This window comes from Pseudopipra pipra, chromosome 13 (assembly GCF_036250125.1).
Source record: "Pseudopipra pipra isolate bDixPip1 chromosome 13, bDixPip1.hap1, whole genome shotgun sequence".
In the NCBI taxonomy this organism is placed as follows: Eukaryota; Metazoa; Chordata; class Aves; order Passeriformes; family Pipridae; genus Pseudopipra; species Pseudopipra pipra.
The window spans coordinates 5,918,891-6,493,692 of NC_087561.1; the positions used below are offsets into that span (position 1 = coordinate 5,918,891).

A 574,802-nucleotide genomic window follows, 5' to 3' on the forward strand; every position below is an offset into this window, starting at 1 on the left:
AGCTTGTGTGTGAGATTTGCAGGGCTCAGGGTGTTATGCTGTATTGTGGCCATGAAGGTGTTGTGAGAATCAGGGATAAACTGTGCCCTTAGGACACCACTAATTCCCTGCCCATGGCCTGCCCATGGTGACAGTGTTCAGATCACCCTGTGGTAGGAAAACCTGCTCTGCTTACCACAGGTGTCTTCTTGGATGCTTCTAGGTGTGGGGTTACACACAAGGATCTTCTAGTCTCACCACAGAGATGCTGGTGCTGGATCTCATGCTCCCAAACCACTGTTCAGCATTTGGCACTGAAGGAGGATGAGCCTGGACTTGCTTCCCCTCAAGGAATGGCAGATATCTCCTTGCTACTGATGCAGTCTGTCTCCCACGTTTTCATGAATGAGAGTGCCTGTGAAAAACATTTACTTACAGGCCACTAGTTTGGAAGCACTTGATGTTTTAATTAACTTTGGGGGGTTATGGTCAGAATGGTTCACACAGCTATTCCATAGCCTGATTGGAATCTCTCTGGATTCAGAACACATCCACTCTAATGCCTTCGGAACACATGAGTGAGTTTGGATTACCAATGTGCACAGGATGAATGTTTCTATTACCCCATCATCATTATCATCACCATTTTACTCCTTGCTAGCAGAGTTGACAGTGAGGCTGTAATTAGTATTGATTGTGCAAGGTGGCAGGAGTAATGGGGAAGGTGTTACAAGAGAGGGGCAGGCTGTGATTCCCTCACACTACTGCTGCTGGCAGCCTGTGGGTGCAGTACTGTTTAGAGAAGGGGGAAATGCTGCTAGAAAGCAATCTTCCCTGGGAACACCGTTTTCTAGCACTCTGGGCTTAGGAGGTCACAGTTCAGCTCTGGCAGTATGTGAGTCTCTGGGCTGCCACCCATGCCATAGGCTTAGGAGTATTTCTCTGCTGATTTCTGTTCCATAAAGAAAAATACTGCAGGTAGGAAAAAACTTCAGTAACTACCACAAGTATGTAAGGTTTCTTACCTCACCTTAGTGAATGCCTCTCTCAGACTGCTTTTCTTGGGTAGGAGATCCACACCATTTCCATGCTGTGCCTGCTCATATCACCCTGTGATATCTTGTAGTTTTTTTCCTGTAACCTTTGTATTCCGCTGTTTCACGATGCATTTGGTGGATTCACTCCTGTTGATTTAGAGAAGTAACAATTGCAAAATATTTTCTTTTCCTGTAGTGCACTGCAGCAAGCTGGCACCCCAGGTCTGCAGTCTATGCTTAACTGCTTGCAGCTGACACCAGGCTCTTGAAAATACTGCTTTGGCACAAAAAAGAGATGTTTGCCACATGGAAAAACATGTAGAGAGAGTACAGTGCTCTCAAGCTCTGTCTCTGGGGCCTCAGCCTCAGTGAGTCATTCAGGGATGCCAGTCAGGGTGTGGGGGAATCCCTCTGGCTTCATGCAAAAGCAAAGAGGAAGCGGAGCTGTGGGTAGGAGATACCCAGCCAGTAAAGCTCGTGAAGGTCCTTGTGGTAATGCTGGGGGGAAATCTGCCTTCACTGCCTTGTCATCGCTCTGCAGGAGCTGCAGCATGGAATTGGTGCTGGTACAAACTGGAGCAAAGCGTGGTCGAGTGTGTGTCGGCTGCCTCTGCGAGCCACAAACCTGCTCAGTTGAGAATAGCTGAGATGAATGGCATGTCTGAACACAGCACATAAATAATTGTATGGGTAGCTTAGTGCTCCCATGCCAGTGTGTATAAATATTCATATTATTCCATGAATCTGTCATTATGTGCAAGTGCTTCATCTTTCCAACTTTACTCCTGCCAAAAGTCCTCACTCATGGAAACACTCTCACTGGAGGCAATCAGATGATTGATGTGAGTAAAGGGCTGGGGGAGCTCTTCTAACAGCCTGATTTACAGCAGTATTTCATTCCTAATTTCTGCACACTGGGAAACAAAACCCAAACACAAACTCAGCTGTTTTTGAGAGACTTTCTCACTGTAGGGTTCTTAACTTCATGAGGACTGAATGAAACCACAGAGCTTTTCCCCAGCTGCTAATCGTCTGTGTCTGCTCATTATTATCAGCAACGTTAGTGAAGTAATTTCAGGGGCTGAATCCTGTCTCCTGAGCTGCTGCTTTCCATAGTCTCAGCCAGGCTTCTGGCATGGATCATAGCCCACAGGAGTTGCTCCCTTGTTATGGGTTGTTGCAGTTGTTAGTGCAGGGTGAAATAGCTGGGAAGTGATGGAAGAGCGAAGCGTGCTCCGAACTCTGATACCTCTGGAGCATATATTCAAAAATACTAAAGCTTCCCTTCCTGAGGTTTTAGTGTGGCTGTATCTCTTGTACTACGTTCCTAATGCTCACTGCATTAAACTGGATGGTGTTACCCACCATGGTAGGTTCAGGGAGCCCTGATACTTACAGCAAGCTACCTGGGGGAAAAAGAACAGCAGAAAAGGGGCATCAACTCCAACAAAATTATCATTTCCATAATAAGTCTTCATATGAAAGATTAATATTACTTAATTTAATTTTGCCTTTTTGGAGGGCTGATTCCTGCTTTAATTGACCAACCATGGATGGTAACTAGTAAGGTTGATTTAAGTTGTTTTTAACAAGAGGAAAAGTGTTAACCATGACAAGCCCGAGTTTCCCTGAGAAATGCCAGTTAGATTCCCACCATACAAAAACTGAATGATACCAACTGGTAGTTTCCACACGATTCTTCCCCCTCCCCAAGACTTTTTTTTCCAGCAGTTATTAGCAGTGCTGAAACAGAACAAGTTGGGTCAGCCCTTGCTTGAGATGCAAGAGCTCTCAGACTCTTAGGAGGCTGTGGAAGAAAGAAACTGCCTGTGTGAAAGATGTTTGGAGGGAGATGAACCTCCTGTTTGTGCTTCTAGAGAAAAGCTGAGACCTTTATTTCCAGAGCTGCGGGAGAGGAGTCCTGGGGCACTGGTCATCTGTCCCATGGGTTGTGGTGGAACTGTTTTGCCCCTGCTCTGTGACAAGGCAGTTGTATTTTTTGGCTTTCTGGGAGTGCTTCAGAAATGTTGGTTGATTTTCGTAACCCTTTTCTGGGTGTGTTCAGCTAAGTCCTGCCTTGTCTTTCTGGGATGTGGAGGAGAAACTACTCAATGCAATCAGTCTTTTGTCTTCCCTTTGTAGGGCCTGAACCCAGTCAAAGAAAAAGTTTGAGGGAGCACCTTGTGATTGGGAATATCAGACGAGGCTACATGGTGACCCCTCTAGGATCCACAGGCAACACATGACCTGGCCAGGGCACCAGGCTGGCAGCCCTTCTTGAAGAACGTGTACCAGGAGTAGGAGAGGGCAGAGAAGGAGGCAAATGCAGCCTAGAGGAGGCACAACCAAGCTTACAGGGAAGGTGGGAGAACCAGCTCCTGGTGTCCTCTCTTTACACCCAGCATGATAAGGTAGAGAATCCAGAGGGACAGCACAAGTAAACTTAACAAAAACAAAAATAATCTCACGTTTATATATTCAGCAAATTGTAATAGCTGTAATCCTTAAATATGTATTTAATTGAATGGCATGTAATATTTCATCTTTATTGTTTACTGGGCAAGCAGGACAGACAGTGCTTATGCTGCAGCTTTGTTTCAGTGCATTTTTTTTTTTTTATTCTGGAAAACAACCAAATGTACGGGACTGCAAGATGGACTATTTGCTTGCAAAATGTCTTTTTGCTATCAAAACCGATTCCAATCGTGAACACAGTCGCCCACCACTATTGACAAGCTTGTTTTCATTTCCATATTCTTCTACATATTCTCTTCTTCAAACAAAGAACTTTGAAATAGCAGAGGTGGATGGTGCCTACAGCTTCTGCTCAGTTCAGAACTGAAGAGAAAGGCTTTGCATTTTCCAGCAAGTGGCTTCTCTTGGTGTGGCTGACAGATACAGAGCCTCTGGGTGATGCTGTCCCCCAGATCCACCCATGCCTAGTGAAGGGACAAGGACTAGACTTTTTGCTCTCTTGTCTTATTGCCTCCTGCTGGCATCAGTGCTTGAGATGGCATCTGTCTGCCATCCTGGGTATGGCATTTTGGACAGAACCTTGTCCTGCCACATTCCAAATTACAGCATCAGAGCACGAGCGGGTGTTGTTGCCTATCAGCTGAAGTGCAGCAGCTGACTGTCTGTGTGCTCCTAACTGGCTGAAAATACCCTCTCTGCTGAGTTTGTGTAAACCTTGAGTTGCAAAGAGAGACACTGCGATAAGTACAGGCTGATACTAGAGAGAGAAGGGATCAGTGCTTTCCCATATGGCTTTCATGGTCACATGCCTCATCTGTACTGTTTCTACGCCTTCTCATGCTTAAATCCTGGTGTTGAGTGTAGAAGAGCGTGGATCAAAATGAACACAAACGCTGGTGCCAATTAAAACTCCCATTGGAGAAAAAGTGTTGGCAGTTTTCCCAAAAGTATCCTTTTCTCTGTTTTCATGGTTGTGTAGGGCTGCTAATTTCCCCATGATGAGTCACTGAAAGCATTTATAGAGGTGTAAGAGGGATTTCATGCTCTAAATATAGTCTCAAGTCAGCCCACATGGAGCAACCACAGGAGCTGGCTGCTGAACTAGTAAATACAACTCAGTGCTGGTCCCAGCTCCTCCTGACTGATGGGGTTTGCAGGAAAGGAACAGTGAGTTACAGAGCAGGAAAAGAATCGGCATGTGTAGGCTGGGGCCACAGGCCTGAGATCACAACATGGTGAGATAAATCACAAGATGCAGATGAATGTGGGTGACAATGGGAGCCCTTTTTTGATAGCCTGTTCTCAGCTCCTCTTTCAAGCAGTAGTCAGGTTGCAGCTGTCCCCATCTTTCCTGGCACTAGCTGTTGCCTTCTGTAGTTTAGTTTAAAGGAAGGAATATGGTGGTTTCTCACCAGTTAAGTCAATACTTGCTTGGATCTCAGCTTTGGCAATCCAAATCTTTTCCTAAGTGTTTTATTTGCAATGATTCCAAAGCTGGGTGGATAAAGACCTCTTAAGTCTTTCTGCGTTTGAATAAACCTAGAGGAAGGTTTTGAAGGCTGATGTACTCCTGGTTTTAGGTCACTTAAAGGAAAAACCATCAGAAAGAATCAGACATAAACCTCTGCCTTCCAGTGGTAAGAATTACCTAAGACTTATTTCTGCTCTAGTTGTTAATTACTAAAAATTTAATGTGAAATTAGATGCTGCTTTATGTTAATTTCTTGCTATACATTTTGAAAATGTGATGTATGTGAAACTGTCAGTAAACCATGAAAGGAAATCATCTGCTTATTTGACATTTGACCTACATTTTACCTGATGGGAGAAATCCTCTACAGGTCTTAAAACTATAACCTAAATTCATGATAAAGCCACAGTAATGACCTGTGTGTACAGGTGTTGTGGTTTAATCCCAGCTGGCAACTTTGGGTCAGTTGGGGTCAGCTGTCCTGGCTGTGTCCCCCCAACCCCATATGCACCCCCAGCCTCTTGCTGGTGGGGTGAGGAGCCAAAAAGTCCTTGTCTCTGTGTAAGTGCTTCTCAGGAACAATACTCAACACAAATCCCAAACACAGCCCCAGATCAGTTACTATGAAGATAATGGACTCTACCCCAGCCTAAACCAGCACAACAGTACTACAGATGATCTGAAAATTTTTATTGTATTAGCTCTAATGGACTTTTCAAAGTTACCTTGAACATAGCGTAGGAAAAAGATTGCCAGCGTGGTTTATACTATCTGAAATCTATATGATGACTTTAGAACTCATTTAGGCAGAACTGGCTGTAAAAGGAGCTAGAAATATTTCAGTTTAGACAGACCCTAAAAGTCAATTTATAGGAAGGCTTCTCAAAGCAGAAATTATCTACTTGGGAACAACCCCAATAAATGCACAAAACTACTTTGCCAATACGAAAAATGAAACTCTATATTAAACGAGTACTTTACTCTTCATTAATTCTGCTGTACTTTCATCCCTTCCCTGTGACTGTTCCTCCCAGGGCTGGGCAGAGGCAGCTTCTCTCCCTACATCTGCATAACTGAGCTCACTCTCCCACTGGGGTGGGTGTCGCTGTGATCACGTTAGTGTGTGAGCCAGAACAGACAATTACAGAGGTATTTGCACACATCATCTCCCTCCACAGCATTTTTGCTATGCAGACACTGGAGGGAGGGTGTCTTGAGCTACTTAGTGAAGTAAATGACGTGGGGGACAAAGCTAAACAACTCCTGCTTTTTCCTGTTCTCCTGGCCCCTGGTGGTGTTAGCTGTGAGGTGTGACAGCTTTGGGGGTACTTACTTTGGTTTTCTCAATCAGTTTGCTTATTTTGGGCTAATTAACCACATCCGTCTCGGTGTGTTTCCAAAGAGGTTATCTTCAGGCTGCTCTTTGTTTGCCTACAAGGTCTCTGGGCTCCTGTGTCATGACAAGTGTGTGATGGGTGTCCTCATCTGTTCGGGGTGCAGGATGTGCTACCAGGGCACTTCCCTGCTGCCAAGTACATCTGCTGGCAGTAAGCCTGGAGGGTGGCTCTGCTGATAACATTGTGGTGTCCATCAAGCTAACATGAATTAGAAAGTTCATTTTGTAAGATTTTATCAATGCTCTTTGGCAAAGTGTTTGGCCAAGGCTAGCACATTTGTTTTTTTTTCTGTGAGCAGATAAGACCCCTTTGATGCTGAAAGATCCTGAGCTGCCTGAGCTCCGGTAAGAACAACACTTGCTTGGTTTTCACTGACCCACTGGGATGTGGCTTTCTCCAGCCCCAAGGCCTGAGCCTGCTCCCTGTCTGCAAAGCAAATGAAATGAAGGATTCATTAATGTATTTATGTTCAAATGAAGTAAAGCAGCTCAAATGGGAGAGCCCAGCAAGCAGCAAATATAGGGGGCCAAGGGATGCTCCACCCCAATGGTGTATTGTGCTCACATAGGTTAATGCCAGGAGGAAAAACTTGGTATTGGACTTGTATCCTGGGAGGCTTCGAGCCTCTGGACTTGCAGCATCTCAGCTGGAATAATGTGTTTGAGCCTAATGCTGTGTTTTAATTACTACTTTGAGGGTAACACCTGCGTCTTGGTTGGACAAAAGGTAAAGGAGGGTAAAGCATTTTGTTTATTTTTCAGGCAGTCTAGTGCTGTCACAAAGACAGTGATGGAAACGTGGGCTGGGATGCAGGGGTAAGTCACTGGGGTATCTGTTCCAGCAGTGAGGGCAGCCAATGTCAGCTGAAACTAATGTCAAAACTCAAAGTGGGGATGCTGCAGAGTCCTTTTTCCACTGCCTGAGCTGCTCATTCCTGCCCTGTAACCCTTGGTCTCCCCTGGCACTGGCAGGGGTGTTATGAGGCTATGCAGGGGCAGGACTTGGTTAGGAGTCTACATCAACCCGCAATAAAAAACCAATTTTGATCTAAACCAGTCTTCCAGTGTTGCTTTTCTGAGTGCAGGAGGGAAGGACAAGAGCAGAGAGGAACCAGCTCTTTGCTTTAAGTGATGCTTTCTGTCAGCTTAAGGCACTCATGAAATTACAGTGTAGGCAAACACGTGTGACTGTGTGTGGGAGCTGCCCTGCCTGCTGCCAGCACAGGACACGGAACAAGGAAATTTGCAAGAAATGTCGTCTTTGAGAAGATTAATGAGGCCTGTGGCAGCCTTGGTGGGTGTGCCTCTCGTGCTCCAGTGCGTGCAAGGGCGGAAAATGCAACCTTTGATCCAGCACTAATGGATTCACTGGCTGTGTGTGAAATGTCCAAGTGCCCCACTCGCTCGTGCCGTGGGCACACGGCAGCACGTGGCTGCTGGAGGGCTCGAGGGCTGACCCTGCCTGTAACTGCAGAGGGGGACCAGGGAGAGCTGTGGTGACACTTGGCGTTTGTGGCTGGAAACACAAAAAAAAAAAAAAGAGGAAATGTATCTCTCTAATTACATATGTTTATTGTCTACAAAAATGAACACAGTTTTTAACGTCACACTTGCATGTTAAACTGGCTACTTGTATTTCTACGGGTCATGGTTTTCTTTTAAGGACAATTTAGAGCAAGAGAAAGGAAAGGTTAAATCCCTTGACTTCAAGAAAACTGACAGGGAACATGCTTTTGTTTTAGCACATCCTGACAGCTGTTTAGTTGGGTTTTCTACATATGGTTTGGGGAGTATGACGGGAGCCCAGATCATAAATGCATAGGTCACAGAGTTACCATCCTTCCATAAGAGGACTCTCTTCCCACCCTCAGAATGCTTTGCTATGTTCCACAAATGCTGTGTTAGGCGCCAGTTTGCTCTTAGTATGGAATAACTTGTTACTTTCTGGGAAATCAAAGAGCTGTTCTGCTGCTGTGAAAGCACGTGGCCTGGCTCTGTGCAGTAGCAGGGGGCAGCACTCGGGAGCGTGGAAGATCCATGCAAGTCCTTCCAAACAGATTCTCCCCTTTTATCATCCTGGTCTTGTGTGCTGTGGCTCCAGAAGGCCCATGCAGCATTGCCCCAGTCCACCCATGCAGCATCACTGCATCCAGCATGGACTACAGGGGAGAAGCAGCTTTAAGCCCCACTCATTCTTTAAAACACTTTACTTTTCAGTTGCCTCAGTTCTTATTCCTTAAACTCAAACTGGCTGCAAATTTGTCCTTGGGTTGGAAGAGTCTTGCTGTGTGCTTGGGGCTTTCACCATCTTCCTCCCTTCTCTCCTTCCTGAGTTTTCCTTAGCAAAGGTCTCACTCTCCCTGTCACGCCAGTACCAAGCATCAGCTCTCTGGGAAAGGACATCCTGAGGGCTGTGCAGGCAATGAGCACAGCCTGACTGACTGCACAGGGCTCTGCACTTGACTTCCAGCTGAAGCTCTGATTTGCCTTCTTAACTTTGCCCTTGGCAGCTCCCTCATCATCTCCTCCAACTAAGCAGGGCTGGAGGAGCTGTGATGCCACCCTCAGATGTGCTATTCCTTCCCCTGTTCTCCTGGGACAGGAGGGAAAACAGGGATGGGATGGTCCACTTATTTGCCCAAATGCTCAGGCGTAGTTCTGTTACTGCTCCTACTTTTCATACTTCTATTTTCATTTTGTACCAACCTCCTGAGCTGTTTCCCTTGTATGGATCAGTGTGGATGGCTGGATGCTCTCAGAATGATGTTGTGAATCAACATGGGGCACTGGTGCAGCCCCATTAGGGTTGTGCTAACCAATCCTTGTAAAGAATTATACAGTAAAATAATTGGAAATACTGCAAGTTAATAATGATTTTCCCTTTCAAGTTTCCACTCAATTTTACATTCAACTCCTGAATTAAATCTGCTTGATCAGATTGTATCCAGATAGTGCTGTTATGTTGTTGTTTTCTCTTTAAATCAAATTACTTTAAATGGTGGCCTGTTGCCCGAACACAAATATTTTAAAGTTACTTTGGAAGATTTTTTTTTTTTGCTTTTGGCAATAACTTCCCATAGATAATATTTTCTTTTCTCCCAAGTAAAGTCACTTTATGATGCACACAAAGTAACTGTAGCAAGTCAGAAAAAAAAATCCTGTCTGTAGTCCCATGTGTAACTAACAAAAAACAATCAAGTGATGGCTGGAATATTTTTGTGCTGATGGCTGTGATTTTTTTTTTTTGTTTTGGTTTTGGTTTTTTTGGGTTTGTTTGGTTTTTTTTAATTTTGTTATTGCTCCTGTTCTGTTGAGAAAACTGAAACAATGAGTTATCCTGGAAATATTCGAGGTGAGGTTGGATCAGGCTTTGAGCAACCTGTTCAAGTTGAAGATGTCCTGGTTCATTGCAGAGAGGGTTTGACTAGGTGGCCTTTAAGGGTCCCTTCCAACCCAAACCATTTTTATTCTGTGATCTGCATTGAACTGGGTAAAATACAGGTGGTGCAAGCAGCAGCATCACTCCAGCCTCGTGGACGCCCCACTGACCCCACATGAGCTGATGAACACCCAGTTTAAATCACTTCATTTGACAATCTCCAAGCATGGAAAGATAATAAAGATGAGAGCAGCTCAGCCAGTGTACAGCAAATGCAAGCAGGAGAGAAGGGGGGAGGCAGCAGGGAAGTGGTGCAAAGCTCCCCAGAACCTGCATATAGGGCATCCCAAATCCCGGGATGAGCCTGCCTGGTGCCAGCTTCAGTGCTGACTGTGGGTGCTCTGCTCAGGAGCTGCCTTTCCCTGTGCATGTGGAAAGTTGGTGATGAGTTCCCAAACTTTTGGCACTCGCAGGCTGGTACTCATTGTTCCCATCACGTGCTAAAGTGGTTCCTAAAGGATACTACGACTGGGAAAAATGTGTTTGCATCAGAAATTGAACCAGACTATTTTCCTGACACTGAAATTTATGTAGGAAAAGATCATTTCAATTATTTTTGCTCTCTAGTTCTTTGGTAAATATATCATTGTGTTTACTGTTGGCTTCCTTTTCTGCTCTTTGGGGAAAGACAAAGTATTTAGCAGCAGATCTCAATTTTAATGTACGAGAATAAATTCCTCCTAGAAGAATTCCATTATGCTAAATGAGGCTCTGATGTTTGTTATCTCCTGAGGAATTTGCTAAAGTAATTTCATTAGTAAAAGATTTCAGGGATAGCCAAGCTCAAGAAAACAAAAAAGAAAAAAAAAGAAAAAAGAAACAATGTGCTCCTGTCTTAGTTTAGCACAACTTGTGTGTCTATTTTTTAAGTCAAATTTTCTTATCTGAGGATAGTTTGCAAAAGTGGGGACTGAGTTTCCTGGGAGTGCCAAGCTAGTACATCCAACTGCCAAAAAGTGTTGGCATCTGGCAGACCAGGTCTGGGACCCCAAGTTGACTTGTGTGCCATCAGACACCTACCTGCTTTTGAGTATCAGAGCAATATTTCACTAAGCAGATAGCTCTTCAAATTGGATTGGTTGAGCACTAGGTCCCTGGTTCTTGGAAGCTTCTTGGTGAAGGAGAAAAGTCCTGAGCTCCTGGCTTGGCTCTCTGTGGGGTCTATGGAAGTAGCTAGAACTTTTTGAATGGTGGCCCTTCCTTTTGGGTGCAGTGTGTCACAGGGCTGGGACCTGGCTCCCCTTGGTGGTACAACAGCTGTGCACAAATGGTCTGTCATCAATGGCAGCAGCATCTCTGGGGTTTGGTGGGCAGTGGGAAAGGATGCAACCCTCACCTGCCACCTACGGACAATGGCTTCAGCAAGGCAGGGCCTGGATAAGGAGCATGAAATATGGGTGATAAACTGTCAGTTGTCATCATTCAATGCAGAGTTAAAAATGTGGAGAGGCTGCTCCATCGTCTTTCCTGCCAGAAGAAAAGTTTCACAGTCTTTCTTTAATTCACCATATTTAGTGGTGAATTAAAAATGGAAATGGAAAGAATTTGCTGAGGCTCTCAAGAAGATGAATGATTGTGTCATGTGTTACCTCTCCTCTTTCAGCCATGCTCTTCCTGTTCTTGCTGCTTGAGTGAGGTGTGTTAGGAAATCCCATGGCTGGAGAGGAGACCTCAGGTGTGTTGTCAGGGTGTGCTGACCCTGGGCAGGTGGCACAAATTGGGCTTTCATATGTGCAACTGTGGGGTTGCTTCCTTTCTGTTTTTTAATCTGGGTAATTTTCCTAGCTCTCTGTTCTCGGTATACAAAGATATTTTTGGAATTAAGCTCATGAAATGTTTTTTCCTTCGTGATTGATAGATAAATATCACAAGCTTCCGAGCAAATAAATTCCCCCCTCCTGCTTTCCCTGCTCAGCAGTCACCCAGAGGACTCATGCTGCTGCATTAATCTGTATGCAAGCAATCAGGTTCGTAATCTGTGCCAATAAAGGGATTTATGGTCTCACAGAGCACAGAGGCTACATTCAATCTTGCTGACAGCACTAGGGTATGCCCCATTTAGTTGTCGGAAGACAGCAGGGTGTTATTTCCTTGCTGACTTTAAAGTGATTTCTGTGACCTGAAGGACACGAGTGTGAGGAGGACTAAGGACTTTTAAAGCCCGTTTGTGCAGAATCTATTTTGGAGTGCAGAAAGAATCTCTAACACCTGCATGAAACTAATAACAACAGTCTTTATTTCCACTAACCTAATCTTAAGTTATGATCTGATGCCTGCACTTGCTGTGCTCTGATGGGAGCCATAGGAATGCTGGTAGGATCCGAGGTTCCTTTAGGGCCTGCAGTGTTTGCTGCTGAGTTGATTCTCCAAGGAGCCCACACCCCATTTACATATGACAGATGGGCAAAAAGCTTCTCTTAACGCCATGGCCAAAGATGTGGTCTCTGCTTTTTTGGCTGCCCTGGAAATATAATTTTACCTGGAGTACAAGCTGGGGCAGAAACTATTCTATTTCTCTGTGCTTGCTAAGCTGGTATTTAGGCTGTTGCAATTTTGCCTATAGCTATTTCAGGTTCTTTATTAGATCTGGGGTGTGACTTTCAGCTCCATTAAAGCATTGACTTAAGCATTGATTGCTGTGATTGTTACATGAAGGCCAAGTTAGGCTAGCTTATTACTTGGAACAAACTGGAAAAGTCTCTCTATGCCCTCTGACAGATCCCAGGGGTAAACTGTAGGATGAACACGATTGCTGAGATGTCCCAGGTCAGTGGAGTCAGGAGGACCACCTACCTAATGTGTGTGTCACTGGGGGCAACTTCCATCAGTAGTGGACATAGCATAGTGTGGAGCGATGTTGTGTCTTGCAAACATAAATTTAATCTAAATGACATTTAAGTGACATTTAAATGAAAACAGTTCAGTGCTTTTAAGAGATTGAAGGTGTCAGAATGCTCTTGGAGTGACCAAACTGGCTAGAAAGGGGGAAAGGCTGTGTCTAAGAAGCACAAGTCAAAGAAAAGACGGGAGATGGTGTTTTTTCAAAGCTATTTTCCTGTCAGCAGCTGGAGTGTGGGAGTCCAGCCTCATGGGAGATTCCTGTAGAGATTTGTTGTTCCATGTGAGTTCACCTGTAACCACTTTATCCGACTCATAAATCCTAACACCCCCTCACACTCCATTACTGAAGTACCTGCTCCACAGATTCCTTGGTGTGACAACATGACCAAACTGAGCAACAAGAATAAAAACCTCTACAACTTCCTTGATGTCATCCTTCCGTGCTGCGTCCATGCACGACGTGGCTCTTGTGAGCTTTGCCACCTGCTTCAGCACACAGTCACTCCTTTCTCAGTTTGACCTTTTCATTAAAACTACCAGGAAGCCCCAAGTCTCTGGCTGGGATTGAGCCCTTCCATGACTGTAAACAGTTTAAGAAAAATGAAATGCAAAGGTTAGCAGGAGGCTTGCAGAGACTTTGCTAAACAGGTGGCCATAAACAGAACTTGTCTGGAAATCATCCAAGAGACAAAGAGGTGTTGACATTCTCATTTTCATTGCTGCATTTAAAATTTTAACTGTTTCTTACCACTGTAAAATATGATTGTGAGCTTTTTGAGCATCAGTGACAGCACAGTGTTTTCAAGCAGGCTTTCTGTTTCAGCACCTCTTGGGGATGAGTGCTCCTCCAGACCTGTGCCTTCCACGTAGGAAACAGCAGAGGGAAGAGATTCCCCATGCAGTATTAATTCAAGAATAGGAATGAAAGTCCCTCAAGACATCTGGCAAAGCCAAGGAACTCGAAGTAGTTGAGAGGTATGAAAGGGGAACTTGCCAATACAGGCGGCATATAAACCCAGAGCAGACAGAGTACCTGGGACAATGGCTTTATCATTGAGTGGGGTGAGGTGTCTATCGAAAATAAAATGCACAATTCCAGAGAAGCAGAGGCATTGCTAATGGCCCAAAGCTAAGGCAATGATTAACACAGCATTAATTTTATTTGCATTTTACTCTATTCTTTTAAAACCTTATGGGGAAGAAAAACTTATGGGGTCAGAAAGAGGCACAGTTTTCCAGTACCATGCCCAGGCAAATAGATGCATAAATCCCATTAGCAGTAATGGAAATCAGTTGTCTAACCCAAGTAATTGAAATTGTGTGCTGAATTTGCTTTCTTCCACAGTAGTGGCTCTGACTCCTGCCTCTTTGGTTGTTGTTGGTAAATAAAACAGGCTTTGTTTCTATCAGGACCATGCATAAAGAAAATGTCATCTTCCAGATCTGAAGGTAGTGCAAGAGCTGCAGAATCATCAGGACTTCTTGGCAAAGACTAGTTGCCAGATGAAAGTGGGGACAGAGGGATACTGCCATAAGGGATGTGCTAGGCTGTGTCTGGACAGATATGTGTGGAGTATCAATTGGTGTCCAAGAGATTGTACTTGCATGGCTCATCTTTGTTCCCTGCTGAGGCAGGATTATATGATTCCCTGTGTTTTCTAAAAAAAGTACCACTGTACTGTCCTGCTGGGATCAAGGATGTGAGCCTCCAGGCTAGGTGTAGAATTGCTCCAGGCCAGGAATTGCTACTTTTTAAAAATTTTAACTAGATTTAACAAGTCACATTCTTTTGGTAAAACTAGTTCTTCCTTGAGGGCTACTTGAATTTACTCTCAGCTTCCAGTGGGATTTTAGTGTGGGCAAGACAAGGAAAGGAGGACAGGAGTGAGTTATCATCAGAGCCTTTACTGGCCCCAGGTGTTTTCCCCTGGTAAAACTGTGTACCTCTAAAGCTTGGATATGCTCTTGACAGATCAGGTCTTGCAATCTGCACAGTGCCTCCTCCTGGGGATATCAGAGACAGCTCTGCAGGCAGCCACTCTGCCTTGTCCTGCCTGTCGCCTTTGGAATGTGGACACGTTTGTGTGTGAGCAACAGGACTGACCTGGGCTCTAAAACCTCCTGGACAGATGAGCTCCTGTGCTGTGTAAAGACTCCTGGCTGGTTCTTGGTGCTTCTGTATGGCTCCACACAAAGCAGCTGTGGGGAGAATCTAGCACAGCATTTAATTGAGTAACAGAGGAGTCTCCCAGCAGGTGACAGGCTCTGAGGGCCATCGAGTCAGATGTTTTTGCTCAGTAGTTTGTATCTGTACGTCCTGGGGTACAAGGAGGAAGAAGCCTTTTCAGGAAAGATGTGGTTAGCTGAAACATGAGAGTCGGTCAAATACGTGTTGTTGATGTTCCAGCATTGGGCAATTCTGATTTGCCCCAACTTCTGCTGGATAAACAAATCCTTAATGAGGTGGGTTTTTTTTAGAAAGCTGTGTTCCTCACACACAAGCTGTCCACATCCCAAATGTGACAGGCAGGACAAGGCAGAGTGGCTGCCTGCAGTGTCATGCAGCTTTGGCAGTCAGGAGGCATGTTCAGTTCTGTCCATCAGCCCTTTTGCAAATGAGAAGCAGCAGTGTTGGTTAGGACAGGATTATTATTCCTGCTGTGTTAACACTCACACGAGTAGCAAATACATTCATAGTGGATTGAGAAATTACTGTGAAAGTTGCAATTCAGACGTTTGAGTATGGTCAGGAAATTGTTTACCTTTTTTTTTTTCTAGTTTATAAACCTGGAAATGAGATTCTATGGAAGTTCCTTCATTGGCAGCACAGCTGGGAGAGACTGATGAGTGTCCGTTGCTCTGCAGAAGGATTGGATCAGGTACCAAGTTATGTAGGCATGATATCTTCATTTTAGATCTAATATGAAATTCATTTTTTGGCCTGGAGCTCACAGGCCTAATGAGGCTACTGCTACCTGCCAGCTGGTGGTATCTGTTTCTGTGTAAATCTCCTTTTCACTGGGAAATCAAGAGTGACTTGCCTGAATTCAACTTTCAGTGTTAGTGGGTTTATGATGTTACAACTGCTTCTTGTGATTTATCAGTTAATGGTCTTTCAATTCACTTTGATCTACACTGATGTATCTATACTAATCTTAAACCATAATGTCATGCAACTCAAGGAGTCATAAAGTTGTTCACTTAAGTGAAAAAGATGGTGAACTAACATGGTGATCTTTATCAGCCATAGCCGGCGGTTTCGCAACAGAGTTATCTGGATGGGACATCCAGTTGTGTTATCCTTTCGTTCTTTTGTGTTTGTGTAACATATTAGTCTTCCTGTGATTTTGCTTGGGTTCATGCAAGATTATGGGTTCATGTCCATCTGCTTATTCTGGCCATCTATTTCTTTCCAGCCTTCTGGAACACCCATAGCATTCCAAGCTTTGTCAGAAGTCAACACTAAAGGATGCTAGTGTGTGTCAGGGGAAGTGGAATAATAACTGTTGCCTGTAGGTATCTCTCTTCAGCTAATTTATTTTGCTGTGATACCCAGAAATGATCAGGTGCAATGAAAGTCATTCTCATTCTACAGACCCTTGTGCAAGAGAGATCCTCTGAGGCTCATGGACTTCACAGCTGTCCCTTGATCTGGAGTATTAGTGATAAATGCCAATGTCAGCTTTCTCTAGGCAGTTTTTCTAAGCTTTTATTTTTCTGGCAACTCCAGCTTATCAACTTTATAAGTTTGCTTGTATTCCAAGTTTTGACATTTTTTCCCATTAAAACTCCCTAAAGGTAAATGTTATTTCTTCACAGCAGCCTGTAGCTGGGTTTGGGACATTTTTAGACCATCAGTTTCAGGGAAGATTCAGGTGATGGTTGAGGAGACAATTACTGCTGTTTGGTTTCCCACAAATTTACTTAGGCTGAGATATTGGTGTAAGTTTGACTGTAATGAGAGTCACCTCTGTGGCATTAAGAATCCAGAAGGAGGCACCAGGGGTGGACTACCTCCCTTCTGTAGGCCCCTGGTAAATAGCTACCTTGGCCATGTTGGTCAAGCCCTTCAGAAACCCCGGGGTAGCCCTGTGTGTGCAGCTGTAAACAACACAAAACACAATAATTGAGTCTGTCTAAGAAGCAAATGTGTTGCAGCTTGGCTCACCCCAAGTAGTCAAGACCTTTTGTGCCCTTAGCACTTGTGTTGTTTTGATATAACTGCATTGAGGGTGGAAAAACGTGCAGCAGTGGGGAATGGCTGAACCCAAAGGACTCTCTGTACCTTACTAAAAATAGTGTCATTTAAAAAAAAAAACCCAACAGTTTTTTTGCTGTTCTGTTAGAGGAATGATAGGACAACTTGGCCAAACATATTTAAAATGTGAGCTTTGAGGGATAGAAGAGATGATGTTTCCAGTTGCAGTGGATCCAGTGTCAAAATGAATGCGTGGTGAAAGTAATCACAGAATCTCATAGATTGGTTCAGGCTGGAAAGGACCTTAAAGATCATCTAGTTCTACCCCCGTTGTCATGGGCAGGGACACCTCCCACCAGACCGATCACATCCATCAAATCCATATTTCTCCAATTTAGAAACAAGGATGTTGTGCAGGACATGTCAAACACTTTGCACAAGTCCAAGTAGAAGATGTCAGTCGCTCTTCCCATAAGCCCTTGGTCAGTTCCTTATCCATCCCCAGGCAGAGCTCCATGCACCCTAGTTGGTCATTGACACAGAGAGCAACACCCCCTCCTCCTCTCCCCTGCCTGTCCTTCCTAAAAAGCCTGTATCCCCATTCCCCATGTGTTTGCACAAGGTGAGACACCTCTGCATCCCGTGTGTGTGTTCAGCCTTCAAAGAGATTAGCACTGATTGTTGGCTGTCTTATAATAGCACCCTGCCAGTGCTGCAAGAGGTGTGTGAAATGTGGCAGCAGTGCTCAGAAATGCACAGGACCATGGACAAAAAGCTGTAAGACCCTAATTGGCAACATTCCCAGTGAAGGTACCTAGAGGATGTTTGCTCCAGTCTCCCAAGCAGACCTGCAGTTATCTTCACTGTGTGTTTTCAGCCGAATCACAGTGTGTCCTCCAGAAAAGCAGATGTTCTTCACAAAATCCAGTCTGATAGAACTGGAATGGTTGTAAGAAGCTGAAGGCAATGGAGCAAAAAAGACGATCCCTTTGGACAGACAGATTGGGATGGGTATTTTGTTGCAGGGAGGGAGGCAGTGTGGAAACACTGATCAACTGAGATTAAAAATAAAGCCAGGAACCAGTTCTCAGCTAAATGAATGCAGAGGACAATGGCCTGTGTCATTACTTATCTTTAGGAGGGACAGAATTGGAGAATGACGATGATTTATAAATATGGAGGGGGGAGATTGTTTTGGTATTAAAAGTTAACAAATTAAGCATCAAAATACAGAGCTAAGATGAAATTTAATTATTCTTTTCAGTACTTAGAGCATATCGGAGAGGCTTGTCTTCATTTCTATGTTCACTTAATAATTTGCATAGCATAACACAAACTAGAGATATTTATGGAACCCTCAGATATAGTAAATTATAAGGCAGTACCAATTTTTCTTGATTAAATCGATATGAAGTCTAGGTACACAAGACAAAACCCTGCTTCTGGCACTGTCGTATAATGTTCTGATTTGAACTGAAACATCTTAGTTGGCTGAAAAACAGCCCTGAATATTTCACAGGTCTTTAAAGGGGTGTTGTGCTCGCGTCCCATTTCCCCATGTGGCTTTCTATTTTAAACCAGGTTGAATTTTGGTGCAGGGTTCTAAATACATGTAGTATCTTTCCACATTCAGGGAAATTGTCTCTCTGTGTTCCTATTCATTAGAAGGAAGTTAATTGCATTGCTAGTTGCTTCATTTTGTCTTTCTTAAAGCATAAACAGAGTCCATTATGCTTCATGCCCCAGAGTAAATCAGGATTTTTATGAATGTGAACAAGATATCTTCTCAGTCACTTATGAATGAAGGTTAGCATCTCTCAAACCCATTGAAGAGTATGGGTATGTTTTCAAAGCTCAAAATACAGAAACTACTATTAAAATATCCTCTCTGTCATTTTTAATGTCATTTTTGCCCCCTTCCTCAACTCTAAAAAGAGGCAGAAAATAAAACAACATAGTAATAGCTCTTTCAGAGTGAGCCCTTGTTCCTAATGCAGGCATGATTTAATGCTTATTGTTTCTTCGCCAACTTAATTCTTCTAACTTCTGGCATGTCCACAGTGTAAAGCCAGCCCAGATTTCAAATGCTTTTTCATTTCCAAAAGGGTATGTGATTTATATATTGTGCAATGACTAGCAGAGCTGCCCTCAGGTAGGGGGAGAGGTAAAATAAGGGTACACTCTCAGCAAAGAGCTGTTGCTCTAAGATGAGGTTACTTGTCCAAGTCAGGAGTTGGGGAGACCTGAAGAGTTTGGTGTTCTAAGTATAGGGGGAAATTTTGGCATCTTACTGGAATGACTGTGAGAAGTATTAAGCTGTGTGCAGGATTTCTGTTGTGTCGTCTAAGCAGTGTCCTAGGTAGCGGCACATATGAATTATTTTGACTTCACTTCTCCACAGTCCTGCCTACACACTTAATTTGGTGCATTGCAAGTAGGTGCTAATGGCACCATGTGAGAAGCCTTTGCAGGAATGGCTTCTGAACACTGCAGCTAAACAAAATGCCTCAAAATTAATATTATTATTTTTCTGTAGAGGAGAGTCACTGCAGCAAGCAGGTTTTTACAGATAACCTCCAGCTCCCTGCAGGCACAGAGTCACTTTCCTGGGGGTTCTCATCTGAAGGTATTAAGTTCTGTTTGAGATTTGCTTTCTGCATGGAGTAAATCCCTCATTTTAGTCAAATGTAAGGTTTTGGGAAAAAAATCTAAGTGTTTTTTAGTTAACATTAAGGATAAACTTTTCAGGAGTACCTAGAGAAAAATGCTGTGGATCTGATTTACAAAGACATTTTAGCTGGTTAAATTATGGAGGGAGGGTTACTGGGAGTTATAGAAATGGAAAGGCACCTCATTCTTCTTGCAGTCACACTTGCTAGGATTTTTGACTTTTCCTGTCTTTCTCACTAAGCACCCCTCTGAACCTTGAGGGAATTAAATAGTTTTTTGCATAAGCAGCCTAAAGCTGCACAGGCATGGTTGCAAATTTAGCCAGATAGGCGGCTTCCCCTGAGAACAGCCTCCTACAGCTTGTCTTGGCAGTAGTATTTGCTGAGGGATGTCTCGGTGGATGAAGTTCACAGGCATAGTCCTACACTTTGTGTAGCTTGGATGTTGCTCAGACAGTTTGCTCCTCATTGTTTGTTTCCTTGGAACTGTGTTGGGTTTGGTTTTTCACTCTGTGGGCAACTCTGTTTGCTGTGGGAAGTCTTCACTGCATAAAGACATCCTAGCAAAGCCAAGTGCAATAGTTCCTACAGTTGTTTCTCATTTGAGTATTACTTTCAATGCCCTTAAAAGCACTGATGTTCCAAGCAAGTGGAACATCATATAGGTGTTCTGTACCATCTGGTGGGAGTTACTTTCACCCACTAGATAGTACTTAATAATTAAAAGTGCTGATCTCTAGAATGCTGCTTACTAAGCAAGTGAGCAGGAGTGGAGAGCTGCTTCAGATAGCGAGGTATATCCATGCCATCTACAGGTAGAAGAATGAAGCTGGGAATGTGCAACTTTGACATCTCCCATGCTGTCTGGGTTTGATCTCTTGCATCCTGCTACAGGTGGCAATCAACTCTGCCACGAGCTGCAGTGACCAGCAGGAAGGGGCAAGGGCAGCACCATGGCTGTGGACCCCCAATGCTCCCTCTCTGGCAGGGTTGGTGTAGGCAGCAGGGAAACAGCAATTTTGTGGTGTGTGGCTGGGACTGTGTGAGAGCAGCTCTGAGGTTTGTGTTCTTCTGTCAACTTGGCAGGAGACATGAGAGGTGCCCAGTTGTGGGTGCCATGGTGTTCCTCCATGGTACAGAAGAGCCTGAAGAAAGTCATCCAAAAACAGGCTGCTGAAACAGGGGTCCAATAAAATCCCCATGATCAAGGGGAGAAGGTGAAAGTGTTTTATGGGAAGGGAATGAGTGGAGGAAGTCAGTGGAGCCCAACAATTTGTCAGGGAAGAGAGAACTTTTTAATTGACTGTCAAACCATAACCTTGGAAACCTAAGGAGAAGAGGCATCAGCATGTCTGTCAGCACAGATAGGCATCAATCTTCCCTGGCGAGACAGCAACATGATTACTTCTGGGATAATGTCAACAACCTGGAAGTGCAGTAAGCTGATTTGGCCTGTTACAAAGGAAGGGAGGAGGTGGGATGCACCTCCTCCCCACGTTTATTCAAAGCTCTTTCATTTAAATAGATTGTTTACAGCTACATTTTTTAATTAGGAGAAATTAAAGCCTATATCTTTATTTTGAAAGATTCACTTTATTATGGCCTGTTCCAAAATAAGGTCAAACTGAGGACAAATATCATCTTTACAATTTTCTTTCCGTATTTCCTAATGTTTTTGTGATTTCCTTCATCTTAGCCAAAGATGTCCTAGCAAAACATATGTAGTGGTTGATAGGAAATATTACAAATACCTTTAATTTTAGCAGAAAAAAACCACCTTAAATTATCAGGAATATTTTACTTAAGAACAATTTATTATCTGGAAAAGATTTGGAACCAGTCAGCAGTCTTGCACATCCCATGATGGGAGCTCATCTCCTGACCAACATCCAGCATTATTGATGGAGCACCTGAGGCAGTTGTCTGTCCCACTTTGCATGGAGTTGATGTGTCACAGAAGCCCTCTTATAACCTTGATAAGGAGCAACTTCACTGTCTTGTTCCAGGTAATTTTGTCTGCCCTAAGACATGAGAAAAAAAAAACACTGCTCCCACTCTACTTTCCAGCTCTGTGGAGTCATGGGCTTCATCCAGGACTTCTTGCCCATGGAAGTACGTGTCCCGAACAAGCTGTTGCTTCTTGGAGGGACCATTAAACATCCTTCTTTACCTACTTCTCTGGTCACCTGCATCTCTTCTGGCGGCTCTGTAAGACCAGAGTGGCCCCTGTCTGCTGTGCTCTGAGAGGCACATATTCAGACCATTATCACTTCGTCCACATGTTCTTCATGCTGTGCTTCCAGCTCAGAACTCAAACACCCTGCTGGGCAGTAAAGGCAGATCAGGAGAAGTCTTAAGCAAGGGGGAGTGCAGAGGCACTCTGCCTGCCTTGGTCTGTGGCAGAGATTATGAGTAGAGCTGTGCACAGAGCTGGTTGCTCTTTTTGCTGATGGATGGCTGAACTGTCCGGTGTTACAAACACTGATATTTTTTCTGTTCTTGATGAAATGGAAACCATAAAAAATTAACTTTACATCAAATTAGGTGCTCTTAATAACAAGTAGTTTTGGTTGATCCATGGCTGTTGGATTTAGCTTTGGGTTTTTTCACCCTACTTGTTATGCTCCAGATAAACTACAGCAGTTCTTTTTAAAAGGGAAAATGTACTGAGCTTTTGAAAAACTTTGGATTATAGATGTAATGTACAGTGACTATGTGACATGATGAGATTTCTACTGTAGTCATTCTGCCTAGAAAAAAGAAGACTGTTTTCTGGTACTGAAATGCAACTACTGATGAACATGATCTCTGCTCTCTTCACTTTAGTTGTGCAAGGGCCATGGGAATGAGGTGTATGTTGTAAATGAGGTTATGTCAAGACACTGTGATTTATGACCATAATACCAGAGTCTTGTCTCTACGTCTTTGCACAACTTATCCTAATAACATCTACTGTTATCTGGGAGGAAAAAGTGAACCTTAGCTTACAGCACAATTTATATTAATTGCATTTCCCTTTTTACATACCTGGACCAAACTTTTGCTCATTGTTTTGCAGAAGTTTAGGGGAGGTAATCAACAATACCATGCCCTGTTGTACAGCACATTTCAAACAATTAATATGACATTTTCTGAATTAAAAATAACTAGTAGCATAAATGATCAAAGTGGTTTGTCAAAAAGGAAATATCTGTGCTCATTGAAAAGCTTTGAAGGCACCAGCCCATTAACACCCATTAAATTGATGATATATGGGGCTGTGCTAGAGAGTAGGCTTTGTGGACAACTTGGGGTATGTTAATTTTATCCCTGAGGTGCTGACAATTACTTTAAAAGCCCTTTGGTGTATCTTACCTTCTTTATCCCCACCTGTTCTGCTTTTGGAAGCACAGCACTTTGGCTGGAGGGTCCCATGTCCAAAGAGAGGGTGCAAGGGTATTAAGGGATGTGTGAGTACCCTGTACATGGGCTGACCCTGATACTCTGTCCTATGGGGTCCAACAGGCAACTTCTGATTATTCAAGCACATCTTCAGTTGCCTTCCCAGTTGCTGATGGAAAGAGGAGGTGAATGGTTGCAGACAGCAACCATCGGTGACAGAAGGATTTACAAGGAGACCTTAAGCAGATCTCTGGGTCTTGTCCCTGCATTGTTTGCTGTTCACCCACAGACAAAACATGGATTAACGCAGGCTCAAAAGCTTATCCTCAGCCAGTATGTGTGTAGATGAATACACGTAAAGGGTGTATGAGGTGTATGGTATGATATGGCACCAGGAGAGTGATTTTGCAAATGATTCCAGGCTTGTAAAAGATTTGAGTGGCTCTTTTTTTCTATTTTTTTTAGAGGACCCACAATACCACATTTGCTATACAGATATCAGCATGGACTGTTGTAGTGCCTGGAGTTGGGAGGACAGGAACCAGGACTGGGCGAGGAGGATCGATGCTGCCGCTCCTGGGCATCCAGGGCTGGCTCACTGCAGCTCCTGGAGAAGTATGTTTAGAGTCTCCTACTGGCTTTGTTACATTAGCAAGTTTAGCATAGTTTCTCTTTCACAGTGTGGGTTTTTTTAGCACTTAATTGAAGGCTAATTGGAAATTGTATGTCGATTTTAAAGGGATGGAAAAAGTGACTCCTTTGACATTGCTGGGAGAAAATATCCCATGAATTTCCACAAAGGCTGGTGTGGAGATCCCAAATGGGGAGTGTCAGTGTCTAATCTGTGAGTGGTCAATCTGCCAAGGCTAAAATCTGCTGAAGTTAGGAGAAGACTAATCTCCTGAATTTGGGTGTATATTGCCCCATGGAAACGTTTTCCTAAAAAAAAAAATCTACATATGAAATGAACACTTTTTTTATCCTTTGTTCAATACACATAGCTGAATTTTCCCAATCTAGGAAGTGCTTGCCCTTGCAACAACCTCTGGACTGGGCTACAACATTTCTGTAACCTTGTCTTATTGCAGGAGAAGTGGGTTGCAGGAGCCTGCAGGACTCATTTGTGAGAACATTTAGCTACAGAGGAGAGAGGTGAGCCCTGGTGCTCCAAACCCAAGGCTAGTCCCTTAACCTCGGATCAATCTTCTTACCTGTAAATTGATTTATGTGTAGGATTTCACTTCTTTATCCTTGTGTATACCATAACTTATGCAGACACACTTTGCATTAACAGCATTAATATGTGCAGAATATAGGGGTCCTTACATTACATGTTTAAATGCACATTTTGACTAAAGAGGGGGCATTGCATGGATGCAAACAATTGTTTTCATGTCATATGAGGATGTCTGTTTCAGACTCACCTCCAATTTAAAATGTAGATCCCTTTTTGTTATTCATGCTGTAGAGACACCATATTTAGCCCCTTCTGGAAAACTGGGCTTTTTAGCCTTTGGGACTGAAGTTAGTTGACTAGTTAGTCAAGTTGATTAGTTTGTCAGACTGGGAAGCCTGCTGATAGATTCAGAGGAGCAAGATAGAATGCTTTGGTTTAAAGGTAAAAGTTGAAGGTGCAGTCTGCTGCCAAAGCCCAGTTGTTTACTTCTGTCCACAGCAGTCAATTATACTGACTCAATTCCTCTTGATATACACCTCAGCTACTAAGTTCAGCCAGCAAATGTCTGATGTAGGAAGCAATAGAAAAACAGAGTTTTAGCCCAGAAACTCTAGGTATGTTGTGACATTAAGACATTTTTATTCTCTCTGCTCAGCTCCACTGCATAAAAATTCCTACCAGCCCTTTTAAATTTAAGCAAATTAAGGGCACACACTGAACTACTTGTTATTAATATCTCAGCACTATTTTCTAATTCCCAATTCATACTTGAAATGGATTAAACTGCTAATCCTTGACAAGGCAGCAGAATTTGATGCTAATTTATTGATGTGCTCTTTTAAGAAATTTTGGGTTTCTTGTCTATAAATTAAATTTAAACAGAGCCTTCAAGGTCCTCTCCAAGTTAGAGAGCAGAGCTCTGCGTGCTCACACACCACATGTCCTTGAGCTTGCTGTGCAGTGTGGCTGGGGAGGGGTTGCCTTGGTTCCTAAAGGGATGTGTTTGTGCGTTGATAGCTGTTTCTTAAGGCTGCCTGTGCCAATGGCTTCTCCATCCCACCCCATTTGAATTGTCTTGGTTCACCTTGACTACCTCTCCAACCTCTTGTCTTCCACTAAGCTTTTGCTCCTGTCCCCAGCTCAGGCATTGCTCCATTCCGTAGGTGGTGTTTAATGAGCTGTCCCAGATGTGGGATGTCAGTGCTGAGCCTGGAAAAGGCTCTGTTGTTCTGCAGAGAATTGTTTTAGAGTCCTTGCACATTTTTCATCACCTTGGAGCCTAATTTTGTGCCTAGTCCTGTATGTTTATGTTAGTAACATACTCCTTTACCAAAGAAAGTTGATTGTTTTCAGAATAATGCAATTATGTGGCTCTTGTTGCTTTCCTTGGTTGTTGTTCTCTTGCCTGGGAAGGAGTAAACACCGTGGAAGCTTAGAATAAAGCCACTGGTAGGAATCTGTGCTCTGTGCCCTGCTCAACACTGAGCAGAGCTGCCCTTTGCTGTAACAAGCCTTTTCCAACCACACAGCCACTTTTACAGCTCCAGGAAAGACAACAGGAATAGCCTGTGCATCCCTGCCAGACTCCTGAGCTGTGCTGGCTGCTGGACTGGGCTGTCACAGGAGGAGGCATCTCAGCTGTGCTTGAGTGGCCCAGTCATTTGAACTCTAGGAAAAGCAGGCAGCCAACAACATCCTCTTGACTGTGGCTGATGCTCCAGTGAACCCTGCATGGACACTGAGACATCAATATAGCTTCCTTTGGGTGGTTTGATTTCTTGTCCTACTAATAATTTTGAGGGGTTTGACATTTCTGTCTCTTGTATGGTCAAAAACTTGGACTATTTAAAGCAATTTCACGCCAGCCCTGCCTCCCTTGTCCTGTCTGTTGTCCCAGATATTTTTGTTTTAGAAATGTAAAAAAAAAAAATAAATGTTTTGTCGATTTTAAAAGCACCTCATAATTTGACAAACAAGTTGAAATGAAAGCTTCCATGAAGAATATTTTAAAAATGGCAATTATCACCTCAGACATTTCTGTGAGCAATTGACAGCAAGTTTTATCAAAATCTAAGTCGCTTTGGAATTAAAAAAGGCAAATTGCTAATGAACCCAAATGAAACTTTCTGACAAACTGACTGCAGTAACAGTGTTCTTGCCAGCTCTGAAAAAAGTCTTTTATTTAAGACAACCTGTGATTCCAGGCATCACAGTAGGAAGTAATTGTCTTTATGCAGATGTGTTTTTAAAACCAAGAGAGAAATGCAGGTGGAAAGGGACCAACACAGTGCATCAGAAGAGGATGCAACCAATGCCACCTCACTCCAGCCAGTGCAGGGATGACCAAGGCAGTTTAATATGTGTCTTAATATGGGTAGGACATAAGGCAGCTCTCCTCCTCAGTCTTTAAAGGTCCTATGTACTAAGTTTTTCCTTAGGTATTTGCAGTGAAGCACTGATTTTCACAAATGCTGGGCCAGAGGAGTCATCTGCAGCCACTGCACCTCCCTCCCCATGTCCCTTGGCCTCACAGGGCTCCTTCCCACTCCCCGTGGTGGGAGCCACTCTGCTCTTGCTCTCCAGCACTGTTTGGCTGTGCTTCAAATGCTGTTGCCTGGACTCATTCCTGAGCTCATTACAGCAGGTATTTCCTCTATGTTTTTGCACAAATCGCAGTGTTTGTCCTGCTGGATCCTCTTTTCTGCATCAGAATTTATCAGCATGCTTTGGGAAAAAGTGCACTCAGGCTTCTATATCCTTCTGGCTGTCCAAAGTTACCCATGGAATAAGGAGAATGTACACACGTACCCATGAGCAAATACCAGCTCATGTTTGTCTCTTTATCACACTTTCTGTAACATTACTGTGAAGAACTTCTATGCCTGGCTGTCCTTAAAGGGTTCTCAGTTAGCTCAATAAAGTTTTGGAAATTCAGGAGAGAGTAAAACTTGTAATTCCCAAATGCTAGGGCTGGGTTGGTGGGGTTGATAACTGGTGAAAGTAATGCTTGCCCAGGGCTCTTTAGGTGGTGCATGGGAGTTCCTGACAGAGATTTTTCCATCCTGAGACCAAACACATTCCCACCTGTGTGGAACACAGAGTGAGCTCAGCTGGGTTTCCTGGAATGCTTTGTCCTCTCCCCAGGCAACAGCTTCTAAGTGGAAAAAGCAAATGGTGTCTCTGAGCCTGGGTATGGCAGGCGTGGGAGTGAGTATCAGGAGATGATTCCTAGCAGAATCCATAGTCTGGAAAGTTATATGCACACAAAATTGTCTCAATATAGTGTTTGCTTCACTGCTAATAAGACTGCATGCCAGAAAGAGGACAAGACTAGATCTGCCTGGCATTTGAGGCTGGTTTTCACAGGAGGCAGGACTGGCTCCCATTTACACTGCTGAAAATTCTCTGACAAAAAGCCAGTGGCTAAGACATGTAATGTTAATTGCAGATAATGTCGACTGAAATACCTGGAGGAGACAGGCAATAGCTGCAGTCTTTAGAATCCAAAGGGACTTGTCTGAGTGGCATTAATTTTTAACGCTTCAATCAGGATAAAATCCCTCTACAGAGTCTTAAGGGGAGTAGGAGTAGTCTGTTTAATTTTTTGAATATAACCTGAAGGAGAAAGCAATAATTTCAGCAATCTCTAGTGATGACAAAATCCTTAACTGGACAATGGGAAAAACAAACTCCTCAGTTTCACCGAAGACATTTAAAACTAAGCTGAAGCCAGACAGAGAACAGCATTTCCATTATCTTTATAAGCCATTCCGTAAGATTTAAATCTCTCGCATGCTCTTTTTCTTTTTTTTTTTTTTTCCTAGGTGAGATTTCATGCTGCCCTGATACACACTTGCCTGCTAAAGCTGAAAGGCTTTTGCCCAGGGAAAGGCAGTTTTCTCCTCTCTCCTGCTGCTACACTTTTGTACCTGGCTGTGGGGTGAGCCATGCAGGGAGCACCTGCACGGTGTGGAACGGGAGCAGCAATGGGAGACTCTCTGCACCCCCAGCAGCTCTTCATCCCTCTCTGATAAAACCCTTCCTCGCCAGAACACAATAGTGTGTTAATAACCTTTCACAAGCCAGAGCTGTATTCTACAGGTGTGCGAGGCATATGGCTTCTCCTCTATTAGCAATGCAAATTTAATCAACTGGAATAATATTCAAAGGGTTGGCTCAGCATGAGCCAACAGCCAACAAGCGGTTGTCACTTTTCCCTGCTTTTGACAAACATGAGAAAGATCTTTGATTAAAACTTCAATTCTCCTTAAAACCAATATCCCTTTGAATGAAAGGAAGAGATGTCCTCTAGAAATTCTATTGTATTTCCACTGTCACTTCCCAAAAAACCTGCTTTTTACGTCCAGATTTCAGCAACATCAGAGAGAAAAATCTGTTACTTTCCAGTTGAAAAGCAATCCTTGTCACCAAGTGTGCTGTAATTCAGCAAAGTGACAAAGTTCAGGTTGATCTGCATATTTTCTTGTGTGGGACTTTTATTGCATTTCAGTTTAATTTCATATCACGATGCTGTTTGTTGTTCCATGGCTCTTGTTAACAGCTTCAATATGCTGGATGTCTTCTCCTCTGCCTGTCAAAGACTGTCAGGTCACTGGGTTTATAGACTTCACCGCAGAGCAGAAGTCTGGAGTGTTTCGGTGCCCTGCTGGCTGCAGCAACACTGCCTTGATAACCATGGTGGCATTTCTGGGAGGCAGCAGTGTAGTCACCTTTAATTCATGTTGTATCACAGGTGCCACAACTGAGCAGGAGACTCCCTTCACTGACCCCTTTCCAGCTTAGCAGAGTCCTATGCTGCTGGAAGGGGATGTTCTTGTTCTTCTGGGTACTTTGGGGAGCTTTGCAGTGTTCTGGGCCAGCATGGGTCCTCCTGCCACACAGAGGACTGGCACTGACCACAGATTACTGATAGAGCTGATATTTTTGTTCTGGTTGACACACCAGGTTTGACCTGATGGCACTTCACTGGAGCTCACTGATGCTGATGAAGACAAGGTCTGGTCCTTGTCTCCAAAACAGCTGTCCCCATATCCTGTGGTAGGTAAAACTGCTTCTCTTTTCTTTTTGCCTATGCAAGGCTTGTGGTGGTACACCCCAGGGTGCAGACCTCCACCACCACGAGGAGAGTGGGATAGAAGGGTGAGCAATGGTCACAGCTCACGAGGGAGATGCAAGATGCCTCTGGAGCAGGGGAATGGAGGCAAACATCCACCCTCCCAGGGAAGCAAAGCCTTGGGGCTCCTGATGCATCATCACACAGGACTGTGAGGAGCAGAGATGGAGTGGTGAGCACAAGCAGTGTTCTCACTGCACTCCACAGGGTGCAGGTCTTGCATGTGACTTTCACAGAGCTTTTATTTTTGTTTGCCTGGGGAAAAGTACACTTCAGCATCTCTTCTTGTTATGTCGTTTCTTCTTCTAGTAGCCAGACAGGGCAGCATGACTGCCTGAATGTCTGTTGTGATTCTGGGGTTGTGGCTTGGTTTGGGTTTCTTGGTTTTAATAGAACTTGTTCAGTGCTGAGAAGCAGTGAGCAAAGACTCTTTGGGCACTTTGAATCCCTTGATTGCTGATTTTTGTTTACTTCAACCTCTTGAAAAGCAAAGCACTTCTTATCTCTGCACGGGAGATGAAACCATCTCTTCAGCTGCAGCCTATTTAAAAAGGGTGTTTTTCTGATGCCTGTGTTTCCCCCTGAGAAAACATGAAACACAATGGAAGGAGTTTAAGCAAAAAGCCAAAGTCCTTGGACTGCAAAGGCATCAAAGCTGAGCTACTTTCCTTTGAAAATAGTCTTGGGTGGGCTGTGATTATTCCTAAGTATTTATAATGCCACCCATCAGACAGGTTTTATCCTAACTAATTTTGTCTTACATTTCTTGATGGTTTTATCTATTATTTTTTACTTTTGATGCACTTAGCTAAATAAGCTCAAATATGCTCCCAGGAGTAAATCCATCTCTGGAAGGTGGTGCAGCCTGGGACCAAGCTGTGCAGGCAGCCCTCCCCAGGAGCTCAGTCCTCCCCAGCCCAGCAGAGTGGCTTCTGCATTGGTTGTGTGTACCCAGACCTGGGTGTCCTATCAGTGCCACTACCCTGTGTGACCCTCTCTGTGCTCTAAATCCATTCCAAAAGAGCTCTTGCAATAAACTTTCCTCCTGAGCTTGAATGTCTACAAACACAAGTGATTCTGGCTGTTCCCAACACGTTCCTGTTAGCCTCGATCAGGCCAGCACGACAAGGTAGTTCAGTATTTTGCTTATTTGCATAGTTGCTTCATTAGACTTTTTCTTTTGTTCAGATTGCTAGTTGTTAGTTTTGAGGTTTTTTTCATTTACATTGCATTTTTGATCTTGTAAATTGGCTGTTGTCAGGATAGCTGCAAGCCAAGAGAAAATAATGGGCCCCAGAATAGAAGCAATGAGATCAGAAGTGAAAAAGGTCCCAGCAAGATAAAAAATGGAAAAAAAAAACAAAAACATGAGGGGAAGATTTTGTCTCTCTAGCTCACACAAATCAGGAATTTATCTTGCAGGAAACCTTGCTGGTATCAATGGGGTGAGTATGGTGAGTGTAAGTGTAACCTGACCTACAGAAGAACATGCTTCCAGTTTCCTTGCTTGGAGTTCCTGGGCTCCCAGCAGCCTTTCTAAATGATGATGGTTCCCTCTGTCCATATGCTCCAGGGGTTGGAGGTCTCCAGAGCTACTCTCCATGACTGCATCACACACCTGAGTGGGTGAGTGACATCTCTGCCCATGCATGTTAGCTCTTTCTCATTCCTCTGTAAATGGCAGGGTGCTCTTGTGGGGTTCTGCAGCCCTTTGACAGCAATGAAATTCGGATTTGTCCCAAATCCCTCTCACCACCTCTTTTCAGGGAAAATAAACTACTGCTGGAGGTTGGGTTGGTTGCTTGGTTTTTGATTGTGTTTGATCTGTGAAATTCCCAAGGACCCTGCTTTTTAGCAGTGGGAGTGCAAAGCCAAGCAAAACCTACTGGGAAAGAGCAAGACTCATCTGGCAGCAAAGGGGATGGGCTGCACAGTGCATCAGTCTGAACTGCACTGCCCTATTCCAGCAGTGCAGCTGCCCTGGGCAGGCTGCTGTGGACTGTCCCCTCTACCTTGGGGTTGTCTTGCCCTGACACCCTGGTCTGGAGTGTCCCTTGCAATCCACCTCCCTTTTGTTGCTTCCATCAGCAGCAACAAATAGTTCACATGTATTATCCCTGCAGAGCAATGGCTGTGGGTTGTGGAAGGGTGCTAGAGGGAGAGCTGAGACTGGGCTCAGCATAGGGAGGCAGAGAAGGAGCCATGCTGTGCTTGATGCTCTCCTGTTGCATCTTCCTGCAGGAAAAGCCATATTTGCCATGCTCTGTGCCTGTGTATGCCTCTCCACAGAACTGCCAGGTCTAAAATTAAAAGTGGTAGCCTCTAGTAAAGGGTAAGTCAAATCTACATGGGACTCCAAGATGAATGTTTACTCTCTCTTGTGTTCTGGCACCTGGAAAAGGAGATGTTGTCTCGAGGCAACCACTTTGAGGAGGATTCTTCCATCTGAATTGGCTCCTTTATGCCCATGAAACTCAGTGGAGGAGAGAGATGATCCCAAGAGGTCCCTTCAAGAAAAGTCAGACTGGGCTGTGAGGTACCTATTGCTTGGGTCAGATATTCTGTGATAAAACAAAGGAACAGCACACCTCAGATAGCTGACTGTGGAGTTTGATTCAGTGAGGGCATTAGTGAAAATGGGATTGGAAAAGGGAGCTTTTAGGAAAGTTTAATCTACAGATGGAGATGCAGTGAGTTTTATAGCTTCAGATACAGGGAGCTTCTGACAGCTAAAACAATGAAGGGTGCAAAAACAGTCACTCCAGGAAGTATCCATAACTTCATCAACCAGCCCTCTGTACCAAAAAGAAGGGAAAACAGGCAAACTGAAAAGAGAAGTGTCACACTGTTACTGCTGGTGAGTGACACAGCTGCTAGATTTATTTAGAGCCTGGAACTAATAGCTGCACTGAATGATATACAGCAGATTCAGGTGATGTATGAATACAACCCAAGCTCGAAAATTTCACAAGACAGTTTTTCAAGGCAGGAATTGTTAAGAGGTGCCCTTTACACATCACCAGCTAAGTGGTGTGTGCTCGCTGTTCAGAGCTACTGTGCCAGTTGGACAGCTGCCAGGCTTGTAATGCTGCTCTAAAAGGGATCACTTGCCATGTGGAGTTTTTGTATTTTCTGTTATCCAAACAGACTCACTTGAATGTTAATTTGTTCCCGGCTGCCAAGGACCCAACTCTGCAAAAAGCTGAGCCCTGTGGCTGCTGGAGGGGTTGTTCCCATCCCTCCTCTGCCGGAGTGGGGCTGGAGGCACGTGTTGGGGACGCTGGCTTGCTGCAGTCAGGGATCTGCAATCTGTCATTGGGATGTAAAACATCCTGCCACAAAGGCATTTCCGTCTTTCAAAGTGCAATGCTGTGGCCTTGGGATAAAAAAAAAAAAAAAAAAAAAAAAGGACAGCAGCTTTTCTCTCTCATGGTAGGTGGCAACTGGAGAGGGCATAGAGGAATACTTGGATAAGAAAAAGCCTCTTGGGATTTGGAGCTGGGCTACCATGATGTACCCTGGTCCTTGGCCAGAGCCTGACAGGGGACAACAGAGTGACATTGTGAGTGTGGGCATGTCAGGGTTGGGTGATCCAGCCCTGGTGGGCTCAAAGCTAAAGCAACCAGGAGCCTTTCCTGGGCCATCAGCTCATTGCTCCCACAGTGTTTGGGCACCCAGATCCTTTAGAGGCAGGTTGGGGTTCCCTCTGGCTTGGAGGGGCCCTCAGACATTCTTGCCATCCTCCTTTTACCTTGTCCTTTTCAAGGTGGCAAAGTGGCCTTGGCCTGGGTTCCAAAAGGAATGTTTGCATCTCCTTTCTAGTTCTTTTCAGTGTTTGCAGTATCTTTTGATGGAAATACATAGATTTTTCCATGTTCATGTGGGCAGAAGAAAAGACAACTGGGGGATGTCCTGAGCTGCCTGGAGGCTGTAGATGAGATGGGAGTGAAATACTGATGGAGACTAAAGCAGATGGGAGAGGGCAGCAATGCAGAGGGTGTGATGGGGGGCAGAGGGTCCCCTCTTGGTGGGATCAGTGCACAGACAGTGGGATGCAGCCTGTTTGGCATGTCCTCTTGCCAGCCTCAGGCTAGAGCTTTCATTTCTCTGGGCAAGAGCAGTGAGAGGACACCAGGCTGTGGCAGTGGTACCACGCTGTTTGGTGTGAGACACTGGATCCATGGGGATGCAAGGGAAAGGCTCTGACATGTTCACTCGTAGGTGTGTAAGCCATTGGAAAGTCAAAAGGCACAGGCAAATCCCATTATTGGGTGGCATGTGTTTAATAAGGGACTGGGATCTGCACTGAAGCTTCTCTGCTTTGGCTATAAGGCACCCAAATAGGTTTAAATTTAACTAAATCTTCCTCCTCCTGCTTAATTACTGTATCAACATTTTTGGATGCTTAAAGAAAAATGTAATTTTTTGTTGTCTGTTTTTAGACAAGGAAAAAATGGGAGACTGTTCAAAATGTGATTAAATATTTAAAGCACAGTTTCTATTTAGAAACTGGCACTTTATCAAGTTAAACAACCCATTACACTCATAATCATGCTCCATCTTTTGGGGCACAATGCCTTTTGCATCTTTTGAAATGAGTATTTGTGTCATCACTCAGCATGCTCTGAGGGGAAATTAATCTTCCATTGCATTGTTTCATTTTACTGCTGACTGAAATAATATTTTCAATATCTTTTTCATTGTTTATTTGCCTTTTTTTTTGACACATGACTTACAGAGGAAATTTGAAAACAAGTCACACAACTGAGATCCCTGATAAGCTTCTTAAACTCCTTAAATATTCAGCTTGAACATTCTGCCATTAGTGTGCTTGGAGTAATTGCTTTTTTCCCCACTAGCAGATGCAGTCACTGCAGCTTTGAGAATTGCTGTGATCTTAAGGCTTGTCTGGGGTTAGGTGATCAAACACTTAGAGATGTGGCTTTTGCAAAACAGCAGTGGTCAGTCCTGGGGGATGAAGCCCTCAGAAAGCCCTGTGAAGGCCAGATGGAAGAATTGAATCCTAGATTTTTGTAAGGACCAGTGATGTCAGAGCACATCCCAAACACCAGTGGACAGGTAGGGGATCACAGGCCTGTTGCAGCAGGTGTGAGAACTGAGGCTGTGCCTTCCCAATCCCAGGCAAGTGGGAAGTAGGCACTCTCCCACATTCCATGTGCCAAGCAAAGATCCTCTCTGTGCCAGCTGAGTGATCTCTGCAGCACTGTTTAGTAAGTGAGGGTACACCTTGGTGAGAAGTGCAGCTGCCATTCATTACCCTTACTGCATGCACAGTAACGGTGATTTGAGCAGAATTCTCTTCCTTTCCAGTGTTACATCAAGGAAAATTTTCCTATTTTTTTTACCTATAAAACTAACAGTGGCAGGCTGCTGTCTCTTTGAATGTAGTGTCTGCTTTATATGACAAGGCTGACTTAGAAAAATGTTGCATTCATCGACTGCAAGCTGTGACAATGTTTTAAAGTCCTGTATCTTTTTGCAAATGTAATATTTTTCATGGAATGACTGCAAGGTGTGGGTTATTTGCATTAAGAGACTCTCAGTGAATGCTTGCAGGTTAATCTTATAGCATATAACATATAACTAGTGCTGTAAAGGATAGTGACTGCAGCAGCAAAGCCATCACTTGCACTTTATGTGTTGGAAGTGATGAGGTGGTATCAACAGAGCAAGCAACTGAGCAAAATTTATTATTGTTTCTGGGCTGGAAGGCAGTTTGATGTCTAGATGTAAAAGAAATGTGACCAGATCACATTCTCTGCTCTATGCCTCACACTTGGAACCAGTGCCCAGCTTTTTCAAAGATGTTTCCTGCCACTGCTGCCAATTCATTTACCACAACGAGTCCAAGCATCCCCTGGCACTGTAAGTTAGTTCCCACCTATGTCCCAAAAGCCTGAGTGCCGTGTTTTCTCAAAATGAACTCATCAGAACACATACTTTCTGTCAAGCATTTCCCATGCCAGTTCTTTCCCAGGGGATTACCAAACACAGAGTTGCATCAACTGAGACTGATGTACCTGGTCTTCTGCAGCTCTGCCCCTATCTGAAGTTCTACACTTCAGCAGTGGCTTTACATGTCACACGTTTTTATTTTCTTCTTAGGTTTCTTGTTTTTCTGTGGTAGTTCATGTGAGAAGTCTGATCAGCTTGTTGGTGTATGATAAGCAGTTATACTTAAGATCAACTCCAGGGTCAAAGTCTCTGAGGTTTACTGTAACTGCTGGTATTAATTAAGTTTCTTGTTATCTACTAGTGCCAAAAAAGGGAGCTTCAAAAAACACTCAGAGTACAGACAAAGTCTCTTACACACCTGGTTCTGTTTGGTTTCCTTCAGAGCTAACTCCCAGTTCACTGAGTAGGAGGAATATTCACAGGCATTGCTGTAATGTGCTGGCTCTTGGAAACCTGAAATGATGTTTCTTTCCCATAATGTGGGGACAGCATCTATAATCTTACACTGAAATAATGCAATGCATCAGTGGGCTATTCTTTTTTAGCAGAAATGAGTGTTGTTTATTAGGTGAGATATTTCTTCATCCCAAATTTTCAGGACACAGTTATTTCCTTGGTGAATATAAGTAATTTGCACACATTCTGCTACATTTCCTGTTTGGTTCTGAGGGAAATACTTGCAGCATCCAGCCTAGAGGGTTTGTTCCCGAAGCTGACATGACTTAAAATACCAAAGTACTGATGGAAATGCAAGGAATAGGTAAATATAGCTGTTGTTATTGTCAACATTCATAGACTCAATTAGGTTGGAAAAGATCATCAGGTTCAACTATTAACCCAGCACTGGTCCACCACTGAGCCCTGTCTCCAAGTGCCACATCTACATGGGTTTTAAACCCCTACAGGCATGATGACTCCACCACTTCCCTAAGCAGCCTGTTCCATAACCCTTTCTGTGAAGAATTTCTTCCTAGTATCCAATCTAAACCTCCCATGACACAACTTGAGGCTATTTCCTCTTAATCTATTGCATGTTGCTTGAGAGAAGAGACCAAGCCCCATCACTCCAACCTCCTTTTGGGCAGTTGTAAAGACTGATAAGGTCCCCCCGAGCCTCCTTTTCTCTGGGATAAACACCCCCAGCTCCCTCACCACAGCAAATCTTACACTGTTGTAGAATGGTACTAAACACTGAAATGACAGGGGCGAGGTGAACTGCTAGCAGCACATTTGCATAGGTGGGAAAACCAAATGAGCACTGTTAAAGCTGAAGTAAAAACCCCAGTGATACAGCAGACTGTAGTAGGTTACAAATTAGGAGAAGCTTAAATATGTGTGGATATTTTATAACTCCATCGTAGGATAATTTAAAGCACAGGCCAAGCAGCAGTGAGAAAAGACTTAGGGATATAATTTTTACACAGTGTTTAGTCATATATTAAATGTTTACAATATACCCCTTTCTCAGAACCCAGCCTACAGGGAAGAATATTCTGCTTCTGTGGAAAAGTGCTTGTCTGAGTGAGAAAACAGGTCAGGAGGGGCTTATTTACCCTCTGTGAAAAGATTATGATGCTTGCTAGGAGGGGCAGGTTGGAGGGGGCCATCTAGAATAGTTGGATACAACTCCAGGTAGTGACTGGAGGTCATAAATAAATAAAATCAATAAATAAGTAGCATCCTGGAATTTGTTCCCAACACTGAATATGTTGTAAATTGGGTGCTAAAGCAGGAGATGTGTGTGCCTGTAAAACAAGCCCAGCTATGAAGAGAACTGTGTGCAGAGATGTGCTTGCAACTGTGATTCAGCTGTACACAGGAGGTGGGGTGGGGTGGGGTTGTGATGCCTCCCATATGCTCTTACCTCCTGTTCTCCTGCTACCTGTGGTGGTCTTCCAAGTAGATTTACTTCCTAAATAAAGACTACTGGACAGTAAATGTAAATTGCTGTAATAATTTACTCACTCCTGCTGTGTTTACCATAAACCTTGGATAAGAATAGTTGTACATTTAGGAAGCCTGACTGCCTCCTAAATCACGAGAACGAGAGATTCTATTGGGTGATAAATACTGCAAATTAAAGCATTCATTTCTTGTAAATGTTCAACAATTTCAGACTGGCCATGATTTTCCTTTATTTTTGCAGGTACCAAAGTGGGGCACTTAACAGAACGATAACCTCGGTGCTTGCCCAGTCAGGGTTGGAAAGCACACAGAGCCTTGTCTTTCTGTTGAACTCTGTAAACCCAGATCTAACCTACTGTACCATTGCAAATGCAACTTTCTTTTTCTTTGTTGAAGGGACAACATAACCAGGCCTTTCTTACCCAACAGTGCAACTGAAGGACCTGCCGTGCTGCACCTGGATGTGGTGGAAAGTTTGATGGCTTCAGCAGCTCTGAACTGTGCTCCAGCTGCCCAGCATGATGTCTGCTTAAAAGGGCAGCTGTGCAACCAGGGAACACACCTGATTATTTCCTGATCAGGGCTGTCCTGCGTAAAGGTACGCTGCTATTTTAAACCCCTGTCACTGCAGTGGTGTGGATGCCTTGTAACCGTCTGCTCTTCTTTCCGTCTGTCTGTCACCGGATGGCTGTTGTTGATGATTTATAGGATGATATTTCAGACCTCATTAACTAACATAAGAGCATCTATGTGCTAATTTCATCCTGTCAAATATTATTTGTGATAAACATGCTGGTAGTTTCACCCAGTGGGGTTTATTGACTAAAACAGCAATGAGGCAGTGCCCACACACTGATCTGGTGGGTCTGTCATTAGTGAGCAGGCTGGTGGATACAGCCCTGCTCAGCCATCATGTGCTCATGGAACCAGCCCTGCTCAGCATCTGTCAGATGAGAGAGCCCCATTCAGCAATCCATGCTACTGTCAATGGAAAGGTAACACTTGGAGCCCTCCCTTTCCCTGATAATTTCCAGTGTCTTTAAAAGCAGACTCATAGCACAGCTCCATATGTGGGTATTTTCTTTTTATCTTAAAGCTCACGCCAGCATTCGTAGCTCAGGCAACAAAATGTTATTTATTTCAAGAGCTACTGAGGTACCATCTGTTAGCAAAGCAAGAAAAATAGCAGTTTCTGAGGGCACAGCTGGTCTCACGGCTCCTGGCTTTGGGTGCTGGGACCCACCTTTCCTTTCAGTAATGCTCCACACTTGCTCCAAACTATGGAATGATTGGGGGTGACACCCTCAACATACTTGTTTTTCTCTGTGCTACCAGAGACTACTTTTGATGTGTGGTTTCTAGAGAAGATTCAGGAAGCAAGGCTAGGTTATTAATCCCACATTCCTATTCAGGGCAAATTGCTTTTGCCAGGAAAGGTTACGTTAAAACAGTGCTTGTCTTACAGCCAACTCCAGAGAGGCCAAAATCAGTGAGCAGAAACTCCAGAGAGCAACAAGGCTACAGGACAGACTCTGCTCTGTTTCCTGGCTGGCCGGTGAGGCTGAATGCAGACAGCATCCCTGGCAGCTTAGGATGAGACTTCATTTTTCTCTACTCCAAAATAACTACAGCCCATATGGCATTTGCTGACACTTGTAAAACTAGAAAATGATCCAACTTCCCTGCAATGGGAGTGCTGGGGTCAAAGAAAGAAGGTGGTGCTGGAGAAGGCTGCACATGCAGGGCTGAGGATAGGTGAGATGCCTGTGAGATCCAGCCTGTAAAGCTATAGGGGAAAGCTTCTGGAGAGGACTGTTTCCTCTACAGGCTGCTGGTGGGGATGCCTGCAGCAGGAGCACCTTCACCATATCTTACACTCCCGCTTGCCCTGGGCACAGAGCAAGGAGTGGGCAGCTGAGCACTAAGGATTTGTTACAGGACTCACTTAATGCTGTTGTACAAGCTGTGGTACCAGCCTGGGATGCTTGTTAGGAAGGCAGGCTGTTGGTGCAACATAAATAACAATAAATCCTGCTGAAATAGCTATTCTGTGGCTAAATATTTCCAATATTTAGAAAAAGAGTTCTATGTATTTATTAAAGGCTACAACTGCTGTGGTGAGGATTGGTACTGCTGGTACCCATCTAGATGAACAGATGGTGCTTCTCCTGTGTTTTGTTACTGCTGTCACAGATGGGAGAGCTCCTGTTTGAGGAAAGCCCTGTTTGGCAAGTGTTACCTGCTGGGGTTTGGGATGAAGAAAGTAGCCTGGATGTCAGGTCCTGGCAATCTCCGTCCAAGACTCCATGACCACTGACATAGATGGGCACTCTGTAAGCATCACCAGTAGATAGGGCAAAGCTAGGTTAAAAAAAAGGTGTTATAAGCCTTCTGTGCCAGCTTTTAGTCACCTCTGATGTTTCACCACAGCCCAGGCAGATTTGCAGAGGGAGGGAGGCTTTTTAAAGTGTGTCATCTTTTGCACGTGTGCATGCTCCAATACTGCAGGGCAGAGTGTGTGGCACCACTGCTGTTAAATCCATCCTAGCAGAGACCAGTGAGTCCTATTTGGCTGCTGCTCCAGCAAGGGAAGCCTTGCATTGCTCCCACTGTTCCTCAACCTGCATCCAGCAGCCTTCAGCATCCGCCCACAAGACCTGACTGCAATGCCCTGGGTTTACCCACATATTAACGCATAGGGCACATCCAATCTGAAGGAGAATCTGTGCCTGGGCCCTTATCTTGCAAACCCAGGTAGCTGAACTTTTGTACTGCAAAGCCATGTGTGGCTTTTATCCGGGCAGACTTGTATTGGAGTGGCCAAAGCTGCTGTGGAGTGCACTGGGGAGGAAGATTTTTGGAGTAATTTCCAGGGTCCTTCCCACCTTGCTCCCCAGGCCACTCTAAAAGCTTTGTTTTGGCACATCATAAAAGCCATGGGTGGTTTGGCAACCAGACAAGCCACCGGTTGTCTTGTCTCAGTAACCCTGCCTGCATTACCAGCTCCCAGCTTAAGCTCCTGTGCTGGCTGGGTGCATCTCCTGACGCTCACTGAGGCTGTCATGTTGCCAGAGAAATGTTTCAGCAGCTGCAGTCTGAGTCCAACTGCTCTTAAAATCCCATTTACAGGATTTCCTCTCTGCTTTGCAGGGAGACAGTCCTAAGCAACGTGCTTAGTTGCTTGACAGGCTCTTCTGGCAGCTTCAGCAGTGAAATGCGGCAGAAAAAGGGCAGGATGGCCCTTGATCCTAAAATATTCTTGTTCTTCTCTGCCTATCATTGATTCTACCGCTCAATTTCCCAGCAAGAGTAAGTCTAAATAATTTAAAGGTAGGGATCCTTCCTACTCTGAAAAGCTTCTTAATAGAATTGTAGCTTGAAGGAACATTTTTCATTTTCTTAATCAAAGTTCTGGAGATGATCATCAATATCAGCACTTCTCCAAAAGTCACAAGCCTAGAATTGTTCAGGATTTATTTTTATTTTTATTTCTATTTTTTATATAATTTGAATGCACAACCGAAATAACGAGAGTGAAATTAAAAAGAATTGAAGCAAATGGGCTTTGTTTCCACAGAAGTCTGTTAATGAGCAGAGTATTGATATTCACTTTAGGAATGAGCCTTGGAAAGTTCGGTAATAGGATTTCTATTTTAACTCTCCTGCCTTAAATCTTAATTTACCTCTGCAGCACCTCCAGTTTTCAGAAGAACAAGCAGTAAAGAGGTTGTTCTTTGTCAGGAGATGCTTCAGGATATTTCTGTATGTTGGCAGAGGGACACGCAGGCTTCTCAAGGGATTGCTTTGGGTCCCTGCACCAGCATCCAAACTTCTGAGTGCCCTGCTCTGAACTGGACATGCAGGTGCTCGGGGATGCTCAGCTGGCTCAGTTACAGCCTGCCAGCTCCATACCCCCTCAGACCCTTAGGAATCCATTTTTGTAGATTTTTATTTGATAGCCTGATGGAAGCTATCAAGCTATTTTTTTCAGGATTTTTTTCTTTTCTGATAAATTTCACTTACCATATTTACACAAAGACCTCTCTGTCCCCAGATCTGATCCAGCAGTCCCTGCTCTTTGCCCAGCTCCACGTCTCGCTGTGGGCACTGAGCCCCATCACGCCGGGCACGAAGCCTCTGTGATGCACCCACTCTTGCCTTCCTGTGTTTTCCAAACGTCCCCATCACTTAACTACACCAATTTAAAGAATAACACTCAGATGATTCTCAGTACCATCTGCCTAAACATTGCTTTTTCTAGGAAGTCAATTAAGCTATAGTGCTTCTTTGTAGAGAACGATGGCTGCACTCTGATGAGAAATGCACTTGATAATTTAATAGGCATTTTGTCTTTTTTCTAACAAGCTGTGTTGATTTCTGAGAGGTCTGCTATTCACTAAGGGAGGAAAATGTATGAACTGAAGTAAAACATAGAAGATTCATTAATGTGAAGAATGTTTAATCTCTGCAAACTAAAAATAAAGCTTGTGAGCTATTTAGATTATTGGCATTTCTGAAATTTCTTTATTATTCAGATGTTAAGACAGTGTGTGGGACAAATGGCAGCTATTTAAATTAAAAAGAATTGTTTTGAAATAATGGAAATAATAATGTTTCTACTTTTGAAGTAAGAAAAAGAATACTTCCAAGGTCAAAATCAAAATGTTCAGTGATTTTTCAGGGCTCCAGTTTGAACGAACCGGTCCCAGGCTGCGAGAGGACTTTTTGACATTTCAGTTCACAGAAGTTTTTGACTGTTTTTGGAATGTGGCAAATCTTCGAAGTCTCAAATGCAATATGATTGGAAAACTCTTTCCCACTCAGGCCTGGTGCTTTAATTGACCGTCTGTGGCAGAACTGTGGAGCTGGTTGTAACAGCCAGGTGGGCTTTAGCCAAGGGCGGTGACTCCTCAGCCTGGCAATCACACTGAAGGTGGTTTCAGTTGAATGTTTTCCATCTTTGGCCCCTACACAGGTTGGATTTTATGGAAGCGATTCTGAAAATGAGTTAGCTTATCAGTTAGAAAACAAATGGGATTTTATTTTTATTTACTTTAGAGCGGTGTTAGCACATCTAGCTGTGCACAGGCACAGCAATGTTTGTTGGCAGATGGTGAGTCTGAGGCTGAAAACTGCTCCTGGGAGAGCCTTTTTGGGCTGGGGGAGAGCAGCAGTGTTTTGCTGTGCTGACAGCCTTGGCCCTAACAACTGCGAGGGTGTGATGACTGAGGCTGCTTCACCCCTCCTCTCTGGGAAACACAGCAGAGTTTTTCCCTGGGAGAGGGCTGGGAAAAGCCCAATAATCCAGTTGACTGTAGCACAGTTAGTAAACAACAGAGCAAACTTCATAAAGGACACCAGGTTTTAAGATGCTTTTAGTTAACTTGAGAGCAATGTAAGGTTTATGTAGCAGTTAATAATGTGGTATAGGCTCCTTACAGGTTTACTGGTCTCTATATCGTGAAAGTTACAGTTCTTGCTACTGAGCTGAAAGCTCTGAATATAATGTCCTGAGACTAAACTCTGCTGCTTTTTGAAAGTGAGTGTATGGAAATGCCAGGGAGAAGAACAGGGTGTAAAACTGCTGGGATTATGCCTGAAACAAGAGCAAACAGACAGATTTCATGTTTACGGCACTGAAGAAATGTGAAATGGCCATCTGCCACAGGTTCATGTGAGCTCTCAAATGGTACTGTGAGGTAAAACAATATTGTGATTTAACCAGAGGGTGAGTAATGCTGCTTCTGGCAGCTGCACAGGAGCTGGAAATATTTGCATAGCCTACACCTAAGGATCTTCTCCGGATCCTGCTGGCAGTGCTCCTTTGGAAATGTCAGGTGCCTGGAACCTGGGCAGGGACCCAAATGCTGGGTCCTGGGGCTTAAAGGGCCAATGTTGTTCTGATGCTGGCAGAGATTCCTCACCTGAACAACACCCAACAGAAGCTCCTGGAAAAACCCCAAATACCTTTTAATTGAAATGCATGATTTGGTTTTAAAAAAGCCAAATGTTACTGCAATAGTTGAGGTGAGGACTGAATGAAATGGAGCTGCTTCATTTGATTAAAAGCTGTAAATTAGTTTTGAAACAGGATTGAGTCTTGTGGCTGGACAGGACCAAACTCTAAGTCCCTGTGCTGGCATCTGCCATTGGACACCATGGGACTTCGTGCTGATCTTGCTTGAATCATATGGTTTTAATCTGCATTTTATATGGCAAACCCCCTCCCTGCTCTTCCCCTTTCTATCTCAGAAATGACATCTTCGAGTTTAGGTAAAGGCTGTAATTCCCCTGTTCCCAAAAGACCCTTCTGAAACATGTACACCATTCAAACACTGCTTTTAGTCATCCCTTCCCAGGGTGCAGGCACAGCTCAAGGCCAACTTGGCATGATTGTAGTTCCGAGTGATTAAAATTTATGGTGGCTAATCTGCCAGAAACCATAAGTTAGAGCAGCGTTTGGCTGATCAAGTGCATTATCTGATAACTGCTGGTAACTTCTGCTGTGTGATCTACAGCCTGATTCAGAGGGAAAGGTATTTAACCTGCAGCAGCTTATGAGACTAGAAAGAAATAATAAAACCCAATGTAGACTTAAGGGAAAAAGATAAAACAGAAGTTATTGGAAAGCAGCTGGTGAAACGGTTGAGTTGTTACAGCATCAGCAGTAATCAACAGCCCTGCTAAACTGTTGGGCTGCGTGACCTTGGCTGGGAGCAGATATGGAATGGGGGAGTCTAAGTCAGGCTAGCAAAACTGCAGGCAAATGAGGAGATAAAATAGCAGCCTTTCAAAACTGATCCTGTTCAAGGGCACCAGAAAGGATTTCCAAGGCGAATTTTTTTTTTTTTTTTACAGAATTTAATTAAAGTGCTTTGAAATTTCTGGGAAGCGAAAAATTGCTTGGCAGGATTGTTGGATTTTGGCGCAGTGAAGGCTGAAGAGTGAGCCCTCGCTGGTGGCCAGGAAGTGGAAATGTGCTTGGCTGGGTCTCATTTTGGAAAGTCTCAGGATCGCCATCAGCAATGTAGGCATCCCAGGCATGGAGGGATAGTAGGAGGCAGGGATCAGCAGGCAGCCATAGACAGGCTTGGCTTTGGATGCTGCAAAGCTCCGTCTTTCCCACCCTACTCAGCAACCATATAAGGTTACTTTGACTCATTTCAAAAATCTTCTGGAGATGATGTTGGTCATCAAAGCTTCTCACAGCCTGCCTGTGGAGAAGCATTAAACAATTTATGCACTTTTCCTTCAGCCTGCCACAATGTTATTTATGTTCCCATTTCTGCTGCTGTGGCTGTAGCTCTGCGTGGAGGGGTTGGGTTTGGTGCTGCTCTGACCACACACAGCGAGACAGGACACAGTGGCCTTCCCATCCCTCCTGCCACCTATTTGCTGCTGTGTGGTCCCTGTGTTTTCTAGGTCAGGCTGCAATTTACTCAGAGGTTCATTCAGCTAATGGCCCATGCAGTGCCAGCTTGAGGATGAGGGACTCATTGCCCACCTCCAGGCAATGAATCCAGCAGCCCTTTGCCATCGCTGCGCATCGCGTCCCATTGAGGAGGGCTGAGGTAGCTTTGCTTTAGAAAGGGGAAATGTGCTGATGAATTAGGAGCAGTGACAGGCTCCCAAAAGGACTTGACCTTTCTTTTTAATAAGGTGGTTTTCTTTGTAACCTCCCCATCATTTTTAATAAGCTCTTGTGCTGTCAAAGCCACACTTGGCTATCTTTCTCATTTTCCATCTGCTTATGAAAAGGGGTTACGAGAGATGAATGTTTAAGAGGAGATTCTGTTGAGGATGGCTGCCCTGTGCAAGCAATCAGGGTTCCCATCTGGGGTTTCTCTGGTTGGGTTTTCCAAAATAATGTTTCTGAAATGGGCAGCACACCCGGGCACACGTGTATGGCTCAGGCTCCTTTCTGAAGGGGGCTTGAGGTAGAGGCCAAGAGAGTTGTTGTGGTAAGGTAGCAAAGAAAGGTTTATCCCATAAATTTAATTTTCTTTCTCTTCTTGTGTCTACTGGAACTGTACCTGTATTGCTAAGTGGGAATATGGTCCTGCTGCCTAGGGGTGATCACATCAGTCAATCTTTTTAGCAAGCTTTCTTCAAAAGGTTTAAGTGTGATATCAAAGTGATTCATCTTTAAATTCAATCTGAATGCTTCATCATGCAGAACTGGAAACTCTTGTTCAAAGCTGTCCCAAACAGTCCTGTGAAAGGCAGAAATTAGCCAGCAGATCGTCCTCACCATGTCTGCCTTGCAGTGATTTGTTGCAGCAAAATGAAACTGTTCAAAAGTAATAAATAAAAAAAAAAATCCTCTTCATCAGTGCAAGGAGAATGTAGTCTCTATAATTTATTATGGCAGTGACAAAGACATCTATTGCATGTGACTAGCTTTTGGATCCAGTAAAGATTTCCTACAGCTTCTGTCCTCTTCCTTCTTGCAAGACATTACCCTGGCCCAGAGATATTGGCCATGCCCTCCAGACCCAGCTCCCGCAGTGACCAACAGGAGCTATGTTTTTGGCTCTTTCTGCCTCAAGCAGCTTGTTAAAATGTAAGTCTCTTCCCAGATAAGTGAGAGGGACCCTTGCAGTGCATCACAGCAGTGTTGGTATCACAGTGTGCAGTGGTGCTTTTGTTTGCCCATGGGGATGAGTGTGTTGTTGCTGAAACTCATACAGCGTGTTCAAAAAGGAGAGGTACTTTGTATATTCCTGCTTCGCTGCTCTCAGTGAGTGACAGTCATCTGATTTAATTAAAGAGTAATTCTGCTAAACCTAAGAAGCATATTAGTCAATGATATTTCCTAAAGCTTTGTCTGGATAAATTTATATATTTTTTCCATTGTAGAAATACCTCAAACAAAATATGGAGCTTCTTTAGCCACTCTTTTTGCTTCTAAGAGTCTGAAACATCTTTTTTTTTTTTTTAATCTAAAAATAGCAATGAGACTTATGAAGGGCTGCAGTAGATTCAAAACAATTCCTGGTAGCCTTTCCAATGCAATATTCCTCCTTCTTTTCATGATGTCCCAAACCCTCTGTATGCTTGCCAGGCTGCCTTTTGTCTCACACTGCTTCAGAAAGCTGCAATGTCCCCCTGAAAGGGGAAACGAGCTGTGTGCCCTAAACCAGCCTGCTCTGCTATGTCCTCACTTGGCCCTGTGTACCCAGAAACACTCAAAGACTCATCTACAGCCGGCTCAGGGCAATGGCAGGTGAGGACATTGCCACAGGTCCTTGAGGGTGATGCTAAAGCCAGAAGAGAGATCGAGCCCTGCTCTCACCTCTCGCTTCCTACACATCACCCATGTTTTCTCAACAGCCCCTTGAGGCAGGGGGAGAAAAGCCCCCCAACTTCCTGGCTCTGACAGCTGCCTGGCCGTGGATAACACAGACATCAAGGCAGAAATAATGCCACCTCCAACCATAAGCTACCCTTGAAATTTTAATTGGGTTGTTACACTGAAATGAAATGTGCTTTCTACTTTTTAATGTGTTTATTAAGTTGGCATATATGATTTATTATATCCTTAATTATTAATTTTCTTGTTCATAAGTGCCTGGATTTTTTTGTAAATTATGAGATAGGGAAGTGTAATGCTGTCACAGAGGAACCTTAAGTGAAATGAAGAGTTTGGCTTCTTAATGCAATTTATATTTATGAGAAACTAATATAAGATGATTTTATATTATCAAAGTAATATAACAAATGCAAGATGATTAAAAGAATTATGGTCAGATAGGTCCAATATGAACTAATGTGAGCAGAAACTGAACAACTGTAGAATTTAGGCCCTAGTTTTGCAAAAACTCAATTTTGTGGGTAGGCAGGCTGTCCTGCATTAAGTCCCAAGTTTGAAGAAAGCTACTGAGCATTGCTCAAGGCTACCTAATATTCTGTTTTCTGTAAAGTAGGGTTTGATCTAAGGCAAAATTGGACATGGGATATATTCAAGCACAATTTTTGCTTGGACTCATTCTCACGAAGCTTTACCTACTGAGTGTTTGCAGAAGATGCTTGCCAAGAGTGTAGTGACCAAGGCTGGATTAAATTGATTTAATTCAAGTTCATAGTTTCTGGGGAGTTTTTTATACCACCATGGGTGAAAAGAAAGCTCAAGTAGTGGGTCTAGTTGTAACAGGCACAGACTACCTTGAATAGCAGTGAGTGTCATTCAGATAAGGAAAAGAGCCAGCATTATACCACTTCAATAAGTTACAAGCACAGGGCACAATTGACACTTTTATTAGTACAGGTGAGAAGTGTTCTGAGCCTGTACAGAACTTACTCCTGTACTTTCAGAGCTCCGTACTCGGTGCTCCGTCTGACTGAAGTTTCATAACCAAGTCATTCTGAAATAACTAGTCACTGCAGGCAAATAGAAGAAATCTACTTGAATCCCTTGCATTAAATGTTCCTTTAATTCACAGCAATTTCATTTTCATAGAACTGTATGTGCTGTATGAGGACAGCGATGCTTTCATTCTGTAATTCCAGTTCAAGGGGGAAAAAAGCAATAATAATTGAATCCCTATTTCAAACTACTACCTGACAAATATTTTTTTCCCTGATACAAATAAAGGAGTTGTCAGAATTCGCTTTTCTCAAATGTCAAGGTCAGCTAGAGGTTTGTAAATTAGTTCATGCCAAGAGAAACTAATGAACCAGTTAAAAAACTGATATAGAGGTTTGGCTCTGTGAACATGTTGGTTAATCATCTGACAGCCCACTAAATATGCTTTTGATTACTTTCTTGGCTTTATTTCTGTATTTAGTTTGAATAAATCATAGTCATACCTCAGTTTGCTGGGAGACACATATCTCCACTGGGGTCTTCTTGGAACCTTTTTTAGTTTTCTATTAAATAAGTATAAAGCTCTATACCAGTATGTGGAATAATCATAGCAGTTAGCATATAGACATTTTAGATACATTAATATCAGTGTAACATAAAACAGGAATACAGGTCATAGGGTTTTTTAAAGGAATAATCTACTCAAGTGAATGGGTAGCTCTGGTGGACTTTGCAAACACTGTGGGGTGATCATTTTCCAAGGACTAATACCCAAATGCTGTCACAACTATTAAAACTTCCCACCCACACTCTGGAGAAAAGAGAAATAAGGATTCAGTTACAGGCATCCATGGAAACTTCATCATCATAGAGCTCTGAGGATCCCAACAGACCTAAACCAGGCAAGGAGCAGGCAGCCTCCTTGCCAGGAGCAGGGGCCTGTCCAGACACTGGCAGCAGGAACATCTGAGGTATCTTTCCTCAGCTTGCTCAGTGTTCCAGACATTTTTAATTCTGTGCCATCACCTTGATGTCTTTTCATGGATTGTTTGAACCTCATTGCCTCTCACTGGAGAGGCAGTAGCAGATCTGCAGAGGCTGTAAAACCTTTGCCTGAGGTTTTCCTGATGACAACTTCATGACTGGGCTGTTTCCTCTACTGGTTTATTGCAGTGCTTTCCTCTCAGTTTTCATCAGCTCACGGAAAAATCACAGCCACTGGCTCATGAAAATGCAGATTTCTTTTTCCTCTCCTAATTCCAGCTTCATTTTTTCGTAAGAGGGGAATTGAGGTTTTAAGTCAATAGCTTGACTACATCTAATGTGAATTGATGGTAGACGCAAGCAGCTTAATACTGCATTTCAGCTCCTTCATTTCTGTTGGAACTCAAGTACATTCTTCAAAATCAATGTCCCCCAGGCGTGTGATGCTCTGCTGACACCCTGACAGATGCAGCTGATCCCTTTTACTGTGAAACACAGCAGTGCCAGTTCAGCCAGGAGGGGAAGAGTCCATCTGAGGATTACAGAGATGTGAGAATAGCAAATGGATGAGTCATGAGGACCCTCTTTCCACACCCTTGGGAAGAGGACACATCAGCACCCCAGCTAAGGGAGAGGATCCCCTGGATAGCTCTCAGAAAAGGCAGCTCAAGAATGAGAAGGCAAGAGGAAGTTTTCCCTCTCCCCAACCCTTCCTGTGGTGCCTGGATGTGGCAGCCAGGGCTGGACCACTCACCTGACAGACCTGGCCAGGGCTTCACCCACTGAGGAGACCAAGTCCCTCCACGGGATCAATGGCCACAGAGGGACACCCACTCCCAGGGATTCCTGGCATCTGCTTGTACTTCCAGCTCTCTGTATTTCTCAGATCAAAATTCCCACTGACCTCAGTGGCCCAGACTGCCAGGCCTTTCAGAAGGAGCAATTTAAATAAACACGTGATCTGACCTCCCAGAGGAGGGCACATAATTAAGTACTAATTTGAGCAACATTTTAAAAGCCATTATGGATTTTTTTTGCAGCTCAGTAACTACTTAAATGTCTGGCTCTAGGGCAAGAGAGTGATGTGCATTCTTACTGGATGGGGAAGGTGCTCTCTATGGGCAGTGTGTGTTTGGACACTTTTTGGTGGTGTTTCTGAGAGCTAAAGGAGAGAGTGGTTCAGTGCTATCTTGGTTTTGCAACACAGATGTATTTTAATCAGGACTAAATTGCTGACAGAGCATTGGAACATGACAATCTCACATTTGTTTCACTCATCACCAACACAAGTGATGAAACCAAAACAGATAATTAGAGCCTACAATAAAACAAAAGCATTTACAGTAGGTATTACTAGAGGAGAAAGTGGAGCTGATTTTTAATCACAGAATCATTAAGGCTGGAAAAGACCTTTCAGACATCAAGTCCAACCATCAACCCAGCACCACCGCCATGTTCACCATTAAATCATGTCCTCAAGTGCCATATCCACATGTTTTTTGAACACTTCCAGGGATGGTGACATTAGGGTCCCTCAACCCCTCATGACACTGGGGTTATGGTCTCTCCCGCATCCCTCATTAGTTAAGGACAGTGGGCAAGTCCCAGCAAAAGATCCCAAAGCTACACCCTGTAGCATTCATCTGACCTATCATCTCTTGGTGTTCCCCACAGGACAATTCTGCATTGCCTCACAGTTCAAAGAAAGCAGAATATCTAACAGAGAAGTAAAAACATTTCTCTGATTTAAGTAATTAAATGTTAAGGCCATTGAAAGAGAGCAGAAAATTTCATTGTACAGCAACAAAAAAAATTGAGCAAAGGAATGCAAAAAAAAAAGAAACTGGGTACAGTTTTATTTATCTATCTAAGGGCAGCAGGAAAATACTGATGTCACTGATGTTCTGACTGCAAAACATGGTCCTGTGTGTGAAGGATCAGCAAGCTGCTGGCTCCCCTGCCCCATGGCCTGTCCCTGTGTGGGCAGCTCACCGCAGGGACATTCTCACCTTTTGGCCTTTTCAGCTCCAGAACTCAGAAGCAGATATTTCTTTTGGAACATAAAGCTTACAGGGCTTCAGACGTTTTAAGAGCCCAGGCCAGTGTTGTGCTCATTAGTCAGAGAAGTATTTCTTCCTCCTCTGAAATCCTGAATCAGCTTTTGGTCTCAGATCTTACATCAGAGATTACCACTGGTTAATTGTGTTGGTTTTCAACAGTTCACTCTCTAGCTGTGTGTCCAACAGTGAATTGCCTAGTTAATCTCTGCAGTATTCCACATCCTGACCCTGCTACATTACCTTAAAACATAAAAAAAAAAAAAGCACAGGAATGACAACAAAAACAACGAAGTGGCTGCATCCCTGGGAGCCCTGAGACCTGTTACCTGGGGTGTGATTAACCACCTGCTTTGTGCAGTACTAGCAAGAGCACTCAGGGAAGAATTAGCAACCTGAGGAGAGCACAATTACACCTTAAATCTTGGCCTTGGCCAAGTGGCAGTCTACATTAATATATAATGGTATAAGCTAAATCAAGAAACATAAATAGAGAGGACTACCTTGCATTAGCTTCCACGTGGATCCAGAAGAAATGAAATAACGCAGTTTCTGATTTGGAAAAAAACTGAATCGAGGCCAGCTTTTTCTTGAAAGACATATCATAACTACTTATGTTAATAACTGCTAGTCCTGACCTAGAATAAAACATAGCTGGATTATTTTCTAATTGTTCTACAATTATGATAGAAAAACCAAAGGGAAATATGTATCTTTATTAAATGTGTACCATTACAGTGAACATCTGTGAGCTCTGAGTCAGGCAAAGTGACAGCTGGTGATAGATTGTGTTTTGAGGCTAAAAGTACAGATTTTGGGGCTGATAGTTGTTCCATGAGTGGTTTATTGTCTCTAACTTCAGCACTTTTTGATAGAGACCATGTCAGGTTGGGGCTTTTACAGCAGGTGAGGTGCACAGCCATGTATGGAACAGGAAGATGGGAGTCTGGGCATGGCTTTGTGCATACTGAGCTGGATTCAGGGCTTGCAGTGACCTGCACAGAGGCTCCTGGCAGCACTCTTACTGTGACAGAGTATGTGGAGGTTGGGTTCCACACTTGACAAACCTGTGAAAGAGCACGTGATGTTTTCTTACCAATAAAAGGGTGATTGAATGAACAGTTCTTGGTGACAACCCATTGCAGAAACCACACTGAAGAGGGATTACTGGATAGAAAGCAACGGCAAGATCACATAAACAAGCATTGCTAGAGGCATGGTAAGAGGTGTTGTGCTGTGCTGTGCTCAGAGGAAGGGCTGGGTTTACTGCAGCCCAAATCCCTGTGGGAAAGACAGAGAACTAGCGAGACACACGGATTTTCAAGCAAACACTCAAGTGCAGCATTGATGTTAACCCCTGTCAGGTCCCCATATGACTCCAAGTGGCCAGGCTCTTCCTCACTACCTGCTTGATTCACACCATTGCCCTAATTAGCCTAATTGGGACCCAGCCAATTCCCCTATTGCTCCTTGTTAAATTAGTTTCACTCAGGTAGGGGCAGTTGGAGATTTGTGGCTGGTGAGCTCTGCCTGTGGGCTGCAGTTTTTCTTGTTTGGGCTACTCTGTCCTGACATTTATAGTGGCACTTTAGGGACTCCTGGCTCCCTGAGTGCCCTGAGGTGCCTTTGACCCTTCAAGCTGTCACAATTCCACAGCAGTCTGGCTCCTCTGGATCAGCTGAGCCAGCAGCATCCAGCACCTGCTCCCAAGAGGACAAGACTTGCCCCCTCACGTTTCAGTAGAAGGTAAGATAATGAAAGTTCAGTGTCCTATGGTTGTGCTTGGAGTGTGCAAGCCTGTGTCTTTCCAGCAGTTTTCCAGGGGAGATGGTCTCAGCAGGTGGTTGCTTTCCAGCTTTGTTCTTCCTGCTCTGTCACAGGGCAGTCAGGCTGATCTTTGTGGATGAGCTGTGGCAGTGCTGTGGGAGGTTGTGTCTGCTCCAAGGCCCATCCAGCCTGCGTGGGCTTTCACACCCACTCTGCCTCTGAGGGTGGGGGTACTACTTGGCCCTTTCTCTCTGTAGTGAGAGGTAGAGGCACAAGCCCAGTGAAGCCTTCCTGGTTATCTGCCTTTCTGGTTTGGGGGCATCTGGAGCAAGTTCAGCTGCAAAGACATAGATGGACCATGGAGATCTTATAGTTCAACTTGAGATTGTCATTCAGAAGTAGTGGGGTAATTATCTTTCTAAATTTGTGTGTTTTGACAATGCAGAAAACAATTTAGAGTCAAACAGGGGTCAATTGACTTGTTTTGTTCTTGTTCTAGAATGACAAAATGTGAATTATTACACCATCAGTGTGGGAGGGTTGATGGTAAGCAGAGAAATGTGTCAAGTCTCTGTCCTGCCCGGAATGAAGACTTCACCTTTGTGTGCTCTGGGTTCAGTTTATTGAAATACAGCAGGCAGCATGAAAAGCAAATAGGATCTCTGTGCTAGGTGTGCTTGCAAAGAGACACGGGTGAAAACCAAAATTCAGGTGGGGAAATCACTGAACGAGCTTAGCTTATGAAGAGGCTGGTTGCTTTGCTGAAGGATGGCAGGTGACAGAAGAGGTGAGAGAACAAGGGTGCCTGAACAGGGCCAGCAATTGATTTGGCTGTAGGAAGTGTGTTTGCAAAGGCTAATCTCTGAAAATAATTGGCATGACCAAATCCATCTCTTAATTCATGTACAGTCAGGCTACTGCCTAGTATATCCTGCCCATCTCACTTAACATCCAAGAGCTAGCAGCAGTTTGTGCCAGGAATATGGGATGACTCATTTGAGCTGTTTTGTTTGAAGAAATCAGGTCCCTTTTTGCGCTGGTTATTCTGAAGCCTTTGTCTCTCTCACTGAGAAGAGCAAAGTATGCCCAGAAGATGTGGAAGGGTTTTTTTTCGATATGCAAATAATGTCCTTCACTAAGTTTATTCTTTGTCTAAGTAGAGGTAAAGGGTGCCCTCCATGTTTTGACAAAAGGTGGTATAGCACATGCACACCAGGCAAGAAGTTGTTCTTAGGCTGTCTATGGCTGTCACCTAATTTAGCATCACAGGATAGTTGAGGTGAGCAGGCAGCTCTGGAGATGGGACAGTCCAGCCCTTCTCGGAGCAGAACCAGCTAGAGCAGGCTGTCCTGTGCCATCCCCACTTGGGTTTTGAGTGTGTCCAAGGTCAGAGTCCACAACTTCTCTGGGCAACCTGTTCTTGTATTTGACTACACTCACAGTAAAAACAAACAAACAAACAAAAAGCTTTAACTTTTAAACAAAACTGACTATATTTCAGTTTTGTCCTGTCACTGTGCCCAGAGGAGTCCATGGGGCAGAGTTCTTTGCTGTCACTCCATCAGGTGTAAGATCCCCATGGAGGCATCTCAAGTCTGAATGTATTTTTATCTTTTCCAGAATATGTGATTCAGCTGCCAAACTTGGATAAGCACAGATTGTTATATCCATCTTTTCCCCTCTCATCCCCCAACACCACATTTTTATTGGTCTGTTCTTGCCAGCTGTTGCTCTATTTGCTATCACCCTCTTCCAGAGGACTGGATGATTTTCCTGGATGCCAGTCAGCCTCCTGTGCCCTTCACATCATCCTCTTTCCTGTGGCATGTATGCTCCTGGGCTGAAGGGTGATAGTGGTTTGGTGGTCAGCTTGAAATTAAGTACCCAAAAGCTGGCCAGACCTTGGGCCAGGAATGGAGTTTTTTTCCTGAGGAGAAGAAGGAGATAAACTTGACCTCCCCTAGTACATATGTTCAGTAAGGCAGCAGCTGTAGAGCTGCCAAGAGGAACCCAGGAGAAAAGTGAAATGTGTGGCTTTGGGGGTTTTTTCCTCTGTTTTCCAATAGAAGGAGGCATTCTTCATCTAGCACAGTAAACTACTAAGCCTCTAGGTCATAAAAAAATTAAATAGTTTAAATAGTAAAATAATAATTTTAAACCAGGCACAGAGTTGGCATTGCAGCTCTGCTCCCCCCAAGAGCTCTGTGTGTGCTCTGGAGCTGGCACTTGCAGAACTCCATTATTCCCGACAAGTGCTCAAAGCAGGAATTGGCCCTTGAAAAGAGTCGTGGAAAATAATCCCAGAGCTGGCAGGCTCAGCCAAACAGGATGGGCTCCTTCCAGGCTGAACCCTGTGAGTAGGTGGGGCTGGGGACCAGCTGGAGATATTGTCCAGTTTCTGTAACCAAGTGTGTTCATCCATATCTCTCAAATAAGAGGAGTACTGGTTCACAGCTCCCATGTCCTCAACATCTACTTCTCCTGCTGGGATCAGAGAGAGAAGGCAGGCAGAGGTTCAGGGCTTCACAATCATGTTCCTTTAGAGCAGCAAAATCTTTATTTAGACAAGGAGCTGAGAAGCTGAACCTGAAAATAAACAGGTTTTATCCTTTCATATCTGATTATTTATTTTTTCCCTCACAAACAAATATTCTTTCTTACATGTAAATACCAACATTTCCTTCAAAAAACTTCCAGTAGAGGTCTGAAATCTTTGTGTCTCCAGAAAGTCACATTATTTGAATAATTCCTGCTTCAGACAGGCATTTAGGAAACAAAGTTGTCTGTAAGTAAAGCATTCCCTTTTTCGCAGTGAAGAAAGCAGTACTTTGAAGATTATAACTCTCAAACATTCATGGTTTTTACAGCTGTGCTTATGCTGCATTCATATTTCTACTGGAAATGACAATTTTGTGTTTAAGGAGTTGTCAAACTGTTTTTCTGTTGACTGAAATGTTGATGTTGCAAGTCGCATAAAGCAAGTGGGAAACTCTAACCCCAGGATAGCTAGCAAAGTTTTAATACATGTCGAGGGCTGAGAAAAGCATAAAATTTCATAATTGTTTTGTAAATCAAAATTCTTTCCCCAAAGCCCTTCCCCATTTCAGCAGCTGCTCTAAATTTCTCTGTTTGGGAATTTTGTAATAGTTTGAAACATCTCTCTCCGATCCTGTGCCATCAAGCATGCTGATCTGCTTTTTGGTTTATTAGCTTAAAATGTCTTATAGATCTGTGTCTTTATTTCCTTGCAAGTCAGGCAGAACCCTGAAGTTTCTCTTTCCATGTTTGTGGCTGTTATAACCAAAAAGAAATAAATTTTGCCCAGTTTAACAGCCATGACCTTTTCAATCTCAAGTGCTTGTACTGAATTCCATCTGAGTTAGCAATTTTTCCTCCAGCACTCAGAAAAAACTCTCTGCCCTATGAATAACTTTAACAAATGCAAAAACTGGCTGCTAATCAGACACAGAAATGTCTGCATTTGGTGAGATTTGTAAAGCTGGTGGCTCTCAACATGTGCACTTCTGCCAAAGGGCACCTGGGAAGGAGGTGAGCTGGTATTTGCAACCAGGCTGTTCTGCCACAGAAACATCTGGGGCAAGGAGTTGATTTGATCAGTAGAGCTTAAGCAGCACTTAATTTGTTGCTATTGACCTTCCAGCAGAGGCACCAGTCACTGTGATCAAACACCAGGCTGTTCAACCAAGATTAAAGGTGCCTACTTCTAATTTCCTTTGCTAATAACATGGCCAAACTTGTTGTGGTGGACAAAACGCCCACACACTGTGAGGGAAGAAGGCATGAGAGGACAGTGAGGTGGACTAAGAACTGGCAGATCCCAGAGGGTCCTAATCAGGGCCACAGGATCTAGCTGGGGACCTGTCACTAGTGGTGTCCCCCAAGGTTCAATACTGGGCCCAGGACTGTTTAGCTTACTCATCAGTGGACTGGAGAGCGAGGGGTAGCTGAACCAATGTTTGGCTGGTGGGCAGTTAGTCTGGCAGGGGGAGATGAAACCAGCAGAGATACTCCCTCTGTCCTAAGCAGGCTGAGACACTCTGTGTTTGTTTTTGTAGCCTTACACAGGAAAAAAAAAGACTAGTTATTGTGAGAAATGTGCCATATGTTATTGCATATGGCTGAAACATCTGCATATGTAACCAAGGATCTGATATATGTGATGAGTTTCTGGTGCAAATTTAACAGTGAAGGAATTAGCTTTTGGAAATTTTTTATTCATTTTTTTTAAAACTCTGAGGGAAGTCAACCTTGGCTTCATCTTCATGGGATTTCATAAAACCTACAGGGACCAGTACACATAGACTGTATAGATGTTTTCACACCTTCAATTATGCCTTTTGTCCCTCAGTACTTCCTATGACTCATAAAAGTAGTATAATATAAAGAAATCACAGTGTACTGCACATCCAATGGTGACACTGTTAAGGTAAAGAATTTAATAGAGTTACAAAAATAAGCTGGACAACAACAAAAAAATCTGTAGTTATAGCAGTTCAGATAAAATGGGATAAAGAAAACTGCTCTCGTGCTTAAAGCTGTCACTGATAGCCCAGCTGACTAGTTAACCCAAGACATCCAGGAGCAGTTGTCACAGGAGATCTGTTCATTGTGCATGTAAATCCTTCTATTTTCCCCAAAGTTACAGTGTCTTTATCAAGAAGGAGCTTATAAAACACTGGTTTTGTGTTGTGTTCATACAGCTCCCAGCACAAGGGAATCTCCCATCCTGGCAAAAATTGTTAGACTAGAATGGTTAGTAAAAATACGACATATCAGGAAATAAACTGATATTTGTCTAAATTCCCACTAAGCTAGGGAGATGCCATGGGGATCTGAGGGATAAAGTGCTTCTCCTTGCTGGAGAGATAGATAGAGCTTTTCACATGAAAGCAAAAAGTTCCTGCTCATTCAGTTGTATTTGTGGTGCAAAATTCTCAATCACATGTAAATTCCCCTGAACTTTTAAGTCAGAAGTCATAGATTCACAGAATTGTTTAGATCGGAAAAGAGCTCTGGGATGATCGAGTCCAACTCTTAACCCAGCATTGCCACACTCATCACTAAACCATGTCCCTAAGTGCCACATCCCCAAGTCTGTGGATCTTTCTTGTTTCCACCTTTCAGGAGTGGCTTTGTGGGTTTTAATCCCTTAAACTTGCGGGGTTTGCACTTGCTCCAGGGAAGTGCCTGCTGTGCTGTGGGCTCAGATGGGCAAAGGGGTGGCAAGGAGACTGGGGGAGTTGCCAGGCACTTCTGAAGTATTCCACTCATACAAGTCCCTCCCCATGAAAGAGTTGCCTGCCCATCCAGGCATCGCTCACAAACCTCTCCAAATAACTGCATAGTTTCAAGACAGCTATAATTGGGTGTAATAAATGCTATCGTAATGAAATCTCCTCATAATGGGGATACTTTCTCCTTAATTCAGTATTAAAATGATCTATTTCAATATTGAATCAACACTTTAGAAAAATCAATGAAAAATACATTGTAAAGCTATCTGATTTGTGGATGATCTTAGGTGAAAACCATTGATAAATGAGAGAAAAGACCCCAGACTGAAGCACTGTGCTTCAAAATAACACAAAGTAAGAAATAATATAGCATCAGTTTATTCAGTATTGCTTCCAATCTGCTCTTATATGTCAGAGATATGAGAACATATGATTCCTACAGAAGGTTTCTTGGATGGCAAAAATTCCTAGATATTACTTGAATTATGTTCCAATAGCTCAGCATTTGTGGAAGGTGTCATCTAATTAAACCAGAATTTTAAAGTACCAGACAGCATGAAGACCAGTAATAAGAGAGCAAGATCCATCTGTATTACAGATGGGATGTGCAACTCTAATAGTATGGCTTCAGGCAATGTTTAATTGAGTAGTTAAATTATCTTTTCCAGACGGGAAAATAAATTATTGCTCATCTCTCCAATTTATTTTAGCTTCTCCACATTCTGTTTCCTGAGGGAGTGCTGAGGGAGTATGGGACATCCCCAGATATGCCTGGGATGATTTATTCTCCCCATGCACCATAATTCCCCCTTCAAGGAGGATGTCTTGTATGCATGTGGAAGTCGGTGTGTACGTAACTGCTCTATTCTCCTCTTTTCTTGCAAGAAATGTCTGCTTAATCACTGTGGTGCTAATCACAGCTATAGGTTACGTGTGTGAGTGGTTTTATACATATTCTTTTTGAAAATGCAGGAGAGAAAATTACTGGTTCAGCATCCTTCAGTCAAATCAGGAGCGCGCGTCTCGTTGGAGCCGTGCAGTTTGCCCAAGAAGCTTTTCCAAGCTTTGGGACAGCCTGGAAATCTTCACTTTGACTCACAGCATTTTGTAGTGTGGGATTATTTAGGGAAATTGTGTCAAATTCCAGACTATTATTCCTCAGTTGCCCAAACTCAGCCAAATAAGCACATAGAAATGCATGATACTCTGTGTAGTATGTGGGAGCAGAACTTAAAATGCTGGAAATTTTCAGTTAATTATTGGATCCACAGGATTACAGATCTCCAGCTGGATGAACATTGTCCATGGTCAAGGGTCTGCATATGAGCATAGCTACGTGAGTGTGTGCTAATTTCTGTTTATGCTGGCTACAGGAGCACAGCTGGTATTCGATCTGGGATGAAATCTCCTGCTCCAAAGTCACTCCTTGGAAAGTCTTGAGCAGATTTGTGTTGGCTGGTTGGGTTGGTATCTGGCCACTGGGTTGTGTTGTGTGACTGGGGTGTTTTTGATGGAGACTAAAAACAAATTTCTCACATCTTGCAGAACCACAGCCTGAATCCCCCATGATTTCTGAATATTCGTGAATGTAATAACAGGCCTCTGTGTGTGGCAGAGAGCTAGACACAGTCTGCCCACTTCCAAACAAAGTGAAAGCAAGTCGTGACTTGCTTTCCAGTTGGCCACATCCCAGCCATAGGTCTTGACGGTGGTCTAGATGAGATAACCATGTTCTCCTTGTGTGGCCTTAAATTCTGCCAAAATTCTAGGGGACAGAGGGTGAAGTAGCTTTTAAAGCACTTAGGGAGGAAAGGGTCTGTACTAGTGCAGCAACAAGGGCACAGCTCCCTGGGACAGAACGGGTGCATCTGCTAAAGGGAATATCCCTCTACAAGCACCAGTATTTTGGGAGCTGGGAGTTACATAGCCCTTCGACCTGTGATGGAAAGGATGGGTGTCCCTCAATGACAATTTAATTTTTAAAAGAAGGGAGCACAGGCACTTTCTAAGCTGCCTGGAGCATGAATTTAGTACACATAGTTTCTGAAAGGACTTTACTAGCCAACTTCTTCTCGATAAGCCTGTATCTCCTAGGCCAGTCTAAGTTGGGCCTTTCAAGCAGACAACCCTGAGGCACTGCTCTGTGTCAGGATCAGGACTTTAAGGCTGTCTGCACAGTAAGGATGCAAAGCTTGTTCTGCACCCAGGATTATATATAGGAAGGAAAGTATGCTTCCTCAAACTGCTTGCTGCTCTGCAGCTGAGTGTACCCTTTCAGAGGTTATCATAACCCAGAAAGAGCACTGAATTTGCACTTACACTGCTGCTGGCACCTCAACTAGTTCATTGAGAAATAGCACTCACACTCCTGCTGCGGTGTAATGACTCTTCCAGGGTCACCATGATCCTTGAGTCTCAACATCTCAAAGTATGAAAAGTATATCTGTCTTCAACGGAAACTAGTTGCTATTTGTGATTCAGACAGAGTTCTACTCCTTGGGCTGCTCAAGGAGAAGATGAGTGAAGGTCGTGGACCTTTGTGCTAGTGCTGATGGCCACCCTGGGGCTCCCTGCAGGGCATGGCCAGGCCTCCTGGGCTCCACTGACCTCCTGTCACTCTGCAGGAGCTGTGCTTGAAGGGATTGGTGCACTGCACATCAACCCAGACTGGCACTGGCCCAAGTATGGGGCATGTGCAGCTCTCCAAGGGGAGAATGCCAGACAGAAAACTGCATGGAGCAGCTGGCTGAGGCTCCTGTGACACTACCACACAGACAGGGTTCTTGCAGCTGAGCCTTCCCCACTGCTGCAGTGACTTTTTCCACATGGAGCATCACTAGTTGTCTTTGAATACCTGAATCTGTCTTCTGTCAGTTGTGCCCAGTACCAAAACCAACTGCACATTGCTGGGTTGCTGTTTGCTGCCCAGCCACCCAATCCATCCACTTCCCACTGGCTGGGGGTTTGACCCACCTCTGAGCCCACTAATCTTGGGTGATGACCTAGAGTTTCTCAGGGCCAAAACACCACCAAGAAAAAGCAGCGTGCCTTTTTAGTAGGTCCACACTCAGGGCATTGCTTCTCTGTGCCTGCTCTTCACTGTCCCCAGTTTAGTTCTGGCACCCCAACTTTAGCTCTTCTTGTCACCGTGCTGTCTCACACCCCAAGTGAGGAGAGCAGTGCTTCAGTTCACACCCCTCGCCTTGTGAGTGACCCTTCAAAGAAATCCGTGTAGTGACACAAGTGATTTTTATTGAGTCGTAGGACTGTATTTTATGCTCTGAAGGAACATTTACTTCATATAAAGGCTTTGACATTTTTATAGAAGTGGCTATAACTGTGTTATTTCATACAAAGAAGAATTTATTAAGCCTGGATCTGAATCTCCTTTTTATGTTATGCAAACGACTAATAACAACCCTTCTTCATTACCAGCTCAGTGCTCGGGCCAGGGCTATTAAATCCCCCCTTCTTTCAGTCTGCATCTATCAGGCTGCCACATTAGGCTGCAACATCATCAGAATTCATAAAACCAGCCCAGACTTGTACTGGGATTCGAGGCAACAAAATTAAAACCTGAGTTGCAGAACACAATGTTTCTTTGGCTGTTGTTGAGGTATTTGGGGGCACGGTCTGTTGACTGAGGCATGACAACACCTTCATCACTTGTAATTATAAAAAAATTTCACAATCACCATATAGTAGGGAAAAAAATAAAGGTTCATTTCTCTCACTGCTCTGCTCAGATTACACATTCTGCTTTTTGTATTTTCAGGAGTGGTTTCCACTGTGTACCATCCGGACGTGCAACATTCCCCCCCAACACTGCTACTCCTTTCTCTGCTCTTGTCCTGGAGGTGGCTACAGAGGAGGGTATGTGACACTTGGAAGGGCTACTGGGATGTGCCTGGGAAGACTCCATTGCATTCTGGGTGATCTTTAGACCTTCACACTTGTAAGACTAAACTCAGTTCTCTGAAAAATCTTTCAGTGGGTTGGAGATTTGCTTGGGGATTGTGTGATACACTAGATGTTTAAAAGCAATAAGGACTTTACCTCACGTATAGTCAACAGAACAGAGAAGTTCTTGAGAGAATAGCCATCCTGGGCTCATCTGTGGCTGGATATATGGGGACAGTTCCCCAGGAGTCAGGTGTGCATTGAACTTTAGTGGTGTATCCCAAAAGAAAAGCCCATTTCTCCTCAGTCTGGGATGACCACCCCACCCCTGAATCTGGGTAAATGAGCTGAGGACAAGAGTTGTTTCTCTGGCTTCTGCATGTTCTGAAAATACAGCTGAATTGAGTCCTGTAGGTGAGAAAAGCAGAGGAAGACCTTTTTTTGTGGATGTGGATAGGATTTTGTGTGGGCTAAACACCAACTGTTCAGCATCTTTTGTGGATGGATCCAGCCCAACCGATCTGAAGTGGCATGTGCTGAGCAAAAAAATACATATCTGAGGGAGTTTCTAGCCATCATGTATGGAAGAAAGGGAGAAGAAAAAGGCATTCCTGTGAGTTTCATATTCTTGGCAGGGGAAAGTCAGTGCTCTCGCTAGAGCAATTCCAGGAGCTGTAATTATGCTTTTGTGTATCAAAGGAGAAGGGTGTTTACACCCAACCTCGTCTCTGGGTAGATGAGATGTTCTGTCTTGTGAAATTGTCACCTTCAGGCTGGCTGCTCTCACACAGCTAATGCAGAGCACAATTTTCCCCTGCAGTGTAGTTGTAGCAACCTGCCAATGTTCACCCAAGGCAACACCAGTTTTCCCTGCTTTCATGGCCTTTAGGTCAGACTCTGGCCTGACAGAGAGTGCTAATGCAGATTCTTCAGAGCTCAGTCTGTGACTTCCATTATAAAGCATTAACTCTATAAAAAAAGAAATGTGTTAGTATTCCAGCAAAACACAGACATAATTTAGATACAGAATAATTACCTGTAGTGAAGCCTGGATTGATGTGAGCATCAGTCTGCTCTTTCTGGATTCATGTCCAGCCTTTCATTGGCACTCCTGGGCATGCCCCAGGTCTGTTGCAGAAATGGCTATGCCGAACACCCACGGTCCCAGTGCAAGGACAGCCATGGGCTGGGGGCTCTGCTGGCAGCTGGGTCCTCAAAGGTGCTGCTGTGGTCTGGGTAAGATACCCAAACACAGGGTTTGGGTATCTTACAGTTCACTGATGAGTAGAGCAGGTAAGGACTACAAAGCTTCAGCCTAAAAATGAAAAATAGTTGCTGGATTATGAAATATTATGCAATTAAACTAACATATTTTTTACCATTTAATAGCCAGAAATAAACTTCTTTGATTATGGCTCAGCTGCCTTTCCCCCTCTACCAAAATAATTTCAGGAAAGTGCAGCCTGCCTCTAGAAACAGCTTAAAAACAGGGGGTTTAATGAAACAGAGTTAAACAAAACCCCAGACCCAGTCATCCTTCCCACCCAGGGCTCCCAGACGTTCACGGCCACCCAAGCGTGATCTGAGGGCTCAGCACAGCGACGCTGAACAGAGGACCCCGCAGCTCGGGGTGTCGCGGACACGGGTGGGTGGGTGGGATGGTGCCGGGTGGGCTCCTCGGCGGCGGGTGCTCATTCCCTGCTGCGCAGCTCCATCTAGGGGCTGCTGCCTGCCCGGGACCCGGGAGCAGCCGGAGCCCAGCATCTCCCGGGCAGGATTCCGGGAAAGGGCAGTTCCGGGAAGGGGAATACTGTGGCTGCAGGAGCCCCAGAATGTGCCAGCTGCCTCCAGCCATGCTCAGGGGTATGGGAGCGAGAAGGATTTTGTTATCTAACGTGCTGCAGCCCTGGCATCAGCAGGATTTGAGCCTGGGAAGCACAAACAGGATGCAGTTGTTTGGGCAGGCAGAGGTGACTCTTCTTTGCGATGGCACTGGACACATTGCTCAGGCTCTTAGAAGCAACTCCTCTTTCCATCAGGTCTCTTCTCAAACCTAATCTGAATAAATTTCTTCACTGAAAGGGTGGTCAAGCATTAGAAAAGGCTCCCCAGGCAAGTGGTAGAATCACCATCCCTGGAAGTGTTCAAAAAACGTGTGGATGGGGTGCTTGTGAACAGGGTTTAGTGGTGGACTTGTCACTGTTATGTTAATGATTGGACTCGATGATCTTGGAGGGGAAGTTTCTGGTATGGTTTTCTTTGTTGTACTATGTAGAAAGGACTTTAATGAGGACCAGGTCTGAGGTTCTCTGAGGAGGACCTTGTTTTTCAGCTCCTCAGGAAGCTCTGTATCCCTCATGTCCCATGAAGCTGTTCAGGGGGGAGGAAAACAGATGATTATCAATGTTGGGCTCTGGGGGGGAATGGGACATTGCAGCCTTTACAGGTGCCATGAAGGGAAAGAAAAAGCAAACCCCATGGCATTATGCATTTTCCTTTATAGGAGAAATAAACCCTAAAAATGTGCAGATTCTGAATGTCTAACGTAGGGAAAGGGCTGGGGAAGTCCAACTGTGAACCAAGTCACTCTGCTCCAGGCTTACCGGAGAGCTGGTGAGTGGTAATATGACCAAGGACTAATTGCCTTCAAATAACTGGAAAACCAGCTCCAGGGCAGCTACAGCTGACAGGGAACCTGCTAGCTCTATCTGAAGCATATTCAGGAACAGATCAGTAGCAGTGAGAGTCTGCACGTAAAGTCAAGACTCGCAAGGATTTGCTAGTTAATCTTGCCAGAGGAAAGATTGCAGTTATGCCATAGCAGTGAAAGGAACACCCTAATCCTTAACTGAGTTCGCTGACAACCACAGTTACATCACACCCATTTTTCAATGTTTTAGATTAATTTTGAGGGGGTCCTTCTAAACTGAAGAAAAATTGGCCAGAAAATGAGATCTTTTCTCTTCTGTATGCAACAGTCACCATGTCTTAACATAAGGTTTCATTAAAGGCCAAATTCCTATCAGTCTGAGCAGAAAGAGTAACAAGCAAAGGAAAGACCAGCAAGCGAAAACACCTCGTTGCAAGAAAGAGTCAGGGAGATTCAGTGAAATGTGATTATTTATTTAGAAAGTAATTGCTTTATCACTGGTAGATGTCAGTGAAACAGCAACATTCATCACCAGCCTGGAGCTACCACCGAGCTAACGTCCACATTCCCATGCCATGTACTGAGGTGTACGCTGTTCGCTGCAGCCAGATCAGTTGTGGATGAGGGGGAGAAAGGGTAGCAGTCCTTTGGTGTCCTGGTGAAAGGCCTGGCAGAGGTAAAGGGGTGTTTTCTCGTTTTCACATAGATAGCAGAAGTGTGTGCCTGTCATGGGGCAGAGACGTGAGGTAATGGAAAGTTACGACAGTGGAAAGCAAATAGAATCCTGCCCAGGCTTCTGCACCTCCAGGTCCTCTAAGGCTCCCTGTTCTTCAGCAGCTTGTCAAAACACACAGGTCCCTACATGCAAAACAATTACAGAGGAGCACTGATGTGTTTGCCTGTGTGCTGAAAAGACTAAAGGTAGTGAGAAGCCTTCACCTGAAAGGAGGGGCCATCATGTCGAAAGGAAAGGTTGAGAAATACTGGCCTCTGCAGCACACAGGGTGCTTTACCCCCTTCGCATCTCCCCATGACTGCATCCCGTCCAGCCAAAGTCTGTGGATCACGGTCCTTCACTGCCTGCTGGAGAGCTGCTCCAAAGATCCCTATCTGTCCCTGTGTTCACCAAGAGGTCTCCAGTGGCAGGCCTGAGTATTTTGTCTTTTCTGTGCTACTGTATGTAGAAAATCAGAAAAAATTAAGTCTAAATCCTGACACCCTCTGAGAGCTTAAGCTGTTTCCCAACGTGAGTTTTAAAAAGGCTGTGACTTGTGTCCCTGGTGAGGTCTCGGAGGAGTTGTGGTGGTTCCACATGTCTAGGGAGAGGACCACCAGTTCTGGTGTGCAGAGGCAGTGGTGACTTTCTCCCCTCTTTTTGATGTCTCCAGATCTGAAAATCTCCAGAGCTCCAGATTTTCATATCCCATACCCCTTCTGTGGTTAAAAAACAAACAGACACATATTTGCATTTTTAAGATGTACAAACGAACCATCCCCATAGATATTTGACTACATGGTTGTGCAGTGACACTTTCTGTACTTGCCTTTTTCCTGGAGCAAAGCAAGCATGTGTGCTTTGGATTAGGCAAAGTGTTTCACTGAGAGACTTCACTGAGAGCAAGGACACGCTGTTGATTCACTCTGCAGCATCTCCTGGTGACTTGCTCCTCCTTGTGCCTAACAGGAAAGCTTGGGTAAAGAGAGAAGCCTGACTTGCACCTCTCCATCCTTGGTGGAGAAAATATGAAGTGTGCTACACAGTAAATTAAATACATGCATTCGTGGTGCCTTTGAGAAGTGTTCGTTCACCCGAAAGCTGAATTCAGGCTCTGGCTGGATTTATAAATGTCTTTTGGGTGAGTACAGGATCCAAACAAATAACTCCTGTCTCTGTAGCTGATCTTGGAGAATTTTATTAGCTAATTAAGGTGCCAAATGCAAAGGACAGAACTGAAGCCACAGTGTCAGTTAAAATTTAGTTACTCTGTTAATTGAGTTGAGGAAGTCTGGATTATATCATAAGCTGCTAGCATCCTGTATGGCTATTAGAATATTGCCATTCATTTTACTGGAGAATGCAAATAGCATCACTGTCATACTGAAGGATGGCATAGCATGTAACAGGATGGTGGAAAAGCTGGTAATTTTATAAAAGTTTATAAATTTTGGTGTGTGGATGGCCTAGTGAGCTGGATCTCTGCAATGCTTTCCAGGACACAGGACGAACAGGGACTATATTTTGTGTCAATGCAATGAAAATAACATACAGATTCTCTGGAGCAGGGAGAAGGGAAAGCAATTTTCATGTAATTGATGTTGTGAAGCTTATCAGAAATTCTTCACTTTTAGGACTGTCTCAACAATGAAATTACAGGTTTTTAAATCCTCCCACACAATGCAGTCGTATAGTAATATCACTAATTGTTGTGATACAGTATTATTTACTCCCAAGTACTGCCTTTTTTATTGCTGGTTTAAAATACATCTGTCTGTATGTGTTTGTATCTATCAATCTTCTGTCTAAACCAAATCTCTCTGCTTAGCTTCAGAGTCCTGTGGGTCCCCTGCACTCAGCCTGTGCCAGAATGTTGACTGGCCACGGCAGAGCTGCAGGTAAGCTGAAGGTGTTCTTTCTCCTCCTTTGGGAGTGGATGCTTCCACCACAAAGCCAAAGGTTTTAGGAAGCGGAGAGATCCAGCAGTGTCTAGGAGAATCTGAAATCTGTATTTCTGATATTTTTGGGGGGAGTGTGGAGACAATTTTAATTTTTTTTTCTCTATGGTGATGCATGGAAACAATGTTCCCTAAAACATGCTCTTTACTGGTCAGCCACACAGGGTGATTTTTATTTTATCCTAATTCCCAGTGTGTCTGTCTATACAGTGTGGACACAGCTGGCTCGTGGATCTCACTTGGTAATACTATTTGTTTGAATTCTGGTGACTACTCAAATGCACCAATGACTACTGCAAAGGCTGCTTTGAATACAGCAGCTGTTCTTTCCACCTTATCTTCTATGTTTTGCACCTGCAGACAAATATACAAAGCCCATAACTTTATCTCGCATATGCAAAATGATCTTCAAGGGCATCAGCAGAAAACAGGGGCAAACAATAATTAAATACATGCATTTATCCCAGTTGCTTTATTTTTACTTATTTATCAGCAACACAGTAGTTTCAAGTAAAAAGTCCTCAGAAGACTTGATTCCCTTTCATTAAAGGGAAAAAACATCTATCTCATGCATATAACCATGACATGAAAAATGCAAGTTTAAGTCTCTCCTTTGCCTCGATCTGGACAAGTTTCTATGACTTGGGCAGGCTTTTTAGTATCAGATATGGGAATGGGGGTCCTAGAAGTATTTAGCTGAATTTTTGGGGGTTTGACTGCTCCACTAGTAACTTCTTAAAGGTCTACAGTTTCTAGTGCCAGCTCCTTACAGCACCTGGACAAAGATTTCCCCAATTCTGGTTATAAAAAGATGGCAAGAGGTCTGCCAGGACATGATTAGAGCCAGAAAACTTTGATTTCAAATTAATTAATTAATTTTAAAGGAGTTTGGGACTTTGAGATCTAATCAAAATGAGGTCTTTATTTCATAAATTGGATTATTTTCAGAACATATGCATTTCAGAACAGAAAATTTGCATTTATGTCCTGGAATGGGCTTACGGAGTACTTTTACCCCTGTACTGTCCTTTCAAGGACTTAATGTTAGTAGTAGGTGAAGTAACCGTAATATTACACATCTGCCAAGAGAAGTAATTTTTTTGTTCACCGTGTCACTTTTACAACTATCAGTTTTTTTCAGGTATCCTTTTTAAGTATGTGGGGTTTTGGTTTGTTTCATTTTGTTTCTGATGCTGCGAGATGAAGGTAAAACACAGTCCAATTCCTTCTTGAAATGATGGTTCGAGACCCTGAGGGCCTGTGCTGCTTCAGCACTCACCTGCAGGAAAGGGAAGGCTGCAATTCTGCTGCTGAGGGTATCTTTTGAAGGAAAAGGTCTGTCATCCCAGAGCTAGTAGGCATAAAGTATTACAGTTCCCATTGCACAAAACAACAGCCTTTTTACGAGCAGACATTATTCAAGCCATAAACCCCATGCATGTTTCCGTCCTCTGTTAAATGTGTCTCTAGATCTATCCAGGGAACAACTGCTTTTCCAGTTTATTTGTATGGGTGGAGTTGAGGAACACATTTAATGTTTGTTGCACAATCCCCTGCTATTCAGACTTATGGATTGCTCTTTCCCTACTGCTCCCAGTGCACTGCAGCCCTGGCCACATCCGACCCAGCGTGGAGCTGAGTGAGCCAACCCCAAAACATGCTCTGATGGTACAAGGTATCGCCTGGTTGCATTTCCTCTACTTACCATCTTTCTTCCAGTGGTGCCTGTGAATTCAGCAGGAGAACAGGGGTTTTTTTCTGTGTCACCTGCTGGGACTCAGTGCTGCCCAGCTGTCCCCACTTGGTGCCTGCAGAGTGTTGGTTGCCAAAGGAAAACCCACTCCAGGAGCAAGCTGGCAAAGATGTAATGGGGATGATGGCAGGTAGAGTTCATGCCTGTGCCTCAGCCCTAATTGCTTTTCTAGTATAAGTGCAGGTAAATTCCTTAGAGAATCAGATAAGGAAGATAAAAGCCTAACACAAAATAAATGCAGAAGACCCCCCTACACTCCTAAATGAATGGTTTTGGTGCTTCTGTGTTTGGATATAAAAGTAGAAACACTTCTAGTTTTCTATGGTTTTTATGGGCACTTAGAGCAGCCCAATTGTTCTGTACTTGCTGAATACTTTTTTCTTGGAAAATTTCTAGTGTTAACTAAAAATTGATCTCTTTGTGGCTAAACCTTTAGCAAAGGTGGACAGTGTTCGTGATCTGCCTTAGCTAAACAATACTGTGTCATATTAATCGGATGTGAATTTTTTGCACACATGATCATGTTACAACCAAGGAACAAATTTTCATCAAATGAACAGGTAGAACTTCTCTAAATTTAATTGTTGTTGGTATTTTATTGTTTTATGCTGATATAGTGGCAAATAAATTATAGAATTATCCACCTCACCACCCCTGCATTTTCCTGCCCCAGAAAAGAGAGTTACACTAATGGAAAAGGGATGTTGAGGTTTATTTGGTGCTAGAAAACAGTAACAGAAAAACTGAATGCTATGTAACTCCAAGTTGTAGACTTCAAAGGGAACACACCTGTTATGCTTTACTAGCTGGGTCCTGTGTTCTAGACAATAAGTCTAGTCCCTAGACAATAAATTAATTTCCTAGGAATTAATAACTCCTTATTATGATTGGTTAGCTACAAAAATCTGAAAAGTTTGACCTCTGCTATAAGTATAGGCACTGTCATGTCTCAGCAGTTGGGGGTAACAAGCTGAACGTCATTAATCCATCCTTTGGAAGATCTTTGTAGATAAGGCTTTGATCCATAACATTCTCCTTGAGATAAGAGGGAGTGCCTGAGTCTCTGCACAGACACAGCCAGGTGCTGGTTTGATGTTGCCTGTGCTTGGGAGTGGAAACAACCACTCAGGTGAACAGTGCAATGAAAACAGTCCATTAAGCGGTGGAGTTACATCATGTCTGGGGAGCTCAAAGAACAGAAACTGCAGCCGTGCAATGTAGAAAGTACACTTCAGTAAAGACCCTACTGGGGCTCCTATCATGCCTTACCAATACTAAGATTTATTGTATTTCAAGGGCTTTGTTGTGGTCTCTTTAGGTTGAGAGTTTCCTTTCATGTGTTGTATGTTCCTGTTAATGTCAAAGCTAGTTGTCATGGCAATTTTTAAATTGTTTAATGGGCTTTTTAAGTCTTCTAGAGTTTAAATCATACTGTACTGCATTGGGTTTGCATGGCAAGCTTTTTGTGGAGAAGGCTACAGGGTGAGAAGATACCAGAAGCTTCTCCTATGTCCAACAAAGCCAATGCCAGCCAGCTCCGAGATAACCTGCTACTGGTCAAGGCTGAGCCCATCAGAAACATCACCCCATAACTCTCCATCTTCCAGAAAACCTTTTGCACTTTCCAAAGCTAACTATAGCCCAAGCAGCAGTGGGAAAGAGTTATGTTTTCTGTGCTTTGTGCTAATATACACTACTTTTTGGAAAAGTACCGTCCCCCCCCAAACTGCAAAAGAATTCTACAACATCTGCTCTATGGTCAGCACTGTGTGTCTGGGCAGAGGTATAGAATGTCTCATTCTGGTTTAATTGCATGTAACATGTAAAACTTTTACTACATTTGCTTCTACAAAAAAAGAAGATTTCTCTTTCTTTCAGTATCTAGAGTCTCACCTGAAATTGGTAAATATTAGTTGACTTCTATCAGCTGTGGGAATGAAGCCTTTCCCACTCTGGTAATGTAGGTGCCTCAGGTATTTCACAATGCCTGTGGAAGGCAGCCACTTCATCAGTAGCCCAGTGTTTTCATTGCAGAATGACAGCAGTAATAGCAGGAGGTGAAAATTACACTGTGAGACTTCTAAGCTCTATTAGCTAAGAGGGGTGTCTAAACTCTTTGCTCTAACTTATCCTGGAATGTGCAGTAACAGGTAATATAGCCCTATAATGCTTAGATAAATGACTTCTTTGCTAACCCAAGCATTGATGTTACTATGGTTGTATTTCCACAGCACCTGGGTGGGCAACTATGTAGCATGCTCTATGCTTGTTGGGCTTTCAGCCTGGATTATCACAGAGAGTTTTAAACAGAGTCAGCCAATCCATTCATTTTACCTTTTGTTAAACTTACCTCTTTTTTCTGGGGTGTAGAGGTTGACAGAACAGATAAATAGAGTATTTACAGTAATGCTGGAGTCAAGAACATGAAGAAACTGAAAGAGGAAGGGGTTGGTAGGAAAAGCTAACATCTCTAATTAGATCAACAGAAAAAACCCACAGTGTTCTAGCACAGAAGTCCTCATTATTCAGCAACAGAGACTTACAGTCCCTACAATTGTCTAAGCTCTATCAGATGGTGTAATAAAAGACTTTATTGCTCCCTACAAATGCCAGGTCTCTTATATAGGAATTGTCCCACTACACTGCATATCCAGTCATAAACATTATATATCCTTCCCCCTAGCACAGCAAACCATGACTTGAAATAAAACCCTGTCTGACATCTTCCTGCTCTTCTACCCCATCTCCTCTGGGGCTAAGCTCTAACCATGTACAAACACTTACTAATTGTAAGCAAGTGGATAAGAATTTCAAAGCTAAGGCTGCACAATGCTACTTGCTTGCTGCAGGGAAATGTAATTTCAAAAGCCAGACCCTTGGATCACTTGGCACTTCTGCTAGACCAGGCCATGCAACTGAGCTTGTTATTGGTTCCAGTAACTACAGTCCATTCCCTGCTTCTGCTCCTTTTCTGGTCATCTTCCTTTCTGATATATTACCATGGAAACAAATCTTGAAAAAAAGAAGTATTCACAAGCAGGTGGTTTTGTTTTTAGATACCATCTCTTCAGTTTTCACCTTTACAGCACTGGTCCTGTTGGGGGCATTCTCTTTCTCCAGCTGCCACTAGATGGTATTGCTTCAGCAGGCACCTTCCCACCTGCTCTGCACCCTTGCTGAGACACAGACCACCAAAAAAGCAGGGGCTGGCTTTATTTTTTATATTCTTCAAGCATCTCCTGGCAAATGTTGTTGAGGACAATGTCTTAGAAAAGCAGATATTTAGTCTTGGAATTGACAGCTTCTTGTGCTTGCAGCACAGTTTCTGCTTAAGGGCAAGTTTTGTATTTGCTCTATAATCCAGAAGGTAAGACAGGTCTGTAGTCTGCCTGAAATTTCAGAATTCAGGTATCGAACCTGAAGCAAGCAGGCAAAACTTTGTATGCTCCAAGTCTTTTAAATAACTAACACGAAAATGCGAATGAAAAGCTTATTTTTCTCTCACAGTTGCAAAATTTTTCTAATAGTTTTGTATTTCCTTTCTGTGCTCACAAAAGAAAAGCAGTTGAACATACAGGAAGTCATTCAGCAAAATCATTATAAGTCTAGTAGATGAAAGCATTAGTGTGATAAGATATGAAGTAATTTTATATTAAAAGTTAATGACTTGGACTGTTCAGCCTTAGGAGATTCACTACTTTCTAATCCTTTATGTGCATCTTTATGGTAAGTTTATACGATGTGAAACTTATTCCACTTTTATGTTTCTATGTTTTGTTCTTTTCTTATTAAACTGACTTATGTCATTATTTTTCCTACTGGAGAAACAAACAGGAAAGTCAAACCAGAAGTGGAAAGAACATTATCTAGCGATTAAATGTTCTCCGCATCCACATTCATACTTTTTTATCATACGATTTATATCTTAACTATAACTTCACTTCACTGATTTTTTTGATACATTATTTTTATTCACTGAGAAATAAACTCAATTCATTGAGTAAACAAAACCTGCTCCCACAGGTTTGTGGAATTTTGTGAGTGGCTAGCTGGATTTTAATTAGATGTTTTGAAGAACTAGTTGGAAGGTTTAAAGTAGTGTTGCACAGCAAACCCTCCTTGCATCCCCATCCAACTGAGTAGGGGCTACAAAAACCCCCCTTGTCCACACCAGCCCTCTTCTGCCCCCCTCATGCAAACTGTCTCTCTTGCTGTTTCAGCTGGCAGTGGAATCAAACATTAGGAGGACTGTTCTATTTTAAAAGAGCACAAAATTGGTTGGTTTACAGTGAAAGTGTGACCACAAGAGCCAGACCTGACCCTGTAAGCACTGAACTGCCTGAGCTGTGCTGCATCTTAGCAAGCAGGAAAGAGTTGCCAGCCAAGCTACATTCATTGCTGGGAAAAAAAATGCTTCTAACAACATTCAACTTCTTTCTCACATATACTGGAGAAAACATAATAGAAGGCCTCACTATGCAGAATCAGAGGGTTGAAAATGAATGCTGAAGACAGTGTTGCTCCTTGCCTTCCACCTTTACACGCTACAGCTGCCAGTGCAATTTAGTGTCCCTTGTCTCTAGCCAAGGCAGAAGAAACTCACTCTGAGTAAGGTCTGAGAGACAAGCACACAGCAGGAACCACCAAGAACAAAGTGCTTGTTTCCTGATCTTACTGATTGCAAGGAAAACAACCCTCTCGTATTTCTTCTCTTGCAGGGCAGCAGGATGCCATGCTGGCCCAGGAGGGAAAGAAGAGGCCACTGTGCTGTGTGGCACTGCAGCAAGAAGCAGGGCAGAGGCCACCGTGCTGGGCTGCAGGAATGCTGGATATCTGCACACTGCAGGAAAACATGAGGAAGGAGTCATGTGTGGAGTTAGTGACTCACACAATTAAGATTTGGCATGGCTGAGTGGGAAGATAGCAACATGGTTTTCCCATAAAAGGGGCAAATATGTTATTGCTGTGGTATATGAGATTTAATTAAATGGCAAGGTCAATTCAAATGCTTCCAGAGCTTTTGTTTGGAAGCTTGCAAGGCTTTGTTTCCTGCTAAAGCTGTTCATTGAGTATTACCAATTAGTTCCCCTGAAAATGAGACCGATTTCATAGCAGAGACTATAACACTCTGGGCTTCTGTTGAAAAGCTGTGTTCAAGTCAGTTCCTTGGTGAGTATTTAAGCAGAGTAGCTTCAACAGGAACATGAATTAATAGCTTGAACAGAGTATCACCTTGGAAATGCTTACTGCCCACCAGGCTAGAGGAGAGTGAAGTCTGCCTGAGTCCTTAGTCTCTCATTTGCAGCACCTGTTAGTTATTACCTGTTTCTCTCAGATTTTGACCAGAAGTTTTTTCTTTGTCTGGAGAAGGAATTTCAATTTAGTGCCAGGAGAGCGGGAAACCTTTAAATGAACAAACCCCCCTCCTAACAGGACAACATAGAGACGATTTGCAGTTTCCTTTTAGCAAATGCCTTAGCCCTGTGTTATTTCATTTATGGTGTTTTGTACTGGTGAGTTCATCAAAATGTGTCAGTTCCATGGGGTTTTTGGCTCCAAGACCACTGCCGTTTGCTGGTAAGCCTTGACCTTTACTCAAGACATCTGGTGGCAATTTTGCTGTGCACAGACACTCTCCATCTCCCTCAAGGAAAGCACCTGTACAGTGGCACTGATTGCGCTGCTGTTTCGAGCTGGCAGAGAACCTGCACAGGGTGGTTTCCTCTAAAGAGTCAACTCTGCCCAAGCCCAGCAGAAGCTGCTGCCATGGTCCAGACCCCAGGCTGCCCTCCATTGCTCCATCCCCTCTTCCCTCAGTCCCTCCATCTCTCCATCCCTCTGTCCCTTCATGCCTCCATCCTTCCATCCCTTCATCCCTTTGTCCCTCAATCTCTCAATCCCTTCATCCCTCCATCCATCCATCCCTTCATGCCTCCATCCCTTTGTCCCTCCTTCCCTCTGTCTCTTCACCCCTATATTGCTGTATCCCTGCCTCCCTCCATCCTTGCATCCCTTTGTCCCTGCATCCCTTTGTCCCTGCATCCCTTTGTCCCTCCATCCCTCCACCCCTCCATCCCTCCACCCCTCCATCTCTCCTTTGTCCCTCCGTCCCTCCATCCCTTCATTCCTCCATCCGTCCATCTTTCCATCCCTCCACCCCTGCATCCCTCCATCCCTTCATTCTGCATCCCTCGATCCTTTTATCCCTCCATCCCTCCACTCCTCCCTCCATCTCTTCCCTTCCTGGCGGGGCCCCCGCGCTGCAGTTCCCACCTCCCACCGCTAGGCCGCGCCATGCCGCCGGTTGCTATGGCGACAGCGGCGCTGCCCCTCCGCGCAGGCGCGGTGGCTGCCGCAGGTGCTGAGGCGGCGCAGGGGCCGCGGTGGGGCCGCCATGGAGCGGTTCGGGCCCGGGCCCGTGAGCGCCGTGCCCGTGGCCGAGTTCAGGCCGTGAGTGCCGGGGCGCGGGCAGGGGGAGGGCTCGGCGGCGGGACGGCCGGGCGGCGGGACGGCCGGGCGGCGGGATGCGGGGAGGGCTGCGCGCTAGGCCGCGGCGGGCGGGGAGCGCGCCCGGCACCGCCGGGAGACCTCCTGGGGGAACCGGGGGAGAGCGTCCGCGGGGCGGGAGCGGCTGGTGGAGGGGCCGCAGCGGGAGGAGGAAGAGGAGACCCCGGGTTTGCCTGGGCCCCCCCGAAACCCAGCGTGGAGGCTGCCGGGCCGCAGCGTACCGCTCCGAGCCGGGCTGAGCTCCGAGCCGGGCTGAGCTTACACACGAATGTTTGTTTTTGCTGCGTAGGGAAAGCGGTGAGAGTATGTCAGTGTAAGAAAAGTATTTGTCAGCAGTGGAGTTTTTAACTTTGGTAATAAGCTGGAGGTCATCTTACTCTTCTGTGGGTAAGTGCTGATAGAAGAGTTTCTGATTTCCGTAGGAAGATTTTGAGTGGAGTTGTGCTCGCCACTCCCGAGACCCCGAGGCAAACGCTAGTAAAGGAAAAGATTCCGAATGCCCTTCTTTTTTTATGCTGCCTAAATGACCAGCACATGGCCAGCAGGAAGTGCTGTTGGATGCAGTGTAGGAGCTGTGCGTGGCTGCACGTGACTGTCAGAGGATGAGAATTTTTTTCCCCACTTCCACTTTTTTTCCAAAGTAATGTCAAGATTAAAACTGATTTCAAGCAATATGCTATGGCACAGATATGTCTCGATAAAACTTTTCGAAACTACTTACACAAAAAATGCTTTGAAGGTGCCTGGGAGTTTTAAGAATTATGTATCCCTGACTTGTGTAGGCTTTTGTGCATATTTGTGTTTCAAAGCCCTTAAGGACACATGCCCTTGAATCAGGGAGTCTTTGAAAGTCACAAGGATATTGCCTGGCTGATGTGTTTGCTTGAGCATAAAATGATGTGGTCAGCCAGGCAGAGTGAGTGAGAACTGGTGGAAGCACACACAAAACAAGCTCTGTGTGGTGTTTTGTAAACATAAAACCTGTTCTAGCAGATCAAGTTCAGGGAGACCTCACCAAGAACATAATCCTTCATAGTGATTCTCTGGGTTTAAGTCTGTGAAGGCAAAAGAAGTTTTGGTGTATTGGCTTCATGTTCTGAGTATTGCTGCAGTTATTCCAGCTTTCTTAATGGAAGCTGATAACTTATTTTTAAGTAGAGGACCAATACCCCAAAAAAAGGGAACTTTCAGTAGTTAACTGTTAAAATCATTCTGTGTACTTCCCTCTATATCCCAGCCTGTAGAATTTGTCATTTTCCCGGACTTGTAGTTACTGAAAAAAAAAAAGAAAAAGAAACGAACTTGGCAAGTTTTAATGCAGAAAACTGTCATGTGACAAGTGCACGTGACTGATATTAGATATTTAATAATTATGTGATAGTATACTGATAAATGTATTAACATAACTCCCCTAAGTTGCTAATGCTTGCAAAGCAGTAACAGGGAAAAAAAATCTAACGATTGTTTTTAATCTTGTTTTTGAGCTCTGACTGGCAAAATCATTACATCATTTTGAATACTCTCATTTTTATTGCAGCAAACAAATGCATATCCCAAGTCTTTTGCTTCTAAACAGTACATTTACTCAGTTCTTGAAAAGTAATTTGCTTTGGTTTGGGACAAGTTCTTGTCCTGTTTCAGGTGTGTATATTGTGACTTTCTTCTGTGTGTAACTTCTCTTATTTATTTCAGAAATGAGGGTTCATTAACATCAACTTTAAGAACGCTTCTGTTCTTCACAGCTCTAATGATTACATTACCAGTTGGGCTATATTTTTCATCAAAGGCTTATGTATTTGAAGGTAATTCTGCTTCTGCCAATTAGTATTATTATTACAAAAAAAGAGGAAAAGCACAATCCTGTAATAGCATCTGTATTCTTCCTGTTTTGTTTCCTTCTGCAGACCAAAGGTTCCGTAATGTCTAATTAGAACAGAAAATTATATAAATGGTCAATGCATCCTTCCCTGCATTGTGATCTGCAATCCAGTGTTTGCTGTTTGTTATGCAGTGGCTTATATAGCACAGAGGTGCATTGTTCCCCTTACCTAAAGGGTATCTAACACCACCCTACAGCAGACTTTTGTCAGAATCATCAGGAATATGTTTCCTGCAGGTATTGCTAACTAATCATGTGTTCAGGGCAGAATAATGTTGTTTGTGGGGTTTCTCTTTTGCTTTTTAAAACATCTGTATTTGTAAGTGTAAACAATTCCTATATGCAATTTCAGATATTGAATGTGGTTGCTTGTAGAACTTTAATTTAAAAAAAGAAGGAAGAGGGATTTTAACTGTTTGTTTGAATAGCTAGCCATGTTGTAGTCTCGATTCTGCAAGGCTTTAATACTTTTCTCCTGCAGTACTAGGAAGTTATCTCCTTCAGAAGTGGGGAGGAGGGAGGGAGAAGGCAGCTGCTTTTAGGAGCAGTTTGTGAGTATGAAACTGAGTTGTTCCAAGGCTGTTCTCTTTGGTGTGTACTGCTGTATGTAGTACATAGAAGGCTCAAAGCTTGTTAAGTAACTTTCAAGATCCCTTTTAGCTTTTTTTTTTTATCTGAAGTGTAGCAAACTGAGCCTTAACTTCACTGTTAATGACAAGATCTGTCAGCACTGAAAGGATTGAGCTTGTCTTTGAAGGGTGGTATTTTTGGAGTGGTGTAATGTGTGGTTTTTGGTTTGCTCTTTGGGGGATTTTGTTGGGTTTTTCTTAAATTAATTAAGGGAAACAATATTTTGGTGTTTGCTCTTCCGATATTTGAAGGCTTATTTCAAATGAGATGTGTTCATGTAATTTAGCTGGTGGGGAGTTACTGTTTTATGGTCTAAATATAGAAGGTAACAGTCCTCTAAATGTAATTGTTCCACTGTTTTCTCCTGTTACAGTGGCAAATAAATTACAGATTCTCCCCCTTCTTCCCTCCCCCCACCCCCTCATTTTCCTGCCCCGCAAAGAGCGTTAGGAAAAAAGGATGTTGAGGTTTATTTGGTGCTGGAAGATAGTAGCAGAAAATGTTGTAGATAAGCTGTTGACATCAAATCCCAGGATATTTCATCCTAAACATTGAACACTGCACTGTTGTTTTGTTCCAAAAGTATTTTCAGGGCCTTTGACTATCACAGTGAATTCTTTCCTACGAATCATTTTGAGCTCAGTCTTTTGATACAGGAGCACTTGTAACTTTGGCCTTTAGGAAGAATTGTGACTTGCCGTGTCAGAGTTCCTAATAACTGATATTCTTTACTCTCTTTGTTTTCCCAGGTTCCTTAGGAATGTCCGACAGAGACAGCTATTTCTATGCTGCCATCGTGGCTGTAGTTACTGTTCACGTGGTGCTTGCTCTCTTTGTTTATGTAGCGTGGAACGAGGGCTCGCGGCAGTGGCGGGAAGGCAAACAGGACTAGAACGAAGATCATGTCGTCTGGTGTCTACAGACTGTAAATCAAGGGTTTTTTGTGAGCTGAAGGAAAAGCGTTCTTCAAAATGTATAATACATGTGTACAAAAGGAGGCTGGTGCCTCAGCTGTGGTTGAAATAAGACTTGTGCTCATCTTGCCTGTGTACCCTTGTTTTCTGTGATGTTGATGGAAGTTGTTCTTTAGCCAGCCTCTGTTACATCAGGCTGAGGAGGTCTTCACCTGCAATTAGAATGGAATAATTATATATTTTTGAAAACTCCTGTAGCTATTTTTGCCTCTGAAATAACATTGGCATGAAGCAAGCATTACATTTTCAAGGAATTAAATTGCTAGTTAAAAAAGCTGCATTACTTGCTGTCCAACTATAGTGGAAAAGATTGAACTTCACTTTGCTGTGGATAGTTTCCTGATTTGTGGGGAGTGTTGTTTAACCCCAGCCAGCAACTGAGCACCATGCAGCTGCTCACTCACTCTGCCCTCCCAGTGGGATGAGTGGAGGAATCAGGAAAGCAAAGTGAGAAAACTCATGGATTGAGGTAAAGACAGTTTAATAGGTAAAGCAAAAGCTGCACACTCAAGTGTGTTTGTTTTCAGCACAAATCCAAACCATAGCCCCATGGTAGCTATTATGAAGAAAATTACCTCCATCCCGGCCAAAACCAGCTCAGTGGGACAGGTGTAATTAATACATTTCTGAGTTTAGAAGTAATTTCAAGAAACAGAATTGTTTAGGAACTCAGGTGATGTCTTTCTAATGTGAAATACAACTTTTTTGTTTGTTTTCAAATATATTTTTTATTGCAGTGTAAAATTCAGTTTTCAATTTCCCTTTATCTTGATGATGCAAAGGAAAGGGCATAGCATATTTTTTGTATGTCTTTACACAGGTATGTATCTCCTTGATATTTGCTAAAGGATGCAGTTGGATTTCCTGTGGTAAAGCAGTGTCAGTAACAGCTATAAGCTGCTGGAATGGATGGCAGGGGAAGGACCAAGAGAAACAAGCTGTATCCATCTGTAAATGGTGTCCTTTATGAAGCAGAGAACACAAGAGTGACCACACAGAAAATTGCCTTCTCTTCATGAATACTTACTTGTACACTGTGAAATGATACAACATGTTGATTGTTTTCTTTCTTCCTTGGTTGTGTGTATAACTTTCTCTAGTCAAACCATAGTGAGATTTTTTGTGTTGTGGGATAACCCAAATTTCATTCCACTTCTGTGCTGTTAGCAAGCTTTTTAGTCTCTGGATACAAAATTCTCCTAAGGTTCCAGCAAGGCATAAAACTTTCCTAACACTGATAATGGCTGTTAAGCTGTTGTGCTTGAGGTTCTTCTGTTAATTTGAGTTTTCCAGATTAATGTATTGGTTTAGCCTTTTTTGGAAGTCTTTTGCATAATATGGGGCTTGGCGTGGTTTTGGTGCTGCATATGTCCATGATAGAACCCAGGCATAAATGAGACAAAAATTGGTTATCTCCAGTGGTTTGAGGAATGTGTTGCCAAGTCTCAGTCCTCTCTTATCCACCCCAGTGCCAGGTGTGCACAGGCATAGACACCATGGCACACTAATGCAAATCAATTTTTGCACTTTGCTTCTGACATGTTAACTTTTCTCATCCAGACCCCTGTTGGCAGGTTGCTGCCAGCAAACTGAAGAATCGTCTGAGTACTTGAAACACAAAGTTAGTTTGTATGTGGGCATGTTGGCTTCCCATTCTCCAGTGTATGAACTGTGCATTGTAGAACAAATACTTCCTTTTAATAAAGAACTACCCTGCAATACAAGATCTGGTAAACAAGCACGTGTGCTGAATAGTTTTTGAATAATATGTTTAATATACATAGAACAGCATAAAAGAAATATGTAGCACTGCTCACAGTGGAGAATAAATGAAGAGTTAAACCTATGGTAAAAGGATGTTGAGGTTTACTTGGTGTGGAAGACAGTAACAGAAAAACTGAATGTTCTAGAACTCTAAGGTGTTTGTTTTAGTGGGAGCACACCTGTCGTTCTTTACTAGCTGTGTTCTGTGCTCTGTATCTATTTTATGTTTCACATAGCAGAATCCCTAGACAATAAGTTAATTTCTTAGAAATAACGGGGAGATTTTTTTCCTTACTATAACTGTGCTACAAAAATCTGAAAAGTTTGACCTCTGCTGTAAGTATAGGCACTGTCATGTCTCAGCAGTTGGGGGTAACAAGCTGAGCATCCTTTGGAAGATCTTTGTAGATAAGGCTTTGATCCACAACATTCTCCTTGAGATAAGAGGGGAGTGCCTGAGTCTCTGCACAGTCACAGCCAGGTGCTGGTTTGATGTTGCCTGTGCTTGGGAGTGGAAACAACCACTCAGGTGAACAGTGCAATGAAAACAGTCCACAGCGGTGGAGTTACATCATGTCTGGGGAGCTCAAAGAACAGAAACTGCAGCCGTGCAATGTAGAAAGTAACACTGAGTAGAGATCCTACTGGGGCTCCTGTCATGCCTTACCAATACTAAGATTTTTTCAAGGGTTTTGCTGTGAACTCTTTAGGTTGAGAGTTTCCTTTCATGTGTCGTATGTTCCTGTTAATGTCAAAGCTAGTTGTCATGGCAATTTTTAAATTGTTTAATGGTCATTGTATTAGTGTTTTTAAATCATACTGTACTGCATTGGGTTTGCATGGCAAGGTTTTGGTAGTGGCAGGGGCTATACAGGTGTGGCTTCTGTGAGAAGATGCTGGAAGGTTTCTGCTGGGTTCAACAGAGCCAAGACTGGCTGGCTCCAAGGTGGACCCACCACTGGCCAAGGCTGAGCCCTTCAGTGACAGTGGTAGCGCCTCTGGAAAGCAGAAAAAATCCTGTGCAATTGGAGCCAGAGAGAAGAATGAAAACGTGGGAGCAACAGCTCTGCAGACACTCAGGTCAGTGAAAGTGAGCAGCTTTGGCTTGAGCTTAGGGATGCCTGACTTAAATCACTATTACCTACCAGCACTGAGTAGGAAGTCTCTAGAATGAATAGTTGATTAAGGTACATGAATTGGAAGCAGTCTTGATAGTACCTTTGAAACAAAATAAAACACTGCCTACCTATTTTTTGCATTGTAAGAGAGGGCCTAGTAATAACTCTCACTTAACATTTAAAGAAACCAAACACGAAACCCCAGGAAAACAGCCTAACACAAAACCAACAAACCAACCGTCCCAAAAGATGTTATTTTCTCTCTCAGGCTGATGGCAGGTTTAGGCTGTGATTTTGCCACGCTGCAAGGGCAGCCGGGCAAACTAGAGGGCAGGCTTGGCTGCCTGATTGCTGTGATGAGTGAGGGAAGGTGTGGTGCTGGATGAAAAATTATGTTCTCAGTGCATTGGTGAACAGTAAAATGTTTGATGTTATTGCAATTTTGATGGCTTTTAAACTGCTGTATTATGGTATTCAATTGTTACTGTAGTTAAAGAAACTGTGCTTAGGCTTCTGACAGCCCACGCAGCGGGACAGGGTGTGCTGAGAGCCTGAGGCAGGGGATGAGTAAGAGATGGGAAAGCAAAGGGCTCTTAAATAGCAAACTGAGCCAGACATGTATTACTAGAAAATAGCCTAATATGGGTATGAATGAAATTTAGGTAAACTGCAGCCCATGGGGCAAGAGGAGGAAGGGGTCCTGTGAAGCAAAGGAGTGATTTGGGGAGATGAGGTGAGGGCTGGAATGTGCTAGCCTGGCTTGAGACATGATGACTGAGGCACCATATGCTTTGTTTGGAAGTGTTTATTCCACTGCTTTCCAGGGGATTATGCAAAACCATTGATCTGAAATATTAAATGTAAATCATACAAACTAGTGAGCTAATTCCATTTTTAACTTGCAGCTACAGTTATTTGTAGGTTGACAGCTTTGCTGTGTGAGATCTGGGACAAACTTATTCACTTTGTCTTGTACAAACCAGGATTGTTACTGGTTCTGGGTCATCTCTCAGGGCAGGGTCAAGCTCTTGGAGTGTAAATTTTTCTTTAAAAATGCCAAAGAGCAACTGCAACTTCAATGTTTCATTAGCTCCAATCAATTGTCAGTTTAAGGGAAGCACAGAAGGTGCTTGTTTAAGTTGACAGAAAGCAGTGCTTGCTGTGTCACTGCAAGAGGAGGCCCTCAGATGCTTGAATGAGGCTTGCAAGAAGAAGAAATTGCTGTGTGATTCGGGGCCCCCAGAGTCATTCTCTTCTCTAAAGACATGCCAGTGTCTGGATTTCTCAAATGGTGCATAGAGCTTGAGTCTCTTTGTTAGAAACAAATCACGGTGTTGGGTAACAATGATGAGGTCTAGTAAGATGAGATGGAGGTAAACTCTTGGGAATTGAGTTCTGTTTGAACCTGAAGCAGTAAGAAAAAGGATGGGGGAAATGCATGTGGATTTCTGTAGAAAGTGGCTTTTTTAGGTGCTGGTCTCCCAGTTCTGAAACCAAGAGACAGAGCCAGTGGACGTCCTGTTCCAAAAGGCAGGGATACTGACTGGGAAGCTTTGTGGGGAAGGATGCCCAGGATGAAGAGCTAGGAAAGTTGAGTAGTTAATTTGGTGACTGTCTGGCTGAATGCCTGGGACTGAGTTTTCTTGGTGCTGTTTTGCTGTCATGCTTCACAACCCTCTTTGTCCTACTGGCTTTGGATGGCTTGTTCTTGCTGAGATGATTCCCCTGTGTGCCCAGTGTTTCGAGGGGTGATCAGGTGCTTACCTGCAACTGTGCTCTTACAACAGTACAAACTACTCATAGGCCCCCAAAAAAAAGCTGTTGATGCTTATAGTTGGCATATGACACAGCATGGTTTAATAGTTTTAGTGGAAATGGCCCAGGGCATAGGCACAGGGGATATGTTATTAATTAAAACTGTTTTTAATTGAAGGATGATTTATGAGTGAAAGTAACAGCAGTCAAGTCAAAGTTTAAGAAGAAACACTGCTGTGGGTGTTGGCCCCTGCTGCAGGCACCACTGGGAGCCATTTAATACCTTTGCAGTTTTTCATCCTCGAGATGCAGTTTCTGTTAGCATGCTTGAGTCATTAACATGGTTCTGCTGATGTTGGAGATCAACTGGAAGTTTAGCTTCACAGCTGGAATGCTTCCTATTGCTCATTTCAAGGGAATGAGTCTTTGACATGTAGGGGGGTTTATGTCTGATAGAGAAGACAGAAAGAACCCACTTTGCTCTCAAACCAAGTCACACTTTGAGCCCTTTCCTAGAATAATTCCTACAGAATTAGCAAGCATTGGGTAATTCTTAATGTGAAGCCTTATGATAGAGCACTTTCCTTTACAGGCTTGTGTTATGTCTGCAATACAGTGTTTTTTTCTTCAGTGTAAAGTGTACCCTCCCTAGAAAATCCAAACCAAAGGTGATTCTGATGATTTGGGTGTTAAAACTGTTTTGATTGCTGTTGCCCAACATCCCTGAGACTTGCTGGGTAGACACTGAATTCTGTGTGCCCTGTGTTTAGAGGAGTCCTCTGTTTATCTTAATGCTTAGTGGCTTTAACATAGCTCCCAGTTTTACTAAGTGAAAACTGGACCTTGTTTTTTATATGTGAATTATAATGGGATCTCTCTGCATGATAATGACTGATATGTTAGATTAAGCCAGTTCCTTTCTTCCTATCTAGCATTTATTTCTAAACTGTTATACTTCTGGAAGCAAATATTTCCAACAGTGTGACATCTCTTGTGATCCCTAGTTAAGATTACATTGAGCTTTGTAGGGAGAGACAAGGGTTTTATACCACTTGGTAGGGATTTTCCTTTCCTACCCATATATTTTCAGAATTGTTTGTGCTATCAGCTCTGATACCTGAGGCATGACATCAGAAACGTCAGAGGAAAAAAATTTCCAATTTTATAGACAATTCCTGTATCAGGTATTTATTTGTCATAGGCCTTGGGTGGAGTAATTAACACCAGAACAGCAGCATATTTCTATGTTGTCATTTGCTTATAAGATTCAGAATAGTCCAACTCTGTAGTCAAATGTAGTTTTATTTTAGCATATTACAAATCTTAAGAACGTGTAAGTGCCCTGAGTAGCGTTGGCAGTGGGATCCAGGCTGCCTTCACTTGTCCAGAAACTACACTGAGCCTTTTGGTAAGGAAATACTAGAGAGTCCCTTGGGAATGCATCATGGATGCAGCTCATCAAGAAGCTTGTCCATGCCAAAATGCTGTGTTTGCTTTATATCAAGCTTATGCAAGGGATTAATTTGGAAGCAGAGCTGAGTGGCTTGTGAACTTTCCACCTCGGGTCAGCTGCACTCTGGCTGCATGGTCCAAATTGCAATTTGATGGGATAAACGACTTTTGTGTGCTTTTTATGGACTTTGTTCAAACAGTGAACAGGTAATTCATCACAGCAGGTAATTCTGCACAGCACCAGAACTAATTTGCTACTGTTTGACTCAGTGGTAGATGGAGTTGCTTTGCTGTGGCAGATCCCAGGTTCAGAAATGGAGGGCAGGTGGGGGAAGGGACTGCAACTTGAATTTTTTGACCTACTGCTCTGCCGAAAATATCTGCCATTCACCTCCATCCATCCACAGGGATTTTCTAGGGATTGTTTCTGGTGAGATCTTGAATCAGTGGCTACTTGGACTGTTACCTAATTTTGCATAGCTTGATGTTCTCTTCAAAGCCTGTGCAGCTCACATTGTAGCCCATGGTTTTCTTCTTTTTCAGTTCTGAGTATCCCATTAAACCCCTGTTTCAGCACTTTTTTTGACATTGTTCAGCTGGCTTTAGACTTTCCTGGGTTTCTTTCGGGTACACCTTTTCTCTGCCTCATCATTTCCTTCTACATCCTTCTAAAATCTTAAAGTAATAAAAAAGGCTCATTGAAATTTGCACACCACTGGAGGCTGGTGCTGCACTTGAACTGTGTGATTCCATTATCCTTTCAGTGGTGTTAGCTCTGTGCCTTTGTCCTACTTCACACTTCAAGAGCACAACCCTTCATTTGCCCAAAAGGTTGAGCTGGGAATGAGTTCAGTGGTCAGGGTGCAGTATATCTGGGGGAAGGGTTGGGAGAATACATCAGTGAGCAAATGATAAAGGAATTAAACTGACATACAGACCCTAATTCTTCACGTATGCCTTGGTGTATGTACATGTCTTAGTCTTAGCTCTAAGTGGTGTATTGTTTGGGAAAGTACATTCAAGCATGACTAATCTGCATTTGTCTCCCTCTCCCAAAACATTATTTCATTTGAAATGTTTTATTTTTCTGTACTTAAAGAATATTCTTTTATAATCCAAAAGCTATTTTTCATTTTTTCTAGAACAATTGGTTGGAGTGTTTCTATTAATCTTTCTATTATTTAAGCACTTCTATCTGCAATACACAATAGAAACAAATGAATTGATTTTTTTGAGACAAGCTTGCTTTTTATCCTACAAAAACGATGACTCATGAGATTCATCCAGCCCTCATCTGTATTCCTCCCCCAGCTAATAAGTTAAAGTCGAGTTTTGTGTTTGTATTAAAAGACAGCCTGTGCTTACCTCGCCAGGAAGCTTGTTTGAACATGGAGTTCAGAAGAGGAAAATTCCTTGCCACAGTAAAACTGTTCTTTGGGCATTAAGGAGCTTTACAAAGTTTGCTCCCTAAGTGAAGAAAACAGCATTGGATTTAATTAATTGCCCACATTTAGAGTGATCGTAGACTGGCATGCTTGTAAGTCTTCATGGTGATGGCAGAAGATTTGTGGCTCTGATATATGAAGAAACAGCAAAAGGCAGAGACCTGTAATACTTTGAGCCTGTTAATTCTGCACATAGAGAGTATCAGGATGTACAAGATGCTACACCGATCTCAGATGAAAACCCCCTCTATTTTCATTCTGACTGAAACAATCCTGCAGAGTGCTGGTGTAGCTAAGAAGGAAGTGTAGAGCATGGGGATGGGTGCAGGTACTTCAAGTCAGTGTTGCTGCTCTCACCAATGTGGTGAGAAGGCACCCTTAGCTGGAGCTGATTCCACGTTAATGCAGCAAAGCCTATTTAAAGCTAAAATGAGGTATGGCCTTGCAGCTCCATGGTGTGGATGGACAATGGGGTTTAGCTGAGAGGAGAGAGCCTTATCAATACAATTCATTGCAAAGCTGTGGATTTTGCATTGGGTTTTTTAAACTAAGAAAGGTCTTCTGAGCATCCAAGTACTCCTTTTTAGTGAAGTCTGAAGAGGTACAGCAAAAGAAGAAGCTGTCCAGAAAGAATTTCACAATCTCTGCATCAACGTGTTCCTGTTTGGACACTGCACATGAAATACTGCCTTGCAGATGTTGAGATGACTGGTACTTAACTAAGAAAAGATTGATGAGATTGATTTTCCAGAAACAATAAAAACTTCACACGTATCCCTTCCCTTCACCTTCCCCTGAGGTGGGAGGGATGCACTGTAATTACAGAGGCTGCACAATAGACATGTCCAGCCAGAACTATAATCCCTATATGGAGATATATGTGGATTCTATGGATTCCTGTTAAAAGGGTTTTGGAGATTTTGCAGCACTTCTGCTTTCCTGGAACTCTCCACAGCAATTATGCTGCTGTGAATGGAGCTCTTGATAGATGAACCTGCAGAAGTGCATGTGATTGAGCTGCGATCTGTACAGCAAAGGGTTAACAGAACATGCATCTGCAGGAATGAAGGATGAAAGCAACCTAAACCATGAACTTCACATTTTCTAATGGAAAAAACACTTTGAGCAGACACAGCATAGGGGAGGAAGACGAAACTCCACCATGGCAGAAGTGGGGAGCTGAACTCAAAGACTGAAGGCTCCAGAAGGTGATTCACACTCCTGCCTTACAACTCAGTTAGGATTATGGTTGCAGGTGCAGCAAGCACCAGAAGCTTAGGTGAGACAATCCTGCCAAAAAGTATTAGGCAGCTGTATGAATAGGCAAGGAATGTCTTTATAGTTTGACAGGAATTATTTAGTTTCTCCCACCCCATCTCCAGACAGCTGCAAGAGAAAAATACTGTGATTGACTGTAGGCCAGTAGGCCAAGAGAGATTTTTACATTTCTGTAACAGAGTGGATTTCATTTCACTTTAGCACTAGGACTGACCTAAGTGCAAGTCAGGGGGGTTTTGTTTTGGGTGCATTTCCCTTAGATGCTATCAACAGCTTTTCTTAATTTGATTTTCATGAGTAATGTATTGGTTGGACATAATCCTGTGCGTGGACCAAATGTAATATTCCAAACTTAAGAAGCTAAACAAATTCCCAAAGCAAAAGGCACTCTTGGAGACTTCCAAAGCCTCCCTTATGATAAAAGTAATTTCAAAGTAAATATATGTGTGCTGAAAAACATTCAATTTCAGAGAAAAGTAATTTAAGCAGCATGTATTTTTCAGTTTGATGGTGTTCCATATAACACAGTATTAGTTTCCTCATTCATTTGTAAGCGTCTGCTCATTAAGCAAGATCTTCTTTACAAAGTGTAGGGGCTGTTTAAATGCTTTAGGGGATGAGCATATTTATTATGAGCTGATAATCCTTGTAACTTGTTACATTAAAATATAAATGGATTATAGTCTGATGAGAAGCATGAAAGTGATTACTAAACTGTGGAAATAAATGTGCTAGAACCCTAAATAGTGTAATAATCCTCTAAGGGGAAATTGCACCTCATTCATTTATAATTGTATTGTGATGGCTTTGTTTTAGTCCAACTTTGAGTCAATGCCTCCATGAAAATCTCATGACTTGCCTTCCAAAATGACATCAAAGATGAAAGGAGAAAAACAGTCTTGACAAAACCAGGTCACTACATCAGCAAGAGCAGAGTGGGCTGAGCAGCTCTGCTTCCTAAATCAAAGCCTTGCTGCAGGAGCACTGCCACGCTCCCGTTAGTGTGTCACAAGTGCCGTTCTCAGCAGCGAGGGACCGAAAAGTGTCACAACAGCAGAAAAAGGACTGAAGGCCTTGGCCAGAGCCTGGTGCCTCTCCTCTCAGAGCACTGCTGTGCTGAGGTGAGAATGTGGAGGTCCTCGAGGCATCCCTTCTGGGGGATGTCCTAGTCCCAGCTATGATGGAATACACGAGGAATGAGGTGGAATAGTGAATCCTTTGTGCCTAAATCAAGCAAAAGTCCTGGCAAAGGATCTGAGGTGTTCTGCTAGCCCTGTGCTTCCAGAAAAGCAAAGGTCCTTTCCTAGTCTTGGCTAGGAACTCCCAGCACTAGGAGAGATTAAGAGTCTTCTAAAGCATCCACATCTGAACCGTGAGGAAAACGTATGAGCCTGGGGCCCACCTCGGTCTGCCTACAGAGCAAGGAGCTGTCAGAAAACCATCCTATTCCTCTCCTGCCACAGTTCCTGTGCATCCCCAAAAGAGCTGTCCATTGAGGGACAGAGAGGGGGGATTTGAGTACACATGCAGGGCCATGCAGGCTGCTTTGAAATTGCCATTTGGTCAAAGTAACTCCTTCGTGTACAGTTTGACTGTCTGTAATTGTGGGGTGGGACATAGATGACATTCATGAACAGGGCTCTGCTCTTCGGTCCTTTGCAGCTGTGTCCTCCAGGCCATTTTGTAAAGGGTCAATTTAGTAAAGGGCCAAAACTTAATGAGATAATTATACCAGTAGAGCTTGGTAATTAATGTTGAGTACAATCTACTGTAACATATTGCTAGTTTTACGTGTGTTTTGTGCTATGTGGGAGTGCTGAGGTGTGCTTGTTTGCTGCTGTCTGGTGGAGAGAGGGTGAAAAATCCTACAGGAAGAAGGAAATGTGCTTCCCATATTTTGGGCTTTTAATTAAATTACCTGCAGTGGCAGCAATGGCAAAGTGCCAGGGCTTCTCCTGTGACTGAGCACTTTGCAGAGAGGGAGCCTGGGTGCAGGAGGCTCGTACAGGTGTCTGTTCAAGAGCAGCATCTGTTCTGGGTAACAAGCTCACGCTTTGTGTTGATGATTTACTTTACCTAATGAAGAAGAGACCCTTACTTGTGTCTTTGACCATGTGGGTGCAAGGCCAGAGTTTCGGTGTTTCCATGTGAGTAGCAGTAACAGCACATGATCTCTGGCAGGTTTCACTAAAGCCATCCAGCAGCCTATGTAGCAGATGCTAATGGAAGCCACATGGCACAAGCTTTGTTCTTTCTATGGGGTACCTCAGGCAAGATTTACCAAAAGCAAAGACCACTTCGGGCTTGGAATGACACACTGCACGTCTCCTAATGCAGACACTACTGGGCACTGAATGCTGGAGTCTGCTCCTCCCCTCGAGATCCAGCATTTCCCCAGCTGCACCTTGTTGGCAGAGACATCCCAGTTTCCAGCCGAAGTAGCTCATCAGGGGATTCAGATCAGCTGCCCCTCCCCACAATGTTCTCCTGATGCACCGCAAGAACTGCAGGAGCACAGGGAGGAGGAGGCACTGGGGCATGGGGAGGGTCCATGGCCAAGGGGAGGCTATGATGGTACCAAGCAAATGAAAGGCAAGAACTGGCATGTGCCCTGACACAACAGGTCATCCAGAGGAGGAAACTAGGGGAGGAAAAGAGAAACTTACTTTTGTAATATTATGAAGACTTGCCTTGGTTTCAAGTGAGTTAATATCTCAGTGCAAAGTAGTTGACTTCTATCACCTGAGACTTCTCTGTATAGGAATTTGAGCAGAGCAAGCTAATAATGACTCTGGCTCATTGGGATTTAAAATGGAATTCTTGCTTCTTGGTGTAAATGGAAAGTGATAGCGTAGCATGTGGGAGGTCTTTAATCTTCTGGATTTATTACATTTTGTAGGATTCTAATGGGTTTTTTTGGAGCTTTTTGTTTCATCTTGAGTGCTGGTAGAGGGAAGCAGGTAACTAAAGGTACACACAGAGCATTTTAATGGGGCTTTTTCCTGAAACCATCTGAGTGGCCAAGCCCCTTCTGACCACAGCCCCGCCCTCCCATCTGCATTTCATAAGGGTATTACCACTGTAATTAATAGGAGTTGTATAACAGTACCTAATTAAACTCTGATCATATAGTGTAAATTTAACTTGATTATGGTTAGCCTCAGTGAACTCTGCAGGAGATTAATCCTGGTGATTCACTCAGCACAGAAGCAACAGCAGCAGCTCTGTGGAGGACCAAAATATTAGTGAACAGCGATGCTCTGCACCCCAAAACCGTGCAAGGTAAGTCCCGGTACCGACGGTAGCACTGGTGTCAGGGAGGGGACTGTTCTGGGACTGGAGTCTCCCTGTTTTCAGATTGGTTAAAAGCCACTGGGATGCCAGCAGGCTGCTACGGCGCAGTTCTTAAAATCACTGAATAAGGAGTCTGTGAGAGGATTATGGCTTACATAAGAGTTTTATGTCTGTCCTAAAGCTACAGCCCCTATGCATTTGTGTGCTGTGTACTGTGTCTGCCAGTGATTCATGGACACCAGAATATCCTGAATGACTACAAACCACATTTTGTTTATGATTGTTTCAGGACCTGGTCCCAGTGTTCTGAAAACTGGCAAGGTTTTGTCTGTGGGAACACAGAAAAGGCAGTAATTTATTTATTTATATTAATTACTGCATATTAAAATGCTGTGTGCTTTGCTTCTGCACATTGTGCTAGAGAATTCTTTGCAAAAAACCAAACAAGCCTTTTGCAAAATACTGGGTTTTTCTGTATCTAGTCCAGACGTACAGGGCATAGGGTTTGTCCTGTCTTTGGCTGAGCACATCTGTTTGTTTGCTGCTATTAATAGTTTAATCAATGGGGCTGATTCCTGCATATTCTCTATCTGACAGTAGCCCAGAAGACCTAGATGACAGCAAAAAAAGGTCTTTTGTATGTGTCACTTTTTTCTTTCTTTTTTTTTTCTTGTTTGTTGCTTAATTAAAAGCAAAGGGAAAGTTTTACTCTTGTTTGCATGAATGGTCACATCAAACAGTACAAGAAAATCTAGGCCAAGCTGCATTCAGCAGTCTAAGGAACATTATACCAGTGCACCGCTTCCTTTCATAGTAGCAATGCCTCTTAATAAACGTCAGACACCCTTTGAACTTTGTGTGATACCGTTAGCTTTGCTTTTCACAAGTACCCCAAAGCCCACCTTGCCCCCCCGAGCTCGCCGTGGTTGTTAGGAGATGTGTCCGTGTGGGATGGGAAGGAGAAGGATGCGCGCGGGATGCATCCTCGCTGCCTGCAGAAACGGTGCCGGTTATATAACGCCCTCGCTGGGTAACGAGGTGAAACTCTGTCAACTCTTCTGCAGGAGCTTTCAGAGGGTTGGGGGCTGCTGGCTGGCTGAGGGGTAAGTCAGGGACGTGTTCCTCGGGGTGGGGCGTGTGGCGGGGTGCACACGCGGGTGTGAGTGTGTACGGTGCTGAAAATGAGCTCCAGGGCTGAGGTGTGGGTGCAGGCGACGGTACCTCAATCAAACACGGCCACTCTGCGCAGTTAGCACCTTGCCTGAAACAGATCGTTTTAGGGTATTGCTGCTTTGTGAAACAGCTCTGTAACTTGTTTGTGCTGTCTGTCTGTTTTCCTCTAATATATCTGAAACACAATTAAGAATAAGCTGTGCTCAAGCCACAATGGCTTTCCCTTAATATTGGTAATAACACTTTGTGAGAGAAGGCTGTGCTCAGGCAGTGAAACGGTCCAAGATGCTGGCACTATTCAGAATGTAACTTATTGGGGCTTTGCTGATGTTTTTTGCACTTGCTGTTGTTTCTTGCACTTGCAGAGCTGTGCCTGTTTGCAGCTCAGCTGCTACATTTGCTTGTCCGAGCAAATGCTACATTTGTTTGTTGGTGTTGACTGCTGAGTGCATGCTGGATGACTGTGTCCATGGGTGCTGGATATCCACGTCTGTTTTGATTTAAGACAACTATAGCTCTGGATGTGCTTGCCACTGTCATGGAAGAGCTACTCGTGTGCATAGCACTCTCATGGAGCTACTGTCAAATGTGCCTCTCAGAGCAGAAAGCAATCTTGGTTTGCAGCAAGATGAACAAAGAGAATGCCTGAGCTTTTGGGGTTATGTTTGCACTGCAAGTGCATATGTGCCTAAAGTATGGAGGAGTTACTGGGGAAACTAGTGGCTCCCTTACAGAGACAGAAGGGCTGGAGAGTGGGGCTGTGCATCCACAGCCCAGTTAGCTGTAAGCTCAGAAGATTCAAACAGTGAGAAACAGACTAAATGGACCTAAATAAGCGAGGGATCTGAATTATTCACAAACAGAAGTGTTTGTTCCTTAACAGTCAGGTGCCTGAATCCAGAGCAGCCTCAGGCCGTGGGACTGGCATTGTGAGGGTGAGCACTGTCCTAAAATGAACTGTGCAACAGAAAAATCACTTAGTATGAGATACAGGCTCGTATTCCCCTGGGACTGAGAATCTCTTGTACTCAATTTTTAGACTCTTTTTTTGCTATAATCTAAAAGGTACTTACTTGATGCCACAATTCCTGTCACTTTGGCTTTTGCATTTGTTCCTTACAATATTCAGCTGGAATAGCAGCTTGCCGGGGCTCACATCCTATTTCATCTTTGTTCTCCTTCTCTAGGCATGCTTGGGGCTGGTAGTCCCGTAGATCTGACTGGTCCTTGGCTGATTTTGTGGCCCTTGTGTGAGGAGATGAGTGTAAGAAGAGGTGGAGGTTTTTGGCTTGGTTTGATTTTTTTTTAAAAAATTTTTAATCTGAAACAGAACACGTTTTTTTTGGTCTGGGATAGCAATGCAGCTGAAAACTAGTGTCTGTTAGACCTGTTCTTCAACAGGACTCTCGGGACCCAAAGCATGGTGTCATAGTGCACTCTCCTGACCATCCTGTCCCTCCCTCACTTGTGCTACATCACCCATCATTTGTGCCAGATGTAGAAACCAGAAGCAGTAGACTATATTGAGGTTCCAAGTGGTGCTATGCTTTAGCAAGAGGAAAGGAGATACTTGGGGTTATGCTGCCTCTGTTTCATCCACTTTAGTTGTCTCCATGTGAGCTGGCTTCAGGTGGTTGGAAGCTAATCAGCCAGTTTGGTCCTTGGCTTAAAACTGAACCACAACAACTTCAGTCACACCAGGGCTGGAAAGCTCAGCTTCAGTCTACCAGGCTCCCTACTTCTGGGATAGGGTGTAATGGAATAGAAGCAGCAGAGGACTGGCCAGGAGACAAAGACTGCTAAATGCACATAATCATAAAAATCATTCTAATAATTGGAAGTGTTAGGCAGCCTTGCTGGGAACTTAAACATAGAAGCCAAGAGTCAATCAAAACCTCAAAAACTATGTTCCACTGCCTCCTTGAGCTAATTTCTGTCTTGCTGGGGAGGAGGATGGGCAGAAACCTCTGCTTTTCCTTTCCAGGAGGGAGAGAGTTAGTCTTGCGTGCATCAGCAACGCAACAGTACCCCCAGAACGGCAAAGACAGCAATGGAGTTAGACCATCCAGTGCTGCAAGCCCCTGAGCACTGGTACGTCATTGAGGCTAAGTAGAAGGCCATAAGTGACAATAGGTAGAGAAATATCATGCAGCTGCCTAGTTTTTCATACATGATGACTGGGGTCCTGGTGACTTTGTAACTTCTGAAGCCCCATAGCTGAGCCCACAGGGTCCCAGTTGCCACTTGCACGTGGTGAGCCTTGCCCTATATATCAAGCAGACTTCTCTGTGTGCTTGCCTGTGTTTAATTACCATTATGAAATGGTAATAAAAAATTTAAAATGTCATTACAGTGTGGTGCAGAGATGGAATTTGCAGTCCAACTGCAAGTCTCCTATTGGCGAAGCTGCTCCAAGTTTATCTGAACTCTGACACTGGGCAGTTGTTCCCCTCTATGAACGGTTCTCTGAGCAGGCTGATGTGGTTCGTGTTGTTTGTCACTAACTTGCCTGGATATGACTGTGTCAGCAACTCTCCTGAGTCTTTCCTATAGTGGAAATTTAGCCTGGTTAAAGCTCCTACCAGCCAGATGCCTCAGCAAGAGCAGTGCTTTGCCCAAGGAGTAACTTGCTTCTTGAAGGAGAGTTATTTTGATGCAAACTTAGGACTGCACTGACTTCCTGACATTGGCACCCATTCTAGGAAAATCCCCATGGCAATAACTTAATGCCACTGAGCATCTCTCTCTGGTGCAGCTGCAAGAACATTGCTGTCTCTGAGAGAGCAGAGGCATGGCACTGTGTTACAGCACGGGGCTGATGCACAGCATCTCTGCATCTATTAGTTGACAGCCATCCTACCAAAGGTACCTGCAGGTAGTTTCCTTTGCTTCCTCTGCAACATCCAGAGACAAGCCCAATGAAGAAACTTTGGAATTGTGAATGAAACTTGAGAACTGTAAATGTTTGTGTGCGTTCATTGCTACAAGAGTAGGTAAAGAAAAGTCCTGGAGAAATTCTTGGGCCAAGCAGTGTAGAAGCACTTCATGTAACAGAGAATCTGAGCTGAGTGGGCTGGTGGGTGTGTTCATGTTGCTGTCTGTCTACCCTGGCATGATTTTGGCCTTTAAATTGTACACATATTTTACTTCTTTTCCCCATTTTGTTAACATCCTTAGAACAGGGCTCTGTGGTGTGGTCCAGGGCAGCTACCGGGGCCAGCAAGAGCTGATGAGAGGCAGCCAGGGGGCAGGACTGGACCTCCATGGGGCTGGGCAGGAGACTGCTCTGGGGCAGGGGCCATGGGATCTCCACAGAGCTATTCCCTGGCTAAATGGTCCAGGAAGAGGAGCAGCACTACTGCTCCCCTGCTCCTCCCCAAACTCCTCATTTTGCTTTTCGGATGGTGCCTGGCACATGAAACCCCCCTCACTTACAGGCCAGGAGGAGGTTGTCTTCCACAGGCTGCTGTGTGTGTGCCTGGGATACAGCCACAGGACTAGTAGGAGCAGAGAGCCTGAACAGCACTAGGAGCATCCTAAAGGATCCCCCTACAACCTGGGGTTCTGTTTAAATCTTTACATCATTAGCAGTGAAACTGAACTTTGACTTGAACTTTTTAGAATAAAAGGTAGACTTTACTATAAATGGTATTGTTTGCCAGAATCTGATTGACTCAGACAATTTTCTTCCTTGTTGAAGTATTTTTTGCAAGAATTAACATAGTTTATTAATACCAAACTTGTTTGAACATTGTAATATTTTAACACAAACACCTATACTTAGGAAGAAGAGGTCTTCCTCTGCATGTATCCTTCTCTGCCTACCTGAAAGAGTAGTCCAGCTCTTAACTGTTACCTTGGGGAAGGTGCTGAGCCCTGTCAGCTGGGAAAAGAAGTGCTGATGTTGTCTGATACCTTGGGCAGCTAAGCCTAAGGCAGACCAATAAATTGCATTGTTTTCATTGACTCTGGTAGCCTTTTTATTAGATTGCCATTCCCTTCACAGACTCAAGGACCATAGTAATCAAGGTAATGAATGATGAGTAACCAAGGTAAGCATAGATGCTTAGCTATCCCAGTCCCTCTGACATGCCAGTCCATTGAACCTATTTTCTGTTCTGACCTCATCTTGGCTAGAATTTGATTTTGAGTCTTTGGGTGGATTGGGCAGCCCCCTGCTCAAAGCACTGCTTCAGAAAATACTGTGCCAGGCTGTATGTTTATTAATAAGCTGATTTTACAAGGAGATGGAGCACCATGTCTGAGCTCTCGTGGCAGGGCTAGTTAATGATATTGGACAGCAAGCAACTGTCACTTTTGCTAAATCTGTCATATTGCAAGTAAGCTGCTTACAGCATGCAGTGGAGGTGGGCAGAATGACAGTCTAATCCACCTTAGGGCTCTACCCAAAGTGAAATGTGGAGTATGCTTTTCTCAAGAACGCAGTTGTACCTTGGAAACTGTTGTCTCAGAGGCACAAAGAAAGCTAAGAAGCAGAACAGGCATCAGCTTTGCTGAATAAAGTCCATCTGTGTGTCTGCTAAAGGGCTTCTAGACCCTCATCCCTGAGCAATGATAAAATAGGACTGCTGAGGAACAGAAGTGACACTGAATTTGTCAGAAAACATATCTTTGTACATTTCTTAGCAATGCAGCACAGATTTGCAACCAAATCTGAGGATTTCCTTATATGGAAAAGGAGAACACTGTGAGACCCGGTCAGCAGAACTGGACTCTCAGCAAAACTTTCACAGGTGGGAGCTGGGGAAGTAGCATGCAAAGAGGATCTTGGTGATCTCTTTCTGTTTCCAGTGCAGCAAGATGCCATTTCCTGACCTAGAGACCCCACTGTGACCTCACCTGCACCAGTTCAAGTGCAACCTGTGGGCTCTGCGATGACTGTGTGATGGGTTTGGGGAGGGAGGAAGAAAGGTGTGGGCACCAACTTCTGCTGACACCTTCCTGCGCCACCTCCCGCTGACGTTCAGCCCTAGGTCATTCTTCCTTGTTGCTATGTTAGGTGTGACTGTCCCTTCATGCTTCTGTGGTAGGAAAACACCGTATTTTTCCCAGGTTTCTCCCTCCCTTTTTACAGGTGAAACTACACCCGTGCATCACAAGACACAACATGTTTTTCAGAAATGATCCCCCATTTTGGCCTCATTTGGCCAAAGTGCATAGCACTTCCTTGAGTTTGAGTAGATAAATAATCATGTTGATGGAAGTGCTGCTTAATATTAAACTAAGTCTGTTGCTGAATCAGCTCCTTGAGCTTTGGCAACCTTCGTGCTACAGAAGTATTTATACATGTAAACATTAGATTGTAGATACAGTTTCTTCAGATAATGCTGCAGCATATGGGGCACAGGGCTGAACTTTATGGGGCAATAAAATTCAGTGCTGAAGGCTGTGAATAGTTTCCTCTTCACAGGTCTTTATATCTGCTTTTAACAATTAATCTTCAGTGGCATTTAATAGTGTTTAAAAATATCTTCATTACCCTCAAATTGTCCTGTCCCCTGTGCAGTGCTCCACATGTGGAGGGTGTTTGATGGTACTGTGGTGAGAAGCTCCACATGAGATCGGGACGCTGTATTAAGCTGGGACTGTAGATTGTGCATAAAGTTTGAAGGCTGTAACTTACAATAGGCATTTTGAAGTGATGGGGCTGTACAAAATATGCTTGGAATGAGCTTCAGGAGACCTTCAGCTTTGTGGCTTCCCACAAGGAGATCCCCAACAGTCAAAGGTAGAGATGTGCCTACACGACTTCAAGAATTAAAGCCTAAGAAAAAAAGACAAGAAAGTGGTTTTAAATGCTATCAGGAAATGGAGATGGGAGATAAATTAAATGCCTTATTAAAATCACTTAGTGGCAGGGCTGTAGATTCAGTGTGGCAGTCAGTGTGGCAGTCAGTGTGGCAGTCAGCCCACCAATGCCAACAACAATCACATGCCCCCAAGATATAGAGCTGATCTATATATCAGCTCTCTCTCTCTCTCTATATATATATAGATGTAGAGCTGATATATATAGAGAGCTCCAAGATATAGAGCTGATATCCCTACAGATAGCAGGGAGCGCATGAGACTCATTGATGGCCATCATAGACAATGGGCTTTGCTGTCAAGAATAAAATTCAGGAGGAACTGGTTTAAGACCAAAGAAGGGAGTTCTATATTCTGCTCCTTTCAATCTCTGCTCCATTGGCACAGTAGTGGCAAAGTAGTTGAAAGCTGATCTTCTTAAAATGTCTCTCCAAGCATTATCCTTCAACCATGCAAGCGTGATTTTTCACACAAAGGAGGTTGGGAGTGGCAGAAGTGCCTTTTCAAGGGTAGGATTTGGTTGAGTTGGTCATGAAAGTGCGCCCTGAGGGCTGCTGAATCAGGTTGCTCGTAAAAGTCAAGAGCATTTTAATGTAGAAGATGTTTATGTTCTTTCTTGAAGTGTTATAATGAGGATACAGCGATAGCATCAGGGAAACAGGGTCACAGAGCGGAGGCCTGGGAAAGCACATGCCTGGCTCCTCTGGTGCTTACCTTGGGATATGTTTTGGTTACTGACCACTAAACATAGCAAAACTGGACCTGCATTATCACCCTACTGAATTTCAGAAAGTTTGTTGTGTCTTACTGGAAATCAAGCTTCATCACTGATAGCTTTAACCAGCTGTATTATAGAGGCTGTTGAAAAATACTCTGTTACCATCACAGCACTCTTAGTTTTATCTTCAGGAGGAAGTACATGTTGAAATTACCTTTTGGTTTCCCAAAGACGAAGATGTTTCTAACTGGAATGGTATCTATGAATACATGTAACTTTTTTTAAAGGTAGGAAAGTGTTTTCTGGTAGAGTTATACACTTCGTTTGTGAGTTCTCTGCAGTCTTCACCTCCATAGAACTGGGTGGGGTTTTTCGATGGCTTTAGCAATTACTTAGGAGATGATGGACAGTCTAAGGTTTTGAATACTCTTTAGATGACTCTTTACTATGAGGCCTATGAGGTTATGTTGCATTGTCACTGGAGAGATCCAATGAGGCATTTATGCCTAAAAAATGCTCCTCAAATTAGCCCACCTACCAGACAGGAGATCCACCTTGAAGGCCTTTCTGGGAACAGTGATGGAGAGCACTCCAAACAAGAGATTTCTTGGGAACTGGGCCCTTTTCAGGCATTTCAGTTTGGATGTCCTGAGCCACTTTTCAGAAGTTTAATACTATTTATCTCCAGTGAATCTGGCCGTGGGCGTTGGGTTTTTTTGAGGAATTTAGTTTTAAATGACATTTCCCCTGTCTAGATCTTTATCATCATTAGAAGGGAACTTACTCTGATTGCATGTAAGCTACTGCTGGCTCTCACAAGCACGGCTGTGTTTACACAAGCCAGGATTTGTTCCTGGAAAGTGGGAAGGTAGGCACTGCTCCCGCCGGTGTGTTGTGGGGGACAGTTCTGCAGCTTGGCTTCGTCTTGATTGCTTAACTGTAAGTTCTCTTTGGGCTCTACAAGAGGGTATTCTGCAGCAGTTCTCACAATCTGACATCCCCCAGCTACCCATAAATGCATGCTAAAGCTGTTAATTTTATTTTGGGTGTTTTCATTTGGTTGTTTTGGGGGAGGAGAGCTGGGGTGGGTTTGATCCTTTTAAGATGGGTGCTGTGGTTAAGGCTCCTTCTTAAATGTTCTAACCAAAGAAACTGAGCCATATTAGAAATAACGTGGGTACCATTTACAACCTTGCCTCTGCTGAAGGAAAACTACTGAAACACAAAAGCTGTGAAAAGCTGTGACTGAATTTTTAACTTGTGCAGCAGCACTTTGTTGAACAGTGATGGACCTCAGCATGAGCTCAGGTTTCACTACAGCACTTGCTGAATAAGGGGCTAAATTAATAACATCAAGTAATAGTTGGTGCAAGAACTGCCTTCAGCTGTGTAGGAAATACAGGACTGTATTTGCTTTTTTCATTGCAGCACCAAAATGAAGAATTCACTTTGCATTCACCAGTGCTGAAATTTGGTGGCTTGCAATGGATTTGCATTGAAAAAAGGCTCAGTCACAGTGCACTGAGTGACAGTGCTGTTGGAACAGAAGCTACCACTGGTGTTTGGAAACAGTGCTTGTATGGGAGAAAAAAGGCCATTAAGAGATTCTTCTGTGAAATAGTTCCAGACAAAGCACTGAGCACACAGCAGCGTGTAGGAGAAGAAAAACATGCATTAAGGCTTCTCTGTTGCATGAGTCACCAAAACTTATGTAAATATGCCTTCTTATAAGCCATATTTATCTTATTCGTGTAGAGGAAGCAATAGTAATGCCTCTGTCTTTCAGATGTAGGTATAGAGTATAGTGTTTTGATAAGCATCATTACAAATGTCCATGTTCCCTGTGGATCACAGAAGGCAAGAAACCAACTAAAAGCAATTCACCATGACTGTTACTTGGAAACTTTAACAAAGTCACAGACCCTCTAGTCCAGGATGGCAGTGCTATCTAATCTGTATTTGAAAGACAGGTATGACAGTCTGAACAACATCTCAGTTTAAAGTAAGCTTCCTTTTTTTTTTTTTTTTTTTTTTTTTTGCTGGTATGTATCTCTGCACATGCTGCAGCAGGGAGTCGATGCGAAAGTTAAGCGGCTTTGTTAGTATAGTTGCAGTTTTCTTGAAATTTGTCTGAACTGAGTTGTAGCTGGCCAGTGAGAACTGGAAAGAAATAAAATATGGTTTGACACCAAGAAAAAAGATCTCAGATTGTGTTGGTTCCAAGTCAGAAAAGGGCTGTGATAGCCTGCCAGCATGACTCACATATTTTGGGAGTGTTTGTGCCTCATGCTCTGTTCCCTAATAGAAGACACTTCTCTTTTGGACAACTTGTGCAATCAGTTCATCTACTTTAAAGATAAATATATGTATATTAATAATGAGAAGGATACTAACAGATTGACATTTCATGGGATTTTAGGGATGAACCTCTGTATGCTGAAGTCAGAGGCAGCTTTGCCATTAAAAAGGGTATTTAGTCACTGCATAGTCTAACAGTGCAAGTGCCTTAATAGACTAGAGTTATTTAAAGGGCATCATGTAAATGTCAAACAAGGGTCAACTGGGATTTCTTGTGCCTTATTTTGTGAGTAACTAGGGCTTGGAAACTAGATTTTAGAAATCTATCCATATGTGGAATACTTTAGAAATTCAACTAAAGGTAAATGAGTAACAGACCGAACATTCCTAGGTTCTAGTGCTTGGATTTTGAGAGCTGCAGAGTATTTTAAAGGGCTGGTGTCTGCAAAGAAAAGGAGGCTTTTTTGTTGTGATTTACGTTGAGCTTTGGAGATGGTTTTGTATTTGGACCATCCTTTCAACCACAGACATACCCCCATGCTACAACCTATAAACAACCTAGGGAAAACCTTGAGGTCTTTGTTCTGCCTTATCCTGGCTCTCTCCTTCCTTGGTGTTTGCCTGATGTTTGAACTCTGTGTAAGTTGACCCAGGGCATCCTAGAGTTTCAGCTCTGGAGCCCAGGAGAGCAGAAAGGATGCTCTTGGCTCCAGCACCCTAACTGGCTTGTCCTTTGTCTAGGGCAGCGCAAGTTATTCTTTCCAAGCAAATATTTACTAAGTAAATAGCAGGGGAGAGTTCGTATACAATTTGCTGGCATTACGTCAATGAAGATTCATTCTGCTGTGTGTTTTAGAAGTTTAATTAACATGAGCTTTGCAATATGTGTTGGAAAGTAAATAGCAGGCACATCTTTATTTACCTGGCAGAAGAGTAATGCTTCTCTGGAAGAAGATGTGAAAGCTTTTCCTAGCACATGCGACTCTATTCACTGGTATCATGCAGGCCATTCTGCAGCACACACGCTTCTTAAATCCCCTGTAAGCCCAAATATCAGGCTTAGGGGAGAATTAAGTGCTGTACAGATTCATGGTGAGCCTTTGCACAGGGAGTGAGTTTCATCTGAATACTGTGCAAACAGACAGTCAGACCTGAGACCAAAGGAGATAAATAACTCCATCAGTTTGGCTGTTGTGCAGAGCTGTTTATAGAAAACATATCAGATGCACAGGCTGACACTGCTTTGTGGATTTTATCATGTCAGTGATCAAAAATATCCAACATGAGCAGAATACCCACAACTGAGCTGTTTTCATTTGGAAGGACTCCTTGGCTGACAACTTGGCTGTCCACTGAATTATAAATATCAGCCAGCAGCTGATTTATATTTACAATAGTCCTGATATAACCTTTAGCAGAGAACCACAGATGGCAACCATGTGAGAAGGCTACTGTGCTTTTGATGCCGTCTGCGTTATAATCGCTCCCATAACCAATGTGTCGTATCCTATAAGGGTTGCATTATCCTCTGATGTCTGGTTCTGGGGCCTTGCACATTATTGACACATGAGGTTTCCATTGGGGATTCCAAGGTACAGCCTGATCCATGGTGAAAAGTCACTGCCAGCGATGGGAGCTCTAGTTAGAGACAAGAAATCACGCCTTACTGGAGCTGTCAGCCCTATGAATGCTGCCCTGTGAACTTTTCACTATGTGAACAAGGAGTCTTCATTAGCTTCCCTGGAATCACCTGCATGTTGAGTGTCAGGGATAGGTGTACACATCTTCAGGGCTTGGGATCAGCGGGGAAGGAGAAAAGCCCTCCTTTGAGAGAGGTACCTCCTACATGATCATATCCTGGCTCACAGGCAAAGTCTGTTCTCCCTAGACTGCATCCCCCAGTCCACTGGAGATGTTCTCATGCTTTCTCTGGTCTTTTTGGTGTAACATCTCACATCTGAGATAACACTGTGTTTGTAACTCTCTTTTTTTCCAAGAAGAGTTTTCATCATTTTATAAGCAGTTAAAACGTGCATAGCCACTAACTTCTCTATTAACATAACATTTACAACAGGCTTAACAAGGAACAGATTTCTTGTTCAAGATCAGCCATTTGAACAGTCAAACTTCTCTTACCTTTCTCAGTACTTCCATTTGCATGTAGCTGACCTTTCCTCCTCCTTCATTCCTATTCCTCTTCCAGTTTTGTTCTTCAAGTATAATTTAAATGATGTTTGGTGTGAATTAAATGCTAAAGAAATGCTATTGATTGCTGTTATGCTCATATTGTCAACTCCGTTATTCTAAGGCATCAGACTGATAAATGGTTTTCTAACACCCTGATACAATGAATATTTTTCCAGGTTGTCATTATAGAGGAGTAGAGTAGAGTAGATGTGTATTTTTTCCAAGGTTATGCAAGAATAGGCATGGTGTTTGCTAATTGTCCCTCATCTCCCCGAACGTGTTTGCTGCTCTGCCACTGTGAATGGGTTGTTACTGGTTGGTTTGTTTGTAGCCATTGCCTGCACTTGGACAGAGAAATTGCAGTGGGTGATGGTTTTTCTCTGGACATCTTTAAAACTCTTCTTTCATCTGCCTCCCGATTTTGCTCTGCCTATTGAAATTTCATGTATTCTGGGGGGCTGGTAGCCCAGATGTTTTCATGACAATGGTGTCTTTATCATTGGGATTTCATAATTAGGCACTTATTTTTTTTACAATACAGTCATTTGAGTTTTTTGTGTAATAAGCAGTTAGATATTATAATTTGCTAGAGATGCATTTTTTCTAAGTATGGATCAGAATAGATTTTAATTTTACAATTTCAGAGATCTAAATTAGACATTGTAGTAAAGAAAAATTACTTTTTATGTCTATTAGAACATTTACTTTTGTGCTGTCCTTATGCCAGCCAAAGTGAAATACATCCATATGTTTTTAATCTTAGGTTAAGTTAAAACTGCTGGTGAAAAAAATGGTGGGAAAATTCTTTGTGATGATGCAAGAAAATGTAGCTAGAATTTTTAAGATACTGCAGTGCTCTGTCCCCTCCTGCTCTGCAATGGGGAAGTCCAAGTGTCAAAAGAAATAAAATCTTAGTCAGTTTGAGCCAGCTGGAAGGTGGAATAACTCCAAGACATTTTGTTCTGGTTATTTCAACCACTTCTTTTTGGATGTAGCTGGAATATTCAACCAAAAGTAATTTCATTTCCACCTCTTCCTATTTTGTGTGTGTGTGTTTCAGCTGAGAGATACAGAAGAAGTAATTGCCTGCAAAAATGGGCATATTCCAGCACAGAGTCATTTCCCATCATTTCTCTTAGAAGCTCACTTTCTAATGTCGCTCACTCTGTCTTACTACTCTTATTTCTTTTCCCTGATGTGCAGTAAAATTTTAATCCTTTCAAAAGTTAAGCCTGAGTTTAACTTTTGCTTCTTAATGGCAAGTATTAAACACTGATTTCTAAGGATGTTCACTGCAGCAGATTTAGTTGCAAAGAGCACTGGATAAATATAATTTCTGTTTCTGTACCTCTTTAATTTCTAGTAGAAAACTGCCTGAAAACTTTACCCTAGTCCATCTCCATTTGTGTTTTGATGGGAAAACTCCTGATGGCTTTAGGTAAACAAAATGCTTTGAAGTTGTAGATGTTTTTTCTGGACTGGGGCTCCATTAAGCTCTGAAATGTCAGGGCTGTGCTGAGATAACCCTGGCACTCACAGAAGTCTTCTTTGGTTTTACCAGACTTTTAGGTGTTGATGGCTGTTGCTGTTGCCCTGTTGAAGGGAGAACAGGCATGGAGAGCAGCTTTTGCTGGTCACAGATGTCTTTAAGTCTTCCCTGTCTTTAAAGGCTACTCTCTGAACACCACATCAGGGCAGGCTGAGGGAGCTGGATTGAAAACAGCTAAAGCAGCGCTGCAGAGGTAAAACAGGTGTCCCTCATTAAGTGTTCCCTTGGACAGTTTCTTTGCCTGTGGCTGTGATGTTGACAGTGGCACTGGTTCTGTGGACAAAATTCAAGGTTGCTCCGTGTGTCAGCACGATGGACTCTCAGGTCCAAACTCTGCTGCGTGGAACATGCAGGTTCAGATGGTGGCTGTCAAGGACTTGATGTTAGAAACCAGTCTCTGTACTCCTGTCTAACCTAAACAGATTTTATGGTCAGCATGAAGTAAATGATAACCATATCTGGTCTAACTCTTCCCAACTGGACCCACTATTTCCCTCTAAAAAGTTAAGTAAGAGGTGACGTCGCAGTCTGAGCTAGGGGTGGCTTTCATGTTACGTGGTGCTCAAAAAGTAGGTTACTGGGTCAGGAACAGCAAGTTCTGACTGTTTGCCAGCTCGGCCTTTTTTTTTTTTTTCCCGTGATGTTTATACTGCTGTGACCTGCCACGCTGAAATGAGTCTAAAATGAATGCGAGCAGTGCTTCAAACCAGCGAGATGGGTTTGATTGAACTTGTCCTTCTATACTTGCATCAGATTATCAGTTCACAGGATGCTTGCTGTATGGTGGCTTCCTTTTTTGAAATGAAAAGTAAAGCTAATTGGAATCCAGTGGCTAAAAAAAAAAGGCCATCCTTTTTAAATTATTAACTTGAAGCCAGAAAAACTTTCTAAACTCACTGGAGAGGGAAGAGACATGAGCTCACACAGAATTCAGTACTAGGAGAATTTACTCCCAGATCCAGGGTTGTGTTGAAGAACATCCCTTGAGATATCTGCAGAATTTGAATCTAGCTCAGAACAGTGAATTTTGGAGTAACGATGTTTTGATTCTGGCTATCACCAATTTGAAATGACCCCCAGCTGCTTGCACTGTTTTATCCAAGACTAGTTCCTCCCCCTGCGGGCATTCTGTCCTTTTTAGCCTCCCCAAAGCCAGAGCTCAACACTGTGCTGCAGGGCATGAGGACAGAGGGCAGCTGCTGACAGCGTTGAATCCCTGAAAGGGAGCAAAGTGCCAGGCCGAGGGTGGAAAACCTGACAAAGAATTACAGCCTCCTTCCCAGCAGGAGCACAGGGGCAGGAGGATGACGATTGGACTCAATAATCTTAAAGATCTAAAGCCGAATCCTAAATGCTGCTATGACTATATGTTTCTATGACTGCAGAGGTGAAGCTGACTCCGACTGTACATGGGTTTGTACCTGCCCCAAGCATCAGACCCCACGGTCTCTGTGTGCTGGGTGATGGCAGCCTGGGAGCAGATTGCTTGTCCCATTGCTGCCATGGGTTCCTTCACCCCACGACTGGAGTGTGAAGACATGAGCAGTGGCTGCTCTATCCACAGGGCTGGCACAAGCCCTTTCTGGGTCTGCCTTTCTGGCTGCCATTAACAGCAGTGGCACACAGCTGGACTGCCCAGCCTTGCAGCTGGACATAAAATCTTATATCCAAGGGGAAATTCCTTTGGGTTGGAGGCAAGTTTTTCTCTTGCTCAGTGCCTTTATGCCCAGATTTCTAGATCCCGATACTGCAGCCCTCCTCCCTCTGGTGAAGTGCAAAGAGTGGGATGAGTGGCCTGGCTTCAAATATTTGAATAATCTCACCAACAAAAATATTATTCAAAGCAAAGCCTCAAAATACGCTCAGTGGCTCACTGCCAAAGCTGACTTAAGAGGAAACTATGTGGGCCATTCAGTCAAGTGATTCATCGAGCTTTCAATGCTCCTGAAAACTCATCTAAAAGAAATTAAAGAGGAAAAAAAAAAAAAAGGCAGGATTCAAAGAGATTACACCTCTGAAAATCTCTGTCTTCAATCAGAGAAAGCTTTCTGCTGCCAGACCAGATGCAGCAGGACAGAGAAGGAACAGCATCACTTAGTGCTCGTTGCGGAGCTAAAATGGCATCTCATCACAACCCATCAGCAGCACTCCCAGAAAATGGTCCGTGCAGCCTGCAAAGGCCACCCTCAGCACTGAGGTTTGCACTGGCCTCTTCATGTTTCTTGTCCACAACTTGAGAATATCTGACTTTCTGCAACTGGAGGAGAACTGTGTTGCTCAAAGAAGGGCAAGGTGAGTAATGCAGCTAATAAATCCACAAATGTCCGTATTTCAAAGCAGGGATCAGCTCATTTTCTCACCATTTAATGAAATGCAGTCAAACTGCAGCACCTCTTAGAAGACCTGTTATTTATGAGACTATCAACCTCTCAGAGCTGCAAAGGTTCCCCACTGGCGACAGCTCAGCAGGGCCCTGGTTATCACAGCTGACTTACAGTTCCCTCTCTGCTGGCAATCAGTTCAGCCACTACCAGAGAATATATGTTAAGCCTCACCCCAAAGACCCCAGTCCTGCAAGGTGCCGAGTGTTTGGTGTGGGAAGCAGTGTTACATGAGGCAGCTAGGAGGTGAACAGCTCACCCCCTGTGTGTCCCCTCTTTCTTAGAAGGCTGGATCAGATTCTTAGCTGATAAAAGTAGACATGGCTCTGTTGCCTTCAGGAGGGCTGTGCTGATGTATGCTGGTGCAGAATCTGGTGTCTATTTAGAAGCAGAAGCTCTAAAGCTTTGAGAGACATGCATTTAAAATGCAAAATAGCCACCATTAGTCCTTGCTGGCCTCATTTCTTAGGGGATCGTGTTAGTGCAAACTTGTCCTGGAAGTTGACCCGTATGAAAATCCACAGCTTTCTCTTGTGCTCCAAGTCCTTGGTGAGTTTGCAGGCACTGTGAAGTTTGATCCTGCCTTCCCCCATCCTATTGCAGGGTTAGTGAAGGAAGTGATGGTCTGCTGGTTAGAGAGTGCTGCCACAGCACACATGCTCACTTCTGCTTCTGCCCTTGCACTGCTTTGGGATGTGATCTTATGCAAAGCCCGTAGCTGTGCCTGGCCTTGATTTCTCTCTCTGAAAAACAATGACGACAGCACTACGTGAGTTCTTTTACCTATCCTTTTCTTTGGGGGAGGTGGAAATTGACATAAAAGAGCAGAAATCTGCGTCTGCTCTTCATCCCTGCTGCACAAATAGCTTTCCAGCCCACTTCAACAGCTGCAACATGAAAGTAAAAATATCAAAGCCTGATATATAAGAGTTCTGCTTTGGAACTTCCAAACCCTTATTACAGCAAAGAAGTGCCCTAATAATACTCTGCTTCCAGTTAAGGAAGATACATGCTCTCTGGAGTGGAGAGACATGGACTTGATGGATGGACCAGTGGTAAGGAATTGGCTGGATGATCACACTCAAGAGTTGTGGTCAATGGCTCAGTTGTGGTCAATGACTCCATGTCCAATGGAGACCAGTGACTTGTGGCATTTCTCAAGGCTCAGTATTGGGACCAGTGCTTTTAGCATCTTTGTTGGTGACATGGGGAGTGGGATCAAGTGCACCCTCAGCAAGTTTGCTGAAAACACTGAGCTGTGTGGAGCGGTTGACACGCTGGTGGGAAGGGATGCCATCCAGGGGGACTGGACAGGCTTGAGAAGTGGGCTGTGAGAACCTCATGAAGCTCAACAAAGCCTAGTGCAACATCCTGCGCCTGGTTCAGGGAAATCCCAAGCACAAACACAGGCTGGGCAGAGAATAGATTGAGAACAGCCCTACCAAAAAGGACTTGGGGGTGCTTGTAGATGAGAAGCTGGACAAGAGCCAGCCATGCGTGCTGGCAACCCAGAAAGCCAATTGTGTCCTGGGCTGCATCAAAAGCAGTGAGGCCAGCAGGTCAAGGGAGGGGATTCTGCCCCTCTACTCTGCTCATGTAGCACCCCACCTTGAGTACTGCATCCAATGTAAGAAGGACATGGACCAAAGGAGGCTACAAAGGTGCTCAGAGGGCTGGAGCACCTCTCAGATGGAGGTGGGCTGAGAGAGCTGGGACAAGGAGTAATAGGACAAGGGGGAATGGCTTTAAACTGACAGAGGGCAGGGTTACATTAGGTGTTAGGAAGAAATTCTTCCCTGTGAAGGTGATGAGGCCCTGGCACAGGTTGCCCAGAGAGGCTGTGGCTGCCCCATTCCTGCAAGTGTCCAAGGCCAGGTTGGATGGGGCTTGGAGTAACCTGGTCTAGTGGAAGGTGTCCCTGCCCATGGCAGGGGGATTGGAACTAACTGATCTTTAAGGTCCCTTCCAACCCAAACCAAGTTCTATGGTTTCATGATACTCTCCATGCACAGGATACTGACCTATGAATCTATAGTTACACTTAACAAGATGCAACAGTCGCTCAGGGGACTGATAATAGGATATAGAGTCCTTTACCTCTGTGTCATGTGTTGAAATCCAGACCAGGCCATTAGCAATTAAAAGGTCTTACCATCTGATGTCTATCCAGTGACCTGTGCAAAAGGAGCCTCGACTCAGCAACCAGTGCCTAAACATTTCAGGTTTTAGGTCGCTGGATTTTTTTCCTCTCTTTTCCTTTTTGGTTTTGAAGGGAGGAAACTGTCTTTTGCAATCCCTTCCCTGCTGTCTTTAGCACCATGGCCAGCTGTCTCTAGGCAGGCAAGCAGCCAGGCAGACATGGGGCTGTGGTGTTTTCCTTGCCTAAAGATGGTTTTCCAAAGCAAAGCTGAAGTATGTTGGAGCAAGACCCTTGGGAGAGCAGCCAGCACTGGCTCTACTCATACTGAGTTTTTTTGGGGACTAAATACACAGTTGTTTTCTCTTGGCTTCTTAATACAGCAGCTATTTAGGCATATAAAAATAATAACTCATAAAGTATGATGCATGGGTTTCCTCTCTTTCTGTTTCTCACATGAAAAAATACCCCAAATATTTATTTTCAAGAATTATTTGAAAAATGGGAGAGAACGAAGAAAACCTTTACTTATTGCTGCATTTTCATTCAGGCACAGAAATGTTTGTGTTCTGTTAATTTATGGTGAGCCTTTATATTATATATATCTTTCCCATTTATTTATACCTGCTAAGATCTATTTTTTTTTTCTGTCTGAAAACAGCCTGTGAGTGTGAAAGGCTCCGTAGTTACCATTCACTGTGACAAGTGCTGTGAGGAAGGAGGTATTTTCTTTTTCTGTCCTCAAAACCCGGCCATGCTAATGTTCACACACAGATGTTTGTGTTTGAGAGAGTTTTATAGCAGCAAAGACCATTGTTATCAATGGCTGGTCAAGCACAGAATTCAAATTCTCTGCGAGCTGAACCCAGGTCTGTGACTTGCAGCTGTGCTTTGAACAGTCACCTCTAAGTGATGGGAACTGGGGCTTCTCAGGGGCTGGGCAGCCCCATCTTGGTAGTCATGTGTGACTCAGAGAAACTGGCTGGTTCCTCTGCCACCACCTCCACCCCACTGGGAACACCAAGGAGGATTCATGGCTGCCCTTCCCTGTAGGATGATGAGCCTTGCACTGACCTCCCCAGACCACAGGCACCCAGGAGCCAGCCTGCTGCCACAGTCCTCACCCAGCTCCAGAGAAAGGTCCCACCTCCCACACCTTCAGGCTCTTGTGAAACATCACCAGTTTTGGGGGGAAATGGAAAGCAGGGAAGGAGAGGATGCAATTGAACCCCAATTGCTTGGAATGTTTTAGCCAAGACTGCCACTTCCAAGCAGCTCTTGAACAATGTTTTCCATGGTGGAGAGCTCAGTCCTGGGAGATTCCCTCCAACTGGAAATATTGTAGTGTGGCAAGACATTGCTCCTCTTTCCTCTGTTTCCAAAGGTGCACCTACTCCCAAATAGAGGTCCTAAGGAACATTTGCCCAATGGCATGCCAGAACAGCAGGACTAGGAATCTCCCACTTCCCTTTTCTCAGTATCTGTGAGAGCTTTGAATTCTTTCATCAGAGTCTACATCCTCTCAGACAACCACCAGCATATCCATCAGCAGAGCCTTTATCTAGCAGGAAGGAAATGCAAACAGAACCTGTGAGCCAGGTCGCTGACTGATGGGTGTCACTGTTGGTCTGCTCGTGGCAGTTCACACTGATTAAAATCATGGTACAGCAGTCCCTGTGCTCCAGTAAGCTCCACAGTTATTGAGATGTTACCTCAGGATCTAAAATTTTGGCCCAGAATCTTTAGCTTCGTGAGAGCCAGGCATGAGAGCTGGGGATTTCTGCCTTTCATAGAAATTTATAATACATTGTGATATTCCAAAAATTGGCAAGTGTTTTCCTTCTGTGTTAGTAAGGAGGACCCCTGTTATAACAAGGGAAGGCAATAGGTAATACAGCCTAAGTTTGTAGAGGGCAGTTTCTAACAAATTCCTTTGGGTCATCTCTTTATGAGAGCACTGGCCTGGTGTACCTGCCTGAGCTCCCAGATTCAGGGAGAAAGATTAACTTGTGTGCAGAGCATGGTGGCTGCTGGAGCTATGTGAGCTGTTCTCACGTGAAGAAACCCTGCTCTACCTTAGACTTCCAAGAGGAATAATGGATTCATTGGGGAACTTTTGCAGAAATCAAGCTTGGATCCAGCCTTGCTTGCTAAGCTCAATGGTGGACACACCAAATCCGTGCTGCTTCTATGCTCAGCGCCTCAATTATCTTTGTGCTGCACCCACTCACTGGACCTGTTCCATCTCTCCATCTGCTCCCCAGCACTTGGAGTAGTAAAACTCTTTAAAGAAGCTAAGTTGAGCCTGATCCAAATATCCCAGGGAGACGTGAGCCCTGTTGCCTCCATTCACCACAGCATGGCTAATCCCAAACCTGCCTGCAGGTACCTGAGGTGATGCTGAGCAACGCTCCTGGAGACAGGAATGATGCTGTCAGACCTCATTGCTCAGAGTCCAGAGGTGTCAGTGGTCCCACTATGACCATTTCCTCTCTGGTGTTTGAAATGCAAGTCAGCTAACCCTGGAGTATCTGTCTATGGCATGGGAAGCCATTTGCAGAATTTACATCAGAATATAATGAATATATCTACAGGGAGAATTCCTCACTGGATACTTTTGTTTCAGATTTTGGGAGGTGCCAAAGGAGAGGAGATTGAGAATCTCTACTTTGAATGAACTAGAGATTTGAATTTTCTTCCTTTCTGGGTTTGCTATCCACCCATCCATACAGACACTTCTCAGGCTGCTTTTGTGTTTTTCCCTTTTTGTGTTTAACAGTCTGAGCTGATGATGGACAGAGATGCCATTAAGATAAGCACCTGTACTGTACACAGAAGGATCACAAGCATCCTCTTGGACACCCTTAATAAAATGTTCGGCTCTTTTTTAAAGACTGAAGAGAGCTGTGACACAGATCAAATCCTCAGATTCTTGTCAGCTCTTGGTCTGCTCATCTCTCTGCAGCTCCCCAGATGATTGATGGTATTACTTAGGTGAATTAAGTGAATAAAGCCAAGCTTGAGCATGAGCTACATTTTCTTAATTGCAGCAAAATACATTTGGGGTTTTTTTTGTTGTTCTTATGAATAGGAAGTGATCGAGGCAAATGAATTCTAGAGTAGGCTTTTTTGGTGAGTTTTCGTCACGACAGGGAGTGATTACCTTTTAAATACTAGAAAAGTCTTGAGAGCCCACAGCAGGCTATCTTCATGCCTGTTGCTTATGGCTATTTAATTGTCCCCCATGAAGCTCCAAGTTAGGAAGATTAGCTGGAAACTGGGCAAATCAGCCATTTTCAGGAGGGTTTGAAAATGCTTGAAGAATGTAATTGCCTTGACCCCAGACTTGCCAAAGCCCACAGTGAAGGAGCAGTGAACTCTGAGCTCTCTGCAGCTGAGTGAGCACAGTGAGCCCTGAACAGCCTCTTTCCAGGGCTGTGAGGCAACAAAAGCCAGCTTTATCTATATTTCACCTGAAATTACAGAAATCACTCTCTTTTCTGCTCCTGCTGGTCACTCCTTTCAATTTTGTGTTACTTGATAACGAGGTTTGAAATGGGTCTGGCATTGCAGGGGGGGCATGTTCAGGGGGGACTGTGCGGGTCAGGGGGGTTGTGGCCAAGCAGATGTGCAGCAGCTCAGGACTGCTGGAGCCCTTCTCTTCTTGGACTGAAGGGCTCTGACTGCTTGTGGCATTTGCTGGCTGAGGAAGGGCCATTAATTCCAGCTCCATGTCTGAATCCCAGTGGGAATAATTGCACAGTGCCTATCAGACAAACCCACTGTGATTTTGGCAGGAAAGCAGTTCCCCCACACCTCCTGCCCCAGGTCAGTGCATCCTGCACTTCTGCTGCTTCACTGCTGCCTTTTACCATAGGCTTGGATGGACTTCCCATAGCCATGTGTGCCTGTCCTTCTGTCTGGATTTTTCACTGCACTCTGGGTCTCCTTCAGCTTAAAGGCTCTGTTTCAGTCTTTTAGGACATTATTTCATTCCTCTGTGGCTTGGGGTTTTCTGTAGGCAGGGCATTTGCCACTGTTGCTCTGACAGAAGCAAGCAGGGGTTACTTAACTACCCACATCCTCTAAAAATAGAAATTTACAGCCCCGAAGTACTTAGACACATTTTCATTAGTGTATACAGTGAGCTTTCTCCCAGCTATCCCAGTCTATTAATAACAGCTCCAAAACCTTTGGTTTGCCCAAGCGTTTAGGAAAATTCACTTTTTCCAGACAGTGGCTGTTGGTATTTCTGTACTCTGAGATCAGAGCTGCCATCCTGTTCAAACGCTTGCTGATGGAAAGGGGGTGCATGGCTCACTCACCCAGTTCTTTCTTTCCTGTGATCTGCTCTTCACCAAGGAGCACAAAAAAACGTCTTTTACTTACCCTTTTACTAAGAACTGACCACAGAGAAGGGGACAGAGAGGAATCAGAAAATTTGGATATACAGTATAGAGTAGGAAATAGAAGGGAGAGAGAAAAAGCAGCAGAGAGAAGAAAGCGTGGAAATAAGGTGCCTTTTTGCTGCAAAAGGATTAGCTGAGAGTCAGCTTTCAGATGCTTTTTAAATAAGGCATTCTCCTGGAAAATACGGATCCTGATCGATTCCAAAACCCTCGGGGATTTTTGAGGTCAGAGCTTCCCTGGGAAAGGGGACAAATTAAGCATCAGTGCCATTTGCAAATGCGGTTGTTACTTTTCAGTGAGAAATGCAACCAAAAGATTTCATGGAGTTTTGCTTTAGGTTTCAAGTAAAAATGTTCTTTTGTTATTTCCACACATGCCCCATTAAAAACTAAGGGCAGGTTCTTGTAGCCTGGACAGTGAGGCTTGCCTTGGATGGTTAATACAAATAGCAATGCATGGATGATGCAGGGAGGACCAGCTCTGCAGGAGGTGTGATTCACATGGACATATCAGCCCCATACTGGCAAGGGGCTGTTGTGAGCACCCTGTGGCCCCACAGTGCCTGTGGGTCATTTGCCCCTTTTGCCTTTCCATGAGGCTCAGGCTCAGAGCAGGGAGTTTTCCTTCTTGCTGTTGTTTTCCTGACACTTTCAGGCAATCATAGAGTGGCTTGAGTTAGAAGGGAACCTTAAAGATCATCCAGTTCCAATCCCCCTGCCATGCATGGACACCTTCCACTAGACCATGTTGCTCAGGGCTCCATCCAGCCTGGCCTTGAACACTTCCAGGGATGGGGCAGCAACAACTTCTCTGGGCAACCTGTGCTAGGTGCTCACCACCCTCACAGGGAAGAATTTCTTCCTAACACCTAATGTAACCCTGCCCTCTGTCAGTTTAAAGCCATTCCCCCTTGTCCTATCATTCCATGCCCTTGTCAAAAGTCCCTCTCCAGCTCTGTGGTGTCCCTGTTTAGGTACTGTAAGATGCTATAGGGAAGCCTTTCTTATACATATATTCCTTATATATATTTCTTCTGCGTCCTTCCTAATGTTTGCCATAACCCAGCCCTGAGATGTTTGCAGCCTGTGAGGTGCAATTCTTCTGTGCAGAACAACATTCCCTCCCTCTCTGGCCTTCCTTAATTCTCTACTCGCAACTGAAAAGACTTTGTTGACACACAGGTTGATTCCTGACAATCCAGGAAAAAGCTGCCCTATCCATTTGTCTTGAGATTACAGCTCAGCCCCTGCTCTGGCTCTGCAGTCCTGCCACTTATTTGCATTTTTCTGTACATGGTTCTTTCCATTTCCACACGTTAATCTTTAAGACTCTACCCCACGCTGAACAGACAGGAGGCACAGATGGCTTGATGCAGGTTTGGGTTTTTTTTTTTTTTAAACTCTTTAATTTCTGCAGTCCATTGAACAGCAGCAAAGTTTAAGTTACATAAATATTAAATATATTATTTTCAATGGAAATTGCACCTGCTTGCCTAACCTTTCACTACTTGCCTAGTGCTCAGGAACATTTCAGCTTAATTTTCTGGTGTAGCATTTGGTTGTGCTGGGGAAGGGATGGCAGTCCTTCTGTGCTATGGAAATCACCTCAGGCTGGTTGGTTCATCTCAGCTGGTTCCCCTGGGGATAATTTTGGGACATCCTTTGGAAGTTCTTTCTCCTTGGCACTTATTTAAACAGCCTTCATGCTACCAGAGATCAGCTTCAGCACCTACTATGGACTCAGTTTCAGGGTTTTAAGGTCTGGTCAATGGAGATACTTTGCAGCCCATGAACTGTAGGTGAATGCCTAAATTAGCATATGAAGTATGTGCTTTGAGTGTATCCTGCCTTGTTGCTTCTGAGCAGGGATGTAAGAGCATGCAGCCCTGGGCTGATGATCCTCTCTGGGTTGGCACAGCAGGTGCCCAGGGCCTGCACTCTGGATCTGGGCCAGTGTCCTTGGGAGGGTCCCTTTGCAGGCTTCCCTGGGCCATTCCTGCCTGGTGACCACAAACAAAAGGGGATACAACCCGGCCACTTGTCCTTTCCCGCTGAGGGATGGATTGTCACCTCTATTTCAAACCCAAGCCTCAGCTGAATCACACAGAGGGGCAGCATGTTTCAGAGATGGACCTGTTTTTGGAATGCTGCTAGAACTCCTTGTGAGAAGTCGCAGAATAGATTAAAAATTTCCTCAGGCACTTCATCACTTCCCCAGTTGCAGGTTTCTCCCTGTGGTGGGTGACACAAGTGCTGTAGTAGTGAGGTTGTCCTGGCATGGGGCAGCTGGTTGGGGCTGCTCTTGGAGGTGCTCTTGTGTGGTACCTCCTACAGCCCCACTCCCTGCTCACTGAGCTGCCACTAGTAATTGGGACTCCTCCATTATACTTTAAAAAGCTGGTTAGAGGCTGATTTAAAAAATACAAATCTGTCACACTGACAATGTAGATTTTTTAATGTGCTCAAGCTTTAAAATCGTCTGTTTTGACTTTTTCCAAAGTTTCCTTTTTGGCAGCTCAATTGCAGTGCTCCCTGCTGGGACTGATGTAAGGGGAAGAAAGGGCATAATGTACTTACGAGTGTAAAGGGTGGATGTTTATTCCCCTGAACCGAATAAGTGGCAAACCCAGAGGGTAAATCAGATAAGTTCATCACGTATATACTTTTAACTTTCTTTCCACCAATTATGATGAAGTTTTGTACCTCCCTGTCAAGTCTGCCATATAGTAATACTGGATAGTCATGCAGCTTTTATACTAACAGCAGAGAGTGAAGGCACTGCTCCTAGCTCTGAAATACAGAGCTCATTAAAATGGGATTGAAGGTATTTAATATAGTTATATTTTCTATTTGTATTCAAAAATGGCCAGCTTCACTATATGGGGCAAATTCAGAATAGTTCCGCTGAAGTCACAAAGCCCAAATTTACACCCTCAGAAACATGAAATCAATCTCTCCAAAGAGTTCTCGGAAAACTTGAGTTTCATGTTTCTAGATGAGTTCACTTACATGATTTCAGAAGAAAATTTTTACAAATGCAGAGAAATAGAGAGAGGGAACGAGAGTTCCTCTTTCCTACCCCACAGCCCCAAGAGCCTGGGCAAGTAGGGGCCCAGAGTCAGACACAGTCCACAGTACATGGAAAGGGTCAGGATGCAGAGAGATGTGGGGACTAGACACTGGCATGGTCCAAGATCACGATGCAAGTCCCAATGTGTGTTTATCAGCCCCTCTGTGCTGCTCTTCCATTCATCTAAGCCAGCACAGTGTGCTGCCCACTGCTGCCATCTCCAGCTCTGCAAAGAGTTTTCATGAGAAACGGGCTGTCTTTTAGCCACTGCCTGGTCCTCTGGTCACTGCAGGGCTGCCCTCACTCCATCCCATCCTCCATTTGTCCTGGTGTTCATCTTGGCTCTTGTGGCATAGTCTCTCTGTCAGCTTGAACTCTGCTTGTGCTTTTTTTCCTTCTGAGCTTAGAGATCCATGTTTTGGCACATCCTCTTGAACAGCTTCAACCAAGCGTGAAGGGAGGCATGGTGCTGCTCTGCAGTGCTGCAGTGCCAAGGGATTCCTGGCAGCAGACGTGACCCTGCAGTTTCCCATACAGTTGGGTTTGCATCAAGGTTCAACTCACCCTTTTGCTAAGCATCCGAGTCCATCTGCTGCTCGGGGATGCTGACTGCGTGTAGTCTAGTCTTGCCTCAGACATGATGAACTTCTGTCCTTCTCAGCTGGTTTTGAATGAGTGTCTGAGATCTACACTCCTTTCTGGCCAGTTTGCAGGAGATTGTTTTTCCACACAGTGCCCAGATTATGGACCCTCTTGCTTGGTTTTGATTTCAGTGCTGAAGGTTGCGCATCAGTCTCCAGTTGTAAGAATTACAGCCATCATGCTCAGGGCTGTATTTTCCCTTCCACCCTGCCATGAGTACAGGAAATCCAGCACCAGGGCTTGAAGAGGGGTGACACTGATTCCACAAAGTGACTCCCCTGTGCATGAGCAGGATTGGGGTTACTAGGTGGAGGGGTCTGGCAGAAGGGACTGAAACCATTAGGCACAGACAGAGAGACCTTTCTCTGAACCTCTCAGTGTGAGATTTAACCCTAAGCCCAGCAGCAATAACTCCAGTCCTTACAGCTCTCCCATTGCTGGAAGAAGTCAGGGTCATGGTTATAACTAAAAGATTCCTGAGCTGAGAGTCAATGCTGGGAGAGTTTTCTCCTGTCCCTCCAAAGGCTGCTCTTGGGGCTGGCTGCCTGCCATTAGCATGATGCCACTCATCCAACCCTCAGACAGATTAACCATCAAAAATAATAATAGAAAAGACTACTGCAGCCTCCATAGGTGCAGTCCCAAGGGTGCTGGAGGTGGCTGAGGAATGGCTTCATCTCACGTTTAAGTCTCTTGAGAAAGAGCTGCTGCATCTCACTGCAATTCTTCCATCTTCATGATTGCAGCTAACAGCCACTTTTGTACCTGTGTACTTTCGCAAGTTACTGGGCTTAAAAGTCCATGAACAAAAATTCAGCTCTCTTCTCACTTTATGTATCTTCATCATTAATGTTAGGTGAACATAGAGAATCGTGGTTAAAACACACCTTAAACACCAAAAATCAAAAGAAATAAATATAACCCAAGAAGGAAAAATCCCAGCACAGTGGAGGATGAATCATGCCATTTTTTCCCAGTTGCATTTTTAAGTCCCCAACAAAATACTGGCCTATTCATTAGTCAGATGGTTTCTCTTTTCTAGGAAGGTGACGCAGGAAAATAAGATGTTCCTTCCTTTTCCAAATTACAGAAGCAAAAAATGCTGTCTTTGTGCAAGCTGACTAGTAAAGTGTTGCAAGACTGCTACTGCAAATACTGCTTGATAAGAGACTCCAAGCCTTGGCCATATAGGTATATATTTTATGTTCATCACAATTTGAATACACAAGTGCAATACACATTTCAAAATAAAATGCAACATCAAAGAACACTCTGCTGCCCATTGTAGAGGGTCTGTGAAGATAATGAAGTAACCCGCTCACAATTGTTCTTTTGCAGCAAGTGCTGGTACATTTTTAAGCTACTGACAAGCCTGTTAAATAACTGGCCATCTTTTAAGCTCGGCACCCTGGAGTGTAGGAGGCAAATAATTCTCAGGGGGGATTTAACACAGTTATGTAAAATAATCTGAAGCCATCCTGGTTGCTCCAGAAAGATTATAATTAAGAGCAGGGTTGGTTTTTTTAATGTCTGCTATTATCAGTTGATTCATAACAAAGCAAAACAAAAGTCCTGTTCTTATTTGTTTGAGAAGTAGTTTCTGTTCCTCTCATGAAGAGGAAGGGGATTTGGACATGCTGCTGAATGCTCTGCTCTGAGTCTGGGTATTTATGTCACAGAATATCTTTTGAATAGTAATTTTTAACATCTGATTAATCTTCCATTCTGTTTGAGCAGAGAAGCACTGTCATGCTGGGCTAGGTGTAAAGGCACTCAGCACTCCCTAACCAGCATCACCCTCTGTAAAGGTTTGCAGGCAAAATCCCTGGTGTTGGTGTTCAGCTTTGACGGTCGAGAGGTTGGCAGCTGCTCAGCCTAAACTTGGGGGAACAGATTTTGTTCCATAGGAGCCTGTGACAAGTAGATTTTAAAGCAGTCCTCTGGCATCCTAACACGTACCTAGGATGCACACAGAGCACAACCCACATGCCCTGTATGCATTGGGTCTCTGTGCTGCTGCCTGATAGGTAGTGGGGTGAGGAGAGTACCTCTGGACTGAGTTGTATCTTCTGTACTTTGATACCTTCTGGTTTAATCCATTTCTCTCCTGTCTCCCCTCACCACATGTCTTCTGCTCCCTTGTTCACCCCTGCCCTCCACATGGTAAGTTTTCTTATATCCTTGATAAAATAGTTTTTGAATTACCTTGGCTCTGTCATGGATAAAGAGAAAATCCATCACCATGCTGGCTGGCTGGGGCAGGAGTTTGGCTATCTGTGCCGTTGCATCAGCTGCTGCTTGTGCCACATGTCTGAGGAGCCCTGAGAAGGAAACCCTCAGCTCGTGTTTGGTAAGCTCCTATAGCCAAGGCAGATAAGCCACTGTGCTGCTGACGGTCTCCCACAGCCACAGGGTTAAACCACAGTGGCCAGAGTGGAGAGAGCATTGTGGAATTTATTAACTGGTACTCACTCCGTTTTTTTAGTGGTGCTGCCATTTTTTTATTCTGCTATAACTAAAGCAGAACTTCTCGCAGATGACTGTGTTTAGGGTCGTTTGGATGCCCTGCAATATGTTCACATATTTTCCACTGCTGAATGAAAAGGAGAAAAAGAGCATGATACTTGTTGTAGGTCTCTGCCTTGCCTGTGGATGGTCTAGATTTCTGCATAGCTGCTTCTCTGTTACATGGGGCTTTCAGATTTCACTATTGATTAGAGTGGTTGCTTTTCTAATTAAAAGAATTCCCAAGTCTAACTATTGACTTGGGCAGTAAATGTTCCGGATTATTAAAGATAAGAGGCTTTAGTCAGAAAATATGGTACCCTCTCTCGCAAAAGAGGTCAGTGTAACTCGAGCAAAAGAGTGTCCTAAAAATCAGAAAACAAGTGGAGGAAACGGGAAAGTAGGAGCGAGGCAAATGCTGCTTATGTAATCACGGCAAAGCAAGTAGGACAGAGGAGGGAGCGGGCAGTCGCGCTCGGCGTTCGCGTGCCCGCTTCTCAGAGTAAAGCACAACTGCATCTGTGGTTCATGTCCCTTCTGTATGGGGGGCTGATCTCACCCAGCAGTCTGTAAGATGGAACAGAGTGCAGATGTACTTTGCCCGTCGTGAAATGACAGCAGTGGGAAAGCATCTCCTGTTGGGATGAACTCTCACAGGGCTTCAGTGTACAGCTGCTTGTGGTAGGTCAGGGGGGGTTTTGGAGGTATATTTCGACCCCTTCTGTAAAATACTCCTTTTCAGCTCTTGACACACAGCCCCAAAATATTACAACAGCCCAACCATTTCTGGAAAACAGAATTTTCTGCGTTGAGGTTGAAGTCACCTGGCAGCCTCCCATGCCATGCCCAACAAACTGCTTGTCCATGGCAAGAGATGGGCCCTTCCAGGCAACCATCATCATGTTGGAGCCAGAGTCTTTGAAGGAGCCTCTCACCCTCCACTGTTTCTAGAAACAAGACAGCACAATTAGCTGGGAGTCAGCACTGAGCTCTTAAATAACTGAACTTGTTGAAATGAATCCTGCCCTGGAGAACCTGAGTTACTTGAGGTAATGCATAATTACCCTTGCTGGAAGTTACTCACACCTCTGGGCATAGGTCTTGTACGTGGTTCTGTGTGTACTGGTAGTTACAGGGTTTGCAACATTTTATTTGTACACTCACATCCATCACCTGAGGACATCAAATTCCTGCTTATAAGTGTCAATAGACAGGTATGCTGCTGGACAAACAGAAATGAGTGTACATCAGTGATGGAGGTACTAAGAGCCAGCCTTGGCACTGGGGGTGTGATCTGTAGCTCTGCTTGGTCTCAGGCACATGGAGACACTGGGCCCCTTTGATGCTGAACAAACACAGAGGAGAGCAGCAGTCAGGGCTCACAGGAATGCCAAGTGTAAGATGGTGCTGGAGGCAGTGGTGAATCCAGTGAGCAATGGGAAAAAGGCAGGATGACCAGGAGGTTTGGCCAGGGTGGCTCTGAAGGACCATGCTAAGCCTTTGCAATAAGCTTCTTCCAAAATATTCTCCTTCACAGTGACACCAGGGTTACAAACAGTCAGATTTTAATAAACACACACTCATAGGTGGAAAAACTAAACATGTCTTTGGTCCTGCTCTCTTCCCATCAATAACAGGTCTTTTTTTTTTTCCATTCTCCACCTCAATTTTGTCATTTTTCCTTTGCTTTTAGAGAGCTTTTCCTTGCATCAGATGACTTTTTCCAGTTCCCTGTATAAATTTTACCCTTGTCTCCAGTCCTGAAGTATTTATAGCTCAATGGCACACATAACCATTGGGCATACAGTAATTTCTCTTTGAATACTTTCCATATCTCTCCTGTGTGCTTTTCCACCCACACATGTTCCATTGCCTTATCCCGAAGGATGTCTTTATTCCTCCTTTATGCTTTTGGTGTCTCTATTGTTTTTTTCATGTCTTTCTTCTTGATGGGTTAGGTGTTTTTGCACATCACACAGCTTGAAAAAAATTTCCCTTCAGACTCTTTCATTGAATCAAATCTTATTCATCTGATATGCACACAGACTAAAATTCCATCCTGAGTAAAAGAGTGACCTACCTGCTGCGGGGAACCTATTTTTGAAGAATTTTGGGGACAAAGGCCTCAAATTGGCCTCCGCAGAGGGAGTAACTTCACCCACAAAGGAGTCCCACTGTCCACAGCACAATAGTGACCCTGAGAGTTGTAATTGTATTTAGATATCTCTGTTGTTGTCATTCTCTTTCCTATAGTATTTTTGCAATGAAGTAGAAAACTGGACATTTTTTTTTTTTAATATTGACACAGTTTTTCTCATGAAAAAGTAAGAATAACAGTGATTTGAATTGTGCAGTTACTTTCTTCTTGTTTTTATTGAGGCCTGTATGGTAATACATAGGGAATAACTACCTATGGCAAGCACAGTGCTTTCACTTTGCTATGGAAAGTATGGAGATGGAGAGTAATGCATCAGAGCACACAGATGGGAAGGCAGGCTCACAGGATTGAAAGTAATGACTGAACAAGACTTTGAGTCACAGTTAAATAGTCACAGCGCATTAGTTAGAAGGACTACAGTCAGGGATATGAAGTTACATTACTTCTGTTGGTGCAAGCCTTCCTTTAATTCAAGAAGGGGGACGAAAAGCTGCAGAGGAACAAGAGTGACAGAGGGACTGGAAAATGCATGTGTTGGTGAAGGTGTCCACAAGTTCCATCAGCTTGGCTTACCAAAGAAAAGGTTTAGAGCTGACTTGACTGCAGTCTAGAAAGAGCTAATATTACCAAGAAGAAACACTTAAGAGCAGGAAGCCCTCCAGTTTAGCACATGAAGACATAATGAGAATCAGTGGCTGGAAGTTGAAGTTAGAATTCCTAAATCAATTCAATTTGCACAGGTCATTATGGCTCATCAGAGATCAGAACAGTGCAGGGCAGTTTCAAGGCAGACAGACTTTCTTACATGCCAGTGGTTGGCTCGAAGGTGCTCCCAGCCACGGACACTGGCAGCACCACCTCATATACCTGCATGTAAGGACAACACAGAGTGGCTGGTGGTCACAGGCCACAGAGGTTGGTGGCATATCTAACATTCTTTGTGTGCTTGAGCACTAGTTTAGGCAGCAGTTAATCCAGACATCGCATGTGCTGCATCAATGCCTAGAGCACTGATGAGATGGCCAAGATAGATTTAGGTTATAGGAGCAATATTACCCTTTATAAAGAAATGCTGCAAGAAATATAACACTGTTTGGCCTGATTTTCAAAGATAAAGAGCAGCAATGAGTTGAAATTTCCTTAGCATTTCTGAAAATCAAGCCATAAATAATTAACCCCTGCATGTCTGTGTGCCTAATTATTTTTTTCCACTTGACTTAAAAGAGGAAACGAGAAACTTCAGGCTTCTCAAAACTTTGCATCAAGTTTGTGGCATAGTCAGAACTCAGAAGATCCTGAATAATCTCCCCATCACTACTTCTTCCCTCTTTGTAATTAAGTGAGCTTTTACCATCATCAATGCAACCTATTATATAGCACAGACCACATAAGCTACAGGACAAACCTCAAGAATACACCTGACTGCATTCCCGTTCAGAGCTGCGATACACCAGCCGGGAGCACATCCTGCCTTTAATTATACTGAAGAGGTCTTGGTGATTTGGTGTCCTACATCAGTATTAGGAAGCTTGGGCATTGAATTGCTATAAATCAGGAGCTTTGCTGCTCTCACAACAAGCCCAGTGGGAGCCTGACTTTCTCAAAGAGCTTAATTAAAGAGTGCTTATTGTCAGCTCACCCCTGTAGCCCATTAGAGCTCCGCAGAGATTTCTGTTCTCCAACATCATTGTGAAAAGTGGGACAGCTCTTGCTTCTTAGGAAGCTCTGTGTTCATAATCACTTCCTCACATGTCAATACGGTCCTGGTGATCTTATAGTCATGTTGCAATTAGTTGGTGATAGGTGTGAACAGGGCATATCTGAATAACTGTTTATGGAGATCTCATTGGCTAGACAGTTATTCAACATAGTCATAATTTGCCACCTAGACAGTGCTTTCTTTGGCTATATCTTTGTGTGCTTGAAAAAGCAAAAGTAATGTGTGACATTTCCAAAAAGCAGTGATTTTTCTCTTAGAAGAGTGTACCTCCCTGCCCTCTGAGGGATGCAGCCCCTTGTGATTTACAGAGAGAACCCAAGTTCCCCTGATGTGGAGGCCCTTCAAAACATTACTGACTATTGTCTTGAAATCCATGTCACTGTAGAGTTGTGCTGTAGTTAAATGAATTATTCAGACCATCACCTCTGCTGGTTGGTAGAACCAGCTTTATTTTTTTTCTGTGCATAAGACTGGTGTACTTGGGCCCCAGTCAGTCTCATCCATCTTCAACAGGATATTTGCATGCGCTTTAATATTGAAAAAGCAGCTGCCACCAGACATTAGGATGCACAGTCAGGGGAATGGGTAGGAAGAGAGTGGTTGTGTTTTAGGTCTGTACCTGTGCTGTCCATTGGTGGTATCGTCACTCACAGATGTGGAACAGAGAGGATGGTGCTGTCATTGGGGTTTCACTTGCACCGCTCCTGATGCAAGGCCACTTGTGGGTCAGATCCTTCCCAGGCTTGTCCCACCCGCTCCCCAAGCTGTGCAGAAGCCTCCAGGCACAGTCATCACCAAGTGTACCCTGGGAGTGCTGAGAGGGAGTTTTTTAATTTGATTCAGAATGGACACTTCTCCCCATTGCACAGGCACAAATGGCCACCTTCCTGCATGCTGGGCTTGGGCAGTGTTGCAGCCAGGCAAACCAGGGCATTGCACAATTTCTGGCTCTGCTGACTAACCCACATCCCAAAGGAGCTGAGAGGACACATTGATTCAGGTTTGTCCATTACTGAGTACTATTTCCCAATGCATTTATGGAGTCATTCAGCCCAGAGAGGTCAGAGATATTTGAAGACTTAGAAAGAAATTTTGGACAGCAAAAAATAAGAAATCTCAGGGGTCTAGACTATGCAAGTCCTTCTTAGAACTTTCTCATAATTTATGATTGCAGTCATGAATCAATCTAATATTAATTAAACTCTGGCCAACTATATGTGGCAATAAAATTAAGGAGCAAAGTGTAGGCTGTCATCCTGCCGGTGGCTATTTCCAGTGAAAAACTGACTTTAACAAAGCATATGATAGACAGGAAGCTCTTTGCATTGATACCACAAGGAAAAGACTGTTCTGAATATATGCTATGCTGGCCAGAGAGGTTGTGGAGTCTCCTTCTGCAGGGATACTCAAAACCCTCCTGGATGTGGTCCTGTGAAACCTATTCTCGGTGAACTTGCTTTAGCAAGGGGTTTGGACTATATGATATCCAAAGGTCCCTTCTTCCCCCAGCCACTCTGTGATTCTGTGATTTACTCTGCTCTAGTATTCTCTGCACTTTGTCACTTTTCATCTAATGCATTTAGGTCTCAACTTGTCCTTTTAGAGAAGGATAGTGACAGGCTGCTCTGGGCTGCCCACATTAGACTTCTCAGTCTAGGCCGGTTGCGTCCCATATTGAAGGATATTGATTAATTTTGACAGTGCCTGAAATATGTTCCTGCATTAGCAATGAACTACATACTTTGCAAACTTATGGTGCTGTAGCAACATCTGGAAGTCCCTTCTTGAGAAAAACACTCCATTTGGCACGGTGGTAAGAGCAGGTCACAATAGTGTGGTACATGGGAAGAGATGTAAGGTATTGATGGGCACACCCCAACGTCCTGGCAGCATTGAAGGCAACACTCTGCACCCTGTGTATCTGCTGGCATGAACCTCAGGGGTCTCTCCCTTCCCTCCTTGGGATGGGTCTTCTAAAATCTCCAGAGCTCTATCTCTTGCATGCAATGTTTCACACACTCGCCTAGTTCCTTCAAACAGAACAGTCAGCCCTCTGAAGTTGTATGTATCATGTTTCACTGAAAACTGGCACCTGATAATTTTAGTTGAAAATTCTACCTGATAAACTAACTGAGCAAAATTCAAACTCCTGGGCTTTACCTCTTCCTTTTCCCCAAAATGTCTTAAAACTGAAAGCTCTGCTCCATTTATTAACCATCGAATCAGAAATTAAGATCTATGAGCTTGAGTATACTGAATGTCACAGTACTTCTTATTAATGCACACCCAAAGCTACTCCTTCATTCCCACTTTAACCAGATTATGATAGTAAGTAGGATAAAATTTTCCTCCTTATTTACTAAAATTATACTGGCAAGGAAAATGTATTTTGCGCGATCACTTCTCAGTCTGAAATACTTCTAGGCTAAATATATTCTTCTAAGATACATGCTTTGGGCATCTGTTTTCAAGCTGCATTCTTCTTGCAAGCAGCACAGAAGATGCTGTTCTTTGCCATCACTGTGCACAGCGTAGGTAGATCTAAAAAGAGAATTCTGCCTGAAGATTTCTGTTGTCTTTTTGTTCAGTCAAAGGATATAGCATTAATTTCTCCCATTTTGAATTGCACACAAAATGCAGTCGTATGCCTGGCTGGAAATCTTGGTTATACCTTCCAAGCTAATCTAAAAATATAACTCAGGCCCTGCAGTCCCAAAAAATTAAATCCAGTGCTCCAACATGCAGGGGAGCCTAAGAGAGTGAGCTTCTTCATGGCACTGTTCTCTCCTCTCGTTACAAAAGAGAGCTGATTTTCACAAAGGCTTAGTTCCCTTTAAAATTTTGCCCATTATAAGTTTTATGAGGACACAGAAGCAAAGGTCCCTTCTATTACCATTCTGAGAGGATTTTAAGAAAATGCAGGTAAATTCTCTCCCCATCAGACCTCATGAAGGAAGGGATACCTCTTCTCTCCCTCTGGGAAGTGTAAGCAATACTAGTTTGGTAATAAAAAAGTATTGCCTCATTGTGAAGCCTTATTTTTACAAGTGTCCGACTTGTGCAAAGTTCAGTGTCTCACCTTGACTGATCAACAGTGTATAGTATTCCAAAACACTCTCCAAGGCAACTCTTTTCAGCCTTAGAGGTCATGCTTAAATAGGCCACCGCAAGGAGGCCACAAGTCCCACCCAGGCAGTTTTGCTCTGTGAAAAATTTCAGTATTTGTTTCTAGCATTTGCATCCGGGCTCTTGTTTGTTAGATCAAGCAAAATGTTCATTTGCTTCCACTCATTTGAATGAGGAAAGGTCACGATACAGAGACATTAAGTCATAGGATCATTGACTCATAGAATAGTTTGGGTTGGAAAGGACCTTTAAAGGTCATTTTGTCCAACCCCCTGCACTGAGCAGGGGCATCTTCAAGTAGATCAGGTTGCTCAGAGCCCCCTCCAACCTGACCTTGAATGTTTCTGGGGATGGGGCACCTACAGCCTCTCTGGGCAACTTCTGCCAGTGTTTCACCATCCTCATTGTAAAAAACTTGTAGTCTAAATTGATGGTTTTTTTAGTTTAAAGCCCTTACCCTTTGTGCCCTGACAACAGGCCCAGCTAAAAGGGCTGTCCCTTTGTAGCTGTGAGCAGCAGAAAAGCTACATAAAGGAGGAAATGATTCTTTCAAGGATGACAAATAATTACTATCTGGGATGCCTTAGCTCTGCCAGTCAGACTCGGGATGAAGTCTGCCCTGTGGATAACCAGATTTCCAGCACCCACTGCACAGGATTCAAATGCTTTTGCATCTTATTTCCATTTACTGTGCAGTGTGTTAGTGCTGCAGCTGTTGTGAGCAGGGGAAACTGCACATTCAAATCTCTGCTTTGGCCTGGGCGGAGGAAAGCTCACATTGCTCCTGGTCAGGCACAGTGATGAGAATAGCCTGGATTTTTGAAGTGCACTGTCTAGATGACTTGGAAAGATGACTTGAAAGACCCATGTTCAGAAGAGTGAGTTCTCTTCTGATCCAGAAAAGCAGCCCAAAAAAAGCAAACAGACCATCTTTCATTCTTTTCATAATTAATTGATGGGCAGAAGCCAGTACACTGAGATCCCCGGGTCTGGAAATCTGAACAATAAAAAGCAAGCAATTGTCACAGAGAGCAGAAGTTCTCCCAGCTCCCTCTCTTCCCTAGCCTGTCAGCACACCCTTAGACTTATCTGGGTTGGGTCACAGCCAGCTTGCCCTCATTCAAGCCCTGATCCTGGCAGGACAGTAGGTAAGCCGATCAACTGCTCCAGCCAGCTCCAGCAGCCGAGACCTGAAATAGAAACGCGCAGCTGAATGTTGGCCATGCCCAGGGAGATCTCCATGTCCTCACGGAGGGAGGAGGAGGACACCTTCCCCAGAGATCGTTTGGTTGCTCCCTGGCCCCAGACTGTTTTGGTCAGTGATAGTAAAGGCACCTGATGTTCATGTGGACAGTGGGTTTTGCCTGTGGCAAGTAGGAAATAACAAAGTCAATCAGTTCAGCACCTCAAAAGTCCTTCTTTTAGAGGAAAACGTGTCTTGCCCATCCTCACCACCAGCTGTGGCTCAAACCTTCTGTACTGAAGTATGAAGGTTCAAAAAAACCCCAAAGCTGTAGTCTCATGCTCACTAATCTGTGATGGAAGCTGCTTTTCAAAGAGGACTGATTCTGTGAAATTAAGAGATGCTCTCCAAGCACACAGGGACTGTGATGAAACACTGAGACGTGATGAGGAATGCAGGATCTGCATGGGACTGCATGGTGCATCCTCCGCCAGGAGGGCAGGAGCTGCAGGCCTGGTTGAATCAGGAGGGCTGTTGGTCTAGCCCAGGCACCAGCGGTGGGTCCTGGGCATACACAGGCAGGCAGTGAAAAGTTTGGGTTTAATCATGGCTTGAAAAACTCTTTGCTTCCTCCTAACACAATGGTCACTTTTTTGACCTCTGTTCTCCCTCTCCACCTCTGTCACTGGAGGCACTATGTTCTCAGCACTGACACCAGATGTGTTGAGGAGTGACTGCAGTGCCCATGCCACTCAGAAACAGTGGGGTGGTGAGACACAGAGGGCTGTGCTTGCTGAGGCTGTGCTTGCTGTTCCTTTCTCATCCTTATAGATGAAAGGGTAACCTGGCCCCTAGAATGAAACACTGATTTTCAGTGAAAAAACTAATTGGGTCTTCTTATCACTTTCAGTATTTCGACCTGTCTGCAGTTTTTTGTACTGGTTCTCATACTTCAGCCATTCTTAAGAGGTTTCTTCGATCTGATATGACTTTATTCACAAGAAGCTACATATTTATTTACTGAAGGGAAGACAGCCAGAAAGGTTTCTAAGCAGATACAAATGTGTGAACAGTTAAGCAGAGACTATTAGATCAGCTTGTGTAACAGCATGATTGATGGGCAGGTAACATTTAGTCAGCCACCTGCTCGGGGAGTTGGGATGGAGAGCACGTCACCCCAGCACTTTTTGAGGCACGGAAATCACACAGGCTGCTCCTGTCAGGGCTTATGAGTGCCCCAAAATACTTCTCCTTTCATCTTTCCTCTTTAGTGCAAAACTGGTCTGTCCAGGGAAAGCAAACACGTGGAGCTGGTGGGCAGTCATTACATAAAAGTGTTCAGTGTGGAAAACCCCCAACCTTTTAATCTGAACAAAGGCTTGAAGTCACTGTTAATTCTTTGCAAAATTTACCACCCACAGAAGCAGGAAGGGTTAAAGGCACAGATCAGGCAAAACTCTTTCTTGGCCATCAAGGCCACTGTATTCAACTGAAGTATCTAAGTGATTTATATGGTTCTGTTATTCACTTGGGGCCGCACATGAGCAGCATTTCCTAAGATGCTGTTAAAGGGCATGTTGGCTCCTTGCAGTACATATCGGATTCCACATCTTAAGAAACACTTTAAAATGAAAAAAAATAATTGTAAAGTAAACTATTGCTTCCATATGTGAGTGGAAACTAATTTAATTATGAAATGAAATTCCTATACAGCACTGCCAAAAGGGCAAACAACTGAGAGCTTCACCAAAAGGAGAAAATTGTCAGTCTTTCAGCACATAACCATTTTGTTCTGAACAGCAGCAATTATGGAAATGGGCAGAAGACTGTTTCACTGATGATAAATCTACAATATGTCAAGGAATATTTGAAGATTCATATTTAATTACTGTGACTACACGAATTAAACAGTGGAAAAAAGTTGTCAATGCTGTTTTTTAAAGTAGGGAAATAGATCCAAAGCCAAAAGCAACATCATTAACGTCGGTAACTAAAAGGAAGAGAATTTCCCTCTGGGCTAAACCCTGTGATAAAGGAGAGATGTCACTTGTTATGCACTTTTGAACATGTCTGGCAAGGTTAAGAGGTAAATAGCCAGAATAATTATCATCTCTGTTGGTAATGGTTTTCTCAGTCACATATTTACTCTGAGCACATTCTTGGTGTTTCAGGTTACTCATAACTCTTGATCACAATTCGTTGGGCTTTTTTTTTAACCTCCAGAAATTATTTTAAGGCAAATAACTTTAGAAAACTCCACGCTCCACTAGTTGGCCCAGGCAGGGCAGAGCTTCAGTAAGCTCTTATGATAAAGTAAATGCAACCTACATCCAACTTGGTGGCGTTTGCTCACCCTGTGTCACAGGCTGTGCCTGTTGGGGAGCCACACAAGGTTTGGCATGAGGAAGCACATCTGCCAAAGGGAAGTGTGGGCTTGCAGGTTGTTCAGAGCTGCAGGTTGACCAGGATGAACACAGCAAGGACTGTGTGTGCTTTGTTTTAGTGCATAGCTCTGATCAGTGGCAGCATGCCACAACTGCTCCATGTGAATGGGGAAAGGTGTTTTCAGAAGCCTCTTCTGGAACAAGTGCTACAGGTCATGTAATCCTTTCCCTGCAGTGGGCTGGCTGGCACAGGAGTGCCCTCCATCCCCAAACTGCCTACAGTATCCAGCAGTCATGCAGCCACCCAGGTACACCACAAACAAGGGTTCAAGGAGAGGACTATGGTGAGTTGTTCCTGTTTGATCAGAGGTAGAGATGCACTGAGCTTGCGGAAGTTTTCCCCAGCAACTGGTCTGCCCTGATGGGGCAGCTTTTGGCTGCAGAGTTCATTCCATCTTCTTGCAATGAGAGCCATGCTAAGGTACTGGCCCAGGAGGTGTGGGTGCAAATGCTAGTCTTAACCCTGCTATGCTGTGGGGCCTCACAAAAAATGTTTTTACCTGAATTGCTCATCGTAAAATAAGCAGAGGTTTTTTGTAAGGATTACCTTTGCAAGGCATTTTCAGATGTAATACTGAAAGGGGCGTGTAAGTACTAAATAATAGATAATATTATACACCAGGAAATATCCCACCATAAAATGCAGAAGAATTAATCACTGTGCCTGAAAAACCTAATCTTAATTGGACACAGAATTTTGTAGGATGTATGAATGGGAGCGAGTCCTTAGGAAGATGCTCTGTGTGAAGTGGAATGTGTGCCACAGTGCTTCAGTTGTCATGGCAAGTATTCGTATTTCCCATGGCAACAGAACCAGTAAATAACTGCATAAAAAGCTTCGTCTAGTGACCAGGGCACAAGTTATTTCTCTCATCAGCATCCTTAACTTCAGCACTCTGCTGGAGATGAAACACTGAAAGGCAAGTGTTTCCTTCGGCTTGTGACATGTTTCCTCTTCATAGTTTCATTATGATTCACCCTCCAGTTGCTGTGCTAGTGACACTATCTGTGCCATGTACGTAGTGCTGCGTGGTGTCTGAATTAACTGAAGGAGATGATGACAGGGCAGCAAACCCGCAGTGAGTGCTGCTTTTGTAGAGCTTTGTGCGAGTGCTGCCTAATGCAGGTCACTTGTGTTCTGCAAGTGAAAGGACTGAAGCTCTACAAGAAAACTTTTTAAAATTTGTTTTCCAAGTCTCTTGCTCTTGTTTTTTTTCCTTGGTTGAATTGATTTATTCTGCAAACTAGCACCGCCAGCAGTGTTAAGGGCAGGCAGAAGTATTACGTGGACAAGAGAAGGATAAAAACTCAGGGGAACTAGATGTCACTACGACAGCAATGATGCTCCAAAGAAAAACAGTCTTTTCCTTTAATGAAAAGTAATTTGTTGTAAGCTAGCATTTTCCTAAACAGTGTTTTTCAGTGCTCTGAGAACCCCTGGGCTCTGCTTTGCAGGATCATATTGTTTGTATCCTGTGCTGAATGCAAAAAAAAAACCCAACAAAAAGCCCAAATCCACACAAAACAAAACAAAACTCACCTCTTCAGGCTCATCTGGCTGCCTGTAAATGTGCCAGGAAGGTACTGCTTGGCTCACCAGAGAAAATGGATGCTCCCCTGGAGTAAGAAGGCAAAGGGGGTTCCTTGATGAGGAGAAGACCAGAAGAATTTGATCCTAAGACATTCAGGGGTGCAATGAAAGGTTTGGGGTCAGGATGAGAAGTGTGGCAGTACATAACCGCCCACATGGTCACCATCATATCTGGACCAAGTAAAGAGACAAGCTGTCCAAAGGAAAAAACTGCAATCCATTTCCCATGTCTAACTTCTGCAAAACATTTCCTGAGTTTCATGACAAGCTTGGTCATTAGGCAGCTCCTCTCTCCAATCCCAGCCCTTCATTCACAAGCCCTGACCAAAACTGATCTTGATATTCCTGTTTAGATGAGGAAACTCCAACTGTCTTGTATAATCATTTTCTGTAGACATGCAAAAATGCACTTAGAGCTGCATAATAGAACCTGATTTCACCAGGTTAGTCAGAGGTTCATTTTTACTTATTAGGACTGACTTTTTGCAACACTGCTTGTAGACAAAATCTGTCACATAATACTAGTTTCCAGAATCATAGTCAATTCATTGATGGTGTTCAGCACCTCCCCTGTGCCCAGAAAAACCATGTGCTTTTCTGTGAGTAGAGAGTGCAATAATATCCCACGCAGTTCTGAATATTTTTTGACACATTTCAGTATCATTTTGTGATAGAAACACAGTGATAAAGTCTCACAGACTTAAGATTTAACTTGCTTTTCTTTAGGTATGAGCAGAGTGGCACAGCCTGAGCAACACGTGATGCTTTCAATCCATCCTGCTCCCTGGGTAAAATCTCTATTGAATATCAGGTCACTTGTTTTATGCATTCATGAACTTATTGAGGTTTCTGTGTTTTCAAAAAAAGGCAGAAAAAAACCAGTGGAAAACAGTGGAAGTTCCCCGAGAACCCTGTTGACTTTGGTGCACTTGGGATAAAGGACACACATTTTCTTTCCTGTTTATCCTAAAAGACCATTAAGGGAGGTGTTTGGAGAGCTCTGCCCTGGGGCTCACACTTCAGGCTTCTGTCCTTTTCAGTGTCTGAGTTGTGTTGTCAGTGGTCCCTCAAGACAATCCGGCTGCTTAGTTCTTCTAAAGAACCACCTGCACAGCCTGTGCTTAAAAAGCCACAGCTTGACATTTATAATCCAACTGTCAAACTATGCCTGGTCTTTGTCTTGGAAAGGAAGATGTTACCTTCCTTACAAAGTGAAATCGGGCAGTAGCTTCTCCCAGCCCCTTGTTTCAGGTCGTACTGCTGAGGGAGGTCTCTCCACCAGCAAGGCTGCACAGGGGGCGAGCGGGGCCACTGGAACTGCCCTACTTTGTGCCTGCAAGTCACAGCCATCCAAATGCCACTCTCCAACCCTGTTACCCAATTTTGGACGGAGATTAGGATGTAGTTGGGAGCCCTCTGGCTGCAGCCCAGTCCAGGCAGAACAGCGGAGGTGAGTGGCAGTAGCTGGGAGTAGATGGGAAAGTATGGATGGAGGCAGCTCCTGTCCCAGCACAGCCTTCCCAACCTGTGTGTTCTTTGTCACCTAAATGTCCAACCTGGGGGTCTGGTCACACCCTGGGTTATAGTAGGAAGTTCAGGTGACAAGGACAGCTTTCCCTCTGCCGTGTTTGGTCAGGAGCTCACTGGGTCTTGTTCAGGAGTCAGTCATTGCTGCTCTAACTCAGGATGTTGAAAACTCCATAAGGTGATGATGTTACCATTGCATCTGCTCTGGGTAAAGGCCCAAGAGGAGAAGTGGAAACTTTCAGTGCAAGGAACAGTTGACCTTCACAATTCCCGACTGCTGTGTATAGAATAACTCAGAATGGACAAGTAGTAGAGAGAAGCTTTGAAGCATTACCATCTTGTATGAATAAAGCTTAGCATCAGCATAAGTATTAATAGGAAATATCCATGTTTATCAACGTGGATTTAATGTGCTAAGTGGTAACCACTGTGATTTACTAGGAAGGATGCACCTGCAGATGAGGGACAGTAATTCTGTACTGACTTGTCTGTTCTTCCTCTGCGCTTCACCCATGGGCACTACTACAGCTGTTGCTGTTGCCTAATGCTCCCTCTGCCATTTGTCCTCTGCCTGCTGAATTCAGGAGGATTTGGGCCTTTAACATAATTATTATTAAGTTTCTATTTTATATCCCTGTTCAAGAGGCCCCTCAGCAGCTGATTATACTAATCAGAGGTGACTTAACCCATATTTAAATGCAGCAGCCTGAATTTGTCTTCAGCACAGCCTCCAGAAGATATGAACCCAGCATCAAAGAAAATTAATTCTTAGGTACGTTATCCTAGGGGATCAAGTTAAAATGTGGTCAAAGAGCTTTAGCTTTAGCTTGTATGCTCTCATGAAAGGATGTGGGCAGAAGGCGGCAGACATGCTCTTGTTTGTGCAAGTTTTCCCCCCTCCCTTGTTTGAGTTAGGTAGAATAACAGATCACAAGCATACTTATCAGAAAATATTGTACTGCAGTTAAGAGACAATGCTTTTTCTATTAAAAAATAATAATTATCATTGGGAGTATGATCAGCCACATTAAAAGTATTCTTTAATCATTTTCCAGGCCAAAAATCTGACTTGGGCATCTCTCAGGTTTTCAAATAAATACATTCATTTATCTGGCCATGGTATTACTCCCGCACAAGGAAATACAGGGCCTTAAAAACACCCGAAGTTTGGATACCACTCTTGCTTCTCTAAGAACCATTTAAACCATTTATTTTCTACAAAATAAGGTGCTGGGTGATGGAAATGCAAATATTCTAGCTGGTTCTCAAAGGCTTAGGTGGAATTTTGTCCTAAATGGTGATTAACTCATATATGTTCCTAATCCTTTAAAGTAGTTGCATAAAGATTCCAAGTGGCCCTCGAAGATGCTGGGTGGGAGAGTAAGTAGCTCCTTCTAGCCCACTGGAATGCAAGATTTTGTGCTAAGGGGGAAATCCTGTTCACAGTGGAGTAAATGTGGTTTTTGCTCTGCTTTTAATGGAGTTTCCGTTCCTTTTTCTGAACTTAAATGAGAATGGGATTTTACCCATCTCCTCACATGACTGTGGCGCGAACCTGAATTCTATTTTTGAGTCTTTTTAAATGGGGAAAATTAAGGTGAAACTAAATAAGCCCCAATACATCTCCAGACGGAAAAGGGCTCCTAATTGTTGGGTGTTGCCTGAAGCAGAGACGTGAGCTCTAAGCAAACAGTCCCAGCAGCACAGCAGCAGTGCCAGCAGTGCTCTGGCTGCCGGGGAAGCTGCTGCGTCACCTGGCTGTGCTGTGCTTACAGGTGGCAGCGTTGTGCCTGACCCAAGTGCCCTTCCTTCTCCCCACCACAAGTGCAATTGATGTTTGGGATGAGGAAAAGGTCACCATACCACGGAAAGGAAAATGCACTGCTATTTCCAGGAGTTTTCAGTGAAAGTTCAGACCTCACAAAGATAAGGCTAGATAAGGAATTGCAGGGACAGAGTTCACACGGGCAAACTCTTGGGCAGTATATTTTTATGTTGCAAGTAAATGAGACTAAAACATTCCACAAACTTTCACTATATTCTTTATATTAAATCCAGTAGTTAGTTATTCATGCCCCAGCTTTGATTTTGTTAAATAACCAATACCATAAATCAGAGGCAAGAATTTAATCCACAAAAAGTTCTGTCCTTGGAGAAGATCAAAGTGAGTCCTGTGGTGTTAAGCACACACCTACAGTACTTGATCCTGAAAAAAATTAAATGCATGTTTCAATCAGCCAATCCCTTCTTACTGGTTCCCATGCATTAACCTAAGCCTCTGCCTGAACATTTTCAGTGCTAGGAGCAAGGACCTGTGGAGATGTCCACAGTGCGAGAGCAGGGGTCTGAAAAAGTAGCAAGCAAACAGGTGAGAACCCCAGCAGGCTTTGATGGCAATGGCACTTCATTCCTCTGCATCTACCAGCACTACAGGAAGAGATTGAAAGTCTCTTGGGTGACACAAATACGCACGATAAGTACGTACAGAGAACACAAAGGTGAAATGGCCCTGCTTATCAGGCACAATTAAAATGAATAGAGGATGACTAATAAAGAGGCAGTTTAAAATCTTTACATGACACAGTGTCAAGGCAACAGTGTTGTGCAATAGCACTGACACAATTAACGCTGTGTCCCTGCCTTGGGTAGAGCTGGGTTCCCTCTGGCCTCGCCCGTGCGCTCCCATGGCAAGCGCTGGGTGGGCTCTGCCGCTCCAGCTCTCCGCTCACTGCCGCATCCCGGAGCCACAGCGAGGCCCGCGCACAACCAGCCACCTCGGAGCAAGGCAAGGGTGTTTTTTTCCACTTTGTCGTCTCTATTATTCTCTTTCCTTTTAGTTTGTATTACCCCAGCCTCACTACTCTGTGAAAAGGGAGTTGAATTCATGTTGACATGGGCACGCTTTGTAGTGAAATGAGGCTGAGCTGCCCCATCCTGAATTAGGAGATGGTTCTCGACTTAGCGCTGGGCAATGCAAGCATTTCCTGGGTAGGAATTTTTGCAGTTTGTAATTCAAAAGCTCCGGATGAGATTGTGAATGGGAGTGTGATCTTCCAAAATACAGCCGAAGTTATCCCTCTAGATCATCATTTAATTGTATTAGTGCTTAATGGTGTCTGCCAGGCTGCAGGATTCGCCTACGCAGCAGGGACAGGCTGGGTTTTATATATATATGTTCATATATGTATATGTATTATATATATACGTATATACACACGCAAGAACATATATAACAAAATATATAAGAATATATATAAGAACAACAAAGAATATATATATATGTATATTCTTTGTTGTTCTAATTTTCCAGCCAAAACCAGCTCTCTCTTGGTTTTATTGCTGCTGGCATGTCTTTGCAATGCAGCATTGTTAAAAACTAACAATATAAACAAATTTGAGGCTATGCCAACAATCACTGAGCAGAGCCAAAGCTGCCCAGTGCTGCAGCTTGCTGAGCAGTGTGTGAATTTTGCTGTGGCAGAAATGTCTGTTTCCCCATTCTGTTTTAGCTTTTGGAAAGATCTTGGCGGAAAGCGTGTTATTCTAGATGAGATAATTAAAGTAATTGACATGAAAACTCCTTCACCATTGCTGTAGGAGGAGGGGGCCCTGTGTCTGCCCAGCCTGATGGCTCTAGATGCCAGGGCCTGCAGGGGAGTTGGTTGAAACACTTCCAAGAAAACATGATTTCTGGTCAGAAGATAATATTTTTGCAATTATCAGATGAAGTGGTATTTCCCAGTGGTTTGCTTTATTAGAAGAGAGTGTAGATGCTGTCTGCTGTGCTGGCCAGGCTTGAAGGATGGGGGTGGCCATGGAAGTTTCCCAGCAGTGCAAGCACACCTGGCCTGCTGCCGGCACAACTCAGGGCAATGGCTATGGCAGTTGTACCTTGAGGGGAAACCTGGTGCAGCCCCTTTGGGGCCATATCCTGCTTCCCTGCGCTGCCCACAGCATCGATGTGTGGGTGCTTAAGTTGTAAGTGCCTCAGTTGCAGAGTGCAGTGTTTTCATTATTCTCAATCTACTCCCCCAAATGTGTATCTCCATGCCCATGTAGGGGGACAATGGCATCTCCTCAGTGATGATCACTGGAGTGACAGGGCTGCACTGCAAGCTGCAGAGACACAGCTTAAGTAAAGTAAAAGTGGAGAGAAACTCTGCACTTGATACCTGTTTATATCTTGCCTGAAAGGGAGCAAGAAGGATTTTTCCCCACATGAACGAGGAAAGGGTTGCTGTGTTTGGTGTGACGAGGCTGCATGACTCAAAAAAGCACTCTAAGTGGGAAAAAGAGATTGGCCACTTGTGGCAGGCAGCACAGCCAAGCTATTTGCTTTGCCTCCAGTAAGAAAGTAAGTAAGAAATATTAACTGCATGCAAAGGTGCCCTTTCTCTTGTCCTCATCAATAGCAGCTGATACTCCTCAGGCTTATTACTGTAACAACGTCACTTCCCTTTCCTCACTGGCATCAGGTTTATATTAAAAAACTCACAGCAAAGTGTTTTGTCCACTGTCCCCTTTTTGGTTCTGCTTTTGTCTTCTGTGCTGTGCTTTGGGGCACATGTGGGGAAGGGGACATGCGGGCTCCCTGCCTGCCTATCTGCCTCCCTGCCCCCTTCCTCCAGCAGAACTAAGGGCTGGGAGAGGAACAGGAAATTTGGCTGAGCAAAGAAAGCCAGGGGCGAGGATGCCAGCTGTGGGAAAGGGCTAGTGGGCAATAACGTGCTCCCAGAGGGAGCAATCTCCCAGCATTGCATAGGATGAGGAGCAGCTTTCAGAAAAGAGCTGAAGGGAAGGAAAAAAAACCCAAACCACACACACACAAAAATCTAATTTGTTGGTAAGAGAGTGCACTCAGTTTTGGAAGGGGATTACATGATGCAGCTGCTTGCTTGCCCGAGGCCGGGGTCAGGGACCCAGCGATGTTCGCCCAGGTCGCTCTGTGGCATGACTCAGGCTCTTCCCACCGCAGCGCCGGTGCCTTCCCGGCAATGCCTTGAGAAGAGAGAGGAGGGGGCTGCAGATCAGGCCTGATGCCCCAGCTTTGGTGCCTACTGCTTCCAGATACAAAAAGGAGCATGGACCAAACCCGGGAGATAGGCAGGAGCCCATGTCACGAGTGAGAAGCAGACCCAGCCCGAGTCTCCGGCGGCCCCGCGGCAGCGCCGGCGGGACCCGCAGCTCCGCGCCCGCAGCTGGGCACGGCTGTAGTCGCGGAAAGGGAGAAGGAGAAGCCCGATGTCCTTGGAGAGGAGGGAAAATAGTTACAATGGAGAAAGGGAATTAAAAAAAAAAAAATCTATGAGGAAGGAAGCAGCAAATGTTAAATGGGTGAGTCACGGTACGGGATGACTAATCCCGTCAGGGCACAGCTCGTGCCGCGCAGGGAATCGGTGCCGCGCGGGGAGCGCAGAACGGCTGCGGGACCCGGCGGGCAGCGGGGGCCGGGCCTCGCTCCGCTCCGCGCAGCAAGAACCGGGCAGGGAGCGAGGGAGGGCCGGTCCCGGCCGGGCTCCGCGGCCGAGGCCACCCCGCGGCCGGTGCCCGCGGACCGGCGGCGGTGACCTACTTTCCGCCGGCTCCTCCCGGCGCACGGCACCGCCGCTCCCCGCGCCACCTGCCCGGCCCCGCGCCCAAGGAGGTGCGCGCCGCTCCCGGCCGCTCCCCCCGGGCCGCTCCCCCGGGCGCTCCGCCCCGCGCTCTCCCCGCCGCGGGTGCCGGTGCGGCGGGTGCCGGTGCCGGTGTCGGCGGGGCGGGGGAGCAGCGCGCCTGTGCAGTGCCGGGGGGCCGGGCCCAGCCCGCCGCGTTACACAACCGGCCGCCGCGACAGGCGAGTTTCACAAGTCCCGCCGCGGCCGCCCCGCAGCCCGCGCCCACCCTGCGCACACCCCCGCGCCGCGCACCGCCCGCACTGCCCCCGCCCTGCCCGCGCCCATGCCATGTCACCGCCGGGCTGCGGGACCCCGCGGCCAGCGGTAACTCCTGCCGCCGAGGGGGCACCGCGCCGGGGCTGGGCATGGCACTGAGAGCGGCTCCGGGACGCGCATCCTCCTAGACGGTACGTACGGACCCTGCCGGGGTGAGGGGTGCGGGGGGGTCCCCGCACTTGCAGCCCGCGGGGAGCGAGGGGAGCCCGGGAAGAGCTGCGGGTCCGGTGCGCGGCACCCGCCGCTCCGCCCTGCCCTGCCCTCGTCCAACGCTGCCAGGACCGTCCCAGGTAAGTTCTGTAGAGGAAAATTGGCAGCCGCAACTTAAGTCCTGTGATTTCCCCCTAAAAAAAAACGTGTACTAGCAGGACGGGCACGGGACGCAGGGCAGGTTGTCCGGGGTCTCTGGCTGTAGAGGGCAGGCGGGAAGGGGGGCTCCGGGGCGGGGATGCTGGAGCGCGGCACATCTCGAGGCCGGGCACCGACATCCCCGTCCCGCAGCGGCCGCGGACCCCCGGGCACGGAGAGGCTCGGGAATAGCCATGGGCTGAGCGCAGCTGAGAGCTGCGGGGATCTGGGGTTGGAGCAAACCGATTTTCGGGAGTCTGAAATGGGTCTGATCGGAGTCTGCAAGTTCCGTCGCTGAGGGAATGTGTTTTGCTGAAAACAGTGCGGGGAAAAACCTCCGAAATGAGTTTTGCGCCTAAAGATAGCATTTGAGATCCAGGTTGAAAAGTTACTCCTCCAGCAAGGGTTATTGTGTTGTTTGACTTTATAGCATGTTTACATTATAAACGGGGAATCATGAAGGCTTTGAAAGTCCCTCATATGTTTCAGCCGTGGATTTGTGAATGATAACTCCAAGCCTTGGTCCTTAGTGGCAGAAATTGTAAACTGATTGCTCTGGGTAGCTCACACTGGAAGCACAGGTCGGAGCTGAGCCCTGTGTGACTCATCAGTGAGGTGTCACACGCGCTTTTTTGGAGAGCAGTTGTCCTTTGTAAAGTGCCACAATCCCCGAAGGCAGGAGGCTTCTGAGCCATGGCAGAACAGGTCTCTCCTCGGTGGATTTTGGAGAAGTCCAGCACATCAGTCCCTTTTGGGACACCTAAGTGCCAAGTACCCCTGATTCCTGAATGAAGTTATCTTCTTCAGCTGTAAAGTGGCCCCGGAGATAATGTCCCTGAAATCAAAGCTCTTAAAATGTCCCATGTCGTACCCACCTGGGAGGGTGCAGGATCACCTGGGAGGGCAGGGTTATTTATTGGCTGAAGTTTATTTTGTTGTGTGCAGTGAAAGCAGTGGTGCTGGTTTCGCTGATGGGATGAGATGTTCTGGTGTAGACATGAGAAAATGTTAGGAGTTGCTTCATTTTTGAGCAGAATATTGGTGCTCCTCTGTCCTTATTGTGCTGGATCACTGCTGGCTAAAAATCTGGAAATGGGAATTTGCCTTAAAGAGACAGCTTCATGGGTTTGATATGGAGGCTTTGCAGTCATCACAGGTCCTACAGATGTTGTGTGAAGCAGCAGATAATTTCAGGACTACACAGTGTGAAGCCCTGGTACTGGGTATCTGACAACATGTGCTGTTTCGGCTGGGAATTTGTGTAATTTTTATAAACTTCCTGTGCTGCAATGCCTCTACCACAGTTATCCAGTCAGAAGAAATACATTTGTTTTTTTGTTTTTTTAGAAACTGTATTTAAAAAAAAAAAAGTAATCGTTTTCCTGTAATGTGCTAATCAGGGTAAGCCAGTGTGTCAGTGCTGCACTGGGGAAGCACAGGGCCCCGTGCACTGATGCACCGTAACAACAGCACGTGGGGGCTCTGCGGCTGACGGAGCCCTGACAAATGCAGCAGCCACTAATGAGGAGAGGAGGCTCCAGAGTAAGCCAAAAGTGGAAGTTTGTGTGCAAGGGAGGCATTCGTGTCTCTTGGGCTAAACATGTTTACTACTGAATCTTTAGAATTCTTCTGGAAGATGTAATAGGAAAAATGCAAATGGCTTTAGGAGTGGTTGCTTGCTGCTCATTTGTTCTGTTCATTCCAAGCTGTAGATTACAGTTACTTGATTTAGAGGGAAAAGTAAAATTGGTTCGACTTTTTTTTATAAACTGCACACTTCAGTAAGATATATGATATATGTTCCCGGTTTTAGCCGCTGAGACTATGTCTGTATTAAATTATTTTGTTGGTTTATGGCACACATCAAGTACACAAAAATAGCTCAGGGTTAAAGATTAAAATTAGCAAATGAGTAGTTCATAATTAAAGTCTCATGATGGAGGAAGGAACATTACAGCGCAGAGATACTGATGTTGAATACAATTTCTGCTCATTAGTAATATCAAAAAATTGGTAGGATGTCTTTACAGTTCGGAGCCAGGGCTTGTCTATGCACAGAAGTTGCATTGTTTTGCCCTAAATTACACAACCTCCCAGGATTCACATGTAATGGTACAAAGGTTTTAATGCCAGCATAGCTCATTCCTTCAAGATTGGAGGAATAAGATATGTGCCTATACCACAACAACTGAATTCAGGCTTATACTGGGACAGTTATGGATCCTAGTGGGCTAATATTGCTTTAACCAAAATAGTAAAACCTATAAACCCCAAAATAGTATGAACCAGTCTTTTCTGGTACTATTGAAATTACAGAGCTCTCTACCAGTTCAGTTCCAAATCTGTATTAGGGAAGTCAGGCAGGTAAAGCAACTGTATTCATTTGTTAGGACCTGGGTGAGCCCCTTCTCTCCCATGAATCCTGGCTCGCTGGGGGCCGTGCTCTGCTCCATGTGCCGCACGTTGTCCCGCTGCAATAGCGACTCTGCGCCCATCGGCACAGCCGCAGTGGCACGGCTCGCCTGGCTGCAGCTTTGCTGGGTCTGCCCCGTTCTGCCACCCAGGCTGAGGCCATATCTCTTTTTTCCTGGTTTCTCTGCTACTTTTGGTGCCCACAGGACTGTACAGCACAGCACGACTTGCCCTGTGGCCTGTATGCTGAAGGAGCAATGCCCCCAGGCAGAAGTCCTGTGAGACCCTAATTATTGTTACTCCAGCCTCACTTAAGCCCAGGTTTAAGCGAGGTTGATGTGGTGGCAGGCCCTGACAAGCACACTGGGCTTGCTGGCTGCACATCTGCCCAGCTTCAGAACCACCAGATTCAGTCAAACTGCAGATGTGTGTGCAATTAATGAGAGACTTTTACCTACTTCATATTCCTTTATTGGCTTTGGCCTTGTCTACATGGGGAGATTACACCAATTTAGTTTAAGTCTGTTTTTAAAGTGATTTGATTAACCTGATGTGACCTCACATAAGGATATTCTTATTTTGGTTCGAATTAGCTTATTTGAGTTCAACCAAAACCTGCACTTAGTCAATTTGCACAGAACCGAAATTAGATGTGTCTAAACTGAAAGGAGAACTGATGTCTCTAAATAATGACACAACTTTCTCATGAAAGCAGAACCTTCTGCAGAATCTGGAACAGAGTGTAATTACTAACAAATCTGAAGGCAACTGAAAACTATTCATAGCAAAGTTTAAAAAAAAAAAAACAGGCAAAACTTAAATATCTTAGTGAGACAAATGAAGAAGTACCAATAATCTCAGTCCTGGAATACTGAAAGCAGTGGTGCAAGGCTTGGATGGCTTGCAAAAAGATTCTCCCATGGCTCTTCAGGTGCAAAAGAGGGCAAGCATTTGTGTTCTATACCTGGACTCCCTATACAGTCAAAAATAAAAAAGCAATGCAGGAACTATAGACTGGCAGGTTTGAATGCAATAGTACCCAGCATCTCATGATGTATTTCGTAGGAAAGAATAATTAGACGTGAAAATAATGAGGAAGCAGGCTAAATTACAACAAGATTTTATCAAGGGTGGATTGTGCTAAACTAATCTAATGTCTTTTTTGTATAACAGTTTATTTAGGTGGGGTAAGGCAGGAATGTAGTTTATCTAAAGACAAGCATTTGTTACCATGCCCCACAGGACATTATTGCCTAAAATAAAGATGGTCGTTCAAGACAAGAATTGAAAAGTGGAAAAGGAGCTGGCCAAGGAAAAGATGCAACTGTTGCCTGAGAATAAAGTTATCTGGATGGAGAGAGGTATTCAGAGAAAGTCATCAGCGTGGAGGGAGATTAGTAGTGTTCCTCCCATGGGATGAGGCTTGGGCCTGTTGAAAGGATCCACTCTGACCTGTGTACAGGGTCTTGGGTGTGTGCCCAGGAGCTGTGTGGAATGACAAAAACTTGGGAGGTATTGTCAATACGGAGGAGGATCAGATTATCATGTGAAAGGAATTTAGGTGACTTTGTTGATCGGAGTGATAGACATAAAATGACATTTAATAGTGCTGAGTGCGAAAGTTTAATCATGGAGACCAGTAACGAGAATTTCCAGTGTGAAACAGGAGCTCATCAGCTCCTGTCCACGACAGAAGGGAGAGATGTGGATGCACTGGCTGCTCAGGAGATACCTGAGAGCAAGCAGTGGCATACAACTGTGAAGGAGACCACTGACATCCTTGGATACCAAAGGAAGATAGTCTGAGAGATTGAGGGAAATGTGATACAATCATTGTGCAAATCATCATGCAGAGCATCAGTGCAAGAGCTTTCCATCGTTTATGGAGCAGTTCATTGGGATTTTGCATAGCTCCGGACACCCTGTCAAGAAAATGTTAAATTACAACAGTAGGAGGGCTAAAGATGTGGTTACACAAACAAACCATCTGCTATATGAAATGAGGTTAAACACCATCATTTGTTTAGCTCTGTCCAGTTGAACAAATGAAGAGACAGGTTACAGGGTTTTTTTACACACTATTGGTACTAAATAGCAAGAAAGCAGCAAAAAATAAGATAAAATATAGCATCTGCACAAGATCAAGTTGTTTAAGTTGGTCATGAATATATTTGGATGCCAAATTAGAAGAAAGCTTCTAGCTACCTAAGGATTGAAGTTGTGTAAGAGTCTTTCAATTAGGGTAGTTTTGAGATAGATCTTGATAATCTTATGAAAGAGATTATACAATTAAATTAGAGAGTTCCCGGAGATAGGAAATTACATTTGCAGAGTTCTTTGGTCTGCAGTATAGTCATATTTTTAATGTGCGGTTGAAAGGAGAAGGGACCTGATTTGTTTACACTTTTAACCCCATGCATCAAGGCTTCTGCTGTTTTCCTGGGAGCTGAGAAAAGAATTAATTTTCCCTGTTGCTGCAGATTTGAGTCTTTTTTCTCCCATATCTGCCTTCCTCTCAAGCAGTTGGCATTGCAAATGTGCAGTGCAGAGACTCCTTGTAGCATTAGACAGGCATAGTTGCTTGCAGTTTTTTCTGGCATGCTCTCTGCTTTAACCTGGTCATCAGATTTTGGGCCAACGAGGTGTTCTTCCTTCAGACTGTGTTCCCAATAACCATATTTTACTTCATGGTGTATTTTCTGTGATTTGTTGCTAGTGTTAATCAACTTGGTGTGGCTACAAGGACAGGCAGTGCCGGCAGTGATCTTCACCTGCCCTTTGCTGTGTCACAGCATAGTTTAAATCTTGCATGCTTCTGATGTGTATCATAAGTTTGTTGTATGATGAGGATGTGTTCTGGGCTGTCTGGTGCTTCTCAGCAGGTTCAAGAGATGTTATTAAGTAGCCATTAACAGAGTTGTTTTCCAAGACTGGAGTGCTGGGGTTAGTGCTCCCTTTTGACTTGGTATTCCTAAAACTAGTTGGAAATCTGGGCTTAATATCAGCTCTACTCTGGTGCTGATCAGAGCAAAATTCTGTAAGTCATGCAGGATAGCCTCTAGAAGAAAGAAGCGATTGCGGATAGATTAGTAATTTTAAAAACACAGTTTAGTTAGAGGAAAGCTGAATGTATAATGACCATCTTATTACAAGAAAGAGAGAAGGAAAGAAATAAAACAAGACAGAAAGGAAGCAGGCAAGAAAGGAAGAAAATAGCACAACTTAGCCTGCAGCAGAGATCACCTGCTAAGCTGCCTGTAAAGGGAAATTGAAATATGGAAAAAGGCAGCTCAGAGGGGGATAACACTGAGATGGTAGAAGAGGAAGTGCGTTAACCAAACTCCATGGAGCTGTTGAAATGCATTGAATCATCTGACTGTGACTTGTGTTCTTAGGCAAATACAATTGTATAATTGATTAATTTGTCGACATTCCTTTAGTGCATAACGCTATGGTAACCAAGAGAGTCACTAAACATTGCCGTGGAGAGCACTGCAAAATACATCGTTCCTTAGGAGGGAGGCAGAGTGAGACCTTGGAGCTCTGACTTGCAGGACTGATGCACACACACAGACACACACAAGTGCACACCTGAGTAGCTGGAATTGGCCTCCTGTTAATGGTGGTGGAAGGTGAGCATAGGGCAGTTTGCTGCTGATGTACTTGTTGTGGGTGTGATTGAAGAGGTGACACTGGCTAACAACTGCCTTGAATACTGGTGCTACCTGATCTCGGCAGAGCAGATGGACTGGGGACAACTATACCACCCTCCTGCTGGGTCCCTGACACCTGGGGGTCCCGAGCAGGCAGGGAGACCAAAGGGCTTAGTCTTCCCTGCACCACTGCTCCCATGGCATGGAGGGCTGTGCCGCCCTGCACATCACCCTCCATCAGCTTCTGGGACCTCAGTCCTCCAAGGCTGCTCTGCAGGGGCCTGTTGTGTGAAACAGAAATGTGTTCTCAGAGTTTTACACTGAGTTCCCAGGGCTTGGCTGGCTGCTGTGTGGTACCTGCAGTTGTACCTTCACTGCTCCCTGTGCCCTGTGCCCCCTGGGCAGGGGTTTCAGCCCCTCTGTACCCTACAGCAGCGTCACAGCTCAGCAGACACTTGCACTGGACCTCTGTCTCCCCCCATTAGCGTTCCCCCTCACCTGTAAGTGTGAGGTGCTTTGTTGAGTGTCAGCTATAGGCAGATTGATTGTTGAAAAACTGCCCAAGCTTAGGCAAGATTTTTCGAGTATGTAGCAATGGCAGGAATCATATCCATAAAAATGCTAATCTCCTCTCTTGCTTCATCTGTTCAGCCCACAAACACATGCATACACACATTCTTAAAAGAAATTAATAAGGTTTGTTGGTTCTTTTCTGGGCTCAGCCTACTTTTATCTTAGTTTAATGCACAACACAGTGCAGCACATTGCTTCAGGCCAATACAGTTTTGACCATAAGGAACATACTAAGTAAACCGTTTTTTGAGTAATTAATGAACAATAGATGAGCTGATAAGAGCTCCCATTGCCTATAATTATTTTGCATAGTCATGGCAGCATTATAGGAAGATTTTCAAGCCAATGCAGAGGCATTATCTGAAGGGAATGAGATGAACCCCTGGCTCTGATGAAGGCAAAGGCTGAACTTCCACCAGCTTCTGTGCAGTGAGGACTTCTCCCAGAGTATCAGCTGAAGTGAAGAATAAATGCCCCTGGGAGTCAGTCCTTGGGCTTAGGCTGTTTGAAGCTCTCCTGCACAAACTGCAAATATGTGTTTATGTATAGAGGAGGATGCTGTGTGTTTGGTCCACTGTTGGCTTGTCACAGCAAAGGCAGCAATTAGAGAGGCTGTAATAGCTGGGCAGGGTTACACCCCTTGCTGAGGAAGTTTGACCATAAACCTGTTTGTCCTGTCTCTGAGTGCAATGTACACTGGCTTGATTTACAGTGACTTAAAAATATTCACACTGATCAAACTGTTTCCAATTAAATTTTATTAAGTGATGTATTAAGTGTGTGTGTTAAGTGACTCACATGAGGAAAAAAGGTGGGACTTTGGTTGTCTCCGCTACTGATGTATATATTAAAGATGAGTATTAACAGTTTGACTTTTCTTTCAAATAGAATAATCGTAATGGCTTCCTTTTGGGGCAGGCTTTTAATGGAAAGGGTACAGCAGGAAGTATTAATAAAACAAACTCTTTGTGCTAATCTTAACACCTTCATTTTTCTATTTAATTTTGCTTATGCAGAGGGCTGAGCCTTGTCATTAGTGGAGACAATGTGTCAACATAAGAAAAGTGAGTTACTGTTAGAGTAGGAAAGTATATATGATTCTGCAATAGTCCTGATATGTTGTCTGGAAAGGAAAAAGATCCATTGTCTAAAATGGGAGAAGAATAAATGCAACAGACTAAAATTGCCACTAAACCAGTTGGAAACTAAAAATAAGGCTGCGTCAGAACTCCATCTTATCCAGGGCACCTGTTTTGAATCTGGAACTGAATTCCTTATATTGGATATATTCATAGTTAAAAAGGCAACCAGTAGAGCCATCAAGATCTGGAGTGTTAGAATGATTAGTTTGTTGGTAGTAGCCTGTTGTGACTAGAGCAGAATCTCTGTTTTCACTTGAGAGACAATGATAAGACTAACACCAGGAAGAACAACTTCTGTGTTTTGATTTTTTTTTGAAGGAAAACATATGAATATTAATAAATGATCCAGCTGGGATATCATCTTTCTTAAAATTGTCCTTAGACATAGTGTATTATATTAACAAACATGAATTTGGTTGTACAGTAAGTAAAATTTTATAAATATAAATCATCAACTTATTTCAAAAGTTGCAGTGCCAGTGAAACTATTCTGGGATTTTCTAGTATAGTCTGGTTTAAATTGTTTGAATGAGAAGATATACTGGTGAATAAATCAGATAATGGGCTGCTCTACATAGAAGACATAATGCCTATTTATGATGTATAGAAGTCCTAAGAGAGATGAATTGCCAGTTTAATCTTCTTTGGAATGTGTTTGAAAACTATTTTTATGTGGCATTTCTGACTGTGCCAGAGATTACTGTTCAGACACTTACACAGACTTCATTTCTATCTGAATTACAGCTCTACAAGGTCCGTTGCAGGCAAAAGTTCATTTACTTCAGTTGTTTTTATTTAGTTCCTTGACCTTGAGGTAAAATTTTTAGTGATTAAAGGTGTTGCCAAAAGTTTTCTTCTGACCTAGTTGCTCAGAACTTAGGAAGCCCAGTTATCCCCCTGGATGCACCTTACCAGAAGGGGCAGTAATACAGATCAGCTCTTTTGTCATTTGCATCTTTGGCACGATGTGGCAGAGCTTTGCAGTTGACCCGAGAGGGACTAAGATTTCTCCCTTGCTCTGTGCAGAAATGAAGAGTATATCGAGATAAATACTTCTTTTTCCTGCTTTTTTTTTTTCTAAGTCCTCGTGGTAAGTTTCCTATGGAAAAGAGGATTGCTGGATGAATTAAATCAGTTTAACTAAACAGTAGATTTCTCTCTCTAATGGTACACTGGCATTGATCATTTACCCATGAAACAGCTTTTATTTGAGAAAAAAACATGGAATTTATTTTTGTGTCTTTCCTGACGTGAATGTCGTGCTTTATGAGGGAGTCACAATCAGCTTTACTAGCAGCTGATTTTTCTCCCAGCCTTGCAACACTTGCAGCAGCTTCAGTCAAAGGGCTCTGATGGGGAAACATTGCTGGAAGGTTGGCAGGCAGTGCTGGAGCCTGGCGGAGCAGGATTGCTGCTCTGCATAGTGGAAGCATCTGGGAGATATTAAAAACTTTTGACAGGGGTAGGAAGATAATTCTCGAGATAATTCTGTGTCAAGCTCTGCTCTAACTTCTATCTCCTGCCAGGCTTCCCAAGCCCTGGGTCATAAGGTTAGAGAAAATTATGGGCTGATTGTGTCATCCTTCACCTGTAGACGCAGAGCCTCCCCATTGCAGTCAGTCACCACCAGGCCCGGAGAGTCTGTCGTCACCCTCCTATTAAGGATGACTGTTTCTAAAACATTAACATTCATGTCAGGTCTAGATAGGGATCAGCAGAGGCTTAAATCATTGTCAGGAACAGATGTGAGATACCTAATCAGTTATTTCCTAAGGAAAATGAGTTTGATTGCATGAATAGTGGTAAATATTTCATTCAGCAATTCAGCTACTACAGCAATGGTAAACAAGCTTCTGAGGCTGAAGAGAAGCATTTTGTGGTACTGTACTTGATTTCTTATTCATTTCAACTTTAGTGTAGAAAGAAGCTTAGGTACTTTGGATTACATTTTGTGACTGCACTGATCATAACCAGGGTCTCACTTTGAAGACAGCCAAACACAGAATCACTGAAAGATTTCGGTTGGAAGAAACCTTAAAAATACCCCCTGCCATGGGCAGGGACACCTTTCACTAAAGGAAGCCCCTTCCAACCCCTTCCACTCAGGGTCCCATACAGTTTGGCCTTGAACACTTCCAGGAATGGGGCATCCACAGCTTCTCTGGTCAAGTTGAGCCGGTGCCTTGCCAACCTCACAGTGAAGAATTCCCTCCTAACATCTAATTTAAATCTTTCCTCTTTTGGTTTAAAAACATTCCCCCTTGTCCTATATCTATCTGCCTATGTAAAAAGCCACTCTTTCTCTTTTTTATAAGCTCTCTTTAGTCCTTGAATGCTGCAATGAGGTCTCCCCAGAGCCTTCTCTTCTCCAGACTGAAGAACCTCATCTCCCTTAGCCCGTCTCCATAGCAGAGGTGCTCCATCCCTCTCATCATTTTTGTGGCCCTCCTCTGGAGTTGCTCCACGTCCTTCTTGTGCTGAGGACCCCAGAGCTGGATGCAGTACTCCAGCTGGGTCTCATGAGGGCAGAATAGAGGGGGAGAATCACAATCCTTAATATCCCTAACCCTAATAAACATGGCCAGCTCAATCCCGGTTTTCGATGTGCAGCACTTGTCCGCAGGATGAGCACAAAGCTGGAGGTTCTGCCCCTGGGAGATGTTCATGGCACAGGAATAAATTTTGGCTTTGATAGGAAGATGCCTGAGCATCAAAGTCTCCAACCTCTGCTTCAGTTTTGCACTGCCCAGCTGGTGCCAGGCTCTGGTGGTGAGCACAGTCCTCGGGTGGTAGGTGAGCCAGGATTAGGTGCTCTCTGCCCCTTTGGTCAGTCATTGCTTGGGATCTTGGCTGGCTCTTTGAAGCATTTGCTCTACATAAGCAAAAATTACGCATACAGCTTTAATTTTTTGTTTGTTTTGCCCTCCTCACTTGTTAAAAACAAAACCGAATTAAATTGGAAGAAACTTTGGCATTAAATCAGGGTGGGTGTAATACCAATTTCAGTGAAGTAGGTAAATGTGTCATTATTGATCTTTTGAAAAAGGACTAATGAGAGGACGGAAAGGAAGGAGGAAGTTAGCTTTTCTCTCTGCCTAATTGAATGTTTTCTCTGTTTGAGTTTCAGTTAAACTACTGTGTAGTTTGCTTGTGATTTTTAGCAGATGTGCACAAAAGCAGTGCACGGAGGAAGGAGGCTGGGAGTACAGATGATGTTTGCTTCTCAAACATGATGTGGAATTCTGAGGAAACTGGCACTGCCAGCTAAAGGTCATGAGTGTTTTTAACTTCTGCTGCTGGCTTCATACTGCTGTGTAGATATTTGACAGGGATCTTGCTGGCCTTGGTGGTGTTACGTAGTCAGATTATCACAGAAACAAGCTCCATGTGTTTTTTTGCATGTACGTTACAGTGTGATTCTTTCCATCAACTGGTCTTAATGTGTGTTTTCTCAGCCAGCCGGATTTTGTTCTGTTAAATACAGTAGTGGACATTGTTAGTATATGGATACACAATTGAAGGTGTCAGGAAAGCCCTAGGTAATAAATTCATGTTTGCTGTAATTCAGAAAACACAAATTAATCCTGCTGTTTTCACCCAAGAATTACACAGATGGTTAAAAATAGAGGCATGTGCCAGTGAATCTGTCTAAATGAAGGGCAAACTCTTCAATGCCCTTTTCACTATGTCCCAGGTGAAAAATGTTCTCACACTGCAGCCTGTTCAGCTGGCCTGATCTCTTACTTGAAAATCAAGGACTGTCATCCTTGTCAGTCACCTCCACACAGCCAGGATTGCTCAGCAGGATGGCAGCATCCATTGCTACTGCCATTAACTTACTTAGTAGTGGAGGGTTATCCTTTGTAGTAACCCACAGACAGCATTTAGATCTACAGAAAAACACGTATGTCCTTAATTGCAGGGATGCCCATCCTGGTGGAACAGGACCAGTTCTCTGTCCTGCATCCTCCCTCAGCTGTTGGTGAGAAATCCCCCCATCTGTGACAGTGGGTGACAGGGGACCCTGCACTCTGCAGCACTGTCAGAGCAGCTAAAGAGATCAGAGCCCCTTTGAGGGCATGGCAGCAGAAATGTTGCTGTTTGATCCATTCCCTTTCCCCTGACCTCTGTGTTTACTCAAATCTTTTTTACGTTGACATTATCTCGGAGGGACACATCTTCTCCAGTCTTCAACAGTTAAAAAAAGGACAAGAATCCCCAAAGCGAATTGGACATTCAAGCATGCTGAGTCATATTTTGTTATTATGGCTGATTATCCAGCCAGCCATGCAAATAAACTGCAGGGGGAAAAAAGGATGTGTGTGAATAGCTTATCTACGACAGAATGAGGCCTTGGGTCTTTGTGCATAATGACAATAATGACCTAGTAGAAAAGTGTTCCAGTGACTGACATATTTGCAGTCTAAAAAAGATAACAAAGTAATGAGAGAGAGATCTGTGTATGTTTATCTTGTCTTTTCTTCTTTCTGAAGGGAAGTTTTACTTTCTCATTATGTTTCTAGTGCATATTAATGGTACCATACAGAATGATGAAAATGATTGCAGTTAATTGTTTAAATATTCCTTTATTCCTGAAGCATTCGAAACAAATAACTGTCTTGTGAGGAGTTAGTTGAGAAGTGATGTGGGCAAGATAGTGCAAAAGAGAATATTGGATGTAAAGTTAAAAGCGCCTCAGAGAAGAGAAAGAAAAGTGTGTGGGGGTGGGTGTTTTAAAAAAGGACAAAACCCAGTTATATTATTAACAATACCAGTAATATTATTAGCAATATACCAGTTATATTATTAGCAATACCAGCATAAGTGGCAGCAATTTTTCTTGAAAAAGACTTGTAAATTTCAATAGTTCAAATCCATCCTTTGTGTAACAGGGATGGAATTACCTTTGGATCAACATCTTCTCTGTTGCATAAGTCTTCTAGTGTTACTTAATGCAAATACTACAAATGAGTATGACTTTGTCCAAAATGCATTTGCTGACCTATATTTATCATCTGTCTTCTTCATAGCAAACAAGAGGAGACATCTGTGGAGAAGGTCTGGTAGCCACAGAAAATATTTTGCATGGTAGTGTCTAAGTGGTGCCATTATAAGCTATTCTCAGCTCAAAGAGCACTTCTTTAGGGCAGCTGAAATACAAATGTATGTTTGGTGTTTGGGCCCCTTTGCGACCATATTATATATTTGTAATGCAGGAAGTAAAACACTGGATGGAAAAGTGCCACTTCAGGACACCTGAGAGTGATTTTGGAAATTGTGAGTAATGAGGGGAGTTTCTCACAACAATGCTCAAGTCTAGCCCTTAATCATACACTTGAAACAAGTGGGCTTAGACCTTACGAAAGGTGTTTACTTATTCAGCTTTAAGGCACAGGCCTTGATCGGATTAGCAGAGTTTGAATAGGAACAGCAGCAAATAGAATCAAATGAGTGTGAACGATGCTGCTGTGCTCTCTATTAGAAAAATATCTGCCAGCTGCCATTGCAGAGTATAATCCTGCAAGGTGCTGACTCCTCCAGTTCCCATTGCCCGAGGGAGCTGAACCAGGGCACTTCAGGCGTGCAGCTCCCATTACCCACCTTGGCTGAACAATGTTTTTTCTCTGAAATCCTTCTTTTCCCTGTTATATAAAGGCTGGTTCTTTTCTGCCTCCTCCTTCTTGAAAGGCTCTTGATGCTTACAGGGACTGAGTGCATTGCTGGTTATTCTCAGCTGCAAGATTACAGAGGATGGCAGCGGTAAGGTCAGTGGGGCATGAACATGGCTCAGCTGGAGAGCAGATGTGAGCAGATCTTTTAAGGAAAGCAGCTGAAATTCTAGGAGCCAAATGAGGATAAGACAAATTGTGAAATCTAAGGCTTTATTTGAATTCCTTTTGATTTAGGTGCACATTATACCTGGAATGCTCCAGAATTAAATACACCAGGAGCGTAAAGAAGTTCCTTATGCTTGAACTTGAACGCAGGAAGCCAGAGATGTAAAATGAGGTCAGTTAGCTCAGCTGCAGTGAATCCTTTGATATTCATTTAATGGGTAAGTAGATAAAACTCTAAGTAAGCTTGCATGGGAGACTTTGAATTTTAACTACTAAAGCTCTTTATAATTTTCTCACAGGTCTTTTACATAGACTGGACATTAGGAGGCTTTTCTTTATAGGGAGGATGGTCAAACATTGGAACAGGCTTCCTGGAGAGACCACTCGGAGAGGTGGTCAATTCCCCAAGCCTGTCAACATTTAGGAGGCATTTGGACAGTGCTTGTAATACCATACTTTAACTTTTGGTCAGCCCTGAAGTGGTCAGGCATGGACTAGATGATCATTCGAAGTCCCTTTTAACTGAAATATTCTGTTCTGTTCTATTCTGTTCAGCAGTTAAACAGTACAGACAGCTAGTGCTCTTCCACTTCTGCTGCAATACAACTGCAGGTCTCCTCAACCTGTTTTCTCATCTCTTCTGGCTCTGAACCAGAGATGAGAGACTCTGGGAGATCCATTTTGTTAGTCTTTGGATTTGGGATTTTTATCTGAAATCAAAAAGTTGAAATCTGGATCAGGAGCTGGATTCTTCTCTGGCATAGAGAGACTTTCAGTCCGATTCAGACCTATCTGTAATTCTTTTGCCATAGTATTTCCCTTTATTGAATAGCTTCCTTATGTATTAAGTTCCATAAATTCCAGGCTGGTGATATACATGGTAAACAGATTGCAACAGAGAGCAGATTTAATTACTCAGGTCTAGGATTACTGAAGCAGAACATTTTTTCTTCATGTTGTTTGAACAGGGAGAAGAATCTTCCCTTTTTTTATTTATAGGAAGAAGTTTGAGATCAAATGACTCTGAGCTGCCTTTTCATTGGTCAGTCAGCCATCACTAGAGGAAAAAATAATGAACTGGGTTTTTTTTCCCCCCTCCTTCATTCGAAAATCAGGTCTTAACAGTGCTGCTTATTTAACAGAGTTCTAAGACTATAGTCTTAGATGCTTCAGGAAGCTTATTTTAGGAGGGAAGACTTGACTCAATGCCAATAGACAGAGCTAATCATCAGGACATCTGGATTCACTTCTTAACTCTGCTGCGTGACCTTGGGTCAATGATTTAGGTCAAGCTTTTCCAAAATGTTTAGTATTTGTAGGTGCTTATGCTGGGTTTCAGTATTACTGAAAATTAGGTTGTAACTGCATTTACTCTTTCAAACTCAGCTTCCCAAAACTGGGACACTTGTAAAAAAGAGACAGAAGTAAAATGTGTGCCCCTGTTTCCTCACTTGTACAGCAAGGATGGATAACTGTGTTTGTAGAGTGTGCTGAGACTTCCTGATGTAAAAGCAACAGAGAGGAGAAAGGATGGCAGCAAGCTGCTTGCAAAGCATCAGAAAAGTAGCCATTGTTCAGTAGAAATCAAAGGATGCTGAACAAGGACCAGACTTTCAAGACCTCCCACATCACCAGCTGAAGGACTCCTCAGACTGTGTGGAGGCCCAAGCAGATCTAAGGAAGTGCAGAAATGACAGAACGAAGGTTGGCAGCTGTCTACAGACTGTCTGTGCAGCTTCCAGCCCATCCAGCTGCCTTCCCACCTGCTGCCCAATGGGAGCAGAGGAGCAGCTGAATTGCCCTTTCTTGGAAGAGGGATCCAGAGACATAGCACTGATCATGGTCAGGGCAGCATAGATGTAGCAAGCTGTGTGCTTCCAGCAGGCTCTGGTTTGTGTCACATACAGTCTGTGCATGCTGGAGAGGGGCAGACCTGCTGTGCAGGGGTGGAGCAGCTATGCTAAACACCTGGTCAGGTAGTGGAAGAGTCCTGAGAATATCAGGCTCCTTTCATGAAATGGGCTATGGAGCTGCTACACTCTTCTTACTCTCATAGGTGATAAGTACATCACTTCCACAGGCGCATCCTGACTCCAAGATCGACTGTGGTTGCTATCGGGCTTTGGAGTGAGCCATAGCATATTTATAGGGTGATAGCCAGGGAGTAATGATTGTAGACAGAAGATGTTCAAGTTTGAAAGAAAATCCTCCAGTCCCTAAATAGCTCCCACCATCTGCTGGTCCTGCAACCCGGGAAGAGATGGAATGTGAAGTCAAGTTATATACAGTGTTTTTCCTCTTCTGTAGCAGAGCACTTTGGAAGTGTGGTCCTGGAACCACTTAGGACCCACTCACTCTTGACCCCTGCTTTTACTGTGCAAGGCAAGCAGCCTTCAGGCCTTAATGTTTATATTTGCAGTATGAGTTCGACCTCCAGCACAAGCAAACACAAAGCACAAGTGCTCATCTTCTCATCTGTGCTGTCCTTGAGCATCTGAAATGCATTTTATATACAAAACAGAGAAAGGCAAAGAAACAAAGCAAAAATGTATTGTTTCAGGAGAAAAAGAGAACAGCTGAAGACATGAATGCTACTATTGCCTCTTTCAATGAACTGGTAGTTGCTGGGGTGTTCTCTTAGTGAGAAGAGTAGATGAGAACGTATTTAGTTTAATTAGCTGATTTTCTTCGCTATCTAATGATTACATTTATTCTGTGCACAGGGAGAGCATAAGGCACAAAAGCAGACAGTTAAATGACACACAGACTTTCTGTAGTTCTCTGCTTAGGATGAGTAAATAGAAGAGAAATTACAAGAGGGATTTCAGGGTAACACATCCAAAAAGGCAGCTTTGACGTGTTTGTCCTAGTATCTACATAGTTGCCAAAACAAAATCCAACCCCAAAAAAGGACAGGATGACCTCACTTAATGCCATCAATGCAGTTGATGCAAACTGTGTCCTCTTGGTGGGAGTAACGCACAGCACCTCCCAGGGAGACGCTCCAGCTGGTGATCCCTGGAAACAGAGCAGGAGGTGTTGGGGTGCCCAGCACCCTCTTCACAGGCAGGAGATAACTCTGCTGACATAGCAGAGTGTTGGCTTCTTTTAAAAATCTTCCTATCTGGTTTGCTCTGGTAGTGTTAAAACTATTCCGAATGAAACCCTGGAATTTCAACACCAGGTTTATGATCAGATGCTGTTCAAATTGCTTAAGCTGCAGAACCAATAGCTTTGGGAGGGATTTTTTAGCTTGTTAAGCCTCTGTTTTCATTGCCAAAATCTACTGGGTTAACCTTCCCACACCCCCTGCTCCTTTGTGATTTGCCAGAGAAGTGAATATGATAGGAAGTGGCCTGAGGCAGGAGTGAGGGAGCTCTGCTCACCTCCCTCCCCATGCACCCAGCAGGAATGGTTACTTAACTCTCAGCACCAGGAGGTGAGCACTGCAGGAGTCATCCTGAATGTCACCACTGCTTTCCTGGGCAGAAATTGCTCTCAGTATTTTTTTGCAAATTGCTCTGAAGTAAAAGGTGTTTATATTTATGTGTCTATGCACTCACCCACACACACATGCATTTGCACACAGAAGCAGAGCTTTGAGAGCTGGAAATTTTGGAGAACATTCTGTTCAAAAGACTTTTGACCATTTGCTTTCAATATTCCTGTCTTCTCTTTATCTCTGTGTACCTTTCCTGGAAGTAGTGCCATGAAAATACACATGTCAACTGCTGCTGAAGGATTAACTGTGGACAACTGTCTTTGCTCCCATCCTACATGAGGGAAAGCGGTGTTATTATTTGAGGATTATTTGGCTCTGTGTCTGAGTCAGGTGTGTTAAAAGAATTGTTTATAGGTTGGATATCATAATTTCATACTAGAACACACATTTACCTTTCCTGTAGTAACTGGATGGCCACAAATGTATGCAGGTATTCATCCAAGACTGCAGGGGAAGTATTATTTGCATATGTGTTTTTATCCTACCCTCCTTGTGCCAGGAGAAGTATAGTTTTCTACTGTTTAGGGTGGTGAATCAGCAGTTCTGCATTTTGCCATGCTTTGAAAATTTTAAGGGGCTATTAGACAAATTGGTAGAATTAATTAGATGCATGCTCTTCTTGTTACAGAAACCCCAGAGACATTATAAATAATATTGTACAGTGTTGTCTCTTTACTCTGCAAGGTTCAGTAATTTGCTAGAACAGAACAAACTTGGCCAGCTATTTTCTCCAGGATCTGACAAAAATCCTAGAGAACAAAGTGTTACACTCATCTTTTCTTTTCAAGTGCCTCTTAGTTCTTAATGTTTTTCTGCCATTCTTTTGTCAGAAACACCATATACTGGTTAAAAAAAAAAACACCACCAAAACCAACAATACCCCAACACATCACCATTGTTCCTCCCTGTATCTTTCGTTTCACTTCTGTGCTGAATCGCAGTGTTCTGATACAGTCTTTTTTTATGGCGTAATTGTTTTGTATAATCCATTTTCTTTGGGCACCTCTTAGCTTCTGTCTGAAGCTGTTACTGTTATAATGAATGTAGTCATAAATCTGTCACAGGTAACAAGCTAAATTTAGAGCTCAATAAGCCAGGGGAGAGTAGGCTGTAGATAAGTGAGTGTGTTGAGATGCAGTAGTTACAATAGTGGCACAAAAAGTCCATTTCTGACAGGTTGACAAAGGGGGAACACAGAACATTTGGTTCCCTCACCGACTGACCACCATCACCCATGTTCCAGTAAACAGAGATGCTGTGTGAAAATATAGTACAGTCATGGCATGTCTGTGTGTGCTGTGACACCCCAAAAGACTGACAGGATGTGTTAGCTGCCATGGATGGGTGTGCTGTGCTGGACCACTTCCCTCAGCCATCCCATGGTGTGGGTGTAGGGTGGTGTTTCTGTGAAGTTTGGAGCTGCACAACACTACCACTGAACTGAGGGAGATCCCAGTTCCTCAAAAGAGGGTCTGAAACTGGGATTGGGAGCTATCAGGCAGGACAGGACCCAGTGCTCCTGAGGCCAGTGTGGCATGGGAGCCAACACCCATTGGATCCCCACCAGCACGATCCCTAAGGCAGCGCGTCCCTAAACAGAGCTTGACAGTTGTGTGTGCCTCAGACCTGGGCAAGCCAAGTTCCCACAGTGAAAGGGCTGAGTGATTGTCAAAACTGAGATCATTGTAACAGTTTTTTCTCTTTTGAGAAGAGGAAAGTGAAGAATGTGGAGAAGAAAAAGCAGTGGAAAGATGAAGGGAGGTGATATAAGAAGCAACAAGATGGAGAGAAACCATATTCAAGGATATCCAGTTCTCTGAATTGCAGTCCAATAGATGTTAAGTAAGGGAGATAAGTGGAAGAAGGGCAAGAAAGAGTGAAGAACAACAGAAGGCAAGGCATGGCAAAGGAAAGTAGAGGGTGAAATGCAAGCAGAAAAAAATTAAGCAAGCAGATCAAATAACGCAGATACGCAACTGCCACACCTGTTTTAGTCTTTGCTTGTCTGCGTGGTGCTTTCACACCGAGCTGTGACAGAGCTGTGGTGAGGCCGTGCCCTGTGGGATTCTCTGGTGGAGGGGAATGTCACAGCTGTGCCAAGCAGCTACTACTGCTATTGCCCACTCCTGTGGCACCAGGACAAACATTTGTTGGGAGTGTGGGTAAGTTTGTCGTTGACACTGCTCAGCGTAAGAGAAATGCCTTTGCAGAGGAGGGCTGTGAGAGCCGCTACCTTGGCTTTCCTCCGTGCTCTGTGTGACAGGACAGTGCCCAGCAGTGGGTGGCACAGGACCAGGGCCAGGGATTCGATGCTCCTGGGCATCAGCAGAGGTGCTGATCCTTTCTGTGCTAAACAGCCGTAAAGATTCAGCTGCACTGTTTGGTTTTTCAAATGCCATTTGCATAAGCATCTTGTTGTTGAATCAGTAGCAGTTTACTGAAGAGGTTAAATTCTGTCTTTTAAAAACAAAATCAGCTGTTTAGCTGCCAACAACAGTCATGCCCTCCTGTTGCCTCAGGGAGAATGAAACATTGGCATACTGACATATAAATCATATTGCTGGAGAATGCATTAACTCTCTTATTTATGGCTGCATTGTGCCACACAGTGCTGCATCTTGTAATTGAGAGCTCTCTGATGAATTCATTGCATGTAAAATCTGTGGAAATTATTATCACAGCACATTTCCATAATTAAAATATTTCCTACATTATAGATTTGAAAAGTCCCTAACTGCTGTATGTTACTGAAATGCAAAATTCTATGAAAATTTAAATACAAACAAAACAAAATTTTTATGCATAGTGAGTGTTTTTCATTTCAGTGAGTTGTTATAGTTGGAAAAAGCAATCCAATCATCTGGATTCAGGGACCCTTTTTAGTTGACCCATGAAAGCTTTATTCATTGCTGATCATGAAGAGATGGGCAGCATCACATGTAGAATGATCTTTGCCTTGCCATTAGTGACAAAGCCAAATAATTAAAATTAAATCTATAATGAAACATTCATAGGAACTGTTAGTTTCAGGACATAATTCTTACTAATGTTATGTTCCATTAAGAGTTATCCTAAGGTAATGTTAATATTTTGAGGATTTGCAGCAAGTCAATAAATAAACATTTTCTTTAGTCAAAAGTTTGCAGTTTTAGATAACTCCTGAAGTCAGACAGTTCTGCAAAACAAAGAATTTTTTTTAAAATTCCCCCTTCCATTCTCTCTTCAGTAAAAAATGGGCCAGAATATTGCAGATAGCATGGAGTAATGCTTTAACTATTAGCTGTGTGTTTGTGAAGTCCATTTGTCTTGTTAAAGCTGTCATTTGGCTACATTACCCTTTCTGTAACCCTGGAAACAACTTCAAATACTGTGTTATTTGAAGAGTCTAAAACATGACATGCCCTTAAAATGCTATGAAGGTTTTTTGAGACTCCCTGTACAAAGAAAGAAAAAAAATCTTTTCCTTTTACAGAGGGCATTAAACATGATGGGTGTGCATTGCTTTGTGAGAAAGCTGATCCTCACCTGTTGTAGATGGGGTGAGAAATGATGCCAGCAACATGGACTAGTTTCCTCTTTACCTGCCCACAGAGTTCAGGAATCCCTCTGTCTAAGGGAGGGAGAGGATTTTCAGGAGGCAATAAATAAATTTTGATCCCTCTGGTTAATACAGTTAAGGTCAAAGAGATTCTATCTGGAGCTATTTAAAACACTCTTAACCTGCAGACATACTGCTGTTAGTAGTGCTAAGTGCCTTATCTGGCTGAGGAGTGTGTACAACCCTTATGAAACTATTCTTAAGTATTCTGGTTACTATATTTAGCTCTGTCTCATAACAAGACAAAAAGCACTTAGCTAAATGTAGTCCTGAAGTGCTTAATCCGATTAAGAATATTCTGTCCTTAGGTGTCTTCTACTAAGACTTTTTCTAGCTCACCATCCTGCTGCATCATGCAAAAAGCTTTTCTTTGTGTTTGGGCCTGTGAATTCTTTTGTGGCCATTTGTTCTGTTAGCACCTGGAAGTCTGGTGTTGTCCGAGGGCATCGCTCACATCCATTAGGAAGCCTCATCCCCCCACCCCGGCAGCTCACACCAGCCTTCCTGCAGCGGGGTGTGATTGCTGCTGCTGGAGATGGGAGAATCTGGGCTTCATTTCCCAGTTTAGACTCAGTGAGCACTAACTGGAGTGTTGACTCTCTCAGTGACCAAACAACTTCCCTCAGCTTGCTGCTATTCAAGCTGGCTGGCAGGCCAACCATGTGAATGAGGCAGAAAACCCACCAGGCTTCCCAGGAGTTTTCAGTTGTTAGAAAGCCTGTGGGCAAAGTTTCTTCATAAAGCTTTGCCCTCCAAGGTCGGGAAGAATCCTTTTCTTTGGCTGAATTTTTGCATGCTTAAGTCTGGATACAAAGAACGTTCCCTGAAAAATTGTGGTAGGTCTGTTTGTGTATCCACAAGCATCTTTTTCATAATTTAACCCACTGCTTTTAAAAGAGTTTTCTTTATACCTGCGTGTCTCTGAATTTGTCACAGGTCACCACAATTTCTGTAGGGGTCGTTCTTCTAGAGGAGAAACAGCTGTATGATTGTGATAGAACAGCCCTGACGGACGAGCAGCAGGGACTGTGATAAGCACCTCAGCTCTGCAGTAGCTAAATAGGGTAACAAATAAGATCACACGCTCCTTTTGAACTGGAAGAAAAGCGTGTAACTTGACTAGCGTACGACCGCTGAGAGAACAGAAGCGGAGCAGATCACTAAGTTTGAACTTGCTACGCAGGTGTTGTTATCAGTTGCAGCTTCACTGAGGGTGTCAGGAGTTGCGTGATATTTTCCCTGGAAGTTCATATTCCAAACTGAAAATAATCCCAACTCAATTTTTTACTGGTTCACTTACTACTGAAGCACATCAGATATTTTATATGTTACCCTTATACTTCTGCTGTGTCAGAAGGTTCAAGCCTCTTGCAGTAACTTCCATATTACAGTTTATAGTGACTGTATCACTTTATCTGAGCCAATTTTTTTTTGAGCACATGGACTGACATAATTTCATTTATTGGCCGTGAGCAGGAATTTGGCCTGTTTTCTTGAGTTACTCACCTAAACCTCCCCTGCAAGCCCTGTCACCATATCACTGTTCAGGATCTCTGTTGCTCATGGTTTTTAGCTTCAGCCACACAATGCCCCCACCCTGTCCTGGCTGCCCTCTCCAGCGTGCTCGCCTGACGTGTGTCCCTTGTAGCAGTTTTCCAGCCAGCTTCTTGTGTGCCCTTTCCTTTGAGGTGTTTTCACTAGCTGGAGAAACAAACAAGCTCTTGCTAGTCCTTTAGATGATCCAAATGAGGGATATGTTTCTTTGTTCACCACAGTTACAAGTATGCAACCCCTGGTAGTGGCAGAGAGCTTTTTGCAGTGTCCTGGGCTGATGTTGGAACTAATGATAATGGGAGAAACAACCTGGGTTCAGAGTGGGAAGGCCCTTCGGGTCATTAGCAGCTTGTTAAGCTTGGAAGCCCAGCACTTGGCTATTGTGGGAGGTATTACTGCCAGCCATGGACAGTCTGGTTGTGTTCGTGTCCTTCCTGAGAGTGAAGCTCATCTGAAGCCAAACAAGTTTTGACAGTGATGGTTTCCGAGGGGGCAGTCCTGTGGTGTGGGTATGGCCAGGAGTTCAGGGTGTGCGTTGGTAAGCATTTAAATCCCAAATGAAAAGGAGATTTTGTGTGTCCCATCAGTGGCAAATCTTAATGGGAGGCCTTAGGTCAATCCATTGGTGGGTGGTTGGGGCTTGCACTGACTTTTGCTGGTCGTGTTTGTCTCAAAGGAGGTTTTGGTTGCACAATTTGATAGGTGAGGTACAGATCATACTTTCTGGTTTTCACAGCACACATACCAGGTAAACTGTCATACTTTGGAAGAAGTCCAATCAATCCTTAGTGGCTCCAAGCTAGTAGGGCTGTTCCACCACCCTACTGAACCACATGGCTTTTTGGACATGAGAGGTCACATTGGCTTTCCCAGGCTGCTCCTGTGGCAGCAGTAGTGCCCACAGAGCCAGGAGCCTGAGAACTTGGTCCAGTTCCCATTGCTGGAGGCTTTGCTGAGCTTTCATCAGTCATATTGAGCATGTTTCTAGCTTGTGGTGGTAGACTTTTCTCAGACTGAAGTGATTGCTGCTCTCTAGGCTGTCTTGCCTGCAACCATGTTTTAACTGGACTTGCTTTTTATTCCAGGATTAATTTTTCTCCGTCTCTATTTACATGGTGATAAGAAGTGCTAATCCCACTCTGTCAGTCTGGACTGATGAATCTGAGGAATAGAACAGGTAACTTCTAATTTGGCTTGTAGCTTTTGGTGACTCAAGCAATAAGAACCACTCCCTTCCCATGGAGTGCATTCATATTTTGGAACAAAAGAATTCATACAGTTTCTTCTGCCCAGGTCGTCTGCAGGGAGGGAGATCCTTGCCCTGGAGCAGGCAAGGAAGGATAAAAATGTGTAGCTTTTACTGTGAGCAGCATCTTTGACATCCTGTCAGTTGTGGGTGGTTTTATTTTGTGCTACTTTTATAGCCACCAAGTTCTTTGAGCTTGGAGTAGTCTCAAAACAGAAAAAATCTTTTGGATGTACCTGTTGAAAGATGCCCCTTGGGTGCTGGGCAATGTGGGAGGGTTTTGTAGTGAGAGTGCTCGCTAGAGACGGAGGTAGATTGGTGCTGATGCTGGTTAGGGGTGCGGTTTCCTTTTTGGAGGTGTCTGAGGGAGGTAAAATCCAGCAGAGCTGACCCAGGCGATGCAGCATGAAGTGACAGCAGCTGTCTCACCTGCACCCGCCTGGCTTCCCATCCCTTGGATTTAGCCCATCTGAGTCACAGAAAGCAAGGCACCAGTGAAGAAGTTACCCTTGTGTTGAATTTTCCATCATTTGATGGGGCTCGAGAGTACTGTGTCCTTACTGGGAGTTGTTGCCAACTGTTCTCCTTACCTGTGCCGCAAGAACAGGTAAGACGAAGGCAGCAGCACGCAGTGGCTGTTCTGATGCAGGAGTATATAGAACCCAGGGAACCCAGGTCACACTCCCTTCTTTTCTTTGTTTAGTGCCAGGTGAGGAAATTCTAATTTGAAGTCTTGGGTATGAACCCCAGTACTGGGACACAGCTCTGATGATATGGGGCAAGTCCACCAGTGCAAGTGGCAGCCATTGGTTGCAAGATGCTTTGGATGAACCTGTCTATCATATCATCTCTCAGATATCCTGATAGTAGCCTGCTGTTGCCTAATACTAATCCTTTAGGGGATTAGCACAGTTTCTTTCTTTCTTCTATGTCCTTCCACTGGGAAAGAAATCTCAGATGTATTTCAAGCAGCGCAGTGCTCGAAATCAACTGGCAGCCTGTAATTTCCCAAAACAGGGCCAGGCGAGGTGCTGCCTGGTACAGACAGTGTCAAATCAGCTCTCACATTTGCAGGGAAGATGCTGACTGCTGCGCAGAGTTAAGTGCTTCGGCAGGATTCCCTATCCTGGTGCAGAGGGGAGTACAAAGGCAGCTGAAGGGCTGCTGGCTTTCAGCTCTTTCCCTCTAAAGTCATGGTTATTGTAGTTGTATGGGCGTGTAGCAACGGTTTCACTTCTCAAGCCTCAGTAGCTGACTGAGCAAGCAAGGAAGTACATAACAAGAGTGAAGTTTGGGAAAGGGAAGATTGAAACATCCAGGAGGTCTTAAAGTACAAACCAGTAAGCTCCATATTTTGACATTCTTACCAAGATCAGGAAATATATTTAAGTAAGTACTTCTGTCTTTTCCTTCCAGAGCCCTGTGTTGTGTAAACGAACTGATGGATGAAGATGAGAAGGACAGGGCAAAGAGGTATGTCAGGATTCACACCTGGAGGAGAACTGTAAATGCTGTGTTGTCCAGTGCTTGACAAAGTACTTGACAGTGCTGATGTCAAAGCCCCCATGCAGTTTACGCTGTGTGTATAGAGGACCACAAGCAACATAATGAAGTCACCATTTTCGGGCTTCTCATAGTGTTTGACCACTCCTACCATGAGTTAATCAGCTGAGTGGTCCTTAAATTACATTGTTGTGCCCTCAGGATCTCATCCCATGGCTATTTATTATCTTGATGCAGGACTCCTGACCTGAGATTTTATTGGCATCAAGCAGCATTGCCCAGCTGGGGTAGAGTTCCCCATGAAACTTAGAGAGCAGTCCTGCTTTAGCATGGGTATGAGTTAGTTTCCCATCAGAGAAGCATTTGGCTTAGTTCTAATTAGTCATCATACACAAGTGCCAAAACAGAGATGGCTGTGAACATAAATGCTGGATCTGAGAACCTCCAAATGCCAACCTGAATATGAATGGAAATGCTTTCTGCATACCACACTCAGTCTAGATCACAGGAAGTATGTATCATCATGAATACACTCGTAAAGCAAATTAATTACTCCTGGAAAATGTTGTATGAAAATAGGATTTTCTCAGATATGAGTATTGGAAAGAACATTTTGGAAGAAACTGAGTGGATTTGCTTCCTCGTTTATTGTTTTTAATGGAGGGGAAAACCCTAATGAAACATTCTTAAATTGTATTAATGTGAGCTGGAAACTAGTCTGTGGTTCTGCAGTTAGACTCTCAACACAGTGTTCTGGTGGGACAGGGCAGTTCACCTCATCCTGGTTTGAGCTGCAGGTCTTTCATTCTGTCATATATGTTTCTGTTGCTCAGGGCATCACGCAACAAATCTGAAAAGAAGAGGAGAGACCAGTTCAATGTCCTCATTAAAGAGCTTTGCACGATGCTGCAGGGCCATGGCCACCCTCTCAAGATGGACAAGTCCACAATACTGCAGAGGACCATCGACTTCCTACAGAAGCAGAAAGGTACTGGAGGGTGCTGGCTCTGCATCTGCCCAGCAGACAGTGTCCACTCAGAAAATGAAAACTCTTTTTCCCAAGTGCCTCAGACCTCCAGAGAGGGCATGAGCCTAAGTGAGGGGCAGAATAAGGCACAGAAGTTGGCCTCAGGAAATGGGCTAGAGTGCTGACCAGTTAAATATAGACAGATTTGAAAAGATGCCCTTTAATATAGGGACATCATTTCCCTCACTGGCCTCCACATCCCTTGGCCTGCTTTGTACACTCTCAAACAGAGCATGAGGGAGGAAAAACTGAGGAACAGCACCCACTACAAAAGCAAGGGGAAAGGGAATTCTAAGCCATGCTCCCAGGTCTCCTGGGTTAGGAGGTGACTGAGTGCAGCCTTTCCTGCTGCCTGGGCACTCCTGAGAGCCTTACTGAAACAGCTCCAGAGTCACAGACACCCTCTGCTCACAGGAATGCTCTACCACTCTGAAATTAGCCCTCTGACCATAATTTTGGAAGGATATCTTCAGACCACCCAAAATGTCTCCATTTCCCTTTCCCTTTCTTGATTTCTAATGTATTTGTATCATGATGACATAGAAGATGAGTGTTGCATGCAAGAAGGATTTGTGTGAAGAATGATCTGTGGATGATTCCTCTGAAAGCCCTCTTTAAAGAAATCTAGCGTTACTTGAAAAGGAAAAAACAATCTAAGAAGCATGACTCATGTTGCTTTTTTGATGTTTTCTCTTTAAGAAATCACAGCACAGACAGAAGCCTGTGAGATTAGACAAGACTGGAAGCCTTCATTTCTTAGCAACGAGGAGTTCACCCAGTTGATGTTAGAGGTAAGAAGAAATTAAAGCTGCATAGATTAGTGAGAAGTAATCAGTTCAGTGGAGTAGTTCAGAGACGTACAGTTCTTTTTCACCTGTAGGTCCCAATGCTAATGATTTCTACTCTTGCTGGCACATACAATACAAATCTGACAGAGACCAATGTGCTAAATGTGCTTTGCAGACACAGAATTAAAAATATGATTGCTTCCCCTGAAAGATAAACACCTTTTCATTTAGGAATGGAGACTGATTTGGCCCAGTTTCGACCTGGTGAGAGAGGAAAAAGAGAATTTCCCTTCTCAGAAGAGCTGCTGGAGCTAGCAGTTTTAGGGAAAACTTGAAAGGACCTGAAAAAGCAGAGCAGCTCTCTTCCTCCCACATCCCATTAGCCAGGCAGCATTGCCTTGCTGCCTCTGCAGCTGCTTGCTGTGCGCTGCTGTACTTGTGATGTGAGTGCTGTCTCTTGTGCTTGGATTGCCTTTCAGTGCATTCAGGAGAACAGCTCTGATACTCCCACCTCTAAAATGCTTCTCTGGTCTAGAAACACCCCACAAGCCTACATTCCTCCTTTCTTAAGGCCATGACGCTGGGTCTGTGCTTGTGCTCCTCTGGCGAGGACATCTCCTGCCCTGTGTGGGCAGCTGCTGCTCTTTGCCCCACCAAAATAAGGGTGTATGCTGGGCTGAGCTGGGAGGTGCTGCAGTGTCTTAGTTACTCCTTTTCATCGGGATGTCATGACTCACCTCCCTGGAAAAGTCTGTTCATTTTTTCTGGGAATCTCTCTCACCAAACAAGCTAGCTTGTTCCAACTGAATCAGAACAAATTCCCCCCTTAGATGGGAAGTGGTGGGGAGAGCGAGCCCTTTAATAACTGCTGGCTTGCTGGACTTTGTTAGACTTTGCCAGTTAAGCAGTTTGCTTAAAATCAGTGGTTTTTTTCCCAGAGAGGACTTATTTTGAGCAAAGGCAGTGAGGTGGGAGAGATGATGAGTGCTGCATCTTTGGCTCCCTGTATCTAATCTGCAGAGCAGCCTAACTATGTCTTCAGAAGAGCTGGCTTTGTGCACGGTGCTGACCAGCTATTAAACCTCCCAGATCTTGATGTTAGAGAAGAATAGGGACAGACACTGAGTAAATGGTACAAGGAGATGTTGTGAAGAATAGGGAGAACACTCAAGGAGGAAAGCACAGGCAGTGACTTAAAAGGGACAGAGAGCTTTGACTCTGGGACAGAAACTGCTGTGAACATGAAAGGGGAAACAAAAAAAGCCTTAACATTGTTTTGTCACTAGCCATACAAATCAGTACTTTAATCAAAATAAATAACGCTTTAAATCTTCTCCATATTGTCCATAAATTGCTAAAAATAAATCATTGTATCATTTTTCCGTCTCTGCTTATCCATCCATCCATCCATCTATCCATCCATCCACAGTGCTGGGTTTGCCATGATGATATCTACCATCTCCTTACGCACTGAGTTTGTTAACTGTTGTGTAACTCAGAACACATAATGAAGTGACTGAAGTCTCTGGGATTGTGTGGGTGTTGAAATTCTAAGCATCACTGTTTTGCTTCATGTTAAATAAATGCTCACTGGGTGAAAAATACAAGTCAATTTAAGAATAATGAGCAAATAAGAATATAAAAAGAATGTTGAATTAGACAGCATGTATAATTTTTGGTTTTCCACATTGAACTATCATTTCCGTGATTAATTTCTGCTAAGTTTAGGCTGTTGGAGGCATCACTAAAGAATCAATTAGCCTATTATATTCTAAGTTGCTACCTTTCATAATTCTTTTTTTTTTCTTTTTTGTCTGCCTATTATCATTAGGCACTGGATGGCTTTCTCATTGCTCTTACCACTGATGGGATTATTATTTATGTATCTGATAGTGTTTCGTCTCTGCTCGGACACTTACCGGTAAGTTCTGACCACTCAATATGAGGCTCATTATTTCAGGACTAAATCTATGCTCTTCTAATGACACTGGGTTTTCCTACTTCTAGCCCATAGTCTTCAGTAACAAATGTGTGGCCTCAGAGCTTTCTGGGAGAATTTCTAGAAACCAGTTAGCTGTTAGGTGCATAAATTTCAGCTTGGCCCCTCAAAAACATTTTTCTCTTAATCTAGTGCCAAGCATGAGGCACCAACAATGCTATATAAGAGGGCAGATTTAAGCACATGGTTAGCTGAATGTCCTGATGTGCAAAGAACAAATCTGTGCTGACATTTTGGTAGAACCCCTTTAGTCAGGATGTGTGGGTTGATCAGCACTGAATCACTTGCAGGTCAAGATGATTCTGCCAGATGTTCAGCCTAGAAGACAAATGGAGGATGTGAGGAGGAGCTCTCTCACTTCTGTCATGCTTCCAAAGGAAAATGTTTCACATTTTCATTTTGAAATGATACTTATCATCATGTTACATTCCTGTGGTACCAGGGTTTCTTCTCCTACTTATATCTCCCTGAACTGAGGGGGCAAACTCTGGGACTCGTTCAACCTTCTGCAAATAGATAGTAACCCTGGGGTAAAATAACCTAAGGGCTGTGTTCTGCCCTGGATCCATCTGCAGATTGACTGGGCTTCCTTGTCTTAGGCATCAGCTAGATCAGCAGCGTCTGTGCTCTGCTGCGGGATGAAAAGGCGTGTGGTTGTGTCAGGCTGTACTGCTGAACATGACAAAGCATTCTTTTGTATCAGTCAGATTTGGTGGACCAAAATATATTAAACTTTCTGCCTGAGCGGGAACAGAGCGAAGTGTACAAGCTCCTTTCTCCACATGTGCTCATGACAGATCCTGTTGCAGCTGATTTTCTAAATGGTAAGCTCTGCTCTTGTCTGTCAGTCAGGGAAGTTTGCCAAAGGCGAACAGCTCCCAGGGGAGCCTGCACAGGGTTCTCCAGCTATTTAATTCTTCTGCCTGCCACTGCTGTTTTACTGTATTTGTGGGTTTTAGTGCATCACATCATCTAATGTTCCTGTGTGTTCCCAATACTTGCTCTTTGATTTGGGCAGTCTTTGTTTTACTGTCTGCTTTGTCCCATAGGACAGTGAAGTTGCCCTCATTACATGTTTTTCCTCCTACCTGAACAGTCCATCCAGATCTGTATTGCTGGCTGCTGTCCCACCCCCAGAATGTCTCTTTCTCCTAGAAAATGTCCCCAGCACCAGAGCAGGCAGCAGCATCTTCCTATCATCCACGTTTTACCAAGGCTATGTTGGCTTCCCTCTTTCCCAGTGGGTTCACCATGTCTGAGCAGCACTGGCCTCCCCTCCCTGCTGCCCCGTGAGCATCATTGGGAGCTGAGCAGCCCTTGTGCTGATGGTGCTCCGCCCTGAGGGTGGTTTCCCTCTGGCTGAAGGCCGCGTGGTCTAATCCATAGAGTTCAGACTTGGGGCAGAAAACTGGATGAGAGCTTGGCATGGTGCCCTCCACTGCTAATGGAGAGGCTTAGGGTGAGTTCAGTGCCCTTTGGATCTGGGTCCTACTGAGCAGTGCCAGAGCAGAGTACTGCAATGTCATGTAACTGCTTTGTGTGAAATTCTGCAAACTATGAAGTCAGGGGAAAATCCCCCTGGTCGGTATAGCCAGGGCTTCACTCCTGGAGTGCTGGAGCAAAGCCATTTGAGAAAGGGTGAGAATACATTTCCTTAAACAGAACCAGCTGATAATTGCTCCTAGTATTTATATATTTACTGTCGGGTTTCAAGAGCATCCCAGAAGGGTGTGCTCAAATACCACAGCACAGGGTTGGTGTAAGCACCTGATAAATTGAGCATGTGAGTGTGTTAAACTACAGATTTCTAGTAACATTGCCTGTGTCTCCCTCTCTTTCTCTCATTTCAGCAGAAAAACAAATAGAGTTTTGCTGCCATTTAGCAAGAGGCAGTTTAGATCCAAATGAACCCCTGATGTATGAATATGTGAAATTTGTAGTGGATTTTAAATATTTTACTCATGGTAAGTTACTGCTCCAGCCTACCTTCTTCACCTCTTTCATTTAAATTGTGTCCTTATCTGTAGCATCCTAAAGACCTTGTTCAGCTGAAAATGCCCTGTAATTGTCAAGGATGGAATGAGCTGTGGATATATTGAATATTTTTTTCATACGAAAGTGGTGGTGAAGCTGTTGTTCAGAAGAGTGCACTCTCCTGCATGCTGTGCCTAAAGCTGGTACCAGACTGATAACACCTCCATTTGACCCACTGCCAATTGTAAAGCAGCCTACTTATTCAAATAACCGGTAAAATATGCTATTCTGTTTCACTCGTGTCAGTGAAATGACACTTTACAAAGATTAAATAGTTTGATATACCTGTAAAATCCTGAATCTTGCAAATTTTGACCTGGAGAAAGGCTGACAGGGAGACTGCAGCTGCACACTGCGAGCTGCTCAGAGCTGTCTTATGAAGCTCCCCTGCAAGCCAGGGATAGGTGATTACAGCTGTGTAACTTGGAGCCTAAAGGGTCATGCTTTAAATAACGTCAGCATGTATCAGTGTGGCATCACTTTGTGGGTAGGAGGAGTTGGTTGCTGGGGTGTCATCAGTCACTGTACCTGTCTTAACATGAAAAAAAAGCTCTCCTTCCTCATCGTCTTAAATAAATTGTCTGGTTGTGTCTAGTGCCTACACCCTCCTGTAATGGCTTTGAGTCAGCTATTGCACGAGCTTTCAGGTCAGCCACGGAGGAGCAGATTTGCCTCGTAGCGACTGTTCGTCTTGTCACACCGCAGTTCTTAAAGGTGAGACCCCTGTGCCTGCACCTCCCCCCTGCGTGGGGCTCAGCCGGTGCCCGGCTCGGTGGGCCCGTGGGAGCCAGCTGAGGCAACCTCTCAGGGAGCAGCACTGAGTGTTTGTGCAGGGGGTTAGTAAAGAAGAGAGGACACCGCTGCGTTTGGGAGTGGGAGATGACATAAGTGTGTATTTTGGAAAGGGGGGGTATAAAGCGAGAAGAGGTTGTTGTGTGATGGGCTGTCCCAGCGCGGGCAGCCCGGGAAGCACCAGGACAAGGTGACCAGCTACACCACTTGGGAATTTGCAGCCTTCAAAGGCATGCATCCCACCACCCTTGGTGTAAGGAAGCCACTTGCACCTTAAAACAGTGTTTCATGGTTGAAACCGTGTTTCATGGGCTCTTTCTGCTGGTCTGTAAGTGTCCCGTGGTGCAGTGCAGTGATGACAGGGATAACGACCGTAGGTGCTGCTTGCTCAAGGGGGACATTAGCCACTTAATTATCCATATTCACATACCAATATTTGCAAAAAGCTGGGAAATTTTGCCTACAGAGTGCAAGATGAGACCCTTGGACTATTTATCCTAGCTCTGAAATTCAGCTCAGGGTAAATTATTCAGCCACTTTTCATCACTTCATGCATCCATAAAACAAGGTGTATACGTTCCTTAGAGGAAAATAAGTCAAGTGCTTTGTAAGCACTGTATTTTGCTATGGTTTATTATATCAACAAGATGTATCCTTGGTCTTGATAGCAGGCTCCTTTTGTCATTTCATAGAATTAAATGTCTCAATGTGCCAACTGTGTTGCAGGAGCTCTGCAATGTTGAAGAGCCATGTGAAGAATTCACGTCAAGGCATAGTTTAGAATGGAAGTTTTTATTCTTGGACCACAGGTAAGAGATTTGGGTTTAGTCACTGAAGAATAAATAAACTGCAGTTTAAAAATAGGAAATTTTGTGTAGGTATCACCAGAGATCCCAAGTGGAATAGTTCTAATTAGGTGAGACTAAGTAACACTATTGTGAACTTACCGGGCATCCTTAAGTGCTTCACTCTTTTCCATATTTTAAGCAGGTAAGAAACCGTAAAAAATGCTGGAAAACATCTAGAAAAATGTCAAACTTCACCAAGATAATAAGTCATTGAAACTGAGCAGTGTCAGTCCTGTTCCCTGTGTGGGTTTAGTTCTTTTGTTTTACAACTACAGCTTCCAGGCATCCTTCTAAATCTTTTGCGGTGTCAATAAGTTTTTGATTTTTCACCTTGAGAAATGATAGAATTTATGAAAATAAAAGAAAAAGCAGCAGATTCTAAGATTTAATTTGTATTAGTTCTTGACAATGCCATACGGTGGGCTAGGATTCAGCTTGGTGAATGAAACAGACTGGAACTGCTTTATTAAGCTGATTAATATAGGATTCATTTTCTTCAAAAGAAACTAGAGGGTTTTATTCACTTTTACTTCTCTGTATTTGACATGTATGCATAAGCACATTGCAAAATCCTACTCTTTCTGCTATCCCTTCCCTTGTGAGCTGTGCAAAGATAGTCATTACTAGAAATAGAAGACTGGTAAATAAGGCTGTAAGGAAAAAATATCCGTCAGGAAAAAACCGTAAATATCATTGCACATGTAAAGCAAGAAAGAGAGAGAGCAAATATAAATTATTATTAATTTATAGCTTATTTATTAATTTTATAACTTTCATCTGTATAGTACACAAGATGTGTCCCTCACACATCATGTTTTGAAGCATGGAGGAACTGACCCTGTGACAGCCCTACAATTGATGCTGTTTAGTTTGGGACAGTCAGATCATTGCTCGTGTATGGAAATCTTGCTGGAGTGGCTTTGTTAGACTTTAATTGGCCTGTCCAATAATGCATGTTTTCAGAATCAGCTGATTAACGTTAAGATTTGTAAAAGAGCCCTAAGCCCCTTACTTCACCAATGGAGTGAGCTGCTGTGTCCCAGCAGCTCCTGTGAATAAGGTGAGCAGGAACTACTTTGAAACCTGACAAAGAGTCTTCTGATGAATCTGGGTTATGACTCAGAGAGGAATCTCTGTGCCAGGTGCTTGCAGCCACTCCAGTCCCACTGATATCCCCAGCGAGGAAACCATTGTTACTGAGAGGAAATTAAACTGATGCAGATGCTGAGGCAGAATTTGTGACAGCCCCAGATGCAAGCGGTGAGCTCAAGACCCAAGAATGAGCATGAGATCGTGGGGGTTGTCTCATTTAATCATTGATTCAAACTGCTCTCCAGTACAGTCTGCAGGATGCTGTGAAATGTTGCTGTTTCTTGCTTATTTGCATCAACACAGGCTGCCTGATGCTGAGATATGCCATCAGCAGGGGCAGAGGGTTCCCAGCAGGAGCTGGAATCGGGACCTTTCATATCATGATCACAACTTAAATCAGAGTAAAGATAGATGGTGCAAAAAGGATTCCACAGATCTGGAATAACATGAGAAAAACAGGAAAAATCTGTATTCTGGGTCTTTATGTAAATATGTGTAGAGGAAGAAAGCCTGTCAGTTTTCATAATGATCTATTCCTCTTCTGCACTGTGGTACTGTTCTTATTTTCCCTTCATTTATTGAAAGAGTGCATCTGAAAGGCTCTCTGAAGACTGTGCATTCCCATTGCACAGTGAGTTGCAGGTCTCAAGGCTGGAACTTAAGCTAACAAAACGCTTTTAAATTGCTCCACAGGCAAGGCAGCTCCTTGTCAAATGACAGATGAGGAAAATTTTGTGATTGCTTTCTCATATAAAGAGCCCTGGCAATATTCAGGAAGGTATAATACTTTCCTGATCAGCTTAAGTGTTTATCTGATGTGCATCTCAAAGACATTATTGTATTGAATATAAGTATGTCATCAAAAATAGGAGAGAAAGTGATGTGTTCTGCCAAAGAGACAGCAAGGAAGGACACTTTCATAAATACACATATTATCATCATTAACAGAAATCTGGGTCACATGAGGGAAAGGAACACAGTGCTCTATGAAAAGTTACTTGAATAAGTAAAGCTGCATTGTGGCAGAGACCACTGTGTACTCAGCACACACTGTTTCAAGAGATTTGCTATTGAGAGGAGGATTGGCTTTCCCAGCTAACCCCTTGTGCTGAGACTCAGGAACTCCTGCTCAAACCTTGATCCTCTTGGGACTGCTGTTTAGCAGACCCCTAGCTATCCTCCTTTTCTCCCCATTTCCCATCTGGTGCCAGGCTGCCTGCAGTTGTGGGGAAGAGGGAGGTTATAGACCTGCCTGGCCTCTCTTTAGTTGACTGATCTACGTGCACTGTGTCTCTTAGGAGTGCAAATGTAGAGCTGGGTGCCTTAACCAAGAGAGAAAACTTCCCACATTAATAACCAAGGAACTCAGGACTGATCCATCCAAATCCAAATGTACTATATTTAAATCACTTTTTACTTCTATTCTTAGCCACTTTATGGCATTTACCTTCCTTAAGAGCACTCAGCACACCAAGAGAAAGGCAGCGGGGGAGGCAGGTTTGATAAGGCACCATCCCCTTCAGCCTGCCCTGTTATGAGTCATTAACCATTTCACTAACACACCACCACCTTATTCCTGAGAAACACACTGATCTTGGCAGGTGAGCCCCACACTATCAGCATATCCTGCAGCCAGAACAAACAAATCTAGAATTGACAGCACAATAGTGAGTTAAGTCACTGCAATGTGCCTATCTAAATACTTCATTGACTCCTTATCTACCTGCCAAAGCTAAAGCAGTCCTAAATCAGCCCTGTACCTATTGCTATCTATACTACCAACACAGGAAGTTTTGCTGGCTATAATTTCCCAAGTTTTTCCATGAGAGCCATTGCTTTTTCTCTTACCCAAGCTGGTCCTGAAACACACTGCAGCTTCCCACTTGCTCTTTCTTCTACAGATCCTACCCAGATGACATTTACATCCAACCTACTGGATAATTTTACTCCAGCTCCGAGTTGTTATGCACAGGAGCAGCCGTAGCGTTTCTCAAGCTGCGTCTCACAAGCATCCTTAATGAATTGAGTCACTCGCATACGTACATGCCTTTCTCTACACCCACGTAATGAATAGGCTATGAAACAGTAAACACACACCTTTTCATTTTCTCAGTTTTTACCTCTCCCTCGCTGTGGTTTTTTTTGTTTTGTTTGTCTGTGACGATACCTTGTTGCGTATATGAAAACCCATTCCTGATTTCTCTGCTGAGTGAACGATCGAGGTTTTTGTTGCTGGTATCACAGCCTATCTGCCAGGATGTCAAAGCATCGGGTTTTGTGCTCATTCCCTCCCCCTTTGCTTCCTTTCTAGGGCTCCACCTATTATAGGATACTTACCCTTTGAGGTTCTGGGAACGTCAGGGTATGATTACTACCACGCAGATGACCTGGAGCTTCTTGCTAGGTGCCATGAACACTGTAAGTTCCCCTCCCTCTGCAGCCTGCCTGTCTTTGATCTCGTTTGTCACTTGTGCAAAACCCTTTACTGTCGTCACAAAAAGCATCTTCTTCACAAGGGAATTCTCTCTTTCCGTGGCAGACTGTCATAGCTGATGCTTACCAGGGAGGTTGAAATCTGCAGAATTCACTCAGATCGGGAACTGTTTGTGCAGGTTTCCTAAATTGGTAGATATCTTGTTTGAGCACAGGTTGTCTGAGATTAATAGATTGGAAGTCAAAACTTTTCCCCCTCTGCCCCCCGTTTGTGAGGGCAGCCCCAAAACCCTGTGAATTTTGTTGATTGTTACAGTTCATGGGTTCTTGCTGTTTACCCTGGGCTCCAGAACCAGCCATGGGACTCAGCTCACCAAAAGGCCTTCTGAGAGCAACATTTGGTTCACCTACCTATGCAGTTAGTTGTTGTGAACCTCACTTACTCATTAGTAAAATGCTTCTGGAGATTCAGAATTTTTTTACATACAAAAGTACCGATTACAGTTTCCCTGTGGGTAAAGATGGCTCATCGAAGATGGCTCACTTTCAGTTGACCTGAAAGTAAAGCAGTAAAGCAGAAGAGTCCGGTTCAGGCTGATGTATGAACACCAAAGAAGGCCGATTGAGTTCATCTTTGTGCAAGGAGAAATAGTGTGACCCGTGGGAGCCAGGGCAGGGAGAACTTTGCTTGAGGACCGTGGCAGTGCAGCCTGCTGAAGGCTAGAGTTGATGCAAGGAAGGGCAAGAGGTGTCTGCATATGTGGTCTACTCTTAATCAGTGTGCTGTTCCTACCAGATGTGAGATGCCTTACCCCTGAGTTCATGATTTTTCCATTTTATTAGGTGCATTTCAGACTGAGATATTTAGCCAGAATTATGTCTGTCCTCCACTGGCTTTGCCTTGCCAGGCAAAAATTGCAATAAAAAATGACTACATACTTTGTAAAGTGCATCTAGGTAATCAGATATTTTGCTAAGAAATATTACTTAGAGGTTTCCTGGGGGAAAACTGTCTGTTTGTCTCTCTATTATCTCTGCTTGAAAGGAGAGTGTTTTGTCAAAAGGAAACAAGGACACCCCAGAGAGTGGAGCAAGTGGGATGCTGTAATTACTCTCAGATGCAGAGCAGTGCAATGTAGGGACCAAGAAATTCCACAGCCCCCCAGCCCACTGGAGTGAGACAAGCTGCTTCACCTCTGAGTTGCAAACCACCCCCATCTCTACCAAGTACCCTCTTCCACTTTACATATATGAGGTGCTGAGGGGCCTAGTAGAGGATGGAGAAAATGACTTCTCTGATTGTTGTTTCCCTGCTGATTTCTCTGCCCTGTCAAGGCAAAGCACTGGTACAACAGCTGTCAGGGAGGCAGGTTGCCTGACTGAGAGCACGGAGGAGGCTGTGAAAGGGGCAGACACAAGTCGTGTCAAGCTCAGCAAGTGTGTCGATGGGAATATTAACAGAGTGTTTTAATTGCTTTAATGTACAGTACTTCTTAGTCCTGTTTGCTTAAAAGACCATTCAGACAGAAGTGACCTACTTAAGCAGACAGTGTCCTTTTAGTGATGTGTGTGTGCAGTTTGATGTAGACACAAACTATACTGAGAGTGGGTCAGATCACTCAGCAGAGAATTGATTGCATGATTTATGTTCTACATCCCTACTAGCCATGGATTTCTCTTACATATTAAAGGAGTATTCGCACAACACACCTGTAGGAAAGGATCTTTTAATTTTACTGCACAAGGGAAGGTGCTGGCAAAATGACTTAGAGAAGTTGCTCCAGGACATCTCTGCCATGACCAGGAGCTGAGGGATCCCCAGCACAGCATGTTAGCCAGAAGACCTCTGCTAAGTGCTTCATCTAAAGGCCATCACTGTTAATGGGATCACTAAAGAAGTTAGTCCTGATATTTTAACAAAGTAGAGTGATGGTGAGTGAACACACACGGGATAGTGTGGCTTGATAAGTTCCTGTTTGTTAGGTTGACAACTCTGGGCAGGCATCTTGCCTACTGCCAAGTGAAATGGATTTGCTGAAACCACATTGTATGTTAGTTTACATTAATTATTGGTATTTTATGTGAACATGTTTCATTTTGTACTCCCAGCAGTCCAGAACAATTAGTGTGGTTAATGTAGTTCCCCTCATTATTTTCCAGTTGTAGTACAGCACTTGAGATTTTTCTGGATGTAGGCTGATAATATGTACCAGGTCTGCTGTATTTAGGTGATCTCTTGGAAGAAAACTCTCAGTTAAACTGCTAAAACTCCACTATCTTATTGTTTATTGGGATTCTGACTTCACACCTTCAGTGTCTGAAATGCATTCTCATGTACATGTGAAAGGCAAGTACTTTAAATAGTGTTATTTATGCTTATTTCAGGGGAGCCCATGAATAAGTTATAGGTATATAGCTAGTGATAGTTATACCAGTTATAAGAGCAATCTCAAAATACCAAAGGGCACTCCTGAAAGTTAGCAGAAAAGGACCCAAACAAAAGCTGAGTACATGGTTGTGTATCATCTGTCGTGTTTATAAAGCTCAAGAGCCATTTTGGCACTGCCACAGTCTGTGAGAGGTGTGTGGCACTCAGTGGTTTTTTTAATTACCTTTGCACTAGGAAATCCCTGTTTGCTATAAATTGCTTTCTTTTTTTGTTAAACAGTGATGCAGTTTGGAAAAGGAAAGTCCTGTTACTATCGATTCCTGACCAAAGGCCAGCAGTGGATATGGCTGCAGACACACTACTACATCACCTACCACCAGTGGAATTCCAAGCCCGAGTTCATCGTTTGCACTCACCTGGTAGTTAGGTAGGACCAAGCACCAAACCCTTCACAGAGTGTGTCTCAGTGTTCAGCCATTACTTTTTCTAGTTCTGTTTTGTGTTAACCAAGTATTTGCTGTGCCTACTGACACATTAAGATGGTATGTAATTCCATAAAACTATTATGACAGGGAACATGTATTTTCATTACTCTTTTTCCTTTTTCATCAACCGGGCCAAAAACCTGGAAGCCACTGTTGGCCAAGTCTACCAGTGTGTTACCTTCCCCTTTTATCCCTAGTGATGACATGGCCATTGAAAGATTTAAAGCTGTTAAGAATCAGATGGCTTTATGGTCATGAATGGGATCGTATATCTCCTACAAAACGTTTTGATCAGAGTTTTAAATATTTATGACTTGAAGTTAGCTGCTGGCTTGCAAGCCTTATTCCTCACCCCAAATCCAGCTCAAGATCCTCCCCTAGTGGAAAGCTGCTTACCCTGAGTTCCAACTCGTGCTGGAAGGCAGTGCATGTGTGGGATGCTCTGTGATATGAACCTTCTGGAGGGGGATCTGCTTTATTACCACTGCCATCATTACAGGCTCTGCAGTCCTGGGTGCAGTGGGATGGGACACTGCTCTGTTGTTTCTAATCTGTGGAATTACTCACAGATTGCTAGGCTCTATGATGATGATCCTTTAAGTACCTTGTATATTGAGAGAGTGTGAGTGCGTTGTGCAAAGCTTGGGGCTCAATATGAAAACTTCACAGCGGCCTGTATAGTAAGATAGTTACCACAGAGTAAACAGTATCTAGACTGAAAAAATGGATTTGAAATGGGTTTTGGTTTTTTTGGGTTTTTTAGTTATGCAGAAGTTCGGGCTGAGAGAAGGCGAGATCTTGGCCTTGAAGAGTCATCAATTGAACTGGCATCCTCTTCTCTAAAGGTACCGTGTCCCTTCACAATTGAGAAAGAAGGTGTTTAAACCAAACCGAGTAGTCACTTACCAATCTTAGGAAAATACCTGTTATTGCTTCTCCTTTTTCTTTATTCCCATTTTGTTCCAAGCCTTCAGCTGGGTTATGACTCAGGCAGATCCTGAGAAGTTTTCCTCTGCATAGCTCTAAACTGCCCAACGTGGCTCAAGGCAGGCTGGATGAGCTTTGAGCAACCTGGTCTTAGTGGAAGGTGTCCCTGCCCTTAGCAGAGGGATTGGAACTAGATGATCTTTAAGGTCCCTTCCCACCCAGAGCATTCTCTGATTCCATAATAACTGCAAATTCAGCAGTTCAATTTCTCTGTTCTGCTCCTTGTTATCTTTCTGAGACCATTACACAAACAACAGGTTAAACCTCCCTAGCTCAGAAGCAGAAAAGCAGAGCTGGAGATGGAGGTTAGATTGCTGTACCTGTCAGCCTTAGTAAGGTGCAGAGGATCCAAGTGCAGGGCAATATTACAGGGTACCTGTTTTGCTAGTGCCAAGTTGTCACTGATAATCAGATGAAGATTGGAAGCAAAGGGAAAACACTTATCCCAGATTTTAGTTCTACTGTTGGATCGCATCAGGTGTAGGATTGTGACCAGAGCATTAACTTCTATGGCTTGAATCAGTCTGGCATCTCAACCCAGTTGACAAGGTCATTTTAATTACTTTTAAATTCTTCCTCTCAGTAGTTTACAGATAAGACCACCAAAGTAATTTCAAGTGGATTGTTGTGCAGTTATCATTCCATTAGCTTCATTGATCTTCAAACATTACTCTTGGGAGGTCAGGCTGTTCCCCTCTGTGCATGTGCTGCCTGGTTCCTGCCCAGAACAGCCTGCTGGGAGACACTGCTCCCCAGGGAGCAGCAAGTGGGGTTACAGCTCCCAGCATCACCCTGTACCTGTCCCCCTCAGGAGACGTTTGCTGTAGGTTCTCCTGGGGCTGCAGCTGATGTTCCCATGCCACTGCTCCACATATCTTCTAGGTCATCTCTCTCCATCTCTGCAATGGATAAAACCATTCCCCAGCCAGCCCCTCGGGCTGCCTTCTCTCATTCCCCCCTGCCACCACACCCCAGTGTGCCACAGCCAACCAGCTGTGACATTCCTGAAGAGATCCGGCAGAAAGGAGCTGACTATAAAAGCTTATTTCCTTTTGCCCACAGCTCTGTGGGCAGGGAAGCAGGAGGGTGGCACGCTGGAGCAGGGGACACGGGCAGGAATCTCCATGGCATTTGCCTGACACGTGGTGTGTCCCTTCCACTGCTGCTCACTGTCATCAGATGGGTGTCCCAGGCACCTCCCCAAGCCGGGGTGCCTCGGGCATGATTCTGAAGATCATGTCTACCTGAAGGCTTTAGGGTGAACAGAGTGAGTGGGATTTGGTGCTGCACACCCAGCCGGTTGTTTTCCTCTGCAAACAAATGGTCAGGGAGGTGGAGGTCCCCTCCAGTGCCATCCCCCCCCACTGACGATCTCACCGCTTGTGCTTCGCTCCCCGCAGAGCCACAGCAGCTACCTGGACGTGGGGCAGTGCGGCAGCAGCCAGGACGCCAGCCGGGAGGGAGTGTCACTGTCATCCCACAGCTCCCGGCGCTCCTCGCACACCGCCCTCTCCGACTCCACGTGTAGGTGCCAGCGCCGCCGGGGACAGCCCAGCATGGGGGCAAGGAGTGGGCTGGAGGGCAGAGCAGCCTCCAAAATACTGGGGTTCTGCTGGAGGTGACCGAGCCGGGGTGGGAGGGAAATGCTCAGCACTGGGACCGACATACCGTGTCATAAAAAGTTACGGTGCAGCAACAGAGCCACGGCGACGTGCTGCCTCCTCCCTCTTAGCCCACTGCTGGTGTGAGAGCAGTTGTCCCTCGGTTTGTCACCAGCTGTTTGCTGTGGCTCAGAGGACAGGAGGTGGCTCGCTAGCTTGAGCTGAGCCCTGAATCTTACTGACAAAAGTTTTATTTTGGGATAATATAATTTTATTGTGGGGTGTCTGCTGCTAAATCCCTGCAGAAGGAGCTCAGAAGGATGCCTGCCTTGCTGGCAACTTCATCCCAGCTCCTGCGAGTGCCACCCCTGCCCTGGGAGTGACAGTGAGGTAACCACAGTGCCCGTGCAGGGCCGTGTGTAGGAAACAACTCAGGAGACTTTTCTTGAAATTCTTCTCATCTGGAGACACCCATGGAGGGCAGACAGACGTGAGGTTGGCATCAAAATGGACCCCAATGAGTCTGGCAGGAAGCCAGAGGGACCACAGAGGGGCAGTTTGGGGACCCGCTTTGGCAGCGCTTGGGTCACTGTTCATCTGCATATGCAGAGCTCAGGCTCAGCCAGGGTACCCAGGCACGGGGCTGCTGTATCATGGTGAACTATCTCTTTTCCAGCCACGTCATCCATGCGGCGCACGGACACCAGCACTCCCACCCGGCCGTCAGTGCCCGGGGGTCAGGCAGAGAAGGCAGCCCTGCGGCTGGCATCAGTCGGAAGCGCTCAGGTCAGTGGTCCTGGCAAGGAAAAGCCTTTCTGAGGCTGTTAAAGAAACCTTGATCTTTCCCTCAAAGATGCTGGATCCCCCGCTCTGAGTGTGCTGGGATGTCTCAGGGCTGTGGGGAGCAGCACTGGCTGGCAGAGCCAGTGGAGGGATGCCAGAGGCTCCTCTGCTTCCTCCTTTCAGGATTCATTTTGCTCCTCCAGGTTAAATGGCTTCTCACGCCACCAGCCTGTTTTTCTTAGGGTTTGTACACATGAAATGGCCTTTATCCAAAATGGATGCTGACACTAAGGGCTTGCAATTAGCAGGGGCATGCAGGAGCTTAAATTCTCCCTTCAGAGTGATTCTCAGACCTGCACATGGAGTTGTCTAATTCCTTGCACTTGTTCATCCCTGGTATGGGCAGGTACAGCACCAGCTCTGTGCTAGAGGTGCTATGGACCTACAGTAAGGCAAAGTTTTCATTTCTAGGCCATAGCCACTCCTCAAGCCCCTGGTGAACACCTCCCTCAGCACCCTGTGGCTCAGCTGGCAGTCCCCTCCCAGCACCCTGTGATGGTACGTGGTTTATCTTTATTAAGTGCAGTGGTGTGACCAGTCACTGGGGCAGCCTTGGTGGCTCTGATTCACTACCCACCTCCTTGCTTGCTCATCCCAGATCGGGGACAAGGTTTCCGTGCCCTTTCTGTTGCTGTTACTAAGATTTACCTGAAACCAAATTATTGCAACCACTTATTTCAGTGAGCAGACAGAGCAGGTGGGACACCCAAGGAAGTAGTGTAGAAGTTTTATACTTGTCAAAAGCATTGGAGGCTGCTGAAGGCTCCTCCCTGAATCTGTAGCAGCTAATTACAGGCTGATACAATGATGAAGTTTTATTCCCCTGGGGATGCCATGAAAGATTTGAGTTAGGCCAGGAAAAGAAAAAACAAAAACCACAAGAAAAATGTGGGAGTCATAAATCATAACAGTGAGATCCATCCTCACAGAGCTTTGATGTCAGTGTAGTAAATGTTCAGACTATAAAACAGGAATTGAAGATGGCCAGCATAGGTGTGAAGGATGGACCCTCAGGTGGGATTGCAGCGTAACTTGGGCCTGACATTTGACAAATACCATTAGCAGCACAACTGAAAGCCCAGCCAGGAGGTGTAGCAAGGGTTTGGATGCGGTGGCCCAAAACCAGCAGGGTGTTACCCGTGTATAAACACAGAAATTTAATAGACCAGCACCTGGAGGGAGGCACTGAGTGTGAGCCAGATGTGTTCCTGCTCTGGAACTACAGTGGTACTTTGTTTAAATATGCAATTGCCATTTTTTGTCAGCACCATCTTTTCTACAGCAAAAACTGAAAAGCAGTCATTTTTCTGAAGCCAACATCACGTATGAATGTGAGTAGCAGACTGGTCCTACCCTGTGATCCTTTTTTCTATTATCTGCAGCCCGTGTACCACTTCCCCACCCAGCTGGGGATGATGCATCAGCTGAAAGAGCAGCTGGAGGAGAGGACTCGCATACTGCAAGCTGACATCAAGACTCAGCAAGAAGAACTCCACGTCATCAAGGAGCAGCTCCAGTTAGTGCAGGACTCCAACCTGCAGGTACTTGCTGTCCCAGGGACTCCCAAACTCACCAACCATTTGCTTTTCCTTTGAGCACACAGATCAGTAACAAAATTGTCTGTGGCAAAAGCATTAGGAAATGAACTCTGGACAAATTGGTAATTTGGTCTCAGGCGTGGGAGTGGTTTCTCCCGAGAGCTGAGTGACGTCAGTACGTGGCTAAGTATTGAATCAGTAATATTCATGATTTACAGAAAAAGCAATCCCAAATTAATCCCAAGTCCTCTCTGTACGAAAAGTTTGGTGGTTCAGTATCTGATCAGTGCTGCTGGATCCTTTGTGCCACCCCTGAAAAACAGCAAACACAATGGATCTGGAATGGTCATGGCTCTGAATAAATATTTGACCCAAGCTAACATTTGATTTTCTGTTACTCCTGGTTCACTTTGCCCCCGGATGTAGAGATGCTGCTGCTGCAGTGTTATTTCTCCCAGGCAGTACCACCAACAACTCATGTGTCTCTTTTACTTGAAGATGCTGATGCAGCAGCCAATCCCCGTCGTCTTTAACAACGTGCAGCACCCAAGCCCCAGGAGGCCACCGCCCCAGGGGACACCCAGGCAGAGCACAGCCAAGAAGTCACAACAGCCAGGCCTCGTGGGGACGAAGCACTACTGCAGCACCCACCTGCCCTCACCGCGCCAGTTCCTCAGGGACCCCCACAGCACGGCCACCCAGGTCACTGCCTGCTTCCTTGTCTTCATCATTCCCATTCCTGACTTTTAAATATTTGCCTGCCTTTTAAATATTTGCCCTCCCCCTCATGGTCCCATGCATCCCCTCTGTGTTGGTTTTTCTGCGTTGCTGGCATTACAGAATTTGTGTTGAGAGTCAGTTGTGAATAATGTCGTTCAACAGTAAAAGTAAAAGCCAGGTAGCCAAAAAGCATTTGAACTTGGGGACTGCTGGGCCCTCCTGGTGACCCTGGGGAGGAACTGAGTGGGAAGTGTGGGCTCTCAGTCACTTGTGTTCATGATTGCAACACAATGCTCGTTTGTAGCCACTGAGAGTTGTGGCTTCACAACACAGGAACGTAGGCATCGTTTGGAAAGATTAGTTTTCCTCTGCCCAAAGAGTCTTGGAAAGCAGGTTTGAAAAACAGTTTTGTCATCACTAGACCTAAATCCACTATTAAGATGGTCACTTCTCCTTGAGAAAGACTTGAATTCTCCAAAAGCAAAAAAGGCTTTTTGAGCTCTTTTTACTGCTCTAAAGGACAGATGAGAAGCTTTCCTTGGGGACTTTGAATTTACACTTCCCCTCTTAAGCTGTTCTCCTCCCCCTCAATCCTTTTGTACTCTGATTTCTTAAGGAACTGTCTGTCTCTGCTGCTGGCAATGCCAGCACCTGCCCTGCAGGGACAATAAATGCCAATGGGTTGGCTGTCCTGAAAAGATACGCTGTTTCTACTGCTGTGTTCAGGAACAATGTCCTATTGTTCCTTCCCCTTTTTCCATCTGCACACTGTAAGCACTTATTTTAGCCTTCTGTTAGGGAGCTTTAAAACTTACATGGGTATCTCTGTTTCAGGTACAGCAGCAGCAGCAGCACCTAATGAGAGGAAGCCAAGGCCAGCAAGCGTGTCTGCCAGGGCAGGCAAGCATTTCAGTGCCCCTCTACAACAACCCCATGGTGTTCTCACAAACACACCCCATTGCAGTGGCTGCACAGATGCCGCCTGACAGCAGCGAGAGGCAACCACAGTCTGAGTACAGCCAGGACAGGAGCCTCAGGTACCCACAGCCCTGCCTTCCAAGTAGCTCAGTAAGCTTTGGACATCTGCTGCTGTTAGAGGAGTAAACAGGAAAAACTAGTCTTTCTCAAACCTGTGACTTGCGTGTTCTGAAGCTCTAGAGTGCCTTTTCTCCAGGCAGGACAAGTGCTGTGGCAATGCCTTTTTTTTATACGCTGCTGGAAACATCATATAAAACATATACAACTGTCCCAAACTATTCAACTACCTTTCAGAGAGACAGGGCCTACAAGATCCAGCTGTTCCAAAATATTGTTTAAGGAAACAGGATAAACCGTAGAGGTCTCATCATCTATAAAATGTATTTCTCACATGAAAAATGTAGCAAATTTCAGCTCACCTCTGCAAGTCCATTAGAATCATATAATCACAGAAAGGTTTGGGTTGGGAGGGATCTTAAAGAGCATGTAGGGACCCTTATGCCGTGGCAGGGACACCTTGCACTAGACCAGGTGGGTCAGAGCCCTGTCCAGTCTGGCCTTGAACACTTCCAGGGGTGGGGCAGCCACAGTTTTGTAGGGCTTCACCACTCTCACAGGGAAGAATTTCTTCCTAAGATCTAATCTAACCTTGCCCTTTGTCAATTTAAAGCCATTCTCCCCTTGTCCTGTCACTATATGCCTTTGTAGAAAGCCCCTTCAGGCACTGGAAGGGGCTCAAAAGTCTCCCTGGAGCCTTCTCTTCTCCAGGCTGAACAACCCCAACTCTCTCAGCCTGTCTCCATAGGAGAGATGTGATGTGATGTGATAAGAAGCATCCTGTTCCATTAGCTAGTTTTCAAGGTGGTGGTTTGCCTGCTTTCATGGAGAATTTTCAGGGATTTGTTTCTAGAGACTGATAGGAGCTTGAACCTCTCCCTTCCCTGACCATCCTCTGTTTTGTTCCACTGCAGGATGCTGTTGGATCAATCCATCCAAGCCATGATGCCTGCAGCCAACAGCAGTGGCCAGGCTGTACAGAGCAGTGCCAGCAGGCAGCAAGGAAAGTGAGTCTTTGCTGGCCCTTGTTTTCCTGCAGTGTTTTAGCAGGGGACTTTATGGCATTAAAAATAACTTGGCAAAACTTGTACCTGATCACGCAAACACGAACAGTCTCAGTCTGAAATGAAGCAAAAGTTCAACTGGTTAGGAGAAAAAGTAATGAGAATATTTTTTAACTACAAAAAACTTTATGATAAATAAAGTGCTTTGGAAAAAAAGAATCAACCGTTCTCTGGCTTTTGCAAATCATAAAATGCCTAACCAAGACATGGAGATGTACAGCCTTAAAAACCTTCATTTTCTGCATTTCCAGTCCGTGTTTGGTGGGGAGGGGGAAATCTGGGGCCTGTTGTTGCCAGGATCTGTGTGGTTTGACAATCCCTGCTCCAGTCTGGTTCCTGCACCACCTGGACTCCTCAGTGCCTATTCTAGTGGTGGGTCTGGGTTTGGGTTCTTACACCTGATTTTCCTCCTCGTGGCAGATTCGTTGTGGAGCAGCAGACCCTGCCTCCCCCAGTACAGGTACAGCCAGTCACCTGTAGCACCGTCCGACCTCCAGCCCCATCGCCCATTTTCTCCCCATCTCTGATGATCCCACACACCAGCTTCACATCCCACCAGGCCAACACACCGGTTCATCTCCACCAGTGGCCACAGCAACAGGCTGCACAGCACCGTCTCTACCTTCAGGTATTGGAGCGCAGGTTTCTGAGGAGGCACAGGGATGGCTTTGGGGTCGGTTGGGGTGTTTTTTTTGAAGGAATGGGGCTTACTTGCCTGATCAAACTTGATCAGTGCACTTGCACATCCTCCATTCCCGCTGTATCTGCATGTAGCCACGTGCTCAGCCTTTCTAGGCTGACTGCACCTGCTCAAGGCTGTTATTCTCCCACACACTCAGTTATCACCTAGTGTTCAGTTTTTAAAACACAGCTTTTCATACAGAGGAGCTCTGGTGGGAAGCTTACTGTAGACATGAAACATGATAAGAGAGAAGCTGTTTTTAAAACATGCCTCTTACTGTTATGTCTCAGCAGGGCAAGGTTTTTACCAGCTGCTATCATGGCTTCTGTTTTAATAAATGGGTATTTCACAACACAAATCTCTGGAGAAGGTGATTTTGGTTTTTCAACACAGTTTTCATCAGTGTATGCTGAACCAGTGATGCTGCCAAGGAGAGGGGTTGTTGAAACTAGTAATTGATTATTAACACACCCTCCCAGCCTTGCCTGGTTGGCAGAGGTAAGTTACAGTCCTCCAGGCAAAGATGGTAGAAAAGAAAGCAGCAGGAGCTGAAAGCAGCCACACAGCAGGACTGGATTTATAGTGAGAAGTGAATTGTTGTCGTCAGCAAATGTGGGCATGAACCATCCCCACTTTGGGTACGTGTCCTCATGGGCTGCACTGAGGTCCAGAGGACCAGCAATAGGAATGGCAGAATGATGATGCTGGGACAGATAAGTAGCTCCAGGGCAACAGAAAACCAGGCTTTGGTATCGCAATGCCTTTCATAGGGGGTTAACCAGTAAGTCCCTGTCTTTGGGATACCGGCCACAGGGTGGTACATGGCTGAGGTCACTCTACAACCTCTTCATTGCTTGCCTGAAGGTCCTTCCCATGGACTATGAAAGTTGCACATCCTGCACATTTTACCATGCATCTAAGTAGCTTTTAAAGGTCTCCATTCCTGCTGGGCCCTCCATGGGGATGGGTTCTGCTTCCCCTCCGTACTCTCTGTCGTTTTTAGTTGTGCTGACAGCAGCAGCATCCCAAGGGATAAAACTCGTACCCTCAGTGGGTAGAGGTTACCTTTAGGACTTCATACACACACTCCTGGGTATGAGTCTCAGCACTGGCCCTGCAGCAAGAGAGGGAGTGGCTGGATGATGGGGCAGGTCTGATCTCTCAGATTTGTGTCTCCCAACAGATGCAAGGTCCTGAGCTGGTGCCTGGGGGTCCAACGCAGCGCATCTTCCAGCCACCCCACGCTCCACAGCAGAACCCCCTGAGCTACTTCCTCCACCCACAGCAGCAGAGCCACCACGCGCAGGGCCAGCCCTGCAACCTGCCTGACCTGCCCGAGATGCAGCTGCCCTGAATGTTGGCTCTGGGAGGCAGGGACCACGTGGCTGCAGCTGCTCAGCACCCCGGGCGCACGCAGGGGAGAGCGCGGTGCCGTCGGAGCACGGGACGGGTGAGGTCGGGCGCTGTGGGAAGGTGGTGGCTGGAGGAACAGTCCCCAGTGGGGATGGATGGCTCCAGGAGCACCCTATCCATTGGGATTTCCATGCAGCCAGTCCATAATGCTGCTCTGGCAGCTGTTTGTGCCCTGGCCTAGCACCGTGGTGCAATTGGAGGCAGTGGCTTTCTGGCTGCAGGGAGGTCAGTTATCAGGTCGCCTCGAAGCTTGGTTTGCAATGGAGAAAACCCTTTTCCATTCAGGACTTCAGTGCTGAAAGTCACTGTGAATTTAAGCCCAGCATTTGAAGCACATAGACAGACTGTACTGGTCCACAGGACGCCGTTGGATTACCGTGTACATAACTCGTTTTGCTGTAGTAGGTCCATTGTGGATTTTTTGTCCCCTTTTTTCTATACCTCAGTCCCACAGTTTTTTGTTTTCCAGGAGATTGGATAATGCTGCTAATTTACATAACACCACTTTTGCCTGAATTTCTTACTGTTATACCAGCTCACATCACAGCTAGTACAATATTTGTCATGTTTTATTTTTGGTTAACAAGTGCATAGAAATTTATAGGGTTTTTACTCCCTGTAGCCGAATATTTTTCAGGTTACAGACAAAGAATCCTTACTCCTTCTTTTTCTGTTGTTTTTGTTTCATTTAGAGTGACGTAGTTGTGTATGTTTCTATACATAAAAACAAACAAACATGCATAGACTGGCATATGACAGCAAACTTTCTGGTTTTGCTAGGTCATGTTTCAATTTGGCACACCCAAAATGTATGATCACAACACAAGCGATGTTACAAGCCCATAGGGTCAGCAATAAATTGTATTTTTGTAAATTGTCACTTTTTAACTATAAGTTTATATTTATGAATTGAAAAACAAGTTTATTCCTCAGTGGGTGTATAGTTAAGTGTCCCTACTGTTTGTGTCTTTCCAAAGGAAAAATGAAAATGTACATTTTTGAGGCGTTAGTAGCTGAGTACTACCTATGGGCACTGTTAGAGGCCAAAGGCAGGAGATGGGTTAGGCCATTACTTTGCAAAATAATGATTAGTTAGGACCAAGTCCATCTAGCAGTAAAGGTCCACCTGACAGTCAGAGCAAAGTTTAGGGAGGGGTTAGTTTGTAATGTCAAAACCAAGCAAACCGTGCTTTTTTTTTTTGCCTTTTTTTTGGCATTTGTTTCCTTTTTTATCTTGTGCAAGCTGCTTGCTTGGCTCTTTGTAGCACTGCAGCAGGTGGACACTGTTACTGGTGTTACTGGTGGAGCAGCCTTTGGCACAAGCAGCCCTGTGTTTCAAGAAAAAGGGGAAAGTGGGAACGTGTCAAAGCAATAGCTACAGCTAATGGTACCTTGAGCTCTCCAATGCCATAAGCACAGATCTGTCTGTAGCTCTATCTATGTAGCTGTAGCTGTATGTCCATAGCTGGCTCACTTGCCCCCAGAAGCCACACATTTTCTGTGCTGCAGCACTGGGAGGATTTCGTTAACTTTGGGCCCAGGCTGAGCTTGGGGGGCAGAAGAACAGGACTGTTTCAGCGTGGGTGAACAAGGCTATGGCAGCCAGAGTCTCCTGGAGAACTCAGGAGTGAAACAGAAGTGTGACAGCTCTGCCTCAGACAGGATTTTGGCTGCAGCCTCCCTGCTGCCTGGTGGGGTCCAGCAGGGCTCCCCCAGCCCCTGTACACCAGAGGCTGTTCCCCAGCAATTTTTCTCGGGAAGGGAGTGTGTTTTTTCTGTGCCACATTGCCTGGGGTGATGATGGTGGGAGGACAGGCTGCTGGAGCAGGAGCCAGCCAGGAGCTTTCAGGGGGCCAGTGCAAGGCACTAACCAGGGTTGTGCCTTGTCAGCTCAGTCCCTGGCTGGGTCCCAGCCCAGCCAGAACATGCATCCCTGGACAATGGGCAGCAGAGCAGCTGCTCTCAGACACAGCCTGAACCAGCCCCTTCATTTCAAACCACAACAAGAAATTCTGGCTACAGCAGAGCCATGGGCCAGAGCCACGGCACTGCTGGTAGTGGGATGTGAAGCACCTGCCTTTGCAGAACAACCTGGAGCTGAAATAATAACACGTCATCCCTTGGCTCTTAGAGCCCAAGCCCTGGAGAGAGCAGGGGGGATTTCCTGCCCTGGCATTTGTGCTGCAACAAGGGCCAGCACAGAGCCCTTGGGGTAGATAACTTTATTTTTTTTTTTCAAAGCACTATGACTTTTAGGGTCTCCCTCTCCTCAAGACAGCGGGATTGCTCATGAGGCTGTGGCAGGAGGGCGTTGTATTTTTGGGAGTTGTTTGGGGGTTTTTCCCACCATAGCCTTGGAACATAATCTCAGAGGGGAGGCAAACATACATTTGTGTTAGGGGTCCACCACTGTACAGTTTGTGGCTCAGGGTGGCTTGCAGGAGGGAAAGGTCGAGCATCTTCCTGGCTTGCCCGTTAAACCTGCATCATCCCAGTCCCCCACCATGGCTGGTGTGCAGTGTCCCAACACTACACATGAGCCACCTATGGCAGGTGCCAATCTCAGAGGTGGTGATGGCTGGGGTCAAGGGCTTGGGGAGTGTATTTTTTTAACAGTGCTTGGTAGGGAGGCAGCTGAGGCAGAGCATTTTCCAGCACTGCTGTGGCTTTGACAGCGAGTGAAAGAAGAGGGTTGGGAAGGGGTTTGGGGGAGGTGGGGGGTGGTGGGTGTGCCGGATGGGGCCGTGCCATGGGCACAGCCCTTCTGATGGCAGGGAGAGCTGGGGGGGCACTGTGCCCCTGCTTGCAGCCTCTCAGCGAGGAGCACAGGAGCTTTGTGAGGATGTTTACATGTTAGATCAGCCTTGCTGAAACAAGAGACCTAAAAACGCACTTTATCATGTGCCCCCCTTTATTCCCAGTGCCCACCCCAGCCACTGGCCTCGCTGCTGGTGGGCAGGGGGGGCTGCACAGTCCCAGGCACTGCCTCACAGGTAGGGCCTTGTTTTCCAGACATGCTCCAAAGGACAAAATCCCACCATCCCTTTCTGGGGCTTGCTCGGTCCCTGCTCAGTCTGCCTCCAGCTGAGGGAGGGAAGGCTGAGTCAGGGCCATGGGGTTTTTGCCTTATATTGTCACTCACTCTCAAAAAATATATGGATAAATAAATCTCTTTATTCAGGTTGATTTGTATTTGTTTACCTCGGTATTAGCTATGACCTGTGTTTTTAGGACTCATTTGGAATTGAGGGTTGCTGGTGGGTTTGGTTCACACACCCCCAGCTGCAACAAGAGAGCACAAGTGTGACTTGTTGGTGACAAGCAGAGGGCAGGAAAGTGACAGATGGCACCTGCAGCGGGGTCGGGCTCCAGTGTCGGTGTCAACCTATCAGTCATTAATGTTCTGAGGTTTTCTAGTACACAAGTACCTATATACTATATCTCTCTCTATATAGATATATGTATTTTTAATATGCATATATATGTATGCACACATATATCTATATATAAATATATATAGGCCACACAATTCCAGACCTCTGAAAACACAGGCAGCTTTAATTAATAAAGTCTTGCACTTTTAGCATATTTGTACATATAAGCTAAAGCCTGGTGGGTATAATCAGGCTGGTTTGACAAACACAATGAAAAGTTACTGTACATATTGTATATATTCCATGCAAAAAAAAAAGAAAAAAGAATATAAGAAAAAGTCTAGAATTGAGTATAAATCTTGGTTTATTTTATATGATGTTAAATATAAATAAATTTATAAATGTTACTATTCTTAAAAGTATTTTGTAATGGGAAAAAGAAAGTGTCTTATGAAGATGAACAGTAAAGATTTTATTCTTGTTTTGAATCTATGTCCCTGCATAGCTCCACTGAATGGGAGCCTGTGCATTTTGACAAGCTTTAAACAGATTGTACATAGTATTTAAAAAAAAAAAAAAAGATAAGAAGAAATAAATTAATACAAATAATACTTGTAAGGCCTCTTACACACTATGTGTTGTTGTTATTCCCTGGGTGGCGTGGGTCCATTGGGGATCAGAATCTGATCCCTGCTCTCCAGGAAGAACAAGAGCAGCAGCGTCACAGATTCATGTGCACAAACTGCTGAAGGGATGGGGCTCAGGAGGGAGACTGGGATTTCCATGACCAGTGCCAGAAGCAATAGGGGGAATGCATCAGTTAGAAAGAACAAGGCATCAGGGTCAGTGTGGACACATCTGCACACTGTAAATGTTTCATCTGGATGCAAAAAGCGAGTGGCAGTACTGGTCTCGCTCACTCACCATCTCAGCACTGAACTCAGCTCAGGCTGTAACAAAGCTTAATTAGTCCCACACCTCAGAAGCTGGGTCTCCATTTTTCCTCTATTGCTGGGAGGCTGGCATCCCAGCTTGGGTTTTGCCTTAGTCCTTGTTTTGGAAAGCACTGACTAAGTGTGGCTTTAACATGGCAAACGCTCTTGAAGGAACTTCTGCAACAGACCATCACAAGAAATAATACTGCCTCAAACACAGATTTGTTTCTTTTTAAAGTGAAACAATACTTTATTTAACACCTCATTTGTCTTACAGTACTTCTTCATACAATACATTGTATAAAAGCCAATCTGTCAACACAAATGTGTTGCCTTCTTGGTAAAGTGACAAGGCTATAGCAAAAAAGACAAAATAGCCTATTTTTCTGGAAACAAATTGGAATATTTTCTTCTGCTTTAGTCCAGATAACAACTGAAACCGCAATCAAGAACCTTGTATGGTACAACTGAATGAGAAACTTCTAGTAAAATCAACACACAGATATTTCTTAGTCACTATGGTAGCAAACTCTTCTAAAATTACATTATTATCCAGCCATGAGAGTGATGAACAAGTGGCTTTGTTTAGGAATGGATGGAAACAGAGTGGGGTTTTTTTTATCACATTTCCATGTCCTGGGAAATGCTACCAGTTGAATTACCATCAGTTCTCCCCCAGGGTGAAAAGAGCTGGTATTTTTATTATTTGAGCCAATCCCTCCCGTCGTGTGCCCAAGCCCTGGGCTCAGTGCACAGTCAGGGCTGCCACCGGTCACCTGGAGCACAGGGAACAGCACCAGGCTCCTGAGCAGCACATTCCATATTGCAAGACCGAGGGATCATCACAGCCTGCTGGCCATCCCCCTGGGCTGACAACTACATCTGACAGAAGGCATCTTACGTGCACAGCAACAACAGCAACAGCCCAGCTGCCAGAAAGGACCGTGCAGCCTCCGCTGACAGCCACTGCCAGTGTGTCGGGGTAACCAGGACACAGCTGCCAAGTCACCCTGGTGATGCATTTCTCAAACTGTACAAACAGCACCACTGATTTTAGCAATCTATACCCTACCTACAACTGTCTGTTTAGTACTGAATGATGCATCTTCATTTATTTCCTATGTCTGAACCAGAAAAATAGAAAGACAGAAAACTTCATAGAAACTTACAGGAAAAAAAGGAGCAGAGATGAGTGAAGTGACGCATCAGAACTCACTTAACCACGCTGCTTCCTGTTCGTGAATGAACTGTTCAAAGTTCAAACACACACATAAAAATTTCCAAGTTACAATTTGAATGGAAAGTCCCCCCTTGGGAAGTAGCTGAGTAATACCGTGTCAGATGCTCTGCAACCACCAGACTCCTGCATAATTCCCAGCTACATGTGGCAGCTGCCCTCCTGCAACAGAGACTCCAAAAGGAAGAACCTGCCAGTGGGGCAGTTGCCTGAGTGCTGTCAGCCTGCTGAAAGTGACCTTGCTCCACATGCTCCATCCTGCTGAGACTGGCCACTGTGACTAGTCTTCCTGGATCAGCCTACAGGTTGTCCTGTATTACAGAAACAATTTAAAGACATCGCTCTTTGGGGGAAAAATAATAAAAAAATTGAACAGAAAATCCATGCAGTTAATAAAAGTTAGTGTTCCCCTACATATCCTAACTTCTTACCTTAAATCTATTTATATATATATGCTGGTAATCTCTCTTTATACATAGATATAATAGCTGAGAAGAGCTACTGCCTAACTGGCAATTAGGCTCCACAGTCTCTTGGATTGGCACTAATAGAAAAGGGAATTGTAAAAAGGTGCTCAGTTTGCATAACCAGGTAACAACAGAAGGCTGCTGTACTTTGCAAGTTCTGTACTTGGATCGTAACATCTTGGCTCTCAAACTAAAAAAAGTCCTTGAGTTTTAAGATTTCCATATCTCTGTTACTTTGCTTAGCAAATAGTTCACAGCTTTGACTACTTCTTGGCATAAACAATATCTGTCATAAACCTACAAAAGCTTTTGGGATGGGCAGCTGCATCTACTTTCATGGGGTTCCATTAATTTTGTCACAGCTATTTGCAGAATTACTCACTGATCAAACCTTATCTGAGTACATCTTGGACTAGAACTACAGTATCATCTGCTTTGCCTTTCTAAACAACTTTGGGAAAACAGTGAGTAAATACCTTCTAAATTTAGTAACACAGTGTGGCCCTGCTTATCCATATCCACATAAATGGAGAAATTAGTTCTTATATTTTACGCATAAAAATACAAATCAGCACTATATTGTATCAAGTGCAATTACTTTGTAAAGGCTTTTGAAAAAAGCTTCCTCATTTCTCACATATATGATATAACTTCTGAACTGACTGTTCATTCAATAAAACTTTATTTTACATTAATACCTGAGAGTATGGGGGAGAGTATAGGACAATTCATAAATTCATTTTTCCTGATGAAAACTGTATTTAACATCGATTGTAATGATGGCATTTCACAAAGTGCCTGTAACACAAGCCAGAACTTCATTTTATTCTTCATTCATATCAGTATTGCAAGAAAAGCCTCAGTGAATGATACCATCACCATTCTGCTTCTTTACAAAAAACATGCACAGTATAAAAATAATGCTGCTCTGCAGAGAAAGATTGTCATACAGGCTTTGGAAATAGACATTTTTAACTAGTTTAGCGCAGAGTCTCAGTTTACTTTGCTGTTGTTTTTAAAAGACAAGCTCTTTCCCTCTTTCTCTAAACCCCTTCTAGCACCAGCTACCAAAGATTCAAGGTCAAATTTCTCAGCATTAACGCTGGCAGAGCTTGCCTCCACAGGATTTCTATTATATCATTTTTTATATATTAAAATTTCAAGTCAGATTCAAGGGGATTTTTTTGCTCCCTTGAATCCTGGCTGATGGAAAATATTACAGCAGCAATAACCCAGAGTGCTACAGAAAAGAAAGAGTAATTATGAGTTGAGGTCTGGACTCAGGGTAGGCAAAGGAGCAATTGCAATCTGTCCCTTCAGCATTCAGCTAAAGATGGTCTGTACTTGGTCTTTGCAAACACCAGCAAAACTCTATATTTCATCAATATGCTCCTAAGAAGCTCCTCTTGCCAGATAAGGGACAACCACCACCACGTGGTCAGACAGATTTAGCCACTGCTTTCCCTTGATTTCAACAATCAATATTAGCTTCTGCATCCATGTGCAGCCTGGATGACCAAATAAGCTTCCATCCTTTTCACCTGCACTGTAGGAGGATTGGTATGAAAATGGGAAAGAGAGCTCTAAGCTGAGCTAGAAAGGCAGGAAACCAGTTGTTTATTGCAAAAACAGACGTGGGCTGGGAGAATGCAGTCCAAAAACTGCTGACAAGGGGCTGGAATCTGCAAGAGTCCAGGCCGTGGGTATCATCAAAGCAGAGGAACTGAGAGCAGGGCACTTCCTTCTCTAATCTCATGCTTTTGTGCCTACCACACCCTCTATTTTTAGCCTTCACTCTGCTTTGACCCCAGTCGACATGCAAGTTTGGAAATAACTAATTAAACTAATGTGGATGACAACCTCTAAGCTGTTGATACTCCTTTTAAGTGAAAACGGGAGGAAGTCATTCCTCTTATCATAGTAATAGAAATTAACCTGGAAATAGAAATGAACACACTGTAACAGCAGTCATTCAGATAGGTTTGCAACAGGTCACACCCAGTATTTCCAAGCAACATTGCATATTTTACTAACATGATAAAGACAGTTTATTATCCAGTCCTTTTTTTTTTTTTGGAGTGAAACTTATGAATAATGCAAGAAAGTGATTGTGCTTCAAACTATTTTTATTTACATTACATACCAGTAATCTGATATTTAAAGCTAACTCTGCAAATGTCTTTCTCTATGTAAACACCAGACTTGATTTCCTTAGTTGCAACCTTCATTTGTAAGCGCTTTGTGGTTAATTCAGAGTCAAAGGTAAAGAAAATTACACTCTGGTTCTTGCTTTAAGTTGTAAATTTTTAGCACTCTCTATTTTAACTTTTATGTCATGAGGTTTTTCAAAAAATCTCACAAAGGCCGGCTCATTTAATAAGGATGCCAGAATCTGTTCAAAGGCAAAAGACCATTCATGGTTCCCTCTCAAACTCTGTGCTCTACTGCCTTCAGTCTGCTCTGAGCTGCTTTCCTCCTGCCCTTCCCTGGGGATTTCAGCAGGCACCTCTGTAATGTGAACTGGACTTGGGACTGGTGATGCAGGACTCTGCAGCCTTCTCCCAACTTCTTCCATTTTCAGCAGGAGGCTGGTAACCACCGCGATAGCCCGATATAACAGCTCCTCCTCAGGATCCCCATGGAACAGATTGTACAGAGTTTTTGAGAACTGGATGAACTGAGACTACAAAGAGATACAGAGGAGACTATTCAGAGAACAACAACACAACCGTCCTGTCTGACTACAGACTGTGCAATCAGCCCAGTGCCTGCTGCTGCCAGGCACCTGGTATGGCTGCTGTAGTGACAGCACGGGCACGGACCAGCCCTGATAAACCTACCTGGGTCTCAAAGTCCCTCTCTTCATAAGCTACAGCAGTTTTACAAACACATAGTCTAATGACTAATGTGAAGGTCTGAAATTTAAGGGATCCTACAAATCCTTTAGAAATATTGTAACAGGACTTAAAGGATAAACTTTCAAGTCAAAAACAGACTTAAATAAGACTCAGACAGATAGTTTACCTGATTCATTCTTGGCAAATCCTTAATGTTTTCTTCTTTTTTAAGAAGTTCATCTTGCCATTGCTTCAGATATGCCTGAATATCAACCTTCCCCTTCGCTATTTGACAAAAGGGGAAAAAAAAAAAGTGAACAAAAAAGAACCAAGAGCTTCCCATGAGGGATGATGAGCAAAAGGAACTGGTACCCTTAGTGTCATTCCTTCTCAACAGAGTGGTAAGGCCAAGGACTAAACAGGATCAGACTTTCCACTACCCTCTCACCCATAGGACATAAAAGTTTATAGAATGTTAGCAGTACACTAAGGACAATGCTACTTAATGTGCTTTCTTACCACACACTTTCCTGGCTCTACTCCCCCAAAAGACACAGTTACCAAATGTGTCACCAGAATTCTTTACCTTTTTCTGGGCTGCTCTTCAAAGAACCACTTCCAAGACTATCCCCAATGGATGAAACTACAGTTGAGGAGAAGAAAAAGAAGAAAGAGGTATTTATTTGAGAAAAGAGGACCAATGGTTCATTTCCTTTATCAAAAATTCCTTCCTTAAGGAGCAAGACCCTCAACAGCCCCTGTGTTCTCAGCGCAGATTAGGTCAAAAAGAAACTACATGGTAAGATTTGTATGCTTTCAATAAAAACAGAAGCTACTGTGAGGTAGGAGATCACAAAAGAAACTGCCATCAGTTATACTAAACAAATAATGTTCATGGTGCACAACTTGAACAGTGATAAGAACAGTACCTGTATATTACAGATAAGGTACTGTGGGTAGATTTCAAAAACCAGAAAGCATCTGTCTTCCAAAGAAGTAAAATCACAGAGCTTTCCAAACAGAGTATTTGAAACAGTATTTTATTAATTCCATAAACTTAGACCCCACAAAATTTTTTTCAGCTCACTTGCTTTAAAATGAAAGCAAAGGAGTTGGAAACACTTGCTTATGTGTCTCAAAATAATTATGGATTTAGGTATTTTATTTCTTGAGGAGGAAAAATATTATCCTTTTATGCCTGGGATGCGAAAGTGAAGGCTGCTTACTATGCTGAAAAATACTGACCAAATACACTTCCCTATTTCCATATGAACACTCACAGCCTTTAAATTCAACCATCAGACAAGCTACCCACAAATTCTTTATTAAACTGTAACTACTACAGAAGAACTTTGCAGAGGATTCTGTTAACAGAATTTAGCACTTTTCAGAAGGGAGCTCCCCATTTTTCATGAGATAATTAACAGATTCCTTCTAATATTCTGCAGGCAAAGCCTCACACTCTGGAGCTTACCATTGAGTTGGCTGAAGTGAATCAGTTCATCTTTTGAAAGATCATCCCCTTTGGAAGGGCTTAGAGATTCTATTTCAGTAAAAGCTGCAATAAATAATTGAATAAAGTAGGTTTGGGGCTCCCAAGCATTATCAAAGCAGTGATAAAGACAACAAAGGCCAGAAATAGCTCTCCCCAAATGCCACTGCCCCTCACTTACCTGGAGGGATGTGCAACTTAAAAAGAAGCTTGAGTTTGTCAGTGAAGCTTCCATTATACATGGTATCTGTTAGAGGAAAGAGGACAGTGTTCAACTGGACCAAACTTTAAAACACCCTCTTAACCTAAACAAATGCAACCTAGGAAGGTTGGAACTGGACGTGTGCCCTACCTTACAGGGAGTATAATTAGAGATGAAACCTAAGGAAAGCTGTATCACCTGTGCTGAGCCTGGGGTTTGCCTACACTGAGGAAAGGACACTAATAATGTCTATGACTTACTAAAATAAAAGCACAGCACCAAAGAAACATAGCACTAATGTCTTCTCAGCATTTCCCTCATATTTTTGTTTCCTGAACAATACCACTTTGAAAAGAATGATCAGAACAGAACAATGTGTCAAGAAAACTTTCAGTTCCCCAGAGATATGAGGCATTGGTCATCTTGCACGATCTGTGTATGAGATGACTTAGGATGAGGAAACATTTATCATCAAGCAAACAAGCTGAGCGATGAGATCACACCATTTCCTAATTTTCAGATTCTGGATGGCAAAGCTGTATTTAAATTTAATCTCGATTGGGATTATTCTGTCACATGATAAAAACAGTGTGTGGAAGATGAGACAGCCCAGGACTGCTCCCAAGACAGAGCTCCCCTGCGAATGTGCCCATACACGTGTTGTTCTCGTACCAAGGACACAGGCAAACTGTTTGAAGTTTATAAGGCAATCGGAGCTCTCATCCATTAGTCTGAACGTCCACAGTGCAAGTGAGTCTCTGTTTGCACAGTGTGACCAGGGGCTCAGGAGATGACAGAGAACCCTGAACTGCTGGCAATCAATCCGATACTGCTCAAGATACGGCAGACTGGCATCATGATGTTGCAAGACAGGACTGTTTACGCTCCAGTAACAGGAAAGAAAGTGCTCCTTCTGCAAAGGAAAGACAAAATATTAGTTTTCTGAAACAACAAGTCTCTCTGGATGAGAGATGTGAGAATTTATGTAATTAGATTTAAAGCTGGCATGTAAAACATATGTTGAATCTTTTACCTCAATTTACTAAAATCATTTCACAGCCTACCATTAAGATGGCTATTTGGTAAGTGAGGAAAATGGCACATTACCTTGAACAATTCATAAAGCTCTTCAAGATCACTAGGACTGAATCTTACTTCTTGAGACACAACACGTAGCTGAAACAAAATTAAGAAAAAATTAAAGACTCTTCCCTCTTTGGAATAAGACCATAGAATAAAATTATGGGAGACTTAACATTGTATTAAAAGACACCGTGCACATTCCAGGTTTGGGCATGTTACAATTAGAAGTAAGAACTGCACTTCTTTTTAAAAGCAATCAGAAGATTATAGACCAAAAGAAATAATTTCTAAAAAAAAAAAAAAAGCTTGAAGCTAGAAAACTAGTCACATTACTTGCATACATGGAGCCTACACTATGAAACCCAGGAGATAAAACCTCAATTTTTTATAATGATATATAGCTTCCTTTAAATGGGCAAATGCATGTTCAGCTCTCAACAGTGAAGCTGAATCCTCCTTTTTAAAGCCAAGTAAAAAAAAAAATTGTTCACAGTTTTTAAAACAAGGCTGCTACAAGAGCAGCTTCCATCTGCACAATATGTATGTTTTGTAAAATGAAATACAACAGTTACCATCTTATCATAACCACCAGCATTTAGTATCAGTTGCTACAAGGCACATTTACTACAGAAAGAAGCACTGGTGGTTGAACAGACTCGTATGATCATCAGTTCTTGGAAACAAGCCACTGAAGAGAACAGGCAAACAAAGAAAGCACCTCACAACCTCCACCTTCATTCAGCAGCCTGAACTAAAAAGATGATACAGGCAGATGAAAAGCTGCCACAATGCCAGACATCCACACACATCACAGACAAGAAGTTGAATGTAGTACAATGACCTCTTCGGTGCTGCTTTCTCAGAGTAAAAATGCAGGTGAATAATTGTTTTACTGTACAGTGCTCTATGCCTCTAAGAGAAATGCATTTACAATTTAACAACAGCAGATACAAATATCGGTCAGACTGTTCCAACCCGCACAAAGTGAGAGATACTCCAGCCTTTAGAAGTGGTCAGGGATGGTGTCACTTGCAATGAGACCAGAAGGTCACACTGTGGCTCAGAGACTGAAAACATCACAGGCCAAACCTCAGTTAACAGACACCCTGCAGACAGGAGGGGCTTCAGCGTACAAACTTATATATTTGGCCCTGGAAAATGTAGCTCTTTTCAGAACTTTTCAAAAGGGAAGGGTTAAGCTCTTGCAAGTCACTCACCACATTCTGCTTGGTCGTAGCTTCCAAGGTCTGGATCACATAAAGCCTGTTCCTGCAGCGCATGCTCTCCACATCCTCATAGCGAATATCACCGTATCTCTAAGAAGAAAAGCACCATTCCATGCAATCAGCTGTTGCTAGACACATCTAGGCAGATGTTTTTGCCTTTCTTGCATCTAAGTACAACACAGGTATGGACACAAAGGAAGATCTCAGAAACCCCGAGAAACAAATAATTTATTAGAGCACTAAGCTTCTCCCTAACCAGTGTAAATTTTAAAAGTGTTTAAAAGGTGTTTCAAACAGTGATGGAGAAACAGGAGAAAAAAGAAACTGAAGTAGTTCAATGTGTGGGAAGACAAAGGAAGGGATTTTACTGTGTGTTGGCTCTATACCCAACTCTGCTATCACATGGTGACTAATATTTGCAGGGCAGCAAAGTCTAAGACGTGCATGTTGTCAGGGCTTGAAGTTCACTCCAGCGAAATTTAGAAATAAGCTAAGTAATTTCTGAACTATTCCTGGCTGCCTCTGGAATTTCTGAAGTCTGAGCACTAGAGTAGAATAAATACATTTACCTTTAAGAAAAAGTGGGATAGTAGGCAAAAACTAAAAACAAATTCTCAGAGAAATCATGCAACAAATTATTAAACAATTAAAATCTAAACAGAAACCAATAAATCAAACCCGGCCAACATTCTTTCTCAAGACTTTCACATAATCTCATTTATCTTGTGAACACCATACAAAGTAGCAGTATCACAAAGAATTTCACTTCTTCATAACTTGTAACTAGACCTATCTGCAGAATGACAACTCTCCATTGCAGCAATCTTCCCATTTTGAAATTTATTTTATTTACATAGTGATATGAAAATAACACCCTTCACCAGACCAGAACTGTGTTGAAATTAACTGTCTGGTCAAAATGGGAAGAAGGAAATTGTCTCTCACTTTGTATCAGCAGTTCTCAAACATGGGGTTGTGGCACTTACCAGCACTGAAGAAACCTAGTTTCAACTGAAGATAAAAATTTGCATCTGAAAAAGGGGTTATGAGAGAGAAATGGGGATATGGGCCTAAGAACAGGGCTGCCAACTTGGAACTGGGAGATTCAGGTTCAAAGTTCTGCCCAAAACCGTTCAAAAGCCATACCAAATTACTGCTTTGGTGCAGTTCCCTGCCTGCAAAGGCAGGGGAAGAAGAAAAGCAGTTTCTTTTGCTTTGTCTGTCAGTCATGATGCCAGGTCTGTGAAAGCTTCAGCTTCCACTTCTGAATGCACTACACAGTACTTCATTAGTTACCATCTCTGGTCTCCAATCTGCAAGTATTCATCCTCACTTTGAGAACTCACCATGACAAGAAAGACCCAGAATAGTTTTCAACTTTTCTTTCAAGAATCTTAAAGCGTTTCCCATACATGATTTTCCAGTATAACATTCTTGTGAAACAATACTGATAGCAGAACAGACTTTTATATGATTAGACTAATGCTAAAAAGACAGTTCAAGTGAAATTGAATTTCTGATTCTTGACATTGTTCACCCCATTAAAAGCAATGCCTTCTTCTCAGTAAAAAATCAAAAAAGACAATTTCTAAATTACACAAATTAGTTAGTTAATCTTTTGTGAGTCAAAGTCAGGACATTTTTTCAAAAGAAATGAACTGTGGATCTTTTACTAGAAACATATCAATGAGAATCAGAATAGAAAAATTATTATACAGATAAAAGAAACCAGTTAATAGGAGAAAAAAAATGTGAACAAATCTTTTATCTTGGCTTCCTTTCACTTCTGAGCAGAAGCTCTGGGCTGAGCAGAAACCTATCTACAAACACAGTAACACTGACAGAAATCACACCAAGGGAAAAAATGCCTCACGAAAATCTAGGGAAAACCAGGAGAAGTTAGATGTATTTCCTCCCCAATTAAGAGCTCCAAAGCTTAACATTGCAGAAACCAAACTTGCAAATTGAAAGAAAGTGCTAAAAGAGCATAACTGCTCTTCTTCACCCAATATATTTCTAAATGGTCATCTAACCCATACAATAAACTACCCAAGTACACAGTTTCCTGTACACATTGTTATGTCAAATGTTACCACTGACTGCAATGTGCAGTCTCAAATTAGTAAATACAAAGGTATTTGTATATACCAATAATATACTAATGTATATACTAATAATGTCAATGAGGGATGGTAATACATGACCTCTGATGAATATAGGGAAGTCCTAGATTCAGGAGGAGACTAAAAAGTACAGACTAGAAAGCCCATTCCAAGCAGTTAAAACCACAAAACAACACAAAACCAAACCTGTTCCATAACCTATAAGGTTTTCAGTGAGGTTGAACAAAATACAGAGCCCCATTTCTACCAATCTAGGCAGATTTTCTACCCTAGTTTGTACAATGCAGCTGCAGTATTTTTAAAGTTGCCCATGAAACAAACACTGCATGGGATGCAAAAACATACCCACAAGAACACATACTTCATTTGACTCTCGAATCAAATCAGTGATGTCCACTTTGGGGTGGTCACTCTTTGTATCGCTGAGGTTGGAGCCTTGCTGCACAGCTGGAGGCAAAGGACTGTCTTTGTTAGTGACACTGTCAAAAAATCTGCACAAAGCAAACACATGAGAAATCAGCAGGAACCAGTTTATCACCAGATAACAACAGCATTGGCATCTACTGAAGAAAAACTGTACAGAGAATGGGAAATAGCAAAGAATATGAGAATCAGTAGCAAAAATGTGCTGTAATAGTAACAAAGGTACACGAATGTGGGAACTGCCCACCCAGAGAAGGTTCCAGCCTTGGGAGGTTTTAGTCAATACATTAGTGATGTATTGGCTGATGTGATCTAATGCGAGCAGCAACCGTTTCTGGAGTGGGAAGTTAAACCAGACTCTTGCCGAAGTCCCTTCCACTTGGCATTTCCCTAGTTCTCTAATCCATCTAGCAGGGTTATACTATATGACTGGGAGAGAGAAAAAAGCTTGTCCTGAACTGTGAATGAGGCAATCTTAATTCCCCCAGATGCATAAGCCAAAGACATGTCTGATCTGCGCCTGCTTAGCAGACCTGCATCACCAGCCTAAACAGATCCATCAGGGAGGCTAGAATTTACAATAAACACCAGGCTGCATGGTCTTTTATAACAAAAATTACATCTTTCTCAACGATTCTGTAAATCCCAGACAAACATGTAACATTTAAAAGCCTCACATTTACAGCAGCTGCTACCAGCTCAAAAGAATAACAGTTACACTGATACCTGTTGAGAACGGTGACTGCTTCTGCATCATCCTTACAAGTGAGCAACTTCTCCATGTTGTATTCCAGCACTGCGAGGCCCAGCTGCAAGATTGCCTTTATTCCATCATAGAAGAAACAGTCCACCACATTGACTGCACTTTCAATAGGCAACACACTGATAAAAAGGGTAAGGAACCAGGAGAGAGAGACCGAGGAGAAAAAAGTCATGTCCGTCATGTGGTCTGTCAACTGAGGCAGGTGAACCCTGATGAGCTCCTCAAACACTGCCTGATCTACCAAGGCACCTGCAGGGAAAGGATAACAAAACCACCACCCAAATCTTAATACAGAGAAGCACACTTTTCTCAGAGCACCAGCCAAAAATAAAGGCCCTGTCCTAACGCAGTTCTGTTATAAAAGCACACGCAGGCCCAGCAGCACGGAATCATTGGCTCCCTTCCCACAGCTGGAAGCTGTGTACTCCATGCATGGTCCAGAGCCTTGCTGCATGCTTAAAGGTGAGTGCATGGCTGCTTCCAATGACTCTCCTGACAGCCAGCACACCCTCTCTGCAATGAGAGAGAAACTTCATATCCAACGTGCTTCCAGCATATACACCTGTAAGAACTGCATAGGAGATCAAAGGCTAAGTCTGGACCTGGAGTAACTCTTTTTCCTTTATTTAAGCTGGCTGAGTTTAAAATAAATAGTATGAATTGCAGTTATAATTCCAAAAGAACAGTATAATAGTCTAATTGACTACTTCCTGAGTAGTTGTGCCTAGAGTAATGACAATATCTGAAAATCACATCCACTCTTATTTAAGGAGGAGCCATGGGATGTTCTCTGTAACCTCCATTTTCTATTCCACAATACTGAACCAAATTCAACAGTTTCTCTCCACTGGTCAGTCTTTATCTCATTCCTTACATTTGTCATTAATGAATGACCATTTACATTCAATTCTAGATAGATAAAAAGACAGATGGATGTTACCAATGATTCGACGATTGAAGTAATCGGGGAGCATCCTTTCACACACAGCAACCAAAAGCCAGAAGGCTTCCTCCTCTTTAGCATACAGTAGAAGCACTGATGTCAGAATATTCATTGCCTGTAACATTTAAACAGGAAAGGAAACATTTACAAGGAAAGATGGCTAAAACACAACTGTTATCATTAGTCAGAATTTATATTTCTGAAAGCACTTTGCAGCACGTTTTTAGAGTGCTGGGACAACCTACAGCCATATCCAGTATAAGACTTTTACTTCTATATTATTAAAAACAGAACATAGTACTTGAACTACGTAAAAATATTTTCAAATGCTAAATGGCTAGTTAGAACACAAACACATACATGAAGTGGCCATGACACCATTTATCAACAAATTCAAGTACAAGCAAAAACTCATGTTACACAGTAAGATGAAATAAGCAAAGTATGTGAATCATTGAGCAAGAAACCATCACACATTTCTATGACTGATTTTATGCAGTTCTACTATACTGCCATCATGAGCTAATACTTAGACAACCAACACTAAGACTCTCACAACTGCTGTACCTGACAATATCCAATTTGAGGATTCCTGTATGCATAAGCTGTAAGAACTCTCCTGAGTGCAGAAATTCCCGTGTCACTTTGAAAAGCAGGATGCTCGGGTAAGGAGCGACGCAAATCCCGTTCAATCTCATCAGTAGCCAAAGTGCACGTTCCTAAGGACTTTTCCACCAACTCGGTGTAATAACCAGGGTTGGATGCCATATCATTTACAGCACCTGCCAAAACAGTGTTGCATGATATTAGAGGACAATAGTAAAGTTACTGTGTGATTGTCTCCAATTTATATAAAAACTTTTGGTGGCTATTGAGGTACCTCATGAATCTCCAGATATTACTGTAGTAATGTATTAGAGTAATCCTACTGAAATTAATGGAATTACTCTGAAATGAAAACAGAAAAGCTAAATAAAATAAGGTTTGGAGGAAATCTAAGTCACTTCCCATTATAAAGTTGATTTTGACTTACTTTTTTGTTTGTTTGGGGAGGGGGGCTTCCTTTCACCTACAATTTTGCCCAGCTTTTCTGAGGAACACAATACTTTTTCATTTGTAGAGCTGAGAACAGATTGGGAAAACCAGGCAAAAGACTAATATTTATCCAATTATGTCAGCACCTCCTAAGACAGAGATATTGGGCTGGTAAGAGGAGTATAAATGCCTGTGTAATCCTCAAAGAACCCTGGCAAAGATAGATCCATGTTCACACATGCTCAAAAGGAACAACCATACAGTAGGCTGAATGAGGAGGATAAAATGCATTTGTTACAATAAACAGATCCTCTAGAAGAGGAGAAAGCTCTGCCCAGGAACACAGTGAGCACAGCTAGCAGATAAGGTCCTGGGTGGCTCCTCCAAATCTTCAGCTTGTTTTCTGAATCTGACACAGGCTTCCTGTGTGACCCTGATCAAGCCAGTGGCTGCTGCTTTTCTGAGTGTTTCAATGAACAGGAATAGAAATGCTGCAGAGCAGGGTCTTAATTCCCTGGGCCTCTATTTCCTCAAGTTATGTGCTCTGACACAGGTGTGTTCTACAGAAGGAGGTGACAAAAGCACACTCAGAGCTTGGAGAAGAGATCTCATATGTGTAAGACAATCCACAATTCCTGTATAGCTCACTCTTTAAACCAAGCAAAAGCATGTAAGCAAACAGCTGCTTGTAACTGGGGCCAAATTCTCTGCCAGGAAAACATTTTCTGTGTGTCTGGTAACACTATCATCTCTGAAAGCTTAAACCAAAACAACACAGTCCCACAAACATGCTTTTCTTTTTAGCAAGTAAAGAGGCTTTGCTGAAACTGTCCCCTGGAACAGCACGTATTACTATTATTATGTTTCAATGGAGTTTGTTGTAAAATAAGCAAATTCTTGTTCATGATTTTGAAATGTCTTTCTTCAGAAAGATTTGGACAAAATGCCAGAGGTAAGAGCACTTTTTGTTAGACTAGAAGTCAATAACTAGACTATTGTCAATAACTAGAACATCCATACAGTACAGTTCCAAAAAGAGTCAATTAGACTTGTTATGCAATACCTGAGAAGAGCAGCCAGAGCTCTCCTCTTAAGGCCTCTGGGATCCCTCTTACAACCAGATCTCGAGTCTTCTTTGTTCGAAACATACTGACACCATGTCCCCGTTCGGCAAAGAGGATGTTCCATGACTGCTCCTTCATTTTTTCTTTCAACTGTGAAAAGCAGAAGACAACAAGCATTAAATATACTCGTAGATTCTCCTCAGGTTTCAGAGAAAAAAAGTAAATTTTGCTCCCAGTTATATTTATATAAACTGGAAATTACAGTGTTAGCATCTGTATTGATGTGTGAAATGAATGCTGAAGCAAATCAGAGCAAAATCCAGCCTATGCATAGCACAAGTTTGGCACAAAATGCAATCTCCTACATGACCTACTATTCTTTATAAAGTATATTATTACAAGGAAGTCTACACCAGATCGGACAAAAGGTAAATCTAATCCAGTATCTCACCTGACACAAACCAACAAGTGCCACAGCACAGTAAGGTCAAACAAACATTTCTTTGAAGTAAAGCAACTGTTGATAAGGTGCTCCAGCTCATGTGAGGCTCCAGGGCTGAGAGAAGGTGAACATTTCTGTGCATGCAGCACTAAGATTTAACATTGTTAAAACAATTAAAGTTGCCAAAAGGAAAAGTAGATTTTGTCCAATTTTGCTCAGAATACCATAAAAACCGGATTTTAAAATCTAGATTCTCTTTTGTCCTGCCCAAAGGACAGGACATTTATTTTCTGATATTTCTAATATAAAAAAATTCATATCTTAGTTTACCCAGTCCTGCTGAAAGACTTATTTTCAAATAAAATCTGTCTTCTTGCATACACTATGGAGAAGCAAAAATTGGATGTCCTACAGCAAAAACAATTAAATAAACATTCTCCAGAGCATAACTTTGTTAGACAGCAGTGCAAAAGAATCAAGCAAGGAAGAAATTCAGTCAATTTCTTATAACATCCTCCTTGCTCCCAAAGAGTTTGTAGTGACTTTGTATCTTGACAATTCAGATAGAAATGAAGCATGCTCACTATCATAAAACAAACAGCCAACTCTTCCCTGAGGGGTGGAAGAGCAGGAGAAATTAGCTCCATGAAGATAAGGCACATCATTACTACACAAGATGAGCAGAAAATTGAATGGAGCCATGAAGAAGCACCCTGTGGACTCCAAATACAGAAAATGAAGATGAAAGAAGACTGGCAAAGCCCCAGAGGAAATCAGCAGCCTTGCTGGAATACGTTTTGATAAATCTCAGTCCTTTGCAATTAGATTCCCCAAACTGTTGGCCATTTTATCCCTTACCATTTTAGAGTCAAGATTCTCAGCATCCTGAGGATGGTAGACAGTCATTAAGGCTTCTGTACCGACTGTTTTGCTGTTATCTCTCTGACCCATCTTTGATGGTCCTGCATCAAAATCCTTCCTATGATCAGAGGCAGAACCAGCTGCAACCTTGAAAAAAATTTAACAGTGGTAGTAACATACTGCAAATATAATAAATAATACTTCTTAGGGATGTGTTGTCATTGGTTTCTTATTTTTCATGCCTGAAACCATACAGACTTCTTTATATCTAGAAACAACCTTACAATCATTCTTCAACTTCCTCAGTCAAATAAGAGGCCGACAAAAACTGACAGAGCTACACGTAATTTTACATCACACTAGTGGAATTTTGTTTTAATGTAAATGGTCTGAAGGCAAGAGATGGGAACATGTTTTTTCAAAAGAGAAAATTAAAAAAATTTGGACAACTTGAAATCTAGAGGTACAATGGACACTGTACTATCTTGTGTCTAGAGTCAGGCTTAACTATAAGAATATTGCATTACACAGCAAAGCACTGACAATGATACATAAACTCTTAAAGACCACACCACCTGATTCCTAGAAACAGGTTTTAAGAAATTAGAATTAGCAGAGCAGTTACCTCTGTAGTTATGATGTGCTGTGGACTTGAAGGTGCATTGCATTTCATTCTGAGCTTTGCCACAAGCTGTTCGAAATCTCTAAGCTCCGTGAAACGAAAAGCTGTTTTTCCTTTGGTACTAATGCTGACTCCTCTGCTGGCTGGATCTGCCTTATCCACCCCTGTGACCTACGGAACCAAGGACACATAAATTAGGCAAGATATTTCACCAGTTTACTTCTAAAAGAGCAAACTTATTAAAAATACACATGTAAATGAAACAGTAGGTATGAAGCACCACACAAACAGATTAGTAACACAAGTTACAAGTTGAAAGGTTAGTGGCCTGGAGCTATTTTAGCACAAGGTACTAAGAATTATGCAATAGATTTTTGACAGAGTACCAGAAATCTTCAAAAAGGTTTTCCCAGTTGCGAGTTCTCAGTTTGAAAATCTTGTCTCCTTATACCTGCTGAAGCTGTTGCCTTTTTTTTACCCTCCAAAAGCAGACAAAACATGACTTTTGCAAGTAATCAAATGAAACAAGTGTTACAAGACTGAATTTCCACTGGGAATACCCTGTCAAAGACAGCTGTCATAACACATGACAGCAGGAGCTGACTTTAATTGCCATGATGGAACAGTCAAAGATTAGAGCAGTTAATACACTTTAATCATGCAAGTACAAGTATGACAATCATGAAGATCTAGGCTGACTGGCATCGCTGATGCATTCACATTGTTAAAGAATGGAAAACCACTGAAATGAGGTAACTCTGCAGTACTGTAGAACAAACAGTGAGGGACTGACAGTCCACAAGAATAAATTTAGAGTCAGCTCCTTTAAAGCAGCCTCTTCTTGTTTTTCACAGCTTATGAAAGTCTTTATTGTTTGCAGGACTATTTACAGATAATCAAAAAAATTGCTTTATCTAGGTGGGAAACATGAAGTGTTGCTGAAATTAGTACAGCTCACCCTCTATTTCAGGTGTCATGTCAGGCAGTGTGTACACAGAGCATGTAAAGCAATTACAGAGCAATTACAGAACCTGGTTAATTTGTAGGCTATTGTAATCTGGATGTTGATGAAAAGCTTTTAACAGTGGAAGACTGAAATGGGCCAGTGCCCCAGACCACATGAAGTCAAGACAGTGATGGAGAGTTGTTTGGTTTTTTTTCTTCCAAGTCATTCTGCAGTCTGCTATAGTACTCTACAGCAATGCCAATGCTGTGTCCTTTACTATATGGTCCTTATTCAGTCTGGTGAGACTATCAGCTGTAATGGCATTGCTACTTGCTCACTTGACAACTGGATTTTCCTATTGACTTTTGAAGAGACAGCACTGCTCAACTGCTGCAAAAAGAATTGCACTATTGAGCCAAGAAACACAGCAGAGTGATTATTAATCTTCAAGATCTTCTATCCTCTACAATTCTTTATTTTTTATCTCAAGAATTAATTTATCTCTCATTAACTCAACTTCAAGAACTAAGCAATTTTTTTTTTTTAAGTATTAAAAAGTTTGGATTCTGTACCCAGCAAAACTGCTGGTGTAACTGGCAGACTTGCAGTTCACATTACCTCTCTTAGTGGAATGATCACACTGCACAGGCTGCCATCCTGGCTAGCAAAGCAGATGTAGTTTTCTGAAATGCACATTTTTCCATGAGTATTGTAATGAATGAAAGGAACCCATAAGAAGCACTCATGAACTTCCTTCAAGGTCTCTTCTTTAGGTAGCCTGAAGAATGCAGTAAACTGCTCACTGTGGGCACGGCTCTCTAGGCCTCTGGATTAAAACAAAACAAAACAAAAAGGCAGGAAAGAGACAAGAAAAATTGAATGAGTTTTAAATGCCTTTACAAATACAAAAGTCAAAAATATCTTGGGAAAAGATAGTAAAACATCATGCTTTCCCATAATCCATGGGGTCAGTCTGGAGGGTTCAATGTTTTGCTGAAAGAGGCAACAAAGGGTTGGACCACACCTACCTGTACAGCCACTTAACAAAATACTTAAATACATCACTGAACAGGAATAAATTCAATCATGTCCTTCCACAGTAAAGCACTGTGCTGAATCAGGGCCTATAGGTAGTGCAGAAAAAGATACTAACAGGATAATCTGCTCTGTCTCTCCACACATCAGAGTAATCTCTTTAAAACAAGTTTTGGCTTGACAGAGGGTTAATTAGGTAGAAATGCAGCACATGTTGTAAACATCTGCCATACTCTAATTCTCTACAGATAACTGCAGCCAGAAACAATGTTTTGGTTGTAGAGCAACATCCCTCTCCAGCACTGCTACCAAACGTAGGGATCAATTACCCAGGAAATATAACCTAAACCAGGCTTTATTACTTGTGTACTATAAAACAAAATAGCTTTTTTTTTCTTAAGTCATGGGTGCATGCAGCTCTAAGTAGAAACATTTCTTAGAAAAATGCTTTATCATAATTTCTAATTTGCAGATAGGTAACATTTTCCAACAGTGTCCCTTTCCATTTTCCAATTTAGTCCCTTTAAGTGACTTAAAATCACCTAACAATAGACTTCCTTTTCCTAGTTACTTTTTACAGTAAATAGCTGTGGTCCACAGATCAAAACCAGAACATCTGAGTGAGAATTTGAACAGCTCTTTGAGGAAAGGCAGTATGTTCTTCAATAGAAGCCAGAACTGAAAAGAAACCATAAAACTACTACAAGGAATAATTACACACCTTCTTGAGAAGGAAGGACCCTGACCACCAGGTTACTTACATTCATGGGTTTCCTACAGCCCAAAATGCTGTTGCAAATAAGGAAAGCCATGAATCCATCTGCAACTCATCAGTTTTATCACCCACCTCCAGGGGCAGAAAAGCCATGCAGTTATCATTTACGCATTTATTAAATGATTTCTTCTCCACCTTATCCTTCCTCATCAGGTCTCTCTGGAGACAGCACAGCTCCATTTTGAATTTTCTAATCCTAAATGCTGCAAGAACTCCTTTTCAAAATTCAAACTACTATAAACATTATAGTTGGAAGAACAGCTCTGAAGGTTTGATCACCTCCTGTCTTCATACAGACTTTGGATCCTGCAAAGTAACAATAAATTACAATGCCTCACATGGCTTTGGTCCTACATTTTAATGAGACATTTGGTTAAGAGAACATCACCTTTGCTGACATTTACAGATCTCCTGGAGACAAGGATTCTCTTCCCCTTCGCCTAAACAAGTACTGGGCCCTGAGCAGATAAACTCTATGTAATACATTACCTCTTGGTGATTTGCAGAGGGTCATGAAGGACTAGATCATTCTCAAATGTTTCTTTGTCAAAAAGTCTCCTAACAGCATAGTTTGCCAGCTGCTCCATAAGAAGGAATGTTTCGCTAATGTGCAAAAACATGGAAAAATAATGATCTTCCCCACGGGAGCATACATGAATGCTCTCTGTCAGAATCACATTGGAAGTCTTCTCAAGTCTTGATATTTCATCCCAGGAGATAATAAGTTTTACTGAAAATACAAATATAAGGAGATGTGAGTCACTTCTCAGTAGCTACTACCCTTGTATTAAAAAAAGCAAAGCCATAGTCAGCAGCACTAATGAATTATAATAAAGCAACATAGTTAAATGATAATGCACATGAACTAAAGATGATGGACAGCTTTTAGCTACAGTCAACTGCAACTGTCTGTCTTCTTTCTGAAGTTTGTATGGAGGAAGCAAACTAATGGATATTGTGTAGTAAGTTACACAAATGTATTCATTTCCATAAATTATGTTATGCTGGCAGTTTTTTCTCTCCTGTGTTGACATCTGCTCACATGGCAAAATAGCTCCCTTGGGAAAAATTCTTCTTAATCTGAAAGACAGCAGTAAAGCACGAAGGGACTAGGCTTAGCATCCAGACTAATTTACCTTCGGCTCCAAGCAAAAATGAGTAAAAGCTAAGGAAGTTGGTACTAAGATAAAGCCATCCTTGACAGGGCACTCTGCCCTTCCAGTAACTGCACGAGTAATAGGTTATCAACTTCTCCTGCTCTGGCAATCCAAAACACTTCTCAAACTTCATAAGACCTTCACGAAACTTCTCAGGATCATCCTCTTTTACAAAAGAACTTTTCCCCTCTTCAGCAATCAAACCCTAAAACAAAAAAATCCTGTTAGTTTATATATGCATCCATGTGAGTGAGTGTCATATATGCACCTGCCTACACACAGCACAGCGTTCTCTGAAGAGGAGAGTAAGTTTCAGAACAGGAAGAGTAGTCTGAGGATCAAAACATAGGTCACAAATCAAATGTGCTATTTCAAACTCATCCACCAAGCTCCCCCCACAACTAAGGCAAGACACACATTCCCAGGTCTCCTCTTCTGAAAGAAACATATTTTCCTCACCTTATCTCAAGAGTTTCTGGGTTAAATATTTAGCATATATAGAGTAAACTGTTGCACTTTCACAAAAAGAGACCATACACTTCCCAGGCACTGTTAAAATTATGATGGAATAATTTATCAACAGTTTTAGACCACTATCTAAAGGCATTGATCATTTACCAAGAGAAGTTTATGTCAAACAACCTTGTAGGGCAGAGAAACACGAACAGTGGAGTGTGTTAAAGTTAACAGTCACATACTATTCAACCAGAATTAGGCAGCATTACAATACTGTACTTGGATATTCTACAGAGGACATATTATGCATGTATTGTTAGAGGAAAAAAATACTTAGCTTAGTCATGTGCCTGTTACTTACTCTTATCTTTCCCTGGACAAAGCTCGTAATATCTTCATTTGAATCAAATACAGATAAGGTCTTCATAACATTGTGTTCTAACCACTCCCAGTGTTCTGTTATTTCTTCTCTGCTGGATCCTGATTAAAAGAGAAAGTTAGTATTGCTTAAAATCAGAAGAGACTTTCATTAAAAGTATTAATCAAGAGAATACTTAGCAAATTCCTGATTTGCAGAATACTTTAGTTACACAAGTCCAAATCATAAGTCTCAAATTTCTTGTTACCTCTTGTGTACACTGCAAAGGTACCCAGTGTACATTAAACATGTGCAATGCTGTGTTTTTATCTTTCAAGCCCTTTATGCAGCTCTATTTCTGGCCTTTAGATCCAGAAGCATCACAGCTTTGTCAGCATTGTGTGGGCTCGGTGCTAAAGCCTGACTTGGACTGACAGTTCCTTCCTCCCCAGCACAGACTCAGCATCGCCACAACACTCCCAGTCTAATAGTCTAGAATGTGGGAAATGTGAGACCAAACACATGAGGCTCAGAAGAAAATGAAATCTAGGCCTTTGATATCCTCAGCTCTTTGATCACTGGCCCATAACAGCTTCCAGAGCAGAACTCCAAGACTGGGACCTGCTGTGCAAAACCCCTTCTAACACATGAGGACATAAAGTAAACATCACCAGGAGGCAGCAAAGATTGAGATGACATGAGTGAAACAGTAGAGTTCCAGCAAATTCACTACTGAGTTAGTGCTTTAAAGACAGGTGACTCCTCAACACATGCTGGGGGACAGGGAGAGGGAAAGAGAGAGATAGAATTCATATAGGTTTGAACAAAGGCATTCTAGAATGTAAATTAATTGGCAGCTCCATCCTCCAGAAGAATGCTCACAAATCAAATCAGTCAGTGTAATTACATACTTCCAATACCCCCAAGCAAGAACACACCTTTAACAATTGCTTTTTTCTTAGCTTACTTTGTAAGGGCTAATTAAAAACTCCACAGAATTAATTAAAGTGGTGTTGGGAATGAACAGAAATTGCTCTAAATACAGTTAAATAGTCAGACTGTATTACACTGGGTAGATTTGCAACAACACTTAAAAAATTATATCAAGAGTAATTAACCCAGCAATTAAAGAGCAAAAGTAATTCTTTTTCTCAGACTACACATGTAGACCAATTATTTGAGTCACAGTGTAAATCAGAAGCACAGAAGGGAAACAGTAAAGATGAAACTGTTTAAAAATTAATGTTTAAATGGTTTAGGAGCACTGTTTCAGACCCTTCATATACAAAGCAAGAACAAAGTGTCATCCCATCAATTTCTTCATGGAACAAACAATCTGTTTTCTAATAAAAAGTACAATTACACATGTAGCCTTTTGGTGTAAAGTATGTTTGTGCAGCACAGAATTTATATAAATTTAGTCCTAAAATGAAGACTATCCTTTGTATTTTCCCAAGGACTGACCTGATGGCAGTAGGATTCCCCAGGGTATACTTCCAACAGATGTATCAAAGAACCTTTTTGATAGCCTGTCACCACCAGTTCTGATGATGTCAGAAGTGGTCCTGAAATGTATTTACTGCCAATTCACAGACTGTTCAAATTCCATCCACTTTATAAGGCTGCCCTTTTCAAGTGACATGCAACGAATTACATTAAATTAAAGCTACAAGAACAAATCTGTATTTTCAAAACAGCTAACTGCATAGAGAAGACAGCAAGAGGCACAAGTTTTCATTTAAGGTGACGCACTGCAGATTCCTAATAAAGAGAGAACTGCAAAATCCAGTGTAAAAACAGTGTAACAGTTCCTAGGGCAATTACTCATGCAGGTGTGTTTGCAAAATGGCAAATTTCCTGAAAAGCTCATCTTTTGCCACAGGCAACTAAAAGGAAGGCTGAGAGCCCAGTGAAGTCTAGATGGAGTCTTGCTTCCTTAAAGAACACTATTAATTAAAATACATCAAAGCAAGGAAAATTAACTAAAATACATGGTTCTCTTTCCCTGTACTACAGATGCATTCAGAGTTTTCAAAAAAACTAAGAAATAGATTAATTCTGCAACAATGACTCTTTAGCATTAAACCAGATGACAATATTAATTGATTTCAACATGAAGACAAGACCATGCCTCAGAAGAAAAAACAATGATGCATGCAAAGAATAACAGGCTCCTCTCAGCTTTGGGGATGGAGGCCTCTTTGGACATCCAGTAGTTAAGTAGCCTGTATAACGCAATTAAGACCATTTTCAGGAGAAGCTACAAAACTTAAAGTGAAAATAAAAAACTAAAAAAAACCTAAAAAACAAAACAAAACCAAAAAAACCAAAAAACAAACAAACAAACAAACAAAACAACAACAAAACAAACAAACAAACAAAACCCCAAACACATACTCTACCCTTAAGGTTAATTTACTTTTCCATTCCTACTGATTAATAATGCAACACGAGAAAGAGAGAGAATCTTTTATACAATGAGAGCAACAGATATGAGGAATAATTCAGCTCTGACCATGACTGGGAACCTGGCTTGTTTTAACATGCAAGGACAAAACAGATAAAAGTATTAGGATAAGCAGCTACTGTTATTCCTACCTACAGCACACTTCGGGATAAGTTGACCCTTAGGAGTCCATCCTGAACTGTGTCAAGTTATACCTGCACCTTACAGAAGAAAAGATTATGCCTCTGTCACTCTGTGAGCACCCAAAGGTCTTGGTACCTGATGAACCCCTGGAGAAGGCAGGAGATCAGAAGGTGTAATAGGAAGAGCCCAGAGACCTATTCCGAACAACTGGAACCACTGCTGTCAATCTCAGGTTCACAAATGATTTTAAACCAATCAGAGGTGATGAGAATGAATAATGATAAAAGAGGATTAATCCAAAAAATGGACCCCATACTTTGCACCCTCTTTTTTCCCCGTATAAGCCCAGGACGTACCGCACGCGATGGACCAGTAGACCTGAGAGTCTGGAGTCTGGTGCAGGATGCGAAACGGGGCCACTTTTGATGTAGAGTCCAACACTGCATCTAATGTTCCCACGAGAAGACCTGCTGGGTTCAAGGAAATGTACACAGCACAGTGAAACTGAAGTTTGGGAACGTACACTCCCCTCTGTCTCATTTCTTAAGGAACAGGAATGCTGCCCAAGTGAGGACTATTGAACTCTGAGAAAACACAAAGCACAATTGAGCACAAAATACTCCCAGAGGAACTTCTTTGGGAGGTGATCATGTTTAGATCCAGTAAAAGCCATTACAGGCACACAATGAGGGTGAAGTTTTTTGATATGACCCCCATGGAAGCGACAGCCATGCAGTGTGGGAAACCAGGGGACAACTGGAAACGTAACCGGGCAGCAGCTCCCAGCCTTCAGTGAGCACAAGCAGTAATTGAACAATCTCTTAATTAGTCATTGACTGTTGTTCTGTTTTCCAGTCACAGGAAAGAGCCCTTGGAAGACCATAATTGGCTATGTCACCTCCCTGCCACTAAGTATTGAATTAGCTTCCATTAAACAGAATACAGAACAAAATATACTAATTTCATTAAGGAGATAACTTCATCTCTCCAGAACTGGGAGTAAAATGTTTCCTGGGAAAATTAGTGTGCATTTTATATTGGCCAGCAAATCATTCTCTCGCGCTGCACAGTAATAAAAATATTAGCCCAGATATCTTAACAGTTCCTTTAAAATCTAAGAATCAGGGAATTCTAAAAAAAAAAATCCATACTGAAGAAAAACCACAAGCTTTTAGTTCCTGATGCACAATAAAACCTTTTCTTGTTACAACACGAACAAAAATACAAGCAACAGGATCTTATGCTTCTTTCCTGTATTTCCTATGTTTGCATCCTTCTGGCATGGCCACAGAATCAGAAAGTTCAACTGAAGCAAAGCTACTGAAGCAAGCACACAAGGTTCTTATTCTCCTACCAAAGAACAGCAAAACAAGAGATGACATTACCCAAAAAAGCAAGACACAACTACCCAGAGATGCTGTAAAGTCTGTTCCACAAACCTGCTGAGATCACGGATGCAAGGTATTCCCAAAAAGTCCTATTTGGGGAGAGAGCTGGCATGCAAAGTTAATATATCCCTTACAGCACCTCTAAATCTTTAAATACTCTTCCCTGTTTAATGGAAAATGATCTTTTGATTCTGGCTTAAAATATACTATAGAAGCACTAGATTTAGACAATTTCAAATGCATCCCTGAAAAGTTATTTCAGAAATTTTAGGTTGGCTTCTTGTACTTCGTGTTCCACTTTCTTTCCATTAACCCCCTCTCGAATTCTGAAAAATAGCAACTGTAAAAGAATACAAGAAAGCAAAATATGGCAAAATTGAGACATCTAGACACTCATCCTCAGAGCATGCATTTCCTAAGGATATACCTTCAGCATAGAGCCTGTGGGACTATCTTACTGTGACTATTCAAGTTCCAGAATGCTTTTGCTTCTCTTCAAAAACATGGAAGTAAATAAATATAAAAAATACACACACAAACCCAAACAAAGAAACAAAAACAACAACAAACCAAAACAGACCAGTACTTTACATCAAACAAAAACACTCTCTGGTCTTTCTGCAATTCATAGATTGAAAGTTGCTGTTGGAAAGTAAAATTATTTTGTAGTTCCTGACTGGAGAAAGACATTGAATAAGTAACAACACTTATGTCTGTTTAAAGAGCTTTGGCTTACTGAATGAGTCATGACACTGAGCTGATCTCAAAGTTGGCTTTGCTTCAGCATGATTTCATTCACAATTCTCCTAATAACATTTTCTGTTATAATATACAGTGCAAGGACATTATTGAGCATTTATAAGGCTAATGCAACTCGGCTTGAGCCAAGGGTTACCACAGCACACTAGAAAGCAGCACTCCTCAAAATGCCATCACAGCTTCCACCTGCTTGGAAGGACATTAGATTTTAGACACACTAAACTGTACCAGGTCACTTCAGCAGCCCCACCAGTCAGTGCTGCTGTGTCCAGGAATGGCATCTTGGACTACAGGTTTGTGCTTAAGCCGATCAACACACCCTTAGTACAGTACAATTCCATTAGTACAAACTAATTCCATGACTATGGCCACTGGCACAGCTGTGAGGAATAAGCAGAGGATCACTCACCTTCCTATCCTAGTCCTGAAAGTGCTCCATGAGCTGCCAATGTTTGGAATACTTTATTATCAGTCAGGGTTTCTGTACCCTCAAGTTCTTGGGTGATTCTCAGAAAGCACTCTGTTAGATTGTTATTTCCCAAAGGGAACCAATTTTAGGGACAATCTACAGAGGGTCACCTACTTTCATCTCTGCTCAACGTGAGACCCCACAGTCTCTCCTGGGGATTCCACCTAAATCATCCTCCTGCCTTGCTCAGGGAATGAATTCAGCTGTACCTACAGAAGGTGATGCATATTTATGGAGAAAGTGCTCTGCTTTTAGAAAACATTTTCAGTTTCATAGCTGCCTGAGTAAAACTACCAGGAAATATCTTAGATACTTCAGTAAACGGGGTAAAATACCCTAGAAAAAAAAAGAGGGAATTCAGAATAGGTTTGAAATATGGATGTGTTCTTCACAAGAGTTTATAAAAGCCTTGGTCAGCAAAATACCAACATTAGCTCAGGGACATGCCCCAAAAACATATCAGCAATGAATTTTGCTCTCAATGGTACCAAGTTAGGGCAATAAAGTCAGTATGTTACCCGTCAATAACTGCCCAGCATTTTGCCATTTGGAAGCAACACCACTTTGTTCTTCAATATTTATTTCACCAAGTACATCCAGAGAGTACTAATATTGGCAGAGTTTTGGGTCCTTTTCAACCCACAATCTCAAAGATTTTTTTCTCCTGAAATAGCATCAGTTACAGCTTTTTTATTGCTAAGGGTCTGCTTTATTTACAGCAATTTGATTCCTTCCTATCCTTTGTGGGAGTAGTGTAATGCAAACACTAATATCAGTTTTCTTTTACTGATGAAGAATCAGAAGTAAACATGCTTCTTTTTTTTAAAAGAGCACTGTTCTTCTGAAGCAAAGTTAGCACAGGCCGGGTCTCTCCTCTAACACTTAACAGTGCCTTTGATGCCAGTAATTAATTACAGTAAAAGTCAAGGGTTTTCCCTACCTTTCTAAGCACAGCACATACAACAAGCAGGGAAGACTAGTTCCAATGATATATATCACTTTTAAGTTTTTCTACTCTCACTGTTGCATTTTACTTATCTTTCTCAAGCAGAAAGAGGCAAAACAAAACTGTGGAAGCAGAAAACAATTTGTTTGCTCACATTTCAGTGAAAGACTGCAATTTTATGACACCAAATGCTCATTCACATCACTACTCCTGAAATACCCATCTCCTAATCAAGGTCCTGCCTAAACTAGAACCAAAGCAAGAGCTTTGTGACCAGCATGCTTAATCTCACTAGACTTTGGTTACAGCACATGCATTCATGACTATATTCTTATCCACACACTCTGGAAAACCTGAGCACCTCTCCCAGAGTGGCTCTGCAGAAGGCAGAACAACCAGAGGACACGGTCACACAGTTGCACAGCCAGACACACAGCCACACTTTGGGACAGTCCATCACATTATAATTATCCAATGGAGAACCAGTCAGACAGGTTACAGCACCTGTATCCTTAGGGGAGGTCTAAAACGGAAAGAGATTGAAATGTAAAGTTAAGCAGGTGCACATCTGCAGGAAGAGAGCCAAGGCTGAGCACAACCAGTACAAGGTGTTACTATTCAGTGTCACCCACAGGAGCCAACTCAGCACTGTGCTGGGTGTGCACACAGGCCACAACAGCTCCCTGTATCACCTACAGATTACAAACTAGCCCTGCTGTAACTGTCAGTCCAAAGGGGTCAACCAAACAAATCCAACTGCAGCCTTCATTCTACACCTAGGGCTGCACCAGAATTCCCTGCCTTCCTTCAGGTAAGTGTCTCTGCTGTCATTTATCTTTTTGCTCCTTGGTCTGTATCTTTCTCCAGGTACTGGCTGCTTCCTCAAAACTCAAATCTCCCTTCCTTAAAGCCTGTCTAACCAAGTGTACCCCTGCATTTTTGCGAATCTTTTGCTGCTGCCTCCTCAATCAGTCCCTGTTACTGCTATTCAAACCTTGCAGCACTGCCCATCCTTCTCCCCATTCCTGTCTTGAGGCATTGCCCCTCTCTTCCCTCACGACCGACCGGGTCTTGTGCTGCTGCCTGCCTCCTTCACTCATAACCCCCCAGTCCCTCAGTGCTGCCAGTCACCTCCAGCCTTGTCTCACCAGCTGCAAAATGCTCTTCAGGACAGCAAGATTTTACTGGTACATCTGTGATGACTTCCTTAGACAACAGCTGTGCTTTTCTTTTTTCTAAAGGAAGCTCTAATTTTCTTGAGTGACACACAGCAACACAAACTTAGGCATAGCAAATCATGCTGGCTTATATCTAGCAAGTTTGAATATTTCAAAACCTGCAAACACAAATGTAACTGCATTTTTATCCAACTGTCCTATTAATCTTAAGAACACCTCACTCTTTTTGTTTCTGTCCAGTGAAAAACTTAACTTGCTCAGATGAAATCTATCGAGAGCCTATAAGAAAAGCCAGAGAAATAAAACATGCAATGTCAACTACAAAAAAAAGCTTAGTACAGCAACTACCCCATCCAATTGTTTTCCCACACTGAAGAGCCATCAAGGATAGGAGAGCAGTGATAGAAGCCTCACCTTCATCAAAACCCGAAGGGCATCAGGAAGGCCAGCTGTCTGCCAGCTGTGAGCCTATGAAGAGGTTTTCAGATGAACAACTATTTCTAGTTTTCATTGTTTCATTTCAATCACAGTCCTTAAATGAATTTTATCACACAAAAAGACAACCTTCATACCAAATCCATTTCCTTGGCTTCCAAATATATTAAGGCAGAGAAGAGGCCATCAAGCCTGATCCTCACAAGACTTCCAAGCCTGCAGTATATCATCCTTGGTTCTAAGCCAAAGCCTGACATTAGCTATCTATCTATAATATGCCAAGAAGACAACCTGAGGGTTTGGGATGCTTTCTTTTCACACTTTCCATGCACCCTGCCAGTGGTTCAGATGCCAGTGAAGAATGTCCCACCTCCAGTTGTGAGGGCCATTTCTACATCTGCATGTCATCAGCCAGAAGTTTGGACTTTGTGGTTTCATCCAGCAGAATTGATAAATGTTTCCACAGGACAACATGGCTCATGTTTAACATAGCTCGCTTTAGGATGACACAATTAGAGAGAGCCCTGAGACATGCAAAACACTCGAGAACCACATCCCACCACGGAACAATTTTGGGCTGATTCCCTGCAGCTCTTTTCTCCTTGACGGGGTCAATGACAGACACCACCAGACTATGAAGGAGTCGGTTCTAGTCAGAATAGCCACCACCACCACCACCATCGAGGTCTCAGCGGTAGCTGGGGCCCCTGCAGTGCCGAATGATACAAGCAGACAAGAATTAGAAACTCGGCTCCATACCGCGAAGTTCTCATGGAATAGTTTATTATACAGTGGTCAATGCCCTGTCACTTTCCTGACCCACCCCTCCATCGAATCACATACGTGCTTTTAAAATAGGAGACCAGAAATGCCTGAGCAGGAGCTCATCTCAAGCAGCCCCAAATGCACAGAGGAAAAGGGCTTTGGAAATGAGCATTTTGCCAAAGCAAGCCCGATCCGTCCTTCTCCAGCCGTGTCCCCTTCCACCGAGCTGCCCGTGGAGCGGCGCCGGGCTGCGCTGGGGCAGAGGCTGCTCGGAGCCCCGTCCCCGCCCGGTGCTCGTCCCCGCCGGGCTCTGCTGCACCTGGGGCCGAAAGGAGGGACAGAAAAGCCCCGGGAGAAACCCATGAAGCTCCAGGGCTCTCGAACTCGGACGGGCGCCCTCCCTGCCCCGCTGGCCGGGGGTCCCGGGGCCGGCAGACCGCCCTCCTCCCGCCCCAGCCCTGCCCCTGCCCCTGGCAGTACCTGCCAGCCCGCCTCCGCCCTCCTCGCCGTAGCCCCGCCGCCTCTGCAGCACGAAGTACTGGTTGGAGCGCTCCTGCACCCACAGCTTGAGGGCATTTTTCAGCAGCACCTCCTCGGGCTTCAGCCACATCGCGCAGCCCCTTCGCCCCGGCCCCGGCCCCGCTCCGCGCTCGCAGCTGCGGTGCCAGGCAGGGGAGACGGGGGGGGGGGGAGGCTGTGGGGGGGCCGCCCCGAGGCACGATGGGAGCTGTAGTCCTCGCCGCCGAAAGGGCTTCGCAGCGCTGCTGCCTCAGGACTACAGCTCCCGTCGGGCCCTGCGCGGCCGGGGACGCGTGGCGGCGCTGCCGGTGCGGGGGGGCCCCGCTGGCAGCCCCCACGGCCCGCTGGGGATCGGGGTGTCCCGGCACTGCCGCGCCCCGGGTGCAGGGAGAAGCTCTTGTGCCGCTCCCGCACACGGCCCCTCCCCTGCTCCTGCCCCGGGCGGGGCGGAGGTTGCTGTGGCCGCTCTGCCCGTGGCACAAGTCCCTAGTTCAGTTCTGGCCCAGCCCGCAGGACAGACAGACAGACGTCACCACGGACGGTGTTTGGCTCCCAGGTGTGTGTTCCTGGCAGCGCTCAGCCTTGCGCTGCCGCGGAGGCTGGGGCAAGGAGAGAAACGGGGAAAAAAGCCCAGGCCGGCAGGGATCCGTGAGCACCACCCAGCAGGGCAGCCCAGACCCCCCAGCTCCAGGAGCAGACATATGGTCGGCGTTGCCTGTTTACCTTCCACATTACATAACGACAGTCTGCCTCACTGCTTCCATCACACAGCACAATTCAATGCTAATTTGCCTTAACAGCAGCTTGACTTGTGGTCTCAGTGTTTTCACGATTTGCCTGCAAGACTTTCAGCATTTGTCCTCAACGACTGGCTCTTCAGAGTAGTTCCCTCACATCCTGGTTTCAAAAAATCAGGTGCTAGGACTATTCTGCCATACATACCTGGCAGCCAAGGACTTCCCAAGGCTGTGAGTTGACCTCAGGACTTGCTTTGTATGGACACTGGTCAGCACAGCATAATCCCCAGCTTCCCAAAAAGTCAGGATCACAGCCACCAAGCTGCTCAGTCTGCCTGTCACTGAGCCCCTGCTCTTGCTGGTTCTTCTCCAATCTCTTCACTATGTCCCAAGGAGCTCCAAATGTCTCCCTGCGGCCTTACACTTGAAAGCACTATATTTTCTAAATGGTATCTTTTGGAGCTGACAAAAAGCACAAACAAAAGCTTTGCAGAGGTGGAAGCCCCACTGTCTCCTCTGATCCAGGTTGCTGATGCTGGACACTTCCCAGAGTTATTGTCTTTTCCTACATCCATGCAAGATTCACTCCTGGTCCTGACAGAACCTGTCATTTGCTACAACTGAATTGAGTAAATCTTCCTGTTTCCCAGGAACTTCCCTGCAGTTTCCTTCCCTTAGCACTCTCTTTCCAGCATAATTGACCTTCCTAAAATTTCAAGGATAATGCTTTATTGATTGTGTATCATACAAAAAAATCCAGCACACAATTGTTTAAACTCAGCCTCTAATTTGAGCTCTTTCTAAAAAAAATTGTGCACATCATGCACTAACTACACGTTGCATTCTTGGCACTTTTGCTTTATCCTGCCTTCCTTCATGCCTTTCAATAGTACTTCACTACCAAAACAGCTGGTGCCAGCACTGGTCTATTTGTGAGCACAGGCACAGCAAGGTTTTGCCAAGCACTCACAGAATCTGTTTGGCAATGCCTGTCCAGTTCCAGCTGTGTAACAACCATCTACTCAAAGGCACCAGTGTGAAAGCAGACTTGAGTGTGCAGCTACATTTAACTCATGGGGAGGCTTCAAAACTGGGTGAATTGTACTGGCATGAAACATTTTTTTTCTTTTCTTCCAATCACTCATTGCACCACAGCAAGAGAAGCTGTAGTATTAAAAAGTTTCACCTTTGGGACTGAATGTAGGTTTAGCTAATACTGTTCTCTTACCTGTTTTTGTAACACAATAGGAAACAACAAATTTCTGGTGCTCTACCTTTACTAGAAAGGAAAAATTACATAGAAGTCATTAGCCAGCATGTGGTAACTAACACAGATCAAACATTAATGAGACAAGGCAAACAACTCCCACATGCACTGGCACACAGCTCTTTGTGAGGCAGTTTCTTCCATCCCCCACCTGAGTAACAGACATTGCTGCAGATTTACCAGCTGAACCAACAGAACGGTTCCTGCCCGGATCCTGCTCTTCTAAGAGCATTCCCAGAGAGAGTGTTTACCATTTCATTGTCCACAATTAGACAAGCCCTTGGATATAAGAAATTAAGGACTTAACACAGATTTTCTGAGATGCCCTTGGCATTTCCTACCCTTTTAGCTTGCCTTTTGGTGACTCACACATGCTGGACATGTTAGGACATACATTGCTTGCTTATGTAAGACTCAAACTTTGTTAACTGGATAAATATTTAACAGTAAAATGCTACTGCTTGGAAAATGTCTGTTTTGTTTTCCTCTCCTTGTTTCAAGGTCTTGGATGTCTTCCTTTTTTCCATTCCCTCAGGCATTTGATTCTTAATCAAACAGTGTTAAGATGCAAAGAGTGCCCTTCTATCAGCTTGGAGGAATTTATTTATAGCCACTTGAAAACTTTCTTAATCAGTGCATAATCATGCTACAGTCTAATCAATGCATTCTACAGCAACAAAGATCCATTTAGTGCTGCAGAATTTTTATTTCACTTATTAAAGACCTCCTAGAAATTGTAAATTACTTCCCTCAAATAACCATAGTCAATATCATATAAATAAATAGCTATATAAATAAGTGTTGGCTGCATTCTGCATATTTAACAGTTGAACAACCAGTGCATGAATGCTACAATTTAGTTTCAAGTTTCTCTTGAAACCAAAATTAAATTGCCAAAGCCAGTAGATTTTCTTTGGTCTCTTCCAACCTGCCAGCCATTACACTGCTGCAGGAGTGCAGCCCCATTCAAATCTGCACAGGAAAAACATCAGTTTAAACCTGGGTGAAAAGACAGGGCTACCTTCTGTGCTGGTGTGTGTTAAACATGCAAGGATATTATGTTAAATCACACAGCCGAGGTATCCTGTCCAACTGTTACTAAGTCACTTGAGAAGTGCAGATCTTTCCATCTAAAGGCTGAGATAGACTAAGTCTCTCCATTTTATGGGAAGAGTCCAACTGCCCTTGTGACTCAAACTGCTTTTATTGTTTGCAGCCCCATCATAAGTCCTGCATTTTCCCTTAAGCAAAAATCTCAGCTGAAACTATATTTCTATAGGAACACCTGAAAGTTTTCCTCAATATTAGAAATTGGTATTATTTTGCTTCGGGATTTAAAATGAAGTCCTGCTGTTGTAAAGCCTGGTTTACAAGACAGCACAGTAATCCAACCCCAGGTGACAAAGCTTACACTCCTGCAGGGATAAAAAAAAATATCTTTCCCAGTCCCCCTTTGAGAGCACACAAATGTGCAAGTGGAGTGTCTAGATCAGAGCTTTCCTGGGGGAGAGAGGTGACAGCAGTGAGTAAACACTTCCAGATGATGCTGGAGCCTGTTCAGTTTGCTCTTTGGGGGCAGAAGAATTGACATGTCTGTGTGACTCAACAGGAATATTAACTGAGTCAACAGGCAGACATTTTAGCAACTGTTAAAACTCATAGGCACATAATTTCCATTATCTTACACACAAAGTCAGTGTATCTGTAGCAAACCCCAAAACTACTGCACAATAACAACAGGTTTGTACTGCATTTTGGGAATCCTCAGGCACATTCCTGTTGGCCTCTTGCTTAGAGGAAAGAGTCTGTTGTGCAACAGTGCTCATATATATGTATACATGACCCAGAGCCATTCAAGCCCGTAGCATCACCAAAAACAAATGAAAAATCTGCTGCACAGTTCCCTAAGCGGGGTCAGAAAGACAGCTGCTATCCATGGAAACTTGGAAGTAGAAAGTGGGAGTGGAGCTTTGAAATTTCTTTAAAGCAGTCTGACAGCCACAGACCCAAGGTCAGTATCACAGATGGTGTTCATGAAAGTTACACTTTCATTTTTAAACAAAGCCCCTTGCATAGTTACTAGTTACAAAACTGCACAGACAAGAACATGGCAGACTCAAAAGTTGAGCTGCAAAACCAGAAAACCATTTTCTGCCTAGCTCAAATACAGATACCAATGCTGCTTTGTTCCTTTAGCAGTAGGTCACATTTGATATAAGAGTCTCTGAAAATCAGCGTAAGTGCCCTGAGTTCCAAGCAAGCCCATGTCTGGATGGAACACATACACATCATCTGATCCTACAGCAGTACAGGTTCATCAATGTGAGCTGCTGCACCCCCTAGTACTCCACTAGAGTATTCCTTGTGCATCCACATTACCCTTAGAAATACGAGTACTGGGAAAAAGGCAAGTTTGTTGCTCTTAAAAGACAGTAAATATAAAGCTTGAATTATATTAAAGGAAGCAACACAAATGATTGGAACAAAACAAAAAAAGTGCCTTTCGATGCACTGAATTTATCTGAATCCTCCCCCCTTTTTTTTTCTTGAACATCAAATCTTGCCCCCAGTTGAACACAAGACTGGCAGGTGATTTCATGACAGTGTATCCTCATGAGATTCTACTACAGTACAGCATACACACCACAATAAATTTATAAAAACTTTGTGAAATGGAAACGAAAATTAAATTAAGTGCTCAGGGGTTGCACATTTACTGCTTGGCTGTTGCTTTCTCTACTCTGCACTTTAGAGGGAAAGGCAAATTACAGCTTCAGAGTGGAACCTGACTATAGTCAGCTTTGCAATTAGAGTTTTCTAGACTAGACTTAGAACTGAGCTACAAAGAAACACAAGACTTAATTGCTACCAAATCGGCCAGGAGAGCGACAAGGTTTTACTACATCTCATAGTACAGCACAGAACAAAGGACGTGTAGTAATTTTTAAAATGCTCTTTCTTCAAAGCAAGCATAGCCTTTGGAGTAAGGAAGGGATGCTGAGCAACCTGACAGAGGAAAAGTGAGATGCAGCCTGTCTGATCTGAAGGCAGACTGCCTCGTGCTGAACATGCCTCCAAGAACAATTCAGAGGTACATCAAGCAGCTCACTGAACACACCCTAAACTGCTTGGCTTTCTTTTATATTGAGTACAGCTACTAGCTTTAAGCTCTCAACACAATTTCAATCCATGTAACGGTACCATCCTGCACATAATTAGCACTCCTTAGTCCAATTACTTTGAGCAAACATGGCTGATTTTTGAGTTTCAGGGTTGTGGGACAGGGCAAATTCAGCATCTGCTTCCATATGAGAGTTGGTAATATTTCAAGTCAGTCAGGATCATCAAAAATAGAGTTTTATTTACATTTTCATATTCAAATTCAATACAAATTATGAAATATTTACAACCATTTAATTTGTACTATAACTAATAAAATGCATTGCTTTTCCCCTCCAGATTCTGAAGTTCTTTATTGCAGGCTTTAAGGCAAAGTCCTGCTAATATTAGAAACTAGTCAGAGAGACAGAGGTAAAAAAATAAAGTGCATTTGTAAGACGTCCTTAGTTACCTTTGCTGGGCAAGGCCAAGTCACTTACACTATTGAGGCACCCAGTGTTCCTCCTTGACCCCATCCCAACTCCACACAGGTGGCAGACAGCTTCTCCAACCCTCTGTCACACTCACAGGACGTCAGCTCTCCCTGCAGCTTGTGCACTTGAGCAAGACAACACACAGCAACAGTGCAGCATCTTTCAGAGGCTGCATCATTTTCTGAACAAAACACAGCAGATCCTTTGGGAAGAATCTATCTTTTCATCTTCAGTTTACTCTTTCTGAAGTCATCCCAGATTCCCACAAAGCCAGGACTCTGGCATGTTGCTGGTGCTAGAGATGGTTATAACTCCCCAAGTCACTTGAGGATCTTTCAGACTGTTTAACATTAACAAGGCTTGAAAAGTTCCTGCAGTTGTTCCCTTTACGGTACTGTGCAAGTCAGATTTGGCCTGTCAGCTTGCAGCTTTCTTTTCTTCCCCTTTAGGAATGTGTGGTTGGCAGGTTGGAGTTGAGAGGTAGAGAATCAGTTGGTTTCCTAGAGAACCAAAAGACACTGTGGACGAAATCCAGTTTTACAAGCATTAGTTCGCACTTTTCTCCTATCAAATTAGTGCACTGAAACATTAAATACAGTGTTGTTCAAAAAAACCTCGTGTGTTGTAAATAAGCATTACACCAGATCAAAAATTAATTTGTTTACAATGAAAATCCACTTGAATTAAAACAATAAACAACAAAAAAAACCCAACTCAAAACACTTCCCAGTAGAGACAGCTACAACATAAAGAATCTTCTCATTTAAACAACTCAAACACTGGAGAGAAGCTTTGTTGAAGATGGAACTTTTGTTTTAGTGTTAGAATCTGCTGGTTTTCTTTATATTTAAGACAGCTTTATCTGAAGAGTGCTAAAACTCACGTGGGAAATGCAGTTTTAAGAAAGGCAAACCATACAATTGTGATTTGAACAAGTCTATTTATCTAAACATTGCCAGCGCAGTATTTTCTGCAGCAGTCTTGCAATTTTTGGTATATATGGAATGGCAGTAGGCAGCTCCTTGCAGAAGGCTTGCACCGTGTTGCTGGGCACGTCCTTAGAGCGTGACTTCACAAACGACCCTGCCCTCAGAAGCTGGCGTTTCATCTCCCTCAAAACCTGGGTTGTCACCCTGCGAAAGGGCAGTCACAGTGGAGGGCTGGGATTCTTCATTTACAGGAGGTGTGTTGTCATCTGTCCAGAACAAAACCAAGTCAAGGCAAGTTAAGAAGTGTCACAAGCCAGCTTTACTACCTTAAAGCTCACTCAGTTTCCAGAAGCTCACTGCAGTGGTCCTTTCCCAGCACTTCTCCTGCAGAGTTGGAAATCCAAGGCCATGCTCCAACTACCACTCTTCTGCTGCCCCTCCTTAGTTTGTGAGCCCATTCTTGACACCAGCTGTCATTTCTAGAGATACCTGCTCAGCTCAGTAGTGCTGAGCAAGCAGAGGTTGTGTGCTCAAGCCACAGAAGGCCCTATGAGGCTATGAAATCCAACTAGGAGACTGTCAGTTCTTGTATCTTTAGAGCTGCTGAAGGCATCAGGACCAACTCCTAGAGACCAGGTTCAGGATAAACTGTGGGGGCCACACTGGTCCATAGAGGATGGCCTTCTCCCTACAGATTGACCTCGTTCAGATGATGTTCCCGTGTGTCCTTCCCACTCCAAGCGAGGATACACGAGAGCCTGAGCCATGTAACTAACTAATCCAGCATCACTCTAGTTGCCTGGAGGGATGCAATTTCAACTTCTGGTGCTTAGCTCATAGCAAGTGTCCTCTGCTCTACAGGGGTGCTGGAACAGGGCACTCCCATACACACATCACTTGCTGTATAACAACACATCAACATAGGAGGCAGGGAGCAAATCCCATTTTCCTATCAAGTAGGCTTCCCCCAGGAAACAGAGCATCCCTTTCACCTCCGAAAGCTTGCCCCTTACTCCTCTTCCCAATGCCATGCCACAATCCAGGGGATAGCTACTTTTGTTTGTTTAGCTGGAACCTTTCCATTTTTAACACCAACAGCAACACTGAGCATGTGTTGGGAAAGTTAAGCACAAAAAAGGACATTTTCAATTAGTTTGCTATTGTTCAAAAAGATTAAGTATTTGGAAAAGCTGACAGTCTTTTCAAATTAACTGAATTTCAAATTCTCTGAAAGTGTTCAAGTATGACTCAGCCCTGGTAAAATCTGAAATTTAGTTGAAGTACCTGTCATCTCTCTCCTGCACCCTCTAAACTAGAGCAGGACGGACTCCCCATAAGTTTTCTGTAAATAAGTAACTACTTAAAGCAGATAGATCTGGTGGCAAAGCAACACTCACTCATCCAAATGAAATCTCCACAAAGAGATGAGGGACATCTTTGGAAAAATCTCTTTGCCCTTGAAGTAGTAAGCCTCTGATTTTTTAACTACTCTTTTCACAGGCTTCATCTTTTAATTCACGCTAAGGTTGTGTTTCATTTGAAAACAAAGATCGAGTGTCAGATCAAGTGTAAAACAAAAGGGAAGATCAAGCCTTGTGAGATGTTATTACAGCAAACCCCCCTAATTCACAGTCTAAGCAACTAAGTGCAATGCAGTCCAGCAAGACAGAAGAAAAAGTAGACATACTTTCTGATGGTGCATGTGCTTCCTGAGCAGATTCCTCTGGGCCCTGTACGGAATCATATCCAGATGACGCTGTCTCACTGAGATTATCATCTTCATTAACCATAGTGACAGTGGATAGAGGTCTCTGCCCACTGGATCCTGAGGCTTGCACAGACTCAGACCGTGTTTCTACATCCATCTTTGTGGAAAAAAAAAAAGAGAAAATGGTTTAAGTTAAAACTTGATAGGAGGCTGCATCTTTCCAGGAGACCAATACTTGCAAGGACTGAGTCCAAGGCACTTTTACCCAGAGATAAAAAAAATAAAATGGCATAAAAGTTCTGCTGTTAACCTCCAACATCCCAGGGGAAAACCAGTTATGGCCTAATTGAGTGGGAAGTTCAGACACAGCTTCTGCATTCTTCACTCATTTACTGCCCAGTACCACAAAAAGAGAGTCTTCCTTCCATTCAGTGCAGATATGACTCCCCCAGGCAAATTCTGGCACACATTTTAGCTGGTCCGGGCAGTGTCAGGCATTGGCAAAAGCAGTTTCCCCTGGCACTTGCAGCAATGAGCAATTAAAGAACACAGAACTCCTCAGAAATTCCTTATGTATCCTAGGAAATCATGTGGCTCCAGGAATGATGTTCATGCTAACACATTCACTTTTCAAGGACTCTGGGTACTGAGGAACTGAACAGAGGTTTCAGGGACAGTATGAGCTGTTGAAGTCTGCCTGAAGCTTTGATAAACACCCTTAGCTGCAAGCACAAGAGTTAAGAGCGATTCTTCCATGCATGACAGTCAGCTTTGGCTGACGTTCTGCCCAAGGCTTTAGGTGATACCAACTCAGACCAGGTCAGCTGCAGGTTTCCCTGAAAGGGACACAGCAGTCCTGTAGCATCTGGCCACTGACATGGCAACACCTGGGCTTACCACCAGTGCTCTAGACGCAGCAAGAAATAGCTCAAGATGTGGTTACTACATCAGTGTAATGCTGACAATGGCAGCTGCCACTGTGACAGAATGCTGGCTTACCTCAACACCCAAAACTTTGAGGATGTCACATTTGCACAGGGGACACGTCCCGTGTTCCAGAAGCCAGGGGTCAATACAGGTCTTGTGGAAGACATGGCTGGTGGAAGAAGGTAGCCAACAGGTTAGGCTTCATACCAGGAAGACTGCTTATATGCCACCTGTGAAGAACTCTTTGGTAACACTGAGAATTTATTCCTTCTAGAGTAGACGACCTTATTTTGCCTCAAGTTTCAGTTGAAAGTTATAGGTAGTTGATCTCTCAGCCTGTAGCTGGTTTGTGCTTATTAGTATCTTGATATAACTTGCTAGAATTCAGCATTATCATTTTTGCTACACCAATCTAAAGCTTCTGTTCTTCCAAATCCATTTTCAAATACATTCCCAGCTGGTAATTTAACTAAATACGATTATTGACGTCTCAGCCTCAGCTTTAAGGTTAACCTCTGTCTTGCAGATGCAGATGACTAAATAGCACTTATTTCTGTTAGAACTACATAGACAAATCATCTCACAGAGTAATGTCCTCGAGATAAACTGTACTCCCACCCATTTGCTTTGTCTATGCAATCACTGTGTATTCCAAGTGGATATTTGGCAGGCTGTGCACTCAAGAAAGTAAATATAGTTCAGCCACCACAGATGCAAATGTGTGCTTCTATTAAGACATTCACTTCCACAATGGGTCTAAATTAGGCCACAGATTTAGGAGGATGACTTGAAATCCTGTAATCTGCCTGTTCCCTCAGCCTGAATAGAAACAGCAAGGCAGACAGGCACTGCTCAGTATTAATCAGCTCTATTATGAGACAAGTGCAGAGATCACCACATCCAGTGCTCAGTAGCCCATGGCCCAGTAGGATCCAAGGATTCTCCAGTTCAGCCCACATTAACAGCACTTCCTTCTAGCTGCACCAACTTAATGTTTAGAGTACAACCTGAAACTTCCTGGATGCCTGACTATTTTAAGTCCTTGGATTTACCACTGGTTTTGTGTATCTGCAACTATAAATGCCTTCAGTTTGACTCTCTGGACAAGAATGCCCTTGGCAAACACCCACACCCCAGGGACTCAGATACCACCAGTGTGACTCACAGGACCATCTGATTGCTTGCTTCTTTCATAAATACAGTTAAATGCTTTCAACAAGTAAAGTCTCAGTGTTGAGGTCAACCATCAAAATCAAGCGTGTTCTTGCAGTAAATATCAGTTTATAACTCGTGTGAAAGAGAATTTAATATGACTGATACTGGCAGAGATCACCACCGGTGAAGATTACTAAGTCCATCCAGTCATCTTAAGCATGTGCCTCTTAGAGCTGCATTTGGGCCTGGGAGGAATGAAACATCACAAATGTATGGAAAGCAATCTTAGAGCAAAGCATAACGCAGCAAAGTTCAGAAGAAGTTACTCCACTCTTACCTCAATAAGTCATGCTTTGTTTGCAAGTCCATATCAAGATTATCAGGGTTTATAGGGAAATAATGAGAAGTCAGGTCTCCTATCAGCCAGAAGTATCTGGAGCTTGTCTGAAAGTTTCTGTACTCATGGCACCTAGTTCACTACTAAGCAAGACTACTCATGAGCATAAACATGACAAGACAACCGATTAAGCATTCATCCATGCCTGAAAGCTTATTCAGTTTTGTTTTTTTCTAAGGTATTAAGCATTAGATCAAGGAATTTGGTTGATAACATCCTAGAAGCCCAACTTTGTGTTATCAAAACAGCTTAAGAGGTCCTACTGCTTGGGAGCAGAGAAAGCCTTTGCAAAACTGTAACCTGGTGCAAAGGGAACTCCAGCTCAGATTTGACAGCGTTTGACAGATAGCACCGCTCACCACACAACACCAGCTACAGATTTTGCTATTCTACAGAACTTTTTCGTACATCAAAATTTTTCCAAGTGCTTTTTGTAACCCTCCCCAAAGGTTATGAAACCTCTTCCAGTACACAATTTGTGCAATTCACATGACAGCCCTCTGATTTTTAGACGCTTGGCCAGAGCAGTCCCATTCAGCAGGCACAGGGGGAATCCCACAGAACAATTTTCCTTAAGTCCTGAAGGAGCTTAATTCCTCACCTTAGGAGCAACCCCAGCCTTTGTGCTACACTACTGGGCTTCCACAGCAGTAAGATACAACAGGGGAGAATTCTAGAAAAATAAACTGCTATAGTTCTGGTTTGGTCTCTATTTCAGAGGATGCATACAAGAAGAGAAATGCCTTCTTCTAAACTACAAAAGCCAATATGGTTTAACAAGTTTAGCAGAAGCACAACCCCCTTAGTAAGCAGTAACTTAAGGGACAAGAAATGGGCAACGTTTTGCCAGTTACCTGCAATTTAGTGGTAACATTCTTATATATCAGCAAGGGAACAAATCTTTAAAAAGCCCTGGCATGCCCTTGAGGGGCACTGTGGTCTGCCAAGTGATGCCTGTCAGTCCGCTCATGGGGAAGTTATGAACACAGGCCATTGGGGCACACTAAAAGAGCAGATTTACACAGTTCCTGTTGTTCAAAACATTGTTTTGACAGAGATTCAAGAATGCTTGCTGTGTAACAACTTGATTAAAGTTTGATGAGCTTTGTTAGCACAGCAGAAGGAACAGCAAGTAACAGCCATGCTTAGAGATTTTGGGTAAAGGGGCAGTTTGGAAGACAACTTACTTGCAAGTCAGAACACGCATTACGTCATTTGGCTTGTACTGTTCAAAGCACACAACACAGGAATCCCCATCTGGACCAATCTCCTAAAATAGTGAAATGAATTTATAGCATTAACAGACTTTGAAAGCTTCCTCTGAACTCCTATCAGATTTACTGCAGACAAAGGGGTCTAGCTAAAGTCATCCAAGATGTTCCCACATATAATCTTATATAAACACACTGTGTGGATTACTCACAGTCAAGCTGACACTTCAACAGAAGCATTTAAAGTTTAAACCCATGGTTTAGAATTTCAGCTTGGATTACTGGAGGCAGTACTGTAGAGGTTTAGAAACTGCTAGCTCCAGTTTTAGTTACAAAAAGAAAAGCCAGGGAAGCTGATTAGATATACTAGTTTACCTTTAAGCATCCGTGACAGCAAAATTAGGACCTCTCACCTCAGCAAGACTACAAGCAAGCAGCTAACAAAATAACCTGATTTATAAGAATATAAGGAAGTCTTGCAGCCTGGAAAAGGACATGGTCTGAAAGAGGAACTGTCTTTGCCACCAACAGTTATGAGCTCAGAGAAACTTCTGCATCCTGCTCCAGTACTATGGACCACTCTCCAGGCTCTGTGCAAAGGCTGTACCATAACATACATAAGGTCATAGGATCAGTCCTACCTTGTCCCCTTCCTTCAGGGTGCGCAGCTGCATCTCTTCAATGGCCTTCTTAGCCCTGGCCCGTAGTCGTCGCTGTGACAGAAAGCAGTCCTGGTTAATTAAACACGGCCATTTTTCTATTAAGTTACTAATACTTACCCGGGTGCCTACCAGCAAGCAGGCAACAGTTTTAGAACCCAGATGTTATCACAACAAGCCAAGTAAGCATGACCATGCTATTTCAAGACACCATGAAACAGAGTTTCAGGACATACTGATGTGGTTATTGACTAGATGATTCACCAACAAGGCACTAGCATCTGCTTTGCTTTTACCCAACCTTTTCACAAGCACAGGAATTCCAAGGGTTTCTTCTTGATCAGATTAGACCCAACCAAAACAAACAGAAGCCTTCAAACTGACTTGGTACAGAAGACCGAACACTGAGTCCAACAGTCAATAGTTTTACTCACTTTATGGCACCTTCCTGCCACACACTCTCGTCCTGATGAACGGTGAGAGATTCTGCACCGATCAGCCCACTCACCTCCAACACACCCTCAACTACTCCTCTGTCCCCACCGATTTACAGCTTGCCTGGCAACTGTTGGTGTCCAGCTGTCAATGCAACACTGGAATTAGCCCAGGAGCCAACTCCTCTGCTTAAAGGTCACAGGTTGGGGCTGTTCCACCAACACAAAGAATAGGACTGTCCTCTCCCTCGCCGGTGCACTTACTGCCTCAGGACACAGAGCTGTATCAGGCAGCTCTGGAACTGCTGTCCCAGCACAACACTTACCTCAGGGACAGACCAGTCCTCAGTTTTGCAGCTAACCAAAAAGCCTCTTTCCAATTCAGCTGCTCTGTGCAGGAGCCCCGCACTGTTAGCTTTCCAGCATTCCATCTCCTTAGGCATTTTAGCCCAGTCACATGAATCTTTTCCAAGTGCAGTGCTGGTGGCACAAGTACAAAAGGACAAGTGGGTGGAAGGCTGCTGCTGACACGTAATAACCTCACAAGGACTGGCTATTCAAGTCTGCACAAGATTCCCTGTGCTGAAGCACTTAATGGCAAACAACTTGATTTATACGGTCACCTGAGAGACTGTCAAGCAGTCTTGGTGCAAAATGAGCTATTTGTGTATCAGTATTATTTTGGTGACCTAAGATAGAGCATCCATGTGCAGGTTTTTGAGAGTTTAATAGCTGATAATTATTAACAACTATCAAGGAAGAGACAGATAGAATCCAAAGGTAGAGGATGCAAACACATTTTCAGGCAGATTTTTGCAGGAACAAGAAGTAGATGAGTTTTCTTGGAAGCTTTTGCTGAAGACATGAATGTATGTTTCCATATGTCACTTATGGTTAACTTTGGAATGATGTTCCCCTTGTCAGTGTTTGAGAGAGCAGCCATGTACTGCTTTTTACTGAGGCCCCTAGAAGTCTGAGCAGCAAATGTGGTAAAAATCAACATGTGGTAACATCAACAGAGGAAGAATGCAGCAATATTAGCACTTCTCATACATAGCCAGAACTGTCACCACTACTTGTTATTAAATGAAAACTGAACTTTCTAGGAATGTACTCCCTCATTTGGTATCTCATCTACACATCTCGTGTCAGGCCAAGCATATTAGACAGGACCCAACTGGCTGCATTGTTAATAATTTACCAAAACAATATTTTAAGTTTTGCATAGGCACCAGTTTAATTGCTCTTCATTAAATGCACCAATGGCAAAGTCACCTTTAACATTGATTTTGGCAAGTACAGCAGAACACCCCTCCAGGGGATGGAGAAAGGAAGCAAGAGGAAGATTTTTATTGAATAGTCTACCAGGATACTTGAGCCTGGAATGTCAAAGCATTTTGCAAAGTCAAATTTTTCAAGCAAATGTTAAATGTTAATTATGTTAGAAGTCTGAAAGTCCCAATCCAGCAACTCTAGAAAAAAAATAGCTAAGTTGAGGAAAAAGAACCAAGATATTACAAAACAGGTCAGGTCCCAGCTCCTACCCAGGCTCTGGTATGTTGAAATAGTGAAGTCCCTAATTGGGAAAATTAGGTTTGCAGTCGCTTAGTCCTCAGCCTTCCCCAGTCCAACACTGCTGATTTTACCTCCAGCCCTTTCTGCATAAGGGGGGCAGAGTGCCTTCCTAGCACCCTGTGAGCATGGTCATGGCAATGCAGACAAGAAAGCTCTAAGGAGGTCAGGAACTCCTGCTTTTCTCCTGTAAGCTAAGGAAGTTCTTCCCCACAGGTAGCTACTGCCATGGACACAGTTTTGAACTGTGGAAAGTTGAGCAACTCACCTCCTCCAAAGCCATTAGTTAGGTAATTTCTCAGCTGCAACATCTAATCTTTATGAAATCAATGGAAGCAAAGATTTGAGCTGAAATTAGAAACCAGGTCACTGATAATATCATGGGCCATTTTGCATTATTAAGAAAGGTTACTATATTGAGGAACTGAATTTGTCAGTACTCTGCTGACTAAAAAGGTAGCAAGCCATCCTACCACACTTGTCTTTGCTCACTAACCACATGATGCAGCAAGAGACTGCAGAGGTGGGGACTTAAATTTCAAGCCCAGAAGAAAAGATGCATTCAAGAAGGAACTAGCAGGTTGCAAACAGATAGCTCATGAGGAAAGAGCCACTCTGTTTTAACTAACTGTGGTAGGGACATATGTGCTACTAAACTTCTCGCTTGGACCAGAAGACAATGTGACTGGCTCTTCTCAATAGTCACTCAATTTTTAAAGAAACCCTTCACAAGCTGCAGCACATCATTATCACATATCACTATTAGCTCATTGTACCACTCCAGAGAGTCATTCAGAAGTGTTTCTTTGGTTCCAGTGGCTGACTGACCCCTTAAAAGACTCCTCACACAACAGCAAGATAATCCCACAGGGAAGGTCAAAAAAGCAGACAGAGACTTTGAAGAGCAGAGCAACACTGAAGTGCTGAAACAACATGATTTTCAGTGCACTTCGAAAAGAGGGAGAATCTGTAACACTTCATTATCAATACACTTGACTGTTCCCTAAAGACACTTCCCAAAAGAACATGTAACCCTTCCGCATCTGTGCAAGAAAGGAGACAAAACACACTCTTTTACTCCACCAACTAACAGATTGAAATTCAGGCAATCTGAGTTTCCAAAGGGCTGAATGATGACAGGAAAGCCACCTATGTACCATGCAAGCTGGTAAGCTGTTTGACTAATATTCAGTACTTCATGGAGCCAAATAAGCTAAAAGTCTTAAACTTTGGTCTACACTAAAAATCCAATCAGCTGGCTAGCAGGGCACACTGTAGCACGACCTTTTAGTAGTTCACCTTCACTAACAAGCACTTTCTTGTTACTTTTTGCTTATCTGTGAGGTCAGTCTGAGATACCAGGGCATAAAAACAATTGAAAACAATTCTGGATTGTCTATGAGTTTCACTTTGACAGAATAGTACATTTTCACCCCCTGACAGCAGACAAGCTTTCTCCTATTCTTACACTTTATAAAGCACTTCCTAAGGCTCCTTGATTTCAGTTCAGCTGAAATCATGTGGAACTGGCATGTCATTTATCAATGTTATTTTTCAATCTACTGTAAATTCCTTCTGCACACGAAGCCCAAGACTGAAATAGTTTGTGAAGGTGCTAGCCAAGCAGACTGGATTTTCCCAGTAGCAGCTACCACTGAGGCATTAATAACATCTGTAGCTTCTTGAAAGCCTGATAGCTCAGAATAAAGCTGGGCTTCCACAACTGCACTATTAAATACCTTTAAAGGAGGAAACATTTCAACTGGATTTAATAAAGAGTATGTAGGGTACCCAGTTTTTCCTGGCCAGCTTCATTTAGCATTAAACTTTGAAGACAAAGCTGTGAGCTTTAGTCCTATGAGCTGATCGTATTATTGGACAGAAGAAAGTTACTTGGATACGTAGGTCATTAGCATCTCACTTCCATGAGTTTAAAGAGCACTTTAACAGTGCTTTTTTTAACTTCTCTTTGAGGCTGTTACTGCAATTCTCAGAAAGCTTTCAGTCAGAAAGCAGCTTTCAACAGGCAGCAGCCTCCCCACCTGTGGCCAAAGTCATGCCCCATTTTGCAGACACACTTCCATCATGTTTCCTGTTACAGCAGGCACATGGGCAGTGCTATGTGGGAAGGGTGAGGGTCAGCTAAGAGCAGTTTAGCTCCCTCACAGCCTCCAATACATCAGCATTAGGGCTGCACTGCAGTTCAGGGCCTAAAATTTGTAGGAGACACAGTTAACTAAACACAGTCAACTGTTTTCTCCAGACAGTTTACTTTTTGCTGTTCTTTAGGAAAGTTTTAAGCTGCTCAAAGATGTATCTTTTAGTACTTTAAAGATCACATGCCTTCCTGTGGAACAAACAAATTCAGTCATTTTGGAGCTTAACCAGCATTTTGCCCTTAAGATCCACACCACGGAGGCCTGGGGATATAAAAAAATCAATGGCACTGACTCACCTGCTCCCTGGACTGGGCCCTTGCAACAATGAGTCTCCGAGCAGAGTAAGAGACATAGCAGCCCAAGGTTGCTGCTGCAACAACGAAAAACGACACGGAGATGAAGAGGATGGTGAAGATATTCATGGAGAGGCTTCGCTTCTTCCCCACTTCGATGACCATTGTCACTCTCATGCCGCTCTGAATCCGCCGCAGGATCTCCATGCCTTTCAGGTTGCCAATCATAATTGCAACAATCTTTTCAGCACCTGCAAAGGAGAAGGGGAATCCATGTACAGTTACCAGGTGTTGTACCAGTGTCTTAGATGTTCCAGTTCAAGTGCTACAGTAAAGACTGTGGGAAGTTTCTAACTGGTATTTGTAGATTCACCATGAGCTGACTGAGCAAGTGTCATCACCATATGCTTGTCCAGTTGAAAGGTACATTCAATTACCTGTGAGCTGCATATTTAGAGCATATTTAGAATTCACTCATCTCCATAGCACTCCTCACTCATATATAGGACACTCACTGTCCTATTTAGACACAACACTTTGGTGATTTACATTTTAACATGCCTTTGAACTACACAAAGTTAAAAATAAATCCTCTACAGAGTGAGGTCACGAAGGATTGCAGTATCTGTGTGGGAATTGCTTCCTGTAATGGATCCGACTTCTTTCCTGTTCCGCTGCCACTTCTTAACACCTCTTTTCTAAATTTGACAGTACTGTTGAGTACTTCCCCAGACACTGAGCAGTCAATGCCATAGATCAGCCTTTGCTTCTGTATTCTCAGCAGCAATTGAGAAATCATTTGAGTGAAATTTGGTTGTGAACTATAAATGTTTTTGTGAGTTTCTAATGCAAATTCAGAGGGAAGCAAATATGGAGGGAGGTATGCTCAGCTTTTAAACAGTTGGGGGCAAGATGGCAAACACCATCTTGATTTTAACAACAGGTTTTATTCACTCAGTTGAACACCATGACAAGTCAAAGAAACAAAAAGTTTTATGGTAGGAAGAAATTTCAACCAACTCCAGTCCCCAAGTACAGACCAGAAGAAACTGCTTTCCTTTTAGTGACATGCAAGGGCTTGAGGACATTTGATACCATTTGCAGGAACTTCAGACAGTCCCAATGTAACAGAGAAGCTCTTAAGAGGTAAAGATAAAAAACAAACAAACAAACAAAAAAAAAACGGGGAGAAAGGGAGATGAGTAAATTATCACTGGTATCTCTCTAAACTAAATACAAGAAAAATAGATTTGAAAACTGGCTGATCAGGAGTTCTGCTGCATTAAACCATCACCTGCACAACATTCATAATAGACATTGCATGGTGGAGGAACAAAAGACTGTTCCAGAAGTGCTATTTTTAGCTAACCTCCCAGCCAAACACTTTTATGGGGAGACCAATTGTTTGTCCCTCTGCTAAGAGAAACCTTACCCAACTTTCAGATACCAAAAAACTAGAATTGGTGCTAAATCACAAAGGCTGTCATTGGAGAAAGTGCTCATTAGTTTTCCAGCTTGTTCACATAATGTCTGTGACCCAGCATGGCAAGCAACCCTCCTTAGTGGGACTAAACTTTAATGAGGACATCACACAGAAAAGAGGAAAAAGTAATTTAAAAAATAAAAACCAGCCAACCTGCAACTACTGTCCTTTAAGATGAACTAGGGGTTATACATCAGTTAGAAAATGAGTCGGAGTCAGGTGTTAGGAGCAAGCAAAGAATTAAGCATGGGTCAAGTCAGATGCTGAGACATGCTTTCATAAGCATGGAAGAAAGTGTGAAAGATCAGGCTATAACAATGAGAAAATAAAAAGCCTACCAAAAAAAGGAAAAAAGGCTTGTTCTGCCTTATGTCCCTTCGCTTCTGCACATCTCACAGCAAATATAGCTTGTGGTTATGCACAACACAAGACGCAGCGTGGGGACTCCTGTTAATGAAACATCACCATCAGCCTGCAAAACCACTCCAGCTACTAAGCCATCTGCTGTGGATGAGTTTTACCCTTAAAGAAAAAAACATCTTCCATTTAAGTCTCAAGCTGATCAGTTCACAAAGATGTCTTTAGATGACAGCTTTAATTCCTCCTCACTCTTTTCACCCCCAGAGATTTCTCTTGCAATTTCAGCTCTGCTTTAGATAAGCACATGCAAGCACCAGCTGGTGGCTTTGACACTGTTTCAACAAGGGCAGAAGAGTGACCATTTCCATCAGCACCACGTTTAGGACAACTGCTGTGCTTCTAGAATAAAAGCATTAGGATCACTCCCACCCAACACTCCCTGAGCTGCTGGATGGGTCCCACCTTGACAGGTACTGAAACGTGTTACGGTGGCCTTGAAACAATGACCTGGACAGAGACTCGAGCATCACACTGGAAACAAGGTATTTGAGGGGACATCTGCACAGGTGTCCCAAGCACGGCAGCTGCCCTCAACTGTCAGCTTTCTAACCCTCCAGACTGCAGCAAAGCAAAAGAAAAGTCAGTTAGTTGTGCATGGCAAAAACCTCACAGAAACCCAAGCTCATCATCCAGGTGTTGTCAGCTTTTGTGGTTCAGGTAAAGGTTCTCTAACAGTTTTTAAAGGACACTAGAAGGTGAAATTAAGCTGCTGCCTGTTTGGCTAATAATGGGCTCACTGCTAAACAGAAGCAAGACCTGTTTAGTTAAACATTTCCCAGCCTCTTTCCTTTCTCATTCCCTGTGAAACTGGAGAGGGTAAGTTATTCAAGTCTTTAGAGAAACCCAGCCTGCCTCTGTAGATTTGGAGTTTTGCAGGAGGTACCTGCTGGTACATCAAGGCAAGGTTCAGATCTCAGGGCCAAACAATCCCCTGACCAAAGACAACTCAAGGACTCCAGCCCTAAGTCAGCTCCTCTACCCCCACTCAAAAGTAGTTTCTCAGCTTGTTCAGGCATTGGAACCATTTTGCAGTGTTTAAACCAAGCAAATTCCGCTTCAATTAAGACATGAAAGACCCCTTCATTTTGGTTTAAAGGCCTCAGTGTAGCTTTGGGCAAATTCCATAGACTGTTCTTTTCTTGGATAGCAAAAGCCAAACCCCTACAATGTCTCTATCACCATTTACCATGAACAGGATGTAATATTGTTAGGGGACCTTTTCCTCTTTGGGAGCAGACCAAGCTGCAACACCATTGGGTGAAAACATGTGAGGAAGGCAACAATCCTGAGGGCATTTTTAAGAAATAAGGTATAAAAGATGATAAGTAGGCAAGTTATTTCAGAACAAGGAAAAGCTAGCATGCCATACACAAACTCCAACATTTTTGATTCTGTAATTTTCCCCCTCCTTTCTGAAATTCCAAAGTTTTGTATCATCTTTAAGTAGAGTGAAATTAAGTTTCTTTCACTTTGTCCAGAGAGTGCCTGTGCAACCTGCGCCTCTGCCGTGGTACAGCTGTGTTGTTTCTCCCCAGAACCAAAGCAGCTCACCCCAACACTTCACTCAGGAATACCCCCACACAGCCCTTGGTCCTGTGGAACCTGCAATCCATTTCAACAGCCCCAGCTGACCACCATGTGAGCCACTCACTCAGAAAGTGCAGAATGGAAGAAATTACTTCTGATTTTGAATGTTCACATACAAAAAAAAAAAAAAAAAGGCAAAAAAAAAAGCAAAAAGCAGACTTTGGAGTTTGAATTCTCAAAGAAAGGTCAGGCTCTCCTTAACCAGAGCAGAATCAATATCTGAAGGCTCTTTCAAGAGATTAAATACAAACTCTGAACTTGATGGCTGTATCTTTGCTTTTATCTACATGATATGGTACTTTCAGCACACAAAATCAGCACTAGCTGTGTCATCAGCCTTAGTCAAAGAGGTAGAGGTATTCCCCTGGTACCCCTCCAACTCCAGCATCAGCAGAAAGGCATTAGGAGATCAAGCCATCTCCTGTACTTTAACATGAAAGACACTGTCAGTTGACACTCCAAGCATTTCCCACCAGATCAGCACACCTGACTCCTCAGGCATGTAAGAGGAGTATCTGATATACTGGCTTCAGGTTTAAAAAAAAAAAAAAAAAGAAAAGAAAAAGACATCTTAAATATTGCTTATCTCACTGTACTGGGATTTCTGGTGGTTATCGAACAGGCCTGTACAAGCTTAATGTTATCTGTTACAGTAGGAAGGAAAATAAACTACCATTGTACACAGACTGATCTGGTATTACTGACGTGACGTAATTCACCTCAGGTGACAGGCGAGCACTGCACACAGAAGCCATCATGTCTCAGCACTACACCACTCCAGGGACACGAGGGCTCTCCCTGGCCTCAGACACTAGGAAACCAGAGCCTGCAGGCCAGCTCTGCTCTCATCCATGGTGCACTGTGGACAAAAAAGGGTGCTGACTGCTCTCATCCAGACGCATAAGGCAAAATCTCATCAGGAATGTGCCCATCCCCACAATCATCCTCCATCGCAGACACTGTCAGAGGAAACGCCTTTATTGTCCTGCAATAAGCTCTCCCCTTTGCAAGAGGGGAGGGTGACTGAACTCATAGTTCAGGAACAACTTAAGCCTGGATAAGCTGACATGTTCATAGGCTTGTCCCTTCTCCTTCCCCTGCTCTGCCTGTTCTCCACTCCAAACATTACCTAGCACCAAGATAAAAGAATTGCTCACTTCCAGGCTATTTTGCAGTTATTTAAAGTAACAGCCCCTTGTGACCTCAGCTTTTTGATTGAACTGTCTTCTTCCTCACACTATCTCCTAGGCTTAATTAAATCTACTTTCAGCTTGCTTTACTTGACAGATGGCACTATGCCTGATCTCTTCCTCCTCAACACACAAAGCCTTTCAGCTCCCAGAGGTAAACATTCACACAAAATCATGGAATGGCTGGGGTGGGAAACAACCTCTGGAAATCATCTAGTCCAACCCCCCTGCTAAAGCAGGTTCACCCAGAACAGGTTGCACAGGATCACATCCAGACAACTTTTGAATATCTCCAGTGAGAGAGACTCCACAACCTCTCTGGGCAGCCTGTTCCAGTGCTGTCACCCTCACGGTAAAGTTTTTCCTCCTATTCAGGTGGAACTTTCTGTGTTTCAGTTTGTGCCTGTTACCCCTTGTTCTGTCACTGGGCACCACTGAAGAGACTTTGGTCCCATCCTCTTGACACCCACTCTTAACATATTTTTTGCTGATAATAAAACATATTTTATTGATGAGGTCCCTTAGTGTTCTCCAGGCTGAACAGGCCCAGCTCCCACAGCTTTCCTCACAGGAGAAATACTCCAGTCCCTCATCATCTTCATAGCCCTTCCCTGGGCTCAGTCCAGGTGCTTTTCCTAATGCACCCTAAGATACCTTTGGCCTTCTTGGCACAAGTGGCTCATACAGAGTTTGTTGTCCACCAGGACCCCCAGGGCCTTCTCCACAGAGCCGCTCTCCAGCAGGTCAGCCCCCAGACTGTACTGGTGCCTGGGGTTATTTCTCCCTAGGTGCAGGACCCGTGTTGAACCTTCTCCACCCAGCTCTCCAGCCTGCCCAGGCCTCACTGAATAGCAGCACAGACTTCTGGTGTACCATCCACTCATCCCAATTCTGTATCATCAGCAAAATTGCTCAGGGCATGTGCTGTCCCTTCATCCATGTCACGGATGAATACGGTGAACAAGACAGCAAGACACACGAAAAAGTGTTAAAAGGTGGCAGGAATACTCAGGAATGAAAGGCAAGGTCTTAAAAAGAAACTAAATTTTTAAAAAGGGGGAGAGGACCATTACAGAAATTTAAATATGAGGCAGAGCCTTAGAAGAGTAAGGACAGCACAGTGAGATTAGAAGAAAGGGAAGAAGAGAAATTCCCTGATAACTGGTGTTAGTGTTGCAGAAAAGGAACCCTGCTCTGGAGAGTTCATGCCCACAGTGGTCTTTGCCTGGAGGAACATGCCACCACATGCTCCTCACCAACACAGCATTTATTAATGGGACTAACATGTTAGCCTAAGGAGACTCCTCGGAGAGGATGGCCTCCAGATGGGCCAAACGTTTCTGTGGAGAAGGAAGATTTCCACACTAGGAAGTGAGGGGAAACTTTACCAAACAGGCTCAGTGTCTGAAGGAGCACATCAAGACCAAAGGTAGTTTTACATGATGTGAGTTTCCATTGGTCCACAGGGGATACTGGAGGTGGAAACAAACCTGCACTCTATTTAGTTTAGACAGTGTTATTATTTGTCGAGTGAATCCAACAATTACCAGCCTTTTTCTTCCCCCCCCCCTCCCCTTTCTGAGCCTTTAATACCTATGTAAATGCTCTCAGGCCCTAAATCTTAGAACATTTATAACATGAAATCATCATTTAAAACAGCATCCAAAACAGTAACACTTATTAAGGGCACAGAGATTAATGAGACCTGTAGGATGGCTCTCTTCACGTGCTCTTTGGTCAGTGGCACTCGCAAGAGTAAAGTATCACCTTTCAATCTAGCAAACAACATCTAATATCCCCTGGAGAAACAGAGAGCAACATTCCCTAATGAAACTTCTTCACTGAATTTACTCAACAGCTTTCAGCAGTTTTGATTTAGTAAATACATTGCTCACCCTCTTTGAACGAGACTGAGCTCACCGCTAAATATCCCTTGCTCTCCACATGCTGGTGGCAGCTAAGTGCTCACTGGGAACAAGTGAGTTTGAGAAAGCTAATGGTAAAATGATGTAAGTCAGCACAGTGTAAGCCAGAAGGCATCTGTCTGTGGAAAGATGACAGCTCACACTGGATACAGTGGGGAACCGTGCTGAGCTGATCACTGTGTGCTCACCAGCACATTCAGGACTGGAGGCAAACAAGCACTGTCATTGTTTTAAGGACATGATGTCCCACACAATGAAGCCTCTGCTACCACAGCTGTCACTTAGGATTTTAATTCATCCTTTCACATTTCAACAGCCCAGTAAACCCAAAGAGCAAGGGCACTTCACAGACCTATTTCAGGCTATCTAAAGGGTGATGCCTTTTCCTGCGGTTTTCCATGGCACAGAGGTACCTAAATTATATCACAAAGAGCAGTGGCAGGGATCAGAAGTTGTCAATAGCACTAGTTAGTCTATCCAGCTTCTCAGTGCCTCTCCTGCTTGCTCACAGACCTTGGTGCTGTGGGCAGCCCCAACTCACTGTCACACCCCACCTTACCCTGCAGGTGGGGAGATCAGCCAGAGACCCACGTACCAGGGCTGGTTGTCTGAATGCCACTACAGCTGTGACATTAATTTACCCTAAACCAGGCAGCCAGGAGAACCAAACTGAGCACATAAAGACAAATTTGCAGCACATACAAATGGAAGAGTTAATTCTCAGATGCAAAGAGCTACAAACTCCAGACACTATGGACTGCAAATACCATTGAGGCACAGCAGATGCATGCAAGGTCCTTCTCAAAAAGGAGTGCTGGTAGGAAGGGCTAAATAATCTGCAGTCTCACCTGGCCATGGCCAGGTAACATGAGAGAGCAAGTGTCATCAATTAGACCTTGCATGCTCATTCCTCACCTCAGATGTCCTCAGCACAATTCTTCACTCACTGCAAAGGAGAGGTACTCTAGTTGTTTACAGAATGCTTACAAAGCCTCAGCACAGCCTGCCTTGGGATTACAATTCTGTCTCAATCTTTAACAATTTTACAGCTCACATCAGCCTTTTAATACCATGAAGAAGTTTTAGCTTGTTTCTGAAGATCACACCTCATACGAAGTTGGAGCAGAGCACAATTAGACACTTTTGCCATACACTGTTTTCTCTAAGCATATGGAGATAAGCCTTTACCTCAGTGAAATTCCTGCAGAACAAGTTAAGTGGCTGTGCTACATATTTAACCTTTCCTTCCCCTTTCACCCACTGATGCAAGTTTACACTTGAACCAGATCTTGTTAGCCTGAGACATGCTTTTACTGCTAGCCAGAATTATTTAGCTGTGTTCCCCCAGAATAAGCCTTCTTCAGATCAGGTGATGTGCTTCTCAAGTCTAGAGTTATACCACAAGAAAGAAACCAAAGAAAATTTTCACAGTTGCTTTCTGACCTGCAAGGAATCCTTCTCCACCAGCTGCAGGGACATAATGAACACCAAAGAATGCTTTCCATGGGTACTACCACACCCCCAAGCCACCTAACAGCCTGGTTCTACCTTAAGGCAAGGTCCACCTTTAAAACAAATCAACTCTTGCCCTGCACTTTTTCCCCCACATGTTGCTGGTTTTCTCCAATCAAATGTCTTTTTCAGAAGGTCAATAGAGATTACAGAGAGGTGCAGTTATGAGCACACAGAACTGTACTTTGAAACCTTGCTCAGCCTGCCACAGAGCGGTACCATCTCCTTAAACTACCCACAATTAAAACTCAAGTTTGCTAATTGATACAGGTTTGCGCTTATAAAAGCACAAAGTAAATGTTACTTTGGACTCCATGAAATTCTTGGCATTCTACATGTTAAAGATGATTAGGCAGGACTTGATCATATCTGATTTGGCTATTTATTGTGTTCCGTTGTTTTTATTGTCAGGGTGGATTGTTTTGTTGGGTTGTTTTTGTTGTTTAGTTGGGGTTTTCTTTGGTTTTGGGGTTTTTGTTTTTGGGGGGTTTCTTTGTTGTTTTTGTGTGTGTGTGTGTGTGTGTGTGTGTGTGTGTGTGTTTGGGGGGTTTTTTGGGGGGGGGTTGGTTTTTTGTTTGTTTGTTTGTTTTTAAATTGGCAAGCCAAAAGGTTATATCAGAGCACTGATACGAGCAATAAGGAATTCATCAGACCAAACATGATAAGAAAAAATTCTCTGGAAGCAGGATGAGTAGGACAAACACTGCTTCAAATACAGGCCCATTTAAGTCTAAACAATAAAGTTGCTTCAAAAGCCAAGTTTGACAGCCCTAGAAAAACATACATAGCACTTTCAGATAAGGTTCTCTTACTAACTTCATGTTTTGTTGCTACCAAGGTTCTGTGAAGAAAAGCATGTTGTGCCATATATTTTATCAAAGCCCCATAATATTTTATCAGAGAAGGAGATCTTCCTTCTCTGCCAGGCAGATAACAGCTCCTGCCCTCAGCACTGCTGGCAGTAGGAGATGCTACCCCAGGCATGTCAAAGCTCTGAGGCTTTTGCCCCAGCAAAGACATCTCCCCACTACTTCCCATTGCCTCAGCTTGGAGGAAGTGCTTGGCTTTGTCTGGTTTCACTTGATGGCATATGATAGCCCCAGTTAGAGCAGAAATGAAGCCAATGAGGAAACTCAGACTGTGAAGTCACCGTTAGCACAGCTACAGCCGTTACAGCCACGGCGGGAGCTGTACTTGCACAAAAACTGTTCTTTATGAGCAGGGCCACCTTCAACGCTGCCTCCAGAAGAGTTGGGGCATCCAGTGCCACCAACAGAGGCCAGGAGACCCATTCCAAAGCACAGTTCAGCAAAGAGAGTATGACCAGCTCTCACCTCCTAAGTTTGAGGTGCAGTGCTGTAGGCTGACCTCATCAGCATTACACAAGCAGTATCCTGCACTTGGCAAACTCAGTGAGGCTGGTGACTTGTACCTTGCTTCACCTCAGCTGGGCTGTGTTCAAAGCCTGCAATGTTTGTCAAGTTTGGCTGGAGAGCACTGGCTCCCAGAAGGAGCAGAAGGCAGGACTGGCCCAAGCACAGCATGTCACCAAAGCCCCGTCAGCAGAAGGAAGAGCACTGCTGTGGGAAGAGGCAAGAACAGGGACTCACAGACAAACGTGGTGCTAGAGGAAGAACTCAAGCCCAGAGAAGAAGGGAGGCTGGAACAGGAAAGAAAGTGAGGGACTAAAACAAGGACAAGCAACAGCAGCAACAAGCTTAGCCCAGTAATTGTGCTAGGACATGGCAAGGAGGAGTCACACAGATTAAATATGTGGTTTGACAGAAGCTGTCTTCTCCAAGCAGTCCCTGTCCTATTTGTCTGCAGTTCAGCTGGGAAGTTTCAACATGCCCTCAAGCCAGTAACCCATCACACAGGATAATCAGGACAGCTAGAGCCACTCTGACATAAATGTCTCAGCAGAAAGCTTAAGGACAGCACAGGAAAAGGAGGGAGCTCTTCTTGGAGCAGACCCTGCAGAGAGCACATGGCTTATTTCAAGAGGCAGCTCCTGGCAAGGTTAAGATGCTTTAAGTCTCCCAGCAGCCAGGATGGAGGAGAGGGCAGGAGCACATAGCCCTTCCCCTCAATAACAGGTTCAGCAGTGACCTACCCAAGCCACCAGTGCCAAGGGAGCTCCTCCAAGAGCTGCAGGATTAGGCAGGCACACAGTGAACAGGGCTCAAGGCAGGGATGCTCTCGTCAGTTCAGCAGGAGGAATTCACCCAGCAATAGCCAGATCTCAATAACATTTGTCAGCTGATGATTTGATTACATAAGAAAGCTCTGCCTCAGAAAGGCCTGTCCAGACTGTATGTTTTGAATTCTTAAAGCAGAGTACCAACAGTCCTACAGTTCATTAAGATTGCACACAGTGAAAATCCAGAGGCAGCTACTGTTTCCTTGTCTCACCAGAACACTTGCCTTCATAGCTAACAGACAGAAATCCTCTCCACCCCTTCTAAGAGGGGTCCTGCAAGGATATAACTATTTTTTTAACCACTCAAAGTTTGAAGACGCACCGTTTTCTTTTTTCACTGTTTTATTTCACTCCAGAAGACGTGGCTTTCCAAAACAGCACCACTTCACAGAATTCCAACATGCCCAGCAGGTGTGTGCACATCTGTCCAACAGCTGGACAGAGCCACCAAAGCCACTCACCCTGCTCAGCCTGTCACCAGAAGGCATTTACACAGCCTTCAGCCTAATGCTGCAGGTTACATTAGCCTAAACACAGTCAAATCTCATTCTTCATTTGAGAGATGGGCAGGTCAGAGAAAAAAACCAAAACACTTCTGGCAAGTAGGAGACTTTCTACAGCAAGAGAAGAGGGGCTCTGTCATCAGCGTCTCTAAACTGCAAAATAATCTTTAAAGGGATTCAGCTTCTTCCACTGCAAGTGGAACTTTACTGCTGAAAAGTTACCTACAGAAGAGTCTCGTGCTCCATCTCTTTCTGAGCTGGTTAGTGGAGGCATAGGGAGAAATGGTGTCTGAGCATGGAAACCCAGCCTATTTCACGGCCCAAATCAACTCCACACACTTAACAGGCTTTAAAAACCTCAGCATCCACCACTGCTGGCGGATACCGGCTCAGGCCAGAAACCCAAACCAAGTGGAGACATCGCCAGCCCCGCACACCTACAGCCCGGGCCCGGCCCGGCCAGAGCGCTCGGGGAGAGCCCGCTCGCCCTCAGCCCCAGCCCCCGCCGCAGCTTTCGCGAATGGTTACTCATTAATCAGAGGAAAACCAACAGCAGCCACAGCGCACGGAACAGCACCGGCCAGAAGCTCCCCCGGTGCGGGAGAGGCTGGGACATTCCCGGCACTTACTGAGGAGCCGCGCTAGGATGTGCGGCGGGGGCCGAGCCCGGGCAGTGCCCCGTTCCCGCACCGCTCCCAGCGCGGGGACCCCTCTGTGCCCCAGCCCGCCCGCCCCCGGCGCTCACCGTGGTGGGACATGGGCAGCACCTCGTTGCCGGTGCCGCGGTAGTTGTAGATGACGGCGGCGGCGGCGCCGCGCTCCGCGGCCAGGCGGATCTTGTCGGCGAAGGAGCAGCCGCCGCCGCGCTGGATGAGGGCGAGCCAGCCCGGGGAGCCGCCGCCGGGCGGGGGGGCCCCGCTGAAGTTGGTGAGCGCGTTGCAGGCGTTGAAGGCGTCGGGGCTGTCGGGCAGCACCAGCAGCCCCTCGGCCGACTGCAGCGGCGAGTCCAGCCCGTACAGGCCGCTCTCGCCCGCCTCCCACCCGCTCCGGTTGCGGTCCGCGCCGCTCTCCCACGACACGTTCAGCCAGGCGGTCCAGGCCGCGGCCGCCGCCGCCCCGCGGGGACCGGGCGGCGGGACGGCACAAAGCAGCGCGGCCAGCGCCAGCAGCGCGGCCCCCGACGGCATCCCCGCACGGCCCGGCCCGGCCGCGCCGCCGCCTAAAGCCGCCGCCGCGGCTGCCGGGGGAGGAGCGGGGCCGCCCCCGCCGCGGCCCGCCCCCCGCACCGCACCGCCCGCCGCCGCGGCCCCGCAGGGAACCCCCGGCCCCGCCGCGACCCCCGCCGGAACGGAGACCCCCGAGCGCTGCGGCCCCGACGGGGGTGAGCGGGGTGCGCATCCAGGCGTCCCCCTCGCCGGATCCCCTCCCGGGGCAGTGCGTCACCAACACGTTTTTCCCGGGGGGACGCGGAGGGTCACCCACCCGGGTCACCTCTGACAAGTGATGGTTCCTGCTGACATCGCCTCTCGGGGTGATGGCTGACCCCCCGCGTGCCTCTCAGGAAGGGGGGCTCACCCCCTCCTTCACCACCCGGCACAGCAGTCTCCTCACCCAGCCCGCACCAGTGCCCACAGCCCACGGAGCACCGGGGGCTGGCTGTGGGGACCCCTGGAACGGGCGAACCCCTGACGCCCCACAGGCACAGAGGCACCAGCATGTGGTGCCCGGCCGAGAAACAGCCACTTCCCGCCGCCGAGTTCATGTTTGCTGAACATCCCACAGCGAGCCATGTCAGTCCTGCCGGGGAGCTGGCTTGTGGAGTACTGAGTTAGCACTGTTCACTCACCGGCCATTGGTGCCCCTGTCATTCAACAGATGCTATAAACCTGTCACTTCAGCCAACAACCCCTTTTTCTATTTATGTACTAGTTGTGTTTGCGTGGTTAATTATTATTTGATATATGGAGCTCACAACTAGAAGTCCTGTTTCTCCAGGGCCTTGCAGTTATTTCTAGGGCAGCCAGTTTGCAGGCACCAGTCCCTTGCTCTGGCACATACACGTTTTTGCCAGGTTGTCGCACATCAGGCAGTGAGGTCAGAGTGCTGGCAGTCACTGCAACCATGAGCGTGACAGGCTGTAGAGCCCTGCCAGGGAATTTGAGGCAACAAAGGAAAATAATAGGAGAAAGAACATTTCAAGCTCCTCTTCTCCACAGAGCCACTCTTCTGACTGAGAGGCTCTGTTCCTATCAGCTGCTCTGCAGGAATTGCCCCTAGCCCCAGGAGCTGCTCAAACACATCCCCATGCAGCCACATGTTACTATGTGCAGGCTGGGACTTTGGGTGGGACTTCATCATTGAGAAAGGAATATTCCTGGGCAGTGATTGCATGGCACAAGATCAGCTGCTGCCTATGCAATTGCCAAATTAATTAGCGTAAACACAGAGCTCAACCCTTAGTTGAACTGCTTAGTTTTTCCACCAGGCTTTGGGATAAGTCTGAATCCATGTGGTTGATAACCAGGAACTTGCTGTCCACCCGCACTGCCCATTTCTCATCCCTTGCCCTGTGCTAAGAGCATCACACTGAGCGTTACACAGTCAAACCCAGCTCAGGTTTGAAGGCCTCCCTAGGGGTGGGGCTTCGGAACCAGCCCGCTCCACTTCAAAATCAACCCTGTCCACCAGCGTCCACCCCCTCCAGCACAGCAGCTACCGGTTTTGGAAGCTCAGTAGCCCAGGGAGATTGGTTTGGTTTTGCTACTGCAATAGCAGCGTGCAGAGCAGGTAATGAAGAGCAGATGAAGCAATTTGCTCAAGATCAATACTGCTAAATACACAAAGCTTACTAAGCGAACCTTTTTGTCCTAACCTAAACAAACCTCTCATTTGCTCATTCCACATTTAAGTAGAAAACTTATTTCAAAAGTAACAGCTCTAGGTATAATCAGAAGTAAATCTATAAGCAAGCAGAGAGATGTGGTTTTGTTTTGAAACCTGTTCCATGTAAGAGCAGCGAAGAACTTAACACCCCCCTGAAAATATAACCAAGCTTTATGCAATCAACAGCAGCCAATCTGCTCAGCCTCAAATGCCTCCAAAGGGATGTTTAGCCCAGGTGTTTTCATGGACGGGGCTTGGTCAGATGACTTGCTCCAGAGTAGGAAGACTAGGTGTGCACTAAAGTATCCCAGGTTTTTAAGCCATCTGAAAACAAAATTAAGATACGAAAATGTAGCTTGTGACTGAGCTTAGGCACTATTCAGAATTAGAACAATGTAGAAAAAAAAAAGGCAAGATCTAGCTTGCAAAGCACATACCTATGCTGCAGACACTTGTAGGTTCATTTGTGTCCACTAACCTCGAAAAATAAACCGGTGTCTTCAAAGCAGACACCAAGGCTTTCTCTACATCACTCTCTAAAATAATTTGCAAGTGAAAAGCAGTGCTAACTTCAGAGACTCAACCCTTTGGCTACACTGCACCAAGCTCAGAACTTAACAGCAGGGTCTTTCTTACTAAGCACTCAAGTCAAGGCTCAAATTGCATAATACATTGTTTTCCCCATTGCATTTCTGGATGAGAGCAACCATCACCCACAAACACCCCTGTTTCCTCAGAGCCCAGCTGTGCTGTCCTGAACCCAACTGCAGAGAAAGAAATGGACACATTTCAGCTCTTCACACCCTTTTACTCACCAGGATGCAACATCACGAGGGGGTGGTTGCCTTTGCCCTGTGAATTGTAGATCACTGCTGCTGTTGCGCCCTTTCTGGTTGCCACCTGAATTTTTTCAGTAAAATTGCAATTGCCTCTTTCGATCAGTGCTATCCACGGCTCGCTCGTGACAGTGAACTCAGTATTTTTGTCACAGGCTTGATGATTCCCAGATGTTGGAATGCTCACAAGCCCCTGGGCACTGAGTCGAGGAGAATTGAAGCCATACAGGCCACATTCACAGCGCTCAAACACAGTCCTGTTGCTGGTGCTGTTGAAATAGAACAAACTTACAGAGGCCATCACAGACATTGCCTCTGTAGTGTTAAATAAAATTAAAAAATCCAGCAGGAGACAGAAAACCCACAACTGCTCAACTTGCTTCATTGCTTCTTCCTAGCAGTGGAAAATGCAGATGTCCAGATGTCTTTTCAGCTGCTGGTGATCCCTGTTGGAGCACAGCCTGCTGCAGAGTTGCAGCAGGAACCTGACACCACCAGGTGAGCTCTCCAAGTGTCAGGGAGCTCAGCGTACGCGTTGCCAGGTCCGGAACCCTGTGGACACGCCCAACGATTGCGGGGTAGCGGCGCAGGCGGAATGTCCTGCGGCCCAAACTTCCTGCTCCTTCTGCACAACACACATCACTTTCCCCCTCTTTCTCTCCCATCACCCCACAAACTCTGCCTTCCATGATGCTTCCCAAGACAGTGCTCAGGTGCCCCGCTCCTGTTGCAACTCGAGTGTCACTGCAGAGGAACAGGTCACCTTTCATGCAGTTACATAAGCTCAGGGTCCTCACTTCAGGATCAATCTGTGATGCAAATGGCCTTGTTACAAAGGTCAAAAGCAGGGGGGATGTATTAGAAATTATTAGAAAATTTACCCTTCTTACAGACAAAGATAACCAAGTCATTCTAAGCTGCATTTTCTCCTTTCGCATTCTTTCAGCCATCTACTCTGTTGGGTCCAGCTTGTTCTGGTGTTTATAATGGAATGATTGTGCTATTCTTTTATACCAATGCAAAAGATGTAGAATCATCTGAACTGAACACAGAAGCAAACTACCTCTGTCAGCCCATTTTCACATTCTAGCTTACTTTCAAGACGCACATTGAGGTGTTCGAATGATTATCACACAATTCTCCATTTCTGGCTGCAGGCTCTAGAGACTCTTTTTCTGAATATAGTCAGGGTCATATTCCCCAACAATTACTGGTATCACCTCTTGTTTTCTTAGATTAGAACAGAAAAAATGAAAACCTTACCAATGTGGACTGTCCAGTCCACAATGAAAATAAAGGACAAGTTGTAAAGTTATCAAGACCTTTTTTTCATGGTTTTCTGCAAATGTTATGCTGCAAACACAGTGGTGAAAGCCAAGAGAAGCTGCAATTGGTGGCACATATTGTGACAGAAGCTCGACCTAGTTCTCCAAGACAGGTCCTTGAAAAGAGGAAACATGACTCTGGAGAAGATTCCTGGAAAACTGAAACAGCTTTCAAGAAGTGAAACAAAAAATGCAAAGAAACAGTCCAAAGTGTTTACATATATTAATTCATTTATTTATATTCTTCACTTTTCTGTGTTGCACTAGTTCTACATCCCATTAATTCCAAATTGATCTTACCTCTAAGAGCTATGACTTAGCAAGTTTTGTACACTTAGAAGTACCATTAGCTACATACAGTCTGCCTTCCCCTGTTGTTTTTTTTTTTTTTTTAAATTAATGCTGGAAACATAAGAACCATCCCCAAGAATGGAAACATAATGCAAATGTAGGATTTCAGAGTACAGTGCTTTGGTCGGATATGAATTCTACTGGTAGGGAATGTGCTCCAATGGCATTTTACCCTCAGCTGTGGCAGTACACAGCAGCAAGAAAGGTGATTCCTGTGACGCTGTGCAGGAGTCAAGACTCAGTATCTTGGCTTACCATGGCAAAGTTAACATGCTTTGACAGACTCAGGATCAAAAATATTTTGGTTTTATTCTTGTGTCAATAAACACCAAGTGAAATGAACCATCCAGCAGGTTTCTTTGCAGAGAGGACCTTTGCTCCAGTGTGACAGTGGTGGTTTGGCAGGCAGGAGGGAGTCAGGCAGAGTGGTGGAACCACATACTAACACTGCAGCACTTCAGCAACTGAAGTCACCATATTAAATCCAGTTTAACTTAGGGGGGGTAGTGCCTCTATGGATTGATCCAGAGCAGTAAAATTCCAAGTCTACTACAAGCATTGAATATTCTCCAGGTACACACTGCAAGAGTAAATATCTCTCGTTTCCAGCTCTTGCCATGAAAAATTTCAAACAATACTCACGTAAAATAAAATTATATCCTCTAACGTCTTAAGTGGATGATCTGTATTCCACACCATTCCAATATTTCTTTCAGAGTTAGTAAGTCCTAACATGCAGGATGAAGTGATTAATGTTTAAAATGTTTAAAACTAAGCAGTGCAATACAGCAACAGCCTTTGCTGCATTTTTATGGCATCTACCCAGGGAGGGGCCCACTTACAAAACCACTTCTGTTCTTCAAGGACGTGCTGTGCACCAGTCTGGGAAGGGCCAGCAACTGGCTCTGCTTTCCTGCCATGCCACGAGCACAGAAGGTGTGTTTCACACCAGCACAGCCTGAAACTCAGGGAATCTTCCAAGAAGTGAAAAAAGTTCTTTCTTATGTAATTTCTTGCTTGTGTCCTCTGTTGCTTTGATTGGGCACCACTGAGAGGAGCCTAGCTCCATCATATTTACCCTCCCTGGCCTCATCAGGAGTTTGTACACACGGTTGAGAATCCCTCAAGCCTTCTCCACCCCAGCTCTCAGAGCCTCTCCTTGCAGCGGCTCCCGCTGGTGGAGGGCTCTGTGCCCTCCCTGTGTCTGCACCTCCACTGCATCAGAGACACAAACCAAGGAGATGATTTTCTTGGGCAATAAGTGGAAGAATTTAGTTTACACTGTGAGAACATTGACTTCGTGGAGGCATCTGGATGACTGTTAGCAGGGCCACTGACTTCACAAGGAATAAACAAAAAGGGAAGTTCATGGCATCTGCTTTTATACGGATGTTCTTGGAAGTTCATTTGTTTTCACATTCAAGTCCCACAAACTTTTCAGAGGTCGGACAAAGAGCCTGACTCTTTCTATGGGAAACAGAAGAGTTGGTGCAAAATGTGCTGTAAACCATAAATTACGTTGAATATCACATAAACAATATTTTGGAGAGGTAAGATGGGGAGCCTGACCAAGATTTTATACCAGTTTTCAAAAGAAAAGGTAAACTCAAACTCCTTTGTCAGGCATTTAGGCCACAAGTTTAAAATAGGTATTGCACCAACAGCTATTAAGTTCCTATCTCAAAATTCTTTTGGGAGAACAAAAGTTAGACTTGGAGGTTACAGAATATCCTGGAAACAGGCTGGAAGGAAATGCAGATCCACAGCCATTTCTTTCAGTTATTTTCAAGTTTGCTAATCATTTCTATATGACAGCCGAGCTGAGGTATCAGTTTGTCCCTGCTGTACAAGACTTCTGCCAGGGTCCTGCTTTTCCCGAGTCACAGCGGCTGTAACCAGGAGAGAGTTGGTTTTCACTGGCTCTGAGTAAACGCCTCGGAGAAAACCCTTCAGAAAACACCTGAAAATTTAGCTGAGCTGCTCTATTGGGCTGGCATCCAAACGGCAGCAGGAGCAGTGTTTCGGTGCCATCATTCCAACCCCCCGCACTCTCCCGGTTTCCCGAGGCCCGGCGGGAGAACGGGAACGGCGCCGGGGGCACAGCGCCCCCTGCCGGCCGCGCCCGGCGCCCCGCGGGCAGAACGGAGCCCAAAAACACCCCAAAACACCCCAAAACACCGCGTTTAGACTCGGCTCTGTGCCAAAAACTGCATCACTCCTGGGGCTCCCGTTTACTTTTTACGGAGCGGTGCTGGAAAACTGTTAGTACAGACGCATATTCCATTTCCTTTCCGGAGAAAATCAAGGGCTGGAGCTGCTCCAAAGAGGCGTGTTTCTCCCAGCACAAGCGGAGTCTCTGCACCGCTGGATCAGCCTAATGTCATGCAAAGAAGACACAAACACCTGCAGAAAACCTTCCCGATTAGAGCGGTGATAGGACAAGGTGGAATTGCTTCACACCGACAGAGGGCAGGGTTAGATAAGATATCGGGGAAAAATTCTTCCCTGTGATGGTGAGGAGGCCCTGGCACAGGTTGCCCAGAAGAAGCTGCCCCATTCCTGGTATTGTTCAAGGCCAGGCTGGACGGGGCTTTGAGCAACTTGGTCTAGTGGAAGGTGTCCCTGCCCATGGCAGGGGGGTTGGAACTAGATAATCTTTAAGATCCCCTCCAATTCAAACCATTTTATGATGATTCAATGACGATGATGATCATTTTCCCGCCAGTGATTTGTGTAATCAGAGAGGAATGGGAAAGTAGTTACTAATATTTTGACCTCTAAAATTTTCCACAGTAAAAGCTCCTAATAAATCAGTTTTATCTCAGGGGTGTGTTTGTGTAAAACAACAAACTAATACCCAGTATCAAGGAAAACTGATAAACAGGTAAAAGGACTTGCGGTAGAGGATGAGGAAGGAGTCAACATGATGGGAATTTTTTTCTCCTTGTTCCTACTCCGCAACTTTAAATTATCTTGTTTCCTGCACAGCTGGACTTTGCCCAGAACAAACTATTTCATTCCTGTAAGACTAACTGGGTGTGTTATGATGTGAAACACACACGTAACATTGTACTGTTGTAACAGAAAATAAGGTTGGCTGAGAAGCTCTGTTGATTTTATGGTAAAATCAATAAGAAGGGATGAAGATGGTGAGAAACTTCCCACCAAGGCCTAATACACAGGCAAGGTGCTGGGATCCCTGTAGCCTGCACAGTAGCAGAGAATACAGATGATGGCTGAAGACATCAGGGCTGGCCCCAAGCAAGAAGCATCTTTTTAACCCCAGAGGCTGCTGCTCCTGCTTTTTTCAGGAGCCCTCAAATCATTGTCAGCAGCAGGGCAGATTTTTCTTTCACTGCTCTGCCAACAGGGCATCTCATCTGCAAAGGTTCCCTACCCAAATGGAAGAGAGGATTAACCACCAAATCTCCTCAGACCTCTCTGGGAGATGCCACCATTGCAGATTCCAGCCAAACAGGAGATTTCCTTCCCCACCCCTGTGAACAACTCTGCTGGAAAAAAAAAAAAAATAAAATTCTCCAAGCACTCTGGCCCTTAGTGCTGTGCTGCAATGACCCCTCTGTCCCAGGCTTTCCCTGTTTTACCTAAAGGACATATGGCTGCACACTTTGCACTGGGAAACAAATACAGGGACAAGATGCTTCTCCTATAGTGATTAGTTAAAGAACTCATGACACTGAAGTATTTTGTCCCCACTGTGTGTAACAAAGGTGACTACTCCCCTGATTTATAAACCCATTTTGCCACCAAATAAATCATACTATCTACTTTAACCCTGCAGCACGACTATGGGAAATAGTCCTATAAAAAATCACAATTTGTCTTTGAGAAAACTAAATGAATTAAGAAAGATGGGACTTCACGTCTCATGAAGTACACTCTCAGGTGATATATCTGTTGCTTTCAAGATTTAAAATAACTTTTTAGTGCTAGAAAAAAAAAACCACTTTAAAAATCAGTATCTGCTTTCAGAGCTCATCATAAATATTTATCTTCTCTCTGGAGTCTAGTCTAACAGTCGAGTTGGTGGCATCACAGTCACTCAGTGTTCCATTGCCAGGTCCCAACTCCCTTCTCCCCAGCTGACCTCCAGCAGAACGGGCCGCCCTGCTCCGATCGCCTTGGGCCAGCTGGGGCCACCACTGCTTTCAAGAAACACAGCTGGCACCAGTTTTGCAGCTACATAAACCCAGTACAATTCTTTCTTTATTCATCCAGTGTTAGTACGAGCTAGCACACTCCAAAACCAAACAGAAAAAAGCAAGTTAATCCGAATCTTGACATGCCAGCCACTGGAGTCAAAATCCCCTTCTCCAGAGGCAGAACAAAAGCTTTGGTTTCATTGCCACACAGTTCCAATAAAACAATTAAGCACCATTTGCAAGCTCTGAGTCTGTCATGGCGTCAGGAGAGTCAGAGTTGTGGCAGTAAAACAAGCCATTGCACTCTGAGTGCCGTACAGCTCATTTTTTATTGTGTTGGGCAATTCCTATCAGGCAAACAAGCCTCAAATCAAAGCATTCCTGGAGCAGCTCCACCAAAGCATAGTTCAAGGAATTGGCTATGTATATGTGTACTTTGTACTAAAATGCTTAATAGACAGGTTGACCTGGAGGTACACAAAGAAATAAAAGCCAAGCAATAGAGTATCACAGTGACGTTCTCAGACCTCCCCTCGTGACAGAACCATAACTATTAGGGCTGGAAGAGGGGGTAATAATTTTGTCTAAACTTTCATCAGGGAATTGGGGAATCATAGGACAGGCTGAACTTAGGCACTATTCAGAACGAATAAGAACAATTTAGGAAAGGAAAAAGAAAAGCGATATCTAGCTTGCAAACTGCAAAGCACATACCTGTGCTGCAGACACTTGTAGGTTCATTTGTGTCCACTAACCTCGAAAAATAAACTGGTGTCTTCAAAGCAGACACCAAGGCTTTCTCTACATCACTCTCTAAAATAATTTGCAAGCTGTACAAGTGAAAAGCAGTACTAACTTCAGAGACTCAGCCCTTTGGCTACACTGCACCACGCTCAGAACTTAACAGCAGGGTCTTTCTTACTAAGCACTCAAGTCAAGGCTCAAATTGCATAATACATTGTTTTCCCCATTGCATTTCTGGATGAGAGCAACCATCACCCACAAACACCCCTGTTTCCTCAGAGCCCAGCTGTGCTGTCCTGAACCCAACTGCAGAGAAAGAAATGGCCACATTTCAGCTCTTCACACTCTTTTACTCACCAGGATGAAACATCACGAGGGGGTGGTTGCCTTTGCCCTGTGAATTGTAGATCACTGCTGCTGTTGCGCCCTTTCTGGTTGCCACCTGAATTTTTTCAGTAAAATTGCAATTGCCTCTTTCGATCAGTGCTATCCACGGCTCGCTCGTGACAGTGAACTCAGTATTTTTGTCACAGGCTTGATGATTCCCAGATGTTGGAATGCTCACAAGCCCCTGGGCACTGAGTCGAGGAGAATTGAAGCCATACAGGCCACATTCGCAGCGCTCAAACACAGTTATGTTGGTGGTGCTGTCGAAATAGAACAAACCTACAGAGGCCATCACAGACATTGCCTCTGTAGTGTTAAATAAAATTAAAAAATCCAGCAGGAGACAGAAAAACCACAACTGCTCAACTTGCTTCATTGCTTCTTCCTAGCAGTGGAAAATGTAGATGTCCAGATGTCTTTTCAGCTGCTGGTGATCCCTGTTGGAGCACAGCCTGCTGCAGAGTTGCAGCAGGAACCTGACACCACCAGGTGAGCTCTCCAAGTGTCAGGGAGCTCAGCGTACGCGTTGCCAGGTCCGGAACCCTGTGGACACGCCCAACGATTGCGGGGTAGCGGCGCAGGCGGAATGTCCTGCGGCCCAAACTTCCTGCTCCTTCTGCACAACACACATCACTTTCCCCCTCTTTCTCTCCCATCACCCCACAAACTCTGACTTCCATGATGCTTCCCAAGACAGTGCTCAGGTGCCCCGCTCCTGTTGCAACTCGAGTGTCACTGCAGAGGAACAGGTCACCTTTCATGCAGTTACATAAGCTCAGGGTCCTCACTTCAGGATCAATCTGTGATGCAAATGGCCTTGTTACAAAGGTCAAAAGCAGGGGGGATGTATTAGAAATTATTAGAAAATTTACCCTTCTTACAGACAAAGATAACCAAGTCATTCTAAGCTGCAATTGGCGGCACATATTGTGACAGGAGCTCTAGTTCTCCAAGACAGGTCCTTGAAAAGAGGAAACATGACTGTGGAGAAGATTCCTGGAAAACTGAAACAGCTTTCAAGAAGTGAAACAAAAAATGCAAAGAAACAATCCAAGGTGTTAACATATATTAATTCATTTATTGATATTCTTCACTTTTTCATGTTGCACTATTTCTATATCCAATTAATTCCAAATTGATCTTACCTCTAAGACCTATGACTTAGCAAGTTTTGTACACTTAGAAGTACCATTAGCTACATACAGTTTGCCTTCCCCTGTTTTTCTTTGAAATTAATGTTGGCAACATAAGAACCATCCCCAAGAACCAAAACGTAATGCAAATGTAGGATTTCAGAGTACAGTGCTTTGGTCAGATATGAATTCTACAGGTAGGGAATGTGCTCCAATGGCATTTAACCCTCAGCTGTGGCAGTACACAGCAGCAAGAAAGGTGATTCCTGTGACGCTGTGCAGGAGTCAAGACTCAAGACTCAGTATCTTGGCTTACCATGGCAAAGTTAACATGCTTTGACAGACTCAGGATCAAAAATATTTTGGTTCCTGCACCGGCGGGAAGCTGCAAGATTGCCAGACAAGAAGTTTAATAATAAAGTGAAGAAGAAGCTAAAAGACACCGTGGTCTTGGAGGCGGCAGCTGCGACTCTACCGACCCGCTCTTGCTCTTCTTCCTCCTCTCCCTCTCCCAGTGTCCCTCTCCCTCTCCCAGTGTCCCACACCCTCTCCCGGTTTCCCTCTCCCGTTCCCGGTCTCCTCTACACCTGCCGGCCCGGGCCTTGCCCCCAGCCCGCTCCGTCCCCGCCCTGGGCGGGCTGTGGCGCTGCTGGGCGGCCGCTCCTGCTGGGCTGGGACAGCCGCCCTCGGCTCCGCCTGCCTCTGTCCCTGTCCCTGTCCCTGCCCCGGCCCCACTCCCAGCTCCGGCCCCGCCGCCTCCCGGGGCCGGTGGGGCCCACACTGTGCGGGTGCCCCAGCCCGAGCCGCCGTGCCCGCTCCGGGGGAGGAACCTCGGCCCGGGGCGGTTGTGGGGCCGCGGGGACCGTGCCGGGTCCAGGCCCGAACGCTGCCGGCCGCGTGTGGCCCGCTGGGAGGGCGAAAGAGCCCTTTCAGGAGCGGTGCCGGGTGGGTTCGCCGCCAGGGACCCGCCCCAGGATGGAGCCCCGGTGAGTGGCGGGGCCGGAGGAGGAGCAGGAGGAGGGGCTCAGTCTGCCGCTCCCCTTGGCTCGCAGGTGGCCATCAAATGCGTGTCCCGGCGTCGCATGTGGCAGTGGGGCAAGTTCGTCAGTGACCGGGGCCAGCGAGAGAAACCGGGGCGTGACGGGCGGGGATGAGCCGAGGCCCGGGAGGGTGGAAGCCGCCAGCACACCCCGAGGGAGAGCGGGGCTGGGGTCAGTGGGGGCGCGGGGCATCCCGAGCTGGGTGAGGGGTACCAGGCAGATCCCTGGCACGGCATCACCGCCTCTGACGACATCGTGGTCCCCTCGCAGCCCAGCGGCACCCGAGCTCCCCTGGAGATCGTGTATACAACATGTCCAGTGGGTTTCATGGCATCATCCAGCTCCTGGAGAGGTTCGAGCTCCCCAGCAGTCTCTTGTTAGTGATGGAGTGTGTGAGGTAGATACCCATCTTCCCTATCTTCTCGGCATGAGTGGGATACGTTTTGGGAGATGGCAGTGGGTACATGAGCATCCTGCTCTTGCAGCTACTGAGGAGATTGTTGTTGTCCTCCCATGGTTGGCTGGAGGAGGTGGCACATGTGTTCAGTAGTTTCTGAAATCAAATCGATCTGGGGTGACCCCAAATGAGTTTTCAGCTTGGTCAAGCTGTGTCTCAGCTGTTCTCTGAACAGTTCTCTTCCCTATCTATTACTTCACCACTGCTCCCTCTTTTTTCCCCCAGTGAGTTCCCAGCTCATCATGGTCTCCATCACACCGTAGCCTTCCCTGCTGCCCCTTCAACTGAGGAATACAAAGCCATGGGTCTGGGGGCTCGTCCTGTCCCTGCCTGCACAACAGCACTGTCTCAGGGCTCCTGTGAGATTTTACGGTGCGATTCAGGCCCTCTCTGGTCCTCAGCTGTCCTCACTGCAGTATTCCCATTCCCTTTGCCTCCTCCCTCCAGCATGATGAGCTCTGTGAATTCCCTCAATCTTACCCACCCCCATGCTCCATTTAACAGTTATATCAGAGTCTGTTTATACAAGGGTCTCTTCTGTGTCTTTGTGTGCATGTATATATAACAAACATCGACAGGGAAAGTGTTCTTCAAGTTGCTTACACACTCCTTCCTTTATATGTAAAAAATGCATACGTACACGCCCATCTATAGATATACTAAAAATATATGGATGGATAGAGATTGCCCAGACACCTCTAACTCTGGCATCACTTACCTTGTGAGCTGGTGGCCAAGTGACTTTTTCCCAGCTCTGTGTGAGTAGCTGTACAGGAGCTAAACTGAGCAGCATTTAGAAGCAGTTTAAAGATTTCTAGGCAGGAACTGTAGCTGATGACCATCTGTGTAACTCACCATATTCATCAGGAGGGGGTGCTGGCTCTTTATCGATATGGAACAATGGAGAGACAAGACTGGAAAAATCACAGCTCTCTGGATTTGTCCAACCTGGGGAGCAACAGAAATGCCGTCTGTCTGCTTTTGTGGACACAAGGTACAAGGAGCTCCATTGACAGAGAGTCAAATGGGCTGGTGGCAGGTTAAGTCCTCTTTCAGGACATCATACAGTGGCACAGGACATACATCATACAGTGGCTGCTGTCACACAATCCATTGGTATTTATAACTTTTATTTGCAATACTTTAGGTCCAAGTTTCAAACTGCAATATTTTTACACTCAAGACACAGTCATGCACAATCCATATTTCAATTTCCTATTGCTTCAACCACAATTTAAAATAACTTAATATTGGAAACAAAACCCAAAATCTTTAAAAAAAGAATGCTGAGGTCAGTAAGATGGATCCATGCCATCAGCACATTTACAAAGTAAATAACTTAGTTCTCTTTTTAAAAAGATCGGTTACCTCTTAATCCAAAGTTACAGAAGATTTTTCACTACACATGTTTTTTGTTTTTATCTTTCATCTTCTTTTTTCTGTTTTTTTCTTTTAGTTTTTCTTTTTCTTTTTTTTAAACAGATAACACGTCCTAAAAAAGGAATGTACAGCAAAATGAGATACATTTCTGATAGACAATGAAAATGTAGGCTCCTCCTCTGTTTACTTTTGTCTGGATACCCTGAAGAAAAAAAATCTAGCAGACACCAGCATAAGTGTAACCTGGTTGCTTTGGACTAAACTGGAGTTTAGCACTGGTGACATCCTGATCCAGTCAAGGGTTGCAGAATTCTTCTGCAGATCTGCTCAAACCATCTGTCTGCAGGCACAGCACCTGCAGTGCCGACACACCAGTGCACCAGAATCACTCCGTTATTCCCCCACTGAATTTGGGCTCTGCCCAAGGAGGGGGTGCTACGGTCTGTGCAGTCCTTTGCTACGAGTTCCCATCTGGAGAAGCTCCCCTTCTGCTGGCTTACCTGCTAAGGCAGACACTCGCACCTGAAGGGCTGAGGCTTTTCCCCTGTTGCTGTGCTACAGACTGATTTAGCAGCATTGCTGAACATGGAGATACACACAGTGACCAAGAGCAGTTGACTTTGTACACCTTAAGCCCAAAGGTCAAAAATCTCAGCAGACACGGATAGAAGAGACTTGCAGGCTCCCTGTTTGCTGTGTTGATCCACATCTGACCGGCATCTGACCAGCTTTGCATGGTGAAGAATAAGAACAAGGGGCACCTCCCTCCCACCCAAGCGACCCCTCCGGCCCTGGAACTCAGGGCACTGTCAGCACCTGCTTCTTAAATGACCAGTTCTGCTGTCACTGAAACCAACCAAATTCTTGCTGACTCCAGAGGGAGCAGCAGCAGTGCCTGGATTTGATCGCTAAGTCTAGGGCAGGGCTGGACAAACAACACACACAGCATGCAGCAGCAAATTGACCTGACTTTCAAAACAATCACTTGCCACTATTCCTTCACATTTACAATAGCATCACACCAGCCTGAGCCACCTGGCAGCCCTCAATGCCAGCATGGAATTCAGATGGGCTCCCAGAGTACACACCAGAGGTGATGACTCCCTCTCCAGACCAAGCTTACAGATGAAAAGGCTGCTGTGAACAGGCAGCTCGAAGGGCAGAGAAATGAGGGTCTCATCTTTACCTGTGCCAGTTACACAGTCTTGGGCAGCAGCCCCTGAGCACAGTGGGAACAGAGAGCACAGAAAGAGGGACAAAACCAGTCAAGCACAGAGACTGGAAAGACCTGGGACAGGTAACTCGCTGCTTCAATTCTCTCTTTAGGAAAGCTCTTTCCTGTTTCAAACCCCTGAAAGGCATGGAGGGGCAGACAGGGGGTGACATGCAAACAATACTCATGTTTTCGCTTCACACATTCACTTTCTCAGTATTCTAGAAGAAACTGGCTTAACAGTATTCTTCTCTCAGAGTCATCTAGTTTAGCCTTAGCAGCTCAGGAGCTAAAGGAGCTGAAGCCTTGGGCCACAAGAGCTGACCAAGAGGAAACTTTTTGATCAAACCAATGCTGCTAACACAGACCTAGCTGAATCCAGCAGACAGAATCATGGAATTGTAGAATTCTTTAGGTTGGAAAAGACCTCTGAGCTCACTGTTAACCCAGCACTGCCAATCTCCCACTAAACCATGTCCCCAAGTGCCACATCTACATGTCTTTTAAAAAGCTCCAGGGATGGTGACTCAACCACTGCCCTGGGCAGCCTGTCCCATACTTGACCACCCTTTCAGTAAAGGAATTTTTCCTAATAGCCAATCTAAATCTCCCCTGGCACAACTTGAGGCCATTTCCTCTGTAATTAGGAGGTCAACCCTGACCTGGCTACAACCTCCTTTCATGTAGTTGTAGAGAGCAATGAGCCTCATTTTCTCCAAGCTAAACAGCCCTAGCTCCCTCAGCTGCTCCTCATCAGACCCTTCCCCAGCTCCATTGTCCCCTGGACACACTCGAGCACCTCAATGACTTTTTTCTTGTGAGGGGCCCAAAACTGAACACAGGGTCCAGAACTGAACAGAGGATTTGAGGTGTGGCCTCACCAGTGCCCAGTACAGGGGGATGGTCACTGCTCTGGTCCTGCTGGCCCCACTATTGCTGGTACAGGCCAGGATGTCACTGGCCTTCCTGGCCACCTGGGCATATGCTGACTGAATCAGCTGCTGTCAACCAGCACCCCCGGGTCCTTTTCGTCCAGGTATGAATGGAATGAAGAAGATAAGGACCAAGGCAACAATTCCAAGACAATGAAGTAATGTCTGAAGGTGGCCAGCTCAGTGACAGTGAAAATCTATAAGAAATCAAGTGACCACCAACCAGAATTAAGTGATTGGACTTGGGGATAAGGTGGTATGGGTATAATTGAGAGGGATGAATTGGGGTACGGGTCCCTCTCTGGAGGTACCAGCTCGACCTCTCACCTGAGAACTAATAACAGAGGAAGTGGAAGCCTTCACTCAAACCTTGCATTCGTCAGCAGGATACCAGGGGCAGAGCCTGTTACAGTAACTGGCATAAACCTGTAACATCAGAGAGTTGTGATTCAAAGGTGTGTACACATGTGCCTGACAGCTCTTCTGATCTGCATTCACAGCTGCCAACTTGGGCCACTGTGCCCAACCACAGCCCTTTTGGCTTTGTACATAAGCTGGCCAAGGCAGATGTTGCTAGCAAGCTTCACAGAAACCCAGCATGATCTCCAAGCAGCTGTGAATGTGGTGCCACCAAACAGAGCAGAAGGCACCTGACACAAAGGTGCTGAAGCTGATGCGTGGTCTGCTGGAAAACCATGCAGGGCAAAGCTGCTGTGCTCACAGGCTATTAAATCAATTAGCAGTTCTCAGTATTTCCACCTTTAACTAATGATATTGCCCCCCCATTTCCTCAGTCAGGGTCAGATTCCAGCAGAACCCAAGCACTTGCCTGGGGGAATTGCTAAACAGCGAGAACAAAGTTTGCAGGCTTGTACGTGGGGCACTCCAGAGGGCACCCATGAAAAGCAAGTGGGCATCCATCCCTTCTTCTCCTTCCTATAAGACCTTCTTTCTTTTGAGATGGCTCTTGTCACCAAAGGTACATGCAACCACTGCTAGGCTCAGGCCAGTGATGGTTTGTAGGCACAATGCACGCCTAGGATTATGGCAATTGGCTCTAAACTGCACCCAAAGAGAGATGTATAAGCAACATTCTGCAAGCTTCAGCCAGAAAAATAAAATTACCCTGTAGGCTCAAGGACAGACACAAGCAAAGAGAAGTTTTAAAGATCCCTGAATTGTAAATCACACTTAAAGAAACCTCAGATGGTTTCTGCTGAAAGGCAAGGGATGTCCTTTGCCTGCTTCCTGAAAACTGGGGATAAAATTGAAGATATTTACCTGGTCAGGGAAGAGGAGAGGGGAAGAAAAAAAAAAAAGATGAACACTTATATTTATAGGTCTTCATCAGCTTGCCCCATCACCCATCATTAAAGTTGCTGCACATCTGGGCATGAGTGAACAGTCCACCAGAAAGGTGTGTACACCAGGAAGGTGTGTACACCACTGCCTTGATAATGTGTAGCAAGGCAAAGGTGGCACTAGTGTGCATGCCCTGGATGTCAAGCAGTGAAACACTGGCTCCTGCCTTTAATGGTAGATGTTACAGGGCTCTCTCTGGCCCTTCGCTCACTGGATTTGCTCAGGACTGGACTAAGGACTACTAAGTATTTACATGCTCAGTGTGAGGAATATTCGGTAGCCACACCAAGGACTATATATTGGAAATAACCACCATAGGGACAATAGAGTACGGTGACATTTCCTACAACTAGAGGACAGGAGACAGGTACTTACTCCCTTCTCGTGCTGACTGGAATGTGCTTCATTTTTGGTGGCAGGACATGGGGAAACACTGACCGAAAGACCTGCCAAAGTGCAGCCACTGGCCTCAGAGAAACTCAGCACAAACCCTTGAGTTCATTTGTGTGTAGTGGAATGGCCAACCAGTAGCCAAAGATGAAGAACAAACACACACATATTTACAAAAGCACTGGACACAAGAAGTGAGAATGCAACCCCAGCCCAAGTTTGGGATCCAACCCTGAGAGCACTGTAAGATCCACCCCCGTGCAGGTTCCCAGGAGTGCATGCAGGAGCTGTATGGAATTTTACATAGGTATGGTTATCTTTTTTTCTCTTTTTCTTAAATAAATAAACTTTTCTGTGCTTCTCAAACTTCCCTGACTTTACTGTTATCGTGCTTCTGTCCCAAAACACATTAAAACCACAGTGCACTATCGGCTCATTTTCACACATCTTCACTGCAGGGATGGGAATCATAATCAAGCTCTTGGATAGGGTATTTTATAGTTTAATTTAAAAATTAAGACAATTAACCAATCCTTTAAAACCTTGGAATGGAAGTGTCTGAAACTTTTTTAGTTTTCATTTTGCAACAGAAACAGCCTATTTCTAATACTTCAGAAAAATATATAACTGATTGCTTAATCTGAGGATAGCAGTCAGAAACCCCAAGATAGTTCCAGAAATGTAAGATATTTGTCTCTTTCCTTTCTGCAAGATCATGCTATTGTCAATCCTAATATACTCTGTGAGCCTGTAAATCATGTACAATACTTGACCATTTCAGGATTGGATTTTTATGGTTTTGTGTTGTTGGGTTTTTTTAATATATCTACATCTCTTCTACATTTCCTATCTAAGTTGGGAGGATATAAACACAGCTGCAATCTTTCAGTACCTAGTGAGTGAAAATTTAATGCCAGAGACTGTCTCAAGCATGGAACCACAGGGATATTGGAGGTGCGTTTCCCTGCATGTCACAGCCTCAGCTGGGCAAGTACAGTCCATGCTGAAAAAAGCCACTGGCAGAGATTATTTCTGCTGAATCTTGTCTGCCTCCCAGGAATTGGTTTTAGAAGAAAAATCTCTAGCTTTGCTGATGCAAAGAAAAATAAATATAGTATTTAATAAAATAAAAAGTTAAGGCCTCCTAGGACAGTCTTTAAAAAGTCAGTGCCAACAATGTTCTGTATGCTGGCGCATACTCTGATTAGAAAAAAAAAACCACCTACCATTTGATTTTCCTGTTTTTAAAATCTGTTATCTTCTGGGAAGTTATGGTTGTGGGGTCTTTTTGAAGCGGAGATGCTGAAATACTTACAGGTAAAGAAAATAAATAGGAAATTCCCCCTCCAATCAAATAGTGTAGTTTGTCAACAGAAGTATTTAGACTGTATGTCCAGCAAACATGTGCCATTACGAAGTGCTTTCCTTTTAAAGGACGGCTGTCTGTTCCTTTGTAGGTAGGAAAAAATAAAAGCAATACTGGAAACAGAAACAGTCACTCATTTCTTCACTTCTTACAGGAATACACACGTTCCATTCTGATGAATGCTTTACACGTTGAGGGCAGCCCATCTCCAGCCTGAATTACTCTTTCACAAGGAAGTCTCTCCCACAGACACAGAACTTGAGCTGACAGAGAAAAATGGGACCTCACAAGAAGGAAACAAAGTCTTTTGAATAGAACAGAATCATTCAGGTTGGAAAAGACCACTGAGCTCATTGAGGCCAACTGTTAACCCAGCACTGCCATGCCCCCACTACACCACGTTCCCAAGTGCCATATCTACATGTCTTTTAAAAATACCTATAGGGATGGTGACTCAACTACTGCCCTGCACAGCCTGTTCCTAGGCTTGACCACCCTTTCAGTGAAGAATTTTTTCCTATATCCAATCTAAACCTGCCCTGGTGCAACTTGTGGCCATTTCCTCTTGTCCCATCACTTGTTTTTTGGGAGAAGAGACCGATTCCCCCACAGCTCCAATCTTCTTCCAGGTAGTTGTACATTGCTGGCTCATGTTCAGCCACTAGTGACCAACACCCAGGTCCTTTTCCACTGGGCAGCTTTCCAGCCACTCTGCCCCAGCCTGGAGCTGCAGGGGGTTGTTGTGACCCAAGGGCAGGACCTAGCACTTGGCCTTGTTGCACCTTGTCCAATTGGCCTCAGCCCATGGATCCAGCCTGTCCAGATCCCTCTGCAGAGCCCCTCCTACCCTCCAGCAGATCAACACTCCCACACAACATAGTATCATCTGCAAAATGACTGAGGGTGCCCTTGATCCCTTGATCCTCTCATCCAGATGATCAGTAAAGACATTAAACAGGACTGGCCCCGGTACTGAGCCCTGGGGAACAGCACTGGTGACCAGCCCCAGCTGGATGTAACTCCATTCCCCACCACTCTCTGGGCCCGGCCATCCAGTCAGTTTTTTACCCAGGGAACAGTGCACCCATACAAGCCATGAGCAGCCAGCTTCTCCAGGAGAATGCTGTGGGAAATGGTGTCAAAGGCTTTACTAAGGTCCAGGTAGACACATGCACAGCCTTTCCCTCATCTACCAGGCGGGTCACGCTGTCATAAGAGGAGATCAGGCTGGTCAGGCAGGACCCACCTTTCACAAACCCACGTTGGCTGGGCCTGATGCCCTGGCTGTCCTGTATGTGCTGTGTGATGGCACTCAAGATGATCTGCTCCATGACCTCCCCTGGCACCAAGGTCAGGCTGACACACCTGTAGTTCTCTGGATCCTCCTTCTGGCCTTTCTTGTACATCGGTGTCACGTTTGCTGATCTCCAGTCACTTGGCACCTTCCCCTTGGCCAGGACTGCTGGTAAATGATGGAAAATGGCTCCATGAGCTCTTCCACCATGTCCTCAGTACCCTTGGGTGGATCCCATCCAGCCCCAGAGCCTTGTGAGTGTTGAAGTGGTGTAGCAGGTCGCTAACCATTTCCCTTTGGATTATGGGGGCTGCATTCTGCTCCCCACTTCTGTCTTCCAGCTCAGAGGGCTGGGTGCCTGGAGAGCAACTGGTCCTACTATTAAAGACTGAAGCAAAGAAAGCTCACATACACTCCTCCCCCTATTCACCCCCTCTGGCAGCTCTGGCCCTAAGAGGAGGAGTTCCTCTCCCACAGCTGTGCTCACCATCTGCTGTGCCATGGCCTGTTTGCCTGCCCTGGCTGCTCCCACTCCCCAGGGCTTTCTTTACGGGGGCAAAGCTTGGTTGCTTTTGGCCCATCCAGGTCCCGTCAGCCACTGTTGCACCAGCTGTGGCCTGCTGGAGGCTCCCTTGGCTTCCCCTGAGGTTCCCTTGGTTCAGGAAACTGGAGCTGCTCGCCTTGGCATGCTATCTGGCCATCTGAAAAATTGTACCTGTTGTGCTCCCCAGGAAACCAGGAAAAGTTAATTCCTACTTAGCAGTGGTAACTCAGGGAGCATTGTCTCCATCTGCTGCCTCAGCCAAAGACACTGGACGGACAGTGTGAGTGAGGATGGGTCAGTCTGCAGCAGTAAGGACACTTGCCACACAAAGGCTGCAACGAAACAGGAAGCCAAAGTCAAACAAGCTCATGGCCTGATTCAAGACCAGCCCAAGCACCCTTCGTTCCTGCTGGCCAGACATGAAGGCAGTGAGTACCTTAAAGGCTACTGAGCCCTTTGCAGGACCAGGCTGGAACATGAAGATCTATAGCAGAAAGCTGTGTTACTGTGGGGGTTTTTTTGCTCACTGGGTGCGTGTTGCTTCAGTTGCTGTTTTAAAGGTCTTGCATGAGTTGTACTCCTAAAACACAGCAACAAATACGCCGTGCAAATGCTTTTGCTGAGTGAAGCCACATTGCGTCTTTCTTTCAGAAATGAATAAATAAAACACAAATTGCATACTGAAACTGTTCTGCTCCCTTCCAAATCCGCTGACTAGTCAAGCACAGTCCTCAGGCACATCCCCAGCTCCCTCCTCCCGGCAACTCAGAGCTGCACTGCGCAGTGCCTGCTGCACGCCGGACAGCAGAGAGCGGACTGGCTTGGTGCCTCTGGATATTTCTGTAATCCACTCTGCACTTCACACGTTTGCTCTGGCTCAGTGCACAACTCCAGGTTCTAAGGCGCCTTCTTCCGGAGCTGGCGGCTGCACTGGATCCTGCAGATCTGAACTGCGCAGGTTGTTCCTCGGGGCAGTCTTGGTTCCCACAGCAGAATTCCTGTGCCTAAAGGATGCTCACCTGTGTGGGAGCCTGCGGAGCAGCCCGGCTCCCTCCCCCTCTGCTGAGAGGGCTGCAGACACTCCCAACCTTTCCCAGGAGCTACAAGACAACCAGGAGAAGAGCAGGCATCCTCAGAAGAGACCGCTCCGCTCTGTTTTGCCCTTCTCTACTCCTGCAGAGACTCAAGATGGCAAATCCCACCAGGCTGCACATTTCACAGCATGGCCACGATTCACCTCGGGAGCAGCCCATACCCAGTTTGGCTCTGAGATGGGGTGATTAGTCCAGTCCCAGGAAGAGGCAAGCACCCAGGGCCAGGCTGCTGCCACTTGCCGCTACAATGCCTTCTTCCAGCCTGGCTCTGTGGATGCTGAGGCTGCCCTGTGCTCTGCCAGGGCTCTGCTGGAGCTCAGCACTGGGCAAGGCTGGGCCTGCTCTCACCTCACACTGCTGTAGCAGCTTTGCATCAGATGAGCCCTTTCTGAGCAACCAACTGATCTTTCTGCTTTTTCAGTTGAGTAAGACTCTCATCCAGGCAAAGAGATTGCAGTTAGCGATACAAATCCAACTGGCAAGAACCAAAACACTACATAGTCCCAGCTGAACACCTGTATCTCCACAGGATGTTTTGTCTGCCCCACTCTTCATTCCTTTTTTGGTTGGAAATGCAATTGCACTTTCTTCCTCATCTAGAAGTACCACGACTGGGCAAAAACTGGTGAGTGGGCCATATTCAAAAGGCAGTGCAGTCTGGAGTTGATGAATGAAGAATTGCCCTTCTCAATTCCAAACCATACCAAAAACCCCATAAACAGGACTTTACATCATTAAGAAAGAACTGACAATTTAAAAGTGAATGTACAGCTTATTCACAGGGTGAGAAGGAAGGGAATCTTCCAACTGAATTTGCTTTACCTTGGAAATGATTGAGGCAGCAAAGCATTTTCTGTCATTACCTCTCTGTCCTTAGCCCCATTTCATCTTAAAAATAAATTAAGGAGCCAGAAAGCAGGAAGAAGACAAATGATAATTTTTTACTCCTTGAGGAACTGGGGTGGTCCTACCACCATGACTGTGACCGTTGGTTTGTTCATCCATCCATCTGTCCCGCAGCACGAGAGTTGAGGTTTTACAGAGTCTGTGTTCTCAGTCCTGCTCTGAGCTGGCAGGGCAGAAAGCCGACCTGAAGTGCTAGCGGCTGCTGTTCTTAATCGCTTCCTTCGCTGCAATGATCAGAGGAGTGAGGCTGGAGAGGGGCTTGGCTAATTTTAAAAATGGATGCTGCCCAAAGGAAAAAAAAAAAAAAAAAGAAAGGAACCATTAGTTTCCAAACTCAGTTCCTCACAGGCTCAAGGAGGATTCCTCTGGTTACCAGACATACACAGAAATAGGACTGAGGGAAGTCAGACTAGACGACCGTTAAAGGTTCCTTCCAACCCAAACCTTTCTAGGCATCAGGGGCACCCGATGCCTTTGGGTTTATCTGATGAGAAAATCGATACCTCAGGCAGCTGTTTCACCTGCAGTCACTTCCCATCTTACCTGCAGAAGCTCCTTGGCAGACCCTCGCCTGTCCACATCCATCTCCAGGCAGCAGTTGAGAAAGTCTCGAAACACAGCAGAGAGTCGCTCAGGGTTCTGCAGCTCCGGTGTCCCGTTTGTGGCTATCAGATACAGTGCCTGGAATAAAAACAGGGCACTGTTTCATTCATACCCAGAACTGCTCACAAAGACACAAATTTTTAAGCTGCAGTCTCCAGTGGCAGTTTCTTCCCTGGCAGAGGGCTGGAGATGATTTTTCTATACCAACGAAAAGAAAAATCCTGATGCAGTCACAGCTATTCCAACACGAAAATGATCTTGCCTTGACAGCTGATTTCATTGGCTGACCTAGTTAGTAGGAACTACATCAGCAAATGCATATTTTGCTTCTCCAAGTATTGACACCAGCTTTACAAACTGTTTTTAAAGAGTCAGTGTGGTCTAAATATATTACTTCAAAAGATTATTACATCAAATGCATCTCTGCAGTGCTCACTGGTCTCTAAAGTACAGCTTCCATAAAAAAAAAGTAATCAAGTTTTCTGCTCTGTTCTTGATAAAAAATGGTTACCGGATGAAAAAAAAACCCAAATCTTACTGTTGGATAAAGAAGCAGAAACATTTGGAGCCTCACGTTCAACACAGAAACATTAAGTTGCATGCACAAATATATTATGATGAAAAGGCATAATTAGGTAGACAGGAGCCACCTGCAACTATGTCTTTCAGCAGTCTCTACATTCCAGATCAGCTCCACTTATGTGGTAGAAGAAAAACTTTTAATGGTCTCATCAGAAAAAGGAGTAATTCCATCCCTATGGTAACCCTCTGATAATTCTGATACTCAAGTAAATGCATTAATGATGTTCCCATCTCAGAAACTGCCAGGCAAGAAACAGGAGGTTTGGGTAGTTGGATTATTGAAAGCTCAAGCTTGATGACACGGAGAAAGTGGTTGGGCTATGAAAGAAATATGTTCATTACGTATTTCAAGAAATCCAACAACTACTGTGTGCCATCAGCTAAAAATCTTTGCTGTAAAAACCAGTCTTGCTTATAAGCTCTCCTGTTTGGAGGCAGCTGAGACTGCCTCCAAAGAGTTCTGTGCCTGCAGGTACAGCTGCAATGCTTTTCATAACAGGTCTTCAATTGGAGAAACTTGCCACTGAAAAATTCTTGTCATTCAGAGATACAGCTCAAAAAAAGCTCAAAAAGTGCATGACAAATTTCAAGCACTGCTGAAGGCCAAAATGGCAAGTTTCTGCACTGGCACATGTCACTTCTCTTCTAAGGTTCTCCCAGTGATGCAATCAAAGCTGCAACAGATGCTGATGTGCTCCAGGAACATTTTTAGAAGTGGGCCTTCACAGAACTAATTCAAGCTGATGTGAATGGGATTTTATCTCATGGAAGACAAAATATGGCACAGATTAGAAAGGCAGTGGTATCTGATAGTATTTCACCTTACCCTGAGAGGATTTTCATTAAGGTAGGGAGGTTCTCCTTCCACCATTTCTATTGCCATGATCCCAAGGGACCAGATGTCCACCTTGGGGCCGTATGCTTTTCTTGTTACAACTTCTGGTGCCATCCAGTAAGGAGTCCCCACCATTGTGCTCCGTTTACTCTGCTCTGGGGTGATCTGAGCACAGAAGCCAAAATCAGCTGAGGAGAAAAACAAATACTGTTGAAGCCAGTTTGAATCATGAAAGCAAGCAAAAGAATTCCCCATTTTAAGTCTGAGAATGCAGTGCTGAATCAAGCTGGAAAAGCGGCGTTTCCTCAGGGCTGTAGTCAGGGAAATACAGAATTGGCCAGTTAAAGAAACCCTCAAATTTCATACAGTGGCTTTTATTCATTCACTTGAAGCTTTAGATTGTAACTCCCTCTGCTCTGGAAGGGACACACACAAACCAAAGCCACTCCTGACACCTTGTTCCTCTCTAGACCTCTCTGCACATTGCAGCTGTGCCCTTAGCTTGCAGCAGGGCTCCGTGCACGCCCAAAACCACCATTTTTGGGGTATTGCCAGTCACTCAAAAGCAGCCCCACACCACATCCCAGGAACACTGCACTTGACCAAGAACACCTACTCAATTTGACAGATCCATCCATCCCAAGAAGAATATTGTCACTTTTGATGTCTCTGTGAATCACTTGGTTGGAATGAAGGAAATCCAGGGCTTGCAGGCACTGGTGGAGAAAAAAAGAAACGTGAGGGTAAAAAGTCACGATGTGATTTCATCACACAAAAAAAGGACATGGCTCTATGAGATTTCCTTTCCAGGGCAATGGTGAGTAATGGCAGAACACGGTGCTGTCAAGAGGAAGAGCTTGCTGCTTCAACACTCTTAGAGTCCTGTCCTTCTGAGTGAAGGCAGATCAGCTTTTGGAAGAGACACGTCAATTGTTGCTAAAGACAAACACAGACAGAATGATGCTGCTGCAGTGGACATGCCCTTTCTTCTCTGTATAATAACAGCAACACAGAAACAGAAGCAGCACCCTGTCTGTGCAAACCAAAGCACAAGGGGGACCCCTCACCTCCCGACAGACAGCAGCTATCTGTCCTTCATCCATACACGTCTCGGTGACAACGTCGGTCAAAGAGCCTCCAGCCAAGTACTCCATCACCACCCATAGCTCATCACCCACAAGGTAGCTGAAAGGAGAAAACAGTGGTGTGCAGATGAATGTGCATAGCTAACTTACCTAATAATCATAGCTCTACAGCTGATTTTTGTTTCCAGGTCACTTTTAAGCGAAGACAGAATAAAATGAATAAAGGACATTCCTTCTAGGTTCTACAGTACTTGGAATCTGTGCAGTCTAAATGGGAAAGGCACATCCATGAAAAAGAAGATGTCTCAGGTGACAAGCAAGTGAAAAATGCAGTTTAGTAATGGCGAAGATAAATCTGGAATCAGCACATGCCACCAGCCAGTTCACCATCTTAACTCATAAATTCCACCATTAACTCTGGGAACAAGGCAATACACAACTTTCAGACTCATCCATGAGAGGAAGGTGTGCACCACTGAGGACAGAAGTTGATCAAATGTTTGGAAACTTGCAAAAAAAATACATCCAGAAACAGGAAAGAAAATTTAAAACCTGGCAGATTAGGTGTTTCTGGAAACAAGAACCTAGTCTTGCATCCACAGTAATGGAAAATTGTTGGGAAAAGCACAAAGGAAATAATTTCTACATAAGACATAGAAAAAAACAAACCCCAGAACAACATGGAGGTAGTGAACTGACAGGCTGTCATTTTAGTAAGATATGGCTGGTCCAGGTTTTTGAAAACAAGGCTTCAAACTACATATGCCAGAAAAGATTAATGCAGAGCAAATGCCATCCACTGGAGATGTGCAGAGAAATAATAAAGAGCTCCATGTTCTGCCAGTGACCAAAGGAGTTTTTTGATCTTTGGTTTGCAGTGTATAAACAAATATTCATGTGATAATACCAGAACTACTTACCTGTCTAAGTAGTTAACAATATTAGGATTCTTATTTTCCCTCATGACCAGGATTTCATTGATAATTAGTTCCTTTTTGGGCTGCTGTTGGAGATTCATTTGCTTTATGGCCACCTAAAATTACATTGAAAACCATTAACCTGAGTAGTCAGTTGCACAAGATCAGAATGAACAAGGAGTGAGTAATTATATGATTTTTGATTGTATCAGCAACTGCTGCTATTCTTGGTTGCTTAACAAAGCAAACATAGACATACATTATGGATAAAATGCTATCCTAAAAAGATCATTAAGGGTCCACAACAAAAATACAATCCTAGCAATTCCCAACTTCTTGAATTTTTATTTTGCTCTTGTAAGGAACATTTGTTAACACACTTTACACTTGCAGTTACTGTCCGGGTTTAAAAAGAAATAATCCATGCTTTGGTATTTTATGGATACACCCAGGGTTAAAAGGAGGTCTTAGGGCTTTTAGACCCCTTGGAAGCCCCAATCTACGCACAGTTAGCAAGTACAGCACTGCAGGTGGATAAGAAACTACCAGTAAGATTCACATCTGAGTCTTTACTGACAGCCAGAAATGAGAACTCAGGAATCTGAAGCTGGAGCCCCAAAGAGCAGTGGGATTCTCCAAGACACTGCCTCGGCTGCTTATTACTAACAGGATGACCATAATGAGCTGTCATTGACACCAGAGCAAAACACCACTCTATTCTTACCAGCTGCAGTATGACTAAAACACAAAATTGTGCCCAAAACGTGACCTCTCCTTAATTATACCTTGAAGATCAAACACATAATGGAAGAAATGGTAATCAGTATTACTGTCCAAACCTGGGATTAAGATAAATTGGGCCCAAATGATGGCAGTCACCATCAGCTTGTTGATGCAATAGCTTTAGTAATTAAGACTGAGCCAGCATGTCCTCTGAAAGATACCACTGCCCTTCTTCTTTCTTGTAGTTAATATGGACAAAGTCTTTCTGAAATTAAGTGATGTATCGAAACTATTTATTCCTCACAGCAAGAGGGGAATCTGTGACCACTGTCATGTGACCTGTCTCATTATGACAGATCTTTCAACATTACAAGTTGTATTGCTAACCTATCTGTGGCCACACGCATAGGCAGATTTTATGCTGTAGATACAGAGCTAAATTGTACATCTGAACCAGCATTCTCTGTAAAAGCACAACTTCATGCACACTGGGGAACAGAGACGCAGCAATTTTTAAACCAATACATTTACACTGGCAGTAAAACTTATCTACTTTTTATCAGCACAAAAGCTTGCTGGGATTTCTTAACAGATCTCTCTCCATTAAAAAAAAACATTCGGGGATTATGTAACATGGTACCAGGGTGGGACCAACAATAGTGCAGAGAGCACCAACCTGTTCTGAAGACAAAGTAAAAAATAAATATCTTACAATTGGCCTTAAAAACTATGGGTGAAGCATCCAGCCAAGCACAGAGAGCACCAAGGCCCTTACTGATCCCAGGAATTCGCGGGCACCTTTTCAGGCATTTCTCAACACCTCAGTTCCAGCATTGCTGAAGACAGCTGGATAGATTTTGCCAGCTGACACCAGTACATGCTTCAGAGGAACAGCTTTTGCAGGAAAGATGTATTGGCCACCTAAAGCTCCACCCACAGCTCAGACCAGAGGGGAGAGCACTCAACAGCTGCAAAATCTGCTGGGATTTTTGACACTTACCTCTTGTCCTGTGGCGATGTCAATGGCCGTATAAACAGTTCCTGAAGCCCTAGAAACAAAGTAGCAAAGAACTGAGAAAAGGTTTAGTCCCTGGGAGTGAAAGCCAGCCTGGAGAGGAGATCTCTGCTGCCTGGAGTGTTTATAAAATACCTGGGTTCATTGACTCTTCAGTCAACAGCACAGCAGCCCACCAACTCTCAGTCATCCAGGGTGTCCAAGAGAAAAGTGAGGTCCAACATAAAGGAAAAGGGCTGGTGCAAATCTCCAAGGTACACGCCAAACCATTTTAATTCAAAACTTAAGGGGGAGGGTGTCTACAAAAACTGGAATGTAATAGATTTAAAACTTTTCCATTTTGCCTTGTTGTATTTAGGGTGCTTTTTTTCCCTTTTTTCCTTTGTGTCTCCGTGCGTGTGTTTTTTCCATGGAATGTAACAAACAGTCCAGTTGGGCCTTCTCACACCTCTTATTTGAATCCATCTGGCAAACTCGGGTAATACCACACTCCCATTCTGAGAACCCTGAGCACATGACAGCCATCTGAGGAAAGGATCTAAACACAGCTTTCTCCAGCATGCAAGGAAACAGTTCTCCAGCCATCCTGAGAGGTCACAGCTAGAGCAGGTTAAGGAATCTATTCTTTCAGCACCTTCTGAGGCAGTGCCTCACAGCCCAGCCCTGCTGCAGACAGACATGCCAACTTCAGCTGTGCAGCACTTTGGGTGCTCCTGAGCATCCTGTTTGATTACTTTCCTGATGATTTTTTGCTTCAGGATCTTTCCCTATCACTGTAAATTGACCTGTGGTATTACAGGCACGAGTTGGTTACGGCAGCACACTCACTCCTCTCTAAGGAGGGCATGCAGTCTTCAGACTGTAGTAAAAGCTGGAGGAAATCAATTTAGATACCCTTTTAGGCCAGCTATTGGCCACTTGTCTTTCCACCAGCTGTCAAGGTACTCCAAGGCTCACTCCTAGGACTATCAAAATAAAAGACCGTGAGGGTGACGCTCACGTTCTCACGGTGACAGCAGTCATCTGCTTCACAGGCATGTTTATTCTGCTCTCACTTCTTCAGCTGACACTTCTGAGAGATGGGAACAGCCCTAAGTGTCCACTGACATTTTACAAATGACAGGAAGAACCAAAGCTTCAAGCAGAAAGCAAGCTGGAATTTGAGAAGGGGTTTTTATACAATGAATGGAGCAGAAACACCTTCCCACAAGGGCCTTACCAAACCTGAGATCCAAGATAAAACTTGCCAGAGGAAGAGCATGAGCGTGTGTCTGCCTTTCTGCAGTATGTATCCATTCTAGGTCAGCAACAGGCTACCCTGAGCTCAAACCTCACAAATAGTTAAGGCAGAAAAATATCTCCTGATGCCAGTAAACAGCTTCTGTCTACACTGACAGCGGCGTGATCCTGGTGTGACACAGATGGTGCCAACCCTCCTGGAACTACAACACTGCCAAGGAAACTGTGACGGTGCAGGCAGTCCATATTTAAAATGCAAGTCAGATACCTAATTTTGAGGCAAGCTCTTTTGTTCTTGCCTCCTCACATAGGAAGTATTTCAAATCAATCTGATTTACAGTAAGCAAAGCTGAGTTTCAAAAGGGAATAGCTTGGGTGATTACTTTCAGTAAATGCCTAAAACCTGCAGGATTCATAAAGGACCTGCCATCATGGAGATGATGCATTTTTCTCTCAAGTGCATCAACACTGTGTCTATTACTGAACTTTTGCTTTTTACCACCTCTGCTAGAAAAGAGAGCTTTTCCTTTAATCTCCTGTTTCAGTTTCTGAACTATGTGGTTATAGTTTAGAATATTGTTTTAACCAAAGTGTCGGAAAGAAATGTTATTGAGAACTGTTATCTGAGTTGCTCTTTTAGGTAATAAAAGTTTTTTCTCCTTTGCTGAGGGCGATGTATTATTTTGAGACACACAAAAATTATTTCTCCTAAGAAAACAAGCAAACAAGTGCCGCACACTTGACGGACAGGAGATCTTCCAGGTCCTGCTCCTTGCCACAGACAAGATACTGCCAGCATCAAGTTGATTTTCATGATGCCTTCTGACCACAGTTGCAAGTTCTGATCAGTACTGAGAGACAGAAGGATCTAAACCCAGTGTCTGAACATGCTTGGAGTTTACCTGACTTCATGCTTGATATTACACCAGCAAAACACATGGGTCGTGGTTCTGCATAAGTAACTGGGATTGGACTTACCCTTGGCCAATTTTTTCAAATCGAGTATACTTCTTCTTAGGATCTCCCACGCTCACAATGCTCCCTGAAAGAAACAAAATGCAAGATGTTGACTTCAAAATGGAGATCCTGCCTTCCAGCAGATCCGAAATGCAGCCCCATTGCTGAGCCCTTTGTAGTCAGTTGGGTAACAACAACAACAACAGCAACACCAGAGGCAGCTCCGTAGCACAGATGGCCTCTGCAAAGACTGATTTCCTACAGTCCTCTAAAGGGGCACCTCGACAGGAAACGAAGCACATGGAGAAACATTAAGAGCAGATAGAGATCAGAAAAGAACAGGTACCAATGCAAGAGTTTGTCCTCTACAAACATTAAGGAGAGCTGGAACAACAGTGCCCTTATTTTCTTGGGAATAAACACTCTGATGCAACAAAATCTCATGTTATCATCAAGAATGATGGCATTTTAGATCTAGGACCTCCATGACTGATTACCAGGCTAAGTTCTGAAGACAATCTTGCTTGTGCTGCTTGAGGAACCACACTGCTTGTCTTCAACCTGACACAGATCAGTCACAACCACTGGACTCCCCCTCTCAACACTGCCCACACACTGGTCTTCACAAACCAGCACAATTGGAATGGGTAACAAAGGACAGCAATGCCTCTCGAGCGCTGGTGACATGGACAGCTGCCCAAACGAGATGCTGATCCTTTCACAAGTCCAGGTGATGTGATGCAGTAGACAGCGCAGAGTCCTCTGGTCACGTTCTTCTCTACTGAAGAGTTATTCTGTAGTGAAAACCCGCTCTAGAGAAGCAGAATGACCTTTTGTTTTATGGTATGTGTTTCAACGAGATGAAACTATGAAAACTTAACCAGGTTCTGAAAGCACTACACCCTCAGCTTGGCTTCCAGATGATCCAGTTCCTCTGACCCTTGCAGGCTGGCACAGCAGGGCAGGACCACTTCAGGATACTTGAGACTGTTGGAATCCCAGGCCAGTGGGCAGGCTCCCACTGCCATCCACAATGGGCACTGCCTGGCGTTCCTGGAGCGCTGGGAGAGGGGAGCGAGTACTGTGGGGCAAAGGACACCTCCTCTCCTGCAGCTCCCATTAGCACTCTTGCCAAGGGCTGCAAAATTATTTTAGCAGGGAGTGCACCAGATGGTGTTGATGCCCTGTCTTCTTGCTGTGCTGGCAGGCAGGATTCCTGGCTAGGCATCCGGTCACATGCCCATTTGGATGCTAAAGCCTCTGCTCCAGAAATATGGCCTTGACAGGGGGAAGACATGTTTGTTACTACTTAGAGTGCATCGTGCATCACCTAGTTTTGTTTTGGAAGCACAGGTAAACAAATAAGTGTATGTTTGTATTTGTCATACAGGGATACTACCAGATCAGTAAAAAAAAATACGCTGTGGATCACTGGAAGTCTTTCCTTCTGAACTCATCTTAAACTATTTCCATGATGTAAATTCCAAGGTAAATCTTTAGAAGTCATTTGCATTGAGCCATCACCTTAGGCTTCATTGCCTGCATTTTAGCTAGGAAATTACTGGACCAGAAAAAACAATATTGTTTCTTTAATTAAGCCTTCAGATTTGTTTGAGTCTATCAGATTTTGGCTCTTTCATGAGACACAAACACAATATCCTAATTATTGCTTTCTTTCCTTCCCGTTCAGACTCCCTACATCTCCGAGTGGGCAAGAAGGCATCAAACAGAGCAAGATTTAATTGCAGCTTTCAGTGGCACCAACTCCCCAATGGGTGATGGAGCCAGACTGTCTCACACCCTGTGGCTCACAACCCCACGAGGCTCTGCAGCAGTAAACCAAACGCTGCTGGAATGCTGTGCTCAGCCTGGCTGGACAACAGGAACAACACTGTGCTGTCTGTATGGCTAGGTGCTATTTTCAGCAAGTTAATGGAACTGTGTACCTATTAGAACAGGTATCAGAAGTTCATGCAAGTTCATTAACATTAGAAAAGAATAAAGAAGACTGAAGAAGAAAGATTTTGAAAAATCATTTTTCCAAATTCACCACTGATTTTGCAGTTCAGATTTTCAGCGTTTTTCCTCAAGACTTGAGTAGCTTCTTTCCTAAGTTAGTTGTTTGTGGCTGATTCCCTGTGCTTAGGCCAATGCACATCAAATTTTGCAGCATTAATATCAACAAAGTGACAGGTATGCAGCTCCCGCTCAGACCAGCACTCACTACTGTGGACAAAAGATAGACATATCAGCTATTTTGATGTCTTTAAGCACTTTCCTTTATCAAGTCCTAAATTAAGTGGATAAGAAAGCAGAATTGGGCCAGTTCTGTTTTACAGTTATCAGTAGAACATAGTCATGATTTCATTACAGACAGAATTTTGTTTGATCTTATCTCGGTAATACAGGCTTTCCTCACTAATAAAACTCTGAAAGCTCTAAAAGAACTAAAGGTATTTCAAGAAGAAAAGAACTATGAAAGCAATTTCAGATAAAAGAGGGCATGGGACATCTTCCTAAAAGTAGCATAAAAACAGTTGTGGGGGAAGTAGGCAAGGTGAAGTGGTCATATGAGATAAAACAAAACAGGACGAGCACCATACTGCCGAAATATAATTAGTCCAGGACTCTAACAAAAAAGCATCCTCCCCATTTTCAGATAGCTTCATGAAAGCACAAAAAGATTTTTATTGTCCACATCACAATTTGCCCAAGGCAGACCTTCAGACCTTGCTCACTCGGTATCAAATTGTTAAGAAAGAAAAAGCATGAAAGCATGCAACACTTCAAAGATATAACCCCCAACAACTCAAGAGCTCAGTCCTAACTCAGCCTATACAGAAGCTTGAATAAATGATACACAGGCTTATGTTCATAATGCAGGGTACCTGCAGATCTCAGCCTGCCTCAAGCATTTAGCATCAGTTGAAGAAGCACAATTCCTCTCTCTGTAAGCTGACATACCTGCAGGTAACTATCTGCTCTGGAATTTATTTCATTCTGCCTTCAGCTAAAGCTATTGAACTTATCCCTTGGATACTCCCTAATGGCACTGAGATTCATGTCAACCTGGTAAGGGTGCAGAACACTATGCAAGCAGCTGAAATCTCACAGCTAAGGAAGGTCTCAGCCTCTGCAGTCACACCAGCCATCAGTGGCAAGGCAGGTATGACAAAAAGGTGGAGCCTTGACAACCACTCTGAAGAAGCCACAGCCAGACTGCAGCCCCTTATGAGCAGTTGCTCCCTTTGAAGACACAGCATTATTGGCTTTGAGATCAGACACAAGGAGGTGTAAATCAAAATGCTTTTTGTACTAACAGTTAATGGTAAACACAGAGTAAACTGGGATCTGTTCTGAACCCAACCGAGAACACAGCACTGGCAGCTATTAATAAAAATATTATAAAGCTATTATACAAATATTTTCTTTAATTTTCGGGCACATTGAAACACCTTTTTCCTCTCTATCCATGGAGTCAACTGATTTTCTAACAAAACTCAGGACATATCACTGACAAAATTGTAGAATTCTTATAAAAACAAACTATAGAAGTAGGAGCAGTAATAACAGTCATAAGAAGGACAGCAAGAGAATAGCTGGGGCGGGAGAGTTACTTGAGGCTGAAGGAATAAGCTTAATGCTGCAGTTGTCTACTGTTAGAAAAAAAACACACCAAAAAAACACCCCCATGAACGAAAACCCAAAACCCAACAGATTTCTGCAAAGTATTTTGGCTCTGATGACTTGTGAGAAGTCAGGAGTCTAAAGAGAATTTAGGAACCCAAATATTCTGTTCAATTGGCCATTAGCACACAGGAGTTCACTAGGTCACTCACTAGGTCCCAGCCTTCTGCTCAACCAGAAACAACCTCTGCTTTTGCCTTTAGAGCAGGAAGCAGCTCAGACAAACCCAATCCAGCCTGACCTGCCCTCAGAAGCAGGAGGAACACCCTCCCTCAAAGCTCAACAACAGTTTCTGTAGGGAGCTTTAAGTGACTCTGTGACACTGAACTGAGGAGGAACATTTGGCACAGCTAATGCTGATATATGCACAAAATACACTGCTCTAGCAGACATAAAATACACAATACATACTCAGTTTCTCTAGGATCTCCTCATCTGTCATCTTGGATTTTTTCCGCTGCCGGTCTGTGTTTCTGTACAGAGTGTTTGTGTTTGAGTTTTCAGGTTGGGGAGTGGTGGCTTCTTTAGCTGGTGCTGGTGCAGCGGCAGGTTCAATAACAGAGCGTGTGTAGATCTGTGAGAAGAAATTATCTCATGTAAGGAAGATGGCAGAGATCTCCCCAAGATCATATTTGGAATGTAAACCCTGAGGAAGATGGTGTCAGCGACATCCAGGGCTCTAAAACTGTTTGGTTTTGCTGCCCGCTTCTCATACTGAATGGGCAAAAAATGAAGGGTTACAAGTTCATGGCCAGTTTCACATTCAATTTTCATGGATTTTCTGAAAAAGTCCATGGAGAGGAGCAAGTACCTCAAGGGAGAGTGTGTCCTACATATTCTGCCAGGTATATGAACTGTGTCTTCGGACTGCTCTCTCTGCTGACAGGGAGCCTGCACATGTACTGTGGACAAACTGGCTCACTTTTACACCCACAGCATCATGAAGAGAAAGTCACAGCCCCTGCCAGAATTCCAGGAACCTGACACCTAAGCACGAAAGCTGGAAACTGATTTTCCAGGTGTCAGTGGCTGGGATGAAGCACTATGTCATGGCAGGACCCTAGCCCTCAGAGTCTTCAGTCATGAATGACAAGTGCTGTCTGATCAGAAACTTGCAGCTCTGCACTGCACCAAACACAGTGCTAACCAAAGCTGGCACTTACTGATTTTGTATGTTCAGGCCGTGGGGCGATAACAGGTGGAGGTTCATTGTCATCTTCTTCCTCTTCATCATCTTCATCCTCTTCTTCAGACACAGAGGGAGCCAGAGGAGGTTCTGATGCTGTTTTTGTGCTCTGTGGACAGACAGTAGTGTGAGTGACAGTCACCATTCTGCCACTTTGGAGCTTTGATAGTTACATACAACCTTAGTCTTCCAGAGATCAGAATCCAATCTAGACATGCACGTGCTCCTATGGGCCTCAGTTCTAACTTACAGCACAACACAATTTAAAGGTATTTAAAGTCAGGTGAGTTGAACTCCACCAGTCCCAGCTGCTGCTCAGAGGCACAAAGTTATATTATGTCATCCCAAATTCTGCTGGTAAAACAAAAAAATTAAAATGTTCCTTGTGAAGTGTTCACCAACTGCTTTCCAGCTGGCTAGAAGAGGCCACTTAAGAGAACTGAAGCAAACTGAAGGCACCATTCTACATATTCACATCTCATTGGCACTCTCTTTAAAATGTCACCCCTTTGGTCCAGCAGAAATACCAGTAGGGAAGCCCACAGCAAACAGGGAGGCCTGAGTTGCTAACTTTGGAAAGCTGATGTGCTGACTTGTCTCACTACTGCCTCTGTCTGCTAGAAGAAAACACCACAGCATCTGCCAAGGTGTCCATACAAGGCTTACTGTGCTCTGGTGAACACCACACTTCCTCTGAAAAGTGTGTTTTATTAAAGATAAGGGAAGTGGCATCGACTGAAAATCTGAAGCATGAATATTCAAGGATAATTTTTCATTTCATTATGCACAGTCTGCTGTGTAATCACAAACCTCACATGAAGTTGCTTAACACTTAAAAATAAAAGCCAAATTCCCATTCAGTCACTTGCTATTTAATGCACTAACAATAACCCTAATAAATTTGGTCACTATTAATGTGGATGTCATTCCTACATCTCTGGGAATGCTCTTGCAATTCAGCATTAATTAGAGTGGATGGTTATTTAAAACTTTCTTTCAATGGTTCCAGTGAGTTACATATCAATTATAATCTGATTTATATTCAGCTATATATCCAGCTGTACTAAGGAGAAATCATGAAATTCGATAGAAATGGGATTCTAAGTTGTTAAAACTAAATTAAAATGGGCTCATTAGACAGTACTGCATACTGTTGTGAATTATATATTCCATCATGGCTAAAACCGGCAAGCAATCTTCTGTCTGCAAAATAAGACTTTCACTTGTTTCAAAGCAATTAAACAGAATGAAAAAACAACCAAGGAAAGCCCATGGCTTGCTCCATAATTCTGAAACACCAGGGGCATCAAAGGTTACTTTCCCACTCACCGAAGGATGGGCTTCTATGTATCCATGGGCACTTTTATCTGCAAAGAGCAAGGGAAAATGAACCAGATGCTGTTAGGAAAAAAAACTGACCATTGTAGGGAATCCCACAGAACAAGTTAACACCACCCCTCCAGGAGCAACAGTTCCTTTACACAGCAAGGAAGAGAACGGGACAAAATTCTAGATTGTGTCTAATTTTTGCCCTGTTTGCCAGTAAATAAACTAAATAGAAATTTGGTCAAGAAAATGCAAATTGTTCTTTAACAATCAATGCTTCTGTTCCACGCAAGAGCTAAAGCAGCTTTTTCTCCTCTCTTTCCTGTGTTTTATTTTTTTAAATAAATTGCATGCACTCATTCTAATTAGCTTGTGACAACGTATCCCCAGAAAAGCTTCCCCAAAATCCCCCTTAAGCATGGCAGTTCTATTCTGACACAGCACAGGAACAGAACTATTTCGAAGTTTGCATTTCTTAATAACGGGAATCGCTATTTTAGTGCACAGTAAGTGTAAATTTAGTCAAATCCTTTAATTACGGAATTTGGAAAATTCTGGAGATAAGTGCAGTTTTTAAAGGGACTTGTGAGAAGCTTTCCTAGTCTGCATTTTGGAAGTTGTCTTGGTTGAACCATCGAACTAAGGAAATTACAGCTCCAGTGCCACAGACGATCCTGTGGAGGGAATGGAACCCTGCAGGTTACATTCCAAAGCTGCCCATACCCCACTGCCTACAGACACCTCCTTTATAGCTGAAGCTGTTGACAGGAGCTCTACCAAACTAATGGTATCTTAATAGCAATTTTGTTTCAAAATCTTGGTTAGTTCTAAAAACCAGCGACAAAAAAAAGTCACCATTTCAATGTTTCAATGACATTTGGAGGAGATGTGGAATTCATTTTAGGACAATTGGTTCAGTTTGCTTCTTGACCACTTGAACATTGAATTTTGCTCTGACTCATTTTGAAGCCTGACCTTCCTTTTTCACAGGGAGAAGTCAACTTACCTCCTGACGTAAAGCTCATGTATTTCTGGTTGTTAACTGTTTCTTTGGAATCATAAAATTTGAGAACATCTAGAACAGCCTGTGGGTTCTTCTTCTGCTCCAGTTTTGTTATGTTGGAGGTCTGTAGTAGCCTGGCCCACTGCTCTGGAATGCCCTGTAGTTGTCAAGTGCAAAAAAAAGTGGGTTTAGAGTATTTAAAATCCACAGCCTCACAGATCTTTACCAAGATCCCACGTTCCCTGTAGCACAAATTTACTTGCAGAAATTTTGACTGACACCTCACAATTAAAATTAGATGCAATCATTCTCTTCTCTATCAACATCTAGATAAAACCAGGACCCAACTTTAAAAAGAAAAGAAAGTAATGACTGTGAGAGGAAAAAAAGTGCATGAAACTCCTCTGGAAATCAACTCTGCTCTTCCATGGAATAATGATTTAAGGCTTAGCTTGTTTGCCTGGTGATTCAGTGCAGACATAACAAGACAATTATTCTCTATTGGTGGACAACACAGTGTCTTTTAGGAGCTTTACACTGGACTTTTCACGCTTAGGAATGCAAACACATTTTGCTGAAATGATCACTGCTGTCTGATTACAAGGTGAACCCCACCCTGATACAGTTCATTTTCAGCATACCAGGGGAACACTGCGGGGTAAAGAATCCGTCTTTCAGCTCTCAAAAGCATGACACTGAGGTGTCCCACTGCTGCAAAGGATGCCTCTAAGTTCTCTACTGCAAACATACAAGAAACCAGGGACTCGGAAAACAGGCTGAGAGTCCCAAAGCCTTGGATGAATTCTTGGACATCTTATGGGTGAGGGTGGCATTTGAAAATTGATCCAATTGCTGAAAGCTGCAGCTCTACACTGGAATTCTATTTATAAAAACTTGCTTTAGTTAACCAGGATGGTTCCCTAAATTTGACAGCCTGTCATTTCCCCCCTTTACTGCACAGCTGACAGCGACCAGTGAATTGTAGGGCTCACTGAAGAAAAACGACACCTTAGCCTTGGTGCCACCCCAATCTACTTTCATACAGCTTCTTCCTCAGAAGTTCTCCACAAAACAATGTGTGACATGGGCCTCCAAAGTTTAGGATTGATGAAAAAAAGAGTGGGAAAAGCCAAGCAACAAATCTACTGCACACACATCAACCTGCTGCTGCAGTGCTATGACATCTCAAAGAAGCATTTGGGGCCTGTGACGCACCTCTGGGAGCTTCCCTGGGCACATCTGTGAGCCATAGAGATCTGGCTGCAATGGACGTAAATAAAGAAAGAAAAGAAAGTTAAAACAGAATGTGGGACAACTCAGAAGGTGGTAGGAGGAGGAAACCAATGGGCCAAAATGGGCAAGTCCCATCTAAAATGGGAGTTACGAGGCGGATACCAAACGGATCCGGCGGCGGATGGGCTACAGGAAGGCAGGCTTAGGAAAACAGAAAAATCACAACCATTCCAAAGTTTGGAAGCATCATTCCCCCTCCTCTTGCTTTTAAACCAGTTTTTCTCTCCCTCATAAAAATACATTCCTGAGAATTAATGGCAAGTGACTGAAAAAATTACTTGTGATTTCCTGTCTCAATTAAAAAAAAAAACAAACCAAAAACTATTGGGCTTTTGCTGTTTGCGTAGTTTTGAAGCCAGGTTAACACTTTTGAATGGCTCTATACAAGCTTTTTCCAAGCCTGGGGGTTCTGCAGCCCTGAGATCACCACTGGCCAGTGAGTGAGTCCCCAAAGTGCAGTGGAGAGAGCAGCCAGTCAGATTGTGAAATCTGGGAGGTTGTGTATGGCCACAACTCAAATAATCTATACGTGTCAGACTGAAAATCAGGACAATTGTAAAGAAATGCTTGATTTGATTAGGAATGTGCAACTTCTTTGGATCTACAGCCACAACTTTTCCCACTTACTAATGTCATAATCTGGAAGCTTTAAAAGTTTGGTGGGTGACCACATTTTCTTCTAGATTGGGGATGAGGAAACGGCTTCAAACATGCATGCCTTACAAAGAACACTCCCCAAAGCCCTGCTGACCACACTCCCTCCTCCATTCAGAAAATGCAACTGTTTCTTCAAATAAAGGAACATAAAGCTCTAGCAGCATGCTCCCACCCAACAGTTTCCAACCAATTTTATTCTCTGCTTTAAAAGCCCTACTTCTTAGCAAATGTGGTTGCTCCAAGCACAGTGAAATGGAGACATAACATCTGTTCATGATGGACAGCACAGCCTGGTGCTCAAGCCTGAAAGCCAGAACTCAGGAGCCCATGCAACTGTGCATTGGGATGCAACTACCAACAGTCAGGGGATGCAGCTGGGGGTGATGGTTGGGTGTCAGAGAATGGCCCAGTGGGTTGCACATAACCAGGAGAGCAGGCACGACTGGCATGACAGCTGCAGGAATTAGAAACAAACAAAAAACCCCAACCCATACATTTGCACATTTATCCAACACTTCCATGGCACTTCCAAACTTTTGAAAGAGACAGACAGCGTGATCACTAGACAGTGGGAATATTTATCCATGACATGGCTAGTGGAAGTTCCTTCAGCAGGACCTACTTACCACATGACTACCCAGCTGATACACGAGTTCTATCCAGGTTGGGACAAATCAAACAAGCCTAATGTAATCTGGGATTAGCTGGGACTGACAGCCAGTTCTTAATGATGCAAAAACTCCCTTGCTTTCACTGGTATTTGACTCCCCTAAGGACTGCAGCATAAGCCCTGTGCTGGCAAGCTGCACAGGGGAAGTCACCTGTCCCTTTGGTTCCTTTTGAACTGGTTAGAGCCCTTTCAGACTGCAGCACTGCACTTCCACACTTCAGTGCTATTGCAGAAATATTGTGTGGTTGCAAAATAGCAGCCATCTAATCTGCACTGTTTGGAAAGGGGAAAAGATATTAAAAAGGAACTGTGCTACAGCAACAAAGCTGGATATATTTAGTCATGTAGAACTGCTGTGCTCTATAAAAGGGCAGGACCTGTGCCGGTGGCATCTGACACAAAATAAAAAAGCAAAAATCTCTAATGCTAAAGCAAAAAGCTCTGCTGCTATCATCATGTTTTGACACACAGGATGATAATAACAACATTCAAAATGATCCAAACCGTGACCCCTGAAATACTGATAGAGAGTGTTTGTGCTCAGAACCAAAGTGCATTAAGCTTGACATCCCTCCTTTTTGTTCCAGCTGGCAGTGACATGAACCAACTGGGACCCTCACCACAAGTCAGACTATGGAGAACACAACTGTGACCCATCCTGTTTGCACAGAGCCAGAAGGAAAAGGTCTGAAGCACGGGGTAGAATTAAAGGTAGAAGGTTGGAAGGAAGAACAGATACAGAATACGAAGAGCTGAACGTTTAGTAGGGAGAGAAGGGAAGGAGGAAAGGCAAAGACAGACAGGAAGAAGTGATGCAAACACAAAAGGGAGAAAACAAAAGCAGAAAGTAACATAACATATAATACAACACAAAGATAAGGAGAATGACACAGAAGATTAAACTGAACAATAAAGTGGCTACAGGGAGAGAAAGAGAGGAAAAAAGGGAAAAGCCAGGACAGACAGCACAGAAAAAACAATTTTAAAAACTTTATGCTAAGTTTCTGATAAAAAATGACCACATCTAGGCTTTTTAAATGAGCATTTAGTCAACCCCCAGGGTTTGGCACAGAATAAATTTTATTTATGACACCTATTTAAAAAGGCTAATTAACTAGTTCACTTATTTTAAATGTAGCTGTATTTCCTAATTACAAAGGATAATTCAATTTCACTACCCCTTTGAAGATATGCTGTCATTAAATGTGTCTTTTTCTCTTCTACTGTTATTACTACTGTTGCTACTGCTACCGTAGGATACAGAAAGTTTCCAGTTTTCTGAAACGTCTTTGCAAAAAAAAAAAAAAAAGTGGCAGTCAAAAGAAAAAAATCATTAAAAAATCACATTTAGGATTCAAATTCCGAAAATTGGCCATCCTTTGTCCAGGCAAATGATTTGTCCCATCCTGTTTGGTGTATGCAGCCAGTCAGCACTACCACACTTCATTCACAATTTGACACAGGGTGATTACACAGTCTGACCACTCAGCTCACAGGGCACTACAGGTGGCACAGAGAGAGTTGCTAATGCTTCCTCTCACCTCCACAGCTCAACCACACATAAGCTCACTGCCATCTCAGCTTTAAGGGATTAATGGGTTCTGCACCTAACTAATAGTCTGAGAAAAAATGCTCTGAAACCCCCTGCACGCTTCAGGGAGCTTCTATCAACTCATTTTTCCCAACACTTCATGCACTTTGTCAAGATACAAGTAGCTGACAGCTATTCCATTAATACACGAAGGCTAGAAATGTGTTTGATCATCTCAGGTGTCAACGTATTTTAAAGAAATTAAATTACAATGAATGGACTTCCATAATGCTGCTGTTTTCTGGGAATCTCCAAGGGCTGCCTGCAGAGCACATGGACTTTGCATTTTGAGGCTGGTTGTCTACTATGCACGTGTGTGGGGGCTTTTTATGCTTTTCCAAAGACACTGAAAAACCAACTCTTGTAGCAGCTTGGGGGACTGATAAAAGCATACACCTACGTCCTTCCTAGTTTTCATTTTCCACAGACACTCTGCTGACAATCCTTGGAGGAAAAAAAAAAAAAGCAGCCTGAATCACAAGTTAAACACTCCAGATCCTAAGCCCAACAAAGAAAAGTCTCTTTCTTCACAGCCTGGGTGCTGTCATCTGATGTTTCTGGCAATAGGAGGTTATTTTACCATCAAGAAACTAGAAGCTCTGGTAAGTATGAAATACAGCAGTTACTTACTGTGAATTCTCCTGTGACGGCATCAAATCCCACATGAATGGTATGTTCAAAGTCTGAAGGAAGAGAGATCTCAGGACGTTCTTTTTCTTTCTTCTTGTTGGCTAGAGGCAAAATGTTAACAAGCACTTATTTTCTGTACAGCTTTTCATTTAAAACTTCTCACAATCAGCGTGCTCAAAATAGTATTTTAAAAGTGGAAAACAAATCAATTAACATCCATCTAACTTGACAAACAGATCCAAGCTAATACAACACCAGTCGGTCAACTCCTGTTGGGGAAGGTCTAGAAGGTGTTATTTTGTTTTGTTTTTCTTTCAGCCACTGTAATTGCTGCCAAAGCAAGCTGCTCATGAAGTAGCCTTCTTAGGCTATCTCTAACCAGTAGGATTTCTATTATCAGTTCTTCTTTTCACTGAGATTTCATATCTAGCAACTAACTCCTGTTTGTTAACTTCACTCTGTGGGTTTCTGCGGAAGTAAATCACACAGGATACATGTGTGTATGGATCTTTTTTCTTCCAATGTGGTTTGAACCTGTTTCAAAATCAGCCAAATTAGAGAGGAGAGGTTTTTAAGACAACCGGGTTCCTAGAGGTTCTGTGAAAACTGGCAGCTCAGGAGGTGACGACTCTGCCAAGTAAAAGGCTGAAGCAGCAGCTCTGTATTAGAAAACAGAGAATCTGCACAGCAACAGGATCCCACAAATGCCACTGGAAAAGCTTCATTTGAGCTCTCAATTAACTAAGACATATAATCATAAAACAGGCTTTATGAGTCTCCAGAAATTTGTTGTTTTTAAATCATTCCACCAGTATTCCCAGAGTGTGGAGTGTCTTACTGAAGCAGACAGGCCTGGAAGTCAGTCAGCCTGCATATGCTTCTCATCTCTCTCTCCCTCTCCCACCTTTTGAAAGTAATGTGGTCATCCATCTCCTGCGCTTCTGACAGCTGACAAGTGTCACTTCAGCCCAGTTTTATTGACTCTGATAAAGAATGAGTGGAATAAAGGCTGAGAGAAGCTGCCTTCACTTTCCTTCGGTGTTTTAGTATTATGTTTGCCAGCTCTGTAAGTTCACTCAGGGGTCTCATCCAAAGGCTGAACTCACTGTGTATCAGCACCGCTCCCAGCCCGGGTCTGTCTTTGCTCACAGGCAGTACCTCCATGAGGCCTGTCTTTGCACATCTTTCTTATTCTGCCTTAAAGCCTCCTTTAGGTAGAAGATGCTCTGCTCTTCATCCAGAGTATTTTGAATGTTTCTAGTACTTTCTCTGCATTGCTGCATTTATCGTCCTTAAATAATTGTCACCTTTTCTCTGTGCTGCACGCCCCTACCCAACCTTCATTGATGAAACAGTTTCATTTAGCATTCAGTAAAGATGGCAGCAATATCTCAAACACAAATGCAAAGGCTTTTCTCCTTTTTTTATTGCTTAGTTGATGTTTAATTTTCAGGACAGATGTTGCCAGTTAGAAGACATCATCTCTATGCAAATAACAACACTGGCTTCTACTACCTCATCATTTGCAAGCAAATGCAGTGAAAATTAGATTTAAAGAATTATCAAATTCAGTTCACAGCAACAGTCAAATCTAGAAGCAAAATAAGGGATTACAGAAAACATTCCATCAAAAGCAGCACTTGTCCATTCTAGGACTTTCCTGCAGGAGGACAAGTGTTCTAGATCATTCCCCAAGATATGGCTCATCTGCTCCATGGACCTCTGTCTACCAGACTGTGATACAACACCTCTGGTCCAAATGCTGATAAACTATAAATGAAATACAGAATTAAACATCTCTTTACAACACCCTCACCTCTCCCCAGTCTAAAAACTTTGACACTTCTGTCTGGGCCCTGCAGATCAAACCACTTCTATTTCATACACACTGGCAAAATGATACAAAAAGGCATGGCTTCTTTGAAGCACTGACTGACTGGATTCAAGGGGTTTGTACTGGACATGCTATTTGATTTTCTTGCAAATGCCCCTCACAATACCCTCCTGCTGCATAGCACTTAGCCAGGAAGGCCTCCACACCACCTCAGCACCTATTACAGATTAAAATAGAACAAGGAAAGATTGTTCTGTCTCCCACGGTCTGCATCACCATCATCATTACAATTATGTTAAAAGAGAAGTTGTTTGGGAGAAAAATGTGACTCAGCTAAGTGGCAGCTTTTCTCCAGAGACAGAGGAAGGGTTTGACCTCATGCTTACACCCTCCTGTCTGCTCACCTCCTCTTCAGCTCATTCTGTTCCTTCCTCCATCTCTCATCCTTCCATTCTCCCTCATGCCATCCTCTCATTTTCCCTCCTGCTCTGTTCCTCCTGTCCCACCTCAGCAGCCTTGTCATTTTCCTTTCCTCCATTTATCTTTACCCTGCTGAGTTTTCCTCCTTCTCTCTTTTCTTGTTTTTCTGTACAGCAGCCAACCAGATGCCTAAAGGCCAGACTCTGCACCCAGATGCAACCAAGTCTAAAGCAGCTTCAATGGAAGTGATACCATTCACCCAGTAACCTTAACACAGATGGACCTCTGCAGCTGAAAGAGGCATCTGAGCTGTGGTGGGCCAGCTTCCCTCTGATTTCTCCAGGCCTTCATGGAGCCACCAGTGCACACACAGTATTAATTTATTTCACAGCAGTTACAGATGATTTAACGAAAGAAGAACAAGGCTGGATCAAACAAGTGATACAACACACAGAAAGTCATTACTTTCTGCTCTCAATTCTGCTGAGGTAACACCTCTGCTGAAAGGAAGCACTAATGCTGTGAACTGCATTGTGGCTCCCATCACCATCATTAGCTCTGAGACAGGAAGGCCAATTTCACAGCTTCAGCACAGGCTATGAGGGAATAGGTTCAGCTCCTTGTTCAACAAGGATTGCCTGTGTGGCACTGGAGATTCATTTCAATTGTCTGCCTTGGCTTCCTGCCCTCAGGAAATGGGATACCTTACCCCAGAGATTAGAGAGAGAAAGGAGCACGAGGTCAGGTGCTCTGGGAAGGAGCAGGACACTACTGCCTACACAGCTTATATCAACTGTAGATGCACAGAAGGGCCCCACAGAGCCATCAGTGGCTTGCCAAAATAACTGAAAATGCTGCAGTCCAGCAGGGGAGTGACTGCAAAGATTCCTGGTGTCCAGGTACAGCAGTCCTGGCACACAACCACCTTGGAGGGAACGCACCGTACCACATCCATCCTCGCATCCCTCCTGTCTGGTGAGCAAAGGAAAGACAACAAAGTCCCTGCAGGTTTAGGCAGAAACACCCTGCCATGGTGTTTTCTTCACATTGTGTTTACTTCTACCGGTGGTGAACTATTAATATAACACTGTGATGCTGCAAAGCACTGCACTAGATGAGAGCAGCCGTATCAGTCACCTTCTGTTTTATAAGCAGGACTCTCAAAAATGTGTCACAGAGTCTGTGAAGCACACACAGACCAGCTGATACCATGACCCACAAACCAACCCTGCAATGAAACCACCTCAAGGGGCTTGGCCAGTCAAGCTAAACTTCCTCCATTTATTATTTCACCCAACAAAATTAAGCTATAAATCTTACCTTACTTTTCCTCACAGTCACATTTAAAATCACGACACTTGTATGTTTCCTAAGACTGCTCTGACTGGTAGTTAATTACATTTTTAATGTCAGTGATCACTTCCAGGAGGGATTTTTTCTGGATCTCCCCTTTTCTGCATGTATTTCACACAGCACCTCCTATTTAAGAAATGCTCCCTCAGAGAGGGATAATACCATCCTGCTAGCACTTAGGGGAAGAAGTGACCCAAGTCTTTCCAGGAATTAAAAAAGCCGGGAGAGGTTTTCATTTTGACCTTTAAAAAGAATCAATGGAAAATTAACTTTGTTCTCAGAAAGGGACATTTGGGGGAACACACTGCAGAGTGAACCAGGCCAGGTCTGCCTGAGGAATGGGCCCATCCAGTCACAGCCTTCCCATGAGAGGGGTCTGCAGGACTGCCTGTGGCTGAGGGCAGGAGCGGGGCTGACACTGTGCCTTCTACTGCCTGTGAGGAGTTCTGAATGCCAGGCTACCTCCAACTGCTCCACACTACCTGTGGCAAAGACTCATGAATGCAGCAGCAGAGCAGCACAAGTGAGCTGGAGCTCCAAGGGAATGACCACAGCTCCATAGTTCTGAGCTCTCCTCAAAGGGACAGTGACACACATTGAAGGCAGAATTCCTCTTGAAATCCATCTGGATTTCGCGCTGCTGATCACAACCAGTTTTCAGTCCACCTCACTGCACACTTATCTAGACTGTATTTCATCAGTTTGTCTGTGAGGGTGCTGTGGGAGGCTCTGCTGAACACCTTACAAAAGCAGAAGTAACAACCACTGCTCTGCCTTCACCACCAAGCCTGTCACCTCAAGGTAAAAGGCTGTCAGTATAGCTCAGCATGAACTCTCCTCTGTAAATCCATGCTGACTATTCCTGATTGCATTCTTATCCTTCATTTGTGTGGAAATGATTTCCAGGAGGATTTGCTGTACTACTTTCCCAAGGAACAAGGTGAGGCTGACTGGCCTGCATTTCCCCAGAACCTCCTTCTTAAAGGCAGACATGATATTTGCTTTGTTTGTCATCAGGAACATCCCCCAGTCACCCCAACCTTTCCAAGAGTGGCCTTGTAGTGACATCAGCCAGCTCCTTCAGCATTTGTGGGTGCAGCCCATCAGTTCCCTTGGCATTAGAAAAAAAAGAAGACCCCTTCTCTTCATTCTGTCAATACACTAAGTAAAAAAAACCAAACCTCCTTTCTGCAAATGCATTTCAAAGAATGCAACTGGAATTCTGTTCGCTGCATGTTTAAAAGACTCTCTTCTGTAATCACAGTTTGCAGGTTTTAAACCAAGCCATTCTGTGTCCACTCTCACTGCAAAAGCAACAAGAAAGAAGAGCCTTGCTCCTCTTACTGGAATGTAAGTGCTCTAAAAAACCCCTCAAAGTGTCAGGCATACTGCCCTCTCACTTCTGTGAATGTATTTCCAAAAGTACACAACCTCGTCTGTTTCTACTGCTAATGCAAAGCAAAATCCAAAGGAAAGGATTCCCCAGCTTAACTATAAAGTTATTTTTAAAAGGCAAGTTGCACAATGTGGGCATATTTTAGTGGCTTTTCGGAGACAAGAAAGTAACTGACTGAACACCTCCTCCTCTTTCCAAACATGTTTCTAGAGCAATTGGAACAGAAGGCTTTGGTACCAAGGTCTGCAACTGAAACAGAAAGAAAACAGTGGCAGAAAGTAAACACCACAACCACCAACCACCAGAAAGCACAGAGATGGAGCCACCCATCTGCACTGCTGATACTTTACTTTTATCCCCTCCTCCTGGAAAGATGGAGCGCAGCCTGGCTTTCTTGTTCTTCTCCTCGGGGGCCATGGGAAGCGGTTTGGAGCTGTGGTTCAGTGCTGAAGAATCGCGGTTGTTGCTGTTCATTCTCAACGGCGGGGCTGGAGGTTTCTCTTCAATATCCAGACTATCGGACATCTTCAGCAGCCCTCACAGCCTCCTGCAAAGCAGAACACAGAACATGCCTGTGAAGGGAGGATGCCAAGGCTGCTGGGCTGGGGGGGGAAGGGGGTGAGAAAAGCCTTCTGGTGGAATAAGAAAACCTCTCTGTTAGAGGTTTGGTCTGAATAAAGTTACCGCTGGTAACTAGAAATAAATTCAGTGGCCAATTCCTAAAAACCACTGTATTATCCCTGTTACAGGCTTTTTAAGTATTTGCTTATAACTTTTTCCCTGTAGTTGCTTACAATCCAAATTTTCCAAAACAGACTTCCAAAGTAAAATTTAAATGATTTACTGAAACTACCTAGCATTGTAGTCAATCATTTTTATGAGGTAAGAAACAAAGTGCATGTTGAGGGGATATGGGTAACAAGCATTAAAACTCTGTTCCCTCCCTGCTATGTTTTGAGAGTTTAGGGCTTCAAAAGGAACAATCTTCTCAAAAGAAACTCATTTTGAAGTATGAATTAAAAAACTTTCTTGCGCATAAAAATGAGTATGTGTTTACCTTAAAATCAGCCAAAGCTGGAAAATGTTCATACCCTGAAAACAATCCAAGTCTCATTCTGTCCTGCTACCACACGGGTCTGCTCCCATGGGAGGTGCTCACCTCCACTTGCACACTGAACCACAGGCAGCCACCGACCAGGTGTTGCTCCCTAGAGCTTTGCCTTCAGGCACAGAAGTGTGGAAAAGATTACACAGTCCCAAGTAATGGAGTCATGAACTGGAGGCAGTTGTCAGAGAAGATCACACCACCTGGGAAAGCACAAGAAAATCACGATCCCCAGGATGTGCCTGGCCCCCATGAGAGGGCTGTACCCACACAGCCCCACTGTCCAGGTAAAGAGCTGCTCTGGCAATGGAGGGACACAGCCCACACTCCTATGGAAGCACATATGGAAGCACTAATGTGCTTTATATCACTCAGGAACAGCTATAACCGTGCCCAGGCTAGGGCCTGTGCCAATCTAGTTTTCAAGTACAGACTAGCCTATTTACCTAAAGAACTAAATGCTTTTGTAGATTTAGGTCAAGCAGTTAATATTACTAATCTTTGTGATTTTCATCCTGAAATGCAGAAGGTTTTCTAGTAAGGAAGGAAGGGGGGTAATAGCCAGTGATGAAAACTACTGTAAGGTAACAGGGAGAACCACTCGTGCTGTGTGTGTTATCCTGGGGAAGGGACAGCCCATGATGTTCAGGTACTTTTGCACAGAGATGGGTGATGGAGTTCTCAGCCTTTGAAGCCCAGCAGAGACACCTGGATATGTCTCCCTGTCTCTCCAGCAATTCTCGCAGAGCAGGAGCTCATGCAAAAGAGGCTTTTATTTTCTCTTTAAACCACCTACAAATAGCTTTCCAGTGCCAAAATCAGGCTTCACTCCCGAGACTGCTGGCGTGAGGCCGACCACAGGAGCACCAGGGCACGTTTTCGGCTTCTTATCAAAAGCAAGGCGGTTATTCTGTGAAGTCCATTATGGGGCACAGTCTCAGCTGTCCCTCAGAATGGGACAACTGTATCTGCCACTGCATCTATTTGTAAACAATGCCAGTGTGCTGAAATAGGTCCTCCCATGGGATTTCATTCCACAAAGAATACTATTAACGGTTTCTGGCCCAATTTGCCTATGATGTAATTATTTCCAAGATTTTGAAAGGAACACTATATTTTGTTCAGAGCTGTTTCAGGCTCAGTTTCAAGAACTGTACAAAGCTCTTTTATTCATTTCTAAAACAGAAAAAAAAAAGAGGGGGGAAGATAGCCTAAAAGGTTTAACGGTTGATATTAACTTTCTAAAGCTGGTCTAAATGAAGACTAAAGCAAACCACAAGATAATACCCACCAAGAGAATTACAATTTATGGTTTTCCTGATCAGAGCCCATCTGCTCTTCCATTCATTCTAATTTTGAGGATTTCCATGTACCACTGCATCACAACAAAAGAACATTCACTATCACATAAGACTTCAGATTTTAAATATTTTGTACAGATTCACTCCAACCCCAACTTAAAGAAAATCTGTAAACAGTGGAGGGCCAACAAGATATATCCAGCTGAGAAAACTCTCAAGTTTACACTGCAGAGAAATGTCAACAGCAAACAGCCCAAGCTAGACTCTATCCTGGGGCCAGGTTTTCCCATCTTAATAAGAAGTCCTTGGTCCCACTAGTCTAGTTCTGCATAGGTCAACTTCATCAAAAACCACCTTCTGTCTATTGCAAATTATTACAGCATATCCATATATTCAGTTAGTCAAATTCTGGTGTTCTTTCTCTTTTTTCTTTAGCCTTTTGTTGTTGTTGTTGTTGTTTGGGGGGAGGGAGATTTGAAGGGGGGGCGTGTTTGTTTGGGTTTTTTTTAATAATCCTACCAATTCCTGCCTCCCAGAAATAATATCTGCTACCTTATCCTTTCATACCTCGTCTCCTGTTTGCAGAGACACAAGTCTCTCCACTCAAAACACACCTTGGTTTCATGAGTTTTTCCTACACCTCCTGGCAGGCTCCCAGGCAACCCTGTTCTCTGTAACCCCGTCTCAGCTCAACATGCAAAGTGTTGATGTTTGCATTCTGCCCTGGAGAGAGACAGTCACAAAACTTCCATTTTTTAGGTGCAAGATGAATTCCCAAGTCTCTGAATCCTTGTTGATCCAAGTTTCTATGCAGTACCTCAAGAAGCACATAATCCTCTGAACACCTTCTCCCAAGAAACTATTGGAAGCAAACCCCTCAACAAGACAAAAACAGTCTCCACTTCCCACTTGTGACAGAACCACAAATTCTAGAACAATGCTGAAGTGACACAGCCCATGCCCCAAACCCACAGGACTCTGACTGAAGGGTATGGAACAGTTCCAAGGACTCTGAGCAAATGTTCCCTAGCCCTTCTAAGCTCAGGGAGCCAGAATGGCATTGGTTTACACTCCTGTCACAGTTTTCGGACTTTTCCTGCAGCCCTGAGTGCTAGAAAGTAAATTTTTAAAAGCAGAAGTGAGATTGCAGAATAATTCTGCAGTGGAGATGAGATTCTGGTAAATCCTGCACACAGACCTGTGGAACACTGTGCCTGGGTTCTGAGCACTGCAGCAACAGAGCTGCCAGAGCACCCACCAGGGCTGTGAGAGCCACCCAGGCTGTCAACAGGGACAGCTTTTGGAAGAGGCCAGCCTGTGCTCACCAAGAGGATGGAGTGCACAATCAACAGTATTTTCCTCATCTCAGTCCTCAAGGACCCCATGAGTGCAACCAAGGTAGTGCTGGTAACCCTTTTAAAAGTGTGAAGTTGCACAACTACCTCCTGCCAGAGAAAATTCTTTTCAATGCCTATTGGCTTTAAGGAAGGATTTAAAGAGACAGACTGTTGCACCAAAATACAAGAGTGTATTTGAATGTGTTAGCTAGAGCTTCCAGCCAAGTGGCAAAAGCTAAAATTAAGTTCTCAGCCAGGTCAGTTGCTTCTACACAACTATCACAGAGTTATACAAGATGATCCATTGTCCCTTCCCTTCCCCCCTACCTCTTCCAATCACCAGTTTTGTTAAGTGTGAAGACAACACTGACTTTAAATATATGGTATTCAGCTTCTCTATGACTCAATTCCCCCTTTGCAAAAGCCTGTCTTATAATATTTTTGCATCTAGTTCCTGCCAAGCTAGGGAAAGATATTTGAAGCCATGTCTTCAAAACAACACACACACACACACACAAAATTTGTTCAATTCAGTTCAAGTTCAGAGCAGAATCTCACGCTGGGCCTTGATCTCAGTAAGCTCTTCACCCCTGTGTATCTGGGAAACACTGTGGATAGACCTTGAATAGCTTTCTTAAGTTAGCCCCCTTATTTCAAAGTCTGCAGCATTCAGACATGACTGGTTCCAATTAGAACTCACAAATAGTATCCTGTTTGCAGAGACACTGGTGCTCATTTTCAAAGCCTCAGAGATACTATTGCAGCTTGTGATGCAGCAAAACTGTCTCCAAGATCCCTTGACTGGAAGGAACCATGCCAATTTTCAGGCAGTAGCTTTGCAAATGTAACTTGAAGAGACAAGACTCACTCTTTGTTTATAAATATACTTCCTGAAAAAAGATATTTATTACTCTAGTTGTATGGGCCAAATTTTGCTCCCAGTGACACTCATCCATTTCCAAAAATCAATGGTGATGTAACTGAGAAGGATTCTCTCTAGATTTTGAGTAATGAAACACTCTGTTTGTTAAGGTATTTATAGAGTACTTTCCTGCCCAGTTCAGACCTGTATGTGCTTTTCTACATCTGCACATTTACTTGCAGTTTTCTTACAGTTCCTCTACACAGCAGCCAGTGAGTTGGACAGAACAGATGCAACCACAGCTTCACTGCTTTCATGCAAGATGCTTTACTCTGCAAAACCTGGTTAGGCTAAAATAAGATACTGAGGCCTTTTTGATAAAAAGGGCCATATCCAACATCAGCTGAAGCAGAGACAACTCTGCCTGGGTACTCAGGGTCCATAACACCCTAGGGTGGTCTGTGCCCAGCTGCTTCCACCCCTGGGTGCCTGCAGATCACAGGTGGGTGTGTGGGGCTGGCTCTGCAGGCAGGGGAGACCCACCTGAGGTGCCCTGCGGAGTAAAGACATCTTTTTCTGCAACCTCTCCCACTTGCACGTGTTGCCAACAATGACTGCATCCCTTCTTTATACAACCCTGAAAAAAGGAGGCATTCACACAAACTACAGAAGGAATTATAACCCCAGAAACATCAAGAACGCTTCCCTTTCATACAACTGTCTCAAAGCACAATACAAACATTTGCCAATTAAACTTCCCCATTCCCCTCACAGGCAGGTAAACATGCTCTGAGCTGAACAAATTATTCAAACTGAGTAATTTCTTTGATGAATGTACTCTCTGTTCCTGTTTGCAAACACCCTGTAAGCAGCTTATGATTTCCGCCAATATATTCATTTATTCAGAAGTTATCCTCTGTACTTGCTACAAGTGACTTTTGGCCTCTGAATTAGCTGTTCATAAGAAGCTCTCTGTGTGGAGGGGATATTTTGAATTCAGGTTGGATCCAAGTAAAACTACCTGGTTCACAAGTACTTGGAATGAAACATCCATTTTGAGATGGGATAAACAAGCTTCTGTTAGGAACTGCGGCATTAAGAGTTTTACATAGTGACTTACTAATACTGGTTCAAAATTCCCTCTCGACTGTGCACTTGCAGCAATAGTGCCAAAAGAACAAATACAGAAGGGATGTTTGCACAGGAGCTGTGAATTTAATGGTTTTGACTAAATATTTCTTCTAATTTAAATTATTATGTCCTCTGTCTGGACCTCAACTCACTCAGTTAAATTGCTAAGAGCTGGGAATGGACCAAAACAGTGGAGCTTGTCACAACTGATGGAAATAACCTACAAACATATTTTCCCCCCCTGCTTAATTTACATTTGACAGCATTTCTCAGTCCATGGCCTTTGAGGATCCATCTCCCCTCCTCACAAGCATAGCCTACCTATTTAACTACATTTCTTTCCACAACTCTCCAACTCCTTCTCTGCAAACTGCCAGTGCAACCACAGGCAACACTTCACAAAATGCATCTGACTTTCGTCTCCCAACACCCTTCAGCCCACCCTCTTTACACGTCTCTTCCCACACGGTCAAACTCGCTGCTGCTCTGCAGACTCCCAGTGCCCCGTGCCTGCTCCCACTACAAAAGTTTCACAGCTCCTCACACAGGTTCACTTTTCCAAGTGCAACAAGTACTGGGACTTGCCCAGGTTTTAACAGAGCACCTCTCCCTTTCTGTCTCCATACAAAGCCATGGCTGTTCAGGCTGTGGTCCCAAAAAGCAAAACATGGAATTATTTTTGCACAGTAAAGCCAGTGGTGTTTAAAGTTAGGTGTATATTTAAGGGTTGCACATTACAGTATATTAAAGGCTGCAGTGCTTAATGTACAAGACAGTGTGAACAATGATGCTGGGGCTTCAGCATAGCTGTGGGACACTGTGAAAGAAAAACTGGAGAATTCTTCTCCACCCCGCTGAGCCCTAGAGAACACCCTGAGCCCAACATATTTTCTTTGTGGGTGTTTTTTGATCACATCAAAACAAACACAGTCCATTCAAACTGTGCTCATGCTGGAGTCTTGGCCACTTAATAAACCACTTGAGCTTTGGGATGGTTACATGACCTGGGAGGGGAAGAAGTGTGTGTACAGAGGGTGTGGGAGAGTGAAACAGCTTTTTTGATGAAACCTCGTCCAGGCATTCATTAATACATCTCATCACAGACCAGCAAGGAAAGGAAGTTTATTCCCACGGGTTACATTAAGTGAGCAGTTCACAGCATCACAGCATCAGGAGATGGCCTGGAAACTGGTAACTATTTTTGATAGGAAAAGTGACTTAACTTCATATGACAAAGGTATGGACACAGCACACCATGATCATGCAGGAAAACCAGCTGGATCACGAGGACATTTCTGCCACCCAGAGAGAGTGAGGGGAGAGCTTCCACCATCCTGATTGCCTTGGGAAGAGCCACCAGCACCTCCACCCACTCATACCCAGTCCCAGACAGCTACATTGGTATTTCTGTCATGTGTTTTTGAATCATGGTTTGAAACAAAAAGGTTGTGCTCTAAGCTACTGAATCTGGAGACATGTTGAGACTGACAGAGCAATGGACACTCCAAGGAGAGCTAAAGGAGAAAAAAGTGAAGGACATCACAGCCTTTTTTTTTTCTTTTAAGGTAATGGAAAACATTTAACTGGGATAGATAAGAAACAATGAAAAAGTATCAAGAAAAGGTATTTATATGTAAGAAGAATACAAAAAAACCCCTTACCAACTCCCTGTTTGCTTTTTATTTAGACAGCTGAAGGTCTCCACAAAGCTGAAAAAGATGTCTCAAAATCAACTGTGCTTCTCAAATATCCCTCATTTCACAGTTCTGTATTCCTTGCCCTTGTCTACATACGAAAGAGCCTGTGTGAAACGAAATGTGGATTTAAACCATTGTAGATAGAATGAACTAATTCTCCATATGGACTTTATTATTTCTAGATGAGAGCTTAAGCCTGAGGTTCACTTTTGTTCTCTAGGAGGACTCAAATGTAAACAAAGAAAAGCTACTTATTGGAGACACCAACATCATGACTGCCACACTAAAAATTTCAAGACCTTAATTCAGATTAAAACCAGCCAAGACAAATGGTTTGAGTTCTAATTTGAGTTGGCAACTGGAAGTCAATCTTGAAGCACTGTCCAAGATTGAGTATGAGAAGCCAGACTCAACTGCAAGCTACTGACCATTAAAGTGGACCAGTCTGACCCCAACTCACCTGACAAGCAGCAATCCCTTGGCCACAGGAAGGCTCTGTAACCCATGTTGGACCTTTTCCAGGTTCAAGCTGAACACTTGTTGACCAGTCAACCCACGTACAGAGTAAAAGGGTCTGTGCTCTTCAGATATTGCCTTTTTCGGGTACAAGACAGAATCATAGCAGTGTCTCAGAAATGTCTCAACTCACTGATTGTATCAGTTCAGCTGGAGAACACAAAGCCCCAAAGAGGTCCAGAAAACCCAAACCCAGGCCTGCTCCTTACAGGAACACTTAAGAGTGCAACAGATATATGGTTGCTGCCTTCACTATTCAGTATCAAAGGAAGCCTCTTCTTGCTTGGACTTCCATAATAAAACTTATATATATAAAAAAGTCCTTAAATTCATATTTTCCGAGCACCCTAAACTTCTACTGAACTGCAGCTGGTGCACTAGGGCTGCTTTTAATAAACCACTTGGCACCTTGCCTATTATGTTTTTCATTTTGTTTACATTAAAAAAGAATCAAACAAAGTTTGGAAGAAGAAAGAGGAGGAAAAAAGAATAAAGGACCAGTTTCCCTGTTCCTCATATTCTCTGCAGGTGTCAGTGCTTTCTCTGCTCTTGCACAGTTTATTCTCTGCTTGACATACTCACAGAAGATGTGCCATGATAAACACGACCAGGTGAACCCCCAGCCCAGCACCACTCCAAAGCTTACCAAAGAAATGTCCATGGCCCTTTTCCCAGCAATGGTCCCCACGGGCAGACCAAGAGCTGGTTTTGCCTCCAGACACACGTGTGCAGCTCTCCAGGAAGGCAGCAAGAGGGAGGGTACCCTGTGCTGACCACAACTACATGCTGCTGAAGCACTGGCCTGTGCCCACTAAACACAATGCAGTCCAAGCCAACAACCACCACAGAACTCTGCAAGAGACAAGGAAGCAGCAATATAATTCAGCAGTTGAAAGTTATAGACAGTTGTAATTTTCTAGCACCTTCCAGTCACCTTTTAGCTCATTTTGCCTTTGCAATCCTTAGCTGAGAAACTTGCTGTAGTAAATAACACTAAACCTCTGTGTCAGAGAAGGATGTATCTGACATTCAAAAGACTTAACTCAAGGCCACCCCAGGATTGCCAGGCAGAGTTGGGAGACAAACCACACTCCAAGAAGGAGAAATAAAGAACGGGGAGTCTGCTGGATGTCCCCAGCTCTGCTACTGGGGGGCTGGATAAAGACCTCTAACCAGGAGAGCATGGGATGGACTTGAGGCTTCCAAATGCCACAAGCAGAGACAGAGACCAACACCACATGAGAAGATTTGCTGTACCCAACTTCCCAAGGCATGCCTGGAAGGAGTCAGCTCCTGCCTCCAAGCAAGGAAAGGACGAAGCCTAGGCTGCCACATGCCTTTTACCTGGGAGGTGGATACAGTCCAGATTCTGCATCAGCTCTTTAGGGCACTAGGGCAGGAAGGCATTCATATCCCCATTCACTTCCTCAGGGACAACATTTTGCCTTTTATTCTTTGCCAGGCCTTTTATTTACAGCTGACTAACTTCATATATCTAATATTCACCTGCTACGTTAGTGATCTTATCGTGTGTAATGGCCCATCTACCTTGGGGGAATTATGGATCTGGAGCAGTCACAGGGGGAAATGGAGCAGTCGCTGCGTGCACTTATTTATTTCCAGTTGCCAGCTAGACCTTGGCTTCAGAGCAGCAGGGTGGGAAGACGAGGAGAACAAATGTACAAATGCTATTCTTAAATAGGTCAGGGGAGAAATGACACCTATGTGCACAAAGCCAAACAAGATACACACACAGGATCTGTTGTTTTCTCAGCTACCACAATGGTCTGATATTTTTAAACTGCTTAAATGGGGATTCAGCATTTAACACTTCAGCGCTCAAAAAATAATCTTCTGCTCCATAGTGGTGGAGCAGTGGAGATTCCTTCTTGCCTGACTTCACGTTACAACAGAGAAAACAGTTCACCATCCTCTTAAGACCTAAATGAAAAAATAAAGCTGTTTGGGGAACTATTCACAACTCCCCTGCACTTGCCCACAGCCTCCCGCAGAGAGCCTGCAACTACCAACTAAAGACACTGGGCTCAGCAGGGGACTAAAGTTCCCCAAGGTGGTGGCATCCAGGTCACTCCATCCTCAGTCACTGTACAGGAGAATGCTTGAGCCAGCAGGGACCGTTCTAGTTTTGGAAATCACACTGTACCTATGCCACAAATCCTAGTTAGAACACCTGGGCTTCATTCCTGTTTCCTGTGAATTTTCACTAGGACAAACCACTGAGCTTCTCCCTACAACCACAGATGCCTTGTCTGAAGAACCTGGGAGCGCATTCACAAGTCATTGATGCAAAAGGACTCATTTTTTTTGATATAAGCAGACATGAGCCAAGTCACTTCTGTTCCCAACACATCAGGGTACCCCCATCTCAAGGTCTCTGTCCAGAACACGCGGAGCATCAGCTCCTGTGAAAGGGAAGCGCCTCCATTGCTCAGTGGGTGTTTCTAAAGCAGTCTGAGGTCCTGATGCAAATCCCTACAAAAGTACCAACCCCCAGAGCAGCAGCTGACACTAATGCAATCCTGTATCAGGTCAAAGAAGGCACCAAAAATAAGAAACCATCAAAAGGCACAGAAACAAGTAAACAAACAAAAAAGTCAGGGAAGACAAAAGAGGACAACAACAGGACCCAAAATAGATTCCTTGTGCCACACACACACATCAGATTTATGGCATAAAAGCTTTGCAAAAAAACTTGTTCTCAAAACAGCCCATCAACATTTACTCTGCTGCTGGAGAAAGCCTACTGCTGTCTGACACCCAACAATTTCAGGCTTTAAGGAAAACCAAAGTACATTAATTGAGGATTTTTATGAGGCACAAAATGACAGTTGCATTGTTATACATTCTATAAGCAGCAAAGCAGGCTGAGAAATGGGGAGGACATCAGAGAAGCAGTATCAAAGCCAGAAGATTCCCAAGAAAACCTTAACAGCTCCTCCACCTGCCTTTATTCCTTGGTCTTCACCAAGGGAGAGGAGTAGGGCTCTGCCTCTTGTTTTGTTTCCTTGCAGGGCATATTGAGATACAGAGCCACATGCTGAGGGGACCAGCATGGGACATTGCCACAGAACTCACAAATAACCTCAGACAACTCACTGTCTTTGTGTGCCTTTTCCTGTTCTGTGAGGAACTCAGCTCTCTCCCTCGCTTCTTAATGTAGAGATGAGAGGTTGCTTCTATTTTGTCACATCTATGAGACTTTAAAGAACCTAATAAAGAACCAATTTAGTTTCAGAAATCTGTCAGCAATCGTGTTGTTAGTCAGCACACAGTACATGCACTACAGTGTCAACAACCTGGAGAACAAAGGAAGAAGAGAAAATGGACAACAAACTATCTCCTATGAGCTGAGAAAACAGAAAGTACTGGGGAGAGATCAACCTCTGGAAATGCTGGATTGCTAGGACAAAAAAGGGTCAACAGAAGTGAGAACAGAGCCTGTACACTGATCTGTCCCTGAGGAGGAAAACACAAGAAAACTGCAGGCAAAATAATTTTACTAAGTGGCAGAAAATGAGAAATGAGCAAGACACTGTTGCCAGGATCAGTGTCTAAAAAAAACCCCAACAGAGAACAGCTGATATATTGTCTGGTCTCAGACAAAATGAACCTGTCTAAAGGCACTATTGTTTAGGCAAAATTGTGCAGCAAAGACTAAATGCTCTGGTTACAGAGTCGTGCGTCACCGTGTCTATGAGTAACCAAAGAGATACCAGAGGTGTCCCAGTGAGATGGGTAACAGCCCCAGACATGCACCATCTGCATTACAGGGAGCCTGATCTCACTCTAGGGAAATGCCCCCAAACAGCTCAGCCCCCTGGACCATCCAGTGAGCGTGGGAGAGTGACAGGCCCAGAGAGTGAGAGCATTGGCATTGTGCTTAAAGGAACCCAGGACACACAGAGACACAGACGGCCTGAAAATACAGGCTCTGGTCCAGAGCACAGCACAGGGAGATGCAAACAGAACAAGGCTCAGCTCAGAGCAATGCAGTAAGCACACACAGAAAGTAGAATAACTTTACAATGCAGTTTCTCCAGAAAGTAAATAACAAGTGTGAATGCAGTACCTGAGGATGCTCCTGTGGAAAGAAGGATCTCTGCAGTACAACCTCAGCAGACAGACTCTCAACAGTCAGGCTGTGCCCAAGAAGCTGCCAGCCACTCTACAGCTATGTTTGCTGCTGTGCCATTAAATCAAAGACAAATTTGATTCCAGCTGGATTTTAGAGCCAGCTGCAGTGATAAGAGGCAATCTTAGACTGAAGAAATGCCACCAAACATTGAAAATGTAGAATAAAAAAAGTGTTCTGAGGTCAGTGGACAAATACAAGATTTTAATAAAAAACACCTCACAAAACCAGAGGCATTATCACTCTATCTTGACAAAAGCTGAGGAAGCCACAGCCACAGCCTGTTCCTGAGCTGGAGACCCAGACCAGCCTTTGTCTCTTCAGCCACGCAAAGAAGCTGGTACACAAGAAGTTGCTCTGCCACTACCATGATTTTTCAGCTTCTCCCTAATTTACAGCCTTAGGCAGATGGCTGCTTTTCCTTGCCCAGCCCTGAGGTACCGAAGTCCTACACAGCAGCTCACAGCAACACCAAGATGTCTCAGCAGCAAACCCAAGGAGAGCAAGAATGGAAAGTCAGTGCCCCATCCCATTCACCAGCTGATGCCTAACAGCTCACAAAATCCATCTGCTCAGACAGAAAAGGAGCCACCAACTACACTCCCTGCAACATGACATGTCGACCACACCTTACTAGTCACCAGCAGTGTATGGGTCACAAGCCCAGCAGAAAGGACCATGAAAACAGCCCCATGGAGTACTTCTGAGGGGTAACTGCCCCTGTTCTTCAGAGAGCATCAGCCTTCAGCACTTCCTGGCTGGTCACTAATGGCAGCAAAGACATGCAGAAAGGGAAACTTTACAGAATGACATGTGCAGGTCCCAGTGGAAGAGAAGACAGGAGATTAACACACCAAATTATTCCCCAATTCTAATGGGAGACTCCAAGAGATATCAGCATGCCACAGCCAGTAATGCAATACTGGCTTCTTGATGGGCCAGATCACAAGAAAAAAAACCCCACTGCCCTCCCTTTGCATGACTACATGTCATGATACAGCAGCCAGCACTGTCCTCAAAACTTCTGTCCATAACAGGCACCATCAGAGTGCCCCTGTCCTGGGTGAAACAAGTTACAGCAACTTGTACCTGCTTATGCTCCAATCTTTCTAGCACTGCTTGGCAGATCAGAGATCCACCCCACCAGTGAGACACACAGACCTGGGCTAGAAGAAAGCTACAGTAGAAAACCAGGCAAAGATCTACTCATGTAAATGTTCAGGGGCTTTTTACCCCACCCTGTGATAAATTTCAGAAGGAAACTTAAGAGTAGACTCCTTCTAGGAAAACGTAGTGACCACTCATCCTCTTTTGCAAAATTAATTATTTCTTGCAGCTCAAACAGCTCTTATTTGTCATCAGAAACAAAATAAGACAGCAAAACCTTAGTGTACCAGGAGAGTGGAAATATTTACCTTGCATTGAGTAAACTTTTCCCAAGGTGCAGGCACAACTGTAAACAGGAGGAAATGTTAAGAAGAAAAGACACGGTAAAAGCTGTTTGCAACTACACACCTCAAAGCCAGAAGCGATATGAAACTGGATCTCCTCTCTTCAGGAGTAAAGAAAATTGTCACAAAGAACCACAAATTATTTATTAAAGAGAGTATGATACCACAGGGAAACAAAACAAAACCTAAAATAATCTAGATGTAGACATTTTTATCAAGAGAAACCAGATAACAGTATAAGGAAGACAACTCTCTCCTTTATTATCTTTAATTCAATTCTGCTTATCAGCATCGTCATTACAGCTGAAAGTGCAAAGACTTTAACACATTTCAAGTCTTATTCAATTCCCACCAAAGTATCCGAATAGACTCCAGTAATGTCGTATCAGATTTCTATGGGCCCTTCCAATCTGAGAGCTAAACACTCCTTTAAGAACTAAATGAATTCAGCTTCCTTGCCTTTGTGAGGAAAAGCCCTGGCTGCCTGCCCTTTCTCTGACTCAGACACACTTGGCCCAGCCATGAGAAGGGCTACGTTCCCTCTGCTCCCACCGAAGTCAAGGGCATCTCTAAGGCTCAGCACGCCGAAAACCAGGCTGTCTGCCACGGGGGCCAACGCCAGGATGCCAGCTAGTAAATGCACAAACCCTGGGAGGAAAGAAAGTGTGAAGGCAAAGCCCGTGGCTCAGAATGGGCAGCCCTGTGCCGCTTTCTGAGCGTGCCAGGCACATGGAAGTCCTGCTGCACCAGTGGGCACGATTCTCCATTTCACCCTGGGACCTGCGAGTCTAATTTGGGCTGACGCAGAATGGTGCACACTGAACGAGCCTCTGCTGCAAAATGTGGACTGTCACATCATGGTTTATTACTATTTCATTATCTTTAGACTCTTCAGCCTGCAACAGCTCCCAAATAAATTCAACATTTAACAGATCTTATTTCTCCATTACTTCCTGTGTTTTAAAATATTTTTCTTCCATTATCTAGAAAATATTTATACAGAATGGTAACATTTTGTGCATCTGAAGACTGATTTATCTCAGGTTTATAAAGCCCTTCACCAGCTACAATTAAGTAAATCCCTTGACACAATATAGGTAAATGCCAGTAGCAGCCATCCCTAATTCTAATAATCTCACAAAACACTTCTGGAGCTCAGTGAATTCTTATTAGACAAATCATAAACTTGTCTGCAGAGCCAGAATCCTGGGTTTTCCACTGCTGAAAGTCTCAGCCTTTCAGCCTAAATAGAAAAAGCACTAAAGGCAGACACTGCAGACTGTACACCACATAGCCTGTGCCACCCAGAGTTCACCCTTGGCATCAGAAATTGGACACAGCTTACCCGAGCTACCCAGAGCACAGACCCCAGCCAGCAAAGAGCTTACAAACTAGGAAATCAATGCACAGAGATTAAATTACCACTGCAAATTACCCCTAATAAATCTACGGATGTAAAAATCATATAAATCAACAAACATGCCACCACCTGTCCCTCTGTCCCTGATACACACCTCAGGAGCCCAAACTTCCCCTCTTGCTGCCAAGCATTCACCACTAGCAGTTGTAAGCTCTCCACCTAAAAAATGCAACTGAAGTGCCCTGATTCTGCCCCCCGTACACAGAGCATCTAATATATCAAATCTATATTCTGAATTAAATTGTACAAAGCATCTCCGGTACTCCAGGGAACAGCAATCACTGTCAGCTGGAAACAGTGACAGCAAAATCATTTTTACCCTAGTGTACTGCTGCACTTGCTAGGTCTCTACCATCCAGAACAGCCCAGTGCAGATACAGGTCTGTGGAAAGTTCACGTCATCATCCCTCTATCTTGAGCTATCACGTATCTGCAGCATTAACTCTTATGTACCACACACCTGCCTTGCCCTTGGAAAGGTGCACACCCTCTGCTATGTTCACCTTCACATTCTGACATTCAAACACTCGCCTGCAGCTCTAGGGGGCAGGTGTACCCGATCCCACTCCTCACTGAATACTCTACATGCATTGCCCATATCCCCTCTGCATGTCTGCAGCCCCTGATCCCCTTCTGCTACATCACTTAGTGGCTGATTTCTTTCCAAAAATTAATTACTCTTGACATCCCCATAATTTCTCAGTGAGAGCTGAGGCCTTTTAAAAATACAGCCTTCAATGTCCAAATCAAATCCAACAATGAGAAGGACTTTTCCCGTCTCACCTCCCTGTGCAGGAGCACAGGAAGAAATTACAGGAATTTGATGTTCTCTTCTGCTCTGTAACTGACTTATCAAGGGGACTCTGGCCGATTGCATAATCACAATGTGCCTCAATTCTCTCATTTCTCAGTGGCTACAATTACTCTGTAACAAATCCCGGGTCACTTGGGACTGATCCTGTACTTCAGATCCTGCCTCCCTGCAGGCATGTTGCAATCTGACAGGCACAGGCCAAGCTCCTGGGAAAGCCAAGGTCTCTGATTGGAGCTGGGCATGAATTTTTCAGCAAGTTACATGTCAGTGGCTTGAAAGAGAATCTTTTCATGGGAATATGCCACTGTTATGGAAGGCTTCATCACAAGGATGACAAGAAAGAGAGGGAAGAGCATTTCTGTTTCCTCAGAGAGCATCTGAAGAAAGTGCAGGCTTTGGGCTGCTAACAGGAGTGGGAAACCTGGGCTGAATGCAGGCACCAGCCTTGCAGGCAGGGGATCCAGATTCCTCAGCACAGTTTTTCCATTCCTCTGTGAAAACTTAATAGCATTTCTTCCACTCCCACTCTTTTCTAAAAAGCTTTAAAAGATCTTAGTGCCAGGGAGATATAGAAAAGAAAACCACTTCCTACCTGGCCCTACAAGAGGGAGAGCTCATGTTCCACTTACCTGGAAGTGGTGCTGTGTACACACAGTGACCAGGGTATCACGAGACGAGAATCTAAGCATGTCAGAATCTCCACTCAACCTCCCTCCAACACAGAACCAGCCTGCTGGCCAACTCCTAGGGATTCTGTGCGGATTATTAATTAATTAATGGCTGGTGAGTGCTTACAAAAGGTAGAAGGTGAGAGATTGCTGTTATTTTCCAGTATTATCATGGCTTTCTGACACATAAGCCATAGGTAACTTGGATCTATCCTTCCTATGAATCTGTGATGCTGGATTCTACACAAATCATTTCTTCCAAACACAACATGTGAGTTATAACAAGTGATTGATGATCTTGGCCTAGAACTTTTTAAGAGAGCTCTGGAGATGGGCACAGGGCCACACACTCCTAATATGCAAAGGCAGCTGTGACATCGCTGTGCCCCAGGAGACTATTTGAAGAAGCCCTTCTGCCAAAAGCTACTGTTCACCCAGAGATGCTGGCAGAGAGGAAGATGTGTCTCTACTAAACCATTTCTATGTAGCATCTGCTGACTTAGCCTAAAGTGCCACCAAAGGGGTTTGGGATAACTTTCCAACCTCGCAGTGACAAAGGCTGAGGCAGACATCCTTCCAGCTTGGCACTACGGACAGTAACTCTCACCAGAGTGGAGAAGAGGACCACCAGGACTTGGATCTACTGGAATTCATCACCTTCCCTTCAGCTCCTTCCCCCAAACTGTCAACACAGAAAACACTGGTCAAGTGCCTCCTTAGAAAACTACTTATTAAAATCTAAACTGTAATGTCAACACATCTAAAGTTGGCCTAACTCTTTCAGCAGTCAATATAACTTAATTTGACAATCCAATTGCACAAAATGGATCAAAGCTAAGGCTGGAATTTGCACAAGCACGTTTACACTAGGTGTCTACACCACTCAAAGCAGAGGATTTCTAAATTAAAGTCAGGTTGCTGCCATTTTTCTGACAAGCCCAGAACTTCTTTCTAGTAGCTAAAGGGGGCTACAAGAGAGCCTCCTCTTGTAGCTGGAGAGGGATGTTTTACAAGGACATGCAGTTGTTTTGGTGCCCCAGGAATTACACACCTCTACTCTTTACACAACTACCCTCAGTAAAAAATCTGCTTTAACTACTTGCTGGCAACAGCTGTCAAAAATCCAATTTATGTGTATGTATGTGCACACAGCAGAAATTAAGTGTTTCTCATCCAGCTTTCTCACTAATCTCCTTTTTACCAAACCCTGTGGATGTAGGGTAATGTGACATTAAAAGGACTCGGGCAGATTATCAGTGCAGGCAGTGTGCAACACCTCCATTTCTAGGTGTGCAATCGCCTGCAATTCCTGATAATGCACCTTCCCAAAGGCTTTGGCAAAATGTGCCTTTGCGGCAGAACATCAAGAGACAATGAGGCAATAAATTCTCCTCTCCATCCTGTCTTTCAAGAGATAAACGACTTGGCAAGTTGAGTGATAAAGAACCAATCTAATTATGTGTCATTAAGCTGCAACTAATACCGGTAGAGAATGGATAAGGGCCTGCTGGTTAGAAATGCTATCAAGGAAAATCTAAGATGTGGCATTAAGGCACACCTTGAAATTAGAACACATTTTGTGCTTCTCCTAGAAATACTTAATTCTATTCCAAGCCATCACCTCTTGTTGTATTTGACAACAAGATCAGAAAACACTGCCAGACCTCACTGCACAGCTCATTTGCTCCTCATGCAAGGCCTCCACCTGAATCCATACGTGGACTTCCCTGAACCAAATTCCTGTGTTGAATATCCTATCCGTAAACTTCTTGCCAACTATGACCAAAACCTCTTTCATTTGCTTTCAAAGAATATGATGGGATTCAGTAATGCACCAGAGAAATTACTGCCCATTTTGGGTGCACACGGAAGGCAGTGCTCAGCTCCCATGGGAATCCAGCTCCGGCTGCACGTGCCTCACCATCCATGTGGAGAGCAAGCAGTTCTATTCATCTGCCAAGCAGGAGTTTCTTAGGCTTACTGAGCACACACACCCGCACATTACCCTCGGGGCCTGGCCAAGTTTAACATCTTCAGTATCAAGAACCCACCTAAACTTGTGAAGTATTCCATATTTTTAACAGGTCACTCAGAGAAGCTGTGGATGCCTCATCCCTGGAAGTATTCAAGGCCAGGTCGGATGGAGCTCTGAGCAACCTGGTCTAGTGAGAGGTGTCCTTGTCCACGGCAGGAGGTTGGAATTAGATGGTCTTTAAGGTCCCTTCCAACCAAACAATTTTGTGATTCTATATGACTGAGACAGTTCCTGGTGGTTCCACAGATCATTCGGGTCCTGATCTCTGACATCACCACAGCACGGGTTAAACAGTGGTTCTGGTATTTGCAATGGAAAAACTGGGACCTGCTTAAGGATCTGGGACTGCACTCCTTTAAGTATGAAAGAGGATTCATATCAAATAATACACATCTTTGATGACTTGTGAGCTGAAGAGGAAAGTTGCCCTTTGACTAGTTCCACCGATTTCTATGACAGAGAAGTCTGAGGAAAAAACATCATAAACCCCCTTCTGATCTGTCTTCTGATCCCACAAAAAATTTCCATGTGGCCAGTATGTGACCAGCCACCAAGGCAGATTCTGTGCCAGTTTTCTGGGTTTGTACCATTCTAAGCTCAATAGTCTCACAACAGTTGAAAGCTGGGCCCTTTATCAGAAGGTGAGTGTCCCATGTTACTGATGGAACTCAGCCATGATTATCTGGGTAGACCATTATACTCTTCTAGCAATTATCATCAGCACTAATATAACTTTGGCTGCTGCAAACTGTAAGAGTGTCTTGATCTGATTTACATTCAGGAACATTATATAATAAGGTGCAACATATGATCCTAGTCTCACAAGCTGATACTGCAGACTGTGTAAATGGAGATGAATCACTTCCCAAGTCTTTGCAGAAGGTTTGTTTGCCCTCATAGAAAAAAGTTTCCATTCCACCAAAGGCCACATGGAGTGCAGAACCACGTATTCTTTCCTGTCTATAAGGAAGCACCTCCAGGGTACAAGCTCTTTTCTGAGTGACTGGACCTACATCTGCAGCCATGCACAAAATTCCTGTCCCAAGACCTCCTGAGAAAGGAAATCTTGTGAGAGGCAAAGGACTTTGAAGGGAGTTACAGAAAGAATGAACATGTGCTGGAGAACAACAGAAATCTTCAGACCATGTTCCAATTGCAAATGCTCTTTAGGTGCCATACGAACATGAGGATCAATGTGTTATTAAACACAGCTATTTTATAAACCTCATTTCTGTAAATTAAATGAGAACTTGAAATCAGGCCATATAATTGGAGGCAGAACTTGGCCAAAAGCCATTATTTTTCATAAGGACTGGCCTCTAGGCCAGCAGGTGTTTCATTAAGCGCCCAGATAGTTAACTCAGACTAAGGGAACAGTAGTGACAGATCACTTTTTGCTGACAGCAACCCGACCACTGAGGCCTGACACAGGTTTGAAAATCCATTAAGGTCCCAGAAGCCTGACTGCAAAACAATTCAAGATGAGGCAAGACACACATCCTCTATATCTAAGACTTACCTAGGATGCTGCTTGAAGTTTGTTTTCCCCTGCTCTTTCAATTCTATCCTGTTTATATGTCTAGAAATTAAAGCTAAAGGAGAGAGTGGTAAGATTTTTCCAAACATCACAGGAAAAAATACAGAAAAACTGTCTTCCCATAAAGTATCAGGCCAGAGCTGCAATTACATTTTCACTTGTTTTACTAGACCCATAAAATACCACTTGTGCTGAACAGGTGCGGGGTGACACATCAAGTTTTAAGTATTGCTCAAACTGAACAAGAGCACGGGTGAGTCCCTGAGTTGAGGGGAACCAGCTTTCTGGAATGACACCAGCACAAGCCCAGTGTGGCAATAATTCTGCCTTCAGTGTGAAGCTCAGACATTAATACAGAAATGCAGCTCCCCAGGCTGTGGGATCCTGGGTACCAGAAATTCTGCTCTGTGCCGAGTCTCAGGCAAAGCACAGGGAAGGAGAGCCCAGAGGGACAGTCTCTAAGATGTGGTTCCAGCATCCACAGCTGGCCTAAATTTTACTCCACGCCAGGAAGCAGCTCCTTTCTCACAGATGGCTGCTGTTACACAGCGCTGACACCCACCACGGAGCAACTGGGCATGCAATATTAATAGCATCAATGAGAAAATTAGGAGCCCACATCAAAGCACTGAAAGTTGTTTTTGTAATATTTGCCTTGAAAACTAGGTGGAAAAGGAAAGGTATTACACTTGGCTAAGCATGTTTAGAGGACTTTCTCTGTAAGATGTGATTCTGCAGCTTTCAAACACACACACATATGCAGAATGACCCTAAGGATGGGGGAATGCTGCTGTCAGCTGTAACTCAGCAAATCACAAGTTGCATGAAGAAATAAAAATCAATGTTGCTCTGAAATTTAGCCTGGCAGAAAAGTCAAAGCTATCACAACAATACAGCTGGGAATTTCTGCTGTGAACATGGTTTTCCTACAACATGGTCATCCCCTTGGAATTTGAGTCCAAAGATTCTGATCTGCACTGCACTGAAACCCTGCACTCAACAGAAGTTCTGAATTCAACAGAAGCAAACCAATAACGCAAATGTAGTACAAACTCATTTGCTAAAAGTTTTCTAGTAACAGATAATGATATAAGACCATAATCAATTAATCTAATTAATAATCTCCCCTCCTCCATTAAAACACTGACATTGGACCAAACTACATAGAGCCTGTTTGCATCAACAGTGGCAGCACAGCTGAAACATGGGTGAAAATGCTATCAGCCATGTAATCTCCGTAAAATGACCCTTGGATTTGGGGATTTAATAAATTAGGGACAAGTACAAACCATAGAAATATTATCATGAGGATATAGTGACTGTTACTGTGTCCCTTTTGACTGGAATTGGGACTGCTCAGCCACAGCCAAGTCTCCACATGGGCACAGCCCGATCTGAGCTCCTCTGCCTGCACTCCAAACAACTCTATGCACGTGTCTGCTCTGAGAGCTGTAAAGGCATGTGAGTGTAGATGTGCCCACGCCCTGCAAGGTGTCCATCATCATCCTGTCCTGCTGACAGCTACAGGCGTCTATCACTTCAGCTTGGAGGACGTGTGCTCCACCACTGCATGACACAGCGAAGTCTTCATGTGATTCTAGATGCGTTTCTCTGATAGCTGTGCTACTTTAACATCCACCCACAGTGAGAACCTGACATCTTTTTAAGTAGTTTGTTGAGACACTACAACCTGATGACTCAACTTAGTTATTTGTCTTAATCTGCAACAGACCTTGGAGCTGCACAGTGAAATAAGTATAGGCTATTTCCTCTCAGAGCAGGTGAAAGATGGAATTAACAACTAATCCATCTACTGTACTCTGCTCAGTTAACTGGTTTCATTTTGAATCAAGCCCTGCCTCTCTTCTGCTTCATCCCATCTTACACATGTGCAGCCTCCCTGCCTGGGCTGGCGCTCAGGCCAGACAGTCTGAAATTACATCACTGGCATCTTGATGCAGCTTAGATGTCATCACCTCAGGTTACATAGGAACACAGGACTGGGAGAGACCCACTGGGTCACCAAGTCCAGTCCCTGCTGTCTAGGCAACCACGTCACCTACCCCCTTTGTAAATGAATCAAAAATAGTTATGAACCACACTCCACTGGGCACACCCTAGGGTAGGCATGAATGATACACTGTGGTCTAAACTGACTTAGGAAAAAGTACACAGACACATCCAAGACAACTTAGAAACTGCAGTAGGCAGGGAGGCAGCTTAGTCCAATGGCCAGGGAATGGGACAGGCAGGAAGAAGGCTGGGGCCTGTTGGCAGCTCCCAGGCTTCCCGTTCCACCGGCAGTGGCTCCATCCCTCAGGTTCCTCTGGGCTGAGACCAAGACAACAACATTGTCCCTCCTTCCTTCTTAGATTGCTTTCAGCACTACAGACAAAATGAGGGACACAAGAACTAACTATTTTTATCCACTTAATCTCCCCAGCAGAGTTTAAAGCCCATTTTAAAGCCCTCCTTTGCAATTCAGTCTGTGGATAATTTGCTACCTGCATCTCCATGAAGTTTAACCTGTCATAGCCTGGCAAAGGTGTAATTTCATCCTCAGGCTCTTCTGACTTAAGACTATGGAGCTTCTCTTTGTGGATACAGTATCAAAGCAATAGCTCTGAGAGACAACAGCCCTTTGCATCTCACAACCCATGCATTATTCTCTCTAAACATAGTTTAACAGGCCGGAATCAAAACTTTTTCTCACCCCTTATGTCTCCTCCCCACTGTGCACACTTTAGAAAGAACAAACACAGATAAGAGCAGCAGACAGAGACACAGAGAGAGGATGGTTTATCCCACAGGCAGAGGATTACTGCATCATGATGTAATGACCTTGTTCAGAAAAGAAAAAGGTTACTTACACGACAGCATGAGTTGTAGAAATACCAGCTCCTTTCCAGAACAGGGTAAAATAATGTCCATTTAAAGTTATGCTGAAGACGATGTAAAACACTTGTCCAGTGAACTGGAGAAAGACCAAACTTCAGCCCAACTGGCCTGGGTATAATCCCTCTCCAGACACACATAACACACTGAACCAAGCAAGCAGGAGTATTGCTCAGCTAAGAATGCAGGGAAAGGAGATACCATTCCACTTTCTATGTGTTTGCATCTTCAAACATCCAAGAGTCCCCTCTGTACTCTAAAAAGTACAGGGCAAAATCAGCCACTTTTGTGTTTCACTTCAGGTGCAAACTACTACACAGCCAACTGTTTCATTTGCCCCCTGTGAAGACTTTATTTGTATTTTTATTGCCTGTTTCCCTCCCCCAGAACAAGTGGAGGGAGGAAGGCCACATGATGCCCATATACGAAGCAATCCCATGAAAGAATAAATTGAGGTCAGGCTTGTTCTCTCTGTTTAGACAACATTTAGGGCATCTTTGACCATGACTAAAACTCCAAGGCTGAGTTAATCACATTTGTGACTACAGGTTCCTCAAAGGGACTTGTTTCTAATGAATTTTAAAATGCTATGAAAATAACAGGTATGGTATTTACCACCGAAAACACTGTAAAAGAACACTGATGCTACTGCCCCAGTACAGCACACTTATTTCTCTGCACTGTTGTTATTCTGCTAAAGTGAAGCGTATGTTATTAAAGCAAATATTTACCAACAGACACTACAGTGGTGAAAGTAATAGAGTCCTTCCATGTAAAATAGGCTTCCAACAGGAAATAAAAGGCATTTGGCAAGTCTTAGCCCGCCAAGGGCAACTGCTACATGTCCTGTTTCCAGGACAAGAAAGCCCTCCAGTTACTCCAGATACTTCCAGTGGTGAATGCTGAGCTTGTCTGGTAAGTTTTCCGAGCCCAGTGGAAATCCTGCAGCAGACACTGAAACCTCTGAGTCTGAATTGGCACCAGATGCTTTGGAAAACAAGAGAATTGCATTTTGTTACAGGAATATGAGAAGGCCAAAATGCTTTATTTGTCAGCACAGGAACAGTCACTCTTCTAAGAACATGAATATTTTGTTAAGTTGTTACAAAATCAGACTCTTCCAAGGAAACCCTGCACTGAGGAACAGTGCCATGTGCCAACTTACAGTGCTCTCTACACGTGTATGAGACAGGAAATGTATTTTCTATAGTAGATGAACAGCAATGACAGCCTTCAGACTAGAGTATGGAATATAATTTGCAGCAAATTCCAACCTCTCAAGAAGCAGCCTACAATATCTCTCTACTAGCTCAAAGTCTCCATACAAAGCCTAACTCAACATCCTGCGTTTACTGCAGTGTTTCTTCTCAATTAAACCAAGGAAAAGTGTATTAGCCATACATCAAAACTGCATTGCAGCTAGAACTGCCAATTACTTATGGCAAAAGTAGGCTGATTCATCCGACTGTATGTGGGCCTTGGCTGGAGTTTTCCCAAAACGCTACAAGAAAAGAAGAAAACCTCAGTGAACCTCCCCCTCATTCCCACTCCCTCCTCCCCCCCAAATCACAGTCAAGAGGCCTGTACTTGCAAAAGCAGCATTTCCTGGAGAATTCTTTATCCAAATCACTCCTTTTCTAAATTCAGACGAAACACACAACAACTCAAAATATATTTGCATATGATATATACGCGTACAAGGACACCCCTCCCAAACACTCACAAGCGAAATCCAATGCAAAGTGCCTAAAACACCCCTAAATCCCCAGTCCACTGGGATCCCTACATCTCCCATTGCAAATCCCGTGGCCACCTGTGTAGCATGGCTACCTGACAACACTCACTTGGCAACCAGCCTGAGCAGGGGGTGGGGGGCCTTGTCTCTTTGCTCAGAACACTCACAGAACAGAACATTTCTGCTAAGCACAAGCACATCCTAAATCCAGACCCTTTAACAAGCTCCCTGTTCCAATGCATTTAACACCTAACATATCACAAATAGCAATTTGCCATCCAACATGTCCCTCCTTCAGCTTGTGTGTTTCAAATGAGCCTTGTGGCCTCGGGGTGCCAGTGCTCTTCTCTCCCTGGCACTGCTGGATGGAAGAACCACAGGTCTGCTTTGGAAAAGGACACAGCAAGTAACGTTTCACCGTAAATTGTCCTCATTAGTTGAAATGCACCCACTCAGGCACCATCTAGCCTAGGTTTTCAGTGTCCTCAGCCACACCAACACCCCTATTCCCCACAGCGAGTTCAGGACACAAAAATTCAATCATGTTTGCTTCTAACTGCTGTCTTCCATCGCTATGACAGCACCCTACCGATGACCTTGGGCATCTGACTTCATCCTTTTGTTTCCAGCGTGTTTGACAGGAGTCAACCTGGCATCCAGCCTCCCCTGGAGCAGTCAGGCCCTGCCTTAACACATCTCTTGTTTTTTTCCAGGCCTGACCTTAAGCCATTTATTGTAAATCTTTAAAACAGTTTTCACAGAAAATATGCTTTGAGATCCTCAGAGTGCAGAAAAGATGTTTGAAACATGCACCTACTGCTCACTGCCTTCTGGCACCAACATTCAAAATTCCAGCGAGCACAGCAGGAGAGAGCCTGAGCTGCCTTTTCCATGGCTGAGGGCATGGCTGGTCAGACATGGCCAGCTCCATGGATCACAGCACAATGCCTCACCAACACTGCAGGGCAGACCAGTGCAAGGCATCTTCTGCAATGATCCCACCAACAAAAGCCAACAGTCTAATGAGAACTTATACTTTAGAGGCTGTTTGGAATATGCAAGAGCACAATTTTTACCTCTCCTTGCCCAAAAGTAAGTCCTATTATGGGTTGACTTTTACACTATGTTTACCAGACTGCTCCTGGGGTACACACACAGCTATGGGTAATTTCTGTTCCAGTACACAAGCAATTACACTTGGGAAAACCACTGCAATAGATTCAGTCCTCAAGCAGAGAATCACACCTGTATAGCTGTACCCATGAGGCCAAGCTCTGCCATTCTGCTGGGATCAGCAATGCAACCACCATGAAATACAGCTCAAAAAGTACTCAAGAATCTGGTAACAGACCTGTCATGTGCAGGCCTGGAAACTTCATTCACGTGCTGTTGCTCACTAAAAAGTGAGAGGGCAGAGATCTTGGCACATCAAGGACTTAGAACTGGAAAACTACCTCATATCCATATTCCTATTGCTTTTCCTTATTCCACGAAGAAGCCTGGCATTCACCCTTGCATGTCCAGAGTGCAGACCATGGGAGAAGATCGACCATGCCCTGAAGAACACATTGCTCAAAAGCTCTCACTGTCTGCATTACAGGTCTTAGATGTTTTGTGGACAATTTACTTCCAAAACCCACAAAGGTAGCAGTAGTTCCAGCATTTCAATAGGACTGCAGCTTTCAAAAAGGGTCCAGGACACAACCTCTGTGTGTGAACTGTCAATATCCTGCAGTAAAGAATAAGACTCCACTCCCAGATTACTCCTTCTGAAGTGCTTAACATTATTCACTAATGCCACTAGAAAGGATTCTGCATTCCCCTAGTGAGAGGGAACAAGAGCATGGACAGAAGGTGTGGGACAGGATGTGGGGCAGAAATGAAAGGGAAGACTGTCCCCACAGACTGCCACTCTAAATACTTCCAAATATTACCCTACCTCTTTCTGTTCCATGCATCCTATGAAGTGCAAGGAGCCTCCTCAAAAAGAAACAAACCAGGGAGCAAATCTGTCTGCTTTAGTCTTTTTCCTTGTTAAAAATCTTACTTCTTCCCAACTTGAATTTCCAAAGTCTCTGGAACGAAGAGAGGAGAGTCATAGCACAGCACAGCTAATGTAGACCATATCTGTAGGAAATAAATAACCGGGATGCCAACCTGAGCTGGCTAGGCCTGCTAAAAAGATCAAAGGAGGATGTAAGCAGCTCTTTTCTGGAGCAGGCAGGCATCGTTTCAGTCGTTGAAATATTCATGCACCAATAGGAGCTGTGGTATCAATGTCTGTCCCTGATACAAACAAACCTGAGCTCAAAGCATGACAATCTGTGTTGTGCAGAGCAGAATCACAATTAAAAGCATTTTCCAAGCCTCCATTTCTGCATGCACATATTTGACAGCTTTTCTGGTGACACTTCAAGAGCATCCCAAATCCAAGTCCACAATCTTCTGCCTGTGAGGGCAGGAGACATTAAAAACAGTTTTAGCAAATGCCCAGGGTTTTAATTGTGTGCCTTCCATTCTCCCCTCTCAGGTTTACCATGCACCAGCAGCCCTGTGTTTCATCTGGGGAGTGGCTGGGTGCACCTGATAAATACGAGCTGGCATCTGGGCACTGCAGGTTGAATCAAGACTCTCTGCAGGGAAGCACCTGGAAAATTTCTGATCTGGAGGATTTTCTCCTTCACAATAGGGAATAGAGAAGGAGGAGACAGAAAATGGAAAACATTAGGCCTTTCACTCCCCTTGAGAGACACACAGAAGTACTTTCCAGTGCCCTTTCCAAATAAAGCAAACAGCAATTTTTTGATGCCAGCAAATGGACAGGGTCTGGGGAGGCCACAGAGCTGCTGCCCCTTCAACAGCACCGTCTGGAGAAACGAGCACAGCCAGGTAACACGGTAACACTGCTCACCCTGCAGAGCAGTGCTGAGCCTGCTAAGGTGCCAGAGCATTTTCAACACTTGAAGATTAGAAGGGAAATGAGAATGGTCCAGCTCTGGAGTCTGTGCTGTACTGCAATGTCAAAGTAGCACCTTGTTCCAGACTTAAGGGGATCTACAGCTGGACAAAAATGACACTGCAGTACCCTGACTTGTGGCAAAGCCAAGCTGGACCCCAGCACAGCTCTCACTGGTCCATGTGCGAGGTATCATTTCAGAAGTCAAGGGGTCACATCCAAATCTTTGCTTCCATTTCCCAGAGAAAGGACACTTTTGCCCTCAGGATAGCAAAGAAACATGTAAAACTTTTCCAAAGATTCCCTGAACATGTTTTGGGGTCCAAACTGCCTTAATTTGCTTCTGATGACAATAAAAGAGTACACATGACCAGAGAAGAGTAAAGGATGTGTATCCAACCTTAACTGCGCCCTTCCTCATCTTTACAAGCCTTACATGGTGCTATATCAGAGTGTCCCCCACCTGTACCACACTGAGCCCCAAAGCCAGCCCTGTCACATGCAGGCACTGAAAACTAATCACACTGTGGAACTGGCAGCAAAGATTCCAAGGCAGAGATATGCTTTGCTCTGCATCAGTCAAGAGTCAGCTGCATCTGCCCATACACTATTAGATAAGCAACTGAAAACAAGAAATAACATTGGTAAATAAGCACACTGAATATATAACAACACTATTTTACCCCTAAATACTTAATGCACACAGTCATGCTGGTAAGTCTTTAGACCAAAACAAAGCAACATTCACAGCAGAGGTTTCCCAACTGAGCAGGACATGCCCCTGTTTAAGAGGGACATGATTTCCAAGTCTGCCTCTAGAAGGGACGATATGACGCTGGACATCCCAGCACCCAGAGGTGCACTTAGCCCATTGCTCTGAATCAGACTTGCAGGTAGGGCTGGTGGCACATGCTGACACAAAGATCCTCCCAGCCCAGAAGCCAAAGACCTGGAACGCTTGTAGGCTTGCCTGTCCCCCATACAGAGCTTCCTGGGTCAAGAGCTCCAAAACCTGGGGACATGAGACTGTATCAACAAGATCACACAAAGGCTTCCTGGTCTGACTGGGTGGATGCCCACACTGCTTGTCCAGAGCAAGGTGTACCCACCTGCCATGTCCCACACCACTTGGTTGAGATGGTGAGTGCCACCTTGCAGCCCAATTCCCTGTCTCAGGAAACCCAAGAAGCCAACTCATAAACAGGGCACTGCCAGAGCTGAGCTGCAGCTGTGCAACTGAACATGCAAAATGAAGGGTCCCTGGGCTGTCCCCAACAAAGCACAGTGCTACACTTGCTGTTCGCTGCACACAAGCCACAGCTGTTGATATTCACCTGGAAAAGATCTCCAAAACTCCATGCACTGAGCCTGACCACTAGCAAACCACAGATACTTGTGTCATATTTTTCCACTACAGAATTGCTCCTAGGAGCAGAAAACACAGCAGCGACAGCAGGTCTGAGATAAGAGGTTCACATCAGCGTCTCTACCTGTGCTGACCTGGGCCCAGTGAAACCTACCAATTACCACTTGGCCTAATGCCATTCTTCAAGTAACAGGCAAATCAAAGCCAACATAAAAGAAGGAGAAGATACACAAGTTCAACTGTTTGTGTCTGAAAGGTAAAAAGCAAAATAGAGCTGCAGGGAGAAAATGCTAGCTAAACACAAAATAGCACTGGCAAGTGAAAAGGTTTATTTCTGCAGGTGTAAGTTAATTCATGTTCCTCCTTCCCCCTCCTACTGCTGCCCTCCCCATTAAGTTCCTGGGAGAAAAGCTTCGAGCACCTTTGGCATGAGCTAAGGATAGTAATGAAAGAGGAAGATCACACTGGGCTCTCGCCTGCCCACTGTGTAGCACAGCAAGGAACAGAAATCAGTACTCAAACCAGCAAGGCACAAACTGACAGCACTGTTAATGTCCCAAAGTCACAGGGTGTCCAACCAGAGCAGCAGTGGAAGCCAAATCTGGCAACATCCCCCCTGTGACCAGTTCTGTGCAGACATGGCTAAAATTAAGGAGGAGTTGAAGGCAGATCTGAAAGACCTTCAGCTTCCCAGCTGGTTTTGATCCCAGAACACTGGCAGCTCCAGGAACACTTGGATCCACAGTCACAATTAAAGTATTAAAAGAAAAAGAGAAGAAGGCTTTAGGCAGAGGGAACAGGAACTGAAATGGGACTATCCCCACAAACCAGCTCTCCTCTAGGAGCAAATGCTGCCAGGCTAACACAGGAGCTTGGTTTGTTATGGCCAACAATACGTGGCAGAGCTGAATGTGCCTCACCTATCCCTGCAACTGCATGTACAAAAGCTGCAAAGAAATACAGAGACTGGAGGAAGACAATCTCTTGTGCCCAGTTTTGTTTTTCCAGACCTTGTGAGCTGGCTCAGGACACACAGGACAATCTGGACTCCAACTTCCACATTTTTTGAGTTTTGGTCAGATCCTTACATAGAAATTGCCCAGGGAACAGTCTACTTGGAAAGGTAAAGTTTTCTCCTGTGGGCCCCCCCTTACACAGTTCTACTGGGCTTGTTAGTTTAGAGGGTACAAAGCCCCCACCAGACAGCCCCTACAAAAAGCCAGCATGCTCGTGCTGAAGCCCTGAGGTGAACCAGGCCCAAGTCCAGGGCCTGTGACAGCCAAAGCAGCTCACCCTGGACATTGCCTCCTGCAGCACTGCTGCCACAGCTGCCTCCTAAACTGTTGCTGCTGCAAGCAGTGGCCCATGAGGCCGGAAACTTAATACTGTAACAGGAGCTCAGGGCTCACAGGAGCTACTGAGACTTACTTTTAGTTATCCAGAGTCACTCAGTGAAGAAATGCCATCCATGCAGCTCTCAGTTCAGAGCACAACCTCCTCTGCAGCCCAGAGGCAGCTGCAGCCCCTCACCCATGAAGTCAGGCACCCCCCAGCCCCCCACACCATGCGGGCCACAAGCTCCTCTGCCCAGTTCCACGCTCTAGGAATGCAGCTCCAACCCATGCAGCCGCAAGCACCGCTCTCCCTCACCAGCCTGTGCTCACCGCAGAAAACCCGGGCTCAGGGCAATCCTTCCCTTCCATGCAAATAACCTGTCACGGCAGCCTTCACTCCTCAGCCTTGAACAACCCACCAGCCCACGTGCCAGGCCTGAAACCCACTACAGCCGACTCCTGATTTACTCTGTATTCTGCTCACATCGCTGGGTAACCTGTGACTGGAAGCCTGAGGCTCCTCTGCAGCCACGTGCCCCACTTCCACTTCCCACTTCCCTGGGCAGAGCGTCCTCCTCCTGGGCAGCTCTGGAGATGTGCCCGGGCCCCCTTCTCCCCGTCTGACAGCCACGGAGAAGGTGGATTCACACGAGAGGAGCCAGGGCAGACGATCTCATGTCATCACCTCTCCAGCCGCAGCGCTCCCTTCCCTGTCCCCTCGGGCTGGCAGGCACAGCCTGGCTCCGGCCCTCCCGACAGCCCGTCCTCCTCCTCCTCCTCCTCCTCTTCCTCACCGCTCCGAGGCGGTTCATGTCTGAGAGCGGCTCAGCAAAGCCCACGCTCATCTCCGGCCTCCAGGTTCTCTGTGCTGAACGGCATCCCGGACCGTGCCCAGGAGGACAACAAAAAGCAGGCTCCCCTCTCCCGCAGCCCCGGGCAGGTGGGGCAAAAGAGACACAAAGCCTTTAGAAGCGTCTGCCAAGCACAGACACCCAGGCTGTTCACTGCTGGCACGCACTGTGCCCACCTCGCAAACGGAGCCACGCGGGGAGAGGCAAAATCCAGCCGCTCGTCACCCCTTGGGGCTGCAGGTCCCGAAACAGCCCCGCTCTTCCCATCCCGGGCCCACCATCTCTTTCAGCTGCCGCTCACTTTGAAGCCATGGCTTCTGCTGCCTGAATTTCCTCAGCCTTCCACATTCAATACCTCACTGCATTTAAAGCACGGCTCGTTTCTGGCACCGGTGAAAACTGGATCTGAAAACTGCCTCAATGACCAAAACAAGGTGCCACTCGTGCCGAGCGCATCCCCCCTTCCCGGAGGAGGGGAGCCTGGAGCAGCCAGACATCACGCCGGAGCACTCCCTCGGCTGCCTGGTGTAAAAGTCTGGGACAAAGGGACAACCCAGCACAGGGACCGGCTCCAGTGTGGCATCAGGCACCACCAGGCACGCACAAGGAGAGACCACCCTTCCCTGAACGGATTTCGAGAAAAACTTGGCAGGTGCTGCTGAACGGGTCAATCGGATGCGCGTTGTCAATAACGAGTATTAAAAAAAAAAATTAAAAAAAAAATAAAAAAAGGAAAAGGCGGAGTTATTTATAGCCCAGAATTTCTCACTCCTCTGCAGAAGCGCAGCCCAGAGGCGGCATTGTTGGGAGACGGGGAACACACGCACCGCGGCCGCGTTCATGGCCGGTGCCGGCGCTGACACAACTTCAGCCCGGGCCGCGGCTCTGCGGCTCGGGGAGCCCTCCCCGCAGGACACGGGTCTCCGGCCACCGCCGGCCGCCCGGCAGCACAGGTGTCACTCACGGCAGCGGCATCGCGGAGACGCAGCGACAACCCCGGCACCGGCGCAGCCCGGCCCTGCCCGCGGCATCCTCCACCCATCGCCGGCACAGACGGGGCGCCGCAGCCGCGGCCACGGGCACCGCGCTCCGCCGGCGGCCGCAGGGCCCGGCCGGGGTTATCGGGAGCCGCGGTGGGTCACTGCAGCCCGGCCGGGTTACCGGGAGCCCCGGTCGGTCATTGCAGCCCGGTCGGGTTACCGGGAGCCGCGGTGGGTCAGTGCAGCCTGGCCGGGTTCCCCGGAGCCGCAGCGGGTCAGTGCAGCCCGGCCGGGTTACCTGGAGCTCGGTCGGTCATCGCCGCCCCGCCCGTCCCCCGCCGCCGCCGCCGCCGCCGAGCGCCCCCCGGGCGCGGCCCGTCCCCCCGCGCCGCCAATCGCCGCGCGCCCGCCCGCCCCGCGCGTCGCGGGGCCGCCGCAGCCGCGCCGGCGCAGCCAATGGGCGAGGCGGGCGGCGGGTGACGACACACGGGCCGGGGCTGGGGCTGGGGGCAAATCTTGTGTTTCAAGGCAGCCGCGCAGGGAAAGCGCCGCGCGGGGGGGTGGCCGCCCGCCAAGCCCCTTCCCCGGGAGCCCCCTCGGGGGTGCGCGGGCACCTCGGAGGCGTGACTGGCACCGGCCGGTGCCGGAATGGGTCCTGCGAGGCGTCATAACGCTGCCTGGTCTTCGTCGGCTGGGAATAGGAAATGCACCGTGAAATTCGGGGCTCCCCCGGATGACGTTGCGTGTGACAGCTTGTGGGCTTCTCCGGTCCGCATCCAAACGTGGGAGAAACCCAGCAGGCAGCGACGCTGGAGCAACCAGCTCCGGCCACTCCTGCGACAAAGAGGGCACTTCCCTGCAAGGATCCCCAAACGCACCAGAAGGAAAATCTTATTCACGGTCTGTGTTTTCTTTTCTCCTTCATTCATTTCGAATTACGCTTCCCCAGGCAGAGCGTGGTCCCGTTCCTGCTCCTCCGAGTTCAGCTCCTCCATGAAAGGTCTCAAAACTAGAAACAGACCCTGCTTTGATGAGGATGACCTCACGTTTGCAGTATTACCAGGAAAAAAAAAATCCACATAAGAACAGGACCGATTTAAGAACCCCCGGGGCAGAGCCCGCGGGCAGGCGGCAGTGCCGGGTCCGAGCTCGGGCTGTGCCCGGTCCCGGGGCTGGCAGGACACTCTGCCAGCTGCTGTCCTGCCCGTCCGAGCGCAGTGGAAAGGGCTGTGTTGTTACATACCAAAGTGGGCATACCTTTGACCAAATTTTTTTTGTTTGTTTGGTGTTTTTTCCTGATGGAGAGGCACAAGGTGTGTTTAACAACACATTATGCATCAGCCACGGGCGAGCAATGAAGACTGCCTTCTGCAGGCTGCTGCTGCCAAAGGCGAGGCAGGTCACACATACCAAGAGGAGATAACAAACCCTCCCAGCCCCACCACACGGCATGTGATCTTCTCTGACCACGACTGGTCACACTGTTGCCTTAGAGCTCGTTCAAAGGACAGGTTCTCCAGAAGCAGGAGCTCACTGAGTCACCCAATCCACACTGACGTGACAAGCAGCCCCCACTGAATCACCACCATCCCTTCCTGCTGTACGCCGAGGTCTCACCAAGGTTTTCTTCCCCAGTATGAGTCAAATCTGTCACTTGGCTGGCTGGCTCTGCAGGATCACAGTCAAGCCATGGAGCAAGTTGTCAGTGCTATTTCCCTCCCCACAGAGAAATACCCCAGTGGACAGGTAACTCTCAGGATCCTCTAAGGTCAGCAGGAATCCTGCAGAGCTGCTGTCCTTTGACAGTGGAATAAGAGGCCTTCCACTTTCTGCTGCAAGTAGTGTCCACCCTGGTGACAGCACACTGTAAATCCAAGAGCGATGTCCCTGCAAAGATTTTGGGGAATGTCCCTTGACTGCAGTGATAAGGGAATGCAGCTGACACTGTCAGGGTCCCCACAGTCTCACCCAGCCCTGCAAACCACACTGGCTGCTGCAAACTGCTGTTTAAAACAGCTCAGAGTTAGAAAGGACTGAGCAGGTGGGGGACCAGTGGTACCCAGCCACCTTCAGAGTGAAAATTATTCCTGATGGCTCAGAAACAGAAGGTGGGTCGTTTATCAGCCCCACATCCCTGCACACCACACACCATGGGAGGTCTGTGTCCCGTTCCAAAGGAGGGAAACAGCTCAAGAAAAGCTACAGACAGAACACCAAGTCAGGCAATTACAGATGTTGGGATTGAACCTGCGGGTGAATCACTTCCATTAATTTTTAAAAGTCCAACTAAAAACTAGTTTTAGCATAAACTATTAGCAAAATTGCTCTTATAAGCACCATAAGAAAACTGCAGCCTGGTGCCTTGGCTCCTGTCTGACTTTTCCGAAGGCTGGGCGAGAGCACACGAAGGAAGAGTTTCAGTTTCCTTTGCCCTGTGAAAGAGCAGAAACTTGACTCTGTTACTGCACGTAGTGAAAAAGCAAGATCAGATCCCTTACTCACAGCCTTGTCCAAAGTTAGAACTCTCCTGAGAGCCAAAGAAACCTTGCAACTATTGACTCTGCATGTGGAGTTTTTCCTGAAAACCACAGAGGGTTTTTGAACCTGTGCATTTCAGCCTTCTTGGGTTCTCCAGCTACCTTTAAGCTACTGGATGGGAGCCAACTGTCCCATACCTGATAGGAAGCTGATTTGGCATGCTTGTCCCATGCCATCCTGGGAAAGGAGACTAAGAGAGGAAGCAAAAGCAAAGGCCACAAAGCCACAGAGCTCCCTTGCTCCTCATCCCAGCCATACATGAGGCTGACCCTGTGGGAGCTGGAGGGCTCCTCCACACACCGTGAGCAGCCGGGTGTGCTGACAACAGGCACGTTGCTCAAGCACATTGCTGGGAGGGGGAAAAACGGAGTGACTGCATGGTCAAGGCACCCACACAGTCCCGGGGTGCCAGGCTCGGCAGTGCAAGCTGGACTTGCTCCACGGGCTGGGCTGGGCCAGACCTGCAGAGCATGGCTGAGCCTGATCCAGCCCAGACATGGACATGGTGACAGTTTTTTCCCCATAGGGCATGGAAAAGCAGGCCAGTCCCTGCTAGACATCAATCCCATGTGACTGTCACAGGGGTGTCCAAGCAAGTCGGAAATACTTCAAGGCTCTGCATGCCCATGAGGTCCAAGCCTCTGAGACCCGCAAGGCCTGCCCAAACCCAGTATGTTCAGGAGCCACCTGGTCTCTGAGCAGGGGTCTCATCCTGCAGAAGCAATCTCAGAAGCTGCCCTAATTTGAGCCCCAATGCCCAATGCTTTAGGAGTCTGAGAAGCAGGAGGAAGGACTTGGCTGCACCAGGTCCATCACAAGCTCCTTTCTTTTGTACTAAAATAGACAGGGCTGGCTGTATCACAACCATCCATGCTGGAGTGTCTCTGTGTTGGGCTGTGCACAAGCTTCCCAGCCCCTCCTTGGGGCACTCCCAACCCTGAGTGGCCCAGGGGCAACTCCTCCCTGAAGATGCAACCCCATGGAAATTCAGGACCAGGTAGCCAACACAGCATAGCAAGAGAAAGAAACATTAGCTCTGAGCAGCAAATAGCCTTCTTGTAGCCTCCAAAAGATGCCTGAGGACTTCAGAAGCCAAATGCCAGGTAACCTCACCTCTTAGATCTCATCAGCTAGAACCTCCCAAACTGATGGCAGTGCTGCAGACTCACACTGCCTGACCAGCACCCTGCCCTGTGCCACAGGGGTGTGCAAGGCTGAATGTCTCAGCGAAGGACACCGAGCACTGGCATTTTTGTAAACCAAACATACACTTAGCTGGGATGGCCAGGGAGTTTGAAAAAAAAAAAAATCTTTCTTGAGCAAAAAGATGAATCCTTTCATAGAGCTGCCTGATCCTGCTTTCACAGGGAACGTGCTCAAGCAGAACAGGAATTCAGGAAAGCTCTGCATCTGCACATCTGCAGGATGCCTAGTGCTATGTAGGATGTGACTTTAATGGGGTATGCAGTTCCAGAGGTGGCTCACATACACCCCAGTGAAGGCATAAGGTCATGGAGCAAACCCCTCTGCTTCAGCAGGGCAGGAAAGTGGACACAGTCTCCATCTGCACCAGAACTGGTTCTGCCACGTTTATCACACCTCACTGGCAAACATGACACAATCTGAGCAATACAGCGTGACTGCTGCTGGGGTATCAGGTTTTCATGGGAAGAGGATATCCCATTAAGTACCCCATTAATCTCCCACACTTAGTGGTAGCTGCCAGAGAGCTCATCCTACAACTCTGACAACTAACTCCCATCCCCACTAACAAAACTCCAACAAGTAGGAACCTACTGTGGCCCCTCACAGCTGGGCTATTGCAGTACCCTACAGTTCTCCCCCTGTGCCAGGCTGCCGAGTCACAGTCCCGCTCCTCACCAAGGCTGCACTACAAGGGGGGCTCTGGGGGCCCCTCCATCAGCCCTGCCAAGCCCAGGCAGCTCCAGGGGGCTCTGAAACGGCACCGCAGCAGGACTGGATTAGCTGTGCTGGGAGCTGATGTGGGGAGCACTGGGGGGAAGGGACACGGAGGGAAGCCAAAAGCCAGCAATTAAATCTGGGGGCCTGCTTGGCCCATGATGTCATGGCTTCCCAGCGCCCCGGCGATTGGCTGCGGGTGAGCATCTGCTGGGAGCTGGGGATGGTTATTTGCCTGAGGTTCAGACCTTTCCCAGCGGCTCTGAATCAGGCTGGTTGTCCTGACAACCTGGATAGTGGCAGCTCCTGATAACCACGTAATGAGGTTGTCACAAAAAGGAGCCCCTCCGTCAGAGAGGTTTAGGGATCATTAATGTTCCGAGGGAGCGTGAGAGAAGAAGAGGTAAGGGGACCATCTGGCGATGCTGGAGCACGTCAACAGCCTCCCTTGGAAAGAAGCTTCATTAGACAGGAACCACCTACCGACACGTAGCGATGGGAACAGGCAGGCTGCCTGCCAGCAGCGAGGGGGTCCCAACTGCTCAGCTGTGGGATCTGCTGTATGCTGAGATCCAGGCAAAGACAGAGCAAGGAGGACACACAAGTGCTGCCTGGAAACGATTTGAGTTGCTGAGCAGTGCTTGGGCACGAGGCAGTAATGCAGCCTGGGACAAGTGACACGGTGAGGCTGGCACACAGAGGCCTTCCTACTGTGCTGCTGCTCTCACATGCTCCCTCCTAGAGGGTAAGGCACTGAAAGACTCTGTTCCTTAGTTTACCCTATTTGCAGGCAACTTCTTTGAATGGCTAGAATACCTTCCCACCACCGTGCCTGTCCTTCTGCACAGGGCAGGGCACAGACTGGCAGCAACACAGCTCATTCAAAGAGAATTCATGCATGACTCTGCTGTCCTGAGCATCCTCTCAGCTCAGGTGCAAGACAGGACAGAGATGCCCCTTGTCCTTCCTGGAGACTGAACCTGAGGGATCATGCAAAGCACCAAACAGTGTCTTCCCCTGAGATCTACACATGCACTGTCTTCTCATCCCAGGAAACTCTTTGTCTTTCATCTTGTCTTTGTGAAACATTCACCCTGTACTCAAGAGAACCATGAGGTACCTCCCTCTGGCAGCAGTAAGAGTGGATTGGGGTGCTGCAGTCTGAAACCTTCATGGATGGCAATAATACCACAGCTTGGAGAAGCTCGGTTGCCAGATTACTGATCCCCAGGACCAGGTCCCTGGAGAAGAATGCCCACGTTCACATTAAATAACACACTTTTTAAAAACACTTCCCTGCAAAATTTTGCAGTCTGAATCTTTCCTAAGAGGAGACAGAAATTACCTCCATGGATAACTCCTTATGAATCCTACAGCAATAATTGACAGAATGTGTCTTTTATGTAATTTTCATCTGTTTTAAAAATATCTACTGTAAACACTTGCTTAAGTCAGTGTAAGACTTTATTAATGAAGTTTTCCTATTAAAAGCTGCTGTACTTTTAGCTTATATTTTTACCTCAAACCATAATTTCCCTACTCAAAATTAGCGCTTCAACTGTGGATTTAACTGAGACGTAATAAGACTATTAACACATGTCAATTAAATACCAATCAACTACTAAAGACTGCATTTAATAGACACATTTCTTAATATACCACTGCTATACCTCATTAAAATGGTGTTGAATCTTCACAACTGTTGTAAACAATCAAGTGGGATATAATCCACCTCCACGAACTAGTAAAACTTAATTTAGTGCTGTCCTACTGGGGGGAAGTGTGTGATATAAAATTCAAAGCTGAGACAAAGATACAGTTGATTGCACGTAACAGAAATACTCTCAGAATTATAGTAGGCACTGGGTTCACAAACCCTGCCTCTCTCAGAAAGGACAGGAATGCCTGCAAGGAGATCCCCATACTGGAATAGGGTTTTGCAAGAGGGAAACAATATGAGCCAATACTGCTTAAACTTGCATTCCTATCCAAGCTGTAATTAATGATTCTTCTCCACAAGAAGTTGTACAGCCCAGCAGCATTGCTCCTCCAGTTTTGGCAGAGGGGAAACTGAGGCAAAGAGCTGCTCAGGCTGGGCAGCAGCTCAGTGGCAGCTGTGCAGTAACCTCCCAGTGGAATCGCTTCCCACGGATCCCCAGTGTCACTCCCAGGCCCCTTTTTTTTTTTTGGAAATTGCAATTTAAATCACCTTCCAGCAGGTGTAGCAGGACTAACAGCTTGAATGTGTCAAGCCCTACCTTAACACAGCTTGTAAACAGAACACATCACAGCTTCCTGCAGAAATGGCAATGGGATCCAGAATTTTTCAGGAGAATCCCTTTAAAGTCCAATTCTGTCTAGTTTGCACTTAAACATCTCCCATCCTCCTTCTTGGGGATCATCTCATTTGACTGAACACAAGCAAAGACGACCCACATACCTGCTGGATTTTATCTGCTCAAGATGTTGAATCCAATCTGCTCTCAGGATTGAGAAAGCCAAGATTCACCCTATCTATCCAAACAGCACAGAACAGTTTCCAGTCCTTTCTGGCATCAGAGATGCTGAGATTCCGAGATGCAGCACGTTAGCCCAGACCCAGAGGAGTGTGGCCAAGCTGTCATGGCCCAGCACAAACACCAGTTACTGATCCGTGACCACGCACAACCCCCTGCACTACAATGTCTCAGCAGAGGTGAGAGATCAGTTCTCATGTAAAAACAGCTACACATTATGCTTTAAGGGCACAATCTGACAGTAAAACCACCACAGCAAGATGGGCCAGTGCAGCAAATTTATCATCTCCAAAAATTGTCATTCAACACTGATTCTTCATTGGAACAGTCACACATCACCCTGCCCCTGTTTTCAACCTGCAAAATGCCTAGAGCTGGGTGAGACATATAAAAACCATTCTCCAATCTGTTTATATTTGTTTTAATATGAAATGCATTTGCCACCATACTAGATTTTTAGACAAGTTATTCTCCATTTTTTCCCCAATTAATTGTGAGCAGGAATGACACCAATTCTTACCTGCTGGGAGACATCAAAACAGAGAGGCTCAAGAGGTGAAATGTCACCATTTTACAGGCTGTGTTCAGGCTTAGCCATGCTGTGGCAGTGTCTGGAGCTGGGGTTTTAATTTACATTCACCTCGATGTAATCATTAGGACTAATTACTGCAGCACTGAGGTGGAGTAAGTGTGAAGCAGCCCTGCCTGCACAGCCCTCAGCTCTTGACACCTGAGCTCAGCTCTGTGCTCAGAACACATGTGACAGCAGGAGACCTGCTGAGCTCCCACCTCGATGTACTGACTTGGAAGGTGTAAACCACTAGTGGTACCTAATATTTTGGGGTTTCAGAAATGCTGAATATAGAGGCTAATACAGAATCTGTGACTGTCCAGAGCATCTCAGCATCCCAGAACAAACCACATGGAGGTGATGTCCAAAGGGAAGGTATGAAAATGAACTGATTAAAGCCAATAAGGCTGTTAGAAGATGAAATGGCTTTAACAGCTTTTACACTGGAACCACTATCAAATCTTTTTAATGCCTGTTTCTTGGTCAGACATGTCTGCAATAAAAAAATCATCCTCTCTGGCTCTTTTCCACTCAGTGCAGTTGTGCTTCAGGAGGAGAAAGGACTTAGGCAGGGATTCAGGCCTTTTTTTTGGCACTCCATCACCAGAAGATTTCACATGGGGGATGATACTGGACTGAAGATACTGGAGTGTTGTTTGCTGTGGAAGAGAAGCAGTGTTGAGCAGTTGCCAGGAAAATTTTGCCATGTTTCATCCCCTGCTGCCTTCAGAGTACTCTGGGGAAAGCAGGAAAGTCTGATGCCACTGAAGTCCAGGATTTCCCTATGAGCCCTGAGACAGGCTCCATGGGAGCAGGAAGGGAGCCAACCTGTGAAGGGTGCAGCAGTGCACTACAAAACAGGATGGAGATACAGACTCACACCCAGAAACAGATAAGCTGAAGAGGAAATACTCAGCTCCCTCTTGAAGATCCACTCTTCCCACAACAAATGTTGTGAATCTGAGAATTAACTTCATACTGGATGAGTATGAACTCTGATTTCACAGCTATGGCAACTCCAGTGGTGTCACGGGTGAGTATGAACAAAGGTGCTATGGATGGAAAACACATGGCACTGCATGATGGCTTGGAGGGCTGGAGAAGGCTGGGTTACTGGTGTGTTGCAATGCAAAGGTTCTATAGGCATCAGGATAACATCAGCCCAGAGGGTCTGGAGAAGAAAAAGGTCTTTATGTGGTTCCCGTTCCACAAATGAAGATTTCATTGCCTGGAGAATATCTCATGACAGTTAGGGTTTATTGCCATGCCAGCTCAGGGCAGTGCCCTCCCAGCAGCTGGAAGACCAGAGACAAGGGCTGTCTGTGGTCTTACAGCACTTCCATACCAGCCTGCAAGACCAAAGCCTTACAATTAGAAAAAGCATGATAAAGAGTGTGTGTCTTGACTTAGAGAACACCCTTCCCCAGCTTGCTGGGGTTGTGACCTGGAAAATTAAAATGCAAGAAACTCTCTGGCTGCTGACCAGGCAAAGTGGTTGATACTGTTTTAAACAATCAGTGGCTCTCAGCTATAGCACAGAGGCACCAACTGCACTGGCTGAAGTGTCCCTCTTCCCTTTAGTTTGCCCAATGCCAGCTAAAGCAGCAGGACTGACTCTGTCTTGGTGATACAAACAACTTGCACCAGCTGAAGATTCCTCTGAAACCCAATTCAGTGAGACACTTCAAACAAGGTTTCAGGAAGTTGGTCCAGAGGAAGAACTACTGTCTTTGCAAGACTGACCACATCATGATAGTAAATGGAGAATGTGCTAAACCCCAAACTTATATGTATTGAGAGGAGCTATTAGAGCCTAAAACACAACCTTGCCTCCAAGACAACCTCAGCACACCTACTTCTTTAAAGGAGAATATCCCACTCTCCTCCTCATCACTGTCTGTGAACCCTCCAGCACCTTCCTTCCCTTTCTCCCCCATAACTCTGCACACACTTGCAGCTCTTCACTGCAAAGTCAGTAAAGTGTGCCAGATCTGTTCATGCCAAGCACTGTTTCTACTGTTTGTCTCTAAACTCTTGGTTTTCTCTGGCCACAAAGAGAATTCCACAAGAAATAGTAAACGCTGGTCACCTAGGTAAGCACGTGTGCAGGTACAAGAAGTTCGTTCCACAGATTTATCTTCCATGTCACTGAAAAAGTTAGTCTGCTTTGACACAGCATAGACAGGACCAACCATTAGTTTGAAGACAGAAGGCCACTATCCCAGAAATAATCTTTTAATCATGATTTCAGAGCTCAGAGGCAGTGCAGCATGAGTTTTCTGACAAAATAGAGGAGTTTTTCCTCATGATTCTTGAACTACGCATTTCAGCATACAATGCAACCCAGGTTTGACAGGTCTTATCCAAACAGTAGAAGAGTCCTGAACACCAAGATTAAGAAAAGATATGTTGATGAGACCCTGAGCACAGGACAATCCATAGAAAGAGGGTGAGACCTGCTGGAGACCTTTTCAAATCACTTTCAGTGATCAGCTTCTTTAGAAAGCTCAAGGAAACATCAGTTTCTGCATGTATCCATAGGATGGGAGAACACTTAATTTATGGCAACTTTATGGAAGTTTTGTTCTCCATCCAGTACAGATCAAAAACAAATCTAAAAATGCATTTCAAGAATCATGAAGATGACCTTTTGAGTCAAGGATATAAAGCACAACAGTGCAGCCCTCACCACCAGCTGTGAAAGTCAGGTGTTCAGAGAATACAGTCAGGTTTATTAATCTGGTGCTTAAAGATGTCACCTAATCAAGAGCTGGGATCAGGAAGAAATCCCCAGCTGACATTAAAATGTTAAATACAGTGGACTGAATCCAATTATTATTTCTATTGGAATTGCTAATCTATGAAATGGGGCTGGAGAGTCTGATTTCCAAGATAAACACATGACAGCAGTACCACTGGAGACAGGGGCTGATTGAAGCTTCTGACCTGTTCCATGCTGTTGTGCCCAGTCAGACTCCCCTTCTACCCTGAGCCTGCCAACACGTGGGCAGCCAGGAAGCTCCCATGGGATCAGGGAATCCCTGTCACAGCAATGGTGTCTGGGTGCTCTCATGCATCACAAAGGCTACAAACGTGCATGGTTGCCCAACTGTTCTGCTAACCTCCATGTTCCATGAGATATTTCCTTCTTTTGGTACCCATAAAATCCAAGGGATTTATGATCCCTGGTAAACCCAGCATACAAACAGAGAAACCGTCTCCTTCTGTGAGCAAATTAATTTCTCTTGTAAAAGGACTCACATTAGGCCTTCAGGTCTTCAGCTAAGGTACCAAGACAGCCTTCCTTGTCATGGAAGTGCCTTTGCAGGTAGATGGTAAGTCTCCCTGCCAGTCTGAGCTGCTTCAATGCAAGGATATGTCATAAACCTTCCTCTCCCCCAAAAATCCTTCACTGAATGAGAGGAAAATGACTGGGGTGTGTTGACAGCTTTCAACTCCCTGAAATGACTTCATGAAGTTTTTCAGGGACCCAACCCAGCCAAGAACAATCACCCTTAAAATAGAAATTAAAATTAAACACCTTTATTTTTTCATGGGTAAAAAGCACCATGTTCCATTGGAGCATCCACTCCACCTCTGTGTCACTCTGACACTTCCACTGACAGTCACTGGCTTCTGCCAGTGGCCCATGGAGCCCACCAGGATGGGGTCACCACACTCAGTATCCACCTCCCAATATCCCTCCTCTGCTGTATGGAGCAGGGAATGGCTCCATACAAACAATCTTTACAATGAAAGGTCCCATCCCATATGGAGGCCACTGTCAGAGAGGAACAGAACCAGAGGCTGGATTTGGTGGCATCCCACCTACTGTCCTGATGCCATTCACACTGGACTCCAACCTACAGGATGCAGCCAAATATCACAGGTGATTCCCTGACATTACTCCAGTTTACATCAGTGTGAGTAAGACAGGGCTCCTGCCCCCACTTTTCCTGTGCTACCAGCACGGCTTTACTGTGCAGCTGCCAGTGTGAATGCCAACCCAGGCTGCCTCTGGCTTTCTGCAGGACCCAGACTCTCACGCTTCAGTGCATCCTTGCAGTTGAAACAAGATGTTTGCTCATACATATTTTTAATCCTGTTGCTACCCTGGCTCCTTCTCGTTAGCCTCCTTGCACAGCCGTTGGTTCCACACCAGGGAAACAGGCCAATTATCTTGAACAGCCCAGGGAGAGCCACTGCTCAAGGAGGTGCTGGGTGCTTATCCCAGCGGGAACAACTGCTCTCCCATGGTGAGGGGAGGAAATCCCAGAAGTTCAGAAAGTCTCAGCAAGGCAGGGATGGAAATGCCAGATGAATTCCTCATCATCAGAGGAAGAGAAACACCATCCTGCTGGCACATATTGAGTGTTACCTGTCAGAGGGCTGCACACAGCCCTGCAGATGCAGGTAAGGAGCCATTTCTGGAGAGAGCAGCTCCTTGGGGCAGAGCTCTGGGACTGACGCAGGGCTGGCCAGCTCCAGGGCACACTCACTTTTTACAGGACAAAGTCACATATGGCCATAGAGTCAAAGCTGGACAGTACAGACATATGTTACTGGGTGGGATGGCTCGCTCACCTATTGTCAACATTTCAGCTCCCGTTGACTTGGACTGAAGCTCCCAAGGGATCACCTTAGCCAAGCGCAGTCACCCTGAACACACTGTCTCCTTGGAGCTGACACCTGCAGGTCAAGCTACAGTCAAGGCTACCAGTAGACAGCCTGATCCCACTCTCCCTGTGCACAGGGCAGACACATCAAGCCTGGGCTGCAGTATGTGACACAGAAGAAGGTAAGTAAGACACAAGCAGTGTGGCTTTCAGCTAAGCCAAAATCTCTCTGTTTACTTTTCCACACAGACGTCATCAGAGAGACCCACCCCTGCTCCTTCAAGCTTGTCATCACACCAGACATGGGCTCTACCTCCCATAAGAGATCTGATGTGTCATTTCAGGCTGAGGCATTTGGAGTCAAGCTCCTCCTATTCCCAAGGAGTTAAGTGACTGTACAGTCTTAGCTACACTTACACTGGTGTCTGCAGTGAGGGAAGGGGAGGCTGACTCGCCCTTTGGAGGTCCAGCCCCTTCTCCGCCCTCCTCCCCCAAGCCCTGCACCAGCAAAATGGATTTTCACACTGAATCGTGCACACAGCCTTGGGCAGCCCCACGTGACTTTATGTGGCAGCCATGCTCCTTCTGAAACACTGTGTGGTCCAGAACAGATTGTCTGCACAGCAAGGTGAATCACAGCTGTGAGCAAAATCTCTGGACGATTGCTATGGCAAAGAGACTGGCATTGCTTCATACTACTGCTACCAATTATCTCCTGCTTGCACAACGAATCCCTTATCACCTTCCCTCACCAAAGCCGGGCAGAAGGAGCTTTGCAGACTTTGCTTTTGCCTCACTAATCATTGCTGGGCTGACAAGTCCCATGGACCGGGAACAGACTAATCTTCTCGGAAATAGAGCCCATACCTTGCCTTCACTGGCTGCTGAAAACGTGCCCTCAGATGACCTGTGATGCCATTTTTGTCTTCTAATGGAAGCTGAATGTCACTGCTCTCCCCATCAGGAACAAATGCCAGCAGACTGAAGCCCCAGTTCTGGCCACTACTCACATCGGACATCATCTGAACAGGTCTGTCCCAGGAGAGGCACCAGGCAGGCACGTGCCACCCCATCTGATTCCAGCATACCTGGTGCTGTGCAGGCCATCCTGTTGTCAAAAAAACCCCAAATTTTGGCAGTGACATCACTGAACTAGCAGGGCTGCATCACTACATGTCCCTCCAGTGTCCTTGTACCCACCAGGCCTGGAAAGAGGAGCTGCTCCAAACAGAAATGTGGTGGAGGGTCTCACCAACCCCAGGCTATCTGCTTCCTGCAGCACTGACCACCTGCCCTAGAGTGTCTGAATTCAGCATGTGAATGCTGCCCTATCCTGCACTTTTGCTACACGTGCCCAGCCAGAAGTGATTGTGGCCCTTCAAAACCCTGAGACCATGTTGTGTATTCATGATGCCATCTGCTGGCACCTTCTCCCTTAATTAACCTTTCCAAAGCCACTTTGTGGGATGTGGAGCTCTTCAGACCCAGAGCACACAGGAACCATTGGCTCCTGTCCCCTTCCCAGGGGAAAAAGTCTGTGCCTTCTCCAGTATCCCAAACTCTCTGTTCTCATCAGCTGCAGGAAATAAATCAGGTGGATTCATTACATAATCTGTAATAAACAAGAACTGTTTAAGTAAAATGAACATGTTTTCCTGGTAGGGAAAGGATAACAGTGAAGGAAATACTTGAGATCTCAAGAGATTCTTTGTGATGCTCCTGCTAACTGGATAAGAAGACACCAATGCCAAAAATATCCATCCAACATATACACATACTGGCTTCTTCCTTGAAAAACTGCCTGGCCTCTGGAACCTCAGTTTCTCAGGACTGCAGCTGGAAAGAGAACCCTCAAGATTCAGCTACCCAGATATCTTGCAGAGTGTACGTAGAGGCAGAAAGAATGGCTCTGCCATGAGTGATCTCAACAGGGAATCACCACACTTGCAGTGATAGGCACTGAGGGACAAAGATGGGTAATTTATCCAGTTTATTTGGGAAAGAGAAGCAAGGGGATTCCAAACATGCACACTATTCACAGAGAAATATTTAATTAAAGGGGCCCAAGTCAAAAGCATCTGCTGGACACCACTGCTTATTTTTCTTCCCAAAAATATCCAGGAGACTTAGCAGAGCCTCCATACTACCTGAGCTGTGCCCACTGAAGGAGAGCCATGGAACACCTACCCTCATCAGGGCAATAATTACTCTCATGGGAGCTTTTTGAAAAAAGTCTGGCAAAATTAAAGAAGCTGGCAACAGTGGGAACATGCCAATCTAACTGACAAGTAATATGAAGGCTGCTGAGAGATGAAGAGCAAAGGATTGGAGCACAGAGGATAAAACACATCCAGAAGTGCAACAAAATCACACTAGGATGGATTAAGTCTCCTTAGTACAAGCTCTGGAAAGAGCAGAGACACTTCATCTCTGAGCCACACAGGCTTAGGATTTGTCTTCTTTCATGGCTGTCCTTGACAGGGAGCCAAACTCACCCTTTTACATTCACAATTAATGCCCTGCAGGGCAAGATCTTCTTACTGCCTTGTACAGACATACACATCAGCCTTCCCTGACATCACAGCACCTACTACTCCTTTCCCTTCCCTTTCCTTCCTTCCACTCCCTGTTCACTCACCCACTCCTGTTTGCTTTTTCACTTTCACACAGGAAAAATTCTTAGAATTGGAGCCAGAAAGATACTCGTTCTTCAAAGAGCCACTGCAAAGCAGAAGGCTTAGATCCTAAACTCTCCCAGGAAGGCAGCTGAGTTATGCACACACCTCATGATAAAAGTGATTAACCATCATTACCAGGTTGCTGTAGTGTCAGTTCTGGAGCTCGCTCTAAAAAGGACAATGTCTGATGGCACAGAGTTTAGCAAAAGAGATAGAAAAAAGAATTTTAAGTCCAGAAAATCCATCTTTCAGAGAGATGAAATGAGCTCATTGCCTGTAATTTAGTAATGAGAAGGTTAAAATGCATCTCACTCACAGTCTGTATGTACCTGTGCAGTGAAAAATCCTGAGATTAGTGGATGCTTGAGCCTTTTTTAATTTTAAGCAAAAGCATGATGAAAAACACAAAAAAGACGAAGCTGGAAATAAGTAAGGGGAGCATTTTTAGACCAAAGAAATGCACCACTGAAATAATTTACTAAGTGAAGTAGTAGATTCTCTGACTTACAGTTTCTGCATCCCCACTGGATGTCTGTCTAAATGGCCTGCTCAAACCTAAGTACAAGGTATTGAGCTTGAAGTAGAAATCTTTGGATAAAAGATTTCACATGGGAGGTCAGACTATCTGGTTAGAACTGTCCCATCCTCTTGTGAAGAGGGCCACAACAGGAAAGCTGGAATCTGAGAACTGGCAGCCAAAGAACAATAGGACACAGTAGTAATAGTCTCCCATTACCTGGGATCACAGTACCATTAACTCAGAATTTTAGGAGGGAGAATATTAATTTGCCTGCCCAGGTTTTCTCCACCAGTAATGAAAAATTAAGGAGATGTATAGTATGACTCATACAGACAGTGCACAGTAAACAAATAACGAAAATAAACCATTGGAATATGCAGTTTGGGAACTCCTGTACCATATGTGCTATTATTTATTAATTGTATTCCCATAGCAATATATGTCTGCTGCACCCTGCAGTCTAAAGCCCCTTGCTTCCTAAGTGTTAATTAGGGCTCACAGTAAATGCAGAGAAGTGAAGGAAGTGTGTTCATCTCTCTCCTACGCTTGTAAAGCCCCAGAAGCAAAACCCAAAGTGACTTCCATGAGGTCACGAGTGAATCAATAGCACTGCCAGAAACAGAGCTCAAAACTCCTGGCTTCCAGGTTCTTCCCACAGAGAGAGAAAGATTGGTAACAAATCCCTGAAGAGGTGGGAATGAGCAAGAAAATCACAGTGTGCAGTCTGCCTGTCCTCACAGGTGAGTTAATTAGACTGTGGCCTAATTAAAACACAGCCTTTGCATCTCGCCTTTCTTTCTTGATGATGTTGGCAGCAGGTGTAGGTTGCCCATAAGTAAAAAATGCAAGCCAGCTTCTAACCTTGGAGAGAGTGGAACAGCCCTAGAATGGGGTGAGAAACCCAGTGACTGCAATGTGGAACCTACTGTGCTCATGGAAAGCTTCACTGGATACAGATGCCTGCAAGACAGAGGGAAAGAAATGAAGATAAAAAAGGCTCCTCCTCCCAGTGCTTCCCTCCACTGTAAACTTGGGTTTAGAAGCACCAAACACTTGCCATTTCAAATGAAGTTCCCAGGTGTTTGGCACCTCTAGAAAGCAGATCCTGCACCTTAGCAATTATAACCAACACAAGCCCAATATGCTTTTAATGGCTGGAGTTAAAGACTATTTCAGACAAAAACTGCAAAAACAAGTGGCAATCACATACCTCTGAATCCTAGGGAAACTGGGGAAATGAGGACATTACTTGTGTTATGATAACTCTCCTCCCTTTCTGCCAGGAACACAGTAGGAATGGAAGGGACACAACTTACAACAGGCCATGAAAATGAAGCATTAACCAAAGATTTAACCTCCACACACAAAACCTCACAAATGGGAAAACTCTACCACGATAAAAAGAATTTTTTTGTCTGAAGATTGGTTTTAGAGGGCAATGGTCAGGTCAATGAAAAGGCTGGGTTTAACTTGCTTAATCTCCAGCGAGTTTTAAGGGTCTGACCAGGAACTCACTGGAAAAACCCAACTGTGGTCGTCACCCGCCCACTGTGCAGAGGCAGAGGGGTCACGAGCACAAGCAGCAGCCTGTCCCCGCTGGGGAAGGGAGACTTGCTGCTGCCAAGGGAAGAGTGCAGCCAAGGTTCTTATGGAAACCTGCAGTTCACATGAGGATGAACAAAATAAAATACCAAAGTCTCCCACTACAGAATCAGTTCATGAGTGACGGGAGGTGAAATGCTGAACCCGAGACAAGCAAGCGCGCGCAGGAGGGCTGAGCCACAGAGCCAGAGCGCTCAGGAGATGCCCAAGGCAGCTTCACCCAGGCTGCACATCCAGTGTAATTCTCCATCGAGACAGACACCCTCCAGACTCAGATAATGCTGGAAAGAGTAAGTATTTGGCAGATAAAAAAGCAAAAAAAAAAATCTGTAAACTCAAAAGGTAAAAGACATTAATCTCGCCCCTAATAACTCACAGATGTATTTTTCCCTATCTTGTCTGCAAACATTTCAAAACAGTGTTGCATTTCCCACTGAACCATGATGCCCACAGAAGGGAACTCAAATAAGATGATATAGTGCATTGAAAATGAAGCTTCCAAAAGCATTTGAGATAATGGAAGAGAAAAGGAGGGATCAGAAGCAGCAATGAATGAACACAGAGACAGGATTTCTCTGTACAGCAGAACTCTGCGCTTCAAAATCACGTGGAAATCCCAGCTTTCCTGGTTGTAACAGGAAACAGCCCAGGAGATGGACTGAAGGCTCTGAGGCAATTCATTTTCCAACAAGACAATGCAGTGTGCAGCCAGAGCATCACACTGCAGTCATGCTGCCTGTTACTCAGTGTGAAAAAAGATCAAAGAGCAAGTGGGAACCGATGCAGCGAGTCACGGTGCGAGTCTGCAGCCACACTGTTCTCTCTCTCACAGCTGAAAGCAAGGAGGGCCTGCACCTACACAGAGAGGACACCGATAATGCCCCTTCCCCTGCCTGATGGAGTGCCCTGAACACTCTGCAGAGAGCCCCACGCACATCCAGCAGGCACTGCTGGCTCACTCCAGCACAGCAGGGTTGAACGAGCCAGAATTCCAGAAAGGTCTGGCTGCAAAATAAGCCAAGGAAGCGCATGTCTTTATGAACTTTCATCAGCTTCCAGTCTCTTTGCTATTTTGCTGTCACCTATCACTAAAATTAAATAATGTTTGGTCTTGTTACTGTGTTAACCAAGAGACGTTCCAGACACAGAAAGTCAAACTCAGTCTAACCTGCTGGATACTCGCTCCTGGTATATTTGACAGGAAAGCACAGCACAAGAGGGAGAGAACAGGGGACTCAATCCTTGGAAATGTAAATGCCTGATGCCTTACCCAACCCATAAAAGAAATATTGCAAAGGGGTTGGAGACACATTAGATTTGTAATTGGGATGATCCTATAAAGGTATATCAGTAACTACTGATAAACAGCATGGAAAAGCCTGTTTCATAGATCCACAAAGGATCTGGGACAGAGAACATCAGCAGCACAATGTAATGTCCAGCCCTCACACACTGTCTTTACAACAGTCAGTCAATATTCCTGCAAAGCTGCCTGCTTGTGTTTCATATCTGTACTAACTTCCATGCCCATTTTGGTCCTGATCTCAAAAAGGTACTGTTTATCTCTTCTTCCCAGTTCTGTACAGCCACGAGCTGCTCATAGATTTCTATGACTTGAGAAGTCAGGATAAGGATGCTCCAAAACCCAAAGCAAAACAAAACAGTGCTGGATGCTCCTCTGGGCACCAAAAATACCAGGCAGCACTGTACTATGGATGCAAAGCTTTCTGCTACTCAGACAGCATTTTAGGAGGATTCCTGGTTTTCTTCTGTCTTCCTGATGCTTCCTTATAAATCAGGCTCTCTCCCTGTCTGGTTCTCCTGTGCTAGAAGTCTCGTTACAGCTGCAGGGAAAGGCAAGCCATTTTGCTTGCATGGCTGCCTCTGCATTTCAGGCTGATTTGTATGAGACGCTGCCACCCAGCACAATTTGCATACGCACCAAAACGGGAGACCTGCTCAAAAGGAAGCAGGAAAACCATTCGTCTCTCCTCTTGGAAAAGGTTAATGGCATGGATTCTTTGCAAATGTTTACTATTAAGTGTTTCCTAAGCCTCTGAGCTATAGAATTTGTACATAAAAGGAGGTTCACCCTCTTCCCCCAGTCCCACAATCCTATTTGCTTCAGATTAACATGAGTGACCTCTACTTCACTTGAGCTTATTCATTGCCCACAGAGCAGGGCCTGGTTTTACTGAATTATTTCCCTGCCATCATGAAGTGCTATACAGCTGCATAGGAGGGGACAAGGCTGCAGATGCAGGTGTTAGCTTTCTAGAACATTAACCATTCAACACCCAGACAAGATTCCTATTTAATCCTTATCCAGATCAGGACGATTGCAGAAAACTATGACAAAAGGACAAGATACCTGGACTTAACACACCAGAACACTGGGCCCAAAGGTGTGATAAAGAAAACAGGGGTGAACTACATCCCAGTAATTACATGAGATCATACATGTCAGGGGACAAAGCAGCCCTGCCATGAAACACCTCATCTCAGTACCTCTTGCAGCTCCCTCCCTCTCTGTCCTCAGTTGTGTCAGTCACCCAACGTCCCCCACACTTGCTGTCTTAAGAGTGCATGAGAGGCTCTGGGGTGGATGCTCTTTGAAATGGCTTAATTTAAATTGACATATGAAGTGTCACCTCCAAATTAAGCCAGGCTGAAGAAAACCCTTCGGGACTTTTCCGTCCCTTCTCTCTCTCTTCCTTCCCCTCTCACTTCACTTTAAAAGAGGGCTTACACATCATTCACCTCTCTGGTCATCAACAGAAAACAACTCGTACCTGAAAGGTGTCTTCAGCTGAACTCTAAGGGCAGGGAAGATGTGCCCTCATATCCTCAGTCCTCCAAGAATAACAGCCCAGACTGAAGTCCCTCCATAAGTCAGATCTCCTGTGTCAGACACAAACCCAAATTATTCTGGCACATAAGCACATATCTGTGCTGAAAGAATGGCCACTGGGCAATTAAAATCTGTCTCAGTCCTTTGTTCTCCAGGCAGGCTGCCTGATTGAGTGGACCCTTTTACTTAGGAAAACAAATATTAGGCCCGATGTTCAGCTGGCAGAAAGCCACACAGTGCCATCAATTCTTCTGTTACCCTGACTGAAATTTTGACCTGTGGCTTCCAAATACACTGAAGCTCTTACTTGCTACTTGCACCTCCCATACTTTCAAATGGCACAATAACTCCACTCACTCATTTTTGCAGACCAGGACAGATTTTCTCACACCTCATTGCATCAGGCTCACAGTGACCACCCTGTGCAGCACCTGGGCTGCCTGGCAAATCTTGTTCTGATATGGACAATACTGCTTCAGGTTTGGGAGCTTTTGCTGTGATTTGCAAATAATCATAGTTCAGACACAGCCCATAAATACTGTATTTAAATGTTCCACTCATTACTACGAAAGATGATCCTGTCTAGAGAAGCAGAGACTGAAACTTAAAGCAGAGCAGATAAGTATAAAGGACTGATGGCAATAACTGTCCTTCTCTCGCAGAGCAAGAGAATACTTTCAGCACCCAGGCTGTCCCAGCAAATATTCCATCCTATAGCTTTCAAAGAATTATATATCATTCCTTACTCTGCACAGACAAGAATTTGCTTTTGCATCCAGTGAATGGTGGCTGGGTTTTCGGTTTAAAAAACAAAACCATGTATTTACTGAAAATAACATGTGACTCTTGTCATGAGAAAAGCCGTTTTAAACAGTCCAGAACCTGGGGGAACCAGCCAGAACACAGAGGGTGTTGTGTGGGCCCCTCTTCAACACACACATACTGATCTCCAGTATGTGAGTGCTGTAAAAATAAGCCAGAGACTAACAAAGACTGGTAGGATAATCAGAATAAGGCAGACTCCTCTAAGGGAGACCGGAGTAACCAGCTTTTTTTAGCAGAGGCTGAGAGGGGTCATCACTGCAATCCAGAAATAACTCAAAGGCAAACACCAAGGAAGAAAAATAGCTAGTCAAGATCAGTGACTAGAAATAAACAAAGAAGAATTAGAAGGCCATGAGCAAAACTGAACTGGAAATTCTAATGTTTCTATTACCAGAAGGGTGAGGCAGAAGCTACTTTTCAACTGAAATAATGGTGGAAAGAAACCCCTAACCCTCTTCGGGTGTTTATAAAGCAGACTCTAGTACATGGTACCTGCAGTCAGTAGGACTGAATCAGACACCCTTGAGCTTCCTCACTATACTGGCTGCTCAGCTCAAACCCAAAGAAGGGGAAAAAAAAGCTAACGTAGAGAAAAATGTCAATATTCGCCACTGCTGTCAAAAATTTCTCATTAAAACTAGGCCACAGAGGCAGCAAGCTGTGCAAGGAGGAGAAAAATGGCCTCTCAGTGAATTCAGGCTCCCTGATCATTTGTGTTCCTCCATCACAAACACAGACACTTGCCCCATACTTGCTCTCCAACATGAATTGCCGGTTGGGATTTTCCTGTAACACGTCTACAGGGAGGCATCAGGAAATTCTCTGTAAAAGCTATTGGAATAACTCTACCCAAAAGCACTCTCTTGCAGTGAAGAAAACTGTTAAAGAGGAAAAGCAGTCAAGTTTTTCTGGTCTCCTATTTAGTCTCCGTACCTAGAATTTGCAGGAATCAGAAAGGAATAGAAATGCTTCCATCTCTAATTATAACTTTTCAAAGGAATTATGCTTGGTTTTTTCCCCAAAAAACCCTCTCCATCAACATTTGTAAACTATGGCCCAAGAGATATGAAATGCAGAAAGTCCTTCCCCAAGGAGAATTTAATCTCAATATAGTTGGAGCACAGCACATGCATATACAGGCCCAGATGCTTGCAATTCTCATGGACAAAAGGGTTTCTTGTATACAGATGGTTCTCAGCTACAACCCAACTGACTGAGGAAGGTTTATCATTACACTTCCACCCATACATTTTCAAAGCACACTGGTCAGCAATGGAACAGATCCTCTGAAGACACCTGTAAGTCATTTCTACTACTACCCAAGAAGGAATTAATCAATATATTAGTTTCCAGGCACTCACTAAGGGATCAGACCACTATAGGAAGGATGCCTGCCCCTGTCCTACACCACTTAGAACCCAACAGAAAAGGAGATGAGAGGACAGGGAGCTGAAGCAACAGAGAGCACAGAAACTAAACCTCAGTTAATTCCTATCTGTGCAACACATCGGCCTCCCAGCAGAGAGAGGTTTCAAGGAATTATCAAAGAAAAACCAACCCAGTAAAATGGAGGTTAGCTCAGAATTGATGAGTTTTTCAGAGGCACAGTGATGTCACCAGAGAATCAGCAACTGGGTCTCTCAGGACCGACAGAGCAAAACTAATGATAAACATCTTGATCCAGCCAGGTGAGACTGCTTAGGAGATGCTGCCTGGAAGAGCCCCAAAGACCCAGCTCTCACTTGAAGGAGCAGTTCCTTCCAGTTTTCAAAAATATGACCAACATCTATTTTAGTTTAATCACAGGAGCAAACTTAATTAACAGGGATGGTACAGTAGAAGGCTGTGCAAAATAACTTACTGGATTTCTCTTTCTTCTTTCCCACAGAAAAGAAGTTGTTTGTCAGTCCCATTGGAATGCCTTTGATCTCAACACTGATCTAAGCAACAAAACAAGAAGAAATGAAGGAAAAAATTAAAAAGGCTCTCTAGAAGAGAGCATCCATCTTCTCTCCACATGCTGCTTTGCCTCTGTCTCCCCAGACACAAGCAGGTGACTCCTGAGAGCGGACAGGGTACAATGCAGAGAACAGCCCCACACACCCTGACATGCCTCAGGCACTTTTGTAAGGCTCTGCCAGATCCTCCATTCTGCTCTGTTTCTGCTAAATATATTAATAAGTGACCAAGGTTTATTGTGCTACAGCCACAATTTACAGTCATGCATAGTGCTTTTCTCAACAGCATTCTCCCTTTAAATTCCCATGAGTAGGGAAGCACAGTCCATGAAGTTTAAGGATCTACTGTACTGTGAATTCTGAAGCCACCATCACTGCTAGATTAAAACTGCACTGGCTGGGACTATCTAAAAAAACACAGTTATCAGCCCTCCACAGGCTTGCAGAGGGTCAGGGCTGCCAGGCAGAGAAACCTAAAATTCAAGAAAGACTCTCTGTGTATTAAGTCCTAATTTAGACACGGCTTGGGTATTTCAGCACTCACTGAAGTTTAGGCATGTGAGTCGTCTCACTGAAGTCACAGGAGCTATTCATGAGCTCAGAAGTTAGACACACATTAAGCACCCTCCTGACTTGTGACTTTGGATCATAAAGTCTGTGAAGCAGAGTCTGCCGCTCAATCCCGCCTTGTGCAGCCCTTTGCATGATGATCATATCTGCCCTGGGATCTCAGAACCACTGTATAATAATTATTCAATCTAAATTACATCAGCTGAGATCAGGTTACGCTCAAATTTGGCTTTTCCAGGAAAAACTGAAAGCATCCATAGACATGCATTGCCTCCTCTGATGTCAGCAAAAATTTTGCTGTTGATTTCATGAAAACTGGGATTTCATTGCAGCATTTAATGCTCTGAGTGTCACTAAGTAAAAGTGGGACTGTCCCAGATTTCCCTACAGTTGTTAAACAAGAGAGTTATCAGTTCTAAAGACAAAAGCAGAAGAGTAAACAGTGCTACTTGCAGTGATGATGATAGTTGGAGGGGAAAAAAAAGAGAATTAATATTTCTCTGCAGCACTGGATGTTCCCAGCAAATGCTAGAAATGGCAACAGTATTCAGTGACAGACAGTTTGTTGTTCACAGAAGGCTTTCTCGTAATCCCAATTTTTTACCTCTTCAACCTTTAATTAACAAAATTTCTGCCTGGTTTTGCACTGGCCCTCTGCAATCTGCAAGCTGCCCAGCCAGTCACAGAGTAGAAGAGAGCCTGAACACCAACCCTGAGACCCAGGAAAGGCCCTCCCTGCTTCAGAAACCCTGGCAAACCTCATCCAGGGTGAGGCTGCCGTGCCCGGCTGGGGGCAGAGCAAGCACCAAGTCCCAGAAATAGGTAAATAGTTTGGGATCCTTTTGGCACAAACACTCCTGTTGAGGGGAAGGGAAAGTTCCTCTGTATTCACACCCCATGAGGGATTGCACAGCCACACCTGCTGCTGGGTGTCACACAGGCAGGATCACACCACAGGCAAGGGAGAAACTGGGTCCTTAAGTCACAGAAACTCAAGTCAACCTGTCCAGTTGATGTTCTCAGGAGAACATTCAATTCAGATAGTTTCCTCAACCATCCTGAAGCTCTGTTTGTGATCAGTTAATTGAGACCTACAGCAATGACAGTAACTTGATAAATCTCAGTGTGCAGGAGGTCATTTTTAAAGCATCATTATGTGCATTAGAAAGCTTTAGCACTCACAACACTATAATTATGATCAAGCCTTATCTGGCATTACCTAGCATTGGGAAGAGTGTGGTGGGGGTAGTTTGGTTTAATTCCTAATCTAATTAAAATTCTCTTTTGTTCCAGCAGCCAAAGCCATCTTCCATTTAAGAACATAGCAATGCCTACCTGCAATTATGAAATAAGTAAATTCATTTAAAAGCAACTGCTACATACAAAACACTCTTGCACCTTGGATATCCTGATGGAAAAACATGAATTAAAAATCTTTAACACAGAGCTGGCCAACTCTGGTTCCCTACAGCCCAGTACTGCTGTAAAATAAAAATTTACAAAGGTGGAAAGCTCACAGCTTTGCAGGGCAAAGGCACAGCTGTATTTCATACCTCACAAAACTTATTCTGTGCAGCACAGACTTGAAAGTAAATTTTTGGGGTGAGGGTAGGGGAGGATGCTTGGATCTCTGCACAGTTGCTGGGTCCAGTTACAAAGTTATTAGCCTCACTGTGAGAATTACAAGGCAAAACACCACATCTTGAATAATTCAGGAAGTCAGCTTGAAGGACGGTAGCAATTCCTTCTCACTTTAAATCCTGTCTCCCTCTTCCCCACACTGATCTCCTGGGACTCCACTAAACATAAAGCAGCAGGCAATAAACATACCAGCCATTACCACAGACAGATGCATAAAGCCCCACTCCCTCCCTTCTCCACCATGTGCCCATCAGAAAGGAATCTCCCATCCATCCTCTTCTTTCTGCTGACTTGGAGTGAGAAAGGGAAAGCAAAATATTATTGATCTGATCTCCAAATTCAAAAGTGCAGAGCATCCCCAGGCTCCAAGAGAGGAAATCCCTGGTAAGGTCATGTCAATAGTGTCCTCTGCCCTGCAATACTTCTCACAGCTGATTAAACTTTCAAGGTGTCCAACATTACAGCTATGGGGTGAAGTCAGAAAGTCCAACTGGGGTTTATAAATCCCAGTTTAACAAATGCACACTGCGATTTATGAACATGGTACATTAATGGCTGGGCTCAGCATCACTAAATCAGTCCCTCCTGCTACAAGTATGAAGTCAAGATGGATAAACCAGAGCATTTCATTTAGGGTGATTTACATTGCAGATAAATCAACATTCATCACTGAACGATTTGTTAACACACTGCAGGATCTTCTAATCACTTTCTGGTTTTCCACCCATCGAAAATTTTTGAAATTACATCACTAAATCCCAGACTGGAGGGGCAGGACCATGAATCAAGTCTCGGGGGCAGAACCAAGAAGGCTTATGGTGCCAAGTGATGGTTTGGTTGGGCTGGGCTGGGTGGCAAGACAGATGGGTTCAGTTCTGGGGCTTCTTGCACAAACTGGAACCCAAACTTCACAGGAGATCCACTCCCCTGTCTTGCTCTACAATTCCTCAGTCCCATGCCTCCACATATGAAAGTGAGACCAGAGCACATCCCCCTGAAGGTTGGATCGTGAGGAAAAACACCTTCAGAAGAGCACAGAGTGTTAAAACACTACTTGCAGCTACACTGCAAGGCAGTCAGGGATTTTGGCCGCCCCAGAGAGCCACGAGAAGAAGCTGAGGTCTCCCTCAAGGTGACAGAGTAAGCTATGATTCTATTCTATTCTATTCTATTCTATTCTATTCTATTCTATTCTATTCTATTCTATTCTATTCTATTCTATTCTATTCTATTCTGTTCTATTCTGTTCTGTTTTATACTAAATACTTGCTAGTAAAGGAATCAGAAAACCATTCCGCCTCTGATGTATTGGTAAAATTTTGGAGGACTGCACAGCAGAGAGGCTGAACAGAGTCAGCAAACAGGTACACACCACAACTACTTCTCCAATATCTTTACTCAACCATTTCCATAGCTACAGAACATGGCCCTCAAGGGCAGGGAGGTCCCAAGGACGACTTTCCTCCTGCATCTCAGGATAGATGACTTCAGGTCCTGGCTCCACCCTCATCTGTCTCTTCTCCATGTCATTCTCTGTCCCTGTTTCCTCAGCTGTGAAGGGGAAATTAGGAAAGTGGTCTCATTTATAAAGCACTTTGAGATAAGCTGACGACAAATGCACTAGAAGAGTGATTTGTTCTTCAGGCATGACTTCTGATCTCAGGGGTTGCTCAGTCTTCCAGAATCTACAGATCTAAAGACTCAGATCTAAAGCACTTAGGCTGTCTCTGTATTACATCTCACAGTCTTGATAAATTCTCTTTTTCCTCCTCCCAGAAACACAGAAGCTTGATTTCTTGTGCAAAGCTGATAACTTCTCCATCACAAAAGCATTCCAAATTAGTCAGAATCCAAAATACAAGAGGCAGGTGTGTCTCTTTAGGTTTCCACCTATTAAAAAAATCCTTTTTCAACAGTTAGGCCTTGGAAGCTACTGCTTTTCACAGAAAAAACTCCTGTCCTGTTTGACCAACCTTCTGTTTCAGCTTTCCTGTTGGAGTGTAGCGCTGAGAAAGCAATACTGGAGTAATCTGCAGTTCAGCAGACATGGAGTTGATTTGCCCTGTCAATGAATCACTGTCTGACTGGTGCATCCATTTATTTCAGCAGCATTTGAATTGATCTAAGGGAGATACTTGCTGAAATGCTGTTACACAGATGCAAATAGTTCTTATAAAATTCCTACACCCAACAGCAACACATTCCATGCTGTTCAGGAAGCCACTCGCAAAGTCCTGTCTGTATGGGATGGAAAAGCAGCACCAGAAAATTAGGACTGACTCTAAAAGGCATTTGGTTGGATTTACTTTCCCTTTACCTTAAGCACACACAGGAGAGGTTTGTGCCAGCAGGAGATGTCAGAGGGAATGCTCCAGAGAGAGGAATGGCCCGGCCACCACAGAACAGGTAACAACAGGGCTTTCCCTGGGCTTGAAGCAGCTGCATCCTGCAGTCCAGTGGGATGCATCCCTCTGTGCCAGATAAACCCAGAGCTCATGTCACACTCGGGGCAGTGACAACGGGACAACCACCCCCTTTGGTGCCCTCACAAAAGCACCCCTGTTCCCTTCCTCACCCTGTCCAGACTGAGAGAAATGAAACTGCCCCTCAACAGTGCTCTGACTGTTGTACAATGTATATAAACACACACACAGAGAAATATACATTTATATACACTTATATATATACATTTTGTTCATACATGTGTGTATATATACATATACACATAAATATTATATTCTGGACACAACAGTATGAACTGAAAGAGCTCAAGGTCAAGTGCTTTAGTCAGAGACTTTCCGAGCCCAGAGTATCTGCTTGTTCCTTCCCTCACTGCTCCAGCTGTGCCAGCAGAGAAAACATCCTGATAAGACTGTGCTTTTAACAGTACAGAACCACTTTGATGAGGTGCCTGGGTACAGTTAAAGCACAAAGCTTTGCTGGAATCACTGTTCTCCCCACCAGCAAAGGTGAGAGGGGCAGGGAGTGCTGGTGTGGCCCCAGTGGTCCAAGTCACACCTAGACTGTGAGCCTTAAACAACCCTACAAGTACACCCAAGCAAAACAAATCAAAGAACCTTACTCCCAAACCTCAGCCTCTGCAGTGTGGAACAATCCCCTTCAATTCCATAATTACTTTAACAATTTGGCAATCTCACTGGATTTTGACACTTTTGGAATGTCATGATCCAGAGATGCTTGCTGAGAACAAAGCAGAACTCGAGTGTCATTTTAAATATTAACTTGTGCTTTTAAGTGGAGTGCATGGTTATGGGCACATGAAACATCACAATGCTGCTGAGCTCTGGTGGAACTCACGCCCTGCATTAGCTGCAGGAGCTGTAAGCCCAGAACCAGTGTGCTTTGGCTCCTGGATATAGGGCAGATTCCAAACCTTACCAAGTGCTCATGGCTAGGCTTCGTGAACGAAGACTTGGGAAGGGCTCTACCAAGTGCTAGCACAAAGTTATATCACCTTATTTGTGTAGTCTCTCCCACAATGGGGACTTGAGATCTACCCTTCAAATATTTACACACACACTTCACACACCAGACTAGACACAGCTGAAGCAGAGCTGTGGGTATGCATAATACACCTTTTTTTCCCTATGATATTGTTATGAAGTAGGAGGTGAGATTATTCACATATTAGGCCTTCAGTCTCCAGGGAACTGTCTGTGATTTCTATATTTATACTTTCAGGGTTGTCACAGAAAACACTGCAAGAGATTTTGATCTTGAAAACTGATGCAAATTAAAAAAAAAAAAAAAATTGTTGGCATTTCCACCTCATCCCCAAAGCTCAGGAAAAGACAGGCTCTCAGACTTTTTCCCTGCTCTTTCTTAAAACAAAAGGACAGAGTAAAGCAGCAGGAAGCCATCACACAAATGGCAATTATAAAATTGATCGGGCCATCAAACAACTGTCATCAAGAAGCAGAAAACAGATTAATGAGCATTCATTATTGACTGGTCAAGTAGCCTGGCAACAGTTCTCTTCAAACGCTGACAACAGCAGGACTCTCTAATCACCTCCAAGCAGGACAGGACCTTTCTTATGCCACTGGGCAGCACAGACCTGGCCTTTTGCTCTTCACCACATGGGGGAGATTAAACAGAACTTAGATGCAATACTGGCTGCTGTCTAACCACAAATATTCCAAAATCTGAATTCCCTATCATGTAAGCACCAAGAAAAATGTGCAAATCTAGATTAAGAGATGCATAATTAAATATCTTGAACACCTTATCACAGGTTGCTGCCTCTTAACCAATCAAAAATACTAAAGTTTTGAAGATGAGCAACAAAGAAGTAGTAAGAAAATGCAAGGGTTCACATGGTGGACATCCAGGTCCCTGCAGTGTCAGTGCCACTCCACGGCCTGCAGAACTGCTCAAGCTGGATCAACTTTATTATAAAGGAAGGGTCTGTAGGCTGGGCAGATTCTGAGAGCAATCCTGCTCTCCAGTGCACTGCCCAGGTCCACTCTTCGAGTCTGGGCATTGAACTACCCTAATTTTACACATAGCTCAGCATATGTGGCTACACAATTACCTTTTTTGGATCTGGCCAGTTCAGACAGGATGCACACACATTCCAGGTCATCGCCCCACGTGCTCCCAGTCAAAGCAGCCCAACTCCAAGGACCTTCCAAGCACAGAGCAGAGGATATTTATTTTATCAGGTTTCTGAAGAAGTTCAAGAACATTTTACAAAGGGCAGTGAAAGGGGTGGAAAGCACCTTATGTCAGCAGTTGGCTCAAGACATATGGACTTGATGGATTGAATGCTGCCAAGACTGGGATTGTGTTGTTCTCGTGCAGCAGATGAACTGCAGCCTTGTATACAGTAGGTGCTGGCAGTTGTGTGAAGAAGAATATTCTACATCAATGAATCAAAAGTGGGTGGGTGGCTTTTTAGGTTGCTTGAGGGACTGCTTCAATTAGGTAAAAATAAACAAAGACTCCTCTTCTACGCACAGAGACAGGGCGGACTCACCTGTCATGTGTTACATGTGTCCAATTCCTTAGATACAAAACAGAGAAAAAAGAGTGTGAAAAGGCTGGTATGGTCCTACAGAAGCCTCTCTGTCCTCTCCCCAGTGCTGCTGCCCCTCTCCTGAAGGAACTGAAACATACAGCAGAAGCAGCTGGCACTAATATTTATAGAAATACATAGAAACTCTGCCATGTGCTTTGTCCTTCATGGGCATCCACCTCTCCTCCCCTTCCCCATGTTTCCTTGTTCCATGATTCAGCAAGACCTAGGAGGGACAATGGCACTAGTGGTGCATGTTCCACACAGTAAGAAGTTCCCTCTGCCTCTATTTCTCAGGTCACTTTTGCACCAGTGAGAGGTCCTCTGAGCTGTCCTTCAGTCCCAATGTCAAAGCATTATAAAGGGATACAGGGCACTTCTGCCCATGTATACCATTTGTAGCTCACATTTGCTCAGTGAGGTGATCTGAAATATGGGTCAATACCTAATGTTTCTTAATATTAAGACTGATAGTAGCAGGGGGAAATTACCAGTGCAGAACATGCAAGTGTGATCCAATAGCAGCAAGTGCCTATTCCAAAAGAGCTGCACAGAAGGAACCAGCATTGAGCTGTGTCCTTAATAACTGAAGACTTCACTGCCTCTGACAGCCAACTCTAAAATAAACCTTATCATCAGTACTGCAATGGGGCCTGCAAGCCCCACCTCCCAGGCCAGGACTCGAGTACCAAATGAGAAAAGCAGCCTCCCCCAGTGAGCTTGAAGGAACATGTGGGTACAGCTAGGGATGCATAAGGAAATAACAGGAGGATTTGAGTTAAAATGGGAACAGTGCTGTCCACTGCCAAAAGAAACAAAAGAACGATCTTTAATAACAGAGTTTTGAGGCAGAATAAGAAGGAAAAAAACAAAGTTTTACTGGGGATCTTGGAGACACCTGTGAGAGTCAAAGTCCAATGGTCAATGGTCAAAGATCCCCCAAGAGGCTAAACAGCCTTTATGGTTAGTTCAAGTGGGATAATGGGAGTGAAGTGGGCTGTTCACACCCTCCCAGCTGCCACTGACTTCCAGAGTGGGTGAGCTGGTGCCAAGTGTCAGGCAGGGTGGCTGGAAGCAGCTTCAGGAGAGTGAAAAGGTAGGAATCAGGGAAAGGAAGATGAGCAGTTTGTGTCTGACAGGAGGGAGGAGGTGAAGGTCAGTAGAGAGACCTTCAGAGGTGATGATTGCAGCACCAAGAGAAGTGAGGTAAAATGAGATTTGACAACTTTTATTGCTCTCCGGGCAAGATGGTGCAGGGAGCTGAGACAGAAGATAGAGAAGACCTGGATGGAAGAACTTTACTTGTACTTAGGCTTTAAAAAAAAAAAAAAAAAAACAACAAACAAGACCAGCAGCAGCCTCTCCATATATTCTGGATGCACTTGAGATGAATATCAAACTAAAAAAACGTCTGAAGATAATCCAAGCACAGACAGAATTTAGTCTAAGCCAGTATCGGTAAGATTCAGGTAACTCCAGAGCTCTGAGATAAAACACCATTATCAGCAAAGGAAATTACCTTTTTAATACCATATATTTTCCTAAACTAATAAATCTTCATGCTATGAACCCCTGTTTTTTGTAATGGGGACAAACACCCTCTCTGCTGCCCTTGCATCAGTTCAAGTCCTTCCTCCCTGCATGTTCCTTACCAGCAGCACCCTTTTTTCTAAACTAAGCAAAAGTAGAAGTAAAAATACCACTACCAAAAAGAAAAAAACAACCAAACAAACCCAAACAGAAAATCCCAGCTGTCACAATGAATCACTTCCCAAAGGGAAGATGTTCTGGGACGCTGATATTTCACAGTATTGTGAAGTCCTGGTTTGGGACCAAAGACCCAAAAATTGCCCCAGGATAACCTTTGGCCCAAATTATCATCTGAGGTCCAAATGATTTTTACACACACAAGTAACCTCTTTCCCTCCCACCACTCTTCTGCTTTTGGCTTCAGATTTCCACAGAGAAGAAGTAAAAAACTCAATCCCCACAGGCCATTTTATTTATTTATGGGCAGAATTCTCTCAGTTCTTTCACTGCTTTTCCCATTGCTACCAGACAATGTTCAGATGCCCTTCTGTTTGTGTTATCCATGTACAGCTAAATTACATTTAATTCAATTATGAGTGAAAGCCACAGGAAGCCAATATGACAACTCCACTAGATAATCTTCCACTTCCCTGCCACAATTTCATCCATAAGGTCCTTTTCTCATTTTACTTCAGGATTCCTGGCTGCCTCACAGTCTGATTTGCTTATTTTAAGACAAAAGCAGTTATGTTTCTTTTTAGTCATGTCAAAGATTTTTAATATAAGTAGAGATAAATGAAGTTTCGAGACAACATATTTCTTAGATAGTCAAATAGTTCCTTTTCACACTGTTAAATTAGAAAAAGTAAATGGTTAATTTTCAGCAGCAGGAGGGACATTAGTCTTGCTGCGTGCTTCTAACAGAGATGCATGCACAAAAATCACTGTGCACTGCACAAAATATAAATAACTAAAATAAAATAAAGCTATATAATTATATGGCATTTTAATGGGATTTTATAATTATATTGCACTTTAATGGGATTTGGACAATTAACTCCCTCCAGCTCTTTGCAAATCTCTGCCTTAGGCAATGACCTTGTGCCAGTGCCCACCCCAAACCAATGTATAAAACAAATTCTAGGGTGACTGATGTCTCTGCTGAGGTACAGTCACGTCCACAACAAAACCAGCCACTGCTGCCCTGTTGCAGTGGCCAGAACACACAGCAGGAGTGCTCTGTGTAGCCATAAGCCAACGGGGGATTTCACCACACAAAATGTAATGCTGAGAGCCTGGGACAAGTAATCACATCCCATCCGCTTCCTTCTGCTCCACAGTCCAGCAAGGCTGACTGACAGGGAAGAGCATCATTTCATCAGACACTAATGCCACATCTTAAATGAATATGGAGGGGGATGTTGTCTTGGGAACCTCCCTGATGAACCTGTGCCAACCTGTTTCTCTTTTAAGGGCTGGCAAGGCAGGACAAGTTCACAGATGTAAACTTATGGGCAGGAAATCTAAATTCTCCCTGGGAACTACATTTCTAAATAAAACCCATCCTTTCAGTGCAGTGCTATTTATAAGGGCAGCAAGTTTATACTGCTCATTCCCTATTTAGTTTAGCCCTTCTCTAATATTCATTATCTCACTCTCGACTTCTCGCTGTCTGCATATCCATTGTCACCTCTCATTTAGGAGTGACTCATTCTTAAAAGGATTTAGTCAGCTGTGAACAGCCAAGCTGAGCACTGTGCATGGCATAGCCAGGGAAAGAGAAACTTCAGAAATGTCTGGACAGATCTATTCAGATAATTTCCTCTGCAGACAGAGCAAGTAGGCAGTCCAAAATAATCCACCTTGAGTCTCTGGGAATTTTACTCCAGAATTTAGGGTCAAATTATTGCTGCTGTCATGCAGACTTTAGATGGCTAAAGGTTCAGGAGCCTTCTCCTCCACTTCATTGCTGCCCATCACGCCCCTCCAAAGCAGCAGATATTTATCTCACCTTCTCCTAAGCACAAGAAGCAAACCAGAACATTTCACCATCTGTCCAGCAGCAGTGTCCAAGAGCACAGATTTGACCCACTATCCCATTCTTCTGTGTGCCATAAAAAGCCTTCCCTGAGGAACTCACCATCTTTTGTCCCTTGTTAAGGCAGGGGTGCCTTCTAGTGGGACTCATCTGAAAACATTGCTCTGTTAGATCCCATCTCCTCAGCTGACAGCCGCCTTTTCTCCTGATGAACTGGCTGGGATGGTGGCTCACAGGACCAAAGGGGAACTGGGTGAGTGGCTCACAGGTCCACCCAGGAAGCTTCTTATAGCACAGGAGGTCAGGAGAAGTGAGCAGCTGCTGTTGGGGCTTGAGGGAAGGGCACACTGTGCAACCTCACATCTGTGGGAAATGACAAGGCAGCCTCAGAGTCCAAGATAGCTGGGTACTGCACTGTACTTACTCACTAGGGAAAAAAAAGCAAGCCCTATATTATTGAGAATTTACTTTTAAGTTTCAAGAGCGTGGCTGAAGATCACAGAGGTGTCCAAAAAGCTGTGCTAGCAAAATGCATCCAGCTTCCTCTTCAAATGAGCCTAATAAACTGGGAAAACCCTGTCAGTCTGAATATACTGTAAGTTAGTGAGGCGCGCATTAGTCCCCGACAAGGCTGATTTCCATGCTGCAGTCACGTGCAGTTCAACCCAAGAGGATGACAACTTACCACAATGCCTCACCTCTCTGTGGCATAAGTGCCCCTGCTTTTGGGGTTTTGTTCAGAAGGACAAAGTAAGTCCATCCCTTTCTTCCTCACCCACACCTCCTGAGCCTGCATGGGCTGGCTGTGCACTCAACTCAGCTATGGCACAATGGAACAGCTTTCTGCCCACAAGGTCAGCTCTCCCTGGGACTGTCCTGCCAGTTCCTGGCATGGAAAAGTCCACTCTGCCTTTCAAATTCCAATCTGCAAAACAAAGCCATCCCAGAAAAAGACACAACCTGAGAGATAAAGGACGCAAAACAGCAAAGATTCACCCTGCTCTTCTGCTCTTCTTACCAGAAAAGGGGAAAAGTCAAAACCGGTTTTGATCAAAGCCCTGTTGTTGCTGAAAGTGGTACATCTGAGGGATGGAAAAGGCAGGCAGATAAATGGTTCTAATTTTGGCATATCCTGCTTACAGATACACCACATAGTAAATCACCCCAAACCAAAGCAGACGCCAGCAGAACTGGTGTCACGAGAGCAACACTGAATCCAGATCTTGGTTTCAGTATCTATACCAGAACAAAACATGGCACACAGATGTCCACACCAGGACACTGCTTAGGTTGTGCTGATTTCCCTTTCACCTTCCCCTTGCTTACGTCTCCTGGCAAATTATATTCCTCACCAAAAAAAAAAAAAAAAGTTTGCTGAAGGTAGAAAACTAGAATGTTTGCTGAAACCAGACTGCAAGACAATCAGAGAGTAAGTGTTGCATCTGCAAAGAAGCATTTCCCTGCAGAACTAATTCCAGAAGCCATTTTCATCCAATTAACGAGGTGAAACAAACTGTTGCTAGGCCAAAGGAATTTGCTTAGCCAACCTATTTGGACGCTGTTTCCGCAGCTTTCATTACAAGAAGCTGGCAACATGAGTTCTCTTTCCTGAAATCAGTAGGATCAAACAAGAAATAGCCTCTCATGGATCAAAACCACACATGATGGCAACTGTTACTATCCAAATTACACAGCAGAAAACCAACTGGACAGATACAGTCAAGCAGATCACGAAACTAAACCCGCTTAAAAAAAAAATATTGGGTTTTGTTGAATGCAATTCAGTTCAGATTATAAATCCTTAAGAATTTGTCACAAGGTATAGCTCTACCACATTTCCAAAAGAAAATAAAATTGAGGAAAATCACTCATCCTACAGAAACAGGAAAAACAAACAAAAAAAGAAAATGGGGAACTCATTTCTTGAATAAGAGTTCCCTAAGAGATGTTCAGCTTGCTCAGTCACAGCTTAGCACACGTCAGGCAAATCTTGTGGATAAGAGAGGACAGAACCTAGATCAACCAATTGCTTGTTCTCCCTATTCAGACTAAATTTACTTTTCACATTATGAGTGTATTAAATTGAAAAACACTGGGCGGGGAGCTCAGCAGGGAGCCCCCATTCTCTCTAGTGCTTCTCCTGCTGCAAGAGACAACAAATCTCTTCTTGCTAACCCATGTATTATAAGGAAATCCTTAACAGTCTGGGGCGTAGATCATATCACAAAATATAGTAAGACCTTGTAGGAGGAGGGCTGTCAGGTTCCAAATGGTGGTTTGTCTCACCACAGCATTAGGAAACAAAAATTCATTTGCACTGATCTCTTGCAAAGTTGAACATTTAGACCATCTCTTTGGCACCAAGCAATCCACTTGCATCTTGAACCCTTCCCACATCTTGCAACAGTGAACAAACAGCCCTGAGCAGCAGGGACTTTTCTTCTTACAGAAACTCTTCACCCAACTTTTACACCCCTCCACCCCGCAGTGATTCAGAAAGAGATTAGAAAATACTCCTTGTAATTAGCAACCCAGTCAAATTAGATTCACATTGTTTCTCCTTTAGCTAAACTATGCCTGCAATCCTCTCTTTAGCTCTGGTTAACCACTGTTTGTCAGTCAGGTCCAGCATACAGATGAAATCCAAGCAGCGTGTTCCCCACTGGCGTCCCCGGCCGGGATGCTCCCTCCGCTTCCCCTGGGCGCTGCCAGACGCAGGAGGAGCCAAGGCAAAGGCACACAGCAAAGCTGCTCTACCGGGAGAAAAAACACCCAAGGTGCTTCTCATCAGAGCTCCTGAAACTCACACCCCGCTCTTGTCTTCCAGCCTTCCTCCCTGGGAGCATCCTGAATACAAAACGTATGAAAAGTACATGGGGAGACAGGAGGAGGGAGGGGAGTGGAAGTTAACATTGCTATAATGAAAATTGTCAAAGCTTCCTTCTCTTTTCTACTCCTAGATACAAAAGTAGGAGTAAGGAGATCGATTTTCTTCCTCTTTATTGTGTCCCCCCCCTTTTATTTTCTATCTTTCCAAGCCTCTCCAATTTTGGCAAAGTACAGAGTGGCAAAATTACACTGTTGCCTTTTTCTCCTCAGTTTTGCTTTGGAAATTTTTTATAGGATGGGTTTTCTCAGTTTGGGTTTTTTCCCCCAAGGAGTGGGGAAAAGAAAATACAAAAGAAAATATCCCTATAAAGACCCTAAGCTTTATTCATGCAACTGTATGATGAATTAAAAAATGCTGAGGGTGGTGGAAAGGAACATTCAAGAAAAACCAAAGTAAGAAAAAAAAATCAAACACAAAAGGAATGATTTCTTTCAAAATAAAACTAGAGTTTTGATTCCTTTGCACCCCTCCATCAAAGAATAGGAAAGTATTTTATTCCAATTTTGTATAACTTTCTACCAAAACCTTTTTAGGGGTAATAAAAAGTAATTTTAATTCTGTGCTTTAATTTTTAAAGCACAACAGCTTGGCACGTACCATGAAAGGTGCCTGGTGTGCTATTGCACTTTGTAACCAAGGCAAGACTTTCCAGAGAGCCACTATGGAAGCCAAAAAGCAGCCTGAACTTTTAGATCAAAAACTCTTGCTCTACACAGGAAAAATTTTATTACAAACATACTCCCTTTCCTAAAGGGAGCCCACACATGCCCTAACAGTTCACCTTGAGTTAGGAAATTCCCTTTCACCAGCACTGGCAGCGCACGTGCTGCTTGCTGTCATCAAAGGAAAATTCAGCGGGCAGGAAAGGAGGGGGAGAGGTGTTGGTGTTGGGGAATTTGTCAGCTGCAGAATCAGAGAGTAATTTCTAAAACCCTAAACACTTCAGCAATAAATGTGCATCCCTCAGGAGGTGCAAGCCCTGTGATGGCCTCCCCGTCAGCGAGGAAGCCGCAGGAGGACAGAACCACACCTGCTGAAGGACAACCAGGAATGGGAATTCACCTGGCAGAGTGCACAAAACACAGCAGCAAAACAAAACTCAGGATGGAGACATCCTGGGATTCATGCCCTACCTGGGCACATATTTGATTTCCACACTCCCCTCAGCAACGAGAGGAGGGCACGGCTGGCCTGGCAGCAGGGGCACCTCCCAGAGGCATCTGAGCAAAGCAGGAAACCTCCCACCAGCACTCATAGAGAAGGTACAGAATCCACAGCTCTGCCAAGTGAAGCATCCAAGAGGGACAGCTGGACATGCAAACCAAAAGCAAGGTTTCCAACGAGCATTTGTTTATAATGGATCAATCCCAACACAACCCTCATCCCCTCACTGCTTCCCCAGTTCACACCTCTCACCTCTCGCCAGGTCCCTCGGATTGAAGGGTGAAGACACTCCTGCCTTTCCTGCCCCTGCTACAGCACAACAGCCTCCAGAAAGGCAGCAGAGGGCCAAGCAGAAAGAAATGAGCTTTAGTTTGCCCCAGCACCCATTGCCAGCCTCTCCTGGAGGTTCACACCCCAGCCCTGGGCTGATCCAAAGTACCCAGTGCCTCAGTTAAAGCCCCTCTGGCTCTGGGAGCTGGCTACAGATTCATCCTCAGGGAGGTTTGAACCTAAGGTCTGATCCAAGTGCTTTTCTACACAGGCAAATTCAGATCCAAATGAACATCCACAGTCAGGCCCCACACCCCGTGCCAGGGTGGCCGGAATGCGGGTGTGAGAGATGTTCGGGCTCAGGCTGCCTCGGCAGCTCTCCTGGTGCCACGAGTGAGAAGTCCACAACCCTGAGGAGTCAGTCTGAGAACCTCCCTTCACATCACTGACCAGAGGGGTTTGTAGGAGGTCAAGTGCCCAGAAAACAAGGACCTGGACAAAAGAATATGAAAATCAAATGGGAATAAAACATAGAAAGATGGGAAGAAGGGAGACATAGGATGCATGACTGACATTTTATAGTCTCCGCCCCAGTTTGCTGTCCTTAAAAGCCCTCAATGTGGCAACAAAGCAATTATGCCTCACTCCAAAGCTACCAAGAGCAGTGGGAATCCCCTTACTGGGTTTGTGGGGTTCAGGTCCACAAGGCAGCGATGGATGGGTTTCCCTGGGGATGTGGGCAGGACTGCCATCAGATCTCTGAACTTCACCCATTTCCCCTCTGGAGGGCTGGGGAAGAATTCCCCACCAGAAGCCACATTTGAAGGTTCTCCTGGGAATGGCAGATCTTCCCGTCTCAGCGGATGCCCAGGAGCATGGACTATCCTCCTGATAACAAAGACATGTCTTTCTGCCTGAGACATCCCAGGCTTTTCCCAGAAGTCCCTATGTGGCTCAGAGCAGTTACCTTTCAAAGTAATATCTTTTTAATTTGCTCAAGGACACTTTGTGGTGCCATTAAAGTTTCTCTCCAGCAAAAATGCTATTACACAGCTTGGAAACTTAATTAAACAACATGTACAATTTCTTTCAGCAGCTAATGCAGCACAGAGGAAGATGATCTGCCACGCTCTTACTTCAGTGCCACTTCCAAAGAAGCTCTGAAGTCTCTGGGCAGGCAAACAGTCCCATTCTGCCCCCCTATCACACCTCTTCTGATCATGCAGAATGATTCTGTGCAAAAGGGGATCCTCTCAGAGAGCAGATGCTGCAGCCTACAAGCCTCACAACTGACTGCCCTCCACAGTGTCTTTGCTTCAGAGCTGCCAAAGCTGTAAGCACCGGTAAAATTTTACTACATCTTCAAATCCCACTGTGTGGTTTTCCTTGAAGACACTTCTTGGCAGACAATTCTTATAGTCCAGCCCCTTTTATGCAATAAGGTCTTTCTGCTGTTACCCATAGCACAGCATTTCAGTCTGAATTTCTCCTTTCTCTCTCAAGGTAAAATAGAGAAAGAAATTACCGATTTCTAACGAGATTTTTCAGACCTCCTTCTCTATTTCTCTGCATAAAAGCATACAATAATAATATGAAAAATTAGCAAACTTGTTAACTTGCCACACTTTCCTGAGACTCTAAATACCAATTTCTATTTTCTCCTCATTTGGATTTTTTGTAACATCATTCCTACAAATAAAGGGTTAAACTGAGTCACAGCTTAATCCATTCCCAATTATATTGCTGAAATGAGAAAAAAAAAAAAAGTCAATCTTGGGGGGGATCAATGCTTTGCTTCCATAGAATAAACAACCCCACTCAGCGGTTTGCTAATTTATCAACATTCATTTCAAAAAGAAGCTTTATTGGGAGTGCAATACCTTTTGTTTCCCTGGAAATGGAGGGTTTGCCTTGCCTCTCCTACATGGAATGAGAGAGAGCAAATCCACCCAAAGTGATCTGACAGCTCTCAGTGTTACTAATAATACTTCAATACAAGCAGTTCCCCGATTGTATCACCAGAAGTAGTCACTGATAAAGGACACCAAAAGGCAATATCCCCTGTGGAGATTGGGAGCATCAGGTAAATTCCTTCATTGTGCTCTCAAGTGCCCAGGGCTTATCAGCAAGGCTATGAGGACTGTGTTACCTTGTCAGGAAAAGAGTCTGGAGCTGCAGGGCCAAAAGACAACTGAATCATCAGAGTTCAGTGAGTAAGTCATTTAACAGGAGCCTTGTTAGCTGCATTGCATTAGTCACACAGGAGGTTTCCCTCTCGCTCCTGGAGCTGGTGGAGGGCACACCTGTGTGGGATCTCTGCTGGACCCTCACACTACAGACATAACCACCAAGACAGATCTATTTTGTAGCCTCCTCCTGATGAGAGATGAACCCAAGGAAAAGTCTGAAGTCCTTAAAGCTCCATCTCTGCCAGAATCCTCCCTTGAGTTTAAACATTGCTTTAGTTTGGCTCAAAATGCTCAGCGCTGTTTTGACACAAACCTTGTCTGTAATGAGCAGGAGCAGCTTCACCTCTGCCACAGCCAAGACTCGTCCTGAGCCACACAGCAACCCTTCCATGCAGGGAGCAGTCCCCCAGCTGTCCTCCTCCCCACCCACTGGAGAGGCTGGGAAAGCAGGAAATCCTTCTTGATCTTCTGTGAACAAGCCCTCTGTCACAAACCCATATTCCAAGGACCAGGGGGAACACTAATTAAAGGAGCAAATATGCCCTGGTTTTGAATATGCAGGCAGCTCCTCGACACAGCCTGGATTTCAAACCAGCTGGCTCTTTGTGGGGCAAACAGCTGCTGGATTTGTCAGGCTTCACTGCCTGTTCAGCCCAGCACCGGGCTGCAGATCCACTGAAAGAGATTTCCACCAACACATGCGAGACTCTACCTTCTCCTCCCTCAAGCAGGCACATAAGCCATCCCTTTAAATGGGGTCAGTGTTAATTAACCCACTTTAAGCCCCTTTATGCAGAAAAGAGAATACTTTTCTCTTTCTGTGGACACACAGTTTCACCTGCCAGCTACCACTGCATTGTACTGAACAGCTCCCTTCTTTCACTAGCAGGGAGAGGGATTTTGTGTTCCCTCCACGTTCAGGAAGATCCCCAGCAAACAGAGAAAGGCCTCCTACAGCAGGAGAACACGTAGGTGGAAATATCAGCTTATTGCACGGAAAAGCACAAGGAGAACTGTGGAATGTAAGGCTTATTCAGAGCACTCTGTTAGGAAGGTTTGGCTTGGCACTTTTCACAGAGGGACTTTTGGTTTTGGTGTATATACACTAATTGGAAAAACAAGCAGGTAGAACATATAGCATGCACCCACATTAAGGACTCTCCTTTCTTTACTGCTATTCACACACACACATTTCTATTGTCCTCACTCAAATGCCAAGTCATCTTCTTTCCCCATCAAAAGACCTATAAAGCCCAGAGGACCCGCTGGAAAAAATATTTCTATTACAGCATCTTTTAAATATAAAAAGCATCTCAAAGTAAAGACTGAGCATAAGACTTACTAACTGGCTGTCAATAACTCAAACACGGATTCACATGTTTCATGCCAGACTTACCTGTAAAAAAATATAAAGAAACAAAATATATTGATTCCCAAAATTTTATGTTGGGCAATTTTCTCCCTTTTTATTTCTGTTTTAAAACTTTAGGCTATTTTAAAGCTACAGAATTCTGGTTATTTGCTGGCCTTGACCCTGGACTTTCAAAAAAGCCAACCTTCACTGCAAAAAGACCAAGAAGTGTAATTACAGGGAAAGTGTTATCCTTAGATTGAAGTCTAGCAGAGATGCAGCACTGCCATCCCAGCCTTGAGTGCTCAGCGAGGTAAACTCCACTGGGAAGAGTACGAGGTTCAATCAGTGACCTTGGGGTAAAAGCTGGAATATCACTAACTTCCAGCACTTGAAAATCAAGAGTCAGAATTAAAAGTAAATACACACAAACAGAAGTCTTGGGGCTGGGAACAGAGGAAGGTTTCTCCTCTTTGGATCAAATTTCCACTTTCATGGATGAGGAACACAGGAAATTACTTCCTTAAGGGATGCTGAGACTTTCCCCTGAATCCAAGAGCTGAGGCCTTAAGGAAAACCTCAAAACAGCAACATGTGTAATAAAATAACACTGCAAGATGCAAAATTAAGACTTTGCACCAGCATCCACAACCCCTCTTTTTCAAAGACAAAATTCCAGATTTCCCTAGTTTTACTTCAGAATATTCCCCACAGAAAGATCCTTTCTGGCTTCCCTTTGCTATCGTGTGTTTTCCTCTGCTTCCCCCTCCCTTTAACCTAATTTGTTCCTTAGATGTAAATCTCAACTATGTCGATTTCATAACCAGCTCATAATATTTTTACATTAATATTTCACATTATAAAAGACTAAAAAGACTGTATGAAGAAAACCCTACTGTGACTTCTTGTTTCTGCCTCAGAAACTGTGTTGTTTACCACAGTCCACATTTACCACACTACAGGGCAGGTATGGTACAGCTCTGTGTGTGTGCCATATATCCACATTTCTTCTCTCCACCCCAGCTGTGGATGTCTGACTACTGGACCCCAGGCATGATTTTAATGGGTGATTTTTATAGGTGTGACAGCTGGAGTAAAGCACTTAGCACTTGTGAAAACCAGGTCTCTTGGCTCCACAGCCAACCTGGGCATTCAAAAATCATTACTCAGATCCTAAAAAATAATGAGATTGGCTTAGAAATAAAGATGGGTTTAGATATTACAGGTTTTATTTGCCTTATGGTGTTTATGCCTTTTGCAGCTTCAAGCCTTCTTTTTTATTCCAACAGGGAGAATTAGAAACTGTCTTTTAAATGAAAACAGAGACTCTTCCCATAAATCACCTGACTTCTGGAGCTAGGATTTTAGGAAAAATATACAACCTCATCAGATTGATGATTCATAGTGACTAGCAGTACATACCCCCATTAGAAGCATGTTTTCTTCTACAGGCTTCTTCCAGGCAAAAAAAGGTATTGGAATTGTCTTCTCCCCCTGTGGATGCTGTTACCCAATTTCTCCCAATCATCACAAAGGGGACACCTACATTCAATAATCAAACACATTTGCACTGGCACTTACAGATCTATACAAAGTGTATTTCAGGGGAAACCTCTTACACTGTTAGAAGTGTCACACTCACTTCATGCAGCCTGAGACACACCAGGAGAGTCTGTGCCCTTTGGCTGTATGAGAGAGACATCAAGGCTCTACTGAATCCACCAATGTCTCCCCAGGTTTGGGATGCAATATTCATCAAGTAGCCTGAAGCCTGGCTATTTGGGAGGCCCTGATGCAAAAACTTCCAAAGCTCTAGGGAAGGTTTAAGGTAAGATTTAGCCTTGTATCTTACTCACTTTGAGGGTGGGAGATAAGGGAGTAGCACATTAATTATACATATCCCAATACATCAGCCAACCTCCTCCTCCAGCACTCCCATACAGGCATGACAAAGCAGCCCTAAGGTGACAAAAGCCTTCCAGACATCAGAGAGGCTGATCAGTGGCACACTAGGGATGCACTTGCAAGTTCTCTCTTGAATTAAAAAATGCAAATGATACTACAGACAGAGGGGGTTTTTAACTTACATTTATATATTTCAGCCTTGCCACACTCTTTGAGTTCTGTTGTTGAATTCTTTTCTGGAAGAAGAGGGATGGCAAGGTGATACAACTATTAAAGTAAATAATCAAATACAACCTTTGCATGAGACAAGACTCCATCCACTCTCTCAGGATCTCAAGCTGGCAGGAAGGTCACACCTCCATCTCCTCCCATTTAAGGGGGCAGGCCATGTCCTTGCACTCCTTTGGTGGCTGCATAACAATGTTTGTAAGATGGCACTGCAAAACAGTAAGATTTGGTGCTGTAGATCACCCTGGAGTGCAAGACGGTCGAGACACTTAACAGGTTACTAGGATGAAAGCTTTTAAGATGGCTTTTACGAGCCATCATGGCTGTTTCCAAGTTATTCTTCCAAGGTGTAAGTCCACCTCCTTTTCCAAGAAGTTTTCTTAGAAGGAGAGCAGCAATGTACCATTGGGATGATGATGCAGAGGCCCCAGGGCAGGGATCAGGACTTGGTAGCTCTTTATTGATGCTTCGCTTCCAACACTATAACCAGAATCAGTTTTGTCTGGAGATGGTGCAGCTAAGGACTCATCATGAAGTTAATTGAAGTTAATTTTCCTACCACTTCCACCTGTGTTGGATAACTTAAGGACATTCAGCTATCAGTGCAATCAGAGATGGAGTTATACAAAGGTGGAGAGAATGGGATGTACAGCCACTGCAAAAGAAAAATGAATGCAGGAGCAAAGATCATCACAATCCATCCTGCTTAAGATAATCTGAGAGGTCTGTCTTTATATAACACAGTTTGGGAAGAGATATGCACACTCACTGCCTCCCTTTTCTCCCTGCAAACTCCCCATGCTGCTCTAATAAGAGTCCCTGGTAAAACAAACTAAACACACACAGCTTTTCAAAGAAGGCATCAATGCCCTAAAATAAATAATCCTTTAAACCCTTGTGCATTGCGGCACTTGCTGGGCCTTAGGCAGGGAGAAAACAAGACAAACTGCAGCTGTGAAATATGAAGTAAGACAGGAATGAGAAAACATTCCTTTCTCCTGAGGAAGCATATGCAGAGCTGCAAGCGTTTTGATCTACCAGTTTAAATTAGGCCTTGCAAATCAGCTGCCTCGTACACACACTGGGAAAGAGCTCCTGCTGAGCACGTGTAGTATGGACCTGCAAGCAGAAGGTGTCCCAGCAGCACCAGGAGATGAACAGAACCAGCAGGAGGAAAACAGCAGTCCTGCTCTTCCCAGCTCCTCTGCTGTTACTGTTTTATTCAGTTTTCTTCCTTGCCTGTATTCTGGTAGAACTTTTTCTGCTTAGAAGGGAACCATGGCTGTGCACAAATGCAAGGATAAATATCACATCACAAGATGTTTTTTAAGGTTTAAATATGTTTTAATCTGCAGGTATATGCAGATATGCCTGTCTCAGGGACTTCCTTCTAGTTTTTACAGCAAACACTACTGGGTTTTAGATTTTCTGAAATACAGATTCACCCAGAAACTTTAGGGAGTGCAAATACATGCTGTTAAGATATTACTCTCTTTTCTAAAACATATATGTAATATTAGATCCACCTCTGCTGAATTTCACTTGACCTTGGTACAACTTACATGAATACTGACACTAAAGAGAAGCCTTCTCCTCATTGTCTTCATTTAAGGGAAAGAGGTCCAGCTTTGTATTTCCAATGCCTCCAGATTAAGCAAAGGATGGTACTGAAGAACACCTTTGTTGGCTCTGTTGTACTGTCAAGCACTTGAGACAGGGATGGGAAAGAACCAGCATTGTGCAACAATCCCCTTCCACAGTGTAATTAACTCTCATTTTCCCTGGCCCTGCAGTGCTCGTCTCCTTCACCCATAACTGAAAGAAACAACAGAAAGCTCTGGAGGCAAGGGAGGGGACAAAAGCAGCTGCTGAAAGTGGTTCTCCCTGTTGGCTGCACTGCTTACTTAGGTAACTGGCTATTTCTTTTCATCACAGAGGTCACCGTAAATAAATTCTGCACACACATCAGGTTGAAATGGAGCAATCAGGAGAGTCAGCATCCAAAACCCAAAATTACACTCTCACTGTATCACCCAACAGCTAGGGCAACCTGTTCCTTTCTCATTCTGCCATAACATGCTCCTTCACCAGGACACCACAAAAAGCTTCACATCAGCTGAGACCACATTGCTTTACCGTGGCCTCATCATTTCCCCACACCTCAAACACCTTCCGTTCCCCTTATACCCTCACTGTGAGCAGTTTGGGGCTGAATCTGGCACAGCCCTAACACTCCCAGTGCCAGTCCAGGCCTGGGGACACAGGGCACAGTATTAGCCATGCCTCACTTCCTCACGTGTAAAATGGAAGCCAAGATGCTGTTTTCTACAGGAGGCTGCAGGCTGGGTGTCAGATCAGGAGCAGCCACTCACCCCCGGCAGGGATGGAGCAGGAGACATGCCAGTTGTGAGCTTTGTGTGCTCTGCCTCTTTGGAGACCACCAACCCAGGCAGCAGGGCAGAAGGACCTGGCTTGCTGACTACCAGTTGAACTATCCTGACTTGTACCTGATGGGCACTTGATAATGAGCAATCTAAGTACTCACATGCTGAACAGAAGGAGGAATTGCTTTCTAATTAGAGCCCTGGACACCAAAAGAACCATATAGCTAATAAGCACAAACAGAATCATCATTAGAGGAGACTTTATTAGGTACTTACAACTGAGATTGTAGCCATTTGTCCTGACAATAAGCTTGGGCAAAACTGATCCTGGTGTCCTTTAAACCTCAACTGGTTTAATTAGGCTAGTTGAGGATATCTGATAGCCCATCCCTTTAGCCTCTCTAAAAATAATCCTGTTGTATGTCCTATTTATTAATTTTGATTTATATCAAGACAGTCTTCTGTTTCTCTAGGGGGCATTTACAAAAGTTAAAATGCAGAGCCAGCCAATAAATACATCCAGTACCTAATGAAATGACCTTCCAAGGAAGTAAAACCCTATCACCCTGAAAAGCCAGAGAAGCCTTTGTTGGATTTGCTGAAGGTAACTATAGCTTGAAAGATGGCATCTCTGCCTAAGAGGTTGGAAAAAGTGGTGGCTATCATGTTTGAGTGTATTATTAAAAGTGACAGTTATCTCTGTATGCTTACAATTGCAACTTCTGATTTCCTAGACTATAACAAATGCACCACTGCTGTTCTGGATGGCCTAGCATTAATAAAGCAAACCAATTTTGAATGCCCAAGGCCGGGACCTCAGGGACAGCAGATGGTGCCCAGGATACTCATTCTCACATTAGCATAAGAATAGTATGGAGTGGGTCACAGATTGCCTTTAAGCAAGCTTTCAGTTGTCCACACAGTCTCTGCTTCCTACCAAATGAGACAACAGCATTGTTTGGGATTTTTAATTTAGGTAATCGGGGCTTCATTACATAAAATGTATTTCACAAGCAAGTCAAGCAATAAAGAAATCCATCTCCTTTGTAACAACTTGCACTCGATAAGCACCTTATTCAAACTTTGCACACACAACAGAAGGAAATGAACAGCCTTTGTTCATATGCATTAAAACACTTTAGACAAACAACATAAGAGTTCTTAAAATTAGAGCTTTTTTTTTTCTTTAAATTGCTTCTAATTTTGTGTGCAATCAATTGCAGCTGTAATTACTTGTAAACACAAATGGTATATTCATTGATATCCAACTTGACTCTCTCATTGAGAACCAGAAGAAATCCCAAATAGAAAATTGGAAATTGTGCTTCAAATTCTTTAAAAAGAGCATGAAATCCACATGCTTACCTGGATTCAAAATTAAGACTGTCCTGATCTCAACAGAGGCAAAACTTCACCCCAGTCCTAATTTAAGCCTCAGAGTTAAGTAAAAAGCAGCCAAGGTCTGGACTCTCCAGAGAGAACTCCAGATCAAGACTCAGGATATCATATGCAAACTTTCACAAGATATTCTGCCCTTTCTGGGACCCATAGGTAAGTTCCACTTTAACTAAGGTGTCTCACAGAATGTGAGACATCAATAATGAACACAGCCTTTGTGCTCAAGTGTCTGTCTTCTTGGCTGAATTAATGCAGATTTCTGAATTAATTAATTAATAATTTCTGATTTCTGAAAAAATGCTCTGCAGTCCTTTTATAGTTCACACTTTGTGCCTCTTGGACAGGGATGCTAAGCTGAGTTTCTTTCCTGGCTGGTTATTAACCATCAAGAGAATGTTTCAACTCCACTCATCACATGCATCAGGCAAATCAAATCTGGAAAAGCCTACAACAAGAGGCCAGTTTATGGAAAAACAGGAAGCACATTAACTGAGAGATGACCTACTACCTCACAAGCTCTCTGCATGAAACACAAAGAAAGGCAGAGCTCATTTCATTTTTTTTCTTCATCAGAGAAACATGAAGAAAAAAATGGGGTGTTATTTCCACTCCCAAACCCAAGGGATTAAAGAGGGGCTAAAACAATCCACACAGGCATCGTGTGCCCAGATCCCTCTTCCTCATCACTGCACTTACTCTAGGAAATAGCAATCATGGCTTTACCTGCTTGATCCCTCTTGATATTCCCATGATGGGAACTTCTGAAGCAAAGACTGGTATTAAAAATCTGCAGGGAGTCCAGTAGATGGTTAACCTCACTCCAAGTCAAAAGTGCAAAGCTCTAGGGATGACAGTGCCATGGATTCACTAGAATGGATCTTGGCAGGCTCAACAAGCCCTTAGCTTCCCAAGCTCTTCTCCAAAACAAGCCTGACAAAGAGCTAGCAAAGGCAAGTCACTCCACACCACAGGCACACCCCAGATTCCAGACATGGGTGATGGTAAGGCAGCTGAGAGTTACAGATTTACATACAACACAAACTGGCACAAGGAACAGACGAAAATCTTTTGTTGATGTTGCTGTTCTTGTTTCTCATGTAACACAGTTTTCATTCCCTAAAGCCAGTGTACTAATTGCCAACTGAAAATAAGTCATTTCATCATCTTACTTGAATAAATACCAATAGTTCTTGAGCTTGACTGGAAAATTCAAGAAGCCATATCTGGGCAGTGAAAGCAAATGACTATTTCTGTATCTTGCTCAGCACATTTCCTTCTGTATGAACTGCATGAAAATTATGAATTCTCTAGAAACACAATGGAATTAGGGAAAGCTTTTGAATAAAATGGAGGATGTTTTGAGTCACAAGGTCACTGGACTCCACTGAATTATGAGGGTCCTTTCCTGGCTAAGGAGTTCAGAAGGTGGCTGAGGATTTTGTAGTTGACAGATGAAATATGTTAAAACAACAAGGACAGGGACTGGAAGCTGGTTCCCTATGTATTTATAAGCAGAGCTGCTTAGGGCTTATTTTTCAGAACTGTTGAGTTTCAAGAATTTCAATTTTCATTGGACTTCCTTCCAATCAGATACTTCTGGGGATGGAAGTTCTAAAACTTGTAGCAAATGAGAATTTACAACCTTGCCACAGGAACATGGCCCACTGGAAAGACTCTCTGCTCAATACTCAGCATTGTTTAACAGAGAGAAAATGTAAATCTAGCAGCATTTCTTGACACCACCTTTGGGGAAAGAACCTTCCACTGTTGCAGATGTCTCCTTCTAAGTGATTCCAGAAGGTGAGCAGATGCAGAGAGGTGGTAACACTTGCTGGAGGGGAAATGTCATCTCCTCCTGTCAGTGCTAAGGCTTCTCACACTCGTCACAGAGTGAGAATGAGTGATGGAAAGAAGACAAACACAAACATTACAGTAAAACACCATGTAAAGATATTATGCTGCTTTTCTGGTGGATATTTACAGCCAGAGAGCTGGGATGTGTCTGTAAAAGTAGTATTTTTAAATTATCTCTAATATCTAATTTATTCTTCTCAGATTCTGTTAAGCAGCCAACTTGGGGTGTTCTACAGAAAAAACCCACACTGTAGCTATAGCACTGCAGGCAACTGCTGAATGTTCTGTAAAAACATAAACAGTTTCTTGCCTGCAAATCTGCTCTCCATCATACTTCTCATCTTTCACTCCTCAGTTCCCAAGATACCAGAATTTCCTCAGTTCTGTGGTTACCTAGAGTTTTCTCATGGAAACAAGCACCAAACACATCATGAAGAAAACAAACAATAGGCAAAAATCCCCTAAAAACAACCCTTCAGCTTATTATTACCTTATTCTTCCTGTGTAGGCTCAGAGCCAAAGATATTCCAGCCACTGCTGAGGAGATCAGTGGTAAAAGTCATTAGCTGTTAGCAGAGGAAAAATCTTAAAATAAACAGTTCTTCAAGGTATAATTTTTCCCCTGATAAAAATTAAAGAAAGGCAAAGCCAAGAGACCGCTCCATCTCCCCCCTTCATTAATTAATAATATAAGCACTAACCTGAAAATGAAAATGGACAGTTTCTTTAAGCCTATGGGAAAACTCCAGAAAACAGGCAAAAGGCTCCTGTCCCATTTGTCACATGGCTGCCACGATCTGCGGGTGGTGTGGCAGAAACAAAATCCCACACTGTGACGAAACCTCGTGTCATCTGTCGTGGGCATGTGCTCCCCCCCCCCAGCACTCTGTGGTGAACAAGGGCCTGGGCTGGCACTGCTCTGAAGTGCCCTTCTGAATTTGAAAGAGGAGGATATTCCATTTCAGTCCTTGAAACTGTTAAGGATTTCCAGAGAAATGGTAGTTAAAGACCTGTCAGCCCAAAATGTGCTGCACTTACGGAGCTTTTATATGATTTGCCTCTAGCTGTCCTTGCAAAGAGTGAGGATAATACATAGTGTGTTACAGAGACCTAAAAGAGATAAATAAAACTAATTTTCTATCTGGGAGAGGCAAAGTGCAGGGAGGTTAAGGAACAATCCAGCCTCTCACAGCCATGCAATGGGAGAATCAGGGATAGAATCCAAGTAAGCTGATATAGTCCTGTGACCTCAGCACTGAACGGGTATCTTCCTGTACTTATGACCCTCTTTCTCAGATAAGTTTGTCCTGCCAATGTGTACTCCAAGGAGTGACCATGCTGGTCTGGGAGTCCCAGCTGCAGGAGCTTGTGCAGATGAGGAGAGAAGGTTCCTTCAGTAACAGTCTCTCCAGAGCTGCTCCTGGAGGTCAGCAATCTTATTGCCTTGTTTGGTTTTGGGCTCTTCCTGACTTTTCATTTAATCTGGAGGATTTGATTCATAGTTTCTCAGCAATAAACTGTTTTCCTTAGAAGGGCTAATCAAACTTTTATGAGGCCCTTGAGCAATGGAAAAACTGATGAGATACATTAAAGATTAGGTGTGGAGCAAAACTGAAGATTAGTGCAAACACTTCTATTGAGTTCAATGGAATTAGATTGGAATTGCTATGCATATTTTTCCTGCTGCTCTAATCCATATTTTTATGTATTTGTGTAACTACCTCAGCACCCTGAAAGAGGGAACTGGTGACCTCTCCCATACTTTACTTAGCTTCTCTATGGATATCACTATCACCAGGAAAAAAACAGGATTCTCTGGCTGCCTGCAGTGCACCCTCACATCGGTGCTTCATGGGGCTACAGAACTACCACTTCCACTATGAAGTGGGCAGATACGAGCAATTAAGAAATGTTTTCTGCCTGCAGCATTGATAACTAAAACCTAGAACTCATCAACCAGGCAGTCATCCAGACAATGAACTTAACAAGACTCAAAAAGGGTTTAGAAATGCAGACAAATATGGTCCACCACAGAATTCTGGCATGGTAGCACCCAGAATATGTCCATGTTAATCCTTCCTGTACCACTGCTTCAATCATAGCCTCACAGAATGGTTTGTGTAGGAAGGGACCTTAAAGATCATCCAGTTCCAACCCTCCTTGCATGGGCAGGGACATCTTACACTAGACTAGGCTGCTCCAAGTCCCATCCAACCTGGTCTTGAACACTTCCAGGGATGGGGCAGCCACAGCTTCTCTGGGCAACCTGTGCCAGGGCCTCACCACCCTACATGTTATGAACTCCTTAACCTGGCAGAAAGGCTGCAGTGCCACAGCCTCTGCCCTGCCCGCTCAGACCTGAGCTGTACAGGCACCCACAGGGGGGGTGAACGGGATGTTTTTGATGGCTAGAGCTGGGAGGTGGACAAGGAAGAGAGGCTGTCCTGCAGATAGGCAGGAGTGACCATGTGGCTGGGAAACAGCTCTCAGCAATGTTAAGCTGATGGTGCAGACCTGAATCACCCAACTGAATACTTACATACTCAGCAATACTTGCTTTCTTACTCCCCAAAACCTTCAGCAAAGATGCTGCAGCCTCCCTAGGTAGCCTGTTCTAGAATTTAGTATCACTACTGCTGGAAAGCATCCTTAAATTTATAATGATAAACTTCTGAAAAACATATTAATCTGTGTGCTGGTCTGTGAAGGCAAGAAAACAAGCTGCAATGTGGGGAAAAGGACAGCAAGTCCTGGGCCACCCAAGACAAGTCATATCAGGCTAGAACAGCACAGTAGGTGACCTTCAGACCTACTCTAATATGGCAGTTCTTATGCTTCTACACAAATAAAGCGTTCACACCAACTGCCAGACAGCAGGTCAGTTTTTCCAGCTGATCCTCTGTCTTATTATGTAAGATATGTTATTTGATATTGCTCTCTGCTAACCCCTGCATAAATTAGCCATTAAGGACTAGAACAGAAATTATCACTGAAAATTCAATCAGCGTTTCACTGATTTTTTTTAATACATCACCATGTGTAGGTCAAAGTGCATTATCCTGCTTGAGCCTATTGGAAAAGATATCATTAATCAGCTGCATACAATCTAACAACAACAGTAGAGAAAGGAGCAGTGGTCCAGGAAGAGGGCGGGAGAGCAAAAGTTAAATCTGAACTTCTCAACTTCAGCACTCACAAATGGTGTATTTAGGAGAGGACATTATCCATTATTTCACCTACAAAGGTGTTTTTACCTCCTAAATGGTTTCATTTCCGATCTGCTTTGACTGACACATGTTCATATATCACAGAATCACAGAATAGCCTGAGTTTAAAGGAAACCACAAGGATCATCAAGTCCAACTCCTGGCCCGGCACAGAACACCCCATGAATCCCACCATGTGTCTGAGAACATTGTCCAAATGGTTCTTGAACTCTGTCAGGCTTAGTGCTGTGATCACTTCCCTGGGGAGCCTGCTCCAGTGCTCAAACATCCTCTGGATGAAGAACCTTTCCCTAATATCCCACCTAAACCTCTCCTGGCACAGCTTCGTGCTGTTCCAAAGCTCTTGTTCATGAGGCCTAGTGACATGCGAGGCCAGTGCAGGTGATCCATATCTTTCTCTTTCCCTTTCCCACAGAAATTTATCAAATCTGCAGTGTTCAATGCTCAGAGTCTCAAGCTGCCTTGCAGAAAATGCTGCCAGCTGATGGTGTCCAAGGTTTGAAGTTTGGGAAACTGCACTGGTCGGTGACTTTGTTTGGGGCACAGTCAAACAGTGCAGTGTCAGGGAAGGAAATGTCTTAACCATACAAATATGACGGGATGGATCCACTCCAAAATCAAACTAATCCCTTAGGAAAAAACATGTCAACAAATGGGGCTGATGACGTGAAACTGCAAGAGGCTTACGGAAAACCCCACAGGTGGACGAAGACACATCAGTTCAGCCCTTCACCCAGTCCTGTACATGGCCTGCAGTCTGTCACATTTGAAGGCAGGATTTAGGAGACAGGTTCATTGCTAGGCTACAGCTGTGCCAATCTTAACTTCACATCAGAGCAAACCACATGAGGATCTTAGTGCACTACATATGCTCTCACACTACCACTGCCTCCAAACCCCTGTCTGAACAAGGTCTAGTGAGAGAAAAAAAATCAGAAAACAAAAAAACCTGTAAGGCTGCCTGCAGTGTGCAGCACCTTTTCACATCTCTTCTATCCTCACTTTCTCTCTAATCTATCTATCTATCTATCTATCTATCTATTTATCTATCTATCTATCTATCTATCTATCTATCTATCTATCTATCTATCTATCTATCTATCTACGTCTACCAAGACGGAACCAGACTCTTCCAAGAGATGTCCAGTGAAAGGTAAGACACATACTGAAACACTGGGAATTCTGATTAGATATTTTTTTTTTTTTCATAAGGATGGTCAAACACTGAAATTGCATCAGAGAGGTAGTGGGATCTCCATTTTTGGAGATATTTTTTAATTTAACTGAACCAAGCCCTGCTAAAAATTGGTCCTGCTTTGAGCAGCAGGTTGGACTAGATCACCTCCACAGGTCACGTCCATCCTAAATTATTCTGTGATTTTTCTTGGGTATATTTGGAACCATACCTTAAGGCTTTAATAAATATTAATAACTTTCTATAATACTTAAGCTGACCTTCTGCACTGATGAAGAATGGAGACAGGCTGCTGGTGATAAGATGAACAATAATGAATAAGATGGTGATATTAGATGAATAATAGCGCTACCCACGAAATACCCCCAACAGTCAGCATCCACTCTGGAGAGCTCTACACTCAGAAACCTTCTCCAGTGCACTCAGTGAACACTTCATCCACCATGAAGTGTGTCCAGGGACATGGTATCCATACCCTGCTATGCTCAACAGACCAGGACCCTGTGACTACAGACAACTGGTTCCATAGTGAAACCTTCTAGAACGTGGTGCACTATAAGAGAGATTACTGGAGAGAAAGATCATAATAAAAAATCCTATAGGATCTCAAAATGCATCTTATTCTATCTGAAGGGCTAAGGCTTCAACTAGGCAATTTTAAGGCACTCGCTTAATCTTAGAGAGCACTGTGAGAGACTGGGAATATTTACATATACTGGAATAGTTATGATCTGATTATTTAAAGTGATATCTATTGATGCCCAAAGGTATTTTTGGGCCCATACTTTCTCCACTGACTGTCTGTTTTCATGTAGTTGTTTGCCAACTACTGACAATCTGTTTAGAAATATCAGGGAACATGAAATCCGGAGGTGTATCAGTGTGTGAGCGTCCACTCCAAAACCTCTGTGAAAATAACCTTCAGGGATGGCAATCAGCCAGAGATGCAGTCTGAAGCCAGCTAAGACACAAATAAATATTCATGGCAGTTAAGGATTTTGTATTTAATACCATTCTGCTAACGCAGATAAATATTCAGATTTCCTTGGCTCCTGGAGAGTAAACCCAGTTTAAAAGAGAAATCCACACAACAGCATTCAAATAACATTGCCACTGCTGGGAGGGGTTTGGGGGGAGGTGTTATCTTAATTTTTAAAGACCAAGATGAAATCTCTGCAATTCAAAGATCTACATCAGAAAACAGACACAGAAAGACTCATGCTTCCCTGTAGACACTGGATCACTGCTGCCTCATGGCAGAGGGATGGCTCTACCTGTACCATATTGTTCAGCACTGTGCTCTACCTCTACCTTTAAGGACTGTATTTCAGTAGCAGGTAAAGCACCTCTCACTTACCTTGACATCTTTACAATGAACAATATAATTCCAAGTTAATATGTTACTACTTTTACTCCTACCCACTGCTCAGCCTTCTCTGTGTTAAGGCAAATGTTTATGTGGTATAAATCCCAAGCTCACCATTGAGCGTAACCAACTCTGAAGTGATGATTACCTTCCCGAGACTCAGTTTACACAAAAGATCCATAGTTGAGTTAGGCTTAGCCATGCTATTGCAGCTGTTAACTGTGTTACAGCAGCAGATCTACACGACCACCTAACCAGGTAAAAGCAAGGCTTTCCTCTCCAGTCAACCAAAGAGGAGTTGCATCCTGACCCCACCACAAATTCTAGTCACATCCCAGGCAGAAAGGCAGAAGTTATTCAAAGGGAAGCAGAATCAAAGAAAATTACTTCCCTTCCTCTGCAGATTTATGAGCAAAAGGATAACTGTGTTCCATAGCCCATTATTAAAACTCTTCACAATTAACCACCTGACTCTCACACCCCAGCTGGATGCTACATGAAACTGTGACTGCAGGACCACTGATAAGTCACTTCACTCCCTCACACATAAGTCAGGAGCCTAATTCACATGATTCAGAACATGAACTTTTAAATTGTTTTCAACACACCTTCAGACTTCGTGGAAGGAAATGAGCAAGATGACAGATGGACCCATTGTTTTTTCTTTTTTTCACAAAACAGTTCTCAGTCTGCATTATCTCACTGCTTTTTAATCCTTCTGTGCCATACCTTCATTTCTAGAAGTCTATGTAGATCAACACTTGCACTTTCTCTTCCCTGGTCATTGTAGTTTCTGTAAAATGTTAAGAAAGGAGGGCAAGTAGCTCCTAAACAACTCTGTCACACTTGTGACTGGACAAAAAGGGGCGAAAGGAAAGGAACTGGAAGTGCAGCCACAAGGCAGTGAGAGGCCAGGGTGCTTTCCCCAGTCTTTCACTGGCCTTGAGTAAATAACTTCCCTTATATGTTGCTATACATTTAAAGTCATATTAAATTGTTCAGGCTTCTGGCAGAACTTCTGAAGTACAAGGTTCAGATACCAGTATACAGGTTTGAGATATCAAAGCACTCTGGAATTCAAGGTGTTCAGCTCTCTTAGACAACAAACACAAATTTAAAAAGGCAAATTAAGATAAATATAATCGGTACATTCATGATCCCTAGTTAAGAAGTACTTTCAACCTAAGAGCTATTGGAATACCCCTCTCCATTCAGCTTGTCAGCCTCTCTACCTTTTAAAACATATACCAGAGATCACAGCAGTCAACACATTTATTCTCTCAGTTAAGATATACTTATTCTTAACTGAGTCTTTGTATGATCCTGACAATTCTCACTCAAATGAGAATGACTTGAAGCCATACAGACCACAAGTTTCACCTTTGTGAAGAAAACTATTTACACGTGGGGGTGCAATAGTTTATTAGAGCAGTTACTTCTTTAAAAGAGCGGAAAAGATGGTATGGTGTTCCGGTGGCCAATAAGTCATCCCTGCCAGGACCTCTGTTAGGGATTTTGCTGCAACAAAGTTTTTACAGGATGTCAGTGCTCACTATCTCTGTTGGACAGAGCGTGCCCAGAGTCTGCCAAAAGAGAAAACCTGAAGGCTGCACTGAAGTGACAGTAACAGGGCAGAGGGGAGCTCTGCACCTGACCCAAAGGGAAGGCAGCTAATTTAACCTTCTGTCTTGTTTCAGTAGAAGTCCACAGCGCTCATCTCCATTTCTAGTATTCTAAAATTCACCATTACCAATCTCTTAAACTGCTCAGCCAGTTGATGGTGATCCCTTAAATTAGGGCATCAGATCCAAACTGGGAAGGCTAGACAGGCAGATGGATTATGTCTCCAGCAATAGAAGGAGTCTGAGGATGTGATTGGCTCCAAAGGCGCCCCATTCCAACTAATGTCTTCCTGTGAGCCTGGAAGTGCCTCATGCAAAGACACTCAAGACCATCCCGTTGAACCTCAAGATTAAAAAATAACAAAGGTAAAGTGGGGAAAATGTTTAATATGTGAAAAGCAACTGATCTTAAGATACTGGAATGGGAAGTCACTGAAGGTACACCCGGCATGGGACTGAGCACATCTTGCCCAAAGGACAAGCAGCCTGTCTCGCCGGTGGCTCACAGGAGGAGCCTGCAGAGCCCTTGGCCTCCCCCCCGCTCCCGCACCCGCCGAGCTCCCAGTGCCCTCCTGCAGCCACAGCCCCGCAGCGCAGCACCGGGTCCCGCAGCATCCAGGCCCCACGAGCGCCGCCAGGCACATCCCAGAGCCCTTCCCATAGAGCCCATTCTCCCTGGAGCCTCACACTAACCAGAACCCCCAGCACAGAGGGGAGGGTTCGGGGTGGTTTGAAGGCACAGATTTGGGACCTACCGAAGAGAGCCGGGTACTGACCAACAGCTCGGGGCTCTCCCCGGTGCCCTCCCAGCTGCAGCCGCGCACGGACCCCCGGCCGGGCTTTGTTGCCGGGGCCGTGGGTGCCGGGGCCCGCCGATCCCCTCCGGCCGGGGCAGGGCAGGCCCGTGCCGGCCACGCCAGGTACGAACGCAAAGCACAGACCTTCTCCCTGGCCTCTCCGCGGGGAGGCTGCTCCCGTCCTGCCGGCCGCGGCCGCGGCGCCGGCGGGGAGCTGGGTCCGGCCGCGCCGCCTCACCGGCCGCACATCGATGTGCCGCCGGCAGCCTCGCCGCGCTGCTCTCCACCCCCTCCTTCCAGGGGGACAAAAACGGGGGTGGCGGAGGGGGGGAACCTTCCTATTATTATTATTATTAAAATATATTCTGGGGGCTTGTGGTTCCTGCAGCCAGGCGGAAGTGAACCCGCTTTCGTCCCCCTCCTCCTTCCGCGATGCTCCGGGGTGGATGCGGGAGGTCCCCGCAGCCCAGGGAGAGCTCCCGGGTCCCGCTGCCCGCAGCGGCGCCCCGGTCCCTTGGTCCCTGGGGGGGGTGGGGAGGCGGTGCCGTTCCCGAGAGGCAGAGGTTGCTTTGAAATCAAAAAGGGGGGAATGATTTTCTCCACCGCAGTGAGGGCGGGCTGGCGGAGCTCGGTGCCCGCAGGGAGCGGCGGTGCCCGGTGCGCTCGGAGCCCCGCTGGAGCCCCGGGCGGGCAGCGCTGGCAGCGGTGCCCTCAGTGACGGGCGGGCACAGCTCGAAAGGAAAGGCTGTAAAACGCAGCGAAAGGCAAAGGTGTCTGCTGGCTCCGTAGTGACATCCCGTGGTGCGGGGCCACTACTGCCGAAGGCCCCCCGAGCTCCGGCGGAGCAGCCGCGCACCCAGCCCGGAGCAGCGCCGGGGGCATCCTTCAGAGACCCGAATCACCGTCAGTGGCTTGGTTTTAAACCAGCCTTCTGCCCTGTGCTGCTGTAGAGCTGCGCTGCTCTCTGGCACTGTGGGGATTTGTGCCCTACAAAGGTGTTCCAGAGAACGTCAGAGCAGCGAGGGCTCAGAGCTGAACAGTGCCGCTGGCCCCGTGCCTGCACTGGGGAGCAGAATGAGAGACACCAAATGAACATACAGTTAACTAAGGCTAATGTTAATTTCTTAATTTAGCATGTGCCATCATGTTGAATCCGACTTGCAGAACATCTTCCCCCAGCCAAGAGTCACCGGAATAGAGATGAGGTGGTGAAACCCAGTGCCTCCCTTAGAGAATTCCCCTATCCACCTCCCCTGTCACACAACACACTGGGATGCTCCAATGGCCTGTGGCAGAAAAGGCAAGAAGAGAAAGACAGTGAAAGAGAGCTGAGCACTTGGACCAAAACACCACAACCTGTCCCTAGGCAGGAGGAAAGCTGGAAGTCAGCACTGAACAGGCACAGCTGAGCTAACTGGATTCCAGCTCACAGGGATGCCACTAGTAATGAAGACTCAGTGGCATCAACCTAAAAATGTCTCCACAGCCCCTGGCAAGCTTGGTAAGATCCATGCCACCATGTTTACAAAGCTCAGATTGCCCAGATCAGAAAGATTAAGGCTAGCCTGGGCAGGCCTGAACACACAGCAACTGAAACTCCTGATAATTGTTTCGGGGCATGGGGATGCTGGTGGTAGATGGATTGGAAAAGATTCTTCTAAACTCTGCTACAGGAGTAACATCAGATGATGCACATGTTCAGAAGAGATGGCTGGGACACTCTTTACTGAGATCTCTGTTGACCCCAGAAGTCACCTGCTCATCGTGGTGGAACTTAACCCTGGTAAAATTCTGGTGCTGCCCCTTCTTCCTTGTAGAAACAGTGCAATGGTCAATGATGCTGACATCTGTTTTGTCCAGTGGCTCATTTTGGACCTGCCGTTCTGGGCTGTGCAGATTCATTTCTGTGCTCAGTTTTGTGTTAAACATTTCCTTCCCATCCCAACAGCAACACAGTTGCTTAGTCAGCTGCTGCATCTGTCTCACAGCCTCAGGATGTCTGCAGCCTCCACACTGCCAGGGGATGGCTGAACAGCCACGTCAGCAGAAATGCCCTCTTCCAGGCAGGACTGGCCAGAAGATTGCACCTCATCCTGAGGAGTGCACACGTGGACACACTGGTGCATAAATTGTGTCCTGCAGCTTAATTACTGGAACTCCCTGTGCTTTGAAATAAACCACAGCTGGTGTTAAAATACAGCAGATGTCTGCTTAGCAAGAGAGAGCAGCCTGGTGCTTTGCTCACCCTGGTTTCTTGCTAAGTACAGACTTTGGTCCTCTTTTCTGATATCCAAAGCCCTTCATAATCTTCCACAGCCAGCTCCTGCTGGAGCACTGCAACCATTGACCAAGGGGTAAGACAAGACTGTGGGAGTTTCATCTTTCCCAGGCAGAATTTCTGTCCTGTGGAACTTACTTTGCCTCATGGAGATACAAATAACCCGGATCTCAATGCAGTCAGAAGCAAAAGCAAAAATTCTCTCCTCAGCTTCATTTCTTCACACAAAAACATGCAGAGAACACTAGTACACAGCCCAACAAACCCAAGCCCTGTAAAGTAATCAAGCTATTCCTCTTAGTGGCTAGCTAGAAGGAAAGGCAGAGAAGGAAAAAGCATTTTTCTGTTTTAAAATACTTGGGAGGCACACAAGGACCACAGAGATGGGAACCATCTAAAATATATATAAAGACAATCCATCTGTTGTAATCCAGCAGTTTCATAAAACCAATGAAAAAAATTGACAGTTTCATGAAACCACTAAAGCACTGTTGATACTTTCAAGTTTTTAAAATTCGTCTCCAATGTGTATGAATGTAGGAAATCAACCATCTTCTGTCAGATTCCTGAACTGCACAGGAAAAGAAAAAGGCTGTGTGTGAAGCTGATGCAAACAAATCCATGATGTAAATTAAAGCAAATTGCCATTAACAATCTAACACAAACTATTAGAAATCACTGTTCACACCCCAAAATACATTTCTGATTTTCATGTCAGCACACACATCCATCACTACCCCTCTTCCATCCCATGGATCTCAAAGCATCTCACAGCTGGTGCTTAAATGAAGCCTTACAACACCTCCAGTCTTTCTCCACAGGGAACAGAGAGGCACAGGGATGTGCTTATTGTCTAGCAGGAAGTATTAGAACAACCAGAAAGATGTTGGTATCCTATCTGCACATAAGCCTTGCTCTTATTACTAGATAGCACTTCCAGTGCTTGTCTGCTCATAATTATACAAAGCTGTTCCCTTAAAGACTGCCCTGAGCTATCCACTGACAGCTTTGCAGGCAGAGCAAGGCACAGAAGCAGTTTTGCTTCATCCCAATGGGTGGTGCCTCTTCTCAGCTCTGTGTCTGAGGAGTCATGTAGCAGCTATGGAGCAGCACTCATTAATATACTGTGAATTTACACCAGCTTTGGTTGGTTTCAAATGCTCGTCTTGTGGTACAGCCAGGTGATAGGTATGGGAAACAGCTAAAGGTTTCCATACATCAGGGAATCCTACAAAACATATAGGAAGAGTATCAACCACCATCTCACATGTTGATGTGTGTTCTGAGACCTCCCAGCAAAGCAGGTTTGTCTGGGAAGTAGGAAAACAAATGTGCATTAGCCAGAGAGCTGTAGTAGCCCAGTGAAGTACCTTGCAAGTATTTCCCATTAAATGTTCAGGCAAGTTCAGCTTCCTCCCTTCCCTCTCCTCTTCAATATATGCACACACTCCATCTCAGTGTGATTTATGGTCCAGTCCTGTTGTGATCTTTCTCTGGGTAAACCTCTGTGCCCAGACTGCAAGCTGAGAGCACAAGTATGAGGAACAGGCACCACAGAAGATTTGACAGTTTAGCCCCTAAAAATCTCTCCAGTTAAATTACAGAGATACCCCCAGACCTCAGAGAGCTACCAAAGTACATGTGTTCAACAACGCTATCCATTAAAAAGGCACCAGTGTTCAAGTGAAAGTACCCAAAAATCAGTCCCCCAGCCCATAACCAAAGCCCTGCCTCGGTATGATGGTAAATGGAGAGCATTACATATGGAATATGAGACTACTGTGGCTATGGACATCATATATGATAGAACAAAAGAGGGAGTTGGCCATAGCTGGTCACTTCTGGAGATCATCTCTGGATTACCTTTGTAATATCCTCTTCTACTTTCCTGGTTTTGTTTGAGGTTTTCTTCTATAACTTGGCAACTGATGTCTCACTGTTATTATCAGTATTTTATTAATGATATACTGTCAGTGTCTATAAAAAGTACGTATTTCAACTGATAAATGCTACAATATGAAAAAACAATCTGCAGTTAATAAAACACAGATAAATTCCCAAAGGAAATGAATGGTCTTAAAACCCACAAACTTGAAGTAAAAAACCACTCTGCTGCGTTTGAAGTAATTACAAGAGAAAAATGATGAAGACTGTTTCTTCCCAAAACTTGGCAATTTTTATGTCATGCTACTGATATTATTATTGAAAAATGGTGCTTTTATTCACTACCACTTCTTTTACTTTGGCCAGTGCTGCAGCCAAACATCTGCTTGTTAATTTAGCAGAGTAAATTGATGGTTAGTAATTCAGGAGTTTCCAAAGAAGATCCCCACAGACATTTCCTAAGGAAAATCCTCTCTAAAGCTTTGTAAGGATGCACTTAGGAGGGGAGAAGAGTGAAGAAACAGAAAGATCCAGACAAAGCATCCAAGTGAATGTTTGGACAAGTTGGGCTCTTCTCCCGAAATGTCTCAGTGGAGGTTTGGGGACAAGTTTTCAGCTGAAGGCATTCCAAAGCTCAGAGTGCAAGCTTCACACTGAGCATGCCACTGTGACTGAAGAAAGCTGTGAGTGCAGGAAATGAGGCTAAAAGCAATGATGAGGTAGCAGATAGTTCACTGCTCAAAGGATTTGTTTCTTTCCCTTCTGTCTTTAAAGAGCGGCAGAGGAAAATTAATCATGATTGTTATAGTTACACATTGTGAGCCTGTTCTTCCTGCAAGCACATTGACCTGTCTCTATGCTGGAAAAATTCTCAGGAGGCAGCCCAGCTTCACCAAATATATCCCAACAGACGGAATCCTGTATATCCAGGATTTAAGAGACAAATCCCCCAAAATCCTACTGTCTAAGCAGATACAACCCAGACAATCGTCATCAAGCCTCCCAGGTCCTTGGCTTACACTGTCTCTACGTGCCGTGCCAGGGTAATGGAGAAGTGTCAGACCTTGGGATCCTCCAGGAGCAGGTACAAAAAAGGCACATTACATCACCACACTCTGGCAGCATTCCCACCAAATGCCCTTTCATTCATACTGTTGACAATCAGTTATCATGCAACAGGGTTGAGACAAAAAAAATAACACTACTGGCAAAAATAGTGTATTCACCAAATGATTTTAAAAAGACCTTAAAGGAGCTGCACAAATAAAAGTGTAAATAGTCTTACTATCCTCACAAGGCGATTGCATCTGTTAGGCTGAACAGATAAATGTAAAAAATTTTTAAGTAATAGTGAGTTTCTTGCAGGCTAACTACACAGCCCTGGAAACTGAACCCTCAGACTATCCACAGACCATGGCAGCATAGAGGAAAAGAAGCATCTTTCCGGCACTCTCCAGAGCAGTGCCTGAAGCCCAGGAATGTCTTCTCCCAAAGGCAGTGAGGAAACCTGGGTACCAAGAGGAAAAATTGTATGTTTTTTTGTGTGCCTGTGACACACCTGCCCAAACACACTCCAGGTTTTTTTCAGCAGTATGAACTGAAGGTGTTATTTTCTTACAGTATGAGGGTGTCACACTGTGAGTTCAGCAGCACTGGTGCAAAAGTGAGGCATTCACTGGGGTACAAACTATGTTGGGATCAAATTCTGTACTTTTCAGCCTGTTCTGAAAATAAACACTCCCTGAGTACTGCTGGCCTTCTTTTTCCAGACTCCATTAGTTAAATGTATAATGTTAGGACATAACTCAAGGCTTTGCACTCTCTGGGCTGCTATTTATTGCTAGCAACAAAGACATTCACCACAACGTGCACAAGTAATTGTGCAGCTATTTCCTAAGCAATACTTCCTCACCACCACTAAGGGACAGTGTTTCCTACATTTCTACTGAAAGGAATGCCATATCTGCAAGTTCAGGTTTAATTAGCAATGGGTAATGCCTCCTTTTAGTGCTTGAAGTGTTTTACATTCTATGTTAGGTTTGTTTAATAAGTAAGTTGTTCATGACACAGTGAATTACAGGCCCATTTATTGTACTTCCACTACTGCTAGAAGGTTACACTGACAAAACAAGTGTATTAGGGAAGGTAATTCCTCCTATGAACTTCTAAGCCTAAGAGGATGGCTAGTCTATAGTAAAAGGTTTACACTGAGGTGTCAATCAAAAGGCATAAACAGCTTCGCAAAACACATCCCTTTTTGCATATTATTATTTCCCAAATACCTAATTTGTGTCTGTGAAAACCTCTTAAACTGTCCTCATCTGTGCTGACAATTCAAATATTGGCAAATGTGCAACCTGATTCTCTTTGATAGGTACTGATTCCTTTTCTATTTATACCAGACACACTTCAGCCATTGGCTTCACTCAGAGTGAAGATAAAGCCTGCTATATTCAGAGGCAGAACTTCACTAGCAGTCCCATTTCTTCAGGAATATTTTGTGTTTTGGAAAATAGTTTAATCAACTTAAAAGACTCCATTAAGTAACTTTCTCTCAATTTATGTTTCTGAAAAGTACTCTGAAAGTCCCGCTCTCGCCAGAAAGTAATTTATGTATGGAACGGCTCTGGCTTATTACAAAAGGCCAAGTTTTTATAGGACAATATAACAGAAGTACCTGGTTTTCCTTATTTTCATGCTCACACAACTAAGGAATGTCCATGAAGAAATTGTTACAGTGATAACAAATTACTGTATCAAGCTCAGAGCTGTATGATTTCAAGACCATATCCCAACATTCTTTTTGGTGCCTCAAACATTTAAAGACATTCAAATTTGATGGCTACAACATTAATAGCTGTACACTCAAGCTGACAGTGTAGCTGCACAACCAAAATCCAATTCTTTTTCTCTTCAGTGAGAGAAAGCGCAAGGCACATTATATCCAATTAATAAAGAACAATTAAAATCATGAGTCCCACGAACAGAAGGCTTCCCAAATTCTGTACTCTGCTGAATAGTACATCTAACCTTATCTGTGCAGATAATCCAGTGCAATTAGCCCCAACTGGTGCTAGCAGGGGACAGTGGCATAGCCAAGAAATGGATATTTTTAGTACCCACCATCTAACCCTGCCCTGTAATTAACTGCAGAGCCCCACAGATTTCTGCCTGATTAGCTGTTCAGCTAATGAGAGGCTCCAGACTCAGCTACCATGAACCCTGAATTACCTACCATTCATGGACCAGTCTTTGTGACTGCCCAGAGCCCAGCACAGGTGCAGAGCTGGGCTGCAGGAGGGACACAAAGAGCAAAAGGGGGCCCCGTGCAAACCGTGCACAGCTCCTCTGACTCCAGTCACACATATTGAATGCTTTGGATGGTTATGCACATGGGAGAAAAACCTGGCAGTTCCTGTATGGTCATTACCCAAGATATAAAATGTTTGGCTTTTAATTAAGATCTACAATATCAATGTCACAAAATGAGTCTGAAATTACAAGAGCGGGATCTGATCTGATTGTAAAAAGCTCAGCTATTCAATTGAAGGCCAATACTTGGTCATAACCAGAGAAAAGTTGAGGTCAGGAGTCCAAGTTCAGGAGTGGAGAAAATAAGAAGCTGAAGGAAACATTATATCCTCCAATAATCCTCGCAGGAGATATGATTTCAGCATGAAAGGATGCAGTCCAGCTTTCAAGTTTCCAAGCAAAAATCGTTCTACTATAACTCCACTGTGAGATAAAAGCAGACATGTGATCTAGCAATACTGGCCTCTTTCACTGGTGTTTTTATTGGTGCTGCCCTCCATATTAAAGAAAACAAACACTCTGCTTTTAATATTAAAGATAACTCCAATAGGTCTCCTTTAGAGAACCTTTCTTTGTTAATCCATGCCTTGTAATACAGTGATCCTTGTGTTAGTTTGGAAAGTGGCCTGTAAAAGGAAAAGCAAGCACAGGATTGGCTTTTTTAAAAAATTCTACCCAGTTTGGAGGCTTTTGTTTGAGTGTTTTGGGGTTTTTTTTCTGTATCAGCTTCTTCTTCTTTCTCTTTTAAAGGGTCATGGTGGAAGAATAAATAAGGCTGTCACCTCATATGTGGTTCTCCTATTTCTTAACTGAGGAAAATGGAGATTTGGATCCTCCTGAGACCTGAAATACCCAAAGGAATGCATAAATACATGAAAGAGCATGTTTTTTAATAGCAATATCACTTGGTAGCACACTAAGATGAAACTCAGGAGATGAGGTCTGTGGTAATTCTACTCTGAGCTGATGGGCACCTCCACAAAAACCATTTCTGTGTCTCAGTTTCTAAAAAAGATAACCTGAAATGTCCACAAGTTTTAAAGTTTCTTCAGATATGACAGTGCAGTATAATAACAGTGCCAGCCATGAAATCATCAGATGAGCTAAGCTGTGGTACCCCCCGGTCAGCAGAGCCTCCTGTCATCACATGGGGCACCTACATTTGGGCAGTGCAACACAGAACACAGAGCTGCTGAAGTCCTGCTCCCTGCTCTTGCTTCATAATGTCTCTGGATTCAAATGGAAAGGGTTGTTAAGGATGCAGCATTAATTTTGCTCTCACTGTACTGCCAGATGGCAGTTTTTGTAGGATCACAGAATGGTTTGGGTTGGAGGGGACCTTAAAGACCAACTCATACCAACTCCCCTGCCATGGGCAGGGACACCTTCCACTAGCCCAGGTTGCTCAGAGCCATATCCAACATGGCCTTGAACACTTCCAAAGATGAGGCAGCCACAGCTTCTCTGGGCAACCCGTGCCAGTGCCTCACTATCCTCGCAATGAAGAATTTTTTCCTGATATCTAATACAAACCTGCCTTCCGTCCGTTTAAAAACATTCCCCCTCAACTTATTAATTTTCTTGTATTTAAATCAAATATTGTTAAACATTCCTTAAACTAGTTCTGTCAGTTAGTCAAAAAATGTGGCACAGAAGAACCAAAAAAGCAACTAATTGCTGACATTAATGAGTTCAAGTAAATTGAACTGACACTTTCCTGCCTGCTTACACTGCTTACACTCCTTTCCTGCCATGAATTTTGCCTGTAAAATGTCTCATGATCAATCAATGGTATAATACTTGTAATTCTGAATGCACAGAATAGGGTGGGGCTCTTCAGTGATAGAATCACCTCATCAATTCTCCTCCTGAAGCAAGATGAACACACTGACTGATACATCACTTTTGCTTTCGATATGATTCTGCCAACAGGAAGTCTTGTTAATAGTTATGGATGCCAGTGTCAATAGGAAAAAAAAAAGTGTATTTGCTGAAACAGAGGTTAGAAATATTTTCATTTCTCTTTTTTGTTTGCCAGCTGCTTATAGCAATGGATATCACAATTTACATCACTGATGCATACTTGGATGAGCTGGACCACAAGATAGGATGCTGTTGACCTGATCGTTTCTGCAACCAAAATGGGTCACAAATAACTCTGCAACATTAGTAACATCCAGATTCCTGTTTCCCACAATGGAGTCCTCATTGCTGCCTAAGGACAGCGTTTAACACTATGTATTTACCCATCATGACAACAATCTGGGGAGAAGGCAACAAATTAAAAATGAAAACACTGAGGAAACCATCTCCTCTTTGATTAGAGTGCCACAGCTACTGCCCCGAACCATATCCTCCTAAAGGAGGGAGACATTGGCCTTGGTAATTAGCCAGACATCAAAACCTTCCTAGGGAACTCCTCCTCCTGAGAGGCACATGAAGATCAGGACAGGCTGTCTAAACACAGCGAGCCTCCTCTCCCTTGCTGGGTTATTTTCCTTCTCTGCAGGGGAGCTCCAGCCAGGGGAAACTCCAGCTTTAACAGAAAGTGGCTTGGTTTCCTCCCTGTTTTTGTAGCAAGAACAAGCTACAAAGGCACCCTTTCGATAATATCTATTTCTTCAAAGTCAAGTTCTCCGCGGTACTGAAACATTTGAAACTTCAGTTCTGCTTTCACTGCAGTTTTATTCAGCTACTGTATTTCTAACACAGCTGGAACACCAGTACCCCAATCTGAAGTGTACTGATGTCAAACAGCAAAAGACACCTCATGACTCCATATGCTCTGCTCATTCCAAGGAAATGTCTAGAGCCTCACTCACTCATGAAATACTGGTTTATGTTCAACAGGTCAGAGATGCAACATCAGCAGGGACCAGAGACCCAGTCTGGGCTTTCCACCTCTAGGACAGACAGGGACCCAAAGGAATAAAGGTCTCATCTGCTGGGACCTGGGCTCCAAACAGCTGAACTCCTGCTCACTGCAGTTCAGATGCCATGCCTTATAGGTACTTATAGGGAAATTGTATCAGCATTAAAAACATCAAAATTGGATTATACTTGGACACATGCTGGCAAAGTATTTGCAATGGATTCAGAATAGCTGGAGATTGGCCACATCCACATAATATTCCTAAAGTTGGATAAAATTTAACAGCAGTAAATTAGGAAACTTTGCCAACTCCAAAGCACTACCTCAAACTTGGGCCAAAATGATGCACTGGCACTCAAATGCTCTAGAAAGATTTTTCCCTTCTGCCAAAAACTGTTGATCAGATAAGATCTGGGCTGTGGACCACAGGGATAGGGATGCTGTTTCTGGAGGAGGCTAGGCTTTGGAAAAGGGCCTTTTTGGCAAAAACTAAGGAAGTTGCAAACAAAAACCTAAAATATTTGCAGAGCTCGGTATAGAGGGCAGAGGAGCTGGACTGCTGGGGCATCTGTAAGTCCCAGTGAAGAGCACTGGGGACCATGGATACTCTCCCTAACCACCACTCCGTGTTTCTCAATGATGAGGCAAATGGAAAACTGAATTGTTACGGTGCATAGAAACATTCCTTCCAGAGAGATATTTAGAGCACAATGAGAAGTGGGGGAGAGTGTAGAAGACAGAAGGAACAAAAAAGTCTTAAAAGGGTGAGACAAGCTGTTGGCACCTCTGTCTTTTGCCACATCTCAGTCCTAGTGCCTATTGAGCTAAACTGTGAAATCCGTATTTATTTCGCAGAGCTGTGAGGCTGCTCACGCCTGGCAGTGCTGCCCCCAGGCACTTACACACTGCCCTGCCTGGCCCCCTGGGACCCCACAAACCAAGGAGACCATATGCAACCACCCCGGAGAAGCAGCACAGCCTCAGAGAGCCATTCTCTCTTCTTCGGGATTGTTCAGTGCGATATTTAAAAGATTCTCCCCATCTCTTAGAAGTGAAGCGGGGGGAGGATCTGTCTGATTGTATCTGTGACCCTGGCAACTCTTCACAAGCGGAGACAGCTGAGTCACTAATATTTAGAAAAATAACATAATTGACTGTATTCAGGCCTGTGGAGGACCCCTGCTGGGTATTCACAGTTAAACATTAGCAACTCGGTCATTCCTGGCAGCCTTTGTGAAGGGTTGCCAGGGCTGTAGATTCAATTAGATGACCTCCAACAAACTGATTTCCACTGCAAATATCTTTAAAAAAATATATTAAATCCCCAATAAATACAGTGAAATTGGAGGAGACAGCCCTTCCTACCTCATTGAATGTCCCAAATCACCCCACAGCCCCAGCTAGATGCCTGCCTGGATGTTCTGCATGCCCGGGCTCTATTATCACTGCTGCCTAATGTGATTTAGCCCTGTCTGTGGACTGCACTCTTTAAATCTGAGAATGTGACAGTGTCGCGGTTGGATGCAGATTAGGATACAAAATGATATTGAAAAGGTAAAAACATTTGCATGTATCTTTCTTTTCCTTGTCACTGGGCAGGGGTGACAATTCTTTTACCACTACTTTTTATCTTCAGACAGCTTTTTTTTCCATTACTAACCATTGAATCATTTTGATGTAAGAGGAACTAAGATGAATCACTAGATCCAGGGTTTTGTACTACCCATTGCAATACATTGTGCATTACACTGAGCTGAAATATTTGCTTTATTCCCAGTAATCTATACTAAAGGTGATTCATGTGCCACTAAGGCATCTGGGAATGAGATTTTTAAATTCTGGTTTATGCATAGAGTTTTATGATAAGCCCTACAATAAAACAACCTGTGTGGACACTGTTTGTTAACACTATCATAATAAAATCAGCTAACACCTAAATTACACTTTGTAATTGCTTCTCATAATGTCTGTCTCCTCAGACTACAGGATTTCATTTCAGTCAACATACTCTGCCCTGGTAAATTGGTTCTCAGCTCAACTTTTTTGTTTGCTGCTTTTCTATCCTAAATAATTCTGAACAGCTACCAAATCCTCATCTTTTTTGTACACATAAATGTTTGAGGAAATATAAAGAAGCAGAGCAGTGCTGGATTCTCAATATGTCCCTCCAGAGAGAAGCTTAACAAAACAATGTTTTAAAATAATATATCCCATTGTTGGAGTTACAATGAGATATTAATTCAGCAGCAAAAAAATTGTAATAGGATAAGAGGTACTATGAAATGATTATCCAGAGAGCCACTAACTAGCATTTTGTCACATGGCATTGTAATTATTCTTTGTACATGATGCTAAAGAATATACTAAGGGTATTTACAGAGAAGAAACTTTTCTTTACATATAGTGTAAATTGGTATATGGAACAGAGACACTGCATGGAGTTAAGTCTGATTTTTTTTCCCCTCAATGTTCCCTGCTGAGCAGTGCCACAATTAATCAAGCTTTCTAGGTTTTAGTTAATTGCTGGACCCCAATAAATTGGTTTGTACTGGCACTGGTCCAGGTCTGATAATTTCACAGCCTTGCAAACTGCTGCATGTTCACACAAGAACCTTGAAAGCAGGGAGCTGGGATAAAAAAAGAATAAAAGAAACTCTTGTTCTGTGACGTTCCATTAATACTTAAAAAGCCAGCCCACAAGCAACAGTGTCTTCACTGTTTGTTTTACTCCATGTGTTTTATACTGATGCTTTTAATAATGAAATGAAATCCCCCCTTTCCTCATTTTAAACTTTTTTCTGTAGATAGTTATTCACAAAGAGCCATTTCTAATTTCACCAGTGTCCTCTTGGATGTTTCCACTGTTCCCATCCTCTGTTGAAAATTCATTGTGACTTTTTGACACACCTCGGCTATTTCCACCCCCTCTCTCTACAGTTTTGTTCATGTGAAAGGATCACCATCTTCTGGTGAAGAAAAGTTCAAGACTGGCTTTATGAACTAAACAAGAGAGATGAGTGGTCCCCCAGTCTGGTCTAACTCAGTGCTGGTGAGTGCCCTCTCAGTCAGTCAGATGCTGCAAGGCAGAGGACAGCGGGGCTTTTCCTAAGCCTGCAGCCAGAACCAAGCAGGCTGGAGTCACAGTTTAGTGTTAGTCAATGCATTTGGGTCTGTTATGAGTAAGCACACACTATTGTCACCAGTGGCAAAGACAGCTCCACAGCTATTAGTTCATTTTACAACTGAGCTCAGTTACACGGAGGACTTTGCGTCCTCGGCTGTCGCTGGTCGCAATGGGATTTGCGAGTGCTCAGCCCCTGGCAGGCTCTGGCTCCATGCTGGCACATATTTGACTTTGTTCTCCCTAGAGAAGGCTCATTTGGCAAGTTCAGTTTTACTAATGGGTTTCAAAAGCACTCTCACACCAGCAAGTTTCTAAGCAAAAGAATTACATAATACCCGAGGTGTTCGGTAACCTCGTTGTTATTGTCTTTGGCTTACCAAGGCGAGATTAGCAGCACTAATCACGGTTTATAAAAGTATATTTGAATTGCAATTGGAGCCTCATTCAGCCTGCCTTGACTCCTTCTGTCATGCCTTGGGAGACAGGACTGACTGGGTTTATCTGGTGGATCTCAGCTGCAGAGAAATGCCTCAGCAAGTGGATCTTTCTCATGGTATGATCAATCTGTAAGATTTGTTCCTGCTTTTCTCTGCATGGTTATACCCTCAGTAAGTGCAAAACTCCAGCAAATTTCTACCAGGTGTGATTCTAGTCAACAATTGCAATGGCAAAAAAGAATGTCTGTTGTTTTTATGTGGACTATACCATCTTCTGCTGCTTTCAAGAATGTGTGGTAGTGAAAAAACAATGAAGGTGAAGCTGCTCCCAGAAATCAGAAATAATCACTTATACAGATTCTTTGATGCTGCTTTTCACTTGCTGAAAATAGTCACTGAGATGTTGTTGCATGCTACCTGGATTTACACTTTGGTGGAAGCATTAATTGTAAGTAGTGCAGGCTTCCTGCCCACAAAATGCTGTTCAGGCAGGAATTATAGATGAGAGTTTGGACTGAAGATTTGGACTTCCTGTCTCAAGGAAAAAAATGGCCCTTTCTGTTTTTTGAATCAACTAGGAATTTAGAGCTTTATTCTCAACTATTTTATTGATGTTGTGCCTCCAACACTCATTACATTCAATACAAGATTAAATAACACAAAAGGAATTCATTACTACTATGAATGCTAGAAAAAGACAAAAAGCCAAATCTGGCATGGCTACATAATCTTTTTTATAATAGGTAAATTAGATTAACACAGAGAATAGGTTAGAAATCACTGGTTTCTGTCCAAGATTACAATGCACTGTACCTCTGACAGTAAGATGTACCTGTTCGAGAGTTTCTGAATTGGACATTCAACTCTCTGGGCAAGAAGGTACAAGAAAAGAGATGACAGAGAGGAAAACTTTCTGTGAATGTAATAAAAATCAGCCCTTTCACAATTTCAATGTAGTTTGTGTAGATTCCTTGGGCTCTTTTGAAAGTTTGAGTAGCATTTGCTTCTACATATCTTGGTGATGACACTTTACTACTATTGCACTCTCAGTAAAGCACTGAGTACTAGTGTTTTGATACACAACAGGGAAGCTCATGCAGCTTATGAATATACCAAAAAAATGTATATTCCTACAAATTGCCTTGGAATCTTTCACATTACAGATATGAAAGAGAATGATAGAATCATAATTACAGCTGCATGCACTCTGTGGTGGTAATAGGTATTTTATTAGATTAGATTAGAAAAGAAACACCTGCAGATAAGCACTTCGAAACCAATGCAAAATTCAGGAGGGCCTCACTTCTGAGTGCATATATCTATTCCATACCAACACACTGGGATTCTTGACACCCCACCCAGCAAAGCATCATTTGCTCTATGATGGAATGGAAAATTGTGTGGTTCCCTTCTCCCGTATTTTCATGTTTGCTGCTGGCAGCTCTTGTGACTCTCTTCTCACCTGGGTATTTGGAAGGGGAATTTAGAGACCTGTCTTTTATTTGCATTTTTTCACAGAACAATTAAAGATTTTCAGCTAATCTTCAGTCCCAGCTGAATATATCCACATCAAAGTAATGACGAATTGGGCTGCAATTTGACATTTTATGTAATGCTGTTGTTGTTTAGCAAACTGAATTGAAATCTCAGGTTCACTTCATCCATCTGTCTCACTGGTAAATAAATTAATTAATTTCTAGTGCTAGAGGACTGACAGCCCACTGCAGATGAAGTCAGTGCTAAGAATGAACAGGAGGGTGGAGAATGCTCATGACCATCCTATGCCATAATCACAAAATTATGCACATCTGAAGCCCTCTTTGTTGAACAGTATATGTGAAGTCTGCTTGGGGAACATCCAGATTGTATTCCCAGTATAATAGTTGGGAGGGTTGATCCAAACCACAAAAACTAATTTAGAATTTTTTAAAAAATCCTGGGAATAATTTTTAGCATCTTAAGATTCATTTTCCAAAGAGATTCATTGAATTTATAGGACTGCAAAAACCAAAGGAATTAATTACATTAAGAACTTCCTTTCATACTTTTTTAGAGTGAAAATTTGACCATATATAAACAGAACAAAAAAAAGGACAGGGAAGTAAATGGAAGTTGTGTCATGTGTCTAACATCTCTCAGAGCTCAATGTCTGTTCCAATTAAGAAAATTCCACATGGTGTGTAAACATGTTAGCATTGGCATGAATCTTTTATCCTGTTTTTTCCCCCTCACACAAACTGAGAAATAATAGCAGGATACCTACATGCTGCTCAGTCACTGTGAGGCACAGCACAGGGACACGGACTTCCACTGTCAGTGTCCCATTATTAGCTGCTTAACTTCCATTATCTGTAATGAGAATTACATGGCTAAATCTCTGTGCTTTTAAAAATTTAGGGCATCCTTGAATCTCTAATGCTCACTATGAGGAGCAATTCTTTCCTGTCTGGACAACTAGGATGCAGAGCATATTCAAGCAGTGAGTTCTGGGCAGCACGAAGGGTAACAAGTACATATCAGATGCCTTCCAGAGCTCCCTGTGTCACATGTGTGCAGCAGCCCTGAACTTCACACGTTGCAGTAACAGCCCACTGCTGAGCAAGAGCATGGGGCAAGGTGTCTGTAAGTCCCATCAGTGCTGTGGTCTAAGGGGAATAAGACAGACCCCCTAACATGGGGCTGTACTAGCTGTGAGACAGGACAAAGCATAACGGGCTGTGGTGAGACACAAAGAGTAGTGGCTTGTACTTGTGCTTACTCCTGGGTGAGGCTTGGGCAGAGCTGGGAAAAGAGGAACAGCTTGGGCACGGGTGCAGCACTACCAGGATCCATGGGCACTGGCAAACCCTTCCAGCTCAGCAAGGATCAGACACTGAGAGGCCACCTGTGAACATTCCATTCAGGCACAATGTCCAGCATGTGCCACATTATGCTTTGGCCTAACAACCGTAACCCTCGCTGTGACACTGCGCCATGGGAAGATGAATGACAAGACGCAGAGGCAGCCTTTGTACGTGACCAAGAAAGAGGCAGATCCTGACAATGTTAAACTGCGTCATCACTCAAAAGCCCTCAGGGACATCCCAGCAACTGATGAACAGCACAGCTTGAGCAGCAGGATCAGGACTAGGAGTCAGACTAGGGCAGCTTGCCTTTGGAAGTCTGGGTTTCCCCCAAGTTGCCCATTCATTGAGTCCCAAGCCTTCACTTCAGAGAAAGGCTCTTTCGGCCAATTCTCTACAGCCTAAATCTGACAAAGAGTGGGAAAAGGAATCTGTTTTCTATATCTCCGTGTTCAGCAAAGGTCTTACACCTGAATTAGTATCTCCAGAGACCATTAGACACCATCATCTTCTGAAATAGTCTTACAGAATGCAGTGGAAAGTGCTGGCATCTGTAGCAACTTTTCCAAAGCACTCTTCAGGCCAAATAAGGAATTTCTTTCCAAAGAATCTCTCTGCAAAAGAATTCAGGTCACACAGTCTATAGAAAATATTTCATTTCTCATTACTACTACACTGACTATGCATAAAGAGTACTGTAACAATTACTGCTGTCTTTACACAGAGAAGTGTCTCAGCACAGAGAAGGAAATCCATGGGATAACCACTGTCTAGAGGAAGTTTGACAGAGGTGGGTAGCTCTGTTGGGTGAGTTGTTCTGGAGGACGTCTACACAGTAAAACTGAGCTTTGCCCAGGCCCAAAGCTGCATCTACCAAAGTCATGTTGATGCTATAAACCCAGACTATCGAGACTGTCTACAAAGACCTGTGGATTCCTACTCACAAAGATTTGCAACAGCACCAGTTCAGTCATAGATCTGAGTGTCTGTTATTCATGCACAATTTATCTCACAGGCTGGGCCTGCACAGTCTAACCCAGCACAACACCTAAAGGAACATAACTACAGCCCCACGATTTAGAGGCATGTGTGCACACACTTAATCCTTCCGTCCATGAACATGAATACACCTCTGCAGGACCAGAGCTTGCACAGCACAGGTTCTCTGCTTTCATGTGCAAATTACAGTCATATTTCTGATTACTTTCTCCATTTGCCCGTCCCTCTTTCATACAGTGGCTCTTCCAAAACTATCAGCCTGCAACAGTAGCCATCACATTCAGGAGTAAGCGCTTTAAGTGAGGATTTTTCCATAGGAACATGGATTACTGCCAATGCACAGCAAGGAAAAGAGTAGCAGAGTGACACAGAAGTAGGCATGGAGCAGTGTTTTCAAAATGCTTAGCTCCAGGACTTTCTCTTTTCCTTATTTCATATTAAGGGTTATGAAGTTGCATTTGACTAACACACAGCCCTGGTTACTCATGAAGTAACACTACAAAACCCTTAGTAAGTTATCTATCCCTTTCTCATGCAGTATAAGATTTCACCATACACTGTACCTTCAGTATTTTGTCCAGCTAAGATACAATGGAAGAAATGAAAGTTCTACTCAATTTTCAGCCTTCTGAAAATATCTCTCAAGCCTGAGAGGTGTATGACCTCCTAGCAGTGCTCCCCAAACACCCTGGTCCCAAACTAGGGGAAATAGGTTGTAATTTGTTTCTCCACATGATGTCTTTTCATACCTCACCTTTTTCTCAGATCATTTGTCAAGAGTTCACTGATCTCTTCTTATTAGTTACAGGGGCTACAAGAAGACAGAAAAAGAATGTTTGACCAAGCATATAATGAGTCATGGGTTTAATTTAGTTCCACCAGAATCTCAATGTGACCTTGAAACCTTCTAACACAATAAATCAGAGCAGAGGATATCAGCAGAAGGTGCCTGGCAGATCCCAGTGGATGCTAACTCCGGTCGGCTCTGCTCCGGAGGGCACTCCTCCTGGGACAATCCCATTAAAGAGCCGTCTCGGTGTGGAGTCCTCTCTCCAAGAAAGCCGCCCGTGGGGCTCTGTCACCCAGCCCGCAGCTCGTTTGAAGGCACCGGAGCGCGGTCCCGCCGCCCGGGTGCGGGTCCCGCTGCCCGCAGGTGGTTCCCGCAGGAGGAAGGGGAGCGCGGAGGGCGAGCGGGCTGCGAGGCCCCTGTGCGGGGTCGCCCCTCTCGGAGCCCCCCGGGGCGGAGCGGCCCCTCCCCGGCCGTGTCAGTCAGGCCGCGGTGCCGGGCGCGGGGCGCGGGGCGCGGGCGCGGCGGGGCCGGGGCGGGAGGCGGCCCCGCTCACCCCGCCTCCCGCCGCCGCTCCAGCGCCGCCGGGGCTGCGGGGCCGGACCCGCCGCCGAGCATCCTCCGGCCGCGGGGTCTCGCTGCGCTCCCCGCCGGGGCAGGAGGCGGTGGCAGGTGCCCCAGCCCGGGACTTTCCGGAGCGCCCGCCCCGCAGCGGCCCCGCAGCTCGGGAGTAGCGGATCCCCCCCTCTCCGCTCCCGTCCATCAGTCGGGGGTCGGGGGCTGGCGGCGGCAGGACCCCGTCGTTCCCCTGCTCGCCCCCTCGCCACCGAAGCGAAGAAGAGACCTAAAAGCCGCCGGAGAAGACGATGGCAACGTGAGCGGGCAGCGGAGCCGCCTGTCCGGAGCCCCGCCGTCCCCGGCGGAGCGGAGCGCGGAACCGCGCGGTGCCCCAGCGCTGTTCGCGGCGGTCCCCGAGCGGAGCGGAGCGGCCTCCAGCCCTGCCCCAGGTTTGTGAGCTCTGCCGTCCGAGCCGCGGCCCCGGGGAAGGCGCGGTCCCGCTGCCGGAGCTGCGGCACAGGCAGCCCAGCGGGGGCACCCGACGCCTCCCGGGCTTCCCCTCCGGCCCGTTTCGCCCCCCGGGGGCACCGCGGGCACCTGGCCGGGCCCGGGGCAGGGGGGCAGCCCCCGACCCGAGCTCCCCTCCTGGCCCCGGGCGGGGTTGAGGGCGCTCCCCGAGCAGGCGCCCAAGGGGCGGCTGTTCTGTCAGAGCAGCGGGAGCCGAGAGGCTCCGGCCGCGGCTCAGTGCGAGACCCGCCCGCTCACAGACACCTCGTCAGCCACCCCCGACGGCAGCGCCGGGGCTCGCAGGGAGAAAGCCTCGGGGAGAGCGAAGGGAGAGGGTTCGCGCTCCGGGTGATGCAGGGGGAGCGCGGCCGTCGGGGCAGGACCGCTGTCCCCGCCGCTCCATCGCCGCAACCCCGCGCCTCGCAGTCTCTGCCAGCTACCCTCGGCACTGCCTTTTCTGGCTTCTTTCGGGTTTTTTTTCTCATTAATCATAAAACGTGGCGAGACCGGACACTGCTTCTTGCAGTTACCAAACTGGGATCTTTGGAGGGCGAGGCGTTAAAAAGAGCCCCATCCGCCTTATTTCACTAAGTAATTTATGTAAGAAGGGGATCACTTTCATTGTTTCTACTATGCAGAAAACACACCAATAATTAACAGGTTAATCCTAACTGAGATTATTTAAACACAGGAATATTTTTAGGACATTGCCCTTTGGGGAAATAAAGGGAGTGTGCTAATAGTGAAAAGTATGTGTTTATATTTGGAGTAACAACAATACAGAAATTAAAGAGAATTAAGAAAGACATCAAAAGTCTCCATCCCCTTTCTGTTATTAACTCCTCCATCTCACATTACCGTGCAGCATTTCTGAGCGTAAGCAGTCCAAGTTTTAAAATGTTCTTCCTTTTGAAGACCTGACATTTAAAATGGATGGATTTCTGAGCCTTTCTATTCCAACTAACCAACCTAGCTAACAGGTAAAGTGCTGCACAAAGAATAATTGTGTGCCATTGATAATTATTGTTTGCTTAAGCAAACCCCAAGAAGGCCAAAATATTTAAACATTCAGATTTCTGTTAGTCTCAGTGATGTGCTACTGTTGTTCTCAATGTACACATGATGTCCTGGGACTAAATTATGAGGTTTTAATTTTAAACATGTTTTTAAAAGGATGTTTGGCTTCAGAATGTCCTATGTGATTTGAATATGTTGAAAGGAAAAAAAATGACTTAAACCTTTCTTCTGAAATTGAAATACTATTTTCAGCTTCCAAAGTCGAAATGGAAAGTTATGTTTTGTTACTGCACAGGGAGTGTGCTTTAAAAAAAGTGCTTTTGTGTTGGTTTGTTTTTTAATATCTTTTCAGATGCAATTTGCATTATTTTGAATGAGATTTCTGAGTACAGACAGAGTAGTTGCACAGGCTTGATTAGTTAAGGAAGATGTCCATTTTGTTTGTGTTTGGGGAATATAGACAAAAGGCAATAAAACCACTGATAAAATCAGATCACTCACCCTTTATTACAGTATCCTAGTTCTCAACAGTCATAATAGGAAGATTTTAATTTTAAGGGCTCATTAACTGTTCAGTGAGTTTCTCTAAGTTATCCACAACTTAGTCTTGACTATACATATATAAATTATTATTTCTGCCTTGATTACCTGTGACCTGAAACATATTCCTGTGCAGTTCTGTTATTTACATGAAATCTGAAGAGGTCCAATCAGTTTACAAAACACATTGTTTATCTTTCCAATAGTGACTCTTTTTGGTTTTTTGAAACTTTTGTAAAACTAATAATGAATCCATATCAAGGCTCTTAAAATCAACCCCAGCTCTTTCCAACAGTGTAAGTTATGGACAAGTGCACTCTGGGAAGATAATGCTTTTGTAATGAATTCTGATAAACAGCAAAGCACCAAAATTGTTCTCAGTTTAGAATTTTAGGTTTGCTATCAAAAACAAATTCTACTTTAGTTAATTAGTTTCTTTTAAATAATTCACCTTTTAAAAACCAGAAAAAAAAGATAAACAGAATGGCACATGCAGCAAGTACAATACCACATCTGCACCACACAGAGAAGAATACATTAAGCTTTGCTCCATATGCAAGATTTTGACATTAAAGATCTGCAGGAATGAAGATGACTTGTCATTCCCCCATTCTACTCTCAGCTATCAAGGCAACGGAAGGGTTAAGTCTAGAAAAATTAATTATACACAGTCACAGAACAATAGTGGTTGGGAGAGGGGCGAAGGGGCGAGTTGAATAGTGGTGGAAGCCTATTAGATGTGGTGAGGAAAACTCCCAGTGACTGAAGCGTGGCCAGGGGCTCACCCTGAGCAGGGATTCCCATAGTGCAGGGCTGGGACTCCAGGGACACCCAAAGTTAATTTTACGATGAAGCAAACATGTCACAACTGAGACTTGTATGTCCTGAGACACACTCCAAAGACATGCTCTACAAGAGCATCTTCCAAACTAGTTTCTTGGGGAAGAGAACTTTTAAGAATTTAGGTTGCTTACTTGCCAGATTTCTCTGCTTTGGAATAAAATAAGGACTTTTTTAGAAGTAATATCCAGTTTTCAGCTTTCATGAATGGGAATATGGCCCCTTTTAAAAATGAAATGATCTGAAGGCAAAGCTGTTTCCATGAAGGGAAGATCCATGATACAGACAGATTTTATTGTTCTGACAGTTTAGGATTTCTGTGTGCTGGATGAAATCACTAAGTATCTTACAAGATTTTATTTTAATTAATTTAATCTTTTCTTCACAACAGCTCAACATTCTCTACTTGGAGGCTCTTTCTTTTCCTTTTGTTGATAAAGATGAGAAAAAAGTGGATATTGGAGGATTTTCATTTTATCTTTTTTGGCGTGCTCTGTCTCCTTTTCATAGATGGAGGTAAACTAGAACAAGTAAAACGTAAGTAGACTTCAAACAAAGCTGTCATATTCACCTAAATTGGACATTTTCCTTCTATTTTCAGATGTCATTCAGAAAAGAATGTCCTGTACCTTCTAACTTTCTTCCTCCTTCTAATCCTGCATTTAGTAGAATCAGGTCACACCCACATTTGGGGCAGTTTCCTAAAGCTGCACAGGTTACACTGCATGATAAAGAACATAAAACATCAATTGGAGAATCTGTTTTATTTCAAATATCCTGAGTCAAGAGTGTGCTTAATTCCATTTTAGTAACCTCTATAAACATCTGACAGATTATCTGGAATCTGTCCCATGTGTAAGACTGTTGTGCTCAAGTTTTCAGCTAGTGTAAAGCTCGGCCAAGACTGTTCTGTTGTGTTGTAAAAACAACCTCATATGAACTGGATTAGGTACATCCTTTGAGAAAATTAAGAGTCTAAGCACTGTCAAAAACTTGATGAGAAGAATTGAAAAGAATACAAACAAAACAAAGGGAGTATTTCTACAAAGCCTGTTATCCACGGGAGATGTTAACACATTTCAGAAATCATGGCAAGGAGGAATAACTACCCAAATAAGTCTAGGAGTTATTGAGTGCTCCTGTTAATAGCTTTCTGGAATGCTCTTCCAACCTGCACAGGTTGTTTTTTGGCCTTCTTCTTACAAAAGACATTGTTTGCCCTTGAGAAGTAATTAAAATTTTTAGCCTCAGTCTCAGCAGCTTCTGCTTCCAAGGAAGTAGATTGGAAAAAAAAAAAAAAAAGAAAAAGGAGAGTGAGTTGCAGAAAGGCTCCCTGCCCTGCTGAACTCACTCACAGGGAAACCATGTGCAGGTATCCCGGTTCAAAAAACCACAGAGTCAGAAATTATCAAATTCCACTTCAGTTGTCTGCTTTTTCATATCCTGCATTTCATTTGTCATGCTTCTGTGTGAAGGGAAAGCAGATCACTTCACAGTTTCTAACAGTTCCTAGCCCTTGCTACCTTCTTCTAGCCCAGTAAATATGAATAATGTCCCTTGCTTGGATTATCACATGGAAGACAAGTATTTTGTTAGATACCCTGAAGTATCATCTATACTGAGATTAATGAAATAAACTGAATTTGAATCATAGAATCATAGATTTGGGATATCCTTAAGACAACAGGAAGGAATTCTCACATGGAAACACATGAGAAACACCCTTTTATTGAAGAGATTTGAGTTTGCAATGTGAAACCATAATGTGACAGGGAGAGACAGGACAGTAATGTCTGACAGATATATGGGTACCTGCAAAACTGCACCTGCGAGATTAAAAGTGCTTAACGAACAGAAAGATCTTAAAATATTTTGAAAGCTGATGCATAAATTATTTCACAAAAATGAGCACAAATTGTTCTGAAATACTAGCACAAACTTATTACATTGTTAAAATACGGAGTTACTGAACATGCAGTGTAAGCACAGTGCATTTATCTTCCCTTTGCAGGCCCCTTGTTCAAGATCTCTCTGTGGTACAAAATGGGATATCCCAGAGTTGGGCCAATTGCTTTGGGTTTGCCCTGAAAAGGTTTGGTTTCCTATAAGTCTCTCTGAGTGATCAGGCACTTTAATTTTCTTGCATAAACAGGATCTTAGCCTGAGTTTTTGCAGGTGGAAGGATAAACTCACCTGTATGAAAGCCATTTTATCAGCTGTTTCAGGAGTTGAAATTTTGGAAAGATGGGAGGCCACATCATTTACTTTGGTTTGGGTGGTTAGAAAAAACAGCATGTGAAACTAAGGATGCTTCCATTGTGTGATTCTCCAGGGAAAGAACGAATAGTTTAGAAAACTCTGCACGCCCAAATACACTTTGTATGAACAGAATGGAAACATTCATTCATAGCTCTTTCAACTCTTTTTTACAGATTCAGATACATACTGTGTGTTTCAAGATAAGAAGTATCGTGTAGGAGAAAGATGGCATCCTTATCTAGAACCCTATGGCCTTGTTTACTGCGTTAATTGTCTTTGCTCAGAGGTAGGACTGCTGACTTATTGATCTTACAACTTATTCTACTTGCTTCACTGACTAGAATCCTTTTTGTTGCAGCTACAATTTGACAAAGCCCAAACCTGTTTTCATTAGTGGGTCCTGATCATGCTACAGGAAATAGAGGCAGGTGATCCTAGTAAAGGGAAAAAATTAACAGAGAAGGCCAATACTGGCAAAAAATACTTGCATGGCATAAACAAAACAGCTCCTTAACTAGCCAGAAGCCTTGTCAATGCTGAGCATTACATATTGACTCATCAGGCCCCACTACCAACATACAATCCTTGCAGTTCCATCAATATGGATGATTATGCTGAACCTGAATTTGGTGGTGCTTTGATCTGTGTACAGTGCCAACATCTTCAGGAGCATTTCTGCCTTAAAGTGTTGAAGGAACAGGCTTGGATATCGCTGTTAGTAAAGTCAGTGAAAGAAGAATGAGATAATGAACCATGAGAAAAGGGTATGGGGAGCACAGAGAATTGGATAAAATGTGAAAGGACAGGTCCTTGACTCCCATCAGTAGATGGCTGATGCAAAAACACAGCAGTCAGAGGTCCCCATAGTATGTAATATACAGCTGGTGGAGAGAGGCAGGAAAATGAGAGCAGAATATGTCCCTTGGAGTACTTTAAAATAAACAATAAGGGATCTTAGTCACTAACACATGAGACACTCCAGATGCTGAGTTTTGTCTACTGTATTTAATGCAAAATAAAATATTCCTGGCTATTTTCCCTCCCTGCAAGTGTAAAATATTGGGCCCCTGTGCAGCATTTGCTCTGAGGGAATCTGCTACTACAATTTAGTGCAGAGATGCACAAACAGTAGTCCCACGAGCTTGGCTGCAGCTCAGATCTATGCAGCAGAATGCAGCTGTAAGAGAAAAAAAAAAGAGCAGGAAGAAAAGGAAAAGTCCTTATTTAGAGCAAAAAAGGAGTTTCCATTCATCTTTTGCTGATGTATATGCAAAGTTGAAAACTCTCTCAAGAGTCTGCATGGAGTAAAATGCTCATTAAATTGCTGTAAGGATATGTCTTGAGTGGGGATTAAATTAACTGGAAACCCTAGAGATCTGGATACAAATCATTGCTTGGTGATTTTTAGGAAGATGCCAGACAGTCTGGAGGGATGGGAAAGTGCATGGTGTGCTCCTCTAGAGAACAGCACTGCTGGGACCCAGACATACCCACACACACCCACGCACCGTGAGGCTCCAGCAAATGGAGTCTGTTTTATTTCTTTCCTTCGCACTTGGGCACAGAAAACAAAGTGACAGTTCAGGGCAGAAGGTTTAGTAAAGATGGAAACTGCTGATGGTAGTCCCCAGTACATGCAGCTCAGGAGTGAACTCGACTCTACTCCCTTGTTTGCTGTGGTTTACCTTTGGTGTACTGTGAGGATGCAAAAAGTGACCTGGTGTTATTTCAGCAGTGAAGATGCTGAGGGATCTCTGGGATGTGACTCTTGTTGTCTGGAAGGAAGACTCCAAATAACAACTGCAGCATCCAGCCACTCATTTGAGCTTTGTCCTGGCCAAAAACATGCCCTCAGAACATTGACCTATAGTAAAAGCTCCTGATTCCTTCAGGGACCCTTAACAATTTATAATTTTAACAAAGTAAAGGCATTAGAAAACATGCCATGACATAGCACAAGCACAGACCGTAAACCATAAACCAGCATAAAAATTTAAAGTGTGCCACAGAGAGCAAATAAGAGACACTTAAATGTAACCCACCTATGATTCCCTCAGGCAAAGAGTATGTACAGAGTCTGAAGCAGCAACTGATTCCCTCACACTGCAGAGAAAAGCAAAAAAATCCCCAGGGATCTTCATCATCAGTGTGATCAAAATGTCTTTGCTGGCCTCAAACCTCATGATCCAGATGATCTCTGCACAAAACAGGTCATATCAGCCAGGCAACAGAGAGAGATTTCTGATCCATGCTCCATCTCTAAACAACAGTCTGTCTGTCCATACCCCAGCACACACAATTATGATGTTTAAGAAAAAAACGAAACAAATTAACTAACTAAACAGAGACCAAATTATTCAGCCTGGAATTTAAAAAAAAAAAAACTTTCCTGTTTTTGTGTGTATGTAGTATTGTATTTTTACAAGATAGAATTTACATACTTAAGCCAGAGTAAAACTAAACATAATTCAGTGTTCTCACCCTGTTCCCCCTTTCTTTTACAACCCCTCCTCCCACCCCCAGTTCACAGGGGAGCCTGTTGACTGTTACTGTCAAGTAAATTTGAGCACTCACAATTTGTTAGATCATTATTTTACTCTCTAAAATACAGCAACTTTTTGCTTGTGTTCGTAGTCAGATCTGCAGACTTCAGGAGCTAAGCCAACTGCTCTCCACACTCAGCACTGATAGCCTAGCTCGGGAAGAGGTGCATTGGCACTCTTTGGTACCTGATGCAGAAATGCTGATCATAGCCCTGGCTCACAGGGACCAACAGGCACTTGAGCCCTGCTCTGGTCAGCAGGGCTTGGCCTCCCAAACACCACTGTGAATCCAAGTGTAAGATCAGTCTCACTAAGCACAAGATCAGTTAAAACAGTTCTGTCCTGCTGCAGACAGTGGAGTCCTGCTGGCAGACCAGAGCAGCGAAGTTGGCCTGCAGAATTTTGTCACAGCTGATCATGCACAGAAAGTAAACATTCACCTCAGGAGATTCCGCAGGATGTAAAATGAAAAAGGGAGTGAGGTCATGGAACAGGACAAGTCAGCAGCATGGAGCCAGGTCAGCAGGCAGTGCCAGCCTTTCTTCCACAGCAGTGCTTTACAGGCTCTCTGGTGAGAGTCTGCTGGGCAAGGAGCTGTGTGGACCAGGGACAGTCCCTATCCTGTGAAGGTCCTACAGCCCCAAATTTACTCCTCCTCAACAAAATCAGTATATTTAATTTCAGTCATCATTGGAAACAGATGGTGATACCATTTTTAGTGTCTCTTTCCAAAGCAGATGCACAAATGTAGCTCGTGGCTAGCAATGATCTAACAGTATGATTCCAGCCTGTGGTCTGCAGATATTTAGGAGTCAATGAATTATTTTGAAAGAGATGACTAGAAAGGCCTACACATCTGCTGTCTAAGGAAGTCTGCACCTCCCCTGGAAACATTTCACTGTTCTAGAAGGCATATGAAAATGAAGTGAGTTTGGTCCTGACACCACCTAAAACTAGTCATAGCATGGTATCAGTGTTCATGCTAAAAGATCTTTCTTGCTATAAATATGAGCAACTCAGAGCTAAATTAGAAGGATGAATTATAGATGGGAAGTAGGAATTTGAAATGGATAGTCTTTTCTGGTGACACACACCGGAGAATGAAAATTCCCTGTGTTTTAATTATAAATCAAACTTAGATGTGGTCAAATAGAATATTATGTTAATGACATGAATAATGAACCCTATTCCCAAGACTTACTCATATTTCTTAGAAAAATGGCTACTTACCAACTGGTGTTTTTGTCTACTGGGAAACCCATAAAATGAAAACAAAAGACTCTCCACAGTTTTCAGGAACAATTACAGACACTATTGTCTCTTGTGGTCTTGAACTAACCCTCAGTAGGGGATATCTCATAGACCTACCATTAATTATCCATGTCTTAGTTTTGGAAATGCAATTCCTAAGCGTAATCTGCTCAAAAGAAAAAGACAAATTGAGATTGTTGCAATCCATTTTTAGACACTTCCTCTGATTTTAAGGTTTGTATGGATTTCTGACCTTCAGCATAAATTCAAAGGCAGTAGAAGTAGTCTGGGCTTAGCTTGGCATGAGTGAAACCAGAATGTTGTAAAAAGTCTTTTTTTTTTTTAATATCTGGACATAGAATAGAGAACATAGAAATTTGTAAGACATTTCATTAAAGTATTATGCATTATGTTCCACCTGCAGAATGGAAATGTACTGTGCAGCAGAATAAGATGCCCAAGTCTACACTGTCCTTCCCCTGTGCATGTACCACAGCTGTGCTGCCCACGATGCCCAGGTAATTCTATTAATGACAAACAAACAGTCCTTTCTGAAATAGTTATTTAATATGTTGAATAACAGCAAAATTAAATGTATGTGCTGGAAAACTTCTGTGAAGTAAACATCCTCCTATATCCATTAAGGTCATGAGAGGCTTGTCCTACATAAGTTATAGTATTTCCCATGGTGGTTTCTTCATAGGAAATCAGAAATATAGATTTGGGATGGGATCAGGTAAGCTACCAAGTTCAGTTCCCTGCAATCCAGGCAGAAGATAGCAGAAGTTTCATTGACTGTCCACTCCCCACTTTTATCTCTAAACTCCATCACAATAAAACACCCTCCCACAAACTTCCTGAGTTTCTGCTTTTGGTGCTTTTCATAAGAGCAGGCTAAAATTTATGGTTATTTGCAATGGTTCTCTGTTAACAAGCGATTGAAAATAGCTGTGGCAAATGTGCATTTGTATAGTATCACTGTACAACCAGTCTGGTAACATTTGCCTTTTACATCTCAGGTCCAGGCATAGCTTCATAATTAGTAGAGACTGTTGTAAATCATAGAAGCAGTGCTGTAGAAGTTTATGACTATATAAATCCAATTGGATATGTATAGTAAATTCTTCCAGACTGTACATTTATTATATGCTCATTATTAAGAGCCACTGTATGAAAGAGGCTAAGCAGAATCTTTCACGAGGCTGTTACAGCATTCCCGACATGGCCTAATGGCTGGTAGATTTGATTGGAGCTTTTCCCCTAAATGTCTGTCTTAGTGGCACCCCACATTTCTACTTATAAAAGAGTATTCATGCAGCATCACAGAAAGGGGTTTTATTTGACTTTCTTCAGAGAGATTCATTGTCTGAGGAAAAGAGCTGTTCCCTGCCCAAAACCTGTGAGCTGAAGGCAGGAGGCAATGGCGGAGGGATGGGAGTGCACAAGAAGGGAGCTGTTCAGCTGGGATGGGAGTGTGTTCACGGCACTTACTGGGTAAAAAGGGCATCCACCCATCAATTTGGGGTAGGATTCATCTACCCTGGCAATTATATACACTCTCAGATATGTATATCAATATCTGATCTAGGTATCTAGAATCCCTTTTTAATCAGTGACAAGGAAGAACCATTTCAAGCATATAACTCATCTGATGCCATGATGCCACTGTTGTGTCCTAGGATGAGATTGAGCCCATTCAACTCTAGATTCAACATTTTGGCATTTAGTTGATGATAGAGTTCTATCTATGATGGTCTAATACATTGGAAAGAAAGTTTGTAAGGCAGTATGCTTTCTTTGGCCAACTACAACTGTTAGTTAAAATGGTAAGATGCTGGGAACACAAACCCCTCTTCTGTTTCCAGATCAAAAGCAGGACTGGTGTGCCCAAAATCTGGCCTGTTTTTCCAGGTAGTCTAGGCATTAGTTGGCAAGGGAATCATCTAGATACCCTTTATAGCTGTTGGAAACATGATGTCTGAGAGGGTGACATCCTGTTACCCAGAATGAGAAGACTTTTCCTGGAGATGTCTGTCACTCTCCACTGATTATTGAGGGAGCACAAGAAAATAGCTTAAATCACAGAAGTCCTACTCAGTATGTAATTGACATCTGTACTCAGGAACTTTTTCTTTTCATTTTTTAGTATCTTTGCAATAGAAACATAATTCTTCTAGATTGACTGTTTTTTCTTCAAGTGTTCTTTGGTAGTGAACTGTTTGGCTTTTCTTCTGTTCATAAGGTTGTAAATGCCATGATACATACCAAGATTTTAAAACATTCTACAATGGCCTAGTAAGGAAGAGTAAGGGCCCCTGTAAACTCTCAAATCCATCTTATCAAATTAAGTTCTTGCTAATAATAGTCTTCAGCTGGAATTTTGTACTCTGTGTTTAAACTGATAAATACAGAAAATTATCAGAATGAACCTTTCTTGAATTGTGACCCATTATCTTCTCTTAGCTGCCCCTACAGTCTATTGGCTACCTATGATGGGGCATTACATTGTTAACTGGGCACCATCTCATTAAAATGAGAGTCCCACTAAGGTCTATTTTTACTCTACATGAATCTGTAACTCAGATAGATCTGCTCCAATGTTAGGCAAGAGAGAACCAGGAATCTCCTGTGATGTCAGGGGTTATTTGCATTCTGCTTTCTGCAGTGATTATGTGTATCATATTTGGTGCTCCATCTTCAGTGGTAATGTTCATGCCTGATCTGAACAGGAATCTCCAGCATTCTTGCACATCTTGTGCCAGCTTTCCATTCCTGTGTGTCTGGCATACAATGTCTTTTGTGCAACATGCCATGATATGCAGGAAATTCACTTCTCTGCTTTCCCTGGTTATTTTCTAATAGAACATGTGAGAGCTCTGGCCATTGGCCATCAATTGGAATCACCCTCATAAGTGCTCGTTATATTCTGTCCCGTGATGTTTCCCCTCTGTTTCTCAGGCTGCATTTCAGAAGTGAGTAGTGCTAGTCAGAGTGACCTTCTCTTCTCTTGCCTCTCTGCAGGCCTTGTAGAGTGTAACTGCCCAAATCACTGCCTCCTTATTTAATGAAGCAGAGGTAATGCCAGGAGGCAGCAACTTTCATTGGACACCAAACTTCTTAGCTACCTAAGTGGAGGAGCTTTTGAAGGGATTCCTTTGAGAAAAGTTGGCACTGCTCTCCCCCTGGAATTAATCTCTCCTGCATCCATAGTGACACTGGACTTGCTGACACAAAGAGATGCAGTGTTTGTATCCTGTCTCCCTGGCACCAGACACTATGAATCTTAAGTAGTTGTCAGACATGTTATGAAGCATCTTCTACTTTCCCCAGTGGTTCGATCCTACCACCTTCTACCACAGATTCACCACTAACTTTTTCTTTTTTTTTGAAACCTGTTCTTTCTAGAATTGGCAAAATGCCTTGTGTCTTGTATAGACCTAGATATTCCTTCCTTTTGCAACTCTGCAAAGTATTTTACCATCTGAATTGCATTCTTATCATGACACGTGTAACCAGAAATACTATGTTCACATTCACTGAGACTCTTTTTACACGGTGATGAGACCCAAAAGGACATCACAGGCTTCTGAGCTTGCACTCCTTCCTTCCACCTTTAGGATGCTCCAGGCATCATCAGAGGAGAGGTAATTTGTAGTCAGGGAGAGAATTCACCATCTTTCTTAGATCTGGATCAGCTCTTGATCTAGAGCGGACTTCAGACCTCCTGCCTTCTGTCATGAAAATAAACTTCATGTGCAAATTCTTCAAGTGTTTATCTGTGTCTGTCTTTTATGGCACTGCTACAGACAGTGCCTTTAAAACTGGAACATTTATTGTAGATTGTATAATTTCTACATACAACAATTCCAAATGAAAGCATTTAGAGTCTGGTCAAAGATAAAATTTTTGAGTACACTCTGGAATATGTAAATCTAAGATGGGAAAAGCTTACATCAGAAGCAAAGATTCACGACTGCAGGATTTAGAAGGGCTTTCTATATTCCACTTGCTGGTTTGATCTCTTAGCAGATAAGGCTACATGCTGATGTATGTACCAGTCCATCTGGCTCCAGTGTTTTTTAAGTCTGCTGCCCTGACTAAACACACTGGCTTCCAAGAACATTCATTATTAGTAACACATTAAAGTGTGAGCTTCTTTGGTACTATGATTTTTCTTTATCAAATTCAAACCACTTTTCTGATGGACTTTTGTTGTTCTTTAGATATTGAAATAACAACAAAATGCCAGGTGGTACCTGTATGCCCAGCTGGTCTAAAGATCGACCAGATGAGGTATCTGACAATAGTGGTCTGAGAATATCACCTAAAAATAAGTGAGGCTATGTCTGCATAGTAGACTGCAGCATGACTCAGTAATACCTGAATCTTTGAACTAGCTACTTTAGATCCTGGGAGCAGCCTAGTTAGGACAACGCAGAACTCACTGCACTGCAAAACTCCCTTAAGAAGCAGGAAAAATGCACCTGCCATGAGCTCAGTGCGACCTTTGCTCAGCAACTCCCAAAAACTGAGCTAGTCCAGGGGACACCCTGCACTCTGCAGGGTAGATGTGCTCAACGACTCACCCTTGCAAGGTGCAGAGCATGCAAAGCACCTGCTGACCTGATACACGTCGTGTAAGCAAACACAGAAGCATGTGTGTGATGCAGTGCATCTTGCACTGAATTACAACCAAAATTCCAACCCTGGCAGCTGGAGTGCTCCAGTGGAGTGATTTTCCATTGCAGAATGCACATACAATAAACCATTTGGTGAAGAGGTTTTGGGTTCCACCCAGGTCACACACCAGAGCTCCCAGGCTCTCAGTGCTGGTCTTCTTACCCTTCAATTCACTAACATTTTTGGGATGGAGGAAGGCATAATGTGCCCAACTCTTCCATTCTTTATGCAGGTCTTTTTACTACCACTTATCCTTCTCATATCACCAAGTGAGAGAGTCCCAAAAATGGGTAGTTGTCAGATAGTTCAAATAAATTATTTATTTGGAAGTAAATCTGATTTAGAAATACTATGATACCGACATTCCAGGGAGATGTCGAATTTTTTCCTATTGATGTGTGCTCAGATAATTTGGATTGTTTTGGGATTTGCCTTTGTCACCAGCTTCATAAGGAATGTTTGCTGTCACAGCCAGATTGAGGTTATCGCTTGTTTCCATTCTGCTTTTCTGACCATAAAAACTCAAAAATCCATCTGTACATCAGCATCCAAAATACACTGAAAAATACATATCTTCCCACGTGGATGACAGAACTTCCATTCTTTGGACTGACATGATAGGATAGGATAAGCTGCTCAGAATTTTTCCAAGATAACTTCCAAGACCTTCAAAGAGGATTCAGAGAGTATTCAAAATGCACCAAAGCTCCACTCAATTTGTTCCCTTGGCGGGAGAGTGATTGGTAGACTCACATAATAGTTCAACTTGAGAGCAGGAATTAAAGTAGAGCGACCTAGAAAGTGTTTTATGAGTCCTTCAGAGTTGCTGGGCAATTGCTGGGCAATTTTTTATGCCACTATAAAAGAAAACACAGGAAATTAAGCTGCAGAAAATATATTAAAATAATGTGAAGAGCTTGACTTTAGCCCTAGAAAGCTAAAAAACAACCAACAGCTTTTTGAATGTTTTAAGTGAAACTACATCTTTGCCTTGAATCTGTATGAAAGTTCATACTGTCTAGATAAGGTGCTACTAGTTCCTTCAAGCAATGAATTTCATACACCTTCTACCGTCTGACCATATTAAAGACTAGCTGTGGTGATTAACTCTGAATTACCTCGGAGTTTTTAGAGCTTAACCTGGTCCTTGAAGTTATTTTAATGCAAAGCATTTTGTGGCTTAATATCGTTGACACCTGCACCTCCAAGAGGCACATATGGATTTTGTTTAGAGCTTGTGTTTGCAGTTTTTGGATAGTGCACAACTTTTCCATCCACATTTACTGTCAGCCTCGGCCACTGCTTTTAAAACAACATCATTGCACTGCTTTTGTGCACATCCTCTATGTTTTTTTAAATCACAGATTTGTAATTGGATTCTGATGCATGACTGAAGGAAAAGGCTAAATGCAGACAGACTGATAGTTGATCCACTAGTCTACTATAGTCAATCAACAAATTTCTATTAATATTGACAGTCTTTGGACTAAGTCTTCTATGAAAACAGATGCAGTTACTGACTGTGACATAGTCACCTCTCTAGAAATACTAAGTAATATGATAGAAATATGAGACAGGAGATGAACGGGGAAACTGCCTTTTCGCTATACCACACAGAGTAGGTGTTTGGGCCAGGTTCCAAATCTATTTAGTTCAATGGACTTCAGATCAGACCTTGAGGTGACATGTTCATGTAGAGTGGAAACAAAAGCAGAGAGAAGAAATTAAGCAAAAGAATTTTTCACAGGGAAGAAATCCATTTGATCTCTTACGCTGTGCTATAATTCCCCAAGGACCTCCAGCCACAAAGGTTATTTAAAATAACAGCTGACCCCTAGAAGATAACCTTGCATCAAAACAGTGTAATAGGTTTTCAGTCAGAGGTTCCTGTATTTCCATGAGATGATGAATAATGACTTCATTCTGGGGATGAAGTAGCTCTAGAATATTTGTGGTTTACCCTTCTTGATGTGACAGGGGTAAAAACATCCTTTCAGCAGGGGGTAGTTTTGACTTTGAAACAGCCAGTGTGCAATAGCACTTTTTCCCCTCACGTGCTGATGGCTTTCCAGGCTCAGTTTAGATACCCAGCCCTGAAGCTGCACTAGGAGCAGGTCTGGGATTTGTAGAACTGAGTCTATGGTGCTCACAAGTTTCCTGTCTTTCTGAGGCAAAGACCTTCACAGATACTGAGGAAAGTTCAGTAAATCAGTAAGTACATTTCTGGAGAAAACAGCATGTGTTATCCCAGGTCCCATGACACTTGTGCTCTGCAGTGTCCCTTGCTGCCTGTGATACAGAGATTCCTTACTCTCTTTTCTTTATCCCCTCTGCATTTGGCCACTCTCACCAATTAGTCCCAGCATAGCACACTCCTACTGTGCTGGCCAAAATGTGATCACAGAATGTCTCCTGCACTGAAGGCCTTTTTGGAGAAGTGAGCCACAGCAGCAGAATGGGGTAATCCGTATTCTCAGCTATTTGCTTCTTTGCACTGGCCTTCTGGTACAAATGGGTCAGCATTAGTTGGATCTCTGGGTACAAAGGAAACCTACTGTTGTTACTGTACCTTAGTTTCACTGGAACTGCAGGAAAATAGGCAACTTCTCTGTATTATATAATTTCTGCATGAAATGCTCTGCATAAACACAGAAGAATATAATTTATGCAATCCTTTTTCCATATAAACACAAGGATTTTTTTAAAAGAATTTTTATAAAATACAGTTTGGTTTGAACACGTAGCATCAGGGTTAGTTCAATCAACAGAGTTGTTCCAGATTTATTCAACATAACTATGATCAAAATCTCACTGACTGTCACTCTCCCTGTGAGCTGCAATAATCCGTTTCTACAGGATACTTCCCTCACCTCTTTAAGTCTTAGGCTGCTCTGTTTTGAATTTGTAAGGATCAGATTATCAACACATATTTATTCCTCCATTCCAAATACGTCTCATACTGAATAGCTGTTTCTTATATACAATAACCATGTTCCTTTAGCTTGTGTGTAGCAGAGGGAAGAGCCTAACATGGATGATTTCTGCCTGGAGGCAGGCTTCTTTATCTTTTACTTGGAATGTTACTAGCACTTAGATTTCTCCAGGACTGGTAAGATCTTTGGCTGAACCCCTTGGAATGTATCACCAAGGCAAGAGTGGTCAAAGGACTTATTACCACTTCTTCAGAGCTCTGATTCCTTTGGTGAAAGAAGGCTGGTTCGGTCAGTGTTAATCAGAGCAGCTCCAGGGCTGCTCACATCTTTACATGCTTATCTAGCTGTCAAAGTGGCTGTTCCAGCAACAGGAAGGGGCACATATCATTTTAAATGCTGGAGAGAGGAGTTTAGCCCTGGTCCTCTCAAAATGAATGATGAAGTAATGTGATTTACTCGCTTTCTGTTTTCTTCTTGTACATCAGGGTGACAGAGGATCCAAACATGTTCCAACTGGCTATGCAAGCAAAAGTAACTAGAAAAGTAAACTCACAGAATCACAGAATATTTGGGTTGGAGGGGACCTTAAAGATCATCCAGTTCAAACCCCCTGCCATGGGCAGGGACACCTTCCACTAGCCCAGGTTGCTCAGAGCCCCACCCAACCTGACCTTGAATACTTCCAGGGATGGTGCAGTCACAGCTTCTCTGGGCACTGTCCCAGTGCCTCACCACCCTCACAGTAATGAATTTCTTCCTAATATTTAATATAAACCTGCTCTCTTTCACTTTGAATCCATTTCCCATTCAGATTAAAGCTGCTGCACTGGGAGGCACAGTTCCTACTCTGCATGTCTCTGGCTCAGTATAGGGCTCCTGCTATGAATGATAGTGCTCAGAAGTAGCAACTTGGGAAAGTCTCGTAATACACAAACACAAAGTGAATTTCATTGCACAACTCCTGTGGGTGACAGCCTGTTTCATGTTAAACACATTTCAGTGGTGGAGGAAAAGACAGTATTTTTTACATTGCATTGGCCTTTGAGAACTGAAACCTGCATTCTGGAGTAGCTGAAGAAAGCTAGAGAGGTAACAAGGTGAATAACATAAAGAAAGCTTCCAATATTTTATCTTCAACTCTCTCTTCCCTGCATTTCATGCATCCAGCTCCTCACAGAAATTGCAGTCAGTGCAAGGTAGCCTTTTACTCTGCATTGCTGCCTGGATTTCTTTCAGTCCACTTTGTAGATTGTAACTCCACCTGCAGGTTTTTATCCAGAAATGTAATTTTCTACACATTAATAACTTATCCCATTACTGTTATTACAGACTACTTCAAGTAGTATTTTGGGACCTCCTAGAATTAATGTTTCACAGTGGAGCATGGAGCCCATTGTGCTGGCCTTTAACATTGCTATGAAAAACACCAAAAGTCTCAGTAAGCAAGAATCATCCCTGTATCCTTCTACTGAATTACATGTACATTACCCTTCAGAATTATTTGCTTTTAGGCAAAAGACCTGGACTCCATGAAGGAGGAGAATTAACTATTTTTTAACAAGGATACCTAGGGGTATGTGCAACTCCAACACAAGCAAAGAGTTTTCCAAAAGCAGAGGTAACCTGTAATTCTTAGGCCAGTTTTAAATGTGAAAGCAAGTGATATGGCCTCGTGATGTTTTTACAACTTGAGGTGACCTCATTTCTGTACAGAAGCAGCATGTGAGATGACCAGTTAGCTGGTGTCCAAAGATAGTTTCCTGCACCAGGATACAGTCTAGAGAGCTCTGAAGTACGTCTTGCAACTAAACTGACTCTCCCAATTGTGTTCATTAAGTAGCAAAACTCCTGGGAATACAAGTGAATGTACAGGAGAGATGTCAGTGCAAACCAATATCCTGGAGTTACAGCAGAAATCAGTTGCTTGTCTAGTGAATAGGGTTCCAAAACAATCTTCAGCCTCTTGGTCTGTACATGCTCATGGTTGATTCAGAAAACATGTTTCATAAAATCCTCTCTGGATTCAAATTCATAATCTATCATCTGTCTGCTTAAAAAAACCCAGACTATCTGCAAAACAGTTCCCAGTATGGTAAGTTTCTTAAGGCATTAGACCTTGTGATTGATTTCATATTGTTTAGCACTTGATTGTTTTTATAAGGGTCGTTAATAAAATAGACAAACTGTAAAACCCAAGCCAGGCTGAACGCCCAGCCTTTCTGCTGGATGTTAAAAGCCTATCTTTTTCAGTAAATGACATTAGGTGATTCTGAATGTTGCTGTTTAAAATAGTTTTTAAGTCAGCAAGCCAAGAGTCTGTAGGATTTTTAAAAAATGTTCTTTGCCAGATGTTCTGATACTAAAATAAGCAATGGTGAGAGTGTTAAATGCTAACACGAATGGTCAGAATATTGTATAAGAAAGTACCTCACAGAGATGCAATAGAACCTCACAGACCCTCCGTGAAGTGCTGTGCAGGTCCCAGCAGATCCTGCTGAGGGTTATGCAGAAGCTTTGCCTGCACCTTCCTTGTCTAACTTGTGCAGTCCCCATTTCAGGAGGACACTCACTGCCACTGTTACTGTCTGCAGGCCAGTAAAACCCAGCACAGTGACTTTCAGAAAGCCAAGATGCTTGGTCTCATTGTCCACAATGGCAAAGACACCCAAAAGCAATTGATTTTCTCAATTTGAAGGTCAGATGTCACATCATAAATACTTCACTGATTATCATGCCATGACTGTACTGATTCCGAGGTGGTTTTACCAGTTTGTTAGTTAGTGTCTAAATTGTTTGTTAGTAATTGTACCTGCACCTCTTGTCTTTGTCCAGAAGGATCCAAGTTCAACACTTAATTGATTGTAGTAAGGCCTGGATCCTAAAGCCCTTCCTCAAGCAAGTCAGCCCCCATTTCCCAAAAGGCTACTTTGCCCATAGCTCGTCACTGCTTTTCACTCTCTACACATAAATACTTTTACAGAAGTAACCACTGTTTCAAACATCAGGAACTGCTCATGGAATTTGTCTAAGCTATTCAAGGGATTAGTTGCAGATAAATGATGCTCTTCTGCTTCATATCCAAGTAAGGGTAAATCATCTCAGGATCAAGAATTTATAACAACCCAAGAAGGAATAGAGTTGTAAACAGAAAAAGCTAAAAGATGATATTTCCAAAACTGACTGTGATCCATGTGACACGGCTTCTGTTTCTCCCAGGAGACTGGAAAGTTCCAGAAGCCAGGAAGGCCTGGTCTGTGTACATGTATGACTGCCCTCAGACCTTGGCCCTTGGACACCTCAGGTCATGGGCAGACTATCAGGAACCCAGAAAGGCTTCCACAAAAAAATCTGTGATTGGAGCAGACTCCATTAAACCAGAAAATTTCCATAACATGTCTGTGGTTCATCAAATTCATATCTAACACTGTTTTGTCAGACTATCAGGAAAGCACTGGTGCTGCAGTTCACACCACGGTGGCATCCCTTCATGGCAAACATTTTGCCATACTGTTTCTTCACAGGCTCTGTCAAATGAACCACAATTCATGAAATACATGCACTATACGTTCATAGTGAACTTCCACATCAGGCTGTACAACAGATCTTAGTTGATACAAATCTTGTTTGTATGGATCAACAGTTCCTCATAGTTCAAGCATCTATCTCAATCTCAAAAAGTGGCATTCAAGCAAGTACCTTGGCTGAGTCCTGAAGGAAACCTTTCTACTGCCTTCATTGGGGCTAGAATTTACCTTGAGTGTGTGGGACATCAGTGAAAAACAGCCAAGGTAGGCAAAAGGAGCTGGACAGAATCCCATGTTTGGAAGAGAGGAATGGTTGGATATAAGGTTTCAAGCATAGCCACCATAGTCTCCAACTGCTTTTAAAAAAAATGTTTTTAAGCTAAACCATTTTTTATACAGTTGTATTCTGTTGTCTGTTTGTAAAATCTGAAAGATTTCTTCAGCCAGGTTCAACCTTTAAAAGTTACTTACAGGATAAATTCAAATCCATAGCAAGTCACGGGAAGCCCAGGTCTTACATCTTGGCCCCTGCAGTTCCCTCATGCTCATGCTGGTGAGAAAGGTCTGCTCTCCATATTGCAGACTCATGGGCTTATCTTGATTGTGCTAAAATTGTAGGCAAATGTAAGTATGGCCTCTCAGCCTCTCTACAGAAGCCTGAGCCCTTATAGAATAAATGCCAATGACAGAAACAGAGATAATTCCTTTTTGATTGAAGCTATAACATCTTTACTCTGCATATTGTATGTTGCTTCCACTGACGTGCGAAGAATGCCAGAAAAAAAGCTCATATTGAACCCAGTTAATTAAAAGGATTCACACAGATGGTTTGCCTGGTACTTTACAGAGGCAGCTAATTAAAGCAATGTTAGTCAGCACCATTAAAATGCCAGATAAAGCTTTTGGAACAATCCTGATTAGGCAGCAAGGTTTACAAATAGAGCTTTGAGCAATGCAGTGTATTTGCAGTTAATTACTCTAATTCTAACCTGTCTTAACTAAGGCACAGAATCGTGCATGCTGATACCAATATTAATGACAAGATTTTTTAAAGCTCAAATGTGGCACTTATTAAAACAATCCACAATGACTCTAATTTCACATTCTACAGGAGAATATGATATCATGGGAGAGTCTGAACTCCTCTAATTAGCCATGATTTAAAGAGCACTAGGAAAAAAACAAAGGAAAGTACTAGTTGAAGAAAGTCAGTCACACACTAGCAAAGTGAGAGAGAGAAAAACTGCACCAGACACAAGTTATATTTAGACACAGAATATAAACAAAGCTTCCTTGCAGGTTCAGGCCGATGCTGTGTTTGGAGATGATCAGTTGTGCTCTCCAATATGCTGTCTCCAATATATGACTGTATATATTTTTTTGCAATAGCAGCAGTGTGGTCTTGATCTGAAAACTTCTTCTAAACCTTATTCTGAGCAATGAAATAGGTCCTGTCACTTAATGTGCTAATAGATAATCATATGGACAGGTGTGTGCAGCACAGGACTTACACCACGGTCTTACTCCCTGTAATTGAAACTTGACTTTTCTTACAATTATTTCATCAAATAAGGCTTCAACTCCCTGAAAGGCTGTTGTAGTGAGGTGGGTGTCAGTCTCTCCTCCCAGGTAACAAGTGACAGGATGAGAGGAAATGGCCTCAAGTTGTGCCAGGGGAGGTTTACATTAGGTATTAGGTAGGATGTTTACATGGACAGGGCTGTGAAGCATTGGAACATGCTACCCAGGGAAGTGGAGGAGTCACCATCCCTGGAAGTGTTCAAAAAATGTGTGGATACGGCACTTCAGGACATGGTTTAATTGTGAACGTGGTGGTGGTGCTGGGTTGATGGTTGGACTTGATCTTAAAGGTCTTTTCCAACCCCAAAGATCCTATGATGCTATGATTCAAAATAGCAATAGAATTTCATCCCATATTCCAAAGATAGGGAGATGCATGTGTGTTTTAGGCTGCATGACATGATTTAGCTATTACAGGCCTAACTTCTATGATCAACTTAAAAGAAATATAGATGAAAACAATTACCTAGTGCAACTCTCTACCATCATTTTCCAAGCAATAGAAGCTTCACCATCCTCCTTCTTTATTTAGAAGCCACAGTTTAAAGGCATTTGGTGATTTCATACTGAGCTGAGTGATCCTCAAAGGAGGAAGTGCAAATAACGTGTGTCAGGCAATGAAATGTCAGGCAAGGAACACTGTAGTACATGTATGTTCCACAGCCAGATTTGACATTTACCATTCAAAATATTATTAACATTTGATGGACCAGTGTAACTAGATATATGCTTTTACGGAAAACTAAATGTTAATGTTTAATGCCAGTGCATGGTGGCAGAAAACTGCTCTTTCACTTGAGCTCCCAGCTGAAAAATGGGCATTCTGTGGTATGATTTCACAAAAAAATCTCTCCAGGTTTATCTGATAGGTAATGAAAGGAGCTGTAGCAAAACCTGAATTTTTAGGTCAAGTTTCTTTTACATGAAAGCCCAAACCCACTGCATGAAATTTCAGCTGCATTCCTAGAAATTTGCAGTGATTCGGGCTCCAGAGAACAAACACTTCACTGTTACTTCCATAGAGCTCTTGTTTGAAATGTTTTTTCCCCTGCTGAGATACTAAATTCATGTGAATGTAAATGTATAGTGCCAGGTTCACTGCCCAAGCAGAATCAAGTGGCTTATATTTCATAGGTAAAGTGTAATCCTTTTGCACAGTTTATCAACTGCTAACAGTTAAACAGTCTAGGGGATGTTTTAGCATAAGGTATGGATAGCTTAGTGTCTTAGAAGAACACTTAACCCATGTGGTGCAGAATTCAATGTGATACTGAGGTGAAACAGGAGGTTTCAGGGTTTGAATTGACACTGCCACATTGTGCACTTTGTCATATGCCCTGAGTTCTGCCAACAGTGCTCTCATTTGCACATCTGACATTAAAACATGCATATCAGAGGAAAATCAATGTTCAGGTGGCTTTTGACATCTGCCTTAGACAAGTTTTGCCCATTTTGAAAGCAACAGCAGCAATGAACAGTGAGGAAGAAACACTTGCTTATTGCATAAACTCTCTCAACATAGTCCCGTCATCAGTATTGCTGCTCCTCTAGCAGAACTTTTGTGCCTATGGATGGTGTGGAACCATGCATGGAATCATGCATGCCCTGTGGCACAACCTGCTAACCTGCAATTAAGTCTCCTATGGGCTACAAGACTACAAATCATTAAAAAAAAAGACACCAGTACTAAGAAGGGGGAAACCATGCCAGGACAGTGCTATTGATAGTGGGATTCTGTGTGTATACAGCACCTAATGCCTTCTACATTAAAGCCTAAAAGAGCCATGTAAATGTAACAAGTGGGCACATAACTGCACCCATCCGTCCTGATACCAAATGCTACAGAAGAAGAGAAAATACTGCAGCATGAGACAGGGCCAATAGTGCTGGCATTGCAGTTGATCATCAGCATCCTAAGATTAACTGGGACAGTCAACTCAAAGTGTGAATTACTAAAATTCAGCAAGATAGCAGCATGAGAATATCACTTGTACTTTGTAGGATGACAAAACTTGTCCTTCCTTAACAAAGAGAAATGAGGGAGAAGGGAAGCTTTTCCTCCCCCATATTTATGATATTGCAAGTTATCAAGAACATTTGCATGAAGTGTTCCTTTCCCATTGCTTCCAGAGGACTCCCTTTTCTCAGTAAGCAGCAAAATCACCGGGAAATCCTGTGAATACAATGGCACCACCTACCATCACGGCGAAATGTTTGTGGCTGAGGGGCTTTTCCAGAATAGGCAAGCAAACCAGTGTGCCCAGTGCAGCTGCTCAGTAAGTAACACAATTTGACAGAGCCCTGCTCTGTCTATGCTCCAGTTCTCCTTTCTAGAAGACATGGCACTGAATTATAAGCAATACATAGCAAAGGCTGGTAATTCAGAATTAATGCTGAAACTCATGAGAGTGCTCAGAGCCAGTGTGCAGCACCTGGTAAATGACAGGCGACCTCTTACACACAGTGCACAAAGCATACCCTGTCAAACATCTGCTCTAAGTGAGCTTACAGTGCAGAGGCAGCAGGTAAAATATTGCTGCTTGGCATATATAGAATATTTCGCTTCAACCTGACTGGAAAATGTAGCACTAAGCCAATGACTGATTTCATTTGGACTGAGCTGATAAGTAAAGGGCCCCAAGGCTGGGAGCGGACAGCTCTGAACTGGCACTGGGCCAGAGAGCCATTCCTGAGATGTCACCAGTTCAAATCCAGTATATTTGAGCACTCACCCAGTGACTCTTCAGAGCCAGTGTCTGAACCATGACATCCCTACCAATCCAAACAGCTCTTCAGTATCAACTATTGGCAACTCTGTACCTCCTCTTATCAAATCACCATCATATTCTTCATTAACTAAGAATTTAACAGGCCAAGTAGTGAACAGACTGTTCAGACTTTTCATTGGTTTAATATTCTGCTTTTGCATAGAGTGGCATTTATGTAAACATGGATTTAAGCATGTCCATAAAAAAATGAATATACAGAAAAATCAATGACTCCTTCTAAATTCCCCTTGTGTTTTACTGGCAGGAAGGAAATGTGTACTGTGGGTTGAAGACTTGTCCCAAATTAACTTGCTCTTTCCCAGTTTCTGTACCGGAGTCCTGCTGTCCAGTTTGCAGAGGTAAGTTCAAGGACAGGCTCTGAATTTACTCCTTTCCATGTCAGAGCCCTGTCTGTGCAGCAGTTCTGTCCTCAGGACACTATCTGCAAGTTTCCCATGTAATTACAATCCAATGCATGTCGGGAAATTAAACCACGAGTGCCAGCAGGGTAACATGGCTACCTTTGTTCTCCTAAATTGAAACAAGGAGAGAACTGATGATAAAGTTGCATCCCCATAATGAGGTAAATCGAGGCTTCAAATGAGGTATTGAAATAGCTGCCATTACTCTTGGTAGAAAAGCTTTATAATAAAAGATGAGCTTCTATCTGACAGGTTACAAGACCTGCTCAAGTTGTGCAAAATTTCAATTCAAAGGCAAGGGCAATTACTCCGGTTTAAATTAGGTGTTAACCTCTATTCAGGTGACTTCAGTATTTTACTAGCAATTGCATTTTAGATCTTGTACACACAGGGAACTTGATTCTAGGGGCCTTCCCAGCCTTTCTGAATGTCTAAACCTAAATGTCTGTCTAAAAGCCCATCAAAATGTCTGAGAATTTCTAAACGTATTTTATATCTGTATTGTGGCATTTGAATCATCACTTCTAGGGTATCTAAGTATCTATGGCCTGTTCTCAAAGATGCAGATAAGCACCTAAATGTACCTTTGGTTTTCAGAAGTACCACTCTTGATACCAGTGATACCAGGATGCTTTGAAAAACTCTTGCACCTCCGCTTGCACTTTTGTGCAGCTGTACTCTTTTGATATTCTGCTTGTCTGAACTCACTGCTATTGCATGGTAAAAATAAGGAGTATTATATAGTTGATTGTGTAATATTTGCTGTGGTGCAAGAGTTGTGAAACACAAGCTAGCATAGTCCCAGAATTCCTGACCTGAGGAGTTGATTGAGTTCACACACTGGACCAAAAGCTCTGGGGAGGGAAGGGCTGAGCCAGCAAGAAGGTACTTCAAAGTGCATCAGTGCTGATAATGCAGAACGATGCAGAGGGAGCACCACACGCTCTGAGGGAACAAGGTCCTGGACAGAACAAGGTCCTGGACAGAAGCTGTGTAGTCATGTCAGAACAGCAGGCTGTCACAGCCACTCACCCTGGGGAGGTGCAGTGCTAATTAACTTACTGTGGCACCAAGTAGGACCTGAGCTAATCTCTTGGGAGGGCAGTGCTGTGTGCTGTGTAAATACGTCAGCTCAGTCAGAACGAGCAGGAGGATCTCTGTGCAGTGCTCCTTTGCCCAGAGATTGTCCCTCAATCCCACTGCTTTGCTGTTACTCCACAGTATTTTCACAAATCTTGAAATGTTTTGCCAGGCAAACTGCTTATAAAGCTTTCTGTTCTCAATCAGGCAAGGTGATAGCCCTGGCTTCCCAGGGTGAAATACAGTGATACACTGTTTTAAATGTAATACTTTGACAGTTAATTAAAGTAAATCCCTGTTAATCATCTGATTTCTCTTCCCATATAGTTATTTGAGCTGTATTTGAAACCAGACTCTTCCATTTACAAAAATCAATTTGACTTTCAAAGTATAAACTGTCAGACACAGCTAGACAGTAAACCAGCCTTACACTGGAGAAATCAGTCACTTCAGCCAGTCACTAATGAGAAACCAGTTCATTTGCATTTCCATATGAGAGGTGAGATTAAATCGGATTATGCAGTAGAGGCGACCCACTGTCTCCACTGATGCAGGGCTTATTTAATGTATTCTTCTGTCTACTACTCTTATTTAAAAATGTTAAAATGATTATTTATCTCATAATCAACTTTATCCTTTTCAATATGGCATAAGCTGTTTTATCTCTCCTCTGTGATTCTTATGAAATGAAAAGCTAAACCAAATGTTTGCATCAAGATCTAACACAGCTCATGGGGAGCAAACTGTGAGTCAGTTTCTGCTCCCTGCATGGCCAAATAGATTAATATATTAAAGTTTGCTGATTTTCATATTCATTCCTCTACCACTATTTAGACCCTAAATACAGCTGTGAAGCCGGGTGAGACTTTTCCCCTCTGTATTTCCCAAGGTGTCTCACAGTTACTCCTCTAACTGACACTGCTCTGCTTCACGTACAGGAGATGGAGAATTATCATGGGAACATTCTGATGGAGATATCTTCCGGCAGCCGGCCAACAGGGAAGCTGTAAGTGGGACCTACAATTTAAAGACATATTTTCTTGCTGTGCTGTGCATGACAGTGCATTGGGGGAAAAAGAGAAAAGGATGATAACAGGTCTGGATACCTATTGTTTCATCCTGGGTTCTGTGAATCTAGCCCAAAATAGGTTTCTTCCACTCAACCTGAATTCATGAATCATGTTGAATTATAAAGTCCCATGAGCTCCTGTGGATTCTGGATTTGGTCTTTGTTGTATATGCTCTATAAGAATAAAATTCAACAGCATTTTGTTTGCTATTGAAGCATTGTTTTTAAATCATAATTGCAAACACTTCTTTTCCAGTTTACATACATATATATGTATTTACTCTAGGGGCTTCATTATCTGTGGGGCTAAGAGTTTCCATTAACAACTTACTCCTCAAGAAATAATTTTTATAACAGCATTTGGAGAGAACCTGAAGACCTTTTGAGCACTACCCAAATACATGAACCAACAGGTCTTTAGATGAGTGAGAAGAACCATGCCTGATAAAAGGAGTGCTATAATCTACACTATTCCTTCAGGTCCATGGCCATTTTGAAAAATGATTCTCTGAAAACAGTGGTTTTGCTCTAGAAAGCATGCTGTGCACTACTACTACTACTACTACTGCTGCTGCTGCTGCTTTCCTTTGCAAATGGAATGAGATTTCCTAGTCTGTAAAACACATTCTAGTAAGGCTCTGCTCAGGCTGTGCAAGGCTAACTTGGGCCTTGCATGACAGTTTCAAGCTGCAAGCAAAGAAGAATCTGGGCAGTCATTTTGGATGTGCTCTGCCACTGGAGCCATGGTAGAAAGCAATTTTTATGAAAAAAACTAGACAAGCTTAAAATTCTTCTCATCTGCTCTTAAAGTAGAGTAGATCAGAGTAAGTAGAGTAAGATCAGTAAAGTAGATACCTAGCTCTGAACACCATTTTGAATAAATAGAGCAAAATAGGCACATGTGGGTTGTGGTTCTTCTTATGCTCTAGAGATCCACACCAGGTCAAGTTCTAAAACTGCCTCTCTGTCCATTGACAGTTAGGGACTTCAGATGACCAACTCAGATAAAGACACCTACATTGACATACAAGACTGGTGAGATGAGTTACATCTGCACGTGCAGTTAATGATGTCTGATGAGAGTGGCCACACTTGTTGCCTGTGTTAAGCCCCTAGTACAGCCCCTTTCCCCATGTTCATTGGAACGAGACATTTACTTTCCTGCTCTCTTTCTGTCCCCAAACAGAGACACTCATACCATCGCTCCCACTACGACCTGTCACCCGGCTCTGTGAGGCAGGTAGTCAATATTCCACGATTTCCCAATGCCAGGAGTAACCGCGGAGTCCTGCCGGATCCCCAGCAAGCCTCAGGCACAATAGTACAAATCGTCATCAACAACAAGCATAAGCACGGACGAGGTAAAGACAAGTACTTCTTACAGTATTGCTCTGGGTCAGGAATCAGTCACCTACAGCTCAGAGAGACTTCTCAAAATATACAGCAGAATCTTGGGGATTCACACTGGTATCAAGAAAGCCAGTGCAAATCAGGGAGGCAGAAAGCAATCAGCTATTCAGGGTATGAAATTCCCTCTTGAGCGAGATCAATTCTGCCTGCACAGACAGCAGTGCATTTCACTCTGCAAAGGCACCACACAGCTGTGTTGCTCTCTGAGTTACTTTGTGGGATTGTGCTACACAATTCTGAGAACTCATGCAGTGTTTACCAGGGGAGTGAGTGCTTTGTGCCACAGAGGACACCACGATGCCTTTAGATTCAACAACTTGTTCACACAATGGCTCGTCCCATAGGAAACTGTTCATGGTTATTTTCTTTACACTCTGTCCTATTTTGTAACTTCACTGGTCATAAACAGCTTATATTTAAACTGCCCTACAAATCTCAGACCATAAAGTATCGGGGTTTTCTGCCTCCAAGGATTAGCAAATTATGCTTATGAAAGATAGTATCATGTCTTCCCCCACCTTAAACTTCTTGCCTGAGACAGTGGGATGGAAGGGATGCTTTTTGTCCCCCATGACTGATATAAGAGACAGAGCAGGCAATTAGCCTGTACTTGATGCCTGAGCTGTGAAAAGGCAAATCTAACCAAGGTAATGAATCTCACTCTAAGAATCCTTTATTGCCCTCTGCTAATAGAATATAGGACATACTACGTTATGTGGACAGCAGAATTTTGAGCCCATATGGCAAACCATATTCAAGTTATATTCCTCATGCACTAGAGGAAGGACAAAAATAAAGGGAAAATACCAATTCACCAGTTAGTCGGGCAGCAGGTTTTGTACAATAAAAAGGGTGGGATGCTCAGTTCCCACAGTGGGTGTACCTTGGAGAACAGAGGTTTGCAGGAACAGGTCTAGGAAGACATAAAAAAAATAACTGTACAAACACATGCTCAAAAGAGCATCTATCCACAAATACCAGTCAGTGTGCACTTAGAAACTACCCACAAAGAGTTAAAAGCCCTTGTATTAGGGCCAACTAATCTTTTAAGGTATTAACTAACAGAAGGAATGTTGGCTATAGGATCTTTGTTATCCACCTGAACAAGCATGAAAAAACATTCAGATCATGCCAGTGTTTTATGCTGAATCTAGGAGCAGGAATCTCCATGCAGGGCAATGTCTTTGACATGTAATTCACACATGAAGACATCATCAAAGCAGTTTCTAACTGACTTGTTTCAGCAAATAAAAAGCATACAGACGAATAGCATAGTTCTGGATGCAGCATAATTTCAGACACTCACTGCCTGGAGAGTGTCTGAGAGATCCCCATGATGGAAACAGGAATGCTGACCACATGTTTTCTTTTGTTCCTGTGCAATTAACAAGTGTTCTATTAATTAATGCACATGCCCCTTGAGATGCATTTCAACAAGTTAAAAAATAAACACACAACAACTCTCCTGCCGTGGCAATACTATGTAGTTGTGGGGATACAGATTTACCATTCTGAACATGAAAAGCACTAAAAACAGGGTATCAGGGAACCAGGAGTTATTTGCTGTATTTTGTCTTCTACTAGAGGCTTCATCTTCTCCCTTAGAGTAATTATTTAACTGTTCTGTGCTAAACAACCCTTAAAAGACAGAAAATATGTATCACACAATGTCCTGTATTATCCCTTCACCTGTCAGGGAGAAATCATGGAGTATTTATCCAGTCCATAAAGGATCTGGAGAACTCTGGATGGGGGAAAAAAATCCCTATAAGCATAGATATAACTAATAATATGATATTTGAGCATGTAAGAAGCCTGCTGAGCAGCTGAGTACTTACCGTTTTTCTCATTTATAGTTTTTTCTCCCATGTTCTTAGTACACAGATAAAACATGGCTTTTTATTTGAGAAACAAAATTGTTTCCTACCTCTAAAATAAAACCATGTCTTAAGAAAGAGTTAAAAAGTAGCAATTTAGAAACCAAATGATAGCATAACCCCATGAAAGAAAATACATTGCAAAAAACACTCCCCATAAATCTCAGTAACTCAGTAAAGTATAAGGCAGTTGGTTACATCTGTTACCAGTTAGATATAAATTTCAGATTACAGATAAAAATTAAATTGCTTTTGAAAGTTACAGGCAAAATTGGAACATATTTTACAAATAAAAACATTAATAAAAATGATGGCATATTAGAAGAATTGGAAATATTTACAACATATCCCAGCTTCACTTCAGTTGCTTTTAGAAATCAGGCTGTGTCCTTTATTTCACCTTGTTAGGATTAGTTTGCATTTTTCTTTGTGTTTATAAAATATTTAAAAATAAAGAAGTAGGGTTTATAGGACAAATGCAAACATGGTGTAAAGTGATATAATTCCCATCAACTACTGGGTGACCCAAAGTGGCTTCTACCAGGCATAGATTTTTCCACTCTCCTTTTGTCAGCTGTATTTCTCTGACTTCCAAGGGCTCTGATGAATAAATATTCTGAGGCTCTTAGATGCTATTAGAATGAAATTTCAGTCCCATATGCATCCTTTCATGTTAATGTTTTCTTGTGATTCCAAAAGCCAAATGGCTCTATATACCTATAGACATATATATTTCCACAGAGGACATTAAACTTCATTTTGCAACATTCCCTTGCTTTGTTCTGTGTGTTATGTAGCAGAACTCTCATGCAAAAGCAATAAAAGGCCCAGGTGGCACTAATCCATCCTGCTGATAGCATGGCTCTCTTCAGCTTATGGCTGAAGCTGTGCAGATGACTCAGTGGCAAATAACATGATTCTGTCATCTGCAAATTCAATTCCAGCAGCCAGAGCCACTGTAGCAGGCTGTGTCCTGTGTGTGGAGTGAGATTAGGAGGGGAAGGAGGAGTGAGTTTTATGAGCTGGTTAATGGTGCACAACTGAAATGCACGGGGGGGGAGCCAGTCAGATACTTGACTCAGCCACCTTCACTGTTTTCCTCAAAACAGCAATGTACATCAGCATCAGCAGAGTTGAAATCAAGGCAAAACTGCTCAGAAAAGGGTGATCACAGGCTCAGACTCATTTTAAGTAACAAAACTCCAAGTTAAAATTACCAAGCAGAGAAATGAGCCAGACACTAACAGATGACATATGGAGACACTGCTTTAAACAAATGTGCATGAATCAAACAAATGTGTATAGAGAGGTAGGCAGTGAACATACCTTTTCCAGTTGTACTTTTTCTTCTTTTTGTTTTCTTTCGTAGTTTGTGTTTCAAATGGCAAAACATACTCTCATGGTGAATCTTGGCATCCTAATCTCCGGGCCTTTGGAATCGTAGAGTGTGTGTTGTGCACCTGCAACATCACCAAACAAGAATGTAAGAAAATTCACTGTCCAGAACAATATCCCTGCAAATACCCTCAGAAAGTAGAAGGAAAATGCTGTAAAGTCTGTCCAGGTAAAACAAAGTTGATCACAGACCATCTTTTTGCTGTGCATGTTAAGGGGCTTGGCTCAAGCCTTCCGGTCACAATAACTCTGATGCAAATGGCAGGAGCTGTGCCCGCTCTAAGGTGTGTGAGAAGTCTCACTGGGGGACAGGCAGAGCTGCCTGGCCAGCTCTGCTCTCACTGCTGCTCCTCAAACAGGGGCCATGCTGCCTGGCACATGTGTTCTGATCAGTCACTGCCTTTCTTTCTGCTGTTAGCATGACTTCCTTAGCGCTCATTTCCAAAGAGAGTATTGCAGAAATGTATACAGAAAGTTCATTACTGTCATGAGACTCCTGTCCTTCCCCCACCACAGTGCCCACAGAACTTTCAAATCATTTTATAGCTTGTGAAATTTGTGTGGAGATAACATCATTTCTGCTTTTTAAAACGTACCAGAAGGATTCAAAACTCTGATTGGTGTCAGTTACGTAACTTAACCCATAAAATAAATACTAGCTTATCACAGATTTAGCACTGTGTCTTTTCTGCACTAATGATAAAACTTATGTAGACATTACTAAAATAAATGCCTACAGCTAGTGAAAAATCTGCTAACAGGAATCTGCTGAGGGTCTGCCAAATGACCAGCCATGTTGCATGTGATACAAAGGGTAAAGGAGTGTCCAGTTCCCTTATGTGCCTTTAAACTTCTTCTCTAATCTGTACAGCCCATTTCTGTGTTTGTTTGCTGATGCACTGGGCAGAAATGCTCAGCCATATATAGAATGCACACTTCCCATCTTTTGCTGGCCTTGCTTACTGGGGAAAAAAGCAGTGCCAGTAGGCAGGCTGGAGATGTGTTATCTAGAGTTTTTGGAAGCAGAGATCCGCAGCTTTCAGTAGAAGAACATCCAACAAAACCTGGCTAACAGGCTTCAACTGAAAATTTAATGGCAAAAAGAAAGTTACTGTCTTGTTCTTTGAGATTCTGTGTGCCCATTTTAAAGAAAGCTGAATCTCTTCCTGCTGTCTGTCTTGTATGTGTGGAGAATTATTAGGTGTTTCCACAAACAGAAGTCTAAGCCTCTGAGTTGCATCATCTCTCTTACATTCTTGTCCAACTTCCAATTGCAAACAGAATAATTACAATTTCTACTTATATGCTCTACAACTTTACCAGGTGGGCAAAAGATAATGTGCCCTGTGGCTAGCCCAAGCTTGCACTGGCCAGCTGGCTGCTGCTGAGCAAAGTGCAAACCTCCTGGATTCTGCCTGCCCTTCTCTTCAGCAAAGCATGAATTTGGTTTTCTTCACTCTGACCAACCACCAATTTTCATTTAGTTATTACCTCTGAGATTTCTGCCATTATTTCAAATATTCTTGAAAAGGGGACAACAGATTTAAAAATTGTGAGGAGTCTCCCAGACCACATGGTGTTACAGGAGACTTTTTCCTTAGGAGACTGGATTATAACTATGAATACTGTCTTGCCTGCATGAACAGGCCACCAGAACCAGAATAGAACACTGTTAAGTGTCTGGGGCTTAGCTGGAGATGGATTTGAGTGGCCATACAAATGAAAATTCTACTTTTAAGCTAAACCTGCTTGGCTATTGGTGCCAAGTAAGTTCTGGAGGACTCGATTACAGCTGTAGTAGGTGTTTTGTGCTTTTTTTTTCTTTAACAGAAGATGTGCCAAGTCAAACTTTTGACAACAAAGATTACTTCTGTGGGAAAGAGACATTTCCTGTCTATGAATCCGTTTTCACAGAAGAAGGAGAAACCATCAGGAAAATTGCAATAGAGATTGAAAAGCCACCTCAGATAGAAATACATGTGTGGACAATTAGAAAAGGTGAGTTGAACAAGTTCTTTCTTTAAACAGTGTATAATCTCCCATTAAAATCCCAGAATAGTTTAGAGATCCAAACATTTTGAGACTGCTGTTCTTCTGACTCTTTAGGATATCACTGTTACAGCCACTTCCAACACAGACAAGTTTTGCTGAATAAAACCCACTAGAAACACACAAAGCTGTAGTTCTGCAAACTCTTACCCTTCACTGGGAGCAAAGACACAATGACAAACAGGTTGTCAGCAATATTCTGTGTAATTTATTTCAGAGAAATGAGTTTGAACCAAGTGCCTGGAGGCTCTTATTTAGGATGGACCAAAAAGCTTTCCATTGAAATCAGTATATCCTATCTGTCATAGTGATGCTACATCCATGATGGCCTAGAATATGGGCCAAAAATGTGTTAAGGATGGAAACAATATCTTTTACTAGACTAACTGGTAAAATTAGAACAAAATAGAAAAGCATCGAGAAGCACTGGTGCAAATCATGAACTTTCAGTGTAATAAAAATTATCTTCAGCCTCCTAAAAATCAAATCTACTTAATCTATTTTGAATAAAGAGCATATGATCCTCGTAGGAAATCCTCACATAGTGCAGCCCTGTACATGGAAATGATACATCTCTAGAATGTGCTTTAAAGCAGAAACCTAAGGCCAAAGTGGGAGCAGAAAAGAAGTCACAGAACATTGGATGGTTCACACGTACCATGAGTGTTCAAGAAGCCACAAAGCCTCATAATGATTTGACAGTGGTGTTGTGTGCTGGCTCATGACAGGCAAAATGGTATCTGCAAAATGATACTGTTTTTCTCCAAGACACTGGGATTTTTGGCTTCTCTTGTAATCTTACATTTATGCATAATAAGGAAAGATTCAGCTATTTTGGAAAAGAATTGGCTGATTCTCACACCCCTCACAATCCATGGAAAGATTTACAAGGGAGTAGTAAAAAAATGGGTGGGGGAGGGTGGAAAACAGAATAAAAAAGAAAGAATAGTCTGAAAATTTTACAAAAAGGCAGGTTTAGAACAACGGGCACATTTCCAGTAACATGCATTTCTCATTTCTTTGTTGAAGGGATTCTGCGTCACTTCTATGTTGAAAAAGTGTCCAAAAGAGAATTTGAAGAACTTCCTTACTTCAAGCTGATAACAAGGACAACCCTTAGTAAGTAAAATTCTGACCTCTTGAGGTTTCTACTCTTCATATTATCATAGCAGTGAAAAACATTCTCTGTTACTCAACACAGTGAAATGGATGTACTAACTTTTCCTCCTCGATTTCTTCCTCATATTTCATCAAGTTTGGGATTTTGATAGTAGTTGGCAACTAGTAATTCAGCTGATTTAATAGTTGAACTAAGATACAGATATTTTTATTTTCTAGTTCTTTTGGATTATAACTTGTAATTTTTTCTACAATTTTTTCTCTAATTAAGAAGTCTTTTTCCCAGGGATAATATATTCTTAATAATATAGGCCTATTGAGATACAGTAATCTTTTCATAGAAGAAGTTCCCTAATTTTTTGCTGTCAGCCTTCCTTAGCTTGCCATTGTTATCTGTAATGTAGTATTCTAGTTATCAGGACAGCATGCATTCATATCAAAATTATCAAAAACGTTAATTACAGGCACGTAGACAGAGTTCATAGCACACAAACACTTGGACGTGTTGCTTCCCACTTCTAAATACTTTGGTTTGCCAGGATATCCATTGTCATAAGTGGTTGAATAAATAGAGCCAACTTACAGGACTACTTAATTAAAGAAAATAATAATAATACTCTGGTCCTTGTTTATCATTTTTAATGAGGTTATTTTTCATGGAATATGTTACGTGATTGTAAGATACTTTGAATATTTTCCATGGGAGGACTGGACATTCCCTCTTTGACTATTGTGAATCAGTTGGTTTGCAGAGTGCTTATAAATGTCTTCAAAGTTCCCTGTGCCCTTTTCTAAGTCAGTATCTGTCTCCTTTGTGTTTTTGTTTTCAGGCCAGTGGAAAATATTTAGCGAGGGAGAAGCTCAGATCAGCCAAATGTGTGAAAGCAGAGTGTGCAGGACTGAGCTCGAGGATTTGGTAAAGGTTTTGTACCTTGAAAAGTCTGAAAAGGGTCACTGTTAAGGGAGACAGCACTGGAGGGAAAAACACAAGAAAACTTATGAAAACTTGGATCTGCAGCTGGACTGCAGGCTTATTTTGCTTAAGTCAACAGTTGCCCTAAAACCCAAAACTATAATGCAGTAATTATTCACATCATGCACAGCAAATTTGCTGCTTTATGTGTAGTGGTCTGTGTCAACCATTCAAATATCTCCTCCCAAAGACTAGGAGGCTCTGTATTACTGGTGGGGGAAGGAGAAAGAGAGACTGTGCTTTCCCAGAGTTGCATTTCTTTACGAGTTAAAAAGAGAAAACAGAACATTATTATTACTATTATTATTTGGCAAATTATTCAAACTATTGAAAAGAAGGACACCTAATAAATGTGCAGGAGTTATAGAGAGCATTATTTCCTGTGCTAAATTTATACCATTTCTGGTGTTGAAATGACTCATGGATTTCTCTTAGTAGTGGAGGAAAAATACAAGTGATACAATACTTGTGCTGGAAACATAAAAAGCAGATTTAAACTAACAAACTCCTAAGCAGCCTGCCTTTGGGATGATGTCTTGTAGTTGAGCAAACAAAGTCCATAAACTGAACAGCAGGTGTTAGTGGCAATCACTATATTTTTGTAGCAATTGGAGCAAATGTTCGCTTTTAAGTGGTTTTCACTGTTTCCTCCACCCACTTCTCTAAAAAATGTGAAGTGTTAGCTCCCTATCACAGCCCTAATAACTTCATTATTCTGGGTCCTGTTAACACATGGTCTTGGCTGATAAACCACCTTCTAAAGTGATGGGGCAGAAGGTAGTGAAGTACTAGCAGTGTTTTCAAAACACCTAGAGCGTTAAACCTCACAATTAATAACTCCTCAAAAGTTGTGACAGGGATTAATTTATTTGTTCTGATTTGTTACAAACCTAACCTTGTGCATTTTTCTGAGAATGACCTCTCACTTCTCACGCTTCAAGGACATCTCTCTGCCATGACAAACACCAAACAGCTACAGCAGGCCTTTAGAGCACAAGAGCTCTGTGACAACTGTTGTGAAGAAAAACAAATCTGAGTCTGTTAAATTTAGTATAGCATGTCTACAGTGTGTCTACTTATTCTGCAGAATAAGTGTAAGTATAATTTAAAAACTGTTTTCTCTGAAGAGTCACCAAAATCCTGCACTGCACTACGGATGCAATGTTGGATTAAATCCCAAGATGCAAGTGACTCTGCCTGCTTTTGCTCCCATTTTCTACTCCACAAGCAGACAGGAATACTGCTGTTCAAACACATGCTAGGAAACAAAGCTTTATGGAAATGGCCTGAGCCAAGGGCTGGGGCTTCACAGGGAGTAAAATCAACAGTGAGAGCAAAGATTTTGAGGTTTGTTATTCTGCCAGTGACAGCACTCCAGGGTGTCCCCATTCCTAAAGGGATGAAGGTGTGGCAGGGGTTGGTACTGGATGCCAAAAGCCTGTTCAGGCAGAGCCTCACCATCCTGAGGCCATCCTTGGCTTGAGCAGAGGCCCTGGCAGCCTCCATCAGCACCACAGGCCTCAGGATCAGGCTTCTCCATAGCACCCAGGTCCTGCCTGTGCCGCCTGAGCCTCGGGAGGAGTGGGATACAGGGCTTCTCAAGCAAGAGGAGCAAATGAGGAGAACAGACATGAAGGTGAACAAAAGGCTGAAGGGAATTAGAGAATACATACAGGGTGATCTCAGGACCACCCTGCTGTCCCTAGGCCTGGAGAGAGAGCAGATACAATCTGGGAATACTGGCCATTTGAAAGTACAGCAAGTTGAAATGCAGGAACACCTGGCCATGAGAAGTCCTCTATCACTGTTCATTAAATGAGAGCTAACTGAACTGTCCCACCACCTTTCCACGGGGACTGTAGCTTTCATAAGTCCTGTCCTGGTGTTGGACAGGGGCGTAGCATATCCAAACCAAGGTCCTAAGACCTCACTGCACCAGTGTAACTGTGGAAGCAGCAGTTTGCCATCAGCAGCACGCATTGCAGTGGCATCTACTGGGTTAAAATGTGCTGCAGAAGTGTAGAATATTATAAATCTTTAGGAAGAGGTTCTGAGGAACTGTAGCATCTGGTGAGAAAATCAGCAGTTGATTTCTCACCTAACAGGCATTGTCTGTTTGTAGCAGTAGCTGGTGAAAAAAGACTAAGTGGAAAGTGTACAGTGTTTGTAATTTTTTTTTATGAAGAAGGCAACCTGCTTTTTGTATTTGTGACAGGACAGGTGGAATCCAGATTGTATATTTATTTTATAATAAACACTTTTTAAGAAAAGCAAAAACAATCATAAGCATAATTTAGTAAAATGTAGCGGTGCATTTTTCCAGTTTCTGGTCACTTAAGACAACAAAATACACAGTGTCATGTTTTTCATTCTCTTCATGAGATGTATGTCTGTTACAGTACTTATTTATGTACTTGTATCACTTTGACCTGGTTTGATAAATTAATAAACCCTGACGTTGATAATAAAACAAGATGGTTTGCATATGGTGCTGTTGTGTCAAGATGTTTGGTTTCAGTTCCCTGTTTGCAGTCTGGCTGCTGCCACCTCAGAGAAGGTAAAGCCACATGTGGGTGCAGTGTGTGGCTGCCTGCTGGGAAGTCAGTACTGAGCTATGGAACGATCAGATTGGGAAATACCCAATTTAATTCAGCTTTAACCTACCCACCATGCTAAATTTTAGAAATCAAAGCATTGACATTCTTATATGGAAACCTACTCAAGAAGAAATCTCTCTGACAACAGAGGGAACAGTACAGGACATACTGCTTTCTGGGCAATACATATTCTGAAGCTCAAAATAATTGGGGAAATGTTGATGGAATCAATCTGCTGTAATGACTAAAATGAGAAGGCTTTCAGAAACATAAGAAAAAGAGGTAAAACATTAACTCACACATGGCTAGCAGTGTAACTAAAATGGAGAGTATCAGCCTTGGCAAAGATGAGTGTTCAAAGTAAATCACTTTGTACATCAATTAGTACATCGAATCTGAAATTCAGGATGTCTCTGGAAATTCCTAATGAAATTAATTTCTGTTATTTCATGACACCCTTCATATTTATTTTCACCATCTTTTCATTTTAGCAAGGAGTCTGCTACAAGAATCCTTTCCATGAGAACACTCCTTAGGCACATGTACTTGCTCTGCTTCCTTAACTATGTGAGGGGTGTTCTCCTTCCTGCTGGTTGCAGATTGAAAGTCAGTAACACTCAGGGTTGCACAGCTGCATCCCCATTGAATGTATACTCTTGATTTCATGACATCCAAATGCTTCTTAGCAGCACATTAAATCTTATTTCTCACTTCACTCCTATCCCCCTCTCATGTCACAGGGATCATCTCTGGCTCCACATGACTCCACAGGCCAAGAGAGGCAGGGTACTGAGACCAGACCCCTATTCACTGCTGTGTTCTTCTGAAAATACATTTAAATGTACCTACACGAGTACAAGAGAGAGAATGTGTCAGCCTAACTAATGCTCTCATCTTCCTACACTCTCCATTAAAAAAAGGTCAAAGCATTTCACAATTCAGATGATGACTCCTTCCAAAATAATTGATAGCACATGAAGTATTTGCGTAATGTTGGTGTGCTCTGGTGCCTATTGTGTTATCCATCTAAGATAAAAGCCAAGATTTTTGTAATTTATTGTGGGAGGGGTGAAAATTTACAAAGTTAATCCTTATTTCCATTTATTGCTTTTGTTTGAGGTTTGAAAAATGTCTTCATCTTCTGATCTGAGGTTTTGGACCGTTTTACTTCTTGGGTAAAGTATGTCTGCAACTGCATGAGTATATTGAATATGAACCCACAACCCTCCCTTCTCACATAACACCAACCCAACTGTGAGCAAGAATGCAAAGCATCCAAAGCAAAAACAAATAATTGATTTTAACTTGGCAAAAGAGTTTTTAATGTAGACCCACTGGATGATAGTTCAGCATGTTCACAAAGTGCAGTGAGCCTGACTGCACTACCACTTAAAGTAAAAACTCCCAATCTGTCCTCAAGTGACCTCAGCTCAAGAGACACAGATAGTACATCACACTAAGTTTTACGTGTAGCTGACTGCTACAAAGAGCACCCATAGTTAGTTGATCTCCACATCAAAATCAAATTTATCTCCTATAGCTTTACTTTCCTGTTTCTCTCTTCTTTGTTTGTTTGTTTCAGGATCAACACCACAAAATCAGGTGTGTTAAGGCTATGATAATTTAAAACTGCATTCTATTCCCATTGATGTAAACAGCAGAAGTCCCAGTCTCTTTAGGAAGGGTCCCTGGAGGACTTGTACCGATACACGCTGTACTGGCATTAAACCCACTGTAATGTGCTCTAATATTTCATGTGTACCAAAGGTACATTTTATACTTTTCACAGGCAGATTCCCAGTCACTTCATGTTCCTCAGCCAGAACTGTTGCTCTAGCCTGTTCCTCCCCAGTCCAGTTCTCCCCTCTGTCAGCAGCTAGGATGGGACAATGAATTTGAGTTCTAATTCTAGAGGCATAAATAGGAGTCAAGTGATGCTTAAAGTTTATGTACTGGGGTATTTTTGTTCCACATCTCTAAATGGGAAGAGTCAGACTTTCCTCTTAACAAATCCAGCTTGACATTAACTATCATTTCCTGTACTAAAGTGTTGTGCAGCACAGCCAGGTTGTATCCTGCTAAACACGCAGTTTGTGGTAGCTGCAGTTCAACAGAGACTGAAACAGTTCCTACATAAACTTTTCTTAGTGTACCCAGGGTGGAATGGGAAGTGTTGTAGAAGCATCAAACAAGAAAAGTGAGCTCTTGGGCCAGCTTTTTCCTCAGTGAAATAAAAAGACATTATGTAGAAGTATTTATAGTTATGGCTGCATAACTGTCCATAAACTAAAAGACAACAGTCACCAACTAATCAATCTTCAGAAAGGTCTTCCTAGAAAAAGGAAGATTTGATTTTAAATGCGGTTATTTAGTTAACAAAAAAAATATTCTTAGAGATACATGTACAGCTCCAAGTGATGATATGTTCCAGAAGGCTGGGTTTTTGTATCTGAGATCATATTTCCAATTCTGTGCTATTAGAAAATATTTCCTTGCTTTGAATGCCTTATTATATATTCACATAAGCTAAGTCTCACAAAATCTTTGGGTTTAGGTCTAGCCAGACAGTGACATCCTTTCAAAAAGGGTCCAATGACAACATTAAAAAGCATTAGAGGGTGTTTACTATCAGAACTGATTATCCACTAAGTTTAACTTTGCCATTTATATTAATGCAAACCAGGTGTAAAATTATGCAACCAAATCCTACCAGTAGCCCTTCTCACTCACTTCACACTATGTAAATTATGATAACCAAGTCAAAATTGAAAAAAAAGTGATTTTGAGCTTCAGCAAATGTGCTGGAAATAAAACCCCTGCTGCTATTTTGTTTGAAAGACTTAGTTTATAAATTATGGATTGTCTTCACAAGTGAGAGGAAAAAATTGCAGATTGTTGTACTAATTCAGCCTAGAGTCTCTTATTTTGCAATCATAAGCAACTGAAAGATTCAATTGATAATAATGGTCAAGGCCCATGGAGACTTAAGAACTTACAACAGCTTTTCCCACCCTGATTTTTCTTCTTACTTCAAAGTCAGACGTTTTTTAAAGACCTTTGCACTGATGAGTCCCTGCTGAAGGGACTGGGCGCTTCCCATGACATCAGCTTGTAACAAGCTCCCAATTTCTTTATAGTCTGCATGTGTTGGGAATTATTTACCCCATCTAAATCATGTCCATGATGAGATCACTCTATCATAACATGAGACAGAACTATCATAACTACCATGCTCATGATGACCACGACTCACACTAATATATAGAGTGCCTAGGAAAATGCAGTCACTGACTTACTTTTCAAGCAAGAAGTTAAGCAAACCCTAGAGAAACTGAGGAGTAGAGAAACTCCTGACAATTGAAAGACTGCATTTGAACACTGAATGTTGCAAACTGCAGCTCTTTTTACTGGCCTCTCAATTTTTTTGTTTTTGTTTTGGCTATAATTAAAATGTTGAAAGGATCATTTATTAGAACAGTCCCTCTAGAATGAAGCTCCAGCAAAATCAATGTACTGAAAGATTCTTGAAGCCATGAGTCCAGGAACGGGCAAATGGGCTTTCCCATTTCTTAGATTACACAGCTCAAACATACCAGAAACTCAACTGTTCCCTTAAAATACATTTCCCCGTAAATCTATAATAGTCTCTGAAGGTTTTTGTGAAACTTGGTAGAAAGAGATACATCAAGTAGGATTTCAAAGAAAATTATCAGATCAAATTCTGTGTAACCACATTAGAGGGACATCTGACCCAACAGAGGAATGAGCACTTCAATCTGGACAGAAGGCACATGAAAAAATTTAGGGAAAATATGATATTGTCTGTTATCAGTGTAAGGAGAAATATTTTTCTCATCTTCCCATTTTCATTTTAAATTGCAGTTTTCAGAGCCATTGCATATCATTCAATGCTACTCCTGCTGAACAACTTGTGAAATCTTAATAGATTTCCAAACTGAAGTTCCCAGGGGACTGCTTAGCCCAGAGGATTAGTAAAGAGGGTAGAGCAGTTGTCACTTTGAGTTCTACTTCAGGGCAGAACCCAGCAGACCAGCTTTTATTTCCATCTCAGAAAACACATTCAAAGGTCTTGCTTGTGAAAAAAGATTGCTCTGGTATAACACGTGAAAGGTAGTCAAGGTGAAACCCAGGACCTCTTCTGGGGCTGCCTCAATCAGCCAGTGCATCTTAAATCCACTGCTACTTTTCTACAATATGTTACCTAACACATATTACCAAATAAATAGCTAAAAACTGTAGACTTCTCACTGGTATCAAAATAACCTGATTTCTATCGAGCATCTCTTTTCTATCAGCAGCCCTCCAGTCCCAGAGCTAAGGACACCTTCTTGTACCTATTCCACTCTGAAAAAAATTCTGGTAAAATGAGATTTTGTAACCCAAAAAAGCAGGAGAGCCAAAATCTGCTTCCTAAGAACTCTTGATGACCTAGCTGGGAGAAACTCGGGAAATTCCAGCACTGCTGCCAGGGAAATCACAAAGGATCCTGGCCCATTTCGGCAAAGAACTTGTGAAAAGCCAGCCTGCCCCTGCCAACAGCATAACTGTTATTGTCACTAATTGCCAACTGAGAGAGAATCCCTGAAGAAAGTTGGTGATCAGGCTTTGGAGAGCTCAGAATGATGTAATGTTTGACAATAAGCTTTTGACTCAAAGCAGGTAGTCCAACAAGTTGAAAGTGCATTTAGATAAAATATTTTATAAAACAAAAGCTTCAGGTGCCACATAAGCTCTTCAATTTGAAGATTTGACTGTTGTGTAAGAGATGCCAAAACTGGGGAGGAAATGAGAAAATTTGACATAAACCCTTCAAAATGAGCTTTTAAATAAGTTAAAACAGACTGTTGTGCTCTTTCTTACACCTTTAATTTTGCCCTACAAGCTAACTACTTTGGATATGCTTACATCTCTTTTCTCCATTATAAAATCTCATTAACTCCTCACTGGAAACACATCATCTTCCACTATCTTGATAAAACTCATTTTTCAAAAATAATAAATAAAAATAAGGTGAAAACAAGCTTAAGGCAGTGATGGAACTCTTTTATGAAGTGAATAGGTGCTGTCTGTGCCAATACAGTCTGTTTAATCACAGCCTAACATTTTAATTATGTATATAGCTAAGCAGATTTGCTTGCATTGGCTTAATTATTCTGCATGATAATATGAACAAAGGGCCTCTGTTAAAGTAATCAACAAGAATTTTAGCTGGCTGAGTTTCCTCAAATGTTCCAAGAGCAATGAAAGATCTGATCATTAAGCATTTACTGCCCCTGAGAGCTATTTTAAACCTGTTCCCTTCATATCACAGCTGGCCTCAAATTCTTTTTATCTGAAAGCCCTAGTAAGACAGAACAAAAGAATGTTTCTCGTTTGGAGTGAGCTGTCTGTGTCATCTGTGTGATGTTCACTAGCAGGAGATGTCTATCTTAATGAGCTTTTGGCCAGGAACAGCGCTGCCACTTTCTAACTTTTGTCCAGTTCACAGGGCTCCTAATGCAGGGTGTGCTGGATGTGTTAGAATTGTAAATGAGCCCCAGCAACTGCACATTGCCCGAGGATCCCACAGTAACAATTAAGCACCAGAGTCTGCTCTTGGGGGCCTCTCCTGCCAGATAATTGACCCCGACGGGAGCTATGCAGAGAACCCACGCTGAAGGTGAGGACGCAGAACAGAAGGGAAGGTTCATTATCTTGCAATGAAAGGGAAGTTAGCACCAATGGGAACTGGGTTTTAAAGGACCAAAGGGTTAAAGCTTTCACTTTTTGGAATCATTTACCATTAATTTCTCCTTTGCCCAACAGAAGCTGACTGTTTTGAAATACACTCCTTTTTTAGTGGGCCCTGGGAAACAGGTCAGTGCTAGCCATGTAAACCCTCCAAACCCTCTAGCCATGTATATGGAAAAAGAGTCCAAGAATGCTAGAAAGTTGTGCAGAATAAGACACAACAATAATAAAGACATGTCTTGATTAAAAAGCTAAACATCCTGCCACTGTAAAAACTTTCCACATAAAATGTGGAAGCTCTGAAAGAAAACCAACAGCCAGTGTATTACAACAAGACATGATCCCTCTGGTACCCTGTGACAGCTGAAGTCCAAGTACTTTCTGATCCCATTTGCCAAAATGTTGGTGATAAATACAGCAAGAAAGAATTCAGGAAGTTCTAAAACCCTATTAGCTTATTATGTGAGAGGCAGGTTTACTGGGGGGAACAGGGAGGACTGTTCCACTTGCAGGCAACCCCGTGGAGTATATGTTTCATCCACGTGACTGAGCAGAAGCTGTAGCACTATATGTCACCACCCCACCTAATTCAATTAAACATCCAGCCTGTATCAATGTGATATTTCTCCTATTCAGTAGCATTTACTCCTGAATCTGCACTCTTGTTTTGCTCTCAGCCTGCTGCCTCTGGTGCTGCCCAGCTGTCTCAGCCCTATACATTCACCCTCATTCCCTGTCCCTATCGCTCCTGGTAACAGGTCTTATTTTCCTTAGGCTTATCATTCCTCCTTGCTTTTCGGTTCCTCTGCCCCTCAGACTGCAAAGCACATTCCTTTCAAACTTCTTATTTATGCAGTTGATCATATCAGTGAAAAGGCAGTGGTGATGGATGATCTTTTTGAATAAACTTGTGCCAAAAAGAATAAGCATAGCTGAAGGGAGAAAGTGTGCTGTCACATTGTTCAGTGGGGAGGCATCAATCCCACGAGCCTGTCCTGCTATTCAAGAAAGCATCTCTAGGTGACAGTCACATTGTTAACACACTACATCACTAAACAAGTCAATAATAAATATGTATTTTTCAGTTCTCACTCATTAACAAAGTCAAAGCCATGCTAGAACTGACTATTCACAGGATCTTACTTCCTTCATCTATATTCTAGTCCAGTCTCTGAAGCTTTTCCCTTGCCTCATCTGCATTTTTCCTCATTATTTTCTCCTTCCACAAATTCAATTAGTTTTGGCCACCAACTCAGAAATACCAAAAGCTACTGTGGGGCTTTTTTCTGCATCTTATTGGCAAGGATTGCTGTTAAAAAGCCTGAAAAATAAAAGGAGAAATAAAATGAGGCAAAACAATGACTGAAACTCCTACAATGCACCTGTGGTTTTAGAGAGCTGGATGTTTGTGAGTGGTTAGTTTGCTTTCCTCAAATCTGCCCTTTTGAGACACAGACATTCACTCCTGGTAGGAGATGGTCAGAAGGAAGGAAGCACAACTGTTACAGCTGTCCAGATGGTAAACATGAGGGAAGGCTCTACAATGGAAAAGAAAGGGTGAAGAAACCACCACACCAGTCTTGTCCTGTGTCTTGCTGCAGAACTACGGTTGAATGACTTTGCAAATTCTTGAGCAGTTTCCTGTGCAGCACTTCATTGTTTGCTTTCATGCAAGCTGTGGTCTTGGCTCCCACGTTTGGTTTACTTCCTCTGTAGGGTGAACCTGACTTCCAGACATGTTTCCATTACCACAGCAATTAGAGTGGACCATGAAATATTCACAGCCACATGCCTGGTCACAGCAAAAAAACCTATTCCCTTAAACTGTTCTCCAATGCGAATATAAGGCCGTGATGCCTCTGGGAAGAAGGGCAGGTAACAGATCTCTACCAGTCCCACCCTAAGAGCTATACTGGGCCAAGCCCCAGCTTTTATAGCTCAAGTTTCACTGTTTTCAAGTAGATTGTCCCCAGCACATGGTTAAACAAACAAACAAGACATCTCAAACTTCACTGTGGTGTCACCCCAAAAATGCAAATCCCAGAATTTATCTGGATCATCAGATTTCATTTTGGGGGGTCCAAAAATATCCACAAAGCTCTGGAAACATCATAACCTCACCAGAAAATGCAAAGAGAAGTATTTTCTCATACTTGTCCATTTCTCTGGCTTGCAATTCCAAAAAACTGTGGCTAACAGAAGAGTTCTCCCACTCAAGTTGTTTTTATGTAATTCACATTCATTTATTAATCCTGGCATCTGAAAATACAGCTCTGTATTAGACACATTCTGATTTTCATTTGGAACCAATTTTAGAATTAATCACCTTTGATTTGGGGGGAAGACAATCCCAATTCTCTGTAGTGGATTTGCCTCGGTACGCAGAGAAAGTCAGCAAGAGGTTCCCCAGGAAAACAGGTAGGGATGTGATGTAAGAGTGCCACTATGTTAATGTCAAACAGTTACCACCAGGAACTATCTACACCCCAAGATCTTAACCAAACCTTGCTTTTCTCCTTGTTTGATCTAGTGACTGATTCAAAACTGGTAAAAAAAAAAATTTCTTCTGCGAGCAGTCTTTGAAATCTTGCGGCAGGAGACCACACACAGTAATCCAGAGTGTTAAAAATAGATTAGAAACTTATGTGAGTAAGAAAATCAATATTTAAACCTCTAATCATTTCATTTTTATAATGTGACAGCAAGAAAGAAGCAAATATGAACTGATTTCTGGCAGTATGCAGTGTTAGCATTCTGGCATCATTTTCCATACACAGACCTACCAAAATAGAAACAACAACCATTAAAGCAGTTTAAAAAAATAAACTTGCTTTCACTACAGATAATAACACTTCTCCCCACCCTGAAAAAACATCCTTTTATTTGTCAAGTCAAGAAAAAAGGTCATGACAGTTTTCATAAAATTTGGACAATTTTCAGCCAGCTCTAACAACGACAAATGACAGCTGAGAGCCGTAAAGCCGGCGTAGGAGGGAGGGAGAGCTCTGCACTGAGGGATTCATGCTTCCCTGTATTTGCATTTCTGTATTATTGCTATTTTATGTGTTTAGAAAGAATTTATACACACAGACATCCAGCTCTGAATTTATGCCTGCTTTCAGGCGGTTATACCTCTGTCTCTCCTGCCTGTCCTTCCAGTTCTTTCTTAATAACTCCAGCCTATCCGGGTGTACTTCTGAAAAAGCCCCAACTATAGTTCTCTATAAAAAGAAGTTTGTGAAAAATATTACATTCATCCTGCCTCTCTCCACATCATTTCCTTTTCTGACTGTGCTGGTTTTGGCTTGGATGGAGTTAATTTTCTCCATAGTAGCTGGTATGGCCCTGTGATTTGGATTGCTGCTGGAAACAATGTTGATAATTCAGGGATGTTTTCCTGACTGCTGAGGAGTGCTTACACACAGTCAAGGCCTTTTCTGTTCCACACCAGTGAGGAGGCTGAGGGTGCACAAGGAGTTGGGAGGTGACATAGCCAGGACAGCAGATCCCCACTGACCCAAGGGATATTCCAGACCATACGGCCTCGTGCTCAGCAATAAACTGGGGGGAAGAAGAAGGAAGAGGGAGGCACCAGAGCTGTCCTCTTGTGTGTAATGCTGACAGCCCAATGGAAGCTGGGCAGCAACCACCTGTGAGAACCAATCACTAGGATACCGATCATATTCTGAAGATGTGAACATATCTCCCAGAGCAAAATCCAGCCTCTTCTGATGGAGCATGTTGAGTAGCACAGCACAGGGGCACTGCCTGCCATGCATATACTCCAAGCAGCATCCTTGCTGGCAGAAGGGTTTTTCAGGGCTGTAAGATGTTGGTTACACACTGCTTAGTTCTCTAATGGACTACTGAAGTAGCTGCTCGCTGCGGCAGGGAGATTCCACCAACGATTTTTTCCTAAGTGAGGAGATCTTCATCCAGGATGTCAGAGCCACTCCATCCCTGCACTAACAAAGGACAAGAGCAGAGTAAACCAGGACAACATTTACAAGGGTTTTGTCCTACATTTTCAAACAGGGTTTTGGTTGTGCAGATTCAGAGTCACCTGGCAGAAACCTCAGAACACCTTTTATTTAAAAATGAATCTTTCCCCAATATCTCAAATTAGACACCCAAAGAATTAATAAATCTGCAGCACTAACATTCAGCTTCCTATTTTCACTAGTAGCAGCTTTTGCAAGGATCATTTAATTCTTCTGTTTCATCTAGCATTGAGGCTTGTAAAATCCTTTGAGGATCCCTACCAGGAATTCATCAACATGAAGGATATATACTTGGAAGATCATAATCAAGTCAATCAAGGGGAGAAATTCAAAAGGTTTCCCACTAAAGGAATCAAACATAAAAGCCTCCCTGGGGGGAAGAGGTTTATGTACCATGCCTGGCCTATGTTAAGAAAATTAAAACTCGTTTCACAACATAAAAGAGCCAAAGTGTCAAGTCACTAAAACCAGTTTCCAGTACAGATGCCCTTTTCCAGACTGGTTTATGAGGGAAATACAAATTTATAATACACTTAAAGAAACACAACTGACAAAAACATAACTAAGGGATATATACAAGGCAGACAGCACAGAACATAAATTAAACAAGGACAATTTAAATGCAATTTAGCAGCCATCCATGTTGCTATAACGAAGAACTACTCTGTTTATATACATGGCAAACTTCTTACTTTTTTCAAAGGAAATATTTGCAGAGCAGATAATTCTAAGTATCTGCCTAACATAAGACTTGAGGTTTGCTGTTATTATTTCCCAGAGTCTATTCAGATAAGGGTAGCAGTGCATGAGAAAGAGAATCCAGACTGCTGCTGGGAGATGTGTTTCAATGAATGAAAAATGGACTTGGGTTTGCTGCTTTTTGGTTCTGTTGGAATAGGTAATTCTCCTCTTCCCTACCACTCGTTCAGCAATTTTGTTTGGAAAGCCTGAATATTTAAGGTGACACATATTTTAAATACATAGTTCAGAGCAGGATGGAAAGAAATCAGTTTTCTGAAGAAGGTTGTCAGTGTTCTCCAGAAAAGGAGAACAGGGTATAAACTGATTGTTACAGGGTGCATGTCAAAAAACAAAGTATCGCTTTTCCTTGCATGCAAAAAGGATCCTCTACTAGTTGCTTTCCAAAACTGTCATTCCCCTTTGAAACTGTGTCATATAGAGGACTAAATAGAAATGAAATAGAAAATTTGAAAAATGAACAGAAAAATGGGGCTTTTTAAACTTGCAGGAGTAAGATGACCTCTATTTTTACGCCAGTAGGGTTTTGGGAAATGCAGATATATAACTGGCCAAACATTTTGTTGCCTCCAAGAAGAGCCATAAAGAATCTGGTGGAGATTTTTCAAAGCTGCCTTAGGGGATGGATGTCTAATCCCCATTAAAATTAACAAAAACTGGCTCCTCAAACCCAGTCAATGGCTTTGAAGAATCAACTCCGTGGGGGTACTATGTAGTATCAAAGAGCAGGGATGAATTGTATGGTTAACTGCATCGCATGGGAGGCACTTGTTTGTTCATCTGAATAAAAATGAAGCAAAAATAATAGTAGAGATTGAGCTAAATACCCAGATAGATTTTCCCAATGGGCTTTAATAACTTTAAACATTGTGGAAGGTTTTATAATGGTAACTGGAATTCTCTGACTGAACTCAAGACTCAGATTTTTTTGGTGTAATGATACAATGTAGCAAATCATTATTGGCTAGAACACAGTTACTTATTTTTAAGAGTTCCAATATTCTCATTTTATTCTCTTAAGGTTAAAGACAAGTTATCAGATAGCAAGAAAGAAACCAAATTAATTAAATGTGAATGTAAGTGGTGAGAACTTCCAACTGTCCAAATAACGGCTGCTTTAAGGTTGAACTAATTATTTCTTTTTTGTGAATATTATTAATTCTGAACACTTTGAAACAATTTCCACCAACTGGACTTAAAAAGTATTTTTAATTTAAGACCTTATATTATATTATTTTTATGCACTGCTGTTCTTACTAAGAATTGGTAATATCCATGGCAGAAGGGTTGGAAGCAGATGATCTTTAAGGTCCCTTCCAACCCAAACCATTCTCTGATTCTCTGATTCTATAATAAAACTTAGAGGCGGCAACTTAAAAGTTGATAAACTTCAGTCCAGAACAAGAATCGCTAGAACTTATAGACACAGGATATATTTGAAGAAAAGGTTTAAAGAAGTACATGAATAAAAATATCAACAGTTCCGTAAGACTGGATCAACAGTACATATTTAGGAATTTGTTATCATTTCTTTCAGTGGGATTCCCAAAAAATACACTGAGTATGGGCAACCCATTCTGTTTCCCCGGCATTATCCAGGATAAAACCTTCTTTCACAACTATCTGAAACAGAGATTCTTCTAACCTCTTGAGGACAAAGATCCTTGGTCCTGTTTTGCAGACTGGGAAACTGCCCCAGGTCAGCAGCAGAGCCAGGACCTGCCATCTCTACATCCCCGAGGAGGAACCAGGACAGATCCCGGGGCTCGGTGCTGTCGTGTCTCTCGTGCTCTGTGGTGCAGGGCCAGGCACTGTCACCTCTCCCCAGCTCCCCCTGCAGCAGTGCTGGGCAGCTCTGAGAACGATGGGCCTGCTTTGGAGAAAGCTGCAGCACCGACACAGCCAGTTCTGTCAGCCCCACTGAGAGATTGGAGATGAACTGCAATTTAAAAATCACGTGCTTTTGCTTCATTCATAGGAAGAAAACTCTTTCCTAGAAAGACTCCCACAACAAAAGATTAAATGGCTTCTTTTGAGATTATGTATAAAATCTTTTTCTTTTAGCCTCTTTCAATATTTGGAGGTGGTGTTTGCTGCAATACAGAAAAATACACATGAAATAAATGGGAGCTTTGACAGTATTAAGTTTCCTTTTCAGTTAAACAACTCTTGCCTTCTCAGACAACCCACACTTGGCAGAAGCATTTCACTCAGCTTTTCCTCTGACCTCTGGTTTAAGGGTTTTATTTCCACAGAATAAAATGAGAGTGGGTCCATACTTAGGTGCCAAATTGGGGTGAAAGTCACCACAAAAACATGAATAATGTTCAACACTACCAGAAGTAAATTAAGTCTAACTAAACAAGCCATGGCAAACAGAGTAAACTCACACTCTAAGGTGGATGTTCACACAGAAGGCAGCTATAAACTGAGTGTGGCCTGCAAATCAATCAGCCCCCTGCCTCTACCTAATGAGACCCTTTTCTTTATTGCATTTTTATAGACTTATAAAAGCAGCATAGGATGGATTATATGGGCTGTCTGTCTACCCTGTCCATCTGTCACTCTGCTATTGGTGTTCACCCCCACAGACCAGGATAGTACTTGACAGAGGTTGGAACTTAAAGGAATACGGAGGTGATTGAGAGACTTTTAAATAAATAACAAAACACCACCAGACATAGAACCACCTCCCCACTAAAACACCGATTTCAACAATACCAGTTTGTAACAAGGAGTGTAAAATGAAAATGAGTCAACAGTAAAACTCCTCCACAAATGCAGCACAAGGCTTCAATAGCCTTTGTGTGAGACGTGTGTGAATGTCAGTCCTAATTCACGTTAAAAACACAGACAATTTCTCAGAACTCTAAATGGAACATAATTACTTAAAAAAACAGGTTATGTCTATTTGGCTAGAATTATTTCAAAGTTCTAGGATAATGACTTCTTTTAACATGCATTACACAAAAGACATTTTTGGAGCTATTCCCACAGAATCAAAGCTTTCCTGTTCACGTAACTCATTTTTGTGATTCTTTATTTTGTCAGTGTTGCTGTAAACAATGTGCTGCCTATGGCAGGGAGGGGAGAGGAGAAATTGTTTAAGGAAAAGTAGTCATCCCTCCACAGAATTTTGTAGTTACATTTACCAGCTGCATAAGTGTTCTGATAAACTGCCAAAAAGGGTCACTATAAAGCAACACTCCTTTAAAGTTTTAATCCCTATTAAAGGAAATTATCTGGACTCTCTCCAGAAACATTTTGGGGGGGGGAGAAAGGGGCAAAAGCTTCCGCAGAAGATCAAATGTTGTTGATTATAAATTCATTACCAGCATAGCTGCTAACTTCAGTAAATTAACAAGGAACTTTTATTACATCCAATCAAGGTCTTGTTAAAGATAACAAGTTCTTTTCATTCCTTGTATTTGTATAACAGTCACTTTTCTGGAACTCATCAAAGCTTGTTGTGAATCCATGTGAAAGTACTACTCTCCCTTTTAACTGCTTTTTAAAAAAATAATGAAACCTTATGATCACAGTGAAAATGCATTGATTATGTTAAAAATATTCCAAAATAGAAGATTGGGAATTATAGAGAAATGTGCCCCAGTATCAGCAAAAAGACTGATATTCCATAGCAGAAGAGTCCTAAAATGATGAGGTTTTCCACACTTATGTTTTATTTTGTTTGTACAGAAGAAGCCTAGTTAAACAGTCTCTTTAGGAAATCTGATAGTGCAACAAAGATCCATTATGGTTTCATTCAAATATTAATTGCTAAAAAGCTATTTTACATAATCAGTTCAACCACATGATTATGTTGACTTCTTTTTTTATCAAATAACCAAAAGTAGGAGGGAAGAATGTTTTGCTTTGAAGCTTCTCACTAATAATACATTTTACAGCAAGTTAAGGATTTTCTAAAAAGATAACTACTTCAAAAGCAAAGATCTTGGTGACAGGCTGTTGTACTGAGTTCCCTTTCTTACATGCCATGCTATAAATACATATTTTTCATGCATTTCATTTGTCTGCTGTCCAACTTTACCAGTGATGAAAGAAACCTTTCTGGAAACTATTTAAGAAAGTTCCAATGCCCACTGAAATCAATGTCTAGACTGGATTAGTTTAATATGAGAAGTTTTCATATAAAACTTAAAATTATCCCTACAATAAAGTATGATAAAAGCATACACAATTGATGAGAGTCATCATTTTAAACAAGGCAATGCAAAACAGTTTTTCTCAGTCCCACCCCTCTAGCAGTACTAGAAGAAAATAAAGCCAAATGGATAATGCATGCCTTTTTAGGTAATCAACTAAAAATCCTTCTAATATACAGTAATGTATTTCCACATTTTTAAACATTTTTTCCTACAGTCAATCAGTAGCTTATTGCTTATTACTAACACTGCTTGAAGCCTTTTGTTCTAACAAGCTATTTAAGTAGAAGCTTTTACTGAAAGTGTAGTTCTTTTGTTTATTTCTTTTCCATGTCTGTTGGCCAAAATGAAATACTCATGCACAGAGAAGCTGAACGTGAAGATGGTCATTTCTTCTCCTCCCAGTAGGACACAAGTTGTATCTGGGCAGCTTTCCATTGTCTGTTGTCCCGGCATAGAAGTGTTTGAAAATCCTCTGTAGAGGCACAGTCCAAAAGTCAAGAGGTGAAGCTGAGAGAGCAGCCACCTGCAGTCTTTTTATTTCTGCATAATATCAGATACATTAGACTTAAAATGTTCTTGGACAGCTCTAGCATCCTGTAATTCCCATGTAATGCATCCCTCCTCCCTGAAGCAGCCTAAGGTTCATTGGCTGTGCTTAGATAAAAACAGTCATTGTTAATAACTAACATTATGTAAGGAGCTGATGGAAGGCCTAGGGAGCAGCACTGTGGTTCAAAGCACCAGTACTCACTTGCCACAGGAGAATCAGTGCTGAATGATGCCACTGATTTTCTGTGGAGCCTCAAACAAGTCACTTCATTTTTGTGACATCTCCTTTGTGCTCTGCAGACCAAGGAAGGAAGAGTTCTAGTGTTCTGCTGCTGGTTTGGGACTGGTTTGGCCCTTGCTCTTAGCCTGGGTCCCTCAGCTACCTCAGAACATGAACAGAGCACTGGCCAGCTTATGTTTGCCCTCCTATCCTGGCTTGTTCCTCTGCAGCTGAGGCCCTAGGAAAAAAACGCTAAAAATCATTTTAAAAAATTAGTTATTTCTGTTTGTCCTACAGATTCATAATTACCTTCCATGGCAGTTCAAGGACAACGACAAGAAAATCAGTTTTCTGAAATATGGAATTTCTTTTTATAATGCTTATCATTCAGTTCTGTTTATTTCAAACTTCTGCAGGTTTCATTTTGTATTTACAAAAGCCCTGACTGCAGAATCATGTTAAATCAGGGGGGTTTTTGCCCAGGGTTTTTCCTCTTAATGGATAAGGCTAGAAAGGCGATTTCTGTTGGTTTAGGTGGCTTAGAGACCAAACTCCCTCCAGACATGTTCTTTTGAGGAATGCTGCTGCAACCATTCCAGACAAAAGAGATGCAAGAAAATTTGGGTTTCTGTGCCCAAAGAGTTGTGATTGCATTCATTCACTGAAGGCTGAGCAGACTGTATTTCAGCAGTTGATGGTTATTCCCAGAACATGCAATTAAAATGCAGCTGTTCATTAGGAAAACGATACACTTTTCTTGCATAAGTAAGGGGCAAATAAAGGGGTCATTTTTGGTCTGAAGTCAGTCTGTGAATAAATGCTGGATAGGAGATTTGAAATACAGTTTGATAACGTGCTATAAAGAGGCAAGACTTGAATCAAGAGCAACAATAAGCTTTTAAAATTTGAAAATGTGACTTGGAAAAAGTCTTCAAAATTACTTTAAATGGTCAAAAAAAGCAATATTAGCAACACACTGAATTTAGCTAGTTGAAGCATCAGAAATTTCTAGGAACTTTTCTTCCTCAAAATAAATATCAGCCCCAAAAGATATGAAGTTTCATAAACAATAATTTATGCATTATTTTAAAAATTCACAGAAGAATTAAAGGGTAGATTCTCACTTTCACATAGACTTTTGTTATTGCTATATCAAGTCAGAAGTCTTCCAAACTGCCAGGTTCATTCCTTGTTTAAGGTCAGTTTTATTTATTGCAATATGAAAATGACCTTTCTGCAAATATAGAGTGACTGTATGGTGTGGAGGTTGATCTGGTTGTTATCTAAAATAAGAAAAGAAAACCACTTGCTGCTATGCTTTTCATTCACCTCCTTATTCAGCACTGACTCACATTCCTCTAAATGTTTGGACCTGGGGGAAAAACAGCTCCATGTTTGCAGTCTGATACCAGCAAACTCTCAAAGGGCTCTATACAATCAAAATTTCACAAAGCCTGGTCATGCAGGATTCCCTGTCCATGAGACAGAAGTGGCTCTTGTCCCAAGACTTGTGGATTTATCCACAAGTAAGTCCTTTCCAGTCTAGGATCCTTCACTGAGGTAGCAGGCGTGTTTTTGCATTCTTCCTCAAAACTTGTTTTTGCTCTCTAATTCAAATATCCATCAGTATACATTGCTGGCTGGGAGTTGCACTCTGCTCAGAAAGGGGAGATTGGTTTATCTACTGCAGTTTCACAAGGAACAAGGGCTGGAAATGTAACATAGCTACTGAAGAGAGTAAGACACAAAAAATTATTACAATTTAAAGAGGTGTGTTTTAGTTACCCCAGTAACATGGTCCACACCCTTGGCTATTAGGAGATAAAGCCTGGTTGTTCATTAATTAGAGAAAGGCCTTGTCCAAAGCAATATGATTGCTCCAATAAAGTTTTCATTGCACAGACACCAATTGAATAAAGGTGATTCTTACCTCTAGGGCATAATCTACCTTTATTCCAGTAACTGCATCTAAGGTATGACTAAGCATTACTGTATAATTTTAATAAAAAACAATTCAGACTAACCCATCCATACCTCCAAAAATTATGTGCACTCTCACTTCCAGTTCATTCTCAGTCAAGTATCAATATTTAGAACAGTCATTTACATTTTTATATTAAACCATGCTTATTCAGACACATCTCCTCAGAGACCTAACTTGCCAAGGTCATCTTATGTGTATAAATTCCTACGTCAGAGGTCATATTATGAATTATTAAAACTAAGGGGAAAAAACTGCATTGGATTATTAGCTTTGCATTATTCATTTTCATATTTATCACGAGACTAGGAAGAATATATGAAAATACATGCTTTTCATCTCTGAAAACATGCTTATCCAATTCAGTTCCAAATCAAACCAGATAACAGATAATGTAAATTGAATGAATAAATTAAATTATTACCTAATGTGAGGAAACCAGACTACTCATGAGAACTAGCAGCCACAAGGCTGCCAGTTTTCATCCACAGCAAGAATTTCTCAGGGTCTTTTTCACCTTCAAAACCAAGAGTTTTCTTGCCCAAATCTCAGCGAGAAGCCATCTGAGTCAAGAATAATTTTTACAGTACTAAGTTCACAACCTGAAACTTCAGGATATAAATAAAACCACCAGATAAGATATTTATACCAATATTCTGCTATACCTAGGAAGAGACAGCGTTACAGAGAGAGATTTCAAACTTCTCCATTAAACTTCAACACTTAACATTCCAAATCTGAACAGCATTTTGTGGAATAGAACATACACAGGAAAGTTAAACTTCCATTTGGTCCTGTGCAGGGCTAAGGATTGGACTCAATGATCCTTGTGGGTTCCTTCCACCTCAGCAGACTCTGTGATTCTGTGAATTTCTATGCAGTACATTTGTCAAGTGAGGGAAGAAGCCACCAGGTCCAACACACTAAAATTTGCAACATGTGAAGTGATGTTCTTAAGGTTGTGTTTAGAGAGATTGTTCAATACCCTCTCTTATATTCTGCGGTTATCAGAGCTCACACATTACTATTATATCCATTTGTAGGCATCAAAACAAAAACATCTGCCTTTAGAAACCATGAGCCACTTGCATCATACACTGACTTCAGTATATTTTGCAGACACTCATTTCAAATAGAGACTTTCTTCAGGTGTGCACAACTCCAGTCAGCCAGAGTGCCTTCTCTTTTCAGTGCACTTTAAAAGACAAATGTTGAAAAGGCATGTTCCTTCCTCCTTTGCAGTGAATGGACTGTTTGAGGAAATGGGAGTATTAACTGTGATACAGCTACCCTTTTTGTCAAATTCTTTCACAAAGAGATCACTGCTTCAGGGACCCACAGGCCCATGTATTATTCACAGACCACACACTGGGAGGAGATACATTGACCTCAGGTCTGTTACATCACCATTAGTGTTACTCCACCCAGGATCTGAATAGTTCATTTGGATGAAGTTTCAGAAGTTATCAAGAGCACATAATAAGCCACGAACTTGGGCTGATTCAGTTTTGAAAGTCTAAACAGCACTCAGGGAGTCAAAGAGGCAAAATTTTCCATAGTTTTTTTGGGGGGTTGGTGTGGATTTTTTAATTCAGATTACAGATTCTCTACTTTATTGCTTGGTCCCAAGGAAATGAGAGAAAGCTTTCATCTGTACTCATTTATCTTATCTGTCATTTAGAAGAATCATATAAAAGTCCCTTCTGGATGACACAGCCTCCTGAATTCTACAAGTTGGACGTGAGCAAAAAGCACAGTCTCCAGGGCCAGACCGCAGGGTTCTCCTTTTGTACAGCTGAAGCAACATGGAGCAAGTGAGAAATTACTGAGGATTCCTTCCTTTGACACAAGGGATCCTTTGGGCAGATGGATGACAGGGTAACCTGCTTTACTCAACAAATGCACATCCTTCCTGGGGCCTGTCAGGGGTTTTAAGCAACTAAATGGATTGGGAGCAGACATAATAATGTAAAAAGTCTTTGGGCAGCAGAATAAAGGACTGCAGCCCAGCCTTGAATGTGTGCTAAATTAGACTAAAAGCCAGAATATTATTAAGACTGAGGAAACAGAAAGAGACCTGGCTTTCATGTCCTTCTCTCTTCAGATGTACTGAGCACAAACCCAGCAAGAGAGAGAATCATGCTTATGGTTTTTCATGTCTCAATCCACTCATCCTTTCATGTGCCCATAGGACAATGGGCGGAAGTAAGGGAGAGGGTTAATGGCTTCACTACAGTTGACTGGTGTTGAAGCCAGGGCAGATGTGGGCTTTAATTAGAAAGCAGCTGCACATACATAAACCACAGAGTGACAGTGTGAATACAGACCTCTTGCAAAAGCACATACCTTTAATCTGCATTTGTCTGTGGTTTTAGCAGAATTCTATCCAGGAGCTCAAAGGAGATAGAAGGAAAAAGTACATATATGTCTAAAATTCAGAAAAGGACACTAAGAATGTAAACAGAAAAGAATAAAAATAACCACATAGATCAAGTTCCCCAGCACCAAAACAGAGCAGTAAAGTTTTCCATTACCTTTCACAGAACAGAGATCTCCCACTCTGAGCAAGGCTCCAGCTGTTCCCAGGGCTTTCCCTTGAGCATTGATTATGCTGGACATCCTGTGAACCCCCCACAAACTGGTAATTATATCTAGAATTGAGCCCTTTAGGAATTCAGGTACCCAATTTGCTAGGAATACCACAGAGGAGGAAGGGGAAATCACGAACAACAAATTTACTCTGCTAATTTTTACCATGGTCCACTGGGTCGAATGTGGAGGTTCCCTTGTCAGGAGGCAGGTCAGTGCAGAGGAAGCAGAGCCACCAGACAAGTCAGGTGCTGCACACTTTTTTCCCATCTAGAGGCAGCAGCAAAACTGTGCATTCTGCTCCCAGTATAAAAAGTGGGTTATCTATAAAGGCCCAGCAAGTCCATTAAGTCTGAAGCCCACAGGCTCATTCAGCCTGTGTATAAGTATATACCCGAGTACTCCAGAGAGAACAACTTTTGGCCCTTCCAGTATCCACAGAGGAGTGTCCATGTCCTGCCTCATCATATGCACTGCACATGCAGTGTCAATGGGTGCAATGCACTTCATGTTGTCAGCTCTTCAATGGATCTGAACATAGAGAAGAGGGTGGACAAGCTGGGAATTTTTATATCTCACATATACTCCAGTAAACCATTTCCCCTTCTGTCTTGAATGCAGTCTTACACTTTTAAGACACTTACTATCCACTGACTTTCTCACTCCACCAGTGTAGATTATTCGGATGAGAAGTCTCTGGCCTTCAAAAAGAGACAGAGAGATAGAGAAGAGGACAGTCCTGTCAACAATTGAAGCAGCCCCCCAAGCTTTTGTAATAGCACATTGGCTCCTGGCAGGACCTGTGGACTGTGGAGAGAGGAAGCCAAACTGGAGCAGGTTTTCTGGGACTTGTGACCCCACAGAAGGCCCACGTGGGAGCAGTCAGTTCCTGAAGGACTGCACCCCACAGGAGGGACCAACACGGGTGCCGCTTGTGAAAAACTGCAGCCTGCGGGAAGGACCCGTGTTGGGAGAAGTTCTCATAATCAGTCAAAAAAAAAAAAAGCTGGGGGAAATCTTGTGTGGGATCTAAAAAATATGTAGACAAAACTGCCTTACTTCTAAATCCATATTGGAGTCCATCACTTCAGTAACCCTGGCACACACACACAGACAGCGTGACCTTCAGTTGACAGATGAGAGCAGTCCAGAGTCTTGGATTCTGTTTAAAAGCCGCCAGTGAATCACTGCCAAAGGACAGCTCACTGCTGGCCTGGTTCAGTGGGGAAGCCACTCAGGCACCAAAGCTGGCTGGGTAACACAGGTGCCAAAGCAACAGCACATAACATGAACCAGAGGGGCAAGAGCGAAAACAACTAGTAGTAACTCCAATATCAGCTTTTCCCTCTTTTCAGCTGTAATAAAGTGCCTATATATCCATAGGCAGACACTCTAATGAGGGGCCTGATTTCCAAAACAATTGAGTCTCCAGTAGTTTCTGTGGAAACTGCTATAAAAAAATCAATTCTCTTACAAGGGACTAAAAATGCATTTGCATAGCTAAAGCTGGGCCACTGTTCTTAACAAGAGCATCCTAATATTTTGGTTTACATATTATAACAGCTGGAGATGGCACAAGGCTGATCAGTAAACTGAAGTGGGATTAGAACATAAAATCAGTATTAACTGTATAAGCAAAAGCCAAGATTGGTAACCTTTTATGTGGAGACCATGCAGACTGAATATTAAAGGGGAAAAACTCCAGAGAAACCTGCCAGATTTTCTTTGCTGCAGCCAGTTGGGAAGGGAGGAGCAGAAGAAAAGAGATATTCAAAGAAATAAAAAAGGGGAAAGGAAAACAGGCGATTAAACATTCCTTTGTTAGATTAATAGCCTGAAATAATTCAGGATGACAATATTTTTTAATTCCACACAAACATTTGGGCCTGCTAGTTGAAGAATTTTGTACCTTGTCCTCATAACTGATGGAAGTCAAAGTGCCAGAGTTATGGGGATAACTGCCACAGAATGCTGTAATTTTAAGATCTGCAACAGGACACCAAAGGGTTCCACCCTCTGCTATCTTCCTTTAGAAACTGATAGAAAGAAATAAAAAACATTTACGAAGACTATTTACAATGCTTGGAGTGATGGTTTCAGCAAAGGAACATCATGAGACACTTCCCCCCACCATTAAACATCCCCCACACACACATTACACCATTATGGATCTATCCTTTTATGACAGCTTTTAAGGCAAATTCTATATATGACTGTAACAGAAGAAATCATAGAATGGTTTGGAAGGGACCTTAAAGATCATCTAGTTTCAACCCCCTGCCATGGGCAGGGACAGCTTCCACTTTTAGCAGAAATCAACTGCCAGGTTAGCAGAAACCACCCCTTCATAAGGGCAGATGAATCTGGAAGTACTGGTCACCCACACAGTCCCTAACTGGACCACTGCTTAATGCAGGTTATGATTCGCTCCCATTTAATTTGTGGATATGTACCACATCTCTTTCATTCCCCAAGTACCCCAGTGATGGCTGCTGGCATCTCTGTGCACAGAAAAGTAACTAGTAAAGTATCTAATATATTGCAGCTTCTTCAATTCAACCTAACTGCAGGAAATAGCCCTTTTGTCTGTCAGTGCTTCAGGAACCAATTGCCAGCACCTGATAAAACGCTGGTAGACCTTAGAAGCACAGGAGCTACCAGCATAGAGTGAATAATCTGTGAGTGAACTGCACTGCCTCCAAATGAAATCTTTCTACCCCAATCTTCAGCTATAAAATAATGTGCTGCAGTAATTTCCCAGCACCCATATTGTGCTGCAGCTACTTTTTCACGTACCTTCTTTCATACAAAGCATATTGAAGTGAGGAGTGATGGGAAGGTCAGATTTGTTTTGGAAAAGTCCAAAAGCTCTTTCTGTAGCACAGTTATTAGGAGAGGTCTGAGAAGGCCCAGTGGCAATGATATATAGATAAACATCTGCATTCCTTACATACCACAATCATTTTAGCTTCAAGCAGAACTTCACACTTCCAATGCTAAGCAGATTGTGTATGTGCCAATTAGACACCCAAATTCTCTCCCCCCATTTGGTGTCAGGTATCCATTTGATAATTTGCTTTTGCATTATGAAGAGCCATGACTGACTCAGTGATCCTTTCTTTAGATTTGTCAAAGCTCTCTCACATGCTGAGCAAACATTTAGCCCCCTTACAATACTGTATGAGCGGACTCTTTAGTCAAAAATATTCCACTACCTTAGAGTTGCATTGCAAAGATTCTCAACTATTTTATGCACTGCCTATTTAAAAAATAAATAAAGATTGAATTACATTCCTGAGCCCAGGATCCTCTTGCACTATACAAATGTAAGTATTTAATTTGGCTTTCCCTGTTTATGTTAGTTTGTTTTAGTTGCTCTGTGTTACTCAACCACAAGAATGCAGTATAATTGGACTTATTCAGTACTGTGTGTTTTTGGCTGCTTTTTGCTTCACAGTAAAAAAAAAAAAAAAAAGGTTTTAAAGAAGGTCTAAAAGTGTTTTTTGTTCCTTAGTTGTGAAACTAAAAACTAGACAAACAAGCAAAAGCAATTTCATACCGAGAGCCTGCAAATAAAGGCACAGAGTTAAAAATGAACTGTTTGTAGCATTGGCGAAGGGAAGAGGATTGCCAGCCTGTAGAGACTGAAGTCTGCTGCTCATCCCTGCAGAAACATGTTGGAGATCAGAACTGTGCAGTACCTGCTCCAGAACCCTCTTGCCAGTGTAAGCTGGTTTATGGCAGGTACAAGGGAGAAGAGGAGGAAACTACACAACAGTGATGGGGTGGCCTTCCCTGGGAAAGTTTATTCTAACCCACAAGATCTCAGAGGTACCAAAATCCTGCTTCAGCTCCCGCTGTAGGAAATGGGAAGACTGCTGCTGTCTGTAGAAGAAGCAGCTGCAGGTCGCAGGAGGTTGTCTCAGCACCACAGTGCCTCATGCCCAAGCAGCAGAACTGACAATCCCAGTCACAGAATCACATAATCATTTAGGTTGGAAAAGACCTCCAAGATAATCGAGTCCAACCTTTGACTGATCACCACCATGCCAACTAAACCATAGCACTAAGTGCCACAACCAGTCATTTCTTGAACACCTCCAGGGATGGTGATTCCACCACCTCCCTGGGCAGCCTGTTCCAATCTCTGTATGAAGAATTTCCTCCTGATGTCCAACCAGAACCTCCCTGGTGCAGCTTGAGGTCATGTCCTCTCGCCCCATCCCTGGTTGCCTGAGAGAAGAGACCGATCCCCACCTTGTTACAACCTTCTTTTGTGGATCCTCACGGATCTTAGAGGGCATCAGTAGAGCTTAAAGATGCAGGGACGGCATCTGGGACAATATGGAAGAAACTTTGTGACTGGTGTTACTTTTGGTATCTTCACTTAGATCCACACTAGTTTACAAGCACATAAAGCTTAAAAGACATTGAGAATTCTCCTCTGAAACATGGTTTTTCTGGCAAGATAAACTCAGCCTAAGCAATCACTCCCATCCAGCTCCAACAGCTTTTCAGTGCAAAGTGCACGGTCAGGGTCGGGGCTGGAATGTGAAGTCCGGCCCTTCCCAGCATAGGGAACGTGCCTGAGAGCGAGTCTGGCTGAGGGAAGCTTAGGGCAGCTCTGTAGATGCTTTTGCCTATTTCTGTGAATGTGTTAAATGAACAACAACCAAACCAAAACAAATCACCACAGGAGGCTGAAAGCAGCAGCACCCAGAGCAACTATAATCAAATATTCAGAAGTAGCTCCCAATTAGTTTTTAAACGCCCAAGAAAGATGTCCCACCCAGAAGCCCCATTTGCCACATTTTAAAAGACTGATTTTCTTATGCTGAATTCTACACCACAAAAAGCTCTATTCAGTCATAAAAAGCTCAGTAATTTTACTAAAATTGCTGGAATTTCGGATCTTTATGTTTCATAATATTTTTATAAATGAAAATTGGATTGTACAAGTATTTGTAATGAAAATTTATTCTATGTCTTGTTCTAGTGCTTGGTTGTTCATGAGCACAGTGCACAAAACTGATTCTATACTCAGTTTTAAAATGCACTTACAGCAAGAATTGCATTAGCAAAATAAAGAACAGCAAAAGGGAAGCAAAATAAGGAATAGCAAAAGAGGAGCACTGTAAAGCAGAGGCACACCCTTCTGAGACAGAAAGCAAAGCAACACCCATGAGTAATAAATAAATAATTCATCACAAATTTTATACCTTACTGTTTGCTGTTTCAGGGGCCAATACATAATACTTTGCAGATGCCATCTACTGGGGAAGTAGGAAATCATGTAGTAAATAAAATAACTTACTTAGGGAACAGTTTTTAAAATGGCATAATTTCTTTACTTATGTTAGCTGTTGCAACAAGAAAAGTGACCAAAGCAACTGTCTCTTAAGCATTTAAGATGAGCCAAAAAGAAACTGGGGAAATGTAGGCACATGAATGTTAACATCACTGAGACAGCAATCAGAGTAGAAATAGGGGTTTTTACCTAAACACTGATCATAAAGCTCAGAAAAAAAACCATTTAAACACAGAGAGATTAGATGCTCACAGACCTACAGGTCTCATACTCTCATTGTTTATACCATGCTGCCCTCTAGCAACTGAAAACCACTGCACAGCATTCATGAAGGGTTTGCTCAGAACACAGGTTGGTTTTTCTTTTCAAAAAGTGTTTGTTTTTTGCCTCAACTGTCCTTTAAACTGCATTTTAAAGCTCTTATTTAGTAAACTTTCTTCAATAGTTTAATAGAAACAGCAAAATTGGCTACTTACCTGCAATGGTGAAAGTTAAACATATTTGGAGACAGCTACTGCTTTATAAAGATATCTATACCTGACTAATCTTTGCTCCATTAGACCACCTTATTCCCTGATATGTTATCAGGGAATGTGGCTCCAGCCCTTTGCTTACTCAGTGCAAACTGCACTGGTCTGGTGCCAGTGAACCTCATCAATGGCTCCACAGGTCCCTAAAAACCTACAGAGGATCTCTAAGTAGTGCAAGTTTTTTCTTGCACTACTTGTACAGGGCACCTTCCAGTTCAAGGCTGGAACTATAAACCCCAACCATACCAGATCCACTCATGGGGTCTGGCACACCCTAATCCATTTTGCCTCTCCCACACCTTTCCCCCCATAATTTGTGATTGCCCTCTGCTGCTAACTCAATCCACCTGGGAATTGAGATGCCAACAAAATACAGCCACTGAAATTAAAAATTAAATTAACAATTTTTAAGGGCACTTATAAAACAAATAGTTACAACTGCATTTCTTCTTTGGCCTGATAAAACATACGAAAATTCCCAAGGCCTGTGATGATATTCAAGCCTAGGTACATTCACCTCTAAGGCACCTTGAACAGTACCACTGAAGTCAGTAAGAGCTACAGACAGACATACAGACTTTTCTGAGTGCCTGACCTAAACAGGAGGTCAGATTCTGACCTCTAATTGAGTTGAAAGCTGCTGCAAAAGGGCTTCATTTAGAAAATCTCGTTTGAATTAAAACTAACCCAAAGTGGCTCCAGTCCTAAAGTGGAGAGAAACACAAATAAATATTCTGATTAAATGGCTTCCATGATTACAAACAACAAATGAACACAAGTTTACTGTTAGGCATCTCAAGAAAAGCACCAGAAATGCTGACAAAACAAGGGCGAGCTGACAGCCACTGGGCTAAGGGAGGCTCTTCAGCTACCTGCAAGAGCAAACTGTTCTTTGAAATGATGCACAACTGGAAAGTTACAGCAAAGTAAAGGTCAGGCATCAATAGAAACATAACTCAAAAGGCAAAGAAATTCATATTTTACAGAGTATATTCCCTGAGGACCTAGCAGAAGATCACTGCTGTCATATGAATTGAGCTGAGGAAATATTGAGAGGAAGATGTCAGACAGATGCATCTGAGTCCCTGCTTCCATCCCTGCTATCCCCCCGGGCTGAATTGGCTGCCACAGCTACAGCACCCTGGGCTGGGTGACTCGGGAAGGCCACCCTGACCTGCATGGCCTTCTTCCTCTCTTTCTTCTCAATGTCTTTCGTAGACAGCCCAAGTGAAGGGGGTGTGACTACCAGGAACAGCACTTTGCACTAGAGTATCTCAGCTGTGTACTTGAGGAGGTTTTTGTATTGCCCAAATAGGAGAACAAAGTTGATTGTTAAATATCGAACATTAAATAAACATGAAATAAACATATGGGGGTGAAGGCAGGGTAATGTATCTGCCTTAGGGACAGCAGTGTACTGAAATTTCATTTTACAGTAAACTCCTATTTTGTATCTACTGAGAACTTCATATTAAACTCAAATTTCCGTTAACCTTTTCCCCATAAATTTAGACCTTGGGAGGAGTTTATAAGTGACACTACTGAAAAGCATGCTGCAGTAGTGGAAAAATGTGTTACATGGAACAAATCAGTATATTAAAACCTCCAGCTCCATTTGTCCAAACAAATATTCTTTTCCATTAACGATAACACAGGAATCCCATACCAGTCTTTGAGGTTGATTATGTGAAACTGCTTTTAAATATTACTTTTGAGTTTCTCTTTTTAACTAACCAGTGGGACATTCTTAAACTACCATCATTTAATATAAACAACAACACTTTTTGAAATGTTCAGCTTCTTGTCCACACCCAATTTGCTGAAAGGTCAGAATTAGAACCACTGGGATTCATACTGGATAATTTTTCAATGTGTTATAACCAATAATTGTGAAATAGCACAGTAAATTTTAAGTAGGATTCTACAGGCCTCAGGCAAAATTCCTACTGTAGTCATGAGAAATTTTTCTTGAGAAAAGACCAAGGGATTAAATTGTTGAAGGAAAAGAATAATTTTATGAAGCCCTGCTGGCCAATTTACACATCAGATAAACTTGTGTTGGAACTAGCAGGATATTTGGACAGGAATGGCAAAACTATCTGACCCAATTAGACCTGATTCAGCTACTGCAAAATCTCATCTCTGGAAATCAAAAGTTTTGCATATGTAGGGAAAGACTAGAAAGCCCTAGTACTGAAAAAACTTATGAAAATTACACTGAATCAAAAGAATGGTTAAATATAGTTCTAATAGTCCTAAAGAAAGTCCTATTGCAATATATACTTATTTTCAGGTACATGCTTCAGTGCTTTCCTGATTCAAGATATTAATGAACACGTCTTCTATTAACAATACTTTCTAGACTGAGAAATTCAAAACTTCAAGAGTGTCTGTAGCTATAGAAAATGTTTGACATCTTCACTCATAGGAAAAACACCACAAGCTGATAAAAATACCACTGCCATGCAGAAATCAGACAGAGCAAAATGCTCCAAGGGACAGAAAAGGTAGCAAGGAGTCTCTGAGGAGAAGGAAAATTTTGGAATGGTGGCAAACCCCACAAAACCTTAATTTCAAACATTGTGTTTTATTCTTCTTTGTTTGGCTTGCCTTTTTTTTTTTTTTATTATAAATTCACTACCCTACCTCAAAGGCCCACTGACACACTGTTTGTCTGTGCATACTTGCCCAGGATATTTAGACAGTCTGACCGCAGGCAGCAGAGATATACAAAGTGTGGTTAAAGAAGAGGGACCTCTAAGCCATCGTAGAAGAGAATCACTGCACGGAGACAGATAATGATGGTGAGAGAAGGGAAAGGCAATGCAGCAGCTACAATAGCCAATTTTCCCCACAGCCAACATATCAAACAGAATGACACTGATGGGCTTCAGGCTGCAGCTGACTTTTAATGGAACCTTTCCTGGTTCGTACACTTCAGAGTAAAACGAAGTTCAACAATAAAGCTCTAAGTCTTCTCAAAAAAGCCCATGCATTTAGAAACTGGGCTAATCACATCTCTGAGAATAAGTGTCTTTCCTTTTCCTCACTGTGAAGCTCATCCCAAGAAAGGATGTACCAATTATCTAACTCAACTTCTATACACATCTGAAATGTGCAAGTTTAGAAAGAAGAATTACTTGGATTTATAGCTGTGTAATGGAGTAGAACCAGGACCATTTTACTCACTATTTTCCCTAACATTTGGAATAAAACTTTTGGTAATGGAGTTGTTAGTATTCAGGAGTCAGTTGCTTTGGAGTACTCTAGTTTATATCATTGTATATATAAAACTGAACAAATACAGTAAGGCCAAATTGAACATTTAATAACATGGGAATAAGTGTGGATTTGATGGTTGTTAATAGCAATTTCTGACTATATCCTCTTACTTTGCTAAGACAAACCTGCAATCCTTGGGCCAAGCAGATGCAGAATGTATCAAATTAATACCTTAGGGCAAGGAATACAATGTGATGTTTCATTATAAACTCAGGGAAGCAAACTATATCCTTGACATACTCTGCTCCCAGACATTGCTGAGGCCATTGATAATTCTTTATGTCTCATGTGAGGATCACCAGAGGAAATCTCTGGAACTAGTCATTAATCAAACAAAGCATAGCACAGAGTTAGAATTTTTGAAATGGTGCCAAAAGCATTTGTGGAGATTTGCAATGACAACTGATGAGAAATTCAATGCCTAGAGGGAGAAAGGGTTGTGGCTTTCCTCAGATTTTGGGGGGGTTTTTTGTGGGTTTTTTTTGGGTTTTTTGTGGTTTTTTGTTTGTTTGGGGGTTTTGTTTGTTTGTTTGTTTGGGGTCTTTTTCTTTTTCTTTTTCTTTTTCTTTTTCTTTTTCTTTTTCTTTTTCTTTTTCTTTTTCTTTTTCTTTTTCTTTTTCATTGATTGCTACAGAATCTTTATAAGGAAAATCTTCCAGTCAGTCCTTTGTAGAGAAGAAAATCAATTTTACAAACGGTTTCTATTATACTGGCACCTTTCCTGTTTTTATACAGAATGAGACTTATCCATTCTAACAACAGGTCTCCAACTAAAATACAGGGCAACAGAATGAGTCTGGAATAGAGTAGGGTGGGATGAGCCACAGTCAGAATGCACTTGGCAAGAGAAACTGTTATACAAGTGGGTTTTAAACACAAAGGAGAACGTCCCAGACAGTAGAGCAGAAAGGCAAAAAGTAGAAGAGAAAAAATGAGTGAAGAGATTCTGGTAGATAACAGCAACTGACGGTGTCAATTAACCTTAGCTGAAATGAGAGAAATATATTCTATCAAGCACTTCTGAATCAGTTGCCAGGTACAAGAAAAGATCTTACTTTTCAGGTTCCTGTCATAAAATGATATATTTTGCACATTTTTGCACATTGCCTAGAGAAACAGCTCCAGCTACTGAAATATGGAAAAAGACAGTTGCAGTAATCAAGGTAATTAACCTCAGGTTGCCCTGTCCTACCAAACCTGGACCCTTACTGTTCAAAAAATTCAGAGAGACACAGTCTTCAAGGCATTAACACTTATTCTTATGATATTCCTCGGTCTTTTTTTTTATCCCAAGTTACTTCAGGTAAGTTAATCCTTAAAGTTTTCATAGTGCAGTGTCAGGTACAGTGCTTTTTTTTCCCCACTGATTTTACCAGGGCTGGCATTTGAGGCCTTGTTTCCAACCATGGTTACAGCTTTGGACAATGCAAAGCGTCATTTTTGTACCAACTCTGTCATTGTCATATAAAGATAATTATCTGTCAGTCCCCTGGAAATCTTCCTACTTCAGTGATTTACACGTGCCAGACATAATTTTGAAGTTCATGCTCCAAAGAGCTCCCTAAACAAGAGACTATCTCATAAGGAAAACAATTGGTGACATCCTGCCCAGTGAAGTGTGTAAAACATCCACCTCTATTTTCCAGTTTATTTTGCTCAACAAGTTTTTGTAATGGAGTTCTCGTTTACACCCACACCAGTCTGGTGACTCAATTTCACTGGTAGAAATAGAATTTTGTTTCTCCAGATCAGCCAACACTACAGGCAAGTCTCTCACACATTATGGGATGCTCAAATCCAAATCCTGATGTGCAGAGAGACAGATGATTTATAGATCACAGCAGACTCAAGACAGGCTCACAGATAAGTCAGTCCTGGTAGGATAGTTTCAGGTATTTCTCCACTTCTTTCCAGGGAAATCAAAGGAAAAAGACGGTATTTAGCTTACACTGGGTGCTCAGGCAAAACTCAAGTCATATGATATTAAAGAAATGACTCAGTTGAAGAAAAGAAGAACAAGACCATTCAAACATTTAATTCTCATGAACGTGTTAGATAATTTAGAGGTATCATGACATAAAGCATCATGCTTAGTGGAAGATGTACTTTCTCTATACATCTACTTGATAGGCACCATAAGCATTAGTGTTTCACTATAAGAAGGATGAATGTATGCTAATGCCTTTGTTTCCATGCCAAACCACCCATCTGTTCACTGCTCAGAATTCTGTCACGCTCTTTTCTTTTCACTTTTGCCCTATGCTATATTTAAGTTTAAAAATACAAATGTATGCATTATCATATATATGTAATTTATGATCTAGACTCTCAGTACTAATGAAATTCAACAATGAGAGAATAGAACAAAGAGAGAAGGGTTCTGAATGCTAAGTTTCCAATTGTTCGAGATGCAGCACTGCTTTATTGCATTGCATTAGCAACCTCTTCATAACACAGAGAGACAAAAAGTGTTTGAATTAATTACCTCATTTGTGAGGGGGGAAAAAATCTCATTTTTTAGTGCATAGTTCATCTGCTAACACACAGACACTAATGATAGTCTTATGCTGATATTTCACTAGCAGTGCACCACACATGATGAATTACCCACTAGCTGTCATTACTACTGGCTTTAGGTTTTATTAACTTATGAAAAAGGTGCCTACAAAGTTTTTTGTATTATCACTCGCTGCTTCAAAGACGGGAACAGAGGTTTGCATTAGGAGTTTTTAGGAGATTAGTTATCAGACTTCCTGAGCTCACCATGAAGTTTATGATATATATTTATATGCCAGCACTAGATGTGTGTAAGTGCTTCCTGCCTGTTGTCTGAGAGTGAATACTGCAACATGAGTCACAATTATTCAGTCCATAATTTCTAATATCCTACATTTCCTCTTGGTCAGCAGAAGTACTTCAGAAAGAGCCTGCTGGGGTATAAATACAAATTAAATGACCAGACTACTTCAGGGATTGTCTACTTTTCCAGCTCCTAGAGAAACATTTATGTTCAGAACAGTTAGAACTGTAAATAGAACAAAAGACTTGATAATGGGCCTTTTCCTCCAAAGCACCTACATTCACATACTCACAGCATCTTCAGGATGAAATGCTCAGACACTCTTAGAGAAGTACAGCTTCATCAAGTCAAGTGGACAGTCCTACTAGAATGATTAAGTGATCACACACCACTGTGGTTGAAGCACATTAGGCATTTTGTTCTCCCTGTGATACCATTATTCTTTGGCACATATTAGAAAACTGATGTTAAACCAAAAGCACATTCTGAAGTAATGGTGATATTCGGCTCTTTCCTCAGATGCACAATTGCTTTCCAAAGCAGCAGCTTCTCATAATCCAGTCCCATGTGGTTTGAATCTAACCAAGCTGCAGCACTGAAGCCTTTTCCCTTTTCAGTGTCATTTCAAAGAAAACTGGGGAGTAGCTCCTAGTCCATGCTCTGGCAGCTTTAATACTGGCCTAAGTAGGTTACTGAGGATTGCTTTTGGTGCTACTTGGGAAACTTAACTGATGTCAAGCCAACGTACCCAGCTTTGTGCCAACTGCTTCTTGTTCTCTTCTAAATCAGGGAAGTAACATTAAAAAGTGCTGGGGAACAAGCTGAGGGCTGGGGCTAAAGTACACTGTGCTCTAGTGGTCTGCGAAAGCACAAGGGATCCACAGGGAACACCTACAGACCAGAACAACCTGCAGTAGTCTTTAAGCTTCTGTGATTTGTTCTGGGCACAGTATAGAGATACCAGGGTCCCCTCCAAGGCTGTGCCAAACAATTCTTGATATTTTGTCCAAAAGTCAGTGTTTGCAGAAAAGTTCCTAAAATGTTGTGCCTGCCTTCCTTCCTTCCTTTCTTCCTTCCATCCTTCCTGCCTGCCTTCCTGTCTCAAAACTTTCCCTGAAATCCCTTTCATTCTGTGGGACCACAGACAGCTTAAAGGGGGTATTTTGCATTTATCCTACACAAGATTGAGCTTTCCAGAAGTTAGAACTCTGCAAAACATTGGCTTGCCTGACAGCTCTGAAATTTAGGAAACAGGGCATTGCTATAAAATATTGTCATGACATTACAGATATTACAGTTGAAAGAATTTTTTTCTAAATCATATTTCCTCTTCCATCTGCTATTGCAGAACTTTCTTCCACGCTGAACTCTTAAGGGTTAACTGGCATTGGGTGGAGGAGGGGGAAATCAGAGGTCAGCTCATGTTCTGATACCGGTGAACTCACAAGTTACTCCTTAAGCATGTGGTTTCATCCTAGGTTCTTCCTGCCAGCAATTTCTCACTTTAATCACACACCCACAGCAACCCAGATCTTTAAATTCAGCAATTCTTTCTCAGGTTTCAGCAAGTCATTGGCAGCCTGAGCTATTTTTGGGATATTTTCTCTACTGCAGATGCAGCTCAGGAAAACGCAGGGAGCATGCTAAAGACCTGCAGCTATTTGCCTTGTACAATTTGCTCATTTCTCTTTATTTCTCTGTTTTCCTGCACTCATCACTTAAAGGACAATCTTTCTTGCAAACAAAATCCCCGGAGCCTGATTAGAGGGACTGAAGGCTCCCAGACACGGATTGCCTGCCAGCCACAGCACGGTAAGGACATGGACACTTTTGGCTAGCCTTGCATTGCAGCTTTTTAAGCTTTGCTGAACGTTTATTTGTGTCCATCGCTTCCAAATCAACACTGCTGGCATGGCAGGCAGTCTCCAGCTCCTGGTCTCCATTTTCATTCCCTAAAATCCTCAGCACTTGTAAGTAACACATTTATACTCACCGTCTCTCTTTGTGTGTTCTAGAAATCAATGACTGACACTAATTTTGATCAGTTCCAGGGGTCGGGGTTTTGTTCTTTACATTCTAGCATCTCTTGGACATCTGTAATTTGCAATCCTGATTGAAACTGTGGGTGTTTTTATTGCCTGATCTTCCCTGTTGAAGGTATATTGTTAGTCTTATTATTTAGCTCAGCAAATTATTCAAATCAGGGAGTGGTTTTATGTACTGTAAATGGAAACATTATAAAAAAGCCCTGCTCCTGCTGATTTACAGTTAAATACATCGCTCTCCTGCCTTGTGTGCCGGCTCTGCTCGAATACCTTTAGGCTGCCACAGAGCAAGCAGTACACAAACACTACAAAGGCACTGACAGCACAAAACCAATGCAGCAGATCGAGCTGAACTAAAAATGACTAGGTTTTCTACTTTCACAGAAATGCACCAAGTAACCTCTGCAAGAATGGTGAAATTCCAATTTTATAGGACATACTGTTTTATTGAAATACTTGTAAAAATAGTTTAGCATCCTCAGGGACATTTTACTTATACATACTGCTGCAGGAAGATGAACACAGTTCATGTCTAATCAATGTACAAACCAGATTCTGGGAATCTCTGGTGAAAGAAAGTGGAAAAGGGATTCTTAGAAAAACTGGAATTGCTTTATGCTTTATCCTTTCATGTTCAGTAATACGATGATTGCAGACAATTCCCCTGAGGGTTTAGTGTACATCATCCAAATATTTCACTGCAACTTAGTGTTTGTTGTCCTTTTAGGAGAGCTTTTAGAAAGCCTGACTTTGTACTAGAGGTGGGAAGACCTTCAGACTAATCAATCAAAGCTACCTGTGTCTGCTGCCAAGCAGACTATGCCAGAAAAGAGCATAGTCAACAATTGTATTTCCATAATATTTACTATCAAAATGCTTAGACATTACCGTCTGCAGCAGAAACAAAAGTTAGCACAGCCTTTGAAATAGTATTTTAGAAACTTATTTTGTTCAGTTTCTAGTTTGCAAATGTTTCTTGAGTGATGTATAAAACCAATAGAGGGATGGGAGAAATGCTAAATGTGCATATGAGTAGAATGAAGGTCTTTAAGGCTTAATTTTCAGTATGGGAAAAGTTCTGGTGTTGATATGCAAAGAATTTTTTTAAAAAAACCATGCAGGATGTAATGGCTTACAACTCAGACAGTAGAAGCAAAAAGTGAAAATTTCAACTGGTATCAGTAGATTTAGGATCAGATTCTGAAAGTGGTACTTTGGCTTCTGAAAGCCTCAACAGTTTTGAGGCAATTTTAATGCTACTGTCAATGTTGCTTCTGATACCTGAGCCTGGCTGTCTCCTCCAACTGGTGAATCTCTGCCTCAGTTTCACTGAAGTCACGGATACAATATTAGCTGAATGAGAAATAGGAATCAATCCTTTAGTCCTGAGTCCATCTTATACTCAATCCCAAATGTTAGCACTCAGCTTGAGACTCGACACATTTCCCAGAGACCACAGGAAGAAAGATGGATGTGTGTCACTGAAAGTTAGGAAAGCATCTGATTGTTTACTGTTAACAGAGGAACTGATGTGTCATTAGACAAGTGACAAGGCATGCATGGAAAGCTACATCAGGTGCTTCTCAAAAAACCAAAGTTACTCTCAGCACAAACAGAAGTCAAATGAAGGAAGTTTTACTGACAGGTCTGTGCAGAACTGAGTGTTTTGGGAATACAATGAGATAAACCCAATACAGTGATTACACCTGTACAGATAACAGTTCAAGTGGTGCTTGTTTGGATTAATTTTAGAAAATGTCATACTAAATTGTGCCATTGACAAAAACTGTTATTAGAAAGACAACACACGTTTCACAGTATGGGTAGAAAGGAAATAATCGGAATAATGAGAAAGCAGATGCCCTCTAGGATATATTGACTGTTTATTTTTAAAGCAAACTGTTGCATCCAGGTGCTCTTTGGAAACTGAAAACCCAGTCCTTTTTAGAGGAGGAATACAGACTGTGGAAATTAGCAACTCTCCAGACCTTTCCAACTGAGGGATACACTCCTGCCATGTTAATACACTTCTTTTGTGTGTGTGTATATACATTAAATCAGACACACACAAGATAAAAAAGATTAACTGACTCTGTAAAAGTACTAATTTATAATTCAGCAGCAGCTACGATGCCAGGCACTTCATAACTCATACTTAATGATCCTTGCCTAGAAACAAGTATATATAAAGGGCTAATGGATATCAATAAGGGCAATGGCTAAAGAGGAACCCATGCTGACATACAGTAGAACTTGTTCTAAGTCAGAATATGAGTAAAAAGCACAATTATTCCTCAGAATATCACAGAAGTGGGTTCCTCCACTTTTAATGACATCCTCAGACACATACTAAAGTTGCAATAAAATTGTACATGAGCAAAGCCATGGTAACTGGCCAGTTATATACTCTTATTTTCCCCCCCAAGTTTACTTTTTTCAATTTTGGCTTAAAAATCAGTTTAAATTGGTCCTGCATTACTCTGCAAATGGCTAGTCTAAAAGCACCCATGTCTCAATGGCTCCACTGACGTGCAGTAACTGCAACAACCTGATCAGATGGCTGAGCCCTTCATTAAAATTGAAGGGACAGTTTTATTTTTCCTGGATGTCACTTTGCACCAGACTAATACTATTAAATCCAGTTGAGGGACTGTGTTGAAAGAGAATTCATCAACAAAAAATTGAATAGCACAAGAATTCTTCAAGGACTGGGTCTGAATTTTAATAGTTGTATAAGGCAAGGCTCTGCAACAAAAAACTGACAAATTTTGCTGGTGTGCTCGAGTATATCAGGAGGCAGCATCAGTTTAGAGGAGGAATATCACAGAGTAGCAGAAGTTAGAGGAAATGTAGTAGGAATTGAAGGCTCGTGGTAGGCGGGAATGAGCAAATGAGGGAGCAGCCTGAGTGACAAACTACAGACTTGTGTGAGAGGAGGCAGGTACTTGCTTGGCTAGTCCCAGTAGCTCAGCTTTGTCTTCCCTGTAGCTGCTGAGCCCTGGCAGCACTAGCACTCCCCAGCCTCCTCCCAGATGGCAGCAGAGGGATGAAAATGCTCTGCAGCCTGTTTCTCTTGGATCCTTCCATGTCCATTTCTTCCCACATCATCCCGCAGCAGGAGTAGGCCTTGGCCCATTTCTGGCTCTCATTTCAACCCCAACATCAACTTCTGATAACAGTTAGAGAAGCACTGGGAGGTATAAAAGCTACCTGGGAAGGAGGAGAGAAGGGCTACAATGCCTGGACAGCAGAGTGAGAGTAGCAGAGGAATGGAGATGTAACAGGACATCCTGGAGGAGTGTGCGAAGAGACAGGTAGACAAAGTGCAGCCACTTCCACCCAAAATTTCCCAGTGTGATACAGCTGAGAAAAAGACAAAAGCATTTCACAGTACACTGTCAAAGATAGAGATACTGGAGACAGCACAGCACTGATGGCATCCTACAGGTATGGGTGAGTCCCTGTTTGGAATAGGATCTAGTTCTTGTCACTCACAGAAAGATCAATGTGTATCATAACAGTGAGGCAGGAATATGAAGGCTATTGGTAAAGATAACATCAGGGAAATTAATTATTTAAGATGTATGACAATGCTGGCCCAAGAACAAACAGATATAAATTGAAGATAGCAATTAGAGTTAGAATACACTGAAGCAGTGAGATGGGAGGAAGAATCCTAATTATCCTCTTTTTAAGGTGAAGCATCATCAATTACCAAAAGCATTGCCTGTTTTTGCAAGTTGTTGCAACGTTATAATCGCTCCAGGACTGTTTTCTAGGTCACTGTCATACATGTTAATGTGAGATCAGAATCAACCTCTGGGTGTGATGAATGGATAGGTGCTATAAATTTACTTTAGCAATATTGCTGCCTTTGACATCCTTTCTCTGTACAAACACTAAGATAACATCGATGCTGTAACATCAGCCTCTTTAAGATACACAAATGAAACCATCACTTTGAGTTGAAGAACAAATGGAGCAAATTTGGTTCTTGTTGATATTCTGAAGAATCTTGGAAATCTGTTCTGAGGCTGCACAGATTAGGTGTATTTTAATTGTAAACAAGAACCAAAAAGTTATTTCTATGTGAAGTTTTTCCTCTATTGCTCAAAAACCAAGTGGACCTGGTAGTCCAACAGGTCTCACTGTGGACAGAGGGGAAGACTGAGACCATGAGACTCTTACTTCATTTTTTCCTAAAAGAAAATTAAATTCAATGCCACATGGACAAGAGACACACTATAGCATAGATCTGGACTGATCTGCCTGTTTGATCAAAGCAACAAACCTCAAACACCAAGGCTAAAATTATTGGCAAAACCATGTCAGTACCATAACCCAGTTTCTATGTAGATTCTGCAGCTCCCATATAGATACAGCAGGTCAGACTTGTATCCTTCAGAGGTCTTTTCACAGGCTGTGGGATTGATACAGAAAAGGCTCTAAGCAGCCTTCAACAGAAATCAGCATTTCTGTTGCAATCAACCTTTAGAAATGGATGGCTGTTCTTTTCAAATTAACTTTCGAAAGATATCCTTGCAAAATTTATGATTGAAATTTTGTCCCAAACACCATCACCAGTCACTGCATATTCCATAATATTCAAGTATTTTAATTATCTTGAGATTGTAAAGCAGTGAGCTCTCACATCAGCAACAGAGAGTACAATATATCCAAGAGATCTGTTTAAAAGATTATGTGTCTGAGGCTACATAAAACAGTGGCTACAAGAAACAGTTTAACTGCAGTCACTGGGTAATTTTACTTTAGCTGTGCTGAAAAGAAATAAATTCTTTGGATGAAAAGACTAGATTTCTGGTATTGACAAAATCTAATTTGTTGCCAAAAAATAAGTAAAATTGTTGAAATAGGTAAGCTGGACACTTTAAAATGTCACCCATATAAAGACTGATTTAGTTGAATCACTTGATAATTTTCCTTAAAACTTGTTGGGAAAACAAACCCTCGTCATTAACATTCCATGAATTTCTGTGATAATGCTTTGTAGGCTGCAAGCTAAATATAATCCCTGATACCATTTTTTGGCTTTCTAGACATTGGCTCCAGTTAAAAACATCTGCAGTGGATTCCTTAACCTTCCCCATCAAATAATCTCAACCTTTCTCCAGTCAGTTCCAGTGGATATTTCTCTACTTTTGTGGATTCTTGATTGACTTTGGTTTTACTACATGTGATGATCAAGCTAGCAATGATAAGAAAGAGAATCATTACCAAAGGCATCTAAAAATGACATTTATTCTTAGAAATCCCAGCCCAAGTCAGCAAGGCACGTCACTGACAGATAGTAATGACATACAGCAGCTCCTACCTCCAACTTCTTATTATCAATATCTTTTCCTCTGCCACATTAGTAATTGAAGTCACTAACTTTAGATAAAGCTAAATAAAGTATACAAACTCCAAGAATATAATTTATCGATGCAGGAATGGTCTACTAAATGTAAATACTATTTTTAACAAGGATAGCAAATGCAAGCAAAATTTGGTTCTCATTAACACTGGTTCACATTTATCCCTACATTATTTATGCTGTGACTGTCTTTTTGATGCCAGATGCAACATTGAGCTGTTAGTCCTCAAAATTTGAAGGTATAAAATGGTTGAAACAAATAATTTTTCTGTTTGCAAAGTAAAAGCAAAAGGCCTCAGCTGGGAAAGAGGAAAGAGATGATTATCCCTAAGTATGAGAAAGCCTTCAGATAAGATATTGATCCTGTCATATTTATGTCTAATAATTCCACCATTTTAGAGGGAAACAAACAATATTTCAGTCTTGCAGAGCATGCTGACATCACACAGCCTCCAAATTAGTTCTTTCATGCAGTTTGTCTGTGCTGGTGTTATTAATAGGCACACTAAAATGGGAACTTCACCCTGGCTCAGCTTCGACTCACTGCATGGCCTTGGGCATCACATAACCTCTGTCTCCAGTTCTCTATCTGCATAATGCATTTGTCTATCTGGTGACTTTGCAGAGTCATGGGGCAAAGAAATGAGTCACTTCACAGAATTTTTAGATTGGAATATGCTGGCTTCCCTTATAATCTCTGTGCACTTTTATAATACATTTCCTGAATTTTAACATAAACTTGACTTTTTCATAAAGGCAATCAAACTGTTTAAACAGAGGGAGGAACTCTTTAATACTTCCAAATTAAACCTCCTAGGATTAGTACCTTGAAATAAAAGAATGGAACCATAGTCACATAAGACAGCTTGCAGTCTCACAGCCCGAAATACCTTTATCTGATGTTTTCTATAAAGCTCCTTACTGCCCAGGGGAGAAGGAAGAAAGAAGGCAGCTTAATTTCTCACCATGAAAAGAAATAGCAGATTACACAGTCAGTAAAATCTGCACTGAAAAGTATGGTCTGGGCATAACAGATGGAAGAATCTGTCAACTACTCTCCATTATTCAACTGGCAGTGAAATGAGCTGTATTATTTTGGAATCTAAACTGGCTCTGAGTGCAAGAGAGTCATATTCATTTGACTGCACCAAAGGATATAAATCCACTGTGTGGCTGAGATGACTTGCCCAAAGCTAATTAAGTTAGTTATACGCTTAGTTAATTTTTTTCCTCTTGTCCATTGAAACTAATTAAATTTTCTCTAGAATATAACTTCCCTGCTCCAAGTCTGACCCTTTGTGTCTTAAAGGGACAAAAAAATCCTTCCATCAAGGAAGCCCCTGAGAGGACTTTCAGGGCAGTGACATGCAGTACTCAAATATTCATTTATTTATAACAGGAGCCTAAAGTAGATGCAAAAATAGATTACAGAGTCATCTGACATTGGTTTAAAATACAAAGGTGGACAAAGCAAGCACATTAATTATCAAAAGTTGAATAGTTCATCACCCATTATTGCTTCAGTGAATGCTGCAGCTTTACAAAGCCCAGACATCCAGCAAACAACTGATGCCTCATTAGATACAATCAACTGAATCTTTCAAGATGATATCCTTGGATGCTCACTCATCCATTGTTGTCTTATTTTTTCCTATGACTTGATTTATTCTTTGCTTTCCTTAGGGTCTAGATCAAAAATGGACATTAATGTAAAGGAATATTTATAATCCTGAGATACATGAGACTCATGATGAGTAGATCTCCTGACAGTACAACTCCCAGAGATGCCCTTCCATTTCTAATTATATCACTAAAAACAGTGAAAAAAACCTATGTATTGCCCAAATAGGGCTCCATGTAGGTACGCGTGAGTGCGTAACAGGTTCCTGGGCTTGGAAGCACCTTGTCCATTCCACGAGAAAAAAGAATTCAGAGTTCCAACCTAACTCATAGCTTGTGTCCTCATGGAACTTGGCAACAGGGTGAGGAATTAAAAAAACTCTAAAGCTGATCTAATCACTAATAATGACATGATTATTATGACAACTACAAATTTATGATACATCTAGTCTGACAATGCTATTTTAGGACAACAGGTCAAATGAGGATGCAAAAAACCCAAGGTCTAATTCATTCCCAGTGTAAACTGGCAGTATTCCCGTTGATTTCAATGAGAGATTTACTTGTTCACTCCAGTTCTAATTTTAAGTCAGTATCTTTCCAATATTTAGGATTGAATTGCACCAGCCTAAAAACTACTCACTTTCAAACTCAAACGGACCTCCAGGGAGTTGGGGGAAAGGCATATTTTCATGTGTATGCATTTAGACAGTACATGTAGATTTACTGTTATTGGAGTAACTTACCCATATAGAGAGAAAAGTTATTAAAAAAAATAAAATTAAAAAGCTTCAGAGGCAGAGCAGAAAGAGCCAGTTTAAAATATCTATGTGGCTCTTTTATGTCCAGATAACCAGAAAGCAACACTCAAAAGAGGAAAGGATAGAAGGAGTCACTGAAATAGACAATAACAAGGCAGAAAGAACAAGCAGAACCTTAGCTACATGTAATCTGCTTGTGTTGTTTAAGCAACAACAATAAATTCAAACATTAAACCAGAATGAGATGCTTCTACTTTTTTTGTTTTGTGGAAAATGGGATTTTGGTTTCATTGTGACACAACCAAATGAGAGTTTCAAACCAGCAAAATTTCCTGAGGAAGGGAAATTTTGAGTTGTGCTATGTGAAATATGTGAGTCATGTTAGTCTGTAAATTGCAGTAAAACACAGAAAGATACTGCACTCCACTGCAACCCAAACTGTAACAGCAATGAGACCAGAGCATCAGTACTAGCCCACAGTCAAACCAAAAGTATTGCCACAGAAAGTTCGAGATTCTGGAGAAAACACTTCACCATAGGTTGGACTATCTTTATAATGCTGTGGTGATAAAGCACATATTTAAATACTTTACTGTATTATCAGAGGGATTTTGCCACAGAGTAGCTCTATAGAGGGAAAAATTAAGAGAGAACTAAGGCAGCCAAGTGGTCCATTATATCTTCTCAGAAGACAAAACAGTGAATCATTTATGACTATTTTGATCAGCAAAACCACTGGGTTTAGACCTTAGCTATAAATACATTTTTTAATGTGGTCGTTCATCTACTATTTAATGATGGTTCATTAAAAGATGAGGTTGCCCAAGATCTGTATCCATTACCATTAAAGGATAAGTGTTGAGGACTTGTGGATAGGTGCTGCTTATTGACTTTCATATCTTGCATAAATATCGTGGCCACAAGTCTATGACTCAGTCAGGTCAGGGTGTGCTGCTCAAAACTCTCCACAAATGTCAAGCAAGCGAAATTCCTGAACCAGTATTTTATATATCGAAATATAAAAAGAAATGCAAGTTTTATAAAAGCACAGGGCTTGCATGGTAGTTTCTGAACTGATAGGTTACTTTCAATAATCACCTAAATTTTCACCCAGTGTAACTATTGCTCTGCATCAAAAGGAAAAGAAATGGCCTGGGCTCCATCGCCTGGATGGCACTGCGAGCTTCTGCCACTAGAGTGTGTCAAGGCATATGTGAGGAATAAACCTCTTCACACGCTATATCCTTCAAACTATTACCAGAGTGCTGGACAAAGACAAGTAGCTTGAATGTACCATTTTTCTGATTTACTGCTTGGCTGCTAGAATTTGTCTAAAGGATTAGACTACTAAGGAAAGGTCTCACCTCATTAGTCTGCTTATGCTGTGCACCAGGATTTTCATATGGATGCTGAACAACACAGGCATCCAGAAACAGTCCAGCCAATTTTAAGATCCCTTACTGTGTTTTCAGTTCAATGTCAATGAAATATCCCTTCCAGCTAAGACTCTTACTTTGATGCAGTACAATAACTCTGTTATTTTGTATTGAAAAGTCAGCACAGCCAGTCAGTGTACGTAAATCTCTCCCTCCTTGCTGCTCTCTGCCGGATGTGTGCAGTTCAAGTAAAATTTGGGGGGCAAAAAACCCCCACATATCCATAAAAAACCTGCTGACAATCTGAAAATATACTGAAAATCTGTGCTGAGAATAGAGATGTTCCGGTGTATTTAAAAAATCAGTTTGAAGAGAAACTATAAAAGCCCCTCTCTTTGATAGTAAAAAAAAATCAGAACAGTTAAAATTAGAAAAGCGTAGGCATAAAGCATTGCCAGTATCAAACAGAGTATGTTGAAATGGACACATTTGGAAGCGCTAAAAATCAGGATCTGCCTCCATACTTTCCTGAATCAAGGCTTGTCCCCTTCTCCATCTGTAAAACTGCACTGAGAGTGCTCCTTTTCTCTCTCTTTTTGCTCATTTTTGCCTCTTCAGATTGCAAACACTTATTAGCTGTTTTGAATACACAGGCTCACTCTTAGTAACAGTTTTTCACTGTCCATAATGTCACCTGTTTGCTGAAGATTTTAGCTACTGGACCAACCCTAATAACTTTTCTTTAAAACACATTAAAACCCAAACCAAATCAAACACAACCGAACAACTACTACTTGAGAGAATAGGAATCCTACACACAAATCTGTAGTCACATACATGCTCAAGTGACGTTCTGAATGGAGACATGTAGCACTTGATTTCATTATCTACTTTACTTCTCTTAGGAAAGGTCTGCTAAGCCTGTCTTGGAAACTGCAGCAGCTTTCTGAGCTTCTAAAGGTCAACAGTGGTAGAGTGACAGTGATGACTGAGCAAAACACCTTCTGAAACCCTTAAGCATCCTCCCAAGTCAGTCACACAGGGTCAAAACAGACAATGGGAGAAGAACCCCAGATGAGAATATTCTGCCTTTGAGTTGCTGAGGGCATGAGACTCTTATGGGACACCTGGAGTTCTCATCACCTGCTCTGTAACTTTACAGGAAAATTTTACATGTCGTGTCTATTCGAAATGAAATGGTGGCTGACAAGAGAACAAGGAACACAAAAGAAAAGAATAGGAACACAAAGTAGAAGGGAAAGATCTGAGACCAATAAAGTGTCTTTTGCTCAGTGTATGCTGAGCTAAGGGTACCTTAGGCAGGTATCCCACAGTCCCAGCAGAACTAAGAGATCCTGCTTTCCATGTGCAGCCTGCTGAAATCACAAATCCCTCCACATGATATTTGAGCCCCAAAGGATCGCAGCACAGCACGGGCACAGCACGCAGCAAGGCTCGAGGTCTAGCACTGCTACAGAGCAGGGAGGAACTACAGCCCTACACACTCACAGTCACCTGAGAACACACAGGGCACCTGAAAACTCTCAGGGCAGTGTCTCGTGAAGATTTCACAAACAGAACCAAGCAAGTGAAGTTTTCTCCAGTTCAATGACCAAATCAAAAAGTCAGAAAGAAGCAAGTACAAACCTCAGTTCAAACAGAGCTCACACAATACCTTTTTTCTTACAAATAGTAATTTCCATTTGGAGTAAGTCTGAATATTATAATTTAAAATAATATTATTCATTACCTTTTTAAAAAACCTCATTTTTTGCTTTTATAATTTGAAATGGAAAATAGTATTTCAGTTTCAAAATATGAACAATTTTATTTTAAGCATGTTAAAATATTTCCTTTAAAAACCAAGGAAATGTTTAATTTTTCCTATTATTTCAGTTGAAACTATTTTAGTTCAACCTAATCTCAAAAATGGTCCCAGTCCTTTCAAACTTCTTTTATTCTACGAATTTAAAAATCATTCAAAATTTTTGTCCACCTCTATTCATAAAGTCAAGCAACATTTTGGCCTGACAATCTTGGGAAAGGAAATACTCAAGAGCCTTTCTAAAATACCTTTCCATTTCCCACCACTGTGTCCCTAGCTGATATTCCTTGTAGCCTCCAGCAGCAATAGCTCTGCCCTCACCGTGGCAGAGTCCCTCATTAAATATTTTCCAGAAGTAGAGTGTGAAGGCTGGAGAGTGAACTTGCTGCTTTTATAGAGGGAAGAACACCCAGGAGAAGGTATTTAAATTATGTCCTGAGGCAGAATGAAGTTGATTTATGTCAGGGATTATTTTTATCTCTCCAGTCAACTCCAAGTTATGCAGCGCAGTGTGCCCAGGCCCAGCCGGGCAGCGCTGCTCGGTACCAGCCCCCGCCAGTGTTTGGCACTAAAGCGAGCTCAGCAGCAGGTGGGGCTGTGCCCTCCTGCAGCCCTTGGCACGGCCTGCGGGAAGGGCTTCCCCGGCCAAGTTCCCGGAGCCCTGCTCAGGTGGGCACCACACGGACACAGTTTGCGGGGCTCCGGCAGCACAAAGCAGACTTCACTTGCAGATCACCACAGGAATTCCGGAGACTGCTGGGTTTGGCTCCTGCATCTACCACTCCACTCTTGTCCCAGCACATTGATGGAAAAATGGGATGGTTATGATGGATCCCATGCCCCATTCTTCAGTCACATGCTGCCTCTAAACATCTCTAATCTGTGCCGACATCAGGTTAGTTGAACTATGGACACCTGGGATCCTTCTCCCTCCTTCTTTGGTCTGGCTCTGGCACAGGAGCAAATATACTCTTCCGTGCTTGAGACCTCAATCTCAAGTGCACAACCTTTCAGAAAGCCTTGGTTAACCCCCCAACCAATTATCTCTGCAGAATAACAACAGGAAAACAAAGCCAAAACTCCACAACTGTGAAATTACCTCTGGAAGAGGAATGGCTATTTCCTCAAGACCTTTTTTCTCTGAAAAAGGTGCTGTATTTACTGAGATTTTAACATGCAGAAGCATGTATGAAGTTGCCTGAAAGCACATTAAACCTCTGCATTTAATTTTCATGGGTAGAGAAAGAAAATCAGTAAAATATGCAACAAATAAATTCTAGCTTTTAGAGTAAAAAATAGAATAAATGTTTCCAAGCAGCCTGCTAAAATAAATTACTTGGATTTTAAAATTCTCTTCCAGTGTTTGAAATTAAAATATTGTGCCACATTTCCAGCACTTGCAAGTAAGAACAAATTCATTATGAACTAACACAAAACCACATTTTCCTGTACCACTGGTGAACACGCAGTGATGTGCAAGGTCACAAATAAGAAATTTAAATGCATTTGTATGTTAACAAATGTCATTATGTATATAGCTGAATTTTAATCATCTAGGGAATGTAACTCCTAAATTACAGAAGGTAAGAAACTAACTGGATTCTCTACATCTTTTCTGTTGGCTGTGAGTGGCATGTCATGCATTCCCTAGCACTGAGAAAGGACAACACTCTGGACAAGGAAGGACTTCCATTCAGAGGCCATCAAGTAGCTTGAACTTTATGATGTGCAGCTTTTTATCTTTTTTCTTCTTTTAAATTTTGAAAGTAAAAATATCACCTATTTTAAGAGACCTCCCCATCATTCCTATGGGATAATAACATCTAATAAGATCAGATGAAATTTTGCACAGCAGTTTGCAAGAAAGAGAACTATTTTTTAATCTCCATTTTACATAAACAAAGCTGATAATAGCAAACCTTCTGGTTAATAAATTATTAGCAATTACACTTAATTTGGGTAGTGCATTCTATCAGAGCACTCAGCAGTAGACAAATGCAGTTTGAGAGAGGTTTGTTCTCTAGCAGTAAAATAACAGGCTGAGGTCACTTTAAACAAATGTTTGAAATGCAGTGTGTCATTAGTATTTCAATCACTGCCAATTGCCTTTACTTACTATAATTATTGTTTCATAAGATTTAGAACAAACATGTTTTGCTGTCTGCTCCAAGACAGCTTATCACAAATTGAGGTGATTCAGATTGAGACTTGTCTTATTGTAAGCACATTCTGAATCTTAGACTTTAATCCTTACAAATCATTCAAATTTTCTCACAACTGTACCTGTTTCCTTTAAAAAATAAGGTAAATCTTGTATGGATTTGCCCTTCCTTCTCAGAGGTTGCTGTCCCTCTGATTCTCTTAGTCAGGACTCGCCCATTCCTAGTATTAAATAATTTCTACCACTTTTCCTTTCCTAATTTTCAAAAAAGAATCTTAGTGACCACAGTTTTCTGATTTTGTCAGAAGTATCTAATTTACAGCTTTTACCAAGCAAATTATGAGCAAACACTGGAATAACTCACTTGCAATCTCATGCATTGGCAATGAACAGAAACCTACCTGGTAATGTTTCTCATGATAATTTTTTGCACATTGATGTTGGATAATGAGCAGCAGTGGCCTTGTGAGGGAGGATATGGTTGGAACACTCATGATGTGACATTGACTTGGGTGATTTATCCAACATTTTTAAATGTCTTCTGATGTCTTAACTTCAAAGGGGTTATAGTAAGGTAATGCCATCAGATTTTCATAAGTAAAAAGTACATACATTTTTCCTTGTCATCACTTGGAGAGCTATCACAGCATTTCTCTTATTGTGGCCTTCTTTATAATAACAATTATCTCAAATATTGACAACCATAGATACATTGTAATATTAAATGGTGTATAAACAAACATCTTTCTGACAGATATTAAATGTTTTAAAATAGAAACTTCAAAAGTTTTGTAAGTAATGAATACATAGTGTATCAGCTTTGAAAAAAAACAAAACAAAACAGAACCTCCAAACTCAAATTTATCTTCCTAGGGAAAAAAGCTGTATGCAGCACACTTAGCATGCATGGCTATTATCATCTCCTTAGTCTTGGAATCTGTGAATCTGTGAATCCAAGGGCTCATAGCCCTCACTTCATACATCACAGACAGAACAGGTTTCCTGCATTGTCCTCATGGGACCCATAAGAATTGAAACTCTGCATAAAGGCAATAATTGTAATCAAACCACATACTTCACCCAGCAATCCACAGGCCTAAGGAATGAGGTAGTTTACCTGATGCACAATTAGTTTCCCTGATACACATTTAGTTTTTATCTGTTGGATTTAGGTTTGGGTATTTTTCACCTTCCTTTGAAGCATCAGCTCAGCCTTTGTTGTCTGGATATCCATCCAAACTCTACCCACCCAGATCAAGTCAGAAGTTAAATGAGATAGTGCCAGTAGACTTTTAAAATTAAAAGCAATGTGATTCAGCAGTGTATAAAGCACATTCTTTCATTAACAACTATGCAACTTCTAAACTTCATCTGGTGATTCTTGTTCCAAAGCAGAAAGACATCATTTGATTTCTCAAATAATTACACAAACTTCTCCACAAACACTGTATGTACACATGGCTTTTCTGACATTTTGGTTAATTTTTCCCTAGTAGTGACAACTAAATAATTGGACTAGAAAGGTGTACAATTCTGTTACAGAATTCTGTTTTGATTAATATGTTTCTAGTCTTCATAACCCTTTTCATGATCGTATAGCACATCCCTCACCCTCCACAATCTTGAGACCCTTCCCTCTGTACTTCCTCCCTGCTCTGCATTTTTTGGTTTTACAATCCTTTTTCTCAAGTCCTCAGCCCAGGTCTCTCATGGAGTCCACCTGATGACAGGCTCTAGCTTCAGACCTCTGAGTGAAACAAATATGAGTACATCTGCTGTGGCTTTTTTCCCCTCCTGATTATCAGCATGATAACACAGTTGATGGCAACACAGCTGTGTTAAAGCCTGGGCTGCTGCTAAGGAGAAGGGAACTTGGGAAAATGTACTAACAACGTTATTTTAAAATCTACATGTGCACAAGGTCTTTCACACATCTCCTTACCTCTATACTGGGAAAAGGAATACAGAAGTAACATATGGCATTATTTCTCTATTCCTTGGATAACCAAGGAGGGCTACCTATGGGGTCAGAATGTGTATAGAAAATAACAATCTTCTTCCCTCCATTTCCATCAAGGCTATCAAGATCTATGTAAGATTTGGGGACACAAGAATTTTGCCCCTGTTTAGTGCTAACAGCATTTAGAACAGCCTTAATTTGATCTACTTCTGATCCCTTTTCTGTCTATGTCCTTGGTGCAAGTAGTTCAAAGAACAGGATTTTACTCATCTCCCTTCTCCTCTTCTGCAAGTCCTCTGTGCTGTTTTCAGAACTTTGTTCTCAGCATCTCTTACTTCTCTGTCTGCCTGGCAGACAAGGCAACCTTTGGGACCCCTGTGCTATTAAAGTCATCACAGGGCAGAAGTTCAATTCATGGAAGAGCTGTCTCCTGCCTGGCTGAGAGCAGTATGCTAATGTGACAGCTTGGCAAGTATTTGAGAATGTCACTTCTAGCAAAATAACTGTCCTGAATGGTATTTGTCATATATACAACCACATATCTATCAACAAAAAAACCTACAAAATTCAACTCTAATATATATTTCAAATGAGATGCCCACAGGCACTTATAACATGAGTACATGTCAGTAGCCATATGTGCTGTAATCCTCCTCTTTATACATAGACCCAGCATAATCCTTTCATGCACCATGTATCTAATCTGTATGCTCTGCTTTGGAAGCAAGATTAATCTCAAAATTTCAGAATTAATTCAAAGGCATTAAATAGCATATAAATCTTCATTTCTTTGGCTACCAAGCAGTTAAAGAATGTGGTGAATGACCAAATCATTTGTGCTACCATTTCAGTTCAGGTTCTTCAGAGCCCTGCAGCTCTGAACTATAGCCAGGTATTTAATGCAGAATTGTATCTTTTGGGGAAATGTGTTATTTTTAAATGCTTAATAATTATGAATTCATTTGCCATTCTTTTTATAAGCTGGGGATCATAATGAACTCATCTGTTATTCATGTGAATGTCAAATGTGTTCCCACGGGAGTTTTATTCTAATTCACTATTAGTTAGTGGACTCATAAAATAAAATGTTATCCATTTTTTACTCTGAACATGTAATGCTTGGTAATTGTTCATCAAAGGGCAAATGTAATATTTTTCTTTGATAACTTTCAGTTCTGATTTAACCAGTTTAAAGAACAAGGTTTAGAGTAAGGTACTTTCAGAAGCAGAAGTAGATTTGATAAGCTGTGAGTCTTCCATTGAAAATGCAATGAATTAGATTATCATAAGCTAGATTTAAAAATGTATCTGTATTATACTATAAGCATACATGCTTGAACTACATGCATTCAACATAACAAGACAAACTCTACCCTGATATACAACATTTAAAGACAGTTCAATGAAAGACATGTTTCAGTATTCATGAGGTGACCACAACAGTTTTCAGGCAGCTCTTCTATTGCAATAGAAAATTTAGAGGTGAGAGACTTACAGGTCACTGCAGAACTTGAATATGATGACACTGGGCAGTGGGACTTTGACCTGTGAAAACAAACACAAAGTAGGCAATGGAAAAACAGAAAATTCAGACACTGGTATGATTTTTTTAGAGTTAAATACATGGGATTTTTTATTAAATTATTTTAAAATTTCTTCTAAATCCCTGATCTAAATTGAATGTTAGCTGTAAGAACCTAGCCCATGAATGGATACCTATGAAATAATTCAGCAACGTTTCCTTAGGTCTGATGTGCTGTGCTAGGGTTCTCTGCAAGTATGCCATGAGGTAGTCCCAGTCTTGAAATGCTCTTTAGAAATGCTAACCAAAATGAATGAGTTATTATAGAGAAGCATTTTAAAAGATGGTTACAAACCCAGAATTCTATTTATAATTGGAGCCACTAGATTAATATATTTATAGATTTACTTTAAAATACACAAGCAGGGAAGTTCTTTTTTTCATTTGAAGCATCAAGGATATGTTTTTAGTGTTAAGGATGGAAATAGTAATTTTCTCAAATCAAATGCACAGTATTTAAATCAAAACATATTACTCCTGTGCAATCTCTGGCAGTCAGTAAGTTATTAGAATATTAACCATGAAGAAACCATTGAGAAAAACAAACATGCAAACCAAAGCTTAGATATGAGTCTGGATGATCCCAGATATTTCTAGATGTTAAAGACTATAATTTCACCTTATATATGGTTAGCAGGAAAATGTCATAAGGAACAGTGCTTCCTGAATGCTATGACTTAGTTCACAATTGAAGAAATATTATTTATTTTACTCTTTAAAATACATTTAAATAATGATCATATTAAAAACAAAACGTCTGCTTTTACTTGCCATAATGGCAGACTGAATTATATGGATAATGTGAAAAAGGGAATATCAGAAATAGTGAATGAAAGGAAGAGTGCACAGAGGAGTAATGCCTACTATGCCAAGAACTGGTGAAACCTTGTTGAAACTTCATGTTTATCAGCTGCTTTGTATTCAAAATGAATATAAAGTGCTTATTTTATACATTAAACAACTGTGACAGAAATTATCACCCCCAGCAGGCAGCCTGAAGGCCCTTCCCTAGAGTGAGAATACAAACGTGGGAGATAAGAAGAATGAGAAGACATAAAGTTTTGTTTAATGAAATTTGTGTGGGATGGATGTGGATCTATATAAATATCACTTTCCTTGAAAGCAGAGGATAGCTCAGGAGACCTGGGAACTGACAAATCATTCATCAGTTTACAAGGGAACCCACAGGTTTAAAAGGCCTGGGTTTGAACTCATCATTCTGTAACGGTGAAATTCTATTGACCTCATTGGAGTGATTTGATTTACACAGGTCTGAAAGGAGAACTGACTTTTGCAATAGAAAGTACATCAGAAAATATTACGTTGGAGAACAGGAATTCTTCCAAAAGGAAGCAGTAAAACTAATGAATGTGTAACTGAATAAGTGAGGTACCAAATGCTACCAGTTCCTACAGGTTCAACTTCATTCAGAAACTTGCAGGAGCTGGGGTTCAGGCTTGCTAGTCTCTTCTAAAGCCATAAAGACACAAGAAAGAGTTATGGATTCGGTGCTCATGAGTTGTTTGACTTTTCCTACCACACTCAAAAGAGAAAAAGAAGAAGAATTTGCAGGACTGAATATGTGAAAGCAGAGAGGGGTGAGGGTGAGAGGTGACTCCAAAGTACTGTGAGCATCAGGCCCTGCTGGGGCTGCACTCACAAACTGCCAATGATGAAAGTAACAACTGCAATGAGAAGGGTTTTACTGGAGCCCTGCTGGCTTTTTGCCACGGAGGGTAACACCTGCTGTTAACTAACATTCTATTTATATCTCAAGTCTCTTTTAAGACAATGTATTTAGTGCTTTTAGCAGTTACAAGTTGATAGGCTGGAGGGCCAGCACCTTTATGGCAAAAAAAAATGACATTTGTCTGCTTTTTCTTTGAGCAGAAAAGAGGAAGATAAGTGCACCAAAGTGACATAAATAGTGATTTTATTAAACCAGTCACAGAAAGGAGGATCAACATTTCATTCAGGGTGACATGTACAGATCAGAAGCACTGGAAGGTTAAGCAATTTGGGCATGGAGTATAAAGAATGCTGATACTTCTAGGGAAAAAGGAAAAAAATACAATCAATAAATAGCAATATGTTACAATACTGAAGAAGGAGAAATACTTATGAATGCCATGCATATTTTTAGAAGCTGAAATAGTTTGTAGCTAACAAACATTCTTTCAAAACAATAGCCAAAGTATTTCATTAGGTGAGACTAAAACCTTTCAATATCAAGTGATTAGATGTTCCCACCTGGAACAGTGGAAGCAGTTCTTGGCCATCTTAAGATTCACAGATTCTATTATAGAAGTTACAATGGTAAAGGGCAAGCAGAAGGATTCACAGAGTTTTTACTGCTCACAAAGATTAAAGAAAAAAGTTCTTCAGTCTCTGGAGAAAAGAACAGTATATCTCATTTCTCTGAAAGGAACAGAGAGATGACAGCTTCAATGCTATCTGAGCAGTGCAAAATAGTAGAGCAAGGGAGCATGAACCTGAGCTAAGAACTGGCCATTAGAAGAATGGAGGCAGAATTCCTTCAGACCAAAAGCTAGATAACATGTGCAAAAAGATTGCAAAAGAAGAAACCAAATCATTTCACAAGAAAATTAAATAACATCTGAAAAAGGAAGCTCAAGACAGTCTCACATCAAAAAGAACATCAAAATGTATGCCTGTTGTCTTCCTTACACGGAAGCACTTCTGTCATTCTTATCAATTAACACAGATAACAATTAATTAGTGTTGTTAAAATTCCCCTCTTTTCTGAAATTCCTGCTCCTTGCATTAACTAAATTGATAGGAAAGTTTCATTTTGATGTTTTTATATGAGATATTAAATCAAGTGTGGGCCGCTTGGGATGGTTAAAGGTCTGGTGCAATTCTTAGGAATAAACAGGCATGTAATTGTGGTGTCCTGACCAGATTTTAATTCTTAGCAAAAAATCACCACGCATTCTATCTTCCTAGTTCACTCACTCATTTGAAAATTAATGATTACATTTTCTTCCTAATACACCTCAATTTTTGTGTTGTATTTGACTGTTGCCAGGGTTCATTGGGGGGGTCTGTATGACTGCACTGGATTCACCCGTGTATTTTTCTAATTAACTGAAAACACTTAAAGCTCTGAATCTTTAGAAGTGAGAAATGCTATTATTACATATGGTTGCTCTACAGTGGTGGAAAATATTTTGTGAAGGAGACCAACTACAAACAGCCAAGTCAAAAAATATGTCCCAAGGCTTATTATTAATGTATCAGCTAGCACAAATCACTGTACCTCCACTGACCTCAATGAAGCCATGGTGAATTTATACTGACAATACAGCTATGTAAGCTACATCTTCTTTTACCGCTGTACAGTGGAAAAATACATTCAAAAAGGATAGGATACTGCATTAACATAATATCTGAGGAGCATTCCAGATCACAGAATTAACTGAAAAGAATTCCATTAAAATGCTACTACAACTCTCACCTTTCATTTATTACAAGCTCTTTGAACCTTAAGTTTTTAATTTAATAACTTTTCTGATTCCATTGACACATTTAATGTTTTTATCTCTAGTTCAAAAACTGCCCAGTCCTAGGTTATTTACTTTCATAAATAACATTTTAGAACGTGTGGTGATTTTTTGCTTTTCTTGTTTGTTTGCTTTGGGAGGTTCATTTAGAGGGAGCTTTTGTTTGATTTTTTGTTTGGGGTGTTTTGGTGTGGTTTTTTTAACTAATGCCCAGTTTTGCAGTGCAACAGGACCAAACCCTAACTTTGTGTAATAGTGAAAAATGTCTGTAAAACAATATTAATTTTAAAATAACACAGATTGGATTCACAGTATGGTAAAATTATAACACAGCTCATAATATGAAACAGGGCCAGGATTCCAGTAACACAACATGTGAGGACTTTTTGTCTGCTGGCTGGTATCACATCCTGAGATGATTTTTGTACAAGGTTTTTTAGCAGAGACTTCAATAGGGGTTTGATATATGGAACAATAGCAGGATATGGCCTCTAACTGGTAGGAACAATTGCTGTTCTCAGACATGTGCAAGTTAACTTTCATTAACTTATTGGATTTTGTGCACATTTTCTGGCCTAGATTCAGTGCTGCATCTAATTTCTCCTGGGGACAGCTGAGACAGGGAGTGTACTGAAGAACAGTAACTACTCTGTCTAAGCAGAATATACTAAGGAAAACTCACATGAGCCTCAAGAGCGTGATAGAAGAGTTTGGGAATAATGTGAGAAAGTAATACAAGCAAACCCACTTTCGTCCCAGCTACACTCACAAAGCCTTGTAGGCTGCAGGGCAAGGGAAGAGTTACCTAGACTGGCTCCACAATGGGTGAAAACTCCTCAGACCAAAGGAATTTTCAGCATGTAAATCTTCCAGTTTTATGGCAGGCCCATCCAAAAAAGCTCATTATGATGGAAAGATACAAAGACAGAATTTAACCTTTGCATTTTGGAATATGTAAGTACAGACTCTTTTCTAGAATAATAACTAACTCCATAGACATGCTGTTTACATAGCTCAAGTTTTGAAGTTGTTGAGGGTTGTTTTATAGAATTTTTTGTGGTATAACGTTTTCTTCAGTTCTAAGAAAGTGGAATATTATATATTTTGAAAAGAGGGCCTTCTGTTTCCTTTTCTTTCATTGCCTGGCTCTGATTTTTCTACAGTCTCAAGCATAAACCAATACCCTTCCTGTTCAAGGCCCTTTATCTTTCCTCAACTGGTTTTCTTCACCTATAATTTAAAATTCAAACACTTCTGTTATTTCTGACAGTTTCCCCATAAATATGTGCAATGTAGCTTTAGGCTGCATCTTCTAATTTTTCAGTAGCACTGTTTAAACTGCCCAAGGCCATTAATCCACAATTTTGTGTAGCCACTCCAACAGGCCAACACAGACTTTTGTGCAGCCCTCTGATAAACCAGACTGGAGAACTGATTTGGCTGAAAAATAATTGAGGGAAAAGAGTGTTTTCCAACTTGATCTTCTGCCTCACATCTGCACAAACAGCTGCATGAACACAACACAATGGGTGGGGCAGGAAGGAGAACAATTAGCTGAGGTAGAGCCGCTTAAACCAACATTACTAGTCCTGCAGAAATGCACATGGAACCAGAGCCTAAATGTGCTATTTTAAGTACCCTTTTAAATCCCTCACCTGTCACAGTGCCTATTAAAAGAATTGGTACTAATAAGGCAAGGATTATAGCACTCCTGCTTACCGATGGAGCCCAATTGTGGATCACAGTTTCCTTGTTCTGGTTGATTTGTCTTTTAACTAGATTGAAGAATACTGAGAACATAAATCATCTTTTGGGCCACTCGAGAACAATATGACTTCTACTACAGTCAGTGCAAATTTTACCTTGGATTCAAAAAGAATTGGATCATGTGTGTTAGGATATCATTTCCCCTAGATACTAGTCATTCTGATTTTCTTGTTTAAGAAGGGCAATCCTTCAGAGCAGGTTTGGGTCACTGAGAAATATCTTTCTACAGATAACTCTGTTTTCCTTAGAATAATTTCTTTGACAGCTCTTTTCAAGAATAATGGTTGTGATTTTTAATTAAAACATTAATTTTAATCTTTTACTTGTAATAAGTGACAATACTGAAATCACTGGGGCTTTAGAACACGAGGTGAGCAATATTGCTAAACAGCTGGAGTCATAAAGGAGAGCTACATCCCACCTAAATTAAACTGACCTAATTGCACTTCCATTCTGACTCTGCTTGTATTGCTAAAGAGTTTGGGTTTTGAACGGAATTCGCTCAGTATATTTGACTGCATATGAGACACAACCAAAAAGTCATCAACTAACAGGAGAGAATGTGCTGAAGTTAGCAAAGTATAGAAGTACTGTAGAAGTTCAGAAGAACTGAACATATTCAGGGTTCCTTGTAATAAGAAATGTAAAGGTACTCAAGACTTAACTGACGCAAAGGGCCAATGAAACACATGTTGCAGTGAACTGAAACGATCTTATCCAAAGAATAAACGCTCCTTCAAATATAAATAGAAATTTTTCATTGAGCTACAAAAAATGTTTTGTGAGTCTGCAGTTCTCTCCACTTCAAGATATTTGATAATACAGTTGTGTGTTTCTGACTCCACTAACTTCCACAGTTGTGTTTGTATATTTATTGTTGTCTTTACATGGAGATTTGGTATGCTTGAACTGTACTGAGGTAAAATAGGAGCACAACTACAGGCAAATACAACAAAGAACATCTGCAGGAGTGGAAAAAGCGAGGTGTTTTTAATAGATAAGTAACACATGTAGTTTAGCCTTTCATTCAAGGACCATTACAATACAATATTTAATCAAAAAGTTATCCCTATGCATTATCAATAGTCTTGATATTGCATAAGGATATCAGTCCTACCTCTGAGACTTACACTGAACCTTCCAAATATCTGTCCCTGTCGAGTGAACGATTTATATTTGTGTGTGTATCACAGGCTTTTGCAATTACTTAATATTTTTTATAAATATTAGTGTTAAATAATGTTGGATGTTAAAAAAATTAGAAAAAGAATTCAATACCTGGAGAAACTGTTTTCCCAAAAGCAACAGAAGGTGTCACTGCTAACTGATTTTAAACAAATGAATCCCTAAGGAGAAAACACTGCCTTTGTTTTGAAAGAAACTTGCAAGTTGTTTGAGAGAGGGGAACTGGGTTCTCTTCTCAAGTATTCTTCAGCTCCAAACATAAACATTACATTTAAAAATGGAAAAGACTGCTTCACACCATCTAATTCTTCTCCTTTCTGTTTGCTGTATTCCCTGCAGCTGTTTCACCTCAGGCTATGATTCACAGTCAAAGCAAGAGGAGTTTAGGCCAGTATTTGGACAGAAAGGCTCAGAGGGCTTTTTAACCCAGTATTAGCCCTCTAGTGATTGGGGATTTTCTCTTCAAATACATAATTTAAGATCCAGCCAAACTTAAGATCATGAGGATATTGGATAAACCATTTCCAACAAGAAATGTAAAACTGAGTCTCTAAGTAGTCTGTGACTGAAAACTTTTTCTATACTGCATTCTAGCTTGGGTAACGGCTGCGTCTCTCTAAACTTGTGATATTATTTTAACTCGATGTGGCAGTCCTTGCCCCTTGTCTTCCTCGATACTGTAGTGCTGCTATTCTATGTTAAACAGCTGTTACATCCCATGCCAGAGATGGCTGCATAACACTGACGGGTGAGGTGTTATTTTCTAAATATACATACAGACAGATTTTGAAGTACTTTACAGCTCTTTGCAAGCCTCTCCATAAATTGAGATATATCTATATATGAGGCTAATGTAAAACAGTAATATAAAACACATTTCCCCTGCCACCCTTGTAGCTTGTTAAGCTTAATTTTAGATGTCTGGAGGACAGCAGGAACTCACATCTTTTTTTCCCTGGATTTCCTTTCCCTAGAGGTCTCTCTCGGGGTGCAGGCACCCAGGGCCATGGTCTCACCGGGTCAGGGCTGCTGGCTCTGTAGCTGCGGGCCTGCACTCTGAGCTGCTATTTATTGGTTGTGAAGCAATTGCCAAAGCTGTAATTAAAAAAAACATATATATCTATATAAAATATAATATATACATAAAGCCCGTGGCTTCTAGCCATCACGATTGCATGTTTAATAGGTGCATCCAAGCACTCTCTGCAGGCTCCCAGCCTGCCGGCTCCAACACAGCCCCCCCTCCTCTTCCCCAGAGAAAGGCATCTCAGGTCACTTGAATTATTTAGCGGGGTGTTTTTAACCATCTCAAGGGCTTTGCTCCTGCCGTGCGGCGCCTGCAGAGCTCGGGTTTGTGGGTTTATTATTTTTTTTTTTTTTTTTTTTTAGCACGCGAGGTGGAGTTGCTCCACTTCCCTGGCAGAAGGAGGAGATAAAGCGCGGGGGGGGGGGGGGGGGAAGGCGAGAGGGGCGGCTCGGCGTGTGGAGGGGAGGGGAAAGGCCGCCACACCTGCGGGCCGCGCTGCCCCCTCCACCCCGGCCCTGCCCGCCGGGGCCGCTCACCGGGTCGCTCTAACGCAGCTCTCTCTGTCTCTCCCCCCACCCTCCTCTCCCTCCCGCTCCTCATTCATCGCTCCCTCTCCCGCCCCCTCCCCGTGCAGGCGGAGCGGGCGCGGCAGGAGGCGGAGCGGGCCGCCGCACGTCCCCCGGCCGGCCGGCCGGCCCCCCCGCCATGGGTCGGAAGCGCTGCGTGGGGGGAGACGGCTCCAAGATGGCGGCGGGTTGCTGCGGGGTGAAGAAGCAGAAACTCTCCAGCTCCCCTCCCTCGGGCTCGGCCGGCCCGGGCGGCGGCGGCGGCGGCTCCCACTGCGGCGGGGCGGCGGCGGCGGGGGGCGAGCCGGGGGCGCTGCCCCCGCCGGGGGGCCCCCGCCTGAACGGCCTCGGGGGGCTGGCGGGGGGCGCCGCCGGCTGCGCCCTGTCCCCGCCGCTGCCGCCCAGCTGCGGCGGGGGCCCCGCCGGCCTCTCCCCGCCGTCCGCCTCGCTGCTCGCCTCCCCCGGCTCCGGCGGGCCCGGCTGCAGGAAGATGGTGGTGTCGGCCGAGATGTGCTGCTTCTGCTTCGATGTGCTCTACTGTCACCTGTACGGATACCAGCCCCCGCGGAGCCCCCGCTTCACCAACGACCCATAGTGAGTATCGCCGCGACCGCCCGCGTGGGCGCCTCGTGCGCGCCCGTCCCGCCCGGCTCCCCCCGGCCGGGCGCCCTCCCCTCCCTCCCTCCCTCCCCGCCGGCTCCCGCCTCCCGCCCGGCACCTTCCCCGCTGCTGCCGCCCGGCCGCTGTCCTCGCCTGGCCCCGCGCCTGTCCCGCGGCCCGGCCCGCGGGCGCCCCCGCTCCCCGGAGCCGCGCTGCCCTCCCGCGCCCGGCTCGCCCCGGGGAGCTCCGCGCTGCCCGCCCGCTCCGTGACCCCTGCCCGGCCCCTCTCGGCCCGGCGCGCTGGTGGCATCTCCCCCCCGTGATCCCTGACCCGGCAGCGCCCTGCTCCGAGCAGCCGCCTTTGTGCCGCGCTCCGGGCTCCGCGGCCACCTCCGGCCGCCGCGTCCCGCGGGCAGCGCCCGCTCCCCGCTCCCGGGCTCTGTTCGGTAGCGCCCGAGTCGCTCGCTCCCCACCTATTTCACCCTTAGTCCTTACTGGGACCCCTTCACTAGTCAGCCTCTCACTGTCCATGTGTTCTGCATGAGTGCGGGCCTCTCCTTCACCAGTGCTGGATGGTGAGTACAGTGTAAGAGCCCTGTCGTGCGAATCCCGGATTTGTGAGCACTGGTGTACATTCCCTGTGCCAGGCACTCGTAAAGGCTACTTTGGTCTCAAACCGTGCAGAGTCCTTGCTTTGTAGCGACTCCTGAAGATCACCCAGTGTTAGACATCCCTGAGTCCCTGGGTAATCCACCGCATCAAATTCCCGGAGTTTTGAATAGATCACATAAACACCTGTTACTCCCATTCTTCCTCTGCCTCCCAAGCTTCCTTGCAAGAGTGTCCACCAAGGGCCTGTTTCATTCCCATCCCTGGCCACTCTTGTTCAGTGTTTGTGCCCCACTGCCTTCGGAGGTGACCCGCCAGGATGGCGGTGCCTGGCATGTCAGCACCTGCAGCCTGCCTGTGCCGGGGAGCCGGGCGTGCTGCTGCAGACAGAGTTCAGACACTTCAGGGAGTAACTTCTCTCTGACAGGAAGTTACTTCCTCTCAGCTGGGATGAGTTACTGAGTCGCTGCATGTTCCAAGTCCGTTTGAGTGCAAAGTTAACCTAAAGGGTTGTGGAAATTGAGTTTCCGCTGTTTTACTTTGCTTTTAAATGGGATGGAGCTCATGTGGTGAGTTTCCATGCTCCAGCTGAGACTCGAGTGCGTTGGTCCACCAAAGTGCATGTCACTTCTTTCCTCTTATGTATAGCATGACTACTGAGTCTGTGAGAACCTGTGCTTTATCAGTACTTTATGAATACAACATTTTGTGTATGTCCTAGACCCTCGTGCACCCTCACCAATGCAAATGGTTATCATGTAGTCTGTGTTTCATTAATGAGATGTAGTGTATGCTTCTTGGTGTTTAAAAATGTGATGTATTAATGATCTTATTTGTAGTCCTTGCTGTTCTAACACCCAGGATCTATACATCTCTTGCATACTTTCAGCTGCTGTCATGACAACCCAGCTCTGTGGATTCCTACTTAACCTGCCACCCCAGCAAGTCTTCCCTATATGCTCTTCATAACTCCCATGTGATTTCATCAGAGTACCAATAATGAAAGGAGGGCAGGGAGACTCCACTGTGAGTTTCTTTACCCAGGTCTTTTGCAAATCCATGTCTGTCCTTTTGTAGATACCAACTGTTTAGGAACTGCTGCTCTGAGTAGCCATTTTGCTGTGCATTGTCCTGTGTCTGTTCTCCATCCCAGACCACTATAGGTTGCAACATCAGCTTTGTGCCGTTTCACTCTTTTGTTGCTGTAAGAGAGTTGAATTCTGTCTGTGTCTCTCTGTAACAATATTACCTTGGTGTTATGTTGTTTATTTGTATTGCAGAATGTTTAGTTGAACAGATTAGTGCTACTGTCTCTGTTTTATTAGTGGAGGAAACTGAGGCAGGGGTGAAGATCTCGACACAGAAATGTTTTCCATTAAGCACTTTTTTTCTTCTTAGTAAGCAACAGATCACTTTTTTCCTCCGACTTCTTACTTTAGCAAGAACACAATAGCAAATCAAGTAAAATTGTTTGAATTTTTCTGAAATTCATATGTGTGCTTCAGTGTTCTTAAGATTTAGTTTCTAGACTTCATGAAAAGTTGCTGCATCAATGGACTTCTGAAAATGGCACTGCCGTTTAAAATTAGTAATGTCATTTTTGCTTATTCCCATGCCTGTGCCAGCATGCATGGTTGATCTGATGATAATTTTATATTTTTCCCTGGTTACTTTTCAGAGTTTGGTTCTCTCTAGATCGTTGCATGGCTTCACAAACACTTGTGCCCGCACAAGTGTGAGGTGGGAATAAGCAGACAGATGGCAGAACTGCTGCTTTCAGCAGCCTTGTGAGCTGATTATGTTTGTGCGGTTGGGGAAGCAACTTTGAAAAAGTTGTTCAGTATTGCATGTAAAATTCTAGGTCGGTGAATAAATTGCTCTTGCTAGGTGTTCAGAGGCAGCATGATTTCTAGCATTCATAAGATTCGCAGGCAGTCTTATCGATAACTGGGTAGCTCACAAAGATAGGATGTGGACTTTGAAGCTGAGCTTCATCCTGTACAGCAAAAAAAAAACCTGAATGAAAACTGGCATTTTTTAGTGAATGTGTATTGTAGCTTTCTGGCTGGAATGCTTTTAAAAGGAGGTTTTGCCCATAGACTGAAACATCTGTTCTGAGAGTAGTAGTCTAAAATAAGGGTTTGTATGTGAATTTTAGAATTTCTTTTTTAATTACATTAATTACAGGGAGGATGAAAGACCTGTGAGCAGGTATCCTGACACAAACATGACTCATGTTCCTTGCAGGTCTTTGAACAATGAAACTGGGCACGATCAAAGAAAAGCAGGTGGCTGAATCACTTGGACAAGGGGTTCTGGCGTGTTGTCTTTAGAACAAAACCTGCTTGTGACACCTCCAGATTTTTCTAACTTTTTGATGCCAAGATGAGGACAGCGTCAGGGCAGGAAATCCAAGGCAGTTATTAGGAACAAGTGGAGATGCCTGTTTTGAGAGAGTGCAGGTTTTGGACTTGAGACAGCCCATACATGGATGAAGTAGTTGGCATTTTCCTATCCCTGCAGTTCCTAAAGCACAGAGACTGGGGTGTTGGTCGTGGGTATTGCGAGGGAGCTGTTGGGTTGGAGAGGGTGACTCATGGAGTCAAAAGAAGATAGCTGGAAGATACTGAATCTCTCCAGCAGTTTTCTGACGAGAGTAGACTCAGCAAGTCCTTCCAGCCATGGGCTTTCTCTCCTCTTATAGGCTCCATTGATCTGCTGACATTTTGTTCTGTCACTCTTTAATTGAAGGACTTTCTCCTGCCTGTAATTTAACTTCACTTTGAGTTGCTCTCTGAGGCAACCTTTCCCTTCTTCGTGGGGTATGTTCTGAAGGGCATATGCTTTGCTTCTACCAGTGTGATGGCTCTCAAACTACATGTGCCAAAGGGATGAAGAAATTATCCTGGAGGTGTGGACACTGATAGAAAATTTTAAAATTGCTGATCCAGACAAAGTGTCATTTAGACACTGTTTTTGAAACTCTGTTTAATGAGTAAAGTTACTGAACACTGCAGTTGTTCAGGAGCAGATTTTCTATAAGTATCCATAGAAATTAATTGTAAGAAGAAGAGTTGTAAAAACATTTTAACCCACTCATTTAGGGAGAAGGAAACCTGAGGAACCTAATTTTCCTGTGTTTCTTACCTTTCTGACAAGTAACTTGCATATCTTTATTTGCTTTCTTATTTGGTCTTGTGCAATATACCCTGTGCCACCACGATCAGCGGAAACAATATTATGTCCTGCCTTCCACTGTGGAGGTGGAAAAGGACTACCCCCAGTGTGAAGGGGCTCACTATTGTTTTTCTTTTAGTAGGAAAGTGTTTGAGTGGAAGTGCAAGAAAGTTGTGACAAGATGGGAAGGGTAAGTGTGTGAAGAGGAGTTCAGTTGAAGCTGTGCTGTGGAGAATGAGGAGGACTTTCTTCTCACTGTAAAGATTTTCCTTGGAACACAGAAATCACCTATCTGAGTTTTTGATCCTCCACAGTGTCTGCCTCAAGCTCTTCAGCTTGCCTGCTTTAGTGTCAACATCTCTGTGGGGAAGACATTGTCTGACAATCCAGCAGGCTCTTTTGCCAGTTGTTTGCTTTTTATAGTCCCTTGCTGAAGGTTGCCTGCTAGTGAACAGGATTGATTTAGTGGTGACCACCTGTACTTGATGCAATTTGAAGGGGGAGTTGTTTGTTCTGCTTCTGTCATCTGGTACTTGGCAGCCAAGAACAAGAGTTTGCAGCTGGAATAGCTAATGTGGCCTGTGCCCTGCTCCCCATCTGGCTGAGCAGCTCTTGGGAAAGATGTTTACCACTAGTGCCTTACATCAAATGCCTGGATGATGGCTTGCTCATATCCCTCTAGTCTGGCAGGGGGATGTGCCAGAGGCATGAGGTGGTGTCTGTAGCTGGCCTGCATTCCTGTGGTGGATCTGGTGCTCCAGGGAAGCTGACAGCCCTGTGCACGTGTGGAAGTGTTGCTGGCTACCACGTTTCTTGTCACAGGAATAATCTGCATGGCTTGACCATCTTCTGTGATTGAAGGCCTCTGGATTAAAGTATTTTCTAGGTGATAGCCATTTTTCTTAAAGACTTAGCTTGGAAATTTACCTATTCCTTTCTTTCTTGATGACTTGTAGTATTTTGCAGCAACTGTTTGTTTGGCTACAGGACAGAGATACAGATATGCTGCCATGATCATGTCCCTGACCTTTGTATTTAATCGTGTTTTCAGGTCTGAGATCTGTTAATTTACATAATCTGGAACAATATGGGGTAGCAGTTCTACACTGGCTTAATATTTTGTTATTTGAGTTTGGAAACATTTCAATTCAATGCAGTTTAAAAATACAGTTAGCTAGTCTTGTGCCTGTTAGTTTTGACACTTTCAAAGAAAGTTGTGATTCTGCTCAAAGTGAGTGTAACTTGACCCTGTAGTAGAGAAATGGTTCTAGGGTTTGTTACTAGCCACCCAGTTTTTTTTGTTACTTACTGTGTCTTGATAATATGTTGGTAATAGTGGTAGTGAATTGCTGGTAGTTTAGACAGAAATAGCTTAAAATCTTCCTGTACAGCCCAAAGCTGATTTTTTTTCCACAGTATTAGTTGTCTGTTGCTTTCATTTAAGCATTGAAGAAAGATTAGGCTTCTCTGTAGATGTGTACATCTGCTTACACATACGTGTAAATAAAAATGTTATGGTTTGCAGTTGATAGGATTTCATGCTTTTCTCAATTTCTTGTTTCTTGGCTGCTGCCCGACTTCCTGTTTTAGTCTCTACAATTTACTGTAATGTTTAAAGTTGGAACCTTTTGCTTGATTCCTTGCTTGCTTTACTGTATGTTTCTTTACAAGCATTTTTGTGAAACTTTGCCTGGAAGCTTACCAAAGTATGAATTTCGTATCATCTTTAAAAACCCAACAATGTTCTCAACTTCCTCTGCAGTTCCTACTCAGAATTGAGCTGTACCTATTGACATTACTAGTCTTGATGCCAGAAGTTTGAAATTTTGTTGTTTCTCTGCAGGAGTTGGTTGTGTGGCGGTGGAGACTTACACTGTTGTGTGGCAGACTCTGTGCAATAATTTGTATTTATTGTCACACTTGAACATTACACAACAGCTATAATGATTGCTTGGTCATGGCTAAAGATCAACACCAGGCGCAAAACAAAAAACAGAGCAAGGAAACACACAGACAGGGAAGTGTTCTTTCATGTCTCTGTGGCTGACTTTATTCTGGATTTCATGTGTACATTATGTACGTTTGTATAAGCTTTAGTATTTTCTTCTGGCTTAACAGGGTCTTTACTGTTGAATGTTAAATGTTGGAATATGAAGTGGTGGTTTTTTCAGAGTGGCATTCTGTGGTAGGCGCTTTTAAAATACAGTGCAGTAGAAAATGTGTATTTTGGCGTTGGCAGTGCTCAGCAGGGAATTCCCAGCATATTTGAAAGCAGGGCTGGTGAATGTATCTTGGTGCAGCAGAGAGGGAAAAGGGATAAAGTTGCATAGCTTCAGAAAGAACTTGCCTTTACCAGTACGTTCATCCTCTGATATGATTGGTGAATGGAGAAAATAATGCCGTGTTAAACTCCAAATTAGGTTAACTGTAATTTGAGGGCTTTTTCCTTAATAAGCTTATTTTAGTTGTCTGTTCTTATGTCTAAATGAGGTAGTTTCTGTTAGTCCAGGAGATCGCATTACTCACAGTCTTAAGGATGGACGCTGGTTTTGTTTGTTCAGCTAAAAGCAGTCACCACAAAGTTATAATAAATGCTCTGATTCTCTGCAGTACTAGTTCTGCAAAAGGTAATTGTTCTCATACCCCTTGTAGGGTGAGAAGGAGTCAGTAACCGCCTCTCCCTGTGCCATCAGTCTGGTCATTCATTTTTATTGCTGCCTTTGGTTTAATTGCATTTGTCTAGTTTGTCATATTTTCTTTTACTCTATCTTGTACTTTATCTTCCCAATAAATATTTCCATGCAAATTTTGGCATTGTTTTCAACTTTAATCTGTCTGCCTGTGAGAAAAATGTTTTGTGTCTAGATTTGGCTTACATCACATGTGCACTAACTTTAATATTCATTGCTAGAAATTGTTGAGGGGTTAATGATTTAAGAATGCCAATATTTTGAGTTGCTCAAAGAGTGTGCAGTTCTGCCTCCTCTTTAGCTGTGAGTTGAAGGATGTTGTCTCTTAGGACACCTTTATAATTGTAATGGTATCTAGAATTGAATACTAAACTGAGAAATTTAATGTTGGCACGTTTTGTTGTTGACAGTTAAGAGGTAACCAGGAAACAAGTTTGGAACCCTGCTAACTCAGTTTGCTTAGTTTACAGATCTAGACTGTGACCACTCAATGAATGAAATACATTTATCTAGTCCAAAGTTTTTGGTTCTCCAAGACTCCTGCAATAATTAGTGGAGCAAGCTCAGTATGTCAGTCTGTCTGTTTTTACATTAAGTACTTGTTTACAGTTAACTGCAGGTTTTCCATAGCATCAAATTATTGTCTTCAGAAGAAGTGTTAGTTGTTTGAGCCATATACTGGTGGATTATGTGGCAAGAGTTTCCACGGAAGGCAGGAAATATGCAAATTATTTAAAAATAATAGTACACTAATCAGAGTTTGGCCAATACAGAAACTGTTGCTAGGCTGGAGGCCAAAACAAGTCCAGTCAGGCCCTGACCCTCATTAGCAAAGCATTGTGAAAATACTTGACCTTTTTTTGATGTTTATGCTCCTATGGAGTGGGGTATTATATTGGTATGCAGTTTAGCATTGCAGAGTTTACATTTAAATAACAGGATGGGGCAGCTCTACTGCAGTTAATCAACACAGTCTCAAAAACATGTCCTTGATAACAAAGCATGTTGGGGAGTGCAATAGCCCTCAAATGGAATGTGGCTTTTAAGTTAGTCCAGTGCTGCATTTCCTTACTGTTTGATAGTGCTGTGGTATATGCTGACTGACCAAAAGCTGTGGTGTTTATCAGTCCAGCATCGTAAACAGCAGTCGGCATCTTTCCTGGGCTACTCTTATAACCTTTTAAAAAACCCTTCATTTTCATAACCAGGGTGTTGGCAAAAGGGATCAATGTAAAGGCTCCATTACTTAAGTGGGATACCTCCCTGCTTCATTGGCCAGAAACATGTCTTTAGTGAGATTTTTTTATTTTTTTTTTTTGCATTTGTCACGTCTTCAGAACTGCTGTCCCCTAACAGATTGTGTCTAGGCCTTACAGGATATGCCTTACGTTTTTATAATCTGACTGAGCTTTGATAGCTTCCTGGAAGGCAGTGCTTGTTGTGAGTACGTGGATATTGCTTTGCCACGCTGAGTATTGCAGCCAGGGTTGTTAAAGTGCTAATTTCAGGCGAATGACATCTTACGGAATGCAGAACAGCTCCGCCGAGTTGTGGCAAGGTCACTGGGACAGCAGCCACACAGAGATCTGTATGTCTTCCCAGAGCACTTGTCTTTCTGTCTTATAAAAGTTCTCACGGTCCTTAATGGTATATAAAATGTAATTTTTTTACCTTTCTTTCCTTTAACTTGAACTCTGTGGCATTTTTGGCAAGGTTGGGCCTTGCCAAAAGGGGCTGTAGTAATTGTAGTAGATGAGCCATAGGCATAAAACACTTCCCTTGTTTTCCATGTGGCACTTCGTACAGAGATAGGAATTGTGTGGGTGAAGCTCAAGAGTTCATGAGTTTCAGGTGTATTAAGGAAAATCAAAGTGATCCTCCACTGATGGACAGCAGTGTGGGCCAAGTAAGTAAATCTGGTTGCTTCCACCTCCTTTTTCCAGGAGACCGAAAGACTATAAGGATTGACTGCCACACCCCATTTTTCTTACTCAGTGAGTACAAGGATAAGTTTAGCTGCCAATGAATGGCAAGTTTGCAAGGCAGTTCTTTTCTGTATAAATAAACATGCTAAAAAATTGACTTTTGGGGAAGATGGTGTGCTAGATAGACATCCCTTGTAAGCTTTATAAGGAGGAAAAAATATTTTTGTAGTCCTCAGTACTTTGACCGTCACAGTAAGCAGGCAATGAAAGTGTTGCACCAACCTTCTCTAAGTAGTGTTTCTGCAGAGAGAGTGCTGGAGGCAGAGCAAGTGGTTGAAAAACCCACAGAAAAGGTATAGTGAAGGAAGAAGCCCTCTTCAAAGAGTGCTGCAGTGCCTGAAGGGAGGTGAGTAGTTGCAAATGAACTCTCTCTTAAGCATGAGGGGAACAAAGCTTCAGCAAGGCACTGGCCCAGAAGAAAAACTGCAAACCAAGCAGTAGAAGGCAAGTTCTTTCTGTGCAGTGTTGTACAAGCACTTATCCAAACTCTGAAGAAGTAAATGAACATCCAAATGGAAATGTAATATTAAAACCAATCCCTATTAAGATTCTGATAGAATGTGAAGTTGTAGTAATTAGACTCACTCTTCCCTAAGAAATAGGAGCAGGGTTCTGGTTCTGGTTCAGTTCAACTAAAATTGATGAGGTAGAGAAGAGGCACATGGTAGAAATCAGAAATCTTATGTGAGATAAGATAATATCACCATAATATCAGAATTCCTGTAAAATACTGGGGCTAAACATGCAAGGAAGAAAGATTGGTGCTGTTCATTTGGAAGGAATGCTGGATAAAACCAGGCATTAAAAATGAAGTGTTACAAAGAAACATAAATAGAAGAGAAATTACCTTTTCCTTAATTCACAGGAAAAAGATTGAAGTGGAACAAGTATTCCTGTGTACCCTTACAATTGCAGCCTCTTTTTACCGCAGGGATGAATTATTGCAGTTTGCTGTGCTTGGACAGCTTGGGCTTTTAACACAGAAATCTAAGCCACTGCAAAAAGTAGCTCCAAGCAGTATCTCTTTTTGGGAGAATATGAAATCTGTCCTTAGGGTTATTTGGTGCTGGCAGCTTTTTTTGGTGTTTTTTATTTTCCCTTTTTCCTTTTGGACGATTTCAAGAATATTAAGTTTCTTTATATATGTAATGTTGATGGCTTGGAATAACCTACCTACTACCCTATGCCATTCTGCTAATTTAAATATGTTTTCTTCTTTTTTAAGTGTCAAGATGTCAGCAGCAGATGAGTCTTACTTGTCCTGAGCTGAAGGTATTTACACTAGACAAGGTAGATGAAGATATAGAGGAAGGTAATGAGCACTCTGCTGCTACAATGAGAGATTTTTACTCTTTCTCTGACTGGTAGTCCTCTAATTGTGTGGATCACAGACATACATCAAAAAATATGCTTTCTTGATTGTTGTTTTATGTAGAATGTTTAATGGAAATTGCTTTAGAGGAGAAAACTAGGGCAGTTCAGAGTGGTCTCTGACATCTTGGCACTAAATTTTAGGGTTTTGGAGATGCCAGAAATTTCTTGGAAGAGGCCATTGCAGAGAGATCAGCAATGTTCAGATGGTTCGACAGATAAGGCCTCTATTTATGTTTGATTGGAGTAGTCAAAAAAGAAAGAGACAATCTTACATAAAAAACTTGAATGGCTGTTGGACTTCTGAGTGCTTCTGGGGTTTTGCAGGTTCTGTCCAGCTTCTCTGTATGCAAGTTATTAGAGGAGTCAAGTGGGACTTGAAGGATGAATCACTGCAGTGAGGTTTGGAAGACTTTTGTTTTGTTCCTGACCATGTGATTATGGTGGACAAGCGTGGATGAGATCCTCAATCTCTGTACCTTATGTTCTTACTGAAAAAAAAATAAGGCACCTCAACCTCCTTTTCTTTGTCAAGTTAGTAGTGAGAGAAATTGGCTCTTGTTGCAATTGTTCTTTCCCTTGACTGGATTACCCTGCCAGGAAGCTCTCCGGACTCAGCTCAGGATATTTTTGCCTAAATTGGCAACTGAGAGGCATACAGGTTTTTTTTAATTTCTTTTTTTTTTTCCTCCTTTTTTTAAACCAATCCATTATATCTGAAATGAATCACAGTTGTATTCACATTTGCTTGAATCCTTTAAAGGCTATTGTTGCTTCTCAGTTAAGTCACAGAATTTTCAATGATTTTTTTTTTTTCCAGAACAGTTTTTTTTTTCAGTTTGGGTTCTCATAGTCATGGTATCCTCCTTCATATTTTTAGGCTGCTGTTCAGTGAATCCTTTCTTTCAGAATGGTTTAGACAGTTTTAAGTTTGCTAGTGCAAGTTGAAGACAAGACCTTACAAAAATCATATTGCATAAGCGTTTCTGCTCTAGAAGATGTTTCTTGTAAGTGTTTCTGTTTGAGTCACACGAACACCATTTTTTTTATGGACACTTTAGAACTGAGGGGGGGTTATGTTACATATTCCCTACCCTGCTACAGAACTGTGGTTCTGTAGAGAGACGAGATCTCTTGATTTTCCAAGTGTTGGAAGTGGAGATGACCAGAAGGAGAAGGTAAGGTGGCAAGAAAGGTACAAGCAATGATGATATGATGATACTTCCCGAAGTATTTTTTTAGTCTTCCGGAAATTGCAGTTTGGATGTCTGGAGCCAGAAGTGGTGTCTTTTACCAGTAACACTCCCCAACACCCCACCCACTCCACAGCAGTGGGTAGATTATAATGAAATTTTAGTGAGGCAAAGTTGGAAAGAAGATCCAACTATCCAATCATTCCTACTATGCAGGAATGATTGAAATACTTCAGGGGCTATGCTGTTAGAACTGAGACTGCAATCAATATTTTATAGAGCAATTTCATGTACTTCAGGAGTAAATAAAAACTGATTCTGTAAGTTAGGGGTTTTTGTTTCTCTCCTTAATGGTTTTCTGGTATTACCAGTTGACTGTCAGTTATTACTTAGCCTTCATTATGCTATAGATATGTAAAGGGCAAGTGGCTATTTTAAAGAGTAATTCTCAGTAAGAACAGAAAAGTATTAAATACAATTTTACAAGAGAGTGGCTGAGAGCTTACTTGTAAAATTTTATGGTTCTGCTGCTCTCAGGAGAAAGACATTTTGTGTTTGTAGAGCAGGGCAGCCAGAGTGCTTGGAAGTGTGAGATCAGCTTGCAAAGGAAGATGAGAAGAGCTGGGCTGCTTTAGAGGATCAGAACAATAGCTGAGAGGGACACTGATGCTTTTCTTTCATAAGAAAGATTATTATTGGAAAATAGTCACGATAGATGAAGTTTATTATCTCTAAGGACTGTTAGATGAACTCTCTGTAGGTAGTTTCTGGTAGAAAGTTATTTACTTTTCACCAGATTACTTGTTGCAGTGTGAGTTCGGAGATGCCCACGTTGGTGCTGTCTGACCTGGTTAGGTCTTGCAGGATTGCTAACTTAGTAAATGGGGGGGGGTCTCTAATTAATTGTTTTGCTTTGACAGAGAAACTTTTACCATTCTTTTCACTCTTTTTGGTTTGAGTAAGATTTATGACTTTCTTGAGGTGGAAATGAATAAAGGCAAACGCTGGTCAATAACGGAGCTGTGTGGAGGTAATGAATTTGGAGAATGTTGTGTGTATAAATAACATTTCACTGGATTGGAACCGAACCATAACTCAGTAACTATTCATGTTGAACAGGGATATTGCTTTTCTGAACACACTATCTTTGCTGTTTATAAGAAACATTGCCAAAATAAAACTCAAGGAAATGACGATTCAAATGGCAAACAAAGTATTTGTTAAGCAGTAATTTTTTTTGAAGTAGTGATACTGGAGGCTTTACTACTTGACTTCAGCCAACTAATAAAATGGATTTTTTTATGCACAGCAATTCATGACAGCAAAGGGATGGAGCAGTTTAAGAGCACAGTTCCTATGAAAGGGAGTAACAGGGTGCTGAAAAGACAGGCTCACCCTGAGGTGTCTCAGAGAGTTGGGGTTTCCATGCTTACCTTGAAATGTCGGAAGACTTCAAATTGATAGGTTTTGAAATTGTGGTACATGAACAACTTTTAAAGCAAAGCTGAGTTTTGGTGAGTTGTTTGTGTCATTTTGTTTCGGTTTTTTTTAAACAAAAACAACAAACCAGCAAAGTGATACAGTAGGTGATCCTTGGTTCTACAGCTGGTAATATGGTTATTGTTTATCAATGTTTTTATATGGTGGTCCCTTCTGTTCCCCCTCATCTCAGTTGAGGTTTCTCCCATCAGCTGAAGGATGGCCACTGCTACCTGTGTTTTGGGCTTGGATGGAATTGAGGGAGTGGCAGCTTAAAGGAGGTAAAACTGGAGATGATGGTCAAAGGGAAGAGTTTGACCTCTCCCCATGAGGTGGAACATGCCAGCACCTCGTGTGTGGTCTGGCACAGAACTGAGTGCTGTTGATGGGGTGGATGCTGTGCCAGTGGCTCTACCTGAGCAAGGTCAAGTGTGTAAATCCATCCTTTAGTTTTCAGTGAAGTTTGCTGATCACAGTGTAGACCGACCTGTCCCAGTTTACTGAAAGAAAAATGGGTGCCAACCTCCAGCTGTCAGATCTGGTAAACAGAAGTTGCAGCTTGGAGTCTGGTCGGGGAGTGAGACAGCAGTTGAATTCTTCTGCCTTGGAAGGGGTGAAAATAGGAGACCTGGCACCTTGAAGTGTTGCAGTGAGAAATCCAAAAAGGAACAACTTGGACCTCTCAGTTGTTTTCAAGGGATTTACGGCCTTTTTGGTAGTCCTTTAAAAGCCATGTGCCATTATGTGTGTTGATTTTAAAAATATGTAGGAGTAGGAAGGTTGAATCTTTTGGAATAAAGATGCATCTTCATTGGTTTGACCTTTAGAAAGTTCATTGATTAACTAATGTACAGATCTAATAGCAATAAAATAATATTCCTCTTTAGGTCAGTGATTTATGTCAGTTATGGTTATGTGGGATCTGCTCATAGGTGGTGAGCTGTTGGAGTTTTTGGGGTAGTATATCAAATAAGTATCTTGAACAAAACCAGCACAGTTATACTGTATATTTTTGTGACATAGTTGTAGGATACGGTATTTTCAGAGAACTCCTGGTACTACTTTGGAAAGGCTATATATATAATTTTGCTGGTGTGCAATGCAGTTGTAATTTTGTGTTAGCTTCAGAAATGGGTAGTTTTCAAGGTTAATTGGAAGACGTAGTTAGCACTTTGCTTTCATAAAATGATATCTAGTGAAGAAAAAACGAAACAAAGCATGAACACCTAGATTTTAATGCATCAAAATTAAAATTCACCCTGGTTATTTTCCAGAGTTTCCAGTCTGAGATGGTTTTTGAAATTCAGTTTTGACATTTGAAGGGATCTTACTGAAGGTGTTCTATACATAGTTATGAAACTGTTTGGGTCTCATGTGGCGTTTGAGAGAATATTTAGTTTTAGAAAGAAATGTTTAAGCTTTGTTTGGAAACATTGTAGTCGATTTGCTTGAGATTAATTCTAGGTCTTCCAGCATTTTGTTATGCTTTAGTATTGTTAGTGTTGAATAGCTGACTATCTTATGCAGCATATTTGTGTCCTGCAAGCCACTTGAATGACATTAGAGAACTGGAGTGCAGTTTCACAACCTGACTTCACTCACATACCAAACCTATTGCAGGCATAATGAATGCTGTGACTGTACTCTGCTTGTTTGGGGAAGTAATGTGAGTTAAATGCAACTTTTGGATGAGACTGCATGTCCATGGCAAACAAAACATCCTCGTATATGTGCCCCACACCCTCACTTGTACTACTTGCATTGATCAGTGTATGCTGGCAGTGCTGTTTCTGCTTGATAAGTCAGCAGCAGATACTCTGCTGCTTTTTGTTAGGTTATTTTTTTTGCTGAGTTTTAAGACTTTTTTTGCTGAGTCTTTTAGCACGCTAAATGCCAGAGCTGGCTTAAGGGATTGGATCTTCCCATGTGGTCTGGGGAGAGATGGGACCCTTGCAACCAGTCATTATTAATGACAGTAGAGAGAGTACTTGAGCTTCAACCTGATTTCCCCCCCCCCCAGACTCACCTCAGTGACTTTTTTCAGCTTTTAGCACCATCAGCAGGTAGATCAGTGCCTACAAGTACATCCAGAAGCTATGGAAGAAAAAGTAATCACATAATGACAGACTTTCTTTCGTGAATCTGCTGTTAGCAGCATTGCCAATTGTTTGCCCTACATCCAATTCCCCAGTCATCAGAACAAAGCTTACAGGCTGCTATATAAGGCTAAACAGGGTTATGGGATTTTTTTTTCCCCTCGTTGAGTTCATCTGGGTGCATCACAGTGCTTTTAAGCACGTAGTTGCAAACATTGCAACGTGCAACAAACCTTTGCATTGTGATTTTGAGATGGTGAAGGAGCCTGCAATATGTAGCAGAAGCCATGTGCAGGTTGTCACAGAAAGTCTTGAGCCTCTTTTGGGTGGCTGAAGATTACATTTACAGATTTTTTTTTTCTGAATAATCCTGAGTGATAACTTCCACAAGATTATATGGTGTTCAGCCCAGATATCCAATGGGTCCAACAGCTCAGTCCCCAAATTCAGAGGAATTTGTAAGTTGGCACCAGCATGAGGGAGGGGAAGTGTGGTCTTGGTAGGATTTTCTCTCACAGAAGGTGTGCATGCTCTTTGCAACAGACTGGTTATCTGTGTACAGCAGTCAGATCCACTGCCACTTTTGCAGGGATGGAAATTGCATTTGCTTTTCTGTAGTGCCAGTCCCTTTAGGGTCTTGAATGTGCCCTGGACTTACACTGCCAACCTGTTGCCCAGCAGTTGTTCAGTGTCAGGTTTGGAGCTGTCCTGTGCAGGTCTGTGCTGGCCCAGGTGAACCATGTCTGACTTGTCCATTCATCAGCCTCATGATTCCTCTGTACTTAGTTCAAGTTGACCTTGTCCCTCTGACCTATATACCATAAAGATAAGGTGTGAGTGCCTCCCCAGTTGCTTCACCAGTAGCTCACTGGGAACAGTGTTCCACTGAGCTTCTTTGCATTGGTACTGTGTCCCTTTTTCATCTTGGTCTGGTTTTTCTAGTTGGTTTCCTGCTTTTGATGTAGTTGAATAACTTCGCAAGGTGCTACCCAAACATATTAAGTTCTTTATTTACTGTTTACTTTTGACCTACCATCTGTTTTATAATCTCTTCTGTTCTCATTAGGCAAGCTTTCTGTTTTTAAAAGCTGATCTCTCAGATTTGCTCCCTAACTTCCCTATTCAGTCATGCAGGATGTAGGCTTTTGTTGCTGGGGCTGATGTGTCCCTTGGACTGCTTTTGTTTTCTTTTCTAACTGTGATGATGTTTTACCTGATCTTTTAATACAGTTTTGTCTGCTTTTGTTGCTTCCTCCACCCTCCACCCCCCTGCCCTTCTTAGGATTGTGTATGTTTAGATTGGTTTGTTGTTTGGGTTGTTTTTGAGAGGAAATAGGTTTGGGAAGAATACTTTTTTTTTTTTTACACTGTACCCTTAAAATTAATTATCCATGTGCTAAATAATTTTATGTCCCACTGTATTCAACTGCGATGTTGAAATATAATTGCATTGCAGGCACTTATAAAGCAGCTTTCCTATCAATGTCCTTTAGCCAGGTCCTGTGTACCACTCAAAACCAAACCAAAAATGGCATCTTTTCAAGTAGGTCCTAGCACTAATTTTCAAGGCAGAAGTCATTACTTGGGAAAAAAAAATAAATCTCTGTATGCCATTCTAATGAGTCACAGGGTTCACGTTATATCAGGAGATTTCAGTTGCCCATTGTTACTACCTTTCTTAAACTTTATAACCTCCCTAAACTGGTAGTGCAGTTGATGCATCTTTTTTACTCCATTATGTGACTTCTACTGTAAGTTCATTGGGCTTCTCTTCTCCTGTAATGCTTTATGCCATTAAATATTTGTATATCTTTTGCACACAGTGCCATTCCCCAGCTGCCTGTTGTTTGTCATTCCCATTGGAATTGCTGACTAAGCTGGTAAGCTCTCAGCATTACAGTGTATTGATTTGTCCTCCTTCTACCAGGCCTTGGAGATGCTTGTTACTTCCAGGGTGTCAGGTGAGGCCAAGCGTTTGGCTTCCCATGTGTTACTTCTGAAATTCCCAGCAGTAGTGTAGAGAAGTGTTTGTTAGTTCCAAAACTCTTACTCGTCATGCCAGTCTGTCTGACTCTGGCATGACTTATGTGCATGCCTAATAAGTTCTTCCTGTTCCCATCATGCCTAAATCCTTTCCCTCTGTATCACTGACTTCCCATCTCAGCCTCCCTCTCAGGCCTGGCATGTGGATCTGGCAGCACTTGAGAAAGTAAAGCCGTGGAAATCCTGAATGTAATTCTTCTGTCCATCGACCTCACCTTACTCACTAGAGAATCCATCCTGTGATTCCATATGCTACTGTTACTAGTGTCAGTTCAGTGGACTGCTGTGTTGTTTGGTTGGGTTTTGGTTTTGTTTTGGCTTTTGATTCTTTTGGTTTTGTGGTTTTGGGGTTTTTTTGCTGAATCACCAAGTAGTCAGTGGAGAAGCCCTGAGAGGTTGCTGCCTCTGCATCTGCTGGGCGTTGTGCCAGCTGATTGTCAGATGTCACAAATACAGTGAGCTGCGTGTCTGGTGAAGTCATCCGATAACCCCACCTGCTTCTTCCTACTCTTAGTTCTGTCTCCTGCAAGGAGGATTCCTGGTTTGACAGGATGCAGAGGGTGGATTATTTCAAAGAGATTAGCTCTGACCCACCTTATGTCCACGTGGAAGCTAGAGATGGCAAAAGACATGATGAAGCGTGGGAGAAAAAACAAGCAGACCACATGAGAGCGCCTTTTTCAGTGGCATTGCTAATTATTGAGTATAAAACTGCAGTGAGGTTCATAGGAAGCAATGGAAGTTTTTGGAAGTTTTTAGATTTGTTTCTTCATAATGAAGGCATAACCCTAAACTTGTCAGTCTTCAAATAGAAAAAGTGCATTTTTTGGAAGCGAAATTACTGTATTGCAGACAACAGCTGTGTGTCTGTGTGAACTTGTGTTTGGTAAGAGACCATGAAAGAGCTGATGTTGCCAGTGAGGATCCACTTAGCCCTCTATGTTGTCTCCCAGGGATGGCCATTGCCAGATGCTATTGGAAGAATATAACAGGGAAAGCCTGTGAAGATGCTTCTTTCACTTCCTATACTACAGCTAGTGTCTTTGTGTTTATGGGTTGTCTAAGTGTATGGCTGGTGACAGCATGCAGTAACCTGTGTACTTGCTCTGAAAATGATGCTTTGTTATCTTGATGTCTGAGAGTAACTGAGGCACAGCTGCTGTGTTCTGAACGTGAGGCCTCAAGCAGATACACTGGCTCTGTGTTACTGCATCCCTGTGTCACTGGCTGCAGTGTGTTCCTCTCCCAAAGGGATCAGTGACCAGTCATCTGCCCTGTCACTAACACACTCCTTTGGTCCCCAAGTGTGTTCTTGTTCAAGGTTAGCCTGGTTATGTTTACCTCAGGAGCAGTTTTGTTCTGTCTTGTGCTTTGCCTAATCTGCTAAAGCAGCAATATGTCTGAAAGCTCCTCTGCTTTTTCCAGCAGTATAGACTGTTCTAATGAAAGTAATGACCTTTCTTTAATACTCTTACTGCTGTTCCTTGTTGTTTAAGCAGCACTGCGTGTTGTTTCTTCTTGTGAGGGCAGATATAAGCAGTGATCATCCTTACCCTTTTTCACTGCTGCACCTTTTACCTCTTCACTTTTTGAGCTGATGTCCCTGTGTGTGCTCCTGCACAGTGACACAGAGCAGAGAATCAAACTTGGTCTACATTAAACTGGCAAAAAGGAGAGAGATACTTTTAACCAGATCAGTTCCCCAGTCACATGTCTGTTGAACAAGAGAGGAGGCTGTCAGGGGATGGGAGGTTGGGTGAGGCTGTTTTTATTTAATCAGGAACTCTGAACTTCACTGTTACTCAACCCTCAATGCAGTCATTTGTTATTTAAGGGGTGGGAGGACAAAGAGAAATCATCGAGTTCATTTGAAGGCATGATATCCCTGTGTTCTATACCTGTGCTGACTGACAGATGTCTGTCTTACAAGCATCCAGAATGAATAGCAGACATTACTGTCAAACCATTGAGAACTCTGTGATTTTGAATCATTTTTGTCCATCTTAAAAGTGCTGTCTTATGTCTTTCCTGTATCAAAAATATAAATTCCATTTGACTCTAATTCCAGCACTGTATTTAGTCTGTCTTTGAACCCTTGTCTCACTGGTTAAATTACATGTCTAAGTTCTATACAAATAGTGCAGTCTAGAGTGCATTGATTTAATAGTAATTCTGGTGATCCAAAAGATTAATCTATTCCAGCTGTTGAGTTAGTGAAGTCTGAATTAGAGGGTAAATTCAGATTCTGCTGAGGCTTGTTTTATGGCTCCTCTTGCAACATTATCATGAGCTTCTTAACCACTTCCAAAATAATCGAATGTTTACTAGATTTTCAAAGTTAAGCATTTTTAAAATTCTAAAAATTTGAAAGTATACTCTAATGTATCTTGTTGAATGATTTCTAGTGTTTCAAGTCTCTTGCAAGCTACTGTTATGCAGTGGACCTTTAGAATATGTAGTTTAAAATGAGAAGAAGCAATGATTGCTAAAGGGATGATTTTGAATGTTTGGATGAATTGCAGTCTCTCCTGTCAGTGGACAGCTTGGCATATAAGTTTTGTAACATATTACTACTATTAAAAAATCCCATGTAGTTCCAGTTTTTTTCCTTAGGTTTCTTTAAATATTTCTCATTCCTTTGAACTAAGTTCCACTTAAGCAGAGAACTCCTGTGTGTTAATTTCTCACAGGCTTGGCAAATTATAAATTATTGGCATAAAATTTTTGTTCATCTGTTTATGTTGTGCCCTTAGGTGCTTATGTCTCAGCATGCATTGTGCATTTGGCAACTAACAGAAAGCATTTTAAAGGTCCAAATGGATGCCTTTATGACTGTATGCCTAGTGTCTTGTAGTATAAAGTGTCTGAACTTAATTAACAGAGTTATTTTCCAGAACAAATTGCATACATTGCATTGCCTGCTTCTACTCGTTGATCTAATATTTTGAAAGAACGTGTCTCACAGTTAACTGAAATTCATTAAAAAATAAGTTATGATTCGTCTGTAGCAGGAGAGTCCCAGTTATAGCTCTAATAAAATTTGGTGTGACCTTTTAATAACTGCAACTCATGGCTTTTACTGATGGCTTGACTTACTGCTTCAGGTAATATTACAGCAGAACAAAAAAAAAAAAATCCAGCATCCCCATTGCTAATGGTCACAGGCAGTTTGGATAAAACTGTCAAGTAATCAGAAGGAAAAATTTAGTATCTTCATTGGCAATGAGAACAGACTCTCTTTTAAGGTAGTATGTGTATACTCTAAAGGTAGGAGTACTTCGTTAAGCTGCTGTCTGAAATCTATGCAAAACAATATTCTCTGGCTCTTGGTTTGTAGTAAATATGCAGCAACTACTTGTGAACATGGAATTGTTTGCTCTCTTCAAAGAATGGAAATGATGCTGTGGCAGAAAGCTTCCAGACTTTTAGTGCCTGAAGAATGCTTTTTCTCTATTAAATTTCAAAACTAATTTTATGCCTGAGTCATTCTGCTGGTGATAGAAGGGGAAACGTTATACCAGCACCTCAAAACTAATGTTTGCTGCATTCTTGCTGGTGACTTCTAAGGACAGGAACAGCTAGGAGCTGCAGTTGTTCTTATCACATCTCTTTAACACTCTCTTCACTGTTCTTTTATGGGTAGAAGTTCTGGGGACCTTATACAGCTTTCTAAAACATTTTAGATGTGATGTTCTTAAAACATTTTGGTTTGGATACATTCATGGAATTTTAGGAAAGGTTTCTGCTGAATCCTTTCAAAGCATTAATTGCAAAAAAATTACCACTGAAAGTACTTTCCCTGGAAATATTTTATCTCATTTCCAGTTTGTATCATAAACTATACATGAGATCTTCAATGGTATTGAAATTGTTTCAACTTTGACTTGCAAAGCTTCCAATGATATGTTTTTAGGGTGACTATATTGCACCCTTTAAAATGTTTTTCTTTAACATGGCTGTCTCTAATTCAGGACTACTTGCTCCTCCCCAAGAGGAGATTCCATAGTGTTGCTTTGGGAGGATAAGTAGGGCCAGTCCTTGTTAATTTAAAGGCTTGTTAGTTTAGTAATGTGGCTACATTTGGACATGGCCTACATGTGTTTTGAGCTCATTTTCAGATATGGGAGCCGCATGTGGTTTGAAGTTGCTCCCTTTCTTTGAAAATTGGGTGTGGAGGTGACTTTGGGTGGGACCTGTCTGGTTCGAAACACTTAAAATGCAGCCAAAGTTACTTGTTGCAAATTATTTATTGGCTCAAATGCAGTGTTTTCCTGGTGTTTCAGTTGACAGCTACCAAGGGAACATAAAATAGTGTAATGTCTTCTGGGCAATGACAAAGGTAGAAATATCCAAGGAGGAAATACCAACTTTGCTTTGTGAATAGTTTTTGTTAACAAACCACTAGTTTCAATGTATAATCTGAAGTTGGTTTGATTTGATTAGAAGTCCAATGGATGACTAATAATAGAGGTATCAGGAAAACAAAAGTATATTTGTTCAGAACATTTAAATATGCCCCATAGAAACTCATAATCAGGTGACTGCATATTCTGAAGTAATAACATTAGCAGTTTGTAATGACACTGAATTGATTTATTAACTTCATAAAGTCTGATTTTTCTGCTCTGGTTCATAATTGTGCAACTGGGGAAAAAGAATTGCTTAAGTAGGTCAGCATAAATGTGAAGAGTTTTATAATGTATATATATTGTTATATGATTTTATTAAACGTTAGAAATTATAGTGTCTTAATAACCTAGAATATGATGACCCTTGTTCTTGGGTGCTTTTGACATTAGAGTAGAATTTTATCTGGAATTACAGTCCTTACTCTGGATGCATTTAATAAGCATCTGTACTGTCTTGAAAGATTAAGCATTATTATGATAAGAGAAGTTCCAAAAAACTTTAAACTTTGCATGTCAAAATCCACTTTCTTGTAATTTTTGTCATTTTTTTGGGGAAATGCTGAAGGCTCCAAAAGTTTTAATCAAAATGATGGTTCCAGACTTCATGAAAGCAAATAGAGATTCATTTAGGGAGAAAGTCTTCAACCCTCACTGACTTGTAATGGGCACGTGGAATGCAATGACTTGAATATTACATTATTTTTTCTCCCCCCCCTTTTTTACAAGTTGGTTACAAAGTGAGATAAAGTGTGAGGAAGGTAGAGGGAGGACAGAAAAGGAAGAGGAGATGAAAGAATTGAGGGAATGGAAACAAAGGATAAAAACACATGAAATACAGAAACAAGCACAATGGGCAGAAGAATGAATTTTGAAATGTAAGGAGTTCAGAGTGTGATGGAGACAGGAGTACACCCTTTGCAGTACCTTGCCACATCTCAAACTGTGCGAGGCTGGTCGTGCTGATCAGAGGAGTGTTCCGTGCTGATGGCTCTGTCACAACACTGTGTGCAGTTCAGCAGTTCCTCATCGAGTGCTTAATAAGAGCCAGAATTGTCTAGGCCAAGTGCAGAGCCATCCTATCTGCTCCCACACATATGGCACTGTGCTGCTCAGATAAACATGCTCACCTCAAGTAGCTCAGGGATGTCTGTCTTCAAGCTGTGTTGCTCCCTCTAGACCTGTGCTGAGAGACTTGTAGGCACCTTTAACACAAAGAATTATGTATAAAGCAATAAGCCTTTTTTAAAAAGCACAGCTGGTAATTTATTGTCTTTAGTAATTGATGGTGTTGAAATAGAGATGAGTGGTTGGTTTTGAGGAGTAGGTTTGTATGTTTGCCCTGCTGGTCAGGACTTGGATAGGATTAGCAGAAGTTTACAAGATAGAAGGCTAAACTGACTAAAGTCAGAGGTAAATATGGAAGAGCAAGGGATCATGGTGTGCATGATCACAGAAAATACTGTGATAATACTCTGGTGAGGAGCCTTGGCATCAGAAGTGCTGTGTCTTAAGGAGAATGTAACCCCTCGTCTCATTCTGGTAGTTCCATTCTTCCTTGATATCTTTTATTATTTAAGACTAACAGACACATTCTACTTGGCATTCAGAGGAAGGTGAAAAAACTCTTCTCTTTCCCCACTGTTCCTTCACTTCCACAGTCTTTTGAAGGAGTTATGAATTTTCCATTTTATTCCTTCTTGCTTTTTTCTTCCTCTTATCTACTCTCAAATCGTGTCCTCCCCTCCCTGTTTTGTGTGGGTGACGGCTTCATGCCACTGTTCTTCATCATTGCAAAGAGTATTTTCAGTTTGAAATGACTAATGGTTTCCCCGTTGCATGGATGATTCTGACAAGAAATAGTAAACATAAAGGCTGTGCTAACACTGCTGTTGCTAAGATCTGCAGCCAAGGTGCTGGAATAACCTTGTGATATTGCATTGGCTAATTCTTGGGTCATACTTGGAAAGCTTTCTTCACAGCTGTATGGGTTAGAAATATTTTTAAGGCTTGATTTTTTTAATTTTCTTTTTTATTGTTATTTAAAAAAAACCCTTCTAAATTAAAAAACAGAGCCATGCCTATATTCTCTCTGGCCTAACTGCATATGATCTGTGTTGGATCTTTACTTCAGCTTGATCTTGATATCTTGGAGATGCAGATGGCTTTAGTGACTAATGTACAACCCCAGGGGCTGATGCTCTGAAGATACTCAATTCTAGATGACTTCAGTTAACTTAATGATTTAGCACCTGATTATCCAGATGTATAAACCTGATACCTACTGATTAAGTTATAAAACAGCTTGATGACTTGGAGTTTGTGGTAGACAGGAGCTGTGGCTGTAGTTTGAAGCAGTATGAGCTGCTGAACTGGTATGTCCTCTTGGTTAGTGTGTGCATACTCAGCTGTGTGTCTGTGCAGGCACCCTGACACATCAGTCCATTGTACAGACTCAATTTATACCCAGTTGAAGTTGTAATTTTGGGAATTTGGGGAAGAAACATTCCAGTTGAGAGGAAAATTCAAGTGTCTCCCCTTAAAACTGAGATATATAGGCCTAAAAATTCATCAGTAACCCTGGGCAACGAAGCGAGTAATTAGTTCATCTGTAAGGGAGATGCAATCCTGAGGAATTTCCAGGTGCATTGTGACCTGTAAGTGCTGCAGACTAAGTGCTTTTACTTTGCCACCTGTACTGCCCTGAAGAATATCTCTGTGGAGAATATAATGATTTCGAAGGTTGTTTCTTGAAAGTGCGTCTGAGGAACTGTAAATACTCAAATCCTTTTTTAGCAAAGCTAAATAAGCCTACATAACCAACGTGTGTGATTTCTGAGGCGTTCTGGATTTTGTTACATGTCAATATTTATTTTAGCAAAGTGAACAGCAAACTTTGGAACATATGTCATAGAAATTCAATTTGTTTCATGAAGTTGATTGATTGTCTTTTGAGAGTTGGAGGTAGAAGGTACAAAACAACAACTCTTTGTCGTTTGTTTTGACATTTTTGTCGGTACTGTCTGAGCATACCTAAAATTTCTTGTCATCCCTTTAAAAATTGTTACTTGTACCTTCTCTTTTCTGGAATGCTGCCTATGCTGCCTGAGCTCCGCTAATACAGTGTACAAGAACAGCAGCTCTGCTGCAGCTGAAGAAGCAGACTCATCATCTGGCTCTGTTTGTGAATTTATGTCCATTTTTAAAAGGAATTTTGAATGTGATCTTAATTAAGGTATTGTAGGTTCACTTCAGACAATGACCTACCAGTCAGCAGTCCTTTTATTTTTAACCCTGATTATACTGTTGTTTAAACTAGGTACTCTTAAAATAGTAGCTGCTTTCTGACCTTCCTTAAGATTAGCTGCTTAGGTAAGCAGAACTTGCTAACAAATTCACACCTAGCAGCTCAGGTTTGAGGCTGATCCCTCTAGGGCATGTGATGATTTCAGAAAAGCCACCGAACATACTAAGTGTGTTATATGCCTAATGACAGAAATCTCTGAATGTTTGTTTCTGAAATACAGTAGTTGGAAGAGTTGCTCATTTGATCATTTAGTCCTGAGAGTGACTGAAAGAATATGCTGCACCCTCAGAAGTAATTAATAACATTTTCAGTAATTGTATAGTATTTTAATTCAAAAATTGCAGATCTTCCAGCTTCTGAAGGCAGTAGGTTGTGGTGATTGTTTTTGGATTACCACATATTGGCCATAATGAACCTTCTTCACTGACTAAACATGTTGAAGGCATAGTGCAGTATAGACTGGTTTTAAGAATCTCGGCATGTTTCCCCCATGGAAGAAGAATGTTATCACAGAATATACTTTGTCCTATTTCGGGAAATTTATGGTTGATGTGTTTCAATCTTTATGGATTTTGCTGGATGACATAATCCTAGTAAGTTGGGGTTTCTTGTGTATATGTGCACAGTTGGACACAGGCAGGGAAGTGGATTTAAGACACTTTACTCAGTACCTAACTCTTTTTTCAATTGTGTGAAACTAGTCAAGCAAGTTGTGCTTTTATTAACTCCTGGCAAAATATGTGTTAAATGGCACTGCAGTGGAAAAACTCACTTTTTGTTTGCATCTAGCCCAGGAGACTCTTTATATTGGCTTTCAGAATAGGAAGAATATCATCCATGGGCTTCTCTAAATTTTCACTTCAGAGCTCACTTTGAACTTGAGATGAAGAAACTGGTTTCTATTCTTGAATCAGAAAATGTTGAATAGCACCTAGAACCTCACTGAAGCTACTCAGTCTTATAGTCCTTGAAGCAATAAATAATTAATGTTTTCTGATCCTTCAAATGTGGTCAGTACTACATATCTCTCTTTCTCTATTCAATCCCATAATTCTGCTGCATAGAAGGAAACATGCAGAAGTGTCAGATGAACGTGGGGTTTTCAGATTTTTTTAACTTTTTTTTAATCCTGGAGGTTTTTAATGACCATTTTCTCTCCCACAGTTTAACACACAGTTTCAGGTGTGAATTATTCTCTTTGTTCTCTTGTTTCATCATACAAAATCAAAGAGAGTCAGCAGTGAACATCAGGAGGCTGTTTGGTCTTATCTCTTGTTAAAGGGTTAATAAGTTTACAGCACTCCAGCCCAACAGGCTCTTTGACTCTTGTGAGATATGCAGGTTCAAACTTCTTTAAACAAAAAGAGGACTCAGATCTCCAGCAGGCCATCATCCTTGCTGTACATCATTGGATAACAGGGACTCCCAGCATTGCATCTGCTGCCCCTTCTGCTTTTTACTAAAGATTTTTAAGTCTAACGATATGTTGCTCAAAAAACCCCCCTCCTTTTTATTTTAAGAAAAACAGATGAAAATAAGAACTTTTTCAGGTTGAAAATGTACCAATTTCCTTATATGTTTTTGACATCAGTATCTGTGGAGTTTGGCACCTTAACCTCAGATTTGCAGTTAAGTTAGATAGCAAGTTTATTTGTGTGTTACTGGCTTTAAAACAAGAAAAGCACTGTGGGCTTGAGGAAGATAGGCAAGCAGCTGAAACCAAGGATACCAGTAAAAAGTAAAAGAGCATCACTAGAAAGAAAAAGATTCTTTTCTCTGCATAGCTTGTCTAGCTTCCTTGAGCAGGTTTCCTATGGTCTTTGTTTAGTGTAAGACTAGAAATGCTCTGTAAAGGCTCGGACTCGACATTACGCTGTAAGAAAACTAAAATGTAGAATTCGGTGTTTCTAGTTCAAGAATGGAACCATCAGTGCAGGTGCAAGACCCTTCTGTGTAATTCTGCCTCTAGTTCTGGACGTAGATGTTCAAGAAGGCAAATTTAAACTGAAAAAGTGTAGAGATGAGATGTGATGGTCAGAATGGAAAGGTCCCCTTTGAGAGGAAAGTGAATGAGCACAACCCATTCAGCTCAGCAAAGTGAAGTCTGAAGAGGCATATGAATTCTTTCTATAAATACTGTGGGAATAATCACCAGGAAGGGAAAGAAATATTTAAACTAAAGGCCAATGTTGGCACAAGAATAGCTAGGTACAAGCTGACTGGGAAACTATTTCGTCAGGAAATAAAAACGGTTGCAGAGATTCTGAACTTCTGAATTTTAAGGCAACTTTCCGATTTTCCGTTTTGGGGATTTTGTTCCCATTATTTCTGCTTTTCACACGTAGAATGTGGATCATTTATGAACAGAATTATATAACATAATTATATAATTATTTCTTACGGTAGCAGGAGCCCTGAAGGTACCTTCTTGAATCTTGAAGATTTAAGTCAGTGACTGTTCTGAACCTTTGGTCCACATTACACTTTGAAGACATCTGTGATGGTAATTAAGTAATTCTGTTCAGTAGGCTTAGATCTTCTGTGTAGACATGCTGATACCTTTAGTGGCTCCTGGGGAGCAATACAGAAGTTGAAAGGTTGGAAAAACAGCTTTAGTCAGAGGTTTTGGTGTATGGAATGTATGGCTGCCAGTGGTGGTTCATTTACCCACCTTAGTCTGAACATACCACTATTACGAAAGTGTATGCATATAACCTTTGTGATTTCTGTTGCTACTCATTGACATGGACCTTCAAAGTATATGCAAATGTTTCAGTACTGTTTGACATTCAGTGGTGGTCTCTGGTCTTCTGTTGTCCTTTTAAAGCAGCAGTAATGCTGCATCCCAGAAGGAATTCAGTTTTGACAAGAAAGTAAATGTGTACAGGTTTCCCTGAATTACAGCCTTCCACTAAGTGTATTACAGCTAATAAATCTCATAATCCAAAGGTAAAGGTCAAGAGAATAATCCTAAAGTCCAGTTTGAATCTTATTCATGCTTGTTTCTGTGCAAGGGGAGTGAGTGTCTTCAGTGCCATTGCAATCTAATAATTTTGCTGATGCCATTAAGGGCAACTAGGATACCTTTCTTGAAAATGGTAGTAAAATGCCACTTTTGGAGAATAATGTAATAGCCCACATTCTGCTAAATGTTAGGTAATGGCTTTATGGCCTTCAGTATTTATTAAACAACTTTAAAAAAGAGAGGGGGGTGGCAGTCAAAAAGAAATAAAAGGAAATCCAAAAGAAAACTATGACTTCAGCTTCCTCTTTTATTCATCATCATTGAAAGAAGGGAACTTGTCCAGCTTAATTGAGTAAGGAGGAAGTTGCTGTACCAGCAGGTAATAGCAACAGGTTTTAGAAGGTTAGGAGAGGACTGGATGCAGCTGCATTGGTGCTGTAGGGACTGAGGGACATTTCTTTTTCTGCCATCACATGATGAATATCTTGTGCCACACCAGACAAAGCGAATGGAATGGAAGGATAAAAGGGATAGCAGCTTCTCCTTGAGAGTCCAATACTTTACACACTCCCAGCACAATTTCACCCAGCTCTGTTATGCTGTGCAATTGTGCAGTGACTGATCTACTCATATAATAAAGCTCCTAGCCTTAGTATGTTTTTAAAATCTCAGCATAGCTGGAAAGGGAGGTTGTGTTTCACAAAGCAGAGAAACTTGCAGAATATATTTTTACTGATCCTTCCAGATGAGGAGTCGGACAAGGCAGTTACCAAAGGTTGTCCTTCCGTGCAGCACTGTTAATCTTACAGTGCACTGTTGTAAATCTACTCATTATTTGCAGCTGATAGATGTAACAGAAGATGATTCTTACTTTTTGATGCAGCCAACTTGACTTTTGTGAATTTGTGAATTTTTGACTCCATTTATGCTTCTGTATCTGCTCCCTTCCTTCAGGGCACCTGTGTGATATTTGTATTTGCTTTGTCTCCTGCTTCTCAGCTGCTACCCTGAGGTGGGTTACCTCATGTTAGACCTCTTGGTCTTCACAGCGATGGCTCCGGGCTGTAGTGAGGAGACTGTGCAGGAAACAGCTATAAAGAAAACCAAAAGGGGTGTACATGTGTATGATGCTGAAGAGCAGTGCCTCATCAAATGGCTTTGGCAAGAAGTCAGCTGTGCATCCTTAAGTGTGTATGTGGTGGTCACAGGTGCTCAGAATGTCAGAGATGCATCTTGTTTCTGTCAGCTTTAGTGCAGTGGGGCTGTAGTCTTCATAGCAAGAGTTATAACTGAGACATGTTCAACTCACTAAGAGATTTTGCTCCACTCCTGGTCATTTTTAAATACTAACTTGGGATTCATAGAGAAAATTCCCTTTCCTCAGGCCGTTCTTTAAAGAGTATTCCTAAGTTTTCTTGTCTTCCAAGGATTTCTGTTTCTTGCCAGCAGTGTTAAGGACCAAAGTATTTGTGTTCAGGAGGAGGGATGGGCTAGTGTGACAGGGGTATTTTTCCCTTCCATAAAGGGTTCCTGATGTACAGGTCTCTTAAGGCAAGGCTTTTCCCATTCACAGGAGAAGGTTAATGAGGGACACTGAGCGTATCAGATCTGTTACCAAGAGCTTTCATTCTGTCCGTAAACTATTCCAGTAATCTTATTTTCTATTATATCACATGATATAATAGAGTTGTTTTAGAGATTTGGCCCCCCGTTGCCTGAAATGGAAGGGCACTGTTGCTGAAATTTCACACCAACTGTCAAAATTGCTTCTGTGATCATGTCTCTTTTTTCCTCCCTCAAACAGCCCACTGTTTGTAACGTGGAAGATCGGTCGAGATAAACGATTGCGTGGATGCATAGGTACTTTTTCCGCCATGAACCTGCATTCAGGACTCAGGGAGTACACACTTACTAGGTAAGATTTTGTTTTCTGGAGCCTTGACTTCTGTATTGAACTAGTCTGTTGAGGAGATGATAGGTGTGCTTTGGGTTTTTTGGCTGTGTCATGTACTGATCAACGAAAAACCTGTGTGTCCTTTTGATGCTAAGTGTATTGCCTGGTTGGTTGAGTACTGGTGCCATGAGGCTATGCTCCCAGTTAAAAACCATAAGTTGAGCCTATTTTCTTTTTATTGGTCTGGAAACTACTCTCTAGTAACTTATTGTAACTGACTATTATAGTATTTTTTCCAGTGTTCAGACAAATTTTAACCTTAATAGTTAATGTCAGGGCAGAAGACCAGAAAGTCAGATTTGGGGATTATCCTATTCACGCTTCTAAAACAGCAGGTATTCTCACCTCTTCTCCATCAGGTGCTTCCAATCAGCTGCAGTTAATTTAATGCTACAAATTTCCATTACATGTTACTCTTCAGATACATCCCAGCCCCTGAGTGGGAAGCTTCTGGATGAGGGAGGTAAGTGATGATAATCCTTCACTCCCTGGCAGCATAATCCTTCATTTTTTGATCTACACCTAAATTCATTCACCTTAATATTGTTCCATTTCCTTTGCATAGAGTGAAAACTAATAAGTTTATCACTAGAGCTAGTAGCAAGCTTTCTACTCGTGTTTTTCTAAGAGTTTTCTTAAGTTTATTCTCTAAAGAATCAATGGAATTTTGTTCCTCTCAGTTAAAATAGACTTCATAGTGCTTTAAAATAGAAGCTACGTTCTGGCATGTGTAGACCTCTAAAATTGTCATCACTTAAAATAATTAGTGCTTCCAGATCACTCTAGATTTGAGGCTTTCCTCCATTACAGGATCTTCTTCTTTGCTGTTAAAATGCCTTGTCAATCCTAGTATTAAGTAATATTAAAATGGGACATGTTCTTTCTTACTTATCTCCTTAGTTAGTTGCAACTTGAAGTTCATTTCATGCTTCTCTGCTCAGCTTGAAGAAATCAACTGCTCATCTCCTGGAGTCCTTGCAGACTTCTGAAAGACCTAGTTACCTTTATTGTGTTCAGTTTATTTATTATGTGTTCTGGAATGTTTCTGCTTGTGTCCTTTAAAACCTCAGCAGTCAAAATGGTCAATGAGAAAATCTCTTAATAAAATTCAAAGCAATTTCTTTGCTGAAGGTTAAAAGTCTTAAAATCTTAACCATTAGTGAGCCAGACTGGATGAAGGACAACTTGCCCCCTGCACTGGAGAGCATTTCATTTAGATGTACCCTTTACAGAGCCTGATCAAGAACAATGAGCTTGTACAGAAATTTCCCCCTAAGACTAGGAAGAAGGTGATAGCCAAAAAAATAGTCTTTGTTCCTCATAGACTTTAACATTCTCACAATTCAGACAGGGCTGTACTCTTAAATATCTTTAAAAATGCTCCTAAGATTCCTGTCACTGCATTCTGACTCTGAAAACCGAATGCAAAATACATGAAAAGTGATAGAAATTAAAGGGAACTGAAATATTTTCAGTGCAATATTTAAAGGATGGCCACGTGCTGTGGAAGTTTATCCTAGGCTATTCAGAGTACAAATAGTTTGGTAACTTTCAAGATGAGAAAAAAATGGAACTATATACCAACCTGTTTTTCAAAAATCTTCATGAGAACATAGGTTGTCTTAAAATTAAATACTATATTCGTGACATATTGGATTTTGTTACCTTTTATCAGGAACCCTTTTTATGGCACCCAAAACATTCTATGTTGTTTTTTGAAACAAAAGCAAACAACCAAACTTCACGTATGACCACTGAAATGTAAAGTTCATATCTGTAAGTATGGAAAAGGTGTTCCCTTCTATCAGTCATTATTTAAAAAATGAAAGAGAGGCTTACCTGTGATCAGCTTCCTTCATAATGTTGGTTGTTTCAACCACAGAACATTTGAGGAATAACAGAAGCACCTTTGGAACATCTGTGAGCTTTCAGAGTTCAGAGCTTGACAGACCTCCTTAGGAGGGATCAGAAACTAGGACATTATAGCTTGATCCTGGAGTATGTGGGCAATGGGCTCCCGCAGAAGACATGAAAATTCCTGAAAGAGGGAAACGTCTTCAAGGCAGAAATTAATCAACAAAGTAGGTAGAATGAGAATGGACTTCTACTTCAGAAAGTGGAACTTGACCAAAATTTTCGGTTGAGGATACAGGCAGATATTCTGCTGCCTTTATTTTCCTTTGACACTGGGAGGCACTTTTCTTTGGTTATTTTGAAGATACAGCGTGGATAAACAGAACTAGGTTGTTTGTCTAGTTCATTCTTATCTTTTTCAGCACCTCCTGTGGAATTGTGGCCCAGCTTTCAGTGAGTAAAACGGTACAGAAGAACAACTGTTCATAAATGCCCTGGCGCTTAGCGAGCAAAATATCCGCAATTTCCTTCACACATAATTTTATTACAAATATGCTGAATACTCCTTAAGATCACAATAAATGAATTTTTCTTTATTTCTAGTAGTGGTCTCTGGTTGTGTATTGTATACAGTGTATAGCATACACATCTCTGTCTGCATACAGTAGTGTAGTTTCTTCAAAGTAGCACAAAGATAATTCCTCGAGGAATCTGAAGTGAACAATTTCTTTCTTGGGACACCCCTGCCCTACACTTTTTGGGGTCTGTAAACAAAAATGGTGATGATGTGTAACCATTTTACACACTGTACCTTGTCATGTGGTATTGCCAGTATGTTATAAACAGGAAATTTATGTGGAATGATTCATCATTAATTGGATGCATCTGCCTAAGTTGTGAGGAGGGATGAGAATACCCATAGTAAAAACACTAATGCTGTATCCTAATAAAATCTACATGTTAGAATTTGATTTTCTCTGCAGTTATATCAGTGAAACATAGGGTAAAGGGCATGTATTATAAAATCTTCTGCATAACTTCATGAAAAGAGAGATTTTGATGTAGTGATTTTTATTTGCTTTTACTACGAGATTAGTTGGGTAACAATCTAACCATGTCCAAATGTTACACAGTGTTGAATATTGCATTTAGAATGTAGAAAATTTTACCGTGGGCAAAATAGTCTTTTAGACTGTGTTAATTGAATATCCCGCCTGAATGCGTAAAAATAAACCAATCCAGATTATGAAAATACCTTATGTTTTACAGCTTCTTCAAGAAAGTACACTGAACTTGGAAGCAGGTTACCACAGAAATTCATAACAGGTTGATAAATTACTTTTTCATGTATTCTGTACAGCAGTAAGACTTAGGTTTTGGCATTGAAGTTTTAAACTCCTGCTCTCATACATTTGAGAAACTGAATGAAATGCTTTCATTTGTTCATTTTAGTTTTGGTTTTCTACCTATTTCATAGAATTTAAAGTCATATTTTATGACTAATGGATGTAACAAGTCTAGGTGTATAAGTTTTAACTCTGTGCTGGTTTATGCTGTCAAGGCTAGAATATCTATTTGGGGAGGGAAATAGTAGAGAAGAGGCGGATAAAGGGAGATGTTACACAACAGAGCCTCCTGTCATAGGAGAAAGTAGTGAAGAAAAATTGGAGCAGTCCAAGGCAGAAGTGTATTAGGCTAATGGCTGAAAACTGGATTTAAATCTTAAAATAATATGTAAGCCACTCTCCTTTAACTAGCATAGACCTGTCTCTACTGACTACCTGATGTAATCAGTCTTTTTGTTGTATGTTCTACTTACCACTCCACCTGAGGGAAATATGACTGCTCTCAGACATTCAGCCTAGATGTGGTTGATCAAGAAAAGAAAACAAAGAGAAGCTTGGGATGAGAATCACAAGATTGAAGGAAATGAAACCTGCAAGCCAACTTTCTCATAACTGAATTTGGGTGTACATTCCATATGAGGATTTGGCTACCACTGGCATCAAGTACTGCTCTGTCTTTGTCAGCAATTTCAAGAGTCTCAGTCCATGCTGCTGCAATGTTGCCTACCTTCTCTGTGAAAAACACTGACCCTTTCCTCCTGTTCCTGAGTTAACCATCCAACTGCAAGACAACAGTATGGCAAGCTAATTTAAGGGGTAAAATTGAAAAAATATTTAATGACTGATCACATTAATATTGACATTGGTCTTATTTGCTGAAGACTAGAGGGAAGTATTTGTGTAGACAGGACAACTTCCCTCTTGTGTTTAGCTGAGGTTAGTACTTGTTTAACCCTGTAATCAGCCCCTGCAGCTCAGTGCTAACTTCCCAAAGCCTTTACCATCAGGCACTGTTGCTATGGGTGTAGACAGTCATTGCCACTGATCCAGGGCAAGATGTACTCATCTATCTGACTGCAATTTTTTGAACTGTGGTGCTGGGGGAATTATGTGTTTTTGAAGCTGTTGTGACCTTCACTATTCACAGAAGTCATAGATTGAATTAATTCCTGCAAGTATCATTTCACGTAATATTTCAGAGCATATTGTTGCTTCTCTTGCATATTGTGCTTGTTGTCCATTGATAATACTTTGCAACCTGTCTTATTTTTGGCTTTGATTTATAGTGAACCACTGCCAAAAGTTGGCTTTTTTTATTATTCTATTCATACACTGTCTGATGGCCATCAGTGAAAAATGCCTGATAATTGTGAGGTGAAGCTTACACTGTCATGTTGGAGGCTAAGAGACTGACCCCCACATGGCTGCAGCCTCCTTGCAGGTAGAGAGCAGTAAGGTCTCCCCTGAGCTTCCTTTGCTCCAGGCTGAACACTCCCAGACTAAACAACCCTCACTTATGCCATCATATTGCCTTACTGGGCAACAAGGTTCTGTCCTAGAGTGTTTGCAGTTAGGAGTGAGTTCAGAGCATCCTGCATTCCTGTGGAGATTGGTAGTTGAGAATGTTGCCATGACATGGGCATCTCCCAGTGACCATTATAAGACAGATCCTGCTCACAGGACAGTCAGCAGCAGAGGGAATGGTTGTTTCTCATTCCTTCATAGCAGTTTCCAATCACTAAGGCTCCTTAGCAAAAGAAGCAGGTGTCTGAGCCAAAGCCACATTTGAAAGAGATTTGGAAAAATATAAGCACTTAATGGGTTTATTATACACAGGTATATTTGTATATGGTACATATAATACACAGCCCATATGAATCGTGAGTCAGAACTGGGCCGAAGTGTGTTAAGGCAGTTCAGCAGTAAACTTTGCTTTACAAATTAGAAGATGTATATAGATATATACAGTGTTGACCATGGTGTTGATTTCCCAGAGGTATTAATAATATAGTGTCTTAGAACCCCTTTCTGTTTTCCAAAATGCTTCTGGTAAAATATAAAAATAAGGCACCCGATCTTAAAACACTGACTGATGGCTTCTAATGAAACTGAGGCAAAATGACTTTAATACATAGGCATTTTGTACTGGCTCATGGCTTTGCCTGCCATGTCATCTGTATGTAGATGAGACTTCACTGTTCATATTTCTAAATTTTATCTAAGCCAAAAAAAAAGCCAGTTGCTTTGACTTTGCTTGTGGACATCGACTTTACAAATAACAACCACTTTAATTTGGGTAAATCCTCACATCTGTTATAGTAGAATATATGTTTAGTGATAAAATGGTTTGTGGTGTAAACTCACAATACTGGAAACTCTAAATGAAGTATATAAATCTGAATTTATTGAGCCAGCCTTAGTTACTCTGTGTGAGTCAGTTCAGTAAATAGGTCTGTAATGATTTTGTGCACACAGTGCCAGGTCGTTTTTTCAGGGAACTGTTGCTTAACAGAACTGTCTGCTGCCTTTTCTCAAAGGGCAAAGCTTAAATACCACACTGGCTCTAGAACTGGAAAAAAAACGCAAATTTTTTCTTTAATGGTGGGTTAAATGTTTCTCCTTAGTTAGTTATGAAATGAAAATCATGTTGTTTAGGAGAGAAGAGTATGCCTTAGGGAATATATGTCTCTTGCACATTATGTGTGTTGGGGATGTGATAATTCTGCCCTAATTTTTTTTCTTTATTAAAAAAAATAAAACCAAAAAAACCTAAACAAAAGGGATACAGGTTTTGTAATTGTTGGTCTATTATTCCTGAGAAAAACCTTGCTAGACCCTTGGACCTAATAGTAGATGATAGTCTGTTTCCTTAGCAACACTTCATGAAAGAAAGCAAAAGAAAACACCACAAATGGAAGGACAGTCCTTAGATTATTATCCTTATGAAAGGAGGAGAGCATAATGATGCCCTACCAAAGCTTTTTCGATAGATCCAGGCTTATCAAATATTGATAACTACTTTACTGTTTCACTGGGGAAACTGAATTGTAGAATATGAATTCTTTGACACAGGGGAATGCATTGCTGTGTTTTGTGAAGTAAACCTACTCTGTGAGTTGACTTTTTATGGAAGATAGCTGGAAATCAAGAAAAAATGGAATTTATAATTAACAAGTATTACAAAATTGCTCTATCTATGTAAAGTGGCTCCGTGAAGTTTACAGGGGATTTTATTGAGACTGTCATAAGTTTAAAGTTTCAGCAATAGAATTTGGTGTAACTAAGGAAACTATCAAGATTTGAAATACTACTTTCATCATCTTATTTTAAAATACGTGCATTAAAAATTGTTATTTTTCAGAAATGTGCTTCTTATGAAGTGCATGCTTAGAAAAAGACATGCTTAAGCAGGGTAACTTGCATCAGTTGATGTGACTTGTGGTATTTTGAATAAATGAGATGTACCTGAAATTTGATTGAATGTGAGTGAGTAACTGGGGATATCCAGCAGTTACTCAGACTTTCCAGATGGGTGTCGGGAGGAGCCGTGTCATTTGTGACTCCCTTCTGTCCCACGATGAGCTTGCATTTCGTGTTCTTCCCACACAGTCTCCTATTATGTGAAGAAAATGATGCACACCCTGTAAGTTCAAAGTCAGAGTTCTAGTTGAGTTGAAACACTAGTTTGGTTTTAAGTCAGATTTGTATTTGTCTTTGAATATTAGTTGACAGAAGTGTTTGGGAGGGAGGGTGGAGGCAGGGGAACTGGCCAGCCTGGCTATCCCAGCAAAGCTCTATGTTACCATAACTTACTTTTCCATTACTAGCATGGATAGTTGTTGGTACTTCCATGGGTTTTGGTCAACTTTCTCATCTTTTTGTATGAGACTCTTAATGGGAACTTCTTCAAAACATTGCCTGAAAATCTTTTAGAATGGAATTTGCTTTCGAGACTTTCAGTGACTTAACTGATTTCTTAAGCACTACAAAGACGTGCTGAGTTATGGCCCAGAGCTGAAGAATACTGGACAGGCCTGTGTGCTCCCACCAGACAGAGGCACAGGTGAAGTGTTTCTCAGAGCACTTGAACTTGTAAGGAAAGGATTTGTGCATTTGGAAACAGGACAGAATGGAAGAAGTCAGCATAGAACTTACCTGCTTCTGGTCAAGTTTTTCTCTCTGGCTCTTCTCAGCTTAGCAGTAGATGTTAATTTTTAATAAAGAGTAAGGGTCATTTTCCATAACTTTATTGTGAAGGCAGTAAAACATACACTGCACAGACTGGCCAGCGTTTACAAGTACTAAATGTGAGTCGTCCTAAGACTCTGGAAATTGAGGTGCAGCTGTGGTATATTAGATATATATTAGATACCTTGCCCAGTAGAAGTAAACTTTGGCTCAAGGAACTAATTTTTGCTGAAATCTGATGTTTTAATACCAGTTAGCAGAGATTAAGCAAGGTCACAGGAAAAGGAATTGTCTCATGCTTTTAAGCTGTTAAAATCTTTAAACTCTGCAGCTTTGTGTGGGAGGCACTGTGGGAAAGGAGTCTCAATTAAAGTTTTGAGTCTGTCAGCACCTCCTCCATTTAGGTGTTTTCTGATGCTTCCTTTTAAGACTGTATAAAGAAGAAATAGCATGAACCAGGTGTGGTAAACTGGGCTCCAAAAACCCTTCTTATCCCCGTTCATTTTAACACAAAGGTTTGAAGCTTTTGAAATCGTATTTTACCCCTTTCCAAAGACCAGAGTAATGAGAATTAAAATGCTCTTGTAAACTCTAGTAGAGTTTTCTGGTATTTTTAAATAGTACCAACAGATACCTATTTCTAAAAACCATTCTTGTTGACGCCAGAAAGAGAGAATTGTGTCCTTTACAGAGCTGTGCAGTCGAGATGGTAGAAAAGCTCTTGGAAGAAGAAATAGCAAATCCATTGCTGGGACACAAGCAGCCATATAAACCCCTGAAGAATGTCTGAAGGCATCTAAACTTAGACACACTTCTGAGGTAGTCCTAAGGTCTTCCAGGCCCAAATCACTGCACTATTTCAACTTGTATCGTGTGTGTATTGGTAAGCAAGTGATCTCGGAGCTGGAAGGAAGAGATGACAGGGAGGAAAGTTGACTGTCTTGAAGTTCATCATTTACAAATGACTTAAGTTTTACTGTTCATCTGCTGCATTGTAGAGAGTAAGATATATTTACTTGAAAATAACAGGGTTTTTCTTTTTTAGCATTATTTTAAAATTTAATGTTAGTTACAGGAGCAGTCCAGTTTTGTCTCTTCCCATTGAATTGCTGACGCTCTTTTTGGATTCTGGCATTTTCAGCTGCACTGCTTATAAAAATGTGGGCTATATGCACTCCAAACGTGTATATTGGTGATAGCCTTTATTTTAGAAACAGAAATTGAATGTACTTTGATTTATTTTTTTTTTGGCTGTGTAAATAACGGTGTATTGATGCAGTTTACAAAGCATCTACTGCTGTGAAAGTATGTAAATAAACAGTTGCTTAGTAATAATTGTTTAGAACCAAAAAATATTTCTAACCTTAGAGATTCCTGCTTTTATGTGACTTTTCAAAACTTTAATTAAGCTTTTCTAAATATAGTTGTAACTTACACACAAAGAATAGCTTTTGACCGTGGTGGAGAAGAGCTTTTTTTGGCCATCAATACCAATTTCAGTAGGACTGAACACTCAGTTCCTCAAGTAGGGATATTCACTGTGGGGGAGTGGTGACATGTGCCTGTGTCTTAAAAATAATACACAGGCTACGAAGTGTCAGCTCACATGCTTAAATTTAGGTTCACTGTTCAGATGCAATGGTATAATCTTTATTTCTTAGTGCAGATTACTTGAATTAAAGGGTCAGTTGTCAGGCAAGCAGTCTCTCAGGTTGGAGAAGTACAGTGTATAAATAACTCCCACAAGAACTTGGGGAACTGGTCCAGATGTTAAGGAGTGCTCAGCTGAGCCTGGGCACAGCTCCTGGGAACTTCCCATCTGTCAGAAGCTGCAACCCCAGCTTCATTGAAAAGGGCCTTTGTGATAATGGCATTTGCTAGCAGTTGTGTAAGTCAGAATATGAGATCAGGTATAGCAAACTTTTATCAGCAAGGAAATGTGATTTTTTTTTTTTTGTTTTCAGTGAATTTTTCAGTTGATTAGAATTTCCTTAGCTTTAATTTGTTTTGATTTGACAAGGGAAAAGCAGAAAAGCTCTTAGTTTTTTGAACAGCACAACTTTCTCATAGTTCAAGTAATTTTGATGACTTATACTTCTAGAGTACCACAAACTGAAATAGGTCCCAAGCTTCCTGTAACATGCAATTAATTCACTACTTTACTCGCAATTAGGCTGGTATCTAATGTTTTCAGTGCTTATTGAGAAATAAAAGCCAGTTAGAAATACATTCACACTGGTACATTCAAACAGTGTTTCTTAGTTTAGAAGACTGTTCGTTTTTTCATTTGGTGTTGCTAAAGTGAATGATTTAGAATAAAAATATATTTAGTATGTAATAAAAAGGTTAAGTAATTATTTTTCTTCAAATATTGGCTTCTGTCCAATTCAACAGAAGTGTCAGTGTAAAGCCAAAATATAATGTGACTCAGTTGTATGAAAGCTGAAAGAGATATGAGTGTCTTTGTGTAAGAAAAAAAAGTTCTGTGTGCATATGTATGCATTTAACAGCTTCAGTTCTTATGGAATTAAAAAGAGCTTTTTCTGTTGTCTCCGGGCCAGTTACTTCTAGGCTGTTGTTAAAGCCTGGTAGCATTGCCATGAAGAAGAAGTGCTTGTTATACACATGTACACAAAGAAGGGAAAGGGGAAGTGTAATTTTAAAGGAACTGAGAGGTCGTTGCAACCTCAGTTCTCCAGCAGGGCATCACCACTTTTCACCACAAATACTTTACGTGCTCTGTCAAGAAATTGTTTCTGGTTTTGTTGCTGTTCCCAGAAGCTTCTACACAATTTGCAAGCTGGTTAGCTGGCCCTTTCTCATCTGTGCTGAGGATGCATTCTGCAGTTTGCTCACTTAGCTACAGAGAGGCTTTTTTCCTTTGACCTAGACTGCTAATCCCTCATTGCAAAGAGCAGCAGCTGTGCTTTGTCTGTGGAGGTCTCTGCACCACATGCAGCCTCATTCGCCAGAACCACCCCTCTTTGTGTGCTCTGCTTTTTCAATTACTGAAAGGGTGACTTTCTGGTTTGCTGCTCAGAAAACCCTCTTCAGGTTTGGGGAAGTCTACAATGCATGAATTTTTTTTTTTTTCTAAGAGCTACATATGATTTCACAAAACTATGTTTGACTAAAGCATTCCTGACATTCAGGAGGTGAAACACTTCTGAACTGCTTTTTAGAAAAGATGATGAAATCTATTTCCATTTAAATATTAACCACTCTAGATAGATGTGCTGAATGCCTCTAGTGGGTATGATTACGAATAAACCAATTTTGTGTGTGTGTCTCCACATTGTATCCTCATTTAACACCGAATAATCGGTCTTCAGTTGCTCTTGATGTAATTCCCTTGGTTAAACATATGTAGCAATGCAAGATGGTCATGGTAGTTAAAAGCTGAGTTGACACAAGCAGAGGACAGTCTTTTCCTGGTTTAGGCTTTACTGCAGTGAATGGCAAAACTCCTACTATCTTCAAAGGCAGAAGAATTTGGCCTGTAGTTTCTCTAAGAAGATATGATGTAAAATATTTATTTAGTAAGCACATTTTTCAAATGTATGCAGTGCCGTTGAGTTAAATGCATTCCTTGAATACTTAAGTTATGGGTTTTGAGGCTATAGACAGATGTAGCCTAACATGGACCTTTTGCCTTTTCTTCATTTCAGAACTTCCTTTTTCATTCCACTTGAGCTCTTTTTATTTGCTGCTCAAAACCTGGTTTAGAGGGGAAAACATACAGAGAGACAGCTGGCAGACTTGGAACTGAATGTACTGTTTAGCTGAGCTTGCAAAGGTTCTGTTGCTTGGGCATCTTGACCTTAGAAAGAGTGATTTGTGAATGCCCCATCCAGGCACTTCTGTAAGCTGAGTAGGTTGCAGGTGGCACTAAATGTGCCACCCCAAGTAGACAGAATTGTGACAGAAAACTGGAAGGATAAAGGGATGAAATGGTGACCTGCTCTCATGAGAGAGGTGGCAGAGTTGCTAACAGGAGAACAAGAAGGTGGCTTACAGACAACTTCTTTGTGTGTGGAGGATAAAGGGAAGGAAATGCAGGAAGCGAAGCTTCCAGCTAAATAGAATGTGTTTATGCATCTAAAACATACTCTGTTTTTTAATTGGGTATTTGTAGAGGTAACGAACAATCATAGCTTAATCTGTTAATGATATTCATGTATGAAGTAAAAACCTGCACAGAAACAAAATGAACAGAACAAAATGTTGAAAAGTCTTGTTTGTTCCCTTAAATAAGGATTACATTTTGTTGATGCAGCAGTTCTGATAGCTGCATTCTAGAATGGTTTCATGGTAGCAGGAGCAAGTGCCTAGAAACCAAAATTCTCATGAAATAAGGAGGGACCATTTCTTTCCCTGAGGTCTTGTTACATGTGATGTGCCACAAGGGATTCATCTTGTGCCTGTCTTTTTTACTATATTTATAAAAACACTGAGAATTAGTAAGATACCATGAGCTCATATACCAACCTCTACACTGGCAGCACTGGGATCTGCATCTCTGCAGCTGAACTCACAGGATGTGTGTGAGGTTGCACTTAGCTAAAAACCAGTTGGTTTAAACATAATCCAAGCTGAGTTGTGATATTGATAAAACACATATCTTGGCAACAAGCCAGGATATTATTCTATGTCCTGTATTTTGAGTGGTCATATTCCAGTTGGTAAGGCAGTGTGGACCTTGGGCTGTTCTCAGTTTATGTACTTGTTAAAGAATTTCAAGCTGGATTCTGTCACCTCTCATTTAATTTCTCAGAGCAGTACCTTCACATTTCAACATGTTTTCTTGTCTTAACCTTTTTTCATGCAGCACCCCAAGTAAGTGAATACAATTGAGCAACCTAGTCTGGTGGCAGGTGTCCCTGCCCATGGCAGGTGATTGGAACTCGATGATCTTTAGGGTCCCCTCCAGCTAAAACCATCCTGTGATTCTGGGATTTTTTTTTTTCCTTCTGAATTGAGTTACTGCATAATCTACCATGTCTTTCACTTACCTCATGCTTAACCTGATTATATATTCAATTTGTCCATCACTGTGGTTTCTAAGTCCTGATCAAAAACCACAGTTTCTGTGTTTGTGGCAGACAGCACCAAAACTGAGCTTAATAGTAACACTCCATCCCCAGCAACTTACTTAATTGTTTTTAAAGTGAATCTTTGACAAGTAATAAAAATTCAACTGCATCATACTTTTATGTAAAAATAGAGTTTATAGTATTTCTGGTGACAAAAAAATGCCAAGAAAATGAAGTACTCTTCTGTTCTAGAATTTCAACAGCATAATAAACTTTTTACAGGCTGCAGGAAATGGAAGATGTAAATGTTTGAATTATCTTCATGTATTTATATATAATTGCTTTGCTGAGATGTTTAGAAACATATTTTTCCATATGTGCTTAAGATGAGGCTTTTTAAAGTTCATAATAAATTAAAAATACTTTATGTTAATTTGTTCTTTTTTAAAGTTATGACTTGAACGTAGCTTTAGAGGGGGAGCAATATTTTGTGAATTGCTTGAATGAGAGTTGAATTCAGCAATAATGTGGTCTTAAAGATTTTTGTCTTGACTTCAGTATCTATTTTGAAGTAAAATGGTGATGTTAGATCAATATTGAGAGACATGCTGGAGATGTAAAGAATTCTAGAGACTCTTTTTATGCTTCTGGGGATTTGGGTGATTAATGTCTCTCAAGCTGTATAGTTCTAAGTGTAATTGAGCAGTTCATTTTTTTTAATTATCTAAACTTTGCCATCTGCTGGAGAGCCTTTTAGTGACATTATAATTTAGTCCAGTTGGAGCTCAATTAGAGTTTTCTGACTAGTCTGTTATCATGTGTTCGCCAAACAAAAACCTACACGCTGAACCCTGGTCAGTTCTGTTACTCAGTTTTTAAATTAGCATCTGGAATCACTGTGACAGGCTTACTGCATTATGTTGGGAGATTGTTTTGTTTTTTTTATGTAGCAAACCAGGACATTTCCATGGCAATTGACACCTTTCAGCTTCCTGAACGTATATGACACAAATTTTCACGCCTTTTTGAATACCATTGTCCTCATTTATCTCAGCATGAGGACAGATACAGGGTGAGGTGAGGGACAGTACAGAAAAGAAGCTGCCACCTGCAAACTCCTGTGTACAGCTGCTGAACTGATGTTCCCCTGTAGTCAGAAAATACTCTTCAGGGTCCATGCTGAGCAATTCCCAGTGCAGACAACCGTGGTGCTTGGATATTCCTGACTGCCTTGGTTCAGTTTGAGCAGTATGGAGTGTATGGAACAAGCAGTTACAGTTCTCTTCCTACACTCAGGCAAATGCACAGTAATCACACACTTTGGGCTGTGGTTTGCTCTGAGCTCTCCTGTCACTGACTCCTCTGTGTGATGGGAAGGCTGGGTTTAGCCCACGTGCATCAGGGTGTACCTCTGAACTGTTACTGAAGTTAATTTAAGATTTTAATTTTTTTCCAGTGTAACAGGGCATATTGTGTAGTAATGCAGAATGATTTCCCCACACCCTGCTGGGCAAAAACTATGAGAAAAATGCAGAGTCCTTACCTTATTTGGGCTTTCTTCACATTAAAGGAGAAAAGTTAAGTCCTTTAGAACCACAGAAGCAACGTAGTGTAAAATTTCTGCTTTCAGGAAACAGTAAGGAAGTTAAAGCCATAGGAACTTGACTCTTACGAATGTAATTAGGAACCTACAGTATTACTCTGTGAATCTTTTTAGTTCTAACTGAATGTTTTGATGAGAGCAGGTTACAGGAGCTATGACTTTTATGATCATACTTTTCCACTTAAAGTCCATAACAGCACATACACAGAATCCTCTTAAACTTTAAGGACCTCTCCATAGAAGCCTTTGTTGTTTTCTTCATACATGCTGGCAGTAAGAAAAAGAAATTAATTTCAGGGATTATGTCCACACATAACATCAGTCTGGCAAAATGATGGACTGGGTTTATTTGGAAGAATCCAAAGTGTCATGGAATAGTTCTCTGGGTAATTGTCAGAGCAGTAGAAAAAATCATCTTTGTTTCTCTTTGTGCTAAAAAGTTCTGAATTTTAGCTTTTACAGCTTCATGCATATGAGCTTTCTTTTGCTAAAAGAAATTTTGTAATGGTGAGTTTGTAATGAGGAGTTTGATGGTTTTCACCTGGTACATAAGGCTGACAGACCCAGCTGAAGAACCAGCAGTAGTTAAACCTCCAGGAGTTTTCAGCCAGTGGTCACTGGGCAGGTGTCTTAACAAGTGCTCACAGTGACTGCAGAGTCCCTGGGCAGCTTCTCAGACCATGTTGGTCCTTCTGTGAGTGCTGTGGACTCGATCCGAGCCAGGGGAAGAAATCAAGGGTAAAATAAGCATTTGTCTGGAAATATTCAGTACCCCTGGAAATATTCTGTAAGGACCTCTTCTGTTGATTTAAACAACTGGTGAACTTGTTTGTGGAAAAACAAAGTCCCAGAATCTTATCAGCAGTACCAGTGTGGTTTGGTTTTTAATTGTGGGTGTGAATTGCACAATACACGTGTGCACACACCAAAATACTCTTAAGAATATGATCGAAGCCATTAAATAAGGAGGACATAGAGAGTTTATTTTAGGAACCTCTGGATGCCTAAAATAGAGACTTAATTGTCTTATGTAGTGAAGGAATGGAGGCTGCCTTTTCTGATAATCTTTTCTTTGCACTTAATTTATATACATACTCTGATTTGTTTTTTAAAGGATGATATCCTTTTCCAGGCTAGAATAACTATCTAGAATAGAGTAGCAGATTATTACTTCTTCCTGTTAAATTAATTACATGTCTGAATTCACACAGATTAGGAGAAGAGAGACTTTCTGGCATACTTCACTCTTGTGGAGTAAAAGAAAGTTATCCAAGAGCCCAAATACCAGACCAATATTTTATTTTCCCACCTGGAATACTGTTGCCATTACCTGCACTGTGCTTGTAAAACCAGCTGAGAACTTGAGAGATGTATTTCTGTGCCACACAACAAGTGTGGATTTCTTTTTTTACGCTGCGACTGCCACTTAGTAACGTAATGTGCAGGAAGTATAAATGTTGTTCTTTCCCTTTCTGTCTCCCAAATGTAAGGGAGGGTTCAGGAAAAGCACGTCATTCACAGTTGTTTTGTTTCCTGGAAATTTTTCCAGTCTGACCCCAAAAAAAGACGACAATATAAATAAATTCTTCTTCCTTGCATTCAGCCGATTTGATGTTGCATATAAATCACTGCTTGAAATCTCCATTTAAGTTGGCAAAACTCTGCTGGTCATAAATAAAATTGGGAGAAGGCTGACCTGTGGGTTGTGTTGGGCTGTCTGATCTCTTATGCTGACAGCTAGGAGAATTTTATTCATAGTAATTTCACTTTCTGAAGTAGAGCACACTCTGCCCTGTTTTTCTGGCTTAAAAATTAATTGCATGTCGTGACTTGGAAGCTGTTAGTTTTCTCTGGTCTCTGCCAAACTGAGCTATGAGAGCTGATTTTCATTAGGAAAATACTGGTGGTCTGTTTAAGCATTCCTTAATTTCTTCCTGTTGAAGTTACTGAATGAAAAAGTAAAAATCTGAACTAACTTCATTGCTCAGTAACCCAGCAATGGAATGGAAGAAACAACAAATGGTTGGGGTTTTTTCTCTCTGATACCCTGGCACCCAGTGTCTCTTGTTGCTGTAATTTCTTCACTGTTCCCTAAAATCCAGTGAGTTTGCCACTCATTAATTTCAGGATGTTTTGAATTAATTGAAGAACAATATCTGGGCCCTTTGGGCTCAGTTCATTGACAGAGGGCCATTTCTTTGTTAAATACATCTTCAAAGGTAATTCTACTAACCGTAGCTCTCTCAGTGAAAGAATCCAGAATCTCAGGGTTATACTTACTGAGCTAAATGAAGAGCAGGTAGAATTTAAGTCCTTTTCCTACCATCTGAAAGTAGTGCCAATGTACTGTTTATCAGAAGAAGGTAATAGTTAATAAAATAAGATCTTTAGCTTATTTTTCATAACTCTACTGATGTTGGAAGAGTTGTTTGGATGCCAAAAAGTTACGGTTTGGTTTAGCTGTGTTCAATATCAGAAACTGTTTAAGAGAAAATTGACTATAGTAGAGTGAACTGAAAAAATACTGGAAAAGCAATTTTTTTAAATTGGATTAAATTTATCGGTTCTATTTTGATTAATCTCGTGGGAGCTACGTTTCTACATGGTAGGCTGAGCAGATTGTGAAAGAGGCTGTCACAGAGAGATTTTTAGGAGTCGGGGATCTTGGATTCTATTCTTGATTCTGTCACTGACTCACCGTGTAAGCCTCTAAAATTGTGTGAGTCACTTAATGTCTCTCCCTCATTCACACTTCCTATAAAAGTGAGTATTCCTTATATCATGGCCAGTGTTTGACAGCTTCCTTTGCATCTCTTTCTCCTGTGTCATGTTTAAGCCTCTGAAGTAATTTCCAGCAATGTACAAAACTGTATCAAGATTTTGCCTAAACTCTCTGTCCTGTGTAGGTCTGTAGATTTGACTGTCCCCAAAAAGGAGCTTTAGTGATTGTTTTCGTGGTTAATATTTGTCATTAAATAAAAATCAGCAAAATACTAGGAATTCAATTTATCTAGTGCCTTCATTCATTTACACTGAAATCCTCCTTTGCTATTTTGATGCTTATGTGCTATCAGACCTTTTCGAAGGATCTTTTAAATTCAATCACAAAGAATTTGAGGCACTTCTAAACAGAGTAATGTAACTCCATTGCTATTTCTTATTTCCCCCATTTGTGTCCTGCTGTTTGTTACCCATTTGCCACATCCCATTTAGGAGCCATAGGTTCTTAAAGACTGAAGCTGACTTTTTTTAAAAAGCATTTTTATAGCCTGCAGAAATTACAGATGGACAATACAATGTTGTATTGCATTTTGATTCACCTGCTCATACTGTTATTTCAGGTTATTCCAAGAACTTCTCTGGTGGTATTTTATAAAAAACAAGATGTAGTCTTAAGGAACACAAATATATAAGGAATATAATTTTTTTTTTATCTAAACATGCTGTTTGTCACAGTAACTCAAAATACTTTAAACAATTTCCTTTTCTTTAAATATTCGATGTCTTTAAAGTGTTTGCAAGCTTTTCTGTATCCCAAATACAGGGGGAGTGGTAGGTGGAAAATGAAATTATTGAAAAACATTTCCTATGGCCAAATAAACTTCATTTGAAGAAAAGCTGAGATTTGTAAAGTACAGCTCAGCTGAAGGAAAACTGATAGTTGAGTAACACTTTGTTTTGGGTTTTTTCTTAACTGGCAATTACTTGATTTTAGTAGGACACCCAAGACTGCATAAATATTTAACTGGAAAGGCCATGCGTGTGTGTGCATGCATTTTGTGTCTAAAAATAGGTTTGTTTGAACAGGATTCAATTCTGACTTCGCCTGCTTCACTTTTAACATGGAGCAGAACTCCATGTGGAAAAACTGATGCCCTGTTATTGGCCAGCTAGAATTCCCCTTGCTTGGCACTGCCCTTTTTCAACTCGTCACTGCCATGTACTTTCATTTAGTCAGCAGTAATATATGTAAATTAGTTCTGGGCATGAAGGAATAAAGAACAGATGGCTTAGAAAATGCTTTTGAAATTAGGGTGTTTTTTTTAAAAGTAGTTTTGAACTCTGCCTGATTTTTCCAACTTCTTTTACTAATTATTTGCATTTACCCTTTCTTAATTCTAAGTTTAACATAACAAATGTGGAGTTAATATTTTTTGAACTTGGTATCTAATATGCCAGATTTCACTCCTTTTCCTAACAGAAGAATTGACAGAAAAACACGGCATTAAATAAGACTGCAAAATCACATTTTAATGCTACGAAAGTACAGAACTAAGTCTCCTGTGCTAATTGAGAGTGCTGACACACGGGTATACAGTGACTTTTCATTCTGAGCTCAGACCAGTAACAAGCTTCTGAGGAAAGCAAGTGTACGTTACCTTGTCTTGTTTTCTACTTGCTGAGAGTTGGTCACTAAAAGGCACAGGGACATGCCAAGGGAGGCCTGAGTCTGAATTTACATCTGTAGAGGTCTGTAGAGTGTATGAGGTGTGTGTTACGTGCCAAACTGCTGCCTCTACAAACTGCTATTCTTTCTTCCTGGAACTGCAAAAGTAAGAGCTCATACAAAGATTTTTATCCTTGATAAGTAAGTGTTGAGATCTGCTGACATTTCTGAGAGTGATGCCACATTGAGGGCTTAGGTTTGTACAGCATGGACAGCTGCCCCTGAGGAACTCTACTGGGCACCATCCACTTGTTCCACTGGCACCATTAGAACAGTCATAGATGGTGATTGATTTGCTGCCCACAGAGATGAAGTTTAAGGTCAAGGACAATGGCTGAATTCTGAAGGAAGCATCTTTAATGCCATATGTCTCCTGCTAACCAACCATTGAAAAAAGGCAATAATGAAAGCAGTTAATCTGCAAAGAGATGATACAAAGCTGGTGTGCTCTTAGGTTTGCAAAAGGTATCTGGAACTTGCTTCAGAGTTTCAACCCTAGTAGTAAGAAAAGAATGACTGAGAAGATGACTGATACTCTAGCTGTCATACAGAGCACTTAAACAGTTCTCAGCTTTTAAAGTGACACTCAAACTCATTAGGGAAGGGCTATTAAGTTTTAATGTAGTTCTTCTAAAACTGGCATCTGATATAATTTTAGTGTGATAAATTTTGTTAGCAGACAGTATTTCATGTGTAGGTAGCTGGTACAAATAAATGCTCTCCTGTTGGCATTTCCCTTCAGTATGTTTTGTTCCAATTTCTAATTATTTGTCAACATAGATTTCTCCAGGTAGACCTTGGTTTTAAACAACAAAAAGGGCAGAACTTGTAATATGGGGTGTGGAGACAGGGAAAGGAGGAATAGAATAGCAGTAATATTCTGTATAGAGCAGTCACAGTGGTGTCAGAGACTGTTACTCAAATCTCTGGTCTTGTTCTGCCAGATATCTCACTTACCTTCAGCAGCAGGAGTGCTGAGACAGGATCAGGATCTGTGCAGGGGTGTCTGTAGTCACGGAGGTGTCAAGGAGGAATTTTCCAGCAAGCTGTACAGATAAAATAGCACCTGGCAGTTCAGCAGGAACTAGGTATAGTTGAAATGGCTCTATCATTTGATAAACAATATTTTAGTTGTCCCAGGGTGGTTACGTGCAAACAAGGTATTTGTGCCAGTTGTTGCATTACTGAAGAATGGACCAAGCCAGCTGAGCTTGCTGATAAGTGTGCAATGTTCAGTGCGTGGTGCTGCTTCCACCAGCACTGAACCACTTGGTTTGCTGTATGTGCCTGAGGCTTTTATGCCTCTGTGTGCCTTTCTGCTCCCACTGTGTTCAGGTGAAGGTTTCATATCTCAGCTTTTTATTAATATTTAAATTTGCCATCGTTTCTCTAATCTTGTTTCAGATTATTAGCTCAGGATTTGAGTGAACTGGCTGAGATATGAGTTACACAAGCATGGGATGAGGTTTGTTTCTGCACAACTTGAAGAATGTTAAATTACAGATAGCTTATCATCTAGTAATGCCAGTGCAGCAGATCCTCAGTAAGTGGAAATTTGCCTGAGATGTTCACTGCTAACATTGTGGGTATCAGGTTTACACCCACAGCAGACAACCTTTGCCTCAAAAAGTTGACATTCACAGTGGATTTTGGCAGCCTTAGGAATTGGAATTCAGTGATAAACCCCTACTATCAAATTGTAGGGGGGGGGGAAAAGTGTTTTGAAGGTTGCAAATTATTACAATATGGGAAATTTTGCATGGTAAGATTGTTGCATAAATTATGAAAAGCGGATTTAAACAAATATTGGCAATGTCCACGCATATGGTTGTTACCTGTATGTATTTGATAACAGAATTGTTGTTTGATGAAATAATGTTTGTTTGGTTGCATCTCAGTATACTGAGTGTTTTAATAGATTGGTTATATGAGAGAGGTGCAGCAGACCTCAGGAGGGTGAGACATCTGCACATAAACAAACTTGTAGTAGCAATGGCTTTAAAGTGGATTGGGGTTTCTGAACATAATGTTTTAGTAAAAGGTGTGGGTAAAATGTTAAAAGCATGTATATATACACTTACCAGATACACCCAAGAAAGGTTTTAAGTGCAGATACCATTTCTGACTCAAGTATTTTAAGCTATAACAGCTGGATTCCTGGGGAGTGTTCCAGGAAGGTACCCCTGCACCTTTAACGTGACCATGTTCTTGTATTCATTCATTTTGCTAACTGCTGTTGGTTATTACTTAATACTGGAGTAGGTGGACTTCTGGTTCAAGCTGCCCCTGTGTTCCAAGTGTCCTCCCTTTTTATATCTGTATGTTTATTCCCCCTGCTATGTGGAGGGATAAGAAAGCTGAATTAGCTGTTGGTATTTTTGGATGTTGCTGTTTGGCAGTGGCTGTAGGAGTTATCTCTGATGTTGCTCCAAGCACTAGAGAGCAGAGGATGGTAACTCTGCCTGGTTCCAGCAGTTACAAAGCTAGCTTTGCAAACCCCATCGACAAAATCTTGGAGAATTACTGCCTTTTGATAGATTTTCATTCGAAGTCATTAGTTAAATATTACAGACATTAGGCTTTAGATCTCTTTAATGTTCCCAGTTCTTCACAGGTCTGTGTAGACCTGTGTATACTATGTAAATGGCAACAGAATTTATCTTGGGTAGTTACTTGTCCCAACATCATCTCTCACATCTATGGCAATTGCAGCTGGAGTTGCCTAAAATTATTTCTAAATAATGGGTAGCCTAGGCCTGCTGTTATTGAATTATATAATTAATTTGCCTTCATAATGGAAATCTAAATTTTTGACCTATTATGTAATGTAAAAATACCAAAGCTTGGAAAAAGGCTTCTAGTCTAAATTTCAATAGTATGTTCTGTTTTGTAATTGTAGCATGTCTGCAACAAGAAGTCTGCCTTGCCCCAACCCAGAAAAATATAGGTCCTATTTTAACTCTTCTGTGTATGGTATTATTTCTTGATGGAAAGCTATTTGTGGTTATACTTAGGGTGATTTCTTTTAGTTAAACCTTACATGTTGGGTTTTTTCTCATGTGTCCTTACTTAGTCTGCTTTAATAAAGTTATATTACTTTTTATACAAAACAGTGATTTCTGATGCAGGGACTTCAGCCATATTCTAACTCCATGGCTGTGGCTGTAATTATATCAGCTAATGGCAACCACTGGCTGTAGGCCAGGTAAAACAATTAAGAACAATCTGAATGTTAGGTGAAACAATGAGACACGTGAAGAGTTTGGTAGTGCTTTAGTAAGTCTCTTAAATTCTCTTTACTCACCAAAAAGCTCAGTTAGTAGATCACTGGTTTTGTTGGAGATGAGCACGTTTGTATTCACGTCATACTTCAAAGCTTAAGAGAATAAAAAATTGAGCTGCCATCCTCACTTTAACCTTCCCTTTGCCAATTTAACTGGTTCTTAACCAAACTTATGCAAGTAGGTTTTTACAAATGTTCTCACTCGTGGTACTGCTTGCTGTCTGTTAACTGCTGTGTGTTTCCAACGTGCTGGACTGTGCACAGATAGCTCCTCTCAGGAGGGGATTTTACCCCACTAGGTGTGTTTGTCTGTAGAATGGTATGTCAGCCCCTGGATTAGCTGTTTGCAGCTTCCTTGTTACTAATCATGACATCTGCTTTGCAGAACCTCCTCAAGTCCTGTAGGTTTACAGGTCTGTAGAGCCCTTGAATGTTTTTATATTCACCCTTGAATTTTATATTCACCTTTGCTAGTAACCATGAATATTATTTGTTTGTATTTTTTTCACTGAATAATTAAGTTCTACAATTTGATTACTGTACTAAGTGTTTGATCACTGCAGACTATAGAATTTCCCCTTCCACTTCATGTTGTGAAGTTTAATCCTTTTTGAAAGGGATTTACAAGTTGCAAGTGGAAGAGCTATTGGTTTTGTAACTTTTTCCAAAAGCTTTGTGCTGCTTCATTAATAAGATTGTCACAGTAGCAAAACCAACTCAGGAAGGAATGACCCTCAGAACACCTGACTGTGGCCAGCCAAGATCTGAAATAAATGCCTAAGGAAAAAGTTGGGAATATTGATCCATGTATTACACTGGTGACTGGATTATCAAACCGGTCATCATTTCATCAGGATTTTTTTTTTGTCCTTTATACTCTTCAGATGATTCATTAGATCCTTGAAATTAAAAAAAAAAAAATCCTTTGAAATTCTGTTTTGTCTTCAACAGTGCCCTTAAAGATAGTCGTTTCCCCCCAATGACGAGGGATGAGCTGCCACGGCTTTTCTGCTCAGTGTCTCTACTCACTAACTTTGAAGATGTATGTGACTACCTGGATTGGGAGGTAAGAATGTCAGATGTCTTTTAAGAAAATGATTTTGATACCATGAACATCTGTAGCCAAAGTCACACTGTTTAAATGATCTGCATATATTAGTGCAGCTGTCACTGTGTTGCACTCTATACACATGGTTATGTGCATAGATTCAAGAGTTCCTTTTTGATAGAACTGTCATCACCTTAAAAGTGTGAGCCATGAAAATGGAATAAACTTGTGGGTTTGCCCACTTAGGCACTCAGAGTGGTCTTAGTGTCTAAGAGTCCATCAAGCAAAGTGTTGTCTGAGCAAAGGTGTCCTGAGGCCTTGTTTGCAGCATGGCAAACACAGAAATGTGGTAGATCAGTCCATGGACTCTGGAAAGGGGATGTTCCAGCATGGAAGTGAATAATCCGAATGTATGCTTCTGGAAACAAACACTGCAAAAAACTGGAATCCCAGAACAAGCTTCCTTATTTAGCTTGTAGGAGCAAGATATTTGTCTTTCCCAAAACTTTATTTGCTTTTGGAGTGAGTGGCCTGCACAGACCCCACAAAGCCTGTATGCAGTGAGGCCAAATAAATCACTACTCCTGGTTTTCTTTGCTCTTACGCATGGAGCTGAATCTGTTTTAATTGCCAGGTTCTAGGAAACCTGCCTGCATTCCCTGGGAACAGCAGCATCAGAGAGACTGAGAAGCAGATGCTGACGTGTGTATGGCAGAGTGTGCTGATGGAAGTGTTAGTCTGTAGTATTCTGCTTTTCCCCAAATTATTTGGCATTAGACACTTGAAAAAACAAGCCTCTAGACTCAAGATGAACTTCTCATCTCAGTCATCGTGTTGTGTTGCTCTTTGAGTCTGTATTTGAGTGGACATCAAAAAAAAAATCTGAAATTGTCATACAATAGCAGATGTGCTATAATGCCAGAGACACCACACAAGCTACAGTGTTTCCCTTTAATAATAATTTAGCCCTATTAAATATTTAGAATTTTTTGAGAGAAAAAGAGGTTTTCTGTTGTATTTACACATAAAAATATATATTGAATAGAAACTGTATTTGTTGTTAGAACACTAAAAGGCTTTGCTGTCTCAGAAAGAAGGTATCCAGCAGTAACCTCAGCATTATGAATTTAACAGTAGCTGAAAATTAACAAAAATGTGTTTCCTATTCACCTCATAATGGCGAGGGCTTCTTACCTTCCAGTATGTAATTCTGAGTTGGATGAATCCAGGTTTTCTTTGGGGTTTATCAGCATTTTCTCCATAATCAGAAATACTCATTTTTTTATGCAATGTCAGACTAAGAATAAATCTTAGCTGAAACTGTGTGTGCATTCTCAATAAGGTATTTTTTCAGAGAAGTTGTCTGCCTTGTCACTGAGCTGTTCACGTACTTTAAACAGTATTTTCAAGTAATCAAACTGTAGTGACTTAATACTAAACCAAGCTAGAAATCAAAATGGTGGAATTTTTCTCCTTCACTAGGTTGAGTTTTGGTAGCAATCATTGTGATGTTTTTAATTTAATTTCATTTATTATAATTCATAAAAAATCAGACTATGAACACGCTCTCAACATGTGAAGTGCATAATGAAATAGTATTTAGGTTGGTGCATGTAGTAGCTTAGAAATACTGTTAGATGCTGTTTTATCATCTCAGTAATACATTTATAAGATGACCCAAATACTCATCCTTAAAGAAAAGCTGAAACCAAAGCCTGAGTTCAAAAATCCACTCTCCCTTGGAAAGACTGGTTTTAACTTTGTTCCTTGGGAGGCTGCTGGTTCATAATGAATACTGTGTTAAACAAAGGAAGCTTTTACTTTTTATGTCCTTTCTGTACTTTACTGCAGAATCTGTGAGACTTGTTAACAGCAGTGTAATCAAGCTTAATGCAGAACTCTAGCCTTGCTGAGTTCTGGATGATTTTACGGATTTTCACAATTCTTGTTGTAAAAGCTCTGACTTAGGAGGGAAGAATGGAGGGGTCAAAAACATAATAGTCCTTGTGTTATCCATTTGCTTAGTTGCTGTCTCCTATTTCATTTAAGTTGTTTTAATTATAGGGTTTTAAAACTTTTAGCAAATTCCTTTGAGTTCTAAGAAATGGTCACAAAGTAGGTTTTCATGCAAAAGGGCCTGGGGGGCAGGGAGGTGATATATAAATATGAGGGGGAAAAAAATTGTAATTGCTAGTCCTTAAAAGAATGACTCATCGCTGTGTGCCCGTCAGTGAGATGGCTCATGTCACCCATGTTTCTTTTAAGAGAGCTGCAGTTATGCAATATTAATGGCAAAAGGACATTTCAGGATGTCTAGAGTATGATGTAAAGAGATTCTGCATCTTTCATCTCTTGTAATGCTGAGATCATCCTGAAAAACATCAACCTGGTTAGAAGACCCCGTATCCGTAGGTGTTCTACTGATGATCTTGTGGGAGCCAGTTCAGCAGTTTGCTGACAGAGGCCACAATATTTCAAAATTTCCAATTCAGGCAACTCACAGTGCTCTAGGGACTTAGAGACAAGGTCATCTGAAGACACATCTCAGGAGTGTTTCCAATATCCTGAAGCAGAGTCGTAGATCTTCTTTTCTCTGATTAAGAAATTACCTTCCCAAACTAAATAAATGAATATTTCAGTTGTAAATAATGATGCAAGATCCTTTTCCATCACAAACTTCAGTCAAGTAAACAGGAGATATGTATGAATTTGCTGCCATTAGCTCCCACAAGATTTTTCAAATTGCTACCACTTTCACCTTTTATAAAAGCAATCAGGAGAAAGTACACACCTTTAAAGGCACCTTCAGTGCCATGGTCATGAGGATGCTTCCTAAAGTATAATTTAGCATTCTTGTTTGCATGGGACCTTTTCTGAATTGCAGTGCCCTTCAGTTGCTGAATAGATGTAGGGTTTTGAAAGGAACACTGGAAGTGTAGCAACTTCATTTCTGTTCAGCAGAACCCCTGAGATATCACTGTGGTCCAGTGAAATGGTTTAATGCATCCACTGCTGCCTTTTTTCTAGAGATACAGAGGAGAAAAGCAAAGTAACTACTCCCTCTCTACTTCATGTTATAGCAAATGAATGCTTTTAAATTTTTTTCACTAATTTAATTAAGAATCTGGAGTGGGGAGGGTGTTGCTAGACACCTGCCTTGCTAATTCACACCATCTTCTCATCTTTTATTAAAAGATCCTAAAACATTACAATTGTATGTAATTATGATAAAAAAGTTTTTGGAAATCATTCCTGCAATTCCAACAGGGTAATAAATAACTACAATTGACCAGTGGCTCTTCCTTAAAATACACTGAAAGAGGTCTTTGCCCTGAAATTACTGGTCTTCAGTAAAGTAAAATCTGCAGAATTGTACATGCTGGCTGTGGTAATACAAAAGGCCTTTAGCCTGTGTGCACTGGTTTAAATATTAACTTAAATAGTTGTAGCCAATAATGTTGACTGAAAGGTAGCTTTTCAGTGTTGACAAAGTAGGTACATTTAAAAGTTGTGGAAAACCTTTCCTGCCTGCAAGTGCAGCGACACCAACAGCTCTTGTAGCTTCTGTTCCTTAGAACAGAGAAGGAGTCTTGATCTCAATGTTTTATTTTCTTAGGACAATATTCAGTGGTCCCCTGTATGTAAATACACAAGGTCTGATGTTTAGGTGCTTATCCAAATTCCCCATGGACAGTCTAATGAGAATAATGTTATTTCTTCCTCTCAGGATGGTTGGAGAGTCAGTCCAAGGGGAATAGATTACTGAACTGTGTTTGGAACTTTGGGATGGAACAGTATTTAACAGAAGAGTTTCTTGAACTTTGATTTCAAAGTGGGTTTTGGAACAATTTTTTCTTAGATATAGATACAGAGAGAGGTATTGTGGGCAGTAATTTAGCAAGTGCCAGAGGACTTGGCAAAACAATAAATGTGGTGTGTGCCTGTTTTCTCCCATCCAATGGTGTATGTAATTGAGGAATTCATTAGAATTTGATATGTAAAAATGAATATGAATGTGTTTAAATACGCAACAAAGCCTGAATTTCTGTTAAGGTCACTTCAGAAGTGAAGTTTAAAGCAATCCTTAGGTTTTGTTTTAGTCTATTAGCTTGAATTATAATTGTCAGTGGACCTAATTTTAGGTAGCCTCTGACCACTTACACAACAGGCCAGAAAGTTTAAAGCTACAAGTACTGGATTTATAGGATACAGTATTTCATGTTCTAAAGCCCCATATAAATATTTCTGTTGGAGGAGGTTGGTTTTTGCCTTTCTAAGTCTCTCCTTATCTCACTTTCCTCTCCCAATAGCAACAGTTTAAATAGATTCCTACCCACGTGGGAGGCTGAAACACAATCGCGTGGTGGTTGTGCAGCTCTGGAGGATACCTGTAGGTAGTAATTTCCCTAATCAATGGTACCAGACAAGGCAGAACTCAAACTCCACCTGCAGAAGATTGGTTTGTTTTTCTGAACTGCACAGACAGATGTTGTTCTACAAAATGTTGCCAGTAGTGTATCAGTGTTTTTAGTTTGGGAAGCAGCCCCAAGGCTGTGTGTGAAGGTGTTTGCTGGTCCTGGGAGGAATGACAGTTAGAGTCAATGCCTTCCAAGCACAGACCCAGCCCTTACCTTCCCATCTCAGAGAGGGATGTTTTGGGAAATCTCACAGAAGTTTTCATTACTATGGGAACACTGATCTCTCGAAGTCAAATAAATTCCAAACTGTGCCCATGCCAGTCTTAGTGTGGATCATTCTTATTTCGCTTGTGTGTGGCTTTCATTTATTTAACTCAAGCCTGGTTTTGATTTAACTGGAGCTGAACAATGAAAAGCCATTTGTACTGGACCGAGAGTCCTGCTCAGCAATGCAGTTGGAATCCATGCTCCACAGAATCTTAGGAAATTTTCCCAACCATGGGTGCAGTTGTTTTGCCTTGTTCATTCTGCTGTACATCCATTTTTTCTACAGGCATGGCCTAAAACTCCATTAAGATGATGGTTGGTGAGAACCATCCCGAGCAGTGATACAGTTTGAATGTTGCATCATACTTAATACATCACTAGTGCTCTTGCTTAGTTGCTGGTGGATCCTACGGGGTCACTGTTACACAAGAGGCTTGTGTAGCATTTAGAATCTCATATTCTGCAGGATTTGAAGGTGTGCAAAACCTGGAAATATTTAATCTTAGTGCTTAGGCAACCGAATATAGACAGCAATAACATCATCAGCTGCAAAAACATACTGGTTTTGGAATAAACTCAGTAGGCTCATTTCAGTTTCTAACACTGTTTTATTTTACTTTCAGGCCCTTTGGGTTCATAATTACATCATCTGAGTATACAGATTTGATCTCTCTGGCTATTAGATATCCGTGTTACGAAAGTTGGGTTTTAGGAGTGTTTGGTAATGAAATTCCGTGTTAAAATTTGAGACTAACAAGTTCAGTTCACTGTGAAGTTTCATTTTTCCTATTTATAAACAATGGTCAATTCCTAGGGAAACTCTTTGAGGCCATGACCAACCACAAGAGACTCTTCCAACCATTTCTCCATGCTTATATCCATATATAAAGAAGGAAAAGATTAAAAAACAAACTCTTAATATAAGCAAATAAGATAATTGAAGAAGTGGTAGAGCTTTGTAAATATGCCTTATTTGTTTCTTGACTGCCATGCAGTTAGAGTGAAATAAGTTGTCTCTGGAAAAACTGTTACAGCATTTTTTGTTTAATTTTGTGTTCACAAGGAAGTGCCACACCAAATAACATGATTCCTGTTAAACATCAACTATTCATTTTCTCATACAATGTTGGGAACTTTGGATTTAAATGGAAATAACATCTTGGTTGTGTGGGCATGAAAATAAAAATGTCCATCTACTAATGCTTTGTGTTTATGCACAGAATTCAAAAGCAACTGAAAACTTTCTGGCAATGGAATTTCTTTTATGGCATTCCTGATCCCAGCACGGGTACTCTCCACAGAATTATTGTACCTTGGAAACAGAGGGGCTTAAAAATGCCCTGGAAAGGTGTGCCCAGCCTTTGGTTTTAAATTTTTTTGGCACTTCGACTTTTATCTCCATCCAGCTCCTTGGTATTGGTAATCTTGGTTTCCATGCTGGCATTTTGCCATGCTGCAATACTTAGTAGCATGGAAATAGGAGTTTGAAGCTGAGTACTTTGGAATATTTCCTTTTCCTTGTCATATGTTAGCAGAAATTTTGAAGGCTCCAGGCTTGAGTTCGTAGTGTGACAAATCTGTGATCGTTCAGTTGTTGCTTTGAACTAAATTAATGCTCTTCACTGAAGCCTCGTTAGATATGGCAGCTCTTTAGTTGTGTGCAGATTGTAGCTGGTGACCAGGTGATTTTATTGGCAGCAGCATTGCTCACAGTGTCAGAGGAGACAGTAAACTTGGAGACAGAAGGACTTTTGCACCTCAGCTGGTTTTCCTGCAGCCCAGGAATGAAGGAAGCTCCATGGTGTGGAGTGGAGGAACATCCCTGTGCCACTGCTGAGCTTACGTGGCTGTGAGGTGAACACCTCCCAAAAAGGTCGTACCCACTGCGGTGCTGCCTCCTGAAACTCTGCAAAATGGTATTAACCACTGAAAGGTTCATGTTTGGGGTCTTATCATGTTAGAAATCTGTACCTTTTTTCTGGTAATGTACTAATAAAGCTGCTGATTTCTTGCAGGTGGGTGTACATGGCATTAGAATAGAATTCATCAACGAGAAAGGATCAAAGCGCACGGCCACCTACTTACCGGAGGTTGCAAAGGAGCAAGGTCATTGTTGCACTTTATTTCATATGATCTGGTGAAGAATTTAAACATACCTATAAATCTAAAATGCAATATTTGACCTTGCACTGATGTCAGATGATGGAGCGATACTTAATTGTAAGAAGACTCTTATATAAAATGCCAATTACATGCCTCTGTCAGTCCTCTGTGGGGATTCAGTAAACTGTAGCTGTTTTTTGAGCCAGTCATAAATGCAGCATAGCTGTAGGAAAATAAAATATGGAGGGGTGATACAGTGCTTTCAGCCAGGCTAACAGTTGTTAAAAGCTGCCAATTTTTGTATAGTTGTTAGTCTGTGATATTAGGGACATGCAGAAGCTCTGCTAAGTGATGGGATGCCTGGGCAATTATCCTAACAGCTGATTTATTCCTGAATTCCCAGAGATCAAGTTGCTTTTCAGTTGGGTACTTTTTGCTAGTACTTAACTCCTCTTACAAACATTGACTTCCCAGGGTTTTTGATGGATGGAAGAGAATTATTTTCAATTTGAAGATCCAAAGTAATGTCAGTGAAATTCCCTTTTAAATAGAGGCACAGCTTTAAGTTTGTGAATTTAAAAAGCTAGATTTTGTTGAATAATCAAATTTTGGACCATCTTTTCGGCCAAGCAGCTCTGATTCAAAGGTCGATGGTGTGTTTCAGTCTGTCTCAATCTTTTACATTTTGCATTGCTGCTTTTTTTCCCCCCTCTCTTTCCTTTTTATATTTTTATATTTGTTTGTCCTCAAAGGGTTTGGCTAATATCTTTACTGAGGATCATCTTTAATTGATAATTCTCTTTCCAAATAGTTGCTTAAAAGTCTAGGCTTTTTTTTTTAAATTTTAAATTTTTTTAAATTTTTGCCAGACTTTTTTTTTAAATTGGGGGGGGGGGGGCAGGAGGAGGGATGTGTTTAAATTTCTAAATAATTTTAGTAGACCATACATTACAATCTGACTCTTTAAGTCTCCAAAACTACCCATTTGTATTTTGTATGTACCCAAAACTACTGGTTTTTTTTGAGTTTTCTAATGTAACAGTGTGACTAATGTATTGCATCTTTTGGAAACAGCATGTCTGACAGCTACTTAAAATATTAGGCTTTTTAAAATCAACAAGTAGGAATTTTGAATAGCATAAAGATTTTATTCAGAACAGTAATGATTCTTTATTTTTAATCCATCACTTCTTCTATTACCCAGACACCTATAATGTAATATATAGTAGTTCTAAAACTACACATATCCCTGTAAATTTAAGTGATATTTATGAAGAAGTTCTGATCTCTGGAATTCTCTGCACATGTTCAACTAATAATTCTTTTCAATTTTACTTTATACTGAAATTTAATTTTCCATACTGCCATAGCCATTTATAGTGTTTAAAGTGACTGTGATACATGATCAAACCTGAACGTTTGGGAGAAGTTAAATTTTGTCTCTCACCTCCAGTCTGTGACACCTGGGTAGAGTGGCTTCACTTTTAGAATATTTCAACTATAAAATCATATATAAAAAATACATTTTGTTTGTAGAGTGAACTGTGTGTGTGAAGCAATCCTGTATGTCGTGTTTCCTTCAGCTGTTCTGAAGTAGGGAAGAACGTTCTGGTCTCTACCAAACGTCAGCAGGGCCTCTGTCCTTAACAGCACCACACCCCCTTCTGTGTTTTTGCAACATCTGTTCTTATTGCTGGATTTCTCACTAATTTTTGCTCCTGTAAAATTCAACAGGATGGGACCACATTCAAACCATAGATTCCTTATTGAGGAAAGGAGGCTACAAAGCTCCGATTACTAATGAGTTCAGGAAAACAATAAAGCTAACCAGGTACGCACCGGGATACTGCACCTTAGTCCTCTTTTGTAATGCTGTGAGTGTTCGTTCCTGGTAAGTGCTCCTCGCAGATGGTAACAGGAACCTTTCCTGGATATGTCATCAATGATCTCTTTGTTTTCACAAGAGCAGTATGGACTTTGGAGGATCTGTATTAGTGGCACTAAGCAAGAAGTAAGAGGCAGCTGTGCAGTACCAGGGCACGTATAAATCAGGGTACCTGCAGATTTCATTTAGCTCTGCATGTTCCCAGCAGTGCTTTCCCAGTGTGTTCCTTGGCTGTAGGGGGTGGTCAGGGCTGTGGTTAACAGGGATTACTTGCCCTTGTCAGGCTGTGTTTGGGCAGATGGTGTGTGGTGGGGCTGCTGTTGTACGTCACAGAGGCCCTTTGGTACCCCTGGATTCTCAGAGAAAGTTCTGAGTCTCTTTTATTCCCCTGTGGAGTACAGGTTTCCCTGATCTTAAGGTGTGAGACATGCAAGCCATGTACTACTTTGACAGCCAGTGTACCAGTGAAACTATGTCAGGGTATTCTCAGGAGCGAGGACAAGAATTTAATATTTTATTTCATACTAGTTTAGTTTCATTTTGCTAATTTAATAAAATGTGGTCTTGAGGGCTTTGTGGGAGCCAAACTCTTTTAGAATTAGCAGCAGATACTCTACCCATAATATTGTAGCTACGTGGTGAAGGGTGGAGAATTGAATGTCTATAAGAATGGCTCTAAAGCTCTTTATTTGTATAAGCTTGCAGTGTAAAATGACTGCTGAACTTTAGTTACCTAGTTATGTGTGGAGAAATAGGAATTTTTAAAATCTTACGTTATAAGGAATTCTTGATCATTTGTACTCTTCAGGGAGATAAAGATTTTGTGTCTCAATGACTGTTCAGAATTCTGGATTCTTGTAGGAATCTAATTATTGTGGAGTAGCTCTGAGTAAGAAAAACATGCTATTCTGAAGGTAAAATTAGGGAGGAAGGATTTACAGAATCCAGCCACATTTCCAAATGCAGAACCTCAATTTCCTTTTAATTTATTTCAGCTGCACACCTTGTTATCTTTCGTTCAGAAAGAACAGAAGCTATCTGGAGATAGCTGAGGGCAAGAGTAACAGTGCTATAGTTCACCAATGACAATTTCTGTGCACCTTAGTAAATAAGGAATATATTTTTCCTAGAAACAAAAATTCTATAATTCTTCTTGCTATGTGATTTTGTTTGGAGCAACAGCATGGGAGCACAAACCAAACAAAAACCACCCTAAAACTCACACCCCCCCCCACCAAAAGAAACCACCGAAAGCCATGTGTTTGCTGTATTTCAGTTCACAACAGTGAAACTGCTACCAAAATCAGTGGCCTCATAGGTGGAATGAACAAGCTATAATTTTTGATGTTCAGAAGTATTTTTTTGACTGTCTGTTGTACTTGCCTAAAACCTCAGCTTCTGCTGACAGGTTAGAGACAGTAGTATTAAAACAGTGACTGTTCTGTTTGCCTAAAATATTTTTTATGAGCACTTACGTTGTGATTTGTGATGTGATTCAGGAATGACCCCGACCATTGTGGCAGTTCCCTCCCTGCCCTTGTGCAGCTGAAGTCAGTCCTACTCCCAGTATCAGAAGTATGGAGTTGTTACCTCTAAACAAACCACCAGTGTAGCATTTCTAGTGCCACTTGCACCTTCCTGGTAACAGCTCCTGAATTGGCTTCTTCGCTCTTTTCCAGGTACCGCAGTGAGAAGATGACGATGAGCTACACAGAGTACCTTGCCCATCGTCAGCATCATCACTTCCAGAATGGTATTGGGCACCCCCTTCCACCATACAACCATTATTCCTGACACTGAGCCGCATGACCAGTCACTGGACCTCTCTGCAGACCTCTTCCCAGGAGACCCTGCCCCTTCTTGGTCTAGCTATCTCTATTACTGTACCATTTTATGATGATAGTTTCCGTTGCCATGTTGAGGCTCCTTAGTTGGTTCAGCCCATCATGGCAACGGGAGGGAAAACTGCGTTACTACAAAGATCCCATACTTTTTTATTATCTATTCACTGCAGATTTTTTTGCAGCATATACCCTTGGGTTTTGTATGAAAATTTAAATTTCTACTTCATTAACATTGAATTATATCAATCAAGGCTTTCTGTGACTGTGGATGGAAGGAAGAGTTTAAGGATTGCAGTTAGGGATGCTTTGCTTAGCAAAAAGGCATTCATGGCTTATGCATTAATAGGTGTGACAGGGAATGAAACATATCAGATTCAGGTATTAAAGGAGACAATGAATTGCATTTTCATAACATTCTTAGTAACGTGTGTGCAATATCTCACCCTCACAGTAAAGATTCCACGTAGCTTTGTACATGATCTTCAGACCCAGCACATGCAGCCGAATGCCAAGGCTGACACACAGAATGCTTTTTTTTGGATGAAGAGAAGCGATTACGTGTACAATGAGAGGTGATGTTAAGGTGGCAGCATTTTCAGAATCAAGTGGCCTAATTGGTAGGGCATGACATAATCCAGCAGGCTCCCAGATCCCTTTGTCTCCCATTCTGTGCTGGGAATCACGGGCAACTCAGCCCTGTCAAGACTCGTCATTATAATGCATTTGTAATGAGATGATGCCTTTCTGATGACTCAAATTAGGAGTGACATTTGTTTTCTAAAAACAGGTTGGTGAGTAGCAGATGTCATATTAGGAAGAAAATGGATTTAGATTTTAGTGCCTTTGACTATAACATAACTATATACTTATATATGAAATTCATAGGAAACATATAGCAAGTACTCCAGATGTTCTAGCAAATCCTGTTGAAGCTGCTATGGCATCAGGGTTTTGGACATTTTTTTTTCTTTAAAGTGAGATTTTTTTTTTTTAATAGTGAACTTATTTCGGAAAAGAGAAATCCCAGTTTTGTTCTTTCATCTGCACTTGAACTTGTTGAGTTTTTTCAAGTCATGAATAGTTCAATCAAGTTAACTATTGTTTAAGAAAAGAAAAAAAAGACTGTTGTGAGACAGCCAGGACAAGTATGCCATAATGTTACATGTTTTCATCTATTGCAGGAATAGTGCTTGAGAGCTGTAAGTACTGTGTAATAATTCTGATACCCCTCCACACAGTAGAAGAAAGAAAACCGATTGGAACTTTTTCCTGCTGTAAAAATAGGATTTAGTAAAAGGTATGTGTGGTATATTTGCAAGCCCAGTCGATGGCAGGAGCTCACTCCTTCCTCCTGTGCCTGCAGAACTCCCACTGCTGCCTGTTGCAGCTCAGTGTGTGTTCTAGGGGACAGCACAGGCCGTCTGTTACAGAAAAGACCTTCCTAATATGTGTTAGTAAACCACAGTAAGCAGAAATTCCAGTTATTTTGAATAATGAATGTTTGTAAATATAGAGAGATATAAAATTCAAGTAGATGAAATCCATTAAAATTCAGTTGTTATAAAAAAAATTGGACTAACTGTTTCAATAGGGTTTCAAAATCAGATAAGGATAAATTATGCTCATCCCTTATGCGAGGTTAGCTCTGCCACTTAATTTCTATGGAGGTTCTTGTAGAAGGTCTCTGATATTCCTTCATCCACAGCATTTATGTCCAAATATTACCATTTTCAGTTGCAATGCCTTAATTTATAAGCGGAGGGCCTGAAATTTCAGGAGCCAAGAGATGCCAGCCAGAAGCTGCAAAAATTAGTAGATGTTTATACAGAGGCTATTTTGGATGATACTGTTGTCTTGTTTCTACTTGGGGATCACTTTTAGATGAATTAGCCTTCAAGTGGAAATGTGAACAAGTGGCTACCTGATAGAGTTGTGTTGGTTTTTTTTCTTGCCCTTATAGGGAACCTGAGCACAAACTGAATCATTCTGCTGCAAAAAAAAAAAAAAAGTCATCCAACCCCATCTTTATCTGTCATCTCGTTACAGCTCGCTCGTGCTTCTGCATGAGCTCATTGTTAGAAGTTTTTTAAAAAGATCTATTATATATAAAAATATATATGTATTGAAAGGTGCTAATCAACCTCAAGAAGGTCACGTGACTGGTCATGCGGATCTAAAATCATATCAGATTTTTTAAAAAATCTTCGATATATGCAGATGTTATACAGAATTTCTTACCAGTGTAATAATGATATACTGATGAATAAACAATCCTGCAGGTTTTTAAGGACAAGGTCAGCAATACTTCCCACCATGGCTTGGGGGAGAAAAGGATAGTTTTGTCTCCTTTTTGTATACAGCATAATGCACAATGCATTTTTGTCTATCTCTTAGTAGCTGTTGCTTAAAAATATAGTTAAAGGGTGTTATACAAACTGTAAAGGTGTGCTTTTGAACCGAGCTCATGCCAGACCCTTCTGGACCAGAGTTTTGTATCACTAATTAAAAAACTGTTACAGAGTCTGTGGTCAATCAGATTGTATGATATTTTTCTCAAAGATTGGAATAATCAGTCTACCTACAGTGTTTCTAGGGCACCTACCTCCTCAGCACACAGTGCTGAAACTGCTGCAGATTGTTTCTGTGTAATTGTGGGTTTCTTTGTACCAAACGTGCAGCTCACTGTGACATGCACTGGAACAGAATAGGTCTGTTTGCTTAAAGCTGATCAACAATTGCTCTCACAAATGTCATTCCCTTGGAGTTATGTTTAAGTACCTTTTAGTTGTATTGTTGGGGTTAGTTACAGATTTGTTTTTCATTTGGGGTACTTTATAGAAGTTAAGGTACAACCAAGTAGCTTATATTTCACTGTTTGTTAAGTTGAAATGCTGATTTTTTTTAATGAGCACTACTCAGTTTGCCTTATTCCATTAAGGAGATTGTTGGGGGCTTTTTTTCATTCTCTTACTTAATGTTCCTAAAAACCCTGTTCTGTAAACTGAGCTCGACAACCAAACCGTAGACTTGACGTGGAGCTGTTACTTAGTGATGCTTCAAGTGGCCTTCCCGCTGCCGCCGCAGCTCTGACGCACCATCCCCGCGCTGCTGCCACGGCAGGGAGGGCGCAGCCCGGTCCTGACCTCAGAGACACTCTGGAGCCCAGGGTGGCACAGCCACTGGCACACCTGGCGTTTGTATACGGACCTCTACTTGTCTTCAAACGTGCGGGTTTTTAAAATTGTTGTCTGGAGTAGGTTACATCTCTTATGTGTGTTAGATCGAACCAAAGAAGCCTCCAGCCATGCCCAAATGCTGCTCCTAAAGCCTGCCTTCCAGTCCTTACAAAATCCCTGCAGGATTAAATGTGTTAACTTTTTTATTTTTGTACAGTTTCTAACTGATTTTTGCTAGTGATGTTAATTAAGTTTATTTGGGGAGTCTGAATATCTCCTCCATTTAAATAAACTGGTGACTTTCCTTTTATGTTAAAAAAAAAAGTAAAAAAAGAAAAAAAAAAATAAGAGAAACCCAAAGTGTGCCTCTCAGATTTAAGGGTTTCTGGTTACATTTATTCTTAAGACCAGCAGTGATTCTTTATATACAAAGATATGTTTTCCTCATTTTTTTATTACTGTTAAAGAAAAAAATAAAAAAGAAAAACCTCTTTCTTTGCTCTGGACCCAGTAATTGCGCTGGTACATAAACGCACTGAGAAAACAAACTTTTGTTTGAAACTTTTGTAACAACTTATGACTGTTTTTGTATATCAAAGTTGATTCTTTTCAAGATATTTGGATCTAGTTTCTAAGTTATTTTAGCGTTTTATATGTTACAAAAAAAAAAAAAAAAGAAATTACTTTAAATTGTTCACCAGCATCTTGAGTTATCTTCAATGCCATGGTGACACACAGTGGGCTTAGAGCTACCTGGAGTAGCTTGTAAGGCCTCGCTCTTTTCCTTCCTTCCTTAGCAACTTGATTGATTACAATAATATCACAGATTACCTGAACCCCCTTCCTTTATAACTAGATCCTCCTTCCTTCCACATTTAATTGCTATTAGTGTGAAGAAACTGTTGAAATGGGCATTTAATATAAGTACGGCTTAAAAAGAGAAAAATGAGGAAAAAGAAAAAAAAATGCTAGAAGGTTATCTGTGGGTCTGTGAGATATGGCTGTGGAAAGATATTGTAGTAGTTTTAACACTATTGTTATTACCTTTTAAATCATTTACCCAATAAAATAAGGAAAAAGAATCACCATTTCTTTTTATGTCTCTCTGCTTAATTGTGTGGCTTGGTCAATGTTTTTATTTAAGCATTTGTACCTGGTGTTAATGTCAAAGGCTAATGGTGTGTTAGAAATATTTTCCTGGGATTAACTGTCTTTCCCTTTTGTCTGCTGTAGGAGCAGACTGGGGGACAGGTACCTGCAGCTTTCAGTCTAATTCAGAAGGGAGTCGCTCAACACTCCAAGTTAAATCATTTATATTAGTTACATCAGTTATTATTTATATCAGTATAGTTATTGGTATTTATATCAATTGCTAGTTCAGTTTTATACTTTTTATGTTGAACTTTGCACATGGATTTCTGTCCAGGCCTGAGCTTCTTCCTGTGACACAGGGAAGTGGTTTCAGTCTTTTTAAGCAAAATTTGCTTGCAGAACCAGTTGTACTGGTGTAACCAGTACATGGCCTACACCACTTACAGACAGATTGGTCAGCACAATATTGTTGCAAAATGTGTATCAAAGAATCTCTGTCAAAGCCTCAGTCCAGCTGATGGCAAAGCAAAGTACCCAGAGAGGCAAAACCCCGTTGGAGAACTTTGTTCCCTGAGCCAAATTCTTGGTGCACTGAGAGACACTTTCTGCTGAGTCCTCTGTAGGATAATTCCTGAGACAAAGCATTCCATCTCTGTGGAACTCAGGTCTGATTTTAGAAGGGGTTTGTTTGCCTGTGCCTAATGCAATATTCATAGCTCTGCTGGCTGTAGATGCAAAGTCTTTGAAAACAAACCAGTGGGATCCATGTAACCTTTGGATGTTGAAGACTGATGCAGCCATTGCTCCACTTGCTCCCAAGACTCGATTTCGACTCTGAAGGGAAACCTGCCCAAGTAAATAGCTTCCATTGCTGGTTTTATATCTCACAGCTTTGGTATCATTAGTCTGAACTGCATAAAACCTTCCTAAAACCCTCAGGCCATTGAAATGTAGAGCTAGTTATCACTTCCTACCCAGAGTTTCCCACTCTTCTCAGTACTTTAGCCAACTCTGCTGTTATCATGCTATTAAAAAAAATCAAACAGTAATATTGAGGCTGGTTCAGAGATGGAAACTTGCTTATTCTTACGTATTTGGTGGTACTAAACAATGAAAGGCTGATTTCCAGTTACATTTCCAGTTAGTTATAGAGAGCTGTTGATAATAATTAGCAGTGCCTGAAAAGGGAAATTGCTTTCTTGGTTCATCTCAGGCTGCTGTACAGCACCACACTGGATTTCTACTTAAAGCTGTTATATCAGGGTTTATACTGTTCCAGAGAAATTAAGCTGGATAATTGATTCTGTTCCCCAGCTGCCTGAAAAATTAAAACCTCTAAGATGCATATATAATTATACAGGTGGGCATATCCAGTGTGTTCTTTTTCCAGGAACAGTATTTGCCAGGAACCTCACACAAGGAAATAACCTGCTTGTCTGAGCTACACTGGGTGACAAGAATACATTTATCTAGATTGCAATAATATCAATTACAACCAGAAGCATTTCTGAAGTGCATTAAAACTACTTTGCCATCACCTCTGGTCTGGGGCTGTCCGAGTACAGTACTGCAGCAGCTTTCTGAACAAAGTTTTGAGCTGAAAACTTCTGTACGTGTTCTCCCACCTTCCACTAAAGTGCCATGAAATGGGAACTATAAGACACTGCCAAATCTGGGGTAGGAACAGTGGAGGAAGCCTCATGGGACTGTAACACTCTTTCCTGAGCTCTTTACCTGAAAGACAAGGACAGGAAATATTTAAACAGTGATTAAAGGATTTATGTCCCACAGTGAGCTCTGCCAGTAAACTCAGGCTGTTGCTGACTGGCAGGTAGCAGGCACAGGTCATACTGAACTGCTTAAAACTTTCAGAAATCCCAGTAACCATTGTTCTCCCAGGAA

The 574,802-nt window shown here is 43.0% G+C and overlaps 7 protein-coding genes and 4 long non-coding RNA genes across 23 annotated transcripts; 8 read left to right on the forward strand and 3 right to left on the reverse strand.

Annotated features, from left to right (window-relative positions):
* The first annotated feature begins 37,384 nt into the window (after positions 1-37,384).
* On the forward strand, positions 37,385-74,112 carry LOC135421385 (uncharacterized). Its single transcript, XR_010433980.1, has 3 exons — positions 37,385-37,676; positions 61,223-61,320; positions 73,142-74,112. It is a non-coding gene; the product is annotated as an uncharacterized LOC135421385 (long non-coding RNA).
* Positions 74,113-74,718: 606 nt separating this feature from the next.
* Positions 74,719-80,151, forward strand: VMA21 (vacuolar ATPase assembly factor VMA21). The gene is made up of 3 exons (XM_064669786.1): positions 74,719-74,873; positions 76,623-76,732; positions 78,189-80,151. Exons 1-3 carry the CDS (start codon positions 74,818-74,820, stop codon positions 78,329-78,331), a joined length of 309 nt encoding a protein of 102 aa, XP_064525856.1. The 5' UTR covers positions 74,719-74,817; the 3' UTR covers positions 78,332-80,151.
* A 58,249-nt stretch (positions 80,152-138,400) lies between these two features.
* PASD1 (PAS domain containing repressor 1) lies at positions 138,401-193,948 on the forward strand. Of its 3 annotated transcripts, none has more exons than XR_010433982.1 (22): positions 138,401-139,227; positions 162,801-162,892; positions 164,378-164,434; positions 165,298-165,452; positions 166,191-166,282; positions 168,111-168,200; positions 168,982-169,102; positions 170,129-170,242; positions 170,908-171,026; positions 171,831-171,913; positions 175,356-175,462; positions 178,146-178,293; positions 179,115-179,196; positions 180,739-180,862; positions 181,616-181,725; positions 183,165-183,323; positions 183,819-184,022; positions 184,875-185,077; positions 185,990-186,082; positions 186,560-186,767; positions 188,005-193,271; positions 193,480-193,948. XR_010433982.1 is itself a non-coding variant. In XM_064669790.1 (22 exons), the coding sequence occupies exons 3-22, from the start codon at positions 164,403-164,405 to the stop codon at positions 188,173-188,175; spliced, it is 2,502 nt and encodes an 833-aa protein (XP_064525860.1). In that variant the 5' UTR covers positions 138,401-139,227; positions 162,801-162,892; positions 164,378-164,402; the 3' UTR covers positions 188,176-193,948. The 3 variants fall into 3 exon arrangements, 1 of the variants encoding a protein (XP_064525860.1); XM_064669790.1 differs by adding an exon at positions 182,194-182,280 and having other exon boundaries at positions 188,005-193,948; XR_010433983.1 differs by lacking the exons at positions 138,401-139,227; positions 162,801-162,892; positions 164,378-164,434; positions 165,298-165,452; positions 166,191-166,282 and adding an exon at positions 182,194-182,280 and having other exon boundaries at positions 168,986-169,102.
* A 2,407-nt stretch (positions 193,949-196,355) lies between these two features.
* On the reverse strand, positions 196,356-223,481 carry TBC1D8B (TBC1 domain family member 8B). Of its 2 annotated transcripts, XM_064669788.1 has the most exons (21): positions 223,101-223,475; positions 217,037-217,147; positions 214,094-214,212; positions 213,256-213,481; positions 212,609-212,849; positions 210,928-211,135; positions 209,367-209,534; positions 208,739-208,888; positions 207,438-207,588; positions 205,907-206,121; positions 205,337-205,454; positions 204,360-204,645; positions 203,572-203,701; positions 201,079-201,177; positions 199,886-199,954; positions 199,451-199,691; positions 198,758-198,823; positions 198,559-198,642; positions 197,671-197,727; positions 197,272-197,369; positions 196,356-196,930 (listed from the first exon to the last, which is right to left on the reverse strand). In XM_064669788.1, exons 1-21 carry the CDS (start codon positions 223,228-223,230, stop codon positions 196,520-196,522), a joined length of 3,378 nt encoding a protein of 1,125 aa, XP_064525858.1. In that variant the 5' UTR covers positions 223,231-223,475; the 3' UTR covers positions 196,356-196,519. The 2 variants fall into 2 exon arrangements, with proteins under 2 accessions (XP_064525858.1, XP_064525859.1); XM_064669789.1 differs by lacking the exons at positions 196,356-196,930; positions 197,272-197,369; positions 197,671-197,727; ... (2 more) ...; positions 199,451-199,691; positions 199,886-199,954 and having other exon boundaries at positions 203,556-203,701; positions 223,101-223,481.
* Positions 223,482-228,478: 4,997 nt separating this feature from the next.
* Positions 228,479-262,203, reverse strand: RNF128 (ring finger protein 128). 3 transcript variants are annotated; one of them, XM_064669806.1, is made up of 7 exons: positions 261,660-262,203; positions 240,184-240,431; positions 235,705-235,776; positions 235,040-235,122; positions 232,373-232,469; positions 231,353-231,530; positions 228,479-229,931 (listed from the first exon to the last, which is right to left on the reverse strand). In XM_064669806.1, exons 1-7 carry the CDS (start codon positions 262,063-262,065, stop codon positions 229,795-229,797), a joined length of 1,221 nt encoding a protein of 406 aa, XP_064525876.1. In that variant the 5' UTR covers positions 262,066-262,203; the 3' UTR covers positions 228,479-229,794. The 3 variants fall into 3 exon arrangements, with proteins under 3 accessions (XP_064525876.1, XP_064525875.1, XP_064525874.1); XM_064669805.1 differs by lacking the exon at positions 261,660-262,203 and adding an exon at positions 254,699-255,246; XM_064669804.1 differs by lacking the exon at positions 261,660-262,203 and adding an exon at positions 251,746-252,207.
* A 140-nt stretch (positions 262,204-262,343) lies between these two features.
* Positions 262,344-262,757, forward strand: LOC135421401 (uncharacterized). Its single transcript, XR_010433986.1, has 2 exons — positions 262,344-262,438; positions 262,573-262,757. It is a non-coding gene; the product is annotated as an uncharacterized LOC135421401 (long non-coding RNA).
* Positions 262,758-265,432: 2,675 nt separating this feature from the next.
* Positions 265,433-440,047, reverse strand: PAK3 (p21 (RAC1) activated kinase 3). Of its 5 annotated transcripts, XR_010433984.1 has the most exons (16): positions 439,920-440,047; positions 300,153-300,349; positions 294,800-294,900; positions 289,962-290,115; positions 288,959-288,996; positions 287,607-287,738; positions 286,855-287,017; positions 282,778-282,841; positions 280,546-280,594; positions 278,826-278,938; positions 277,888-278,005; positions 277,437-277,536; positions 276,812-277,008; positions 275,344-275,481; positions 273,237-275,082; positions 265,433-273,132 (listed from the first exon to the last, which is right to left on the reverse strand). XR_010433984.1 is itself a non-coding variant. In XM_064669794.1 (15 exons), the coding sequence occupies exons 2-15, from the start codon at positions 300,325-300,327 to the stop codon at positions 274,993-274,995; spliced, it is 1,632 nt and encodes a 543-aa protein (XP_064525864.1). In that variant the 5' UTR covers positions 300,328-300,349; positions 439,920-440,047; the 3' UTR covers positions 265,433-274,992. The 5 variants fall into 5 exon arrangements, 4 of the variants coding, with proteins under 4 accessions (XP_064525864.1, XP_064525866.1, XP_064525865.1 ...); XM_064669794.1 differs by having other exon boundaries at positions 265,433-275,082; XM_064669796.1 differs by lacking the exon at positions 439,920-440,047 and adding an exon at positions 389,343-389,481 and having other exon boundaries at positions 265,433-275,082.
* LOC135421386 (uncharacterized) lies at positions 342,600-346,160 on the forward strand. Its single transcript, XR_010433981.1, has 3 exons — positions 342,600-342,826; positions 344,094-344,289; positions 345,770-346,160. It is a non-coding gene; the product is annotated as an uncharacterized LOC135421386 (long non-coding RNA).
* LOC135421400 (uncharacterized) lies at positions 389,007-395,130 on the forward strand. Its single transcript, XR_010433985.1, has 2 exons — positions 389,007-389,321; positions 394,726-395,130. It is a non-coding gene; the product is annotated as an uncharacterized LOC135421400 (long non-coding RNA).
* Positions 408,331-446,613, forward strand: CHRDL1 (chordin like 1). Of its 2 annotated transcripts, none has more exons than XM_064669800.1 (12): positions 408,331-408,741; positions 411,588-411,733; positions 413,629-413,741; positions 417,674-417,767; positions 432,098-432,243; positions 433,001-433,094; positions 435,176-435,243; positions 436,493-436,667; positions 439,963-440,157; positions 441,822-441,986; positions 443,067-443,156; positions 443,987-446,613. In XM_064669800.1, exons 2-12 carry the CDS (start codon positions 411,637-411,639, stop codon positions 444,115-444,117), a joined length of 1,368 nt encoding a protein of 455 aa, XP_064525870.1. In that variant the 5' UTR covers positions 408,331-408,741; positions 411,588-411,636; the 3' UTR covers positions 444,118-446,613. The 2 variants fall into 2 exon arrangements, with proteins under 2 accessions (XP_064525870.1, XP_064525869.1); XM_064669799.1 differs by having other exon boundaries at positions 408,333-408,741; positions 441,819-441,986.
* Positions 446,614-480,126: 33,513 nt separating this feature from the next.
* AMMECR1 (AMMECR nuclear protein 1) lies at positions 480,127-572,896 on the forward strand. Of its 3 annotated transcripts, none has more exons than XM_064669801.1 (7): positions 480,127-480,477; positions 505,507-506,032; positions 535,164-535,274; positions 558,019-558,133; positions 564,816-564,906; positions 566,638-566,794; positions 568,468-572,896. In XM_064669801.1, the coding sequence occupies exons 1-7, from the start codon at positions 480,306-480,308 to the stop codon at positions 568,580-568,582; spliced, it is 1,287 nt and encodes a 428-aa protein (XP_064525871.1). In that variant the 5' UTR covers positions 480,127-480,305; the 3' UTR covers positions 568,583-572,896. The 3 variants fall into 3 exon arrangements, with proteins under 3 accessions (XP_064525871.1, XP_064525872.1, XP_064525873.1); XM_064669802.1 differs by having other exon boundaries at positions 480,143-480,477; positions 566,638-566,734; XM_064669803.1 differs by lacking the exon at positions 480,127-480,477 and adding an exon at positions 480,503-480,635.
* Positions 572,897-574,802: the final 1,906 nt, after the last annotated feature.

Coding starts and splice junctions, on each gene's coding strand:
- PASD1 (XM_064669790.1), top strand. CDS start 164,403: ATGGATGAAGATGAGAAGGACAGGGCAAAGAG. Junction 185,078..185,989: donor AGCCAGGACAGGAGCCTCAG/GTACCCACAGCC, acceptor GTTCCACTGCAG/GATGCTGTTGGATCAATCCA. Junction 186,083..186,559: donor GCCAGCAGGCAGCAAGGAAA/GTGAGTCTTTGC, acceptor TCCTCGTGGCAG/ATTCGTTGTGGAGCAGCAGA.
- PAK3 (XM_064669794.1), bottom strand. CDS start 300,327: ATGTCCGATAGTCTGGATATTGAAGAGAAACCTCCAGCCCCGCCGTTG. Junction 287,739..288,958: donor ACATAGAAGCCCATCCTTCG/GTGAGTGGGAAA, acceptor GTCTGTCCACAG/AGCACAAAAACAGCATCAGA. Junction 287,018..287,606: donor GGCCTGAACATACAAAATCA/GTAAGTGCCAGC, acceptor TTCTTCTCACAG/ATCTACACACGCTCTGTTAT.
- CHRDL1 (XM_064669799.1), top strand. CDS start 411,637: ATGAGAAAAAAGTGGATATTGGAGGATTTTCATTTTATCTTTTTTGGC. Junction 435,244..436,492: donor AGCCGGCCAACAGGGAAGCT/GTAAGTGGGACC, acceptor GTCCCCAAACAG/AGACACTCATACCATCGCTC. Junction 436,668..439,962: donor CAAGCATAAGCACGGACGAG/GTAAAGACAAGT, acceptor TTTCTTTCGTAG/TTTGTGTTTCAAATGGCAAA.
- AMMECR1 (XM_064669801.1), top strand. CDS start 480,306: ATGCTAAAGACCTGCAGCTATTTGCCTTGTACAATTTGCTCATTTCTC. Junction 480,478..505,506: donor TGCCTGCCAGCCACAGCACG/GTAAGGACATGG, acceptor CTCCCCGTGCAG/GCGGAGCGGGCGCGGCAGGA. Junction 535,275..558,018: donor AGGGAGTACACACTTACTAG/GTAAGATTTTGT, acceptor TGTCTTCAACAG/TGCCCTTAAAGATAGTCGTT.
- RNF128 (XM_064669804.1), bottom strand. CDS start 252,187: ATGCCGTCGGGGGCCGCGCTGCTGGCGCTGGCCGCGCTGCTTTGTGCC. Junction 235,123..235,704: donor CCCTGAAGGAAGGGGACAAG/GTAGGACTGATC, acceptor TCACTATTTTAG/GAGATTGGTCCAGATGGGGA. Junction 231,531..232,372: donor TCAAAGTTTTGGGTGTTGAG/GTAAGCCAGCAT, acceptor TTTTCCACAAAG/ATGGATGTAGAAACACGGTC.
- TBC1D8B (XM_064669788.1), bottom strand. CDS start 223,230: ATGTGGCTGAAGCCCGAGGAGGTGCTGCTGAAAAATGCCCTCAAGCTG. Junction 212,850..213,255: donor ATTTTTGCTTGGAGCCGAAG/GTAAATTAGTCT, acceptor TTGTATTTTCAG/TAAAACTTATTATCTCCTGG. Junction 204,646..205,336: donor CTTCAATCGTCGAATCATTG/GTAACATCCATC, acceptor CTTTCCCTGCAG/GTGCCTTGGTAGATCAGGCA.
- VMA21 (XM_064669786.1), top strand. CDS start 74,818: ATGGAGCGGTTCGGGCCCGGGCCCGTGAGCGCCGTGCCCGTGGCCGAG. Junction 74,874..76,622: donor CCCGTGGCCGAGTTCAGGCC/GTGAGTGCCGGG, acceptor TATTTATTTCAG/AAATGAGGGTTCATTAACAT. Junction 76,733..78,188: donor AAAGGCTTATGTATTTGAAG/GTAATTCTGCTT, acceptor TTGTTTTCCCAG/GTTCCTTAGGAATGTCCGAC.